Consider the following 576716-nt stretch of genomic DNA (forward strand, 5'->3'; position numbering starts at 1 on the left):
GCCGGTCCTGTGTCGGGTGTGTACGGTGTGGAGACCGGTCCTGTCTCGGATGTGTACAGTGTAGCAGACCGGTCCTGTCTCGGGTGTGTACGGTGTAGCAGACCGGTCCTGTCTCGGGTGTGTACGGTGTAGCAGACCGGTCCTGTCTCGGGTGTGTACGGTGTAGCAGACCGGTCCTGTCTCGGGTGTGTACGGTGTAGCAGACCGGTCCTGTCTCGGGTGTGTACGGTGTGGGGACCGGTCCTGTCTCGGGTGTGTACGGTGTAGGAGACCGGTCCTGTCTCGGGTGTGTACGGTGTAGCAGACCGGTCCTGTCTCGGGTGGGTACGGTGTAGCAGACCGGTCCTGTCTCGGGTGTGCACGGTGTAGCAGACCGGTCCTGTCTCGGGTGGGTACGGTGTAGCAGACCAGTCCTGTCTCGGGTGTGTACGGTGTAGCAGACCGGTCCTGTCTCGGGTGTGTACGTTGTAGCAGACCGGTCCTGTCTCGGGTGTGTAAGGTGTAGCAGACCGGTCCTGTCTCGGGTGTGTACGGTGTAGCAGACCGGTCCTGTCTCGGGTGTGTACGGTGTAGCAGACCGGTCCTGTCTCGGGTGTGTACGGTGTAGCAGACCGGTCCGGTCTGTGCGAAGATAGTGGCAGGAATTTACTTTTCACTTGTGGAATAATATCTTGTCAAAACCTCTTGATCCTGGTGAGAAACACGTTTCTCCTTGTTTTCCCGCCATTTGATCAGATCCTGTTACTTTTTCTCAACAATTTATTTTGTCTTGGTGGTTTTAATAAATCGAATCCAGTGCCTGGTTGACGTTTAACCATTACCAATGCCGGAGAAACTTGTGCTGTTGAGTGTGCGGTATTCCTGAACGTGAGCAGGAATTGACACCAAAATGTTCAGACAATGAATCTTGTTCTCTGATTACCTTTAACAAATGTTTCACCATCTGTACAAAACGTTCTGTCAGCCCATCTGTGGCAGGGTGATAAGGAGCGGACCGGATGTGTTGAATTCCGTTCTCCTTCAAGTGGTTTATGGTCTCTTGAGATATAAACCGCGGTCCATTATCGCTCACCAGTCGTTCAAGGTAACCAAATTTGCTGAAGGTTTCACCCGATCTCTCAATTGTTTTCTTTGTTGATGTTGACTTCACGATGGCAACTTCAGGCCGTTTCGACCAGAATGAGAAACACGCGGCCTTCAAACGGCCCGGCGTCATCAACATTTGCCCGTCGTCAGGCCTCTTCTGGTCATTCCCACAGGTGCAATGGGGCTAATTATGGCAGGTTCTGTATTTTTGCACCAAACACATTCCCGCCTTCTCCCTGATTTCAGCACATAGCCCAGGCCACCAAAAATACCTCCTGGCTCTCTCCTTCATCCTTAAAATACCACAGAGCCCTCTGAGTTTGATACAGGTTTTCCTAATCATGGTGGAATGATGACACTCATTGCCCAGAGGAGACAACCTGCCTGTACAGATAACTCATGCCTTTGGGTGGAATAGGGCTTTCACTCAGAGTTTGCTCTTTAAGTCTTGCCTCGAAGCACCATGTCCATTAACCTTTGACAGTACTGGGTCACATCTGGTTTGCTTCTTCATCTGTCATGTGGTTACAGGAATCTTATCTACCTGCTTCAAGTCGAAAATGTTTCCACATGAACTGCTAATCAATGAATTATTTGGTAATCGGTAACAATATCAATTATATCTTCGGGTGCCTACAAACACCGTTCAACAGTTCCTTCTGGGTTCGGACAAAAGCCGTTTGCCTACCTCGTCTCCCAGCTTTTATCTGGCGGATTGAAGATCGAGTCTGCAGGCCTTGGGCGGTTCAACCAAAATGTAGAGCTTTATTTGGAAGATGTTCACACTACAGGCTGTGATGTTAGACTGCCCGTGCAAATGGCAGGATACGATGACATCACGCCATCATTCTATTAAAGTGCCTCTGGTCAGTGAGGAGATACTATGAATACACACTTCAGTTACATGGAGAGACTGCAGAAGCTGGGATTGTTTTCCTTGGAGCACCACCTCAAACATTCACTCCCTCCACCACTGGCGCACAATGGCAGCCGTATGTACAACCTACAACAGGCAGTGTCAAACTTGGGGGTGCGACCCGCGGGTGGGTCGCGGGCGGGCGCCGGGAGGGTCGCGGAGCTCCTGATCGTGCAAATCCGCGCGCAAGCGGCCTTCAAAATGGCCATGAACATGTAAAACAAAATGCGGCCGCACTGCACATGCGTGCCAGATCATCGGTGCGCATGTGCAAAACTATGCGCATGCTCGCCGGTGATTTTGCACGCATGCGCAATGCGGTCACTTTTTTTTTTAAACAGTCGCAGCTATTTTTTTACAAGTTCGGGGTTTTTTATTAATTTATTTATTTTATTCATTTTATTTTTACTTTTTTTTACAAGTTCGGGGTTTTATTTGATAAACCTTTGCAGGAAAAAAAATACAGAACTTTGGACAGATGGAGACTCCATACTTTCCGACACCGGAAGGCTTCATCTTAATCCAACAGGTTCCATTGGAAGAGCGTGTACGAGGGCCAAAGGGACCCAAAACCATTTCCTCCATTTTTGTCAGCAGCAAACAGGTCAGCCGGCGTAGGCCATGAAGGTCGGCCGGTGTGGGTCGTAAAGGTCGGCCGGCGTGGGTCGCAAAGGTCGGCTGGCGTGGGTCGTGAAGGTCAGCCGGCGCAGGTCCCGAAGGTCAGGCGGGTTGGGTCCCGAAGGTTGGCCGGTTGGTAAAAATGGGTCCCCGGAAAAAAAGTTTGAAAAACACTGGTCTACAAGATGAAAAATGAAATGAAATGAAATGAATGAAAATGAAAAATGCACTGTAACAACTCGACAAGCACCCTTCAAAAGAACCTCCCAAACCCCCAACCTCTTATCATGAAGGAGGAGGACAGCAGATATATGGAACTGTATCCTGGTGTGATTCAGCCCTAAGGAGGGGAAATATTTTAAAGATATGATTTAGCTTATATTTCACAAATGAGCAGATTTTCCCTCAAATTGATGGAGGTGTGAAAGGTACTCCAAGTGCAGACATAAAATCTTATAGCAGTAAAGATTAACTAACTGTAATTGAGAAACGCTCAAATCCTTGTTGTGTGCAGCCAATATATTGCGAAGACCATTGGGACACATCCAAAGTATGCATGTTATTGGAATCAGGTTTATTACACCAGAAATCTATTCTGTTTATCTTGTATGTAGCTCCTTAAGACCATGTTTAGAGTAACTTCCCAAAACTGCATGATCCAATATCAATTTTTCACGTTAACAAACAGCCAATAATTAATGGAGCTGAGGTGAAAAATTAAATAGAAGAAGGACCTGGGGAGTGTAGGTGCACTAGTCATTGAAGGCGCAGGACAGGTTGAAGCATACAGTATCCTAGGCTTTCTTATAGGGTCACAGAGAAAGGAACTGAAGTTAAAATCCAGCCTCAACTGGAATATTGCGTCCAGTTCTGAGCACCACACTTTAGGAAAGATGTGATGGCATTAGAGGGGGAGCAGAAAAGATTTACAAGAATGGTTCCAGGGCTGAGGAACTTCAGTAACGTAGGCAAATTGGCGAAGTTGGGACGGTTTTCCTTGGAGCAGGCGGGGAGAAGAGATTTGATGGAGGCATTCAAAATCACGAGAGGTCTGGACAGGACAGGGCCAAACTATTCAGTGATGGAAGGATGGAGAACGAGAGGGCAAAGGTTTGAGGTCATCGGTAAAAGAAGCAATGGGGACAAGAGGAGAAACCTGATTGCACAGCGAGTGGTTAACTTGTGGAATGGGCTGCCTTTGTGGTGGAGGAAGGTTCAGTCGAGGTTCATGAAGGCATTAGATTATCCGGAAAGGAAGAATGTACAGGGTTACAGGGAGAAAACAGGGGGAATGGCGCGAGGTGAATTGTTCCTTTGGAGATCTGGCGCAGACATGATGTGCTGAATGTCCTTCTTCTGGTGATGGAACAATTCTGAGATATTATAAACAACAGGTTTTTTGGCTAAACCCACCTCTTAATTTTTTGAAGGTGCTGGAATGTATTCGAAACGGTTCCGCAGGTGTCGATCATTATCTCACTCCAGGAGGCCTACTTCGATTGCATGAAACGACAACGATTGATGTTCAATCACATGGGGCATCAATATCGTGGCTGAACCTACATGTTAAGCCTGCACTTTTCAGCAGGAATTAGTGGTTAGTGATCCGGGGGGAGGTCCTGTGAGGCAGGATCTTCCCCCTCACTTGTCCACCTATGATGAGGCCAATTGTGATGACTTATAGCTGACCTATTTCCGATTGAGACCGAAACCAGTGTCAGCCAATGAGTTGGGGAAGAGCGGGACTTGCAGCAGGACTGAGCAACCAGCATATCTACAGGAAAGTCTATCCATCAGCAAGCAAGGCCCTTTTAAGCATACACGTGAGCAAAGTCTAGAGTCTAGAGCCAGCGTGACCTACAGCAGAGTGCAGCAACCTCTCCTGATACAAGAATGATTTATCCAACAAAATGCAGAGAGTGTAATATGAGAATTCTGAATTCTCCCTCCATGTACCCGAACAGGTGCTGGAATGTGGCGACTAGGGGCTTTTCACAGTAACTTCATTGCAGTGTTAATGTAAGCCTACTTGTGACAATAAAGATTATTAATTTTTATTTATTTATATTTACATGATAAAAATTATTTCCCCAGGAAAATTGGAAGATTACATGCTGGTAGCACAGTTGCTTCACAGCTCCAGGGTCCCCGGTTCGATTCCCGGCTTGGGTCACTATCTGTGCGGAGTCTGCACGTTCTCCCCGTGTCTGCGTGGGTTTCCTCCCACAGTCCAAAGATGTGCAGGTTAGCTGGATTGGTTATGCTAAATTGCCCTTAGTGTCCAAAAGAAAAGGTTAGGTGGGGTTACTGGGTAACGGGGATAGGTTGGAAGTTTGGGCTTAAGTGGGTTTCTCTTTCCAAGGACCGGTGCAGACTCTGGGGCCGAACGGCCTCCTTCTGCACTGTAGATTCTTCAATTCTATAATCGTCATGTCCTGCATGCAGCGATGATCGTTGGGTGAATTGACCAATCGTTTCCATTCTGGCTGAGAATAATGATATCACCATACACCGCTAACTTCACACAGACTGGACATTGAAACAGATAACGTATCCAGTCCAGGTTAGGAGCTGAAAGAACAATCCTCTGCTGTGTCAGGGTTCAGCAACAAGCTGGGACATTGGGGGCTGGAAACAAGAACTCGAAGGGAAACCCCAGCCCTGACTGAAATCATGCACTCTTCCCGAATTGTTTATTCAAAAGTGGCAATACCTCGTCTCGTAATTCCTCAGAGACTCTTTCTCTCTCTTTCCCCCCCCCCCCCCCAAATCCGATTGTCATTTGGGCTTTTCAAATGTCTTTTAACGTGTTGCTGAAATTGGATAATGCAATAGTTGCTCGGTTGTAAATCCTTGCTGCCTGATCTTAGATTGAATTGGTAGTGACAATTTCAACCAATCTCAGCAGGAGACTTAACAGATTGGCACTAAACTGGGAGGAGGCTACTACATTTGGAGCACTTTTGCTGAAGCATGCTTAAGAAAGACCTGACACCGATACAGAACTCTGGTTACGTGGTCTAAGACAGTTTTAAAAAAAAAGCTCTGTACTCATCCAAAGGGCGAAGGATGTCCACGGCATTAATTTGTAAATTATAAATATGCAAAATGTTACAAGTCATGTTCTCCCAAATGAAACCAAGATTGAAACGTTTTCAATTACCACAAAGTTGAGAGAAAATCAGTCCACTTTCCTCACCCTTTGTTAAAATTAAATTTAGAGTACTCAATTAATTTTTTTCCCAATTAAGGGACAATTTAGCGTGGCCAACCCACCTACCCTGCACATCCTTGGGTTGTGGGGGCGAGACCCACGCAGACACGTGGAGAAGTGAAAACTCCAGACATACAGTGACCTGGCACTTTCCTCATCCTGATTGTTATTCAGTGACTCCTCCTGGAAGAGGGAAGGGTAAAGTCAGGACAACCCCCCCCCCCCCCCCCCCCAAGGTCAAAGAGCTTATTGTTTGTTAGTCACTATTAGGATTCACCGATGAAGAATAGCAGGAGGATGAATAGTTCAGTAGAGGGGTGGAAATTGGAAGAAAACATTTTCACATTCAAACCAAAATAATTTCAAGAGAGAAGTGCTGGTTTGGGAGAATGTCTGAACAAGGACTCCCCCCCCCCCCCCCCCCCCCCTTTCTCCATTCCTAGTACAGAGGTCACAGATCACAGCTCATCATTTTGGGGAAATCCCAAATATCTATTTTAGTAAGTCCCATTTTGTGAAATGTTACACCTGCATCTTTTGAAATGTTTCGACAGTGGGTGCATTTTACATCAGTACTAACCAGACCTCACTGTAACCTCAATTTGTTTTCACTACTTTTGCCAGCGTGAATACTTGCCGAATAGTGGGTGTCAGTTTTCACAAGAGGCGCTGATATCACTCGGTTTAACTCCTGAGCCATTGGAAATGGTGAGTCAAGATCACGATGTATTCTTCAGGTGAAGGATAATTGGATCAGGGTACATGGACATAATTCAGTCCTCATTTTAAAATCGTACTTTGTGTTCACATTTTAAATGATAAATTCCTATGTCCGTTGTTATAACGGAAACTATGTTAATTTATGTTGTATTGCGGGGCCTCCAGTTGCAGGAGTGTAAGTATATATATCAGTTCCCACATAATAATAATCTTTATTGTCACAAGTAGGCTTACATTAACACTGCAATGGAGTTACTGTGAAAATCCCCTAGTCGCCACACTCTGGCACCTGTTCGTGTACACTGAGGGAAACCGGAGCACCCGGAGGAAACCCACGCAGACACGGGGAGAACGTGCAGACTCCGCACACACAGTGACCTAGCGGGGAATCTAACCTGGGACCCTGGTGCTGTGAAGCAACAGTGCTAACCACTGTGCTGCCCACATTTCTAACACAAACGTGGATAACAAAATTTATAAAGTGTAAACGTAAGATTTTCATTCTCTGGACTGTCCACATTTCAAAGTTTGATGTGAAGGTGGTTGGAGCAGGGAGTCCATTTAATTTTCATTCTTGCTTCATAGATTTTGGTTCAACTGTGTGAGTGTTTGAAAAGAATCAATGTTTTTCAGGAGAAAAAATACATGAAGCCATCTTTCTGAGGATAAGATATGCCAGTCATCAATCTCAATATAACTTGTATTTATATAGCACGTTTAATGTGATAAAACACCCCAAGGCATTTCACAGGAGCATTATAAAACAAAATTTGACATTGAGAGATGAGATATTAGGGTGGGTGACCAAAAAGCTGGAGTAAAGAGATAGTTTTAAGGATCATCTTAAAGGAAGAAAGGCGGAGAAGTTTAGGGAGGGAATTCCAGAGCTTTAGAGCTTCGACCAGAGTGATTAAAATTGGGTATGTTCAAAGAGGCCAGAATTGGGTCAGTGGTTTCAGCATGTGGTAGGGCTGGAGAAGGTTGCAGGGCTAGGGAGGGGCAAAGCCATGAAGGGATTTGAAAACAAGAGAGAGAATTTTAGAATCGGAGCCCTGCTTAACTGGCAGCCAACGAGCATAGGAGCGATGGGTGAAAGGAATTTGGTGCGGGCTAGGACACAGGCAGAGTTTTAGATGAGTTCAGGTTTACGGAGGATAGAACATGGGAGATTAGTGTCAAGTCTTGAGGTAACAAAATATGGGCAAGGGTTTCAGTAGCAGGTGAGATGAGGCAGGGGTGAAGTCGGGCGATATTATGGAGGTAGAAACAGGAAAACTTAGTGATAGTGCCAGTTTGAGACACACAAATGAAGATATTGGGGGCGATTCTCCGAGCTCTGCGCCGGGCCGGAGAATCGCCGCAACTGCACCACGACGCCGGCGCGCAATTCTCCGAGGTGCGGAGAATTGTGCCATTTGCGCCGGTGCGTTTGACGCGGCGCCGGAATCGGAGGGGCCACGATTCTCCGGCCCGGATACGACAGAGTCCTGCCGGCACCGTTCACCACTGGTCGCTGCTGGCGGGAACTTTGCGCGAAGGGCCGGGGGTGGGGCCTGTGGGGACGGGGGCTCCGTCCCCGGGGGGCCCTCCGATGAGGTCTGGCCTACGATCGGGGCCCACCAATCGGCGGGCCGACCACTCCCCCCCCCCCCCCCCCCCCCGCGCGGCCGGCCCCTGAACACCGACGCCATGTTACGTCGGGGCCGACGGGCAGAGGTCCCCCGCGCATGCGCAGGTTGGCGCGGCGCCCATTTGGCACCGGGAAGAGAGGCTGGAGCGGCGGGAACCGCTCCAGCGCTGCGCTGGCCCCCTGTGGGGGACAGAATAGCTTGTACCCGGGCCCGGTTCGCGCCGCTGTGAAACGCAAAGGCGTTCACGACGGCGCAAACACTTGGGCTCCATTTGGGAGAATTGCCCCCATTAAAACTGGAATACTGAAAGGTCGGGGAGATGTATATTTGACAAATCTTTAACTTTATTTTTATTACAAAAAAATGACAAATAAAGGTCAACAAGGTCATAGAACAGTGTTTTTAAAAAAATTAACCCTCTACTCTCCATCACCCACACAGCCCCTATCAACCCCGCACAAAAGTTACAATATACTTCAGTAAAAACATTTTAGTTTTCCTTTGGAGTTACATTATCAGAAGATGCAACAATTGAACAAAAACAGTAAGATTCAAACACGCAAGTGGAAGGGAACAAGGCTCATTATGTCTGGAATATCCCAGTCTTATTTCCTTACAATAACATTGGAGTCTAGCAGCTCTGGTAGCCAACCATTGCAGTGCAGAGATCCTTGGGCATGGATGGCGATAGCCGGTTCCAATGGGTTACTGTTGTTTATAGGCATTTGCCCCAGAATACAAACAGAGATACATTTACAATTAGTATTTAATCAAACTGGAGGGTGGAGCAGGAGGGCACAAGGAAAATAACTCAATTCTAGGTTCAAATCCAACCAGAATGGAGAGGAAGGGGGCGGGGCGGGGAACCGACAATGAGGTATAATTTCATGTAAGCAGGTGCAGGTACGAAGTGAGGATAATATAACTAGAAAGCAAAACCCAAGGACTGTTCATTCCTTCCTCTGGATAAAAGCTAATTGAAACCAATTTGATTAGTTCAAAAGGTCAGATCTAAATGATTTTACACATCTAAGAAAGGGTTGCATGATCGCAATTTTCACAGGGCATGAAGAACTGGCCCTATCGTTGCTTCGAATAACACTTAATTTAACAGTCGGAGGGATTATTTGACAAAATCTCTCCCTGTCTGTCACACTCCTTAAAAGGTAAATAAATAAAAGTCCAGTACGTCTACCCTATCCTCACTTCTGCCTTATTCAACATTTGCTTAACTCCTTCGGGAGGATACATCCAGAGCCCCAGCAGCACAGGATGCGTTCCTCGCACAGTATGTGATGGTTATCTCTGTCTATACCTCTATTTTTAACTCGCAATCCTGTTAATAGCCAACTATCATTGTCACAACACAAATCGACACTGCATTGAATAAAAGTCGGCTCCATAGGCAACTCCGACTCGTCAGAAAAACTTTGAATTTTCTTTGATGCTCTGTACTTGCATTCTCTTGTTCAAATGAAGTGTCCTGCTTATTTTCCCGTTATAATAGCTCCCAGCAATTTAAAGACCCCAACAAGGATTCAGCCAAGAGACTGGCAGCGCACTTGGGGATATTGGGATGGCAAGTATAATAATCTTTATTGTCACAGGTAGGCTTACATCAACACTGCAATGAAGTTACTGTGAAAAGCCCCTAGTCGCCACATTCCGGCACCTCTTCGGGTACACAGAGGGAGAATTCAGAATGTCCAATTCACCTAACAAGCACGTCTTTCGGGACTTGTGGGAGGAAACCAGCGCACCCGGAAGAAACCCACGTAGACAAGGGCGAACGTGCAGACTCCGCACAGACAGTGACCCAGGCCGGGAATCGAACCTCGGACCCTGGCGCTGTGAAGCAGTTACAGCACAACAATGGTGTGCAGACATAACAAATGCCACAAGAACATCAGTTTGCAGAAGCACGTGGCACACTTCCTTGTGACAGTAGAGTTGGCTGTTCAAATCTCTCCACTTCCATCATGAGGCGATCCACTAGCCGCCGGGCAAACTGTAACCAAAATATAAATAACCGCCGTGTATGTCAGTGTAAATACCAGCAGCCATCCCAACTCCAACCTTTGCCACTAACTGTTGCAGTGCCCACTTTAACACTATTAAACTAGGCTAGCAACAAAAAGAAACTGGATACTCGCTAACCGTACTGCCCGAGAGCAATTTACCAACTCTAGTATCGGCAGGAGGCAGACTGTAACCTTTTCATAGCCATCAGTGAATTGACATTGCTGGGAAAGGGAACCAAGGATGTGCACCGCCACTGCAGTTTGGATACCTGTGAAAAGGTGGTTTTGTGGAATCACATTGAGTAAGCACAAGCTGGAAACTGATACTGCTTACATTAAAGCATGGTATTATTCATGAAGTAAGGGTCACTGGTTAGACTATATTGAGATGATTTCCTGAAGGCAGCCAGTCCAGCTTTGCAAAAGGGTCCTCAAATATAAGTCAGATGGGGCGGCCTAAAACATGTTTTAACCACATGCCCTGGACACCCTTTTGAGATACTGGATGGCTGACTAGTTTGTGCCCGAAAAGTAGTCGCCGTGTCATTAAACGTCAAGGCCATTGACATCTTGCGTGGCTCAGAGCTGGATATCAATATTGGGGATTATGGATATTGAAGAAAGCATCATTTCAAAACACTTATAGAGAAATGATAGGACAGTCAGCAAATTAGAAGGCCGCTGTCCCTGCTGTCAACATCTTAGAATTACCCAGCAGCTGACTAGTATTGTTACATCCAATGTGTGTCATAATACATGCACTAGCTTATTATTGCTGAGAAGAGTGATATATTGTTGAAGCTTCTGGTCTTGCACTCATCTTGAGCAAATGCAAGAATGCCAAACTTTAAACGATCACAAGGATTCACATCACAGGAGGAAAGGGTGCTGGATTGGTTGGCAAATCGACTCGGATTGGCCGAGGAATTTGAAATTTGACATTCTTGTATTTTTGCTGATGTGTGGAAGATGAGGATTGAAATGTCGCTCTGTTCAGCAATATTCTAGTTCTGGTCGACCAAGCAACCATTAGTTTATTGCTAATTTTGCATAAAACCAAATGATCCAGATATCTAACATCCACCATTTCTGGAAAGCAAGTCCATGGAGACACTGGGGGCAGGAATTTGCACCACCTCCAGAGCTGGGGGTGGCAGTACATGGGCGTTAAAAACTGTGCCCCCCCCCCCCCCGTTGGCATGGCAGGTCCACCCCCCCCATTCTGTTCCTTTACACAGAGGTGGGATGGGAGAATGCAGCATGGCTGCCCACCTGCATGCAATAGGTCGCCCATCCAAGGTAACAGCCACTCAAGGCCAAGTATTGGAGGTTGACAGGAGTTGACCAGCTGTCTTTCAGGTTTTACAGGGGCAGGGGACAGGTCAACTGCCTGCAACCAGCCTACTGACAGCAGACCAGGGGGATAAAGCCAGACGGGCCTAGAGTCCCTTCCCTGCTTGACTGGATGCGGGAGCAGCCACAGCTACCCTGTAATGGGGCTTTCCTCATGCAGAGTGAGTGAGAGAGCTGGAAAGACTCCAATTGTCTGGCACTGTTCTTAATTGGGCAGCGAACTTGCCCTCTGGCCATTAATTGGCTGTCCTGGGGAAAGTCAGAACGAATGACTATTTCCCACACAATGCGGATCTCTTGACACCAACACCCCCCCCCCCCCCCCCCCCCCCCCGCGCCCCCCCACCCCCGCGCACTTCAGCCCGATGGCAGGATTTAGAACCCAGCAGGGTAAAATCCAATCGTTAGGTGAAGAATGGATGAGACCAAGATGCCAGAGATTAGGGCAATTTAGTCAGGAAGAATGGCTACTTGGGTGAATTACTGCAGGACAGGAGGTTGCAGGCACTCGACGAACTGCAGCTCAATGCAGGTCACTGACATTCGGAGAAGTTGGTTAAAACAATAGAGGGGCTATTCTACCAGAAAATCGCTACTGCCTGACTGAATGTTTACAGAGATACAATGAAGACTGCGCTAAATGCTTACTTTTACAGCTGAATGCATTGCTCTATCTGGAAGCCACGGAGGGCAGTGGATTCTGCGTATGATCACAACTTCATGTAAGCCAGTTACTTTCCTCAGGTCTAAAACCTACAAAATTGCTATACTGAATACAAAGTTAAATGTACATCAGTCCCATTTCCCAGACACAATGATATAACACTGAGCTAATGTTGCTTTGAACTTGCTATCTGATGAGCCTCGAAGGACTCTGATTTTCTTCCATGTGGCTTTTGTTTGACACAAATTGTTGCGGTTGAGGCAAAGAACTCACAATAGATGTGAACCCGTGTCTATTATATCGGATAACAAACATAGGCTCCTTCACAGATGGAAGATTTGACAGTTGTTTTATTTGTGTGTGCAGGTACTCCCCTCTGCTTAAATAACTCCACCTGAAAAGGCAGGAATTCAAGGACACAAGAAATAGGAGGAGTTGACCACATGGCTTGTCCCATCTGCTCCTCCATTCAATATGATCATGGTTGTTCTTGAGCTTCAACTCCTACCTGCTCCCCATATCCCTTTATTCTGAAACTAAAAACCTGTGAATAACAGCCGTAAACGCATTCAATGATGGTGCATCCTCAACCCTCTGGGGGTAGGGATTCCAAATCATTCAGAACCCATTGAATGAAGTATTTGTTCCTCATCTCACTCCTGAGTGATCGGCCCCTTATCCGAAGACGGAGTCCCTGTGTTTTAGACTCCTCGACCAGCGGAAGGTAGCCCTGCCTCTGGCAATGATGTCTCCTGGGCAGTGAGTAAGACCTGCCCTTTGACACTCCCTTGCTAAGGGAGAGGTGGAATTATTCGGTTTTATCTCTCAGTGGGACTGCAGAAACCAAAGGCTCATCAAGCCGGCCAAAGGAAACACCCAATCCAACATCTATGGCACGGTCAAAATGTCCCTTGTTCTAATTTTATTTTTTCTATAATGGCGCCGCTTTGCACATTTTTTTCAACAGACTGATTGAAGTATTAACAACAAAGGAGCTATTCCAAAAAGCACCAAATCAAATGCAAATAATTCACGGTCATAAAGGAAAAAAAAGGGTTTTCAATATTGCCCGAGAGGAAAGAATCAGAGGATCTCCCATCTTAACCATAAAAAAAGAGCAATTGTTTAACAGTACAATTTGATTTTTGTGTCGGCCTAATTGCATGGATAACTGAAATTAGGCAAAAGGAGGGAGAGGTGGGAGCTGGGGTGGACATTTATCTACTGTGCTGACCAGTAGATGCACAGAATGTAATCAGCCATGTTACGAGTATTGAGTATACCACCTGCCAGTGCTGAATCAAGATACAGCAGTACCTCTTGCAAAGCAAACCCAAGATACTTCAAAGCTTCACACAGCTGACAAACAATTATTTTACTGGAGTGATTTACCTTATATTAATGTAAATACCTGGTTTGAGAGGAACAGGATTTGCATTTTGTATTACTTGTGGGGAGAAGGATGTTAACCATTTTGTAAAACAAGCTTAGACAGCCTTGCAGCAGGGAGCAGTGCTTCCTCAATTAGACTGCTTTTATTACTTAGCTCTTTGCCGAGTTTTATACGTCAGAAAAGAAATCGATACGTTTCCCTGAACTGCAACTCAAGTCAAGGACAGTAGTGTGTAAAGTACGGAATCTGACTTGGTTTAACCATCTTAGAAGCACTCAGCTTCATAAAATACCTGTGGGAACAGTGTAGACATTAAACCAGGCACCCCTGCTTCCACCAAAACACACATATACATGCAACATTTACTCCAATTGGCGCGAGTTCAGAATAAGGAGCTCTAAATCTAGGACAGTCAAAACGATGGACATTTGAACAGTTCTTTCTGGTGTCACATATAATGTAAAATATGAACAATAAAATCACACCAGCCTTTCACTCTGTGAATATAGAGTAGCTAGTATTCAGACCTGGCAGATTCAATAACGAAATGGATGCTGGCCTTCTCCCAGGGCTGACGCCACAACACTTAGGGGATGGGTTACTCAGCAACTGCATCCTCACCAGTAACCTAGCTGCACGGATCATTAAAACCACATCTCTCCCTGATGGTCTGCTTCCCCGCTACCCCTGCTGCTTAAACCGGTTTGTAAACTGCGCTGCCTTTGTCCACTGGCTTTTGCAGCTAATGTTTTCTTCTAGCAAATTGTTAGTCTGTGAAAAAGATCTGGGAAGAAGGTGGGGGGGGGGGGGGGGGGGGGGGTGTCGATGGCACAGTAAAAAAATACACACAAGCTATTTGAATACAATTTGGTCATTGTCTAAGATTTTGTTCAAAGATTTCTCTACAAGCAGCTTAGCTGCGAATACAACGAGAACTGGTAACTAGACGGGTTTTAGCAGGACCTACAACTTAAATTAATTTAGCATTTCAAATTGTGTGCTGTGCATGATGCTGTACCCAGTCTCTGTTACGTTTATTAATCTGCTGTAAGCGAGGTGAAATGTTAATCCATTCTCCACAGAGTCCACTGGCCTGAGCTGGAAAATATACTGCATCAGCTTCTACAGTGGGAGTGGATAAGTGTTGCTTCAGTGCAGAACATGTGGGGTGCAGACCCAGCTTTAACTGCATGGCACCCAAGCTGCATTTGTGCTGCAGGCCAGCAATAGTCTATATGTATTTTTTAAAAAAATCAAAGCAAACAAATGGAAATAAGACACAGAGGGACAGTGGATCCTTCCTGCCAATCAAGAAAAAGTATTTTTTTTTCTGGTGGGTGGAGACCGTTCTGATGAACACTGGTCGTCACAGACATATAGCTGCGATGTTACGGCACATGAGAAGTCAAACAACTCATGGGATCTTCACACGCATCGTCCATAAACTCGCTGCCTGCCCCCAAACCATCAATAACCATTCCCCTTCATTGCCGCCTGTCTTCTGTTTCTTGCCTGGAGAAAGCCATCACGACGTCTTCTGCACCTGCGGGGTTAAAAAAAAAAATGACAAAGTGTTAGCAAGTGACAGTGGAGATACTGGGCGAAACTGTTCAAATTATTGCAGACTCTATTCTGAATTCTCCCTCAGTGTACCCGAACAGACGTCGGAATGTGGCGACTAGGAGCTTTTCACAGTAACTTCATTGCAGTGTTAATGCAAGCCTACTTGTGACAATAAAGATTATTATTATCTGTGAAGTGGGATACGGGAATTTTCTATGTTACTTGGCAACATTACGGAGGCGGATGGGGAGAGGGAGCAGCCTGAAAACGGAGGAGGTGAGGGGGGGGGGGGGGGTCCCATCATACCAGCTCCATGACATATTTATTCCCACAGGACAATGAAGGGGGTTAAATGATGGTGGGAATGGTTAGGGGTTTGGCCATTCCCTCACATTCATTACTGCTAACAGAACAGCATAATAATAAGAATCTTTATTATTGTCACAAGTAGGCTTACATTCACACTGCAATGATGTGACTGCGAAAATCCCCTAGTCACCACATTCCGGCGCCTGTTCGGGTACACAGAGGGAGAACTCAGAATGTCCAATTCACTTAAGAGCACGTCTTTCGGGACTTGTGGGAGGAAACCGGAGCACCCGGAGGAAACCCACGCAGCCATGGGGAGAACATGCAGACTCTGCACAGACAGTGACCCAATCAGGAATCGAACCTGGGACCCTGGCGCTGTGAAGCAACAGTGCTACCCACTGTGCTACCGCGCCGCCCACTGTGCTGCACAAGCGAGCAGCTGGATAATGAAGGCACTTGGTTTACACTGCTGACAACCACGAGTTTGAATCAAAGGCACTTTAATCTGCCAGCCATACATGGACTGGATTGTGGAAGATCAGTTCACCTCAAAGGCCACATTTTTATGTAACAGAAGAAATGGCAAAATGTCTCATTCAAGTGGGCAACTAAAATCGAGCTGGGAGATTTTTTTTCTGCATTTCACAACAGCGGTTAATTGAAATCAGAACAATGATCAAGGCTCAAGACCCATTGGTACCCGATTTCTTCACTAATAAGGTACATTTCCACAGCCACCATTCCAAAGAAATCTACCTTTACTATACTGATTAGAGAGTAAATTCAATGCCAATTTTGAATTCGGAATATTGTCTCTCCAGCAGATCGAGCGGGAAGCTCATCGCCATTTATCAAAGGCAATTAGGGACAGGCAAAAATGTTGGCCTTCCCAGCAATGCTCACATTTCCTGAATGAATTGAAAACTCATGTTGGTGGAGGATTCCAGTTGATTTCCTTCAGCATTGCCGAGGGGCAGTTTTGGGTCAACAGACAGGCTGGGACAAAGATGCTACGATTGAGTTATGTTTAATTTGAAAGAGGTCTAAGCAAGCACACCTTGAGCGCAGATGGCAATTGCAGCTACTTGCAAATCCCTGGCTTCTGTACTTGAGACGACAGCCGGTTTATTAAGGCACAGAAATGCCTCACATTACGTTTCTTAGAAATTGGCACTTTGTAACCAAGCTGCTCTGGACTGGGAGACACTGAGCACGTGGGAAAGAAAGTGAAGATAAGATTCACACTGAACTCAAGTCGAATGATTCTCAGCAAAGTCACCTGTTCTATTTGAGAATAGATCAGAATTTCTGGTCAATTCAGATCATTTACGAACAAGAGATAACATGGTGGAGTGAAAGATTTTTTTCTTTGTTTCGATGCAGAGCACCATCTTACTGCCCCAACAGGTTAAATGTTTCAGTTGTTGTTTGGAGAGATCCCACATTCACTAAGCTCTGGAATCATCCACAAATTCACTGCCGAATTGTTTTATATATAAACAGCTATTTATTGTATTAAAATATTCCTCTATGCTTGTCGTAGCAGAGCCAGTACCTGCATGGCTTAGACACTCTCTGGTGTGGCTTACCGAGTCTGAAAGCTACATTCTCAATCAGCGCCACGTCGCTGCGACTTTCACCGTTCTTGCTGAGGATGTGACCCAAGGTTGGAAAATGGAAGATATCAGCTGTGGTTTAGTTACTAACACTCTTGCTGTTGAGTCAGAAGGTTTGGGTTCCATTCCAAAGACTGGAGTGCAGAAATTTAGGCTGGCACTCCAGCGCAGTACTGAGGAAGTCATGTTGGAGATGTCGCCTTTCGGATGAGAAATTAAATGGAGGCCCCTGTCTGCATAAAAGATAATGGTTAGCACCGTTGCTTCACAGCGCCAGGGTGCCAGGTTCGATTTTCGGCTTGGGTCACTGTCTACACATTCTCCCCATGTCTACGTGGGTTTCCTCTGGGGCGCCCTAGTTTGCCTAATAATAACTAGGAGCAGGAGTAGACCATCTGGCCCTTCGTGCTTGATCCACCATTCAATGAGATCATGGCTGATCTTTTGTGGACTCAGTTCCACTTTCCAGCTCCCGAACACCATAATCCTTTATTCTTTTATTCTTCAAAAAACTATCTATCTTTATCTTGAAAACATTTAACGAAGGAGCCTCAACTGCTTCACTGGGCAGGGAATTCCATAGATTCACAATAGTTGGTAGGATTTCGCAAGCCCAGGCCAGATGGTAGAAGGTGAATGTAATACAACATGAATCCAAGGTCCCGGTTGAGGACCGGGTTGCGAAATCCTACCAACTGTCCTGGTTTGAGACAATTCACATCTCTTTAGCCTGTGATTATCCCTCTCTCCAGTCTCACCGTCTGGACCTGTAAAGACTTAATTACCTGCAAAGACTCGCATTCAAAGCATTGTCTTGCATCTTTGACTTTGTCTATATATATGTTTCTGGAACCCACCTCTTCATTCATCTGAGGAAGGAGCAGTGTTCCAAAAGCTAGTGATTCGAAACAAACCTGTTGGACTTTAACCTGGTGTTGTAAGACTTCATACTATGCTCACCCCAGTCCAACGCCGGCATCTCCACATCATTTCTGCCTACAATTAACGAGGCTAGAATATTATTCCAGATTTATACATTAATTGAACCATGGTGGTATTTGAACACCTGTTTCCAGAACATTAATGCAGGCCTCTGGATTCCCAGTCCTAAAACATTGGCACTATACTGCCATCCGCCCCTTTAAATGCAATTCCCATGTTTTTACTTTCGACAGTTTTCTCTGATTCAGCATTTCTGACCACTTCTGTACGCAAGTACCTGATACCCAAGGACTAAAAGTACGCCTTTGCCTGCACAATATCGAAATAATTGGCAATGAGTTCTGAGATCAAACAAAAGTACCGTCACTGCTGTATTACGGTGACTGCAGATCGTTTCGATGCTTCCAAAGTCAAAGAAAATCAACACTTCACACATCTGCAGTTTGGGACAGAAAATGCTAATTTACTCAACAAGGGATAAGAGGATAAAAGCAATAATATGTTGTCTCCAAAATTATGAGGGGCAAAGACAGAGTGGATAGTCAGAGACTTTTTCCCAGGACAGAGGGGTCAATTACTAGGGGGCATAGGTTTAAGGTGCGAGGGGCAAGGTTTAGAGGAGATAGACGAGGCAAGTTTTTATTTACACAGAGGGTAGTGGGTGCCTGGAACTCGCTGCCGGAGGTGGTGGTGGAAGCAGGGACAATAGTGACGTTTAAGGGGCATCTTGACAAATACATGAATAGGATGGGAATAGAGGGATACGGACCCCGGAAGTGTAGAAGATTTTAGTTTAGACGGGCAGCATGGTCAGCGCAGGCTTGGAGGGCCGAAGGGCCTGTTCCTGTGCTGTACGTTTCTTTGTTCTTTGTTGCAGATTCTTCTTCCTCAAAATAAAGAAACGATGGGTGGTGCAGTGGTTAGCACTGCTGCCTCACAGCGCCGAGGACCTGGGTTCGATTCCGGCCCTGGGTCACTGTCCGTGTAGAGTTTGCACATTCTCCCCATGTTTGCGTGGGTTTCACCCCCACAACCCAAAGATGCGCAGGGTAGGTGGATTGGCCACGCTAAATTGCCCCTTAATTGGGAAAGAAATAATTGGGTACTCTAAATTTATTTTAAAAATTAAAAAATAAATAAATAAAGCCATGAACAGTTGTGCCCGTTGTGATAAGCTGGAAGGGAAACTGCATACCTTTTCTTGAATACTACACTGCACTACTCTCTCTTTCTGTATTGTCTCTCATTTGCTAATTCTTTCAGATACAGACAAACGGAGACACGCTTTTCAAAGAAAAATAAGATTTAATTGTATACCTCAACATCAAAAGGAACTGCCAACGTAACAAAAATACAGACAAAAGGTGCAAAAGAACTGTATAGCCTGGCCCCTCCCTTGTACCTGGCCCAACCATAACAACTACAGTATTCCAATGTTCCTATACATCAAACCAACCTGGGCCATTTTATGTGAAATAGTCTCACTCCCAGTCATGAGCACACAATCTCACAGGCCCATTTCAATGGGTTAATCCACCTTTTAATCCCAAATGTATTGCAACAGAAAGAAATAATACCACGACACACAAAATAGCTTAATTTGACACGAGCATAAACAGATTTTCTGACCGTACGCAGATCATCTGCTTAATAATTTTGGAGCCGCCAAGTTCAGCTATGTTAACATGGCTAAATCTGGACGCAGCAGCAAAGTATTCAAACCCAAGTGTGTGCAATAGTCTCGCTCCCACTCATGAGCACACAATCTCACAGGCCCACAGACCGCGGTGCATCAGGGCCTCGGCCAATACTGAGCGAAAATGAAGCATTGAAAACAACTGCACTCAACCAGCTCTGGGAGCCTGTCCCACCAATTCCCCCTCCCCTCCATCCCCCTCACTTTCCTGTCCCCGACTGATATATATATCGCCTTTAACATAGCAAAATGTCCCAAGACACTTAGTCAGTGCCAAAAGTTTTATCCTACCTTCTTGTGGCATGCTGCAGTTGGACTCCTTGAGTCATGCCGTTTGATGTTTTCTTAAGATTATTTTTCTCTTGGACTGCGGTGTAGCCAATACAAGATTCTAATACGGTCTCTGGTCTTTATCTTAAAATTCTAGCCCTTCCAGCTAATCAGAAGCCTCTTGTACGACTGACTCTTCGAGCCTCGTTTGAAAGTGCTACGAGAAGTTTGCTACGTGCAGTAAGAATGCACTTAGTGAGGCATCAATTAGAATGAGATGGGAAATGATAAACCAGCAATAAGCAGGAGATCATTAAGAGGCACTCCAGCAGATAAGAAACAATTTAAAATGCCCTGCAGAAGATAGTGAAACGTAATTAGCTCAGTACTTTCACTCCATGTCTGAAGTAATCCGTTTGTGCGCTAATGTATAGACATGTGGAAATGCATAATTATTTGAAATTATTCAAGTCTAGTTGGAAAATTACGATAAAAATAAAATAAACTTAAGTGATACACACTGCCTAATCGGTGTGCAGAGTAAAAGGTTAAAATGATTATATTACCCGAACAAGTTGCGTAGCAATTTCCTTGAGTATAAAAGATTAAGGGATGACCTGATTGAGATGTTTACAATAAATTGAGAGGGTAGATAGAAAAAAAAAACATTTTCTGTTCATGGGGAAATTAGAACAAGGGTGGGGGGTAAGGGCTAACATTAAGGGGCGATTTCAGAAAATCTGGAACTCTTCCCTCAAGAGTTCTGAGGTTGGGTCGATAGAAAACTTTAGAAGAGAGATTGATAAGGTTTTTTGATCGGCAAGAGTATTAAGGGGGATCTCGAGCATAAATCACAAAAAGCTAGCATGCAAGTTCAGCAGGCAATAGGGAAGACAAATGGAATGTTGACCTTTATTTCAAGGGAAATGGTGTATAATAATAGGGAAGCCTTTCAAAAAAAAAAAACAAGACACTTGTTAGACCACATCTGGAATACTGTGAACAGTTTCGGTCCCCTTATCGAAGGAAAGATTTACTAGCACGTCGAGGCAGGCAGTAAGGTTCACTAGGGTTGACCCCAGGTATGGAGGGACTTTCTTATGAGGAGAGATTGAGACATCTATTCTCAGGGGGCGTGACAGAGTAGATGTGGAGAGGTTGTTTCCCCTTGTGGGTAGTCTAGTAATTCCTTCATTTCTCATTATTTTTTACTTTGCGGTTATCATTTTGATCCATGGATATTTAATGGACTTATACCTTTAAGTCAAGCAGAGGAAGTAAGGAACTCAAAAGGTGCAAAATAGTACACTGTGCTGTGGAGATATAGATTTGGAACAGGAGAATTCATACGTTTTGGCACCTAGGAGAGATCGGAGGGATTTGATACGATTGGTTGGCTGGTGGCCACTGAATTGGCAAAGGGGTGTATTCTGCCGGGTGACAGGCGGTGATTGGTCCTACCAGTGTAGGATAATTTTCAGAGTACCAGGGAATGGACGTGCGGATCAATGATGCGGAGAGAAGCAGCTGTGAGTGTCTACCTCTCTCTCTGGAAATGCTGATGAATGCTGATTACTGAACCTGCAGAGACGTTTGTGAGACCTGGATGAATCTACAGTGAAAACCATTACAGACTGAAAGCATAAACCTCCAACTGAAAAATTAATTGTTAATTTCAATTGTGTTGTGGCTCTGGGTCAGGTTGGGAATTGACCGTGCACTAGCCCAGGGTGGTATAACAATAATGTCTTTCTTGGCACACTCAAAAGTTTCCATCAAACTATTCCCACTGACGACTGCCTATTTGCCGCAAGGTTCCAAGACCGAGCTGCCATCGACAAGGTGGTTTCTTCAATTTATTTATTTTAAAATAAAGCTTTCCAAAGGAAGCCTGTCACCGTTTCCACTGTAGTATTACAACATCATAATTATCATAATGCAAAGATTTTTATTTCAAACTAAATCCTGACAGCCCCACCCTGCCAACTAAACTCCCCATTACAGACTGAATCGCCTTTAATAACAGCAGCATTTTGTTCTTCCTGACCAAGTTTCAATTCCCAAAACACCAGACCATTCAACTTGAGGACATAATTAAAATTGATTAGCAGGGTGGTTAAAAATCGTCGAAATTTACAGCACAGTAGGTCTACCAACCAAGTGCCTAATCCCATTTTCCAGCCTTATAGTTTAAGGCAACTCCATTAAAAAAAATCCTTTCATGGGTTGTGGTGTCGCTAGCAAGGCCAATTTCTGTTGCCCATCCTAACTGCCCTTGACAAGTGGCTTGCTGGGTTATTTCAGAGGGCAATTAAGAGTCAACCGCATGGATTTTTTTTCTTTAATGGAAATTGGGGATACTTTCTGAGACTAGCTTTTAATTCCAGATTTATTATTTGTATTTAAATTCCACCAGCTGCCATGGTGGGATTCGAACCCATACCACCCAGGCCATTTACCTGGGCTTCCGTATTACTAGACCAGTAACATTACCTTTTATCACTGTCTCCCCACAAGTAGCGGTTAAAGGTTATGAGTGTTTCTGCCACGAGCAGGTTTTCAGGCAGATAAGATTCTGCCTTGAAAATGACCTCAACCTTCTACCACACGGTAGCACAGTGGATATACTGTAGCTTCATAGCACCGGGTCCCAGGTTCGATTCCTGGCTTGGGTCAGTGTCTGTGCGGAGTCTGCACGTCTCCCGTGTCTGCGTGGGTTTCCTCCGGGTGCTACGGTTTCCTCCCACAAGTCCCGAAAGACGCGCTGTTAGGTGAATTGGACATTCTGAATTCTCCCTCAGTGTACGCGAAGAGGCGCCGGAGTGTAGCGATTAGGGGCTTTTCACGGTAACTTCATTGCAGTGTTACTGTAAGCCCACTTGTGACAATGAAGATTATTATTATTAAATCTATGCTCCCTGGTCATTGATCCCTCAACAAAGGGGAATAAGACCTTTCTATCTACTTCATCTAGACCCCATAATTTTATACACTTGATTAGGTCTCCCCTCAGCCTCCTGTTTCATAGAAAACAACCCCAGCCTACCAAATTCAAATTTTTGTTTTGCTTATGTTTTTGGCTTAGAAGTGCAAAGACCTACTGGGGTAGGGTTCCTAGGTGATAAGCACCCATGGGGACATTCATTATCCGCGAGTATAGTCTGAATATGTTGATTGTGGAGGGTTTCAAAGTCACACCAGAACCTACACTCTTCCAATGCCTGTGTAAGTAGACCTTCGGGAGAAGCCACTGACTAGCAACCAGAAAAGTGAAACCAGGTTAATTTTAACTCCCCCCACATTGCAAAGGATCTGATGCCAAATTTTGGTGATCTGCTGTCACTGCAGCTGCGATCAGCTAACTCCACATAGAGCAGCCGCCAAAATCAACTTTGCATGATATGCCCAAGGGCACTCTGTGGTATTCCTGGCTTGGGTAATAACCACTGACCCCAGTCTTCATCCAAGCTCATTCTGGGTACCTCAAACAATGCCATAAAGCTTTACACAAATGTGCACAGTGAAAATGCAGCTCTGCCACAGTTTGTCCATTAAGCGCTCCAGATCGACATCAACAACGTCATTAAAATTCCAATTTTTACAAAACTTTCAAAACAGACAATCCTCGTGTGAACAAAGAACAAAGAAAAGTACAGCACAGGAACAGGCCCTCCAAGCCCGTGCCGACCATGCTGCCCGACTAAACTACAATCTTCTACACTTCCTGGGTCCGTATCCCTCTATTCCCATCCTATTCATGTATTTGTCAAGATGCCCCTTAAATGTCACTATCGTCCCTGCTTCCACCACCTCCTCCGGTAGCGAGTTCCAGGCACCCACTACCCTCTGCGTAAAACACTTGCCTCGTACATCTACTCTAAACCTTGCCCCTCTCACCTTAAACCTATGCCCCCCAGTAATTGGCCCCTCTACACTGGGGAAAAGCCTCTGACTATCCACTCTGTCTATGCCCCTCATAATTTTGTAGACCTCTATCAGGTCTCCCCTCAACCTCCTTCGTTCCAGTGAGAACAAACCGAGTTTATTCAACCGCTCCTCATAGCTAATGCCCTCCATACCAGGCAACATTCTGGTAAATCTTTTCTGCACCCTCTCTAAAGCCTCCACATCCTTCTGGTAGTGTGGCGACCAGAATTGAACACTATACTCCAAGTGTGGCCTAACTAAGGTTCTATATAGCTGCAACATGACTTGCCAATTCTTATACTCAATGCCCCGGCCAATGAAGGCAAGCATGCCGTATGCCTTCTTGACTACCTTCTCCACCTGTGTTGCCCCTTTCAATGACCTGTGGACCTGTACTCCTAGATCTCTTTGACTTTCAATACTCTTGAGGGTTCTGCCATTCACTGTATATTCCCTACCTGCATTAGAACTTCCAAAATGCATTACCTCACATTTGTCCGGATTAAACTCCATCTGCCATCTCTCCGCCCAAGTCTCCAAACAATCTAAATCCTGCTGTATCCTCTGACAGTCCTCATCGCTATCCGCAATTCCACCAACCTTTGTGTCGTCTGCAAACTTACTAATCAGACCAGTTACATTTTCCTCCAAATCATTTATATATACTACAAACAGCAAAGGTCCCAGCACTGATCCCTGTGGAATACCACTGGTCACAGCCCTCCAATTAGAAAAGCATCCTTCCATTGCTACTCTCTGCCTTCTATGACCCAGCCAGTTCTGTATCCACCTTGCCAGCTCACCCCTGATCCCGTGTGACTTCACCTTTTGTACTAGTCTACCATGAGGGACCTTGTCAAAGGCCTTACTGAAGTGCATATAGACAACATCCACTGCCCTACCTGCATCAATCATCTTAGTGACCTCCTCGAAAAACTCTATCAAGTTAGTGAGACACGACCTCCCCTTCACAAAACCATGCTGCCTCTCACTAATACGTCCATTTGCTTCCAAATGGGAGTAGATCCTGTCTCGAAGAATTCTCTCCAGTAATTTCCCTACCACTCAAGAAAGGCTCACCGGCCTGTAGTTCCCTGGATTATCCTTGCTACCCTTCTTAAACAGAGGAACAACATTGGCTATTCTCCAGGCCTCTGGGACATCCCCTGAAGACAGTGAGGATCCAAAGATTTCTGTCAAGGCCTCAGCAATTTCCTCTCCAGCCTCCTTCAGTATTCTGGGGTAGATCCCATCAGGCCCTGGGGACTTATCTATCTTAATATTTTTTAAGACACCCAACACCTCGTCTTTTTGGATCTCAATGTGACCCAGGCTATCTACACACCCTTCTCCAGACTCAACATCTACCAATTTCTTCTCTTTGGTGAATACTGATGCATGGTATTCATTTAGTACCTCGCCCATTTCCTCTGGCTCCACACATAGATTCCCTTGCCTATCCTTCAGTGGGCCAACCTTTCCCTGGCTACCCTCTTGCTTTTTATGTACGTGTAAAAAGCCTTGGGATTTTCCTTAACCCTATTTGCCAATGACTTTTCGTGACCCCTTCTAGCCCTCCTGACTCCTTGCTTAAGTTCCTTCCTACTTTCCTTATATTCCACGCAGGCTTCGTCTGTTCCCAGCCTTTTAGCCCTGACAAATGCCTCCTTTTTCTTTTTGACGAGGCCTACAATATCTCTCGTTATCCAAGGTTCCTGAAAATTGCCGTATTTATCCTTCTTCCTCACAGGAACATGCCGGTCCTGAATTCCTTTCAACTGACACTTGAAAGCCTCCCACATGTCAGTGTGCCTGAATGTTTTCTCTCGCCGTTGTCATGGAAGAACTATATTTATGAAAAATCTTTTGCAATCGGTCACAGGCTTGAGGCATTTGCAGGGTGCAAGACCTTTTCTTGGAAGAAGTATGTGTCATTCTGAACTGCGAACCAAATCAGCCCGAGGGCCAATGTTATCAGAGAACGCAATTAATTGTCTTAATTTTCTCATAACTTGGGTTTGAGATGCTCGTCCGAGGGTGCATTATGGTCAGGAGCTGATAGAAAGCAGCAGTATTTTAATAGACTAAAAGAATCCAATAATATACTCGAGGCACTGATTTTCCCTGGAGCCCTGATTCCAGACTTGCCATCACAAGTCCTCGCAGCTGATTCTTTCGGCTCATAAGCAGGTTTGATGTACAAAAATCTAATTAAGCTAACCGCTCCACCTGGTTACCCAATTCCAAACAGAATATATACAGCCCCGAGTAGGCGCAGTACCCATCGTGACATTCTGACAAGCTGCCAGCAATTTCCTATGGAGACTCCAGATAACCAGCTTGTGTTGCACTCTGCTTAATTCCAATTTGTAACATGGAGGATGATGCTCTGATTTTTGAGCACATACACCCGTGACACAAAGCCTGGAATCCATTAAATTGGGAGCCCTCACATTGCTTATTGCTGGTTACATCAATGGTGAATTCCCCATTCGGAAAACAATTTCAAAGTCACCAACAAACTCAATTTTCCCGGAATTGAATCTGCATTTTGAAGGTTAACCCATTCTTTCCTCCCTGTGCCATGGACCACTTCATATACACAAAAATGGTCCTCTTTTTTCTTAGCACTTCCCCAGACTGAAGGGATAGAGATCAAGAAAATTGTGGTATGGGAGCACTGTTTCTCAACAATCATGCTTTTCAACACATTTACCCCACTAAATACTAAAGATTTCCTTGGAGGAAAATATTCTTAGCCTTACAACGCTCTAGCAATGGCTCTTGTTGTATCATTCTGGGGCGCACAAGTAAGTGGCCAATAAATGGCAAATTAAACTGCCACATTCTGAGCGCATTTGAAGCTGAGTGGATCATGGCACTGTGCAATGAAATGAAAATGTAATGAAAATCGCTTATTGTCACAAGTAGGCTTCAAATGAAGTTACTGTGAAAAGCCCCAAGTCGCCACATTCCGGACCCTGTTCGGGGAGGCTGATACGGGAATTGAACCGTGCTGCTGGCCTGCCTTGGTCTGCTTTCAAAGCCAGCGATTTAGCCCTGAGCTAAGGGTGCTGAACCATAGATTTGAGCAGTGTCTCAGGTTTGATCCCCAGTCTGTGGTGAATTAGCTGATCTCAGCTGGGTTAAAATAATTGACATGAATGCTCCTGGATGAGGGAGGTGCATGTTAGTCAAGGTTAATGCTTCTAATTGCTATCCAGTGAGCCTGGCAGTGTGTGTATGTGTATGGATTTTGATGCGTGCATGAGAAGAGGAGGACGACGACACTGAACTCAGAACCCTTGTCCAACAACCGCCCAACATTCTTCGACCTGGTTTTCCTGAAAAATTTAATGGTAAATAAATCGAGTGTGGATCTCAGTTTTCACAAAGATCTTCGGGTTAATTGACAGGTCAAAAATGCAATGCCAAAAACAAATCTAAGTGCAGGAAAAAGACATTGGCAGCTATCTGTGCAGAAAATGTCAATTGCAGGAGCAACACCAAAGGGAGCAAATTAATGGAGAACAGCGAGGAAGACATTCTGTGGAAGAGGCCAGGAATCCAGCATAAAGTTCAGATCCATGAGGTGAAAAATAAATTGTGGGACAGAATAGGGGAGGGAGGTTAGTTAATAAAGGATACAGATCAGCTGGTGTACCTCCAAGAATTAAAATCTTTGAATGTAAAAGATCCAAAATTGTTCAACCTAGCCATAACTAGGGTGATAAGGACTGGAGGAATAAAAGTAAGTAAACCGAGACAATAATTGTCTGTTGTAACATAGGTTGAAGGAAAAGATGGTGGCCTTGAAGAGAGGTACCAAAATTGACATGGTAGATAAACCAGAGCAGATTACGAAGAGTGAGTGGAGGGTAGCACGGTGGTGGTGGGTTAGCCCTGATGCCTCACGGCGCTGAGGTCCCAGGTTCGATCCTGGCTCCGATCCCGGCTCTGGGTCACTGTCCGTGTGGAGTTTGCACATTCTCCCTGTGTTTGCGTGGGTTTCGTCCCCACAACCCAAAGATGTGCAGGGTAGGTGGATTGGCCACGCTAAATTGCCCCTTAACTGGGTCCTTGGCGTCATGAGGCAGCAGTGCTAACCACTGCGCCACCGTGCCACTCTTTGTTTCCTACATTATAACAGTGACTACACTTCATGGCTATAAAGTGTTTTGTGATGCCCTGAGGTTGCGAAAGGCATTATATAAACGCAAACCTTTTTCCTATCTTCACTAATATAACGCACCGTGGTGACCACAGACATTTGACAAGACAGTAAATTTTAAAATAAACTAAAAGACTTCAGAATGAAGTCAAATGCTGATAACTGCACACACAAAATGTCAATGAAGCAGACATGCAGAAGTTTTAAAAAAATATATTTTTTTATTCTACATTTTCCTTCAAAAATTGACACCCCACCCACAAACAGTAAACGGTAACAAATACACAATCAATCCCCTTAACAATACAAATGATCCCATCCTCCCACCACCCCAAGCAACGGCCCACCTGTCAATATGCATCCAATAAACCAAACCCTCTCACGGTGGAAACAAAAAACAAAAGAGAAAACGAAAAAGGAGTCCGGGACCACCCATGGTCACCATTGACCTATAGAGTCCACTCCCCCTCCCCCCGTACACTCAACGCCATCCAGCCTCTGAAAGAGTACCGTACATGATACCCAAGTGTCGTACACCCCCCCCCCCCCCAAAGTCTCCGGCTCCTCCCGTCCACTGCCTCTTCCCAACCCCGGTTCCTTCCCCCCCAACTTTCCACCCCGGCTAGACCACTCGGACCCTGTTCTGCCAGGTTCCGATGGCCGCAGCCCCTCCCCCCACCTTACTCCCGTTCACTGGCCGGCTTAAACCGGCCAGCGTGGAGGCCCCCGCCCGGGTCCCTTTCCCCCTTGCCCGGCCCTAGGAAAGCCCAGAGATCCCCTTTTAGCTCACACACCCCGCATATCCACCTACACCCCCAAAGAGCCCTAATTTCGAGTGAAAGTCCCATCCCTTCCCTTGTCCGAATATATACAACATTGGCTCCTTTAGCCCCTTCACCCGCACGCAGTGAAACAAAAAAGAAGAAAATACAGTCATGAGGTTACATCGGCACATGGCCATTTCTCAATTTGTCAGTTCTGCCACAGTCCTTCTGCCTTCGCAAACCCCTCCGCTGCTTCCGCCGTTCCAAAATAAAAGTCCCTGAGCTTATAAGTCACCCTCAGCTTCGCTGGATATACAATGCCGCACTGCACCTTGCTAATGTACAGTGCCCTCTTCACCCGGTTGAAGGCAGCCCGCCTCCTTGCCAGCTCCACCGTAAAGTCCTGGTATACACGTATACCAGCTCCAGCCCACTGCACCACCCGCTTCTGCTTGGCCCAGCTCAGGACCATCTCCTTCACACTGTACCTACGGAAGCACAGAGTCACTGCCCTTGGCGGCTCACTATCCTTTGGTACAGGCCTCCACGACCGATGAGCCCGATCCAGTTCATATCGGGAGGGATCCTTCCCCCTCCCCCAATAGTTTTGCCAGCATCGCGGTAAAATACTCAAGTCGGCTTCGGTCCTTCAACTCCTTCGGGCAGCCCCACAATCCTCAAATTCTGTCGCCTGGAACTGTTTTCCAGGTCTTCTATTTTTCCTCGCAGATTCTTGTTAATGTCCATCACGTTCCGCATCTCCTTCCCCATCGCGGCAAGTTGATCACCGTGCCGCAATAACGTCTCCTCCACTTCCTTCAGCGCCTCCCCTTGCTCTCGCACCGCCGCCACTGCGCTCACCACCGATGTCATCACCGGGGAAATCGCCTCCTCCCCCAGCGCACTCAAAACCTCCCTCATCTCCTTCCTCACCGTCTCCATGCATTTCGCAATCTGCGCAAACTGCTTTTCGAATTCCGCAGCCATCACCTTAGTTATTCCGTCAGCTGTAAGCACTGCGGCCTCCCCTGATGCTCCAGCCTCCATTTTCTTTACTGACCCCGCGGTGACCTTTCCACTCCCCAACGAACTTTCAGCCGCTTGTTTCACGGCCGTTTTTTTGCTGGTCTTCGACATTCTTCTCTCCTCTGTGCTGTCTCACGACTTTTACTGCCTTCGCTGGCCCTAGGACCGGGCGTTAACCCCCGACAATGCCGTTCCCGAACGGGAGCCCTCCAACGCGCGGCTGCCTCCCGCCCGCCGTCACCGGAAGTCACATGCAGAAGTTATGACGCCAGTTTAATTGGTTACAATATTCACACGAGACCCTGTGATCTTTGTGAAACTGTTGCCATGATATGCACTCACCCTTGCTGTTAAAAAAAATAAATTGGCTTTCAAAAATTAAAGTGGCTTAATACGTCTCGGGAAACAAATAGTACTAAAAAAATATTTTCAGACCGACAACGCCTGATTTCGAGCATTTCAAAATTCAATGTAAATTAGTTTCCTTCATAATCCTGCACTGCTTGTCCCCTTAATTCGGCTACCAAGTTTGTGATTATTTTTTGAGATACACAAAGCAATGCTATAAAGAGTATGCTGCCAATGTTCCGGGTTAGTTGTAAAGATTCAGATGGATTTACGTTTCTTTCTAAAGCTTTCTCTGTAGTCGCAAGACAAATGTTTCTATTTAAGCGCATGGTCACATATGCTGCTGCCATCGTACAAATTACCGATGTAAGACAGAGGTGGTTACGCAAACATATGGTAGGTCTGTATGCCAATCTTGAAAGCATTGCACAAGGAAAATTGGCAGCAGAATTGCGAAGATTACTGAACAAAAACAGGAGATGATGCTTCTAATCTATGTTTAAACAAGTTGTTCTAAATTGTGGGGTTTGGAATGCAATACCAAACCTGTTTGAACTAAAACTTTTAGCCAAATTAAAGGATGCACAAATTTAATATTTCGCTTTCATCTCACGAGTTGCTTCAATAGGCAGCTTCTGTTAAAAGTAAGTCTGACATTGATGGAACCATATCAAAACACCACAGTGAGATTAAAAACAAATCCCTAAAAGCAGTACCTATAATAGGCACCCAAGAGTGTGCTGATGCATTGATGCTTCTATCCCAACCCCTTAGGAATTGCTTGTCAACACTGATGTGAGGACTTAGCAGGCAGGCTTGTTTCTGCCAGCCAGGTATACATCAATACTGACCCAGGGTGGTACCACAATAGGTGACTGCTGTAGTAATGAACTCATTGCTGATCAGGGCAATGAAGAGTGCCATCCAGAGGTGGACGCATTCTGTTTCTTTGGCTGAAATCCGTTTTGGGATGAACGGCACAGTAGATCTGTGATCAAAATTGGAGCCGGCAGCATGACCCATAATAAATCCTGAACAATGTAGGACACAATGTTCCTCAACTCATGCATCCTGGGAGCACTCTCTGTTTGCTAACCTATTCTAGCACGGTGGCACAGTGGCTAGCACTGCTGCCTCGCAGCGTCAGAGACACAGGTTCGATTCTGACCTCTGGTGACTGTCTTTGTGAAGTTTGCACATTCTTCCTGTGTCTGTGTGGGTTTCCCCACGGGGGCTCCGGTTTCCTCCCACAATGCAAAGATGCATGGGTTAGGTGGATTAGTCATGCTAAATTGCCCCTAGGGGGGGTTATGGAGATAGGGTGGGGGATTAGACCTAGGTAGGGTGCTCTTTCAGAGGGTCGGTGCAGACTCGATGGGCTGAATGGCCTCCTTCTGTACTTTAGGGATTCTATTCTACGATATATGTCGGAGATGTTCTGTGCAGACCATAAAATTACAAAGCTGGGACTTAACACATCTTGCTGGTTGAATCATCGTCTTGAGCTTGGAACAGTTTGATGCTTTGGGAGATTATGTGGCAATGGAAGGTAATGTTCATAGAAATTCATGCTGATTTTCAGACTGGGACTGGGTCTGACCAAGCCAACAGGAAACATCAGCAATATCAAAACACCTCAGGAATATTATTTATCTCAGTGTCACAGTTAAACTTCAATTTCTGCCTTTGTCACCCACAAGTTTTACTTTTCCAACTCTCTCCTCACTGATTCACAAGTTTGGAATTCCAATCATTCAGACCTCCATTGGCTACATCCTGTTCCACAAAGTCCCAATTACCCATCACCTCAACTTAACTGACTTCCATGACCTGCAGTATATGTAAAGTCCTGCAACCCGTCTACAAAATGTTCCTGAGCCTCATCCCGTTCCTGTGTGGTCTCCTGTGTCTCACGTGCCTGGACGCATACTTTGCATCTCCCCTCTCTCTGTTTATTATCTCACCACCACAAAGCCTGTTCATTAACCACCGTGTTGATCCTCTCTCTTAGTTCTAGTCCTCTGACTGTGGAGTGCCTTGAGACATTTTACCATGATAAAAGCATTATATAAAGCAAAGTTCAGGGCGGCATGGTGGCACAGTGGTTAGCACTGCTGCCTCGCGGCGCCGAGGACCTGGGTTCGATCCCAGCCCATGATCTCTGTCTGTGTGGGTTTCACCCCCACAACTCAAAGATGGGCAGGGTAGGTGGATTGGCCATGCCAAATTGCCCCTCAATGGGGAAAAAAATTGGATACTTTAAATTTGAAATATACAAAGCGAGGTTTTTGATGATGATTTAGTAACTAAACTTCACAAAAGGTTAACAAAAGAAGCCAAATTTCCTACCCCTTTCTCTGAAGAATGTTCTTTTTCAGAGTATAATATTAGAACAAAGGGGGGAGGCGGGGTTTAGCTTTGCGAGGTCCACAGTCTGTTGTTGTGGGACTTCTGGGTCTTCCAAGAATGGGCTGACCGGCGGCACAGTATGGATGTCTGCTATAGGCCCAGGTCTGTTACTTAATACAAATAGGATGGATCTGTTCCTCTGCTACTTTCTCTGTGACTGTAGTGTATTTAGGTGCCTCACTAAGCTGTCACTGAGCTTGCATCAGAGGGTGTGTGGCAGCGCTGGCAAAAGGGCACCCCAGAGGATATGTTGTACGATTGTTTACTCAGACCTTTGGGTGTCCAGTTTTACTGGTGAATGGCTAATGTTTAGAAAAATTGCTGCTCCTGAGTCAGGACATGATCAACACACTGCACAACTCCTAACCATTATTGGGGCAAGGGGAGGGATTGGAAAGTTGACCTCTAGAACCTCAATATAAGACTGATTTTAGGGCAGCACAGTGGTTAGCACTGCTGCTTCACAGTGCCAGGGTCCCAGGTTCGATTCCAGGCTTGGGTCACTATCTGTGTGGAGTCTGCACACGATATCCCCTTGTCCGTGTGGGTTTCCTCCGTAGCCATTTGGGATGGCCACTTACAACAAGAAACATGTACGTTCGCAAAGCCTAAAGGGAAATATGGACAATGTAAGATTCAGGCAGGCACAGAGCCTGCATGTATATTCGTGAGCAGAGAATCCAGACTGGTTTACAAACCAGGGGCTGGTTTAGCACACTGGGCTAAATAGCTGGCTTTTAAAGCAGACCAAGGCAGGCAGCACGGTTCAATTCCAGTACCAGCCTCCCCGAACAGGTGCCGGAATGTGGCGACTAGGGGCTTTTCACAGTAACTTCATTGAAGCCTACTTGTGACAATAAGCAATTTTCATTTCATTTTTTCATTTTCAGACAGCATTGAAACCCCAGCCGATTAGCATTTTAATATCCCATCTCCGTCAGACAAAGGACTGATACTCAGGTAACCTAATTCCAGACACATCGGCGCCACTCCCTTTGCTCAGGAAGCATAATCAGCAAGGTCAATGACCGCTTAGGACACACCCAGCCATCAAGACACCCTCCCCATTATTGGCTCAGATCGAAGGCAATGATCGAGAACTGCCCAATTAACTGGGTCCAAACCTAAGGACCGCCGAAAAGAGCGTGAAACCCCCCCCAGGATAAAGAGAGACACTGCCATGTGTTTGAGCTCTTTTGGACCTGGCGGTCCGGCATCGTCCATCTCCAATCGCAGCACCACGACCAGAAGCAAGTCCAAGTTCAACGCTCGCTACCAGGCGGATGAGCCTAGCTGAACCACAGTTACTTCTCCAGACCCAGCAGATCCAGATTCAAACAAAGGCCACTGTTCCTCTGACCTAAGCCGGGTGCTTGAAGTTAAGTACAGATTGTCATAGTGTTAGGTGTAGTTTAGCTCGTAGTGTTTATGTTGCATGTATAAGTTAATCTTGTGTGTAAATAAAGTATTATTGAACTTGAACTAATTAACTGGTTGTTGGGTCTTTGATCGATATCGGGTTGAACCTTGTGGTGGTATCATTTGATACCTGGCGACTCTGAAAGCAATATAATATCAATATCTAGACAAAGGAAGGGCAACCTTATTGACTGCCATATTTACAGCGAGTAAATATAGCAACACCTCCGGGTGCTCCGGTTTCCTCCAGTCCCGAAAGACGTGCTATTAGGTGAATTGGACATTCTAAATTCTCCCTCTGTGTACCCGAACAGGTGCAGGAGTGTGGCGACTAGGGGCTGTTCACAGTAACTTCATTGCAGTGTTAATGTAAGCCTACTTGTGACAATAAAGATTATTCTAATTATTATAGACTGCAATAAAAAGACGGGATTGAATAAACATAAAACATTAACTAGTCCATAAAAAGTGTGTTTTCCAAAGTGGGCGACAATGATCTACTGCTTATTATGGGACAAAAAGGACTAAGGGGTACAATGGAATACACAGTTAGATCAGATTTATTATTGCCCCCGACAATAATGATGACCCAAGACTCAATTCTGCCCTATTTCATTTCATTGATATGGACCCAGTCTATCGAACTGACGTCAATGGTAAAACCTGCAACATTGTGCAAAATTTAGTATTTTGCCACAGGCAAAGTGGAGCAATGACTCAAATCTTCTACAAATGTTTCATTTTTTAAACTCTCATTTTCCAGGCCCTGTTCATCCATGTCTGCCAAATAAACATTTGAAAACCGCTTATTGTCACAAGTATGCTTCAAATGAAGTTACTGTTAAAGCCCCTAGTCGCCACATTCCGGCGCCTGTTCGGGGAGGCTGGTACGGGAATTGAACCGTACTGCTGGCCTGCCTTGGTCTGCTTTCAAAGCCAGCGATTTAGCCCAGTGTGCTAAACCAGCCCCTACCATTTAGAAAACATTACGTGCATATTTCGTAAAAAACCTACATTCCAGCGTGACAAACAAGACGTGGGAATTAGAAAGTTAACTTGAACATCAGCCAAACTCTTTCAAACAATGGCGGCCTCATCTTACTTACAAAAACACATCCTTGACCGTCACAATTGTACTTCCAGTTATTAAAATTTCAGACAATGCAGAGCTACAAAAGCTAAGGTGGTTAAAGAACCACAGTATAAATGTATGATGTTACAGAATTAATTAAACGTGGATGGACAAGCTTCCATCATAGGTAGGAACTGGGGTAGGCCATTCAGCCGGCCATTCAGCCGCTCAAGCCTATCCCACCAATTAAATCAGGACTAAAATGCAGCTCATCTCCACTGACCTGCCTTAGCTTCAGATCAACTGATGCTACTGCTCAATATAAATCGTACCAACCGCGGTTCTGAAAACTTAAATCGATCTGGCATTTTGAGGAAATTAATTTCAGATTTCCATAACGCATTGTGAAAATGTTCTTCCCGATTTCACTCCGGAATGGCCCGCTCACTTATCGTGTTCTAGATTTCCCAGAAGAAATAGTGATTCTTTATTTACCCAATCAAATCCCATTACCTTCTTAAACATTTCAATTAGACAATCCTTCTAACTCAAGGAAATGAAATTATGTGCAAAATCAATCCATATAAAACTCAAGTCTTTTACGATTTGGTATAATTTTGGTGAAAATGCACTGTACCCAGTCAAAGGCCGATATCTTTACAGCATCTGCAGTATTTTCAAAATTCTGTCAGATGTTTTGTGCCCAACACAATAGGGTTTGACCAGTTGGAAGGAGAAATTTGACAAGGAAGAATTCATTGAATGGCAGGACAAAGGAACATTGGCGTGTTTGCCCAGATCTCTGAAGACTGGAGGCAGGTTAATAGGGTGGTGAAAAAGGCATATGGGACACTTGCCTTTATCAATCGAAGCTAGGAATACAAAAGCAAGGAAGTCATGTTGGAGTTGTATAGAACTTTGGTGAGGCCACAGCTGGAGCACTGTGTGCAATTCTGGTCACATTATAGGAAGGATGTGATTGCACTGGAGGGGGTGCAGAGGGGATTCATCAGGATGTTGCCTGGGTTGGAACATTTAAGTTATGAAGAGAGGCTGGATAGAATTGAGTTGTTTTCGTTGGAGCAGAGAAGACTGAGGGGCGACCTGATCACCCTTGAGGGGCAACACAAGTGGACAAGGTAGTCAAAAAAGCATACAGAATGCTTGCCTTCATTGGACGGGGCATTGATATAAAAACTGACAAGTCATGCTACTAGATTATAAGGGGCATGAACAGGGTGGATAGAAGCATCTTTTTCCCTTACCTGAGGAGTGAGTCACAATGGAACACAAGTTCAAGGTGAGGGGCAGAGGTTTAGGGGGGAATTTGAGGAAAAACCTTTTTACCCTGAGGATGGGGACTGTCTGGAATGCACTGCCTGTGACGATGGTAGAGGCAGGTTACCTCGCATCCTTCAAGAAGTACCTAGATGAGTACTTGGCTTGTCTTAACATTCAAGGCTATGGGTCAAGTGTTGGTAAATGGGATTAGGTAGGCAGGTCAGGAGTTTTTCATGTGTCGGTGCAGACTCGATTGGCCTCCTCTGTGCTGTATTATCTGTGATCTCTATAACATTGGCTTTCACTTCTTCATTTTTGAGCCCTCTTGAGATAAAGGCCAACATTCTGCTTGTCTTTTTGATTACCTTTTATACCAGTTTTGGTGATTTGTGTACCTCAACACCAAATTCTTTTGCTGTCCCCCAGTTCCTCATCCTTTGCTGTTAGAATATTCCAATTTCTCTTCTTCTTCAGATTCAAAGTGGAAGACCTCACACCTCCTCATACGGAGGAGTCATGTCACAGTTTTACTCGCTCAGTTTGTCAGTCTGTTCCCCTTTGCAACATCATTCTTCCAGGCACATAACTGACTGTGTCCCTTAATGCAATTTGCAAACTTTGGTTGGTGGAGTGGCAGATCGTGTTGCGGATTGTCAAGAGGATCCAGCAGGACATAGATAACTTGGGCAGAGAAAGGCAAATGGAGTTTAATCCAGACAAATGTGAGGTAATGCATTTTGGTAGGTCTAACATAGAGGGGAAATATACAGTAAATGGCAAAACTCTTAGGAATATAGAAAGTCAGAGACATCTGGGCATGCAGGTCCACAGATCATTGAAAGTGGCAACACAAGTGGACAAGGTAGTCAAGAAAGCATACGGAATGTTTGCCTTCATTGGACGGGGCATCGAGTATAAAAACTGGTCAATCATGTTACAGTTGTATAGAACCTTGCTAAGGCCGCACTTGGAATATTGCGCACAATTCTGGTCGGTACACTACCAGAAGGATGTGGAGGCTTTGGAGAGGGTGCAGAGGAAGTTTACCAGGATGTTGCCTGGTTTGGACGGTGTTAGCTATGTGGAGAGGCTAAATAGACTGGGACTGTTTTCATTAGAACGACCGAGATTAAGGGGGGGGGGACCTGATAGAGATCTACAAGATTATGAGGGGCATGGATACTGTGGATGGGCAGGCACTCTTTCCCAGGGTGGAAGGGTCAGTCACTAGGGGGCATAGGTTAAAGGTCCGTGGGGCAAAGTTTAGAGGAGATGTGCGGGGCAGGTTTTTTTACACAGAGGGTGGCGAGTGCCTGGAACGCGTTGCCAGGGGAGGTTGTGGAAGCAGATACATTACCGACGTTCAAAAGGCATCTCGACAAACACATGGATAGGATGGGTATAGAGGGATATGACACTAGGAAGTGCTGAGGGTTTTGGCCAAGGATGGTATCATGACCGGTACAGACTTGGAGGGCCGAAGAGCCTGTTCCTGTGCTGTATTGTTCTTTGTTCATTACACAGCTCTCTCATCAAAGTCATTGATATATTTGATGAAAATCTGAGGCCCCAGTACAGATTCCTTGGGAGTGCCTCTTGTCCACCCATAAGAGAATGAACTCTATTCCCATCTTTCTGCCTCCCACCTACTGACCAGTTACTAGCCTACAACATAATATAACCTCAATGCTGTGGACTTGCCAATAATGTCTTTTGCAGAAACATATTAAAAGCCACTGGACGTTCATACAGACAGAATATGTAAATACTCCCTTATTGAATAAGCTACTGACCTCCTCAAAAGTCGGCTAAATCGCTGGCTTTTAAAGCAGACAAAGGCAGGCCAGTAGCACGGTTCGATTCCCGTACCAGCCTCCCCGAACAGGCGCCGGAATGTGGCGACTAGGGGCTTTTCACAGTAACTTCATTGAGGCCTACTTGTGACAATAAGCGATTTTCATTCATTCATTCATTCAGTGACAGTGTACATATACACACCGGAAGTCTCCTCCAACTTAACTCTTGGATGATGATTGCCTTACACTTTATGGGACCAACTGCAGTCCTGCCCCCAGTAAAACACTGCTATTGTTGGAATGTCAACCATCACCCTGCTGTTTCAGTCCTGCTGATTTTATCTTTTAGTTTTACAATCTGATTGATTCATTGGACCAATTGTTGTGCATTATCTGGATTCAAAGGCCCAGGAGGCAGTTATACTTGTTAGATTCAATTCCCGTACCAGCCTCCCCGAACAGGCGCCGGAATGTGGCGACTAGGGGCTTTTCACAGTAACTTCATTTGAAGCCTACTTGTGACAATAAGCAATTTTCATTTTTCATTTCATTACTTTCTCAACATTAAGCATTGTTACAGCTCCTCCATTGTTTCTATCGTCCTCACTTCAGCCCATAGTGCGTGACCACCAACTCTTCTGGAACCGAAGATTACTCACTCGACTGCTGCCAATTACCATTTGTTAAAAACTTACAGCTGTTATATGTCCCAGGATGGCTAAAGTAGCGCAGTGAATGCTGTCTCTTCACTAGAGACTCAAATATCAATTGAAGCTTAACTCATGAAAAGTGGTCAAGTTACCAAATTTACACAGTTTGTGCGTGAACCAACATTGTGGCTTATCCTCTTATACCAGGCAGTCAAACTCGGGGGGGGGGGGGGGGGGGTCGAGGGTGGCTGCCGGGAGGGTCAGGGAGCCGTCCGTCTTGGCACGCCCGATTGCGCAAATCCGCACGCAACAGCCGTGACCATATAAAAAAAATTTGGCCACACTGCACATGAGTGCCCGATAATCGGTGAGCATGCGCAAAACTATGCGCACAGATGATCGGGCACACATGCGCAGTGCGGCCGCATTTTAAAAAATACGGTCGCAGCCTTTTTTTTTTCTATAAGTTCGGGGGGCCAAAGGGACCATTGGGGCCAAAGGGACCCAAAACCATTTCCTCCATTTTTGTCAGCAACAAACAAGGTAAGAGAAAATGGTGGGCCGCGAAGATCAGCCAGCGTGGGCCGCGAAGGTCGGCCGGCGTGGGCCGCGAAGGTCGGCCGGCGTGGGCCGCGAAGGTCGGCCGGCGTGGGCCGCGAAAGTCGGCCGGAGAGGGCCGCGAAGGTCGGTCGGAGTGGGCCGCGAAGGTCGGTCGGCGTGGGCCGTGAAGGTCGGTCGGCGTGGGCCGCGAAGGTCGGTCGGCGTGGGCCGCGAAGGTCGGTCGGCGTGGACCGCGAAGGTATGCCGACGTGGGCCGCGAAGGTCGGTCGGCGTGGGCCGTGAAGGTCGGTCGGCGTGGGCCGCGAAGGTCGGTCGGCGTGGGCCGCGAAGGTATGCCGACGTGGGCCGCGAAGGTCGGTCGGCGTGGGCCGCGAAGGTCGGTCGGCGTGGACCGCGAAGGTATGCCGACGTGGGCCGCGAAGGTCGGTCGGCGTGGGCCGCGAAGGTCGGTCGGCGTGGGCTGCGAAGGTTGGCTGGGTTGTGTACGAAGGTTGGCCGGTTGGCAAAAATGGGTCCCCGGAAAAAAAGTTTGAGAAACACTGTTCTTATACTGCTGGAATACACAGACACAGCTTCAACTAATGCACTTGGGCAGAAATGGAAAAGATTGCACACTTCTTTGAATAACTCATTCCTATTTAGTGGTACACTGCTACAGGGCCCAAACGAATAAAACATTACAAACCCAAGAACACCCCGAAAACACTGCAGTATAATTTATGCTGCTTTTGGACCAGTTTCTAAACAGAAACATCTTTGCCAACAGTCTGCCAAACATGGGGTATATTGTCTGTGTGCATGGGCGGGTGCTTCCATTTGATAAAATGCCTCATTTTCCTTGGAATCACAGCACTGGGAGCCAGGATTGTACTGCACATGCATGAAAGTGAATATAGGAAAACCGGGAAACAAGAGGCTGTAAACTGTACTAAAGGGGAACAAATAGTTTCACACAGAAACACATTTATCTTCACTTATGTAAACCTAGCATGATGACTCAATGGAGAAAGTTTACGATTTCCTCAGCTGCAGACAGAGGTCATTCCTATTAACTTTCTAAGAAAGGGTGCCACACCTATTTTGACTACTTGATTGCATTATGATTGATCTCCATCTTCAGTTTAAGGTCGGTCATGCAATGCCTGAATTTGAACTTACGTCAGGCAGCAACAGATAATCTTGAAGATTTCCAATTGAGAAATAAACAAAAGACAGCTGTAGTTTCTAACTGGAAATAATTAGCAACTAGAGTTTGAATCAAAATGTAGAGAGAAAAAATAGGAATTGGAACTTTTTATTCTTTCACAGGTTGTGGGGTTAACTGGCTAGACGAGCTTTATTGCCCATCCCTAATTGCCCTTGTGAAGGTGGTGATGAGTTGCCTTCCTGAACCACTGCAGTCCATGTGGTGTTGGTACACCCACAGTGCTGTTAGGGAGGGAGTTTCATGATCTGACCCAGTGACGGTGAAGACTAGATTTCTAAGCCATGGTGGTGCGGGCTTGGAGGGGAACGTGCAGGTTGTGGTGTTCCCATGCATCTGCTGCCCTTGTCCTTCACACAGAATCACAGAATAATACAAAAGAGGCCCTTCGGCCCATTGAGTCTGCACATGAAAAATACCTGACCTACCTCCATAATCCCATTTGCTAACACTTGGCCCATAGCCTTGAATGTTACATACATAGAAGATAGGAGCAGGAGGAGGCCTTTTGGCCCTTCGAGCCTGCTCCGCCATTTATCACAATCATGGCTGATCATCCAACTCAATAGCCTAATCCTGCTTTCTCCCCATAACCTTTGATCCCATTTCCCCCAAGTGCTATATCTAGCCGCCTCTTGAAAATATTCAAAGTTTTAGCATCAACTACTTCCTCTGGTAATGAATTCCATTGGCTCACCACTCTTTGGGTGAAGAAATATCCCCCTATATCTGTCCGAAATGGTTTACCCGGAATCGTCAGACTGTGACGCCTGGTTCTGGGCACACCCATCAATGGTAACATCTTCCCTGCCTAGTCTCGTTAGAATTTTATAAGTCTCTATGTGAACCCCCATTATGTTATGCTGTGCCAAGTGCTCATCCAGGTACCTTTTAAGCGAATAGGAGGCAACCCGCCTCTACCACCCTCCCAGGAAGTGCGTTCCAGACCGTCACCACCCTCTGGGTAAAAAAGGTTTTCCTCAAATTCCCCTTAAACGAGCTGCCCCTCACCTTGAACTTGTGCCCCCTTGTAATTGACTCTTCAACTAAGGGGAACAGCTGCTCCCTATCCACGCCCCTCAATCTCGATCAGATTGTCCCTCAGTCTTCTCTGCTCCAATTAAAACAACCCAAGCCTATCCAACCTCTCTTTATAACTTAAATGATCCATCCCAGGCAACATCCTGGTGAATCTCCTCTGCACCCCCTCCAGTGCAATCACATCCTTTCTATGTGGCGACCAGAATTGCACACAGTGCTCCAGCCGTGGCCTCACCAAAGTTCTATATAACTCAACAGGACGTCCCTGCTTTTGTAATCTATGCTTTAATTGATAAAGGCACGTGTCCCATATGCCTTTTTCACCATCCTATTAACCTGCCCTTCTGCCTTCAGAGATCTATGGCCAAGGTTCCTTTGTTCCTCGAAACTTCCCAGTGTCAGGCCATTCATTGAATACTTCCTTGTCACATTACTCCTTCCAAAGTGTAACAACTCACACTTTTCAGGTTTAAATTCCATTTGCCACTTTTCTGCCCATTTGACCATCTCGTCTATACCTTCCTGTAACCCAAGACACTCCACCTCACTGTTAACCACCCGGCCAATCTTTGTGTCATTCGCAAACTTACTGATCCTGCCCCTCAAATAGTCATCTATGTCGTTTATATAAATGGTAAATAATAAAGGACCCCAGCACAGATCCCTGTGGGACGCCACTGGACACTGGCTTCCAGTCACTAAAGCAGCCGCCTGTCATCACCCTCTATCTAGGTGGTAAGGATGGCGGATTTTGAAGGTGTACTAGAAGAAGCCTTCGCAGGTTGCTGCGGTGCATCTTGTAGATGATACACGCCACTGTGCGCTAATGGTGGAGGGAATGGATGGGGTGCCAATCGAGTGGGGTGCTTTGCCCTGGATGGTGCCAAGCTTTGAATGTTATTGGAGCTGCACTCATCCAGGCAAGCAGAGAATATTCAATCACGCCCTTGACTTGTGCCTTGTTGACGGTGGGCAGGTTTTGGGGAGCCAGAAGGAGAGTTGCTCGAATGTGCTGAATATGGTGCATTTATCAACGAACACCCCCACTTCTAACCTTATGATTGAGGGAAGGTTATTGATGAAGCAGCTGAATGTAATTGGGCCTAGGACCAGCCAAGAGTGTTTCCCCAGATTCCCATTGACTCCAATTTTGCTAGGGTTCCTTGATGGCACTCGTTCAAATGCTGCCTTGATGTCAACGGCTGTCACTCTAAACTCTGAAATTCAGCTCTTTATGTTTAAGCTAAGGCTGTGATGAAGTCACGAGCTGAATGATCCTGGCAGAACCCAAGTTGAGCATCAATGAGCAGGTTATTGATAAGGAAGTGCTGCTTGATAGCACTATTGATGACTTTTTCCATCACTTTGCTGATGATTTGAGTGCAGACTGATAGGGCGGTAACGGCAGCACAATGGTAGCACTGCTGCCTCACAGTGCCAGGGATCCAGGTTCAATTCCAACCATGGGTGACTGTGTCGAGTTTGCACGTTCTCCCCTTGTCTGCGTGGGTTTCCTCCGGTTGCTCTGGTTTCATCCCACGGTCCAAAGATGTGCGGTTTAGGTGGATTGGCCAAGCTAAATTGTCCCTTAGAGTCCTAAGCTGTGCAGGTTGGGTGGGATTACGGGGATAGGGTGGGGGACTGGGCCTCGGTAGGGTGCTCTTTCAGAGGGCCGGTGCTGACTCGATGGGCCGAATGGCCTCCTTCTGCACAGTAGGAATTCTATGGTAATTGGTCTGCTTGTATTTGTCCTGTTTTTGTGTAAAGCTCTCCGTTGGCTGGAGTTATAGATAGCACAATGGAAGATGGTTGTGGTTGTTCGAGGCTAATCATTTCAGCTCCAGGCCATCACAGGGGGAGTTCCTCAGGCCTAAGGCCCAATCATCTTCAAATGCCTCATTAATGACCTTCCTTTCAGCATTGCGACATTCAAATGAATCTTAAGCAGAACATTTATTTGGAATTCTTAGGAGTAATCAGTGTACGGTGTACCTTAACCTCAAATGTTCTTCTTCCTTATGGGAGCATCATTTTTGAGCAGTGTGTGTTAATTTGACCAAATGTACAACCATACTGTTGCCACTAGCAGGTATAGTACTGTTCCTTCCTCTCCACCTTCCATTTTGAAACGATTCAATGTCCGCTGGTGCCAGGCTCATCTCCTGTTCATTTGTAATGGCTATAAAATTAAGCTATAAAATTAAGCTCCGCTACTTCCCCATGTTTATTACCCTAATCCCTTCTCAGCTTCCAGTAACAAAAGCAGGAGGGAGAAAAGTGCACCTGGTGCCAATGGCATGTCATCAAAATCAACACAGGCTCTTGTAATGATCACACATTCCTCGGAAGAAAGAAAACAGAACACTATAGAAACTTTGAAGGAAAGCAGGTACTTTGAATGTTAACTCTTGCATGAATCAGGAGGGCGTTGGGTACCCCTGAATGGACTCATTCCTTTATGGATTGTGCCCATCCTGTGTGACTGACTGACTATAAGCAGAAAAAACAATATCATTTGGTAGTTCAGTTGCCTGGGAGAGGTTATGGTGAGTCAAAGGATGCAATGGTCGAGTTAAAAACTTAAAGAGAGAAACTCCCAGTCTACGGCTGAGTTAGTTATGACATCCACCCTGTAATTACTCTGGCACCTTAGGGAGGGGAAATAATGACTGCAGAAAAGAATGACTGCAGAAAAGAAAAATGTTTAAAACCTTATATTTAAACTCCATCGTAATTAACTGACAAACATCATGGGCACAACCTACACCAGAAGTATTGCATAATTGTTTTCAGAGCTTAGTTTTAAATGATTCAGATAATAAAGGGTAACTAATCACCAAAATTATGGTTGATTAGAGAGGGTAAATAGTGAAACATTGTTTACTGACATACCGACCAGGGGAAACAATGGAGCATGGAGAGGATTACAACTAGAAGAGCAAGGTGAGAAGTTTAGAATCCCCCCCCACCCCAAGGATTATTTGACCAATTAGAACATGGAATGCTTTAACATGAATGGTTAGCCAACATTATTTAACAAGGAAATTCCTGCTGAAAAGGAATATAAAAAGGGTAAGAAAGAATCTTCAAATATTGTTGCGTTCATGCTTCAGGATGTCCCCAAGTTTTATCATGGCCAATTAAATATTTTGTGAGTGCAGAAACTACTGGAGCCTAAAAACGGTGCAGTCAATGTGCGCAATGCAAAATCCCACGAAGACCGCTGAAACAAATAATCAGACTTTCGCGGTTTGGATTAAAGGAGAACCCCTTACTCTTTTCTCTGAATAGTGGCATGGGATCTTTTAGAAGAGGTTTTAAAAGTTCGTCTTAAAAAGTGGCAGCACCCCCCCCGCAATATTGCACTGAAGTCGCAGTCTAGATTACATGTTCAATTTTCTGCATTCGGATTTAAACCAGTGAGCCACAAGAATTCTACAATTATTCCAAGGTTTGCCGCTGTGAATCACCCGATAGTGGAGTTCCTCACCAGCTCGGTAATCAGAATGGATATCAATGCCTCTGCTGTCACACAAGACCGATTTAGGGCGCGATCTAATGGAAACGTTTCCAAGTGTCATCTGTGGGTGGGAATTGCTGGGAGTTACCCACCAGCTCTGTCGGCAAGTTCCCCACCGCTTTCTAATCACACTTAGTCATTTTTTCGGGCTCTGGGAAGTTGCTCTCTGGTCAAGCCCACACTTAAAAAAATTTTTTTTTAAATTCTCCTTTTTCACATTTTCTCCCACATTTACATCCATCAACAATAAACAATAATCAGCAAGATATGTCAGTCCCCATAATAACAACGATCCCATCTACCCACCAACCCCCAACCCGCATGTTTACATAAACAAATGACAAAAAGGAATCAGGGATTACCCGTAGTCACCCTTAATCTTACACAGCTCCCCCTCCCCCACCCCACCGCAGGTCTCCAGGCTGTTCTGCCAGGCTCCGATGGCCGCAGCCCCTCCCCCCACCTCACTCCCGTTCACTGGCCGGCTTAAACCAGCCAGCGTGGAGGCCCCCGCCCGGGTCCCTTTCCCACTTGCCTGGCCCTAGGAAAGCCCAAAGATCCCCTTTTAGCACACATACCCTGCATATCCACCTACACCCCAAAGAACTCTCATTTCGAGTGAAAGTCCCGTCCCTTCCCTTGTCCAAGTATATACCACATTGGCTCCTTTAATCTCTACACCGGCACGCAGTGATACAAAAAAAGAAGAAAATACAGTCATGAGGTTACATCGGCACATGGCTATTCCTCAATTTGTCAGTTCTGCCACAGTCCTTCTGCCTTCGCAAACTCCTCCGCTGCTTCCGCCGTTCCAAAATAAAAGTCCCTGAGCTTGTAAGTCACCCTCAGCTTCGCTGGATATACAATGCCGCACCGCACCTTGCTAATGTACAGTGCCCTCTTCACCCGGTTGAAGGCAGCCCGCCTCCTTGCCAGCTCCACCGTAAAGTCCTGGTATACACGTATACCAGCTCCAGCCCACTGCACCACCAGCTTCTGCTTGGCCCAGCTCAGGACCTTCTCCTTCACCCTGTACCTACGGAAGCACAGAGTCACTGCCCTTGGCGGCTCACTCGCCTTTGGTATAGGCCTCCACGACCGATGAGCTCGATCCAGTTCATATCGGGAGGGATCCTCCCCCAATAATTTTGCCAGCATCGCGGCAAAGTACTCAGTCGGCTTCGGTCCTTCACCTCCTTCGGGCAGCCCCACAATCCTCAAATTCTGTCGCCTGGATCTGTTTTCCAGGTCTTCCATTATTCCTCGCAGATCCTTGTTAGTATCCATCACCTTCCGCATCTCTTTCCCCATCGAGGCAAGTTGATCACCGTGCTGCAATAACATCTCCTCCACTTCCTTCAGCGCCTCCCCTTGCTCTCGCACCTCCGCCACTGCGCTCGCCACCTCCGTCCTCACCGGGGAAACCGCCTCCTCCACTAGCACACTCAAAACCTCCCTCATCTCCTTCCTCACCGTCTCCATGCATTTCACAATCTGCGCCAACTGCTTTTCAAATTCCGCAGCCATCACCTTAGTTATTTCTTCAGCCGTAAGCAGTGCGGTCTTCCCTAGTGCTCCAGCCTCCATTTTTCCTGGTGACCCCGCGGTGACCTTTCCACTCCCCGACGGACCACCAGCTGTTTTTTTTCCGGCCGTTTTCTTGCTCACCCTCGACATTTTTCTTTGTTCCTTTTTTCCTCCTGTGTCTTCACTGTGCCTTCTCCCGCCTCCGCGGACCCTGGGACCGGGCTTAAAGCCCCGAAAATGCCGTTACCGAACGGGAGCCCTCCCTTGTGCGGCCGCCTCGCGCCCGCCGTCACCGGAAGTTCGGTCAAGTCCACACTTAGAAATACTTTCATCACTGGGAAGCTGATCGCTTGCTAAATTAGCTCCTCAGACATCGGGTCACCATTTTGAAAGGGTGCGCCGATCTTTCATGTGGGTCCCCCCCACCTCACTCATGGGAATGTCACCCCCGCACACATTGCCCAAGTGATGACACCCCGCTATGGGGTTGCTGAGGGTCCCCCTTTTCAAGACTTCCCATGCTCCCTTTCACTCCCCACCTTCCAGGTCCCCCGCCCTTCACCCCCTCCAAAGTTCCAGAGGCCCCTTCATACCAGCACTGCATCCCTCAACCTTCTCCACCCGCCTTTTATCAGCACAGCACCGCTCAGGCCCTGACTGTGGGCAATGCCACCCTGGGAGTGCTCCTGCCGGCTTTGCAGTGTCACCTGGTACCACAGCAGTGCCAGGATGGCCACATTCCGGGAGAGGGACTGGGGGTCACCCTGCCGTATCTCTGACCACTCGGGGGGGCCTCCGATGGGCCGGGAGACCCCCCCCCCCCCCCCCAGTGGCGTGACGCCCGGACCATTTGTGTGGGCTAGTATTAATTGGCGCCCGTTTCACTGCTCGCTGGGGAGCCAGTTAGATCACAACAAGCCGTTAGATGGGGGTCCTTCCGTTAATGGGATGGAGATTGGCCTTAAATCGGTAATTATTGATTTCTCACCACCACGCTGTGGCAGGATCCGGAACTCGGCAACAGGAATGGGACGGTTAGATTGGAAACCGATGGGCACCTGGCACGGTTCCCAATTTCGGACTCTCCCGCGATCTAACCGGCTCACTCGGATTTGCGCCCGGCGCAAAGCGGCCATTAGATCGCACCTCAGTCTCAGTGAAAGCCGTAATTACATTCATTGGGCTGTAAAACCTTGGATTGCATGGGGCTCAGCAGCAAGAGATGAGTTTTCTTTGCAGTATTTCCACAAGGTAGCTGACTATGACAAGCCAGGGTGAAATTTCCAGAGAACCTGTTTTTCTCGTTTTTTGTAACCAATTGTCTGCTCCAGCATCCATACAAAACTAGGGAACTGAATGATGATAGATGAAGAGTGCTTTACAACACTTAGGTAATGAACACTCTTCTCCATCTACATATTTAAAATTTTGCATAGTGCACGCACACCTGTAATTATCACACTCCACTCTTTGCCCAGCAGGTTCTGCTGCCAGTTTTAAACCAGCACATCCTCTGACTCACTGCAATCAATGCCACCAGAGATGTTATTGTAAAATTGGATATTCCATAGCTGAACTTTCTGCATTATTTGCGTAATGTAAAATGCAATCTACAAAGAGAAAATAGAATTCTGGTTCCATTATTACCATCTCAAAAATACTTTTTGCATATTGAATTATTACAGCTTGAGTGGTAACAGCCGTACATGAGCAGGTAAAAGCTTTCCTTCCAGTGAACGAATATGCAAAATGCAATAATTGTCAATGGGGTTAATGGTAGTAGTACAAACTGACAGAAAAATTAAGAAAGTGAAAAGTAGTTTCACTGAGTACATAAAGGTCATTAATGGAATAGTGTAACCCAGTTTTATATGTTATAAAGGTTAATATAAAACTGTTCAGTGTCTCATTATAGCTAGACTGAAATACACTGTTGGCATTATTAAGTGCATCAGTACTGAAATGCCATGGCTGACTTTAACCTCCGGAGGCTGGCTACAAAACAATGACTATTGTCCATGGTGAGACAAACTTACTTACTACACAAAGACATTAGACTTACTACCATCTGTATGACGGTGCTACTGTGGGAAGTTATAACAGAACATTTTTAATCTGTGAACACTTGATTTTTTTCCCCCCCCTTAGTTAAAGGTCATTTTCTGTCATTCCACTAGCTGTGATAGTTTCTCCGATTCACCAGAATGCTTGTCAAAACATGACAGGACACGGGCAATTTTCAAATGACTGTCTTGTTTTGGGATGGAGAGAGCAGAACAATGAATGCAACTGTTAAAAATCAAAAAGCAGAAGCCTTTTATGTACATAATTTTAATAATTTTCTTGATATTTGTGAAATGCTTAAGGTCCCAGGGTTTTGTCAAAAGCAAAACCTTCTGGACAGCACGGTGACGCAGTGGTTAGCACTGGCACTGCGGCGCTGAGGACCCGGGTTCGATCCCGGTCCCCTGTCCGTGTGGAGCTTGCACATTCTCCTTGTGTCTGCGTGGGTTTCACCCCCACAACCCAAAGATGTTTGCTGCTGCCAGCAGTGCTGGTGAGAGCTCCAAGGCCTCTGCTGAACAACCCATGGAGAAGATGCTGAAAACTTGAACAAAGCAGCATAAAGGAGATTACTTGGTGTGGGTTTATTGATTGTGCCGATGCAAATCAGGATGCAAAGCTCATGTGTGTTATACACAGGGCAGCACTGGCAAATTAAAGATTAAAACCCTTAAAACTTCAAAGGCATTTGAAGACTAAGCATGGCGAGTTCGAGGACAAGCCTCTTTATTTTCAATGGGTGCAGTGAGATCTTAAATCATCAGCTGAAGTCCTTATCAGAAATGGAACATTGAATAACAAAGCAACTGAGATGGTGAGGACCAAGCAGGCTCACCTGTCACATTAAAGGTAAGTGAAAATGGTGGCTCGCGAAGGTCGGCCAGGTTAAAAAGGTAAAAATAGGTCCTGGGGAAAAAGGTTTGGAAAACATTGTTGTAGATGGTACACACTGCTGCCACTGTGCGTCGGCGGTGGAGGAAGTGGACTTTGAAGGTGGTGGATGAGATGCTGATCAAGTGAAACCTGCCAATCTTCCCGAGTGTTGTTGAAGCTGCACTCATCCAGGAAAGTGGGGAGTATTCCATCACACTCCTAACTTGTGCCTCATCAGGCGGTGAGTTACTTCCCCTAGAATTCCCAGCATCTGACCTGCTTTTTAGCCACAGTATTTATATGGCTAGTTCAGTTTCTGATCAGTGGTAACTCCCAGGATGTTGATAGTGGGGGATTAAGTGATGGTAATGCCATTGAATGTCAAGGGGAGAAGGGTTACATTCTCTCATGTTGCAGATGGTCATTGTCTGGGAGTTGTGAGACACAGCCACTCATTAGCCAAAGCCTGGATATTACCCAGATCTTGCTACATATAGACATGGACAGCTTCTGTATTGCAGGAGTTGTGAATGGTGCTGAACACTGTCCAATCATCTGCGAACATTCCCACTTCTGACCTTATGATGGAGAGGAGGTCATTAATGAAGCAGCTGAGGATGGTTGGGCCAAGGGCATCAACCTGAGGCATGCCTTTGCTAGGGTTCCTTGATGCCATACTCAGTCAAATATTGAACCTGGGGGGGATCCCCTGGCTTGGTGGTAATGGAAGGGTGGGGAATATGCTGAATCAAGAGTTACAGATTGTGGGTTCATGGCCCACAGCACCTCATGGTAGCCCAATTTTGAGTTGCTGGATCGATTCAAAATCTATACCATTTTGCTCGGTGGTAATGCCACACAAGACGACGGAGGGTGTTCTCAATGTGAAGACAGGCCTTCACCTCCACAAGGACTGTGTGGTGGTCAATCCTACCAATACTGTCATGAACAGGTGCATCTGCAACATGCAGTTTGATGATGACAAAGTCAAGTAGGTTTTTCCCTCTTGTTGGTTTCCTCACCACCAGCTGTAGACCCAGTCTAGGAGCTACCTCCTTTAGGAATCGGCGAGCTTGGTCAATAATCTAAGAACCAAGAGTCATTTCAAAGCTACAGAAGCCCTCTCATTAAGATCCAAATCAAACTGCAGTGCAGGATAAGAAGCTACATTTGAGTGAAATGCAATAACATATCATTTTTAAGAATATACACCTCACTGAATTTCATATGTAGATGGTTACACGTCAGCATGGAACTTTACAGTTTTGTTGGCAGAAAATGAGTTCATATTTCTACTGTTATTACACCCACGGAAAATCTGTGGTGCATGGAGATTGAATGAGAGCAGAATAGGGTTTAACACTCCACTGGGGAATGGTCTGTGAAGATGGATTTTGTTTTTTTAGCTTGCAAAGGTTTCATAAGTAAACAAGGGAAGGTTATCAAATTTTATTTGATCCCATAAGTGGGGGCAACAGGAAAGGTTTTCAATTTTCAAAAGAAGAACGAGAATAATGGAAGCTGGGAAAAAGCATTTTAGAGTTAATGGGGAGAGCTTAGGGGTTGGCTGTGTGAAGACGATGGCCTGAAAACAGCTCCGGATTGGGAGAAGGTGAAGTTTGAATCAACCACCCAGTCAAGCCAGAAAAATCTTGGGTCGCAAAAAGCAGTCTTGTTCTGAAGTCTTGAATTTCCACAGCAGAGTTGAAGTGTGTTTGAGAGGTTGGGTGATGGGCCTTTTTTAAAGCTACAGCAATTTCCCTTGTGTAATATTACTGGGTTTTAATAGTTAAACATCTATAAGGGAGTACAGCCCGCAAGGTGGGTCTGACTGAGTAAGGGGGAATGTTTCGGAAAATTATTTTAAAATGTGTAACTATAAACTTGCGTGCTTACATTTTCTTTTCTTCTGGTTATTAAACTTTTCTTTAAAATAAATTTAGAGTACCCAACTCTTTTTTTCCAATTTAGGAGCAATTTAGCGCAGCCAATCCACCTACCCTGCACATCTTTTTGGTTTGTGGGGGTGAGACCCATGCAGATACAGGGAGAATGTGCAAACTCCACACGGACAATGACCCGGCTCCGGGGTCAAACCCGGGTCCGAACAGGCGCCAGAATGTGGCGACTAGGGGCTTTTCACAGTAATTTCATAGCAGTGTTAATGTAAGCCTACTTGTGACACTAATAATAAAGATTATTATAAGGGAAGAAAGAAAACTGTTAGTCTTACTTCAGTAGTAATAATTAATAATCTTTATTGTCACAAGTAAACTTACATTAACACTGCAATGAAGTTACTGTGAAAAGCCCCTAGTCGCCACACTCCGGCGCCTGTTTGGGTACATGGAGGGAGAATTCAGAATGTCCAATTCACCTAACAGCACGTCTTTTGGGACTTGTGGGAGGAAACCGGAGCACCCGGAGGAAACCCACGCAGACACGGGGAGTACGTGCATACTCCGCACAGACAGTGACCCAAGCCGGGAATCGAACCTGGAACCTTGGCGCTGTGAAGCCACAGTTCAAGCCACTATGCTCTCGTGCAGGGAAAGAGCTAGAATTTATACAAAAGGATGTGATAAATAGACCGTTGGATAATAATGAACTGATTGGACGTAGTCAGAGTTTATGAATGGGATATCATGTTTGATGAACCTGTTGGAGTGTTTTGAGAATGTTACTAACACAATTGATGAAGGTGTGTTGGTGAAAGGTAATTTATTGACATGGTTTAAGGATTGGTTAAAAGACGGAAAAGGGGAGAGTAGGAATAAATGTGTCATTCCCACGTGGGCAGACTGAGACTGCAAGGATAAGTACTTGGGTCCCAGCTGTTCACAATATATTTCAATGATTTGGATTTAGGAACCAAATGGAATATTTCCAAGTTCACAGATGAGACAAAAGCTAGGTGGTAACACGTGTTGTGAGGAAGATGCAAAGTGACTTCGCGGTGGGTTGGAGAGGTTTAAGTGAGTGGGCAGGAACATGGCAGATGGAATATAATGTGGAAAAATATAAGGTTATCCACTTCGGTAGAAGCAACAGATGTGCAGAGTATTTCTTAAATGGTAAGAGATTAGAAAGTGTCGCTGTACAAAGGGACCTGGGTGTCCTCATCAATAAGTCACTGAAAGCTAACATGCAGGTGCAGCAAGCAGTTAGAAAGACTAATGGCCTTTGTCGCAAGAGGATTTGAGTACAGGAGTGTTGCTTCAATTGAATAGAATCTTAGTTAGACCGTACCTGGAATAGTGTGCGCCGTTTTGGTCCCCTTATCTTAGGGAGGATATTACTGCCATAGAGGAGTGCAACAAAGGTGCACCAGACTTGTCCCTGAGTTAGAGGGACTGTCCTAAGAAAGAATGGGCAAACTGGGCCTGTATTCGCTCAAGTTTCAAAGAATGATAGGTAATCTTACTGAAACCTACAAAATACTTTAAAAGGGATAGACAAGGTAGATGCAGATTAGGTGTTCCCCCTGGTTGGGAAGTCTAGAGCCAGGGGACACAATTTCAATGAGGGGCGGTGGGGCACTTAGACTGAGATGAGAAGAAATCTTTTGATTTAGAGGGTTGTGAATCTAGGAATTCTCTATCCCAGAGGACTGTGGAAGCGAGGCGCAGTAATTGAATAAGTTTAATGCAGAGATTGGCAAATTTCTGAATACCAATGACAAAGAGACATGGGGATAGTGCGAGAAGAAGGCATTTAAAGTGGTTAATCAGCTATGATGATAATGACAGAGCAGGCTTGATGGGCTGAATGGTTCACTCCTGCTCCTATCAGGGAAGGCAGGCAGCCTGAACATCAGGGTGACGATTGCCAGCATATTGTTGAAGGTTTTGTGGTATCTGAAATCCCCCACACAACAATGGAATGGGGGCCTGGGCCAGGTGTCTCAGGTGAACAGAAGGAGGAACAAAATGAACCATGAACTTCTTCAACTGGTTTTCAAAGATGAGGATAGACAGGCGGGTCAGAAAAGTTGGGTCGTGGTAAAGAAGAGGGTTCAGTGGTAATGTCATTGGACGAGTAATCCTGAGGCCCAGGCTAACGTTCTGGAGGCAGGAGTTCAAATCCCCACAACGGTTGGTGGAATTTATATTTAGTTAATTCCATATGAAATTGAAAAATGCTCCCAGTAACCGTGAACATGAAGCTATAATTGGTTATCATATTTGCTTCAGCAATGTCCTTATGGGAAAGAATGGCAGATTTCCTTCCTTACTTGATCTGGCCTACATGTGACTCCAGATGCACAGCAATGTGATCGACCCTTAACAGCCTTCTGAAATGGCATACCAAGCCATGGAGTTCAACAGTAATTAGGGATGGGTCACAAATGCTTTACCAGCGACACCCACATACTGTGAAAGAATAAAAATACACCCTGTTGGCTGACCCTGCCAACTTGGTCTTCTGTACAGGTCATGGTTTACATTCAGTTTCACCTCCAGTCTCTAATTGAGCCTGGGAGAATATTCTACCAGGGTAAACCTGAATTGCATTGCTCTGCTTCCCAGTGCGCTGTGCCACAATGCCACCCACTGGATTACACATTATAATGAATGACGTGAAGGAGTGAAAGTGATTCACACCTGGATTCATTCCAAGTTGTGCAAAAAAAAAAGGTCAAACTCATTACAATAATGTGTAATGTGTTACGGTTTTCAAAATTCACTTGGTTACGTGCTCAAAGATTTAACTATTTAGATATTAATCACGTGGTAATCGACCTATCCTGACTCCAAATCCAAAAGATATAAACAAGTCATGTGGTTCAGCAACAGACAGCCTGGTCACTACCCTGGATGTCGCAGCATTTTAGGAGGACCCCATGCTATGACTGAGGGGCAGTAGCTGCCAGATGGGCCAATGAGCAAGTTGCCTGTGTCAATCCTTGCAAGAACTGCGTGGTGTCACATTTGGTGTTATATTCAAGGTTCAGTAAATAAATTTGTCCTGGGATTTCAGTTATGGCCTCTCCCTAAGTGAAAATTGATTTGAAACTTCAACAAAGTGCACAAGTGCTCGACAGCCCAAGTAGAAATGCTGGGATCCAACGCTGCAGTTATTGCTTGCTGCAACAACAAATTTGAGTTTGTAACACAAAGGAAACCTCAAGCCTTGTACAAATTGTGAATCAAATTCATGTAGCTGTTTTTATATTATTAACGCAAGCATTAACAGTGCAACAAGTTGGTAAACTAGATTTCACAACACTGCCAACTATGATAACCAATCAGTACTGACTGCCCTTAATTTCTTGATCAAGAATTGCAGAGGTATCAATGAGAAAATGAAAAGCAAGGATCATTCTAATCTTTTAACATGGTGACTCTGTTCTGCATTTACCAAATGATCGAGGTATGGGAATGGGGATATGGTAGCATAGTAGTTAAATTACTGGACTAATAATCCAGAGGACTGGATTAGTGATCCAGAGATACGAGTTCAAATCCAATCCCCTCCCACCCCTGGCAGCTTTGGAGCTTAAATTTAATTAACTAATAAATCAGGGGGCAGCACGGGACAGTGGTTAGCACTGTTGTCTATGGCGCTGAGGACCCGGGTTCGATCTCAGCTCCGGGTCATTGTCCTTGTCGGGTATGCACATTTTCCCTGTGTCTGCGTGGGTCCCACCTCCACAACCCAAAGACGTGCAGGGTTGGATTGGATTGGAATTGTTTATTGTCACGTGTACCGAGGTACAGTGAAAAGTATTTTTCTGCGAGCAGCTCGACAGATCATTAAGTACATGGGAAGAAAAGGGAAGAAAAGAAAATACATAATAGGGCAACACAACATATACAATGTAACTACATGCGAACATAAGAACTAGGAGCAGGAGTAGGCCATCTGGCCCCTCGAGCCTGCTCCACCATTCAATGAGATCATGGCTGATCTTTTGTGGACTCAGCTCCACTTTCCGGCCTGAACACCATAACCCTTAATTCCTTTATTCTTCAAAAAACCATCTATCTTTATCTTAAAAACATTTAATGAAGGAGCCTCTACTGCTTCACTGGGCAAGGAATTCCATAGATTCACAACCCTTTGGGTAAAGAAGTTTCTCCTAAACTCAGTCCTAAATCTTCCCCTTATTTTGAGGCTATGTCCCCTAGTTCTGCTTTCACCCGCCAGTGGAAACAATCTGCCCGCATCTATCCTATCTATTCCCTTCATAATTTTATATGTTTCTATAAGATCCCCCTCATCCTTCTAAATTCCAACGAGTACAGTCCCAGTCTACTCAACCTCTCCTTGTAATCCAACCCTTTCAGCTCTGGGATTAACCTAGTGAATCTCCTCTGCACACCCACCAGCGCCAGTACGTCCTTTTTCAAGTAAGGAGACCAAAACTGAACACAATACTCCAGGTGTGGCCTCACTAACACCTTATACAATTGCAGCATAACCTCCCTAGTCTTAAACTCCATCCCTATAGCAATGAAGGACAAAATTCCATTTGCCTTCTTAATCACCTGTTGCACCTGTAAACCAACTTTTTGTGACTCATGCACTAGCACACCCAGGTCTCTCTGCACAGCAGCATGTTTTAATATTTTATCATTTAAATAATAATCCCTTTTGCTGTTATTCCTACCAAAATGGATAACCTCACATTTGTCAAAATTGTATTCCATCTGCCAGACCCTAGCCCATTCACTTAGCCTATCCAAATCCCTCTGCAGACTTCCAGTATCCTCTGCACTTTTTGCTTTACCACTTATCTTAGTGTCGTCTGCAAACTTGGACACATTGCCCTTGGTCCCCAACTCCAAATCATCTATGTAAATTGTGAACAATTGTGGGCCCAACACTGATCCCTGAGGGACACCACTAGCTACAGATTGCCAACCAGAGAAACACCTATTAATCCCCACTCTTTGCTTTCTATTAATTAACCAATCCTCTATCCATGCTACTACTTTCCCCTTAATGCCATGCATCTTTATCTTATGCAGTAACCTTTTGTGTGGCACCTTGTCAAAGGCTTTCTGGAAATCCAGATATACCACATCCATTGGCTCCCCGTTATCTACCGCACCTGGTAATGTCCTCAATAAATTCCACTAAATTAGTTAGGCACGACCTGCCCTTTATGAACCCATGCTGCGTCTGCCCAATGGGACAATTTCCATCCAAATGCCTCGCTATTTCTTCTTTGATGATAGATTCCAGCATCTTCCCTACTACCGAAGTTAAGCTAACTGGCCTATAATTACCCGCTTTCTGCCTACCTCCTTTTTTAAACAGTGGTGTCACGTTTGCTAATTTCCAATCCGCCGGGACCACCCCAGACTCTAGTGAATTTTGGTAAATTATCGCTCGTGCATTTGCAATTTCCCTAGCCATCTCTTTTAGCACTCTGGGATGCATTCCATCAGGGCCAGGAGACTTGTCTACCTTTAGCCCCCATTAGCTTGCCCATCACTACCTCCTTAGTGATAACAATCTTCTCAAGGTCCTCACCTGTCATAGCCTCATTTCCGTCAGTCACTGGCATGTTATTTGTGTCTTCCACTGTGAAGACCGACCCAAAAAAACCTGTTCAGTTCCTCAGCCATTTCCTCATCTCCCATTATTAAATCTCCCTTCTCATCCGCTGAAGGACCAATATTTACCTTAGCCACTCTTTTTTTGTTTTATATATTTGTAGAAATAAGCACTGGCATCGGATGAAGCCTACAGGGTGTAGTGTTAATGAGGTCTGTCCATAAGAGGGTCATTTAGGAGTCTGGTGACAGTGGGGAAGAAACTGTTTTTGAGTCTGTTTGAGTGTTCTCAGACTTCTGCATCTCCTGCCCGATGGAAGAAGTTGTAAGAGTGAGTAAGCCGGGTGGGAGGAGTCTTTGATTATGCTGCCCGCTTTCCCCAGGCAGCGGGGGTGTAGATGGAGTCAATGGATGGGAGGCAGGTTTGTGTGATGGACTGGTCGGTGTTCACGACTCTCTGAAGTTTCTTGCGGTCCTGGGCCGGGCAGTTGCCATACCAGGCTGTGATGCAGCCTGATAGGATGCTTTCTATGGTGCATCTGCAAAAGTTGGTAAGGTTTATGTGGACATGCCGAATTTCCTTAGTTTCCTGAGGAAGTATAGGCGCTGTTGTGCTTTCTTGGTGGACCACGACAGATTTTTGGAGTTGTGCACCCCTAGGAATTTGAAACTGCTAACCATCTCCACCTCGGCCCCGTTGATGCTGACAGGGATGTGTACAGTACTTTGCTTCCTGAAGTCAATGACCAGCTCTTTAGTTTTGCTGGCATTGAGGGAGAGATTGTTGTCGCTACACCACTCCACTAGGTTCTCTATCTCCCGCCTGTATTCTGACTCATCGTTATTCGAGATCCAGCCCACTATGGTCGTATCGTCAGCAAATTTGTAGATGGAGTTGGAACCAAGTTTTGCCACGCAGTCGTGCGTGTACAGGGAGTAGAGTAGGGGGCTAGGTACGCAGCCTTGCGGGGCACCGGTGTTGAGGACTATTGTGGAGGAGGTGTTGTTCATTCATACTGATTGTGATCTGATCGTCAGAAAATTGAGGATCCAGTTGCAGAGTGGGGAGCCAAGTCCTAGGTTTTAGAGCTTTGATAGGAGCTTGGCTGGGATTATGGTGTTGAAGGTGGAGTTGTAGTCAATAAATAGGAGTCTGATGTAGGAGTCCTTGTTTTCGAGATGCTCTAGGGATGAGTGTCGGGCCAGGGAAATGGCGTCTGATGTGGACTGGTTGCAACGGTATGCAAATTGCAGTGATCAAGGCACTCTGGGAGTATGGAGGTGATGCGCTTCATGATCAACCTCTCAAAGCACTTCAGTACGACTGAAGTCAGGGCCACCAGACGGTAGTCATTGAGGCACATTGCCTGGTTCTTCTTTGGTACCGGTATGATGGTGGTCTTCTTGAACCACCATGGTGGGGACCTCAGAGTGGAGTAGGGTCAGACTAAAGATGTCCGCGAATATCTCTGCCAGCTGGTCCACGCAGGCTCCGAGTGCACGACCAGGGATCCCGTCCGGGCCCGTCGCCTTCCGAGGGTTCACTTTCAGTAAGGCCGATCTGACTTCGGAAGCTGTGATGGTGGGTATGGGTGAATTATGGGCTGCTGGGGCACTCTCCAGCGGATTGTTGGTTACCTGCTCGAACCGGGCATAGAATGCATTGAGTTCATCGGGGAGCTGCTGCCAGAGATACTGTTCGGCTTCGCTTTGTAGCCCGTTTTGTTGCTTAGTCCTTGCCACAACCGCCGAGAGTCTGTCTGTGACTCTAGCTTGGTTTGATATTCTCTCTTGGCATTATGGATGGCTTTGCGGAGGTCATACCTGGATTTCTTGTATAGGTCAGGGTCGTCTGCCTTGAACGCCTCAGAACTGCCCTTCAGTAGGGAGTCAATCTTGCGATTGAGCCATGGGGCGACATTCTCCGACCCCCCACCGGGTCGGAGAATCGCCGGGGGCTGGCGTGAATCCCGCCCCCCGCCGGTTGCCGAAGTCCGGCACTGGAGATTCGGCGGGGGCGGGAATTGCGCCGCGCCGGTTGGCGGGCCCCCCCGCTCGATTCTCCGACCCAGATGAGCCGAAGTCCTGCTGATAAATTGCCTGTCCCGCCGGCGTAAATTGAACCACCTACCTTACCGGCGGGACAAGGCGGTGCGGGCGGGAGGGCTCCGGGGTCCTGGGGGGGGGGGGGGGGGGGGGGGGGGGGCGGGGCGATCTGGCCCCGGGGGGTGCCCCCACGGTGGCCTGGCCCGCGACCGGGGCCCACCGATCCGCGGGCAGGCCTGTGCCGTGGGGGCACTCTTTCCCTTCCGCCTCCGCCACGGTCTCCACCATGGCGGAGGCGGAAGAGACGCCCTCCACTGCGCATGCGTGGGAAACTGTCAGCGGCCGCTGACGCTCCCGCGCATGCGCCGCCCCGAGATGTCATTTCCGCGCCAGCTGGCGGGGCACCAAAGGCCTTTTCCGCCAGCTGGCGGGGCGGAAATTCCTCCGGCGTCGGCCTAGCCCCTCAATGTTGGGGCTCGGCCACCAAAGATGCGGAGCATTCCGCACCTTTGGGGCGGCGCGATGCCCGTATGATTTGCGCCGTTTTGGGCGCCAGTCGGCGGACATCGCGCCGTTTCCGGAGAATTCCGCCCATGGTTTCCGGTTGGGGAACGCACGTACTGCTTTCTTTGGCACGCAGTCGTCCACACATTTGCTGATGAAGTCTGTGACGGTGGTGGCATACTTATTTAAGTTGGTCGCTGAGTTCTTTTTTAAAAAAAAAAATATCTTTATTCAAATTTTCAACAGGTTTTCAACAAACCTCCCCCTCCCACAGAAAAAACAGACAAGAACATAAGAACACAACCCGCAAGAATTATACACAGAATTTCCCCAAACTACCATAACCCCCCCATATAATAAAAACACAAATAGGGAAACACCCCACCCTAACCCAAACATCACCCCAAAAGAAAAACCTCCTCCCTCCCCCTCCCCCCAGGGTTGCTGCTGCTGCTGACCTCTTCCTAAAGCTCCGTGAGAAAGTCTAGGAACTGTTGCCACCGCCTTAAGAACCCTTGCACAGATCCTCGCAAGGCAAACTTTATCCTGTCCAGCTTAATGAACCCTGCCATGTCATTGATCCAGGCTTCCATGCTAGGGGGCTTCACATCTTTCCATAGTAGCAAAATCCTCTGCCGGGCTACTAGGGACGCAAAGGCCAGAATACCGGCCTCTTTCGCCTCATGCACTCCTGGCTCGTCCGATACCTCAAATAATGCCAATCCCCAGCTTGGCTTGACCCGGGCGTCCACTACCTTGGACATAGTCCTCGCAAAGCCCCTCCAAAATCCATCCAGCGCCGGGCACGTCCAGAACATATGGGTGTGATTTGCTGGGCTCCCCGAGCACCTCCCACATCTGTTCTCAACTCCAAAGAACCTACTCAACCTCACCCCTGTCATATGCACACTGTGAACAACTTTAAACTGTATCAGGCTGAGCCTGGCGCAAGAGGAGGAAGAATTAACCCTACTCAGGACATCAGCCCACAGACTCACATCTATTTCCTCCCCGAACTCCTCCTCCCATTTGCCCTTTAGCTCCTCCACCGAGGTCTCCTCCTCTTCTTGCAGCTCCTGGTAAATCGCCGAGACCATGCCTTCGCCAACCCATACCCCCGAGGTCACCCTGTCCTGAATCCCCTGTGCTGGAAGCAGCGGGAATTCCCTCACATGCCGCCTCACGAACGCCCTCACTTGCATGTACCAGAGGTAGCCCAAATTTCTCCTCCAGCACCCCTAGTCTCGCAAACGTCCCATCAATGAACAGGTCCCCTATTCTTTTAATCCCTGCCTGATGCCAGCTCAGAAACCCCCCATCCATCCTTCCCGGGACGAACCGATGGTTCTCTCGAATCGGGGACCAAACCGAGGCCCCCACCTCACCCCTATGGCACCTCCACTGCCCCCAAATCTTCAGAGTCACCGCCACCACCGGACTCATGGTGTACCTTGTCGGTGGGAGCGGTAACGGTGCCGTCACCAGCGCCCTCAGACTCATGCCCACACAGGACGCCATCTCTAGCCTCTTCCACGCCGCCCCCTCCCCTTCCATTACCCACTTACGGATCATCGCCACATTGGCTGCCCAGGAGTAGCCACATAGATTTGGCAACGCCAGCCCTCCTCTGTCCCTGCTACGCTCTAGGAAAACCCTTTTTACCCTCGGGGTCTTATTCGCCCAAACGAATCCCATGATGCTCCTGCTTACCCGTTTAAAAAAGGCCTTAGGGATCAGAATGGGAAGGCACTGAAATACAAAGAGAAACCTCGGAAGGACCATCATTTTAACCGACTGCTCCCTACCCACCAGTGAGAGTGGCAACAAATCCCATCTTTTAAAATCCTCCACCATCTGCTCCACCAACCGCGTCAAATTGAGCTTGTGCAGGGCCCCCCAACTCCTAGCTGCCTGGATCCCCAGTTACCGAAAGCTCCTTCCCGCCCTCTTCAGCGGAAGCTCTTCTATCTCCCTTCCCTAGTCTCCTGGGTGCACCACAAAAAGCTCACCCTTCCGCATGTTAAGTATATACCCCAAAAGGTCCCCAAACTCCCTAAGGATCCGCATGACCTCCGCCATCCCCTCCACTGGGTCCGCAACATACAATAACAGGTCATCGGCATACAGCGACACCTGGTGTTCCTCTCTCCCCCCCCCCCCCCCCCCCCCCCCCCATCCCACCCCCAGAACCAATCCCCTCCAGGTCCTGGACTCCCTCAATGCCATGGCCAGCGGCTCAATTGCCAGTGCAAACAACAAGGGGGACAGGGGACACCCCTGCCTCGTCCCCTGGTACAGCCGAAAGTACTCCGACCTCCGCCGGTTCGTAGCCACACTTGCCACCGGGGCTTCATATAGTAGCCTAACCCAACTGATGAACCCCTCCCCGAACCCAAACCTTCGCTGCACCTCCCAAAGATACTCCCACTCCACCCTATCAAAGGCCTTCTCCGCGTCCATAGCCGCCACTACCTCCGCTTCCCCCTCCATCGAAGGCATCATAATTACATTAAGGAGCCTCCGCACATTGGTGTTCAGCTGCCTACCCTTCACAAATCCCGCCTGGTCCTCATGAATCACCCCCGGGACACAGTCCTTAATTCTCGCGGTCAGAACCTTCGCGTCGACATTGAGGAGCGAGATCGGCATGTACGATCCACATTGTAATGGGTCCTTGCCCCTCTTCAAGATCAAAGAGATCAGCGCCCTGGACGTTGTCGGGGGCAAGGTCCCCCCCTCCCTCGAAAGTCCATTGAAAGTCCTCACTAGCAGCGGGCCCTGCAAGTCCTCGTACTTCCTATAAAATTCCTCCGGGAACCCATCCGGCCCCGGGGCCTTCCCCGCCTGCATGCTCCCTAGTCCCTTAGCCAGCTCCTCCAGCCCAATCGGTGCCCCCAGCCCAACCACCTGCTCCTCCTCCACCCTCGGGAACCTCAGCCGATCTAGAAATTGGCGCATCCACCCCCTCCCCTGTCGGGGGCTCCGACCTGTACAGCTCCTCATAGAAGTCCCTGAATGCCTTGTTTATTCCCACCGCACTCCGCACTGTGTTCCCCCCTTTATCCCTAACTCCACCAATCTCCCTCGCTGCCTCCCTCTTCCGAAGCTGATGTGCCAGCATCCGACTTGCCTTCTCCCCGTACTCATACTCCACCCCCTGCGCTTTCCTCCACTGCACCTCTGCTTTCCCAGTAGTCAGCAAGTCGAATTCCGTCTGGAGGTTCCGTCGCTCCCCAAGTAGTCCCTCCTCGGGGGCCTCTGCATAGCTCCTGTGGTTGCTGAGTTCTTAAATATGGATCAGTCCACTGTCTCTAAGCAGTCACGTAAGAGCTCTTCTGTCTCCTCGGACCAGCACTGCACACCTTCTTAGCTGGATTCTCCCGCTTGAGTTTCTTCTTGTATGCCGGGAGAAGGAGCACCGTCTTATGGTTTGATTTCCCAAAGTGCGGTCGGGGGATGGAACAGTAGTTGCCCTTGATTTTTGAGTAGCAGTGGTCAAGAGTGTTGTCGCCCCTGGTGGGACAGGAGATGTGCTGGTGGAATTTTGGCAGTGCATTCTTGAAGTTGGCCTTGTTGAAGTCTCCAGCCACAATGAACAAGGCCTCCGGGTGTTCTGTTTCGTAGTTGTTTATTACTGTGTATAGTTCGTCCAGCGCCTTCCTCACTACTGCCTGGGGTGGGATGTAGACCGCTGTGATAATGGCTGAAGTGAACTCACGTGGAAGATAATATGGGCGGCACTTCACGGTCAGGTATTCCAGGTCTGGGAAGCAGTAGGTCGCCAGAGTTGCCACATCCAAGCACCAGGAGGAGTTGATGAGGAGGCAAACCCCTCCACCCTTCGCTTTGCCTGATGATGCCATGCGGTCCGCCCGGTGAATTGAGAAGCCTTCAGGTTGTATGGCACAGTCCGGTGAGGCAGGGGTGAGCCATGTCTCTGTGAAACAGAGCACACAGCAGTCTCTTACTTCCTTCTGAGAGGTAAGTCTGTCGTTAAGTTCATCCAACTTGTTTTCGATTGCTTGGACGTTTGCCAGGAGTATGCTGGGGAGAGGGTAGGTGAATTGGCCACGCTAAGTTGCCCCTTAATTGGATAACTTTTTTTAAAAAACTAAATAAATCAGGAATTTTAAAAATCACATGTTGGCGCCATTCTGTTTTATAATGCCTCTGTGAAACCTTGGAACTTTATCTCATTAAAGGTGCTATAAAAATAGATGTTGCTGTAGTAATGGTGGCCACAGGAAACTACTGGATTGTCATCATGTGTATCATTCATGTCCTTTAGGGAAGGAAATCTGCTTTCCTTACCTGCTATGGCCTATATGTGACTCCAGACCCCCAGCAATGTGGTTGACGCTTAGCCGCCCTCTGAAATGGCCTAGCAAGCCACTCAGTGGTATTCAAGGTGGCAGCAAGGGCAATTAGGCATAGGTAATAATTGCTGGCCTTGCCTGCAATGGCCACATAGCAATGAATAAATAAAAAGATATGGTGCTCAAGTGTAAAAAATTATGTCCTCATGCTGCCTACCTGTATTGGGCTGGCACGGTAGCACAGTGGTTAGCACTGTTGCTTCACAGTGCCAGGGTCCAGGGTTCGATTCGGCTTGGGTCACTGTCTGTGCGGAGTCTGCACGTTCTCCCCGTGTCTGCGTGGGTTTCCTCCGGGTGCTCCGGTTTCCTCCCACAAGTCCCGAAAGATGTGCTGTTAGGTGAATCGGACATTCTGAATTCTCCCTCCGTGTACCCGAACAGGTGCTGGAGTGTGGCAACTGGGGATTTTCACAGTAACTTCATTGCAGTATTAATGTAAGCCTACTTGTGACACTAAGAAAGATTATTATTTAACATAAGGGGATGGTATTAGTCAATGCATTCCCAAACTCGTGAAATTGCAGTACTAATGTCCCTGTTGTACAGCACACTAAAAATCAAGAATGATCTGTTAACTAAAACCTAGAACTGCATGCATGACAAACCAGAAACAAGTTGCTTATTGTTGCTGTTTGCTCAGTTGGCTCAGAAATTGATTCCAGAATATCTACAAGCTGGCTTTAGTTTCAAATTGCTTTCCTAGGGCTGCTCTGTGGTACATCATAACCATCATATACGTCAGTGTGACACAGCCAGAAGCACACGGTGGTGGAGGTTGAGACATTGAATATATTCAAGGCTGAGATTTTTATAACCTATTGGAGTCGAGAGCAATGGCGAACAGGCGGGAAAGTGGAATTGATGCCAAGGTCAGATCCCCACCGTTAACTTTCACTGATGGCTTTTTTCAGCTCTCTCCTCATTGATTTGCAACTTCTAAATTCCAATTCACCCAGAACTCCACTGCCTAAATTCTATTCCACACAAAGTCCATCACCTCACTGTAACCCAGTGTTTTCCAAACTTTTCCCCCCCGGAACCCACTTTGCCAACTGGCCGACCTTTGGGACTCTACATGATCCGAGTCTAGATCATCTCTCTCGCACGTGTCCTCATTTCATCACAACAGAGCTACCACCACCACCTTTTCCATCCCTCCTGTCCTTCCAAAAGGTCAAGTATCCCTGAATATTAAGTTTCCAGTTTCGATCTCCTTGTAACCATATCTCCATAATGGCTATGAGATCATATCCATTCACCTCGATTTGCACCGTCAGTTCGTCTACCTTATTCCGAATGCTTTGTGTATAAGATACAAGCCTTTAGGCTCATCTTTTTGTCATTTTTAATCGACCTATCTTTCTTTGTGCCGTGGGCCTTTTTGCCTCTCGGCCTTGATCACCTGATCTACCTTTTTTTCCATTTTATTGCTCTTTCTTTTATTATTGTCCTTCTTTCTCTTCCGCTTGTTACCCTGCTTAGGTTCCCATCCCCCTGCCATACTAGTTTAAAGGATGGTGGAAATATTGAACTCTCTGCCACAAACAACTGTTAAAGCTGGGGTTTAGTCGGGCAGCATGGTGGCACAAGTGGTTAGCATGGTTGCCTCACGGCGCCGAGGTGCCAGGTTCGATCCCGGCTCTGGGTCACTTTTCGTGTGGAGTTTTCATATTCTCCCGTGTCTGCGTCGGTTTCATCCCACAATCCAAAAGATGTGCAGGGTAGGTGGATTGGCGACGATAAATTTCCCCTTAATTGGAAAAATATGAATTGGATACTCGAAATTTATATTTAAAAAAAGCTGGGGGTTAACAGGAAATTTCCAAACTGAAACGGATAGCTTAAGGATTATAAACAAAAGATAGGGTAGATAGGGTTAAAATACAGACCAGTCATGATCTCATTAAATGGCAGAACAGACATGAGGAAGAATAGTTTACTTCTGTTCCAACATTCCAGTCTTCCTAATCCTGGACTGAACAGGGTTTCAAATTATATTGTTTTATCATCTTTACTGTCACAAGTAGGCTTACATTAACACTGCAGTGAAGTTACTGTGAAAATCCCCTAGTCGCGCATTCCAGCGCCTGTTCGGGTACACGGAGGGAGAATTTGGAATGTCCAATTCACCTAACAAGCACGTCTTTCGGGACTTGCGGGAGGAAACCGGCGCACCCGGAGGAAACCCACACAGACACAGGGAGAACGTGCAGACTCCGCACAAGCCAGGAATCGATCCTGGGACCATGGTGCTGTGAAGCAACAGTGCTAACCACTGTGCTACTGTGCACCCAGTCTGTACGTTGCCTGCAAAGTTAATTCCTTCACCCCCTCTGCATAAAGAAAAACTAAATCTGGAGGAAATGGAAACGAGGTGTTCACCCTTTTGTTGAGACCATTATTCTCTCACTATTGACAATCTCTTGTCCTGAACTAGAATTCCACACACAACACAGCTCCCAGTAAATGCTGTAGAGAATTAAAGTATCCTATCCAAACTGCAATTCTCAGATAAATATCAGCCAGTGCTTGGGGTAATAAACGCACTGCTCCTGTCTTCAGCACATTGCCATGGGATCACTTACAACATAACAAGAGGGTGGACGGTTTTAACGTCCGCTTTTGAAGGACAACACCTCCAACAGTGCAGCACTCACTCAGTACTGTGCTGGAGTGTCAGCATTCCTTATTGCACACACTTTCGCAGTGGGATTTGAAGGCACACCTTGTGTTTCAAAGGCTAGAGCGACCAATCAGCCCCAGTGAAAGTGTTTAAGAAATCGTCCCATCCACAGCTACATGACTGGGGGATTAGGTGGTTATCGTTTAGCAGCTCACATGACAGCTGGAGCCACAGGGCGTCACTACCAGATTTATGTATGGATTCAAACCCCAAATGTTCCATATGGGGACAAATGGAAGCAAGTTCCTGCACTATTCTCTAGTCTTCGTACAATAGTTGCTACATTATTGCTTTTCTCTGCAGTGAGCTATTCCCAGAATTCAAGGTCGTCTCCATTGAGAATTTGGAAGCAGGATCAGGCAGCATTTCAAGATCTGTTCCCTGTCTTCGCTAGCCCCCATCTGCAAAACCCACCTTTTTTTGCCGGCGGGCTTGGGCTCGCCGTTTAAGTAATGGGATAGGAAGTGTTGGAGACCTTTTCATATAGGGGAGGTTTGCTAGTTTTAAGTTGGCGGAGAAAGTCCAATTGTTTGGTTCCAGTCATTTCCGGTATTTCCAGATTTACGATTTTTTGCGCAAGGTTTTCCCCTCCTTTCTCTTGGCACCACCCGCTTCTCCTTTGCAGAATTTTGTCTCTGGCCGGGTCTGATGGGGTGACTATTTTGGGCACATCTGGCGGAGTCAGCTCCGTTGAGTCAGGTGAGGATGAAATTGGAGGGAGAGTTGGGTCCCATTCTGCACGATGAGGTGTGGAGTGAGGCCCTTCGCATGGTCAACTCCACTTCATGTGCTCAGCTAAGTCTGATCCAATTCAAGGTGATGCACAGGGTGCTTCAGAGTAAAGTGAGGGTGAGTGGAGTCCTCTCTGGGGCCGAGGATGTGTGTGAGCACTGCTCTTGAGGGCCGGCTAACCAAACACATGTTCTGGGCTTGTCCCAAGTTGATGAGCTTCTCGGCCTCTTTCTTTAAACCAATGTCGGCGATACTCAATGTCGACTTGGATCCATGTCTGCTGGTGGCCATATTTGGGGTGTCAGAGTCGCTGGTGCTCCAGACACAGGCGAAGACGGATGTCCTTGCCTTCACCTCATGATTGTCTAGAGATGGGTTCTGCTTGGGTGGAGGTCTCCTATCTGCCGAATGCCTCGGCTTGGTACGGTGACCTCATATCTTTTCTATATTTGCAGAAGGTCAATCCAATCGAGAGTTGGCGGAAAGGTTCTCCCTAAGATGGCAGCCATTCATTTCCTTTTTTAAGACGCTAGTCATAGTCAGCTGTTAGGGGTTTGGTTTAGATTTCTGGGGGTTAAAAGTTAATACGTGTGTTTGTTTGTCTCTTTTTTCTATTGTGTATTTTTGGCTAATGATGTTTAATATGAATTTTTAAAATTTGTTTTGAAAAAAGTCTCAGTAATTATGACCATGAAGCTATCGTCGGCAGTTGTAAAAACACTTCTGGCTCACTTCCCTTTCGAGAACAAAATTGGTCATCCTTTGTTGATGCAGCCTACATGCGACTCCAGATGAAAACTCTTAACTGCCCATTGAATGAGCAAGCCATTCAGTTCAAGGGTAATTCGGGATGGGCAGGAAATGCTGGCCTTGCCAGTAACACCCACATCCCATTAAAGAATAAAAGAAAGACCCTTCAAAAGAAACTGAGTCAACCCATCGCTAGGAGAAAATCATTCTTACCTTGAGCATGGTAAATCAGGATACAAGTGGAAACTAATGTACTCCACAAGGGGGTTGGTTTCAAACAAATGCAGACAATTACTTGCACAGCCAAGTAGCAGATCCCACATACAATCATTCTGACTCCAGTCATCTCGATCTCCAGTTTTTATTGTTGTCATTCTCCTTCATAGGGGCAGCACGGTGGCGCAGTAGTTAACACTGCTGCCTCACGGAGCCGATGACCCGGGTTTAATCCCAGCCCTGGGTCACTGTCCATGTGGAGTTTGCACATTCTCCCCGTGTTTGCGTGGGTCCCACCCCCACAACCCAAACATGTGCAGGGTAGGTGGTTTGGCCACGCTACATTGCCCCTTAATTGGCAAAAAATAATTGGGTACTCTTAAAAAAAAAAAAAAATGTTTTTTTTTTTAAGTCATTCTCTTTCATTCTGCTCATCAGGCAATCAGCCTGCTTCAGTATTTGTTCTTTTTTATACAGATATCTGTATCAACCGCACACGTGAAAAGACATACCCAGCACTTGAGTAAATCTGCCCTGCTGATTACCTTAAATCCAACTGGAGTAGCTACACTAATCCACTAATTCCATACAGGGATTATAGCACTGGTTTTCAGCATTATTGTAGCATAGAATAATTGTACAGCAAACCCAGAATTTAAATACTCCTAGCCTTAAACAAGACTGTGGTGGAACTAATTGCACAGTAAAATATGCATATCTGAATAATCTTAATTCTGGATTTACTTTGTCAACCTTTCCAATTATAGAATGGAGTGTCAACATTGAACAGAACTGCCCATGCAAAGTCACACTGCAATTTCACCTTTGCCCAGAGGAAACACTGCAACACCACCACTGGTAGGTTTTCACAGGTCTGTCCAATTTTTCAAGAACATAGAACATAGAACAGTACATCACAGAACAGGCCCTTCGGCCCTCGATGTTGTGCCGAGCATTGTCCGAAACCAAGATCAAGCTATACCACTCCCTGTCATTCTGGTGTGCTCCATGTGCCTATCCAATAACCGAGCAGGGGAACACCTCCGAAGGAGATTTTTCAAAGATCCTACAACACCAGCAACAAATGGAAAGAAACACACCTTCTTCCCCCCACACAAGCTTGTCCAGCAGCTTTGTCATGTTAACTTGCACCAAGTTAAGGAGGGCCAAACTCCCCACTCCCACAAAGGTGTGATCATGATTTCTGATCCAGCTGGTGACATTTCACTAATTAACTTTATTTTACACCCCTTTAGCATAAACTGAGCATAATCTTAAAAAAAAAAACATTTAGAGTACCCAATTCATTTTTTCCAATTAAGGGGCAATTTAGCATGTTCAATCCACCTATGTTGCACATCTTTGGGTTGTGGGGGTGAAACCCACGCAGACACGGGGAGAATGTGCAAACTCCACACCGACAGTGACCCAGAGCTGGGATCGAACCTGGGACCTCGGCGCCGTGAGACTGCAGTGCTACCACTGCACCACCGTGCTTCCTTAACTGAGCATAATCCTAGTGCAGCCAAGAGATGCAAATTTGAAAGAAAGCAAGGTTTGTTAATGGCAAAATATGGCTTGGCACAATTAGTGAATTGTTCTCCGACAGTACATTAAGACAATGTTCAAACAGAATGTGTGAAACCTCAAGACAAAAAAAAACAGACAGCAAACAACAAGCTCTGCATTGTGCTCCAAACAGAATTGATGAATAATCTGGCACACGAAGATGCCATGTGTTGCTATAACTTCATTGGATATCAATCATTGTTTTATATTCACAAATGCTACTGATGGTACAGTATCTGTACAAGTGACAGTAAATCAAAATAGCTCACACAGTTGCTGGGAGCAGCAGATATCAAAACAAGATTTCTGTAATGCCCCGAAATATTGCTCCAATATTTAAACCAAATACCAGAGCAGCATGCTTCGAAAGGCAGATAACAACTGAGGTGCTCCATACCAATAATGAAATGTTTTCTTCCCCTAGTTTGCACTTACTTTAAAACTAATGTTGAAGAATTTCTTGCCTTTAATTTTTCCCAACAAACTTACTTCCAGAGTAAAGCGTTCCCTTTTAAACGCCACATCTGATCCTTTGTTTCTAGACTTCTTGCATGTATGTGAAGAAATGCTTTTCTGGGTTAATTTTTAAACTGCCATGAACTTTGAGATGATGTCCCATTGTCCCAGGTCCTCCTCTGCAGAAGGAAGCAGTATTTCATATTGAACCCTTTATTATTGCAACCATCTCAATTAAATTGAACTCCGTCATCTCCAGGGAGTGTTGACCCAAATGTAGCTCGTCTCAAATCATAGCCAAGTTTCTTTATTCCGAGTACCATCTTTATACATGCATAACTATATCTTATTATGTAGATGTGTCACATCCATTAATCGTCTTCTTATCACTCTACTATAAAGCCATACTGACATTAATTAGCTGACACTCTTCCAACTGCTCACATTATTAATTCCAGCATTTTTCCCACTATTCCACAATCTTGGATCTTGTTCTCACTTATTGCCGGCTCTTGCACACTATACAGTTAAGGTAGCAGGCTGGTTTAGCACAGTGGGCTAAATCGCTAGCTTGTAATCCAGAACAAGGCCAGCAGCGCAGGTTCAATTCCTGTACCAGCCTCCCCGAACAGGTGCCGGAATGTGCGACTAGGGGATTTTCACAGTAACTTCATTGAAGCTTACTCGTGACAATAAGCGATTATTATTATTAGCTAGATAGCAATCGGGAGCTGGGCTAATGGCTGAAGGTCTTGAATCTAATTGCAGAAACGCAACAGCTACACTGACAAGGATAACAAAAAATGGGACCCTCCTGGCTGCAGGGTTGAGGAGCACAAAGTTTGGAGGAGAACAAAGTTGGAGGAGCACAATGTTTGGTCCAGTTATCTGCCAGGTCACAGGATTGCGAGGGTGGGGGGTTGCGGAGGTGGAGGGGCGGTGATAGGAAAGAGAGGAAATGGTGACTGATCTTTGCTAAATAGGTTTTGATAAACAAACCTGTATTATTCTCTTCATTACGCTGGCATTCTTTACAGAGTAATAAGTACAGACCATTGAACCAAGGATCTAAATTATTTAGCGTTATCGAGAGAGAACAATCCATTCTAATCAAAATATTTTTGGACGCAATGTAAAAATGCACCTGCAGTTTTGTTTAAGAAAGTGCTTACACTGGGCACAAAATGTACTGCGCTGAAAACAGGACAGGAAGGCTTGGAATGTCATCATTCATCACTTGAACACACAAAAGCGGCATTGTCAATTCAATTTTCTGTTTTACTATCTGAACCTCATCTTTAGGAGAACCTGAAAGTAACAAACTTTGGTTGCTAGAGCAACTGAATTAATTTTCCTAACTTCAAGCACAGTTCATTTGAATATTGGATATGCCTGGTTCCCAGGTGCTTTCAATATTTTATTTGGAATGACTATATGTCATGATGGAATCATCACATGGGAGAGAGAGAGAGAGAGAACTGTTCAAACAATATAAAACCTATCAATGGCAAAAGAAAGTAAAGTATTATTTTTCTCAGCATTCTTCCCTCAGTCTTTCCCCTGCCGTCCATTTCCCCTTTTCCCCCTCAAGTTACTGATTCATGCTGAGGCACAGCTTTGCAGGTAGTGTTGTCTCAGCTTGGTTGACATTCTTCACATGTCAATCTTGACAGTAAAATGTCAGAAAGCGATTTCATTGTGGGGGTGGACATTGTAACTTAGCTTGACTCTGCCACAAGCAGAAATTCCAGCAAATTTACAGAATGGCAAACAGAACCAAGAACACAGGCAGATTTTTCTCCGACTGCCCCTGGGAATACGGAGGTCAACTTCAATATTCCAATGACCAACCCAGTTAACTGGCGTTGTCACTATCCTGGACCTGGTTGTGTGAATCAGTAACATAACCATGTTTTTTCAAAAATAAATTCAGAGTACCCAATTCTTTTATTTTAACTAATTAAGGGGCAATTTAACGTGGCCAATTGGTTCTACACATCTTTTTGGGTTGTGGTGGTAAGACCCAGTGTGATCCTGCACGCTTCGCGTTGAGGATCACAAGTCTTTGATCTGTATTCGGGTTTCAACCTTGTGGCGGTATCGAAAGATACCTGGGGCGTCATTCTCCGCCGGCGGGAGTCTCCGTTTTGCTGGCGCCCGGGGGTTTCCCGACGGCGTGGGGCTGCCCCACAATGGGACACCCCATTGACTGGCCGGTGTAACGGAGCATCCCGCCAGCGGGTCGGGGCAGAAATGTGGCGGGGCGGGATGGAGAATTTCGCTCCTGGTGACTCTAAAGCAAACGTAATTAGAATTAAGAAAGGCGACCATATTGACTGCCATATTTAGAAACAACCAAAGAGAGCAACACCATGCAGACACGGGACGAATGTACAAACTCCACATAGACAGTGACTGGAGCCGGGATCAAACCTGGGTCCTCGGTGCCCTGAGACAGCATTGCTAACCACTGCGCCACCGTGCTGCCCAGTAACATACCATGTTGTACATTAACTCAAGTCATTCGGGTGCACTAATTAACAGTAACTGCTGCAACCTCCAATAAAAGCACCCAAGCTCCGTTGTACAAATTACAGGTGGCATCAGAACCTTGCATTTTAATGCGTCTTCATTGAAAACATTCACGCAAATATATGCATCAATGTGCAGTGACTGAGTGATCCAGCAAGCTAAGCGTAGTACCTTTTCACTTCAACATGGAGCTATTAATAGTAATTGTCCCAGGTTACCACTTCATACTCTGATGTTTGACATTACCCTCCTGTAATTATCCTTTCAGTATCCTCCCAGCTGTTAAATGCAATGTCATTTGAAGAATTATCTCAAACCACCAGCAGTGCTTAAAAAAAACCACTTGTCCTTTGGTACCAGAAACAGCTGAATCCACTCAATTGTCAGCTATTCCAAATTACTTACAACCCCACTCACATGAACACATCAGCAATAAGTTCCAGTTTTTGAACATCTTGAAGATAGGAAAATATCCTAAGGTGAAAACAGATGATGAACCAAAGTCGACAGATTGGAGCAGTGACCTAAACAGAAACCACACATGCTTTTGGCAACAAAAATGAGATGTGGAGAATATATGCAAGTGTCATTATTGTATTAAAACACACTGTTGACACATTTAGCACGTATTTCTGCCATTGACCTGCCAGTTGAAGTTTCCAACATGTCACACTTTCTATTCTTTCCCATACACTGGCTAGTTATTTATCCCTAACTACAGGTACAGTTGGATTGGTAATAATTTGATATCCTTGAGTCTTGTTACTGTGATTAGATTTTGGGCACAGTAGCCACAAAAAAACTTGATCTTTACCACACAGAAAAAAAATGTATCCTAGGCAAAATGGACACCAACGGCATCAATGTACCGGTTGCTGTATGCCAGGAAATACTGAATTTACAGATAAAGCAAGCGAGTCTCTCCATTAGTAAAGGGTCAAAAGGATACAACATGCTTCCAAGGAACTACACAATGTTTATTCTGTAAGGCAGGCAATAGTCTGGGAACCTGTTAATTCCAACAATGACCCAGTTAAAGTTCACTCTGGGAGACAGTGGTAGGTCAGCGTTAACAGATTAGTAATCCAGGGGCTTAGACTGATAATCGAGAGATTGAGAGCTCAAATCATACCGTGAATCTGAATTCAGTTTAAAAATTGTGAAATTAAAGTTGGGACCAGTGAAAGTAACTGTGAAGCTGTCAGGTTGTTTTAAAGGCCCAACTGGTTTGCTAATATTATTTACAGAAGGAAACCTGTTCTTTTTTAAAAAAATGTTTTTATTGGCCTTTTTCAATTTTAGAGAATTATACTTTTTTTAAAAACAAACAATTTTAATGAGGTATTTTTTGGTATTACAAACAACAACAGTATAAGAACAATAAACATAGTGCAAACACTGACACCTGTCCCTCCAAGACCCGCCTATTTAACCCCCTATTCTACACTACCCTAGCCCCCCCCTCCTGACAATTAATTCTCCGCAAAGAATTTGATGAATGGTTGCCACCTCTGGGCGAACCCTAACACTGACCCTCTCAAGGCGAACTTAATCTTCTCCAGGCCAAGAAAGCTCGCCATGTCGGTTAACCAGGCATCCGACTTCGGGGGCTTTGAGTCCCTCCAAGCCAATAATATCCGTCTCCGGGCTACCAAGGAGGCAAAGGCCAGAACATCTGCCTCTTTCTCCTCCTGGACTCCCGGATCTTCCGACACCCCAAAAATCGCCACCTCTGGACTCATTGCCACCCTTGTTTTCAATACTCTGGACATAATGTCCGCAAACCCATGCCAATATCCCCTAAGTTTTGGACACGCCCAGAATATGTGGACATGGTTTGCTGGTCCTCCCGCACATTTTACACACCTGTCCTCCACCCCCAAAGAATCTACTCATCCGGGCCACTGTCATATGGGCCCGGTGTACCACCTTGAATTGGATCAAGCTGAGCCTTGCGCATGTAGCGGTCGTGTTGACTCTGCTCAACGCGTCCGCCCATAAGCCGTCCTCCATTTCTTCCCCAAGCTCCTCCTCCCACTTACGCTTCAGCTCCTCTGTCTGCATCTCCTCCACCCCCATTAGTTCTTTGTAGATGTCGGAGACCCTCCCCTCCCATCCCCTAGACACTACCCTCTCCTGGACCCCCCTTAGTGGCAGGAGTGGGAAGGATGATACCTGCCTGCGCAGAAAGTCCTGCACCTGTAAATATCTGAAGTCGTTCCCTCTTGCCAACCCAAACTTTTCCTCCAGCGCCCTCAAGCTAGGGAAGCTCCCTTCCAGGAACAGGTCCACCATCCTCTCAATTCCCGCCTTTCGCCATACTCAAAATCCCCCATCCAGGCTCCCTGGGGCAAACCGGTGGTTGTCACATATTGGGGACCAAACCGATGCTTCCTCTGCTTCAACGTACCTCCTCCACTGACCCCAGATCCTCAAGGCCGCCACCACCACGGGACTGGTGGAATATCTCACCGGCAGGAACGGCAGAGGTGCCGTTAACAACGCCCTCAAGCTGGTGCCCCTACATGAAGCTGCCTCCATCCGCTTCCAAACCGCCCCCGCCCCCACCACCCACTTCCTTATCATAGCAATATTGGCCGCCCAGTAGTAATGACTCAGTTTGGCAGGGCAACCCCCCGACTGCTGAGCTCTGTTCCTCTTTTCTGCGGCTTTTCTTGTTGACCTTGTGGGTTTGGGGGAATCCTGCTGTTCTTGACCTGCTTGGTTTAAATGTGGTTCCAATGTGATTGACTCGTAACTACCCTCCGAAGTGAAGGTGACCCAGCAATTTACTGAGTGGTACCAAACTGCTGCTCATGGCAACTTGGGAGGGGCAATGTAAAACATCCGAGCCGACATCACCCACATCCTGAGAACGAGCTTAAAACATTCAACTACCCAGGAGCCATTTCACAACGTTCCTCAGATGTGTTCCCTTCAATGCTCGTATATTAAGAGGTGCAATTTGATATTTTTTGAGAAAATAATGGAAGTAAATTTGAAATTAACAATTACTTCAAACGTTATTTTAAAAGTATAGGATATTTCACCCCACTCACCAATCAGTGCACATATTACCAATTCATCCCCACTCTTGGCAGGAAGGATAATAATCAGCATTCACTTCTTCACACTCTCAATATTCCAATTAAACCATTCTACGGAGATCCAATAAGTGATACCAATGCCCCAGGCTGCAATGTCCCATGGAATAATGAGCTAATTCCACAAACAAACACATCTACTGTTTCACCAAGTGCAAACAGCAGTTTATTCTTCTTCTTATAGCAGCGTTTCACTCACACATGCGGGCAGCACGGTAGCATAGTGGATAGCACAATTGCTTCACAGCTCCAGGGTCCTAGGTTCGATTCCGGCTTGGGTCACTGTGCGGAGTCTGCACATCCTCCCCGTGTCTGCGTGGGTTTCCTCCCACAGTCCAAAGATGTGCAGGTTAGGTGGATTGGCCATGCTAAATTGCCCTTAGTGTCCAAAATTGCCCATAGTGTTGGGTGGGGATACTGGGTTATGGGGATAGGGTGGCAATGTGGACCTTGGGTAGGGTGCTCTTTCCAAGAGCCGGTGCAGACCCGATGGGCCGAATGGCCTCTTACTGCACTGTAAATTCTATGAAATCACTAGTGTAGAATTCAGGACAACAGAGTTTCCTCTTCCGTCCATCAATGGCATATATTTGCATAGCACCTTTAACATAACACATCCCAATGTGCTTCATATGGACATCATGAAACCAAGTATGTAACTGAGCCATAGGAGATATTAGTCAGATGACCAAAAGCTTGGCCAAGGAGGCAGGTTTTAAGAAGGGTCTTAAAGGACAACGGTGAGGTAGAGAGAGAATTTCAGTGCTTGGGGCAGCTGAAGGCAGGGCTACCAAAGGCGGGCTGATTAAAATCAGGGGATGCTCAAAAGGCCAGAAGTAGATGAGCGCACATAGCTGAGGGTTTTGAGGATGGGATGTTACAGAGATAAATATGAGTGAGGCCACTGGGTTTTGAAAACAAGGATGAGAATTTTAAAATCAGTATGTTGCCTGACCAGAAGCCAATTGGTCAATGAGGCCTCTTTTAAAAAAGCATTCAGGAGTGGAACCTGTATACACACTTACCGCTCCGTATTCTAAATGAACATAATTTGATGCTTTAAAATGCTCTTTAAAAGGGCATTTTTAAAATTAATTTAGAGTACCCAATTATTTTTTTCTCCCAATTATGGGGCAATTTGGCATGGCCAATCTGCCTTCCCTGCACATCTTTGGGTTGTGGGGGTGAGACCCACGTAGACACGGGGAGAATGTGCAAACTCCACACGGACAGTGACCCGGGGCTGGGATCGAACTGAGGTCCTCGGTGCCATGAAGCAGCAGTGCTAACCATTGCGCCATCATGTCACCCTAAATGCTCTTTAAAATCTACCTCTTTGCCCGAGCTTCAGGCCAACTCTCCTCTCTATTGTGGCTGGATGTCAGGGTGATAGATCTCATGGTGTCCTGACTAAGGTAAGGAACGGGAAAGCAGGTTGTCCCCGCTGTTCCTGGCCCATAAAGTGTCACAATATTTAGGTTCTCTGCAAGGGTCGTGTAGATTGTATTATAATTCTGTAGTACCCAGCTCTGGCCATTAGAAGCCCTCAGTAGGCTAAGTATGTAGTAAAGCAGCCTCTTGCTAAAATTGTAGGACTCGTTTTGCCACATGCGTCGTGCAATATTAATACTACATCAAGACCTGGAGCTGACAAATAAATACTGAATTTTAATGTCAAAACCTCATCTCTACAATTACCCAGGCTTTGCACGGTGTTGAACAATCTTGTACTTACCCTGATCAATCGGGTGCTGTGGTAGCTGGCTGAGCTGGCTGTTCACTACGCCTGCATAGGTTCGTAGAAATGCTTCTTCACTTGGAGTGAGCTGTTAAAATAAAGATCCCCGTTTTATTTTCCAAAGCTGGTTAGCAGCACTGCGGCATGGAAGAGCCATTTAAATATTATTTTCTAAACCTATCCAGTCGGTAGAACAAAATGGAAGGGGACTTTAAGAGATGGGACATGCTCCCGCTATCACTGGCGGGGTGGGTACAGACCGTGAAAATGACGGTCCTCCCCAGATTTCTGTTTGTCTTTCAGTGCCTCCCCATCTTCATCCTCAAGGCCTTTTTCAAGCGGGTGAATAAGATTATTTTGGGCTTTGTGTGGGTGAGTAAAACCCCGCGAGTGAAGAAAGTGTTGCTGGAGCGCAGTCGGGGGGAGGGTGGGTTTGCGCTGCCGAACTTCTGCAATTACTACTGGGCGGCTAATACAGTCATGATCAGGAAGTGGGTAGTGGGGGAGGGGTTGGTGTGGGAGCGGATGGAAGCGGCGTCATGTAAAGACACCAGTCTGGAACCATTAGTAACGGCACCTCTGCCGTTCTCGTCGGCCCGATACTCCACAGGTCCGGTGGTAGTGGCGGCTCTGAGGGCAGTGGAGGAGATATAAGAGAGTGGAGGGAGCATCGATTTGGACCCCGATTTATAACAACCACAGGTTTGTACCGGGTAGGCTAGATGGCGGGTTCCGGAGTTGGCAGAGGGCAGGAATTAGAAGGATGGGGGATCTATTTATAGATGGGAGCTTTCCCAGCTTGAAAGCTTTGGAGGATAAATTTAAATTGCCAGCAGGGAATGGTTTTAGGTATTTGCAGGTGCGCGACTTCCTGAGAAAACAGGTGCCGGCCTTTCCGCTGCTGCCGCCACGGGGCATACAGGATAGAGTAGTTTCCAGTACCTGGGTGGGAGAGGGGAAGTTATCGGATATTTACCAGGAGCTTTAGGAGGCGGAGGAAACTCCGGTGGAGGAGCTTAAGGGCAAGTGGGAGGACGAGCTCGGAGGAGAGATAGAGACGGGTCTATGGGCGGATGCCCTAAGCAGGGTTGATACCTCCTCATCATGCGCCAGGCTTAGCCTGATACAATTTAAGGTAGTCCACCGGGCACACATGACAATGGCTAGGATGAGCAAGTTTTTCGGGATAGAGGATAGAGGATAAAGGAAGCCCAGCAAATCATGTCCACATGTTTTGGGCATGCCCGAAGCTTAGAGGGTTTTGGCAGGGTTTTACTAAGGCAATGTCCACGGTGCTAAAAACACGGGTGGTACCGAGTCCAGAGGTAGCGATCTTTGGAGTGTCGGAAGATCCGGGAGTTCAGGGGGCAAAAGAGGCTGACGTCCTGGCCCTTGCCTCCCTGGTAGCCTGGAGACGGATCTTATTAATGTGGAGGGACTCGAAGCCCCCGAGTGTAGAGACCTGGGTTAGTGACATGGCTGGGTTCCTCAAATACCTTAATAAAATATTAAATATTATTTTCTGAAACAGTTACGTTTAAGCTCTTTGATGAGGTTCTGCATCGACATAACAATGACAGAAGTGAGCCACAGGAATGGTTTAATTAATCTACACGAAACCAACAAATCACACCAGCGTAGTTTGCACCATTCTCTTTAGCTGAAAGGATAGCATGTCAAACTGAGGAGAGTTTGGAGTCAAAATACAGAGAGGATATTGAAGAGACAGTCTGTCTCACCCAGCAGTCAGTATAATTTATTTAGCCAGAATGCAGTCCAGGCTGCAGCAAGAAACACAAAATAAAAAATTTTATGAAAATAAATTCTCGATTCCCCACCTCTGGTCATGCGTCAGTTCTTTTTCTTGGGTAGCAGATCTCCAGCACTTTACGTAAGTGGCTTGACAAACTGAAGCCATCATTAGGGAGACCAAGATCTATTGTTCAAGTGCCAGCATTTTCCAATGGTCTGGGGCTACCTGCCCCATGTTGCTAGAAACTGGAGCTTCTGTTGCAAAATCAGCTCCTGAGGCTGTGAATGTGGTTCAGTGTAGGGACTTTTGGAGTTTGTTGCAGAGAATGGCACCATGCCAAATCACTTGCCCAAGCCATCATAACCAAACCCATCCCTGTCATTCAGACACAATTTGGGCATTGGCTACTGAACACGAGGAGGTAAGAGAACTTTCAATGGTTAACTCCGTATAGCTCCTCCCTGATCCCTGCCACTTTCCTAATTGAGAATGTGGAGGCCGATTTCAGTCTTGTTCCACTTATAAATTGGACTTGCTGACAAATTCTGGAGACTGCTCCAGGTACTTTCCTGCTCTCTGTGGCTCAGTTTCACATCTCGCAAGTGGTTTAATCAGTGAGCCATCACGGGAGGTGCTTTATTTCAAACATCAGCAGCTGGTAGATATACTAAATCTTTACTGCTGCACTGCCCCAGGCTAATACTTTGAGGTGCTCCACCCACTTTCTACCCTCAGATGTTCCACTCTATGCTTCCAGTTTGAACAGGAGCAGGGTAATTCTGGGTTTACTTCACACTCGAAAGGAAAGTGAAAAATTTGCAAATCCTGTTAATTGGTTTATCCCATTTGCGTAATAAACTAATTCTACATGTCTTTACAAAGGTCCACTAGAGAAGATTGCCAGATAATCGTATTCAAGGCACAAAAGAGTCTCGATAAACAAACATTAGCGGGACCAAAACCGCTCGACCCTTCTGATACTTCCGCAAGCATGCAACACACGGATCTGTAACTTGTCGGAAGACCCAGACACCGGGCCTTGCATAGGGTGCGATCTGCACCTTCCCCATAAAAGGGCAGTAACACCAAAGGGGCAGAAAGGAACTGGTGCCAAGGCTAGAATCTTATGGGCCAAGAATCACCTTGGTCCTGACCTTGTGAAAACTTGGCATGATTAGAGGCATTTACACAGTGATATAGAGCATGGCAGCCTTCAAATTGGAGCAATTTGGTCCCACTAGTGAGGGTCAGGGATCCAGCAGGGGAAATGGCCTGGATGGTAGTTGGATGCCAGTGTTTCCAGCAGCATAGGGGAGGTGGATCTCGACTGTGGTATGGGCACCCACGGGCCACATATAAATTAGGTGCCCTTCCACTAACACAAGTTCCGACAGGGTCAATGGTGGAGGGGAATGGCAAACTGTATCTGGACATAACAGCTGGCTGGGCTCAAGGCCAACATGATCACAGATTCTAAAATACAGCAAATAGAGGTTGGGCGGAAAAATACAGTTCGGTTTTAGTTGCTTTAAGCAGAGGTTGGTCAACATTATGTATGGACTGTCAAGTGAGTTGATTGAATCGGTAACTTTGAGAGACTTATACAGGTTCAGGTGAAAAACGTGGTAATGGGTGTGAGGGAGATATCATAGTATTTACAGTGCAGCAGGACATTCGGCCCGTCGAGTCTGCACCGGCCCTGGGAAAGAGCACCCTACCCAAGCCCACACCTCCACCCTATCCCCGTAACCCCACCTAACTTTTTTGGACACCAAGGGCAATTCTGCATGGCCAATCCACCTAACTTGCACGTCTTTGGATTGTGGGAGGAAGCAGAGCACCCGGAGGAAGCCCACGCAGACACGGGGAGAAAGTGCAGACTCCGCAGACAGTGACCCAGCGGGGAATCGAACCTGGGACCCTGGAGCTGTGAAGCAACTGTGCTAACCACTGGGCTACCCTGTCATGGGAATAATATTTCATAGATATTGCAAACAGCTAGATAGACTACAATGGTCTTATCCAGTCATCTAGATGCCTGCGAACCAATCTAAGAATTCAATTCCATTTTTACCCTAATTAATTGGAACCAGCTATGGACCCTCACATTTCAACAAATATAAATACCTGAAACTACTGATAGGTACCGATTAGACTGATCAACTGTTTGCCCAATGACTGAAGTAATTCCTGGGAAGTGTACGATTTTCCCATCAGAATCTGGAATCAACACAAGCCTGCCAATTTATGCTGAGTCAGGATGATTTGAACGTTATGTTTCTAACCCATGTACCAATGGGGTTAACGTTTTGAATAGTTTGCGTGCAATGGCAGGAAAACTAGCACAGGAAATTAAACTCTGCTCTGCCCTCCCCTGCAGGAAGACAACACAATTCAGAAGAGTCTAATGGCCATCACAGCTGTTGTAATGTGTTGAACAACAAGCTGCTGTTGCAAGCATGTGTGTGTCACACAGTACCGTAGCCGAGCTGTATTCAATTTCACGTTCCGACAGCAACGCTCGATTAAAAAGCAGCACTGCAGCATCCCAAGAGCAAAACCCAAATAAATTGAATACTGGTTGTTGTATACAGATTCGAGATCCAAGTCCTAGTCTGAGCTCAGCGAGCTGGTCTCAGTGGATCCAACAATTGGAAGTCTTTGTTGCTCCTGATTTAGAGTATGGTGTGGGGTGATGAGGAAATGGGGAAGGAAATTAGTCAAGGTCATTGGGCAGTAATGAGCTCCGCAGGAATGTTCACACACATGGATAGGATTGTAAAGTCAAAACAGGCAGTGCTGGAAAAAGTTAGCTGGTCGGGCAGAATATTTGGAAAGAGACATGGGGTTGATGTTTTGAGTCAAATAGGTCTCTTCTTTGGAACTCAAAGGACAGGACGTGATTGGGCTTCACTGTGATCCTACAGGGTTCGTCTCTCGTATGAAGAATGGCCACTTGGGAAAGATGCAAGAGTCACTTCAGTCATCTGGAGAACTGTAGCCAGGACACAATGCCTTTAGGTGAAGGATGGAAATGATATATTTCACAATTAATACAAACAATTTCAAAGAAATCTTGCTGTGGGAAGTAGAATTATGACAAACTGTTCAAAATTCACTATTATTTTTTATTCATTTACGGGATGTGGGCGTCGCTGGGTAGGCCATCATTTAGTGTCCATCCGTAGGTGCCCTTCAGAAGTTGGTGGTGAGCTGCCTTCTTGAACCGCTGCAGTCATTGAAGTGCAGGCACACCCACTGTGCTGTTAGGAAGGGAGATCCAGGATGTTGCCCCAGCGACAGTGAAGAGACGGCGATATTTTTCCAAGTCGGGTGGCGAGTTATCTGAAGCGGAATCTCCAGCTGGCGAGGTTCCCTGGTGTCTGCTGCTCTTGTCCTTCTAGATGGTAGTGGTCGTGGGTTTGGAGAGTTCTGCCTAAGGAACCTTGAGTTTGTAGTGGTTGAGGGTTTGACTGTTTGTGGAAGGGGGAGCAATCAAGCACGCTGCTTTGTGCTGGATGGCGTTGAACTTCTGGAGTGTTGTTGGAGCTGCACTCATCCAGGCAAGTGGAGAATATTCCATCACACTCCTGACTTGTGCCTTGTAGATGGTGGACAGGCTTTGGGGGCTCAGGTGAGTTACTCGCCATAGGATTCCTAGTCTTTGATATGCCCTGGCAGCCACAGTATTAATATGGCTAATCCAGTTCAGTTTCTGACCAATGACAACCCCCAGGATGATGATTGTGGGGGATTCAGCGAATGTAATGCCATTGAATGTCAAGGGGCGATGGTCGAGATGATCATTGCCTGGCATTTGTGTGGTGCGAATGGAACTTGCCATTTATCAGCCCAAGACTGGATATTATCAATGTCTTGCTGCATTTGGAAATGGACTGCTTCATTATTTGAGGAGTCACGAATGGCGCGGAATATTGTGCAATCATCTACAAATGACCTTATGATGGAAGGAAGATCCATTAATGAGCAGCTGAAGATGGTTGGGCCTGGGGCATTATCCGGAGGAACTCCTGCAGGAATGTTCTGGAGCTGAGATGATTGACCTCCAACCACCACAACTATCTTCCTTTGTGCCAGGTATGACTCCAACCAGCGGAGAGTTTTCCCGATTCCCATTGCCTCCAGTTTAGCTAGGGTTCCTTGATGCCATACTCGGCCAAATGCTGCCTTGATGTCAATGGCTGTCACTCTCACCTCACCTCTGGCATTCAGCTCTATTGTCCATGTTTGAACCAAGGCTGTAATGAGGTCAGGAGCTGAGTGGCCCTGGCAGAACCCAAACCGAGTGCCCGTGAGCAGGTTATTGCTGAGAAAGTGCCGCTTGGTAGCACTGTTGATGACTCCTTTCATCACTTTGCTGATGATGGAGAGTAGACTGCTTTAGGTATTATCTGAATCTTTTGTTGAGATTATTTCCTTCTAAGCACAGTTATGCACCAGTCCAGCTCTTCAAATTGGCTGCAAGAACGAAAGCAATCTCTCTACAGAGATCATGTTCTAACTCTGGTTGGACAAATTCCTGGAGGTTTGCACACAGGACCCCCTTCCCCAAGCTGACCTTCCCTCCCTTCCCCAAGCTGACCCTCCCTCCTTTCCCCAAGCTGACCCTCCCTCCCTTCCCCAAGCTGACCCTCCCTCCCTTCCCCAAGCTGACCCTCCCTCCCTTCATCCAAGCTGACCCTCCCTTCGCCAAGCTGACCCTTCCTCCCTTCCCCAAGCTGACCCACCCTCCTTTCCCCAAGCTGACCCTCCCTCCCTTCCCCAAGCTGACCCTCCCTCCTTTCCCCAAGCTGACCATCCCTCCCTTCCCCAAGCTGACCCTCCCTCCTTTCCCCAAGCTGACCCTCCCTCCTTTCCCCAAGCTGACCCTCCCTCCTTTCCCCAAGCTGACCCTCCCTCCCTTCCCCTAGCTGACCCTCCCTCCTTTCCCCAAGCTGACCCTCCCTCCTTTCCCCAAGCTGACCCTCCCTCCTTTCCCCAAGCTGACCCTCCCTCCTTTCCCAAGCTGACCCTCCCTCCTTTCCCCAAGCTGACCCTCCCTCCTTTTCCCAAGCTGACCCTCCCTCCTTTTCCCAAGCTGACCCTCCATCCTTTCCCTAAGCTGACCCTACCTCCTTTCCCCAAGCTGACCCTCCCTCGTTTCCCCAAGCTGACCCTCCCTCCCTTCCCCAAGCTGACCCTCCCTCCCTTCCCCAAGCTGACCCTCCCTCCTTTCCCCAAGCTGACCCTCCCTCCCTTCCCCAAGCTGACCCTCCCTCCCTTCCCCAAGCTGACCCTCCCTCCTTTCCCCAAGCTGACCCTCCCTCCTTTCCCCAAGCTGACCCTCCCTCCTTTCCCCAAGCTGACCCTCCCTCCTTTCCCCAAGCTGACCCTCCCTCCTTTCCCCAAGCTGACCCTCCCTCCCTTTCCCAAGCTGACCCTCCCTCCATTCCCCAAGCTGACCCTCCCTCCATTCCCCAAGCTGACCCTCCCTCCTTTCCCCAAGCTGACCCTCCCTCCCTTCCCCAAGCTGACCCTCCCTCCTTTCCCTAAACTGACCCTCCCTCCATTCCCCAAGCTGACCCTCCCTCCTTTCCCCAAGCTGACCCTCCCTCCTTTCCCCAAGCTGACCCTCCCTCCTTTCCCCAAGCTGACCCTCCCTCCTTTCCCCAAGCTGACCCTCCCTCCTTTCCCCAAGCTGACCCTCCCTCCTTTCCCCAAGCTGACCCTCCCTCCCTTTCCCAAGCTGACCCTCCCTCCTTTCCCCAAGCTGACCCTCCCTCCTTTCCCCGAGCTGACCCTCCCTCCTTTCCCCAAGCTGACCCTCCCTCCTTTCCCCAAGCTGACCCTCCCTCCTTTCCCCAAGCTGACCCTCCCTCCTTTCCCCAAGCTGACCCTCCCTCCCTTCCCTAAGCTGACCCTCCCTCCTTTCCCCAAGCTGACCCTCCCTCCCTACCCCAAGCTGACCCTCCCTCCCTTCCCCAAGCTGACCCTCCCTCCCTTCCCCAAGCTGACCGTCCCTCCTTTCCAATACTTTTATAACTAATAATGTCCAAAAAATTTGAAGAAACATTTAAAAACATTTCCCCTATGATTTTTCTCCCAGGTTGCTTACGGCAGCGTCCAGGAGATTAACCTGTAACTCCTGGGGAACGGCAGGATAATCGAGGAGTGATGACAGCCCTTCTGCATAGGTGGCTGCCTTCCACTCAGTGTATCCTCATAAGAGACTCTAAAAAGGGGACTCAGCAAACTGGGAATCAAAGCTGCAGTAACCAAGACTCACTCCAGGTTCCATTGCAGGAGAGCATGGTTGATGAAAGACACTGTTGACATATGTCTTTGCCTCAGGAACGACTCAAGTGTTGTCCCGTCAATTGCTGAAACGTTGAATTCTTTTGTGCGCAGATATTGTGTTTATGTCAAAATACCTGCAGTTGAGTTCTGTCAATGCATCGATTGATTTACATACCACGTCGGCAGCACGGTAGCACAGTGCTTAACACTGCTGCTTCACAGCGCCAGGGTCCCAGGTTCGATTCTTGGCTTGGGTCACTGTCTGTGCGGAGTCTGCAAGTTCTCCCTGGTTCTGCGTGGGTTTCCTCCAGGTGCTCCGGTTTCCTCCCACAAGATGGGCAGCACAGTGGTTAGCACTGTTGCTTCACAGTGTCAGGGTCCCAGGTTCGATTCCTGGCTTGCGTCACTGTGTGTCTGCACATACTCCCAGTGTTTCGTCCGGGTGCTCTGGTTTCCTCCCACAAGTCCCAAAAGACGTGCTGTTAAATAATTTGATCATTCTGAATTCTCCCTCTGTGTACTCGAACAGGCGCCGGAGTGTGGCGACTAGGGGATTTTCACAGTAACTCCCTTGCAGTGTTAATGTAGGCCTACTTGTGACAATAATACAGGTTATCTTGTCAGCCCAACTCATCTTTTCAGATGCTTAAACGGTCGACTGCCAGAAAGAGTACGCAATCCACTGCTTTCTGTTTTTAAGAACTGCAAGATATCAAAGTAGTAACTTCTCTGACTAATACGGACTTATTTTCTGACTTGATGCAGCGATTAAATGACTGATTTCAAAAATGGGGGTAAGAAAACATTGGCTGAAAAAAATGTTCATCTTCCCTCTGGAAGTTCTCTTGCTGTCACCCCAATAATCATCAAAATGGCAGTAAAATGTACTTGAGGCAAGTCCGTTCCACATACTCCACAGCCTTATGAGATGTTTGTAGAGAATTAGCCATCAAACGCGGCGTTTCTTTAAACACAAAGGGATGATCCGCGGCTAATGAATGCAAATATCGAGGATCATTTTCATTCCAGAGTACAACTGTGACAATTTTTTTTTTTTTTTTTTTTTTTTTTTTACACAAATGATTTAATCCCCGAGCCTATGCTGAAGGTTTAACAGCCAGTGTTGCAGAACTGAATTGGCAAACAGATATTAGTGCCATTTCCAAGTGCATTCAGAATCAAAAGCCTCAGTCAAATAATCCTCCGTCTAGGCTGTTGCATGAACAATACCCATTTTGATGAGCAACCTGAAAATGCATGTGGGATCATAGCCCAACCAGGATTCAAAGCCCTCATAGAATGAGGAGATAAGGAAAGAAGGAAGGGAAAGGAGCGATTAAGTTCATTTTAAGGTGGGGTTATTGTCTCAAAATTAATATTTAATTGAGTAAAGATTGACAGCCACCTGTTACTCACTGGGAGCTCAGTAATAATGCTCTCTGTCATTCTTACAGCGTTTGCTCTCAATGCACTTTGCTCCATTACTAGGTTGCACACACCTTCCTAATGTTAGAGAAGCTCCTAGCCAAACTAACAGAGTCACGGCTTTCACACCTTTTGTTCTCTCTGGGGACTGCCATTCACAGTCTTTCCCCGTGGTTTCTGTGCCTAATAGCACCCCATTTCCCTGGGTTTCTGTGGCTAATAGCACCCCATTTCCCTGGGTTTCTGTGGCCATTAGCACTCCATTTCCCTGGGTTTCTGTGGCTATGACACATCTTTCATTCTCACTCCACAGTATAAATATTTCCCACTTTGTCTTATAGCTTTGACAAAGGGTCATCTGGACTCGAAACGTTAGCTCTTTTCTCTCCTACAGATGCTGCCAGACCTGCTGAGATTTTCCAGCATTTTCTCTTTGGTAACAGAGTCATGCTCACTGAGCACACGTAAGAGTTGCAAACGTGCAGTTTCCCTCCAAGTTGGAAAGCCACCTGCAAGTTCTCCTCCAAGCCACACACCATCTTGACTTGGAACTATATCTCAGTTCCTTCACTGCTACTGGGTCATAAACCTCTAATTCCTTTCCAAACAGCACTATGGGTGTACCTACACCACGTGGATTGCAGCAGTTCAAATCAGTTTTCTAATTTAGTTGCACTCAGCACACAAAGCAGCATCTGTGTGGACCCTTCATTGAAATTCCTTATGACTGAGCTTTACAATTAACACTTTATTCTGCAAAATAAGAGCTCACTATGTAGGGGGTAACATATTAACATGGCATGGGGATTGTTTAGCAAACATGGGGGCGGACCTATGGCGTTTTTTATATCCAAGATATAAGGATTCCCCCCCCTCATATTTATCAGGTTTACTCTAGGATTGACATTTTTCTGGCGGGTAGGCCCTTTCTCCCCTGGGTGAGGAAAGCAGATTACTCGGCTAATGTAATTTTGGACCACGCGCCACACTTTGTGAGGGCAGCACGGTAGCATAGTGGTTAGCACTGTGGCTTCACAGCGCCAGGGTCCCAAGTTTGATTCCCTGCTGGGTCACTGTCTGTGTGGAGTCTGCACGTTCTCCCAGTGTGTGCGAGGGTTTCCTCCGGGTGCTCCGGTTTCCTCCCACAGTCCAAAGATGTGCAGGTTAGGTGGATTGGCCATGCTAAATTGCCCTTAGTGTCCAAAAAGGTTAGGAGGTGTTATTGGGTTAGGGGATAGGGTGTGAGGGCTTAAGTGGGTCGGTGCAGACTCAATGGGCCGAATGGCCTCCTTCTGCACTGTATGTTCTATGTTTGTGGGCTTGATTCTGGAGTCGGTCCCTCTCAGCGACCAACATGGAGATTGGATGCAGCGCTATTAACAGATAAATGATTTTTCCGGCTTGTAATTGATAATATGGAAAGATGTGTCATTTGAAACATGGAAGTCTGGCAATATCTGGTCTGAGAGAACTTGAGGATACAGGGAAAGATCCCACAAAGGGTTAACAGCAACTGTCAGGGAAGGATTGTAAAATGCAGATATCCTTGGTCAAGCAGACTTAGCAAACAAGACAAACAGGATTTTGAATGAAGCCAAAAACAATGGCTCACACCTTCATTGAAAGTAACTATCTTAGCAAGGATCTGGAAAAGAAAGGATGAGATTCTAGGTGTGAAAATTTGCTAATACCAGGTTTATCAGTCTACGAGAAACATAATTCAAAGCCAAAATCAAAGTCAAAATTGAGCTGAGGACACAATTGGAAAATAAAACTATAGAAATGACAGGAATTAAAAGTAACACCTCTTGAAACCAAAGCATTTTGAACATCACAAAGGAAACAATGTAATCAGATCCAAGAGATGAAGTCAAGGGCCTGTTCCTGATGAATACTTTGTTGGATTAGACTATTTAGATCAAAGTTCCTTTTTACAATCAAAGAAAATAAGAGTTACTTTACAATAACATCAAAAAACTTAATTGTTAGAAAGCAAATATAAACCTCGAGACCAGGGCAGGAACTATCCAGAACCAGAACTCAGGGAGAGAGAGCTCAGAGAGAGAGGGGAGAAGCAGAGACAGATTACACAGTCAGCTCGGTCATGGGAAAGATAGGACACAGCAACCGAGCTAACCAGCGAATACATCTTTAAAAGACCAGACTTTAAAGAAGATTGATTGTCAAGTTGGGCCTGAAGGTCCCTTCAACCAACCAGAAGGATCCAGAAGCAAGATCTTTTTACTTTTCTGTAAAGACAGTGATTGCATCTTTTAAAAAGAGAAAAAAATATATAATAATAAAATAACTTAAAAGTTTTAACCTGAAACAGTGGTTATTAGTCTACTTTACTTACTTAGCAATGCGGGACCCAGGATCGATGCTACTAAGTGGTAAGTAGATGAAATCTTTGGTGAAGGTATGGGTTATACCAGGGGATAACTTGAAAATATAGTTTGACCTGAATAGCACCCACTGAAGCTTGCATCGGAGTCCCTGATCACCATTTAGAATGTCGGCCCTTTTTGGTATAGGGGGACTTCTAAGAATAGTGGTGAGTTTTCAAAAACAGGCTTCCGACTTCTGCCATTGAGGAATATATCAGGTTTAATAAGAACAAGACTGTCCCACCCTCCACCTTCAGGGGAAGCTCTTCAGGTAGCTGTTAGAGGGGAGATAATCCCCTATAAAGCATATATGGACGGGACTGCGACAGTGGGGCAGCAGAGGCTGGTGGACTCTACCCCTGAGGTGGACCATCAGTACTTGCTTGACCATAGCCCGGAGATGCTGGCGAGCAGAGAGAAGCTGCAGGCGCAGTGTGAACTGCTGTCAACAGGTACGGTGGCAGGCCAGCTGCAGAGCTCGACGGGGCTATTTTATGAATACGGGGAGACGGTCAGTCGCCTTTTAACACATCAGCTTTGGCGGCAGGCGGCTTCCCGGGAGTTCATGCAAGTCAGGGATTCGAGTGGGAATATGACTTCCACCGTGGGCAAAGTCAACGCAGCTTTCGAGACATTTCACAATAATCTTTATAGGTCAGCGTCCCAGGAGAGCAGTTCAGACATGGCCGAAGTTTTAGATGGGTTGTCCTTTCCATTGGTGGAGAGAGGGAGGAAGGAGGAGCTGGAGGCCCTATTAAGTCTTGAGGCGATACTAAAGGGTATTGGATCAATGCAATGGGTAAAGACCCTGTCCCGATGGGTTCCCCATCGAGTTCTAGAAGTAGTTTTTGGGGCAGTTGACTGTATTAATATTGGACATGTTTTAAAAAATAAATTTAGAGTACCCAACTAATTTATTTTCCAATTAAGGGGCAATTTAGTGTGGCCAATCTACCTGCGCTGCATATCTTTGGGTTGTGGGGGCGAGATCCACGCAGACACAGGCAGAATGTGTAAACTCCACACGGACAATGACCCAGAGCCAGGATCGAACCTAGGACCTCGGCGCCGTGAGGCAGCAGTGCTAACCACTGCGCCACTGTGCTGCCCTAGTGGAGGTTAAATCTGACTTACAAAAGTGGGTTAGTCTTAAGTGGGTTAGTCTAGATATACCACATCCACAGGTTCCCCATTATCCACCTTGCTGGCTATGCCCTCAAAGAACTTAAGCAAGTTTGTTATGCATGACTAACCCTTCATAAATGGTGACAATGAAGGATTGAGCTTTGTCTTTCCAAATATTCAGTCATCTCCTCCTTAATGAATGATTTCATCAACTTCCCACCACAGAGGTCAAGCTATTCAGTCTATAGTTTCCTACTTTTTGCCTCTCTTCCTTTTTGAATAGGGGAGTTACACTAGTGTGTTTCCAATTCACTGGGACCTTTCCAGTGTCCAAAGAACACAACCACCGTCTCTGCTGCCACCATCTTTAATACCCTAGGGTGCAGGCCATCAGGTCCCGGAGACTTATCTGCCTTTAATCCCATTAGTTTATTCAATACCATCGCCATAGTGATGGTTATTGCACTAAGCTCCTCTGCATTAACTGCAGTGCTTGGAAAATTATCCTCTACCATGAAGACAGAGGCAAAATATTGGTTCAGTGCCTTCACCATCTCGGTGTTCCTCATTATTACCTCACCAGTATTGTCCTCTATCAACATTTACTTTAGCTATTCTCTCACTCTTCATATACTTATAGAAGCTCTTGGTATCAGTGTTTATGTTTTCTGCTAGTTTCCTTTCGTAGTCAATCTTAGCTTTTTTGGTTCTATTTTTCACAGCTTCTTTGCTAACCCCTAAAGTTCTCCCAATTCTCCAGTTTACCTCTAGCTTTTGCAGTATGGTATGCCCTAGTAGTTTTTTTCTTTTATGTCCTCTTTGTCTTCCTTATTTAGCTGTGGAACATTTTTCTCCCTTTTACAATTCCTCTTCCTCTCAGGAATAATTGGTGTTAAATAACTCCCCATACATCCGCCACTGTTCCTCAACTGTCCTACCCTCAATTATTTGAGACCAGGCTACTTGGGCCAACTCTTTCCTCAGGCCTGTATAATTAACTCTGCCCAACGCTAAAACTCTAGTATGGCACTCTGTCCTCTCTCGGTTGGAAACTTGTTGGAGAAATGGCAGATGGAGTTTAATCCGGACAAATGTGAGGTAATGAATTTTGGAAGATCTAATACAGGTGGGAATTATGCAGAAAATGGCAGAACCCTTAGGGGGTATTGACAGGCAGAGAGATCTAGCCACAGGTCCACATGTCACTGAAAGTGGCAACACAGGTGGATAAGTTAGTCAAGATGGAATATGGCATGCTTGCCTTCATCGTCGAGTATAAAAATTGGCAAGTCATGCTGCAGCTGTACAGAACCTTAGTTAGGCCACAGTTGGAATATTGCGTACAATTTTGGTCGCCACACTACTAGAAGGATGTAGATGCTTTGGAGAGTGTACAGAACAGGTTTATGGGCCTATAGGCGCTTGAGGGGAGTCAACCACTTTGTGGTGGGTCTGGAGTCACATGTATGCCAGGTAAGGACGGCAGATTTCCTTCCCTGAAGGACATTAGTGAACCAGATGGGTTTTTATGACAATTAACAATGGTTTTATGGTTCTCATGGTTTTAATTCCAGATATTTTATTGAATTCAAATTTCACCAACTGCAGTGGGCATTACTCTGGGTCTCTGGTTTACTAGTCCAGTGACAATACCACTATGCCATTGCCTCCCCCTGGAGGGTATTGGCTATGTGAGGTTGGATAAACCCGGATTGTTTTCACTGGAACTACGGAGGTAGAGGTCAAACGCTAGGAATCCTACGGCGAGTAACTCCCCTCCTGATCCCCAACCAAAGCTTGTGCACCATCTAAAAGGCAGAAGTCAGGAGTGTGATGGAATACTCTCCACTTGCCTGGACGAGCGCAGCTCCAACAACACTCAAGAAGCTCAACACCATCCAGGAGAAGCAGCCCGCTTGATTATTATTGGTGCCTCAAACATTCAATCACCGGTGAAAAGTGGCAGCCATGTGTATCATCTAAAAGATGCACTGCAAGAAATTGCTAAAGTTCCTTAAGCAGCACCTTCCAAACCCACGACCACTACCATCTAGAAAGACAAGAGCAACAGATACCTGGGAACCCCACCACCTGGAGGTTCCCCTCCAAGTCACTCACCACCCTGACTTGGAAATACATTGCTGTTCCTTCACTGTCGCTGGGCCAAAATCCTGGAACTCCCTCCCTAACAGCACTGTGGGTGCACCTACACCTCAGGGACTGCAGCGGTTCAAGAAAGCAGCTCACTACCACCTTCTGAAGGGCAATAAATGCTGGCCTAACCAGCAACGCCCACATCCCGTAAATAAATTTTTTAAAAAGATGGACGAGAGTTCTTGTATGGGCCCTAGTTTGGCCGCCTTGGTAACTGCCTCACTTCCTCTCTCCCCTGTGAAGTTTTCTTCTAACCCAGTTGTTCGGTCTATCCTGATGATATGGAAGCAATTTAAACAACATTAAGCTCCCCCCCCCCCCCGCCCCCCACCCACACCACCACTCCCAGTATTGTAAAACCAAGTTCATTTTTCAAATCAGGCTCCTCCCATACACCACTGGAGAAAGCTCAAATCTAACATCGACAGAGCCTTACTCTATTATCAGAGCCTTAATATTAAAACATGCCGCTGTGCAGAGACCTGGGTGTGCTAGTGCACAAGTCGCAAAAAGTTGGTTTACAGGTGCAACAGGTGATTAAGAAGGCAAACGGAGTTTTGTCCTTCATTGCTATAGGGACAGGAGTTTAAGACTAGGGAGATAATGCTGCAATTGTATAAGGTGTTAGTGAGGCCACACCTGTAGTATTGTGTTCAGTTTTGGTCTCCTTACCTGAGAAAGGACATACTGGCGCTGGAGGGTGTGCAGAGGAGATTCACTAGGTTAATCCCACAGCTGAAGGGGTTGGATTACGAGGAGAGGTTGAGTAGACTGGGACAGTACTCGTTGGAATTTAGAAGGATGCAGGGGGTCTTATAGAAACGTATAAAATTATGAAGGGAATAGATAGGATAGACGCGGGCAGGTTGTTTCCACTGGTGGGTGAAAGCAGAACCAGGGGGCATAGCCTCAAAATAAGGTGAAGATTTAGGATGAGTTTAGGAGGAACGTCTTCACCCAAAGGGTTGTGAATCTATGGAATTCCTTGCCCAGTGAAGCAGTTGAGGCTCCTTCGTTAAATGTTTTTAAGATAAATAGATAGTTTTTTGAAGAATAAAGGGATTAAGGGTTATGGTGTTCGGGCCGGAAAGTGGAGCTGAGTCCACAAAATTGAATGGCGGAGCAGGCTCGAGGGGCCAGATGGCCTACTCCTGCTCCTAGTTCTTATGTTCTTACTCCAGTGATGTGTGGAAGATACTGAAAATTAAGAATTTAGTTTAGATCAGTAGTAAATCAGGTCAAATATACAAGTATCTCACAGCAGTATGGACAGTTTGTCATTAACCGCCGAGCGCAAAATTCATTCCACAAGTAAGGGGTACAGAATAATTGAAGAGCAGTGCAGCTGTGAGCAAGGCTGTGAGCCTCTCAGAGTGGAATAAATTCCACAATTATTGGTTTACCATTGAAGATCAAATTCGCTACACAAAAATACTGTTTTGTTTCATTACTATAATTAATGTATTTCACTCTGGGGTATCAGAAACCTGGAAGGGCTTTAATATCTTCCCAGCTCCTCGGAGTGATTTTTATTTCCCTCCATCTCAAAAAGCACACAAAGGAGAGATTAAAGTAAGTTTCTTGGGCTCTCTCATAACTTTTGGATATATTTTAATCTCGCTTCACACCGCTGAATTAAATTTCTAGGTCCCTAGGTTTGTACTCAATTCTGAATCGGGATTACCAATTATTATTGGTGCTGGAAGGTAGTTCTGCTGCTAGCTACTGGTGATAGAGACCAATTTCTGACTTCAAAATCTTCCCCAATTACCAGTTCTTAAACATTTATACCTATAGAATCAATCATTCTGAGAGAGATGAAAATATATTTCTCAACTATAAACTGGGACAACACAGAATATAAAGTCAGGTAACCGACTCCTTGACCCATGCTGGCTCCCGGTCCCGCTATGCCTAGATTTAAAATTCTCATCCCTGCTTTCAAATTTCACCTGCGCCTTGTGCTTCCCTAGGATATTCTTCATAACCTACCTCTTTGACCAAGTTTTTGGTTACCCGCTTAAGTGTCATATTTTATTTTATATTGTGTCTATTTATATTTATTTCTAAGCCAGGGCTTAGAAACTCCAAAGTTTATTATGAAGTCCACCTGACCTACAATCTTTGTTGAATTTGGCTAGGATGAGCACAAGAGCCTTCCCGTCAGGCATGATTCATCAGTCTTCCCAGACACTTTCATCAAAACAAGTTTTATTCTAAGAACTTAGTTAACATATATATATATAATTATATATTATATGTAAACACACAGCAAGAATTTTTATCAATTACTAACATAAAGAAGCCACACAGCTACAGTAATCCATGTATAACACTTAATGAATTCCCACTTAGCTGTTCCAATTCAAAAACAAAATCCATTCAACCAAAAACCCCTTTTCAAGGGCGTGGCCCAGCACTCTGCATTCTCACTTGAATCAGACTGGCTTTCCCTGAGATTCTGACCCCGTCTCACCAGCAGGTTTAAACCCTTCTGGAAAGCAAACTATATATTTTAAGTGACCAAAGCAGGTAGCTATAATCAATGTTTTTTTTTTGCTGGAACAACTCCTTAAAATGAAAACATAGAAAGACAGGAAAAAAACACTTCTTTCTCCCTGTTGTCCAAAGCAGTAAAACTGAAAGTGAAACTTTGAAAACCTCTCAGCCACAGCTCAGCTCCACCCACAAAATAACATCACTGAAGCCATGTGATAAGACAAAAACCTTTCTTAAAGGGACACTCCCATGACAAAGGTTCCTGTGAAGTGCCTTCGGATGGTTTGCATGTTCTCTCCGTGGCTGCGCGGGTTTCCTCCGGGTGCCACAGTTTCCTCGCTCGGTCCAAAGATGTGCAGGTTAGATGGGGTTATGGGGTAACGGGGTAAGGGCGGGGGAGTGAGCCTCTTTCAGAGGGTGGGTGCAGACTCGATGGGACAAATGGCCCCCTTCTGCACGGTAGGGACTCTAAGGTTCAAAGAGCCGGCATGGTCCGGATGGTTGAACAACCTTTAATTTTATTAACAAAGATTTATTTGATACCTATACCCCTAGTGAAATTTAAAGCTAGATTTGCACGTTATGGTCATCACTCACGTTTGATCCCATCTTCCTCAGCATCAGCAGCACTCGCACCTTCTGCTGGATGTACATCTCCTCGGGAGTCTTCCCGTGGGCACCTTCACGGTTCATCTGTTCAGCTCCGGTCACTCTGTTATCACTTAATGAGAGGAAAAATAGGTTTCTCTTTAAATACCATATTTTCAGGCCAATTTCCATTCATCAATAATCAAAGCAACATTTACAATTGAAAACTGTTTTAGCTGCAGAAAACATGGAAAAAAACCTTTAAATGGGAAATCAAAGTATTTTGACAGCAAATCCCCTTGCGCGTTATGAGGCCGCAAAGTTGATCTCCCAAATTTCCTAGCTCTACGGTAATCATATTTTGGGCCTCCCATTTTGAGCTCGGTGGGTACTGCACGCCGTTTCAAGTTATAATGGCCCAAAGACTAGAGTAGGAAACCTAGGCTGACACTCCAGTGCAGTACTGAGGGAATGCTGCACTGTCAACGCTGCAGTCCTTCGGATGTGCTGCCGAACCAAAGCCCAGTCTGCCCTCTTGGGCGAAAAGATCCCACTGTACTTTTACAAGGAAGAGGCGTTCTCCAATATTTATCCCCCAATCGACATTATTGACTCAGATTACCTGGTTATCACATCACCATTTGCGGGACCGTGCACAAACCGGCTTCCGTGTTTCCTTCATCACAGCAGTGACTATACTTCACAAATTATCTCTTTGCCTATCAAGCACTTTTGGGACATTAACACATCATGAAAAGTGCTAGAAAAAGGCAAGTCTGCCTTTCATTTTTTAAACCCTGGATTTAACAGTCTGGGATGTTCAATAAAAATTAAAAACTGCACAAGTGTAATAGATCATCATGTTGAACTAGCTAAGAACTTAACAGTTACATCCTGCTACTGCGGAACAGCAATCAAAGAAAAAAGACGGCTGAACTACAATCATTGATGGGGTGTAAAAACAAAGGTGGCACAGAGGCAAGCGCTGCTGCCTCACAGCTCCAGGGTCTCGGGTTCAATTCCGGCCTCGGGTTACTGTGTGGAGTTTGCACTTTCTCCCGTGTCTGCATGGGTTTCCTCCCACAGTCCAAAGATGTGCAGGTCAGGTGGATTGGCTATGCTAAATTGCCCCTTAGTGTCCAAAAGGTTAGATGGGGACTTCCGGGTGCGGCGATGACCAGCTAAGTCGCACGTTTCGGCAGCTCCCGGTGGAACGGACTTTTGGGCTCTTGATAGGAGCCCCAACGGCAATTTTAACGGCTGAAAACACCGTGCGGTAAACCAGAAGGGTGTTCCCCCTGGACACGGATGGAAAAAGGAGAGGAAAGTGGCCGGATTGCAGCGGATCCTTTGGAACAACGGCAAGGAAGGCAAGCAGAAACCAAGATGGCGTCGGAAGGTGGCAGTTTCATATGGGGCCCTGAACAACAAGAGTTTTTGAAACGCTGCGTGGAGGAGATAAAAAAGGAAATGAAGAAAGAGTTGTTGGCCCCGATATTACAGGCGATTGAAGGGCTGAAAGAGGAACAAAAGACCCAGGAGCAGGAGCTTCGGGTCGTGAAGGCGAAAGCAGCAGAGAATGAAAACGATATACAGGGCCTGGTGGTGAAGTCGGAGATACAGGAGGCACACCAGAAACGATCTGTGGAGAGGTTGGAGGCACTGGAAAACAACGCAAGGAGGAACAACCTGAGGATTCTTGGCCTTCCTGAAGGTGTGGAGGGGGCGGACGTCGGGGCATATGTGAGCACGATGCTGCACTCGTTAATGGGAGTGGAGGCCCCGACGGGTCCGTTGGAGGTGGAGGGAGCATACCGAGTTATGGTGCGAGGATCGAGAGCAGGAGAAGCTCCCAGAGCCATAGTGGTGAGATTTCTCCATTTTAAGGATAGAGAAATGGTCCTTAGATGGGCGAAGAAAACTCGGTGTAGTAAATGGGAGAACGCGGTGATCCGCGTCTATCAAGACTGGAGTGCGGAGGTGGCGAGAAGGAGGGCGAGCTTTAATCGGGCCAAAGCGGTACTTCACAAAAAAAAGATAAAATTTGGAATGCTGCAACCGGCAAGACTGTGGGTCACATATCAAGGGAGGCACCACTACTTTGAGACGGCGGATGAAGCGTGGACTTTTATTGTAGAAGAAAAATTGGAATGATTGGACTACGAAAATGAACGTTTGGACAAAGTGGTGGGACGAGTGGGGGGGGGGGGCGAAGAGGGATTGTATGATTAATCCTGCGGTATGGTAACTTTTCTTTCTCCCACAGGTGGTGATGGGGGAGGTGGGGAGGGAGAGGAGATGGGGCGTTGGCCATGGGAGGCGGGGCCGAGGGAGAGGCGCGGGCTTGGTTCCCGCGCTATGATAATTATGGCGGGAATAGAGAAGCAGGAAGGAGGGGGCGCCGCACGGGGCGAGCCGTGATCACGGGGGGAAGCCGAGGTCAGCCAGAGTTTGCTGACTTCTGGGAGCAACATGGGGGGAGTAATTACGCTAGCGGGGGATCTAGCAGGGGGGGGGGGGGAATTACTGGGTTGCTGCTGCTGGGGAAAGGGGGGAGTGGGTACGGGAAAGGATGGGCGGGGGGGCACCGTCTGGGAGAAATACAGCTGCGTGGGAACTGGGCGAGAAGCTGGAAAAAGATGATGGCTAACCGGCAAGGGGGGGGGGGGTGGGAAGCCCCCCAACTCGGATGATCACGTGGAACGTGAGGGGGCTTAACGGGCCGATAAAGAGGGCACGAGTACTCGCACACCTTAAGAAACTTAAAGCAGATGTGGTCATGTTACAGGAAACGCACCTGAAACTGATAGATCAGGTTAGGTTGCGCAAAGGATGGGTAGGGCAGGTGTTCCATTCGGGGCTGGATGCGAAAAACAGGGGGGTGGCTATATTAGTGGGGAAGCGGGTAATGTTCGAGGCAAAGACTATAGTGTCGGATAACGGGGGCAGATACGTGATGGTGAGTGGCAAATTACAGGGAGAGATGGTGGTGTTGGTAAACGTGTATGCCCCGAATTGGGACGATGCCACCCTGGAGAATAGACATGGGACTAATGGCGGATGAGGGGGTGTGCTTAAGGGTGAGGGGATGCATTGAAAAGTACTTGGAACTCAATGACAATGGGGAGGTTCAGGTGGGAGTGGTCTGGGAGGCGTTGAAGGCGGTGGTTAGGGGGGAGCTGATATCAATAAGGACACATAAAGGGAAGCAGGAGAGTAAGGAACGGGAGCGGTTGCTGCAAGAACTTTTGAGGGTGGACAGACAGTATGCGGAAGCACCGGAGGAGGGACTGTATAGGGAAAGGCAAAGGCTGCATGTGGAATTTGACTTGCTGACCACAGGCACTGCAGAGGCACAATGGAGGAAGGCGCAGGGTGTACAGTATGAATATGGAGAGAAGGCGAGCAGATTGCTGGCACACCAATTGAGGAAAAGGGGAGCAGCGAGGGAAATAGGGGGGGTGAGAGACGAAGATGGAGAGACGGAGCGGGGAGCGGAGAGAGTGAATGAAGTGTTCAAGACATTTTATAAAAAATTGTATGAAGCTCAACCCCCGGATGGGAGGGAGAGAATGATGGAGTTTTTGGATCGGCTGGAAATTCCCAAGGTGGAAGAGCAGGAAAGGATGGGATTGGGAGCACAGATCACGGTAGAAGAAGTGGTGAAAGGAATTAGGAACATGCAGACGGGAAAGGCCCCGGGACCGGACGGATTCCCAGTTGAATTTTACAGAAAATATTTGGACTTGCTCGCCCCGCTACTGACGAGGACCTTTAACGAGGCAAAGGAAAGGGGACAACTGCCCCCGACTATGTCAGAAGCAACGATATCGCTTCTTTTAAAGAAGGAAAAGGATCCGCTACAATGCGGGTCCTACAGACCAATCTCCCTCCTCAATGTAGATGCCAAGGTCCTGGCCAAGGTAATGGCAATGAGAATAGAGGAATGTGTCCCGGGGGTGGTTCATGAGGACCAAACTGGGTTTGTGAAGGGGAGACAGCTGAACACGAACATACGGAGGTTGTTAGGGGTAATGATGATGGCCCCACCAGAGGGTGAAACGGAGATAGTAGTGGCGATGGATGCCGAGAAAGCATTTGATAGAGTGGAGTGGGATTATCTGTGGGAGGTGTTGAGGAGATTTGGGTTCGGAGAGGGGTATGTTAGATGGGTGCAGCTGTTGTATAGGGCCCCAGTGGCGAGTGTGGTCACGAATGGACGGGGATCGGCATATTTTCGGCTCCATAGAGGGACAAGGCAGGGATGTCCTCTGTCCCCATTACTGTTTGCACTGGCGATTGAGCCCCTGGCGATAGCGCTGAGAGGTTCCAAGAGATGGAGGGGAATACTTAGGGGAGGAGAAGAACACTGGGTATCTTTATATGCGGATGATCTGCTACTATATGTGGCGGATCCAGCGGAGGGGATGCCAGAAATAATGCGGATACTTGGGGAGTTTGGGGATTTTTCAGGGTATAAATTGAACATGGGGAAGAGTGAGCTGTTTGTGGTGCATCCAGGGGAGCAGAGTAGAGAAATAGAAGACCTACCGTTGAGGAAGGTAACAAGAGACTTTTGTTACCTGGGGATCCAGATAGCTAAGAATTGGGGCACATTGCACAGGCTAAATTTGACGCGGTTGGTGGAACAGATGGAGGATGATTTCAAGAGATGGGATATGGTAGCATTGTCAATGGCAGGGAGGGTGCAGGCGGTTAAGATGGTGGTCCTCCCGAGATTCCTCTTTGTGTTTCAGTGTCTCCCGGTGGTGATCACGAAGGCTTTTTTCAAAAGGATAGAAAAGAGTATCATGGGTTTTGTTTGGGCCGGGAAGACTCCGAGAGTGAGGAAGGGATTCTTACAGCGTAGTAGGGATAGGGGGGGGCTGGCACTACCGAGCCTAAGTGAGTATTATTGGGCCGCTAATATTTCAATGGTGAGTAAGTGGATGGGAGAGGAGGAAGGAGCGGCGTGGAAGAGATTAGAGAGGGCGTCCTGCAGGGGGACCAGCCTGCAGGCTATGGTGACAGCCCCACTGCCGTTCTCACCAAGGAACTATACCACGAGTCCGGTGGTGGTAGCTACACTGAAGATTTGGGGACAGTGGAGACGACATAGGGGAAAGACCGGAGCACTGGGGGGGTCCCCGATAAGAAACAACCATAGGTTTGCCCCGGGGGGAATGGATGGGGGATATGGAATGTGGCAAAGAGCAGGTATAACGCAATTGAAAGATCTATTTGTGGATGGGAAGTTTGCGAGTCTGGGAGCGCTGACCGAGAAATATGGGTTGCCCCAAGGGAATGCATTCAGGTACATGCAATTGAGGGCTTTTGCGAGGCAACAGGTGAGGGAATTCCCGCAGCTCCCGACACAAGAGGTGCAGGACAGAGTCATCGCAAAGAAATGGGTGGGGGACGGTAAGGTGTCGGATATATATAGGGAAATGAGAGACGAAGGGGAGACTATGATGGACGAACTAAAAGGGAAATGGGAAGAAGAGCTAGGGGAGGAGATTAAGGAGGGGATGTGGGCAGATGCCCTAAACAGGGTAAACTCGTCGTCCTCGTGTGCCAGGCTAAGCCTGATTCAGTTTAAGGTATTACACAGGGCACATATGACTGGAACACGGCTCAGTAAATTTTTTGGGGTGGAGGATAGGTGTGCGAGGTGCTCGAGAAGCCCAGCGAATCATACCCATATGTTTTGGTCATGTCCGGCACTACAGGGGTTTTGGATGGGGGTGACAAAGGTGCTTTCGAAAGTAGTAGGAGTCCGGGTCGAACCAAGCTGGGGGTTGGCTATATTTGGGGTTGCACAAGAGCCGGGAGTGCAGGAGGCGAAAGAGGCCGATGTTTTGGCCTTTGCGTCCCTAGTAGCCCGGCGCAGAATATTGCTAATGTGGAAAGAAGCCAAGCCCCCGGGGGTGGAGACCTGGATAAATGATATGGCGGGGTTCATAAAGTTAGAGCGGATTAAGTTCGTCCTAAGGGGGTCGGCTCAAGGGTTTACTAGGCGGTGGCAACCGTTCGTCGAATATCTTGCGGAAAGATAGATGGGGGAGAACAAAGAAGGCAGCAGCATGGGTGGATGGGTGGCCTGAGACAAGGCAGTTGCCAATTAGGGCTAGTTTTTTTTTTTTGTTATTTAATATTTATTTCTTTGTTGTTGTTTTTGCTTAAATTAAAAAAGGTAATTATTATCTGTATTGTTACAATGTTGTGTAAAGGATGCACAATGTACTGTGTTGGTTGACCAAAAATTTTCAATAAAATATTATTTAAAAAAAACAAAAGGTTAGATGGGGATACTGGGTTACGGGGATAGGGTGAAGGCATGCTGTTAAGTAGGGTGCAAATTCTAAGGGCCGGTGCAGCTTCGATGAGCCGAATGGCCTCCTTCTGCACTGTAGGGATTCAATGATTCTAAATGGGAGGGTGCCATGCTGGAACTGTACAATGTTCTATTTAGACAACACCCAGAATACTGCATTTAAATTTTGGTCACTGGGGCACGAGGAAGGTAGACAAACCCTGGAATTGATGCAAAGGAGAGCCATGAGGTCAGTCTCTCTTGTCAAAGATGCAGTAAACTTGAGGTCGGAGTTACAACGTCAACACCAGCCAGTGACAATGAGGAAAGGCTGGACAAACGCAGGCTCTTGCACCAACCCGTGCGCATCCATCCTCCCTAACATGTCATTGAACTGTTCCTTAAATCAATCCAAGTTTCTTGCTATCACTATCTCACCCAAGACCCATTCCAAGTGTTGAGCGCTTTTTGGCATGAAGATCATCCCAACATCATAGAATTCATAGAATTTACAGTGCAGATGGAGGCCATTCGGCCTATCAAGTCTGCACCGGCTCTTGGAAAGAGCACCCTACCCAAGGTAAACACCTCCACCCTATCCCCATAACCCAGTAACCCCACCCAACACTAAGGGCAATTTTGGACACTAAGGGGTACTTCCGAGGTAGTATGGGCTGAAGTTAGAAACAGGAAAGGAGAGGTCACCCTGTTGGGAGTTTTTTATAGGCCTCCTAATAGTTCTAGGGATGTAGAGGAAAGGATGGCGAAGATGATTCTGGATAAGAGCGAAAGTAACAGGGTAGTTATTATGGGAGACTTTAACTTTCCAAATATTGACTGGAAAAGATATAGTTCGAGTACAATCGATGGGTCGTTTTTTGTACAGTGTGTGCAGGAGGGTTTCCTGAAACAATATGTTGACAGGCCAACAAGAGGCGAGGCCACGTTGGATTTGGTTTTGGGTAATGAACCAGGCCAGGTGTTGGATTTGGAGATAGGAGAGCACTTTGGGGACAGTGACCATAATTCGGTGACGTTTACGTTAATGATGGAAAGGGGTAAGTATACACCGCAGGGCAAGAGTTATAGCTGGGGGAAGGGCAATTATGATGCCATTAGACGTGACTTGGGGGGGATAAGGGGGAGAAGTAGGCTGCAAGTGTTGGGCACACTGGACAAGTGGGGTTTGTTCAAGGATCAGCTACTGCGTGTTCTTGATAAGTATGTACCGGTCAGGCAGGGAGGAAGGCGTCGAGCGAGGGAACCGTGGTTTACCAAGGAAGTGGAATCTCTTGTTAAGAGGAAGAAGGAGGCCTATGTGAAGATGAGGTGCGAAGTTTCGGTTGGGACGATGGAGAGTTACAAGGTAGCGAGGAAGGATCTAAAGAGAGAGCTAAGACGAGCAAGGAGGGGACATGAGAAGTATTTGGCAGGAAGGATCAAGGAAAACCCCAAAGCTTTCTATAGGTATGTCAGGAATAAGCGAATGACTAGGGAAAGAGTAGGACCAGTCAAGGACAGGGATGGGAAATTGTGTGTGGAGTCTGAAGAGATAGGCGAGATACTAAATGAATATTTTTCGTCAGTATTCACTCAGGAAAAAGATAATGTTGTGGAGGAGAATGCTGAGCCCCAGGCTAATAGAATAGGTGGCATTGAGGTACGTAGGGAAGAGGTGTTGGCAATTCTGGACAGGCTGAAAATAGATAAGTCCCCGGGACCTGATGGGATTTATCCTAGGATTCTCTGGGAGGCCAGGGAAGAGATTGCTGGACCTTTGGCTTTGATTTTTATGTCATCATTGGCTACAGGAATAGTGCCAGAGGACTGGAGGACAGCAAATGTGGTCCCTTTGTTCAAAAAGGGGAGCAGAGACAACCCCGACAACTATAGACCGGTGAGCCTCACGTCTGTAGTGGGTAAAGTCTTGGAGGGGATTATAAGAGACAAGATTTATAATCATCTAGATAGGAATAATATGATCAGGGATAGTCAGCATGGCTTTGTGAAGGGTAGGTCATGCCTCCCAAACCTTATTGAGTTCTTTGAGAAGGTGACTGAACAGGTAGATGAGGGTAGAGCAGTTGATGTGGTGTATATGGATTTCAGCAAAGCGTTTGATAAGGTTCCCCACGGTAGGCTATTGCAGAAAATATGGAGGCTGGGGATTGAGGGTGATTTAGAGATGTGGATCAGAAATTGGCTAGCTGAAAGAAGACAGAGGGTGGTGGTTGATGGGAAATGTTCAGAATGGAGTACAGTCACAAGTGGAGTACCACAAGGATCTGTTCTGGGGCCGTTGCTGTTTGTCATTTTTATCAATGACCTAGAGGAAGGCGCAGAAGGGTGGGTGAGTAAATTTGCAGACGATACTAAAGTCGGTGGTGTTGTCGATAGTGTGGAAGGATGTAGCAGGTTACAGAGGGATATAGATAAGCTGCAGAGCTGGGCTGAGAGGTGGCAAATGGAGTTTCATGTAGAGAAGTGTGAGGTGATTCACTTTGGAAGGAATAACAGGAAGGCGGAATATTTGGCTAATGGTAAAGTTCTTGAAAGTGTGGATGAACAGAGGGATCTAGGTGTCCATGTACATAGATCCCTGAAAGTTGCCACCCAGGTTGATAGGGTTGTGAAGAAGGCCTATGGAGTGTTGGCCTTTATTGGTAGAGGGATTGAGTTCCGGAGTCGGGAGGTCATGTAGCAGCTGTACAGAACTCTGGTACGGCCGCATTTGGAGTATTGCGTACAGTTCTGGTCACCGCATTATAGGAAGGATGTGGAGGCTTTGGAGCGGGCGCAGAGGAGATTTACCAGGATGTTGCCTGGTATGGAGGGAAAATCTTATGAGGAAAGGCTGATGGACTTGAGGTTGTTTTCGTTGGAGAGAAGAAGGTTAAGAGGAGACTTAATAGAGGCATACAAAATGATCAGGGGGTTGGATAGGGTGGACAGTGAGAGCCTTCTCCCGCGGATGGAAATGGCTGGCACGAGGGGACATAACTTTAAACTGAGGGGTAATAGATATAGGACAGAGGTCAGAGGTAGGTTCTTTTCGCAAAGAGTAGTGAGGCCGTGGAATGCCCTACCTGCTACAGTAGTGAACTCGCCAACATTGAGGGCATTTAAAAGTTTATTGGATAAACATATGGATGATAATGGCATAGTGTAGGTTAGATGGCTTTTGTTTCGGTGCAACATCGTGGGCCGAAGGGCCTGTACTGCGCTGTATTGTTCTATGTTCTATGTTCTAAGGGCAATTTATCATGACCAATCCACCTAACCTGCACATCTTTGGACTGTGGGAGGAAACTGGAGCACCCGGAGGAAACCCACGCACACACGGGGAGAATGTGCAGACTCCGCACAGACAGTGACCCAAGCCGGAATCGAACCTGGGACCCTGGAGCTGTGAAGCAATTGTGCTATCCACTATGCTACCGTGCTGCCCCTACATTTCCTGTCAGTCCGACATTTACATGCTACCAGTTTGAATCTGCACTCTCCTTGTGTCAGTCTGCACAAATGATACCTGGTTTCTGAAGTTGTTCAAATAATAATAATCTTTATTAGTGTCACAAGTAGGCTTACATTAACCCTGCAACGAAGTGACTGTGAAAAGCCCCTAGTCATCACGTTCCGGCACTTGTTCAGGTACAGAGGGAGAATTCAGAATGTCCAGTTCACCTAACAAACCCGTCTTTTAGGGCTTGTGGGAGGAAACCGGAGCACCCGGAGGAAACCCACACAGACACGGGAGAACGTGCAGACTCCGTGCAGACAGTGACCCAAGCCGGGTATTGAACCCGGATCCCTGGCGCTGTGAAGCAACAGTGCTAACCACTGTGCTACCTTGCCGCCCATTATATAAATTATAAAAATTATAGCCAGTTTTCGGTTGTAGGCAAATTCACTTGCCAAGTGGGGATTTAGTGCGAAAAGATATCCACCTGGTCCACTGTTATATTGCAGATCAACAGTGCAGACTTTGAATCCCTATTTGTGCTGTTTGCTGGTGACTTGCTGGGATAGCACAACAATTATCCTGTGTATTCATGGGTGAGGGAGAGGAAATTAGTCAGTGCTCCTACTCCAAATCACTATGCAGTGACCATTGCTGGAAAGCAGGATGTATGGAGCATTGTGTGGGTAGAACCAGGTGCACGGACACGAGGTAAATAGGCCAATAATGTTTACTATCCATGGTCAACATTAACTAAGCATCAAGGTATCAAAGGGACACTGGCTGACACAGAATTTATGCAAGAGTTGGTGCCTTTTATGGCATGATGGGGGGAATAATCTAAAATGTGCACTGCCCATGTCTATACTATTCCAGTCACGAGGACCTGAACCTCCAACCCATTGTGCAGGACTGCTATCCGTCTATCATAGAATTTACAGTGCAGAAGGAGGCCATTCGGCCCATCGAGTCTGCACCGGCCCTTGGGAAGGGCACCCTACCTAAGCCCACTTCTCCACCCTATCCCCGTAACCCCATCTAACCTTTTTGGACACTAAAGGTAATTTAGCATGACCAATCCACCTAACCTGCACATCTTTGGACTGTGGGAGGAAACCGGAGCACCCGGAGGAAACCCACGCAGACACGGGGAGAATGTGCAGACTCCACACAGACAGTGACCCAAGCCGGGAATCGAACCTGGGACCCAGGAGCTGTGAAGCAATTGTGCTAACCACTATGCTACCGTGCCGCCATTTAAAGTCAATTTGCACAGGTGAAATGGCAAGCAATACAACACAACCCAACCCCCGGCTTTGTTTTGAAGCTTTTCAGAAGCCTGCAGGCAGTGGGAAAGGGACATGCAATGACATGTTACGGCCTCTGGCTGGGGCGTAATCCTCATTGCAAGATGCCTGCCAATTTGCAATCCTCAGCAAACTCACTTGCCAGAATTGACATCTATGCGTTCAAGCGTCATGCTTCAGTCGGTATCCTTCAGCCTCGAAACACCAGGCAGATTTGAATACCTCCTGTAATTACACTCTTGTCAATGGACAGCTGACCGTTAGCAGATGTGGGCAACATATTAAATTACTTTCTTGGGAAAGAGAGGCTTCATTATTTTTAGAGCTTGCTTCAAAACCTTTCAGCTGGACAATGGCTTCCCTTGACTACAGAAAGAGATGTGTACGGTTACAAGAAATAAAAATTTACACCACTTACATGTGCCATTGCAGGTGCATAAATTGACGGTTTTTAAAAAATGAATTAGACCTCAATCCATGACTGACCTTATTTCCCATACTTCCTTCACCCCTTCCCCCCCCCCACCCCCGCGCCTCCCTCAGAGTTGCCCCTGTCCTCACTTTCCACCCCACCAGCCTCCATATGTAAAGAATCTTCCTCTGCCATTTCTGTCAACTTCAGCACAATGCGAACACTAAACACATCTTCCCCTCACCTCCCCATTAGAATTCCAGAGAGGCCGTTCCCTCGGTGACACCCTGGTCCACTCCTCTATCCCCCTCAACGCGTGATCCTCATCCCACGGTGTCTACCCATGTAATCGTAGGAGGTGTGACATCGGCCCCATTACCTCCTCCCCCCTCACAAGGATCCAAACATTTCTTTCAGGTGAAGCAGCGATTTACTTGCACTTTTTCCAATTAGGTCTACAGCATTGGTTGCTCACAATGTGGTTTCCTCAACTTTGGGAGACTAAACCCAGACTGCATGGTCGCTTTGCGGAACACCTTCACTGGACTTTCAAGCATGGCCCCAATCTTTTGGTTGGTTGCCATTTCTTTTTAAAAAAATATATTTTATTAAAGTTTTGAAACACAATTTTCCCCCCTTACAAATCAACAAAAACGGGAACATGATAACTGATAGATAACATTGTTTAAATTAAATAGTGAACTAACAAAATAACACAAAATAGTGCTCCCCCCCCCCTTCACCCCATCTAGAACAAAAACAATTCTCTCCCCCCCCCTCCCCCGGGCTGCTGCTGGCTATCTATCTTCCCCCTAACGTTCCGCTAGATAGTTGAGGAACGGTTGCCACCGCCTGGTGAACCCTTGAGCCGATCCTCTCAGCGCAAACTTCATCCGCTCCAGTTTTATGAACCCTGCCATATAGTTTATCGAGGCCTCCACGCCGGGGGGGGTTTCGCGTCCTTCCACATGAGTAAAATCCTTCGCCGGGCTACTAGGGACGGAAAGGCCACAATATCGGCCTCTTTCACCTCCTGCACTCCCGGCTCATCCGCTACCCCAAATATAGATAACCCCCAGCTTGGCTTGACCCAGACCTTCACCACCTTAGAGATCACTCCCGCCACTCCCCTCCAATACCCCTCCAGTGCCGGACGCGACCAAAACATATGTGTGTGCTTCGCCGGGCTTCCCCCGCAACTCCCGCACCTGTCCTCCACTCCAAAGAACCTGTTCAACCTCGCTCCCGTTATATGTGCTCTATGTAGCACCTTAAATTGGATCAGGCTAAGCCTGGCACACGAGGAAGAGGAATTTACCTTACTTAGGGCATCAACCCACAAACCCTCCTCAATCTCCTCCCCGAGCTCTTCTTCCCATTTTCCTTTCAGTTCTTCTACCAGCTCCTCCCCCTCTTCTCTCATCTCCCGGTATATTTCGGACACTTTGCCCTCCCCGACCCACACCCCCGAAAGCACTCTATCCTGGATCCCGTGTCGGGAGCAGCGGAAATCCCCTCACCTGTTGTCTCGTGAATGCCCTCACCTGCATATACCTGAAGATATTCCCCGGAGGCAGCTCATACTTTTCCTCTAGCGCTCCCAAGTTCGCAAACGTCCCATCTATAAATAAGTCTCCCACTCTCCTAAATCCTGCCCGGTGCCAGCTCTGGAACCCTCCGTCCAACCTCCCTGGGGCAAACCTATGGTTGTTCCTGATCGGGGACCACACCGAGGCTCCCAACACACCCCTCTGTTGCCTCCATTGCCCCCAGATACTTAATGTTGCCGCCACCACTGGGTTTGTGGTAAACCTTTTCGGGGAGAGCGGTAGTGGTGCCGTCACCAGCGCTTTTAAGCTCGTTCCTTTACAGGACGCCATCTCCAGCCTTTTCCACGCCGCCCCTCTCCCTCGATCATCCACTTACGGATCATCGCCACATTGGCGGCGCAGTAATAGTCGCCCAAATTTGGCAACGCCAGTCCCCCTCTGTCCCTGCTACGTTGCAGGGACCCCCTCCTTACCCTCGGGGCCTTCCCTGCCCACACGAAGCTCATGATGCTCCTATCTATTTTCTTGTAAAAGGCCTTAGTGATCAATATGGGGAGACATTGAAACACAAATAGGAACCTCGGGAGGACCATCATCTTAATCGTCTGCACTCTGCCCGCCAGTGACAGCGGCTGCATATCCCACCTTTTGAAATCCTCTTCCATTTGCTACACTATCCGAGTCAGATTGAGTCTGTGTAAGGTTCCCCAGCTCCTGGCTATCTGAATCCCCAGGTATCGAAAGTTTCTTTCCACTCTCCTTAGCGGCAGGCCATCTATCCCTCTACTCTGGTCCCCAGGGTGTATTACGAAAAGCTCACTCTTTCCCATGTTAAGCCTATATCCCGAGAAATCTCCAAACTCCCTCAATATCTGCATAACCTCAGTCATCCCCCCCCACTGGATCCGCCACATACAGCAGTAGGTAATCTGCGTAGAGTGACACTCAATGTTCCTCTCCCCCTCTAACCACTCCTCTCCATTTCCTGGAGTCTCTCAGCGCTATGGCCAGTGGTTCAATTGCCAGCGCGAACAGTAATGGGGACAGAGGGCACCCCTGCCTTGTTCCCCTATGTAGTCGAAAATACTCCGATCTTTGCCGATTTGTGACTACACTTGCCATTGAGGCCCCATAAGAGGAGTTTAACCCAGCTGACAAACCCCTCCCCGAACCCAAACCTCCTCAGCACCTCCCATAAATACTCCCACTCTACCCTATCAAATGCTTTCTCTGCATCCATTGCCGCCACTATCGCTGCCTCCCCCTCTGCTGGGGGGCATCATTATCACCCCCAATAGCCGTCGCACTTTGACATTCAATTGTCTCCCCTTTACGAACCCTGTCTGATCTTCGTGCACCACCCCCGGGACACAATCCTCTATCCTCATTGTCAGCACTTTTGCCAACAACTTGGCGTCCACATTCAGGAGCGAGATAGGCCTATAAGACCGGCATTGCAGCGGGTCTTTATCTCGCTTCAGGATTAGTGATATCGTCGCCTCCGACATTGTTGGGGGTAGAGTCCCCCCTTCTCTGGCCTCGTTAAAGGTTCTTACCAGCAGCGGGGCCAACAAGTCCATGTATTTCCTGTAAAATTCCACCGGGAATCCATCAGGTCCGGGGGCCTTCCCTGCCTGCATGATCCCCAGCCCTTTAGTCACCTCGTCCACCCCGATTGGCGCCCCCAGACCTGCCACCTCCTGCTCCACCACCCTCGGGAACCTTAGTTGGTCCAGAAACTGCTGCATCCCCTCTTTTCCCTCTGGGGTTGGGACCTATATAACCTCTCATAAAAGGTCTTAAACACCTCATTTACCTTCCCTGCCCTCCGCACCGTAGTTCCCGTTTCATCCCTAACTCCCCCTATTTCCCTCGCCGATGTCCTCTTACGAAGCTGGTGGGCCAACAGGCGACTCGCCTTTTCCCCATATTCATATCTCATCCCCTGTGCCTTCTTCCACTGTGCCTCTGCCTTCCCTGTGGTCTGGAGTCTTCGCCTCTCCCTATATAGTCCTTCGTCCGGGGCCTCCGCATATCTTTTATCCACACTCAAAATCTCCCCCAGTAATCTTTCCCTCTCTTTGGCCTTTGTTTTCCCCTTGTGAGCCCTGATGGAGATCAACTGTCCCCTGACCACCGCCTTCAGCGCTTCCCATACTACCCCCACTTGGACCTCCCCATCATCATTGGCCTCCAGGTAAACATCCCCGCACCCTTCCGCAGACTCCCTCATCCGCCAATAATCCCACATCCAGTCGCCAGAGTGGGCGCTGTTCCCTCTCCTCTCTCCTCGTTCCAGATCCACCCAGTGCGGGGCATGGTCTGAAACAGCTATGGCCGAGTACTCCGTTCCTTCCACCCTCGAAATCAGTGACCTTCCCAAAACGAAGAAATCTATCCGGGAGTATACCTTATGGACATGGGAGAAAAAGGAGAACTCTTTGGCCAGCGGCCTAGCAAATCTCCACGGATCCACTCCCCCCATTTGGTCCATAAACCCCCTAAGCACCCCCCCCCCCCCACCCCCCCATTACCAGGTTTCCTACCTCCAGGCCTGGGATACGTCCCAGCATCCGCTTCATAAATCCCGCATCATCCCAGTTCGGGGCATATACGTTGACCAGCACGACCTCCATTCCCTGCAGTCTGCCACTCACCATCATATATCTGCCCTCGCTGTCCGCTACAATGTTCCTAGCCTCGAACGACACCCGTTTCCCCACCAATATGGCCACCCCTCTATTCTTTGCGTCCAGCCCTGAGTGGAACACCTGTCCCACCCATCCTTTCCTTAACCTAACCTGGTCCGCCACCTTCAGATGCGTCTCTTGAAGCATGGCCACGTCTGCCTTCAGTCCTTTTAAGTGCACGAACACTCGGGCCCTCTTAATCGGCCCATTTAGGCCTCTCACGTTCCATGTGATCAGCCGGACTGGGGGGCTGCCCGCCCCCCCTCCCCTGTCGACTAGCCATCACGCTCTCTGGGCCAGTCCCACGTCCCGGTCCCGCGCACCCACCTGTCCCCCAGGCGGCGCATTCCCGCCTCGACCACCTTTTCTCTTACCAGCTCCCTTTTGATCTCAGCAGCAGCAACCCAGTTGTTCCCCCCCCCCCCCCCCCGCTAGATCCCCATCTAGCATGGTTACTCCCCCTATATTGCTTCCGAAAGTCAGCTGACTTCAACTGACCCAGGCTTCTCCCGCTCTCTCCTTGACCCCCCCCCCCCCCCCGTGGAACTCCCATTCTCCTTGCGCCTATCTTCCCGCCATCATCTCTCTGGCGCAGGGAAATAGAACCATCCCGCCCCCTGTGGCGCAGCGCCCCCTACAGCCACGTTCCCATTCCCCATCCCCCGCCTGTGTCTCTTTTTCCCCCCACCGGCACCCACATTTCTCAGTGTCCCCCCCTCCCCAATTTACACCTCTATACATCAACATTGTCGTTTCCCCTCCAACATCAGTCCCTCAGTTCTGGTCCAGTTTCTCTTTTTGAATGAAGGTCCATGCTTCTTCCGACATCTCAAAATAGTAATATCTTTCCTGGTACGTGGCCCATAATCGCGCCGGCTGCAACATCCCGAACTTTACTTTCTTCTTATGCAGCACCTCCTTGGCTCGATTGAAACTCGCCCTCCTTCTCGCCACCTTCGCACTCCAGTCCTGATACACTCGTATCACCACACTCGTATCACCGCATTCTCCCATCTGCTACTTCATACCAATCCCCTCCAACATCAGTCCCTCAGTTCTGGTCCAGTTTCTCTTTTTGAATGAAGGTCCATGCTTCTTCCGACGTCTCAAAATAGTAATGTCTATCCTGGTACGTGACCCATAATCGCGCCGGCTGCAACATCCCGAACTTTACTTTCTTCTTATGCAGCACCTACTTGGCTCGATTGAAACTCGCCCTCCTTCTCGCCACCTTCGCACTCCAGTCCTGATACACTCGTATCACCGCATTCTCCCATCTGCTACTTCGTACCTTCTTGGCCCAGCTCAAAATAACCTCTCTGTCGTTGAAGCGGTGGAATCGCACGACCATCGCCCTAGGTGGTTCTCCAGCCTTTGGTCTCCTCGCAGGGACCCGGTGGGCCCCTTCCACTTCCAGGGGGCCCGAGGGGGCCTCAGCTCCCATTAGCGAACGTAGCATCGTGCTCACATAAGCCCCGCCGTCAGCTCCTTCTACTCCCTCGGGGAGACCCAGGATCCGGAGGTTCTTTCTCCTTGATCTATTTTCCAGGACTTCAATTCTTTCGATGCAGTTCTTATGAAGCGCTTCGTGCGTCTGCATTTTGACCGCTAGGCCCAGGATCTCGTCCTCATTGTCAGTTACCTTCTGCTCCACCACACGGAGCTCTATCTCCTGGGCCTTTTGTGTCTCTTTAAGCCCCTCGATTGCCTGTAACATCGGGGCCAGTACCTCCTTTTTTAGCACCTCCACACACCGTCTTAGAAATTAATCCTGGTCCGGTCTTCATGTCGCCTGGGCTCCCTCCGACGCCATCTTGTTTTTTTCTTTCCTCTGCTGCTGGCCTCGAGGATCCTCCATGATCTGGCCGCCGCCGATCTTTTTCTTTCACACTGGGGGGACGACTCCCTGTTGCTTCACCCCACACCGGGTTTTGTCGCAAAAATTTCCCGTTGGGGCTCTTAAAAAGAGTCCGAAAGTCCGTCAAAGCTGGAGCCGCTGAAACGTGCGGTTTAGCTGATCATCGCCGCAACCGGAAGTCCGTTGGTTGCCACTTCAATTCACCATCTTGATTCTCTCTCCACAGATGCTGCGAACCTGAGCTTTGCTCGCATTTTCTGTTTTGATTTCAGGTTTTGCTTGTGCATTGATTGTCCCATCACATGGTTGGTTGCAGGAGCTTACTGTATGCTAATTGGCTGCCACATTTCCTACCATCAATACACTTCAAAAATACTACACCGACTATAAAGTGCTGAAGCTCAACCAGAGATTGTGTAAGTCACCATATAAATGCATGCCCTTTTTTCCCCTGTGCCGATATATAATTTGCAATAAATTCCCTCTCACGCTGATGGTAGTCATTGTACTGGGGTACAAGCACTCTTCATTTGTGAGTTCAGCCAACAGTTATCAGCAGGTTAGTTAAGAGTGGGAAACATCTTAACTGAACCTGATCCTGTCCTTACACAAAAAATATCTTCCAGCGAGAGATCAGCAGAAGCCCCCCCAACCCCGGTTTGTTCTTCTGTAGCCAGTCTCACTGAAGCATTGTAGCGTTGTACAATTGCCCCAGATGAGATCAGTGGACTCAGCACACACTGAGGATTGGACCTACAACACATGCAAGTTCTCGATGACCTGTGAGCATTACAATAGATTTATAGCACCGGAACATGTCATTTAGTTCATGTCAGTGAGCATGTTCCACTTGAGCTCCATTTCACCCAAACAGCACAGCCTTTACCTTTTAATCTTGTACGTTAAATTGGCTTCCTCTTAAATGCATCTTAAGCTACAACTTCAAGAGTTCAGAAATGTCACTGTAATTTACTGACGCTAGTTACTGCTACTTCAGAGATACGACAAGTCAAAGGCTAAATGTATTGAAAGAAAGTTTCTTGTTCCGAAATTAGAATGTAATAAATAAGCACATCTTACTGCTCTTACATTGGAAAATGGCCACTTTGGGGCAAGGGTTAACTTTGCACCGTAGATGGCTTTAGAGAGCGTAGGCTGACAGTGTTACATTATACTGTGGCCAAATCGTCTGGACTCAAACTGGTTTCATTCCACTTGCCAAAATTCAATTTAACCAACCTTAGGGTTGGTTTCAAACCAGTTAAAGTCTACTGCTGCAAGTTCAAAGACAAAAAGCTTTGGCGACCTGTCTCGTTTTTCAGCAATATTTAAATTCAAATACTTGGAAAGTGTGAATAATCAATTATTAGAATGAAATAGTTTAAATAAAAGAGCAGGATGGCTTATGTGCCTAAAAATGTTCAATTAATAGATAATTTAAAATCACTTAATTCAAACTAAGAGATTTAAACTTCCCATTGTATGCATGGACACCGAATCGGTAATTCACTGACCTAATATCAGGTCTTGAAACAAAGCAATGTTAATATTCATGTCGAGAGGGCTAGAATACAAGACCAAGGATGTACTTCTGAGGCTATATAAGGCTCTGGTCAGACCCCATTTGGAGTGTTGTGAGCAGCTTTGGGCCCCGTATCTAAGGAAGGATGTGCTGGCCTTGGAAAGGATCCAGAGGAGGTTCACAAGAATGATCCCTGGAATGAAGAGCTTGTCGTATGAGGAACGGTTGAGGACTCTGGGTCTGCATTCGTTGGAGTTTAGAAGGATGAAGGGGGATCTTCTTGAAACTTACAGGGTACTGCGAGACCTGGATAGAGTGGACGTGGAGAGGGTGTTTCAACTTTTAGGAAAAACTAGAACCAGAGGACACAATCTCAGACTAAAGGGACGATCCTTTAAAACAGAGATGGGGAGGAATTTCTTCAGCCAGAGGGTGGTGAATCTGTGGAACTCTTTGCCGCAGAAGGCTGTGGAGGCCAAATCACTGAGTGTCTTTAAGACAGAGATAGATACGTTCTTGATTAATAAGGGGATCAAGGGTTATGGGGAGAAGGCAGGAGAATGGGGATGAGAAAAATATCAGCCATGATTGAATGGCAGATCAGACTCAATGGGCCGAGTGGCCTAATTCTGCTCCTATGTCTTATGAGTTTTTGTCAGTAAAATTTATAGTTTTCAAATTTGCATCAAGTGATAATCTTGGCATGGCATGCTGAATACTCCAATTACTGTGCCTTAAGCATTATGTTTTTCACATGCTCAAAGAGAGGAATCTTTTTGTTTTCAGTTTTCTTTCCTGGACTTATCAAACACCTCTTATCTGATGATCAAAACTTGTGGTTTTGAGTAGTGTCACAATGCTGCTGTTCTCTTGATGTTCTCCTTTCGAGGGCGGAGAGATTTGTACAATGTCTGCTCCAGCACAATTGCACATATAGAATAGGTACTTCATCTTGGGAGTTACAAAGATGTAATTCCATTAAGGAGTACAAATCTTTTACCTATTTGATTAAATTTGTCTTTATGTGACCTGTAAATATAACATTTTACATAAAAGGCAAATGTGCAGAGCAGATTTAAAAGGTTGAGGATGTGACACAAGGGACCAAGGTTATCGTAACTAACAGATACGATACCTAAAAGGGCAACTGCCCGTGACACACGCTGTAGAAAGACCCCTTCAGCAAAACAGCTGCTTACTAGTTTTAGTGCTATGCAGCACATGTTTGTCATGTAGCGATATGCAGAGGTCTCTGGACCTTAAAGAATGTGGAAACTTGTATGCATTTCATATGGTTACATGTTTGGATCCCTCCATGGGATACCAGGATTAATCCCCAAAATGGGGATATGCACTAAAGCAGTATATTAACATTTAAAAAAAAGATGGAAATGAAAAGAACACGTGATGTTGAGTTGAGCTATCGATTTTAAATTTCTAAAATCACAGCTCTTTTCCTACACTCCAATGTGGCAATGCCATGTTTAAATGTTCTAATTTCAGAGAAAATAATTCATTTCACTTTAAAAGACCAGTTAATGCTCCCGAGTAACCCAAATCGGAGGCCAGCAAGAACAAATTCACTCTGCACAAAAGAACAGCTGAGGGGCACGGCTGATCAATTTAAATTGTGCTCAAAAACGAATCGGCAGACGGGAACCGGGGCCAGGGGCAATCTATTTATTGCACAAACTCCTCTTTTCCCCAGTCTTCCTCTTGTCACACCATAAATCCTGCTTACCTGCACGGATCCATGATTTCATTTCGCTGGAGCTGCTGTGCGCTCAACTGACAGGAATCTGTCACCTCTCTCTCTCTCTCTCTCTCTCTTTCTCTCTCTTCCCCCCCCCCCCCCCACCCCCCCTGCCACCTACCCACCACCCCCAGCCCTAGAGAACAGCTTAGCTGAGAATGAAGAGAACTCACTGCACATTTCTGGCTCAGCACCTCAGCGACGTGAGCAAACAGGGCCCCTGCTCTAAGAAACACAACAGACCACACGTCGGTACAAAACTCCGATTTCTATTTCGATTTGATGTTTGTGTGTGCATCACTATGAAATGCAAGAATACAAACCAAACACAGTTACTCAGCGAATTAAGTGATAATTCTTTCAAGTAAATTATCAATTTTAATCTCATGGGGCAGCGTGTTTAAAAAAAAAAAATTTAGAGCACCCAATTCATTTTTCCCCCCCCAATTAAGGGGCAATTTAGCGTGGCTAATCCACCTACCCTGCACATCTTTGGGTTGTGGGGGCAAGACCCACGCAGGCACGGGGAGAATGTGCAAACTCCAGATGGACAGTGACCCGGGGCCGGGACTGAACCCGGATCCTCGGCGCCGTGAGGCAGCAGTGAAGCTGCTGAAAATTCTCAACGCTGTGACTGCACTTGATAACAACGCCTTGCATTAAGTGAAAAGCTGATATACATTGGACGGACAACTAAAATTTACTATTCCTTCATCAAATCCATACAGAATCACCTAGTTTGAAACAATTTTTTTAAAATTCTGTTTGCGATCTAAGCCAATATTTTTTTCATCTTGTGCAAAAACAATGGAACACAGCAAAACAGAATAATATATGTGCACATTGATTCATTATTCTGATTTTTCGCACAGTAGGAAAGATTTGGATGTTCCTATCCTGCATCTTAATATAAAATATGCCGGAAAGGGAAAGCAATTAACCCTCAAGAGGTTAGTTCTTCTACAAGTACTAGCCTGACACAAGCATCGCTAAAGTGTTGTTGTTTGGGGGTGCGGGGGCAGCAGAGTGGGAAGAAGCCATCATAATCATTTCACATGTTTGAAGCAGGGAATAAATGAGCGAGACATCAGCAGTAAAACGTGGGAAGGGAAACACGTCCCCTTCAAAAGTCCCCACCTCACAGCATCGGCCCCCCACTGGCTACAACACCCAAGACAAGTAACTATACAGAGTGACAGAGTTGGCACATTGAGTCACAATACAGGCGCCCATGGTCACTATCTGTTGAGGACAATGGAGCTCTGTACATTGAACTACATTTTAAAGAGAGACAGTCTGCTCCTGCTAACATGAAAATCGGGTTTAAATTTAGCCTTGCGCTTGGCTGCAGTTATCCCCACCTGCTGGAGGTGGTCTCAAGCTTCTTGGCAGAGTGCTACGGGCAATAAGAAACGTGCTGGTGCAAAGACATTCGGCTCTGCATCCACACAAACCGGGTAATACAACTGTCCTGTAACATACTTTTGAGGAAAGCAAGCTGAAACTACTTGAGTTTATATTAAAAAAGCACACTTCCTGGTTTTTGTTCTCAGCTCCTCACGTTAGTACAAAAAGGGTCTTGGCTCCAAATTGTGAAGATGTCTTACTTCATCATGACCTATTTATGGAAATGTGAAAGAAAAGGACGCTTTGTTTTCAATTACAAGGCATCTGTTCTCCAGCTAACACTCAATGCACAGTCAGAACAGACTGAATACGGGTAACTGTTGCAGCAGTGACAGCAGGAATGTTTAGTGTGAAAGTAAAGTCGATCTTTACTAAGCCACAGAATGAATTTAATTTTTAATTTATTTATATGCTGCCGACGGAGATAAATTTACTATAATGTGGAACTTTAAAGCTGTAACTCAACCAGAGCTCCCCCTCCCCCGCCATGTCAGGACATGGCCATTCTGACGAAAGATCATTGGCCTGCAATGTTAACTCCCTTCCTCAAGATCCAGGCGATGCTAGTAAAGCTGTTCATGTTAAATTTAAATCTCAGATTGATATACTTTGTTAACCAAAGTTTTTAAGGGATATGGGGTAAAGACATATAGGAATTAGGCCATTAGAGCAGCCATAATGTCATTGATTAGCAGTGGAACAGGCTTGATGGACTAAATGGTCCACCATATAAACAAATAAATAATAAAATAAATAACCTTTATTGTCACAAATAGGTTTACATTAACACTGCAATGAAGTTACTGTGAAAAGCCCCTAGTCGCCACATTCCGGCGCCTGTTCAGGTAAACGGGGCGAGAATTCAGAATTCTCCGCTGGTACGGGAATTGAACCCGCGCTGCTGGCCTTGTTCTGCATCACAAACCAGCTGTCTAGCCCATTGAGCTAAACCAGCTGTCTCGCCCACTGAGCTAACCCAGCTCTCCTATATACGTTCCCCGCCCCCAACATCTGCACTAAAAAAAGTCAACCTTCAATTATTTAACTTCAGACCTTTGATCGATAAATTAATCAAACTTATTTTGCACAACGGTAAGTTCAGGAACTTCATCCAAAACAGAAAGCAATTTATTGTCCTCACTGTCATTATAAAAGAACAGAACTGACTGGTATTTATGTAGAAAATGAAAGTTCATCCAAAGAGTGGGACATTTAAGATATTCAGATCTGCATTTTAAGGTTGACCTTAAAGGGGGTATGGTAAGTAAAGTCACCTTAGTCCCGGATGACCACAGGCTGCTCTCCCCTTTTGAGGGGGAGAGCTGACTGGTGGTGATTTAACCTGAGGACCACCAGACCTCAGGTGAGGGGCAAGGTTGAGAAGGTGGGGTCTTCATAAACAATCTCATCCAGTGCAGGGATTGAACCTGCGCTGCTGGCCTTGTTCTGCATCACAAACTAGCTGTCTAGCCGATTGAGATAAGAAGGCAGAAAGGCAGAGGGGGGAAATTCCAGAGCTGAAATCTGGACGACGGAAAGTACCATCACAGTCACTTGGCCAAAGCAAGTGAGGGACAGACAAAAGGAGAGATTCAGAATGAGAGTTTTCATTGGGGTGGGGTTTAAGACTGGCGGAGGTTCCAGAGATAATAATAATCTTTATTGTCACAAGTAGGCTTACATTAACACTGCAAGGAAGTTACTGTGAAAAGTCCCTAGTCACCACATTCTGGCGCCTGTTCGGGTACACGGAGGAAGAATTCAGAATGTCCAATTCACCAAACCAGCGCGTCTTTCGGGACTTGTGGGAGGAACCCGGAGCACCCGGAGGAAACCCACGCAGACACAGGGAGAACATGCAGACTCCGCACAGACAGTGACCCAAGCCAAGAATCGAATCTGGTACCCTGGCACTGTGAAACAACAGTGGTAACCACTGTGCTACCGTGCTGCCCTAACAGGAGTAGGTCATTCAGTCCTCAAGCCTGACCCCACTAACATTCAATGAGATCATGGCTGATCTGTGATCTAACTCCACATACTTTTAAAGGATTTTAAAAAAGGAAGACAATTTGCAATTTGAAGCATTGGGAAGCAGGAGCTAATGCAGATCAGTGAGGCTGTGTGCTAGTATTGATGTGAGATATGGGCAGCAAAGGTTTTGACAAGTTGAAGTTTAGGGAGCATGCAGGATGAGAGATCAGCCAATACAGCATTCAAACAATCGAATCAGAAGGTAACAAAGATACCGACAAAGGTTCAGTGGCAGGCGGGTTTGAGTAGAGAACCCAGCTGGAATTCTCTAGACGAAGGTGCAGAATGGAACCTGGATGATTGTAGGTGGTCTGCATTGAAGATACGGAATTGCAAACTCAGAAGCAGTATGACTATGCTCGGTTCAGCCTGAGACAGGTAGAGTGATGGTGTCTGTGGCAGTGACCTGCTTTGACCTTTCCAATGCTCAAGGCTTAATATCAACAGCAAGAGAAACCATTCAGTCCATGTGATTATTCTTTCATGGACTTTATTTTAAAATTAATCCATTAAACCTTACATTATGGAGCACAAAATCCTGTCTCCCTTTCTAAAAAACAAATATTCTCTATTGCCATGTCTTCCTTTTAAATAAATTGTCAAATACGGCCTTCAGTTTAACTTACGCCAACTACTTTCAGAGTCTCTTATCTTGTGGGAAAAGGCATTTTTTTCCCCAATCTCTATTCTTGCTGGAAGCTTTTCAATTTTAAACTCGTGTCCTCTAATTCTATGTTCACTGTCCAAGATAAACAATTTTGTGTAATTCCATCTTATCTGCACCCCTCGTTACTTTAAAGTTCTGCATGGAGTTCCTCCACAATCAATCTCCTTAAATTAAAATTAGTTTGATCACTCAAGTTTTTCTTCGTAATCCCTCAAAGTTTGGTTAGTCTTCTCCCCACACTTTCTAATCCTTCAGAACTGACACCATTCATCTGTACCAAATCCATCCCATTTATTCAGATTTGTAATCTAGTGCGCTCTGGAGATAGTCGCGTACCCAATCTGCTTTCCTGACAACTGCTTCATGCTACCAGATGTTTTCCTGCAGCATGGTGAGGGATGACACAAATTCTTTCCACTCTCTCTTATTACATATGTATATTATTACTTTCCCCCCCACATAAATTGCCTGCCAATTATCTCCATTAAAACCCATCTGCCCACCCACATAAAGTGGTCCAAGTCTTTTTAATGATCGTCAGTCTCCTTTCTACAGATGTACGCCATCAGTAAGTTTAACATTATTGTTTTTACAGATATGCTTCTTGTTAATTTACAAACAATGCAGATACAAGGACACATTCTTGAAGAACATCACTGGCTAATTTATCGCATGGAGCGCGTATTCCATTTATCACCGCCGTTTACCTGCTGTTGTTCAGCCATCAGGATAGTTTGGCACCTATTTCATGAGGCGCACCATTTTCCTACTAGTCTCATCTCACCAAATCGATTTTTGAAATCAGAGTAAGCTACCTTGCTGATCAGGTCTGATAGAGACGTTGACCTGAAATATTAACTCTGATACTCTTCTCCACAGATGTTGCAGACCCGAGGATTTTCACCAGATTCACAGCGCCGAGAAACACGACACACAAAAGCACTCACGGTAGATAGGAGGCCTCAGCGGGGAACGTGCGGTCGAGGCCTCACATTGCCCCGTTTTGTGCACCGAGGAGTATCGCTTACCGGAGCTCCTCAGTGTAGCGAGATCGAGACGCCATTTTAAAAATGGCATCCCGATCTCTGGAGTCCCCGAAGAGCACTTTGGAAAGCCCCCCCCCCCACCCCCACCCATTCCCCTCCCCAACACCCACGCACGGCGCTCCTGGCCTGATCGCCACTGCGCAAAAAGTGCCAGCTTGGCACCCTGGCAGTGCCCCTTCCAGCGCCACCTGGGCACCTTGGCACGTCATCTCTAAGACTTAAAGTACCCATATTTTCAGTCTTTTCTCATTACTCATACCTCTTGATACAAGGAATCATCCTCATGGTTCTTCCCAGTATTTGATTATCCACTTTTGTTTCTCAGTGAATAGAAGTGGGCACATTGAGCCTGACCAGAATACTTCAGTTGAACCATTGTTGATTCTACTCCACCATCTTGGTTATGTAGTTCAGCGTTCTATAGACTTTGTTGACTGCTGTTCTACAATAATTAGTCATTCTGAGTTTACTTGGGTCCTTTTGAGCTTCAGCATTCCCTTTTTCAACCATTCGTGGAGTCCATGTGTCATCAATCTTTCCTTTCTCTGTGCAATACATCACGGCTGCTTGCATTAAATTTCATCTGGCCTGTTTCCTGCCAACTTTATTACTTTGCTTAGCTCATTCTGTCGTTTCTGGGCTGCTTGCTTGGATACCAGTGCACCAACATGTTTGGGATCACCTGCAAAATTGACCACCTGTCATCCACAGTGCCCAAAAAGACGTGCATTTATATAGCATCTTACACGAGTTCAAGATGTCAGTGTAAAGGAGATCTCAGCTGGGGCAACCTGGTGCTAAAACAGTCTCACAATATCCGAGAATCTACTCTTCTCATCGTGAGCTCAGATTTCATGATGCAACTGTATTAAAATAGATCCTACTCTGTCCAAACAACTGCACTAATGATTGAAATAAGATTACACTTTTTCTGGTAACTTGGCTATTTGTGGGAGTTTGCGCTGTATAAATTGGCTGCAGGGCTTCCCACATTACAACAGCGACTGCTGCTTTCAAAAGATTTCATCAACGGTATAACAATATAAATGACCAAATAATTGGTTTTGCTGTGATAGCGATCGAGGGGTGAATGTGTTCAGGACACAGAGGAGAAGTACTCTGTTCTGCTTTGAAATTGTTCTGTGGGATCTTTTATGCCCATCCGAGACACCAGACACAACCTCAGTTTAGCATCTGATCCGAAAGCTGGCACATTCAACAGGGTAACATTCCCTCAGTACTGCACTGACTTGTCAGCCCAGGTTGTTGTGCTGAATTCTAAGAGTGGGACTCAAACTCAAACCTTCCAACTCAGACCAAAGGAGCGAGTACCCTTGCTAATCTTTGCCCATTCCTTGTCGAGGGACATGAAGTCCAATCGTAGTGAGCTGCAATAATTGATTTCGGTGTGCTAAACCCATAACAAAGGGCAAACAAACTTGGACCACTCTGACATATTGCTTAGTACCGCATAATATAATCACCCACTGAGCCATCCATTTTATTTTGGGAGGGGGACTGGGGAGGAGTCTGCCCAGTGAGGTGGTGAGAAGGGGCAAAGTGCGTGCTATATCTTACAACAACATTTGCATAGCGGCAAATACTTGGGGTGAATTACAAATCCAGTATCGCATTTAGCCTTGAATATTTTTACCCAAGATTATTTTACATGGCTTTACCATAGGATTACTGGCATAATTGTATAAACACTAGGCAATGGATTAGTACGTGAAATTGTAGACAAGTTAGATCTGGATTTAATTTCAGCATTTAGAAGCTAAATGTGATTACTGATTATACATGCTATGCAAAAAATCAGATGGGAAAACCAAATCCATTTGCATTCCGCCTTTTATTCAAGCCTCCAAGCATTACAAATTGCTATTAATTTTCTGTGGTGCAAAGTACCAAATACAGAGTTTGAAATAAATTCAAGATAGAAGCACAGGATAAGCAGACCTTCAAACATTAGACAGCTGAACCGGTGTATCAGTGACCGCTTTTGGTTTGACTCTACTTTAAGATTTCCTTGGTCAGCTGTCAGTATCAAGATCTCAGCCGGGGCAAGCCGGTACTAAAGGAGCCCCACAATGTCTGAAATGATCGAGACAATCTACTCTTCTCCTCCCCAGCTCACATTTCATGATGTAACTGTACTGAAATAGATCCTACTCTGTTCAAACAACTGCACTAATGACTGAAATAAGATTACACTATTACTTGATGGTGTAACACAAAGGTAAAAAAGAGAAGAGATTTCCAATTACTCTTCCATCAGTCAGGGTCACAATGCAAAGAACGGAACTAATGGTTTTAAAATTACATTCAATTCACAAGGCAATACATTTTGCTAAAATGCTCTGTCTTGAAAATACAATATAACCTTCTTAATGAGCATTATGTAGTAAAAAGGCCAATGGCATCAGTCATGTAAAGGGGTTTTAAATTGCCTGCGTTACTGTTAAATTCAGCTAACATTTTTATTAATTTTCCAACCCAGGCTGAATAATGGGCCATGGCAATAAAATTCAAAAATTGGTTCTGAATCGTAATATTTACAGTGCAGGAGGCCATTCAGCCCATTGAGTCTGCACCTGCCCTTGGAAGGAGCAGCCTACTTAAGCCCATATTTCCCCCCGATCCCCGCAACCCCACCTAACCTTTTGTTGTTCTAAGGGATCAGTTGATAAGTTCATTGTAATACAGAATAAGCCATTCCCAATCACGGATGCTCCAGTTTCAAACTCCCTAAATTAGCTCATCTCAGCTGGGGTAATGGTGGGTGTTCTACATTTGATATTGGTGCTGCTGGACTGGGACACACAGATCATCAAAATACAGATCAATCAGAACTCCCACAGTTCTTTACAGTGATTCCTGTTGGAGAGTGAATGCATATGGAGGCCCGACAGAGACAGAGCTGGTTTTACTGTGATGCACACCACGATAGAGCAGCAAAGCAACAACACACAACCGAGGCTTTACACGGCATTTTTACTTTTGCAACTCTCCCACTTCTGTTTCATTCCAAACTTGGACTCCTATTTTGCAATGTGCTCTTGCTCATCCAGTGACTTTGGAGTTTTTAATAACCAAGGCTGACAACACCACAGAATGTTTACAGCACAGAAAGAGGCCATTTGGTCCATTGTGTCTGCATCAGCTGAAACCCCCTCCCCAGCCTAATCCCACTTTCCCAGCATTTGGGTTGTAGCTCTGCAGGTTACAGCACTTCCGGTGAAAATCCAGTCACCTTTTCAATGAGTTCAGGGTTTCTGCTTCTACAACCGGTTCCACACATCCCACATCCCTCTGGGTGAAAAAACCTTTCCTTATCCCCCTCTAAACCTTCTACCAATCTCTGCTCTCTAGGCACTGACCTCCCATCTAAAGTTAATAGACTCTTCCCATTCACTCTATCCAGGCCCTCTCAATTTTGTATATCTCAATCAAATCTCCCATCAGCCTCCTCTGTTCCAAGAAGAACAACCCCAACCAAACCAATCTTTCCTCAAAGCTTCAATTTTCCAGTCCCGGCAACATCCTCGTCAATCTCCCCTGCGCTCTCTATTTACAATCCTGGACCAGACCCCAACAGTGGCTAGGTCCTAGACAGAAACCCCAATATTGTATTTATTTTGTAAGACTGCGAGGAAAGGATACTTCACTCCAGGAGTGATTCCACAAACAAATAGGGATATGGTATATGAAAACAAACTTTATTACTAATGCAGTATTACTAACTTTATCATAAAGAAAATAGCTTACAATTACCAGTTAAACAATGCTTACCAATGACAATGAAACACCAAATCCCCACTGCTATCTTTTATCTCCACTCAAGGAGAGCCCATCTCAGGTCAAAATCCACTCAGCCAACCCAGGGGTACTTGCTGTAAAGAGATGCCTTAGATATACCGCTTTGAATAAGAGCGATCCTTCAGGAACCAGCTTGCCTGTGTCAAACTGCTGTTTAACCTGCCAGCCTTTTCAGAAACTGCTGTTCTGTTCACAGGCAAAAGTCTTTTTAACTAAACCGCTTTGAGAGAAACTGCTAGTCTATTCAGACAGATCAAAACTGAACTCAAAAACTCAACACCTGACTGCTTCAGCCTCCGGCTCCTCACATTACAGCATCTTACTAAGGCTAAACAAAGTCTTGAATTATCTACTCCCCAGGGAACCTTCTTCATATAAATAAAATTCCATTAGCCCAACTTTTATGATGGTTTAATTATCCCTTGTAGCCAAAGTGTCCGTCTTTTAAATCAGGACTTTTAAAAAAGATTACATCTGAAATTCCTACATTCATCACACTTCCCCAATACAATTACATCCTATCTGTAATTAGCTAACCAGAGCTGCGCATATTACTTAACTTGTGGCCTAAATAATGTTTTATATAGTTCCAGTATAACCTCCCTGCCCTTATATTCTATACCTCAGCTAATAAATGAAAGGATTCCATATGACTTCTTATCTAACTTATCAACTTGCCCTGCTACCTTCAAGGGATCTGCGGACAATCACTCTCACTTCCTCTACAACTTTCAGGGTCCTTCCCATTTATTGTGCAATCCTTTGCCTTGCTTGACTTCCCTAAATACATCACTCACACTTCTGAGTTGAATTCCTCCTGTTCAGTCCATTGATATCTTCCTGCAGTCTGCAGCAATCCTCCTCGCTATCAACCACACAGACAATATTTGTGCCGTCTACAAACTTCTTGGATCATGCCTCCTACATTTAGGTCCATGTACCACAAAAGGCAAGGGACCCAGAGCCCTGTGGAACCCCACTGATAACAGTCACAAAAATGTATTTACTGCCACTGAGCTAGCTTTGTACTCAGCTTGCCACATTCCCCTGGTTCCCATGAGCTTTTACTTTGTTTAATCAGTCTGCCACATGCAGCCTTGTCGAAGGCCATTTAGATCACATCACTGCAGGAGTTCCTCAGGGTCTTTTCCAGGCCCAACCATCTTCAGTTGCTTTATCATGATCTCCCTTCCATCATAAAGTCAGAAGTGGGGATGTTTGCGGATGACTGCACGATGTTCTGCACCATTTACGATGCCTCAGATAATGAAGCAGTCCATGCTCAAATGCAGACCTGGACAATATCCAGGCTTGGGCTGACAAATGGAAACTTCCATTCGCGCCGCACAAGTGCCAGGCAATGACCATCTCCTACAAGAGAGGATCTAACCACCACCCCTTGACATTCAATGGCATTACCATCGCTGAATCCCCCACAATCAATATCCTGGGGGTTACCATTGATAAGAAACTGAACCGGACTAGCCACATTAATACTGTGGCTACCCGGCAAGGTGAAAGGCTGGGCATCCTAGGGCGAGTAACTCACCTCCTGACATCACCCCCCCCAGCCTGTTCACCATCAACAAGGCACAAGTCAGGTGTGTAATGGAATACTCTCCACTTGCCTGGATGTCTGCAGCTCCAGCAACACTCGAGAAGCTCCGCACCACCCAGGACAAAGCAGCCCGCTTGATTGCTCCAAACATTCAAATCCCCCACCATCGACGAGCAGTGGCAGCCGTGTGTACCATCTACAAGACGAACTGCAGTAACTCGCCAAGCTTCCTCAGACAGAACCTTCCAAACCTATGACCACTATCATCTAGAAGGACAAGAGCAGCAGATACCTGGGAACCCCACCACCTGGACGTTCCCCTCCAAACACTCACCACCCTGACTTGGAAATATATCTCTGTTCCTTCATTGTCGCTGGGTCAAAATTCTGGAACTCGCTCCCTAACTGCACGATGGGTGCACCTACACCTCAGGGGCTGCAGCAGTTCAAGAAGGGAACTCACCACCACCTTCTGAAGGGCAAGGAGGAATGGGCAATAAATGCTGACCTAACCAGCGACACCCACATCTCGTAAATGAATTTTTAAAAACATCTACTGCACTAATCTCATCCATCCACCTGTTGCTTCCTCAAAATATTCAATCAAATTAGCCAGACTGACCTTCCCTTAACAAATCCATGCCGACTGTCTTTGATTAATCCATGCCTTTCTAATTGATAGTTTATCTGGTCCCTCCGAATTGATTCCAATAATCTTCTGACTACCACGGTTAGACAGACTGGCCTGTAATTATTCAGTTTATCCCACACTCCCTTTTTAACCAGGTGAAAAACTTTAGCAGACCTCCAATCCTCCTCATCGGATCCGGGCCACAACCTTCCTCTCCAAACTTTACTGGCTCTGTCTTCTTTTCGGCTCAGGTTGTTGCCTGGCATGCCTCGTTCGTTGTGGTGGTGTCGGAGGAGGGTGGGGGGATTTATTCCCCCGGATTTAGCAGTCGATTTTTGGGACTAAAAGTGCCTAATTTCAAGTTTTCAGGAGGAGGGCCACCTTTTGTCATCTGCTCAGCACATCCCCGTCACCGGAGGTCCGCTATTTCCAAAGTTATCACATCTTCACTCTTACTCTGTTCAACCTTGATGGCTCCCACCACAAAGAAGAGTCTTCAAATGGAATCTTAATTAAAAAAACTCTTGGAATTATTAGCAGGAGCTACACTGCAAACGAACCTACAGGGAAATATCAGACAACTTGCTTAATATCAGAAAAATTCCACAGTAGTTTATGGAAGGGGTGGAGGAACAAGACAGTGAGTTGCAGAGTACTAAAGGAATGCGTGAAAAGTTAAGAATTTGAGGATACTTTAAATGTTGGGGAAGAGAAGGCAAAGGGATTTAGGAAAGAGTTCCAGATGTAAGGCTGCGAGTGCTTGCCCTGCTACAACCAAGAGTGTATACTTGAGGGGCTGGTTTAGCACAGGGCTAAAGAGATGGCTTTTAAAACAGACCTAGGCAGGCCAGCAGCACGGTTCAATTCCCGTACCAGCCTCCCCGAACAGGCGCCGGAATGTGGCGACTAGGGGCTTTTCACAGTAACTTCATTTGAAGCCTACTTGTGACAATAAGCGATTTTCATTTCATTTTTCATACTGACAGACAGAACAAACAAGCCTGCATTTACATAGAGCCATCCTTGCCCCAAGTGCTTCAACCTTGTCTTGGAGGCAAAAACAGAAGCCTATCTGCATGCAGCGGGGTCCCACAAACAGCAATGAGGTAAACTTGCAGGTAAGCTCTTTCAGTGATACAAAGAACAAAGGAAAGTACAGCACAGGAACAGGCCCTTCGGCCCTCCAAGCCCGTGCCGACCATGCTGCCCCACTAAACTACAATCTTCTACATTTCCTGGGTCCGTATCCCTCTATTCCCATCCTATTCATGTATTTGTCAAGATGCCCCTTAAATGTCACTATCGTCCCTGCTTCCACCACCTCCTCCGGCAGCGAGTTCCAGGCACCCACTACCTTCTGTGCAAAAAAACTTGCCTCGTACATCTACTCTAAACCTTGCCCCTCTCACCTTAAACCTATGCCCCCTAGTAATTGACCCCTCTACCCTGGGGAAAAGCCTCTGACTATCCACTCTGTCTATGCCCCTCATAATTTTGTAGACCTCTACCAGGTCGCCCCTCAACCTCCGTCGTTCCAGTGAGAACAAACCGAGTTTATTCAACCGCTCCTCATAGCTAATGCCCTCCATACCAGGCAACATACTGGTAAATCTCTTCTGCACCCTCTCTAAAGCCTCCACATCCTTCTGGTAGTGTGGCGACCAGAATTGAACACTATACTCCAAGTGTGGCCTAACTAAGGTTCTATACAGCTGCAACATGACTTGCCAATTCTTATACTCAATGCCCCGGCCAATGAAGGCAAGCATGCCATATGCCTTCTTGACTACCTTCTCCACCTGTGTTGCCCCTTTCAGTGATCTGTGGACCTGTACACCTAGATCTCTCTGACTTTCAATACTCTTGACGGTTCTACCATTCACTGTATATTCCCTACCTGCATTAGACCTTCCAAAATGCATTACCTCACATTTGTCCGGATTAAACTCCATCTGCCATCTCTCCGCCCAAGTCTCCAAACAATCTAAATCCTGCTGTATCCCGACAGTCCTCATCGCTATCCACAATTCCACTAACCTTTGTGTCATCCGCAAACTTACTAATCAGACCAGTTACATTTTCCTCCAAATCATTTATATATACTACAAACAGCAAAGGTCCCAGCACTGATCCCTGCGGAACACCACTAGTCACACCCCTCCAATTAGAAAAGCATCCTTCCATTGCTACTCTCTGCCTTCTATGACCTAGCCAGTTCTGTATCCACCTTGCCAGCTCACCCCTGATCCCGTGTGACTTCACCTTTTGTGCCAGTCTACCATGAGGGACCTTGTCAAAGACACTTTGATGTTGATCAAATGATTGTCTTAAATAGGACACTGGAAGAACTCACCTGTTCTCCTTTAAGTAGTACAATGGGATTTTTCTACATCTATCTGAACAGGCAGATGGAATCTTGAATGAATGTCTCAGTTGAATGGTTGAATTAGTGCATACCATGCACTAATAAAGCAAACCTACAACATTAACAAATTATCATAGCACCCAAATCATAATGGAATTACAGAATTTTGAAACAAGTTCTGCGCTAGTTTATTTTAATCCAATCAGTCACACTCCTCAGCTCTTTTCGCATCGGCACTTAACTCTTTCCCTTTCGATTTTGTGTCTCAGCACAGGTCTGCTGTGTGTCACCAAGGGGCTAACTACAAAAACAAAGCATCAGCTCCCATTCTGGTGGGTAAAGACAATGAACGCTCAGTGTAGTACTGAACCATACACACAGCAGTGCAGTCCACCTTTGATTCCCAGTTTGTGTTGAGCTGGCTGACTGGCAACTGAGTCCGTGACAATCAACTCAGAGCCAATGATGGGTGGGACAGGGAGCAGGGAATTAAATCACCCAGAGCTCCTGTTAGTGGTCATTACATACTGCATTCTTCATGGCGCCGAGGTCCCAGCTTCGATCCAGGGTCTGGGTCACTGTCTGTGTGGAGTTTGCACATTCTCCCCGTGTTTGCGTGGGTTTCGCCCCCACAACCCAAAGATGTGCAGGGTAGGTGGATTGGCCACGCTAAATTGCCCCTTAATTGGAAAAAATTAATTGGCTACTTTAAATTTATTTATTTTTAAAATTGTATACTGTATTCTGATGCAAAGTGCATGGGTATCAAAGGTTGAGTGGATGAGACATGGCTACGATACTCTCCATCTCCAAAAAGAATGCTGACAGTTACTATCGAGCCTTGTGCCGAGATTGTCATTTGAGTAAAGTGGCAGAGCTGCTGCAGATCCACACCGCAGAGGGTCAGGCGAGAAGGGGAGAAAATGTAGGTGCTGTTGGGGCAGGATCCAACAAATGTGTTAGTACATTCCCATTATAAGGATATTAATTCTAGCTGAAAATAGGTATAGAAAATTACACCCCAATTAAGCAAAACTCTGATGATGCATTACAACATTAGCAAAAATACAGCCCCAGAGTTAAAAATAAAGCACAAAGGCTAGCTTTCAGTATTATGTTGCATTTTGAAATGTCTGGTGACCTTGGAGAGAGACAAGCAGCTGCAAGCTCAATTGACACCACTCTAGGGGAGCAAAACAGAATCGTTACCTATTTCAAGGGCAGGAGATGCATCAACCTGTGGAGTTAGGAAACGTGCACGGAACATGCTGTTGGGTCGATGTGGGTTAGAGATCAGCCACTTTCCATGGTGTGCTGCTCTGAAGTGACGGTTAACAACTTGAGAAAATATGAAGTGCATGGCAAGAGGAAAAAACCTTTACCGAGGAAAGAAAATTGTAATGGAAATCTAATAAGATGAATCTCTGAAAATCAGTAAGGTTTATAAGGGTGTGACAAAATCTGTCAAATTAACCATGCTCACAAAGCTCCTCTCATAAAGGCATTAATAACAATGGTGTGTAAATCGTTCAGTGATAAACACAAGCAAATACAGTCAAGGCAAAATTAAGCATCTTTGCTCACTGCTTTTAACTGTGGATGTTAGACCAGTATTAACTTTTCATAAAGTACCAGGGAAGAGTGACACACAGCCCTGGTGTGCTTATATTTGCCATACTTCTCACTATAGACCTCAATCTGGTGCTGGGATAGGGGTAGCTGGCTTCAGTAATCAAAGGGCAACGCAGACAATCTCACTCCTCCAGTCTTAACAGAAATGTCAGGCAAAGAACAGAAGGACATATTTGTGCCAATAAATCCTTATCCAAGAAACAGCTGAGATCATGAATGGAATAGGGAAATAAAGCATTTTAAAAATAATGTTAATGTTGTCATGAGGGTGGAAGCTGGGGAGCGTTTTAAACTTCCTGAGCAGTGGAAAATCTGGTGGACGCCTCCTCGAACCATTTGCTCCTCTAACCATTTGCTCACCCAATTCAATGTTCAGAAGTTTCTGTAAATAGGCAGCAGACTGTTTAAGCATGTCAGTGGAGTCCTATGCTAGTTGTAGGAACCGGATTGCAATCTTAATAATGATATTGGCTGAACGAACAAGTGCATGCCAGTTCCATATTTTCCTGGCATTGGGAGACCTAACCACCAACCTTTGAAGGAACCACTGGAGGCTGCTAACAATAAATCTAACAATTTATCCATTTGCAAACTAAAGACTGGTGGTAACATTTAATTGAGGCTCATGCATGAAAATGGTTGAAGTGAGTAGCTCCTGTAGAAGTGATTATCAGATTTGTTTTGCACACACAAGAACCCTGGTTTTAAACAGTACAGCATAAAATGGTTCAAGCCGTCTGACCATCCCTGATACACTGCCCCATAGGGGCTGGAAGCGAAAGATTTCCCACTATATCTTTTCTTGTTTCACAGGTTTCCTCAGGTAATAGACCTTCTGCAGCTACAAGAGCAGAAAACATTCCTGCTTTTGACAGGCCATGTGGAGGAAATTCCAAATTCAATTTTCCTTCCTCTGCAGGCCAACACCCAAACTTGGCAGCTCCCCCATGCAGCAGGATGGTTATTGGGACGTCTGCAAACTGTTCCCTTCTACTCCAAGTCTCAGATCGGTTCGGTGGCAGCTTTCATCTTTGAGTCAGAAGAACATGGCTTTAAACTCCTCCTCACAACATGGCACACCTTCTGTGCAAATCAGGGAGTGCTGGCAGGGTTTTTCAGATGGGCTGTTACACCATTACCTGCATGCCTCATTGGAAGACATAAAATATCCCATGCCACTATTCCAAGAAGTCTTACAACACCAGGTTAAAGTCCAACAGGTTTGTTTCAAACACTAGCTTTCGGAGCGCTGCTCCTTCCTCAGGTGATTCACTCCGAAAGTTAGTGATTTGAAACAAACCTGTTGGACTTTAACCTGGTGTTGTAAGAATTCTTACTGCGCTCACCCCAGTCCAACGCCAGCATCTCCACATCATGACTATTCTAAGAGGAACCGGAGATTTCTTCCAAGGTGATGAACTCAAATCAGCCCAAGGAGAAGGGAGTTTCCCTGCCACCACCAAATCCTTTACTCACCAATTCTATCTCCTGGATATATCAATTTCTTGCTGGGATATCCTTCCATGGTTAGATCGCCCAAGAGGCCCCCAAGGACCTTCAAATTGAAAGTCAGAAAATGATCAAACATTGGGCGGTAACACCCAAGCACAATTCCATCTTCAGCTAACTTCCATAGGAGATATCATGAATCCTGCCCAGTGAGACATTAAGCCCAACTGCTCACCACCTTGGCTGCGACAAGTTAACTCAGCTCACCTCCGGAATCTCAGCTGGTTTCTTCCCCGCCTGCATGGTTTGAACAATCACTGAATAAACTCACGGACACATCGGGAGAATCAGGAGAGTGGAGTGTAATCCCCAAAATCCCCACCTTTATCGGGTAACATTAATTAGGCACTCTCGCATCATTGGCCTGCGTAACCCGCTACCCGTCAGCTTCTTAGCTGTCAGATGCTCCAAGGTGCAATCATATTTTGAAAATTAACAGTGCAGTTTAGCACTCAAAATGACAGGTATTTCCACATCTAGATTGTTCATGTTACTGGTGACTAGCAAACAGCCACAGGATAAGTTATTATAGTTTTAAATATATCCAAGAACTGAAAGGCTAAATGTCAGTGGATAAAGATTAGTCACATTGAAGGGGTGAATTTACATTTCCAGGATCATAGCATAAATTATGAGCTACACAAAATCCATTCATACAATAAAATAAATAATGTGTGTTTCCTAAGTTTCAATGGCGAAGTACCCTATTGCCATGTTTTAGGGCATTTGTCTCAATCTTTTGCCGCTCATTGAGGTAAAGATTACTGAGAATAGAACAATCCAACTTTGGACAGCAGTTGCCAGTATTGAGAACTCCCATCTTAGATCTGTCATAGGCCATCGGCAGTGTACAACAAATTCCGCCCTACTTTTTAAAAATTTGTTCTCGGAATGTAAGCGTTGCTGGCTGGGCCAGCATTTGTTCCTATCCCTAATTGCCCTTGAACTGAGTGTCATGCTGGGCCATTTCAGTGGGGGGGGGCAGTTAAGAGTCGACCGCTTTGCTGTGGGGGTCTGGAGTCACATGTAGGCCAGACCGGATAAGGACAGCAAATTTCCTTGCCAGAAGGACATTAGTGAACCAGCTGGGTGTTTCATGGTCATCGTTAGACTTAATTCCAGATTTTTATTGAATTCAAATTTCACCATCAGCCATGGTGGGATTCGAACCCGGGTCGCCAGAGCATTACCCTGGGTCTCTGGATTACTACTCCAGTGACAATGCCACTACACCACCCATTCCTGTAATGCCTCTTTTACAAGTTAAAAGAATAGGCTCTATCACACTATTATGATGGAATATTAGGCTAACGATGACAAATTCACAACCGTCGACGACCCTTCCTCTCGATAAATGTGTCTTTCGATCAGCAATCCAATCGCATCTCAAAGAGTCTACAAGCCAAGCCAGAAAAATGTGCCGGGTATTTTTCACAATCCAAATGGAAATAGTATAAAGGTTTCACTTCCACAGAATTTGGATGACAAAATTATTTTCCAATGTATGAAGTGTAAATATGACTTTCCCTCTTTCCGCTGTCCAAGGAATCATAGCTCCTCGTGTACATGACACATTTTTCAAATGGGCGAGCGGTGCCAACATTTACATGAGTCAGTTATTGATTTTCCTTGAGGCTTACAGTTGAAGCACAGCCTCCTTGCCCTTATGTTCATCAATACTTCATCCAACACGCTGATGGGAATAGAGGTCATATTTCATCTCCCTGCTAACAACAAATTCTATCCACTTTAGCGGATGACTCTTTTTTGCAGTGCACATGATGTTGCTGGTAGTGCTTTTCCCTCCATCTAGGGGTGTTCATTTTCACCTAACTGACTAATCGCTTAAACTTTACAGTTCTTTAAATGCTTTTGCCACTGTTTCTGATGGAAGTGCAAAAAGAGATGACTAATAAAATCTGCGCAGGAAACAGAGCCATATGGTATTTTGTACTGACAGCTGTATGCTAAGTAACTACATCGTAAATTTGTGGTGGCTTTAACATGCATTTAAATAGATACTTAACTGTAAAAGGAAACAATCAAGAGTTGTACCATTATAATCTAAATAGTCAGGAAAATTTCAGATAGGTGACGAGGAAGGCATCAACATATTTTTGTGGACTAACAACTATAGAAACTCTACCAGTCCGCTTTTGAGTCTCATTATTGAATGTTCTTTAGGTTCAGGGGGCTTGCGCTGTTTGCCCTGTATACTCCTGCACTCAAAGCTGTACCCACCATAACCGAGTTGCTACCTCATTCACAATTCCTCCTGAATAAAATAAAATGGTATGAATGGAATGGGACTGGTTTGATATTGTGCGTTGCCTGTGCTATTCAGCACAGACATCATAATGCTTCAAAATATTATATAGCGTGTTTAGGAACACACTGAAATACACACTGTGCTCTGACCAATATTTACACCAACCAACATCACTAGATCAAATTATCTGGTCATTATCTCATTGTTGGTTGTGGAATCTTGCCATGTGCAAATTTGCTGCCATGTTTCTTCCATTACAGGAGCGACTACACTTCAAAAGTATTTCAATGGCTCGAATGTAGACTGGATCGCCCTGTAGTTGCAGCAGTTTTAATATGTTAGCAAGGGCAAAAGAAGTGATGTTTTAATAACTGCAAGTTGTCATCTTCATTATTGCATTCTAATTGTGATATTAAAATTTTATTAGTGCGTTGAGACTGAAGATTTTTCTTTTGAGAAAAAGCTGGATGTGCAATAAATAGAGCATTGGCCGCCACATGAAATTTTGAACAAAATAATTGCTTCTCATCCCAACTTAGACACCTTGCATAATTCATTAAAACTATGCTTGTGGCACAAATCCGTAATAAACTCAAGATTTATGCTCTGAATATTTATGAGAAGCCATGTTAAAAACAGGCACTGCAGTGGGGGAGATTAGTGGTTTTCAAACTTTTGTGTGGGAGACGTTTTGTGAAGACTGATATGTTCCCAGATCTCTCTCATAAATATTGACACACTCCCACAGACCCCCTGCCTAACTTCTGAAAGACTGTCACATCTTCCCAAACGGAGCAGTCATATCTTTGAAGAAAATGTTTCAGTAGACAGTGAGAAAAGTATTGTTCAGCAAGTCAATGCACCGCATCACTCAGATCGGAGGACCTCAACATACCGGCATACCGGAGCTGGAATTTTCATGACATTTTACAGGTGCAAAAATCACCAATTTTAGGGGATTGGTTTGGATTTGTTTATTGTCACGTGTACCGAGATACAGTGAAAAGTATTGTTCTGCATAGACCAGACAGATCATTTCATACATGAAAAAAAATAGGACACACATAAATACACAATACAAATACATAGGCACAGGCATCGGGTGAAGCACACAGGAGTGCAGTGCTATTCACTAGAGAAGATATGTGATCAGATCAGATCAGTCCATAGGAGGGCCGTTTAGGAGTCTGGTAACAGCGGGGAAGAAGCTGTTTTTGAATCTGTTAGTGCATGTTCTCAGACTTTTGTATCTCCTGCCTGATGGAAGAAGTTGGAAGAGTGAATAAGGCGGGTGGGAGGGGTCTTTGATTATGCTGCCCGCTTTCCCAAGGCAGCGGGAGGTGTAGAAGAGCCAATGGATGTGAGGCGTGTTCGAGTGATGGACTGGGTGCAGTGCCCTGGGACCCAAGGCTTAATTACACCATTGGGTTGGGCCATTTTTCAGCAATCTGCAGCAGTCCCCAAAAACGGTATTAAGTCTCTTCTTAATGAGCAACATGACACATGATTCTTTCCAGAAATTGGATTTCTCTGCATAGAGGAAGCCTTGATTAGGTTTTCGGGATGCAGATTTTGCCCAGCCAGTGGTCTGCATCAAAAAGATGAATAATGTCCACACTTCCTTCCAAGTCCACAGTGCTTCCAGAACCCACATCCCCAGCAGCTGGCCTCAATTTCATATTCCATCAGGCAAGCTGCTTGTGGAAGTGGAGAGATCTCTGGCAGCTTGCCCTGGTAGTTTAGATCAAGTCCAAGGGCCAAATTTGTGCAATCCCTGGGCCTCCATCATCTTGCGTACGGATCATTCCCTGTGTTCATTTGCCGCTTTAAAATGACCTTAAAGAATTCCCAGGGAAACAACCTACCCTATTTCCTCCAAGACTTTAGGGGGATAAAAGGCTTTTCTGTGAGGGCCGACGGTTACAAGTATGGGCACGAGGTCAGCTGTAGCTTATAACTATTCAGGGAGACAGACCCGAGTTCAATCCCGGTCCTGGGTCACTGTCCATGTGGAGTTCGCACATTCTCCCTGTGTCTGCGTGGGTCCCACCTCCACGACCCAAAGATGTACAGGGTAGGTGGATTGGCCATGCTAAATTGCCCCTTAATTGGGAAAAAAAATAATTGGGTACTCTAACTTTATATTAGAAAATGGCAGCCAATTTGTGCATGGCAAGTTCCCAAAGTTTGTGAATGATCAACATTTGTCTTTAGTCATGTTGATTTTTAAAAAAATAATCTTTATTGTCTCATGTAGGCGTACATTAACACTGCAATGAAGTTACTGTAAAAAGCCCCTGGTCGCCACACTCCAGCGCCTGTTCGGGTACACGGAGGGAGAATTCAGAATGTCCAATTCACCTAACAGCACGTCTTCCGGGACTTGTGGGAGGAAACCGGAGCACCCGGAGGAAACCCACGCAGACACGGGGAGAACGTGCAGACTCCGGACAGACAGTGACCCAAGCCAGTAATCGATCCTGGGACCCTGGTGCTGTGAAGCAACAGTGCTAATCACCGTGCTACCCAGGGATAAACAAGGTGGGATAACTTCCCTGCTCTTATTTCTAAACCGTGCCTTGCATTTTTTCTAAACAGTAGGGTCCTTGACTCCCACCGTAGAGAGCAGACCTTGGTTTAACTCTCTAAAGTCAGCACTCAGTACCGTCAGCTCAAGTACCTGGAGTGGGACTTTAACTCACATCTTCACTTTTTTGGGGGGGGGGGGGGGGGGGGGGGGAGTGACAATACTATCCACTGAGCCATGCCTGTGGTCAATAAAGTTCAAAAGTCAAACAATATTGAATCACTAAATATTATTTTACTAATGTTAATTTATATTATTATTCAATCACTAGAGCATCTAAAAGAAAGATTTTTTAAATCCTTCTCGTGTCAAGTATGATACCAGTGGCAGAGCAGGTTTGCTCCGAGGAATTGCAGCATCAGGGTAGCTAATCTCAGCTGAAAAATAAATGGAAAGCTCAGTGTTGCCAAGGTGCAAGTCCCAACCCGCTGCGACAGGCTTCTGGAATGGGCACAAATGCAGAATCAGGAAGGAAGCAGCTCAAAGGAACAATTCGGAGAAGGACCCATTCACTTCCCGTTGAAAGGACAGGCAAGGTATGTCTCTACTGGGCTACCATGTGACCTATCTCATCAAGTCTGAAAAAACAGTCAAAATCAAGTCGCATACTGTCCCACTTGTTGTGGAACCAACGCCAGACCAGAAACAAGCTAAACTCTACAATATTGCTACGCAGGCCAGTTTTGTAGAACTTCTTCCTAAAGTGATTTGACAATAAAAATCTGTCATTATAAGATTAGAATGTTTTATTAATCTTTTGAGCATCTAACTATAGGATGCTACTATCAGTAAATAATGGGAAATGACAAATTAACGGGAGCGAAAAGTTCAAATTCAAATGGTGTGCTTTAAGCTCCGGGGTATTCACTTAATGCAGCCCAATTTTTACCTGACACTTTCAATCATTTGGGGTAGACACCAGGGGTGTTAAGTGTATATGCACACAACAGTTAATAGTTTCTACTTAAAAATGACTTTATAACAACATTAGGTGAGAGTAGGAACCTGTATCCTCGCAATCCCTGTTGAAAATGAAAACCGCTTATTGTCACAAGTAGGCTTCAATGAAGTTACTGTGAAAAGCCCCTAGTCGCCACATTCTGGCGCCCGTTCGGGGAGGCTGGTACGGGAATTGAACCGTGCTGCTGGCCTGACTTGGTCTGCTTTAAAAGCCAGCAATTTAGCCCAGTGTGCTAAACCAGCCCCTGTTAATATTCTTTGCAAGGTTTACATGCGGATAAAGAAAAAACTTGAGTTTATATGGCACCTTTCACAATCCAGAGAACCTCAGAGCCACTGAACCAATGTTAAAGTGCAGTCCCTGTTTATACAAACACAGCAATCAATTTGTATGCAGCAAAATCCCCCCCCCAAAAAGAGAAGATGACAAATCGCCAGTTAATTTGTTTTGGTCAGAACTGGTTAAGAGGTACAAGTTGACCAAGGATTATGGCCATTTGCGATTGGGAACTCAATGTTCCTGATGCCATATTCTCAATAAAACTGTGACATTTTTAAGAGGCAGGAAAAAGATGATTAGCAAGTTAGCAAAACTATTTACAGCCATATCCATTAAGAAAAATTAAAAGATTGAAATCATATAGCACAAAAGGAGACCATTTTGATCATCTTACCTGTGCCAACACAATGGATAAGATAATAGACAAGCCCTGACAGTCAGAGATCATCTGGGTTTCTAAACCACGTGGACCAGAAGGTCCCAGATTCAATTTTTGTTCCCTGTTGAATTCAGCAGGACTAACCGAAGGGACGTCTAAATTGAAAGGAGGGGAAAATTAGTCAGGGTTCCTGCTGCTCCAAAACCCAATGCACCACAATACAGGAGCCGAATGAGGCCATTCGGCCCATTGAGTCTGTTCCGCCATTCAATTATGGCTGATATATTTCTCATCCCCATTCTCCTGCCTCCTCCCCATAACCGCTGAACCCCTTATTAATCAAGAACCTATCTATCTCTGTCTTAAAGACACTCAGTGACTTGGCGTCATCAACCTTCTGCGGCAAAGAGTTCCACAGATTCGCCATTCACTGGATGAAGAAATTCCACCTCCTCTCTGTTTTAAAGGGTCGTCCCTTCAGTCTGAGGTTGTGCCCTCTAGTTTCTCCTACTAGTGGAAACATCCTCTCCATGTTCTCTCTGTCTGGGCCTTACTAGAAGTGCGCACAGGCCGACAACGGACATCAAGACCAGGCCTGGCTGGCGACATTCAACATACTATTATGTCTTGTGCATAAACAGTCACGGGTCCTGGTAATGACTGTTGCTCTTGGGTTTGTGCCCCAGTGAAAGAGATTAAGGCCTGAACGAGATTGGGGGGGGGGGGGGGGGGGGACCCTTTGGCATTATGCCATGCTACATATGAACTTGTTAGGTTAAGTTGTTTTAAAAAAAGCACTATGGTAGGAGCATTATTTTCTGATCAGGTCCAGCAGGTTAATTGCACAATCATTTAAAAATTCCACAAGTTTCTTTCCCTTTTTCACACCACACCAATTGTGTCCAGCACCTTTTTGATGTTTTCTTAATGACACACAGACATGAATCATCACCACTTATCTTGCTTTAGTCATCCAAGTGTGGAATTGTTGTCAGCTCTCCACTGCACCTTAAACCAGGAGCACAACTAGCTGGGAATCTACTCCACTGGGTGATTAGAATCCCTCTGCCAAGGTAGGACGAGAGGAATAGACATAAGCCGATCTCGGGCAAACGCTATTCACCTGTGCCAGCTGGGTTAGGGACAGCCACTCATGAATTGGCCTCTTCAGGTACAACCAACAATGTTTCAGAAGTGACAGACACCCTGGCTGCAGTTAATCATCTCCCGAGACAGACGTGGAGGCCGAACTAACAGTACAGAAACAAGCCATTCAACCCAGCCAGTCAAATGATTCACCCCTCGCCAGGTTTTGAATCAGGGACCTTCTGTGCCTAGGTCACAATAACCACAACAGTACGGGAATGTGAAATTAGTCTAGTCACCCAACTGGGAACTGACAACCATTACTCCCAACAGCAAGAGGGAGTCCTGGGATTCAAGTTCATTGCCATCTGGTTGGAGCTCATGAACCTCGCCCCCTGCCTTATTGCATTTCTCAGCCAGTTAGCAATACTTCTAAATCAGTTGATACATAGATACATAGAAGATAGGAGCAGGAGGAGGCCTTTTGGCCCTTTGAGCCTGTTCTGCCATTCATCACAATCATGGCTGATCATCTAACTCAATAGCTCAATCCTGCTTTCTTCCACTAACCTTTGATCCCATTCTCCCCGAGTGCTGTATCCAGCTGCCGCTTGAATATATCCAATTTTTAACATCAACTACTTCCTGTGGTAATGAATTCCACAGGCTGACACTCTTTGTGTCAAGAAATGTCTCCTCATCTCTGTCCGAAATGGTTTACCCTGAATCCTCAAACTGTGACCCCTGGTTCTGTACTCACCCAGTATTCATCTTGGGATGAAGGTTCTAGGTTCAACTTCCAAATAATATTTTCAATTTATAATGTGTGCCAACACCAGTGAAAGACTAAGGTGGTGGCTGCCTAAGTTACACCCTTCAGAATGGGATGTCCAAATTAAGAAGCTGTCCCAATGCGACAGATGAAGAATCTCACAGCACTACTCGAAAAAGAGGAGCTCTTCCTGTGTCTTATCCCTCTCTCAGCCAACCCCCTCCACACATACTAATTGCTGTTGGAGGCAAATATCACAGAAAAGTTGACATGTTTGCTTAGTTGAACACTTAATGGACTCTTAAATTCAACAACACTTAACTTCAATGCAAGCACAAACTTTATTATGTCGGCACATAATGCATGCCAGCAAAAAGGTATGTGGATTAATTATTAGAAGGACTGGCGGCGGCGTCATGTAAAGACACCAGTTTGGGAGCATTGGTAACGGCACCTCTGCCGTTCTCGCCGGTCCGATACTCCACAAGTCCGGTGGTAGTGGCGGCTCTGAAGATCTGGGAACAATGGAGGAGATGTAAACGAGTGGAGGGAGCATTGATTTGGACCCCGATTTATAATAGCCACAGGTTTGTATCGGGTAGGCTAGATGGCAGGTTCTGGAGTTGGTAGAGGGCAGCACGGTAGTATAGTGGTTAGCACAATTGCTTCACAGCTCTAGGGTCCCAGGTTTGATTCCCAACTTGGGTCACTGTCTGTGCGCAGTCTGCTCGTTCTCCCCGTGTGTGCGTGGGTTTCCTCCGGGTGCTGCGGTTTCCTCCCTCAGTCCAAAGATGTGCAGCTTAGGTGGATTGGCCATGCTAAATTGCCCTTAGTGCTGGGTGGGGTTATTGGGTTATGGGGATAGGGTGGGGGGGTGGTCTTGGGGAGGGTGCTCTTTCCGAGAGCCGGTGCAGACTCGATAGGCCGAATGGCCTCCTTCTGTACTGTAAATTCTATGTCTAATTGGAAGGATGGGGGATCTATTTACAGACGGGACCTTTCCCAGCTTGAAAGCTTTGGAGGCTAAAGTTAAATTGCCAGCAGGGTATGGTTTTAGGTATTTGCAGGTGCGCGACTTCCTGAGAAAACAGGTGCCGGCCTTTCCGCTGCTGCCGCCACAGGGGATACAGGATAGAGTAGTTTCCAGTACCTGGGTGGGATTGGGGAAGGTATCGGATATTTACCAGGAGCTTTCGGAGGAAACCCCGGTGGAGGAGCTTAAGGGCAAGTGGGAGGGCAAGTGGGAGGACAAGCTAGGAGGAGAGATAGAGGCGCGTCTATGGGCGGATGCCCTAAGCAGGGTTAATACCTCATTATGCGCCAGGCTTAGCCTGATACAATTTAAGGTAGTCCACCGGGCACACATGACAGCGACTAGGATGAGCAAGTTCTTCGGGGTTGAGGATAGGTGTGCGGGAAGCCCAGCAAATCATTTCCACATGTTTTGGGCATGCCCGAAGCTTAGAGGGTTTTGGCAGGATTTTACTGAGTCGATGTCCACGGTACTAAAAACACGGGTGGTGCCGAGTCCGGAGGTAGCGATCTTTGGAGTGTCGCAAGATCCGGGAGTTCAGGGGGCGAAAGAGGCCGACGTCCTGGCCTTTGCCTCCCTGGTAGCCCGGAGACGGATCTTGTTATTGTGGAGGGACTCGAAGCCCCCGAGTGTAGAGACCTGGGTTAGTGACATGGCTGGGTTTCTCAGTCTCGAGAAAATAAGAGGGCCAATGTTAGGGTTCTTCGGAGGTGACAGCCATTCGTCGACTTTCTAGAGGAAAATTAAAATGTCAGCAGATGCAGTATTCCAGCGGGGGCGGATTGTTGTATGGTTGAGATGTGTGACGATTGGGCTGGGGGGGGGGGGGGGGGGGGGGGGGAAGAGAAATGTTTATTTTACCATGTTGATGTCATTGTTTATGTTACTGTTATAAAAATTTTCAAATACCTTAATAAAATATATATTTTTTTAAATTATTAGAAGGACGTGGAAGCTTTGGAGAGAGTGCAAAGATGGCTCACCGGGATATTGCCTGGTCTCGAGGGTGTTGGTTGTGAGGAGAGGTTGAATAAACGAGATTGTTTTCACTGGAAAGACGGAGGCTGAGGGCAGACCCGATAGAGGCCAACAAAATTATGAGAGGCATAGACAGGGTAGATAGTCAGAGGCTTTTTCCAAGGCAGGAAGTGTCAATTACAAGGGGGCACAGGTTCAAGATGAGAGGGGGGAAAGTTTAAGGGAGATAGATGTGCGGGGCAAATTTTTCACACCGAGAGTGGTGGGAGCAGGCACATTAGAAACATTTAAGAGGCATCTGGGTGGGTACATGGATAGGGAGGAAATAGAGGAATATGGGCCGAGTACAGGCAGAATGTTTTTTGTTTAGTTATGGCATCATAATAGGCACAGGCTTGGAGTGTTATACGTTTTAGTTACCGTTGTATGAAGAGTCAATAGTCCTGTTCCTTTTCACCAAACACCATTTATTTCACTTCCACCGTCTCTGCACAAAACTCTTAACACACCACCTGACACAAGGGCCACCTGAAGCCCCTTTACATATCAGTGTCAATCATTGGATGCTTAAACTAAATGAGACAACTAATTGCAATGTCTCTTAATGCATTACTTAACTCTTAACCCATTACTTAACATGGAGTGCCAAAAAGCCTGTTCCTGTGCTGTACTTTTCTTTGTTTTGTTCTTTATTTTAGCTATTTCAATCATATTCCTAAATTAATCTGCCAGTTTCTTTTTAAATCAAATTTAAACCTCCGTACACCTGGGTAGAGGGTACGGTAAGGTGAGGGCAGGTGTGGTCAACGTTGCGCTGTGATTGAAAAAGCTGCCTAAACTATTTACAAGCACATTATTCATAGAATCCCTACAGTGTACGAGGCCATTCGACCCATAGAGTCTGCAACGACCCTCCGAAGGTTTACCCCACCATGTCCATTCCCCTGTCCCATCCCCGCGACATCGTAACCCTTTTGGAAGGACAAATATGAATGCGGTATACAGGGTTAACGGTAGGGTTCTTGGCAATGTGGAGGAGCAGAGAGATCTTGGGGTCTATGTTCATAGATAGAGCTGTGAAGAAGGCCTATGATGTGCTAGCGTTCATTAGCAGAGGGATTGAATTTAAGAGCCGTGAGGTGATGATGCAGCTGTACGGGACCTTGGTGGGGTCACATTTGGAGTGCTGTGTGCAGTTCTGGTCGCCTCATTTTAGGAAGGATGTGGAAGCTTTGGAAAAGGTGCAGAGGATGTTGCCTGGAATGGAGGGTGGGTCTTACGAGGAGAGGTTGAGGGTGCTGGGCCTTTTCTCGTTGGAACGAAGAAGGATGAGGGGCGACTTGATAGAGGTTTATAAGATGATCAGGGGAATAGATAGAGTAGATAGTCAGAGACTTTTTTCCCGGGTAGAACAAACCATTACAAGGGGACATAAATTTAAGGTGAATGGTGGAAGATATAGGGGAGGATGTCAGAAGTAGGTTCTTTACCCAGAGAGTAGTGGGGCATGGAATGGACTGCCTGTGGAAGTAGTTGAGTCGGAAACATTAGGGACCTTCAAGCGGCTACTGTATAGGTACATGGATGACGGTAGAATGATGGGGTGTAGATTAATTTGTTCTTAATCTTGGACAAACGTTTGGCACAACAACGTGGGCCGAAGGGTCTGTTCTGTGCTGTATTTTCTATGTTCTACATACACTCTTTGGACACTAAGGGGCAATTTAGCATGGCCATGCACCAACCTTGCACATCCTTGGACTGAGAGAGGAAACCCACGGAGCACCCGGAGGAAACTCACGCAGACGCGGGGAGAATGTGCCCACTCCACACAGAATCACCCATGGTCGGAATCGAGCCCGGATCCCTGGCGTCGCAAATGCTCCCCCCTCTTTCCTCACCAAACTGCATCAGGCCGAAGCTCTTAACCCTTACACAAAGCCGGTTAGGGCAACCCTCGCCCTGCAATCAGAGGAACAACGCAATCACTGTTTCAGTCCCGTGCCAGCACCAGGGTGGAGGCTGCCCCGCCAGAGGCGGCGTCTTTTGAATGAGACCAAGAAGCCAACGGCCGCCTTTTCAGGAGGACATGGAAGATCCCACGGCGCTATTCCCTGGGAGAGCAGCAGGAGATTCACCCGCCCCGGTGTCCCGGTCAATATTCACCATTAGATGGACATCCCGGAGACTGGTTACCCGGTCATTGGGACATGGCTGGTTGTGGGAGCTTGCTGTGCGCAAACTGGTTGACATGTTTCCCCAGTACAAGTGACTAATCGGCTGTAAAGGTACTTTGGGGATCTCCTGGGGATGTGAAAGACGCTATGGAAATGCAAGTCTGTCTTTCAGCCTATTCCCTGTGGAAATGATTTTAAATTCTGTGAAGGGGAGGCTGGCAGGATCCCGGGGCTGGTGGCCGGCAGGATCCCGGGGCTGCGGGCTGGCAGGATCCCGGGCTGGCAGGATCCCGGGGCTGGGGGCCGGCGGGATCCCAGGGCTGGGGGCCGGCAGGATCCCGGGGCTGGCAGGATCCCGGGGCTGGTGGCCGGCAGGATCCCAGGGCTGGTGGCCGGCAGGATCCCGGGGCTGGCAGGATCCCAGGCTGGCAGGGGGCTGGCAGGATCCCGGGGCTGGCAGGATCCCGGGGCTGGTGGCCGGCAGGATCCCAGGCTGGCAGGGGGCTGGCAGGATCCCGGGGCAGGGGGCTGGCAGCATCCCGGGTTGGCAGGATCCCGGGCTGGCAGGATCCCGGGGCAGGGGGCTGGCAGGATCCCGGGGCTGGCAGGATCCCGGGGCTGGGGGCTGGCAGGATCCCGGGGCTGGCAGGATCCCAGGCTGGCAGGATCCCGGGGCAGGGGGCTGGTAGGATCCCGGGGCAGGGGGCTGGCAGGATCCCGGGGCTGGCAGGGTCCCGGGGCTGGCAGGGTCCCGGGGCAGGGGGCTGGCAGGGTCCCGGGGCTGGCAGGATCCCAGGGCTGGGGGCTGGCAGGATCCCGGGGCTGCGGGCTGGCAGGATCCCGGGGCTGCGGGCCGGCAGGGTCCTGGGGCTGGCAGGATCCCGGGGCTGGCAGGGTCCCGGGGCTGCGGGCCGGCAGGGTCCCGGGGCCGGCAGGGTCCCGGGGCCGGCAGGGTCCCGGGGCCGGCAGGATCCCGGGGCCGGCAGGATCCCGGGGCCGGCAGGGTCCCGGGGTTGGCAGGGTCCCGGGGTTGGCAGGGTCCCGGGGTTGGCAGGGTCCCGGGGCTGGCAGGATCCCGGGGCTGGCAGGGTCCCGGGGCTGGCAGGGTCCCGGGGCTGGCAGGGTCCCGGGGCTGGCAGGGTCCCGGGGCTGCGGGCTGGCAGGGTCCCGGGGTTGGCAGGATCCCGGGGCTGGCAGGGTCCCGGGGCTGGCAGGATCCCGGGCTGGCAGTGTCCCGGGGCTGGGGGCTGGCAGGGTCCCAGGGCTGGCAGTGTCCCGGGGCTGGGGGTTGGCAGGATCCCGGGGCTGGCAGGGTCCCGGGGCTGGCAGGATCCCGGGCTGGCAGTGTCCCGGGGCTGGGGGCTGGCAGGGTCCCGGGGCCGGCAGGGTCCCGGGGCTGGCAGGATCCCGGGGCTGGCAGGGTCCCGGGGCTGGCAGGGTCCCGGGGCCGGCAGGATCCCGGGGCTGGCAGGGTCCCGGGGCTGGCAGGGTCCCGGGGCCGACAGGGTCCCGGGGCCGGCAGGATCCCGGGGCTGGCAGGGTCCCGGGGTTGGCAGGGTCCCGGGGTTGGCAGGGTCCCGGGGCTGCGGGCCGGCAGGGTCCCGGGGCCGGCAGGGTCCCGGGGCCGGCAGGATCCCGGGGCCGGCAGGATCCCGGGGCCGGCAGGATCCCGGGGTTGGCAGGGTCCCGGGGTTGGCAGGGTCCCGGGGTTGGCAGGATCCCGGGGCTGGCAGGATCCCGGGGCTGGCAGGGTCCCGGGGCTGGCAGGGTCCCGGGGCTGGCAGGGTCCCGGGGCTGCGGGCTGGCAGGGTCCCGGGGTTGGCAGGATCCCGGGGCTGGCAGGGTCCCGGGGCTGGCAGGATCCCGGGCTGGCAGTGTCCCGGGGCTGGGGGCTGGCAGGGTCCCGGGGCTGGCAGTGTCCCGGGGCTGGGGGTTGGCAGGATCCCGGGGCTGGCAGGGTCCCGGGGCTGGCAGGATCCCGGGCTGGCAGTGTCCCGGGGCTGGGGGCTGGCAGGGTCCCGGGGCCGGCAGGGTCCCGGGGCTGGCAGGATCCCGGGGCTGGCAGGGTCCCGGGGCTGGCAGGGTCCCGGGGCCGGCAGGATCCCGGGGCTGGCAGGGTCCCGGGGCTGGCAGGGTCCCGGGGCCGGCAGGATCCCGGGGCTGGCAGGGTCCCGGGGCTGGGGGCTGGCAGGATCCCGGGCCGGCAGGATCCCGGGCTGGCAGCGTCCCGGGGCTGGCAGGGTCCCGGGGCCGGCAGGATCCCGGGGCCGGCAGGGCGCCGCCGCCGGCGGGGCTCTGACTGGAATTTTAACGGCTCCCCGGCTGCCGCCCAGACAAAGCTGGACCGGCCCCGGGCCGCCGCCTCGCTCCCTCCCGCGCACAACCCCCGCCCAGAGCGGCTCCTTACCGCCTGCGGCTCCCTCCTACCGGCCCGCCGGCCCAGCGCTCTCCCTCCGCCGTCTGCTCCGCCTGAGATCCGGGCGCACTGAGGCCCCGCCGGCCGCCGGCAGGCCCAGCGCGCCTGCGCACTCCATTGCCGGCTGGCGGAGGGGCAATAGGGGGAGGGGTGAAGGAGGGAGGGGAGGGGTGAGAGAGGGGGGATGGAGGGGAGGGGGAGGGGCGATGGAGGGGAGGGGGGGACGATGGAGGGGAGGGGGAGGGGCGGGAGGGGGGATGGAGGGGAGGGGGAGGGGGGATGGAGGGGAGGGGGATGGAGGGGAGGGGGGAGGGGCGATGGAGGGGAGGGGGAGGGGCGATGGAGGGGAGGGGGAGGGGCGATGGAGGGGAGGGGGAGGGGCGATGGAGGGGAGGGGGGGGCGATGGAGGGGAGGGGGGGGCGATGGAGGGGAGGGGGGGGCGATGGAGGGGAGGGGGGGGCGATGGAGGGGAGGGGGGGAGGGGAGGGGGGGAGGGGGGACGATGGAGGGGAGGGGCGATGGAGGGGAGGGGTGAGGGAGGGGGGATGGAGGGGAGGGGGAGGGGCGATGGAGGGGAGGGGGGGACGATGGAGGGGAGGGGGAGGGGCGATGGAGGGGAGGGGGAGGGGCGATGGAGGGGAGGGGGAGGGGCGATGGAGGGGAGGGGGAGGGGCGATGGAGAAGGGTGGGGAGGGGTGAGGGAGGGGGAGGGGTGAGGGAGGGGGAGGGGCGATGGGGAGGAGGGGCGATGGAGGGGAGGGGAGGGGAGGGGAGGGGGGGCGATGGAAGGGAGGGGAGGGGGGGCGATGGAAGGGAGGGGAGGGGGGGCGATGGAAGGGAGGGGAGGGGGGCAATGGAGGGGAGGGGTGCAATGGAGGGGAGGGGGGGCGATGGAGGGGAGGGGAGGGGCGGGGGAGGGGAGGGGCGATGGAGGGGAGGGGAGGGGCGATGGAGGGGAGGGGGGGCGATGGAGGGGAGGGGGGGCGATGGAGGGGAGGGGAGGGGCGATGGAGAAGGATGGGGAGGGGCGATGGAGGGGAGGGGAGGGGCGATGGAGAAGGATGGGGAGGGGTGAGGGAGGGGGAGGGGCGATGGAGGGGAGGGGGGGCGATGGAGGGGAGGGGGGGTGATGGAGGGGGGGGGGGGCGGGGGAGGGGGAGGGGCGATGGAGGGGGAGGGGCGATGGAGGGGAGGGGCGATGGAGAAGGATGGGGAGGGGAGGGGAGGGGAGGGGGAGGGGGGATAGAGGGAGGAGGAGGGGAGGAGGATAGAGTGGAATTGGGTAATGGAGATGGGGGAACAAATTGGGATATGCGGAGGTGTTGGTGGGGGGCTGGAGGAGATGCGGATGGACGAAGGGGATGTTGGTTGTTGGATGGCGGGAAAGGGAGATGGAGGGATCTTGAGGGGGGTGGGTGACAGGGTGAGGGAGGGGGTGGGGTAGGTGGGTGGGGGTCTGTCATTGGGGTGTGCGAGGGGGAGGATCGGGAGGGAGGAGGATTGGAGAGAAGAGTGATGTAGGGAGGGAATGAGGAAGGAAATGGAGGAGAAAGCATGAGGTGAGGAAGGAGGGGAGAATGAGGTGAAGAAGGAGGGGAGAATGGGGTGGGGAGGGGGTAGTGGTGAGGAAAAGGGGTGGAGGGAGAGGTGGGATTACAGAGGGGGGAGTAGGAGAGGGTGGTGGGAGGGGGAAAGGGAAGTGAGGGGTTGGAGAGGAAGCGGGGAGGAATGGTTGTGGGGGAGGGGTTACAGGGAGGAGGGGAGAGGTGGAGAGGAAAGGCATGGAGGAGTGGAGTGGCCGGGTCTTACATTTGAACAAAGGAACTAATGGTATGAAGGCAGAGCGAGGAAACTAGGTTAACTAGCAGAGTTGCAGTGACAGACCTATATTTGATTTGATTAATTGTCATGTGTACCGAGTTACATTGAATAGTATTGTTCAGCGTACAGTCCAGACAGATCGTTCCTTACATGAAAAACATAGGACATACGATAAATACACAATGTAAACACATAGACACAGGCACCGGGTGAAGCATACGGAGTGTAGTACTTAGAGAAAATGTGTAAAGAGGTCAGTTCAGTCCATAAAAGGGTCATTCAGAAGGGGAACAGCAGGGAAGAAGCTGTTTTTGAACCTGTTAGTGCGCATTCTCAGACTTTTGTATCTCCTGCCCGATGAAAAAAGTTGGAAAAGAGAATAACCCGGGTGGGAGGGGTCTTTGATTATACTGCCCACTTTCCCCAGGCAGCGGGAGGTGTAGACAGAGTCAATGGATGGGAGGGGGATTTGCGAGGTGGACTGGGCTGTGTGCACGACTCTCTGTAGTTTCTTATGGTCTTGGGCTGAGCAGTTGCCATACCAGGTGTGATGCAGCCAGATGGGATGCTTTCGATGGTGCTCCTGGAAAAATTGGTAAGAGCTCATGCCAAATTTCCTTAGTTTCCTGGGAAAGTATAGGCGCTGTTGTGCTTTCTTCGGCGTAACATCAACATGGGTGGACCAGGACAGATTGTTGGTGATGTGCACACCTAGGAATTTGAAGTGTCAACCATCTCCACCTCGGCCCCGTTGATGCTGATGGGGGAGGGGCGATGGTACAATACTTTGCTTCCTGAAGTCAATGACCAGCTTCTTAGTTTTGCTGACATTGAGGGAGAGATTGTTGTTGTTATACCACTCCACTAGGCTCTCTATCTCCCTCCTGTACTCTGACGCATCGTTGTTCAAGTTGTGTCAACAGCAAACTTTGTAGATGGAGTTGGAGCCAGATTTTGCCCCACAGTCATGTGTGAAAGGGCGTATAGTAGGGGACTAAGTACGCAGCCTTGTGGGGTCCCGGTATTGAGGACTATCATGGAGGAGGTGAAATGAAAATCGCTTATTGTCACTTCATTGTAACTTCAATGAAGTTACTGTGAAAAGCCCCTAGTCGCCACATTCCGGCGCCTGTTTGGGGAGGCTGGTACGGGAATTGAACCGTGCTGCTGGCCTGTCTTGGTCTGCTTTCAAAGCCAGCTATTTAGCCCAGTGTGCTAAACCAGCCCCTGGTATGCACCTGAGGGCCTCAAATTCCTTGGGGGACCTCCACAAGTGGTGTTCCGTCTGGTTCCCGTTTGTGGAAGCCAGGTGTTGTTGTTTATCTTTACTGATTGTGGTCTGTGGGTCAGGAAGCTGAGTGGGCAGCACGGTAGCATGGTGGTTAGCACAATTGCTTCACAGCTCCAGGGTCCCAGGTTCGATTCCGGCTTGGGTCACCGTCTGTGCGGAGTCTGCACATCCTCCCCGTGTGTGTGTGGGTTTCCTCAGGGTGCTCCGGTTTCCTCCCACAGTCCAAAGATGTGCAGGTTAGGTGGATTGGCCATGCTAAATTGCCCTTAGTGTCCAAAATTGCCCTTCGTGTTGGGTAGGGTTGCTGGGTTATGGGGATAGGGTGGAGGTGTTGACCTTGGGTAGGGTGCTCTTTCCAAGAGCCGGTGCAGACTCGATGGGCCGAGTGGCCTCCTTCGGCACTGTAAATTCTATGATAAAATTCTATGATCCAGTTGCAGAGAGAGAAGCCAAGTCCTAGGTTTTAGAGTTTTGACATGAGCTTGGATGGGATTATGGTGTTGAAGGCAGAGCTGTAGGCAATGAATAGGAGTCTGACATAGGAGTTCTTGTTGCCGAGATGCTCCAGGGATGAAAGTAAGGCCAGAGAGATGGTGTCTGCTGTGGACCGCTTTTGGTGGTTACAGTGGACCTAGGCATTCTGGGAGTATGGAGTTGATGTGTCTCATGACCAACCTCTCATAGCACTTCATTATGATAGATGTCAAGGCCACCGGACGGTAGTCGTTGAGGCACATTGCCTGGATTTTTTGGCATCGGTATGATGGTGGTCTTCTTGAATGCAGGTGGGAACGTTGGATCAGAATAGGCAGAAGTTGTAGATGTCCACGAACACACCCACCAGTTGGTCCACACAGGATCTGAGTGCACAACCAGGGACTCCATCAGGGCCCATTGCTTTCCGAGGGTTCACTTTCAAGAAGGCCGATCTGACTTTGGAAGCAGTGATGGTGGGTATGGGTGTGTACGAGGCTGCTGGAGCAATTGACAACGGTTTGGTGGTTTCCTGCTCGAAACGAGCATAGAAAGCAACCTAAAGCCAAAGGAAGCTTAACGACCTTGGGCTGGTCATTCTGTGGAAAAGGTATTTTCAGGATAATGTTTTCCTCACGAGGATAGAATCGTATTTGGAGTGCTTTCAGAGAAGTTATCCCTGATGCATCCAACAGCGTCCCAATTTCTATGTATGTAAGTTTGAATGCTTACTTATTCGCCACTACATATGTAAAGTTTGGGCATCATCTATTCATTTAGGGCAGCAAGGTAGCATAGTGGTTAGCACAATTGCTTCACAGCTCCAGGGTCCCAGGTTCAATTCCCGCTTGGTTCACTGACTGTGCGGAGTCTGCACGTTCTCCCCGTGTGTGCGTGGGTTTCCTCCGGGTGCTCCGGTTTCCTCCCACAGTCTAAAGATGTGCAGCTTAGGTGGATTGGCCATGCTAAATTGCCCTTAGTGTCCAAAATTGCCCTTAGTGTTGGGTGGGGTTACTGGGTTATGGGGATCGGGTGGAGGTGTGGGCTTGGGTAGGGTGCTCTTTCCAAGAGACGGTGCAGACCCGATGGGCCGAATGGCCTCCTTCTGCACTGTAAATTCTATGATTCTATAGGATGCCAAAACTGGAATGTTAAATCAACATTGCAGACACTAGGGAACGAGACATTTCATGTTGATTTATTCTTATCTGGAGCTGGGAATTTATAAGTACCTGTCAATCTGTAACCCTCAGAAAGGCAATAATTAACCTCCGGAATCATAGAATGTACAGTGCAGAAGGAGGCCTTTCTGCCCATCGAGTCTGCACCAGCCCTTAGAAAGAGCACGCTATGCAAGCCCATACCTCCACCCTGTCCCCTTAACTCAGTAACCCCACCTAACATTTTTGGACACTAAGGGCAATTTAGCATGGCCAATCCACCTAATCCGCACATCTTTGGACTTGTGGGAGGAAACCGGAGCACCCGGAGGAAACCCACGCAGACACAGGGAGAAGGCGCAGACTCCGCACAGACAGTCACCCAAGCCGGGTATCAAACCTGGGACTCTGGAGCTGTGAAGCAACAGTGCTAACCACTGTGCTACCGCGCCGCCCTGTTGACAGCAATGAGATTTTGTTCAGTACAAAACGCATGGAGCCAATGGCATGCTGGTGATGCAACTGGACTAATAATTGAGTGCTCCAGGACATGGATTCAAACCCTACCACCACAGTTGGTAGAATTTAAATTCAACTAATAAATTTGTAATTAAAAGCTAATCTCAGTAATGGTGACCATGAAACTATCATTGTCATAACAACCCATTTAGCTCGCCAGTGTAGAGGAGGAAATCTGCCATCCTTACCTGGTGTGAGACTCCAGACCCACAGCAATGCTGTTGACTTTGAAATGGCTGAGGAGGCCACTGAGTTGTATCAGACCACTGCAGAAAAATCAGTAAGGAATGAAACCGGACGGACCACCTGGCATTGACCTCGGCATCAGAAACGACAACAGCACATGCAGCGCTGTTGGACCCTACAAAGCCCTCCCGACTAACATCTGGGAAGTTGTGCCGAAATTGGGGAGAGCTGTCCCACAGGAAACTAAAGCAACAATCTGACATAGTCATAGTCAAGAAATCATACCTCACAAGCAATGTCCCAGCCCTCACCAGCCCTAGATATTGGCCTCTGTCCAATTGGTAGGATAGACCCACCAGAGGTGGCGGGCAGCACAGTGGTATACAGGAGGTAGTTGCCCCGGGGTCCTCAACATTGACTGTGGGCCCCATGAAGCCTCATGGAATCAGGTCCAACATGAGCAAGGAAACCTCCTATTAATTAGTGGTTAGCACTGTGGCTTCACAGTGCCAGGGTCCAGGTTCGATTCCCTGCTGGGTCACTGTCATAGAAAAAAGAACATAGAACATTACAGCGCAGTACAGGCCCTTCAGCCCTCGATGTTGCGCCGACCTGTGAAACCACTCTAAAGCCCATTTACACTATTCCCTTATCGTCCATATGTCTATCCAATGACCATTTGAATGCCCTTAGTGTTGGCGAGTCCACTACTGTTGCAGGCAGGGCATTCCACGCCCTTACTACTCTCTGAGTAAAGAACCTACCTCTGACATCTGTCCTATATCTATCTCCCCTCAATTTAAAGCGATGTCCCCTCGTGCTAGACATCACCATCCGAGGAAAAAGGCTCTCACTGTCCACCCTATCCAATCCTCTGATCATCTTGTATGCCTCAATTAAGTCACCTCTTAACCTTCTTCTCTCTAACGAAAACAGCCTCAAGTCCCTCAGCCTTTCCTCATAAGATACTCCCTCCATACCAGGCAACATTCTGTGCGGAGTCTGCACGTTCTCCCCGTGTCTGCGTGGGTTTCCTCCGGGTGCTCCGGTTTCCTCCCACAGTCCAAAGACGTGCAGGTTAGGTGGATTGGCCATGCTAAATTGCGTTCGTGTCCAAAAAGGTTAGATGGGGTTACTGGGTTAGGGGATATGGTGTGTTATGGGCCAGGGTTTAGAGAACCCCAAAGTGTATCATGGAGTTCACCTGACCCACAACTTTTAATAGATTGTGTTATGGGGTGCACACGGCCCACTCTACAGGTGGTACAACAGAAATGGAAAAGTATTTTTTAAAGCAAAACAATGTTTATTCTATGAACTCAAGTTAACCTTTTTCAAACATACAGTGAACATTTTACCAACTATTAATTCAAATACTACAACACTAAATAATCCTTTAAGCTTTCCTTTTCACATCCATACCACTTAAAACACCTTTTACCAGAAGCACATTAGGTTTACATTCACTACTGAGAACATTTATAATTCTGAATTCACCAAATGATCAAGAGATAGTCTTTTCATGGCAGAGAGAACAGCAGTACACTTGCTTGGTCAGGCTTCAGCTCCAACACTCAAAACAAAACTAAAACACATCCTGCAGCAAACAGCCTAAAACAAAAGTAAAAAACTGACCGACAGACCAGCTCCACCCACTCTCTGACATCACTGCAGTAGTAAACACCCATTTCTTAAAGGTACTCTCACTACTCTCACAGATATTTATATACACACCCATTTATAAACATTCATTTCTTAAAGGTATTCTCACATGACAGGTGGAAGTGTGGGCTTAAGTAGGTCGGTGCAGACTCGATGGGCCGAATGGCCTCCTTCTGCACTGTATGTTCTATGTCTATGTCTACCGCTCCCCTCAGCTGTTGAATCAGTATTCCCCCATGTTGAAAATCTGTTTGAAGAAGCACTGAGGGTGACAAGGGCACAGACTGTACTCTGCTTCGGGGTCTTCAGTATCTATCACCAAGACCAGCTCAGTAGCATCAATACTCACTGAACTGGCCGTGTCCTAGAGAACATATCTGCTAGACTGGGTCTGCGGTAGATGGTGAGGGAACCAACAAGAGGGAAAAAACTACTTGACCTTTATCTCGCCGATCTACTGATCTAACTGTCCATGACAATATCGTTAGGAATGACCACCAAACAGTCCTTGTGGAGACAACGTCCTGTCTTCACACTGAGGATACCATCAACTTGTGTCGTGTTTTTCAAACTCGTGTTTCCTGGGACCCACTTATACCAACCAGCCGACCTTTGCAAAGCACCATTTTCACTTACCTATAATGTGACAGGTGAGCCTGCTTGGTCCTCACAATCTCACTCCAATCGGGTTCATAGGAGGAGGGGGCTATGCGGATATGAGGTGCATAGTTCAGCCGGTTCCTTTGTGCTGTCTTCATCTTAGTGTGGGCAGAAAATCCAGCCTTGCACATGTAGGTCGTTGTGAAGGACAATAGTAACAAAATGTTTGTTTTACTCAGCACTGGATACTCCTCAGAGACACTAATCCAGAATGCTGACACACTCATGGAGTTGTGGCGTGTTTTTAATGTGCTATCACAGGTGATTCGCAGTTCAGTTTCTTCATTTGGAGTCAGCTGCAAGTTAATAATTGACTGGAGTCTCAAACTCAAAAGGGATTTTTCACCCACCTCTTTTCTCTCAAAATCTGAACCTTCTCCTCTGGAAAGTAGTGACAAAAACTGTTGATCAGCGCAGCCAGACGCGACTGAATAAGGCTTGTCAGTCTATTGACAGTTCCCTTACTAACACTGTTTTCTTCGATGTGTCGTAGCAGTGTGGGGAAACAAGTAATAGTTTTGACTTTGTCCTCGCACTTGCTAAACTTTCAATCACTTTTGGAAAGCATCTATTTCTTCACAGTGCCGAAAGCAATGATCATCCTTCCCTTGCAATTTGAGATTCAGTTTGTTTAGAATTGAAAAGATGTCTGCAAGGTAAGACATAGTTAGCATCCAACTCACATTTGCCAGTACATCCCTGTATATAACACCGTGGGCTTTCCAACCAGATTTGCATTGATACAGTTAACAAAGCCATGTTGCCAATCGGCACCGGAGTCACCAATAATGTTGCCAAATTAACTAGATATGGCAGTTATTAATGATAATATTGCTTTTCAGCGTCGGCAGGTATCAAACGATACCACCACAAGGCTTTACCGGATATCGATCAAAGACCAAACAACCAGTTAGTCAGTTCAAGCTCAAAGATAGTTTATTTATACACAAGGATTACTTCAACATGCAACATGAAACACTACAAGTTAATCTACACCTAACAACGATAATAACTTATACTTAACTTCAGGGCAACCGGCTCTTTGTAGATGAGCAAGGCCTTTGTCCGGATCTTGCGAGGCTGGGTGGAAGAAGTGGCTTTGTTTCTGCTGGGCTCATCCGTCTGGTAGCGATCGTTGGTCTTGAACTTGTCTTCCGGTTGTAATGCTACACTTGGTTTTAGGCGTAGGCCAGGGCCAGGAGTGACTAAACACATGGCTGTGTCTCTTTTTATCCCTCTGGGATTTCGCGCTCTTTGGGACGGTCCTTAGCTTTGGACCCAATAATTCGCCAGGCTTCGAATTTGGCCAATAAGGAGGCGGGTGCCTTGATGGCTGGGCGTGTCCTTAGCGGTCATTGACCGTGGCTGTTTGTGCTCCCTGAGTAAAGGGAGTGGCGCCGGTTAGTTTGCACCTGTATCGGTTACCTGAGTACAGTCCTTTTGTTCTGGGGAAATGGGCCATTAGAATGCAAATGAGCGGGAGTTTTGATCGCGTCTAGCTATCTGGGTTGCAAATACACACAAGCTTTGAGTGTGTCTGAGTCCTGGGTTGGCCATAATTCCCATGGTCCCTTGCAAGTGGCCATCTGAGATGGCTACAGCCATACCTCAAGAAATCATCTTTATACTTAGGAGGCTGTTCAGCAGAGGCCCTGGAGCTCTGTATCCAGCTCACACTAGCACTGCTTTGTCCTGCTATGGACTCTCCTTTCTTTAAAATAAATTTAGAGTACCCAATTCAATTTTTTCCAACTGAGGGGCAATTTAATGTGGTCACTACACCTACCCTGTACATCTTTTTTGGGTTGTGGAGGCAAAATCCATGCAAACACGGGGAGAATGTGCAAACTCCACACGGACAGTGACCCAGAGCCGGGATTGAACCTGGGACCACGGTGCTGTGAGGCAGCAGTGCTACCCACTGCACCACCATGCTGTCCTGCTATGAACTTGTAACAAGCAAGTTGCATTTGCTGCTTGCTCCTGCTGGTGGCTGCAGATGCCTAGAGGCTTCTGTTGCTGTTTCCTGACTTTTCTGTAGCCGGAAAGTAGGACATTTTTTTCTAAGTTACCTGGGTCCTGTAACATCAGGCTCAGGGGGATGTATGAGTCCAGAAGGCAATCCGGATGAAGCAAGAAGACGCTGCGGGACCTGGTGCGCGACATTGTTCCAAATGGGCCACCTGATGATGCCGTTGAAGAAATGCTTCTGCAGATTGCTGATGCTTTTGTTGCTGATGTGGTGAGTGCTGCATTTAACTGGCACGTCACCATGGGTTAAATTAAACTGACGTTTCCTTGTTGTTTAATGGTTTGTGTGATATGTGTAATGTTACGTAGTTGATTTTCAAATCTTTGTTCCTGTTGACCGTTTAATAAACAAAACATTCTCAAGCCTCCCAAGGTCAAAATCAAAAGGTTAATGGTTTAAAACCACATACAGATCTGCAATAAACAATTGTTACACTGTCAATCAAACCTCAATTGTTCCTGTTCCCATGGCAATCTCCACACGAGGTCCCATTAGGTTTCCACTAATTGAGAGATAATTATCAGCTACAAAGAGAGAGATCTTCAATTTGCTGTTGTCTGATATTCATTCCTTTAATGAGCTTGTGGATTATTTTCAGTGCAATAGGAGAGAGCAAGTGCAAAATGCTGATTTCTGGTGAGGCAAGATAAATGGAAGCCTGTAGTGTACTGCCACAGGAAAATCTGGGGGTTGCTATGCGCTGTCTGGAAGGTAAAGAACATTTCGTAAATATTTTACACCTGGATCAGACAAATCCCAAGTTTCCTCATGTTTGAGGTACCTCTCAAACAACCAGAAAAATTGAAAAGCTGCAACATCTGTAATCTCGAACATTAGAAAATGCACAAATTAAACAGCACAACAGGGAATTCTCTGTCCTAAGGATTTCCGGTTATACTTGTGCACTAACCAAGGCAGCACGGTGGCGCAGTGGTTAGCACTGCTACCTCACGGTGCTGAGGACCCGGGTTCGATCCCAGCCCCGGATCACTGTCCATGTGGAGTTTGCACATTCTCCCCGTGTCTGTGTGGTCTCACCCCCACAACCCAAAGATGTGCAGGATAGGTGGATTGGCCACGCTAAATTGCCCCTTAATTGGAAAAAAAAAGAATTGGGTACTCTAAATTTCTTTAAAAAAATACTTGTGCACTAGCCAAAACAAATGGCCAAGAGAATTCCCCAAAACATGCAGTGCAAAATAAATTATTTGGAGAAATAATATACCCTGCAGCAGTGGACAGTTTGGGGCTGTCACTTAACCTTGCATGCAAATGCTACTTTACTGTTATATTATTTTATTCCTGAATTTTAATGCCCGGCATGCTACAGATATAATGCCATTTCTTCTTGGGAGCTACAGAAGTTATGTTCGGAGAGCTTTACCAGGGTTATGTCTTTGGACAAGAAAGATCATTGTAGAAATCAATCTTGGAATATCGAATCATATGGTAAATGAATGGCTGCGGGTACGATAGAATGATGAAAAAAGTGCACTATGTGTGTCTCTTGTTGCATTCACAATGTATCTATTCATATTTTATCCATTAAATGCTAAACCATGAAGACAAGTTGCCTTCAAACTTGTCAGAATTAAAAAAATATTAAATCTGTCCACTGTCTGCCCTTCATTAACTGGAATGGCCTTTTGTAGCCGTGTGTCCAGGTCCAGTCCTGGTCATGCATCGCTGCTCCACTTGCCCTGGAGTCTGGCTCATTATCTGCTCCCTAGGCTTCATCATTGATGGCCCAATGTTCAGTTACTACATTCCCCACCTTCTGGAACTCTTACTCAAAACCCTTTATGTGCCACTAAGGTCATCAATCACTCTGTTTCTAAAGTGTATTTATTTTATATTCCGAATGGGAATGTTGCGTGAATTCATGCATTTCTCTCGAACCAGTTTTGATCTTGTTTGAGTTGGTGCATTATTCATCTTCAGAACATGCCTATAACAACAACTACTTGTGTTTATTTAGCATCTTTCATGTAATAAAACATCTCAAGGTGCTTTACAAGGGGTGTTAAAAGAAGCATTTTAAGCCAAGCCACATAAGGACATATTAAATCAATTGATTGAAGGTTTGGGCAAAAAGTTAGGTTTTAGGTAGCGTCTGAGGGTGGCACGGTGACCCAGTGGTAATCACCACTGTTGTATATATTAGGAGATGTGTGGTGAGGCTGTACTACAGGTACGGGGGTAGTCCCTGCCTGCTGGCTCCGCCCAGTAGACGGAGTATAAATATGTGTGCTCCCTATACAGCAGCCATTTCGCCAGCTGCTGTAGGAGACCGCACATCTTAGAGTAATAAAGCCTCTGTTGTATTCAACTCTCGTCTCTGTGCAATTGATCGGGCATCAATTTATGACTCTAAGATTTTCAGAAGATGGACCTCTGCATCAAGCCGGATCGCCTGCAGCTGGATCCGCAATCAAGCAACGCCAAAAAGGACTTTCAACACTGGCTAGCCTGTTTCGAAGCTTACATCAGGTCTGCACCAGACCCAATTCCGGAATCTCAGAAGATCCAGATGCTCTACTCGCAGCTGAGCTCCAACGTTTTTCCTCTTATCCAGGACGCGCCGAACTACGCCGAAGCCATGGCGCTACTGAAAGAGAATTACGCCCAGCGGACGAACACGCTCTTCGCCAGACACGTACTCTCTACTCGCAGTCAACTCCCAGCTGAGTCCGTAGGAGATTTCTGCCGTGCTTTAATTCTTCTGGTCAGAGACTGTGACTGTCAGGCCGTCACAGCCACGGAACATTCGAACCTCCTCATGCCTTCGTTACGGGGATAGGGTCAGACCTCATACGCCAGTGACTTTTAGAGGGGGCCACGCTCGGACTCGCAGCAACAAAAAAACTGGCGCTATCGATGACGGTCGCCTCGCATAATATTCAGGCCTACACCCCCAGCCGCGCGGCCCACCCCTCCTACACATCGTGGACTCCGCAGACGGCCGCCCCACGGGGGGCCTCACCCAGTCAATACTCCTGTGCCACGCGCCAGCCAGCCAACCCTGGGGGCTACCGATGTTACTTCTGCGGGCAACAGAAACACCCCCGCCAATGCTGCCGTCCCGCACCGCCCTTTGCACGGTCTGCGGCAAGATGGGGCACTTCGCTGCTGTGTGCCAGGCCCGCTCAGTCACCGCTATTGCCCCGACCCCCCTCGCGTACGAACAATGGGTGCCGCCATCTTCACCTCCCCGGACCACGCGCGGCCAGTGGGCGCCGCCATCTTCTCCCCCTCAGACCACACGCGGCCAGTGGGCGCTGCCATCGTCCCCTTCTCGGACCACGGGCACCGCCATCTTTTTCAACCCCCGCCACGTGCGGCCCGTGGGCGCCGCCATCTTGTCCACCCCAAGATCATCAGGCGCCACCATCTTGTCTTCCCCACGGCACATGGGCACCACCATTGTTCCAGGACCCGTGCCCCCCCGGGCACCCCATCGTTCAACACCAGCGACAACCAGCCACGACTCGCCTCGGTCACGAGCGACGAGTCTCGCCCGCACAATTTAACCACCGCCTCGACATGCGTGAAGATCGATGGGTACGAGACCTCTTGCCCGCTGGACTCCGGTAGCACCGAAAGCTTCATCCATCCAGCTACGGTAGGGCGCTGCTCCCTTGCGGTACACCCCGCCAATCAAAGAATCTCCCTGGCCTCCGGATCCCACTCCGTGGTGATCCGGGGGTACTGTATATCACACTCACGGTTCTGGGCGTAGAATTCAGCGGCTTCCACCTCTACGTCCTCCCCAACCTCTGCGCTGCCCTGCGACTTGGCCTGGACTTCCAGTGTAACCTCCAGAGCCTAACCTTGAAATTCGGCGGATCCCTACCACCCCTTACTGTGTGCGGCCTCGCGACCCTAAAGGTCAACCCACCTTCCCTATTCGCAAACCTAACCCCGGATTGCAAACCCGTCGCCACCAGGAGCAGACGGTACAGCGCCCAGGACAGGACCTTCATCAGGTCCGAGGTCCAGCAGCTCCTTCGGGAAGGCATCATCGAGGCCAGCAACAGCCCCTGGAGAGCTCAAGTGGTAGTTGTAAAGCCTGGGGAGAAACACAGAATGGTCATTGACTACAGTTAGACCATCAATCGGTACAGACAGCTCGACGCGTACCCGCTCCCACGCATATCTGATATGGTCAATCAGATTGCACAGAACCGGGTCTTCTCAACTGTAGACCTCAAATCTGCCTACCACCAGCTCCCCATCCGTAGGGCAGACCGTCCATACACGGCCTTCGAGGCAGATGGCCGCCTCTACCACTTTCTTAGGGTTCCCTTCGGCGTCACCAACGGGGTCTCGGTCTTCCAACGGGAGATGGACCGAATGGTCGACTGGTACGGGTTGGGGGCCACCTTCCCGTACCTAGACAATGTCACCATCTGCGGCCACGATCAGCAGGACCATGATGCCAACGTTGCCAAATTTCTCCACACCGCCACTCTCCTAAACCTCACCGACAACAAGGAGAAGTGCGTATTCAGCACAACCCGCTTAGCCACCCTCGGCTATGTGGTCCAGAACGGAGTTCTGGGGCCCGATCCCGACCGCATGCGCCCCCTCATGGAGCTCCCCCTTCCCCACTGCCCCAAGGCCCTCAAACGCTGCCTGGGGTTCTTCTCATACTACGCCCAGTGGGTCCCAAACTACGTGGACAAGGCAGCCCACTCATCCAGCCCTCCCTTTTCCCCCTGACGGCCGAGGCTCAACATGGCTTCAACCGTATTAGAGCCGATATCGCCAAGGCCGTGATGCACGCAGTAGACAAGACACTGCCCTTTCAAGTGGAGAGCGACGCATCTAGACGTCACCCTAGTCGCCACCCTCAATCAGGCAGGCAGGCCCGTGGCATTCTTTTCCTGTACCCTTCATGCCTCCGAAATTCGGCACCCCTCCGTTGAAAAAGAGGCCCAAGCCATCATTGAAGCTGTGCAGCATTGGAGGCATTACCTGGCCGGCAGGAGATTCACTCTCCTCACTGACCAACAGTCGGTAGCCTTCATGTTCAATAACACGCAGCGGGGTAAGATCAAAAATGATAAAATCTTGAGGTGGAGGATCGAGCTCTCCATCTACAACTACGAGATTTTGTATCACCCCGGAGCTCAACGAGCCCCGCGATGCCCTATCCCGAGGTACATGTGCCAGCGCACAGGTGGCCCGACTCTGGACCCTGCACGATAACCTTTGTCACCCGGGAGTCACACGGTTGTACCATTTCATAAAGGCCCGCAATCTGCCCTACTCTGTCGAGGAAGTCAGGGCAATCACCAGTGACTGCCAGGCCTGTGCAGAGTGCAAACCGCACTTCTACCAGCCAGACCGCGTGCGCCTGGTGAAGGCCTCCCGCCTCTTTGAACACCTCAGCGTGGATTTCAAAGGGCCCCTCCCCTCCACCGACCGTAACACGTACTTCCTCAGTGTGGTCGATGAATACTCCAGTTTCCCCTTCGCCATCCCATGCCCCGACATGACGTCTGCCACCATCATCAAAGCCCTCAACACTATCTTCGCTCTGTTCGGCTTCCCCGCCTACATCCACAGTGACAGGGGATCCTCATTCATGAGTGATGAGCTGCGTCAGTTCCTGCTCAGCAGGGGTATCGCCTCCAGCAGTACGACCAGCTATAACCCCCGGGGAAACGGGCAGGTGGAGAGGGAGAACGGGACGGTCTGGAGGGCCTTCCAACTGGCCCTACGGTCCAGAATTCCCCCGGCCTCTCGCTGGCAGGAGGTCCTCCCCGATGCACTACACTCCATTCGATCGCTACTATGCACCGCCACTAACGACACATCCCATGAACGTCTCTTTGCCTTCCCCAGGAAGTCCACATCCGGGGTGTCGCTCCTGACTTGGCTCGCAGCTCCAGGACCCGTACTCCTCCGTAGGCACGTCCGATTCCACAAGGCGGACCCTTTGGTTGAAAGGGTGCAGTTACTCCACGCTAATCCCCAGTATGCCTACGTAGCGTACCCCGACGGCTGCCAGGACACTGTCTCCCTCGGGGACCTGGCACCAGCAGGTTCCACACACACAAAGAACAAAGAACAAAGAACAAAGAAATGTACAGCACAGGAATAGGCCCTTCGGCCCTCCAAGCCCGTGCCGACCATGCTGCCCGACTAAACTACAATCTTCTACACTTCCTGGGTCCGTATCCCTCTATTCCCATCCTATTCATGTATTTGTCAAGATGCCCCAGAAATGTCACTATCGTCCCTGCTTCCACCACCTCCTCCGGTAGCGAGTTCCAGGCACCCACTACCCTCTGCGTAAAAAACTTGCCTCGTACATCTCCTCTAAACCTTGCCCCTCTCACCTTAAACCTATGCCCCCTAGTAATTGACCCCTCTACCTCGGGGAAAAGCCTCTGACTATCCACTCTGTCTATGCCCCTCATAATTTTGTAGACCTCTATCAGGTCGCCCCTCAACCTCCTTCGTTCCAGTGAGAACAAACCGAGTTTATTCAACCGCTCCTCATAGCTAATGCCCTCCATACCAGGCAACATTCTGGTAAATCTCTTCTGCACCCTCTCTAAAGCCTCCACATCCTTCTGGTAGTGTGGCGACCAGAATTGAACACTATACTCCAAGTGTGGCCTAACTAAGGTTCTATACAGCTGCAACATGACTTGCCAATTCTTATACTCAATGCCCCGGCCAATGAAGGCAAGCATGCCGTATGCCACACACCCCTCCGGCCCGACTCCACCCCCCCTCCCCCGGCGCACCCAGCAGCAACCCCCCCAGGACCATCCGTCCTCCCCTGCCCACGCCCGAGGATGAACAGGATTTCAGCATGCTCCCGGAGTCACTGAGGACCAGACCAACACCGGAATCGCCGCCACCACTGTGTCGCCCACAAGACCACATCAAGGCCCTGGACCGGCTAAATCTATAATTGCTTCGGGACTATCAAACCACCTACTGGGCTTCAGAAATAAATTTTTTCTTTTCGCTTCTGTATATTAAACTTGCTCTATATATAGTTCTCCACCACCCCCGCCGGACTCAATTTTAACAGGGGGTGAATGTGGTAATCACCACTATTGTATATATTAGGAGATGTGTGGTAAGGCCCTGTACTACAGGTACGGGGGTAGTCCCTGCCTGCTGGCTCCGCCCAGTAGGCGGAGTATAAATATGTGTGCTCCCTATACAATAGCCATTTCGCCAGCTGCTGTAGGAAGCCACACATCTTATTTTTTTATTTTTTTAAAATTTTTCCTTTTCTGAGTTACCAAGCCAGGGCTCAGAGTGTGGGTCAGGGGCGAACCCCTAATCCAGCCCTCGCCTGCTCCAAAAAACTAATTCAAATTGAATCGAATTTATGGTCCCCACAAGAGACATACCAGATCTGAACCCAAAGGCTCAATCTACAGACACTTGATCTTAGCCAAAAGGCCGAGAAGCGATAAGCCACACATCTTAGAGTAGTAAAACCTCTGTTGTATTCATCTCTCGTCTCTGTGCAATTGATCGTGCATCAGATGCATTGGTTAACACTGCTGCCTCATGCCACGGAGGACTCGGGTTCAATCCCAGTTCCGGGTCACTGTCTGTGTGGAGTTTGCACATTGTCTCGTGTCTGCGTGGGTCTCAGTCCCCCAACCCAAAGATGTGAGGGTTAGGTGGATTGGCCTCACTAAATTGCCCCTTATTTGGAAAAAAAAATTGGGTACTCTAAATTTTAAAAAAGGTTTTAAGTAGCGTCTTAAAGGAGAAAGTAAACGTAGAGAGGTGGAGAGGTTTAGGGAGGTAATTCCAGAGTGTCGGACACAGGAAGCTAAAGGTACAGCCAACTGTGGTGGTGCAATTAAAAACTGGGCTGCTCAAGAGGCCAGAATTAGAGAATCACTGATAGCTTAGGGGTTGAGGTTACAGAGATAGGGAGGGGCGAGGCCATGGAGGGACTTGAGAAAACAAGGATGGGAAATTTAAAATTGAGGCACTGCTTACTCAACAGCCAGTGTGGTTAATGAGTACAGGGGTGGTGAGTGAATGGGTGGTGAGGTAGAGCTGGGTGTCATCAGTGTACATGTGGAAACCAACAATTTTTAGATGATGTCATTGGGAGTGTCATGTGAGAGTGCCTTTAAGAATTGGATGTTGAAGAAATGTACCTTTAACAAATGAAGCTGATCATATTACCAAAGTGATGTCACGGGGGGGGGGGGGGGCGTGGGGGGGAGAGCTGAGCTCACTTCTGCTTTTGGTTTCAGTTTGAGAGAGCAGCTAGGAGTGTCTGTGTGCTTAGCTGAGAGCTGCTGGACGAAAAGTAAGGCGCTGGAGCTGAAGTCAACCAAGCTGACATATCTCTGCCAGTGTAGCCACCTGGGTTGGCCACTTCCCGACTTAAAATGGAGCACCGCAAAGACTAAAGAGAAATTCAGCCAACACAGGCAAAGACTAGCAAGTGCAGAAATCATGTGTATTGAAACTTGCAAAAACCAGACAGCACTGAAACCAGCAGTCATCTGCATAGTAATGAGCGATTCCAAGGCACAATTGCAACACTTAAGGTGAATAAAGCCAAGCCAGACTCCTCGGCGCCAGCAGGAGCCAAGACAAAGGAAGGCCAACGGACATTTAGGGACCGCCCAGCGATCAGGGAACAACTCCAGTATTGGAGAAATCGATCCAAATGATCGGAACATAGTTCAATAACTTGGAACCAGGTACGGGGTCCGCCCAAAGTGGCGGGAAGCCCCTGGGGGCTATAAAATAGAGTCCCCAAGTTCAAATCGTTCTTCCTTGGCAGGGTCACTCAACAACGCGAATCAACCCCTGAGAGTGAACTGCCCAAGCGGCCACATCAACCAAGTAAGTCTCCAGTCAACGCTTGCTAAAAGGTAGGCGCTCCTAGCTACCAGTCCATACCAGCTTTTGAATCCTGCAGACTCAGGACCTGAACGAAAGGCCATTTGTTCCCCTGACCTGGTGGGCCAATTCCGAAGCTAAGTATAGGCCTTTTAGTGATAGGAATAGTCTAGAAAGTAGAGTTTATGCATGAGTAGTGATTTACTGTGTTTAATAAATGTGTTTTGATTTGAATCTTACTAATTGGTGTGTTGAGTTATTGATCATTACTTGAACTTGAACCTCGTGGCGGTATCATAAAGATACCTGTCGACTCTAGAGCAAAGGTTAACCAAACAGAGCAAATTACGAATTAAGAGCCAACCAAAAGTTAGCAACACATCCAACAGAAAATATATACTAACTGTGACTGGTGTGTTACTGTTTTTTTGAAGGTGAAGTCTTGTGGATGTTTAAAGGGACACTTTGAAGGATTGGGTAATGTTGTATTATTTTCGGGGTTATCTTTGAAGTAAGGGGTGTTAAGAGATCCAATGTTTATTTAAAAGGTTAATTTGATTTCATGGAATAAACATTGTTTTGTTTAAAAACCCACGTGTCCATAATTGTAATACCACACCTGGGGAACAAACCGTGTGCTTCAAAAGCAGCAATCCATTAAAGGGGGAGGTTGGTTGAACTCCATGATACATTTTGGGGTTCTGAAAACACCTCGCCCATAACAGGAGCAACATGTCAATGAGACGTTGATGAGAAATGAGTATGATTCTGATTCTGATTATGAGAAATTATGTTCAAGCTGACTTGAAACCAAGACTGTGGGGTTGGGTCATTTTTCTGGACAAATTGCACCTTAAAACTTAAAACCTACTCCATGACAAAAAGCTAATTTCTCTTTGTTAAAAACTTGTTTCAGGGTCATCGAATTATTCCAGCGCAGAAGAAAGCCATTCAGCCCATCGTTTCTATGTTGTGTCTCTGCAAGGACTAGTCCCACTTGTCCGTCTTTTCTCTGTCCTGCAGATTTTATCCATTCGTGTAATTATCCGAGTGCCTTTTCAAATCCACAATTTAATCTGCCTCCCCCATTCTGCATTCCAGATCCTAACCACCTGTCACATAAGCATTTTTTTTCTCATATTGCTCATTTTATTGTTTGCCTTAAGTGTGACCCTTGGGTCCTCAATCCATCCACCAATGAGATCCCTCATGATTTTGGATACCTCCAGCAAACCTCCTCTTAACTTTCTCGTCTCCAAGGAGAGATGCCCCAGTTTCTCCAATCTGCCTATATCACCGAAGCCCCTCGACCCTGGAACTATTTTTGTAAATGTTTTCTGCACCCTCTCTAATGCTTTCACATGCTACCTAAAGCCCCGCCTAGAGAATTGGACAGAGTAGTTGAGGCTGAATCAGTGTTTTATAAAGGTTTGCCAGAACGTCCTTGCTTTTGCACTCTTTGCCTCTTTTATAAAACCCAGGATTTTGTATGTCATACTCAGCACTTTCTCAACCTGCCCTGTCCCTTTCAATGAGTTGTACACATATACCCCAGGCCCCTATACTACATCCCCTTCAGAACTGTATCCTTTAAATCTTCTGCTTCTCACCATTCTTCCTACCAAAATGTATCACTTCACCCTTCGTCATCCTCCTCCTAGTTTGAGTAGCACGGTAGCACAAGTGGATAGCACTGTGGCTTCACAGCGCCAGGGTCGCAGGTTCAATTCCCGGCTGGGCCACTGTCTGTGCGGAGTCTGAACGTTCTCCCCGTGTCTGCGTGGGTTTCCTCCGGGTGCTCCGGTTTCCTCCCACAGTCCAAAGACGTGCAGGTTAGGTGGATTGGCCATGCTAAATAGCCCTTAGTGACCAAAAAGGTTAGGAGGGGTTATTGGGGTAAAGTGAGGGCTTAAGTGGGTCGGTGCAGACTTGATGGGCCGAATGGCCTCCTTCTGCACTGTATGTTTTATGTTCTAGTTCACAATACTTTGAGGTTTTGTGTCATCTGCGCATTTTTAAATTGTGCCTCGCACACCCAAGGCTAGGTCATTAATACAGGTGAAGAAAGGCGGGTGATCCCAGCACCGATCCCTAGCGAACTCCATTGTGTACCTTCCTCCAGTCTGAAAAACAACCATTCACCACAAGCCCCTGTTTCTTGTTACTTTGCCAACTTTGATTCCACACTGCCACTGTCCCTTTCATTTAAGGGGCTTTACCTTTTCTAGCAAGCCTGCTACGTGGCAATTTATTAAATGTCTTTTGGATGCCCATGCTAGGAGGTTTCTATCCGTAATAGATAATAAGTTGCCTTTTTATTCCTCTGACCAAAATGGTTAAATTCCATCTGCCAAATCTTGGCCCATTCACCTAACTGCTCCATATCCATTTGTAAATATCTTATTTCCCCATTGCAACTTGCTCTCCCACCTATTTTAGTGTCGTCTGCAAATTTGGCTATCAAACCTTCTATCCCTGCATTAATATAGATTGCAAATGGTTGGGGCCCCAAGAACTGAAGTCTGTACTACATCACTCGTTACAGCTTGCCAACCAGAAAAAGACCCATTTATATGCCTCTCTGCTTTTTGTTGATGTCTGTCAATCCACTATCCAAGCTAATATATTGCCCCAATCCTTTGTGATCTTACTTATGTATTAACCTTTGACTTTTCAAATGTCCCGTTATTATTTCTTTAATAATGGATTCCAACACTTTCCCAACGACAGACATTAAACTAAGTGGACTATAGTTTCCTACTTTCTGCTTTTTCCTCTTTTTAAACAGGGACGTTACATTAGCCTTTTTCTAATCCACTGGAACCCTTCCAGATTCTAGGGAATTTTGGAATATTATAAGTAATGCCTCCACTATCTCCACTGCCACTTCCTTTGAAATCCAAGGATGAAGGACATCAGGCACTGGGGAGTTGTCTGCCTTCTATCCCAATAGCTTTCTCAGCACTTTTCCCTTGGTGATGGCAATTGTTTCAGGTTCCACCTTTTCCACAACCTCTGCTGAACATCAAATGCTTAGCATTCGTGGACATGCCCACTTCTGACGCTACGATGGAGGGAAGGTTATTGAGGAAGCTGCTGAATATGGTTGGACCGAGAACAGTACCCTGAGGAACTCCTGGAACAGAGATGATTGACCTCCAATAACTACAACCATCTTTCTTTGTGCCAGGCATGACAAACCCAGTTTAGAGTCTGCCGCTACCACCGCCGCCTCCCCCCCCCCCCCCCCCCCCCCGCCCCCCCCGACTCCCAGTTTTTCTCAGGCTCCTTGAGGCCGTACTTAGTCAACTGCTGTCTTAATGTCAAGTGCAGACGCTCTCACCTCACCTCTTGAGTTCAACTCTTTTGTCCATGGTTGAACCAAGGCTGTAATGAGGTCAGGAGCTGAGTGATCCTGGAAGAACCCAAGCTGAGTGTCCGTGAGCAGGTTATTGCTGAGTAAGTGCTGCTTGATAGCACTGTTGACAACCTCTTCCATCACTTTACTGATGATCAAGAGTAGACTGATGGGATGGCAATTGCTTTTTAAATTTATTTTTTATTAAGGGGCAATTTAGCGTGGCCAGTCAACCCACCCTGCACATCTTTGGCTTGTGAGGGTGAGACCCACGCAGACAGTGACCCAGAGCCGGGATCGACCCCGGGTCCGCAACGTCGTGAGGCAGCAGTGCTAACAACTGCGCTACCATGTTGCCTGCTGATGGGCTGGTAATTGGCCAGGTTGGATTTGTCCTGCTTTTTGTGTACTGGACATACCTGGGCAATCTGTCCACATTACTTAGTAGATGTCAGTGTTAGGCTGTACGGGATAGCTTGGCTAAGGGTGCAGCTAGTTCTGGAGCACGAGACTTCAGTGCTATTGCTGGCATATTGTCAGGGCCTTTGCAGTATCCAGTGTCTTCTGTCATGTGAATGTTCCTTTAAGAAAGGTTTTTGTCTTATCACATGGCTTCAGTGACGTCATTGTGTGGGTGGAGCTGGGTTGTGGCTCTGAGAGCTGTTTTTGGTTTTGCTTTCACATTTGACTGCGGTGGACTCAGACAGGAGAAAGAGGTGTTTAGGCCCGTCTCTCTCTAGGTTCATTTTAAATATCTGTTCCAATAAAAAAAGAACATTGTTTGTAGCTACCTGCTGTTTTGGTAACTTAAAAGATGTGGTTTGCTTTCCGGACGGGTTTAAACCTGCTGGTGAGACGGGGTCAGAATCTCAGGGAAAGCCAGTCATATTTAAGTGAGAATGCAGAGTGCTGGGCCACGCCCTCGAAAAGGGGTTTTTGGTTTAATGGATTTTGTTTTTGAATTGGAACAGTTAAGGGGGAATTCATGAAGTGTTATACATAGATTACTGTAGCTGTGTGGCTTCTTTCTGTTTGTAATTGATAAAAATTCTTGTTGTGTGTTAATATAAATGTTAACTAAGTTCTTAGAATAAAGCTTATTTTGATTAAAGTGGCTAGGAAGACTGTTGAATAACACCTCAATTGAAGGCTCTTGTGCTCATCCTAGTCAAATTCAACAAAGCGTTAAGGTCAGGTGAACTCCATAATATACTTTGGAGTTTCTAAACCTTGGCCCATAACACTTCAGTCATTTATTGATATCACGTGGAGTGAATCGAATTGGCTGAAGACTGACATCTGTGATGCTGAGGACATCAGAACGAGGCCGAGATGGATTGTCCACTCGCCATTTCTGGCATTCTGCAAATGCTTCAACCTAATCTTTCACACTGATGTGCTGTGCTCCTCCACCATTGGGGATGGGGTAAATGTAGAGCCTTCTCCTCAAATGAGTTATTTAATTGTCCACCACCATTGACGACTGGATGTGACTCACAGAAAAGACTTACAGTTCTATCGCACCTTTCCTAACTTCAGGGTGTGCCAATACCCTTTACAGTTAATTAAGCATCTTTGAAGAGTAGTCACTGTTGGTATGTAGGAAACATGGCAGCCAATTTGCACACAGGAAGCTCCCACAAACAGCAGTGTGATAATGTCCAGATAAATAATTTGTTTGATCTCTACTCAAGAATAAATATTTGCCAGGAGACCAGTGATAACCTGTCATGTGAGGGTACCTTTAAGAAATGGATGTTTAAACAATGTACCTTTAAGAAATGGAGCTGATCATATCACTGAAGTGATGTCAGAGGGTGTGGGGGAGCTGAGCTCCCTTCTGCTTTTTTGAGTTTCAGTTTGAGAAGGCAGCTGGGAGTGTCTGTGTGTTTTGCTGAGAGCTGCAGGAAGAAACAGAGCTGGTCTGTTGATGTCTGCAATCCAAAGACTATAAATATATTGAATGTAACCTCATGTCTGTTTTTGAAGGTTTGAAGTCTGTTTGGATGTTTAAAGGAACAGTTTGAAGGATTATTTAGTGTTGTAGTCTTTTGGGGTTATCTTTGAAGTAATGGGTGTTAAGATATTCAATGTTTGTTTTTAAAAGGATGCCTTGAGTTCATAGAATAAACATTATTTTGTTTTAAAAACCACTTGTCCATTTCTGCTGTACCACACCTGTCGAGTGGGCCATGTGCTCCCCAAACCACAATCTATTACAAGTTGTGGGTCGGTTGAACTCCATGAAACACTTTGGGGTTCTGTAAACCCTGACCCATAACAAACCCCTCCGCTCTTCGAAATAGAGCCATGGGATATTTAGTGGACATGTGAGAAATGGGATTCCTCGTGTTTAACATTTCATACAAAAGACGATACCTTCAACAGTACAGTACTCCATCAGCACAGCGCTGTAATGCTAATCTAGACATTTGTGCTCCGATCTCTGGAGTGAACCTTCTAATTCAAAACAACAGTGCTGCCCACAGAACCGTGATGTACACTGCGGGAAACATGCAAGATCTACCACAACAGTTACTTCGGTACAGCAGAGTATCAGCATACAGAGGCAGAGTATTAATATACAGAGTATCAATATACAGAGAATCTCAGGCTCACCAGCGAATGCGAAGAGGTGCTGATAATGTGGACTAAAAGAGGTTTAACTGTGAAGATAGATTAAAAATCAACAGCTTTAGTTTATTTTTTCCTCACAATAATACCTCTGAAAATGCAACATCCTTTAACTTCTTAAAAAGTTGCAAGATCATGCTCTTTTTATTGAGACGCATTACTGGGTTTGCTACTAACCCCAGTGGACCACAGGTTGAACTATTTCACATTGGAGGGAACCACAGCAAATCTCATCCTCCAGCACTCACAGGTTAAATTTCCAGCATGGATCACTTACAAAATAATTGCAAAACAGGCCATTCAGCCCTAGAGATCCATGCTGGTGTCCATGTTCCGCTTCACCCTCCTCCCACCCCTCTTCCTCGAACAATATATCCTTCTATCCCTTTCTCTCTCATGCACTAATTTAGCTTCCCCTTGAATGCATCAATGGTGTTCACTATTCCTTGTAACTGTCATGATATTCAGGTAAATAGATCAACGGACCAATCAACACACACACACCACAACCAATCACAGGCAAGCGCATACACAGTACAAAACAGGGAACTCGACACTTCCTGGGCATTCCAGCAGGAGACAGCTCAGGGCACAGAGCTCATAGCAAGCCACTCAGACATCCACCATGTGCTGAGTGCCACCACAAGATAGTATTAGGAATAGGTCCACAGATTCTAGGGTTATGATCGAACCTCAGTAACCAGTTTACCACTGTAAATAAATGTTAGCAATAAAACTGAGTTGTACCATTCACAACCGTGTTGGTTCGTCTGTGTAGCAGAGTACCCAACACATCAGTAACCCCTACTTCATTTACCAATTTCTAGCTCTATAATACCAAAGCCAAGTGTAACATCCACACTGTTGCCTAGCAGTTAACACAGCACATCCCGGTGACTGATCCTGTAGGCTGTACAGATTAGCAGCAAAATGACTGGTCAATTTACCCAATAGGCCATCATAGAATTTACAGTGCAGAATGAGGCCATTCGGTCCGTCGAGGCTGCACCAGCCCTTCGAAAGAGCACCCTACTTAAGCCCATCCCTCCACCCTATACCCATAACCCAGTAACCCCACACCTTTTTGGACTCTAAGGGCCATTTAGCATGGCCAATCCACCTATCCACCTAATCTGCACATCTTTGGACTGTGAGAGGAAACCGGAGCACCCGGAGGAAACCCACGCAGACACGGGGGGAGAACGTGCAGACTCCGCACAGTCAGTGAACCAAGCCGGGAATGGAACCTTGGATCCTGGAGCTGCGAAGCGACAGTGCTAACCACTGTGCTACCGTGCCGCCCAGGGAAACCACTGAGCGATACAACATTGACGCTTATTAACTACCATGAAATGGACCTATTGACTTGATTGCAAGGACTATTTTCCAAAAGGACAGCAGGAACCTCACCTGCAGCTGGAGCAAATTACGCACGCTTTTAACATGGTGCTAATACCTTCTTCTCCCTTTTCTAATTAATTATCTTTGTTTGTTGGGAAGCCGCATTTCCTAGGAGAGCAGATATTGCATTTTGTTAAGAGGCGTTCAGGCTGGCATTTGTTTTAAGTGTTGCTGTTGATATCTGCTGCATGCCTGCAATTCTGCATCTTGTTTACCAGCAACAGCAGGAAAGGAGAAACAGCACTGCAGCTATATAAACAGTCACCCATAGGGTCAAGCACAAAGGCCAGAAACAAGATTACATCGTGACAGCTCCCAGTGTGGGGCCTGTCTGTGAAGATGGTTGGGATTCTGCGGGAAATTCTCCATCATTCCGTTAGCATCCAAACCCCTCCAATGAATTAATGATGCCCCATGACGCGGAATCATCCAGACTGACTGAGTAAATCATGAATTTGCTGTCTTTTCACCTTGGGAATAGATTTTATTTTTGAAAAGACAGGTTTTGCACCTTTTACACAAATTACACACACACAAATTACTGAGACGGTTTTATTATTTGTTGAACAATGGGAATAAAGGATATTCTGCCCCTCTGTACATTTTTCTGTGCCTACTTAGTATTCAGCGTTAGAAACCTGCACAGCCTCTCACACCATCAGACACGATCCACTCGAGAACAGCAAAAGGAATTCAGCTTTGAAGATTCAAATTTGTCAAATCTTGTATAAAAAGGCAGAGGTAATGGAAAAGATTCAAAGAGCAAGAAGGACAGTTTCAAGCTTCTGATCATTTCACTGAGGGAGATTGATCCATTCTTAATGCAGTAAAAAATGATGTTGAAGGGGAAACGTGACCAAGGTTATTAAAACCATGTCAGAAATCAATAAAGTGGATGTATGGAGTAACTTTGAATAGAATCATGAAAGGGGCATCTGAGGACATGACTAGAGATTTAAAAAGCCATGAGCGATAGTATTTGAGCAACAATTTCTTCACATTTTGGAGTGCAATGTGGCCACTGTTGAACCTATTTTTCAGACATCTAACAAGGGCAAACATTTTACAAAAAATAAATTTAGAGTACCCAATTTATTTTTTCCAATTAAGGGGCAATTTAGCGTGGCCAATCCACCTACCCTGCACATCTTTGGGTTGTGGGGGCGAAACCCACGCAGACACGGGGAGAGTGTGCAAACTCCACACGGACTGTGACCCTGAGCCGGTATCGAACCTGGGACCTCGGCGCCGTGAGGCAGCCGGGCCAACCCACTGCGCTACCGTGCTGCCCAAACAAGGGCAAACATGACCAAAACGGTAGTGCTGTACCCTATGATCCGAAGACGCCTGAAAATCATCCAACACCATGTCTGCCTCAACAACCTATCCCATGTCTGTCCCAACCACTAGCCTTCTTTGTAACCAGGCCTCATTGACAGGTACAATGCTTCAATGCTTTCCCGATGGAAAGGCAACAACACCACGTGGCAGGGCTATCAAGAGTTCAGGCCACAATGAATGTGTCAGAGCAGGAGGAGCTACAGGAGCTGGTGAATCGTTCTGATCAAATTAACTGGAAATGAGGGCAGGGGTTAGCACTGGGACTGCGACGCTGAGGACCCGGGTTTGAATGCCGGCCCTGGGTCACTGTCCGTGTGGAGTTTGCACACTCTCCCCGTGTCTGCGTGGGATTAACCCCCACAACCCAAAATTGTGCTGGCTAGGTGGATTGGCCACACTAAATTGCCCCTTAATTGAAAAGAAAAATAATTGGCTACTCTAAATTTTTTTTAAAATTAACTGGAAATACAGGCTCCTGACCAATGTCAACAAGTAAGAAGTCTTACAACACCCGACGAAGGAGCTGCCCTCCAAAAGCTGGTGATTCCAAACAAACCTGTTGGACTTTAAAATGGTGTTGCAAGACTGTGCCCATCCTAGTCCAACGGCGGCATCGCCACACAATGTCAACAAGAGCAGACGTGTCGAAGATGGGTGGAATGACCTGCAAGATTCTGATTAACGGGACTCAGCTTGAACTGGTTGAGATTTCCGCTATCTCGCGTCACTCATCACTGACTGCCGACCAACGAAATCCAGGCTAGGCCACATCATGGTCATGGCGTTGTGAACTGAAGGGAGTGGTGAGATGCCTTCTTGAACCGAGTATGGAGTTGCCACAGCATCTCGACTACAGTGGATATTCATCTTCTGAACAAAGTTGTTGTGTGTCCGGTGACGATGTACAGCTGTGAAAACTGGACCATCAAGAACGAGCCTCAAATAAGAGCGTCAGGAATGAAAGGACTGAGACGGACATTACCTGTGTCCTGGACGGGCAAGCGGACAAAGGAGTGGGTGCTCGAGAAAGCTGGTGTTAAGAGGTACATTTTTGAGGCAGTGATATCGAGGAAGCTCACGTATTATGGAAATGTGATGCGAACGGGGGAGCGTTTGGAAAAAGAGGTAATGCAAGGCCTGGAACCCCTGGAAAAGATGCACAACAGCCAAGGTGACGTGGATGGATAATATCAGAATGTGGACTGGCCTCTCTATGGACCAAGCAGTGAGCGCAGAGAATTGAAATTGGAGAAATATTATCCATGGTGTGGCCAACCCTCGGAATGAGGACGGACGAAAGTCAAGAGCAGGTGTGGTGACATCTATGAATAGGAAAGCAGCTTTTTTCAGGCAAACTGACAGCGACAAGCTGGTGGTTGCTGAAGCTCAAGGTATCCAAAGCCCCGAGCAATTACTGGTGAACATATAGGCTTGGCCTGCCTGTACAGTCACTACACCCTTTATGCTGCTCTGCAGGATATGAGAATCTTTCGCATGTTACTGTTGCACTGCATTTTCCAGCCACTCTTCAGTGCAGTCTGGCCAAGAGACCACAAACGTCTGTGCTTCACTGCTCACCCTTCTGCTAAAGACAGGCTCAGCTCAGCAGGATTCCGATCCCTTGGCGTGCAACAGAAGAACGCTCGCGACTCGGGATGTTGTTTGTTCATTGGCTGGAACTTCCACTTGACTCTTCCTGACTCATGATGGCTGTCTCACCACTGCTCTCACCAAGGCTCCTTCAACAGCACCGTCCAAACCCGCGACCTCTACCACCTAGAACGACAAGGGCAGCAGACGTAGGGCAACACCACCACCTGGAGGTTTTCTGATTTGGAAATATATCGCCGTTCCTTCACTGTCGCTGGATCAAAATCCTGGAACTCCCTCCCTGACAGCACAGTGGGTGTATCTGGACTGCAGCGGTTCAAGAAAGCAGCTCGCCACCACCTTCTCAAGGGGCAATTAAGAACGGGCAATAAATGCTGGCCGAACCAGCGACACCTACATCCTGTGAACAAATAAATAGATCTCACCAATTAAAATGCCCCAGGGTGCTGGAATCTTTGTTCACCAAATAGAGTGATAGGTCACCATATGCTACCCCCTCATTTTTCGAAGAGAGAAATGAGGGGCTGGGGGGGGGGGGGGGGGGTGCAGCACGGTGGCGTAGTGGTTATCACTGCTGCCTCACGGCGCCGAGGATCCGGGTTCGATCCCGGCTCCAGGTCACTGTCCGTGTGGAGTTTGTACATTCTCCCCGTGTCTGCGTGGGTTTCACCCCCACAACCCAAAGATGTGCAGGGTAGGTGGATTGACCACGCTAAATTGCCCCTTTAAAAAAAAAGAAGAGAATGGGAACAGACAGGATGTTACAAAGAGGTCTATTTCAATCCCACATACTCAGTGTAAACGAGGCAGGCAAAATCGGCCAGATAGTTTATCATACTTGCGGTATTTTTTACACAGGTTCCTCTAATGTCCTCCCAGTAACTAACTTAAATTTACAGTCTCCGGTTCCAAATAAAGAGTGACTCCATGGGGAAGGCTGCGTGCCTTCCTGCCTCAGGAACTACACCCCCACCAGTCGGCAGTACTGTCGCGAGAGAAAGAACTGGAACAAAATACATTGGTGGAAACAATGATGTTTAGAAAAAGGCACAATAATATGAACACCTTGGGAGTGGAATATTGCATCATTGTGGAAGCCCTGTCGCTGATTTATGTCTGTGATATTTCACATCCTGACCTCCAAATCTCCAGTTGCATTGCCATGGAAAGATGCTGAGCTCTGGGTAAAGAGGTGCGTTGAAACAAGTCAGATTGTAGAGACACCCTGGGGCAGTTTCACACGCCATCTAGTGGCTGATTTATGACCAGCACCAGACAATATGTTGAACAATGAAAAAAGGAAAATAGGCTCCCTTCAAATAGAATTGTTTCCAAAATAATTAACAATAATTCATTTATTTAACTATTGGCGAACCATTTTCTTCTTCGCATCCCAGACAAAAACAGATCTAATCTTAAATAGAGCACAACCTGCTGGAAAATTCTAGGTCTTAATGTTTTGAGTCCAATAGGACTCTTCGATCGAACCATCCTTTTAAATATGGACAAATCAACAGCCCATGGTCATCGTGTTATCCAAATAAAATATATATGTTTAATTCTTTCACAGAATGTGGGCCTCGCATGCTGGGCCAGCATTTGTTTCCCATCCCTAATTGCCCTTGAGAAGGTGGTGGCGAGGAGCTGCCTTCTCGAACCCCGGCAGTCCCGTGTGGTGTAGGTGCACCCAGTGCTGTTAGGGAGGGAGTTCCAGGTCATTGCCCCAGCGACAGTGAAGGAACGACCAATATATTTCCAAGTCAGGATAGTGAGTGACCTGGAGGGGACCCTCCAGGTGGTGGGGTTCCCAGGTATCTGCTGCTCTTATCCTTCTAAACGGTGGCAGTCGTGGATTTGGAAGGTGCTGCCTAAGGAACCTTGGTGAGTTTCTCCTTTTAATAATGATAATTTAATAATAATCTTTATTGTCACAAGTAGGCTTACATTAACACTGCAATGAAGTTACTGTCTACCATGATCTATCGGTAGGCAAAATCTGTGCAAGAATTTTAAAAATAAATTTAAAGTACCCAATTCTTTTTATCCAATTGAGGGACAATTTAGCGTGGCCAATCCACCTAACCTGCACATCTTTGGGTTGTGGGGGTGAGACCCACACAGACATGGGGAGAATGTACAAACTCCACACGGAGAGTGACCCCGTGGCCGGGATCGAACCCGAGTATCGGTGCGGGGTGGCAGCTGTGCTAACCGCAGCGCCGCCGTGCTGCCCCGTAACATCTGTGCAAGACTTGAGCAGCAAAAGATTTGGGCGTCGCAACACAAGTTCAGTTTCTCCTGGTTAGGAAAGAACCAATGATGAATGGGGATACACAGAAAGATGGATTTTATTTTATAAAGAAAGATGATTCAAAGTGCGAGTGTTTGAAGCTGAATACATACAGAAAGATTTGGAAAGGTTGTGCATACAAAGAACATATTTACAAGTTCTATTCTGATTTTACATTTTGTTCAGTTTAAACCGAAAACAAACAAGACATTAAAATGTAAACAACAAATCTGGGATGGTCTACGGAAAATGGGATCGTAAATCACTCCTCACTTCTTGGTGATTTCCACTCCAGAATAGGCAAGAGCGAGGACTTTATCTCCAGTTCCTGAAAGGTTAGAAAAATACACTTTCTTATTGCAGTGATTGAGTTAGTTCAAAAGGTTTCCTAACATTAAAGAAAAAGTAACTCTTTTCATGACCACTGTATGTTTCAAAGAACTTTACAACCAATTCAATTCTTTCGTAGCCTAGTCACTACGACAATGTAGGAAACACAGCAGCTGATTTACATGTGATAGTGACCAGATAACCTGCTTTGTGCTGTCGATTGAGGAGTAAATATTGAGCAGGACACCTGGGATAGCTCCCCAGCCCTTCTTCAAAATAGTACCTTGGGTTCTTTTACAACCAGCCTACCAGCCAAATGAGGCTTCATTTTAACACCTCATCCAAAAGATTGCACTTGCAACAGTGCAGCACTCCCTCAGCTCTGCACGAGTGTCAGCCTTGACTGTTGTGCTCAGGCCCTAGAGTGGGTCTTGAACCCACAACCTTATTTCTCAGAAGCGACTGTGCCACCAACTGTGCCACGACTGACATGTACTCCATGTCATATAGAACCGTACAACTCCTACAGTGCAGAAGGAGCCCTTTTGGCCCATCGGAGTCTGCACCGACCCTCTTAAAGAGTACCCTACCTGGGCCTACTTTCCCGTCCTATCCCCGTAACCCCACCTAACCTGCACATCTTTGGACTGCGGGAGGAAACCAGAGCACCCGAAGGAAACCCACGCAAACTCCACACAGACAGTCACCCAAGGCCAGAATTGAACCCGGGTCCCTGGCGTTGTGAGACAGCAGTGCTAACCACTGTTCATATGCTGCTTATGATTCAGGCATTTGCCCCATTTATTTGGTGATCCGAGCTCCTTTATATCTTTTCCCACTCTCACGAGGTGCACCTGGATCATTCCCATGGGACGAGGCCAGAGGGATGACGGGGGTAACTTGTGCCCAGATCTCTGCTTCTTCGGCTCTGAGCTGGCTGCTAGCCACCGTGGGTGCCTCTACCTCCCTTTGCAGGCTGACATCCCATCTCAACGCCAGCAGCTCAGTGGAGATGGGAATAAATACCAAATGCAAAAATTTAAACATTGATCTCGCTGTCAGGAGCTGCTTTTTCCGAGAATATACATACACAAGGTTTCACTATCATTTTTTGATTATAATACCAACAGATGCAAAACTACAAGATTCACTGGTAACGTTGCATAATTGTTTAATTTTTAGTTGACAACCTGTTATGGATTTAACTTGGTGCCATTTTAATTTTTTGACCAATTAATTCTATCTTCATAAACTAGTTTAAAGTATCGGGAAAGATCTATTTCTACCTAAGTTATGTGCCGTTTTTGTTCATAGTTGCACCATCAGAATCTGGATTTCAGTCCCTGGCAGGATCACCGTCACCTACCGTACGTCAGCTTGAGACCTGATGTGCCTGAGGCAATTAGGGGCACCAACAGTTGGATATTTTCCTTCCATTGAACTGCCTCAGTGCTCCCACACCGGAAAGGAAACAAAAGTGAGCCAGAGTTCCCCGCTCCTGGTCAGTGTAACTCTTTTTGTGGGTCTTGAACCCGCAAACTTATTTCTCTGAAGCGAGTGTGCCACCAACTGTGCCACGACTGACACGTACTCCATGTCATATAGAACCGTACAATTGCTGCAGTGCAGAAGGAGGCCTTTTGGCCCATCGGAGTCTGCACAGCCCGGCACTTTAACAGCCCAACAATACTGAGTGTCCAGGCCAGCTTTAATTCCCCAATGAGTCTGCAGTTCTCGGCTGAGGTGGCAATTAGAATGTTTTGGGAGGGGAGGGGACGCTGCTCTGCACTGCCATCCAACAACCCACGCCGGGAGCGCAAATGTCGCACTAAAGTCCAAACCAGACTTGGATTGGACTGGATACTTTGGTGGCAGGATAATCTGTTCAAAGACTGAATATTGACCACTCGATTCAGGCATGAGGGGTTCCTGCCACCAGTGGGGACACACTTCCATCAACAACTGGAAAGAGAAAAAGCAGGAAGCAAAAAAAAAAAAATCAGCAAGCAAAAAAAGGTTCAGCAAAATAACCGCTTAACGCAAACAATGTTTTTTAAATAATTTTTTTTCTTTATTCATTTACGGGATGTGGACGTTGCTGGCTGGGCCGGCATTTATTGCCCATTCTTAATTGCCCTTCAGAAGGTGGGGGTGAGCCGCCTTCTTCAACCGCTGCAGTCCCTGAGGTGTAGGTACACCCACAGTGCTGTTAGGGAGGGAGCGCCAGGATTTTGACCCGGCGACAGTGACGGAACGGCCGATATGTCTCCAAGGCAGAAAGGTGAGCGACTCGGAGGGGAATCTCCAGGTGGGGGTGTACGACACTGCTCGCTTCCTCTACACTTCGGAATTTCCCCACAATTCATTCTGCTAAGCTGCACAATTTAACAATACGGTTATGAGACGCAGGGCGATTCAGACTTACCAAGGCCTCGGGAAACTTTCTCAAACTGGCTGAGGGCGGCACTCACATTTGTCAAGAGAAAAGCTTCTTCCTCTGGTGTAAGCTGAGTGACGAACCAGAAAGTTAATTATTTTCTGCATTCTCAAAAGGAGCCTAGAATCACATTCTGCATGGCAATGATAGCTTATGCATTCCACCACGAGGAGTTTTAAAAACACTACAGCAGCAGCATACACACACCTTCGCAGGCATTTAACCCTTACTGCACCAAAAACAAGTAATATATGTACGCACCAACTTATTGGGCGTAACATTGGTTTTTAGTGTTACCTTTTCTTCCAGCTTCTTCAGGGCTGTCAGCACCTCAATCTTCTGCTGCGTGTAGACGTCCCTGGACAGTTTTCCCACTATTACATCCCTCTCCATCTGAAGGAACATAGTAATGCAAAGCTGGACGTTTAAGAAATATTTACAACAATTACATTGCACTGACATCACGAGCACGGCATCTTCCAAAATGTGCTCATATTCCCCGAGAACGGCTGTCAAAAGCAGATTCTCTGACGTTTCCCCTCCAGGACTGTTGGTAAAGAGATGTGTTCACTGAACTACACAGTGTGGAAGCGGCAATGTTTGCTTCCTGGTCTCTGTCACAGCTGTGATGCTGCTATTGACCTGAGCATTGCTCCACAATGGAAGGCAGATTGTTAAATCTGCATCCAGTGATCCAAATAAAAATTGTGCATGTATAAACACAAAGGCAGGCCGACGTCTGGCTTGACACTGACATTCATTCTTGGAAGGTGAGCAGTGCTGGCAAGCCTAGCATTCATTGCCCACCCTTATTTGTCCTGGAGCAGGCAGTGGTGCATCGGAGTGGCTCCCTGATATTTCAGAGGGCAGTCAAGTCAACCACATCGCGGTGGGTCTGGAGTTACATGCAGGCCAGGCAGGGAAAGGATGGCAGACTTCCTTCCCCAAGAGGACATTAGTGAACCAGAGGGGACAATCCTGCGGTTTCATTATTAATGAAATTAGCTTTTAATTCCAGATTTTAAATAAAACAAAGAACAAAGAAACGTACAGCACAGGAACAGGCCCTTCGGCCCTCCAAGCCCGTGCCGACCATGCTGCCCGACTAAACTACAATCTTCTACACTTCCTGGGTCCGTATCCCTCTATTCCCATCCTATTTCTAAGTCTGCACATCCTCCCCGTGTCTGCGTGGGTTTCCTCCGGGTGCTTGGGTTTCATCCCACAGTCCAAAGATGTGCAGGTTAGGTGGATTGGCCATGCTAAATTGCCCTTAGTGTCCAAAATTGCCCTTAGTGTTGGGTAGGGTTACTGGGTTATGGGGATAGGGTGGAGGTGTTGACCTTGGGTAGGGTGCTCTTTCAAAAGAGCCGGTGCAGACTCGATGGGCCGAATGGCCTCCTTCTGCACTGTAAATTCTATCTATCTATTCATGTATTTGTCAAGATGCCCCTTAAATGTCACTATCGTCCCTGCTTCCACCACCTCCTCCGGCAGCGAGTTCCAGGCACCCACTACCTTCTGTGTAAAAAAACTTGCCTCGTACATCTACTCTAAACCGTGCCCCTCGCACCTTAAACCTATGCCCCCTAGTAAGTAACCCCTCTACCCTGGGGAAAAGCCTCTGACTATCCACTCTGCCTATGCCCCTCATAATGTTGTAGACCTCTATCAGGTCGCCCCTCAACCTCCGTCGTTCCAGTGGGAAATGGATTAATTGAATTTAAATTGCATCAGCTGCCATGCTCGGATTTGAACTCGTATGTCCGGACCATCAGTCGTGGCCTCTGGATTACTAGCCCAGTGACAAGACGTGGCTACTGGGTACTTGTGTGAAGTGTAGCTACTTTATTAATTATTTAAAACTGGTTTAAAAGCCGAGCAAGCGTCAGTCCCTTCAACAGACAGGAAATGAAAGTTAGGGGAAAATAAATCGGACACCAAATCAGTAACAAATCTAACACAATTCAATGCAGCTATCATATATGCTCCTCAGTGAACTGGGGGAGCAGGGTGGTTATGGACGAGCAATTCAGAGACCTGGGCTATGGATTTAGCGATCAGAGTTGGAATCCCACCTCGGTAGCTGGGAGAAATTTCAATTCAATCAATTGAATGAATCCGGAATGAAAAGCTGGCGTCAGTAATGGCGACCAGGAAGCGCTCGGAATGTTGTGTAAAAAAACGTCTAGTCCACTGGCCTTTAGGGAAGGAAATCTGCCACCCTTACCCCGTCCGACCTACATCAGACTCTGGACCCACAGCATCGTGCTTGAATTGGCCGAGCAAGCCACTCCGCTGTGTTCAAGGTGGCTGGTCACTGCCAGCTTCTCGGGAATGGACACAAACACTTGCCGTACCTGCTTGGGAATGAATTGTGAAGAAAGCCACAATTTGGGCTTCTCCAGGAGCTGCTCAGCCACCTGAACTGAAAGGAAAATAGTGAACACAGAAAAAGCGAACTAGATGTTTTATAATGACTGCACCCCTACCTTTCAGTTAACATTATCCACCGGAACTTAAGAATGAAATCTTGTGAGATTACGAAACTAGTACAGGGCTGAAAGGGTTAAGGCAATAACATGGTGGGCAAATATTGAATAACCATCGGCTGTGACACCATCTGTCTTGACTTTAACCTTCATATTTACGTATTCACGAATGTCAATGGCACTGCGGAACCTTTCTGCAGATTAATCTAAGCACTGTGGGGTGCTTACCTCTGCCAGTCTAGTCCGCAACTGTCCCGGCTGTTTCTTTGCAAACATTTGGATAACCTCCGGAGTTTGAAAGGCCTGACTAATAGCTGCTTGGATTGCCTGCCAAAGAGAAAGGGCGGGGGGGGAAGAAAAAAAAAAAATCAAACACTTCCGCAAAAGCAGTCACAAAAACAAACCTGATCGAGGGGCGCCAATAATCGGTCCAAATACAATTCCCTCAGAGCTGCAGGAATTAGGTTCCACCCACATGTTTGTGCTGGATAACACACAAGAAAATAGGCTGGAGATAATCCGCGTTTAATTGCAAGATTGGGGATGCGGCAGCCACAAGGAGACCATTCTTGAGCAGGGATGTTACCGTATGGGCAGGGGGACTGCACTCTGGACCAGTTTACTTACTACCCCACAAGCCCATCAGCCAAGCTCAGGCTCCAGTCCGGCAAGAGTGCAATCTGAACCCGAACATCTCCTGGTTAGCTCTACAGGACTGGCACTAAGGCGACCCACCTGGTTTGCTGCCTGACTGCATTTCAGGGCTATATCCTGTGGTTAGCATGCACCCCATTCAATTTTCCATTTTACTCCAGCCTCTGTTCAACATTACCCTCTGACACTCGAAGCTGGTCTGTAGAAAGGTGTGAACACACAGTTTCAAGATTCAGTAACAGACTACTTGACAGCCTCTTTCAACTCAAGCCTAACCACAGCTACAGGCCCTATTAACCTTTCGTAAAATTGCTTGTGCTTCGGTGTGATGCATCGGCAGAAAGTACATGTAACTCGTGCTCGAAAATCACAGTTAAGCGACTTCCCCAGTTCATATCCGATGCTGTTGTGCTGTATAAAGTCAATACTGCAGAAGGCAAATCCTGTACGCAATCAAAGCACTGCACCCAGGAAAAGTTTTGATCAGCCTGCTTTCTATTTCCGTCACAAGATATCCAGGAAAACAGAAAGGAAATACAAAATATTAAATCAGCCCAGTGCCTGCAGCACTGAACTGCCAACCGGGAGGTAGAACCTCAAACCCAACTCAGTTGAATCTCCGATTCAAACAGCATCTCTGACAAGGCCGGTAACTATTCCGTCTGGCTAACGGTGACGCCGGGCTGGGAGGGAGCAACGAACGAATGGGAATTACAACTTGCATTGACATAGTCTTTAATGTGGGAAAATGTCAGAAGATGCTTCCCAGGGATGTATCAAGACTAAAATTGATACCAGATCACAGAAGGAGATTCAGCAGACGCAAAATACTGCAGATTCTGGAAATCCAGAATAAAAGCTAAATATTGGACGCTTTTTGTTGCCTGTCTGCGAGTTTGCCTATGAACTTTAAATCTCTAATTTCTTCCAACTCTGAAGAAAGGTTAAATGTTTTCTGCTCCACAGGTGCTGCCAGACCTGCTGAGTGTTTCCAGTACAGCAGGGTGGCACAGTGGTTAGCACGGCTGCCTCACAGCGCCAGGGACCCGGGTTCAATTCCGGACTCGGGGTGACTTATCTGTGCGGAGTTTGCACGTTTTACCCGTGTCTGCGTTGGTTTCCTCCCGCAGTCCAAAGATGTGCAGTTTAGGTTGCTTGGCCATGCTATGTTGCCCCTTAGTGTCCAAAGGTTAAGTGGGGTTATGGGGTTACAGGGATAGGGCGGGGGTGTGGGATGCTGTTTCAGAGGGTCGATGTTGACTCAATGGGGCAACTGGTCTACTTCTGCACTGTAGGGATTCTCTGATGCATTCTGTTTTTCTCAAGGAGGTAACTGAAGTTTAAGGCTGCTGATGGGAGGAGCTGCTGCTCCCAGGGAGGAGAGGGCGTTGACACGAGCTGAATGCGACAGTTCCTGCTTGAAACAAATACAAACTCGTCAGCTCTATATCTTACAAGCTGCATCCCGCTGAGTTCATCAACTAACGTCATATTGCCAGTCATGATTTTCTTCAGTGACTCGTTGAATTCACTCAGCTGTTCCAATGTTTCTTGTTTTGTTTCTTCATATTCTTCTGGCTCGAGATCCTCTCTGCAACGGGGATGGGGCAGAAAGTATATCAATAAGCAGACATCAAACTTCAGATATACATAGCAGGCATTCACATCGACCCCTCCACCTTTGGATACAGAGCTTTAAGTGTTCCATGGATTATTTCATAGGACTGATTTCCTCCTCCGGTCTCCTCCTCTACAGACGGTGTAGAATTTTTCATTGGGGTTAGGTACTGAGGATCCTCATTTATCTTGATTGTTGGTGAGCTTTAACAACTACTGGCATTCAAGGTAATGAACTATAGGCGGATCACAACCGCTGTTGGGAAAATTGTTGCGAGGCAGCTGGAGGAAGTTTTGGGGATAACCCGTGATCATTCTTTCCTTTCTGAACTCAGTAACCCAGCAGCCAATTGTGATGCGCTTTACAGCCGACCCAATGAGATCAAGCAACTCAGCCCAGAGCTGGGATTAAACTTGGGACTCGATTGGAGGGCATTACATAGCATTTTGTTTTAAATTTAGAGTACCCAATCATTTTTTTCCCCAATTAAGGGGCAATTTGTGGCCAATCCACCTATCCTGCACATCTTTGGGTTGTGGGGGCGAAACCCACACAGATACGGGAAGAATGTGCAAACTCCACACGGACAGTGACCCGGGTCCGGGATCGAACCCGGGTCCTCGACATCGTGAGGCAGCAGTGCTAATCACTGCACCACCGTGCAGCCGAGCATTACGTAGCTACAGAACAATTTGCTCTCCCAAATAAGGAAATGGTTCTCTTTGCAACCGATTCTCATGTAAATACCAACAAACATGCAACAAGCACAGTACAAATACCCCATCAACCTACATGCTGATCCCAGAATTTTTAAACAAAGTTGCTTCTATTCGAACATCTAATTCTGGTTGTAATTTGTATGAGGATTGTGTGTGAGTATAACATCTGATTGTCAGATTCTAATCTTTTTTGTTTTCGAAATAAACTTTCTCCCTCTTTTTAAGGTTTGCTCATCCTTCTATTCACCACACATCCTTTGTTCTATCTTTCCTGCACCATGTTAAGCTTCTCTATGGAATGATCAAACAATTCACTCCAATGGTCGCAAGAGAAATCTTTTTGGTTCCAACTTTGGTTTTACACGGAGCTCATTTGCAGCTGTTGTTTGAATCAAGCGGAGCTCTGCTGTGCACCAACCCATGGTGAAGAGGGGCTGTAAACAGAGCTCTGCCCCGCTACACAGACTGGTCACAAGGACGCCTGGGGAGACATTCTGGGACTGACCGGATGTTGCACTTCCTCTCCCCTTCTGCCTTACAACTACTTCAGCGAGGATCAAGAACTCATTCGGTGCTGAGCATTCTTGTCCTAAAACATGGTAGAAGAATGAGAGGGGATCTCGTGGAAACATGTAAAATCTTGATGAAACTGGACAGGCTAGATGCGGGAAAAAATGTTCCCGATGTTGGATGTCCAGAACTAGGGGTCACAGCCTAAGAATAAGGGGTCAACCAATCAGGACTGAGATGAGGAAGAACTTCTTCTTTCAGAGAGTTGTGAATTTGTGGAATTCTCTCCCACAGAAAGCTGTTGGGGCTGGTTCGTTGGATATATTCAAGAGGGAGCTGGACGTGGCCCGTGGGGCTAAAGGGATCAATGGGGCATGGAGAGAAAGTTGGAGTGGGATATTGAATTTGCATAATATATATAATATTATATTGTCACAAGTATGAAGTTACTGTGAAAAGCCCCTAGTCGCCACATTCCGGCGCCTGTTCGGGTAAGCTGGTACGGGAATTGAACCCGCGCTGCTGGCCTTGTTCTGCATCAAAACCAACTGTCCAGCCCACTGAGCTAAACCAGCCCATAATCATATTGAATGGTGGTGCAGGCTCGAAGGGCCAAGTGGCCTACTCCTGCACCGATTTTCTATGAGCTGGTGCACCCACTCCACCACACACGGACTGCAAAAATTCTTCTTTTCATAATCATCCATACCGAAACCAATTTTATTAAAGCACAAATTTATGGAATTATCAATGACCGACCATCACTTGATGTTATATCTAGTGTGAAATATTTGAGAAAGAGTGTTTGGATTTTTGAGCATTGCCTCTGTATTTACAGTGGTACCTTTCCATTTAGTTTGTCAATGTCCTTTAAGATCAGGTACCAGTGGTAACTATCATTCATCTCAGCACATGAGGTTTCATGGGGATTAGTTTGAGCAGTTGCCCCCACTGCCAAGTGATGCACACAACAGTTTTATTCTGCACCTTCAATGCGTAGGTCCAACGCTCTGCAATCCTCTCCCCAAATCACTCTACCTCTCGGGTTTAAAATCTGCCTCTTTGGTCACTTGTCTTTAATGTCTCCTGCTTCAGATAGGTGTCAATTCTGGTCAGATTACGCTCCTGTGGAACATCTGAGGGATGTTTTATTATGTGAAAGGCACTATAGAAATGCTACACATCTATAGCTATCCGATGTTAAAAACTCCATGGCACGGTGGCGCAGTGGTTAGCACTGCTGTCTCCGGGCAGCGTGGTGGCCCAGTGGTTAGCACTGCGGCCTCACGGCGCCGAGGTCCCAGGTTCGATCCCGGCCCTGGGTCACTGTCTGTGTGGAGTTTGCACACTCTTTTTCTTTTAAATTTAGAGTACCCAATGATTTCTTTTTCCCAATTAAGGGGCAATTTAGCGTGGCCAATCCACCTACCCTGCACATCTTTGGGTTGTGGGGGTGAAACCGACGCAGACACGGGGAGAATGCGCAAACTCCGCACGGACAGTGACCCAGGGCCAGGATTCGAACCTGGGTCCTTAGTGCCCAAGGCAGCAATGCTAACCACTGTGTCATGTGCCACCCCTCGAATTTGCGTGGGTTTCGCCCCCACAACCCAAAGATGTGCAGGTTAGATGGATTGGCCACACTAAATTCCCCCTTAATTGGAAAAAATGAATTGGGTAGTCTAAATTCTTTTTTTAAAAAAAGCACTGCTGCCTCACGGCGCCAAGGACCTGGGTTCGATCCTGGCCCCGGGTCACTGTCCGTGTGGAGTTTGCACATTCTCCCCGTGTCTGCGTGGGTCTCACCCTCACAACCTAAGAAGATGTGCAGGGTAGGTGAATTGGCCATGCTAAATTGCCCCTTAATTGAAAAAAAGAATTGGGTACTTTGCCATCCATGGCAGCATTCATGAACAGTACATTTTCACACGAAGGATCAGAGAGGAGGAAAAAAAGTTAAAACTGAAAGATAAGATTTTGACTGTTCCTGTACTGTACCTGCAGACATCAAGATCCTTTAACTGTTGCATCAATCTGTCCATCTGCTCCTCTAAATTCTGCTTCAGTTTGCTTGTCTCGCTCTTCCCTCGTGATGCCATCTTTATATTGAATTCAAGACAAACAGGGATTATCCCTAATAAATCCAAATGCTCCAGCAATTGTTAAATAATATGGGAAATATTTAATAAATGTGTCTGCAAATTACTGTGTTGAGCAGTAAAGTATTTTTCAGATTTTATGTTGCTTCTAGTGAGAGCAGTAAAGTACATCTCTTTTGGAAAAGGCATTTAATCTGGCAGGAAGTAGCAACTCAGCTCTTTACAGGTACAGTTCTGTCCTGCACTGCAGTTGGAAGATCTCATGCAGAGCTCATCTGGAACATGGGCCCTGGCATTGTGGGCTCAACTGCCTATTCTGTGTTGTAAATTTATCAGTCAGATAGTCCCAGGTTGAAATCGAATGATACAATTAACAGGTCCAGCGTCTAGAAATGCATTTTTTGGGGGAAATAGTTCATCTTTTAAGTTAAATTCTTAATAGGGCAGCACGGTGGTGCAGTGGGTTAGCACTGCAGCCTCACGGCGCAGAGGTCCCAGGTTCCATCCCGGCCCCGGGTCACTGTCCGTGTGGAGTTTGCACATTCTCCCAGTGTTTGCGTGGGTTCCACCCCCACAACCCAAAGATGTGCAGGGTAGGTGGATTGGCCATGCTAAATTGCCCCTTAATTGGAAAAAAAGAATTGGGTACTCTAAATTTTTTTTTAAATTATATAATTGAAGTTTATTTAAGATTGTTCAGTCTGATCGTTAGTGATCCTAGCCAGTAAAAAAAAAGCATAGGAGTGTAAGCCCTGGGGATGGGTACAGAATTTTTTTTTTTTTTTTAGAAGGTACTTTTTTGAAGCATTTGTAAATTTTCACAGTTTTAACACTTTAACATTTCTTACACAACCGAGGGGGTCGGCACACGCAAAAAACATAAAAATAACATCCCCTACTACCCCCGCCCTATTTCCTAATTACCGGTATACGAAGTTCCCTGTCCTTGTCTTACACTACCATGCCTCCCATTTTCCACCCTTCCCCCCCCCTTTGCTGCTGACATTCAATTTTCATTGAAGAAGTTGATGAACGGTTGACACATCCGGGAAAACCCCTGAATTCAGCCTCTCAAGGCGAACTTAATCTTTTCCAGCCTGAGAAACGCTGCCATGTCGCTGACCCACACTCCTGACTTTGGAGGCTCTGACGGGTACAGAATTATTGGCAGTCAACCTGGACTTGCACAGCATCTTTGGGGTTTTCGATCCAAGAACTGTGAATTCACTGTCATTGGGTGCACCAAAGAGAGTTATTCTTCTTAGGCCGTCCCTCGGAGTCAAGGATGACTTACTTCCACACTAAAAATGAGTTCTCAGGTGGCTGAGGAGTCCAATGAGCGACCTACAGTCTCTGTCACGGGTGAGGCAGATGGTGGTTGGAGGAGCTGGTGGGTGGGGTGCCCCGGTTTGCCACACATTCCTTTTGCTGTCGACACTTGGCTTCAGGTTGCTTCCGGCGATGAAACCCAAAGTGTTCAGCTCCTTCACTTTGGGTGGTCCTGGGCCAGGGATTCCCAGGTGTCGGTGAGGCTGTTGCACTTTTTCTAAGGAGGTTTTCAGGGTGTTCTTGAAGTGTTTCCTCTGCCCTCCTGAGGCTCGCTTGGACGTATCAAAGCTCCAGGTAAAGTGCTTGCTGTGGATGTCTTGTGTCAGCCAAGGCAAAGGTACCAAGGGCTTCGGGGATAGTGCAGAAATGTGAATTGAGGTAGGTCAGCCATGTTGAATGGTGGAGCAAGCTCCAAGGGCCGAATGTCCCACACTAGCGCCTATTTATTTTATGATCTCATACCAAACTGTTCAAGGAAGTCGGACAAAATATCTCACCTCAAGGGCAGCACCCCCTCAGGACATAAGTTACTTGAGATGTTCAAATCAAGGGTGGACAGACAGAAACTACTCCCATTGGTGGAAGGGTTTCGACCCAGAGGGCACCGATTTGAGGCGAACGGCAAAAGGAGCGATGACAACGTGAAGAAAACCCTTTTTGCACAGTGGGCGGTCGGGATGTGGAGTGCACGGCCTGAGCACGGTGGAGGCACAATCGATAGCGGCTGTCAAAAGGCTGGATAATCTTCTGAAGCTAAAAGGATTGCAACGCCACAACGCTTCTGGAGAGCCAGCACGGAGGTGACGGGCAGAATGGCCTCCTTTCTTGAAAAATATTAAGGTGGATAAGTCCCCAGGGCCTGATGGGATCTACCCCAGAATACTGAAGGAGGCTGGAGAGGAAATTGCTGAGGCCTTGACAGAAATCTTTGGATCCTCACTGTCTTCAGGTGATGTCCCGGAGGACTGGAGAATAGCCAATGTTGTGCCTCTGTTTAAGAAGGGTAGCAAGGATAATCCAGGGAACTACAGGCCGGTGAGCCTTACTTCAGTGGTAGGGAAATTACTGGAGAGAATTCTTCGAGACAGGATCTACTCCCATTTGGAAGCAAGTGGACGTATTAGTGAGAGGCAGCATGGTTCCCGTAACAGCCTCCCCGAACAGGCGCTGGAATGTGGCGACTAGGGGCTTTTCACAGTAACTTCATTTGAAGCCTACTTGTGACAATAAGCAATTTTCATTTTCATTTTGTGAAGGGGAGTTCGTATCTCACTAACTTGATAGAGTTTTTCGAGGAGGTCACAAAGATGATTGATGCAGGTAGGGCAGTAGATGTTGTCTATATAGACTTCAGTAAGGCCTTTGACAAGGTCCCTCATGGTAGATTGGTACAAAAGGTGAAGTCACACGGGATCAGGGGTGAGCTGACAAGGTGGATACAGAACTGGTTAGGTCATAGAAGGCAGAGAGTAGCAATGGAAGGATGCTTTTCTAATTGGAGGGCTGTGACTAGTGGTGTTCCGCAGGGATCAGTGCGGGGACCTTTGCTGTTTGTAGTATATATAAATGATTTGGAGGAAAATGTAACTGGTCTGATTAGTAAGTTTGCAGACGACACAAAGGTTGATGGAATTGTGGATAGTGATGGGGACTGTCAGAGGATACAGCAGGATTTAGATTGTTTGGAGACTTGGGCGAAGAGATGGCAGATGGAGTTTAATCCAGACAAATGAGAGGTATTGCATTTTGGAAGGTCTAATGCAGGTAGGGAATATACAGTGAATGGTAGAACCCTCAAGAGTATTGACAGTCAGAGAGATCTAGGAGTACAGGTCCACAGGTCACTGAAAGTGGCAACACAGGTGGAGAAGGTAGTCAAGAAGGCATACGGCATGCTTGCCTTCATTGGCCGGGGCATTGAGTATAAGAATTGGCAAGTCATGTTGCAGCTGTATAGAACCTTAGTGAGGCCACACCTGGGAGTATAGTGTCCAATTCTGGTCGCCACACTACCAGAAGGATGTGGAGGCTTTAGAGGGTGCAGAAGAGATTTACCAGAATGTTGCCTGGTATGGAGGGCATTAGCTATGAGGAGTGGTTGATTAAACTCGGTTTGTTCTCACTGGAACGACGGAGGTTGAGGGGCAACCTGATAGAGGTCTACAAAATTATGAGGGGCATAGACAGAGTGGATAGTCAGAGACTTTTCCCCAGCGTAGAGGGGTCAATTACTAGGGGGCATAGGTTTAAGGTGCGAGGGGCAAGGTTTAGAGTAGATGTACGAGGCAAGTTTATTTTACACAGAGGGTAGTGGGTGCCTGGAACTCGCTGCCGGAGGTGGTGGCGGAAGCAGGGACAATAGTGACATTTAAGGGGCATCTTGACAAATACATGAATAGGATGGGACTAGAGGGATACGGACCCAGGAAGTGTAGAAGATTGTAGTTTAGTCTGGCAGCATGGTCGGCACGGGCTTGGAGGGCCGAAGGGCCTGTTCCTGTGCTGTACATTTCTTTGTTCTGCGCAGTCACCGTTCCATGGTTGTTCTGAACTGCGCCGTATCAGGCCAATCTGCCCAACTGGGTCTCCGCTCGGCTGACCAATTGCACTTTATTTCACAGTGTTGACTCCATCCACTGCAGGGCATCGGGGACCCTGTTTTTCAGGAAATTTGGGCATTTAGAGATTATTATAAAGCAATTATTTAAATCTCGCTCACGCAGACCACTCCCCTCCCCTCCCCTCCCCTCCTCTCCTCTCCCTCCTCCTCATTTCACCCCCTCTCCCCAGGGGGTCCCTTGTTTCTCCTCCCCCCAGTCACCCAGCTCCAGGCTGATCTCCCAGCCCCACCATCACCCTTTCAGCCTGGGGGTGGGGGTGGGGGCGGCTCCGGCAGCCGGAGCTGCTGAGGGGAGGCGGGAGCTCACCCTGAGCACCCCCACCCCGGAGGCCCGACGCGCCCCGCCCGTACTCACCTCTCCGACTGGGGGACCCGCCTGGCGACGGACCCACTTCCGGTCCCTTCGCCCAATCAGCTGCAGAGCACCAGCCTCTTCCTGTGTCCCACTCGACCCCGGTCCGTCGGAACATCGCAACCTCATCTTCTGCCCCCCAGGTTTGAGTGAGCCCCATTCCACCACCACTCTACGAATGCTTCCTCATCCAGCATTCACTCTTAGGATCATGGAATGGTTAAAGCACAGACAGAGGCCATTCAGCCCATCGAGTCCATGCTCATTCTCTAAGAGCTACTCTCCCGCCCTCTCCCCACAAATTGTTTCTTTTGAGATAAATATTGAATTGGACTTCTGAAAGCCACGACTGAATCTGCCTGCACCCCACTCTCAGGCAGTGCATTCCAGACACCTAATCGCTCGCTGCATAAAGACATCTTTCCTCTTGGCATCTCTGCTTCTTTTGCCGAATTTGATGTCTGGTTTGAAATCCTCCTGTCAATGGGAACAGCTTCTACCTGTCCTACTCTGTCCAGACCCCTAATCACCGGGGCTTGAGCAATCGGGGGAGGGAGGGTTGAGGATGGGGGGAGCACATTAGCACAGTGCTCAGCACTGGTGCTGTTCACAGCACCAGGGAGCCGGGTTGAATTCCTGGCTTGGGTCACTGTCTGTGCGGAGTCTGCACGTTCTCCCCGTGTCTGCGTGGGTTTCCTCCGGGTGCTCCGGTTTCCTCCCACAATTCCTGAATGACGTGCTTGTTAGGTGAATTGGACATTCTGAATTGTCCCTCAGTGTACTAGAACAGGCGCCGGAATGTGGCGACTAGGGATTGTTCACAGTAACTTCAGTGCAGTGTTAATGTAAGCCTACTTGTGACAACAATAAAGATTATTATATTGAGGGTGGGGGTAGTGTATTGAGGATTGGAAAAGGGAGTGTATTGGGTCTCAGGTTATTTCTTACAGAGCCAAAAGCAGCAATGTTATGGTGAGCGTGAGTGGCGCCAAAGGGTGAGGATACCTGGGGACATTACTGTGGATAATGAAATATTGTTTCAGCCGCAGGCAAATGGGGAAACAAGGAGAGGAAGACAGAGACTGAAGATTCTCACTGAAAGAACTAAAGCAGCGGGGTGAAGGACGCTTTTAAACTAAGGGCTATGAGTTTCCAAAAATTCTCGAAAATATACTTTATTCATAAAATCTCTGAAGGAAATATTACTGTTATAACAATTTGAAATGTTTTTATAAAGTACAATGTATTGGATAGGCACATGGAGCACACCAGTATGACAGGGAGTGGGATAGCTTGATCTTGGTTTCGGACAATGCTCGGCACAACATCGAGGGCCGAAGGGCCTGTTCTGTGCTGTACTGTTCTATGATATTCACATTTTCTCCAGAGGTCAAGATGAAGGGATAAATGTTTGAATGGGTGAATATAAAAGGATCATTGTGGGTGGGGGGTTTACAGGAAAGAGCAGAAACATTAGAATGGGATGAATGTGCTTTCATTTGCAGCACTCTATGAAAATACTCCTTTATTTGAGGAATGTTTTAAAAATGTTACCACTGGGTTGAGTTTAGGTCACCGTACCCTGTGAAAAGTGCCCCCAACACTTGGTTCGCTGCCTTTTGTGTGACCACTTGGAACAATAGAAGCACAGAAGAGGAGGAGGCCATTTTGGCCCATTGGAGTCTGCCCAATGCTTCCCCGATCTCTGCAATTTATTTTCTCCTTGGATTGTTCCGGTCAGTCAGTGCTTGTCATTTCCATATGTAAAGTCCATGTCCAGATCAGCTCTTATGGAGATTCCTGTTTAGAGTTGGCACCTTCATGTAGAGAACATTAAGCCCAAGGAGATGATCTGTGTGTTCACGGGTGAGGTGGGCGTGCCGTAGAACAGCAACAAGTTAACCAAATAGCCACGTCCCCATCTAGTGGTGACCAAAGGGATTTCAATCTGAAGTGACACTGCAAGGCAATTCAAAAGAAGGGCAGGCATTCATTTTTTAAAAGTCTCAAAGCTATGTTAATAACTTACATTGGATAACAACAAATTACGTTTCTCCAAATTCTGTTATTCTCATTTTGAATGTTTTCAAAATTACTTTTGGCAACTTCTGCTTTGTTTCAAATTTGCCACCGAATGTCACTTTTACACCTGACCAATTATTGGATTCTGTTCTCTTTACAGCATTCCATCTTACCCAGCTTCAGCAGAACATCTTTTACCCGTACCACTGTGAATGTTCCCATTGCCCACAGAACCATGCTGACAGATGAGTGGGAACCATCCTTTTTTAATTATAAATTTAGAGTACCCAATTCATTTTTTCCAATTAAGGGGCAATTTAGCGCGGCCAATCCACCTAACCTGCACATCTTTTGGGTTGTGGGGGCGAAACCCACGCAAACACGGGGAGAATGTGCAAACTCCACAAACAATATCTAATCTTCAACGATGGAAAATACCCTTGCGTGCGGGACCCAGCGAGTTCCTGGGCCTGGGATGCTCGACTGTTTATTTTCCATCACCCACCACTTCCTCGCCTCTGACATCTCTCAGTCTGATGCTGGGAAACCCAGTGCCTGCGATGTAAATACAGTCACGCTGGTACAGTCAGAATTTTCTTGTGCATGGATCGGTTTGTGGTTAATTTGCATACAGGATCTGCTGGCATTGTTTTGCAAAGTGTATAATGTCCTTCGATAACATTTAAGCATTAGTCCCTCTCTCTACCGCTCCATTAACCAGGTCGCTCGTGTGAGGTGGCACGGATGCCCGGATTTTCACATCCCACGGGTACAGATCTGTGACTGTATCAGGATCTGTCCACTTTTACAATGGAGGCTGTACCTCTGCTTTCTCACTTTTAACCCTCAGTCTCATTCTGCCGGTCTTGCTGCTGATTGATATGTTGTTGCAGAAAACATGAAATTAAACCGTGTAAAATAACTCGCTTCTTTAATGCCTGCTAACGGCGTTCTCAAGATATCAACACAGCTTGGCGGTTTCCCGGGTGCCGCTTTGGCCCCTCCTCCTGGCCTAGCCTGTGCAGTAACGAGGTCAATTTAACCGAGACGATGCAAGTGGACCCCCCCCCCCCCCCCCCCCCAACACACACATGCAAACCTCCACACACAATCGCTGGGTCGTGGCTGTTTGCTCCTCAGTATCTGGAGGAAACAAGAGATTTAACTGTACTCTCTCTCTCTCTCTCTGAACCTGGCATGGCCAATGTCAGCTAAGACAGCAGCAGAAAGCAGCCAGGGACCAGTTCTGGTGAACGGCTCCCTTGGCTGCACAGCCAGAGGAGCTGCTCAGCAATGCAACTTTTAAGAAGTTCATTTATGGGATGTGGGCGTCGCTGGTTAGGCCAGCATTTATTGCCCATCCCTAGTTGCCCTTCAGAAGGTGGTGGTGAGCTGTCTTCTTGAACCGCTGCAGTCTCCGAGGTGTAGGTACATCCACTGTGCTGTTAGGGAGGGAGATTAACCTTTCAGATGAGGCGTCAAAACGAGGGCTCATTTATCCTCACTGGCGACTTCTGCTGAGTGCCTCGCCCAATGTCCATCCCTCAGTCACATACTGTCTGGTCCTCGTCACATTTCTGTTTGTGGGAGCTTGCGGTGTACAAAATTGGCCACCTTGTTTCCTACATCGCAGCAGTGACTACAGCAGCCATAAAGTGTTTTGGAACATTTGAAGGTCGTGAACCGTGCTGTATAAATGCAAGTCAGTTTTTTTTTTAAGTGTGGCATTTAAATAACTACTGAACAGGTTAATCTCACTTTTTTTTTATTTCCAACATTTCTTCTGCAAACACACTGGGGTATTTCAAACGTCCACTTCTCAATAATACAGGGCTGCATTTTACGATGCCACTGGTCGCACAGTTGTAGTTTCCAGGCAGGGTTTGAAAGATTTCCGATAGATTAATCATCGAGGTGGAACACTTGCATCATAAACAAGGCAATAAGCTCCGTGCCACAAGCTGGCATCTCCTGCAGCTTCTCTGCTTTTTGATCACATATTTTACATTAAATACAACAAAGTTGTTCTCATTATGCAACTCGACCATTTTAATGATAGAAGCATTAAGTTATTTGAAGCAAAGTTCAACTCAACAAGTATCCGGTTTTCTTTTTAAAAAGAACACACTGTAAATTCTGTATAAACAACAAGGATTTATAGACACGCCACCGCACCGACAGGCATCTACTGCAGTCTCCAATTAGTGCTTATTGTGTACGATTTAAACCAGGGGAGTAAATGGCTAACACAACATTTTTAACATTCTGCATCCACGCGGGATAGTCACCATTTTTTAGGTCTTTATTTTTTTTTCCTTCCTCTTCTCTCTCACCACCCCACCTCCGCAAAAGAAAAGAGACCCTGGGGAAGATCCGTTCAATGCTGTACCATGTTAGCAAACCAGCAGGTCAGGTGTGATTTTAACCTTGAGCGCTTGGTGGAAACCAGACAGACAAGTGTTAAAATCACGAGACAGTTTTAACCCACTGGCACGATTTTTAACCTGTTCATCCAAGCTGGGGGCAAAGATGCCCATCTGAAGGAGGCAGGGCTGTTCTTTAAACAGACAGGTTCTTAGGGAGCTATTCTCCGAGCCCCGCGCCGGGCCGGAGAATCGCCGCAACCGTGCCACGACGGCGGCGCGCGATTCTCCGAGGTGCAGAGAATCGCCGCCATTTGCCAAACGCGCCGCCAGCCGATAGAACCGTCGAGGCCGCCGATTCCCTGGCCCGGATGGGCCGAACGGCCGTGCTGATACGACATAACGGTCGGGGGGCGGCCTGTGAGGGGGGGGGGGGGGGGGGGGAGGGGGGCACGCACGTTCACGGGGGGTGTGTGGCCCCGATGGGGTCTGGCCCGCGATTGGGGCCCACCGATCGGCGGGCCGGCCTCTCCCCCCCCCCCCACCCCCGGGCCTAATGTTGGGTTGGGGCCGGCGCGCTAAAGAAGTCCCCCGCGCATGCGCAGGTTGGCGCGGCGCCGTAAGGAGGCTGGAGCGGCGTGAACGGCTCCAGCGCCGTGCTGGCCCCCTGTGGGGCCGGTTTATCACTCGAGGATCTTCTGCCTCTCAGTTAGAGAAGAGAAGTCAGGTTTAGGGATTGCACGCCTGTGAAACGGGAAGCTGGTGGAAACGTGCTCACTGCTTATTGTCTAAATGGTGGGATTGAATGGAAGGTCAAATAAATATGATTATTTGCAGGTCACCATGGCAACAGGATAGTGGAAACCCTCAGACTCGATCCCCCTCTTTCAGTAGGGGGACAGTAGTTACATTGAATATTCAGCATCAAACCTGGCCACTCGGCCCAACCAGCCCATGCTAGCGTTAATGGTCCTCTCGACTTCCTCCCATCCTTCCTCAACACTCCATTCCCTCTCCCTCTGCGCGACCCCCCGTCCAACTATTGACCTCAACCATTCCCTGCAGAATGACCAACTCACAAGTGGTAAGATATGGCAATTGGAGTGGGGGGGGGGGGGGGGGGGGGTGGCTGCTGAGAAGTTTGACTGAAAGGGGGGGGGGTTGATGGAGGTGTTTGGTGAGGCAGCGGGGGGAGCGAACTACCAAGAGAGCACTGTACGCATGGGCAAGTGCATACTGTGAACTCCCGAGATCTGATTGTCAGGGATACGGGGACCAACAGCATCCTGAATGGGATGGCTTCTCAAAAACATGGAATCGGGATGGTTGGTCAGCTTGACTCCACGTAGTATAGGTTCCAGCTCTTGCCACTCTCTGAGTAAATAAATTTGTCCTGTTGGATTTTTAGGCGACTGTCTCATTTTGTTGGCCTCCAGTTATCGGTTTTGTCTACGAGATGAAACATTCCCTCTGCAACAACTCGATCAAAACCTTTCGCAACTTTAAAAAATAAAGACATTTATTAGGTCAACAGGGCTGGTTCAGTGGGTCTCGGGTTTTCTTAGGGAGCACCCATCGTAAAAAATAGTTGTCTCTCAGAGGTGGCACCATCTGGTGGCGAAGATGGGAACACTTGAATGCCAAGGGCAGGGGAGGATAACATTTAAACTTATGACCTTTCTAGTTAAGTTCTCACCCTATCTGCCTTCTCAAAGTTTGGCCGCCAGCCAACAGCAACAGCGACAGGAAGATGCCAAACTTCAAGAAGCAATTAACCCGGATCCCGCTGGTGAAGCTAAATAATTTAAATAAGTTACAGCAGCCAGCAACTGCTTGTAAAGCCTTCAGTGCTTTGAAGCTTGTACAAGCTTCACATTTTAATAGGAGGTCACGTTTATTTTAAGAGTTGGGAAGTATAACCAGGATCTGCAATCAGACACAGTATTGAAGTTGCGGCCCCAGCCTCTCATATTATAAAGCATTCACGGTACAGACAAGGCCATTTGGCAATGCCGGTGTTTCTGCTCCGTATACATCGAGCCTCCTCCCAGCCGTCCTCATCTAGATATCAGCATAACCCTCCATTGCCTACTGCCTCATGTCCTTATCCAGTTTCCTCTTGAATGCGTCTATCATAATCACTTCAACCACCCCCTGTGGTAGAGAGTTCCACAGTCGCACCTCTCTCGGGGTAAAGATACTTTTCCAATATACACATTTTGATTTCTTTGTGACTATCTTACACCGGTGGCCTCTTGTGGCAGGATTGGGGTGCGGAGGGAGGGGAGGTGGCGTTTGGAGGGGGAGAGATTTGTGTGGTACACAGTCCATCACCCCTTTTTGATTCACTTTATAATTTAAACCATTTAGCCTTTGTACGCAGACATCAGCAAAACTGTCACCTGCTAGTGTATTGATTAAAATACTTCACAATTCTGCAGGCACAGCTTTGAATGGGTGAAGGTAATGAAACATACCCTCAATCTGGAAGCTGGAATCTAGATTCACTTGGAAAGTGGGCCGAGGGTTCCGGAGGAAGAGTAGCAATCCTCCCGACTCTGCGGCACTCGTACGTGACAGGGTGGATCTTCCCAATGTATGACAGTGGAAGACAGGTGAAGCTGAGTTGACTGTCCATTTTACTCAGCTCCTCAGTTCCCTCCAAGCTAAAGCTACTGCATTCCTACTGCCTGTTTCTCAAAGGCACACACATTCCAGAAGAGCCCCCAAGAGCGGGAGTGGAATTGCAAAGAGACTGCAGCTTAAGCCGTGGTGTACTGTGGCGGGCAACGATGACGAACGCGCACATGCACACACGCAGTCACAAAGGGAGTAATACAAGATGAAGAGAGCCAGCTTTTGCTGAGTAATGGATGACACTGAGGAAATGCAGCTCATACACTTGGGAAATTAATATTTAATGTTGAGCAAGACGTATTCAACTCGTGCCCAAGAAAAGTGGTTGCACATCGAGGGGCAAGGGGGAATGTCTACCCACCAGTCCCTCCAATGTCACCCATGGACTTGGCTGAAGCCGTATTCCTGGCTAACCTGCACGTCTTTGGACTGTGGGAGGAAACCGGAGCGCCCGGAGGAAACCCATGCAGACACGGGGAGAACGTGCAGACTCCGCACAGACAGCGACCCAGCAGGGAATCGAACCTGGGACCCTGGTGCTGTGAAGCCACAGTGCTAATCACTTGTGCTACTGTGCTGCCCGTCAGGTGTGGAATTCAGGTGTGAATAGATGTTGCTTCCACTGCAGGAGGTCCACCTCATTCTGCCAGGTTGTGAACAATCTAATCCGCTGGTCATTGAAAGAGCTGCTCGGGGTGGGGGTGGGGGTCTCCAAAAGAGAGTTGCAACTTTTTGATGCTCCACACCCAAGGACTGCTCTCCGGTGCTGGAATGGTTGGGTTCACCCCCCTCGGATGCCCCAATCCCCTGAGGTCTGACAGACTTGGTTTGGTGTGAAAGTTCAGCTGCAATCTGTGAGGCCTCTAACGGCAAGCTCTGCCACCCATTTGGTGGCCCATGGCTTTCACTGAAGTGCGACGCCAACGCTGAAACCTGGCCTGGGCCTCAGGCTGGCACACGGGCCAATTGCAATGACAACTTACTGCCCACTTTAGGGTCCAATTATTCCCACCACTGAGTGGGGTTGTGCAGACGCAACAGTTAACGCCTATTAACAATCTAATGTCTTGGCCACGTATCTCGGGATAGATATAGGATGTACACGGAACGTTGATGCAGTTTGACAGTATGTGCCAAATTTTAAAGTTTCTAAAATCAGGAAAAAATACAACAAAGTTAGTCTATACAAAGCATTTCAGAAGTCCTGGCGTATTAATTTTGTAAACATATTCCTTTAGGAGCAATTGCTCAAGATTCTGCAGAGCACAAAATGTGCCTCAAATAAAAACAAAAACATTCAACCTTATTTTTAAATATGCAAATATTAAATAAGCTCGATTTACACAAATAAGTTTGCATAAGAAGCAAAACAAAGGCACATTTAACTTCATCAAGGTGCATTTCCTACTACCCTTGCAGCTAATCAAATAAGTGCGATGGACACAAGTCTATCTTGGTGGTAAGTAGGGCCGAGGCAAAATCTCTGGTCTCAAAATGTTCCATGTCCACAGTGGTTTGTGAAGCTCTTCGGAAAGGTATCCCAAATGTGCTTCGGATCACGGACTCTGAAACAAGTCATCTTGCTTTGGTCCCTCACCAACACTCGTTGGGCTCACGGTGACCCCCCCCCCCAATGCTCTCTCCAAAGGAGCTGAAACTTTGAACACGGGGAATGTAGTCTTCCCCTCTTCCCCTAATTCTCTTCCTCTTCCCTCCTCGAGCCCTTGGACGTACTCTGTACCAACAGGACCTGTCACTAGCTCCCACTACAGTGAAGCTATTGAAGGGGCACTGCTGTTAAATATGGCTCTGCAGAATTGAAACTAAAATTGCCCCGTGACAGTTCTGCAATGCAGTGCTTCCCGCTGACAAACACCCAGGAAGGGGAAGGCCGGTAATCTACAAAACATCTGTTGATGATATGGCATCCATCAACAACAAAGCTCATTAAATTAGTACCTTGCAGACATATTTTCAATTGACCACTTATAAATATAACCATATTTTCCTCTTTTGTGATAAAAATGATTCAGGAAGCAGGTACCGCCCATGTTGGAGAAAACCCCCCAATGTTCTTGGTAAGCTGCCCTCTCACTCAATCCATCTCGGTTGTAGATACACACAGGGGTCACAACAATCAGCTCTTCATTAATGATCAGAACAGTGAAATGTTACAGATGCTTTATTCCTACCGTTGCTGATCAATCTATTGACCCAACAGAGTGAGGATTGACCAGTCAACCAGCTCTCATAAACTATTACGATGCTCCTTTGATTGAGTCCACACATGACGTAGTTTTTTCGGGATGCTTCACGGAAGCAGAGCGCCCCACTTCAGGGATGGGCGAGTGGAGGGGCAAAGACATCTGACCTCAGCCCAAAGCGAGCAAGGGCCGAGCACAGGAAGACACTGGTGCTTGAAGTTCTGGAAATTCCGATCTGCTTGCCTGCGCTTCTGTTGGGCAGGGGGGGGGGGGATCTGGCTCAGAGCTATCTTGCTGCCGTCACAGGAAATGATGGTATCTACATTATTTTCAGACTGAACAGTTAGCTTCTTCACCTTTCCTTGCACCTTTCCCTGTTCAAGTTACTGGCTCCAAACCTGTTGCCAGTCTTACTGAGTCTACTGAACAGCTAAACTGAAAGGCAAAATCCAAGAGAATAAGTGGACGTGTTTAAGAGTGCAACAGGCCTGTAGGGAGAGGGCAGGAGGCCCCTGAACCTGGGTAATTAAAATGCATATTCAGTGCCAGTTCTGTACCTCAGACTCTGGAATCGAAGGGAAGTGGTTGCAGACAGTGCAAGTAACTACATTGCACATGTAAACATCTTTCAACGGTCATAAACTGTTGAGAAAGCTTTGTATTCTTCATAATCATATTGGCTTGGCAATCACTTATTGACTTCATTGTAGCTGTGGTATGTCAACAGGTTGTTATCAGTCACTCGGCCGCCTTCTTCTTTTAATTAAAGGCTTTAGAGAAAGAGTTCAGCTATGACCGATTGTCTTTGGCTACATTGTGCGCCATCCAATTCACTTTGGTCTTCCAGCTTTCTCGCAATGCTTCATCAAATTTCATTTTGAAGTGTTTAAGCGCCTCATCTTCTGTTTTTCCTAAAGCTAGTGAATCCTGGCAAACAAAATCCGTAATTATAAAGTGAAAATCTGTAACTCCTCAATAACGAGAGCATCAATTGCGCAAGCAGTGACCGATCCAACTGGCACTGAACATCACACACGTCAGGTACCTTATTCTTACCCAGTACTTATAGATTGAGGAAAAACTACTTCTCCCAAAGGGTTGTGAATCTGTGGAATTCGCTACCCCGGAGTGCGGTGGATGCTGGGACAGTGAGTAAATTCAAGGAGGAGTTAGGCAGATTTTTAATTGGTAATGGGCTGAAGGGTTGTGGAGAACGGGCAGGACGGTGGAGTTGAGGCCAGGATGGGATCAGCCATCATCACATTGAGGGTGTTTAGGCCCGGGAGGCTGAATTGCCAACTCCTGCTCCTAGGTCACGTGTACTAGGGAGGAGATGCTCTGGCTGATTTTGCAATCCAGCTCTTGGTTTGTAGCAATGTAGGTAGCAGATGAGGAACATATCAACCACGATAGAATGGCGGAGCAGACTTGATGGGCCGAATGGCCTAATTCTGCTCCTATATCTTATGAACCTATGAACCTATGAACTTATACCTTATGAACTTATGATAAGGATTACCTGTGTAATATTAAACGCCCAAAGGAGAAACTGATCTTTTACTATTAACGACTCTGCCTCCTCTCCCCCTCCTTAAATTAATATCAAAAACAATGTGGCAATCCTTCCAAAAGATACCTGCCCTTTCTAATCTCAGTTCCCAGGTTGGGACAGCCCGCTAGTCATGAGGATTCAGTCTGTCAGCCAGTGGCTTAAGTGGGGAAACTTTGCACTTCACCACCGGACCAGGTCTGAACAGATCTCACATCATCGGGGTCTGGCAGAGCAGACATTGAACTCCAGATCACAAGGGGAGCTGCTCGCTGATGGGACCCCATCTCCACCCATCTGCAGAGAAACTGTTGATGCTGAAGCTGGAATACTGTGTGTACTGCGTATGGTTCCGGTCTCCTTTCCCAAGAAAGGAAGCAGCTCCCTTGGTCAATGAATTCCATACGGGATTCGCAAAGGTTAAGATAAGCTGGACAAAAAAAACTGCTGTTTCCATCAGCTGATAATGATGAGTGGAGACAGATTTCATGTTCTGGGCAAGCAACACGGGGGTGGGGGGGATGTACGGAGGACTATGTTAGGCAGCGAGTGGTAATGAGCCACAGCACTCTGCCTATGAGGACGGTGAAAGTGGAGATGATGAATGACTTCAAAACGAAATTGGATGCGCTGATAGGGAATGAATGGATTGCTCTACAGACAGCGCCAAATGGCCTACTTCTATGTCACAATGACTCCTGCTGCCAAGGCGATGCATCAGAGGGCTGCCAGAGGTCGTGAAGATGTACCCAGTTACAGTCAGCACTTGGAGGGGCTGAAGGGCGGCACGGTAGCACAGTGGTTAGCACTGTTAGTTCACAGCGATAGGGTCCGAGGTTCGATTCCCGGCTTGGGTCACTGTCTGTGCGGAGTCTGCACGTTCTCCCCGGGTCTGGGTGGGTTTCCTCCGGGTGCTCCGGTTTCCTCCCACAAATCCTGAAAGACGGTTTGTTAGGTGAATTGGACATTCTGAATTCTCCCTCCGTGTACCCGAACAGGCGCCGGAATGTGGCGACTCGGGGCTTTTCACAGTAACTTTGTTACAGTGTTAATGTAAGCCTACTTGTGACAATCAAGATTATTGTTTATTTAAATGGATAAAATGAGGGCAACATGAGACTGTGGGGGATTTCGAAAATTCAAGATTGTTTGAGAGTATGTTGTTTTTTTTTTGCAGGAATTGAAACTCAGTAATGTTGCTGTACAAATTCACAAAGCAATCATGTAGGATTTGAACTCACGTATCGCAGACAAACCAGGTTCTGCAGAGGTTGCTAATCCAGTAACCTAGCCACTTCACTACTATGTCCCTTACTGACAGAATGTGACCCTCTCTTGGTAAGGCAAGGGAACCCAAACAGTTCTACATGACAATGTCCAAACTGATCATATTATTTATTCCTGTGATCCTCCCAGTCTATTTAAGATGGGTTGCAATCTGGAGTGTTGTTGATGTGCCAGGAGATGACCAGAGGGCGATTTGCCTTGTCTGCATTGCAGGTTTCCGCATGCACCATTCCGCCGGGAGATTCTGCTTGTATTTCAGGGGTTTTAATTAAGCCCCCCCCCCCCCCCCCCCCCCCCCCCCCCCCCCCCCCCCCCACCAGCCGGCATTGTGTCAGAGCCGAGGCAGACAGTACTGATTCGCTCACCTTGAGATACTGGATATCTTTGGAGCAGCTGAGCTCGGGGAGCCCTGCAGCTTGCATCAGTGCAAAGAGGTTAATGAAGAGAGGGCAGTGCTTGCGCAGGATCATGTAGGCTTGTTCACAGCATTTCCGGAACCTTCCCCAGGACGGCAACAGGATAGGAATGTAAACAAAAGGATAAAACCCTTGTGAATTCCTAGAATTTTAACAACGCAAATTCGACACAACCACTTACTGTAAAAAAAAATTCTAAAAAGAATTTTTAAATTGATAGCACTTCATTTGGAGAGTGTTACATCTTATTATCAGTTTCAAATGATTAACATTGGATTTGTGTAGCATGGAATTTATCAATATTGAAATGCTGACACTGGAGCACAGCGAAGGCGTGCTGGGCCCATAACCTATCCTCTGCTATCTAATAACGCTCGTGTAGAAATTCTGACACCAGGAATAAAAATGTATTTTTAAAAAATTCACTACAGAGTAAGCTAAAGTTATTGGTGTAATATAAACATAAGAATTAGGAGCTGGGGTAAGCCACTCGGCCCCTCGGGCTTGCTCCCCCATTCAATAAGATCGCTGCTGATCTGATTGTAACCACAACCCCACCTTCCCGCCCCATTCCCGATAACCTTTCAGCCCCTGGTCAAGAATCTATCTGGCTCTGCCTTAAATATATTTAAAGATTCTGCTCCCCTGCCTTTTGAGGAAGAGAGTTCCAGAGACTCATAACCCCCTCAAAGAAACAATTCTCCTCGTGTTGGTCTTAAATGAGCAACTCCTTATTTTTAAACAGTGATCCCGATCACGCGATTCTCCCACACGAGGCAACATCAGGCGGGGTTCTCTCAGCCCGGAATCTCCGCGACCGGAGTCCCGACTCCCGCCGGCGCCGTTCACACCTGCTCTCTGCCGGCGGGAATCCGGTGTGGAAGGGTCGGGGTTGGGGTGGGGGGGAGGAGGGATCCGACCCTGGGGGGCGGCCTCCGATGTGGCCCGGCCCGCGATTGGGGCCCACTGATCGGCGGGCCGGCCTCTCTGGCTGGGGGCCTCCTTTCTTCCACGCCGGCCCCTGTAGTTGCGCCATGTTGCGTTGGGGCCGGCGCGGAGAAGGGAGACACCGCGCATGCGCGGGATGGCGCCGGTGCCACTGTGCATGCGCGGGTTGGTGTTGGCCCCACTGGGCATGCGCGGACCCCGCGGCGCCCAGTTCACGCCAGGATCCAGCAGCTGGAGTGGCGTGAACGGCGTTTCCGACGGCCTCAACACTTAGCCTCAGGATCAGAGAATCCCATCCATCCTCTCCACAGATTTTACGTATTATCACCGCAAGGAGACAAGTGTAGCGGTGGTGAAATAATGATAATCAAAGCTTTGACAAAATGCAAGCAGAACACAGCTAAGGTAATTCCACAGTTTAGTTACAAGAGGGGAGATGGTGGGATAGTGGCAATGTCCATTGGCCTGGTAACCCAGAGGCTCAGGCTAACGCTCTGCGGACAGGGGTTCAAATCCCACCATGGCAGCTGGTGGATTCAGTTGATATAATCTGGAATTGAAAGCTAGTCTGACTAATGACGACCTCAAAACGATCATTGATTGCTGTAAAAACCCATCTGGTTCACTGATGTCCCTTAGGGAAGGAAATCTGCCATCCCTACCCGGTCTGGCCTACATGTGACCCCCAAGCCATGCAAGGGGTCGACCCTTAACTGCCCTCTGAAATGGCCCAGCAAGCCACTCGGTTTTGAGAGCTATTCGGGATGGGCAACAAATGCTGGCCTTACCAGTCACACCCACATCCCATCAATTAATAAATTATCCACATAAAACTTCATCCAGTACGACACAAGACCTCTTAGTATTAAGAAACGTTCAGTCAGCCCATCATTCCAATCTGACCCAAAATGTGTCCCTCATCAAAGAAAACCACAGTTAAAATCTCTTACGAGGGACCTTGTCCTCCTCAACGCTGCTACTTTTGTTAATAATTTGATGGTCGATCTCACTGGGAAAACTCCAGGAGATTTTCTCAAACACAATTATACTGCCATAAACGTGTTTGTTTGTTGCCTGTTGTCACCAGGTGTGGCATCTCACACTGGAATGGGGGTGAGGTTTAACTTTGCAGTGGCTACGATCAGGGGATTACTGAGCTCACTTGCATTCCACATAGGGAGAGGAATATTGGAGGAAGAAGAGGGAGAGAGAGGGAGACAGAAAGCAAAGCAGTGCCTGTTGTAAGCGGATGGGAGCATCGCAAATCTATCCGACGTACCTCAGTGACGTTGTTGCTAAGGACGGCACGTGATAATTAATTACCAAATGCCCACTTCCTCCACTGTGAAATTTGAGCTTCCTTCTTAAATTCTGTTGGGTTTTAAAGGGGGTAATTTGATACACAGAATGGCAGCTTGCAGTTTAGGAACTGGTCGCGTGATCTCATTAGGCCTATGTTTGTGATGGCCTATGCCAGTGTTTGTGATCCACGCAAACCTCCTCCTCCCTGCTTGATCCAACCCTATCTGCACATCTTGCCATCTCTTTTTCTCCCGCATGTTCCTTTAACTTTCCTTTAACATCCATCTCTGATACTCACCTCAACCACTCCATTTGTCAGCAGATTCCACATTCTAAACACCCTCTGGGTCGAGACATTTCTCTCGAGTTGCCTTTATTAGTGTATACCTTATATTTATGAACCCTGATTTTAGGCCCCCTCACAAGTGATAACATCTTCTCTACGTCGACCCTATTGAACCACTTCATAACTTTAACTGGCTCACACCTCGGACGCCTCATCGAGGCCCAGCTCCATGGGTTTACACTCCTGGTGTGGGCCTCACTGCCTGGGTTCTCGTGTCAGTAACTTGTGGCTCTTCTGGTTTCCAGCCAGCCCCAGAGGCTATTGTAACAGAGGCGGGACGCTCGCCTTGTTTACCTTTCAAACTTCTCACTGTTGCTGGTCTTTCCTTGCTGGATCACGTGAACAAAGTCATGAGTTAAAATAAACGGCACCCGCTCTCTGTTGATCCCAAACTTGCTCTTAAAGTTGCCAAGGAAGTGTCCGAAATCGATGTGGAAGAGCTGCGGGCGACAAAGGGTCAAAAATGCATTATTTTTACATCGGAAAGATCTCCTGGAATAAAATTAATGGGCAGTGAAGGGCTACAGCTGATCCTAGGAAATCGTCTGGTGAGAATGTGGGGATTATAAGAGAATTATCTAGCATTTCAGATTGGGACTCCAGCTCAGACGATGGGATAGGGCGAGGCCAGTTCAGGTAGCTGATTCAGTTTGAGCGCTGAACATGAAGAAACCTTTCCTCAATTTGTTAACAGTAGCAAAATTGTCAATGCTCTGGGCAGAAGATCCACCCAGTCGACCCTTTCAAACCGTACATTTCTTATCGACCTGGAACCACTATCACTGTATCCCCTGTCCTAATGGAAATTTAGCAGGTCCCTTCAAACCCAACATGTTTTACTATTCCACCACCCCACTGGTAATGAGGATTACATGTGCATTTGTATAGTAACCAAACAGTAGTCAACACTTTCTTGTGGGTAAACAAAGCCGTCCATTTGTGCAAAGAAAAGTCCCCAAAACAACAAATATGGTGAAAGTTCAGTTCATCTGTTTTAATGATGGTGGACAAACAACAAGAGAAGAACTCCTTACTCTCTATACATAGGACCTTTATATCATCCCCCCCCCAATCTGTTTTAGATCCCACCTGACCGATCGCCCCTCTGACAATGCAACACTTTCACAGTGTTACACAGCGGCATCAGCCTAGACTCTGTGCTCAGGTCATGTGGACAGACTTTGTCCATAGCCTGCTCATTTCACAGACTGACCCTCAATCAGGCTGAAAGTTAGATCAGCAGCTTGTTTTTTAGGGGGGTGGGGGGAGGGTTACACAGTTTACACCTATCCTAGAAAATGGAACTTTTGCAATAGAGGTGAGTGCCTGAAAACGTGTGACATACATCACTGCGCTGTGCTCTGGTCACTAGACTGTGCGGAGCTGAGTGATTTCTGATAGGGTAGATGCAGGGGATGTTTGCCACTGGATCCGCGATTCCTGGGATGAGACAAGAAGGAAAGTTGGTCGTGCTTCCCAATCCCAAACCCCGTTGGGAATTCCCCGCCACGCGTTATTTTGTAATCCAAGTAATCCGCTTTCTCTCAAACCCCCGCGTACCTGTCCATTTTCCTTGATCATAATGTTGTCGCTGTGTCGATCTCCGATTCCCAGCACATAGGTGGCTACACAGTAGCCGGCACACGAGAGGGTGAACTCCTCAATAGCTCGATCCAGTGCTTCCCTGCCAGGGTGAAGAGAAAATCAACTTTATCCATCAGTGCAAATATCATTTCACAATTCCCTGTGGCTACGGATTCCAAATGAATATTGGCTCCTGGTTGTCACCCGCTCTGTGTAACAATCACCTTGCGACAAGTCTCTTCTATTTCATTAAAAGGGAAGCAAAACTGTGGCTGAAAATACAGATTTCTGCTGCGAGGCACCCGACGATTAAAAGATACCGAAACAAGGTCATTGACTGTAACCACATGGAAGGAAAGAGTTGCAGATGTATATTTACTGCTGGTGACTAAGTTGCCCTGTTTCCACATTACGTAGCCTCACTAGTTTAATATTTCATAGATACATAGAAGATAGGAGCAGGAGGAGGCCTTTTTTGAGCGAAAATCTGGAAGATGGCATGCCTGACACTGAGGCACTCCCTCAGCGTCCCGCACATGCTGACGTCTCCGCACCTCAGGCCCGTGAATGTAGCGAACACGAGAAACACGAACAGGGAAAGCAAACACCTGGCACCAGAGGGCAATTGGGGATGGGCAATGGTTGCTGACCCAGCCAGCGAGGCCCACATCCCATCAATGAATCAATAAAAAGGTAAAATATCTCGGAAACTGATTAAAATCGGTAGCGTCATGATCGGGTCTGACACAGATTTCAAACTATCGCTCACCTCATTGAAACTCAATGTCAAGTCAAGGTCAAGTCTGATGGAGAAAGTGCAAAGTATGATCTGTGGGGAAAAATCGTGGCTTGATTGCTTCCCCCGCCCCCACCACAAATAGAACATAGAACATAGAAAAATACAGCACAGAACAGGCCCTTTGGCCCACGATGTTGTGCCGAACCTTTGTCCTAGATTAATCATAGATTATAATTGAATTTATTGTGCAGAAGGAGGCCATTCGGCCCACTGAGTCTGCACCGGCTCTTGGAAAGAGCACCTTACCCAAGGTCAACACCTCCACCCAACACTAAGGGCAATTTTGGACACGAAGGGCAATTTATCATGGCCAATCCACCTAACCTGCACATCTTTGGACTGTGGGAGGAAACCGGAGCACCCGGAGGAAACCCACGCACACACGGGGAGGATGTGCAGACTCCGCACAGACAGTAACCCAAGCCGGAATCGAACCTGGGACCCTGGAGCTGTGAAGCAATTGTGCTATCCACAATGCTACCGTGCTGCACTTAAGAACAAATAAATCTACACTATATCATTTTACCGTAATCCATGTACCTATCCAATAGCTGCTTGAAGGTCCCTAATGTTTCCGACTCAACTACTTCCACAGGCAGTGCATTCCATGCCCCCACTACTCTCTGGGTAAAGAACCTACCTCTGACATCCCCCCTATATCTTCCACCATTCACCTTAAATTTATGTCCCCTTGTAATGGTTTGTTCCACCCGGGGAAAAAGTCTCTGACTGTCTACTCTATCTATTCCCCTGATCATCTTATAAACCTCTATCAAGTCGCCCCTCATCCTTCTCCGTTCTAATGAGAAAAGGCCTAGCACCCTCAACCTTTCCTCGTAAGACCTACTCTCTATTCCAGGCAACATCCTGGTAAATCTCCTTTGCACCTTTTCCAAAGCTTCCACATCCTTCCTAAAATGAGGCGACCAGAACTGTACACAGTACTCCAAATGTCGCCTTACCAAAGTTTTGTACAGCTGCATCATCACCTCACAGCTCTTAAATTCAATCCCTCTGTTAATGAACGCTAGCACACCATAGGCCTTCTTCACAGCTCTATCCACTTGAGTGGCAACTTTCAAAGATGTATGAACATAGACCCCAAGATCTCTCTGCTCCTCCACATTGCCAAGAACTCTACCGTTACCCTGTATTCCGCATTCATATTTGTCCTTCCAAAATGGACAACCTCACACTTTTCAGGGTTAAACTCCATCTGCCACTTCTCAGCCCAGCTCTGCATCCTATCTATGTCTCTTTGCAGCCGACAACAGCCCTCCTCACTATCCACAACTCCACCAATCTTCGTATCGTCTGCAAATTTACTGACCCACCCTTCAACTCCCTCATCCAAGTCATTAATGAAAATCACAAACAGCAGAGGATCCAGAACTGATCCCTGCGGTACGCCACTGGTAACTGGGATCCAGGCTGAATATTTGCCATCCACCACCACTCTCTGACTTCTATCGGTTAGCCAGTTTGTTATCCAACTGGCCAAATTTCCCACTATCCCATGCCTCCTTACTTTCTGCAGAAGCCTACCATGGGGAACCTTATCAAATGCCTTACTAAAATCCATGTACACTACATCCACTGCTTTACCTTCATCCACATGCTTGGTCACCTCCTCAAAGAATTCAATAAGACTTGTAAGGCAAGACCTACCCCTCACAAAACCGCGCTGACTATCCCTAATCAAGCAGTGTCTTTCCAGATGCTCAGAAATCCTGTCCCTCAGTACCCTTTCCATTACTTTGCCTACCACCGAAGTAAGACTAACTGGCCTGTAATTCCCAGGGTTATCCCTAGTCCCTGTTTCTGTGCAACTTATAAATATTGAATTTATTACCCGCTGACAGTTCACCACAGTGGGGAGGGTGGTATGGGGGTGATGTTACTGCTAATCCAGGTTAATGACCCGCAGGCATGGGTTCATGACAGCTGGGGAACTTCAAATGAATTCAGTAAATAAATCTGGAATAAAAAGCTGGTCTCAAAACGGTGGCCGTGAAAGTTACAGATTGTAGTTAAAAACCCATCTGGTTCACTAATGCCCTTTAGGGAATGAAATCTGCTGAGCCACAGCCTGTCAATGTGGGAAGCCACCATGTCTCTCTGACATTTTCAAACACACCACTCAGTTGCGAGCGATTAGAGATGGGCAGTATGTGCTGGGCTTATCAGCAATGCCCACATCCCATAATATCCATAGAATCCCTACAGTGCAGAAGGAGGCCATTCAGCCCATCGAGTCTGCACCGACCCTCTGAAAGAGCATCTCAACCTAGGCCCACTCCCCCGCCCTTTCCCCGTAACCCCGCACAGTGATCGTGGCCAATCCACCTAACCTGCACGTCTTTGGACTGTGGGAGGAAACCGGAGCACCCGGAGGAAACCCACGCAGACACGGGGAGGACGTGCAGACTTCGCACAGTCACCAGAGGTCTGAATCGAACCCGGGTCCCTGGCGCTGAGAGGCAGCAGTGCAAACCACTGTCCTGCCATGAATCCCATGAATGAATTTAAAATAAGTAAAAGAGGGAATAACATTTGTGGTGACATTTGAGTTAAATTGTCAGAGCTGTGCTCTCCACTCTCACTGATTTTAGTTTAGAGATATATATCCCATTATTAAAATTTAGCAGAGTTCTCCCAGTTTATGGACTGGTCTGCGAAGGAAGGTTTTCACAGAAAGGAGAAGGAGAGGCCTTGACAGCCAGGGAGCGGGCAAGGAGCCGGATATGAATACAGGCCTGGGAGTGAAGTAGCCTGGGAGCTGGAATGAGGGCGCTCAGAAGGGGGAAGGGTAGCACAGAAACATCACAGCGTGAACACATCATGGCAGGAAAACAATATGGTTGTGTTGAGAACGGATTCGCTGGTTGTGAATTGCCTGGGCTGGCCCCATCGTGTGGTTAAGATAGATCAATCACCAACATGGGGAAACAGGAAAGAATAAAAAGAAAGGCTTGCATTTCTATAGCACCTTTCACGATCACCCAACGTCTCAAAGTGCTTCCCACCCAACGAAGTACTTTTTGAAATGTAGTCACTGTTGTAAAAGAAGGAAATTCAGCAGCCAATCTGCATCCAGCAAGTTCCCACAAGCAGCAACGTAACAATGGCAAGTAAATCAGCTTTTTCTGATGTCAATCGAGGGATAAATATTGTGCCTGGACAGCAAGGGGTAACTCCCCTGCTCTTTATCGAAAGTGTGCAATGGAATCCTTAACTTACACCTGAGCAGGCCTCGGTTTAACACCTCGAGTGAAAGCCAGGGCCTCCAACAGTGCAGCACTCCCTCGGTACCGCCCTGAAGCGCCAGCCTGTTTTTATTGCGTTCAAACCCTGGAGTGGGGCCTCAACCTGGAACGTTGTGGGTGTCAGACGCAAATACCTTTACCATTTTAGATTTACACAAAAGAACCACATTAGAGTACGCAGTTTAAAAAGGCTCCAGGGCAGTTCGGTTGCGCAGTGGGTTAGCACTGCTGCCTCACAGCGCCGAGGTCCCAAGTTCGATCCTGGCTCTGGGTCACTGTCCGTGTGGAGTTTGCACATTCTCCCCGTGTTTGCGTGGGTTTCTCCCCCACAACCCAAAGATGTGCAGGGTAGGTGGATTGGCCACGCTAAATTGCCCCTTAATTGGAAAAAATGAATTGGGTACGCTAAATTTAAAAATAAAAAAAAAAAGGCTTCAAATATTTTATATTTTAACGTTGCTGCAGCCTTGCTATTCTTCAGTGACGTGCAATTTGAAACAGGAAACATTTAGATTTTGGGGTGGGGGGCTTTTCAGTACAAAGTCCCATTTTGTTGCATCAGGAATTTTTAAAACATAATTTGAATTAGCTTTAACGTATTTTATTTACAATCTATCTAATTTTATCTTTGATGGGGCAAAATTTGAAAAAAAAACAGAGGTAATTTTAAATGTATTTTTAAATAAATTCTACACATTGAAAATTTTTCAAAATTTTATTGCTGCTAAAATGTATCGAATTAGGCAGCGGAATAGGAGCAGATTTGATCTTCAGAGTTTAAATATCTGCCTGTGGACTGGAATCACCAATCATGCTCCGTTAACTAGGGTTCAAATCTCCACTGGTTCCATTTCGCTACTATTGATTGGTGTGGACACACAACTGTTGTGTTTGGTGTTCTACACCTTGCAGAGAAATCCACCAAACACTGCCACTTGTCCAAACCAGGATCTTCATTGAGTCTCGTGGGGTAAGATAGCAATCTGTTATAGAGCATCTTATCATGGAGTTTCTTTATACTCCTCTGGAACTACACCTAGCACCGACTTTTCACCTGTCTGTCTTCTACCATCTCCTACAACCATCTGCTGATGGCCGGATGTGTCTCTACTTGTATGGGAGTCCCTGGTCACATGACCACGGCCTTGAGACCGCATGGTGAGTCTGCACCGCCACCTGCTGGTTGGAGGTCGCACGCCATCCAACTATGAAATTGCTTACAGGCATATCACCACAACAGCTACAAATGTCATACTCTATATGGCTTGGGGTGGTGGGAAGTGTAGTTACTTGCTTATATTTGCTTATCTCTTGGCAATTGAGACCCACATCAGCTATGGAGGGCTAAATCATCCCGGATGCCACTCTCACTAATCAGAACGCAGGCCTCTTTTCAAAATTCTTTGACGGGAAGTGAGCACCTTTCAAAGGATGTGGCAAGGCCAGCATGTTTATTGCCCGCACCTTAGAATCATAGAATTTACAGTGCAGAAGGAGGCCATTTGGCCCATCGAGTCTGCACCGGCTCTTGGAAAGAGCACCCTACCCAACCCCACACCCCTACCCTATCCCCATAACCCAGTAACCCCACCCAACACTAAGGGCAATTTGGACACTAAGGGCAATTTAGAATGGCCAATCCACCTAACCTGCCCATCTTTGGACTGTGCCCTAATTGCCCATGTGAAGTTTGTAGCGAGTGGCCTTCTTTGAACTGGATTGGTCCACGTAGAGCCTATGTACCTAGGCTCAGGGTGAGCCTCGAAAATAATTAGCAGATAATAAATAACTGGATAAACTACCATCGTGCTTGAAGCCTCTGCAAAATCTCAAACCTGGTTGAGGAAGATAAAGTATTCAAAAGAAGCGGGATCCTGAAAGGGGGCAGGCTTCTGCCCTGCATTTCCCCGGAGGTTATACCCCAGTTTGATAACTCAAAGTGAGGAGTCAGTGCCTCTCCTCACTCTCTGTGTATCACTCTCACCGGCTACGTAAATTTTTAAAGATCGACACCTCTGCTCATTAAACCCAGTGAACTGCTGGCAAGATTGACTCGAACGATTCCAGAGATGCAGTACAGTTACGTGGTTAAACTGGGCAAGCACAGAGAGCCAGGAGGAGGTGTGTTCAATCACAAAGGGTTTTGATTGAGTAAGTAAAGGTTTGAAGAGCAGAGGACACCAATTTATGGCGATTGGCAGGAATATCAGAGGCAATGTGAGGAAACACATTTTTATACAGGGAGTGGTTAGGATTTAGAACATAGAACATAGAACATTGCAGCGCAGTACAGGCCCTTCGGCCCTCGATGTTGCGCCGACCTGTGAAACCACACTGCCTGTCAGGGAGGCAGAAATAGGTCATCTGGTAAGAATATAAGAACTAGGAGCAGGAGTAGACCATCTGGCCCCTCGAGCCTGTTCCGCTGATCTTTTTGTGGACTCAGCTCCACTTACCCACCCGCTCACCATAACCCTTAATTAAACTTTTTTTTATTATAAATTTAGAGTAGCCAACTATTTTTCTTTTCCAATTAAGGGGCAATTTAGCGTAACCAATCAACCTAACCAGCACGTCTTTGGGTTGTGGGGGCAAAACCCATGCAGACACGGGGAGAATGTGCAAACTCCACACGGACAGTGACCCAGGGCCGGGATTCGAACCCGGGTCCTCAGCGCCGCAGTCTCAGTGCTAACCACTGCGCCGCATGCCGCCTTTAATTAAACTTTGACTGTTTGAAAATCCATCTATCTTTGTCTTAAAAACATTCAACGAGGCACCCTCAACTGCTTCACTGGGCAGGGAATTCCACAGATTCACAACCCTTTGGGTGAAGACGTTCCTCCTCAATTCAGTCCTAAATCTGCTCACCCTCATTTTGAGGCTATGCCCTCTCGTTCTAGTTTCACCCGCCCAATGGAAACAACCTCCCTGCTTCTACCCTATCTATTCCCATCATAATTATATATGTTTCCATCAGATCCCCCCTCATTCTTCAAAATTCCAATCAGTACAGTCCCAGTCTACTCAGTCTCTCCTCATAAGCCAATCCTCTCAACTCCGGAATCAACCCAGTGAATCTTCTGAGCACCCCCTCCAGTGCCAGTACATCCTGCACGCCCTCCAGTGCCAGTACATCATGCACGCCCTCCAGTGCCAGTATATCCTGCACTCCCTCCAGTGCCAGTACATCCTGCACTCCCTCCAGTGCCAGTACATCCTGCACGCCCTCCAGTGCCAGTATATCCTGCACTCCCTCCAGTGCCAGTACATCCTGCACTCCCTCCAGTGCCAGTACATCCTGAACTCCCTCCAGTGCCAGTACATCCTGCACACCCTCCAGTGCCAGTACATCCTGCACTCCCTCCAGTGCAAGTACATCCTGCACTCCCTTCAGTGCCAGTACATCCTGCACGCCCTCCAGTGCCAGTACATCCTGCACGCCCTCCAGTGCCAGTACATCCTGCACTCCCTCCAGTGCAAGTACATCCTGCACTCCCTTCAGTGCCAGTACATCCTGCACGCCCTCCAGTTCCAGTACATCCTGCACTCTCTCCAGTGCCAGTACATCCTGCACTCCCTCCAGTGCCAGTACATCCTGCACTCCCTCCAGTGCCAGTACATCCTGCACTCCCTCCAGTGGCAGTACATCCTGCACTCCCTCCAGTGCCAGTACATCCTGCACACCCTCCAGTGCCAGTACATCCTGCACTCCCTCCAGTGCCAGTACATCCTGCACTCCCTCCAGTGCCAGTACATCCTGCACACCCTCCAGTGCCAGTACATCCTGCACTCCCTCCAGTGCCAGTACATCCTGCACTCCCTCCAGTGCCAGTACATCCTGCACGCCCTCCAGTGCCAGTACATCCTGCACTCCCTCCCTCCAGTGCCAGTACATCCTGCACGCCCTCCAGTGCCAGTACATCCTGCACACCCTCCAGTGCCAGTTCATCCTGCACGCCCTCCAGTGCCAGTACATCCTGCACTCCCTCCAGTGCCAGTACATCCTGCACGCCCTCCAGTGCCAGTACATCCTGCACACCCTCCAGTGCCAGTACATCCTGCACACCCTCCAGTGCCAGTACATCCTGCACACCCTCCAGTGCCAGTACATCCTGCACTCCCTCCAGTGCTAGTACATCCTGCACTCCCTCCACTCCCTCCAGTGTCAGTACATCCTGCACTTCTTCCAGTGCCAGCACATCCTGCACTCCCTCCAGTGCCAGTATATCCTGCACTCCCTCCAGTGCCAGTACATCCTGCACCCCCTCCAGTGCCAGTATATCCTGCACTCCCTCCAGTGCCAGTACATCCTGCACTCCCTCCAGTGCCAGTACATCCTGCACTCCCTCCAGTGCCAGTACATCCTGCACTCCCTCCAGTGCCAGTACATCCTGCACGCCCTCCAGTGCCAGTACATCCTGCACTCCCTCCAGTGCCAGTACATCCTGCACTCCCTCCAGTGCCAGTACATCCTGCACGCCTTCCAGTGCCAGTACATCCTGCACACCCTCCAGTGCCAATACATCCTGCACGCCCTCCAGTGCCAGTACATCCTGCACTCCCTCCAGTGCCAGTACATCCTGCACTCCCTTCAGTGCCAGTACATCCTGCACTCCCTCCAGTGCCAGTACATCCTGCACGCCCTCCAGTGCCAGTACATCCTGCACACCCTCCAGTGCCAGTACATCCTGCACACCCTCCAGTGCCAGTACATCCTGCACACCCTCCAGTGCCAATACATCCTGCACGCCCTCCAGTGCCAGTACATCCTGCACGCCCTCCAGTGCCAGTACATCCTGCACGCCCTTCAGTGCCAGTACATCCTGCACGCCCTCCAGTGCCAGTACATCCTGCACCCCCTCCAGTGCCAGTACATCCTGCACGCCCTCCAGTTCCAGTACATCCTGCACGCCCTCCAGTGCCAGTACATCCTGCACTCCCTCCAGTGCCAGTACATCCTGCACGCCCTCCAGTTCCAGTACATCCTGCACTCCCTCCAGTGCCAGTACATCCTGCACCCCCTCCAGTGCCAGTACATCCTGCACTCCCTCCAGTGCCAGTACATCCTGCACGCCCTCCAGTGCCAGTACATCCTGCACGCCCTCCAGTGCCAGTACATCCTGCACTCCCTCCAGTGCCAGTACATCCTGCACACCCTCCAGTGCCAGTACATCCTGCACCCCCTCCAGTGCCAGTACATCCTTTCTCAAGTAAGGCGATCAAAAGCTTCAAAAGGGAACTGGATAAATTGAAGGAGAGAATTGCAGGGATTGTGGGGGGAAAAAGTGAGGGAGTGGGACTAAACGATGGCTCTTCAAAAGACATGACGCAGGCTGTTCGTGTATTTGATGATTCCATGAAAAACTGTGTTAGACATGAAGTTAACGGTCCTCCCAAATATCAGGAGACGAGGGCAAAGCAAGTCCGCCCTTTGGCTGAAGCAGAATGTTCGGCTTCAAACTGTCCACTTTCCAACTCCACACTCTATCATTCGCCGCCATAAACGTAAAAAAAAACCGCTACAATTTCATAGAGCTCGAAAGATGATTCAGTCTGTCTCAGAAAAAACACATGGGGGTGGGGGAGGAGGCGAGAGTGGTGCTGGATGAAGAGTAAACTGTTTCGAATCATTTCTCTCGAATGTTACTGGAGAAAATGCGAACTTTAGCTCAATATCATTTACTCACAACAGTTAAACCACACAGCAAAAAAAACCCGAAATGGCAACACTTGGAAATTCACTGCCAACTGTGTCAGTGGAAAACAGCAGCACAACATCATGAGCCCACACTGTGCGCATTTGAAATCTGTGCCGTCTGATATCAAACTCGTTCGGGTACGTCACCGTGACTCGTGGTTTGCATCACGCCTGGGAAACCGTCAATGTGAGAGAAATGTCAGCCAAGTGTCACGGGATGGCAACCACTGAAATGCCTCCCCAGTACATCAGCCAGATTACATTTGGTGCTTTGAAAAAAAGACAACTGCTAAAACCTTCCCGCAAATGATCAGGACTAAACTTTCAAGAATTCTAAATATTCCAGAAAGCTGGAGGAACAATCAAAGTTTTGTTGCGACTGGGTGCTTAGATTTGAGGCAGAATTGGCTGAAAGGCCTCTGACAGTCAGTATGAAGGCTGTGCTCACTGTATTGTCAATCTGGCAAATATTTCCTTAACATAAACTGCGTTTTTACTTGCACAGGGTTTAGCGAATTAAAGCATCATCGATGGGTACTCAGAGTTGACACAGTGCAAAATCTGCTGCAGTCTCTTTAGCAAGGTCTGTGGCATACCAACAATTTATATTTAAATTAATATCAAAAAATGATCCAAGGTGACGCACAGGGATGTTATCAAACACGAGCCACAAAACGAGATATTAGGTCACTGCAATAAGCAATGAGATGTGAAATCAGATAGCCAAAAGCTTGGCCAAAGAGGTAGGTTTTAAGGAGTTTCTTAAAGGAGAAGAGTGGGGTCGAGAGGTGGAGAGGTTTAAGGAGGGTGTTCAAGGCCAAAGCCGGGGTGATTAAAATCAGAGATGCCCAAGGGGCCAGAATTAGAGGAGTGCAGGTGACCTGGAGGACTGTGCGGGTGGTGGAGGTGATGGGGGATAGGGAGTGGAGAGACCGTGGAGAGCATTGGAAAAACAAGCTTGAGAATTGTAATATCGAGATGTTGCCTGACTGGGTACCAATGCTGGCCAGCAAGCACAGTAGGGGGGCCAGGCCAATGGGATTTGGTGCGAGTTAAGATACAGGCAGCAAAGTTTTAGATGACTTCAAGTTTACAGGTTTACCAAGAAAGACTAAAAGAGTAAAAACTGCTGGAAATATAGAGGTCATTTACTCACAAGGGGAGAGAGGAAAAGAAGGTTTTACATCTCAGATCACCTGAAGCCTGAAGGAAGGGTCTCCCTGAGTAAGTTCAGTGGGGGCGATTCTCCCCAAAGGAAACAAAGTTCTCATTTGTGTGGACTAGTGCTGAACAGCACTTGCTGAACGGGTTGAATCCCAAAGCCTCAGGCACCTCAGGAATCTGCACATTGGAGTCAGGCTGCCTCGCTCTGATATGCAGATTTGCCAAAAAGCGATCCCGCCCACAATGGGCGGAATTTACATCGCAACGTCTCGCGTTAGATCTCGCGAGGCCTTGGGACCCGGGTGGACCCCGGGATCGGACTCTCTTGGCTATCGATGGCCACGCTGCGCCGTGGTGAGCTGCCTTTCTAGCGCAGCGTGGCCATTGGATCGTGCCCAGTGTCTTTTCTCTTTCAGCTACTGATTGGCCCTGGCGTGTATTTCTGGCCTTTTCAGTTCAACCTGAAGATCCCCAAGACTCCTTAATTATGCCGGGTGTTTCCCTTCATTTCTTACCCAGGGTTCTTTGATTTTAACCAATTGAGCAGGGCGTCCTTGTTAAAAGCTGCTGTAGCTGCCATATTACTTTTATTGAGCTGGATATTTGCAATTGTTTCTGCGTGTGAGACCACCTCGATCACTCCAGTCTTGTCTCCGGTGGAAAGACAGGCATAAGGAATCATCCTAAAAGAAAAATAAATGGTACAGGTTAAGAAACATCTTCCGCAAGTCACATTTTCAATAACTGCACAACATTCCACTTGCAAGGTTTCGTTGACATTGAAAGATACATTTCAAAATTAACTCTCTTGGGAGAGGTACTAGGAATGTCACCCGTAATCCAGAGGCCCAGGCTATTGTTCTGGGACAGGGGTTCAAATCCCACCCCGGCAGCTGGTGCAATTGGAACTTAATTAATAAAATCAGGAATATAAAGCTTATCTCAGTAACAGAGACCATGATCATCATCAACTGTCGTCAATAAATAAGTTAGCACTGTTGCTTCACCGCACCAGGGACCTGGCTTGGGTCACTGCCTGTGCGGAGTCTGCACGTTCTCCCTGTGTCTGCGTGGGTTTCCTCCGGGTGCTCCGGTTTCCTCCCACAAGTCCCGAAAGACGTGCTGTTAGGTGAATTGGACATTCTGAATTCTCCGTCTGTGCACCCGAACAGGCGCCAGAATGTGGCGACGAAGGACTTTTCACAGTAACTTCATTGCAGTGTTAATGTAAGCCTACTTGTGACAATAAAGATTAAGATAATTAATGAATGTCTTTTAGGGAAGGAAATCTGCCGTCCTTACCTGGTCTGGCCTACATGTGACTCCAGACCCACAGCAATGTGGGTGACTCTTAACTGCCCGTCTGAAATGGCCGCGCGAGACACTCAGCTGAAGGGCAATTAGGGATGAGATAAGAAATGCTGGCCTTACCGGCGGTCCCACATCCAATGAAAGAATAAAATAAAAACAATTTCTCCTAATATAGCAGCTTTAAAGCCAGTAAAACATCCCCAGGCACTTCACCGGATTGATATCAAACTAAAATTGATAAGGCAACATCTGGACAAATGGCCAAACACCTGGATCAAAGAGCAAGGTTTAATGAGTTGCTTAAAGTTAGGTTGGAGAGACGGAGAGAGGCAGAGTGATTAAGATTGGTGATGGACAAGGCGCCAGAATTGGAAGAGCTGAAAGATCTCAGATTGTTGAAGGGCTGGAGGAGATTACAGAGATAGGTAGCCAGAGAACAGCGGACTGAACGGGACTGAGTGTAAGTTACAGTACCGGGAGCCCAGTTTTGGTAGAGCTTAAATGTATGGAATTGGAAGATCAGAAAAGTCCAGACAGGAGTGTGTTGGAATAGTCAAGTCTGGAGCTAACATTGGCATGAACGAATGTTTCAACAGGTGAGCTGAGGCAGGGATAGAGCCAGATGTTCCAGAGGTGGAGGTAGGTGGTCTTAGTGATGATTGGACATGTGAACAGAAATTAGGTTCAAGTACCATACCAAATACTCCAATAATCTTTGCATGTGAGACTATCAGTTTTGTATGTCGATCATATTGGTTTGAGAATGTAAAGGTTAGTTTGAGAATTTTACGGTTAGTAACTGACATGCTTCAGATTTTCCAATAACAGTGTGTTTTGATGGGTTTTAAATGTACTGCAAACAACACCTCTGAGGCTGTTCAAGGGCACTCTTTGAACAAGCACTGTTTCACAATGATGTATATTCTCAGCTACCTTTACTACTCCCACACATTACTTCATGTATGGAGAAAGTTCTGTCTCAGCAGCCAGTAGGCTTGTATTGATGGCACTTGTAAAATGAAAATTTGTGCAATAGTTTTATGCAACCTCCCACCTCAGACTCCAAATTCTCACTGGATCGAGATGCTGCTAAACACGATTTGTAGTTAACGCTATTGAGTAAACATTCCGATAAGAGCTATGTTTTAAAATAAGTGGGCTTGTTTTCAAGTAATGAACACTGGAATGTTTTACTGTATGCTAAAAGGTTCAATGTGCAAACTTCTACAACTAAACTCAATAGCCTGACCCTGCCTTCTCCCGATATTTGATCCACTTGCCCCCAAGTGTTATATCTAATTGTTTCTTGAAAACATACGTTTCAACCTCAACTACTTTCTCTGGTAGCGAATTCCACAGGCTCACCACTCTCTGGGTGAAGAAATGTCTCCTGATTTCTGCCCTAAATGGTCTATCCCGTATCCTCAGACTGTGACCCCTGGGGCATCATTCGCCGACCCCCCGCCGGGTCGGAGAATCGCCGGGGACTGGCGTGAATCCCGCCCCTGCCGGTTGCCGAAGTCTCCAGCACTGGAGATTCGGCGGGGGCGGGAATGGTGCCGCGCCGGTTGGCGGGCCCCACCGCTCGATTCTCCGGCCCGGATGGGCCGAAGTCCCGCCGAGAAATTGCCTGTCCCGCCGGTGTAAATTAAAGTACCTACCTTACCGGCGGGACAAGGCGGCGTGGGCGGGCTCCGGGGTCCTGGGGGGGGGGGGGGGCGTGGGGCGATCTGACCCCGGGGGGTGCCCCCACGGTGGCCTGGCCCGCGATCGGGGCCCACCGGTCCGCGGGCGGGCCTGTGCCGTGGGGGCACTCTTTCCGTTCCGCCTCCGCCACGGTCTCCACCATGGCGGAGGCGGAAGAGACTCCCTCCACTGCGCATGCCCGGGAAACTGTCAGCGGCCGCTGACGCTCCCGCGCATGCGCCGCCCGGAGATGTCATTTCCGTGCCAGCTGGCGGGGCACCAAAGGCCGTTTCCGCCAGCTGGCGGTGCGGAAATTCATCCGGCGCCGACAAAGCCCCTCAAGGTTGGGGCTCGGCCCCCAAAGATGCGGAGCATTCCGCACCTTTGGGGCGGCGCGATGCCCGTCTGATTGGCGCCGTTTTGGGCGCCAGTCGGCGGACATCGCGCCGTTTGGGGAGAATTTCGCCCCTGGTTCTGGACACCCCCACCATCGAGAACATTCTTCCTGCATCCGCCCTGTCCAGTCCTGTTAGAATTTTATAGGTTTCTATGAGATCCCCCCTCATTCTTCTGAACTCCAGTGAATGCAATCCTTACTGATTCAATCTCTCCTCATACGTCAGGCCTGCCAGGAATCAGTCTGGTAAACGTTCCCCCTACAGCAAGACCATCCTTCCTCAGATAAAGAGACCAAAACTGCACACAATATTCCAGGTGTGGCCTCAACAAGGCCCTGTACAATTGCAGCAACACATCCCTGCTTCTCTACTCCAATCCTCTCACGATGAAGGCCAACAAACCATATTCCTTATTTACCGCCTACTGCACCTGCACCGACCCCCCCCTGAAAGAGCACCCCACCCCGGCCCACTCCCAGAACACACACACACCCCCGCCCCTCCTTCCCCCCTCCTCTCCACTTAACCTGCACATCTTTGGAGAAAACACTTAGTAAAAATCCACCCATTTACAGATGGCTTCATGCATGATTATTGTTGTGGTGTTACCCTAATGGATACTGAGAATTAATTATGCAGAAAAAGTCTTAAATCACGGTATTCCACATCCCAGTTTTCCTTTTCACTTTGATAGTTCTGAAGCAAAGAAAGAAGTTTCTTGTGATTAAGTTATTGCCAGACTGGTTCCTTGTGCCTCTATCTTTAAAGGTGCTATATAAATGCAAGCTTTTGTTGATAGTTTGCTAAAATATTGGTTTGTCTTGCGATTCATGGAAACATCCCTGGCCTGACATTCAATGATTCAGCAGAGGACGCTCTGTACTCACTGTCCTCGATGGGGACATTGCATCATTTAGACGCAGCCTTTAGTCTTCAGTGTTGAAATAATGACCTTTCCAATAGCAAGGTGTGCAGCTAGTATTGTTGTGTGCGGATGTGTGAGTTAGAGGGAGTCAAACGAATGACATCTCAACCGTGTGAATAAAAACACCACAAAGGTCCAATAGGATTAAAACTATAAAATCCAAGTTTCTGAAACGGGAAGTTACAGTTAGACAGGTGTCAGAGTCATATTGAATCTTTCAGGTTTCAGCCCTGACAAGCAAGTTTCTCTGTGAAAGGGTGTTGATCATACTATATATTTTTCAAATGTATTCCTTGGATGTGGACATCACTCGTACTCAAATATCCTTAACTGAGTGGCCTGTTTAAGGGGTGATGTTAAGAGTCAGCCACAATCCAGGGTCCCGGGTTCGATTCCCGGCTTGGGTCACTGTCTGTGCAGAGTCTGCACGTTCTCCCCGTGTGCGCGTGGGTTTCCTCCGGGCGCTCCCGTTTCCTCCCACAAGTCCCGAAAGACGTGCTGTTAGGTAATTTGGACACTCAAAATTCTCCCTCCGTGTACCCGAACAGGCGCCGGAATGTGGCGACGAGGGGATTTTCACAGTAACTTCATTGCAGTGTTAATGTAAGCCTACTTGTGGCTATAAAGATTATTGTTATTATCATTATTATGCTGTGGGTCTGGAGTCACAGGTAGGCCAGACCGGGTAAAGCTGGCGGATTTCCTTGCCTCGAGGACATTAGTGAAACAGATGGGTTTTTATGGCAATCTGGTAGTTTCATGGTCGCCTTTACTGAGACTATGGGCGGGGATGTCCCTCCCTTCCATCTGGTGGAATCTCCTGGTTCCACCAAAGGTGCCCCCTCGTGGTAGGTTCCTCGGTGGCGGGGCTGGAAAGCAACGAGAGTGGCCATCAGTTTCGACGGGGCCGGAAGACCCTGCCGGCAGCCACCGGCGATCCGTACCTGCCGCTGGAAAACCTGCCTTGGGGGAAGGGGGCAGAAAATCCGGCCTAGCTTTCCAACTCCGATTTATTCAAATTAACTGGGTTTAAACCCCCCTTACCTGTAGTCCAGGCCCTGCTTTTTCCACAGAACATCCATGAGCTGAATCATCTGAATTGTCAACATGTCCTGCCGTAGATCTATGGCAAGAAAAAGAATTAGAATGAGGTATTCAAAACAAAACAAAAAATGATACACGTCAGGGGATCATCAATGTTGTTTAGCAGGGTTGCCAACTCTCCAGGTTTGGCCTGGAGTTTCCAGGGATTGAAGACTGATCTGCACGACACAGCTGTGTGTGACCCTGGAGAAATATCAGTGGCGCATTAAGAAAATAGACAGTTAAAAAAAATTATGTCAACATTTCTCTTTACCAGATATAGAACATTGAAGAGGGCTGTTTGACTGACAATCAAGCATCATCCAATTGGGAGGGGGGGGGGGGGTCATGTGACGAAGCCTCCAGGATTAAATTTAACCACAGTTGGCAACCCTGCTGTTTAGTTACAGATGGTCGCTGGGAAGGGTGAAATTGTCATGTTTCTCCGCTAACCTGTCCTATCCCCTTAAGCTGAAGCAATGCACGTGGGTGTCCAGGTAAGTGCAGCTGTTAGCACTGCTGCCTCACCCCGGCTGATCCTGATATTAATTCTTCCACTGTCGACGCTCCATATATGATCGGAGGCGGACAAGGCCAGAGATTACCATGGTTACAGCAGCCCATCAATGATTGGGTGAAGAAACAAGTAGTTTGATTTTGAATTGCTTGTCTCTTAAAACATTTGCTCTTGGGATGTGGGGGTCCCTCACTGCCTTTGAGAAGATGGTGAGCTTTCTTCTGGAACTTCTATAGTCCGTGTGGTGTAGGTACACCCACAGTGCTCTTTGCAGGGATAGTTATGCTTTTAATCTTCATCATTTTGCACCGATTGTCCATTCGCACATGCTACTTTTGGTCCTATAACTTGTAAAAATGATTTGATTTCACCTTATTGTACACACACATTGCTTGTTCAGCACTCCAAGCAAGAGGAGCTGTGTAGGAGGTGGGGCAGCAGTGTTGTCGCTCTATCTCCGAGCCACACTGGCCAGAATTCTCTTAGAGACTAAGTGCTGATGCTGGGATTGAATCGTGTGAGTTCCGTGACCCTGAGAGCGGCGCCGGTCCTGGAGTGACTCAGGACATCCGAATGGGTTAGCACCGGTGCCACACGGAACGAGTGCAATTCCAATGAGCGTTGGCGTGTGATTTGCTGGGGTCAGGATTGGCACTCGAGAGCCTGACAAGCAGGAGCTGCGTATCATAGATTATCATAGAATTTACAGTGCAGAAGGAGGCCATTCAGCCCATCGAGTCTGCACCGACTCTTGGAAAGAGCACCCCACCCAAGGTCAACACCTCCACCCTATCCCCATAACCCAGTAACCCCACCCAACACTAAGGCCAATTTTGGACACTAAGGGCAATTTATCATGGCCAATCCACCTAACCTGCACATCTTTGGACTGTGGGAGGAAACCGGAGCACCCGGAGGAAACCCACGCACACACGGGGAGGACGTGCAGACTCCGCACAGACAGTGACCCAAGCCGGGATCGAACCTGGGACCCTGGAGCTGTGAAGCAATTGTGCTATCCACAATGTTACCGTGCTGCCCACTCCCCACAGGGAGTGGAGTGGGAGGGTGGGGGGGGGCAGTCAGCGGCATGCGCAGCCGCATGGTGGCATTGCAGGCTGTGGCAATGGTGGTCTATGCTCCCGCACCCCCTCCCCACTCGGCCAGCAGCACAACTATCAGCACACTTTAGCGATATTGGACACTTTCCAATCGTGTCGCTCCCTCAGCAGCCTGTTTCCCGATATTAAATACAACAAGTGAGCCGCCCCGTTGCCGATTCCTTCCTGGCGGAGGTGGAACTTCGCGGAGAGGGATGGAGATTGCCGGGTCGGACTTGCTAATGATAAGCCAACGGCGTTTACTGTACAATTTGCATGTCCACACTAGCATGCGGTGTGGAACACATTCACACTGCTCTCGAGGCACCGGAGCACGGCATTCCATTGGGTGCCGGGCGCCGGCATCGATTGCCGGCTGACGCGCGATTCGTCGCCCAATTGCAATTCAGGGGTCACTGGATGGAGAATCCCACCTACTGTCTTTGAGCTCCGTATGAGATTGTGGGATTAGCTCACCATTTATAAACTAAAACGTTTCTGATTATATCCACTATAACGTAGTCCATAACACTGAAGCACAAAAATGAAAATAAGATGATTTTCCTACCATCTCCATTCTTGAAAATGATGCCCATGGGATTCCCATCATATCTCTGATTTTTGTGAACAATCCACAGTGGTTTCATTTTGGAATCCATAAACTTGCATTTCTCCACCCTGAAACAACCAATAAGAGAAAGAGTTGGTCAATATGAGTTACTGAGGTGATTTGTTTAATGTGGGTTCATGACATGAGAAATCTGTCCAGTAAACCTCACAGCATTGGAAGTAAAAATAAACCACCAGATTTATTTATGGCCCCCAGATACGTTTTTACATGAAAAATCCTTTCTGGTTACTGACCCATGACAATCTCAGGTTGCTTTATCTTTGTCTGCCAAGATCCACACTTCTTCAATTTCCCTTCGTGAAGACACAAAGGCCCTGGTAGGGAAATGGTATCAAAGGCCCCCAGCGATGCTCAGTATCTTTCCCCGGGACCCAACCTTGATGCTCGGTGCAGGTGAGCTGATTGATTGTGTGGTTGTCACATGTCCTCACCTGAGCAGCCCCTTACTTACATTTCATGTGAGCTTTGACAGGTAAGTTGTGGGAACCTTGACTAATTTTGCCATCTCTCCCTCAATAGCCTGGTGGTGTTTTGTGAGCTCTTACTATTCCTCCAGCTGTCATCAATTATGTGCGGCACCGTAGCACAGTGGTTAGCACCATTGCTTCACCGCACCAGGGTCCCAGGTTCGATTCCCGACTTGGGTTACTGTCTGTGCGGAGTCTGCACATTCTCCCTGTGTCTGCGTGGGTTTCCTCCGGGTGCTCCGGTCTCCTCCCACAAGTCCCGAAAGACGTGCTTGTTAGGAGAATTGGACATTCTGAATTCTCCCTCAGTGTACCCGAACAGGCGCCGGAATGTGGCGGCTAGGGGATTTTCACAGTAACTTCATTGTTCATTGCAGTGTTAATGACTTGTGACACTAATAAAGATTATTAACGAATACAAAAACAGATCAATAATCAGTCAAGGGGTGTTTGAAATCTCGATGGCGGATTGATAAAATTTCTCATTGCAACAAAACCATCTCCTCGAGAAAATCACAATGTCCGTTCCAAACTTTATTACAGCTACACACCTTGTTGATATTTGACCTGAGTTTAGGAGAATCTCCTGCCTAACTATTCAATTGTGTCTACGTACCAGAGTTCTGTGAGGAGGGTACATGGGTTCAGGGGTGAGTAGAAGTTGGAAAGAGCTTCCATGTAAGTATCTTGTCTCATAAACAGATGCATGGCTTCTTTTGTCTTTGGCTTGGTTGTCTTCTGCGAGCTGGACTTCACAAAGTCATTCAGGCCCTTCATTTTCTTCAGTGCTTCACACTGCAGGAGAATACAGCGATAGACTGACTCAGCAAACAGCTTTACTACCGTACATCTATTTTTATTAAACTGTGACTGATGTCGGGGCTTGACGCATAATTATGGATGCTCAGTAATGAGTCGCACCAAACAACACTCAATTCTCAAGTGGCCGGCAGCTTGAATTGTTGGCTTTGCTTTGCCATGCTCACCTGCTTCAGCAAAGATTTCATGTGGTAGTTAGTCCCTCGACAATATGCCTCCAGGATTAATCCAAATCGCAGGGACACAGCTGGAAAATGCATTTCGGACCTGAAGCGTACACAAAACAGGATTCATGATCAGAAGGATCAGTAGTCTAATGGTGGACTCCTCATACTTGTATCCATTAACGTGATGGGATCAAATACCCATTGCCATTTTTTAAGGACACCGGGTGCGATTTTATGTGCGAGAAAGAGAGTCCAGTTTTGGCTGTGTGTCTGCGCCGGAGCACCGAGATCAAACCTGCTATCTAACTGGACTCTGCCGGTCTTTTCGCCTCAGTCGAGAACGCCCAGCCGAGGCCGCACTTATCTCAAGATGCCTTGCAAATCGGGGTGGCATTTGAAAATGGCACCCACATCTTTCGGGGCCTTCTCGGTTCCTCCACCACAACTTCTGGGACCCCCACTGCCCCACCTTACCTCTTAGGAAGTCCTCGGGCCCCCCCCCCCCACCCTCCAAAGGGCACAGAACCCCCATGCCTGATCCCTGGCACGGACAACCGGGCCCCTTGGCACTGCCAGCCTGGCAGGAGCACTCCAGGGTGCCAGTGCCACCCAGGCACCTGAGCAGTGTCAGGGTGTCAGTGCCAAGGTGCTAGGTTGGCAGTGCAATGGCGCCAAAATGCTAGGCGGGTAGTACCAAGGTGCCCGGGTGACACCAGGAGAGCCAGGGGACCACTCTGCCCAGAGGCCGACCACCCGGTGACCTCCAACGGCCTGGGAGAGAGACCCCCCCCAGGTGTCATTACACCTGGCAACGTTTGTATGGACCAGTGCAAACTGGCGACATGGCAACATGGCGAGATCGCCCAGCGTAGACTTATTTAAATGAGCCTCATGTCTCACTTAAACATGTTCATCTGGATCTCGCCCTCACTGGGCCCTCATTAGATCTCGCGAGGCATGTAGAGCATCGCAGATCCCGCGAGAAAAACGGCCTTATTGCGTCACCGAGTCGGGCGCGATGAAGTCACTGTGGATCTTTGGGTCTTTTACCTGAGGTGCCAGAACAGGAAGTGTCCTATTTGTTTGTTGCTCAATGCTCTGTCCAACAAAAACTTGGTTAGTTCAGCATCCAAATAAGGCTCATATTTCAGCACTTGCACGAGCTGGAGTAGGTACTGGGAGAGCTCTTCCTCACTGTGGGGCAAGGGGGAAACAGCAACACAGGAAAGGATCGTTCAACCAAATGCATCAAATCAAACCTAAAACTACCAGAGATGATCAGAAACTCAAATACAGTCAAATTCATGTAACATTAATGAGATAATCCGACTCTCTGAAACAAATCCAACTGGAAAAATATCTTTGGAAATAAGGGGTGAGATTCTCCGACCCCCCGCCAGGTCGGAGAATCGGCAGGGGCTGGCGTGAATCCCGCCCCCGCCGGTTGCCGCATTCAGCGGGGGCGGGAATCGCGCCGTGCCGGTTGGCGGGCTCCCCTCCCCGGCAATTCTCCGGCCCGGATGGGCCGAAGTGCCTCTGTTGGAATGCCTGTCCCGCTGGCGTGGATTAAACCACCTCTCTTACCGGTGGGACAAGGTGGCGCGGGCGGGCTCCGGGGTCCTGGGGGGATCGCGGGGCGATCTGGCCCGTGATTGGGGCCCACCGATCCATGGACGGGCCTGTGCCATGGGGGCACTCTTTTCCTTCCGCCTTCGCCACGGTCTCCACCATGGCGGAGGCGTAAGAGACCCCCTCCACTGCGCATGCGCGGGGATGCCGTGAGCGGCCGCTAACGCTCCCGCGCATGCGCCGCCCGGCAATGTAATTTCCCCGCCAGCTGGCGGGGCACCAAAGGCCTTTCCCGCCAGCTGGCGGGGCGGAAATCAGTCCGGCGCGGACCTAGCCCCTCAAGGTTAGGGCTCGGCCCCCCAAGCTGCGGAGGATTCTGCACCTTTGGGGCGGCCCGATGCCGGACTGGTTTGCGCCGTTTTTGGCGCCGGTCGGCAGACATCGCGCCGATTACGGAGAATTTCGCCCAAGGAGTTGACTTGCTGTTTATCAGGGGTTCAGCTCAAGGTGGTTGCTTCCCCAAGTGTTACGTACCTTAGCTTTTTCAAGCATTTTATTGCCAATGAACGGACATAGCGACTGGGGAAGCTGTAGTCCAGAAGCTCCAGTGCGTTTAGCGCAGGTAGTTCTTTCCATGATTGCAGGAGGTATATTATCTGCGGAAGAAAATCAACCTTGGCTGAAATTACACAGAGAATTCCTTTGAACTTCGTGGACATTTTTGCACTGCGTCAAATCACTGCTCATTCGCTCCCACTAAACTGGATTGAGTCCAAAAACAATGATGAACACAGTCCACCAGCTGTTCCAAAGAGGTTATGCCACCTGGCACATTGAACAGCGCCTGTGTCAATCGCCTTCTACATTTCTTTTTAAATTTAGAGTACCCAATTCATTTTTTTCCCCAATTAAGTGGCAATTTAGCGTGGCCAATCCACCTGCCCTGCACATCTTTGGATTGTGGGGGCGAAACCCAGGCAAACATGGGGAGAATGTGCAAACTCCACACGGACAGTGACCCAGAGCCGGGATCGAACCTGGGACCTCGGCGCCGTGAGGCAGCAGTGCTGACCCACTGCACCACCCTGCTGCCCTAACTTCTACATTTCTAACGAGGGCCATGCATGGGAAATTTATAAAATTTATTTTGTACAATATCCATTGGAACTATTTCCTGTTAAATACTCAAGTGTTAACCTGCACAGTCTGAATAAATTTCAGTCCTCCTTTGGGTTGGGAGTGTCACTGCAGCAGGAGGCTTTATCAAATAGCAGGCCGCTGACAAGGAGTTAATTGCTCCTGACTCGAGTTGGTTGTGAATCAGAGAGCAGGAAGCGCCCCTTTGGGCAGATACCCAGCAGAGAAAGAGCTTCTACTGCCCAGATCAAAGATACAGGTGAGGCTAATTGCCACTGATGCTATGCTGGGCACAGTTCCAGTGTCAGGACTCCATCAATAGACTCTTGAGATCCTGGGTTCAAACATTCCTCTCCACAGCTGAGCTTACGTTACGTCCATCAATTCTTTTTGACTTGCACAAAGAGAGAGAGAGTGATAGAGAACGGGAAGGGAGCTCGAGGCAGACAAGCACACACAATGACAAAGACCTATGTACGATGAGTGAGATTAATACACACTGACGACAAGTATTAAGAACGGGCATTTAAAGTGTTTTGTTGTACAGTTACCTCATGCCCGACTTCAATCTGCCGCCCCACTGAGTCAGCCTTCACCACATAGGTTTACCCTGTGCTTTTTAATAAGCGAGCAGGCGCTTTTTCAAGTGACGTTCAGCATCCAAACAAGGAGTGGAATATAGGTTAAGTGCAAAGGAGCCTTTTCTTTCCCTTTGTAAAGGACCAGGAAGGTAGGTAGGTGTAGGTTTAATGTCCAAGAGTATAACCGCACTTTTCCCTAAACAGACTGAAAGGCCTCGGGTATCCGGATTTCTCGTCCAGTTGTCGACAATACCCCTAAACCACCACCTCCTCCCTTGTAGAAGGCACCGGGGGGGGGGGGTTGCTGGCCAATGTTTATCTCTCAACACACCAACAGATTATTTGGTCATCGTCACATTGGTGGTTTCTGGGATCTTGCTGTGCGCAATCTGGCTGCCAGCGTCACACCAGCAGCTGAACTTCAGGAATACCTCGTGGGCCATAAAACACGACTGAGATGGGCAGCACGGTGGTGCAGTGGGTTAGCATTGCTGCCTCACGGCACCGAGGTCCCAGGTTCGATCCCGGCTCTGGGTCACTGTCCGTGTGGAGTTTGCACATTCTCCCCGTGTCTGCGTGGGTCTCATCCCCACAACCCAAAGATGTGCAGGTAGGTGGACAGGCCACGCTAAATTGCCCCTTAATTGGAAAAAATTGATTGGGTACTTTAAATTTAAAAACATGTCTGAGACATCTAGAGGTCACGAAAGACGCCCTGTGAACGCAAATTTGCTTCTTTCCTTTGTGCTTGATAAATATTAATAATTTCGCCTTTAGACAGAAGAGAATTCCCTCAAGAGTTTTTTTAATTGGCACTGTGTCCAGCTCATCAGCCCTGCTTTCCTACAATTCCAGCTCCGCTCTTTAAAAGGAATCCCGCTGGTTCATTAGGGTTCCTCACACCAGCTTGCAAATGTAATTAAATGTGCGTCCAGATTGGCCGCCTCACTATCGCTCATATTACAGATATGTTTTTCTGGCCCTCCTACAGAATTATAGCAAATTCCCCCCCCTCCCCATTCCTCTGTGCATATATAGACCATGGGGGCGATTCTCCGAGCCCCGCACTGGGCCGGACAATCGGCACAACCGAGGTGCGGAGAATCGGCGCCATTTGCGCCGGTGCGTTTGGTGCGGCGCCAGCCACAGGCCACTGGAATCGGCGGGGTCGCCGATTCTCTGGCCCAGATGGGCCGAGCCGATACGACAGAGCCCCCCCGGCGCCGTTCACCCCGATCGCTGCCGGCTGGAACTCTGCGGGAACGGTCGGGGGGCATCCTGTTTGGGGGGGGGGCTCCTTCACCGGGGGGGGGGGGGCCTCCGATGGGGTCTGGCCCGCAATCGGGGCCCACCGATCAGCGGGCTGGCCTCCCCCCCCGCCCCCCCCTGGGCCTACTTTCTGGCGCGGCCAGCCCCTGAACACCGACTCCATCCTGAGTCGGGGCCGGCGCGCTAAAGAAGTCCCCCGCGCATGCGCGGGTTGGGCGCCGCAAAAGGAGGCTGGAGCGGCGTGAACCGCTCCAGCGCCGTGCTGGCCCCCTGTGGGGGCCAGAATCGGACGTAACCGGGCCCGGTTCGCGCCGTCGTGAGGGCACAGGTCCAATCACTGGCCAGTGCTACATCGGATGTCATGTTCAAATGCAATGAATGCTGGCCACGCCCACAATCCCAGGAATGAAATTTCCCAGGAAAAAAAATATCTCAGCCTCTCCAAACCAGGCCAGAGAAGAACAAAAGAAAAGTCAGTTTTCCTGGTGCCCACTGACTGCTGCAGGGGGTTGAAGGTAGAGATTTAATCGAGATGCCAGTTACTTAAACAAAAAAAACAAAAAATCTCTTGCCACAAATTTCCATTTGCACAAGTTGCCTAAAGTCACGCACAAGTCTCAAACGGGGAAAGGCGACTAGACTCGGTGGCTATCAATCCAGGTGGTTTCCATTATCGGACAGTCCGACTGGAGTGGAGCGGCGACTGAGTGAGGGGCCAGACAGCAGCTCGTCACCAAAGAAACCATTCCCGAGTAAACGAGGGAGCAAGCTGCGGCAGGAAATTAAATAAACACATAGGGCAGCACGGTGGGGCAGTGGGTTAGCCCTGCTGCCTCACCGCGCCGAGGTCCCAGGTTCGATCCCGGCTCTGGGTCACTGTCCGTGTGGAGTTTGCACATTCTCCCCGTGTTTGTGTGGGTTTCACCCCCACAACCCAAAGATGTGCAGGGTAGGTGGATTGAACACGCTAAATTGCCCCTTAATTGGAAAAAAATGAATTGGGTACTCTTAAATATAAATTTAAAAAAAATATTTTCTTCTTTCCCCAAAAAAGCACAAATTACAGACTCGATGCTTTATTAAATATGGATTGTTAATGTTTCTGTATCTTCAAAGACCTTGCTCCCCCCTCACTGAGAACAGTGTGAAGGATTCCCAGACTGAGCTCTGGTCAAGGAGCACCTCAATGGGAATTCTCCTACCGTTACCATTCAAATGCCAGCTGGTAGGCAGGAGGTTCTTTTTAATGAGCTCTCACAATCCATATGTCGAGGGAGATACTCGCCTACCTTGCTGGACATCAGCCCAGGATTCCAAGTGGGAATTCTCTCTCTCTCCGTTCACCAGGGCACGTTGGTCCCCGTCTTTGAATCGGCGAAGAATCGCAGCTTTTTACAGGGCAGTAGGGTGGCACAGTGGTTAGCACTGCTGCCTCACAGCTCCAGGGACCCGGGTTCAATTCCAGCCTTGGGTGACTCTCTTGTGAGGAGATGGCACTTTCTCCCCGCGTCTGCATGGGTTTCCTCCGGGTGCTCCGGTTTCCTCCCACATTCCAAAGATGTGCAGGTTAATTTAGCCATGTAAAATTGTCCCTTGGTGTCCAAAAGATTAGGTGGGGTTACATGGATGGGGTGGAGGCATGGGTTTAAGTAGGGTGATCTTTCCAAGGGCCTGTGCAGACTTTTTTTTTTAAATAATATTTTATTGAAAATTTTTGGTCAACCAACACAGTACATTGTGCATCCTTTACACAACATTGTAACAATACAGATAATAATGACCTTTTTAAATTTAAACAAAAACAACAACAAATAAATAAATATTAAATAACAAAAAATAAAAACTAGCCCTAATTGGCAACTGCCTTGTCTCAGGCCACCCCCCCCCCCCCCCATCCCCCCCCCCCCCCCCCCCCCCCAAGTCCTGGGCCGCTGCTGCTGCCTTCTTTGTTCTCCCCCATCTATCTTTCCGCAAGATATTCGACGAACGGTTGCCACCGCCTAGTAAACCCTTGAGCCGACCCCCTTAGGACGAACTTAATCCGCTCTAACTTTATGAACCCCGCCATATCATTTATCCAGGTCTCCACCCCCGGGGGCTTGGCTTCTTTCCACATTAGCAGTATTCTGCGCCGGGCTACTAGGGACGCAAAGGCCAAAACATCGGCCTCTTTCGCCTCCTGCACTCCCGGCTCTTGTGCAACCCCAAATATAGCCAACCCCCAGCTTGGTTCGACCCGGACTCCTACTACTTTCGAAAGCACCTTTGTCACCCCCATCCAAAACCCCTGTAGTGCCGGGCATGACCAAAACATATGGGTATGATTCGCTGGGCTTCTCGAGCACCTCGCACACCTATCCTCCACCCCAAAAAATTTACTGAGCCGTGTTCCAGTCATATGTGCCCTGTGTAATACCTTAAACTGAATCAGGCTTAGCCTGGCGCACGAGGACGACGAGTTTACCCTGTTTAGGGCATCTGCCCACATCCCCTCCTCAATCTCCTCCCCTAGCTCTTCTTCCCATTTCCCTTTTAGTTCGTCCATCATAGTCTCCCCTTCGTCTCTCATTTCCCTATATATATCCGACACCTTACCGTCCCCCACCCATTTCTTTGAGATGACTCTGTCCTGCACCTCTTGTGTCGGGAGCTGCGGGAATTCCCTCACCTGTTGCCTCTCAAAAGCCCTCAATTGCATGTACCTGAATGCATTCCCTTGGGGCAACCCATATTTCTCGGTCAGCGCTCCCAGACTCGCAAACTTCCCATCCACAAATAGATCTTTCAATTGCGTTATACCTGCTCTTTGCCACATTCCATATCCCCCATCCATTCCCCCCGGGGCAAACCTATGGTTGTTTCTTATCGGGGACCCCCCCAGTGCTCCGGTCTTTCCCCTATGTCGTCTCCACTGTCCCCAAATCTTCAGTGTAGCTACCACCACCGGACTCGTGGTATAGTTCCTTGGTGAGAACGGCAATGGGGCTGTCACCATAGCCTGCAGGCTGGTCCCCCTACAGGACGCCCTCTCTAATCTCTTCCACGCCGCTCCTTCCTCCTCTCCCATCCACTTACTCACCATTGAAATATTAGCGGCCCAATAATACTCACTTAGGCTCGGTAGTGCCAGCCCCCCCCTATCCCTACTACGCTTTAAGAATCCCTTCCTCACTCTCGGAGTCTTCCCGGCCCAAACAAAACCCATGATACTCTTTTCTATCCTTTTGAAAAAAGCCTTCGTGATCACCACCGGGAGACACTGAAACACAAAAAGGAATCTCGGGAGGACCACCATCTTAACCGCCTGCACCCTCCCTGCCATTGACAATGCTACCATATCCCATCTCTTGAAATCTTCCTCCATCTGTTCCACCAACCGCGTCAAATTTAGCCTGTGCAATGTGCCCCAATTCTTAGCTATCTGGATCCCCAGGTAACGAAAGTCTCTTGTTACCTTCCTCAACGGTAGGTCTTCTATTTCTCTACTCTGCTCCCCTGGATGCACCACAAACAGCTCACTCTTCCCCATGTTCAATTTATACCCTGAAAAATCCCCAAACTCCCCAAGTATCCGCATTATTTCTGGCATCCCCTCCGCTGGATCCGCCACATATAGTAGCAGATCATCCGCATATAAAGATACCCGGTGTTCTTCTCCTCCCCTAAGTATTCCCCTCCATCCCTTGGAACCTCTCAGCGCTATCGCCAGGGGCTCAATCGCCAGTGCAAACAGTAATGGGGACAGAGGACATCCCTGCCTTGTCCCTCTATGGAGCCGAAAATATGCCGATCCCCGTCCATTCGTGACCACACTCGCCACTGGGGCCCTATACAACAGCTGCACCCATCTAACATACCCCTCTCCGAACCTAAATCTCCTCAACACCTCCCACAGATAATCCCACTCCACTCTATCAAATGCTTTCTCGGCATCCATCGCCACTACTATCTCCGTTTCACCCTCTGGTGGGGCCATCATCATTACCCCTAACAACCTCCGTATGTTCGTGTTCAGCTGTCTCCCCTTCACAAACCCAGTTTGGTCCTCATGAACCACCCCCGGGACACATTCCTCTATTCTCATTGCCATTACCTTGGCCAAGACCTTGGCATCTACATTGAGGAGGGAGATTGGTCTGTAGGACCCGCATTGTAGCGGATCCTTTTCCTTCTTTAAAAGAAGCGATATCGTTGCTTCTGACATAGTCGGGGGCAGTTGTCCCCTTTCCTTTGCCTCGTTGAAGGTCCTCGTCAGTAGCGGGGCGAGCAAGTCCAAATATTTTCTGTAAAATTCAACTGGGAATCCGTCCGGTCCCGGGGCCTTTCCCGTCTGCATGTTCCTAATTCCTTTCACCACTTCCTCTACCGTGATCTGTGCTCCCAATCCCATCCTATCCTGCTCTTCCACCTTGGGAATTTCCAGCCGATCCAAAAACTCCATCATTCTCTCCCTCCCATCCGGGGGTTGAGCTTCATACAATTTTTTATAAAATGTCTTAAACACTTCATTCACTCTCTCCGCTCCCCGCTCCGTCTCTCCATCTTCGTCTCTCACCCCCCCTATTTCCCTCGCTGCTCCCCTTTTCCTCAATTGGTGTGCCAGCAATCTGCTCGCCTTCTCTCCATATTCATACTGTACACCCTGCGCCTTCCTCCATTGTGCCTCTGCAGTGCCTGTGGTCAGCAAGTCAAATTCCACATGCAGCCTTTGCCTTTCCCTATACAGTCCCTCCTCCGGTGCTTCCGCATACTGTCTGTCCACCCTCAAAAGTTCTTGCAACAACCGCTCCCGTTCCTTACTCTCCTGCTTCCCTTTATGTGTCCTTATTGATATCAGCTCCCCCCTAACCACCGCCTTCAACGCCTCCCAGACCACTCCCACCTGAACCTCCCCATTGTCATTGAGTTCCAAGTACTTTTCAATGCATCCCCTCACCCTTAAGCACACCCCCTCATCCGCCATTAGTCCCATGTCCATTCTCCAGGGTGGACGCCCTCTTGTTTCCTCCCCTATCTCCAAGTCTACCCAGTGTGGGGCATGATCCGAAATGGCTATAGCCGTATATTCCGTTCCCCTCACCCTCGGGATCAATGCCCTACCCAACACAAAAAAGTCTATGCGTGAATAGACTTTATGGACATAGGAGAAAAACGAGAACTCCTTACTCCTAGGTCTACTGAATCTCCACGGGTCCACCCCTCCCATCTGCTCCATAAAATCCTTGAGCACCTTGGCTGCTGCCAGCCTCCTACCAGTCCTGGACTTCGACCTATCCAGCCTTGGTTCCAACACCGTGTTAAAGTCTCCCCCCATTATCAGCTTTCCGGTCTCTAGGTCTGGGATGCGTCCTAGCATTCGCCTCATAAAATTGGCATCGTCCCAATTCGGGGCATACACGTTTACCAACACCACCATCTCTCCCTGTAATTTGCCACTCACCATCACGTATCTGCCCCCGTTATCCGCCACTATAGTCTTTGCCTCGAACATTACCCGCTTCCCCACTAATATAGCCACCCCCCTGTTTTTCGCATCCAGCCCCGAATGGAACACCTGCCCTACCCATCCTTTGCGCAACCTAACCTGATCTATCAGTTTCAGGTGCGTTTCCTGTAACATGACCACATCTGCTTTAAGTTTCTTAAGGTGTGCGAGTACTCGTGCCCTCTTTATCGGCCCGTTAAGCCCCCTCACGTTCCACGTGATCAGCCGAGTTGGGGGGTTTCCCACCCCCCCCCCTTGCCGGTTAGCCATCATCTTTTTCCAGCTTCTCGCCCAGTTCCCACGCGGCTGTATTTCTCCCAGACGGTGCCCCCCCGCCCATCCTTTCCCGTACCCACTCCCCCCTTTCCCCAGCAGCAGCAACCCAGTAATCCCCCCCCCCCCCGCTAGACCCCCCGCTAGCGTAATTACTCCCCCCATGTTGCTCCCAGAAGTCAGCAAACTCTGGCTGACCTCGGCTTCCCCCCGTGCTCACGGCTCGCCCCGTGCGGTGCCCCCTCCTTCCTGCTTCTCTATTCCCGCCATAATTATCATAGCGCGGGAACCAAGCCCGCGCCTCTCCCTCGGCCCCGCCTCCCATGGCCAACGCCCCATCTCCTCTCCCTCCCCACCTCCCCCCATCACCACCTGTGGGAGAAAGAAAAGTTACCATACCGCAGGATTAATCATACAATCCCTCTTCGCCCCCCCCCCCCACTCGTCCCACCACTTTGTCCAAACGTTCATTTTCGTAGTCCAATCATTCCAATTTTTCTTCTACAATAAAAGTCCACGCTTCATCCGCCGTCTCAAAGTAGTGGTGCCTCCCTTGATATGTGACCCACAGTCTTGCCGGTTGCAGCATTCCAAACTTTATCTTTTTTTTGTGAAGTACCGCTTTGGCCCGATTAAAGCTCGCCCTCCTTCTCGCCACCTCCGCACTCCAATCTTGATAGACGCGTATCACCGCGTTCTCCCATTTACTACACCGAGTTTTCTTTGCCCATCTAAGGACCATTTCTCTATCCTTAAAACGGAGAAATCTCACCACTATGGCTCTGGGAGCTTCTCCTGTTCTCGATCCTCGCACCATAACTCGGTATGCTCCCTCCACCTCCAACGGACCCGTCGGGGCCTCCACTCCCATTAACGAGTGCAGCATCGTGCTCACATATGCCCCGACGTCCGCCCCCTCCACACCTTCAGGAAGGCCAAGAATCCTCAAGTTGTTCCTCCTTGCGTTATTTTCCAGTGCCTCCAACCTCTCCACAGATCGTTTCTGGTGTGCCTCCTGTATCTCCGACTTCACCACCAGGCCCTGTATGTCGTTTTCATTCTCTGCTGCTTTCGCCTTCACGACCCGAAGCTCCTGCTCCTGGGTCTTTTGTTCCTCTTTCAGCCCTTCAATCGCCTGTAATATCGGGGCCAACAACTCTTTCTTCATTTCCTTTTTTATCTCCTCCACGCAGCGTTTCAAAAACTCTTGTTGTTCAGGGCCCCATATGAAACTGCCACCTTCCGACGCCATCTTGGTTTCTGCTTGCCTTCCTTGCCGTTGTTCCAAAGGATCCGCTGCAATCCGGCCACTTTCCTCTCCTTTTTCCATCCGTGTCCAGGGGGAACACCCTTCTGGTTTACCGCACGGTGTTTTCAGCCGTTAAAATTGCCGTTGGGGCTCCTATCAAGAGCCCAAAAGTCCGTTTCACAGGGAGCTGCCGAAACGTGCGACTCAGCTGGTCATCGCCGCACCCGGAAGTCTAGGGGCCTGTGCAGACTTGATGGGCAGAATGGCCTCCTTCTGCACTGTAAAGTCTAGGATTCTATATGAAATTATGGCCATTCGGCCCATTCCAGCTGTTCCAGCTGACAAGGCGTCATCCAGTCCAATCCCAGCTCTTGGCCTGCAGTCCTTTAGCTTGAGGAACTTCAAGTGCATATCCAAGTACTCTTTAAATGTTCCGAGGATTTCTGACTCTACCACCGTTTCAGGCAGTGAGTCCCAGATTCCCTGCCATATGCTACATGAAAAATATTCCCCTCAAAACCCTCCAAACCTCCCAATCCTTACCCTAAATTCATGTCCCCTGGTTATAGACCCTTCATCCAAGAGGAATTGTGCCTCCATATCCACTCTATTGAGATATCAAAGAATTTTATCCCCCATTTAGCTCTCCTCTCAACCTCCTCTGTTCCACAGAAAGCAACCCCAGCCTATCCAATCTTTCCTCATAACTAAAATTCTCCAGACCCGGCAACTCCCTCATAAATCTCCTCTGTATCCCCCTAGTGCGATCACATCTTTCCTCTAGTGCGGTGACCATAACCGCTTGCGTTGGTCCAGGTGAGCTCTAACCAGTGTGTTGTATAGTTCTGTACAGCCTCTGTGCTCTCACACTCTCTGCCAGTACCTCTGATCCACAGGTGAGAATGCTATCACTGACACCCCCCCCCCCACCCTCTGATATTGGTCATCTCCCCCTCATCAATTTACTCAGCAAATGAGCGAGCTAATTATCATTATCTTCCGGCCTTTGAGGGGAACTTCTAAATCACAAAGCAATCACTCCTGTCCTCCTGTGATTGCGGAAAGCACATTCTGGGAACACAGCCTATTACATAATGCACCTCACGAGAAGGCCGCAAATAACAACTGCCAATAGCTTGTGACTCAGAGGAAAATATGTCTGGGAAGGTTCAAAGTGAGACTGCTGGAGACAATTTGGAAACTGAGCCGTACCTCAGTCAGAGTTGCACAATTTTCCTGTTTTATTCTGGATCACACTCAACTCAACATTTACAGCCTGGATTTGCTCTGAAAACACCAGCAAAAAATTGTGTTTACAATGAATAGCTTCACATCCCTCTCAAGTCCACTCATCACTGATGGTTTCGAGGGGGGGGGGGGGGGGTGCCTAGATCCATCTGGAGACAAACTGCCTGAAGAGGTCACTTGACCAGGTGATTAAAAGGTTCAGTCTGCACAGAATTGATGCCCGAGAGCTCCACGGGTCTTGTCACTGTCCCACAGCCACGTTGCTGAGGATGGCTGGCGGCGTTACAGCTGATCTTTTCAGCTCGCACAGTCGCCAGACCCATCCTTGACCGCTGCTGAATGAACTGACCTTCCCTGAGGCAGAATTCGGGATCCGTGGGCCATTCAGGGGAGAGGAGGTGGGTGAGGGGAAATCTGCCAATGCCTTGTCTCCTTACCTAATGAGCCCTGCTACACTCAGAGATATTGGAGTCACTGTTGCTGTTATCTCCCTTTCTGGTAAGGTAACCGGACAATTATTATCCAGATCCTCGTGCCAAAACTGGTGTAGGAGAGCTGCTAATCCTGAGCCAGCATGATTCAGTGCTGAGATAATTGTGTTTCAAAAGAAAACCTCATGTCATAGGAAGTAACAGAGTACATGATGATACATAGCATGGATTTAGTAAGGGGAGGTCGTGCCTGACAAACCTGTTAGAGTTCTTTGAAGAGATAACAAATAGGTTAGACCAAGGAGAGCCAATGGATGTTATCTATCTTGACTTCCAAAAGGCCATTGATAAGGTGCATCACGGGAGACTGCTGAGTAAAATAAGGGCCCATGGTATTCGAGGCAAGGTACTAACATGGATTGACGATTGGCTGTCAGGCAGAAGGCAGAGAGTTGGGACAAAAAGTTCTTTTTCGGAATGGCAACCGGTGACGAGTGGTGTCCCGCAGAGTTCAGTGTTGGGGCCACAGCTGTTCTCTTTATATATTAACGATCTAGATGACGGGACTGGGGGCATTCTGGCTAAGTTTGCCGATGATACAAAGATAGGTGGAAGGGCAGGTAGTATGGAGGAGGTGGGGAGGCTGCAGAAAGTTTTAGACAGTTTAGGAGAGCGGCCCAAGAAATGGCTGATGAAATTCAACGTGGGAAAGTGCGAGGTCTTGCACTTTGGAAAAAAGAATAGAGGCATGGACTATTTTCTAAACGGTGACAAAATTCATAATGCTGAAGTGCAAAGGGACTTGGGAGTCCTAGTCCAGGATTCTCTAAAGGTAAACTTGCAGGTTGAGTCCGTAATTACTGTGAGCAATTTTGGGCCCCACACCTCAGGAAGGACATACTGGCACTGGAGCGGGTCCAGCGGAGATTCACACGGGTGATCCCAGGAATGGTAGGCCTAACATTCGATGAACGTCTGAGGATCCTGGGATTATATTCATTGGAGTTTAGGAGGTTGAGGGGAGATCTAATAGAAACTTACAAAATAATGAATTGCTTAGATAGGGTGGACGTAGGGAAGTTGTTTCCATTAGCAGGAGAGACTAGGACCCGGGGGCACAGCCTTAGAATAAAAGGGAGTCACTTTAGAACAGAGATGAGGAGAAATTTCTTCAGCCAGAGAGTGGTGGGTCTGTGGAATTCATTGCCACAGAGGGCGGTGGAGGCTGGGACGTTGAGTGTCTTTAAGACAGAAGTTGATAAATTCTTGATTTCTCGAGGAATTAAGGGCTATGGAGAGAGAGCGGGTAAATGGAGTTGAAATCAGCCATGATTGAATGGTGGAGTGGACTCGATGGGCCGAATGGCCTTACTTCCGCTCCTATGTCTTATGGTCTTATAAATCAATGATGATATGTGGATTAGTTAATGTCCTGCCCCTAACTGAACACAGTGCTGAAGTACGTTATGCTGGCCGTCTGCCCAAGCAGCTCTCTCTCTCCCGAACAGATTCTGGGCCAGAAAGCCAGTGGGGGAAATCTGACCCAGCTCCACATTCCCAGCACCACATGGTCTGGACTGAGGATTGGCTGATCTAGGCCGCATTGCACCCGCACTTTCCAGGAACTAGGATGAGGAATTAAAGCTGCTAATTATGCCACCTCATCGAGGGCTGTCTCTCCATTCGCAAAACATCCTCCAGCGACTAGTCGGCAGTACGCTCTACATTAAACAGGCTGCCTTCGAATGCAGAAGGTGAAAGTGTCACAATCCTGTTCCTGCAATTCCTCCTTCATTTCCATCTTCTTCCTTTCTTGGATAAGCTGGACTCCCCTTCCCAGGAAATACCCAGACGGGTCCACCTGGTTACTTGGGGCCGTTTGCTACATCTTCCGGCTGGTCGCACTGGATAAAGCCCCCCCCCTCCCCCCACCCCCGCCCCTTCCCCAGGGTGTTTGTCTGTCACCCCCACAACTGCTAGATGTGGAGCCCCCCCCCCCCACACCCCCACCACCACCACTGAGGTCCCTTTATCTGCCCATGTCTCACGCTTCAGATGTAAACACATTTCCTGAAAGTGATCTGTGCATGTTTCTCTTTCAATTGAGAATTAATGCAAATGGCACGGTAGCATTGTGGATAGCACAATTGCTTCACAGCTCCAGGGTCCCAGGTTCGATTCCGGCTTGGGTCACTGTCTGTGCTGAGTCTGCACATCCTCCCCGTGTCTACGTGGGTTTCCTACGGGTGCTCCGGTTTCCTCCCACAGTCCAAATAATATGCAGGTTAGGTGGATTGGCCATGCTCAATTGCCCTGAGTGTGCAAAATTGCCCTCAGTGTTGGGTGGGGTTACTGGGTTATGGGGATAGGGTGGAGGTGTTGACCTTGGGTAGGGTGCTCTTTCCAAGAGCCGGTGCAGACTCGATGGGCCGAACGGCCTCCTTCCGCGCTGTAAATTCTATGAAACTGCATCGTATCTGCAGGGATTTCGTTAAACAAGCCCTTTAGTCAAAGATAAGACATTTGAGCGTACAACGTCCAATCATCAACATTTCCATTCTTCTCTGTGTACTCTCTCCGCAGGAATGGACTAATTTCAAATGGCTGGTGAAGGTTAGAACCACCCAGGATTGTAACCACACTTTCATGTTAAACACTAGAACCTATTTCCTCATTCCTTTTTATTGTTGCTCATCCCGGTTAAAGCCTCAATGACATGTTTTGGAACTGGTATCACTGGACAAGTGGTGGTAGGGTCCCTTCCCACGGGGAGTTGAGCTTTTAGGGCAGAATATTCTGGGACCAGCTCGCAACTGCCCTTATCTAAGGAAGGATGTTCTTGCTCGAGAGGGAGTGCAGCGAAGGTTTACCAGACTGATTCCTGGGATGGCGGGACTGACGTACGAGGAGAGATTGAATCGGTTAGGATTGTATTCGCTGGAGTTCAGAAGGATATGGGGGGGATCTCATAGAAACCTATAAAATTCTAACAGGACTGGACAGGGTAGATGCAGGAATGATGTTGCCGATGGTGGGTGTGTCCAGAACCAGGGGTCACAGTCTGAGGATACGGGATAGACCATTTAGGACAGAGATGAGGAGAAATCTCCTCACCCAGAGAGTGGTCGGCCTGTGGAATTCGTTACCACAGGAAGTAGTTGAGGCCAAAACATTGTGGGGGCGATTCTCCGATATTGAGGCCAAGTGTTCGCGCTGTCGTGAACGCCGTTCAGTTTCACGACGGCGCAAACAAGGCCCGGATACGACCTATTCTGGCCCCCACAGGGGGCCAGCACGGCGCTGGAGCGGTTCACGCTGCTCCAGTGTCCTTATGCGTCGCCAAATGGGTGCCGCGCCAACCTGCGCATGCGTGGGGAACGTCTTACACACGCCGGCCCCTCACCAACATGGAGCCGGTATTCTGGGGCCGCGAACGGAAGGAGGTAGGCCCGGGGGGGGGGGGGGGGGGCGGCGGCCCGCCGATCGGTGGACCCCGATCGCGGGCCAGACCCCATCGGAGGCCACCCCGGTGAAGGAACCCCCCCCCCCCAGCGTTCCTGCAGAGTTCCCGCCGGCAGCGACCAGGGGTGGACGGCGCCGGCGGGAACCTTTTGTGTCGTAGCGGCCGCTCGGCCCATCCGGCCGGTGAATCGCCGGTTCTCCGAGCGGCCCGGTGCGAATCGCGTGCCGCTTGTTTCCGGGGGGTGGGAGAATCACGTGCGGGGGTCGGGGCGGTGTGGTGCGATTCGGCCGGGGGGTGGGGGGGGAGAATAACGCCCTGTATGTTTTCAAGAAGCAGTTAGATATAACACTTAGGGTGAAGGGGATCAAGGGATATGGGGGGAAGGAGGGATTAGGCTATTGAGTTGGATGATCAGCCATGATCGTGATGAATAGCGGAGAGGGCTCGAAGGGCCGAATGGCCCCTTCCTGCTCCTATTTTCTATGTTTCTAACTGTCCAGATTTCTTTAATTCGTACCATAACCACTCGAGCACATTGCCCAAATCCCACAGATCCATTCCGATTGGAATCACCATCAAAAACGGATGGCTGGCTTTGCAGTGATGCACAGAGCCCGAACTCCGAGAAGATGTGAACACAACGACACACACACCCGCCCCCGGGGGCTTGTTTTAATCGCTGATGGAAGGACGATCTAAGTGGGCCGTTGATGCTGGTGTGGGGCCATCTCCGGAGGTGGATTCAACAAATCAACTAATCCCGAACACAACACACATTCAGCTGTCCTTTATCAAGCCCAGCAGATTTCGACAGGAAAAACATGTGCAAAAGTACAGAGCAGCCATGGTGAAATGTGATTTAAAATGTCCTTATACTGGAATATGAAGGAGCTCCTGTCTATATGTCCCATTGGCTAATCAAATTGGGCGATAGTAACGATGCGCAGTGAATACATTCTCATCAAACCCCCTTCTGCAGTATTTTAATACAGGCACCACACTATCTGAAGTAAAAACGAGCAGTTTTATAGAAAAGTAGCAAAGTCATTTTGCAGACACATGTCACAATACAACACAGTTTCAACCCTAAACGACCGGCATGTGGACCTGCGCGACCTGGAAACCTTGCGCCCCTTCAGTAAGAGGCTTCCTCATCGCCACTTCTCACCTGAGCAACATCCTCATGCTTGTTCCATTTTGTTACAGACAGCAGCTTAGCGAGGGCATCGGGGAAATGGTCACGAACTTCATATCTTAGTTGCCAAACGAGATCCTTCTCATCCTCAAAGAATTCCGTGCATGCCTTGCGTTCCATAATTTCCTTCAACTGCTGATGCTGTTTCAGAGAAAACGATTACATACATTTCTCAACAAGACCATTCCCGTTTACTCCTTTCAAAAGATTATCAATTTGAGTGTCCTAATGTACTCATAGTGTAACAGGCGGCAGGGTGGTGCAGTGGTAAGCACTGGAACTACGGCGCTGAGGACCCGGGTTCGATCCCGGCTCTGGGTCACTGTCCGTGTGGGATTTGCACATTCTCCCCGTGTTTGTGTGGGTTTCGCCCCCACAACCCAAAGATGTGCAGGGTAGGTGGATTGACCACGTTAAATTGCCCCTTAATTGGAAAATAAAAATTAAAAATATATTTATATTTGTAGTGTTGTTGGATTCAACTAAAACCTTCAGGAAAGGCCTTGTGAAAAGCCTTTTAATTTCCAAGAATCCGTTGTTCAAGTGCTGAGGTTGCCATGAACAATGACAAGGAGGCTACAACAAAGCAGTTACAGTTTAGCTCAGTGGGCTAGACTGCTGGTTCGTGAAGCAGAGAAAACTCAATTCCCGCACCGGCTGAGGTTATTCGTGAAGGCCCCGCCTTCCTAACCTTGCCCCTCGCCTGAGGTGTGGTGACCCTCAGGTTAAATTACCACCAGTCAGCTCACCCCCCTCAAAGGGGAGAGCAGCCTGTGGTCATCTGGGACCCTGGTGACTTTACTTACTTCACATTCAATAACATGGCATTTAATTAATTTCAGCTCCTGTGGAGCTCTAGTCTGGGAATAGAGGACAAGGAGGGGGAAAGACTGGTTAGTGACGTCTGAGTCAAGCTGCAACTTAATGGGACTGGTACTGGATATATAGCTACAGAAACATTCTGCTGCTTCCAGTTCATGTCACCAGTAACTAGCTCAATCGCAGGAGAGTTCTGGTGTCCTTATTGTGGTAACGCCACTGGAGAGAAACCCATAATATATGTGCTACCGGGAGTAACAAGCACAGGTAATGAATTGGGGAAACAGCTCACTGGAATAACACATGGGGCGGGATTCTCCCCTACCCGGTGGGGCGGGGGGTAATGGAAAGGCGGGAACCACTCCAGCGTCGGGCCGCCCCAAAGGTGTGGATTTTTCCGCACCTTTAGGGGCCAAGCCCTCACCTTGAGGGGCTGGGCCCGCGCCAGAGCGGTTTCCGCTGCACCGGCTGGTGGGAAAGGCCTTTGGCGCCACGCCAGCCGGGGCCGAAAGGTCTACGCCGGGCGATGCGGGTCGGTGCATGCGCGGGAGCGTCAGCGGCTGCTGACGTCATTCCCGCGCATGCGCAGGGGAGGGGGTCTCTTCCGCCTCTGCCATAGTGAAGACCATGGCGAAGACGTAAGAAAGAGTGCCCCCACGGCACAGGCCCGCCCGCGGATTGGTGGGCCCCGATCGCGGGCCAGGCCACCGTGGGGGCACCCCCCGCGGCCAGATCACCCCGCGCCACCCCCCCCCCCCCCATGGAGCCTGCCCGCGCCGCCTTGTCCCGCCGTTCAAAAGGTGGTTTAATCCACGCTGGCGGGACAGGCATTCCAGCAGCGGGACTTCGGGCCATCGCGGCCCGGAGAATCGGCGGGGGTGGGCCCGCCGACCGGCGTGGCGCGATTCCCGCCCCCGCCGAATCTCTGGTGGCGCAGAGACTTTGGGACACGGCGGGGGCGGGATTCACGCCAGCCCCCGGCGATTCTCCAACCCGGCGAGGGGTCGGAGAATCACGCCCATGTTCCTGGACATTAGCACATTCTCCATACATTCCTGGAGATTTACCTCAGCTTGTGACGCTCTCACACAATCTCCATTCTTCCCCAACTCAAGAATCTAAGGGAGAGGACAATAGATGAGAAAATTTATGTCTTATAAAATAAAACTTTACAGTCAAATGACAAGACAATGTAATATGTTTTTGCTAATCCATAAATATTGCTAATTCGGTTTAGACATTATGGGCTACTTGATAAGTCAATAGGTCAGACATAGAGAGCACTGCCTGATCTATAAGTCAGGTGATCTCAGCCAGAAGTAGCGATGTAAAATCTACTGACAGATTGTCCGGATTGGGTTGGGGAAGTGATATCCACCAACGTTCCTGCATCGCCGGGTTATTCAGTGACTGGGATTTGGGAGCCTCTTATGGATCGGGCTGGATTGTGATGCACTCCGCTGTTGAACTGTTGAGTCTCGGTGCCTAGACTCACATGTGGCAGATGGTCACTTGGGTGAAAGAGGCCCATAAGAAATAGGAGCATTTGTGGACCACTCGGCCCTTTGAGCCATTCAGGATGCATCACGGCTGATCCTGAGCTTTGACACTATTTCTCCGAGGGACCAAACGTCTGCCAATTCCTGCCTTAAATCGGCTCAACCATGGAGCGTCCACAACCCTCAGGGGAGGGGGAGGCATCCACAATCCTCGGGGGGGAAGGTGGTGGATAGTGGAGGTGAATCTAGTGAACACTGAGGGTTCTTGGTGGGACTGACCGCTGTACAAATCAGAACGTTGAGATTCTGGGCGGGAGTGTTGGCGGCGCGAACGAGGACAGTGGGTGAGGGGGTTGAACTGAACCTTTTGGTGGTGATGTTTGGCATATCGGAGAGGCCGGGACTGATGGAAGGGAGGAAGGCCGACGTTACGGCCTTCGCCTCTCTTGATTGCCTGCGAAGGATTCTGTTGGAGTGAAGTAGCAGGAATAGCCAGAATGGAGTTTGCTTAAACATTGCCTCGTATCAGTGAAACAATCAAACGATTAAAAACACCAGAAGTAGAATCAATTCTGCATTCTTCCACTGCCCAGATTTTAAATCCACTCTTTCCTATTTCTCTTCAGGCAAACTCTTCAATCCCCAGACAGGATCATCAGCTGGCAAACTTTTACCTGATCCCCACCCCACAGTAAATAGTCCAAGTGTTGTGTGCAAATCGTCTCGATCAATGGACTACGATTATAGGGAGAACTTTAAAAAAATATTTTTTTTTTTTTTACAGGATGTGGGCTTTGCTGGTTAGGTCAGCATTTATTTCCCATCTCTAATTGCGCTTGAGAAGGGGGTGCGTGAGCCGCCTTCTTGGACCACCACAGTCCCTGAGGTGTAGGTACATCCACAGTGCTGTTAGGGAGAGAGTTCCAGGATTTTGACCCAGCGACAGTGAAGGAACGGCTGATATATTTCCAAGTCAGGGTGGTGAGTGTTTGGAGGGGAACCTCCAGGTGGTGGGGTTCCCAAGTATCTGCTGCTCTTGTCCTTCTAGATGGTAATGGCCATAGGTTTGTAAGGTGCTGCCTAAGGAGTTCCAGCATTGGTGAGTTCCTGCCTTGCACCTTGTAGATGGTTCATACGGCTGCTTCTGCGTATAGGTGGTGGAGGGATTGAATGTTTGTGGAAGGACTGCCAGTGAAGAGGGCTGCTTTGTCCTGGATAGTGTTGAGCTTTGTGAGTATTGATAGAGCTGCACTTATCCAGGCAAGTGGAGAGTATTCCATTACACTCCTGAATTGAGCCTTGTAGGTGGTGGACAGACTTTGGAGAGTCAGGAGGTGAGTTGCTTGTCACAGGACTCCCAGCCTCTGACCTGCTCTTGTAGCCACAGTATTTATATGGCTTGTCCAGTTCAGTTTCTGATCAATGGTAACCCCCAGGATGTTGATAGTGGGGGATTTAGTGATGGTGATTTAGTGATGGTAATGCCATTGAATGTCAAGGGGCGGTGGTTAGATCCTCTCTTATTGAGATAGTCATTGCCTGGCACTTGTGTGACGTGAATTTTTCTTGCCACGTGTCGTCAACCCAAGCCTGGTTATTGTCCAGATCTTGCTGCATTTGCACGTAGACTGCTTCAGAGTATGAAGAATTGTGAATGGTGCTGAACATTGTGTAATCATCAGTGAACATCTTCACGTCTGACCTTAGCTTGGAAGGACGATCATTGATGAAGCAGCTGAAGATGATTGGGACAAGGACACTAACCTGAGGAACGCCTGCAGTGATGCCCTGGGAGATGCCTGACCTCCAACAACCACAACCAACTTCCTTCCTGATAGTTATGACTCTAACCAGTGGAGAGTTTTCTCCCTGAGTGCTTTGCTTTTAATTATATCTTCCACTGCCAGTCTTGCGGAGTGAAACACCTTCATATATAATCAACCACTCCCAGGTCTAACCCTGCACCTACCTTTTCAAAGGATGGGTAGTAGATGGGGTGGGATACGACGCTGTGGAAATGGATATGTAAGGCTGCAGAGCTGTCAGTATTTGGGTTGCTCTGCACAGTCCCCATTGGGTTTAGCAGTTCTCCCTTTTCATCTGTGAAGCAGACAGAATGAGCACCGTTAGAAAGTCTGAAACCCAATTTAATCATTTATTGAAATAATAGTGTTTTCGTTCCCTCCTATCCTTCCTTCCATATTTTAATGATTAAAGAACTGTAATAGTTGGAGGCGTGTCACTTCTCTGACGCAAGTGCTGGTTCATCAGTGAATGGCAATGAGATTTCTAAGCAATGATCAACGTCTTTCCTTATCCAGGACGGCAAGTTCCATATTCCAAGAATATTTGAAATTTATCTGCTCAGATTCCCCCAACATTCCATGAATACACATCTTGGCCCCTCTTAAAGGCACAAGGAATTAAATATGTTGGCCCGGACCGCAAGTCATTGCGAAAGAACAACTGTCAACATTAGCAGTCACTGCTCCTTTGGAACGAGGAGCAGCTTTTGAAGTCTGCCTGTGTACAATGGAGGTGGGGAGGCTGCAGAAAGATTTAGACAGTTTAGGAGAGTGGTCCAAGAATTGGCTGATGAAATTCAACGTGGGCAAGTGCGAGGTCTTGCACTTTGGAAAAAAGAATACAGGCATGGACTATTTTCTAAACGGTGACAAAATTCATATTGCTGAAGTGCAAAGGGACTTGGAAGTCCTAGTCCAGGATTCTCTAAAGGTAAACTTGCAGGTTGAGTCCGTAATTAAGAAAGCAAATGCAATGTTGTCATTTATCTCAAGAGGCTTGGAATATAAAAGCAGGGATGTACTTCTGAAGCTTTATAAAGCATTAGTTAGGCCCCATTTAGAATACTGTGAGCAATTTTGGGTCCCACACCTCAGGAAGGACATACTGGCACTGGAGCGGGTCCAGCGGAGATTCACATGGATGATCCCAGGAATGATAGGCCTAACATACGATGAACGTCTGAGGATCCTGGGATTATATTCATTGGAGTTTAGGAGGTTGAGGGGAGATCTAATAGAAACTTACAAGATAATGAATGGCTTAGATAGGGTGGACGTAGGGAAGTTGTTTCCATTAGCAGGGGAGACTAGGACCCGGGGGCACAGCCTTAGAATAAAAGAGAGTCACTTTAGGACAGAGATGAGGAGAAATTTCTTCAGCCAGAGAGTGGTGGGTCTGTGGAATTCATTGCCACAGGGGGCGGTGGAGGCCGGGATGTTGAGTGTCTTTAAGACAGAAGTTGATAAATTCTTGATTTCTCGAGGAATTAAGGGCTATGGAGAGAGAGCGGGTAAATGGAGTTGAAATCAGCCATGATTGAATGGTGGAGTGGACTCGATGGGCCGAATGGCCTTACATCCGCTCCTATGTCTTATGGTCTTAAGTTGCTATTAGTAATTCTATGCTTCTCCACAAGGTGTGCTGTTGAAGCCCATCTAGCCTCTAATCAATTAGAAATCACTGAACTGACAAGAATGTGTCCTTTGATGTTAATAGTCTCACTGTAAAATCCCGTGAAAAGGTTACACTTTGTTGAGTGAGGTCTAATTGGGTTTTTGGGAGCATTTTACATTCATAATTATTGATGAACAACCTCACTGTCCCTGAAAATCCAGCTTTATATTTAGGGAATGCCAATGATAATGAAAAAATCCAAATATTTTAATTTTAAGATTTTTTAAAATAAAATTTCTTCTTCCTTAGTCTAATGTTCATGTCCAAATCATTTATTTCACCCTCAGAAAAATTATATTAAAAAGTGAAGGACATCAGGATATTTAACTTCCTGCTTTGCTGTCTGTGAGAATGCCTCAATATGATTGGGAGCTTACCCTGCTTGGCAACATCATTGCTGATGGAAGTCATGAGATTACCCTGACTTGCTGTCAGATTCAAACTAACATTGGGAAAGGGGAAATACACGCCACCGAGATCATTGGATCTTGTGGGAAACTTTCTTCAAAGTCAGTGGCGAGTGCCATCAGTTTACTGCTGACTACGACAATTGGACTAATGGGCAGTGAAGCAAACCTGGCAACGGCGAATCAGCAACCTGGTTTATACATTCGTGGAAATGAGATTGAAACAGGCTACTGCGTGAATTAGTTTATACCCTGGGATGATAAAAGAGTAGTTGGGATTAGTTTTGCGATGGTTTGGACTACTCAATTACAGGGTCAAAAGACCATAGGCTGGATTTAATGCTTTTGGGAGGCCTCAGTGGGGGAGGGGGGGGAATGTAAATATAAAATACAGCAAGTGGTCTTCACACCCATCCAGCTCCCTGCCTGGTCCAACCCAGTTGGAATCCTTTGGAGAACGGGAGAGGCATTGAACATGCCGCCAACTCTTGGGCTTATTCAGGCTCTTAAGTGGCCAATTAATGGTCACTTAAGGGCCTCATTGGCTCCCCTGACAATATTTTACCCATGGTGGGGGATTGGTCCATGCCTTGTGGTACGCCCCAATAGCTTTAGCTGCATGATCTGGTGTTTGGCAAGGTGGGGGTGGGAACCTTCCTCTGGATGCCATGGTCCAGCTAGAGGCACCCATCCAAAGCTTATCCTCCCTTTAACATTCCGTCCTCCCCTCTTGAACCCAACAACCCACCTCCCTCAACAAGACCCCCTGCCCCCCCGACTCTGGGCTTAGCTAGGCTCCTCAGTGCAGTGGGGTAGCCTGTAGTCCCAGCAATGCCCCCCCCCCCTCCCCCTCCCAACTGGCGCTGCTGGGACTACAGAGCTGATGACCACCTGATTGACTGACACCTCTCTGAGGCAGGCTTTCCCGCGAGAAATTCCCTTGGCATAATTAACATTGTCAGCCGTCAAGATCGTGGGCGGGGTACACCCACCCCCACCCCTCGGTTGTTTAGCTGGGGGAGGTGCAGGGGCAACAATACTCTGTCATAATCAGCCCCTACTTTCGCTAAACCAAAATCATTACTTTAAGAAGCTTGAGAATCTAAAGAACTTTGATTTCCATGAATCCAAGTTCACCCAGTTTGTGCACGGCATAAATTTATAGTAAAAGGTTTGAAATGCATTTCCCCACCCACACTGCACATAATGAGTAATATATTATGAGTAATATTAAAATTTAAAAAAATCTTTGAATGAATACTCTCCAGACTGTTTGATTTTCATCCTTCCGGATTGCCAACTCTAACATCTCCCTGTTATTGTACCTAATTGTTTCTTAAAGACTCTGGTTTCCTGGCCTCAATCACCCCTGCTAGCAACCTTTCCCAGCTGTTAAGCACATCCCATGTGGAAAAATGCTTCCTGATGTCTGTCCTAAATTTGCCTTTTAAAACTCTGGCTCCATGCCCTGTTGGCCTGTTGCCATTGTGCCTCCGAAAGAATTGTTTTGAGGTTTATGGTCTCATATTAAGTGCATTAACTCTCTCGGAGATCTCCTCCAAGCTGTCTCTCGCAGGTCAGAGAGCCCCAAGCTATCAAGCTGATCCGCGAAGGCCCTTCCCTCCCTCGAGCACAGACCGGCCTTGTTGCCCCGCTCTCTCGCACCGAGAGAGCCTGCTTGGCCCCATTTTCCCATGCTGGTGTGTGTGTGCAGTAAGGGAGGTCCGACTTGTGGTTTAGGATCAAGACTGAGTTTAAAGTATTTTCACTTTCTTTGCTGCTGCTTTGAATTTAGAACAAATTAAGTCTTGTTTTATTGCACTGAATATATGTGAGACTTTGCTATTGGCAGTCTGGCTCTCTTTCTAAACCAATGGCCTAGGATTTCTGTAGAGTTATCCATTTAACTTACACTGGTCTCATCTGACAGTATCCAAAAGCCAGTTTGTCTTCTTGTGTTTCACATGTGTACAGTTAAGGATGTTGATTTAATTCTTGCTGTGAATATTGCTTAAGGCAGAGGATAGAAGGGAGGGGCACTCAATCACCAATTGGCCTTTATGATATTTGGCTGAGGGAACTCTTGATTAAAGCAGCACGATAATGGCCTCCTCTTGGGAGCTGAAGGAGGCAGCGTTGGCTATTCCTTGACTGAAAACCAGAGCAGATTTATGTCTTACCAGGTACTGATGGCCAGGTGTACAACCATGTGTTACCAGTCTTCAGCTGGTCCTTGTAATCGAATACCATGGTGTTTACCCAAGCGATTGGGCAGTCCTGGAAAGGAATCAGAAACAATGAAACGGGACTGACTGAAAGTGGTCAGATATATTTCTTAAATTAATTAATACTAGTCAGACGGAGATGCAGTTTATTCAGTCAGGCTTCATCTCAAGTGTCCTGGCCAATATTTATCCCTCAATCGACATCACAAACTAAGCTAGCCGTTCATTATCACATTGTAGTTTGTGGGAGTTTGCTGTGCACAAATTGGCTGCCTAGTTCCCTTCAGGACAACAGACACTACGGGTGGGACGTACTATCCACCCCGCCGCATGTTGTTCGGCGGGGAGGCGGACCTCCAGCGGGATTTCCCGTTGACCGCATCCCTCGCCGTCGGGAAACCCTTGCGCCGGTGTGGGACCTCAATTTCCCATCGACGCAAACTGCCGGAAAATCCCGGCCCTACATTTCAGAAGTAATTTATTGGCTATAAAGTGTTTTAAGACATTGAGTAATTCTTTCCTTTTTATTTATTACCGACCCTTGATTGCCCCGAGAAGGTGGTCACTCCACTATGAATATTGGCCGTGAATGGAACAGTGAGTTCATTTGCTCCTTTTAGTTTGTCCCTTTTCGTTTTAACACCTCTTGTTTTAAAGGCAAAAGGTGCCACAAAGCCAGACCGTGCTCATCAACCGCCTGGCTTGTCAATGTGTCTTTGTTGTAATCACTGGAAGCCATGTTAGAATGTTATTGGGTGATTTGCTCTCCCACTGCTGATGGGGAAACATCTCTGTTCAGTTCTGGACTTACTCTTCCCCTCTACCCTGGCACTATGCTCATGCCTGGAACTCGGCAACTGAAGACTAACCCCAGCACGGCTGACTGAACTACAAAGCGTCAAATGTCAATGGGCGGTATAGCCTTAATGTAGGCCCCATTTTAGAAGTGGTCATCTCCTGGCTGAGGCACGGCCTTGTTACTTGGATAGCACCTTCCAAACCCTCTACTGACTGGAAGGGAAAGGAGTGCTGCCGCACAGGAACACGAACACCAGCCCGTTCTCCTCCAGGAGTTATACGTGGGAAAGCCACAACATTGACCCCCATCGCTAAAAAGGTCAGTTGATAGCGGCAGGGGCACCAGTGAGGCAGTACGGTTGCACCAGAGGCCTCAGATTGGTGACACGCCCACACACACTTTCTCCAGAACTTTTACTTCCCCATTCTTGCTGCTCGTCCAGAATGGAGTTCTCAGAAGTTCATGACTTGGCAACCCGGCAACGTTATTCAAGAGATTTTCATTTGGAAAACAGTTTCAAACAGATGGAAGTTGATGTTAAGCGGGTGGTAATAAAAAAATTGTTTTTCATTCAATCATATCTGCATGACAAAATGGGTGTGATCAGTTTGTGCTGACCAGATGACTGATGATCCCAGGCAGCCGCAGTCTTTGTGAATATGTTTCTATCTATGTATATGTGTCTATGTTTGCATGTCGGTATTTACATATACACGCAAGAATGTCAGGTGCCCAGCAATGCCATAATGACCAGGTTTTTTGCGATGTTGACTGAGAGATAAATAGTGGCCAGGAAATCAGGGATATCTTGCCTGTTTCTTAGAATCATAGAATCAGAGATTTTACAGTGCAGAAGGAGGCCATTCGGACCGTCGAGTCGGCACTGGCCCTTGTAAAGAGCACCCTGCCCATGCCCACAGCTCCAGTCTATTCCTACACCTCCACCCTATCCCCGTAACCCCACCTAACCTTTGTTGGACACTAAGGGGCAATTTATCATGGTCAATCCACCTAACCCGCACATCTTTGGACTGTGGGAGGAAACCGGAGCACCCGGAGGAAACCCGCGCACACACGGGGAGAACGTGCAGACTCCACAAAGACAGTGACCCAAGCTGGAATCAAACCTGGGACACTGGAGCTGTGAAGCCACTGTGCTAACCACTGTGCTACCATGCTTTTAAATAGTGTCATAGGACCTTCTGTGTGCACCTGAGAGAGCAGATAGAAGCATTGGTTTAAAGACTCATCGAAAGATGACACCTCCGACGGTGCAGCACTCCCTCAGCACGACACTGGAACGCCAGCCTGGTCTCCGTGCTCAGTTCCTGGAATAGGAATTGAACCCATAATATTCTGACCCTGAGGTACTCCGGGATCCTGGGCAGAGCACAACTACTGTACATCGCTGTTGAGCTTCGGAATAAACTACCTTTGATGGTCGTCCTCGATGTCGGTGATTTGAGGAACTCACAACAGAACTCAATGACCAAGCTTCCCGCCATCTTTCCTCATGCAGCCGAAAGTTCCATTCTGTTTGATGACACTGCTGTGAAGTGCTGCAGTATGTTTATCACACCACAAAAATATAAGTTTGTTATGGGGTGCGCAAACTCCAATCCTGTCTCAGTTTTTTCCCCATAAATTTAGAGTACCCAATTATTTTCTTTTCCAATTAAGGGGCAATTTAGCGTGACCCATCCAACTAACCTGCACATCTTTGGGTTGTTGGGGTGAAGACACGGGGAGAATGTGCAAACTCCACACGGACAGTGTCCCAGGGCCGGGAGTCGAACCCAGGTCCTCAGCGCCGTAGGCAGCAATGCTAACCACTGTGCCACCGTGCTGCCCCATCCTGTCTCAGTTTTGACTACAGAACCAAACCGATTGGTAATGAAATGTTCACTAATACTCATGAGTAAAAATACACTACCTACAGTACTTCTTCTTTGGCGATCACTGGCTAATGAGTATGATTGTCCACATTATGTGGAATGTGGAATGTGGAAACTCCACATTACCGGTCATGGGTTCTGTAGGTCCTTGCGTGGCTGATGAACCCGATCCTAGAGTCGTATCTTTGACGGCACACTTGGCAGGTATTTCTGGGAGCCAGGATCGGTCCTTGGACTCTGGATCGCTGGTATTCCTTTCTCCGGCTCCTTTTCCAGGTCTCCTCTTGCAGCTGGGTGTCCTTGAAGAACTGTGTCCCTTCCATCAGGAGGTTTGGGCAGCACGGTAGCACAAGTGGCTAGCACTGTTGGTTCACTGCGCCAGGGACCCAGGTTCGATTCCTCGCTGGGTCATTGTCTATGCGGAGTCTGCACGTTCTCCCCATGTCTGCGTGGGTTTCCTCCGGGTGCTCCGGTTTCCTCCCACAGTCTAAAGGCGTGCAGGTTACGGGGATTGGCAGTACTAAATTGCCCTTAGTGTCCAAAAAGGTTAGGAAGGGTTATTGGGTTACCGGTTACGGGGATAGGATGGAAGTGTGGGCTTAAGTGGGTCGGTGCAGACTCGATGGGCCGAATGGCCTCCTTCTGCACTATATGGTCTATGTCTATGTTCCTCCAAGTAGGTCTCTTCTGAGCAAGGGTCTCACAGGCATTGACATCGATGTCGCCTTTCTTGTGGTTAAGCCTTCAGGGTGTCTTTGAAGCCTTTCATTGTCCTCCTCTTGTTCGGAATTATTGTTAACTTATTTTCATGAGCTTCTGTTCACAAACAGAGTTGGATTTGAATACAAGGTCGTGCATTTCCCAAGGTGAAATGCGGAACCACACATTGCGCCTGCCTTTGCCTTTTTAGCACTGGGCTCATTTATCCCAACACGACTTGAAAGGGCAGCACGGTAGCATTGTGGATATCACAATTGCTTCTCAGCTCCAGGGTCCCAGGTTCGATTCCGGCTTGGGTCACTGTCTGTGCGGAGTCTGCATGTTCTCCCCGTGTCTGCGTGGGTTTCCTCCGGGTGCTCCGGTTTCCTCCCACAGTCCAAAGATGTGCAGGTTAGGTGGATTGGCCATGCTAAAATTGCCCTTAGTGTCCAAAATTGCCCTTAGTGCTGGGTGGGGTTACTGGGTTATGGGGATAGGGTGGAGGTGTGGACCTTGGGTGGGGTGCTCTTTCCAAGAGCCGGTGCAGACTCGATGGGCCGAATGGCCTCCTTCTGCACTGTAAATTCTAATTCTATGATAACGCTGTGCTTGCCAATACTCTGGCACCCTATCATTGCACCAAAAAAGTATAATAAAATTATATTTCTGACTTGGGACTTTTCTCAGAATTGAGTTCTGCCATCTGTCCATGTGACCATATCTGACCTGTGATCAGTCACGGCCTTCCTGTCCGACAGTGCTACAGCCTTCAAACCTCCGTGAGGTTATTTTCTGATTGCAGTGATAATATTTGTGGTCGGAGCAGTTCATCGAGGAGAGACTAGGACTGCTGGGGAAATTTGAACAGGTTCGGAAAGCAGATCAGCTTGGCTGATTGACTCCAATGGGGAAAAACAAATCAGGTGAGACACAAAACAGCCCCCCCACCGTACTGCAGTCCTTCAGATATGCCCAGAACAAAGTAACAGACAGCATCATCAGAGACCCCGCCCATCCAGACCCTTCCATCAGGCAGAAGATACAGAAGTCTGAAGACCCGCACATCCAGACATAGGAACAGCTTTTCCCCACAGCTACTAGACTCCTCAACGACTCCCCCTCGGACTGATCTGTTCCCTGTACTATTCACGAACCCCTATGCTGCTCTTGCTCATGTCTTTGCTTTGTTTGGCCCTTGTTCCGCACTGTAACCAATCACTGTTTGTCAATGTGGAGCTATTGGGCCAATTGGTTGCATTCTCAACCCAATTTCAGTTCCGGTCTCACCTTCAGTTGCCTTGGCCTAAAGCTGTGGATTCTCCACCTAATCCTCTTCACCTCTCTGTTCCTCCTGAAGGCATCCTTAAACTTTAACTCTTTGGCAATGCTTCTGGTCAGCTGTGCTGATGCCTTTTTTTGGCCCGGTGCCTGTTTTATTCTGTTGCCACTCCTGATAAGCATGCTGGGATGTTTTACCACATTAAAAGGTGCTAAATAAATGGCCACTGTTGTTGAAATTTATTGGATTTTGCATCGGAAACCGGATTGAGAAAGAAGAAATTATTTCACTCAAAGGGACACAGAGGGCATTGGAAGAGGAGGAAGACATGTAGCTTGTTGTGTCCGTTTCTGAGATTATGGCTAATCTGTGATCTTCATTTCATTTCATTTCATTTTTTTTCATTTCTAACTCCTCAGACCTGACTTTGCCCCATATCTCTCAATTCTCTCAAAAGGGAACAATTCCCACAGCGAGCGCGTTTAGCCGCATGTTTCCCGGCGCTCGCATTGCCCAGAAACACATGGCTATTCAACGTGACTCGCACTCCCATTGTATAAGGGGCCTGAGCAGGGAACGTGCGACCGAGGCTGCACATTGCTTGTTTTGTACAGTGGGGAGCTCTGCTCGCCGCAACTCCACAGTGTAGCGAGAGACGGCGTCCCGATCTCGGAGGCCCCCGAAACAATTCCCGACTTCCCCCAAGCCCAAACGCACTATGGGAGGGTCCCCAGCACCCCCCCCCCCCCCCACCAACTTCCATGCCGGGCACCCCCGGCCCAATCATGCACATGCACATAATGCCAGCTGGCAGTGCCACCTGGGCACCTTGGAAGTGCCAGACTGGCATCCAGGTAGCATTGCTAAGGTGCCTGGGTGGCACTGCCAAGGTGTCCAGGTGACACTGCCAGATTTCCCAGGTGGCACTGCCAGGGCACCACTCTTCCCAAATGGAATGCAGCTGGGGGCCTCCAATCCCTGGGAGGACCCCACGAGTGCCATTCCGTCTGGTCCCCGTTTGTGGGGATCAGTGCTGAACGGCGCTCGCCCGAGGCCTCCGAGGAGAAGGGGATAAATCCCAAAGCCTCGGGAATCTGCACATTCGAGTGAGACTTACTGCCGCGCTCAAATATGTAGATTTACCAAAAAGTGATCCCGCCCACAATGGGCAGGATTTACATCAGAACGTCGCGCGAGATCGCGTTGGATCTCGCGAGGCGTGGTCTCCCCGCTTTCATTTGCCACGCTGCGCCGTGGCGAGCTGCTTTTCTGATGCAGCGTGGCCGTTGGATCGCGGCGCCCACCTTCTGGTAAATAGGGACAGCCTTTAAGCAGGTGGAGTTCCCGTTCAAATCAAAGTGGTCCAATATGCTCTGGGAATGCTGCACAAATTCACCTTGTCCATTGACTGTGGCAATAATAACATCCACCAGTAATAGGAACGCAGTCTGCACAGGTAGTTTTCTTCCCCCATCTTACTGGCGATTCCCTTGCCAAGTATTTTTTATTAACTTGTTTTAAAATTTAGAGTCCCCAATTCATTTTTTCTAATTAAGGGGCAATTTAGCGTGGCCAATCCACCTAACCTGCACATCTTTGAGTTGTAGGGGTGAAACCCACGCAAACACGGGGAGAATGTGCAAACCCCACACCGACACCGACAGCCAGGATCGAACCTGGGACCTCGGCGCCGTGAGGCTGCAGTGCTAACCCACTGCGCCACCGGGCTGCCCCCCCCTTGCCAAGTATAAATTATTTTACAACACCAGGTTAAAGTCCAACAGGTTGATTTGGAATCACTAGCTTTCGGAGCGCGGCTCCTTTATCAGGTGAGCTAGTGACTCCAAACAAACCTGTTGGACTTTAACCTGGTGTTGTAAGACTTCTTACTCTGCCCACCCCAGTCCAACGCCGGCATCTCCACATCAAGTATAAATTGCCATTTACTTAACACCTTTAACATCCCAGGTCAGAAACTTCAACTTACCCGAGTGTTACCTGGTAATGGATCGCCCAATCAGAGTCATTCCTATCAGACCTACTAACTCTAAAATTACCATTGTGCTGACTCCCGCAGAGGTCGGAGCGAATCAGGGCAAATTCAGGACCTACCGCTTTCTTCGATTTCTTCTTGGTGGATCGTGCCTTCTTGGCCTTTTCAATCACGGCGTACAACGCAAAACAGAGCCGGGTCATACGTGGGAGGTCGCAGTAGTTGATGTCAAACTCCAAGTTCTGGTTCCACAGAGGCTCAGAGCACACGTTGACTTCGTGACTGGAGACTGTCTTGCACAGCATCTCATTCCCATGGAACAGACCAGCTTGAACGACGAGCTGGGATGGAGGGAGGAACAGAGAGTGAAAATCACGCAATCACACAGTGGTCGTGTCCGCTGGCGTTTATAATAATAATAATAATAATAATCGCTTATTGTCACAAGTCGGCTTCAATGAAGTTACTGTGAAAAGCCCCTAGTGGCCACATCCCGGCGCCTGTTCGGGGAGGCCGGTACGGGAATTGAACCCGCGCTGCTGGCATTGTTCTGCATTACAAGCCAGCTGTTTAGCCCACTGCGCTAAACCAGCCCCTAAACGAGTTTAGAAGAGTAAGAGGCGCCTCGATTGAAACAAAAGAAGATCCTGAGGGGACTTGAAGGGTGGAGGAGGTGGAGAGGATGTTTCCTCTTGTGGGAGAATCTAGAACCTGGGCGTCACTGTTTAAAAAAAGGGATCATCCATTTAAGATGGAGATGAGGAGAATTTATTTCTCTCGGAAGGCTCTGGAACTTTCTTCCCCAAAAGGAGATGGAAGCAGAATTTTTGACTATTTTTAAGGAGGAGGTGGATAGATTCTTGATTAATACGAGGGTGAAAGGTCAGCAGGGGTGTGGGGTGAGGTTACAATCAGATCAGCCAGGATCTTATTGAATAGCAGAGCAGGCTCGAGGGGCCGAGTGGCCTACTCCTGCTCCTAATTCGTATCTTCGTCTGTTTGTATACAATTGACTAATTGTCACCAGCTTTGTTGAAGTGTAGTCATTGTTGTAATGTAGGAAACAGCAGTCAATTTGCCCACAAACCAGAATGCAATGGTGAGGGGGCAGCACGGTAGCATGGTGGTTAGCACAATAGCTTCACAGCTCCAGGGTCCCAGGTTCGATTCCCGGCTTGGGCCACTGTCTGTGCGGAGTCTGCGCCTTCTCCCCGTGTGTGCGTGGGTTTCTTCCGGGTGCTCCGGTTTCCTCCCACAGTCCAAAGATGTGCAGGTTAGGTGGATTGGCCATGATAAATTGCCCTTAGTGTCCAAAATTGCCCTTAGTGTTGGGTGGGGTTATGGGGATAGGGTGGATGTGTGGGCTTGGGTAGGTGCTCTTTCCAAGAGCCGGTGCAGACTCGATGGGCTGAATGGCCTCCTTCTGCATTGTAAATTCTATGATTCTATGAGTGACGCTGACTGTGGGGTAAAATAGTGGCCAAGAGATCTGCTCTGCTTTAAAAGAGTACCATGGGATCTTGCCTGTGCACCTGAGAAGATAAATAGGACCTTACGTTTAATGCCTGATCTGAAAGCATCTCTGACAGTGCAGCACTCCCTCAATACTGACCCACCGACAGTGCAGCACTCCCTCAGTACTGACCCTCTGACAGTGCGGCACTCCCTCAGTTCTGACCCTCTGACAGTGCAGCACTCCCTCAGTACTGACCCTCTGACAGTCCGGCACTCCCTCAGTACTGACTCTCTGACAGTGCAGCACTCCCTCAGTACTGACCCTCTGACAGTGCAGCACTCCCTCAGTAATGACCCTCTGACAGTGCAGCACTCCCTCAGTACTAACCCTCTGACAATGCAGCACTCCCTCAGTACTGACCCTCTGACAGTGCAGCACTCCCTCAGTACTGACCCTCCGACAGTGCCCCGCTCCCTCAGTACTGACCCTCTGACAGTGCAGCACTCCCACAGTACTGACCCCCTGACTGTGCAGCACTCCCACAATACTACCCTCTGACAGTGCAGCACTCCCACAGTACTGACCCTCTGACTGTGCAGCACTCCCACAATACTACCCTCTGACAGTGCAGCACTCCCACAGTACTGACCCTCTGACAGTGCAGCACTCCCACAGTACTGACCCTCTGACTGTGCAGCACTCCCACAATACTACCCTCTGACAGTGCAGCACTCCCACAGTACTGACCCTCTGACAGTGCAGCACTCTCTCAGTACTGACCCTCTGACAATAGAGCACTCCCTCAGTACTGACCCCCCGACTGTACAGCACTCCCGCAGTACTGCCCCTCTGAAAATGCAGCACTCCCTCAGTACTGACCCTCTGACAATGCAACACTCCCTCAGTACTGACCCTCTGACAATGCAGCACTCCCACAGTACTGACCCTCTGACAGTGCAGCACTCCCTCAGCACTGCCCCTCTGACAATGCAGCACTCCCTCAGTACTGACCCTCTGACAGTGCAGCACTCCCTCAGCACTGACCCTCTGACAATACAGCACTCCCTCAGTACTGACCCTCTGACAATGCAGACCTCCCTCAGTACTGACCCTCTGACAATGCAGCACTCCCACAGTACTGACCCTCTGACAGTGCAGCTCTCCCTCAGTACTGACCCTCTGACAGTGCAGCACTCCCTCAGTACTGACCCTCTGACAGTGCAGCACTCCCACAGTACTGACCCTCTGACAGTGCAGCTCTCCCTCAGTACTGACCCTCTGACAGTGCGGCACTCTCTCAGTACTGACCCTCTGACAGTGCAGCACTCCCACAGTACTGACCCTCTGACAGTGCGGCACTCTCTCAGTACTGACCCTCTGACAGTGCAGCACTCCCATAGTACTGACCCTCTGACAATGCAGCACTCCCTCAATACTGACCCTCTGACAGTGCAGCACTCCTTCAGTACTGACCCTCTGACAGTGCAGCACTCCCACAGTACTGACCCTCTGACAATGCAGCACTCCCTCAATACTGACCCTCTGACAGTGCGGCACTCCCTCAGTACTGACCCTCTGACAGTGCAGCACTCCCTCAGTACTGTCCGTCTGACAGTGAGGCACTCCCTCAGTACTGACCCTCTGACAGTGCAGCACTCCCTCAGTACTGACCCTCTGACAGTGCAGCACTCCCACAGTACTGCACTGAAGTGTCAACTTAGATTTTTCTGCTCAAGTCTCTGGAGTGGAACTTGAACACACAGACGTCTGACTCGGGCAAATACACTCCCAAAACTAAAGCTTCAATTACCACCTCTTGCTGTTACAAACATCTCCATCCCTTGCGAGTTTGTTTTTCTAAAGTTAAGTGCATTAATAATAATAATCTTTATTGTCACAAGTAGGCTTACATTAACACTGCAATTAAGTTACTGTGAAAAGCTCCTAGTCGCCACATTCCGACGCCTGTTCGGGTACACAGAGGGAGAATTCAGAATGTCCAATTCACCTAACAAGCACGTCTTTCGGGACTTGTGGGAGGAAACCGGAGCACCCGGAGGAAACGCACGTTGACACGGGGAGAACGCGCAGACTCTGCACAGTGACCCAGCGGGGAATCGAACCTGGGTCCGAGGCGCTGTGAACCAACAGTGCTACCCACTGTGCTACCGCGCTGCCTATAACAGTACAGTTATTCAGCTGCCATCTTGCAGCCATCACAGCTTTGCCGATAACAGCCCCCACCCAGCAACCAACCAGGCACAGAAGTGACCAAAAAGCACCCAGGGCCAGGAGCCCTGGCGGGCTGTCACTCTCGACTAATATCAATTGCTTTCCCACCCTGACTGAGTTCAGACAACTCGAAGCGGACGTGCGACTGAACACTGGGATGGTCTTCTCGCTCATCAAGCAGTGTGTGCCCAGATCCATCACAAGATGTCTTTAGTTAGTTAGACAAATAGAAATGGCCTCACCACAAAGCCACTAAACTCATACAAAATTAACCTCCGGGGTTGAACTTTGCATTTATTACTTTCAAACCCATCAACTTTCCTGCACCATTGGACGCTGACAGACACTGCGACAACGTGCAGACTCCGCACAGACAGTGACCCAAGCCGGGAATCGAACCTGGGACCCTGGCGCTGTGAAGCAACAGTGCCATCCACTTGTGCTACTCTGCTGCCCTAATCTGAATAGGTTGAGAACCGAGTTAATTTTCTAATTTATAACCCAAAAAATAACGCAACTATCTAAGAATGCTTAAAAGCAAAAGGCTCGGAGCTTGTTGCTATGGTGATGTTGATACTCGATGTCAAAGCCTTCGAGAGGGCCCACTGTAATAATTTAATTGACAACAGGAGGTGATGGAAGTGAAGTGCTAATTGTACAGAAGATTACGTCGTCAAACCACATGCAGATCAGCGCATTAAATAAGAACTGTTGCCATAATCTCATAAACTCATTTTTGAGCCATCTGGAAAAAAAAACTTGTGGCAGTATTTCAAAGCTGTACTTCAAAGCACCAGCTTTGTCGACACCAGCTCACGATAAATCAACATTTCAGCATTAAGGGCACAATATCATCCCATGGGTAGTTTCAAGAGTGGAAAACAGCTGACAACAACAACTTGCATTTATATAGTGATGTAAGTGAAAAATGTAAGTGATGTAAATCTAAGTGAAAAATCCCAAGGCACTTCATAGAGCATGAAAAGGCACAATTTGGCCCGAGGCACTTGAGGAGATATTGTGAAAGAAAGACTTGCGTTTCGATAGCATCTTTCACAACCACTGGTTGCCTCTAGCCCTTTGCAATCAATGAGGTGCAGTTACTGTTGTGATGTAGGTAATGTGGCAGCCAATTTATGCAAAGCAAGCTCCCAAAACCAGCAATGTGCTGGTCACCAAATAATCTGCTTTTGTGTTTGAGGGCCCGTATTGGCCTGGGCATCAGGGAGGACTCCCCCTGCCCTTCTCCGAAATAGTCCCTCGGGACTCTTTTAACTTCCACTTGACGGGTTTATGTATCTCATCCGAAAGGTGGCACCTCTAATGATGCAGCACTCGCTCAGTAATGCACTGGAGTGCCAGCCCTAGGTTCGTGTGCTCAACTCTAGAGCAGGACCTGAACCCACGACCTTCTGACTCAAAGGTGGGAGTGCTACCCACAGAGCCACAGCTGGCATATGATGGCAAGATGCTTGGTCAAAGAGGTAGGTTTCAAGGAGAGAGCGTTGGACAGGTTTAGGGAAAGAATTCCACAGCTTAGCCCTTGGCAGCTGAAGTCATGGGGCGGGATTCACCGACCACCCCACCGTCAACGGAAATCCGGTTGACTGCACCTTCCGTTGCCGGGAACACCGTGCGTTGGTGTGGACAGCCAGAAAATCCCGTCCCTGGTCACCAGTGGTGGAGCGTTTACAATGGAGGATCCTCAGAAGGAGATCAGTGCCGAGATCTCAGAATGTGGTGGAGCTGGAGGAGATTACGGAGATAGATTAGTGCCATGTACCATCCCTTTAGCAATGGCACTGGGGTAGAGATGGAAGGGGAAACTGCTCAAATGCATTTTGTAATTGGGGAGGAAGGATGTAGGTTTTTGCCCGCCATCCCACATGGGATGTGGCGGTGTGACAATAGGTTAAGCAAAGGTCAGGTCAATTGTCCCAAAATTGGGGCGTGTCGAAGCAGGGAGATAAAATCAATGATCCAGCCCGTTCTGATAGACTCCGAGCAGTCAGTGGACGACTAACCCCAGCAGGAATCTGGGTGGAGGTCGCTTGATTGCTCTCTCAGCGGTGACGGATGTAGCACAGAACGATCCAACGGGAAGGCGAAAAGGATCTGCAAAACTGTTAAGGGTGGCTGCGCCAACGAAGTCACAAACCTAGCTTGGGGCAAACTCTTTGGTGACTGAAATTGGACACACCGTTTCGAAACGAGAGCTTCTGACTAGGAATGCCGAATTCACGGTTGATGACGCACGCTCTGTGAAAAGGTCAGCTCAGTGATAACGTTTTAAATCACTGGTAGAAGGCAGCTTAAAGTTCAAAAACAAAGAGTCTTCGGAAAACCAGCCTGGGCGCTCAATGAATGTGTTTATTGTTTCAAAGAAATGATCCTTTTTAAAAAAAATAATAAAAAGAGCCTCAGAACTTGGGGTCTCATCTACCGAGGTTGTTTTTATCTGTCTGAGATATGTGAAGCAAAATTGGCTCAAAATGTTTGCACCCCTTCTGAGCTCATGTGATGAGGCGCAGTTGACGACAATTTCTTTTTTATAAAACTGATCTTTCTTTTTGTTGCTAAGAGAATGGAACACCGTTATTATGATGCCGGCGAGGGAGGGGGAGGCGGAGATAGTGGCGGCCATGGACGCTGAGTTGGCCTTCGATAGGGTAGAGTGGGGGTACTTGTGCGAGGCGCTGAAGAGGTTCGGGTTTGGGGAGGGGTTCGTCAGGTGGATTAGGCTGTTGGACACGATGGCGAGTGTGGCCACGAACAAGAGGAGGTCTGAGTACTTTCGGTTGCATCGAGGGATGAGGCAGGGGTGTCCCTTGTCCCCCCTGCTCTTCGCACTGGCGATTGAACCCCTGGCTATGGCACTGAGGGAGTCGAGGAACTGGAGGGGGTTGGTGCGGGGTGGGGAGGAGCATAGGGTGTCGCTCTATGCGGATGACTTGCTGCTGTATGTGGCGGATCCGGTGGGGGGAATGCCGGAGGTAATGAGGATCCTCAGGGAGTTCGGGGATTTCTCAGGGTACAAGCTCAACATGGGGAAGAGCGAGTTGTTCGTGGTTCACCCAGGGGACCAGGAGAGGGGGATTGGCGAGCTCCCACTAAAAAGGGCGGAGAGGAGCTTCAGGTATTTGGGGGTCCTGGTGGCCAGGAGCTGGGGGGCCCTGCATAAACTCAATTTCATGAGGCTGGTGGAGCAAATGGAGGAGGAGTTTAAGAGGTGTGACGCGTTGCCGCTGTCCCTGGCGGGTAGGGTGCAGTCAGTCAAGATGACGGTGCTCCCAAGGCTTTTGTTCCTGTTCCAATGCCTCCCCATTCTTATCCCGAAGGCCTTCTTTAGGCGGGTCAACAGGAGCATAATGGGGTTTGTGTGGGCACGAGGGACTCCGAAGGTGAGAAGGGTGTTCCTGGAGCGGAGTAGGGATGGGGGAGGGCTGGCGCTGCCCAACCTCTGTGGGTACTACTGGGCCGCCAATGCGACGATGGTGCGTAAGTGGGTGATGGAGGGGGAGGGGGCGGCATGAAAGAGGCTGGAGACGGCGTCCTGTGTGGATACGAGTCTGGAGGCGTTGGCAACGGCGCCGCTGCCGCTCCCTCCAAGGAGGTATACCACGAGCCCGGTGGTGGCGGCTGCCCTCAAAATTTGGGGGCAATGGAGGCGGCACAGGGGGGAAGTGGGGGCCTCGGTGTGGACCCCGATACGGGGGAACCACCGGTTTGTCCCAGGGAGAATAGATGGAGGGTTTTCGGGGTGGCACAGGGCAGGGATAAGAAGGTTGGGGGACCTGTTTGTGGACGGGAAGTTCGCGAGCCTGGGTAAGCTGGAGGAGAAGTACGGGCTCCCCTGGGAAACGCCTTTAGGTATCTACAGATAAGGGCGTTTGCCAGGCGGCAAGTGGTGGAATTCCCGTTGCTGCTGCCACGCACGGTACAGGACAGGGTGCTCTCGGGGGCGTGTTGGAGAGGGGAGGATCTCGGCAAACATACCAGGTGATGCAGGAGGAGGAGGAGGCCTCGGTGGAGGTCCTGAAAGGTAAGTGGGAGGAGGAGTTGGGAGAGGAGATCGAAGAGGGGACGTGGGCAGATGCCCTAGGGAGGGTGAACTCTTCCTCTTCGTGCGCGAGGCTCAGCCTCATACAGTTTAAGGTGCTGCACAGGGCACACCTGACCGGGACAAGGATGAGCCGGTTTTTTTGGGGTGAGGACAGGTGTATTAGGTGCTCAGGTGCAAACCACACCCATATGTTCTGGGCATGCCCAGCGCTGGAGGAATTTTGGAAGGGCGTAACGAGGACGGTGTCGAGGGTGGTAGGATCCAGGGTTAAACCGGGCTGGGGGCTCGCAATATTTGGGGTTGCAGAGGAGCCGGGAGTGCAGGAGGCGAAAGAGGCCGGTATTCTGGCCTTTGCGTCCCTGGTAGCCCGGCGAAGGATTCTTCTTCAGTGGAAGGATGCGAGGCCCCCAAGCGTGGAATCCTGGATCAACGATATGGCAGGATTCATTAAATTGGAGAGGGTGAAATTTGCCTTAAGGGGATCGGTGCAAGGATTCTTCAGGCGGTGGCAACCGTTCCTGGACTTCCTGGCAGAACGGTAGACAATGGTCAGCAGCAGCAGCAGCAACCCGGGGGCGGGGGGGGGGGGGGGGGGAGAGATTTGCTCCTGCTGTCTATATCCCACCCCGGCAGATGATGGGTGAGATTCTCCGTTCCGCGACGCCGATTTCGTATTCGGCAATCGGGCGGTGAATCCCTTTTGACGACGAAATCGGGGACGGCGGATGTTTAATGCAGGTTTTGCATGCTCCGCCCCCTCCGGAACAGCGTCATCGTGGCGCGCGCAACCTGAAGGCCCTCCCCCGATGGGCCGAGTTCCCGACGGCGCGGTCCACTTGTGGTCTCAGCCGTGCGGGGACCCGGCGTGGCAGCTGCGGACTGTATCCAGCGCCGCCACAGTCGGCCGGGAGCCGTGCTGCTGGCCGGGGGGGGGCTTCCGCGAGGGCTGGGGGGGGGGGGCTGGTGGGCGATGGTGAGGGTGTGCCCAGGGGGGCACTATCTGGCAGATCAGATCCGCGCACGGCCGGCGCCATGTCTTACGGCGCGACCGCTGCAGGTCGTCACCATGCGTATGCGTGGCCACAGAGCTGGCCGTTCTCCAGCTGTTTACTTTGTGGAGGCCGGGAGGGTTTTACGTGCGGCGGCTGCTAGCGCCTCACCGGTCGCAGCATCGGTGAGGGGGCGCCGCCGATTTTTTTCCATGGAAAACGCCACTCATCATCCACCCACCCACCCCCTCACCATATTCCACCGCCCTAAACACCATCCACCGAGGGACTCACCAGTTCCAAATTCACCTGAGAATGCAAGCTCCCCCTCCAAACCACTCACCATCCTGATCTGGAAATCTATCGCCGTTCCTTCACTGCCGCTGGGTCAAAATCCTGGAACTCTCTCCCTAACAGCACTGTGGGTGTACCTACACCTCAGGGACTGCAGCGGTTCAAGAAGGCAGCTCCCCGCCACCTTCTCGAGGGCAATTAGGGATGGGCTACAAATGCTGGTCTAGCCAGCGACGCCCACATCCCGCGAATGGATAATATATAATTTTTAAACTAGGCCAGCATTCTCAGACATGTCATTGGCCAGCAGGAGTCTATGTGAACAAAACACATCCTGTTTCAAGTTACCCAGTTAATCGTTTTTGCATTCTGGGATATTTTTGTATCTCCCTTCACAAAATGCTGATAAAGACAATGCCCACATCGATGAAGAGATCAGCGAGGGCCAGACTGGGTCAATTTTTAAGTAAGAACTCTGTGAGGTTTCTCGGAAGCAACAACAACATGCTCAGACAGGACATGAGTAAACAGATGAGAGCCAGACCACCACACTGATTTCCCTGCCACACAAACTTAGACCAATATGATTGATGACTTGCTCATAACATTAAGCAGTGTGACGTGGTTATCCATTCCATCTGATCCGATTGACAGAAGGGATAAGGTCAAATAGCCAATGCTATAGTGACAATGGCAGGGCACAATCTGCCACGTTTTTGGGTAAAAAAGGGGAATGAGAGATTGGCAGAAATTCAGAGGTGAGATGAACTCAAAGCCACAGGCGAAGGGAGGCAGCCAAAGCCGCCAACCTATTCCCAAACAAGACTCGATTATTCCTGGGACTGTGATACACCCTGAGCACAAGAAAAGAATAACGTTATCCGGAAATCACACGTCAGGCCAATTACATTCCTCCCTGGGGAAAGAAACAAGCAAAGACAAACGCCGACTGCAATAAAGTAACCGCAGTGCGAGATGTGTGAACTGCAGTGAGTGTGTTTTACGGGATCGTCAAGGCCATTTTATTTCTTCAAACTAAGGGGGGGCGAAGGGGTTGTCGGAGCTGAACACTTCACGCACACTATCCATTCCATATTAAAAACAACTGCATATCCGCTGTGTCCCACTTTACAAATATGTGGCACTTCAAACTGCCTCGTTGCAAGTTGTCGATACTCACCGCAACACACTGTGACATCACCAAATGTCTGAGTGACGGAAAAACGTTAGCCAGCAAATATCAGCATGCAGCAAAAAAAAAAAACAGCAATCAAGTAACTCCATCTGAAAACCGCCAACCAGCAAGTAACAATTTCTAATGTAGAACAAAATGCCAGAAGCAACCAATCAAACGGCTCCAAAAGCTTACTTGAGCTACCCTCTTAAATTCCATCCCCCACTCTCCCGGTTTGTAACGTAAGAAACCCAGAAATAGTAAACGTCTTTTGTGACATTGCAAATCCCTGCCAAACTTCTGCAGAAATCAATTCCTGTGTCAAGAACTAACGCCTCGATTGGCGTTTTAGCGCGAACGTCAGGGTTTGGCATCAATGACGATTAGGTTCTTCCTGATTGGCTGCTGTCTAAGTCAATTGCAGGAAGCCCACAAGGTATGAATTTAGAGGGCTACGGAGATAGGGCTGGGGAATGGAACAAGCTGGGTTGCTGTATTGGGAGCCGGTGCAGACACGCTGGGCCGATTGGCCTCCTTCTGTGCTGTAAATAGCAAACAAACAATAGTCCACCATTTTGGACCCAGATCAGGGGCGAAATTCTCCGGTATCGGCGCGAAGTCCGCGGACCGGCACCAAAAACGGCGCGAATCAGTCGGGCATCGCGCCGCCCCAAAGGTGCGGAATCCTCCGCATCTTTGGGGGCCGAGCCCCAACCTTAAGGGGCTAGGCCCGCGCCGGACTAATTTCCGCCCCGCCAGCTGGCGGAAAAGGCCTTTGGTGCCCCGCTAGCTGGCGCGGAAATGACATCTCCGGGCGGCTCATGCGCGGGAGCGTCAGCGGCCGCTCACGGCATCCCCGCGCATGCGCTGTGGAGGGAGTCCCTTCCGCCTCCGCCATGGTGGAGACCGTGGCGAAGGTGGAAGGAAAAGAGTGGGGGGTCGGAGCATCTCGCCCCAAGTGCCTGCTCCTTCGAACTCACCGACACACTGGAGAGTGGAAAAGGGGTGCCCGGCATTATACACCTTTTTACAACTGGGAGCGAGAATGAGCCATTAACAAATGATGGGTGTGGTTTAACAGGAGTGATTTGACGGGGGGAGAAAAAAGTCCAGTTTTGGGCGCGGGAGCAGGCCGTTCCTTAACGCCTGCAGTGCCGAGAGTGACCCCCCCTAGCAAACGGGTCGCTGTTTCTTTTCCCTGGGCCCGATCCCCGGCACGGGCAATCTGCTAGCCTGGCAGTGTCACCTGGTAGCTCCACTGTGACTGGTTGGCAGGGCCAAGGTGGCAGCAGGAGTGCCAGGAAAACTCCCTGCTCCGAGCCTGGGGGACCCCGCCAGCTACCATTGCGCCTGGTCCATGTTTGTGCGTACCAGTGCTAAATGGTGCCACAGTGAGGTCTCCCAGGCACGGGTGTTCAATCTAGGGACCTTCGGAGATCCGGGTGCAGACATATTTGAGTGAGGCTAACTACTCACTGAAATATGCAAATCTGGATGGCGTCCAGTGAGGGCGAAGTCCAGATCACGAGATTCAAAGACAGGCCTCTGCCATGATCACTGCCCTCATCTTCTCCTACAAACCGAGTGGGGGAAAAACCCCAAAACAAAGGCAGACAGGCCGAGAGTTCCTATTCCATCCATTTTCCAAATTTTGCATCAAAGAAACATCTGAGCAATGTTTTCCCAGCAAATTTAACTTTCATTCCAGTCATTCTCACCCGCCCCCATACATTCCTCAACTCTCCCGTCCACTTCCTCTTTTGATAATCCCACCGCGCTTGGGAGTCCAACTTGCTCCGCATTCTTCCCAGTGTAACGCTGGGACACAGCACTGTAGGCACAGGGATTCACAATCTCAGGGAGTGAGCTCTGTTGCAGGAGGCAGATTGTGTGAGACCCGATCGTCTAATGTGATCAGGAACGCTCAGCTGCTACATGGGGAATCCCGCAGAAAACAGCTTTGGCAATCGTTAACCATGTATTTATAATTGCAAGAAACTTTTCTATGTTTTGGGAGACCGAGAACACATTACTTCAGCCATTTAGTCACCTTTTGTTGCTTTTCGATAAAAACTGTGCCTTAAATCTTGCACGGACTTATTTGGCTTATTCGGAGTTTGAGAACATATCAACCTGATGATTCAAGAGAATTGACAACTCTGTACGTTAGAAACATTTTATCAATTTGAAAATGACGGGAATCATTTGCCTCTCTCACCAATGAAGTTCAGGACGAGGGGCTCAATTTCCATTCCCGCCTCCCTGTTCTCCACCCCACCACCCGATTACTTGGAACAGCGAAACAGGAAGAGGGAGAGGGAGCCGTGGACAAGTGGGTATTGATGGGCACGCAGCGAATCCACACCTCTGTGACTCCGACCCGAAAAGCAGAACTTTACTGGAAGGTCAGACTGTAGCCTGGCCCTGGTGAGGTTGGCTACTGTTTTGAGTACGTTAGACCACAACTCTCTCTCTGAGATTTGCGTGAGGTTGCCAGAGGACAGATTTTCCTCGGCTGCGTAGTTGTACAAAGCATAGAATGTGCGGAGGAAATTTGGCGGAGATGAGTGCACGTCTGTGACACATCCTGCCTGATTTCCCCTCGTGTGCTCCACTCAGGCAAGTCCAAATATTCAAATGGAAAATCTGCTCCTGTACATTTTTAGAAAACTTAAGTTCAGACAGGTATTTTCCAAAAGAATCAATGCTAAATTTCACGGAACCATCGCCATCGTAAAAGTAGGTGAATATATTTCACGAAATAGGCAAGATGCAGACTATGGGTTCATTAAAATAACAACCTGGGAGGGATTTACCGACTCTTCACACCAACTGCAGATTCTGGGAGTCCCACGCCGGCGCACGGGTTTCCTGGCGATGAGGAGTGCTGTCACCGGAAATCCCGTTGACAATGGCGGGGTCGATAGGTCACGCTGGCGGGCCGCCTCCAGCAACGTAAAACGCAGCGGGGTGATCGGTAAATACTGTCCCCCTTCTTCCATAGTTTCCGAAAATAATTGACTCAGAAGGGTGCAATGCCTGGACATATTCCTTTTGCTGTCAGAGGACATCTGAATATGTGCAGAATCTAGCAAGCGTAACTGAGCCACATTTCGAGCCCAACTGATCATCTTAAATTGGTTGTCATGTTTAGCACACTCAGGATTGTTCAGCAAGAACTGTTGAATCGCCAAAACACATCTAACTTTAGAATTTTGCAAGCAGGGCTTGGTTGAATAAGACCAGCACAGCACAGCTGGAGGGACATGTTTTTTGATACGATTCACCAGCTGTTGGGACGTATAGCCTACGTAACCAGTGTCACACTGGCACTGAAATTCCTATCAAACTAACAACATGTTTTGCAAGTTGCATACAGTTTTGTGTTTCGTTCTATGCTTCCATTACGATTTACATTCTAAAGCAGTCCAGGGTTGCAAATGGGGTCATTTAACCCTCTCATTTAAATTCCAGTCTCAAGGATTGTCCTGGTGCTGTCAAGGACGGAATGTCTGGGACATTGCTGTGATCAAACCCAGGAATAAAGTCATTGTGGCATTAAAACATCATTAATGTTTGTCCTCTTTGACCATTTGTTGAGACTGAGCATTAAGAATCATCCAATCAGGAGGGCAGCACGGTGGTGCAGTGGGTTAGCCCTGCTGCCTCATGGCGCTGAGGTCCCAGGTTCGATCCCGGCTCTGGGTCACTGTCCGTGTGGAGTTTGGACATTCTCCCCGTGTTTGCGTGGGTTTCGCCCCCACAACCCAAAGATGTACAGGGTAGGTGGATTGGCCGCGCTAAATTGCCCCTTAATTGGAAAAAATGAATTGGGTACTCTAAATATATACAAAAAAAGAATCATCCAATCAGGGAACAATGGATTGAACCTTTGGAATCCATTAGAGGTGGGCTTGGAAAGGGGATCAGGAGCAAAGTTTGGAAACAAGTTCCTCGAGTCGGTTCCCACCTTCAAATGTTCTTGCCAGTGGTGGAGTATACAATCCCCCAGCAACAGCGGCAACTAACCAATTAGACCCATTATTGGATCAATTGGGGAAAGACAATGGTGCCCCTGCCATCTTCCCAATGGCAACGGGCTGGCACCTAGCTCATGACTGGAGACTATCATGGCCCCCCCTCAATCAATGGAGCGATGACCTGATAGATGTCGCCACGCATGATTTTGAATTTTTCGCAATGCTGCAGACACTGTGTCCATGTTGAGGCACCCTCCAAGGCCCTGCCTGCCTCTGGCGCATCCACCTCTCCCAGCGGGGCCACCGGCCAGGCTTCCCTTTAAGCCCTCCGATTTGGCCTCCCGCTTACCGTCTCCACCTGCCACCCTCACCTGGATGTACCACCCGGAGGCTGCTTCCTAATTGGCCCCACCTTAGGAAGAAAACGGTGACCCAATCCCGCCAAGTACGCTTCCGAGTTCCTCCGACCCGGAATTGAGGTCGGAGTCAAAACCGTGACACCGCCAGGAAAATTCAGCCCCAAGCGTCTGTTCCTTTCCCAGTTGGCGAGGGAAGGCAGTGCCACCGGGAAGGAGGACATGTCGGGGGACCAATAACAAGAGGGGGGAGGGGGGAGTTTGGAGGAAGGAGGAGGTCATGTGACGACATCTCCAGAAATACGGCCGAGTGGAGTTGGCAACCCGAGTTACGTCCACACTGATGAGCTGCAGTTTTTCATTGAAAAGTAAACTGCTTCGCTCTCGCGCACTTCACCTTACCGTGAGGTCGAATTGCAAGGCTTTTTTTGAAAACAAAAACTCCCAAAGTGCTTTGATTTGTCAAAACAACAAGCTGACAGTTAGCTATCTCTTTCTGATCTTTGAAAAACAACATGCAATGGCAAGCTGGCTTCTTGCAACTTGGGACATGCTTAGTTGAATCGCAGCCCCCCCCCCCCCCCCAACCCCACCCCTCGCTACCGCCGCCACCCTCCCTCCCCCAACTTTTCACTCATGCAAGACTAAACTTCCCCTTGCGTTTGTAACCACAAAACACAAAAAGTTTACTACCGAGAAATCATGATTCTAAGAAGACATAGCTTGCTTCAGGAGGGCTGAACACAGAACCTCTCCACTTCCTGTGCTTTTATCTGAATTTTGCAAACGAGCTTGCAACACAAATGTGGATTTGCGGTTGAGATCATATGACTATAATCTATATGACTATAATCTATATGACTATAATCCATATGACTATAATTTGTATATTTTAATTATTTAGCACAGTAAATTACTTTGGACGCTTACAAGGGGGAAAAACGCAGCACCAACCTTCATTCCTTCATCTGCGTTTACTTTGCTCCCCGAGATTAATCCGATTGTAAACGGCTTTTCCAAGTTCCAGAGACTAGTTCCAGATTGCTGAAATAAGAAAAGAAATCTGACATCAACATTTAACGCGCACTTGCCAAAGGGCCAATCAGTAGATTTTGATGAGCATTATCGGCAAGGTTGTCCGCCGAGACATTGAGATGTGAAGAACTGGTTATTTATTGTTATCCGGAACACTTTCACCCGCCACACTCAAAATCATATGCAAATACACAACCATACACAAACAATGCACGCGCACACAGACAAACAATGCACGCACACTCATACAAACACATGTGCACACAAACACACATAAACACATGCACACACACATAAAACACATGCACACACACAAACAATGCACGCGCACACACACAACGCACGCAGACACACACAAAACATACGCACACACAAACAATGCACGCACACACACCGTACACAAACAATGCATGCACACATGTACACAAACAATACAAGTATGCATGCACACACACAAAACATGCACGCATACACAAACACAGCACACACACACACACAAAGAAACATAACACAAAGAAAGAAATACAAGCCACACACATACACAACACTTGATAACTCTAAATATTGTCTTTCGGCTGAGTCGAACCATTCTACTTGTTAATATCAGTTGGGCATTGCATTGTATGTAGCTGGTGGCCATTAATTGGGTCTCATGTATTCTCCTCTCTTTGGAAACAGTGGCTGTTTAGTGGGAAGTGCAGGAGAGGCAATTTGTACCTTTGTTTATCAAAGATTTGAAGTGAAAAAAGACTCTACTCCTGTGTGCTAGCCTTTACCACAAAACCAAATACTGCAGACGCTGGAAATGAGAAAATAAATTCGAAACAAAAACAAAAAATTCTGCAAATACTCAGCAGGTCTGTGGAGAGAGCAACAGAACTTTCATCAGCTCTGAAACATTTGCCTGGAGAGCTGGCGAATGGGCTGAGAGGTCGGTGGGAGGCAGGGGGGTGGGGTTTCACAGGGAACCGATGGGATTGGCTCCCCAGCACGATCCTGCCTTCGGGGCATTTTAGCAATGTCGTGAACAGATGCAGAGGTTTGTCATCTAAACAGAGGCAAACTGGAGGGGGAGCAAGGGTAGTGGAGTGGGCAGGCGAGGAGTGTAGGGCGAGCAGAGGGAATGGACGGTGGGCAGCGGAGGGTTTAGAGTGGGTTGCGTGGGATGATGGGTGGGCAGCGCAGGGTGAGCAGTGCGGGGTGTAAGGTGAGCAGTGCGGGGTGTCAGGTGGGCAGCGCAGGGTGTGGGGCGGGCAGCGCAGGGGTTGTGGGCAGGGAAGGCAGCACCTGTGGTCTCAGAGTCTGCCTTACCCCCCGGTCTCCCCCATCCAGACCGGTTTGTTCTCTGACCCACGGCTCCACAAATTTAAATTTTTATAAAAAGTCACCTTCTGGAGGCTCCGGGTCATCAACATTACTCGACATTGACCACAAAATGTTGGAATCGTATAAATTGTTGAAGAATAAATAATTAAAAACACCTTCTCAAATGAATTATTCAAAATAATTCCCTCCTATAGGGCGAAATTCTCCGTTATCGGCGGAAAGTCCGCCGATCGGCGCAAAAAACGGCACAAATCCGACTTGCGTCACGTCGGAAAAATGGGTCGAAAGTCTCCGGCCCGAAATGGGCTAGCAGCGACGTAACGGGATCCGCGCTTGCGCAGTGGTTCACGCCGTGCAGCGTCATACGCGCTGCACGGCATGACGGCTCATAAGGCCGCGCTGCTCCCCCCCACCCGACCGGAACGCCCTGTATCCCGGGCACGGCCGCAGAGTTGCTCCACGCCACAGCCGGCGTCTGTGGAGGGAAGTGGCAGAGGCCGTCACCGCTGCGGCCCTGACACCACGGACAGGCACCCAGTGCCACAAGAAGGTGAACGACCTCGTCAGAGCAGGCAGGGTGAGCCTCCCCATATCCCCCCTCCCCCATATCCCCCGTCCCCCATATCCCCCATACCCCCCTCCCCCATATCCCCCCCTCCCCATAGGTTCCATGGGGAACGGTTTGCGAGGCCTGGGGCCTTCCGTGCAGGCGGCGTCTGTGGCCCAGGAAATGGCTGCCCTCTCACAGGAGGCCATGAGCCAGCGCCAGATGGCAGAGGCGCTCAACGCCATAACCCAGTCTCTGCAGGCCATGGCCCAGTCTCAGCAGGCCATGGCCCAGTCTCTGCAGGCCATCGCTGAGGGCATCGGCGCCAGTGGCCATGTGCGAGCCGGCGTCACACTGTCACAGACAGGGTTTGCCAACCCCCTGGGCTCCATGGCTGCAAACCTGCAGACCCCTGTCGATACCAGCATGGGCCTCCAGGACTGGCAGCGCCAGATGTCGGGGGAGCGTCGGATGGCCAGTCCGTTCGCATCCCCCACCCATGTAGAGGCCTGGGGGCCATCGGGCACCCCGAGGGAGGAGGAGGTGGTGTGGTCTGTCCCGGCTCCCTCTGTAGGGGAGGTCCCGGTACACCGCGACACCTCGGACTCCCCCCCTTCCGTCCCAGGTGCATCGGGTGGGTAACGGGCAGGACAGGCTGGCAGCTCGCCATCCCAGTCGCCCGGGCCGCAGCCTGGCCCATCTAGGCCAGGACGCCCCAGGAAACGTCCGCCAAAGGGATCCAGTGTCAGAGGGCAGGAATCACAGGAGTCCACCTCCAGTTCTGCTGTACCGTCTGGGGAACCACGTAGACATAGTCAAAGGGCCCGTAAGGCCGAACAATTAGACACTGAGTAAGTTGGCACGGGTGCAGGGCACAGATGAGTTTTAGGGGCTAGGGCACGTGCATGAACTCCTTTGGTTATTAAAGTCAATGTTACACCTACCGAAGCTGCCTTTGTGCTCTGTCCAAAGTGTGCGGGGGTGTCATGTACGTTGAGCGCAAGTGTGTGTGTGAGGGGTGGTCTTACCTCAGCCCCAGGTGAGTCTGCCCCCTTCCCCCTGGGCCACCATCAACATCCCCCGGGCAGAGGACGGGACCGTGCGCTGCAGTGTCACAGCCGCATGCAGGGATGGTCCGGGTGGATGGTGGTACTGTGGCCATGGGTCAGACATAGTCCAACGATGTAGAGCCAGGAGCTCATCACAGGGCGGGTTGTCATCATCCTCCATGGCCTGCGATAGACACGCGTCCACCCGCAACTGTGTGAGCCCGGCCCGTTGTGCCGCAGGTGGATCGGCAATGGGGGGGGGGGGGGGTGCATGCGGGTGGGGTGGGTGGGGTTGGGGAGGGGGGTGAGGGTGCTGGGTGGGTGGATGGGTGGGGGGTGTGGGTGGTCGGCTGTTGCCATGGTGTGCGGTCTGTGGCCATACTACCCGATTCCCACGCCCATCTAGTCAGTGAAGCGGGCGTCTATCAGTCTGTCCCGTGCCCGCTGGGCCAGCCGGTAATGGTGGACAGCCACCCGCCTGTGTCTACCCCGTCTGCCCTGACCATTGCCCCCATCCCCCTCATCTGGGAGGACTGGGCCTCTTCCTGCTGCTCCTCGACTCCGCCCTCCTCTGCCTGCGGCACATCGCCCCTCTGCTGGGCTATGTTGTGCAGGACGCAGCACACCACAATGATGCGGCCGACCCTATCTGACCGATACTGGAGGGCGCCCCCAGAGAGGTCCAGGCATCTGAAACGCATCTTCAGCACGCCAAAGCACCTCTCGATCACTCCCCTTGTCGCTACATGGGCATCATTGTAGCGGTTCTCCGCCTCATTGCGTGGCCTCCGTATAGGCGTCATCAGCCACGATCGCAATGGGTAGCCCCTGTCGCCCAGCAACCAGCCCCTCAGCCGGGGATGGCGTCGCTCGTACATGCCGGGGATGGATGACCGCGACAACACGAATGAGTCGTGTACACTGCCTGGGTGACGGGCGCAGACGTGCAGGATCATCATGCGGTGGTCGCAGACCACCTGTACGTTCATCGAATAGGTCCCCTTCCTATTCGTGAACACGGCCCTGTTATCTGCAGGTGGCCGCACGGCGATGTGCATCCCATCGATCGTGCCCTGGACCATGGGGAACCCGGCAACGGCAGAGAAGCCCACGGCCCGGGCATCTTGGCTGGCCCGGTCCACGGGGAAGCGGATGTAGCGGTGCGCCATGGCATATAGGGCATCTGTCACTGCCCGGATGCACCGGTGCACCGATGTCTGCGATATGCCGGACAGGTCCCCACTCGGTGCCTGGAATGACCCCGTTGCATAAAAGTTCAGGGCCACCGTAACCTTGACGGACACGGGGAGAGGGTGTCCCCCGCCAGTGCCACGCGGTGACAGGTGTGCCAGCAGGTGGCAGATGTGTGCCACGGTTTCCCGGCTCATCCGGAGTCTCCTCCTGCATTCCATGTCCGTGAGGTCCTGGTATGACTGCCGGGGCCGGTACACACGGGGCGCCCTCGGGTGCCTCCGTTGCCGTGGGGCCGCGACGTCCTCCTCCCCCTCCTCGTTCTGTCGGTCAGGTGTCCCTCCAGCCTGGGCGGCTGCCGCCTGCCCCTCTGCAGCAGCCTGCGCCGCCTCTCTGGCACGCTCCTCCTCCTCCTCCTCCTCCTCATCCAGGGCAACATAGACATGAGCGGCTGCCACCACGGCGGCCAACATCGCTGGATGATCTGAAAACATGACGGCCTGGTGGGGGGGAGGAGAACGACGACATGTCATCATTGCCCATATCCCCTCCTCCCCCCAGCCAGGTGGCATGGACCACATGGGTCCAACTGTTGGAGGCTGGCACCTGGCCAGGTGGACCAACTCACTTGCCCTCCCATCCCCCTCCTCGGCACGGACCCCCCCTCCCCAACCTCCACCCCAGCACGGACCCCCCCCCCCAACCTCCACCCCGGCACGGACCCTCCCCCAACCTCCACCCCAGCACGGACCCCCCCCCAACCTCCACCCCGGCACGGACCCCCCCCCACCTCACCCCGGCACGGCACGGACCCCCCCAACCTCCACCCCGGCACGGACCCCCCCCCCCAACCTCCACCCCAGCACGGACCCCCCCCAACCTCCACCCCGGCACGGACCCCCCCCCCAACCTCCACCCCGGCACGGACCCCCCCCCCAACCTCCACCCCGGCACGGACCCCCCCCCAACCTCCACCCCGGCACGGACCCCCCCCCAACCTCCACCCCGGCACGGACCCCCCCCCAACCTCCACCCCGGCACGGACCCCTCCCCCCAACCTCCACCCCGGCACGGACCCCCCCCCCGACCTCCACCCCAGCACGGACCCCCCCCCAACCTCCACCCCAGCACGGACCCCCCCCCAACCTCCACCCCGGCACGGACCCCCCCCCAACCTCCACCCCAGCACGGACCCCCCCCCAACCTCCACCCCGGCACGGACCCCCCCCCCCCAACCTCCACCCCGACACGGACCCCCTCCCGGCACTCCCCCGGAGCCCAGCCTACTCTAACCACCCCCCCCCCCCCGCCGCGCACACACACACACACAACCCGAGACACACCTCTCCTCACGCATTCAGACTGCGGCCACGCCATCGCCTGCCCAGAGCCAACCCCCCAGGCTGTCACTCGCCTCCACGCTGGTCGGCGTGAGCCTGGAGCACCGGGTCACGCCGATGAAAAGGAGGTTTAATTTACGTCGACGTGAACGGTCATCAAGTCGACGGGACTTCGGCCCATCCGGAAGGGAGAATATCGCAGACCCGTGACATTCTCCGCGGCAGCGGCGACATTAACGCCCCGCCGACTTTTCTCCCTTCGGAGACTTCGGCAACCGGCGGGGGCGGGATTCACGGCGGCCAACGGCCATTCTCCGACCCGCTGGGGGGTCGGAGAATGACGCCCATAGTGTCCAAATCACATTTAATTTTTTAAAATAATTTTTATTTAAAGCAGAAGGCGCAGAATTGCTTTTAATCTGTTCAAATTAAATCAAACCTTTTCTACCAACATTTCCTGTGTTGAAGTAAATGCTGGTCACTGGAAGAACAAAAGCTTTTTGTTGTTGTCACTGAATTAATTCTTTGCTATTTGACAGTCGATCTGACAAACTCGGTTAATGTGAGTTGGTAACTGGAATCGCTTTTGCAACACTTGTAATAAACTCTAAAACAGAAATTTTTTACTGCATCAGATGCTTGTTAATCAGGGTCTGAAGTTACATTTATGACAAATAAGCAAATCGCTCAATTGTCAAATGTTCAAACTTTGGTCTCTTCCCACCCCCCCCTCTCGCGTGCCGACATTCAGCAGAGATGCAAAACAGGTTGTCTATCTATTTCCCCCTTTTCGGAAAGGACCCAAGAAGCCTGTAATAATAGGAACAGCTGTGGTTGGAAATGCGGATTGACAGATTTGGGATCTGCTGTCACTCTAGCTACTCAGCTGTCAAATGGAAATTCAGAAATAGAAAGGCCAATTGAGAGGAGGATTTTTGCCAATCGGCCGGGTTATTGCAGAGTTGAATTGACTCTGGAGGCCTTCACAAATGGTGAGATGCAGGCAGAAGCCATTTTAGCCTCCATATGGGGCGGGGTGGGGGGGGGGGGGGTCCTGATTTTGAGCTGCCCACCTTGGGAGCAGAAATCCGTCCCAAATTCTTTCCATCCAACATTGGGCAGCACGGTACCACACTGGTTAGCACTGTGGCTTCACAGCGCCGGGGTCCCAGGTTCGCTTCCCCGTTGGGTGACTGTCTGTGCGGAGTCTGCACGTTCTCCCCCTGCCTGCATGGGTTTCCTCCGGGTGCTCCAGTTTCCTCCCACAGTCCAAAGACGTGCAGGTTAGGTGGGTTAAACAGGCTAAAATTGCCCTTAGTGTCCAAAAAAGGCTAGGAGGGGTTATTGGGTTTTGGGGATAGGGTGGAAGTGAGGGCTTAAGTGGGTCGGTGCAGACTCGATGGGCCGAATGGCCTCCTTCTGCACTGTATGTTCTATGTACTATAGCGAGAGGGACTCAACCCGCCTTAATTTTGTCGTTCAACACAAATTGATAAAATGTCACAAATCTACGCTGCCAATGTAGCACGCACGCCAATTTTCTTGCCTCTTATTCTCTCTGGCAGTACCTTGAAGCGGGCTCCAGGCGCCTATCACGGAGCCTGTGGTAAGAGCTTGGAACTGGAGTCTTAACGTGAGGAGGTTTTTGTGGTGCATTACCGCACGTTTCTGGTTGACCAGGAAACTCTCCCGCTCTTGCCACCTGCCATAGACATATTGGAAGGATTTCCATAGACATATTGGAAGGATTTCCATAGACATATTGGAAGGATTTCTAGGTTGATAGTCAACCTGTTAGACCACCGCCCGTGACCATCAAGTCCTGGAGTGGGGCTCGAACCCCAGGTTTCTGGCCCACTTTGCCACAAGACCTGTTGCTCCTTATTCAGCGATTCTCGTGGGTTGGATTCCTGCACTCGTCCCCTTTCTCTTTGGCTCCCATTGCCCAAATCCTTCCGACATTGAAACGATTGAAAATAGTAAATTCCGTGACATTTCACATGTGTTGGGCCTGCATGTTATTTACAACTTGCAGGCGGTTGGGGTTCCCCTGTGCTTCCAGAGTGATGTGGCACAGTGGGTACAAATGGGGCATGAGTAAAACCGTTCAGTTTTTACCAAAACTGATCAAGCAGAAAATTAAACTCGTTCCCACAGATTGGGGGGGGGGGGGAGGTAGGTATCACATGCTCAGCACCACCTTCTCAAGGACAATTAGGGATGAGCTATAAATGCTGGCCTTGCCTGTGATGCTCACATCTCATGAATGAATAAAAAAACAAATTGCTTTTTGCAATCTGGAAGGTCACTGAGTACACAGCATGTGATTTCTTCACTCTTGAGTTTTGTCAAACTACAAACAGCTCCAACAGCAAAGCCTTGTTTTTCTTTCCAGCTGATTTTAAGGCCGGTATATAATAGTAATATTGTAGAGCTGGGCCTTTTTTTTTTAAGTAAAGAAAGCACAAAGAAAGTGGCATGAAAGCAAAAATCTCTGAAAGGGCAAAAGAAAAATCTGAATTGTTTTCATCCTTGCTTTTTGGAGCTTGTCTGTGCCTGTAAAAAAAAAAACACACACACAGACAGACACACAGACACAGGCACACACACACACACACACAGACACAGGCACACACACGTACACACACACGTACACACACAGATACACACAGACACACACACACAGGCACACACGCACACAGACAGACACACACACAGACACACACACATACACACACAGATACACACAGACACACACACACAGGCGCACGCACACACACACAGACACACACACAGATACACACACAGACGCACACAGATGCACACACGGACACAGACACACACAGACAGGCACACACAGGCACATCACTTTCTCTCACACACACACACACAGACACCCACACACACAGACACACACACAGACACACACACACAGACACACACAGTCACACACCCACACACAGACACACACAAAGACACCCACACAGACAGACACACACACAGATACACACATCACTCTCTCTCACACACACAGCCACACACACAGACAGACAGACTCACACACACACATCACTCTCACACACGCAGGCACACACACACACACAGACAGACACATCACTCTCACACACGCAGACACACACACACAGACAGACACACAGGCACTCATACATAGTAGAGGGCAAGGAGGGGAGGTCAATCTTTCAGTAAAGATTCTGTATTAAACCACTGACAAAAAGATTGCAGATTTTTCACCTTTTTTGCAGGTGTTAAGTATATTCACCGACTACATGGCGCTGTTCCTTGCTTCTCGTCACCCCCATTCCCCTCTCCTGAAGGGACTGGCTATCTGCTGGGAAGCAGCACCCCCCCCCCCCACCCCCCACCCCCCCGGCCTTCCCCTCCACCCCTCCCCCGCCTTCCCCCTCCTCAGAGCCTCCTCCCACAGCCCAGCCTCCTGCTCCCTCCTCAGCTCTTCCGCCCACTTCCGCTGAACTACTCCTATCAGGCTGCCCTCCCAGTCTATTCATTCCTCGCAGATCTCCAACACCCTGCCCTCGGCAACCCCTGTTTTCAACACCACCTTGGCCTGCAACCCCGGGGGGGGGACAGGTCGGGAAAGGATGGCACCGGCTTCCTCACCTAGTCCCCAACCTTTAAGTACCGCAACCCATTCGCGCTGGGCAGCTGATATTCCTCTACCAGCCCCCCTAAGCCCGAATAGCTGCCCCCCCCCCCCCCCCCCACGAATAGGTCACCAAACCTCTCAATCCCTGCCCGCCGCCATGCCTGGAACCGCGCGTCCAGCACCCCCCCCCCCCGCCCCCGCCCCCCCCCCCCCCCCCCCCGGGCCGGGTACAAAGACGTGATTCCCACAAAACAGTGCTCAAACCGAGGCCCCCTCCAGTCTCAGGTGCTGCCACCACTGACCCCACACTCCCTCAGGGCTGTCACAACTATCGGACTTGTGGAGTACCTGACTGCCGTGAACGGCAGAGGCGCATACATCAGTGCCCCTAAGCTAGTGCCCTTGCAAGAGCCTGACTCCATCCGCTCCCAGACTGACCCCCGCCCCCACTACACACTTACAGACCATGACTATATTTGCTGCCCAGTACTAGTTCATCAAATATGGAAGCCCCACCCTGACCCCCCCCCCCCCCGCGTCCCCACCCGTGGAGCTTTCCCCATCCACACAAACCCCAAGTTCAATGCATTCATCTTCCTAAAGAAGGCCTTGGAATAAAAATTGGAAGGTTCTGGGATACGAGAAGAATCATCTTGATGGACTGCACCCGCCCCGCCAATGACAGCGGGAGCATGTCCCACCTGCTCCACCAACCGGGCCAAATTCAATTTCCGTAGCTGCTCCCGTCCCCGCGCCACCTGGATGCCCAGATACCTGAAACTCGCCCCCACCACCTTAAACGGCAGCTCGCCCAACCTCCTGCCCCCTTGCCAGGATCGGAAAGACCTCACTCTTCCCCAGGTTTAATTTATACCCAGAGAACCGGTCGAATTCCTCCAAAATATCCATGATCCCCCCAATACTTTCCAGTGGGTCGCATACAGCAAGACTCTGTGCTCCACCGCCCCCCCCTGCACTAACCCCTGCCAACCCCTTGACGCCCTAAGCGCCATTGCCAGTAGCTCTAGCATCAGGCAAAGAGCAATGGGGAGTGTGGGCATCCCTGCCTCATCCCACGATGAAGCCTAAAATACCCCAAACTCACCCGCTTCATCCTTACACGCGCTGCCAGCGCCCCATACAGCAACCAGATCCAATCTAACCCCTGCCCGAACCCAAACCGCCCCAGTACCTCCCACAAATATTCCCATTCTACCCGACCAAAGGCCTTCTCCGCGTCCATAGCGACCACCTTAAACAGAAAGTCTTGACAGCATTCGGTAAAGCTGGTTAGCCAGGAGCCCGCCTGGAAAGGAGGACACGGTAGCAGGTTTAATGGGGGTAGATTTGTCGATGGGAATTGAAGAATGTGCTCAGTTATTGATGCCAGAACCAATGCTCTTTTAAATCTCTTTCAAGACAGAACTAAAGAAAAGAACAATCAATACTACCTGCAAATTTAAGCTATATTCATTGACTCGCTGGTTATGTTTATCATAGAAACCCTAGTGCAGAAGGGTTTTGTTCAGCATATCGAGCCTGCACCGACCCTTTGAAAGAGCACTCTACCCACGTCCCCTCCACCATTCCTGTAACACCATAATCTAACCTGCACATTCCCGGACACTAGGGGGCAATTTATCGTGGCCGATCTACCTAACCTGCACATATTTGGACTGTGGGAGGAAACGGGAGCACCCGGAGGAAACCCACGCACACACGGGGAGAACGTGCAGACCGGTCCACACAGACGGTGACCCAAGCCGGGAATCGAACCCGGGACCCTGGCGCTGTGAGGCAGATTTACTACATTCAAGTACTTTTGTGTGTGAGGGTTGGTTCTATCACTGTATTTCTGATTAGCATCTTGAACACTATTAACCACACAGTACATTGAAAGCATTTACCACGGTCTATTTTTAAACTATGAATGTTAGAATACGACAGGACCTGTGTGTCATGTACTGATGCTGAACAGCTTCAAACTGTAAAGTCCCTAAAACACGGAGCTCTACCTTGAACTCCAAGTGACTGTGGTCACTACAACAAGACATTTCCTGCAATTTTGGCTTGCATACCACAGTGCAACTTTTCTCATATTTTATGAGATTATTCAAAACTTTACAATGCTTAGTGTCACAGGTCAACTTACATTAACACTGCAATGTGTCATGTGAGAGTACCTTTAAGAAATGGGTGTTTAAGAAATGTACCTTTAAGAAATGGGTGTTTATCAGTGATGTCAGAGTGTGGGTGGAGCTGGGCTGTCTGTCAGCTTTTTACTTTTGTGTTAGGCTGTTTTCTGCAGGGTGTGTTTTAGTTTCGTTTTCAGTGTTGGAGCTGAAGCCAGTCAGAGCAGGTGTACTGCTGTTCTCTCTGCCATGAAAAGACTATCTCTTGATCATTTGGTGAATTCAGAATTATAAATGTTTTCAGTAGTGAATGTAAACCTGGGGCGAGATTCTCCGACCCCCCGCCGGGTCGAAGAATCGCCGGGGGCTGGCGTGAATCCCGCCCCCGCCGGTTGCCGAAGTCTCTGACGCTCCCGCGCATGCGCCGCCCGGAGATGTCATTTCCGCACCAGCTGGCGGGGCACCAAAGTCCTTAAATTCATCCGGCGCCGACCTAGCCCCTCAAGGTTGGGGCTCGGCCCCCAAAGATGCGGAGCATTCCGCACCTTTGGGGCGGTGCGATGCCCGTCTGATTTGCTCCGTTTTGGGCGCCAGTCGGCGGACATCGCGCCGTTTCCGGAGAATTTCACCCCTGATGTGCTTCTGTTAAAAGGTGTTTGTTTCATCTTCTGGATGGTGTTTGGGAAGTTATTCAGGATTACTTAGTGTTGTATTCTTTGGGGGTTGTATTTGAATTGGTGGTTGCTAAGATGTTCACTATGTTTTAAAAAGGTTAACTTGAGTTCATAGAATAAACATTGTTTTGCTTTAAAAAATACTTTTCCATTTCTGCTGTACCACACCTGTCGAGTGGGCCGTGTGCTCCCCATACCACAATCTATTAAAAGTTGTGGGTCAGGTGAACTCCATGATACACTTTGGGATTCTCTAAACCCTGGCCCATAACAAATGATAACCCCTCGGCGCCACACTCCGGCGCCTGTTCGGGTACACTGCGGGAGAATTCAGAATGTCCAATTCACCTAACAGCATACCTTTCGGGAGTTGTGGGAGGAAACCAGAGCACCCGGAGGAAACCCATGCGGACACGGGGAGAACATGCAGACTCCGCACAGACAGTGACCCAAGCCGGGAATCGAACCTGGGACCCTGGTGCTGTGAAGCAACAGTGCTAACCACTGTGCTACCGTGCCGCCCAAAACTCTGGGCCGGGATTCACCGGAATCTTTTACAACGACACTAACGGGCCACTTGGCCCAATGATTCAGTAGCCCACAGGGGGCAGGCATGGCAGCGGAGTGCTCCACGCAGCTCTGGCACCGATACGCAGCCCAGCACTGCCGTTTCCGCGCCGGCGCATGTGCGTGGTGATCGTTTCGCGCCGGCGCCGTGCAACATGGCGTAGCGACACAGCAGGCCCGCGCAGAAGAAGGTAGGCCCCCCAGATCACGGGCGCCTGCCGATCGGTAGCTCCCGATCGTGGGCCTGTCCGTCGTGGAGGCCCCCCACCCCTGAGTCTGATCCCCCCGCCACCCCCACCAGGACGGCCACCGCAGCCGCGGGTCCGAGCTCCCGCCGGGTGGTACCATATGTGAACCACGCTGGCAGACCTCAACAGGAACCCGGCTGGTCGACCGCGGAGAATCGCCGCGGGGGCCTCTTTCAACGGCACCCGACCGGCGCCGCGTCGACCGCGCGTGCGCGACTGCCGCCGATTCTCCAGTTTCCTGAGAATCGCAACCCGGCGTCGGAGCGGTGTGGCTGGAATTTTCAGCGTCAAGACGGATTCTCCAACCCGGCGTGGGCTCAGAGATTCCCGGCCAGTACCTTTCATTCTCCTTTTGCAACTGGGGTGGGATACTCCCCTACCCGGCGAGGCGGGCCGTACCGGTGCCAAGGAGTGGCGTGAACCACTCTGGCATCGGGCCGCCCGGAAGGTGCGGAAACCTCCGCACCTTCAAGGGATAGGCCGGCGCCGGCGGTGTTGGCGCCGCGCCAACCGGCGCCGAAGGGCCTCTGCCGGCCAGCACAAGTTGGCGCATGCGCGGGAGCGCCAGCGTGTGCTGGCGCCATCCCAGCGCATGCGCATGGGGGTTCTTCTCCGCGCCAGCTATGGCGGACTGTTACACCGGCCGACGCGGAGGGAAAGAGTGCCCCCACGGCACAGGCCCGCCCGCAGATCGGTGGGCCCCAATCGCGGGCCAGGCCACCGTGGGGGCCCCTCCCGGGGCCAGATCCCCCCGCGCTCCTCCGAGGATACTGCAGGCCGCCCGTAGAGCCAGCTCCCTCCGGAACAGACCTGGTTTGATTTACGCCGGTGGGGCCGGCTGCAAACGGGCGGCCGCTCGGCCCATCGCGGGCCGGAGTATCGCCGGGGGGGGGGGGCCGCTGCCAGCGCCTGCCGACCAGCGCGATTCCCGCCCCCGCCAAAACCCCGGAGCCGGAGAATTCGGCAGCCGGCGTCGTGGCGAGATTCACGCCGCCCCCCCGGCGATTCCCTGACCCGGCGGGGGGTCGGAGAATCCCGCCCCTGATCTCACATCTCCTAAGTACTTCCAGAAAAGGTTCCGATGCAACTTCGAAGCAAACTCAACAATATAGAACCAAGTGCCACTTGATACGACTAGATGTATATTTGTTGTTTTAGTGCAGAGATCTTTGCTCAATTTGAATGAACCAAATTCATACCATTGAAACAATAAGAGAAAACTGAACAGGTGTCTTACATGGTGCTGAAATTCTCGGGCAAATAACATTCAGCAAAATTTGGATCGCTATAGAGGGACAAGACCAGCATGGACTGAAGGGGCTGAATGGCCTTGTTCAAAGCTGTAGCGTCCATGTCTTTCTGTGTAATCCCACAATGATATGGATTTCCTGTGTCAATCAATCAAGTTTACTGGGACGGCTCAACTTCAGCCAAAGTAAATTTGGTTTTATTTTACCAGAAGAGGTTTGTTATTTTCAAACAGACGAAAGGTTGATGCAGGAAAAGTCCAAACATTCATGGAAAAAAGCCGCAGGCACAATTCTGGGATGGAGTCCAACATTAACACCCTGCATTTAAGGGGCATCTTGACAAATACATGAATAGGATGGGAATAGAGGGATACGGACCCCGGAAGTGTAGAAGATTTTAGTTTAGACGGGCAGCATGGTCGCCACGGGCTTGGAGGGCTGAAGGGCCTGTTCCTGTGCTGTACTTTTCTTTGTTCTTTGCTGAGTGGAGTAGGTACCTTGTTTGCAGCCCTAGATAAGATCCATTTGCAAGGTCTTATATATTAACCCACTGCTTAATGTCATGCTGCCAATCACTCACTAGTTTTGCTGCATCATTGTTCGCAACCAGAGCCAGTGTTTGCGCTATGCCAGATGTTTCGAGACAATGGAAATGTTAACGTGTCTCCACTTGGGATACCTGTGTAATTAGGTTGGATGATCCAAAGCTTGCAGCAAGAGAAGGAACTTACATGACATCTTTCATGTGCTTGGGACATCCTAAACTGCTTTGTAACCAATGGGTTACTTGGAAAGGGCAAATTCAGTAGTCCACGAAGAGCAGGTGAATACAGTAGATGATTGAGCTCCACCTCTCGTGAGCTACTTTAAAGTCTCCCTGGCTACAAGTGCTCTGCTATCAACAAAATTAATCTGGGATAACAATTAAAATCTGATCCGGTTATGAACTGCACAGAACAATAGGTAATTGGGTTATTGATTAGACACTGCACCAAGTATAATTCCTCTTGGCCATCATCATGGGGTGATATGTTTAGAATCTAATTATGCTGGGGCATCATATTCACCCTGTAGCCACGTAAAATGGCAGCGTCCCGATTAATTAAACCCGATTTAAAATGGCTAACCGGAAAGGCTGCTGGGAAAAGCAGGTAACAAGACAGAAATGGACAGCTGCAGACAGAATAGCATATTCGGCTCTGGAGAAGTTGGCCCAGATCGATACTCAGGGCTATTAACAGCCCATCCACCCAGACATCTGCAGTTTAATCGGCTATCCCCGGGAACAATTGCAACATATTAGCAATTGAATACCGGGCCAGACCTGTCGGCGCCTGCAGTGGCCGAAACAAAGACAGGTGAACGACCACCCCCCGATCGGGGAATCGCCTTGCAATTGGATGTATCAAACCCAGTGATTGGGAACAGAATCCAATCACTTGGGACTCAGGGTCAAGGGCCGCCCCGGGAGGCGGGAAGCCCCTGGACCCTATAAAGTGAGGGGCCAAGTTCAGATCGCTCTCTCTCTCCCTTCTTCGCCTGCTCGAGACCTTCGCAAGAACAGCAACTGGCAACTGTAAGTTTTGAATCCAGCGATCGCTATCCGGTAAAGACTCCTAGCCATCAACCTGTAGCAGCCTTTTGAATCCCGCGGGCCAGATCCGATTGGATAAGCCATTTGTTTCCCTGACCTGGTGGGCTCTTCCTAAAGTTAAGTATTGGCCAGTAGTGATAGGTTTATTATATAGATAGTAGGATTATTGTGTAAACATTACTTGTTGTATATAATAAATGACCGTTGATTTCAATCTTACTAAGCGGTGTGCTGACTTATTAATCATAACTTGAACTTGAACCACATGGCGGTATCAGAAAGATACCTGGCGACTCGTGAACAAAGGTGACGTAATCAGAGCTAATAAACTAAGGCTAAAAAGAGCAACAACCCCCATCCATTTGACAGTCAGTCGGAGTTCCTTACCCTTTTCACTGGGAGTGGCGGAGGTTTGGAGTGAGAACGGCTCTTTGTGATTTGTCCCATGCTATTGGACTGTTCCTCTTGGCAAGACCTGATCGTGGAATTATGGACCATCGTCAGATGTGGAGTTAGGTTGCCGGATATACAATTAGAGATATACTGGAGAGGGAAAATACAGGGCACATTGGTGCTGGTAACTTGTTAACGCACGTCGCAGTTAAAGGTTTTGACGCAGTTTGTCCTTACAATCACTTTATGGCTAAAACAGTGAACAAATAATTATCTTAAGAGATGACGCTGTAGGTCTTTATAGCAAAGATCGCGTCAGACGGTGTGAATTCTGCAGCGAGTAACTCACCTCCTGACTCCCCAAAGCTTGTCCGCCAGCTACATGGCACCAGTCAGGAGTGCAATGCAATACTCTCCACTTGCCTGGATGAGTGCAGCTCCAATAACACACACAACACTCACAACAGATGGTCTCCCCTTTCTGCTCCATTCTGATGTCTGGTACCATTTTGCATAATTTTGGCTACCTAGCCATTTTTGAAAAATTAAAAACCTCACCAGTAAATCGGGGTGAGAGACTCTGTCGGCAGGTCAAGCAGCTGGAGGATGTAATATATTCATCTTATTTTATTATTTGTTAAAATAATGAGTAATATCCTCAAATTACAGCACCCCGTTCCTTCCACTGCCCTTCTGTTGCAAGGAGTTTGAAACGTTAATCTGCTGACTGCCTCCAGGTATGCGATTTTGCATCATTGAGGTTCTCACAATTGTCACTGGCTCTGCTTCATGACCACTCAGGAATGTCCCAAAACCCGAGCTCCCGGGTTCGATCCCAGCCCCGGGTCACTGTCTGTGTGGAGTTTGCACATTCTCCCTGTGTCTGCGTGGGTCTCACCTTCGCAACCCAAAGATGTGCAGAGTAGGTGGATTGGCCAGGCTCAATTGTCCCTCAATTGGAAAAAAAGAATTGAGTACTCTAAATTTATTTTTAAAATAGGAAGGTCCCAAGCCACTATCCCGAGATGGAATGGCACAATGGGACACTGCAAATTGAGGGCTCACACTGGAATGGATGAAACTTGCCCGAGGCAGATTGGTTTCCAAAAATCCAACGCATGATCTTCGGGGTTGGAGTCAACTGGTTAAGCTCCTTGGCTTAGAAGTCATAAACACAGCACATGCTAACTATCGACACGCTTCATGTTATTCCAATCTTGCTGTTAAGTTTTAAGACCTGAAATATCGTTTCTTTTTAGCATCTGTACAAAAGCAGCGATAACTGTTAAGAACATACGATAGGAGCAGTAGACGATTCAGCCTATCAAGCCTGCTCTGTTTTGCAATTTTCTGTTTGTTGCCTTAATTCCACTTTCCTGCCTGTCCCCCCGCAATCCTTGACTCTCTTGTCAATCCAAAATCTCTCTAACTCAGCCTTGAATATATTCAATGACCCTGACCCCCGCTGCTCTTTGGGGAAGGGAATCCCAAAGACTCGCGACCCTCTGAGGGAAGAAATTCTACCTCACCTCCATCTGAAATGGGAGAGCCCCTTGTTCTGAAATAATGCCCCCTCCCTCTCCCAATCCTGGACTTCCTCAATGAGCGGAAACATTTTCACAGCATCTACCTTGTCAAGCCCCCTCAGCATTTTATGTGTATCAATGCGAAGGCCTTACTGTGAAATGTTAAGCAGTCGACTGACCGGATCCACTCTTCAAGAACTGTCAAGGCTGGAGCTCCATAAAGCCAAGTGCTTCCTCCGATAGGGATAGCTTCAGCATCACTGAGGGCTGAACAAACGCCCAGGAGCCATTGAAGGAAACACTGGCACTGGGAACAGCGCATCAGAACAAAGATAAACGGGATGGTGCACGAGATCTAAATGAAGACAAGAAGGTGAAGCAGTTTACCTTAAATCGACTGAGTGGGTAGTTTCCATAGATATATTCTTCTGTCCCATTCACTTGGAGGGCGTAATCCTCTGGGTCTTCAATTACTTTATGTCGGAAAACTGTCGCCTTTTTCTTCACAGCCAATTTCATGAGAAGTTCCGGAGGGGCTTGGGAAGAGATTTGGAAGCTGAAACTTTCCTGATTAAAAAAAAAAAAAAATAAGCACCAGTTACCCGAGCAGACTAAACATTTCAAAAGCTCTTTATTCAGAGAACGGTGAGAATGTGCAACCGAAAAGAAGACGCTGGAAAATCTCAGCAGTCCTGGCAGCATCTGTCGGGAGAGAAAAGAGCGAACGTTTCGGTGAGAATGTGCAAACAGATTGAGCTGAATGTTATAAATGCATTTAAGGGTAAACTCCAAAATCACAAGCTGGAGGAGTGAGGAGAGTTACTGGAGGGTTATGCTGCCATAATTAGAGAAGGAAAGATGGGATGAGGCTCAAGCAGAGTATTAATGCTGGGCAAAATGACCTATTCTGATCAGTGCGTTTATTTTTATTCGTTCATGAGATATGGGCCTTGCCGGCAGGGCCAGCATTTAACACACATCCTTAGTGACAAGAGGCCCTGCTGCCTCACGGCGCCGAGGTCGCAGGTTCGATCCCGGCTCCTGGTCATTGTTTGTGTGGAGTTTGCACATTCTCCCCGTGTCTGCGTGGGTCTCACCCCCACAACCCAAAGATGTGCAGGCTAGGTGGATTGGTCACGCTAAATTGCTCCTTAATAGAAAAACAAAAAGAATTGGGGACTCTAAATTTATATTTTTTTAAAAAGACCTTAGGAACTGTTGTAGTCCAACTGGTGTAGGTATACCCACAGTGCTGTTAGGAAGGGACTTTGAGGATGCTTACTCAGGGACAGTGAAGGAAGTCACGATGGTGTGTGGCTTGTTTCATCAAGATCACCGACCTGAAACATTAACTCTCTTTCTCGCCACACATGCTGCCTGACTTATGGAGTATTTCCAGCATTTTTGGTTTCTATTTCAATCCTTTTGCCATCTAGCTTTGTGCAATGTCAAGTAGAGGAATTGCAAGTTGAAGTAAGTGGACACGGTATTGGGAGCTCAGGATCAGCTGGTCTGATGGTACAATCAGAACAACTTTGCCTCCCTCTCCCGCCTGTTTAAGATGATCTGATGCTGGTGGATGGTACACGAGTGGGATTAGACCAACCTAGTGAAAGTATTCATGATGATGCTCTGAACTCTGGAACATGAAGGATGCTATAGTCAGGTCTGAATGGAGTTGGGGGCACAGAGATTAGGACAGAGTCTCCCTACTGGGTGTATCTGTAACTCATGTCTGTGGTTTTCTCGATGGTACATTCTTGGAGGAACAGTGATAAGGGAACTAAACACACTTCATGTCTCATAAACTGCACTGGACCCCAGGCAAAATTCAACTCTGGGTTTGTCGATTACAGGGGCTGGGGCCTTAAATTAGATCTTTCAAAAATGTCATTGTATAAAGAAGGAAGATTATATAACGTTCCTCTCTTCATCTGTGACAAATCTGATTCACCCCCACCCCTTTCTGCTCCCCTCTCCCCACCCCTCTGCTCCCCCCCGCCCCACCCACCCGTCTGCTCCCCCCCCCCCCCCCCCCCCCCCCGCCCCCTGCCACCCAGGCCTCTTTTCACAGCTGGTGCTCACTGAAGTGAAGATTTAGTCAAAGAGAAACATTTATTTTTTTGATAGGCGAGAGTATTAATTTTGATTGTGTTGTGGAACTGCGGCAATTAAAGGTTTAAGGCCTCAGCGCTTTCTTCCTCTGTAAACTGCTGTTACCCTGAATGCAGTATTCCCAGAGTTGGACAGGAGCGTGTGTTTTTTTACATGAGCCGATTTCCTCCCTATCTTCAGCTTCCTGAAACTGTTGACTCTGCCTGGAATGGTTCCCGAGGTTTCCGAGCACCTTCCGGAATCTCTCCCCAGTGACCATTCTACAACGGGGTCATGTCAAGAGGTTTTCGGGATGAGAGCTGAATTCAACGGGAGGCCCAGAGGCAGGGCTGCAAAGCGATAGCCTCGATTCTGCCATTTCGCAGCCGACCACCTTTCAAATTCTGCTCCCTGGAATGAGGACCCGCCAGGTGATCGCGCAGAATGAGTACCGAGTGTTTACTCAACCATACAGCGCAGGTAGCCAGGTGCAGACTTTAATGCAGAGCTGGCAGGGTAACAATCAGGATTGAAATTGGATGTACTGACGGATGATATTCAACCCATCATGTTTGTAATTAGCCTCTTGCCATATTAAGGAACTTACATTTACATAGTGCCTTTCATACCAGCAGCACAGTAGCATTGTGGATAGCACAATTGCTTCACAGCTCCAGGGTCCCAGGTTCGATTCCGGCTTGGGTCACTGTCTGTGCGGAGTCTGCACATCCTCCCCATGTGTGCGTGGGTTTCCTCCGGGTGCTCCGGTTTCCTCCCACAGTCCAAAGATGTGCAGGTTCGGTGGATTGGCCATGCTAAATTGCCCTTAGTGTCCAAAATTGCCCTTAGTGTTGGGTGGGGTTACTGGGTTATGGAGATAGGGGGGAGATGTTGACCTTGGGTAGGGTGCTCTTTCCAAGAGCCGGTGCAGACTCGATGGGCCGAATGGTCTCCTTCTGCACTGTAAATTCTATGACACCCTTTAGATATTCCAAAGTATTTTACAGCTGGTAAAGTATTTTTGAAGTGCAGTTATTGTAGGAATGCAGGAAATGCGGCAATCATTTGTGCAGAGGTAAGGTATCACACGCGGCAACGTTATAATGGCCAGATGGTCTGTTTTAGTGTTGTTGCTGGAGGGATTAGTATTGGGCCTGCACACTGGGATAATCACATTGCTCCTCTGGCAGCTCTTTCTCTGGAATCTTTCACCTCCGCCTAAGAAAGTCTCTGGTTAATGCCTCATCTTACAAAATGGCATCTCCAACAGTGCAGCACTCCCTCAGTACTACACTGGAGGGAGTATCAGCCTCGAGTTTGGGCTCACCTTTCTGGAATGGGACTTTGAAGGCACAACTTTCTGCACGACCAAGATTAATCCCATTACCTTAGTCTTTCCCCCCAATCTTCTCGCTGGACACCAAAGGGCAATGTAGCACGGCCAATCCACTAGTGCTCTTTCTCCCTCAAAGTGCCCAAAGGTCCTTGCCTTGACCATTCTTCGATGACATATTCCTACAACCCTCTGTGTAAATTCTCCTTTTATCATAGTCTTAACTGACTCTCTAGTTGGAGGAAGTAGTCTTTCCCTAGTCATCCCAGAGTTCAGGGTAATTTTCCATCTCCCTAGCCTGGGATTCTTGGTCATGTGGAAATCCCCTCCTGTTTCCCATGGCAGAAATCAGCTAAAACTCAGCCGGAAAACAAACCTCAGATTCCATCACTTTTGTTCAGCTATGTTCTGTTTTTGCCCATCTTATGATTACGAAATTCTGGAAAGTAAGTTTTGGTGCAACTTTGAATGGTGGGTCATTATTCAACACTGAACAATGATTAATGGCTTTTATATACACTGACTATTGTACTATTGCACTCTTCCACACCCACATAGATACAGCATCTTGCAGTTTCCAGGCCAGTACATCTCTTTGATAAGGTGTGAATTTTAAGCTAGTGACTGTGATGAGGAAGATTACTTCTCAAACCTCACCCAAGATGAGATACTCGGCAGGTCTGGCAACAGCTGGAGGGCCAGAGACAACAGAGTCATCGTTTCCGGTTGTGACCTTTCTGATGACCTTTTCCTCTTAAACTCTGCCTCTCTCACCGCACATGTGGCCAGACCTGTCATTATTTCCAGCATTTCTGCTTTTATTTCAGAATTCCAGCATTTGCTTCGAGTCAGAGAATCATACAGGATGCAAAAGGCCCTTCGCCTCATCGCATCCACGCCGGTCAAAAACAACCTAATAATTCTAATCCCATTTTCCAATACTTGGTCCGTAGCCTTGTCTGCCCTGGGATCGCAAGTGCTCTTGGATGTATTTTTTAGTTGGGACAAAATGGCTTCCTTGACGTGAATCATTTAGATACCCCGCAGATGCCCTCAGTGTTGCCTTCTTCCGAATGTTTTATAATAGTACAGTGTCTACAAGTCTACAAGATTATGAGGGGCAGGGATAGAGTGGATGGGCAGGTGTTCTTTCCCTGAGTGGAGGGCTCAGTCACCAGGGGGCAGAGGTTTAAGGTCCGTGGGGCAAAGCTTAAAGAAGATGTGCGAGGCAGGTTTTTTACACAGAGGGTGGTGAGTGCCTGGAACGCGTTGCCAGGGGAGGTTGTGGAAGCAGATACATTACCAACGTTCAAAAGGCATCTCGACAAGTACATGGATAGGATGGGTATAGAGGGATACCGCCCTTGGAAGTGCTGAGGGTTTTGGCCCTCAGGCTGGTATCATAACCGGTACAGGCTTAGAGGGCCGAAGGGCCTGTCCATGTGCTATATTGTTCTTTGTGCACTTCAAACAGGCAATAATCACTCCTTTGGGACTGAGATGGCTTGAGGCATGGGGGCTTCTTGCTATTCTTAAAGATTGGGATTTGATCTTTTTGCAGTTGTTTCAATTGAGACTATTAGAACAAGTAAGAAAGCATTGTGTACTCACTTCAGTGTACTGAAATTTCACATTTATCACAACGTTTCGGCTACTCTGCTTCCTGGTAATGCAGTTATCTGATACTTCTGGGATTGGCTCCAGATCCCTGGGAAAGCTGTATTCCATCCATTGCCACCATGAGAGTCGTTGCCTCTCGTCCGCCTTCTCCTCACAAAACTGGCGCATATTCCCTCGAAACTCATTTACCTCAGAATCACGCACGCTGTCAAACTCATGAAGACCTAAAATGAAGAGTACATCATTCCTCTCAAATCATTTTCTTCAAATGCTGCATAAACCAAAAGACATTGTTGGTCCATTGTCTGACGGTGTGATGTCATGTCTTTTACTGGTATGTACATGTGTGTGTGTGTATATGTTATCTATAAATTGTGCACACAAGTACCTCTCTTTAAGTCCTCTTTTCTTTGAACTATATTCTCACCTTGAAAATAAGTTAATTCATAAAAGGCTAAATAAACAAAATGCAAGGAGATGTCTCGCACCCTCGGTCCCAGTTAACATGGGATTTACTTACCTACGAAAGAACAAGAACAGGGGAACGCCATCAAGCAGTGAATGGTGAAACCGTGTATGATGGGGCTGGTTTAGCACTGGGCTAAATCGCTGGCTTTGAAAGCAGACCAAGGCAGGCCAGCAGCACGGTTCAATTCCCGTACCAGCCTCCCTGAACAGGCGCCGGAATGTGGCGACTAGGGGCTTTTCACAGTAACTTCATTTGAAGGCTACTTGTGACAATAAGCGATTTTCATTTTCATTTCATATGCAGCCATCTTAACCCTGTCACCTGGGTGAGACCAAATTCTGCGACCACTTTTCAATTTCCTTTCGCTATCGCAGGGATACCTCAGCAGGTATTTGACGAAAGATGCAAAGGCGAGGTGTGTCGATTGTGGCTTCTCTCACAGAGCTGAACTGCCCCCTTTTTCGGAGCCACTGAAACTCCTTCGAGTTCTCAGCACTTGCCATGTTTAAGACCCACTTAATCGCAGAATTGCTACGGTGCAGGAGGAGGCCATTCGGCCCATTGTGTCTGCACCGGCTCTCCAAACGAGCAACATGACTCAGCGCCATGCTGCTGCCTTTTCCCCGAGTCCCTGCACACTGTTTCTATTTGAATGACCAGCTTAATGCCATCTTGGAAGCCTGGATTGGACCTGCCTCCACCACACACTTATTTGTGTGTATGTGTGTATATATTATATATAAATGATACACAAATTATACACTCACACACCAATGTTCTCTTTCCTTTGAACTGTATTCACATCTTGAAAAAAACATAATAAAAGACTTTAAAAAAACAAAGTACAAAGTGCAAGAGATCGCTCCAACCAGTTGCCCTTCTCTTGGTCCCAATTAATAAGGTTGTTGCAATGAGGCGGAACAACAGGGGAGTTCAAACCAACTCACATTGGACTCTTCTCAACCTTAAGTTCATGTCAGCAAATTGTAACCGCCGACAGTGATTAATAACTATCTTTATTAGTGTCACAAGTAGGCTTACATTAACACTGCAGTGAAGTTACTGTGAAAAGCCCCTAGTCGCCACACTTCGGCGCCTGTTCGGGTACACTGAGGGAGAATTCAGAATGTCCAATTCACCTATAGAAGCACATCTTTCAGGACTTGTGGGAGGAAACCGGAGCATCCGGAGGAATCCCACGCAGACACAAGGAGAACGTGCAGACTCCACACAGACAGTGACCCAAGCTGGGAATCGAACGTGGGACCCTGGTGCTGTGAAGCAAAAGTGCTAACCACTGTGCTACCGTGTCGACATTGTTGAGTGGGTCTTATTGGTAAATCATAGTCTTGGGTAGTTGAACAGTAAGTATCTAGCTGCTAGAAATGATATGCATAGGTACAGTAAAGGTCCAAGTTAGGGGCTGTCTCCATGCTTGCTTCTACACACAGCTCTGTCCAATGCTACACTGACCCCCCCCTAGGTGTGGGTCATGTCTTCTCCCACATCACTGTGCGGGCAGGGTTGCACCCAGTCCCACGTTAACCCTTTATGTGGCAGACCCTTTGGCTACAAAACCTTTCAAGATGCAGCTATCGGTCTCCTTCTGCTGAGGTTCATTTTTGGAAGTTTGCAAATGAACACAACCAGCAAAAGCTCCCATGATGGATGAATTGACCCTGGGTGTGTCATCAGTTTTGTGGGCGGGGTCTGATTTTGGCAGGGATAATTTTAAAAGCAGGGCAAAAGGTCCTGAAACCAATTTGCGCTCAAAAATACAGGGAGCTCTTGCACTAGTTGAAAGGGAAAAGAAATTGCACTTATATCATGCTTTTCACTACGACCCGATATCTCCGTCAACAGAGTACTTTCTGAAGTGTAAAAATTGTTGTAACAGAGGAAATGGGGCCCGCAATTCAGACACAGCAAGTTCCCACAAACAGCAATGTGATAATGGCTATGTAATCCTCTTTCGGAGAGTCTGGTTCAGGGATAGGTATTGGCCAGACCATTGTAGACCATGTCACAGCTCTCTTATAGAAGAATAGTAAGAATTCTTGCAACACCAGGTTAAAGTCCAACAGGTGTGTTTCAAACACTAGCTTTCGGAGCACGGCTCCTTCCTCAGGTGAATGAAGAGGTAGATTCCACAAACATATATATAGACAAAGTCAAAGTTGCAAGACAATGCTTAGATAGGTAACCCCCTATCTCTGGATCTGTAAACACTTAATTAACTGCAAATGCTCGCATTCTAAGCATTGTCTGGCATCTTTGAATTTGTCTATATATATGTTTCTGGAATCTACCTCTTCATTCACCTGAGGAAGGAGCAGCGCTCCGAAAGCTAGTATTTGAAACAAACCTGTTGGGACTTTAACCTGGTGTTGTAAGACTTCTTACTGTGCTCACCCAAGTCCAACGCCGGCATCTCCACATTATAAAAGAATGCCATGGGATCAATGGGGCCTCAATCCCCTCGAAAAGCAGGAATCTAAACAATACAGCATTCCCTCAAGCCCTGGAGTGGGACTCGAACTTACAATCATCTGACTCTACCCAATGAGACAGAGCTGACACCATCGGTTATACCGGTGTTGGGGGAACTGAATCCAAAACAGCATCAAACCCAAAATTGGACAATCAGTCAGCGAATGTAATAGGAAGAACCATGTATTACCAGCATTTTATGATTTTATTTAAGATTTCCAGTTTTTAAAAAGTAAGGGGCTGGTTTAGCACAGGGCTAAATAGCTGGCCTTTAAGACAGGCCAGCAACGCAGGTTCAATTCCCGTACCAGCCTCCCCAAACAGGCGCCGGAATGTGGCGACTAGGGGCTTTTCACAGTAACTTCATTTGAAGCCTTGTTGTGACAATAAGCGATTTTCATTTCATTTTTCAAACAGGCAAATAAAGCTAATCTAATGTGTTATTATTTCTAATGGTTCAAATATATACTCCTCAGTTCAAGAGATAATGTTTTAAATGGAACATTATTTCTTTATGATCACAATTGAAAAGTATTTGGAATTCTATATTACTCATTGAGCATCAGGAACTCCTCCTCCGCACTCCTCTGCAATCCCCCAGGATTCTTCAGCCTCTATAGCCAAGTGAAGATAATGATGCCCAACTCGTCCAGAGCCCCAATGTATCACCGGACTTTTCTTGATATGTTAGGAACGTCACTGGAAAGTTTTCTTTTTGGGCTTTTCCCATCTCTCAATGTCAACAGGTCCCATAAAGGCTGCTCCTTGCCTGGAACACCTCCCTTTCCCGCAAAAGTCAAATCACAAACCATGCTGCCCTCCGCCCTGTGGTGAATTCTTCGAGTTTTTATTGGCTGCACGTTCCAGTTGGCAGGTTGCCGATGAACATTCCTGTCGGCTTTGGGTTGCAAGAGACACCAGGGAGCTGAACTAACAACTCCCTTTCCCAGAAAAGCAAACTCACAATCGCTCCCGCACAACAGATTACACTTCCCCAATCGCCCAAGGCCATCTGGTTAAAGATTCACACCCACGGCAAGATTCATAAATCTATCTGCAATTGTTGACAAACGTGCAACTGCTTAATGTTTCCCAGATCCTAATACTCCCCTATTATTAAAAACGAGGGGTGCGATTCTCCGGGAAACGACCGAGCGGGAATTGTCGGAAGCTCTCCGACGCTTGGCCCAACAAAACCAGAAACACAATTCAACGTTAATTGGTTGGCTTCACAAGGCCTCACGGGGTTTTCGCCACAAATAACGCCTCACCAGCTGATTCGCCGGGACCGCGCTCGCCGGCCCCCGGCTAAGAAGGTCAAGCAGCACTTAAGCTACACTTGCTCAGCCAACCCCAGCCAGCTCGCAACAATGGCGCTGAGGAGACCGGGACCGAGGAGACCGGCCTCAAGATTCTGGGACGCTGACCTGGGGAGGCTCCTGGACGCGGTGGGGGTCAGGAGGGATGTCCTGTCCCCCTGAGAGTCCAGAGGGTGAGCCACAGGGCAGCCAGTGCTGCCTGGGATGAGGTGGTGGCAGCCGTTAGTTCGAACAGTGTGACCAGGATGTCTGGCCGGCAGTGCAGGAAGGTCAACAACCTACACCGGGCAGCATGAGTGAGTAGACACCAATGCCCCCCCCCCCCAAAGGAGCATCCATCCCCCAATTCTCCAAGTGACTCCCAGCCCACCCCCAAACCTGCCTTCACACCCCCTCGCCCACTACTGAACCACGCGTGTGGCTAACGATGCCCCCTCTGTGTCTCCGCATGGGAAGCTCTCCCACAATCGGCCCAGACTGGCGATGGGATGCCAGACACAAGAATCCTCACCACCTTCGAGGAGCGGGCCCTGGAGGTAACCGGTGTGGCTGAGAATAGATCGGTCAGCCACGCGGAGGCTGGCGGACACCGCAGAGGTGAGGAAGCACCGGGCTCCACCTGGGGGACCTGTCAAAAGCGAGTTGTTATTGTCTTACTGACTGACCCATCCCCCCCACTGACCACATCTCCATTCTCCAGCAGATCCTCCAGCCGGCGGCACAGGCCATCCCAGGCGGCCCCATCTCCTGACTCCGAGGAGAACCCTTTGGAGGGGAGCTCCGAGGATGTAACCGTGGTCACTGCACAGCTGTCACCCCCACCCTCCACCAGCGCAGATACACACACCTCGGTGGGACAGACATGTTAGTGGACAGGCATCGGAGGCACAATCTGGTGAGCACCACACTGTTGCTGATGTGCATCAGGTGGAGGCAGGAACCCCCCCCAGGCCAGACAGCAGTCGGAGGGCTGCCGGATCCCAGGGCCCAGCTGGGTCCCAGTCAGATGCTGAGCCTCTGGAACAGGGATACCTGGGGCTGATGGAGACGATAGGGAGCGGCCGGGACATTCAGAGGGAGATGTCAGCATCACATCAGCAGATCTATAGCAGTTTGGAGGAGCCCCAGAGGCTATGGGCATAGGAGATGGCACTGGCAATGAGTGGCACCGGGGCCAACACTGCTAGGGTGGCACCGCAGTGGAGCGCCAGGTGCATGCGTCGGCACCATGAATGAAGGTGTCCAAGGTGTCAAGCAGTCGGTGACGGCCGTGGCTGAGGGTCTCGGCAGAATGACTGCCTCACTGGGGGATGTCACCCAGTACCAGGCTAACCTTGATGAGGATCTACGGGACGTGTCCCTCTCCCTCAGGAGGGCATGGCTGTGGCGCTGCGGAGCTGGTCCCAGTCGCAGGTGGGCATGGCCGAAGGCACTGCAGAGCATTTCCCAGTCACTGAGGAGCACCGCCGAGGGCGTCGACACTATGGTGCGGACCATGGGGAGCCACCAGGGCTGGCAGAGCCAGATGACGCAGGGGCAGACACGTTTCTGCCAGCCAAACTCAGCCACAGTCTTCGTACTCTGAAAGAAGAGTTTAAGTGAACAACCTGCAAGACAATTTACCTGAACAATTCTTGAAAATGGTTCGCAAGGCAGTGAGAAATTCTGTCTCACACCAACCTAGTGAGTTCTAATAGCGTCAGCTGGATAGCAACCACTGGGGCAGAGTCAATCCTTTAGAAGGAACTTCCTAGATTACCTACTGAGTAAAGACAACCTGGTACTGAGCCATATAAACCAGGAGATCGGAGATATTTCCGGAGCTAATTTCAGTCGAAACGCTGGAGTTACCATCAGCATGTCTTGGTTGGAGATGGGGAACCTCATTTACAATTCCTGTCCTCGATTGATATTCCCTCCTGGGAAAGTGATTGGACTTTGGGCGAAAAATCAGATCGGGGGCGAAATTCTCCGGAAACGGCGCGATGTCCGCCGACTGGCGCCCAAAACGGCGCCAATCAGACGGGCATCGCGCCGCCCCAAAGGTGCGGAATGCTCCGCATCTTTGGGGGCCGAGCCCCAACATTGAGGGGCTAGGCCGACGCCGGAGGAATTTCCGCCCCGCCAGCTGGCGGAAACGGCCTTTGGTGCCCCGCCAGCTGGCGCGGAAATGACATCCCCGGGCGGCGCATGCGCGGGAGTGTCAGCGGCCGCTGACAGTTTCCCACGCATGCGCAGTGGAGGGAGTCTCTTCCACCTCCGCCATGGTGGAGACCGTGGCGGAGGCGGAAGGGAAAGAGTGCCCCCACGGCACAGGCCCGCCCGCGGATCGGTGGGCCCCGATCGTGGGCCAGGCCTCCGTGGGGGCACCCCCCGGGGTCAGATCGCCCCGCGCCCCCCCAGGACCCCGGAGCCCGCCCGCACCGCCTTGTCCCGCTGGTAAGGTAGGTGATTTAATTTACGCCGGCGGGACAGGCAATTTATCGGCGGGACTTCAGCCCATCCGGGCCGGAGAGTCGAGCGGGGGGGCCCGCCAACCGGCGCGATTCCCGCCCCCGCCGAATCTCTGGTGCCAGAGACTTCGGCAACCGGCGGGGGCGGGATTCACGCCAGACCCCGGCGATTCTCCGACCCGGCGGGGGGTCGGAGAATGTCGCCCCAGGTTCCTTGCAATACACACCACACTAACCTGAACAGTTGGGCGGATGGGTGTGAGGAGTATTTGCTTTGGTGATATACATCCAGCGGTCACGCAGATGTTAAGCTCTAACTTTGGAAGTGAAACCCATCAAAAACTGACACCATCAGGCGGAAAGAATGAAAGCTTCAAATGGTCAATTTGTTTCTAGAATAGAATTAGTGAGAAACATTTGCATTTGTTGACGTTTTTAAGTCACGTGACTGCAGATTGCCTGAGGTTTTATAGTAAGAAGTCTTACACCAGGTTAAAGTCCAACAGGTTTGTTTCGAATCACTAGCTTTCGGAGCACTGCTCCTTCCTCAGGTGAATGAAGAGGTGGGTTCCAGAAACATATATATAGACAGATTCAAAGATGCAATCAAAGAGGCTTCATAGCTTGCCACAAATACTGAATGAATGAAAAGCATTTTCACCTTTGCAGGTCTTACCTTTTCCAATCAGCAAGCTTATCTGTGAATTAATGAGCTTTTCTGCTCGGTCGCCTTCTCTTGCTACAAGTTTCAAGATCGGAAGGAACGGCCGCACATCACAGAGGCGCCGGTGTTCATCTTCCAGCTCCTCCTGCTCGGCTGTGTGGTTGATGCAGGTGAAGACATAGGCGTCGGGTTCGTTTAAAGTGTGGAAAAGTGGTTGATGTTGGGCCTGCTGCCAAAGTAACTACAAAAGGAAGAGAAGACACTCATTACTTCAGTGAAGATCTTGGAAGGGAAAGCAAGGTTGTGTTCGGAAATGTCATTGCCGAGCACAATCTTCCTGAAACTCCCATCTTTTCAGATGACTCCTCTGTACCACTAAAGGTAACCCATTTGGGGAGTGTTATATTACACTTTGTGGTAATATGTCATTATTCTTTGCCTTTTGATCCAGAATGGTCTGATGAGTTGATGATAAAGATCCCACCAATCTTTAGATTGAAGCAAAACTAATTTATTGAATAATGATGAATTAAATAGAGTTTGCACACTCTACAGAGCTATAACTACTAATTAAGTAAGTTTGAATCTGTCTAGCAGTAAACTATAATCTAGTAGTCATTAATGATATCCGTCGTGTTAATTCTCTCTAATCTAAACTACTCCTTGTGCTGTTCTCAGTCTCTCTCCTTTACTAACTACCCAGCATTCCATGAGGTATGATATTTATACTGAGAACTGGTGGTGCTCTCTAGTGTTTGAATTACACTGAGATAATTAACCCTTCACTGGTGTGCCTACAAACATATTATTACAGGGAGGAAGCATTAAACTTCCATTCTTTCCCAACAAAATTATAATCAAAACTTCACTCATTGTTGTTACTTGACCAACTCTTTAAAGGACATAGAAAGGCCGTTTCTACAGCTTGTTTCAACTGTTTGCTCATTGCTTTTTACCCCTTAATCTCCATTAATTTATAACAATAGTAAAAATAATCTTTGCTTGTGTCACAGGTAGGCTTACTGCAATGAAGTTACTATGAAAATAATTGTGAAAATAATTTGTTCAGTGCATGTTTATGGATCAACTTATTAACAAGATAAAAGTTGTCTCTGGGCGGATGCGTTGAGTAGAGTCAACGCGTCCACATCATGCGCCAGGCTCACCCTGATACAGTTTAAGGCCGTTCACCGGGCACACATGACAGTGGCCCGGATGAGCGGGTTCTTTGGGATAGAAGGCAGGTGTGCAAGGTGTGCGGGAGGATCAGCGAACCATGTCCACATGTTCTGGGCATGCCCAAAGCTTAGGGGACTCTGGCAGGGATTTGCGGACGTCATGTCCAAGGTGTTGAAAACAAGAGTGGCGCCGAGTCCAGAGGTGGCGATCTTCCAGAGGAAGATCCGGGAATCCAGGAGGAGAAAGAGGCAGACGTTCTGGCATTTGCCTCCCTGGTAGCCCAGAGACGGATACTATTAGCTTGGAGGGACTCAAAGCCCCCGAAGTCGGAGACCTGGCTATCGGACATGGCTAGCTTTCTCTGTTTGGAGAAAATCAAGTTTGCCCTGAGAGGGTCAATGTCAGGATTCGTTCGGAGGTGGCAACCATTCGCCGACTTCTTTAGAGAAAATTAACTGTCAGCAGAGGGGGGGGGGGGGGGGGTTAGTTCAGATTAGTGTGGAAGAAAGGTTGGATCTGTGAGGGAGGAAGACGGCCTTTGCACTATGTCTATATTTGTATGAACACTGTTTCTTATGCTATTGTTACAAAACCATAAATACCTCAATAAAATGTTTTATTTAAAAAAAACAAGATAAAAGTCAGATAGTCAGAGGGATGATTGATAAGCAGTGGAATATAGATTTAAGATGATTGCCAAAAATGACCAGGGGTGATGAGGAGAATTTTAAAAAATCTAAACCCAGCGAGTTGTTTTGATCTGGAGTGCGCTGTTGGCAAGAAGTGATGGAAGCAGACTGAACCGTAATTTTCAAAAGGGAATTGGAAATATACTTGAAAGGAAAGCAACGTGGGGCTGTGGGCGAAAGAGCAGGGTGAGATGAATAGGGTAGTTCTTTCAAAGAACAGGCATCGGTACCCCAGCCAAACAACCACCTTCTGTGCCGTGAGATTCTACCCATTTCTATGACCAGGCTCCTTTACAATCTAGTATGAATGGAGTGCGAGGCCAGTAATGGGCAACCTGGGCTAGCGAGTAGGCCGCATGAGTGACCCTGCTTCAGCCCACTGGGCGGCAAGATTGAAATCGGGGTTGCTCCCTAACCATGACCCCATGAATAGGTTTGAATACATTAAATACACGCCAAATATTTCATAACGAGTTACAGAAAATTCTTAATAATTTATACATTAATAGTGCTATCGTCAACTTCAAGTGGTAGAAACAAAAGAAGCATTTACACTTTGGACGCAGAGGGAGTGCACGGCTCTCACAGTCAATGTTGTGAGCAATCAGCACGCACCTCTCCTCACTCGCCCTCGCTCTACGTGCGAATCACTTTCGTCACACCGGAGGGAAAAAAAACTGTATCAACGGAGATCAGTGGAATGTGGCGACCCTGCGCGTGGGCACCGGGCAACACAATGTCCCGTGAGCCCCACTCAGGACCCAGATGCACTGCATGTGGCCCCCCATGCCATAGGTTACCCACCACTGTGCTAGAGAATAGATTGTCTCCTAGGAAGGTCACCCACAGGATCCATTAAATCACAGTTCATTCCTCTCAGCCCCCATTCCTCTTACAATACCTAGTGAGATCAATGGCGGTAGCAAAGGCCCATAAAGTTCACATTATCTCTAACTTCAGTTGACTACACTGGAGAGTACGGCTTCAAATTAATTGAGCATTTTGTGCATTATCTCCTTGTTTGTATGACTTTATTTTGTGAAGTTATGTTGGCCTGCCCTTTTAAGTGGTGGTGGGTGGGGGGGGGGGGGGGGGGGGGGGGTGGGGGGTGGGGGGGAGAGTTCTTGGAGGGTCATAGGGCCATTGACCCATAGGGCCAATCGGGTTGGAGTGTGTGAATCCTGAGCTGAGCACGGATTTTACAGTTAGCTAGGAGTTTGAAGTCATGAAGTACTTTGTCTCACTCTCTGTAAATAGTTAATTGAACCATCAAATCAGGGCGGCACAGTGGAGTGTTCAATCCTGGCCCCGGGGCACTGTCCGTGTGGAGTTTGAACATTCTCCGCGTGTTTGTGTGGGCCTCAACCATTACCCCCACAGCTTCAGCTAGGGTCCAACACTGGACTCGATTGTTGGCAGCCTTATGAGTATAGGTATCAACATAGGCCAGGCGCATACATTTCAAACACGGACACTTTAGGCCGCCTTTTGCAACACAAAAGTATATCACCTCCGGCAGAACCACAGAAAATTGTTCTGGCTTTGAACCTTCTCGAAGCGTTGCCAATGTTGGCGCAACAGGTCACGTTTTGAAGCTAAGAAGACCCGATATTATCTCGCGTCAAACACACGGCCCTCCATGGATAGCATCACGATAACAGGTCTGAGAAGTTATGACCCTTCCAGATAAGAAAGGACATGTTAAGTTGTGAAGACGATGTATTATTATGGGGAGCAAAGGCGGTCCTCCCCACTCCTGCTGGACAGCTATTGTTGCAAGAGCCACACTGTGACCATCCTGGGATGGTAAAGGTGAAAGTGCTCACCCGCAGTTAGTTGTGGTGGCCCAGGACAGAGAATCTGGCCAATCAATGTGGCCAGTGTCAAATACAGCCCTTGGGAGTGCACAGGCCGTCCATCTTGCAGCCTCATTTAGGGGTTCTTGCCCATCAAGCTCCTCACTCAAACACAAAATGACGACCGTGACCTCATCAGCAAAGGTATAAAAATTTTGACAGATATATTCGATCCACGGGTTGCCCGAGGTGGTGGTCTCAGATTATGGGACTGCTTTTACTCGCGAAGCGTTCCAACATTTCACGAGAACCAACGGTGTCCAACATATTCAAACCGCTCCCTACCGCTCTGCTTCAAATGGATTGGCTGAGAGGGCCGTCCAAACATTCAAAGCCACCATGAAGAAACAGTCATCATCCTCTCTACAAACCAGACTGACCTGGTTCCTGCTCACCTATAGAACAACACCTCCTGTCACCACAGGTGATACACTCGCCGAGTTGCTAATGAGCAGACACATTAGAACGCGGTTAGATCTGATATTTCCGAATTTGGCCGGGAGGGTGGAGGTGAAACAGAACGCACAGAAGAAACATCACAACTCGAGAAAACCTGAGAGAACATTTAAAGTGGACGACGTGACACATGTAAACAATTCTGGGGCTGATCCAAATTGGGTGCCAGGAATCGCCGTGGCCAGTGTTGTATGAGGTAGATGTCCAAGAAGAAAGAGGGAAGTAACACCTGGACAATTTGAGAAGGAGAGAATCGTACACTGACCTAGTGGATCAGCCCACCCCCAGTATGCCTGTCAGCGATATTGCGATGGATAAAAGTAATGCTGCAGCAAGCTACCCAGAGTAAAAACCCAGTAATTCTCCTGGGGAACTGGGGACGTTATTTGCACAGACGCCCGTCGAGAGTCGACCCATTGAGGGTCAAACCAAAGTTACCACTACTGCAGGAGCAGCCACTAGTGAAATGCACCCCTCACAAAGGATTGGGAAGTCCCCAGGCTGATTTACTATATAAGGGACTGTGCTGGGACCCATTTATTGTATAATATTGTAAATTGTTCCATTGTTATTGTAATATGTTAATCAGGGAATTAATTGGGAAGGGATGTGGTAACATGCTCCTTTAAGGGGGAAATTCTTGGAGGGTCACGTGACCCAGAGGGCCAGTTGCACCAGAGTGCACGAAACCTGCGGCTCAGCTTTTGGAGTCGTGAATACGGTAGCCTATATGTCACTCTTGCAAATAGTTAATTGCCTTAATAAACATGTTTATTCGTTAATCTACTTGGTGGTCGCTGTAATGATATGTATAATCTAAAGAGAGTCTAAGAAGATTTTCATATATATCAACACTAGATGGCATCACTGAGTAGTCTTAGAAAAGGCTGGGTCTCTAAGCATTCTGGGAGAAGCTGATGAGAAGGATAGTGTAATAATAATAATCACTTATTGTCATAAGTAGGCTTCAATGAAGTTACTGTGAAAAGCCCCTGTGAGGTTGAGTTAGAGTGTTGCTAGTATTAGAGAGAGATAATTAATTACTGTAACATAGATTCAATACTATTATTTTGTTAGCTGTTACTCAGTAGAGTGTGCGAACCATTTCAAGTGGTGGAAAATAAACTAGCTTTGGTTTAAATAATGTTCTTTGTCAACACTACGCCTTTGGCTATCTTGGCGAACAATACAAGGAACATTACATTCGCCAGCCTTTAAGATACTACAAATGTAAAATATAAAAATCTGTTCTATTCCTGAAGGAAAACCACAACTGCTGTCAGTAATGAGAGCACACTGCTGGCAGCTAACTATCCCCAACAAGAATAAATATATTTAGATTAAGGAACAAGAATTAACACCCAAAGAAAGTACATAAATGTGGAAGTCTGAAACTTCAATGAAAGCTTGCAAGGAGAGCAATTTCTTCCCACGATCTCCAAGACTCCTTTTAACCCTTTTAAGGACCATTAACTTTCATAAATTAATGCATCCTCTTTCTGAAAGTTCGACACAATGGTCTGTTGAGTTTACAGACGCAGTGTGTGAAATTCTTGCTCAAAACGTTGGACAGGAACTTCTATACAAGTCATTTACTGTCAGTAATGAAGCAACATCTGCGGCGTTTGTGAAATATTGAAATAACCGGCAAGAAGTTATTAAGCAGAAATGAGTCGCTCTACGAACCTGCAGCTAATCAACTTCCCATTGTAGAATCTCACAGCACAGATGGAGGCCATTCGGCCTAGCGTGCACATGCTAGCTCTTTGGAAGAGTTATCCAATTCGTCACAATGGCCTTGCTCTTCTCTGTATCCCTTTAAATACAGAGGCAAGCTCTGCGACAGGAAAATACTGGCCACGATGACTTTGGTGGGAGGTATTCCTCGCATGGATGGGCAATTTCCTCTAGCCCGACAATTGTTTTCCTTTCCAATTATTTATCCAATTCTTACACCATTCAATTCGCTTCCACTGCCCAACATAAGAAGTAGCTTCAGGGGGAAAATAAATCCTCGCTTTGTGGAAGGAATCAGCTCAGCTGAATCAGTCAGTACAGTCTGGGCTCACTTGTATTGGAAGAGGAACGTCTTAAATGCTTGATAATTTGATATTATCTACTGAGTCATATGAACTTTACTGACAGCACGTTCCGTACGAGGACTTTTAACATCACACGCTGATCACTCATGGCGTCGCTCACAGCGAATCAAGCAAACGCTTGGCTAAGACGGCAGAAGTCTATCTTGTGCACTGGACAGTATGAGGTTAAGGTGTTTATTCTGTTCATCTATTTAAGGCCACTACCCCAGGTTAGCATCACAACGCAGGTCAATTACAGATTAGGCAAAAGTTGAGGTTTCAGAGAGCCGACTGATCGAGAATAATCGGTCTATCTCTCGTTTACTTCTTTAGACTTTCTGTCCCAGTTGATTATACCAAAACGGAATTCCTGAATCACCGAGGTTCAATGTAGAATAATGTGAAGGGGCAAAGTTTGGGGAAGTGTGGAAGGATCCAAAAAGATAAGGGCGGGATTCTGTGATCCTGAGGCTAAGTGTTGACGCCGTAGGAAACGCCGTCGCGTTTCTCGACGGCGTCGACACGGCCTCAGGATCAGCAATCCTGGCCCCTACAGGGGGCCAGCCTGGCACTGGAGCGGCCCTTGCTGCTCCAGGTGCTGATCCCGGCGTGAACTGGGCGCCGCGGGGTCCGCACGCATGCGCAGTGGCACCGGCGACAACGCGCGTATGCGCAGTGGCGCCCTTCAACGTGCCGGCCCTGACGCAACATGGCGCAGGGCTACAAGGGCCGGCGCGGAAGAAAGGAGGTCCCCAGCCAGAGAGGCCGTCCCGCCAATCGGTGAGCCCCGATTGCGGGCTAGGCCACATCGGAGGCCACCCCCGGGGTCGGACCCCCCCCCCCTCACAGGCCGCCCTCCCGACCCTTCCACGCCGAGTTCCCGCCGGCTGAGAGCAGGTGTGGTCGGCTCCGGCGGGACTCAGCTTTTTACGACGGCCGCTCGGCCCATCCCGGGCTGAGAATCGGCGGGGGGGGGGGCCGCTCTACTGGCGCCGTGCCAACCACGCCGGCGCCAATGACGCCGATTCTCCACTCGAGAATCACGTGCCGGCGTTGGGGCGGCGTGGCGCGATTCACACCGGTCGCGGGAATTCTCCGGCTCGGCGTCCGGCTGAGAAAATCCCGCCCAGGATTCTCAACAAGCACAGAGCAACAGAAAGATCCCGAGAGAGCAGATGTATCGATATACAAAGGTGGCAATGCAGATTCCAAACGAGATGGAAACAATCATGGGATTTTTAAAGGTTTCTTTTTAAGAGACACTGAATACAAAAGCAAGGAGAGGATGTGGAATTTGTACAAGATACTGGACAGCTCTTGGTAGGGACTGTTATGTGCAGTTTTGGACTCCTAGAGAATAGACGCTGGATAAAACAGGAAAATTATGAAAAAAATACTCAAAACATTGGTGGTTAATAATGTGGTGAATGGTTAAGGGGGATTTAACAGAGGCTGCTTAAAATCCACAATTTATTTTTAAAATAAATTTAGAGTACCCAATTCATTTTGTCCAATTAAGGGGCAATTAGAACATAAAACAGACAGTGCAGAAGAAGGCTATTCGCCGCTTCGAGTCTGCACCGACCCACTTAAGCCCTCACTTTCACCCTCTCCCCGTAACCCAATAACCCCTCCTAACCTTTTTGGACACTAAGGGCAATTTAGCATCGGCAATCCACCTAACCAGCACGTCTTTGGACTGTGGGAGGAAACCGGAGCACCCGGAGGAAACCCACGCAGACACGGGGAGAACGTGCAGACTCCGCACAAACAGTGACCCAGTGGGGAATCGAACCTGGGACCCTGGCGCTGTGAAGCCACAGTGCTAGCCACTTGTGCGACCGTGCTGCCCTGGCCCTAGCTCAGTGAGCATGGCCAATCCGCCTAGCCTGCACATCTTTGGGTTGTGGGGGTGAAACCCACGCAAACACGGGGAGAATGTGCAAACTCCACACGGACAGTGACCCAGAGCCGGGATCGAATCCGGGACCTCGGCACCGTGAGACAGCAGTGCTAACCACTGCGACACCGTGCTGCCCTAAAATCCAGAAGATTGACAGTGAAAGATGATTTTGAATTGGTAACAAAGGGGACAGAAACACTGGAATGACGGAGGCAAAAAAATGAAAGGTGTTGGATTATTACACTATAGACTGCCGTCCCAAATATAGCAGGAATAATATACTTTAAAAGGGAATTTGAAAACGGCAAGAGAAGAGTTGTGTGAGTGAGAAAGCGATTGAGTTGTATTTTTGATACACAAATGCCTCGCTCTTGGATATTTAAAGGAACCAAGCTCCGATGACAAGCAATGTTTTATTCATTTACCTTTTTGATGTATTTGATTGTGGAACTGCGTGGTACAAAGAAGTTTAAGTAAATCCCTGTTGGCAACAGGAATTCGACCTCCACATCTGGATTCTCATCCTCAGTCCAGAGGTCCTGGTGATAATGGATTCCTGGAGGCATCGTGGCCAATTTTCAGCTGCAATTTCCCCTGTAACACAAAAAGGATAAGATGGGTTTTGAAACATAGGGAGAACATTGCTCCGCCCTAGCGAGATCTGAGCATCAGTTCAAAAAACAATTCAAATTGATTCAAACCGTAGCACCGAAGGCTGCGGCTATTACGTTTATGGATTTCGGATCCGGATTTGGGATTTTACCTTTACGAGAAGGAGCGGAGAAACAACGCTAAATTTCCCACGGACATTCCTGGAAAAGCACCCTTTCAGTCTTGGATGAGTTGCCACAGGGATGTGAAAATCTGGAGTGTGTACTTCCCTGGTGATGGGGAGGAAGTAGGGGGGAGCGAGCGAGTGAAAGTCTAAAGAAAAGCCCTCAGGGTGCTGAGGACCCAGGATCGATCCCGACCCCGGGTCACTGTCCGTGTGGAGTTTACACATTCTCCCCGTGCATGCGTAGGTCTCACCCCTACAACCCAAAGATGTGCAGGGTAGGTGAATTGGCCACAGTAAATTGGAAAAAAATTGGGGACTCTAAATTTTAAAAAGCTGCTTGTGACTTCTAATAGACACTGTTCAACAAAAAGTCGTGCAGATGTACAAACAGCACTTTGATCACTGATTGAGTGCATTAAAAGTGTGTTCATGTTTCACCAATTAGAATTTCTGATCCTTATATGTCCCTTTTAATACATACATCATGCCTCTATCTCCTTTAAATCCCAATGAAGGAGATTTTCAGCTGATCAAGAGCATTAGGCAGATGGTATATGCTATATCTAAATATATAACATATATTTATTTCCCCTCCGTCAAGGCACAGTAAGCACATTCTTTAATTAAAAGTAAGGTGCAAGACAGTTTTTGGCATGATTGTGTTTGCAGAAGGGTGACTAATTGCGATTTGACAGAGTGGAAAACGAGGCATTTTTTGCAGAGGTAGTTTTCCCCAGAAACCTCACGTCGCCCCCTCCGCCAACAACTCTCCCACAATCCGGGTTCGGAATTGAGAAATCTGAGGTGGTATCAGAAGGGAATAGAAATCTGACAGACGTCGAGATGTGGCCACATTTGGCAAAGTTGCATTTTCGTTTTGTGCCCTGTAAACCCAACCATTTTCCCTCTAGATTCAGATTCCAACGTTTGAACAAACGAATTGAATCCTAGAATAAGAAGCCAGAGAAGGAGGCCACTTCCCTGTGCCAGCTCTCTGAAAGAGCTGTCCAGCTTCCACACCTCAGCCCTTTATTTTCCATTTCCAATCGTCATCCAATTCCCTTTTTGAGTTACTATTGATTCCACTTCCACCACCAGCTAAGGCAGTGCTTTCCAGACCGTAACTTGCTGAATCAAAGAAATTCTCCTAATCTCGCCCAATACCTGAAATCTTTATTCGCTGTGTGTCAGGTCCTCATTACTGGCGATGCACTAATCTCATCCAACAGAAGCCATTATCAAAGCCACAATAAATAACAATAGCTTTGCATGGTGCCAAAGTTTACGTTGCACAACTTGAACACAACAACCACAAACAACTCACTTGCAGAAATAGAAGTTTTCTTAAACTCGCAAAAACAACACTTGAACCATGGGAGCACATGGCCAGGTGCACGTATACACTGCTAGATTTCCCAGCATGGACACCCAGGCCATGGATGCCGTAGAGGCAGGTTGTTAAGGGTTGGTGCCAGGGAGCTTTTCTGCAGGCAAAGGGTAGTGGAAATCTGGAACCTTCTCCCCCCCCCCCCCCATCCCTATAACCTGGTGAAAATGTAAAAATGGCGATTGGCAGATATTTAGTTTCGTTTAAAGGTGAGGAAGCATATGGAACCAAGGTGGGTAGTTGGAGTTAAGGTACAGAACAGCCAGGGCCCAATGAGTGGCAGAACAGAATCGAGGGGCTAAATTGTCTTCTCCTGTTCCTGTGGTGCATTTACTTTGGAAAGGCCGGGGGGGGCCACTGGGGAAACTTGGGTCTACGATGGGAAAGGATGGAATCGTTTAATCTTACAGGACAGAAGAAGGAGGCCATTTGGCCCATGAAGCTTTTGCTAGCCCCTTGATTGAGCTGTCCAATTTGGATCTACATCCTATCCCCATAGGCTGCCAATTAGTCTGCTTCGAGTACCTGTCCAGTTGCCTTTTCAAATTCCTAGGGTATCCGTTCAATCGCACCCTGTAAGTTAGTGGATTCTGGGTAATTCTAAACCCTTCGTGTGAATCCTCCACACATTGCCCTTCAACTTCCTATCTCAATTATTCACCAAACTTCTCGCTCTGTCAGAACCTCTTGGAATTCTAGATCAGCGTAACCACTTAACTGGGATGGATCGTTTGAACAGGAATTGGGGTAGGAGCTGTGAGAGGGAGGAGTGGAGGAGAGAATGGAGGTGGAGTGCACCTGGAGATCAGGCAGTGAGACGGAGGACTGGGGGAGAGAATGGAGGGGGACTGCGCCTGGAGATCGGGCAGCGAGAGCGAGGAGTGGAGGAGAAAATGGAAGTGGAGTGCACCTTGACCTGAGGGAGGTATAGAGCAGGACACAGGTTGTTGAGCAGGCAGAGGAGTACCCAGGAGAGAAAGGAAGTTGCAGGTTTGTGTATCGGCTTTCATACATCTGTCCTCAGACCACAAAATGATCTGTTCAGTGGTGAATGGCCTGCGAGTTGTCCGGGTCTGAAACACATCAATGGGCGCTGAAGCAGATTCAACAGTAACTTTCAGAGGGGAAGCTCAAGTCCATGGGCGACTGAACTCCAGAGATTGTTTTGTCGAAATGCAATCGGACAGAAATAGTTTTTGGAGGAAAGATTAACTGCAACATAATTGGTGAACGCCAAAATCAGAAAATAGCCAATTTTGTGAAACACACAAAAAAACGGGGAAGAAGAAAAGGTGGCTCAATAAACAGGTGTTCTTGACATGTCTCCAAACTGTACGGTCACCAATAGCGAACTCAAATACAGTGCAGCTTTCACCGCGAGGCCAGGAATACATTGGGTGGCAGCTATTTCTTCCTTGAAGCACAAATCAAGTTATTTAAAATCTGTGACCACCAGCTAATGAGGAAATGAACTGCACACAACCGATGTTCGCATGTTTTTGAATGATTCTCAGTTCCCGTGGCTTATTATATAGGGCGCGATCTAACGACCATGCTGCGCCGCTGCGGACGCGACCTGGCCGGTAAACCTCGCGAGCAGAGCTCCTCAGTGCAGGAAATGAAGGTAAGTGTGGCCTCTGAAGGGCCTTCCTCACCAAGGCCCGAAATAATAACGGGGTCGTTCGTGACGCTGCAGGGCCGGGAAACGCCCCGCTAAACGCACCCGTAGCCTGGTGATACTACATCAGTGAGGTTTGGGAGGCAGGAATGACGTGTGTATGCCGCAGTGAGGGAGCGATTTGGAAAGTATCAGCTGGAGGTCCCAGGTGAGCCGGGCTGTGGGGGAAAAGCAGACAGATTCCCAGGACTCCTATGAAGCTGCTGCTGATGGCGGCAGGCGGCCAACGTGAGGGGCTCGAACAGGAAAGCAAATGGAATGTTCGCAGCCACAGGCCGTGCAGCAGAATGAACAGCTTCACTGGATTTGATTGTTCCAGGATGGCCACATGACTAATGCCATGTGATTAGCCACCATGTGATGAGCAGGGGCCTATCAGAAAACCTGCTGGACCACTGAAATTATACAACTGAGGAAACACAAAACTTTGGACACACATCGGAAAACGCCAAGTCCCATTCACCCACCATCCCTATGCTCGCTGACCTACACTGGCTCTCATTCAAGTAACATCTTGACTTTAATGTTCTCAGTCTTGCCCTCCCGCCCTCAGTAACCTCCTCCAGCCCCACAACCTTCCCAGATATCTGCACTCCTCTAATTCTGGCCTCTTTAGTATCCCCAATTTTAGTTCCTGCATCTTTGGTGGCCGTACCTTCAGTTGCCAAGACCCCAGGCTCTGAAATTCCCTCCTTAAAACTCGCTGGCTCCATTTCCCCCTTTAAAAACCTTCTCAACACCTACCTCACTGACCAAACATTTGGTCATCTGACCAAATATCTCCTTCTGTGACCTGGTGTCACATTTTGTTTTATAATTCTCCTGTGAAGTGTGCTGGGGCATTTTAATCATCTTAAAAGATTTAAAAGTTACATAAATATAATGGCCGGGATTGTCGAGTATCCGGCGGGTGGGCTGTACCGACGCCAAAGAGCGGCGTGAATCGCTCCGGCGTGGGGCCGCCCGGAAGGTGTGGAATCCTCCGCACCTTCGGGGGCTAGTCCGGCGCTGGAGCGATTAGTGCCGTGCCAACCAGCGCCGGAGATCCGGGGCCAGATCTCCCCGCGCCCCCCCGGGGACTCCACAGGCCGCCCGCAGAGCCAGGCCCCGCCGGTACAAACCTTGTGAAACTCACGCCGGTGGGACTGGCCAAAAATAGGCGGCCGCTCGGCCCATCACCGAGCGGAGAATCGCCAGGGGGGGCCGCTGCCAACGGCTCCCGACCGGCGCGGCACGATTCCCGCCCCCGCCAAAAAACCGGCAGCCGGCGTCGGGGGGGGGGGGGGGGGGGGGGGGGGGGGGGGGGGGGGCGGGATTCACGGCCCGGCGGTGGGTCAGAGAATCCCGCCCAAGTTGTTATTATTCCAGGAATGAGATTTGCAAATTCATTAAACATTTTGAAGCATTTTACTCAATCACTTTTGTTAACCTAGAATTCTGAATGAAATCTCTTGGCTGGGCAAGACCGCGGAGGTTCAACCTGTTTAATCTGAAGAGCACACGGCTGGCAAACACCCTGGGTGGGATTGTCCATTTTCAGAGACGTGTTGACCCCGGGACAGAATCGGTGGATTTCCAAGACAGCAAAACAGGCGCCGGTCCCGGAGCAATTCAGTAACCGTCAATGGGCTTGCACCGACACCACGTGGAACACGATTGGTTCCAATGAAAAACCGTGTCGGATTCGCCAGGGCCGGGATTGACACTCGGGTGGCTGACAAGCTGCAGCCGTTTATTAGCACTCCACTTCCTAACACGCTCATCCCAGCCAACACGATGGCTCTGGTTGCGCTGGATGGGTCCCATTGATGGGTCGGCTGGGGCCAGTGGGCACCTCGGGAGGTGGCCTGTGGAACTAAGCTCCCAGTGGGCTGTTACCCGTGTGCGCAGCTGCATGGCTGCCTTGCCGGCTGCGGCAATGGTGTTCCGTACCCATCCACCCCAACGCCACAGCCCACCTCCTGGCCACCCCCCGTTACTCCCCACGGCCCTGGCAGGAGCCCCCCATCCAGCGGCACTACTGTCAGCAAACTAGGGCGATGTTGGACTCTTTCCGCACCCTCTCTCTCTCCGCACCCTCTCTCTCTCCGCACCCTCTCTCTCTCCGCACCCTCTCTCTCTCCGCGCCCTCTCTCTCTCCGCACCCTCTCTCTCTCCGCACCCTCTCTCTCTCCGCACCCTCTCTCTCCGCACCCTCCCTCTCTCCGCGCCCTCTCTCTCTCCATGCCCTCTCTCTCCGCGCCCTCTCTCTCTCTCCGCGCCCTCTCTCTCTCCGCGCCCTCTCTCTCTCTCCGCGCCCTCTCTCTCTCTCCGCGCCCTCTCTCTCTCCGCACCCTCTCTCTCTCCGCACCCTCTCTCTCTCCGCACCCTCTCTCTCTCCGCGCCCTCTCTCTCTCCGCACCCTCTCTCTCTCCGCACCCTCTCTCTCTCCGCACCCTCTCTCTCCGCACCCTCCCTCTCTCCGCGCCCTCTCTCTCTCCATGCCCTCTCTCTCCGCGCCCTCTCTCTCTCTCCGCGCCCTCTCTCTCTCCGCGCCCTCTCTCTCTCTCCGCGCCCTCTCTCTCTCTCCGCGCCCTCTCTCTCCGCACCCTCTCTCTCTCCGCACCCTCTCTCTCTCCGCACCCTCTCTCTCTCCGCGCCCTCTCTCTCTCCGCACCCTCTCTCTCTCCGCACCCTCGATCTTTCCGCACCCTCTCTCTCTCCGCGCCCTCTCTCTCCCCGTTACTCTCCACGGCCCTGGCAGGAGCCCCCCATCCAGCGGCACTACTGTCAGCAAACTAGGGCGATGTTGGACTCTTTCCGCACCCTCTCTCTCTCCGCACCCTCTCTCTCCGCGCCCTCTCTCTCTCCGCGCCCTCTCTCTCTCCGCGCCCTCTCTCTCTCCGCACCCTCTCTCTCTCCGCACCCTCTCTCTCTCCGCACCCTCTCTCTCTCCGCACCCTCTCTCTCTCCGCGCCCTCTCTCTCTCCACGCCCTCTCTCTCCGCGCCCTCTCTCTCTCCGCGCCCTCTCTCTCTCTCCGCGCCCTCTCTCTCTCTCCGCGCCCTCTCTCTCTCTGCACCCTCTCTCTCTCTCTCCGCACCCTCTCTCTCTCCGCACCATCTCTCTCTCCGCACCCTCTCTCTCTCCGCACCCTCTCTCTCCCCGCACCCTCTCTCTCCCCGCACGCTCTCTCTTTCCGCACCCTCTCTCTCTCCGTACCCTCTCTCTCTCCGTACCCTCTCTCTCTCCGTACCCTCTCTCTCTCCGCACACTCTCTCTCCGCACCCTCTCTCTCTCCGCACCCTCTCTCTCTCCGCACCCTCTCTCTCTCCGCACCCTCTCTCTCTCCGCACCCTCTCTCTCTCCGCACCCTCTCTCTCTCCGCACCCTCGATCTTTCCACGCCCTCTCTCTCTCCGCGCCCTCTCTCTCTCCGCACCCTCTCTCTCTCCGCACCCTCTCTCTCTCCGCACCCTCTCTCTCTCCGCGCCCTCTCTCTCTCCGCGCCCTCTCTCTCTCCGCGCCCTCTCTCTCTCCGCGCCCTCTCTCTCTCCGCGCCCTCTCTCTCTCTCCGCGCCCTCTCTCTCTCTCCGCGCACTCTCTCTCTCTGCACCCTCTCTCTCTCCGCACCCTCTCTCTCTCCGCACCATCTCTCTCTCCGCACACTCTCTCTCTCCGCACCCTCTCTCTCTCCGCACCCTCTCTCTCCCCGCACCCTCTCTCTCTCCGCACGCTCTCTCTTTCCGCACCCTCTCTCTCTCCGTACCCTCTCTCTCTCCGTACCCTCTCTCTCTCCGCACCCTCTCTCTCCGCACCCTCTCTCTCTCCGCACCCTCTCTCTCTCCACACCCTCTCTCTCTCCACACCCTCTCTCTCTGCACCCTCTCTTTCCGCACCCTCTCTCTCTCCGCACCCTCTCTCTCTCCGCACCCTCTCTCTCCGCACCCTCGATCTTTCCGCACCCTCTCTCTCTCCGCGACCTCTCTCTCTCCGCGCCCTCTCTCTCTCCGCACCCTCTCTCTCTCCGCACCCTCTCTCTCTCCGCACCCTCTCTCTCTCCGCACCCTCTCTCTCTTTCCGCACCCTCTCTCTCTCCGCACCTTCTCTCTCTCCGCACCCTCTCTCTCTCCGCACCCTCTCTCTCTCCGCACCCTCTCTCTCTCCGCACCCTCTCTCTCTCCGCACCCTCTCTCTCTTTCCACACCCTCTCTCTCTCCGCACCCTCTCTCTCTCCGCGCCCTCTCTCTCTCTCCGCGCCCTCTCTCTCTCCGCACCCTCTCTCTCTCCGCACCCTCTCTCTCCCCGCACCCTCTCTCTCTCCGCACGCTCTCTCTCTCCGTACCCTCTCTCTCTCCGCACCCTCTCTCTCCGCACCCTCTCTCTCTCCGCACCCTCTCTCTCTCCGCACCCTCTCTCTCTCCACACACTCTCTCTCTCCGCACCCTCTCTCTTTCCGCACCCTCTCTCTCTCCGCACCCTCTCTCTCTCCGCACCCTCTCTCTCCGCACCCTCGATCTTTCCGCACCCTCTCTCTCTCCGCGCCCTCTCTCTCTCCGCACCCTCTCTCTCCGCACCCTCTCTCTCTCCGCACCCTCTCTTTCTCCGCACCCTCTCTCTCTCCGCATCCTCTCTCTCTCCGCACCCTCTCTCTCTCCGCACCCTCTCTCTCTTTCCACACCCTCTCTCTCTCCGCACCCTCTCTCTCTCCGCGCCCTCTCTCTCTCCGCGCCCTCTCTCTCTCTCCGCGCCCTCTCTCTCTCTCCGCGCCCTCTCTCTCTCTGCACCCTCTCTCTCTCTCTCTCCGCACCCTCTCTCTCTCCGCACCATCTCTCTCTCCGCACACTCTCTCTCTCTCCGCACCCTCTCTCTCTCCGCACCCTCTCTCTCCCCGCACCCTCTCTCTCTCCGCACGCTCTCTCTTTTCGCACCCTCTCTCTCTCCGTACCCTCTCTCTCTCCGTACCCTCTCTCTCTCCGTACCCTCTCTCTCTCCGCACCCTCTCTCTCCGCACCCTCTCTCTCTCCGCACCCTCTCTCTCTCCACACCCTCTCTCTCTCCACACCCTCTCTCTCCGCACCCTCTCGCTCTCCGCACCCTCTCGCTCTCCGCACCCTCTCTCTCTCCGCACCCTCTCTCTCCGCACCCTCGATCTTTCCGCACCCTCTCTCTCTCCGCGACCTCTCTCTCTCCGCGCCCTCATTCTCTCCGCACCCTCTCTCTCTCCGCACCCTCTCTCTCTCCGCACCCTCTCTCTCTCCGCACCCTCTCTCTCTTTCCACACCCTCTCTCTCTCCGCGCCCTCTCTCTCTCCGTACCCTCTCTCTCTCCGCACCCTCTCTCTCCGCACCCTCTCTCTCTCCGCACCCTCTCTCTCTCCACACCCTCTCTCTCTCCACACCCTCTCTCTCTGCACCCTCTCTTTCCGCACCCTCTCTCTCTCCGCACCCTCTCTCTCTCCGCACCCTCTCTCTCCGCACCCTCGATCTTTCCGCACCCTCTCTCTCTCCGCGACCTCTCTCTCTCCGCGCCCTCTCTCTCTCCGCACCCTCTCTCTCTCCGCACCCTCTCTCTCTTTCCACACCCTCTCTCTCTCCGCGCCCTCTCTCTCTCCGCACCCTCTCTCTCTCCGCACCCTCTCTCTCTCCGCACCCTCTCTCTCTCCGCACCCTCTCTCTCTCCGCACCCTCTCTCTCTTTCCACACCCTCTCTCTCTCCGCACACTCTCTCTCTCCGCACACTCTCTCTCTCCGCACCCTCTCTCTCTCCGCACCCTCTCTCTCCCCGCACCCTCTCTCTCTCCGCACGCTCTCTCTTTCCGCACCCTCTCTCTCTCCGTACCCTCTCTCTCTCCGCACCCTCTCTCTCTCCGCACCCTCTCTCTCTCCGCACCCTCGATCTTTCCGCACCCTCTCTCTCTCCGCGACCTCTCTCTCTCCGCGCCCTCTCTCTCTCCGCACCCTCTCTCTCCGCACCCTCTCTCTCTCCGCACCCTCTCTCTCTCCGCACCCTCTCTCTCTCCACACCCTCTCTCTCTCCACACCCTCTCTCTCTGCACCCTCTCTCTCTCCGCACCCTCTCTCTCTCCGCACCCTCGATCTTTCCGCACCCTCTCTCTCTCCGCGACCTCTCTCTCTCCGCACCCTCTCTCTCTCCGCACCCTCTCTCTCTCCGCACCCTCTCTCTCTCCGCACCCTCTCTCTCTCCGCACCCTCTCTCTCTTTCCACACCCTCTCTCTCTCCGCGCCCTCTCTCTCTCCGCGCCCTCTCTCTCTCCGCGCCCTCTCTCTCTCCGCGCCCTCTCTCTCTCCGCGCCCTCTCTCTCTCCGCACCCTCTCTCTCTCCGCTCCCTCTCTCTCTCCGCACGCTCTCTCTCTCCGCACCCTCTCTCTCTTTCCACACCCTCTCTCTCTCCGCACCCTCTCTCTCTCCGCACCCTCTCTCTCTTTCCACACCCTCTCTCTCTTTCCACACCCTCTCTCTCTCCGCGCCCTCTCTCTCTCCGCGCCCTCTCTCTCTCCGCGCCCTCTCTCTCTCCGCACCCTCTCTCTCTCCGCACCCTCTCTCTCTCCGCACCCTCTCTCTCTCCGCGCCCTCTCTCTCTCCGCACCCTCTCTCTCTCCGCACCCTCTCTCTCTCCGCGCCCTCTCTCTCTCTCCGCACCCTCTCTCTCTCCGCACCCTCTCTCTCTCCCCCAGCTGCTACGGTGCCTGTTTCCCGCTTTTTGAAAACGTAAGTGAAACTCGCCGTCAGTAATTCGTCCTGGTGGAGACGGAGCCTCGCGGGAGGCCCCGGAGAATACCGGGTCAGGCCCGCTAATGATAGGCAAACGGCGTTTCCTGTACGTGCGGAGTGGAACACATTGACGCTGCTGTCGAGGCAGCACAGCATGGCATTCAGGTGGGCGTCTGGCGCCGGCCACGATCTCAGCCTCACGACCGATTCTCCGTCCAATCGCTTTTCTCGATTTCACGTCTGTGAATGCCAGCCCCTATTGTGCCTCCAGGAGGCGCATACTGTGGGATCCCAGATGTCATTAACCTGTGTGAGGGCTGAATGAACAGCTTACACCCCTTGACAGTAAATGACCATAGACCGGACTCTTAGTGAGATGGTCACTTTCCTGTTTCCAGTGACTCGACCATCTCTTCGAGCAGAAATTAATATTTCAGCGGCTGCCTCGCAATATTCAGAGAAGCAGATAAATGGTGTGACTGAGAGACTTTCTGCAATGGAGGAAAGTGGAAACTGGAAGCAAGTGGGTTCGAGGAAGCTGATGAAAATCCTATTTGGCTGCCACATGGCAAAGTCGTCATTTACGGTCCATGGTATTCACACTATTGAAGACAATATCCGTATAACAGTGGTGTTGGAGACGGAGTAAAGGGCCTGACTCGCAATGATGGGAAGGAACGCTGAAATTTGATCCCCTCAGATACACACCGCGTGGAGAGGCACAGCCTGGGATTAGGCAGCACCAATAATGACGAGAACTCATTGTGAAACTAGCTTTAAGTTTCCACTTCCTTCTGACATTCTGGATTGAATTTCCCCTCAGCTGGTTTACCCAAAAACCTGCCAAACGGAAATTTCTTCGCCGCCTCAATGCACCGGCACTGACGAGGGCCAACAGGGGTGCGCCGAAAAGATCAGGCTGTCATTCCTTTTGGAAAGGAGATCCATGGCAACGAACAGCATCCTGTTTTGGCCAAACTGAATGGCATTGCCTGGCCACTCATCATTAACAAAGCCCACGGTTCGTAACCCTTTGCCCATCCACCCCTCAGGCACTTTACTGTGCAAGGTGAAACACGGGTTATGTGGCGCACAGGCAGGAACAGTGGAGTCGAGGCCTAACCAGATCCTACTCCTCCTCCTATTTCTAATATCATAGCGTCCTCTCCAACCTGGCTGCTTTTGGAAGTGAGGAAGAGTGGTGTCCAAATATCGTGTACATGTCTCAAAAGCATCACAGAATGAGAATCAAGGCAACGACAAATAAAAGATACAAGTCACTCACCGCCCTGACTTGGAAATATATTGGCCATTCACTGTCGCTGGGTCAAATTCCTGAAACTCGCTCCCTAACAGCAGTGGGTGCACCTACACCTCAGACACTGCAGCGGTTCAAGAAGGCAGCTCACTACCACCTTGTGAAGGGCAACTAGGGATGGGCAATAAATGCTGGCCTGACCAGCGACGCCCACATCCAACAAACACATTTTTTAAAAAAAATTAAATTTGATCTTTCTTGCTCTACCAGTTGATTTCACTTGGGCAGGAGGGAAATTTGGTTATCCAAAATGTTACTACCCCGCACCCTAACACACACAAAGTCCCATCACGCCTGTGCTCACTCATCTATATTGGTCACACGTTAAGACCCTAAGATGGGCGGCCCGGTAGCACAGTGGTTAGCACTGTTGCTTCAAACATCAGGGTCTCGGGTTTGATTCCCGGCTCGGGTCACTGTCTGTGTGGAGTCTGCACGTTCTCCCTGTGTCTCCTCCGAGTGCTCCGATTTCCTCCCACAAGTCCCGAAAGATGTGTTTGTTAGGTGAATTCGACATTCTGAATTCTCCCTCAGTGTGCCCGATAATTCTCCCCATAATCCTGCTCCCGTTATTAATCAAGAACCTATCTCTGTCTTGAAGACACTGTGGCTTGGCCTCCACAGCCTTCTGCCGCAATGAGTTCCACAGATTCACCACACTCTGTCTGAAGATATTTCTCCTCATTAATGGTAGCACCATGGTTAGCACAGTTGCTTCACAGTTCCAGGGTGCCAGGTTCGATTCCCGATTGGGTCACTGTCTGTGCGGAGTCTGCACGTTCTCCCCTGTGTCTGCGTGGGTTTCCTCCGGGTGCTCCGGTTTCCTCCCACAGTCCAAAGGTGTGCAGGTTAGGTGGATTGGCCGTGCTAAATTGCCCCTTTGTGTCCAAAAAGGTTAAGTGGGGTTACTGGGTTACGGGGCTAGTGTGGGCTTGGGTACGATGCTCTTTCCAAGGGCCGGTGCAGACTCGATGGGCCGAATGGCCTCCTTCTGATGAAGCAGCATCTCAATTTTAAAATTCCAATGCTTATTTTCAAATACCTCCATGGCCTCCCCCTTCCCCATCTCTGCGTCTTTCTCCCAGCCCACACCCTCCAGAATCACAATGTTACTTCCAATACATCCTCCGGCCCTGCCTGGATTTTAATCGCTCTACCATTGGTAGCTGCGTCCTTAGCTGTCAATGTTCCAATGTCCTGGAATTCCCATCCCTAAACTTTTCTGCCTCTATTGCTCTCTCTTCCCTTAAGACAAGCCTTCTCAGATACCTTTTGAATAAACTTTTAGTTATCCACCATAATATCCCCTCGTGCCTCTCAATGTGAAATGTTGTTCAATAACATTACTGTGAAGTATATCGGGAAATTGCACCACAAAATGTTGCTACACAAATATAAGTTGCTCTTGTTTCATAGAATCCCTACAGTGCAGAAGGAGGCCATTCAGCCCATCAATCTGCCTCTGTAAGAGCATCCTACCCAGGCCCCCACCCCAACAAATTGTTCTTGTCGAATTTGGCATGAGCACACTGCTCTCCCAAGGAACATCTCACAGGAGAATTGGTTCCAAAATAAATTCTGACAAATAATTGGAGAAACCAATATAATAAATAAAAACAGAAAACGCATCTGTGGAGGGGAAACAAGAATGTGTCTAACTCTTCTACAGAACTATAGAAAGGTAATTCGGACTTGAAACGTTAGCCCTGTTTCTCGCTACAGACAGTGCCGGACCTGCTGAGTTTACCCAGCGTCTTCTGTTTTTATTTCAAATTCCCAGCATCCGCAGTATTTTGCTTCTAATAGAGAGAGACCAATAATTGGATCAATGTTGGGATAGTCCATTCTAATGTTACTTACTTGAGTAAAGTAACAAATTGGATGGTATTATTTACTGGTTGGGTTGGGGCGGTGAGGAAAGAACACAAACAAGTCAATAATCTCCCAATGGAACGCCTGCACCGAGCAACAAGGAATGAACATAAGAACATAAGAACTAGGAGTAAGCCATCTGGCCCCTCGAGCCTGCTCCGCCATTCAATGAGATCATGGCTGATCTTTGTGGACTCAGCTCCACTCTCCGGCCCGTACACCATATCCCCGAATCCCTTTATTCTTTAGAAAGGTATCTATCTTTTTCTTAAAAACATTTAAAGAAGGAGCCTCAACTGCTTCACTGGGCAAGGAATTCCAGAGATTCACAACCGTTTGGGTGAAGAAGTTCCTCCTACACTCTGTCCTAAATCTACCTCCCCTTATTTTGAGGCTATGCCCCCTAGTTCTGCTTTCCCCAACCAGTGGAAACAACCTGCCCGCATCTATCCTATCTATTCCCTTCATAATCTTATATGTCTCAATAAGATCCCCCCTCATCCTTCTAAATTCCAACGAGTACAGTCCCAGTCTACTCAACCTCTCGTCATAATCTAATCCCCTCAACTGTGGGATCAACCTAGTGAATCTCCTCTGCACTCCCTCCAGTGCCAATATGTCCTTTCTCAGGTAAGGAGGCCAAAACTGAACACAATACTCCAGATGCGGCCTCACCAACACCCTATACAATTGCAGCATAACCTCACTAGTCTTGAACTCCATCCCTCTAGCAATGAAAGACAAAACTCGATTAGCCTTCTTAATCACCTGTTGCACCTGCACACCAACTTTTTGCGACTCGTGCACCAGCACACCCAGGTCCCTCTGCACAGCAGCATGTTTTAACCACTTACCGTTTAAATAATAATCCATTCTGCTGTTATTCCTCCCAAAATGGATAGCCTCACACTTGGCAACATTGAATTCCATCTGCCAGACCCTAGCCCATTCACCTAACCTATCCAAATCCTTCTGCAGACTTGCGGTATCCTCTGCACTTTTTGCTTTACCACTCATCTTAGTGTCGTCTGCAAACTTTGACACATTGCACTTGGTCCCCCAACTCCAAATCGTCTATGTAAATTGTGAACAACTGCGGGCCCAACACTGATCCTTGAGGGACCCCACTAGTTACAGGTTGCCAACCAGAGAAACACCCATTTATCCCCACTCTCTGCTTTCTGTTAGTTAACCAATCCTCTACCCATGCTACCACTTTACCCTCAATGCCATGCATCTTTAGTTTATGCAGCAACCTTTTGTGTGGCACCTTGTCAAAAGCTTTCTGGAAATCCAGATATACCACATCCATTGGCTCCCCGTTATCTACTGCACTGGTAACGTCCTCAAAAAATTCTACCAAATTAGTCAGACACGACCTACCCTTTGTGAACCCATGCTGCGTCTGCCCAATGGGACAATTTCCCCCCAGGTGCCCCGCTATTTCCTCCTTAATGATAGATTCCAGCATTTTACCTACAACCGAAGTTAAGCTTACCGGCCTATAATTACCCGCTTTCTGCCGACCTCCTTTTTTAAACAGTGGTGTCACATTTGCTACTTTCCAATCCTCTGGGACCACCCCAGAGTCTAGTGAATTTTGATAAATTATCACTAGTGCGTTTACAATTTCCCTAGCCATCTCTTTAACACTCTGGGATGCATCCCATCAGGACCAGGAGACTTGTCTACCTTTAGCCCCATTAGCTTGCCCAATACTGCCTCCTTAGTGATTACAATCATCTCAAGGTCCTCACCTATCATATCCTTATTTCCATCAGTCACTGGCATGTTATTTGTGTCCTCCACTGTGAAGACTGACCCAAAAAACCTGTTCAGCTCCTCAGCCATTTCCCCGTCTCCTATTATTAAATCTCCCTTCTCATCTTCCAAAGGACCAATATTTACCTTAGCCACTCTTTTTTGTCTTATATATTTGTAGAAGCTTTTACTATCTGCTTTTATGTTCTGAGCCAGTTTACTTTCATAGTCTACCTTACTCTTCTTTATGGCTTTTTTAGTAGCTTTCTGTTGTCCCCTAAAGACTTCCCAGTCCTCTAGTCTCCCACTAATTTTTGCCACTTTGTATGTTTTTTCCTTCGATTTGATGCTCTCCCTCACCTCCTTAGATATCCACGGTCGATTTTTCTCCTTTCTACCGCCTTTCTTTTTTGTCGGTATGAACCTTTTCTGAACACTGTGAAAGATCGCTCGGAAGGTTCTCCATTGTTCCTCAATTGCTTCACCATGAAGTCTTTGCTCCCAGTCTACCTTAGCTAGTTCTTCTCTCATCCCATTGTAATCGCCTTTGTTTAAGCACAAAACACTAGTGTTTGATTTTACCTTGTCATCCTCCAACTGTATTTTAAATTCCACCATATTGTGGTCGCTCCTTCCAAGAGGATCCCGAACTATGAGATCATTAATCAATCCTGCCTCATTACACAGGACCAGATCTAGGACCGCTTGTTCCCTTGTAGGTTCCATTACATACTGTTCCAGGAAATTATCCCGGGCACATTCTATAAACTCCTCCTCAAGGCTGCCTTTACCAACCTGGTTAAACCAATCGATATGCAGATTAAAATTTCCCATGATAACCGCTGTACCATTTCTACATGCATCCGTTATTTCTTTGCTTATTGCCTGCCCTACCATCCTGTTACTATTTGGTGGCCTATAGACTACTCCTATCAGTGACCTTTTCGCCTTACTATTCCTGATTTCCACCCAAATTGATTCAATCTTGTCCTCCATAGCACCAATATCATCCCTTACTATTGCCCAGATGCCATCCTTAAACAACAAAGCTACACCACCGCCCTTACCGTCCATTCTATCCTTTCGTATAGTCTGATACCCTTGGATATTTAACTCCCAGTCGTGACCATCTTTTAACCATGTTTCAGTAATGACCACTAAATCATAGTCATTCACGATGATTTGCGCCATCAACTCATTTACCTTATTTCGTATACTACGAGCACTCAGGTAAAGTACACTTATGCTGTTTTTTATGTCTTTGTTATGAATCCTAACACCTTGATCAGTAACTTTTCGCAATTTATTTTTCCTCTTACCCTTTCTCCTAATTTTCCTTGTCTTTGAACCCATATCTCTACATAATAACCTGTCACGTAACCTGCTGCCTTGATCTCCATTAACCATTATACTGTCCATAGCTTTACATTTCCGTTCCCCCAATGATGCCAAATACACCAATAATATTAACAGTCTTTTTTAGTGTGGCCATCAGGGATTTCGATTTCCGGATGTCGGATAGCTAGAGTTCAGTTTCCTTCTAAAATTGAGCAAATGTACACAAAATTCCTGTTTCTGTATACCTATGTGGATGTGATATATTTACAGAGACGTGCCTTATTTTTCGTTCCCTGACCCACACTGCTCTCTGCGGTCCAAAGAGCTCAGCTTCAAGTTATGCTCACAATCTTTTCTTGTTCAGTTTATTAATAATAATCATCTTTATTATTGTCACAAGTAGGCTCACATTAACACTGCCATGAAGTTACTGTGAAAATCCCCGAGTCGCCATACTCCGGCGCCTGTCCGGGTACACGGAGGGAGAATTCAGAATGTCCAATTCATCTAACAACACGGGCGTCATTCTCCGACCCCCCGCCGGGTCGGAGAATGGCCGTAGGCCGCCGTGAATCCCGCCCCCGCCGAAGTCTCCGGTACCGGAGATTGGGCAGGGGTGGGAATCGGGTCGCGCCGGTTGGCGGGACCCCCCGCTGGATTCTCCGGCCCGGATGGGCCGAAGTCCCGCCCAGAAATTGCCTGTCCCGCCAGCGTAAATCAAACCTGGTATTTACCGGCGGGACCAGGCGGCGTGGGCGGGCTCCGGGGTCCTGGCGGGGGGTGCGGGGCGATCTGACCCCGGGGGGGTGCCCCCACGGTGGCCTGGTCCGCGATCGGGGCCCACCGATCCGCGGGCGGGCCTGTGCCGTGGGGGCACTCTTTCCCTTCCGCGTCCGCCACGGCCTCCACCATGGCGGAGGCGGAAGAGACTCTCCCCACTGCGCATGCGCGGGAAACTGTCAGCGGCCGCTGACGCTCCCGCGCATGCGCCGCATTTCCGTGCCAGCTGGCGGGGCAACAAACGCCATTTCCGCCAGCTGGCGGGGCGGAAATCCCTCCGGCGTCGGCCTAGCCCCTCAATGTTGGGGCTAGGCCGCCAAAGATGCGGAGCATTCCGCACCTTTGGGCCGGCGCGATTCCCGTCTGATTGGCGCCATGTTTGGCGCAGTCGGCGGACATCGTGCCGTTGGGGGAGAATTTCGCCCCACGTCTTTCAGGACTTGTGGGAGGAAACCGGAGCACCCGGAGGAAACCCACGCAGACACGGGGAGAACGTGCAGACTCCGCGCAGACAGTGACCCAAGCCGGGAATCGAACCCGGGACCCTGGCGCTGTGAAACAACAGTGCTAACCACTGTGCTATCGTACCGCCTGGGGAAGGTTATGCAGATACATCAAAGTCAAATGACCATCAGACAGTCTCAGAGAAGGAACATGAATGGCAAATATTAGCAAATCACAGAGACGCCCATATGGACACTGAACAACTGTTCTGCTGCCACCAAATTAGCAAGCTCCTCTCGTGCGGTGTAAATTATTGTTCCCCCATTACTGTTGGAAAATTCTTGCAAGCTAGATCGCATGTCTCTTATTTTCCTCAGCAATCCTGAAGTTCTGCACGACAAAACGATTATTTAAAACAAAAAGGTTAGACTGAGTTATGGAGCAAGGTGAAGACAAATTAGTTCCGTTTTTAAAAATTCACTCCCGTCAGAGTTTGGCCAAAACAATGTGTGTGTGTGTTAGAGGGCAGCAGTGCATAGGTTCATATATTTGTGTTGTTTCATTCAAATTCACTGGGTCATAAAATGCACCATTATAAGCCTACACATCATAGCTTCGTTAAAAAAAATCATCTTCTGCGACAATCAAAAATAACACAATTTATCAGATTGAAAGGTCACAGTCCATTTCCTTTTTGTTAAATGAGAAACCAATCTATCCATCTTGGAGCTTCCACTCCACTGGCGCCCTAGTGCAGCACTGCGGGCATGCTACACTGTGCGGGGAGCCGCCGTCCACGCAATAGGTTAAACTGAGGCTCTCTCTCCCCCCCGGTAGGTGTAAAAGCTCTATGCCATCGGCCAGTGCAGTCTGCCCAGTGTCCTGTCCAATAATTAGTCTGTAAATTAAATCTCTAAAGAAGCATTATCATACAATCATGGAATCCCTACAGTGCTGACGGAGCCATTCAGCCCATCGAGTCTGCACCGACCCTCCGAAAGAGCCCACTACCTCACCCAATCTGCATAACCCCGCCTAACCCGCACATCTTTGGACTGTGGGAGGAAACCGAAGCACTCGGAGGAAACCCACGCAGACACGGGGAGAAGGTGCAAACTCCACACAGTCACCCGAGGCCGGAGTTGAACCCGGATCCCTGGCGCTGTGAGGCGGCAGTGCTAACCACTGTGGCGCCGTCCCCCCGTATCCGTGTCATTACCACATTGTTGTTTGTGAGAGCTTGTTGTGCAGAAATTGGCTGTCGCGTTTCCTTCAGTACAACGGAGATCATACTGACTGTAAAATGCTTTGAGGCCTCCTAAGGTCATGGAAGGTGCTGGAAAAATGCAACATTTGTTTTTCAACCGCTCTGTATTGAGCCTATTTTCTAAACATTGCTTATGAAGATGTTCCTGCTTATAGCCTAGTTAAGCTAGTGATCTCCCAAGTTTATAAACTTATCTGATTTTTGCACACAGAACTTCTCTATTCAATCTCAAATAGGCAGAGCTTGGGGGGGGGGGGGGGTCTTTGAAGAGGATTCTCGAAATGGAAACATTTCAAAAGCTCTGCTGTTCATGACACCCCTTCCTCGTTTGAATACGTTGGAGCTGACGTAACAGCAGCAGGTAGACCAGAGCGGCAGCTAGACTATTAAGGGTTAAATTTAGGAGGGATCACACAATTAGAGTTGTAGCCCCAGGGATTTAGATGGTTAAAGGGTGATTTTATTGAAGGTTTCGAGATGTGAAGGGGCACAGGTAGGATAGGTGGAAACAATTTTCCCAATTCAGGAATCCAGGACTTGGGGATGACCTAAATATTGGAGCCGGACCTCTCAGGGATTGGATTACGAAACACTTTTACGCAGAAAGGTTGGGAGACGTTTGGAATTCCTGACCGCAAATAGCGATTGACGTTAGCTCAATTGTTCATTTAAACCGGAGATTGACAAATTTTTGTTAACTAAAGATATCGGCCGGGATTCTCCGATCCTGCGCCTGCCGTGTCGCCGCCTTGCCGGTCGTGGGCCGTTGAAAGCGCTCCCCCCCCCCCGCCCCCGGCGATTCTCCGTGCTCGACGGGCCGAGTTCCGACGTGGGTTACGTATGCCCGGGGGCCGTGGTGCGACGGCTTTCGAGCGCACAGCACCCCGGCGCAGGCCTGGCCCCCGAGGAACGGGTGAAAGACTGGGCCTGGAGGCCCGTTGACGCCGGCGTCGTTCGCGCCGGTTTTGACGCCGCCGTCAACACTTGGCCGGGATTTCAGAGAATCCCGGCCATCAAGTGATATAGGTCAAGGTGGGTATGTGGAGTCAGATCACAGACCAACCATCATCTCATTCAATAGGCAAAACAGACTCTCGATGGTCACATCTTCCTCTTCCAATGTGTTTCTGCTCAATGGACTACAAAGGTAATCTCTGCTTGGAGCTATTCTAGTGAGATAATAAAGTGCTGTGAATTTGCAAAATGTTTATCTCGCTCGGCAACTGTTTAACTTTAGATAAATAAGCTCCAGAATAGAGAAGACAAAAAATAATCAGGTAGAAGTGATGTAAGGTTGTTCTGAAGCTATACTTGGCTGCGGGCCAAAATAGGAACAGACGGCGGGTTGGAAGCCACTTACTGGGTTTCCTCCGGGTGGTCTGGTTTCCTCCCACAAGTCCCGAAAGACGTGGGGCGCGATTCTCCGCTCCCGCTACTAAGTGCCCACGCCGTCATGAACGCTGTCGAGGTTCACGACGGCGCGAAACGGCCCCGATCTCGACCGATTCAGGGCCTGGAAATGGGGTAGGATCGGGGGCCGCGAGAAACTCAGGGGGCGTGTCGCGAAAGCGGCGTCGTCAGCGCGCGACAGGCATTGGCGCCGCATAAAAGCGGCGGCACGTTATCCGCCGCGTAACTGCCGTCACCCGCGCATGCGTGGTTGCCGTCCTCCCCGCAGCCGCCCCGCAAGAAGATGTTGGATGGATCTTGCGGGGCGCGGAGGAAAGGAGGTCCTCCTTCAGAGAGGCCGGCCCGCCGATCGGTGGGCACCGATCGCGGGCCAGACCCCTTTTGAGTCCTACCCCGGTGAAAGAACCCCCCTCGCCCCCCCACAGGCCGCCCCCCCCCCCAGCGTTCCCGCGCTGTTCCCGCCGGCAGCGACCAGGTGTGGATGGCGCCAGCGGGAAGCCGTCGTTTTGGGCAGGCCGATCGGCCCATCCGGGCCGGAGAATAGCGGTTGTAGCGGAGAATCGCCATTTTGGGTGTCCCGGGCGATTCTCCGGCCTGCGCCGCGCAGAACTCGGCGGGGCCGTTCTCGCCGCTTGGGTGAATCGCGGGAGGGCGTCGGACCGGCGTCGCGGGGAAAAATGGTGCGCCAGGCGATTCCCCCAACCGGCGCAGGAGCGGAGAATCGCGCCCGTGCTGTTAGGTGAATTGGACATTCTGAATTCTCCCTCCGTGTACCCAAACAGGTGCCGGAATGTGGCGACTAGGGGCTTTTCACAGTAACTTCATTGCAGTGTTAATGTAAGCCTACTTGTGACAAAAACTATTATTATTCTTACTCCTTGCTCCAATAGGGGCACAGGAGGCAGTCAGTCCTTTAATTCCTTCGCAAAGAAATCATTTTAAAAAGAAATGCAGACCTGCATTCTAAAAGCCCTCTTCACAACCTCAACACAAACCCGAGCACTGGCTAGTAAATGAAGTACTTCTTTGAAGTGTAGTCACTGCTGTAGTGTGGGGACCGCAGTAATCAATTTGAGCACAGCGCGATTCCATAGACAGCGGTGAGCAAACAAGCAGAGCATTGGTTCTACTGCTGTTGATTGCTGAACTAATATTGTCCAGGGGTTCTGGAGATGTTTCCCCTGCTCTTGGAAACAGTAGCGTGGGATTGTGTACACAGAATCATAGAATTTACAGTGCAGAAAGGGGTCATTCGGCCCATCGAGTCTGCACCGGCCCTTGGAAAGAGCACCCAACCTAAGCCCAGACCGCCACCCTATCCCCAAACCCAGTAAAATCCTACCTAACCTTCTTTGGACACTAAGGGGCAATTTTTATCACGGCCAATCCACCTAACCTGCACATCTTTTGACTGTGGGAGGAAGCCGTAGCACCCGGAGGAAACCCACGCACACACGGGGAGAACGTGCAGACTCCGCACAGACAGTGACCCGAGCCGGGAATCGAACCTGGGACCCAGGCGCTGTGAAGCGACAGTGCTAACCACTACCATGCCGCCACCTGAGAAATCAGACGGGGCTTTGGTTTAACTGCACTTTCACCTCAACACTGAGCATCAGTAAAAAAGGTTTTGCCATCATAAAGCAGCAAACCCGCTCACCTGTACAATCCTGGCCTAGACACCGGCCAGCTCATTGCCTGCAATTGCATCCCTTGCATCCAGGAGGTTCCAGGCTGAACTCGGGAAACCAGAGAGCCAATGCATGATGAACAAATCGAACCTTTTCCTTATTTCACCATCACAGCATCAAAATTACAACAGTAGGGGCTGGTTTAGCACAGTGGGCTAAACAGCTGGCTTGTAATGCAGAACAATGCCAACAGCGCGGGCTCAATTCCGGTACCAGCCTCCCCGAACAGGCGCCGGAATGTGGCGACGGGGGGCTTTTCATAGTAACTTAATTGAAGCCCACTTGTGACAATAAGCGATTATTATTATTAAAATCTTTTTGCACTTTAAACAGCGACTGGCAAATCAGTAAGACGTCTATCGTGGCTAGAGCTCAGCAATACTTTAAAAGAGAAGAAAATGAACTAGCCTCACTTGCCTACCTGCACTATAACCCTCCACAGCTCTTACTAAACTCTTACTAAACTCAGGACCAACTATAAATATTTAATCTATTAAAAAGTATTCTGAACACTCACAATGCCATAAATCTGTTGTGCAAGCCTTGTCCCCGTCATCCACCTTCTCACTCAATGCTAATCAATTTGGTTAAAATTTTCTCAAGCCATTCGAAGGTGCAAGTACAGAGGGATCTGGGTAGAAGCAGGCCAACGGTAAAAGGACAACGAACAAGATGTGCACACAACTATTTCTCCAAGCTTGGAAATCTGTTGTCAGGTTCAAAAAGTCTACCGGATGATACAGAGGTTAGTCATGCTCACACTACAAATGTTGGTCTCCTTGGGGACGTGCCTGCTATTTCCAAACTGGTAGCAATCCCTGCCTATAACAAAACCCTCACAAATGTTCCCATCTTCGTAAATGAGTAAAGAGTTCCACAGAGTTGTCAGTTAAAACTAAGTTATTTTAAAGTTTATTTTATGACATTTCTCAAATATTTTGCCAGTTTGAGTGAAGGGGGGCACTCAGATTTATCTTTCTATTAATGCTAGAAACAAATTTTGATGTTAGACAACATCCAATTCTGAATTACATCAATAACCTGTGTAATCAGATAGTATTGTTCCCAAAACAATTTGCACCCCACACGGAGGTTTCACTGAATGTAGTTTACACTCTGATACATGTACAGAAATTAAATATTAATACATGCTACATAAATTAAATATTAATACAAAGAACACCAACTTGCCTCAGTTCCTGAGTTGAACGTATGGAGAAGATTACTAAACCCATACATTAAAATAATCGATCCTTTACTGTAGTGATAAGTACACGTAACTAGGAACAGTCTTCATTGAATGAATGTAGGTTTGATTGTAAATCAACTGTGCAGTTTAGAAATATAATAGTGGTTACATTACACTGGAATCCTGTGCGTAATTGTAAAATCTTGGCTGAAATCCTCCAGCAAGTAGCAGTAAACTCCAGCGACAGTTCAAGTGGGGAGTCAAGCATTCACAGCAGCGCAATAATGAAAGGATGCCAGCAAACATGAGTCAGAGCTTCAAGCAAACATCACAGCCAAAAGCAGTGCTAGAAAACACTTCAGTTTTTTAAACCGCTCCATTGCGTTGCAATGCACCTCCCTTTCCTTGCTCTCGCAACCTTACTGCTTCCCCCATGAGATGTGCTTCTCATAGCGCTGCTGGTCAGGCGTCGAGTGTTAGTTCTCCACAAAGCGCGACTTGAAAACAAAGAGAGGAGCTAAAGAGAAACCCACACAAAAACTGTAATGTAAATCCTTCCCAGCCCGGCCACTAACTGGGGGTTGGGCTTAGATTATGTTAATCAAAGACCAGCAGCTCCACCACAGGATTAGTCACAATAGGTTTTACTGAACAACAGCGTCATTAACGATGAATCGGTTTCCCAGGAATAGTTGCTTACCCATTTCAGCCACTCAACAAGAATCATTAAAGCCGTATATGCGAATGGCTCAGATAGGCTTTGATTGGAGGCATGTTAAACACACTAACATCTCTTCAGTCTTATGAAGGTAGGTTGCGCAATGCAATGAACCAACAGAGGTTGGCATTCGCCGCGGAAGTGAGGGTCCACCGGCCCCCACCCAGATGGTCTGTCACACGCGGGTTGTTAATGCCACACCGAATGGCCCATCCCTCCCACTGACCACATGACCATTCTCCTGCAGGAGTTCCATCTGACTGGGCTGGCCCGTCCGGGGTAGACCTCCCATGGGAACACCTCGGAGCAGAATTCCGAGGGGACCAACTTCGAAGCATCACAGCTGTCATCCCCACCCTCCACCAGCACAGAGACACACACCTCGGTGGGTAACGGTAGTGGTATGGCTTCTGGGGCACACTCTGGTGAGCACCGCACAGTGGCTGATGCACTTTGGGTGGAGGCAGGAACACCGCCCCCCCCCCAGGCCACACAGCAGTCGGTGGTCTGCTGGATTCCAGGACCCAGCTGGGTCCCAGTCAGACGCTGAGCCTCGGGACCAGGTTTCCCCGGAGCTGGTGCAGACGCTGGGGTGTGACGGTGAGATTCAGAGGGGCTTGATCCAGCTGCCCTCTGTCCTGAGGTGGGCACCTATGGGCACCGACCGGGAGCAGGTGGCACTGGGTGCCAACCCGGAGCCATCTGACGGAGTGGCAATGGCAGCCACCAGCTCCCCCGGGACTCACCCCACTGATAGCGGTGCATCTCGCAGTCAGCACCCGAAACAGGGCGGCACGGCGGGGCAAATGCTCCCGGGAAGTGCGCAGAGTACACCCAGCAGCGGCAGCGAAGGCCACAGGATGTAGTAGGCAGCGGGCTGCCTCCACCCCTGTGTTGCATCCTGGGGACACACCGAGATACAGCGGTAGAGCACGGAAGGCTAAACAAGACAAGGATCATTGAGTGGGTGCTGAGGGGGTGGATTTGGGGAGGGGGTAAGGGGGGAGTTGGGTGTGTTGTGTGGGGGAGGGTCCGGGAGGAGTGGGGGAGGGGCACGGCACCATTTGGGGAGTTAGGGACACATTTGTTAAATAATAAAAATTGATTTCCTCGGTCAATGTGACGCCTCTGGCACTCTCCTCCTCATTGTGGGCAGGGTCCCAATCCCAGGCCCTATCTCCCCGGACACGGAGATCCTGGATGCCTCCCCCCCACCATTTGGCATGCACTGCTCACTCACCCATGGCCGCAGGGGGTACCCCTGCTCACTGGACCCCACACCCTATACCCCGGACACCCACACATAACCTGGACTGGGCGATGGCCCCCTCCCCGATGCACACACCCACCCTCTGGTCACGGACGTGTCCCCAGTCCAGGGGCTCAGCCCCTGGGTGTTCGGATGTTGGCCGCGGTGTCCACAGTGTCGCCTCCCACAGAGTTCAGTCATCCCAGTCTGATTGAGATGCTCGGCCTTGACTTCCACAGGCTACATGGCCCACCCACCCGCGGGAATCCACTTGGGATGTGTGAAGTGCTCACAATTCCTTATTAGCAACAGCCTTCAATTGTGTGGCCAGAGGCCTCTGTGGTCAGTGGGAGTTATGGGGGGTGGGTGGGGCAGGCGGTCAGGGGCTAGGGTTACCCCTGGAACAGGACCACACAATCGGGGGGTTGGCATGGTTGACCGGCGGGCACTGAGGCACCCATCCCCCCGCCCCACCTCCAGCCCAGCCCAGTCCAACCGATGGCCCCCCCCCCCCCAATGACGGCCCACCCTGAGCGAGTCTGGCCCCTCAGGTGCTCCCCCCGAGCACCGGGGCAGCAAGCCCAGTGCCCCCGCGTTCATTGCCCAGGAGTGAAGATGGCTGCTCACTTCCTCGCAGCAGCCCTTCCTTCAGCTTCACGTTTTTAAAAAAGGCGCAGTAATCGTTGCCCACGTGACCACTTGCTGGGGAGGTGCTTAGATCGCGGGAACCCTAATTTGGGCAGCACGGTAGCACAGTGGTTAGCACAACTGCTTCACAGCTCCAGGGTCTCGGGTTCGATTCCCGGCTTGGGTCACTGTCTGTGCGGAGTTTGCGCTTTCTCCCCGTGTGTGCGTGGGTTTCCTCCGGGTGCTCCGGTTTCCTCCCACAGTCCATAGATGTGCAGGTTAGGTGGATTGGCCCTGTTAAATTGCCCTTAATGTCCAAAATTGCCCTTAGTGTTGGGTGGGGTTACTGGGTTATGGGGATCGGGTGGAAGGGTGGGGTTGGGTAGGGTGCTCTTTCCAAGAGCCGGTGTAGACCTGATGGGCCGAATGGCCTCCTTCTGCACTGTAAATTCTATGAAATTCTATGAACCGTCAGATAGTGGGTCGCTCCCGTTAACTGTATGGAGATTGGGGTGAGAAACCCTGGAATTCATAAGAACATAAGAACTAGGAACAGGAGTAGGCCATCTGGCCCCTCGAGCCTGCTCCACCATTCAATGAGATCATGGCTGATCTTTTGTGGACTCAGCTCCACTTTCCGGCCCGAACACCATAACCCTTAATCCCTTTATTCTTCAAAAAACTATCTATCTTTATCTTAAAAACATTTAATGAAGGAGCCTCTACTGCTTCACTGGGCAAGGAATTCCAGAGATTCACAACCCTTTGGGTGAAGAAGTTCCTCCTAAACTCAGTCCTAAATCTACTTCCCCTCATTTTGAGGCTATGCCCCCTAGTTCTGCTTTCACCCCCCAGTGGAAACAACCTGCCCGCATCTATCCGATCTATTCCCTTCATAATCTGATATGTTTCTATAAGATCCCCCCTCATCCTTCTAAATTCCAACGAGTACAGTCCCAGTCTACTCAACCTCTCCTCGTAATCCAACCCCTTTAGCTCTGGGATTAACCTAGTGAATCTCCTCTGCACACCCTCCAGTGCCAGTACATCCTTTCTCAAGTAAGGAGACCAAAACTGAACACAATACTCCAGGTGTGGCCTCACTAACACCTTATACAATTGCAGCAGAACCTCCCTAGTCTTAAACTCCATCCCTCTAGCAATGAAGGACAAAATTCCATTTGCCTTCTTAATCACTTGTTGCACCTGTAAACCAACATTTTGCGACTCATGCACCAGCACATCCAGGTCTCTCTGCGCAGCAGCATGTTTTAATATTTTATCATTTAAATAATAATCCCTTTTGCTGTTATACCTACCAAAATGGATAACCTCACATTTGTCAACATTGTATTCCATCTGCCAGACCCTAACCCATTCACTTAGCCTATCCAAATCCCTCTGCAGACTTCCAGTATCCTCTGCACTTTGTGCTTTACCACTTATCTTAGTGTCGTCTGCAAACTTGGACACATTGCCCTTGGTCCCCAACTCCAAATCATCTATGTAAATTGTGAACAGTTGTGGGCCCAACACTGATCCCTGAGGGACACCACTAGCTACTGATTGCCAACCAGAGAAACACCCATTAATCCCCACTCTTTGCTTTCTATTAATTAACCAATCCTCTATCCATGCTACTACTTTCCCCTTAATGCCATGCATCTTTATCTTATGCAGCAACCTTTTGTGTGGCACCTTGTCAATAACCCAATAACCTCAAAGTAGTTGGTCACGAACAGATCTTAAGGAATACAACTGGGAAGATTCCAGTAAGTCGCCACCCGACACTGGTTGCGACGGACCATTAGCATTGGACGAAGGCCGTGGGGGAAAGGACCGAGAGCACGCTCGTCCATTCAAAACACCAAATGGGATTGTGAAACTTTGAGAAAAGAAAAATCCGTGTAACATTTCTCTATCAATCTGCGAGCCGAAACGCACAAATGTTAAAGTATCTAGCGGAATTGGACCATTTCAAGGTAAATGTACGAGACTCATTGGGGCAGCCATTGAGGTAAAGAACAATGGGCAACGCAATTTAACCTCATCACGTCAGACCGGGTGATGGAGATCACCACACAATGGCGCATTTTTAAAAATGTTGGTAATAAAAATAGTAAGAAATGCTTGCAGTTTCATTGGAACTTTGTCTAGTGTAAGCTACCGTGGAGATGGAGCATTGCCCATGCTACAACGTTACATTTCTCAGTCTCTTTATAGGCACGTGCCAGGGGCTAGTTACCCAGCATATTACATAATGCAGAATATTTACTCCTGCGAAAAACATCAGTCGTACATTTTTTACAAAACCAGATTGTGTAATGTATTTACACCAAAGCCATAATGGACCCAATAAAGGAATGGCATCAAGTGGTTTGAGTGACTGTAACCACGGGGTGTTTTCATTGTCCCAAGTTAGTTGCACAACAGGAAAATTAATCCAGAGGGAGAGATCTAGACACTTCTACCATTCAGGTCTCAGAAAATGATAAAACCCGGCTCTCTTATTCCAGTACAGCTGGATCCTCAAACGAGTGGGACTGTGAATATAGTTCTGACTGTCAAGATAATGGTTGGTATTTATGTTGTGCCTTGGAGAGTTTCACTGTAGCAAGAGGAGAGATGTAGTGCATCCTGGGCAAGTTGAAGTGCTGCAGGGGTGAGGCAGGGAGGGGTGAGGCAGGTAGGCTTGCTTGGAGGATATTCAAGAAGTCAAGCTTTGACTGTAACAAATAGGAACAGGGCTTGGGGGGGGGGGGGGGGGGGGGGGGCACGGTGGTACAATGGTTCGACATGTTCCGGGGCAGCACGGTGGTACAATGGTTAGCACTGCTGCCTCACAGTGCCAGGGTTCAATTCTGGCCTTGGGTGACTGTCTGCGGAGTCTGCATGTTCTCCCCGTGTCTGCGTGGGTTTCCTCCCATAGTCCAAAGATGTGCAGGTTAGGTGGGTTGGCCATGATCAACGACTGGCGTTACTGGGATAGGGAGGGGGAGTGGACCTAGATAGAGTGCTCTTTCGAAGGGTCGGTTCAGACTAGATGGGCTGAAAGGCCTCTTTTTGCACAGCAGGGATTCCATGGATTCTATGGGCTCGGCCATTCAGCCCTTCGATCCTGCTCCGCCATTTAATATCACCGCTGATCTAAAACTCACCTAGTCCACTCTCCTGTCTTACCTCCGCAACCCTCAATCCCTCCACTGATTAAAAACCCCTCAATCCCAGTCTTGAAAATGTTCAAGGAGTCAGCGTCCGCGGGTAAAACATTGAGGTGACAAAGAAGTTCTGGCAGAAAGAGAGGGGAGAGCGAGGAATCCAACATGGGAGATGCTGCAGAGGGAGAGTAGTTGGTTTTGGGGACAGAGAGAAGGAGGAGTGGAATTGGGCTCGGGGATCGAGAAGGAAGCCAAGGCGCAGAACCTTCCGGTTCAATTTGTGATGGTCAGCCAGGGAGGTTGATGGGAGTGGTGGTTGGATACGTGAAGCTACACACAGGAGCTGAACAGGAATGGCTTTAGCTCTGTGCTTGTTCACCGCAGGAGGTTTTCAACTCAACACTCTTGGTGCAAATTAGTTCCAAGGAAGAGTCATATTGGATTCTAAATGATAAGTCCGTTTCTCTCTCTACAGAGGCTGCCTGACTTGCCGAGTTTTACCAGCACTGTTTTTATTGGCTTTCAACTCATCCAGGTGTTGATAACGGAAACAGCCCACTTGACAGCACGTTCAAAATTCTTTGGGTCACAGGAGGAAACAGGCGGGTCGAGCTGGGTGCTGCCAAACTACATCTGGGAACTAATCCTGTGCCTCCGGGTAATAATACATGCAGTTAATGAAGAGGAGGCGACAGAATGCACACACCTACTGACCACCCAGGCAGAGGAGAGGCTGTATTTCCCAGCGAGAGAAAGCCTCGAAGAAGGCAATCCCCCAGAGATGGACTTTAGAGGAGAGAGAGAGTCGGGAGGGACAGAGGAGAAGTTACCTATGTCAAGGGTCAAGTGGAAGGAAGAGATATAGGAAGCTATAGTCACAATCATACAAACTGCTAGTCATGACTTAGACCGGAGATCTTAGGACTGAGAGTGGGACAGAAAACCCAGACTTGAGGGTGCAATGGTATACAGGTGCTGATCTCCCGCAATCAGAACTAAAAGACCAGCAGTTTACAGCATTACCAATGCACAATGCAGAATTCCGCATGGTTACACAGGTACAGCGACAGGCTGGGTAATCACAATCTTGAGCTACCAGTGCAAACTGGAGGGTTGTGCACTCACCTGCTTCAAAGCAAATTTTCATACAGTACACACAGGCTCAAGTGGCCAAAGTTCAAATGTTTACATGCAAATGTGAGTACACACAAGCCCTGAGTCAAGTTGTTTGCACACCAGTTTTATCTGCTGCAATGGTGTGGCCTACCAGTATAGAATTACCCATTTGTCCCACTGCCTGCTCTTTGTGAAAGTGCCATGAAATTAGCTCCATTCTCCACAAACCTGAAAAATCTTCCCCTTCAATTATCTATCCAATGACGTAATTGGGGAATTAAGTGGGTCATTCACATGGGCCGTGATAGTGGAACAGTATTATCTAATGACGCCTAGGTCATTTCAAATAAAAAAAACACTCCAATTCTTTTGCACTGAACGTTTTCACCCACATTGGCTCAAAGTGTTTGAAATGCGTTAACATTTCCCCAGCTGTTGTTGCATTGATGATGTTTTGAGTATTAAAAAATCATCTTGGTACATTCTACTCTGACCAACGTAATCTCGAGGCAGTGGAGCTGAGACCTGAGGCATTTAAGATGCCATTACTGTCCAATAGAAGGTTAACATGTGATTATCTAGGAGTCTATTTGTTTATCACCCACAGAGGACGCAGTGGAACTAAATGGTTGTGGCTTCATTCTACATTTTAAATTAAGTTGTATGCTACTCTTAACTATTTCTCATGTGATTCGGAGCTGTTGTGCCAAATGTTTTATAACTGACAGAGGAAGGGGGTTTGAGGGGGATGAAAAGGACTATTTATTGGGTAATCGAGTTAAGGAGGCTGACTTCATGCATTCCAAAGCAATTTCCATGCTAGACCTTCTCAGATCTAAACAGAAGCCCAGGGGTATAAAGGGGAGGTGGGTTGGCATGGTGCTGATAATGTCACTGGACAACTAAATCTAGAGGCCGAGGCTAATGCTGGGGAGCATGGGTTAAACCCCACCGTGACAGCTCGGGGCATTTAGATTGGACTGGGAAGTCTGGAATTAAAAGCAGTTTTTGAAACCGTTGTCGATTGTCATTAAAAACCCAGCTGGTTCATTAATGCCCTTTAGGGAAGGAAATCTGCCGCCCTTACCTGGTCTGGTCTACATGTGATTCCAGATCCACAGCCAATGCAGATCCTTCCACTGCACTGGGTAATCATAGCATAACTATTCAGCTAATTTGCAAATAACACACACACACACACACACACACACACACACCAAGGTTTGAAGAAACTGAGTTCAAATCTAAAATAAAATAATCTCAAAGAACATTTACTTCTATTCAGGGTTTCAGAGGCGTGTACCTTTCTGTGTTTAAATATTCAAGTTGTCTGACACGCAGGCACGATGGCGCCAAGTGTATCCTCATGTTTACTCTGTGGTAATACCAGGTGTTGCGGTACCTAAGAGGCTGATGACCATTGGTTAGACCCAGGAGTCTACCATTGGCTGATGTACGTAGCTCCGCCCTGAGAGGCGGAGTATAAGAACCGGTGCCGTCCCAGCAGCCTTCACTTTCTGTATCGAAGCTGCTGGGGAAGAGTTCTAGCAGATTAAAGCCTTCAGTTATGAATCACTTTGTCTTGAGTGTAATTGATTGCACATCAAATTCCTAAATTTAATATTGTGCAGTCATCCAAACGGTTTACAAGTGTGGAGGTTTGGAAGCATGGGAATGATGCCATACACCGTTAAAAAAAAGGGAACATGTCAAAGTTTAAAAAAAATAAATTTAGAGTACCCAATTCATTTTTTCCAATTAAGGGACAATTTAGCGCGGCCAATCCACCTACCCTGCGCATCTTTGGGTTGTGGGGGCGAAACCCACGCAGCCACGGGGAGAATGTGCAAACTCCACACGGATAGTGACCCAGGGCCAGGATTCGAACCCGGGACCTCGGCGCCGTGAGGCAGCAGTGCTAACCACTGCGCCACGTTGCTGCCCCGGAACATGTCAAAGTTGCTTTGTCGCTCTGTTTCAGGATCAAAATCCCTTCATTTTGTAATCCTTAATTATTTGGTTATTTTGTTTATTACCTGGGAAGTATTGTCACTCCCAATAAAAAGTACGAGCATTAATCTCTCCCAAAGATACACTTTTCCACATGAAAGGTGCTGTGTAAATACAGTTATCATTTTGTATTCTTACCCTTGTGGAAAATTATTCCATGCTGGAAGATTAGATTGTGTTGTCAATGTTACTTTTCAGAATAAATATTTTGTGCGTTGGCTACTGAGTACAAAGGTCAGTGGACAAGACATTGTTTCCTGTAGCTTTGCAAGCTATGGACACTCCAGGAATCTTACCAACGTACTTTAGAGAGATTGCACTAGATCCAGAAAGATAATATACCATCAAGTAACCCATCGGAGAAAGGTTATTGGAAGCATGGATGTTCATTAGGGTGATACCAGGGAAAAATGGCTACCGTTCTGTGGAGCCGTTTGTAAAACTAGGATTTGTATCACCAGGGGAGGGGAGGCAAGGACCTGCTCTTAATGGTGAAAAGGTAAATGGTGAAAGATTGATTCCCCAGTCAATTTGTCACAAGGGGAAGATTGATACTAGAAATGTCGGGGGAGTTTCTATGATTTCTTGTTGACTTTTGGTTCCAAGATATTGGTAATAATCACAATTAATGCTTGGAAATATCAGAACTCTTTAACTAGCCATGCTGTCTTGTACAAAGAGGACAGGTTTGAACTGGTTCTATTACACTTCACGTGGGTTTCTCATGCAGCTGTGAGATGCGGCCCCCTGAAACACTTACACATAACCATTGGTTCCGCGATAATCCGCCCGTTACAAATATTAACAGGTAATCAAAGAACAGGAGCAACTCGAAGAAATTCTTTCAAGCCAAAGAGTTATTCGACTATGGATTGCAGCACTGCAAGTGGCTGTTGAAGCAAGGTGATCACTATTTAAAAGGGAATTACATAAACTGTTGAAGGAAACATGAAGGAGTACGAGGGTGGAGAGATGCGATTTGTCTAGTTGACTCAAAGTGGAGCGAGGGCACAAACAGGTGGAACAGGCTGAATGGCTATCTTCTATACTGAAAATTCGACAGCTCCAAAAACTCAGAAGGCCGCAGCATAGCAAGAGGCCATGGGCCCATCATGTCTGAGCCATTTCTCTGAAAGGGCTATCCAGTCACTCATGCTGTCCTGCAAATAATTCCTTTTGAAAGTTACTATTGAGTCTGGTTCTGCTGCCCTTTCAGACAGTGCACACCACACCAGAACTCACTGACTAAACAGCAATTCTCACTCCCCTCTAGTTGTGGTTTGCACCAAGCCTTTGTTAAAAGAGTAAGTTTAAAATTAATCAGGCGTCCTTGCTGATCGATCCGGTAATAATCAATGTGGGAGATGGTTTACAGCAAAAAGATACGTGCTTTACTTAAAGTAAACTGGGGAGGGGTGCTGGAAAGTTACAATCTCCTTACTCTCTAAATCCTTGCACCTGATGGGCTCTGATATTTCTATCAGAGTTCTGCGCTAAAAACGTATTAAATGTGGAAGGGGAGGACAGAATTGGGGATATATATAAGTAGCTGGGGGAGCAGGGAGGCGAGCGGGTGGTAAAGATCAAGGAGAAATGGGAAGCGGAGTTGGGAATGGAGATCAATAGGGGAGTATGGAGTGAGGCACTGCGAAGTGTAAACGGGACCTCCTCTTGTGCAAGGATGAGCCTGATACAGTTTACAGTGGTGCACGGTGTGCAGGTGACTCGGGCGAGAATGAGTGGGTTCTTCCAGGGGGTGGCGAACGAGTGTGAGAGGTGTGGGCAGGGGCCAGCGAATCATACGCCACATGTTCTGGGGTTGCGAAAAATTGGGAAGATTCTGGGCGGGAGTGTTCGCGGTCTTAGCCGGAATAGTGGAGGAGGAGGTGGACCCGGACCCTTGGGTGGCGATATTTGGGGTTTCGGAGAAGCCGGAGCTCATGGGGAGGAGGAAGGCTGATGTCTTGGCCTTCGCCTCTCTGATTGCACGGTGATGAATTTTGCTGGAGTGGCGGTCGGCATCGCCACCGGGGGTAGCAGCATGGTTGGGTGACCTGTACGACTTCCTGCGGTTAGAGAAGATAAAGTATGAGTTAAGGGGCTCTTCAGGAGGGTTTGAGGAAAGGTGTTTCATAGATAGAATTTAGTGCAGGTGGGGGATGTTTGTGACCGTGTTTGAGGAGCTGTTCGTCGTGGGGGGTGGGGGGGAGGGGAAGTTGTACAAACAGTGTCATTGATTGTTGGGAAGTTTGCTTCCCGGGGTGTTTATTTGCTGTAACCTGTTTTGATATATGTTTGTAATAAAGTACATTCGAAAAGAAATAAAAATGTATTAAAATGGGTGTGTAACAGCACTTACCGTCGCTGCTGGTGGTCGTTGTAGCGGATAAATGTTGTGTCGAGTAGTCCTGTGATTTGAATCAGAGATATGCAGTGGGGCTCCTGACCATGGGGGTAACCTTGCTGTTCAGGTGGAAGATTGCCGGTAGCTGTCATGGAGGCAGATGGAGAGATTGAGCAGATTAATTTCCAAGTTCTTACTCTCAAATATATTGAAACAACGACTTGGACATTTTTCATAAACTAAAGAAAACCCGGAAGTTTCAATTTGCTGGTTTGGGGGGGACCCGTTATTGTAGAGGGGGAGCAGTCGTGCAAAGTGAGGGGAGTCGCAGACCATTGTAGGGGAGTTGCAGCCTCTATTGTTGAAAATCAAGCCAGCAAAGAAAGTAAGAATTTGTGACAACCTCACAAATACGGAACTGCTCAGTCAAAACAAATTCACCGAGTTGGTCATTATTAATACTTACAGCTGGGGGTTAAGCTGCATTAACCCAGCACCTTCCCTCAAAAAAACATATACACGAAGTGTGCAGGTCTCCTTACTAAGAACTACTCAAAGTCGCTCCCACAATGGATCATTCATGTTATAAAGAGAAAGACAAACTCTTTGCCTCATTTTTCTGCTTTATCGCAATCCTGACAAGATTCATACATGTTCCAGGAGAGAAACAGCCCATTCAGCCTTTGAGCGAGGGTTTTGTTCCATGGGTTACACAGTTTAACCCTATTCATCTGTGCACCCTAATAGGCTTTAATACTCTTCCTTTGCAGGCAGCTGTCTAATTTTTAAAAAATGGTTCACGACAGAAATATCTTTCCCCAATCTCCCTATAGAATTTACAGTGCAGAAGGAGGCCATTCGGCCCATCGAGTCTGCACCCCCCCTTGGAAAGAGCACCCTACTTAAGCCCATGCCTGCACCCTGTCCTCATAACCCAGTAACCCCACCTATCCTTTTTGGACACCAAGGGGCAATTGAGCATGGCCAATCCACCTAACCTGCACATCTTTGGACTGTGGGAGGAAACTGAAGCACCCGGAGGAAACCCACGCACACACGGGGAGGATGTGCAGACTCCACACAGTCACCCGAGGCCGGAATTGAACCCGGGTCCCTGGAGCTGTGAGGCAGGAGTGCTAACCACTGTGCCGCCGTGCCACCCATAAATGTCTTGAAGTGCTCAACAATACGCCATTTACTAAATGGGCCGGTGACAGAAAGTGGCAAAAGTATGTTCTGCAGTGACGTTCTCATATTATTCTCGGGAAAAGCCGGTGTTCTCTGTAGCTGTTCAGCAAAATACCAGCGACAGTGCAACCAGCCCCTTGCCTTAGCTTCACAAAGTGGCTGCATCCACTTCCATTGAATAGGTGCCCGCCCTGGTTCATAGCCCACACCTGGGCAAGTCCGGTGGTGGAGGGTATGCATCAGGGAGCAGTGTCGAATCGACTCCACCCCCCCCCCCCCCCCCACCCCCCACCCCCACCCCCACCCCTTCCCCCCAACACACATCCCACCGACCCCAACCCAGTCTCCACAGGATCAGGAAAGTCCAGCCCAAACTCTGCTCCCTCTCAGCACCTTCTCGAAAAGTCTGGAGCAACCAATAGCTTATCTTGTGGGGCACTGCAAAAATTACTTTCATCTTAGCGCTGAGTGCCACCGTTCCTCGGGAGAACAATGGCACACATTCTCTCACAGAACAAAAAGCTCCCATGTAAATAATGGACCTTGGAGCATTTCACGATAAATCAGCAAGTGTTTTCAGAATTCTTTAAATTCCATTAATTTAGGCCCTAGGATCAGAGATATAAACTGAAACTGATGAAAGCTTGCAACAGCCCAAGAAATATTTAAGCTGAAAGATATCTGCGTAAATATAAAAACAGAGGGGCAGCACGGTGGCGCAGTGGTTAGCACTGCAGGCTCATGCCGCTGAGGTCCCAGGTTCGATCCCGGCTCTGGGTCACTGTCCGTGTGGAGTTTGCACATTCTCCCCGTGTCTGCGTGGGTCTCACCCCCACAACACAAAGATGTGCTGCTTAGGTGGATTGGCCGCGCTAAATTACCCCCTAATTGGGAATAAAACTGAAATGCGATACTGTGCGGTAAACGACATGCAAACGGAATGACCAACAAATAATCTTTGATTTATCCGATTCCGGAAATTGCAAATCCGGAAGTGAGCCTCGGTGATCACTACGAACTGCTCCATCCTCATGCCAAATCAAATGAGGCCAATTCACCAGCTTAAACATTCACTCCCTCCACAATCAGCGCACAGTGGTTGCGCTGTGCACCATCCCGCACTGCCGCTACTCGGCAGGGCTCCCACAGAATGAAGAATAATTTGGAAAAGTTGGAAATCAGAACTATTGTCACGTTGATACGCCCGCGATTGTAACCGGGACAGTTGACACTGTACCTTCAGCTGATTTTTGCTCAGTCACCTAAGGCTTTGGCATGGGGTAGAATGTCTCAGTTGCTTCAACACCAGTTACCCCATCTGATACCAGACCTGCCACAATAAACATCTCCATTTCCTGAGGCTCTGAGGTGTATTTCTGGCAACGGGCACTTAATCCTGAACGCGATCAAATCTTTTAAGCTGAAATGTAGCAGGATCTTACTTCCAAAACACCCATTTTATTCATTACTGCTCTCCGATATTTACCTTGTCATCAAACATCCTGGATCAGACAGTTCTGTTTGTGCTCCAAGTGGCTGAGTAATGATATTAGCTTTCAAGGAAGTCTAATTCACAGAAAAGCGTATGTAAATACATCCCCTACTCTTATCAGTTCCGACTCTCATTTTATTAAGTCAACAAGGAAGTTTTTAAAAAAAATAGCGATAAAGTATTTGTCAAGAAATTGGGAGCAATTATCTGCTGCCAGAAGGTTTCTTTTAATTCATTGACAGTCCTAAAAAATGCCGTGTACTTGCTTACATATCCGGAAGAAATGTTTCTGGAATGTAATTATCTCCCAAGAACATCACCTCAAGGGGTGCAGTGGAGTGGGATTCGGAGCAGTAATACACAGTGCCACTGTATGTCGAGTCTGAATCCTGCAACCCCCCAACTCCAGATGATTTAAAGTGAGCCCCCAACAGACTCTGCTAGGTTTTGGCTGAACAGAGTTCAATGTCTCCAGAACCCAGACGGGACGAAAGGGAGGGAGCAAAATGAAAGACAGAATTATGCATGTTGGAGCACCTCGAGGACCACAAGTTGCTCATCGTCTGAAATGAGGTAACTTGCCCGCCTGTGTGTGTATAATAGGACTGGGCAAAAAGGGTTTCAAACTCCAAACCTGGATCAAATCCCTCCTGTATTGCTAATCGCCTCCCAAAAAGCTGAAAAACAGGTCGCCCAAGTGGAGACTGATGAGCATCCTGTTGAGTCCGGCTACTCTGCATTTCACCCTTTGTTGGGCATCACAGTGCCAAATGTTAACAGAATGGAATCTGCTGTAATGCCCCAGGTGCCCCCTTCCCAGTTGAGTGCAGTTGGTTACCTGCAGAGCCACAGGAAGCCAGAGGAATGCAGGAATGCTCCTTCAAATTCTCCCATGGGATTTGAGCATTCCTGGCAAGGTCAGCATTCGTTACCCATAATTGCGCTGGAGAAGGTGGTGGTCAACTGCCTTCTTGAACCGCTGGAGTCCAGGTGGTGCAGGTACATCCACAGTGCTGTTAGGGAGTTTCAGGAATTTGACCCAGTGACAGCGAAGGCGACAGAATTCCAAGTCAGGATGCTGTCTGACTTAGAGAGGCATTTCCGGTGATGATCTTCTAGGTAGTAGAGGTCACGGGATTGGAAGGCACTGTCGAAGGTGGCTTGAGGAGTTGCTACAGTGCATCTTGTCGATGGTGCTCAGGGCTGTCACTCTGTGTCAGTGGTGGAGGGAGTGAGTGTTTAAGGTGACGGATGGGGTGCCAATCAAGCTGGGCTGCTTTGTCCTGGATGGTGTGGAGCTTCTTGAGTGTTGTTGGAGCTGCACTCATCCAGGCAAGTGGAGAGTTTACCATCACACTCCTGATTTCTGCCTTGTAGATGGTGGATCCCGCCCCCGCCATCCTCCAAATTCTCCCGCCCCCCCCAACAATCGGCCTGGCATGAGTCACGCCGCCCGCCTCGGAGAATGGCGGGGTCCGGCGCGACTCTATGGGCCCCGGGGCTGCCCGAATTGTCAGGCCCGCGATGGGCTGAAGTCCCGCCCGTTCTTTGCCAGTCCCGCCGGCGTAAATTAGAGTAGGTCCCTTACCGGCGGGACCTGGTGGCGCGGGCGGTCTCCGGGGTTCTTGGGGGGGGGCGTGGGGGGATCTGGCCCCGGGCGGCGCCCCCACGGTGGCCTGGCCCGTGATCGGGGCCCACCGATCCGCGGACGGGCCTGTGCCGTGGGGGCACTCTATCCTTCCGCACCGGAGGCCGTGGGGGGGAGGTTCTGCGATGGTATTGCTGTTGAATATCCAAGGAAAGATGGTTAGATTCTCTCCTGCTAGAGATGGTTATTCCCTGGCACCAATGTTACCCCTCCAAATATAATAATAATCTTTATTTGCGCCACAATTACATTAACACTGCAATGAAGTTACTGTGAAAATCCCCTAGTCGCCACACTCCGGCGCCTGTTCGGGTACACAGAGTCCGCACAGACAGTAACCCAAGGCGGGAATCGAACCCGGGTCCCTGGTGCTGTGAGGCAACAGTGCTAACCACCGTGCTACCGTGCTGTGTGCTCAACAGGCTGTGGGACTGGATGCGCCAATGATTCCTGTGGAACACAGCATTACTGAGCTCTAGAATACGTGAATCTGGTTCTTTAGCTGATGTTCAAACCCAGCCACTCACTTTGGAGACGGGGGAAAAAATTAAGTTGCTGAAAATGCCCATTATTCTGATGGTGTAAAGTGAAAATCGGCGGTGCACAGGAGCTAGAGTTGGGAGTTGAGGTGAGGAAAGTTAAAGGCTGGATCTTAACTGAGAGATCCGGTCACATCCTGCTCCTCCCGATTGTCACACTAATGCTGTGTAAACAACTTTGCAGCCCTGTCCTCCTGTACAAGGGGGAACCAAAATGTTGTCCTGAACCCTGGTCGAACTTCCTCATTTTTGGAAACTGAAACTCAAAGCCACTTTTAAAATAAGCTCTCTTGACTCTCATTCACAAATACTGCAGCACAATACATGCCAGCAAAGCTGAATGAATGTCAGATGGGAGTTTACTCCATCGTTGCAACAATGATGTTCAAGCTGAAAATATGCCCAATGTTGCATCAATTTGCTGTCAAAGCCAAGTTCCTCCCAACTTGATTCGAATATACTCAAACTTCAAATGGACGAGAATCAATGTAAACAATTGGAACCCAAAGAAATCACCGATACCACATCGTTTATTTCTTCTCCAAGTACAACAATTTAACTCCGGCTTAATGCCATTAAAATGCATTCTAAGATATAGAAAACACACATCAAGTCTCCGTGGGGAGTAATTACATTTCAAAAAGGAGCACTTCTGAATGAACACAACTGGAGGATTCTTCCGCTGGGGAGACAAGTGTGCGGCCCAATTTGTGACTGGACATTCTTTCAGATGGAGCGTTTGAGCTGTTGGAGATTGAGGAGACTCGCACACTCAGACAGACTGAGACACTCGCACACTCAGACAGACTGAGACACTCGCACACTCAGACAGACTGAGACACTCGCACACTCAGACAGACAGAGACACACACACTCAGTCAAAGACACTCGCACACTCAGACAGACACTCGCACACTCAGACAGACAGAGACACACACACTCAGGCAGACTGAGACACTCGCACACTCAGACAGACACTCGAACACTCAGACAGACAGAGACACACACACTCAGACAGACACTCGCACACTTAGACAGACTGAGACACTCGCACACTCAGACAGACACTCGCACACTCAGACAGACAGAGACACACACTCAGACAAAGACACTCGCACACTCAGACAGACACTCGCACACTCAGACAGACAGAGACACTCACACAGTCAAAGACACTCGCACACTTAGACAGACAGAGGCACTCGCACACTCAAAGACACTCACATACTCAGACAGAGACACTGACACACTCACTCAGAGAGACACTCGCACACTTAGACAGACAGAGACACTGACACACTCAGACAGACAGAAACTTGCACATTCAGACAGAGACATTGTACACTCAGACAGACAGACACTCGCACACACAGACAAAGACACTCGCACACTCAGACAGACAGACAGAGACACTCGCACACTCAGACAGACACTCGCACACTCAGACAGACAGAGACACACACACTCAGACAAAGACACTCGCACACTCAGACACTCGCACACTCAGGCAGACAGAGACACTCACACAGTCAGACAAAGACACTCGCACACTTAGACAGACAGAGGCACTCGCACACTCAAAGACACTCACATACTCAGACAGAGACACTCGCACACTCACTCAGAGAGACACTCACACACTTAGACAGACAGAGACACTGACACACTCAGACAGACAGAAACTTGCACATTCAGACAGAGACATTGCACACTCAGACAGACAGAGACACTCGCACACACAGACAAAGACACTCGCACACTCAGACAGACAGACAGAGGCACTCGCACACTCAGACAGAGACACTCGCACACTCAGATAGACACTCACACACTCAGACAGAGATACTTGCACACTCAGACAGACAGAGGCACTTGCACACTCAGACAGACAGAGACACTCGAACACTCAGACAAAGACACTCGCACACTCAGACAGAGACACTCGCACACTCAGACAGAGACACTCGCACACTTAAACAGACAGAGACACTGACACACTCAGACAGACAGAGACACTCACACACTTAGACAGACAGAGCCACTTGCACACTTAGACAGACAGAGACACTCACACACTTCGACAGACAGAGACACTCACACACTCAGACAGGCAGAGACACTCGCACACTCAGACAGAGACACTGACACACTCAGACAGACAGAGACACTGACACACTCAGACAGACAGAGACACTTGCACACTTCGACAGACAGAGCCACTTGCACACTTAGACAGACAGAGACAATCACACACTTCGACAGACAGAGACACTCACACACTCAGACAGACAGAGACACTCACAAACTCAGACAGAGACACTCACACACTCAGACAGACAGAGACACTCACACACTCAGACAGACAGAGACACTCACACACTCAGACAGAGACACTCAGACACTCAGACAGACAGAGACACTCCCACACTCAGATAGAGAGAGACACTCACACACACAGACAGAGACACTCACACACTCAGACAGAGACACTCACACACTCAGACAGACAGAGACACTCCCACACTCAGATAGAGAGAGACACTCACACACTCAGACAGACAGAGACACAGAGGCTGACGTTCTGGCCTTTGCTTCCCTGGTAGCCCGAGGGACTCAAAGCCCCCGAGGGCTGAGGTATGGCTAACGGACATGGTGAGCTTTCTTGGCCTGGAGAAAGTCAAGTTCGCCTTGAGAGGTTCGTTATGAGGGTTCGCCCGCAGGGGCAGCCATTTAGTGACTTCTTCACAGAGGAGTAAGCGTCAGCGGGGGGGGGCCTAGGGTAGAGTAGTGGGATATTGAGGCAGGTCCGTGCGTGAACAGAGCCGTGGTTTGCACTATGTTTAATTTGTAATTTGTGTCTTAAAATTTTTTTTTGTACTGTACAATGTCACTTTTTCTATATGCCTAAATACCTCAATAAAATCGTTTGTTAAAAAAAAGGCAGACAGATACACTTGCACACTCAGACAGAGACACTTGCACACTTAGACAGATGGAGGCATTCGCTCACTTAGACAGACGGAGACACACACACACAGACAGACAGAGACACTCGCACACTCAGAGAGACAGAGACACTCGCACACTTAGACAGTGAGAGACACTGGCACACTTAGACAGAGACACTGGCACACTTAGACAGAGACACTGGCACACTTAGACAGACAGAGACACTTGCACTCTCAGACAGAGACACTCACACACTCAGACAGACAGAGACACTCGCACACTTAGACAGAGAGAGAGATTGTACACTCAGACAGACAGAGACACTCGCACACACAGACAAAGACACTCGCACACTCAGACAGACAGACAGAGACACTCACACACTCACTCAGACACTCGCACACACAGACAAAGACACTCGCACACTCAGACAGACAGACACTCATGCACTCAGACAAAGACACTCGCACACCCACACAGAGACACTCGCACACTCACTCAGAGAGACACTCGCACACTTAGACAGACAGACACTCACACACTCAGACAGACAGAGACACTCACACACTCAGACAGAGACACTCACACACTCAGACAGACAGAGACACTCACACACAGACAAAGACACTCGCACACTCAGACAGAGACACTCGCACACTCACTCACAGACAGAGACACTCGCACACTCAGACAGACACTCGCACACTCAGACAGACAGAGACACACACACTCAGACACTCGCACACTCAAACATACAGAGACACTCACGCACTCAGACAAAGACACTCGCACACCCAGACAGACTGAGATACTTGCACACTCAGACAGACAGAGGCACTTGCACACTCAGATAGACAGAGACATTCGCACACTCAGACAAAGACACTCGCACATTCAGACAGAGACACTCGCACACTCAGACAGAGACACTCGCATACTCAGACAGAGAGACACTCGCACACTTAAACAGACAGAGACACTGACACACTCAGACAGACAGAGACACTTGCACACTTAGACAGACAGAGACACTCACACACTTAGACAGACAGAGACACTCACACACTCAGACAGACAGAGACACTCGCACACTCAGACAGAGACACACACACACTTAGACAGACAGAGACACTCGCACACTCAGACAGGGACACACACACACTTAGACAGACAGAGACACTCGCGCACTCAGACACTCGCACACTCAGACAGACAGAGACACTCACACACTCAGACAGACAGAGACACTCGCACACTCAGACAGAGACACACACACACTTAGACAGACAGAGACACTCGCACACTCAGACAGACAGACACTCACTCACACACTCACACAGACAGAGACACTCACACACTCAGACAGACAGAGACACTCACAAACTCAGACAGAGACATTCACACACTCACACAGGCAGAGACACTCACACACTCACACAGACAGAGACACTCACACACTCACACAGACAGAGACACTCACACACTTAGACAGACAGAGACACACACACTCAGACAGAGACACTCACACACTCAAGACAGACAGAGACACTCACACTTAGACAGACAGAGGCACTCGCACACTCAGACAGAGACACTCACACACTCAGACAGATAGAGACACTCGCACACTTAGACAGAGAGAGCCACTTGCACACTTAGACAGACAGAGACACTCACACACTTAGACAGAGAGAGACACTCGCACACGTAGACAGACAGAGACACACATTTAGACAGACAGAGACACACACACTCAGACAGACAGAGACACTCGCACACTCACACACTCACACACTCAGACAGACAGAGACACTCGCACACTTAGACAGACAGAGACACTCACACACTTTGACAGACAGAGACACTCACACTCAGACAGACAGACACTCACACACTTAGACAGACTGAGACACTCACACAGTGTGACAGAGACACTCGCACACTCAGACAGACAGAGACACTTGCACACTCAGAGACACTCGCATACTCTGACAGAGACACTCGCACACTCAGAGACACACACTGTCTGACTGAGACACTCGCACACTCAGAAACACTCACACACTCAGACAGACAGAGACCCTTGCACACTCAGAGACACTCGCGCACTCTGACAGAGACACTCGCACACTCAGAGACACTCACACACTCTGACAGAGACACTCGCACACTCAGAGACACTCACACACTCTGACAGAGACACTCGCACACTCAGAGACACTCGCACACTGAGACAGACATTCACACACTCAGCGACACTCGCACACTGAGACAGACACTCGCACTCAGACAGACACCCGCACACTCTGACAGACACTCGCACACTCAGACAGACACTCACATTCTCAGACAGACACTCACACACTCAGACAGACACTCGCTCACTCCGACAGACAGAGACACTCGCACACTCAGACAGACACTCGCACACTTAGACAGACACTCGCTCACTCAGACAGACAGAGACACTCGCACACTCAGACAGACACTTGCACACTCAGACAGACACTCGCACACTCAGACAGAGACACTCGCACACTCAGACAGAGACACTCGCACACTCAGACAGACACTCGCATACTCAGACACTCGCTCACTCAGACAGACAGAGTACACTCGCACACTCAGACAGACACTCGCACATTCAGACAGACACTCGCACACTCAGACAAACACTTGCTCACTCAGACAGACAGAGACACTCGCACACTCAGACAGACACTCGCACACTCAGACAGACACTCGCTCACTCAGACAGACAGAGACACTCGCACACTCAGACAGACACTCGCACACTCAGACAGACACTCGCTCACTCAGACAGACAGAGACACTCGCACACTCAGACAGACACTCGCACACTCAGACAGACACTCGCTCACTCAGACAGACAGAGACACTTGCACACTCAGACAGACACTCGCACACTCAGACAGACACTCGCTCACTCAGACAGACAGAGACACTCACAAAAACACTCACAGACACGTACGCACACACAGATGCACAGACTCTTTCAGATGCGCAGAGACACACACAGAGTGAGAAAGAGACACTCAGAGGGAGAGAAATAAACAATCAGGCACTGTGAGACAGAGAGAGAAACAGAGACAGAGATAAAGAGACAGAGAGAGGCACACACACAGACATACAAGGACAGTCAACACACTCACTTGCAAACATGCACACACACAAACTCGCAAAGGGTAATGTAAAATAAACAGGTTGTAGCTTCATTCAGTGTTGGAGTTACCCTCAAAGCTCCAGCTAAGTGAGAGGTTAAACAGCCCAATAAGGATTGCAGCAGTTTCAAATACATAATCAGGAATGCTTTTCCCGTCATGCTGTCCCTCAGGCAGTTCCAGCAGTAAAATGCTTCACAATACGAACACAGAGAGGAGGAAAGATGTGTGTGCGTCTGTGTGTGTGACGTGTTGCGTCTGTGTGTGTGTGTGGATGTGCGTCTGGCATGTGCGTAGCATGTGGCCGTGTGCGTGGCGTGTGCAAAGTAAAGCAGCAGCCGTTTGATTGATTGTGACTTTGAACTGACCTGCACCCATTGATTTGTGTTGCCTCGATACCAGAGTTTACTTCTGTGCACCATTAAAGGGAAATGACTCACGTCCCAATGCACCTTGTGATGTTTTATTACATTAAAGGTGCTATAAGTTGTTCTTGTTGCCCAACAAACTAAAACAAATCTCAGGCTGATGGCTGAAACTTGACACTACCAGGTGCACAAGACCCTCCCAGCTCACTGTCCTGAACACCAGCTGTAGTTACTGTCCTCCCAGTCTGCCTCCACTCCACCTCCACTCCTCCCTCAGTCACTTATTGCTTTAGCTGATATCAAATGGAAAGTGTTCCGGCACTCCAAACTGCTGGGGATGTCATAATAATAATCTTTATTCGTGTCACAAGTAGGCTCACATTAACACTGCAATGAAGTCACTGTGAAAATCCCCTCGTCGCCACATTCCGGCGCCTGTTCGGGTACACAGAGGGAGAATTCAGACTGTCTAAATTACCCAACAGCACGTCTTTCGGGACTTGTGGGAGGAAACCGGAGCGCCCGCAGGAAACCCACGCAGACACGGGGAGAACGTGCAGACTCTGCACAGACAGTGACCCAAGGCGGGAATTGAACCTGGGTCCCTGGCGCTGTGAAGCAACAGTGCTAACCACTGTGCTACCGTGCCGCCCTGGCTGCCTAGTGACTCCCCGAACGCTGATTGCAACTTGAATTTTCAGCAGCTTGCAGGATGCTCATCCTCGTGATGCCCTTGTCCAAACTGTTGCCAAGTCCCGTTCACCTCTCACCCCCTCTGCCCGTTAACATATATTGATACCTGGTCTGGCAATGGCTCTACTTTAAATGTTCTTTGTTTTCAAATGCCACCATGACCTCGCCCTCTGTAATCTCCTCCTCCCCAACAAACACCCAAGATGTCTCCGCTCCTCCCAATTCTGGCCTTGTCCACATTCCCAAACCAATCCAAGCCGGGATCAAACCCAGGGTCCTCGCCGCCGTGAGGCAGCAGTGCTAACCACTGCGCCACCGTGCCGCCCCGAATCTTATTGTTATTAATGAGAATGTCACTTTGAATAATCTTGTTAAAACGATTCAACGCACGGATGAATTAGCAGTAAAGACCAGCCTCGAGTTAGGAACTCTCTGGCTGAGTTGCTGGGATGATCCAACATGGCAGCCATCACATGGCGCCTCCACTTACTGACATTGGTGACACTGGAAGAGCTAAGTACTAAACAGAGGGGCAATTCAATTATCCGCATTTGGTCCACTTTCCGCTTCCAACTACTCCAGACACGAAGCATCTCAAAATGAAAACTGTGGCATCTGGAGCTCCAACCGCAGAGGGAACGACCCAAATCTGATGTGGTGCAGAACGCACTAATCTCCAGCAATACGATTAGACCAGTCCCTAGTGCCTGGCCCATTAAAGTGAATCCGTTTAGCCAGATTGCAGCCCTCCACTATAATTGTGAATGACTAGGTTCACGGGCGTGGGTTTTAACAGAGCACATTAAACGGCAGCAAGTAAACCTGATCACCCATTGTCCGCTGGCTTGCCCAACAGTTGTTAAGATGTGCGAGCGCTGACAGGCCGGTGGGCCTACTCAGCCCCTGCTGGCAGTTACTCTCCACTCGGGCCTCCCCTCACGATACTCTTTGCCTTTCAGGCGAGTGGTGGGGGGAAAGAGGTTGGACAGGTGAGGCGGTGACTCTTCCCGAGGGGCTGACAAAAGAAAATATGTGTTCACTTACCCGGAGGGCACCTTTATCTCTCCAGTTAAAATGCCACCTGTGACCTACTGATGCCCAGGCCTCCATTGGACTTTAGGCCTTGGTTTGGTCGACGACCACCACCAAAACCAGTGACGTTAAAAATCAGCGGCAACCAAGTGAGAAATGGAGCTCTTCCTTTTTTAACTGTTCACTTGCCCCGTCACTGCCCAGTGGGAAGGGTTGAAATCCACCCCACCCCAGTTCATCGTTCCATTCTCTCCTGTTGTTACCACACAACTAAGAATACCAGGTACGGGCGAGTGAGTGGTCCTGCTATCTCGTACAAGACACAGCAAACTTCCAACTTCCATCCACTCCACATTTTTTATTTTATAAGATACAGGCAGGCGGTTGTGGTAAGAAATCTTTCACTTCGGAACCACAGGAGGCCTTACAGCAACTTAAACCAGCTCCTCTATCCAATTAGATCATGTCGGATCGTACTTCAATCTCAACCCACCTGAGCCCCCAAATGCCTCAACACCCTCACCAACAACAATGCAGCATCGCTCAATCTCCTAGTGCCCTAGTATCCGCAGCCTTTTGGGAAAATCAAGTTCCTGGGACTTTTTAGCAGTCCCTGAGGGTAGGGCCTGAGGCAGGCTGACGCTAGAAATTGTGCCCCTGGCTTGTTGCATCGGCCACTTTCACAGAGCTGGTAGGAGGGGAAAACAGCCAGGATCCTCGCTCACACACACAGCAGGTAACCTACCCAGCTCATTAAGGGCCACTCGAGGACAATTCCTGGAGGCAGCAAGGGTCAGTTAAGATGGCTGGGTGCGGCCTCCTGCTGGCAAGTTAGGAGGCCCAGCACTTCCTATAGGCCGGGACACCCTCCTGCCTGCCCAGGAGCAGCTAAAACTGCAGAACCCCGCCCCCCAGCCCCCCGTGGAGGGGTTTCCTGCCCCCCCCTCCCCTCTCCCCTGTGGCCACCTGACTGCAAAGACCATGGGCTGGGTTCTCCCGCCCCTCCCGTCGCAAGAACGCCACGGGCGAGCCGTGTACAGTGGAGAACTCCACTGACCTCGGGCGGGATTCGCCGATCACCGGGCAGACGCGGTCGGAGAATCCCGCCTTCCTTCATTTTAAATTCAGAAAAGTTGGGGAGAGGGTGCCTCCTTTGTGCAGAAGCTACGTTCCATCACAGCCTAAAGATTCTATCAAGCGAGGGGTCACTGGACGGTCCTCTAGCTTGGAGAACCTGCCCTCAATTCACAACTGGACCACCATCCCGCCCTTTGGCTATTAATTGGCCATTTCGGGAAAAATCGCATTGGAGTGAGTGTTTTCCTGAATCATAGAATGGTTACAGCACTCGAGGAGGCCATTCAGCCCATCGAGCATCCATGCCAGCTCTCTGCAAGAACTCATCTTCCCCCCCCCCCCACACACACACAGTCCTGCATTTCCCCATCCTAAATGGCCTCACTTTTGATTTCCGCTAATTCCAGGCCCCCATTCAAGCCTTGCCCAGATTTTACCTCAAAGTCCCCCCTTTTCTGGAAAGGTCCTTCATCAAACCGGTTCGGGCAGCCTCTGCCCCACTATGCCAACATTCAGAGGTTTATAATTTGTCACAAAATCGACCTTTAGACACGGGGATAGCCGCGAAGGGAGTTCATGCTGGTGCAGGAGGAAGTCTTTGGCGACACCAGCAGGGTTAAAACTCTTGACTATATTTGGATGGTGTAGAGGGTGTGTCCCTCCAGTGAATCTGGGGTTGGTTGATAGGGATTACCAAGTACCGGTTCGAAGCCTTGCCCCATTTCCCAGCACGAGCAAGAAGCTCGCTGTGCATACACACACAAAAAAACAATTTTATTACACGGTGAAACACTTTTCAACGCTCGATAGAACCCAAAATGGTCACTAATCATAACATGAGGTTATTGTGATCGTAATATCCCCAAAATAATTCTGTTAACACATTTTAGATAGGATTTCCTGTCTCTAAAATCTTACTTCCTATTTCAATTGGTGCTAATCGAATGAGAGGAAAGAATAGAATGGTCATCTGTAGCTCTCTGTCATTCTGCTGGCTATTACCATCAATTTGAAAGCACCGAGTGATTGATGAACGTAACAAGCTGAACCGGAGAAGAGCCGCACTCCCTACTCGAAACAACACCATTGATTTCAAACCACCATGCCCCCCAGCAAACGTTGTTTTTCCTTGTTCGATCATGATGATTCGGAAATGGTTTAGTTGATAAACTTCAAACCCCATGTTGACTTTGCACCAGCAGATGCCACATGCACACTTGTGCGTGCGCGCGCACACGCATTCCCTCTCTCGCTCTCTGGGGAAAGTTGATCATTCTGCTGCTTGCGGCAGAGGGCGTGGAATGTCCCACGCTTGTCCACAAACTTTATTATTGCTGAAAGGAGGGACCTGCTACCCAAGCTTTTAGCCTGCCGCACATCCGGAAAAATGCAGGAATACCAAATTTCAAACAATCGCATCCAAAATCTTCAGGAACGTGTCTGTCTTTTCAGCAATGTTCACGGACAAACAAACCTTACTGCTTTGAAAGCTCCCAAGATTGAAAAGCACTAATCTAGTTGGCCCCACATTGTTAATTTAACTGTTTCTGTTGAAAGGCTGCCATACGTGACCTGGGAGGAGACAGATGTTTTCACCGATTAGAAGCTGGGCCGAGATGACCAGGCAGAGGGACCCGTGTACAGGACCCGTGTACAGGATGTCCAGCAACTGTGCTGCAGCCCAGGCCATTCCTGGTTCTCATCCCGTCTTCTTAATAAATCCCCCATCAAACCTCTGTGTGAACACTGGCGGGCACCACAATAGAGGCGCAGCCGCTTGTTATCAGATTGGAAATAGGCCAACTGTGCAGCAATCAATGGCAGCAGCAAGGTACATGAAATGAAATGAATGAAAATCGCTTATTGTCACGAGTAGGCTTCAATGAAGTTACTGTGAAAAGCCCCTAGTCGCCACATTCCGGCGCCTGTTCGGGGAGGCTGGTACGGGAATTGAACCGTACTGCTGGCCTGCCTTGGTCTGCTTTCAAAGCCAGCGATTTAGCCCAGTGAGCTAAACATACCAAACAGGCTCCGGTGGCACAAGGTCACAATGTGAAAGGCTGCTCCTCTCTGTAAGGAGCCATTCAACAGAAGGAAACTGACCTGTGGTCATTCAACGTGGTGCATATTCTATAATGGGGTATCTTAATAATAATCTTTATTGTCACAAGTAGACTTACATTAACACTGCAATGAAGTTACTGTGAAAATTCCCTAGTTGAGTAGCCCGGCGAAGGATCTTGCTAATGTGGAAGGAGGCGAAGCCCCCCAGCGTGGAGGTCTGGATAAATGATATGGCTGGGTTCATAAAGTTGGAGAGGATTAAGTTCGCCTTGAGAGAGTCTGCGCAGGGATTCTACAGGCGGTGGCAACCGTTCCTAGACTATCTCGCGGAGCAGCAACAGCAACCCGGGGGGGGGGGGGGGGGGGGGGGGGGGGGGGGGGGGGGACACACGTCCTGGGGGGGGGGGCTGCCTGGGAGGGTGGATGAGCAAGAGATGACATGAAGGGTTGGGGAAACTGGCACCTACGGGTGAGGGCCAGTGTACAAAGCTATGTAAATATATCATTTTGCCACGTATATATCTTGCTCTGTGCAATTTCTTTTTTTTTTTTTGTTACGGGGGCGGGGGGGGGGGGGGGGGAGGGGTTATTGTTTGTAAGGGAGAAAAATTGTGTTAAAAAACTTTAATAAATATATTTTTAAAAAGAGAAAATCCCCTAGTTGCCACATTCCGGCGCCTGTTCGGGTACACAGAGGGAGAATTCAGAATGTCCAATTCACCTAACAAGTGGTCGCACAGTAAACCATGGCCGTGCGCGGTCCCGACCTGCCAGATAGTGCCTACCTGGCCACCCCCTGGCCACCCCCCGCCAGTCTTCCCACCCCTCGCGGAAGCCCCCCCTGGTCAGTGCATGGCTCCCGCCCGACTGCGACTGCGCTGGACACAGTCCGCAGCCGCCACGACGAGTCACCGACCGCCGAGACACACGTCACCCGCGAGCCTTCAGGTGATGGACTGAGGCCGTCCCAACGGCATGTGGCGCGCGCCGCGGTGATGCCATTTCGGAGGGGGCGGAGCATACGAAGCCTGCGTCAAACAGGCGCTGTCCCCGATTTCAGCATCAAAAGGGATTCTCCGCCCGATCACCAATTATGAAATCGGGGTCAGGCAACGGGGAATCCAGCCTTAAATCTCTGGTAAATTGAACCATGTGCGAGGAATAATAGCTGTCCCTGGATTAGTGGTCACGGCCGATAACAAAAAATAATTTTTAAAATTGTTTTTTAAAATAAATTTAGTGTACCCAATTCATTTTTTCCAATTAAGGGGCAATTTAGCGTGGCCAATCCACCTAGCCTGCACATCTTTGGGTTGTGGGGGTGAAACCCACACAAACACGGGGTGAATGTGCAAACTCCACACGGACAGTGACCCAGAGCCAGGATCGAACCTGGGACCTCGGCGCCGTGAGGCAGCAGGGCCCGTCGGTCTTGTGAAGGTTATACCACCGGGGCAGCAGAGATCGTGCCGTTATTCATCCTTGTTTTCGATTCTTTGCAGCCTTGCCATTCAATCAAAGAGTGTGAATTAATAACAGCAGCTGAAACAGCAACAATTAAAAGAGCAACACTTCAAATATTTGTCCACAGGGGTTAAAATCCCATTTCCAGCATGATGCAGAAGTGCCCTTGGAATTCAGGTCTGCACAACACAACCTTTTCACGAGGGTGGTGGTGCCTCTTTACCTGCAGAGAATCCAGCTCGCCAGACCTGAGCTGAAGTTGAGAAACCAGAGTAGCAATTTATAGACCTGGGTCTTTCTGTTAATGTTAAGGCAGTAACTGTCTCCCTCTAGAACATCCTCCCCGATCAGTAACTGTCTCCCTCTAGAACATCCTCCCTGATCAGTAACTGTCTCCCTCTAGAACATCCTCCCTGATCAGTAACTGTCGCTCTCTAGAACATCCTCCATTATCAGTAACTGTCTCCCTCGAGAACATCCTCTCTGATCAGTAACTGTCTCCCTCCAGAACATCCTCCCTGATCAGTAACTGTTGCTCTCTAGAACATCCTCCATTATCAGTAACTGTCTCCCTCGAGAACATCCTCCCTGATCAGTAACTGTCTCCCTCCAGAACATCCTCCCCGATCAGTAGCTGTCTCCCTCTAGAACATCCTCCCTGATCAGTAACTGTCTCTCTCTAGAACATTCTTCCTGATCAGTAACTGTCTCCCTCGAGAACATCCTCCCTGATCAGTAACTGTCTCCCTCTGGAACATCCTCCCTGATCAGTAACTGTCTCCCTCCAGAACATCCTCCCTGATCAGTAACTGTCTCCATCCAGAACATCCTCCCTGATCAGTAACTGTCTCCCTCTAGAACATCCTCCCTGATCAGTAACTGTCTCCATCCAGAACATCCACCCTGATCAGTAACTGTCTCCATCCAGAACATCCACCCTGATCAGTAACTGTCTCCCTCTAGAACATCCTGCCTGATCAGTAACTGTCTCACTCTAGAACATCCTCCCTGATCAGTAACTGTCTCTCTCTAGAACATCCTCCCTGATCAGTAACTGTCTCCCTCTAGAACATCCTCCCTGATCGGTAACTGTCTCCCTCTAGAACATCCTCCCTGATCAGTAACTGTCTCTCTCTAGAACATCCACCCTGATCAGTAACTGTCTCCCTCTAGAACATCCTCCCTGATCAGTAACTGTCTCTCTCTAGAACATCCTCCCTGATCAGTAACTGTCTCCCTCTCGAACATCCTCCCTGATCAGTAACTGTGTCCCTCTAGAACATCCTCCCTGATCAGTAACTGTCTCCCTCTAGAACATCCTCCCTGATGGGAACCACTCAAGATGATGAATATGTCCATTTCCCGAACTTGTTAACATGTGTTCATTAACATTCCAGACCTGCCCTCACTATCGAACAATCTTTGACACAATCAATTTCTAAATACAGAGAACGGTGCCAAAGAAGGCTCCTCAATTCTCACTGATCAGCTGGTTAGGTCTGATCAATCCAATATAACTCCCCCAACCCCAGAAATCAATGACGCCAAAGATAGCTCGGTGGCCAGAGCAAGTGTCTGACAGGATATGAGGACATAAGAAATAGGTGCTGGAGTCGGCCATTTGGCCCTCGATAGCTGCTCCATTATTCAATAAGATCATTTCTGATCTTTCACCTCAACTCTACCTATCCACACAATTCCCATATTGATTATCGCTGAAAAAAGGCATGTTGTGGAAGCTTCTCATCTTTGACTCATCAGGACAAGTTGCATGAATATCAAATGTAAAGGGAACAAAATTCCTACTGCGTGAGAAGAGAGTGCCGATTGGTTAGCAGTGGATTCTGATTTGGTAGAGATGTTACCATGGAGAATACATCAAGAAAACTGACGACTGACAGTTAACTGTAAAGCTTCATTTGAATTCAAACGAGGCAGGTTGACAAGCTTCAACAATACTTCAAGCAACCCTCAAACTCTGTACTACCCACCGAATATTTGAATTTCCACATTCCTTAGTCCCGAAAGATCTGTGTCTTGGATATATTCAAAGATTAAGCACCCACAGCTTTCTGGAATAGAAAATTCCAAAGATTCACAACTCTTTGAGTGACGAAAGTCCTCTTAACATCAGCCGTATATGGGCGACCACTTATTCTGAGACCCTTAGTTCTCAATACCTCAGCCAGCAGGAAGCTTTCCTCCGCATCCCACCCTGTCAGGCCCCTTAAGAATTGAATATGTTACAATTGGACCTCCTCTCTCATTCTTCTAAACTCCAGGGAGTATCGGCCTAATCAACACAATCTCTCTTCAAAGCACAATCCCATCATCCCAGGAACCAGTCTAGTAACAATTTGCTGCACAGATTATAGGAAGAGACAAGCTGGGATGGTTGCCCGATTAAGAGGATGCTTCCTTTCCCCAAGCAGCAGGACGAAACTAATTTCCAGTTGATTCATCCTCTTTATCGAAAGTTAGATGGAATACAACGCTGAAATTGTCCCTGCTTTCAAACACGTTCGACCGCCCATTCTCGGCCACTGCCGGGGAACGGAGAGTCCGACCGCTGTCCTGTACTCCCGCAGCCAGGAGTGCAGCCGTTTCTCGTCCGCCCAACTCAAAAAGACTGTTCGGCTGTGCCGCAGGAAAGTTGGTGTATTGAACATGCTCCTCACATCCATTCTTCAACAAGAGCTGCTACCGTCAGTTATAAAGAAAACAACCATGCTTAGTCATCCAGGTCACTGTGTGGGAGGTTGTGGCGTCGCTGAATGTGATACCCATTAAAAACATAACCTTCTGGATAGGCCAGTGTTGTGGTTTAGCCTGCCGCAAGTTCGCTGATCAAAATACTTTATAGTAACACCATCAGCCAACCAATGCAAGTCACCTGGTGGGATCATCTGATTGGATGAAGGTGTTCTCCCCGTGTGCACGTGAGTTTCCTCCGGGTGCTCCGGTTCCCTCCCACAGGCCAAAGATGTGCAGATTAGGTGGATTGGCCATGATAAATTGCCCCTTAGTGTCCAAAGATGTGCAGGTTATGCAGGGTTACTTGATTCTAGCATTGCACAGCACTGTGGATATATGTCTATTATCCTTCAGAATCCTACATTATGTCGCTTTGGCGTCTTGTCAATCAGTGAAATATGGTTCCTGGCTCTTTCTCATCTTTCCATCAACTAGTTCCGACATTCAGAATGGAATACGGGGTCAGGACAACCATTTTTCCCATTAACTCAAGCAGATGGTGTACGATTTGTTCTAACACAGACTCTGGGAAGAGTTCATTTGAACTCCTGAGGGAGACCAGGGATAAAACATCTAAAGGGTTCCATTTCTCTGCATTGGTAATGAAACCAGGGGCGTCATTCTCCGACCCCCCCGCCGGGTCGGAGAATGGCCGTTGGCCGCCGTGAATCCCACCCCCGCCCCCGCCGAAGTCTCCGGTACCGGAGATTGGGCGGGGGCGGGAATCGGGCCGCGCCGGTTGGCGGGACCCCCCATTCAATTCTCCGGCCCGGATGGGCCGAAGTCCCGCCCAGAAATTGCCTGTCCCGCCGGTGTAAATCAAAGCTGGTATTTACCGGCGGGACCAGGCGGCGTGGGCGTTCTCCGGGGTCCTGGGGGGGGGGGGGGGCGCGGGGTGATCTGACCCCGGGGGGTGCCCCCACGGTGGCCTGGCCCACGATCGGGGCCCACCGATCTGCGGGCGGGCCTGTGCCGTGGGGGCACTCTTTCCCTTCCGCCTCTGCCACGGCCTCCACCATGGCGGAGGCGGAAGAGACTCTCCCCACTGCGCATGCGTGGGAAACTGTCAGCGGCCGCTGACGCTCCCGCGCCGCATTTCCGCGCCAGCTGGCGGGGCAACAAACGCCATTTCCGCCAGCTGGCGGGGCGGAAATCCCTCCGCCGTCGGCCTAGCCCCTCAATGTTGGGGCTAGACCACCAAAGATGCGGAGCATTCCGCACCTTTGGGCCGGCGCGATGCCCGTCTGATTGGCGCCGTTTTTTGGCGCCAGTCGGCGGACATCGCGCCGTTGGTGGAGAATTTCACCCCTGGGGCAGGATTCTCCGACCCCCCGCCGGTTCGGATAATCGCCGGGGGCTGGCGTGAATCCCGCTCCCGCCGGTTGCCGAATTCTCTGGCACCGGAGATTCGGCGGGGGGCGCGAATACTATACTTCCAGTGCACAAAAAACCTTTTATACCGAAGGTTTCTTGAAATCTTAAATTTCTTGTGACGCCTGTTGTGTCCCCCTCAGAATCCAAATTGGTCTGCTCCTCACTGAAAATAAGTTCAGTTCTGCGGATTAAGGGGGCAATTTTCCGAGCCCCGCGCCGGGCCGGAGAATCGGAGCAACCGCGCCCCAACGCCGGCGCGCGATTCTCTGAGGTGCGGAGAGATGCCGCCATTTGCGCCGGCGCGTTCGGCACGGAGCCGGCCACGGGCCGCTGGAATCGGCCCGATTCTCCGGCCCGTACGGGCCGAGCGGCCGCTCTGACCCGACAGAGTCCCGCCGGCGGCATTCACCCCTGGGCGCTGCTGGCGGGAACTCTGCGGGAATGCTCGGGCGGCTTCCTCACTGGGCGGGGGGGGGGCCTCCGATGGCGTCTGGCCCACGGTCGGTGCCCACCGATCGGCGGGCCTGCCTCTCTGTCGGCGGGCCCCCTTTCCTCCGCCGGCAATGTTATAGCCCTGCGCCATTGTTGTGCGGGGCGGCCTGGGGAGGACGGCCACTGCGCATGCGCGGGTCCCCGACGGCGCGCCAAGGCCCCTGCCAGCCCCACGGAGGCCCCAGAATGGCGGTCTGGGAACGGGCGCCGACGCCGGAGTAAAACACTCCGGCTTTTACTCCGCCGTCGGCACTTAGACTCCCGTTGGGAGAATCCCGCCCTGATCTTACACAGAAACATACATGAAATGAAATGAAAATGAAAATCGCTTATTGGCACAAGTAGGCTTCAGATGAAGCGACTGTGAAAAGCCCCTACATAGAAAATAGAAGCAGGAGGAGGCCATTCGGCCCTTCGAGCCTGCTCCCCCATTCATCATGATCATGGCTGATCGTCAAGTTCAATACTCTGATCCCCTCCCCTCCATATCCCTTGATCCCTTTAGCCCCAAGAGCTGTATCTAACTCCTTCTTGAAATTACACAAAGTTTTGGCCTCAACTACTTTCTGTGGGAGTGAATTCCACAGATTCACCACTCTCTCTGGGTGAAGAAATTTCTCCTCACCTCAGTCCTAAAATGTTTACCCCCTTACCCTCAAACTATGACCCCTAGCTCCGGACTCCCCCCAACATCGGGAACATTCTTCCAGCTTCAAGTCATTGAATCGTTCTGACGGAATTTCTCCCCAACTCGCCATGTCAAAAAAACTCAGTCTTTTTACCCATATCCGTTTGGCTAATAACTTTCTCCTTGCGACGCAGCGCAAGGTACTCATTTCCCACCCGACCTGACAGTTTGTGAGACTTGCATCCGTTTTGGACAATCAACTAGAAATCTACCGAAACACAACGGGCTTGAGAACACCTCCCAAGTTAATTTTATTTCACTTAAACGGCCAAATATTTATTTATGGGTTCATTTCCATTGGTCTCGGGTGAAGGGATTAAATGGGTTCGGAAAGTCATAAAACAGCCGAGGGAATCCAGATTGGTTCCTAGGATGAGGGGATTTCGGTTACGTGGACGGGTTGGAGATTTGGAAGTTGCTGATTGTTTCTCCGTAGGGAAGAGGCAGTCGACAGGAAATTTGGTAGAAGTGTCCAAACCACAAGGGGCTGGATTCTCCGTTTGGGAAACTAAGTGCTGACGGCGGCGTGGGAACGTTGGCTTTTTATGCCCGACACAACGGCACAAAACTTCTACCGGTCCTCCGTCTGGTGGGGAGGGGGGGGGCTAGCAGACATGCAGCGTAGGGCCCCCTGGCTCTAGCTGCGGCTATGGCCGGTGAATTGCCGGCTCCGTGACCGCGTATATGCGCGGCTGCGACCTACAGCGGTCACGCCATGCAGACCCGGCCTGCCAAATAGTGCCCCCCTTTGGCCAGGCTGGCCGCTCCCCGGACCACCACCCACCCGTGCCCCCAGCCCCCGCCAAAACCCCCCCAGCCCGCGGATCAGCTCCACCCCGCCCCCCCCCCCCCCCCCCCTGACTGCGGCGCCGCTGGATTCAATCCGCAGCCGTCACGCCGGGTTCATGAAAATATAGCACACCGCCCCACGCCACCGGGAGCCCGGCTCATTGGGGTGGAGTATCGGGGGAGAGCCTCAGGTAACGCCCTGAGGCCGTCCCGAAGGTGTGCGGCCTACTCTGCAGGTATGCCATTTTGGAGGGGGTGGAGCCAATTTCGGTGCCAATAGGGATTCTCCAGCCGATCGGCGAACGCGATTGCAGCATCGGAGACCGGAGAATCCCACCCAAGTCTGGACAGAGTAAACAGGGACGAATTACAGAAGAGCTGAGAACCAGAGGATTCAGATTTTAAATGATCGACAAAAGAATAAGAGTCGACATAAAGAAAGATTTTGTTTTTTTTGAAAACAGACCGAGTGGTTCGGATCTGGAATGCGCTGGCTGAGAGTGTGGTGGAGCCAGATTCAGTTATGGCTTCCCAAAGGGAATTGGATCAGAGCAGAGTGAAAAATGAAATTTGCAGGGTTACAGAGAAAGGACAGGGGACAGGGACCAAGTAAATTGCTTCTGCAGAGAGCCGGCACTGGTTTGATGGGCTGAATGGTCTCCTTCTGAGCGGTAACCATTTTAGGATTCTTTGATCAGCTGCGCCTACCTCATAAAGAACCTATTAGACATAAAGAGTTAAGTTGCCAGTGTTCAAACTGGGTCTGTCACAGTCATAACTATACCCAACCTCTGCTGCTTTACAGTCAGGGATTGTTGAAGTCAGGTGAGGTGAATCCCCTGCCAACCTCCTGCCTTCCTTTCGGTCACCTAGCCTGCTCACTGAATGTCTATTTATCTATCTGCAAAATATCTTGTAACTACACACTTCCTGCCTCCAAACCATAAGTATCTGTCAAATTTTGTATGTCAACAGTTAGAATGGAAAGTCCCCAGATAAATACTGCAAACATTGTGGCATGACCCGAAAATCAACAAGTCAACATTACACCGTCAACTCGAACCAAATTAAATCGCTTGGAATGCTTTCTGGGACTACCTTGACTTTTTCCTCCCCTCGGTCACTGAGATGTACTATCTTCCTAAAATAAGCATCTAACCAAAGCTTTATTTCGGATAGTCTGCTACTTATCATAATGTAACGACAACTCTCCATCTTTTATTGCCACCTCTTGAAAGCAACACTTCTGGCCAAGACTTACTGCTCAGGATGAGAGAGCAAAATAAAAATATCACTCTTTAGTGCTCTTTAGCTAGGGCAGCACGGTGGTCCAGTGGGTTAGCACTGCGGCCTCGCGGCACCGAGCTCCCAGGTTCGATCCTGGCTCTGGGTCACTGTCCGTGTGGAGTTTGCACATTCTCCCCGTGTTTGCGTGGGTTTCGCCCCCACAACCCACAGATGTGCAGGGTAGGTGGATTGGCTACACTAAATTGCCCTGGGAAAAAAAATGAATTGGGTACTCTAAATTTAAAATAAATAAATAAATTTAGCTCAAACATCTGCCTACCTTTGAGGCTTGAGGAGTATTTTTTTAGAAGGTTATGTACGCCTGACATGAACCTTTCAGCCCCTCTGATGAGGCGCTTTTGCTTTACTTTGTTTTTTTTAAATTGAGCAGGATCCAGGGTCTCAATGACCTCCTCCTGCCCCTTGTCCGTAACGCGGGCGTCCCCGGCAGGGTCGGCAGTTTCGTCCACCCCGAGTTGACCAGGTAAAGTGATGGTGCAACTGAATGGTTTGCTGTGGCAGTTCAGACTCAGTCATGTCGTTGTAGGACAGACATTCAGATTTCAGTCCCCCCAATCAAAAGAAGTGCTTCGGTTTTGCGACTTTCGCAACTTCAGGACCGGCCGAAATGCTTGACGGCCAAAGAAGTAGTCTTTGCAATGCAGGAAACTTGGCATCTGATTTCCGCACAGCAAGCTCCCACAAACTGCATAAATTCTAAGAACAAAGAAAAGTACAGCACAGGAACAGGCCCTTCGGCCCTCCCAAGTCTGTGCCGACCATGTTGCCCGTCTAAACTAAAATCTTCTACGCTTCCGGGGTCCGTATCCCTCTATTCCCATCCTATTCATGTATTTGTCAAGATGCCCCTTAAATGTCACTATCGTCCCTGCTTCCACCGCCTCCTCCTACAGCGAGTTCCAGGCACTCACTATCCTCTGTGTAAAAACACTTGCCGCGTACATCTACTCTAAACCTTGCCCCTTGCACCTTAAATCTATGCCCCCTAGTAATTGACCCCTCTACCCTGGGAAAAAGTCTCTGACTATCCACTCTTTCTATGCCCCTCATAATTTTGTAGACCTCTATCAGGTCGCCCCTCAACCTCCGTCGTTCCAGTGAGAATAAACCAAGTTTATTCAACCTCTCATCATAGCTAATGCCCTCCATACCAGGCAACATCCTGGTAAATCTCTTCTGCACCCTCTCTAGAGCTTCCACATCCTTCTGGTAGTGTGGCGACCAGAATTGAACACTAGACTCCAAGTGTGGCCTAACTAAGATTCTATACAGCTGCAACATGACTTGCCAATTTTTATACTCAATGCCCCAGCCAATGAAGGCAAGCATGCCGTATGCCTTCTTGACTACCTTCTCCACCTGTGTTGCCACTTTCAGTGACCTGTGGACCTGTACGCCTAGATCTCTCTGACTGTCAATACTCTTGAGGGTTCTACCATTCACTCTATATTCCCTACCTGTATTAGACCTTCCAAAATGCATTACCTCACATATGACCGGATTAAACTCCATCAAAGTGATAAGCGTCTCGTCACTGGATAATTTGCTTTTGTGATGTTGATTAAAGGGCATGAATGAACCAGTGGGGGTTTGTTTTATGACAACCTTCATCGGCATGTGTTTCTGCTATTGTTGTTGATGATTCCACATCCAGGCTGTCCAATTGTTTTAAGCTGAACACATATTTTCAAACAGCCACTGAATCAGAGAATGGTTACAGCTCAGAAGGAAACCATTCGGGCCATCGTGTTTTTGTTGGTTTACTGCAGGAGTGACTCACTTAACCCCACTCCCCCTGCCTTATCACTGTAGCTATGGCGGGGAGGGGGACGGATGTGAACTATGACTTTATTAGATTATCCGTCCAGTAATACAATTACCACAGTACTGTACCAGATATTGTGTTCTTTCTCAAATATCTATATTTACAATAAAGTTTGCAAAAGGCAGTAAACTCTCTAATAATAGTACTCTAGTCATAATTTATTTGCTTCTGAAGCACAGATGTTTCAGAATGGAGAGTTGCTTTTAACCAAAACACACCTCGGCTCTGAAATCACATCCTCTTATTGCCAGACACTGGCTTCACCACTTTCTAACCCCGTCCACCACACCGGGTGATTATCATAGAATCCCTACAGTACAGGAGGCCATTCGGCCCAACCAATCGACACCAACCCTCTGAAAGAGCACCCCCACCTAGGCCCACTCCCCCCCCACCGCCCGCCCCCCCCCCCCCCACCCCCCCCCCCCCCCCCCACACCCCCCCCACACCCCCCCCACACCCCCCCCCCCCCACACCCCCGCACTCCCGACAGGTTTAAACAGTCACATTCACTTTTTGTCGTGTGATTGGCTGAAGCTTTCTGTCACTCACCAGACCAGCAGCCAATTGAATCATGGCTGTTAGCTGTTTGCTGTTGGGCTAGACGAGCTTCACAGAGGATGCTTACTTGGTTCCATGTGATGAAGAAGGACACTGACCGTGCCCGTTTTGTCCAGAGCCCTCGAGTGACCAACATATGGTTTATTATTCCAATATTCAAACAGAAACAGCACAGAACTCTCTCACAACATTTCCTGATTGCAACATATCATATTTCATAGAATCATAGAATTTACAGTGCAGAAGGAGACCATTCGGCCCATCGAGTCTGCACCAGCCCTTGGAAAGAGCACCCCACTTAAGCCCATGCCTCCACCCTATCCCCGTAACCCAGTAACCCCACCTAACCTTTGGACACCAAGGGCAATTTAGCATGGCCAATCCATCTAACCCGCACATCTTTGGAGTGTGGGAGGAAACCGGAGCACCCGGAGGAAACCCACGCAGACACGGGGAGAACGTGCAAACAGCTCACGGTCATTGACTCCAAGGCCGGAATCGAGCCCGGGGCCCTGGCGCGGTGAGGCAGCAGTGCTAACCACTGTGCCGCCCACACAGTTTAAAGGCCCTCACAGTTTACAAAGCCTCCAGGTTTTGTATCTTCTGCCAATTTTGAAGTTGTGCTCTCTACACCAAGCCATTAGCAGATAATCAATAAAAGCAAAGGTCCCAACACTGACCCCTGGGGAACTCCACTACCAACCTTCCTCTAGCCCGAAAACATCCATGAACCACTGCTCTCTGTTTCCTCTCGTTCAGACTAGGGTGCTACTGTCCCTTTTATTCCCCAGGCTATAACGTTGCTCACAAACTCAGAGAGTTAAAGCAATTAGAAAATATCCGAGTGACTGTCAGATTTCACAACTTACATCTAACCCGATACCGGCTTACTCACTCTTCCAACTTCTTCCATCGGGCAGGAGATACAGAAGTCTGAGAACACGCACGAACAGACTCAAAAAACAGCTTCTTCCCCACTGTCACCAGACTCCTAAATGACCCTCTTATGGACTGACCTCATTAACACTACACCCTGTATGCTTCATCCGATGCCAGTGCTTATGTAGTTACATTGTATATGTTGTGATGCCCTATTATGTATTTTCTTTTATTCCCTTTTCTTCCCATGTACTTAATGATCTGTTGAGCTGCTCGCAGAAAAATACTTTTCACTGTACCTCGGTACACGTGACAATAAACAAATCCAATCCAATCCAAATATGAAAATCAAACCGTGCTCACAGAAAGAATGAGGTTTTGTTTAAATACTTGAAACGTTGAGCAGAAACTATTGAGCAGACTGTGTGACAATTGACAGGTTATTTATTCACTGCAATTACTAATTTAACCGAATGCAATTCCTATTATTCAACATATAAATGACGGTTTCTTAAAAATAAAAATGTACGACCATCCTTAGATTTCGCCTGAAATGTCCAGAATTATGCTGCGAGCTGCAGTAAGAATTGTTTGCATCAATTAAAGGAACCAAATGTTTTTGGTCAAAGATGTAGGTTTTAAGAGCCGCCCTAACCAAAGAGAGAAGTTGAGAGAGGGAATTTGCGGCCTTAAGAGTCTACCCCAGTGGTAGAGAGATGGAAACAAGCGACCAAAAGGGGAAGTTTCACTACATCTTGAGAAATGACATATAATCCTACAACAGCTATCAGACAGTAATCCACAGTGCAGCATTCCAGGCGTTTGTCATATATCCAATATTGAACATCCTACCGTTTTGATATCGGACCAAACTCACAGGGCAGAACATTCTGGTCTCGCTGATTGCACCCACCGGGGGCAGGTTCCCTGTTGGCGTGACGGACGAGCCACTCAAAACATGGCAGACATCAGTGGAACCGGCAGATCACGGTGGTACAGTGGTTCGCACTGCTCCCTCACCGCACCAGGGACCCAGGTTCGATTCCAGCCTCGGATGACTCTGTGGAGTTGGCACTTTCTTCCCCCGTGTGTGCGTGGGTTTCCTCCGCTCCGGTTTCCTCCCGCAGTCCAAAGATGTGCAGGTTAGGTGGATTGGCCGTGATCAATGCGTAGGGTTACGGGGAGAGGGAGGGGGAGTGGGCCTAGCCAGAGTGCTTTTTGAGAGATGGGCTGAATGGGAAGCATGGTTGGGGGGGGGGGGCTTATATGAACTGCTCTACTAACAGAAACAGGCACAAACCTTATTGCATCAGAAGTAAACACGACGTATAGAATTCCCCGGTTCCATCGCTGTCCACTCGACTGTCTACTCAACAGCTTCACACTTGTTCTGCCATTTTCTCAGTCTCTATTTAAGATTTGAAACAAAACAAAACCTGGTCAACATCGTGATATCTAAAACATGAAATATTATCACAAAGCGCTAAACCCCATTCCGAGATAAATCGGACGTCTTTGTTGGGCTAATTCACAACAATTCACTTGGACCTGCTCCAGTTAGATTGGAAATGTAAATATTGTAATTTGACCAACTTGCTTCTTGTTCATAAGAGAACTTTAGAATTTGTTAGCCTTACAACTAAAATTCCAATTAACATTAAATAAAAGGAGGGGAAAAAGCTGAATATCAAATCCAAAACGGAAAAGTATAAATCCAGACAGTCAGTGTGTAGTGAGAAAAACTATTTCAAATTTCACATGCAAACAGAATATTCTTTCCAGAAATATTAACCGATCTTTTCTCTTGAAAGAGGCTGAAAGACTTGATGTGTACTTTTTATAAAAATATATTTACGGGATGTGGACGCCGCTGGCTACACTAGCATTTGTTTCGCATCCCTAATTGCCCCTTGAGGAGGTGGTGGTGAGCTGCCTTCTTGAACCGCTGCAGTACATGTGGTGTAGGCGCAACCACTGTGCTGTTAGGGAGGGCATTCCAGGATGTTGCCCCAGCGACAGTGAAGGAACGGCGATATATTTCCATGTGAATGACTTGGAGGGAAAATTCCGGGAGATGGGGTTCCCCATGTCTCTGCTGCCCTTGTCCTTCTAGATGGTAGCAGTCATGGGTTTGGAAGGTGCCGATCCCTGGAATGAACAGCTTGTCGTATGAGGAACGGTTGAGGACTCTGGATCTGTCCTCATTGGAGTTTAAAAGGGTGAGGGGGATCTTATTGAAACGTACAGGACACTGCAAGGCCTGGATAGAGTGGACGTGGAGAGGATGTTTCCACGTGCATGATAAACTAGAACCAGAGGACACCATCTCAGATTAAAGGGACGATCCTTTAAAACAGAGATGAGGGGGAATTTCTTCAGCCAGAAGCTGGTGAATCTGTGGAACTCTTCATTGCAGAAGGCTGTGGAGGCCAAATCACTGAGTGTCTTTAAGACAGAGATAGATAAGTTCTTGATTAATAAGGGGGTCAGGGGTTATGGGGAGAAGGCAGGAGAATGGGGATGAGAAAAATATCAGCCATGATTGAATGACGGAGCAGACGCGATGGGCCAAGTGGCCTAATTCTGCTTCTATGTCTTATGGTCTTAAGGGGCCTTGGCGAGTTGCTGCAGTGCAAATGGTACACCCGGCTGCCGCAGTTGGAGGGATTGTGGAAGGGGGAGAACTCGAGGAGGCCGCTTTGTCCTGGGTGGTGTCGCACTTCTTCAGAATTCCTCCATAATTTCCTGTTGCTGTTTATGAAGAGGACGCCTGCCGGACGAGTCAGGAGAGGGTAGGATTGGGGATAGGTTGGGGGTCTCGCAAGTGGTGAGGTTTATGAGCAAGTGGGAGGAGGAGTTGGGGGGGGAAATAGACTGGAGTCTGTGGTGTGAGGTGATGCGCAGGGTAAATTCAACTTCCTCCTACGCGAGAGTGAGCTTGGTTAAGTTCAAGGTGGTTCACAGGGTACATAAGACTCAGGCAAGGATGAGTGGGTTCTTCCAGAGGGTGGCCTATGAGTGCGAGAAATGCGGGCGAGGGCGAACCGTGTGCACATGTTCTGGGGTTGCAAGAAGCTGGAGAGGTACTGGAAAGCGGTGTTTGGGACGTTGTCAAAAATTGTAGGGGTGGAGGTCAGGCCGGACCCAATGGTGGCGACCTTTGGGGTTTCAGAGGAGCTGGAGTTGCTGGAGGGGAAGGGGGCTGATGTTGTGGCCTTGGCCTCTCTGACTGCCCGGCGAAGGATCCTGTTAAATTGGAGGTCGGACACACCACCGGGGATGGCGGCCTGGTTGGGGGGCCTGTACAACTTTGTCCGGTTGGGAAAGATCAAATTTGAGTTGGGGGGGTCGGAGGAGGGCTTCGAGACACGGTGAGGGTTCTCCGTGACAATGTTTGAGGAACTGTCCATCGTGGGGGGATGGGGAGGTGGGGGAGGGGAGGGGGTAAAAAGGGGTGAAATTGTACAAACTGCGGAGTGTGAGGTTGTGGAGTGGGTTGTTGTGTACGTTGCTGTCTTTTACACATGTTTGTAATAAAATACATGTTTAAAAAAAGAGACAGACCCGAATGCTGTCAGAACAATGCAGGATCTCTCGTGGAAATCTTCAGAAACTGTCTGCATGGTCTGACTTCCAGGAAAACTGAACAATCTCTGCTCTCTGCTACAATGTCTGGCACTCTAGCTCCACCCATTAGTTACATCATCTTACTAACCAAACACAATGGGTTGGATTCATCCGCCGTGCCCACCGCAAGATGGTCACGGGCGAGACGCGGACAATGGAAAAGCCCATTGACCTCGAGCGGGATTCTTCGGTCACTGGGCGGGCGTGGCCGGAGGATCCCGGCCAATGTTTCTAAGTAACTGCTCCACAGTGAACCCTCTTAATATAAACAAAAAATCTATTAGCCCAAGCTTTTACAATGCGTTAATTGCACCTCAGGCTCCATAAAGCCCACCTATCTTGCATATTTTGAAAATTTTGGATTTTGAAAAATACTGCTGCAGTCAGACACACACTATCCCCGGCGTTTAACCCCTACCGCACCAAGTACATTTATTACAACGGGCAATATCCAATGGCCACGCTGCGCCCGAAAGCCAGCTCACCGCAGTGCAGCGTGGCTGATAGAAGCCGGGATACCCTGCTCCCCAGATCTACCCAGCTCACAACACCTCGCATGATCTAACCCAATCTCTCAAGGCATTGCTTTGGCGCCCATTGTGGGCGGGGTCTCTTTTAAGCAAATCTGCATATTAGAGTGAATCTCACTTTAATGTGGAGATTCCTGAGTTACCCGAGGCGTGGGATCAGTCCCTTTTGCTTCAGAGACCTCGGGCGAGTCCTGTTCAGTACTGGTCTCCACAAAACGGGGACCAGGCAGATCGCCACTTGTTGGGCTCTCCGAGGGGATTGGAGGCCCCAAGGTGCATGCAATGTGGGTAGGGTGGTACCTTGTCACTGCTGGTGCCACCCGGGCACCCAGGCAATGCCACCTTGGTGCCAGCCTGTCACTGCCAAGGTGCCCACGTAGCACTGGCAGGGGCACTACCAGTATGCTCTCTAATTCAACAATATGCACGACAGCCGCTATAATCAGTTTGCTGCCATTGGATCAACTCAGACACAGCAGGCAGCAAGTTAACAGGCAGCAAGTTAACATGCAACAAGTTGACATGCTCTGCAAAGTGCTAAACCCAACAAAACGAGGAAAACAATTTGCAGAATATTTTAGTCCAGAGCAGCTGAGAACACGCCAAAGCTGCCTCAATGTGCATCATGTTTCACTGCAGTTTCAAAAACTGTATTTTAGCTCCAACTGGACCCCATTAGGAGCTTAGTGCAGAGATGGTAATAGTTCATCCACACCCTAAATTCATCCCACCTGACTTTGCACCAACACTGAGCTGGTGTAATGGGAATCGCAAATCATTATCAAGCTGACTCTGAAATTAGTAGAGAGAGAGGGAGAAAGATGTAGAGATTGAGCAACTGGGGAGTGGGGGGGTTAGAGCGAGAGAGCAGGGGCCGGGGGAGAGAAGGAGAGAGAGAGCGGGGCAGGGGGAGAGAGTGAGAGTGGAGTTGGGCGGGGGGAGAGAGCGGGGGTGGGGAGAGAGAAAGCGGAGGTGGGGAGAGGGGGCAGGGAGAGCGTGGAGAGAGGGTGGGGGCGGGAAGAGAGAGAGTGGGGGCGGAGAGAGAGAGAGAGAGAGTGGGGCAGGGGGCAAGAGAGAGTGGGATGGGAGTAAGAGAGAGAGCGGGGGCGGGGAAAGAGAGCGGGGGTGGGGGGAGAGAGAGAGAATGGAGCGGGGGGAGAGAGCAAGGGGGAAGGGGGTTGAGGGAGAGCGAGGGCGGGGTGGGGGAAGAGAGAAAGGGGGGCAGGGGGGAGAGAGTGGGGGCAGGGGATAGAGGGGGTGGGATGGAGAGAGAGAGGGAGCGCAGCGGGAGGGGGAGAGTGGGAGGGGGGGTGCGAATCTCTGTAATTCTCCCCAATAACCCTTTGTGCCTCTCCTTTCTTTAAGATTCTCCTCAAAACCTACCTTTCCGACCATGCTTTTGATCACATGTTCTGTATCTCCGACTGTGCTGACGGTTTGATAATTAAATTGTTAAAATACACAAGCGAAGGGGGTTGTTTGATTAAGTACTTAGAGCACATATAAAGAGAGTCTGCTGGGATACTTCGAGCGGTAGGCGGGAGGCAGGCATTTGAAAGGCTGGATTTGCATCACGTCTTACACTTCACCATCTGGCTTAGGATCCAATTGACATGAAGGTGATGACATTGTTATTGATCACGCCCCCGTGACATTTTGCTACGTGAAAGGCGCTACGTAAATGCAAGTTGTCCGTGCACTGTGAACACAACTGAGACTTGTTGGCCATATGGTCAGGGCGGAACAGCGAGGGAGGATGATTAGAAACCAATAGCATCAACTGTTTAATTAGTCCCTGCACACACAAACACAATAACAGGAAATCCAACTGCAGAACAGAAACTACACACTCGGCACTTGAGAGATAAAAACAACAGCGACACCCTCCCCTCCTCCCCTCACCTCCGCCCCCCCTGTCCTCCCCCCCTATCCCCACACCCCACACCCCAACCAACCCTTCCTCACAGCTTCATTTTCGATTCGAGTATTGTGGAGGAAGCAGCCTGTGTTAATAACACCTTCACTACAAGGTATCCATTCTTTGGCGACATTTCTGGGAAACGATGGAGCATGGTACGAAAATCTACATCTGCTGGACAAAGCGACCTGCCGCCTTCTGGCCTCGCTCCACATTTATTAGCACAGTTAAATCCACCTCAGCACAACCAGTTTTATACTGAAACCAGCACTGCCATTCGCGTAAAGTGCCCTGAAAGTGCCAGGGTCCAAAAACGTAGCAGGATACGCAACATCCTCTTTCTCGCCGTTTAAATGGGGATGTCAAAGTTGCTTCATGGCAAGAACAGAATTTGTCTCCACGCAGCTTTTATCCACTTATTATCAAGCGAAATTGAAAGAAAAAGACACTGTGCACTCTGTGATAACTCCCTTTGAAATTCTCCGTGGGTAGAAATAAGTGAAGTTCCCACCAAAGCACGTTATCCATACCTCAATACCCATTCTTGTTTCCCGCGATCTGGATGAGAGACCTCCGGCCCTTCAGACACAGCTGAAAGGACATTTGTTACTTCGTTAAAATTGTGAAGTTGGATCCTCCACAGAACAGGCAAGGATCAGGTTCTGATAATAGGCAGCGATCCCCAAAACATTCATCCATCCACTGATCCACAGTGCATTTCCACTGAGTTCTGCTTTAGTTAATGTGTTCGAGCTTTCCTGGTTTCATGATTCATGAGACCATAAGATATAGGAGCCGAATTAGGCCATTCGGCCCATCAAGTCTTCTCCACCATTCAATCATGGTTGACATGTTTCTTATCTCCATTCTCCTGCCTTCCCCCCATAACCCCTGATAACCTTATCAATCATGAAATCCTCTTATTAATCAAGACACACCAGATTTGTGCTGGAGGTGCTGTTACCTACAGGGTGACAGGCCAAAGCTGGAAGGTGGAATTAGACAGAATAGTTCGTTCTTAGAACATAAGAACTAGGAGCAGGAGTCGGCAATTTAGCCTCCCGAGTCTGCTCCACAATTCAATACGATCAGGTCTGATCAGGGCAGCATGGTGGCGCAGTGGTAGCACTGCAGTCTCACGGCGCCGAGGTCCCAGGTTCGATCCCGGCTCTGGGTCACTGTCCGTGTGGAGTTTGCACATTCTCCCCGTGTTTGTGTGGGTTTCGCTCCCACAACCCAAAGATGTGCAAAGTAGGTGGATTGGCCGCACTAAACTGCGCCTTAATTGGAAAAAATTAATTGGATACTCTAAATTTATTTTTAAAAAGGTCTGATCTTATCCTGGCCTCAACTCCACCGTCCTGCCCGTTTTCTGTAACACTTCAACCCATTACCAACTTAAAATCTGTCTATTTCCTTCTTAAACTTACTCACTGTCCCAGCAACCATCACACTCTGGGGTAGCGAATTCCACAGATCCATTCCTTCTATCCCTTTATCCAAGTCATTACTATTGATTGTAAACAGTTGGGGCCCAAGGACTGAACCCTGTGGCATCCCCAGTTCCATCTTGCCATCCAGAAAAAGACCCATCTATCTGAACTCTCTGTCTTCTGTCCGTCAGCCAGTCTTCTATCCAAGCTAATAAATTATCCTTAACTCCATGTGATCTAACCTTGCATATTAACCTTCTGTGTGGCACCTTATCAAACGCCTTCTGGAAGTCCAGATATACTATATCTACAGCATCCCCATTATCCACTTTCTTGTTGCATCTTCGAAAAACCTCGAGCAAATTAGTCAAACATGGTTTACCCTTCATAAAACCATGTTGACTCTGCTGGATTAAGTATTCACTAATGTCCTTATAGTACTTCCTTAATAATAAACCTAGAACATAGAACATACAGTGCAGAAGGAGGCCATTTGGCCCATCGAGTCTGCACCAGCCCACTTAAGCCCTCACTTCCACCCCATCCCCGTAACCCAATAACCCCTCCTCATCTTTTTTGGTCACTAAGGGCAATTTATCATGGCCAATTCACCTAACCTGCATGTCTTTGGACTGTGGGAGGAAACCGGAGCACCCGAAGGAAACCCACGCAGGCACGGGGAGAACGTGCAGACTCCGCACAGACAGTGACCCAGCAGGGAATCGAACCTGGGACCCTGGCGCGGTGAAGCCACAGTGCTAATCACTTGTGCTACCGTGCTGCCCCTAATGGATTCTAATAATTTCCCAACAACAAATGTTAAACTAACTGGTCCATAATTTCCTACATTCTGTTCCCTCCCTTTTTGAATAAGGGCGTCACGTTAGCATTTTTCCAATCCATTGGAACCTCTCCCATGTCCAGGGAATTTTGGAACATTATAACCACTATCTCTGCTGTCACTTCCTTTAACACCCTGGTTTAGCACAGGGCTAAATCACTGGCTTTGAAGGCAGGCCAGCAGCACGGTTCAATTCCCATACCAGCCTCCCTGAACAGGCGCCGGAATGTGGCGACTAGGGGCTTTTCACAGTAACTTCATTGGAAGCCTACTTGTGACAATAAGCGATTTTCATTTCATTCATTTCATTTGAAGCCTACTTGTGACAATAAGTGATTTTCAGTTTTTTTAATTTTCAACACTCTAGGATGTAGGCCATCAGGCCCTGGGGACTTGTCTGCCCTCAATCCCAAGAGTTTGTTGGGTACTGTTTCCCTATTGATGCTGATTGTTCTAAGCTCCACCCTTTCTATTACCTCCGAATTACCCGTTCCTATTGGGATGGTACCTGTGTTCACCACTGTGAAAACTGAGGCAAAATATTGATTTAGCATCTCCACCATTTCTGTGTTCCCCACTATTAACTCTCTAGTTTAATCTTCCAAGGGACCAACGTTCACTTTAGCAACTCTCTTCCCTTTTATATACTTATAGAAGCTTTGCTATCCTTTTTGATATTTTGCACTAGTTTTCTTTCGTAATTTATTTTAGCTCTTTTTATTACTTTTTTAGTAACCCTTTTTTTATGTTTGAAAGTTTCCCAATCTTCCTTCTTACCACTGGCCTTTGCAACATGGCATACCTTAGTTTTTGTCCTTATAGTGTCCTTAACCTCCTTGCTTAGCCATGGATGTTTTTTAACCCCTCTCACTTAAATCTCTTCCTCACTGGGATATATTTTAGTTGTGAGGAATTGAGAATCTCCTTAATCAACAGCTACTACTCATCAGCTGCCCGACCTTTAGGCCTTCCTGCCCAGTCTATATGGGTCAAATCTGTCCTCATTCCTATGTAATTACCTTTGTTTAATTACAAAAGAACAAAGAAAAGTACAGCACAGGAACAAGCCTTTTGGCCCTCCAAGCCCGTGCCGACCACGCTGCTCGTCTAGGCTAAAATCTTCTACACTTCCTGGGTCCGTATCCCTCTATTCCCATCCTATTCATGTATTTGTCAAGATGCCCCTTAAATGTCACTATCGTCCCTGCTTCCACCACCTCCTCCTACAGCGAGTTCCAGGCACCCACTACCCTCTGTGTAAAAATACTTGCCTCGTACATCTACTCTAAACCTTGCCCCTCGCACCTTAAACCTATGCCCCCTAGTAATTGACCCCTCTACCCACGTTAGTGTGGGACACCACTTTCTCGCCCCAAACTAAATTTTGAATTTGATCTTACTATGGTCACTATTCCCTCGGGGACCCTTAACCGTGAGGTCATCAATTAATCCCTCCTCATTACACAATACCAAATGCAGGGCACCCTGCTCCCGTGTTGGTTCCACAACATATTGTTGCAAGAAACAATCTTTAATACATTCAATGAACTTTCACTCTAAACGACCCTTGTCAATTTGACTAATCCAGTCTATGCGCATATTAGAATCATCCATGTAACTTTCTTACAAGCCCCAGCATTTCCTGGTTTATATTGTGCCCCACTGCAGGACCACTATTTGAGGACCTATAGATTACTCCTACCAGGTAATTCTTCCCTCTGCGCCAGAAAATAGGCCCGGGGGGGGGGGGGGGGGGGGGGGGGGGGGGAGGCTGGCCCGCCGATTGGTGGGCCCCGATCGCGGGCCGGACCCCATCGGAGGCCCTCCCCCCACCCCAGGGCTGGAGCCCCCCCCCCCCCACCCTCCACCCCACAGGCCGCCCCCCCCCGACCGTTCCCGCAGAGACCAGAGGTGAACGGCGCCCGCAGGACTCTGTCGTGTCCGTGCGGCCACTCGGCCCATCCAGGCCGGAGAATCGGCAGCCCTTCCGATTCCAGCGGCCAGCGCCACGCCAACCACGCGTCGTGGCGCGGTTGCGGCGATTCTCCGGCCCGCCGCGGGGCTCGGAGAATCGCCCCCTGTATGTTTTCAAGAAGGAGTTAGATATAGCACTTGGGGCGAAGGGGGTCAAAGGATATGGGGGGGGGGGGGGGGGGAGGCGGGATCAGGCTATTGAGTTGGATGACCAGCCATGATCAGAATGAATGGCGGAACAGGCTCGAAGGGCCGAATGGCCTCCTCCTGCTCCTATTTTGTATGTTTCTAAATCAGAGAGAAAGGAAGGCGGGTGAGCCCAGATTCCTCCTCCACAATAAAGATCCATTGGTGGTGAAGTCTTGCGAGTAAAGCAGCTCACAATCATGCTCTTGGCGGTGCTAGACCATTGAGAGGAAAGTAACGGGATGGAAGGTTCCATATTGCTGGAGAGTGTTGCAGAGTTGTGGTCAAGAGGAAGGCTTCCAAGAAGCTAAACCCCCGGGCGTGGAGGCCTGGATAAACGACATGGCAGGGTTCATAAAATTGGAGCGGATAAAGTACGCACTAAGAGGTTCGGCTCAAGGGTTCACCAGGCGGTGGCAACCGTTCCTCGACTATCTCGCAGAGCGATAAGGGAAAATAGGAAAGGTAGCAGCAGCAACCCAGGGGGGAGGGGGGGGAGGGCTCATTTGGGTCCTCAGGGGTTTTATGTGTGTGTTTATATATTAGTTATTTATATTAGATGTTAAGAAGTTACTATTTTAGTTACTATTTCTGTTGTTTCTTATTTTGTTGTTGGCAGTTGCCGTTAGTTAGCATATTATTTATTTAAAAAACGATCAATGTATATATTATTACAAAGTTGTAAAATGGGAAATTTTTGTTTGATCGAAAAACTTTAATAAAATATATTTTTTTTTAAAAAGAGGAAGGCTTCCGCATTCTTAACTTCAATGTTTATGGCCGGGATTCGATCTTCATTGGACATATCGGATCTTGTTTGGAAGGGCGGAGGGAGCAAATTCATTAAAAAACTTTCAGAACTTGAAGGAGAAGAATTTGCAAGGAAATGGGGAAAAAAGACAGGGGAACGGAACCCATTGGCTAGCTCTTCCACAAGGTGCAATGGGCTGAAAGGCCACCTTCTGTGTTGTGTCAATCTATGATTGTGTTCATAGTGCAGCTGTGAAAAAACTCCCTTTTAATTCAAGCATGAGTGTTCAGAACTGAGCCAAGCGGATGCCTGGTTAAGAAAAATAGATGCAGTGACAATAACAAGAGAATGTTGATGGGGGAGGGGGCAGTAGGTCACGGTTTAAGAGTCTGACAGTTGTTGTGTTATGTACTCTGGGATAACACAGGCTGCAACTTGACCAAAAGATACTCCAGACTTTGAAGTAAGTTCAATGTGATTTATTGAACCATGAGCACAGTTCTCTGTGAGTTCGACTCTCCTGCTAATCTTGCTACAGTAACTCAGTCTAACTAACCAGTCTGCTCTAAGCCACGTGGTGGGTGTGATGCTTCTGATCTGCCCCTGTCCTACTCTCTAAGTGTTGCCTGTGGAAAGAGACAGAGCATGTATGCCCTGTCCTTTTATATAGATGTGACTAGATTGAGGCGTTTTGGAGGAAGCAAGGTCCGTGATTGTTGAATGGTTGCCACCGATTTGAGAATCTTACAGCACAGGGAGAGCCCATCGTGCCTGCATTGGCGCTTTTGAAAGAGCAGTCCAGGTTAGTGCTACTGCCCCACTCAATTCCCCAGAGCATGGAAATGATAGCAATCCTGCCATAGGTGTCACGATGGGTCGGTGCCCCAATCTCCAATGCAGCTCTCAATCATCTTTAGCAAGCGTAAACTCAATCAGGGTGTTTATGAAAGAGGAACTGTTTGGCGATGGCTGCCAGCCAAGAAAGTTAAGGACAGAGTTTGGCGTTTGAGTTCTGCAATGTGACATTAATGTTCAACAGGTGGCACAGACTACAACCTGGAAATGTGCTTCCCGACAGCAGTGGCCAATTTCCCTTTCACCCACCAATAAAAAAAATAAGTTACACGTGGGTGGTTCGAGGACTTATTTAGCACGAAAAGACGTGGGATTTTGAGATTGCGATTTAAAGGTGGCAACAATAGACTCTAAAGACCTATAGGATATTGTGTGTGGCGGGGGGGGGGGGGGGGGTATTAAAACCTGGACCATTGAGTATCAGCAGCATGTTTTACAGCCAAGTGGGGAGCGAGCGTAAAACAGGGCTATCATTTACTGCTTACTTCTGTGCCCTTTTTCACTGCCAGAGTTGTTTGTTGCATTTTGCAACACAAATTAAAAGCGTGTGGTACTCATTGCCAAGCCAACATCAAAAACTAAAGCAGCCTGCACGAAACCACTAAAAATGTGCAACTTTTAAAATGGACAATTAAAGACCATCACAGGTTCGTGCTCAGTGATGTTCTAACTCACAGACTGAAATTCATTCTTAATAAATTGCAAAATTCTCCCAACGCAGAAGCTGTGGGGCTGAAGGAACATCACCAAAATCAATATTATGCAAATTGTATAATATCTCTAGCTTTTTTTCAAACTTCATTCTTTGAATGTGGGTGTCTGTGGGAAGGTTTAGCATTTACTGGCCGTGTCTCACTTCCCCTGAGAAAGTGGTGCAAAGCCGCCTTCTTGATCCATGTGGTGATGGTACTCCCGCTGTGCTGTTAGGGAGGGAGTTCCTTGAATTTAACCCAGCGACTCGGATGCAGACAGTGGTGTGTGTTCAAACCAGATGGGACAAGCTGACACAATGTCCTCAAAGAATAGTACAACGCAGAATGAGGCCATTCAGCTCGTCGTGTACGTATTGGCCCCTTGACAGAGCTTTCCAATTAGTCTCACTCCCTCTCCCCTTTTCACACCGTCCTGCAATTCTCCCCCTAAGTATTTATCCCCCTTGAACGTTATCATTGATTCTGCTGGGATACAGAAGTCTGAAGACCCGCACATCCACTCGTAGGAACAGCTTCTTCCCCACAGCTACTAGACTCCTCTACGACTCCCCCTCGGACTGATCTGTTCCCTGTAAGAACACGACGCCCTATGCTGCTCTTGCTCGTGTATTTGCTTTGTTTGGCCCTTGTTCCGCACTGTAACCAAACACTATTTGTCGATGTACTTTGTCGATTATTCTTTTTGTCTACTATGTACGTATTGTGTACGTTCCCTCGGCCGCAGAAAAATACTTTTCACCGTACTTCGGTACATGTGACAATAAATCAATCAATCAATCAATCATCACCTTTTCAGCAGTGAGCCCAGGTCACAATTTACTGTTATTCAGTCTGAGGTCCGTCTCATGGTTTAACGGCCAAGCTTTAATATTGGGGCTGTAAGATCTACATCATAATGTTGCCCCATTATCAAAGCTCGGTCTCTAACCCTTTACAGCTGGTAGCCCACAATACAGGCGTGAAACAATGATGGGAACAGTGCAAGGTGACTTTGGGAAGGCTCCAGAATGGTAACTACTCTTTATTCGGAGATACAGGAGCCACCTTTCAATCAATCTATTTGTAATAATAATAATCTTTATTAGTGTCACAAGTAGGCTTACATTAACACTGCAATGAAGTTACTGTGAAAAGCCCCTAGTCGCCACATTCCGGCGCCTGTTCGGGTACACTGAGGGAGAATTCAGAATGTCCAATTCACCTAACAAGCACGTCTTTCGGGACTTGTGGTAGAACCCCATTCCAAGAGGAAACACTTCCAAAAAAACACTTCACAGAACTCACAATATGGCCTTAATAAAGAGCAATGAAGATATTGGCCGTTTGCTGCAAATGCAAATCTCTTTTAAAAAAATATTTTGTTGCGATGATCTAAACTTCTTGCTAAGAGCTGGCATACTTCAAACCAAATGGTTTAAGGAGATGGGGATTATTTTAACTTGATGGTAAACCACACATCTTGATTTAAAGAAACAATTTGCATTTACATAGCACCTTTAACTAGTGAAATGGCACGGCGACACAGAGGTCAGCACTGCTACCTCACGGCGCCAAGGATCCAGGTCACTGTCCGTGTGGAGTTTGCATATTCTCCTGTGTCTGTGTGGGTTTCACCCCCACAACCCAAAGGTAGGTGGATTGGCCACGCTAAATTGCCCCTTAATTGGAAAAAAAAAGAATTGGGTACTCTAAATCTTTTTTAAAAACTAGTGAAATGGCCCAAATCAGACACGTAGTTAAACACAGGAGTGATATTGAAACAAAGATGGACATACTCGGGGCATTCACAGACCTCAATTTTAAAGACCCTCCATAAACGTAACCCTCACAATTGCTGTTATCCCCTCCAGCGTTCGTCTAATTCAGGTCCTTTGTGCATTTCCAATTTTAATCGCTTCAACATTGGGGCCATGCCTTCAGTTGCCTGGACCATAAGCTCGCGAGTTCCTTCCCTAAACCTCTCCCGCCTCTCCGTCCGGCTTTCCTCATTTTAGACACTTCGCAAAAACCTTCCAAACCTTACGTCATTTGACCCAATATTGCCTTATGTAGCTCGGTGTGATATCCTGTTTTATAACGCTTGGTAATGTTTCATTACATTAAGTGCATGATGAGAATATAAGCTGTTGTTTAATCAGCGGGGGTATAATATTTCTAGAACTTCATTCTTGGGATGTGGCACGGCCTAGCATTTGTTTCCTTGTTCCTAATTGCCTTCGGCCAGGATCTTATGGCCCCGGCGGATGTGGTGGACCAGTTAAATCGCCATTTACGTTGGCAGGACCGCAATGTCCCACCGGCCAGGAAGAGCTGTAAATTCCTGGCCCTTCTTGAACCGCTACAGTCCATCTGGAGTAGATACATCTCCAGTGCTGTTAGGAAAAGAGCTCTACTTAGCTTTCAGCTGTAAGGTTACGTCACAGGTGGGCACATGTCTCTTGCAAGTTTGGGCAGTGGCAATAATAGCATTTATTAGTTTCACAGACTCAAAACCACACAGAGAAAATGAAGTGAAACTCCAGAGTATCTATCCAACCTCACACGCTCTATTATTCATTTTCAGCTGCCTCCTTTCAATGAACATATGATCACTCTCAATAATTAATCCTGTTACAAGGTTCTTCCGCCTAGGCTCTCTATAAAGATCTGGGCTCCTCCAATCTCTGTTGCCCCCACACTAACTTTCACCAAATGCCCTTCACCCATTACCCTGAGCTGGCTGATCTAAACTGGCTCCAATCCCAGCAACACTCTGGTTTTAAAAGTTCTCATTCTTGCCTTCAAACCCTTTCATGGCTTTGCTTTCCCTATCTGCCCCCCCCTCTCCCCCTTCCCCACCCCTCGCCACATTCATCTCCTCCAGCCCTACAACCTCCCCTGGGTACGTGCACTCCTCTGATTCTTGCCTCTATTGAGCATTCCCAACTTTTGCTTTTCCACCAGAGTGCTAGCCGTGCCTTTGCCAGCCAAAGCCCCAAGCTCTGCAATTCTCTCCTGAACCTCTGTACCTCTCCTCTTCTCTGGTGCCCTGGTCGACGTCCATTCCTCAATCAACGTCGTCGGAAACAGGTGATCCAGGTCATTCGTGTTTGGATGTGGGGTCTTGCAAATTGGCGGCTGCATTTCCTACGACACAACGGTGGCCACACTTCACTGGCTGAGAAATACTGGGCATTCTCTGGTCATGAATGGCGCTATATAAATGCAAATCTTTCCTCTTGTTTTTCAAGATGCTTCTTCACATCCACCTCTTTGACCGAATTTAAAAAAAATGTTTTTTTAAATTCAGAGTACCCAATCTTTTTTCCAATTAAGGGGCAATTTAGTGTGGCCAATGCACCTACCCTGCACATCCCTTTGACCAAACTTTTAACTCGGCTCGGTTTCAAATTTGGGTTGATAATAATTTGTTTGAAGCATCTTGGGATGTTTCACTGTGTTGCTGTTAATCCCATTTGTAAATCAGATATTGAGCCATCCATTTTACAGGTTCTTCAAAGTGGCCGTAATGTCTTCATCCAAAAAGAGAAAAGGTACATGAGGAGAGCTGTACTTTTGTAAAGAAACGGAGAATTGTCCATTTCCTTGTTGGTTTGAACGGAAAGCCCACATACTTGATTTGTACGCAACAGGCAGCCGACAAAAGCACAATGTTGAAAGACTCGGTGAAGCAAAAGGCGGTGAGAAATAATAGTGAGAGCACAGGAAAGCCATGGGGAGATCGGAGTTCTGAGTTGCCACAGCGGTTGAGAAAGCAGCAATGTTTACGGGAGCTCAACAAGAAGGCGTGTTGCCGTCAGGGCGAGCGATGGGACTTCTGCATGAAATAGCGGCGTCCACAAAACTATTCTGCGAAGGAGAATAGTAAGATGTCTTACAACACCAGGTTAAAGTCCAGCAGGTATGTTTCAAATCACTAGCTTTCGGAGCGCTGCTCCTTCCTCAGGTGAACCACGTTGCTGTGGGTCTGGAGTCACATGTGGGCCAGACCAGGCAAGGACGGCAGATTTCCTCCCCCAAAGGGACACAAGTGAACCAGATGGGCTTTTACAACAATCGATGATACTAGTTACATTCCCGATTTACTAACTGAATTTAAATTCCACTAGCTGCCGTGTTGGGGTGTGAACCCATGTCCCCAGAGCATTTGGCTGGGCCTACTGGACTACTAGCCCAGTGACATTACCACATCCTCACAATCACTATTGTAACGTTCAAAATGGTTTCTGAAATGTTTACTTCCAGTTCTGGGTCAATGTGCCCTGGAACATGAGCAGAAAGAGTTTCATTTTCTCAGTTGAATACAGTGCACGCCCAGTGCCAGCATTCCAGGTGTGCAGATTACAGCTATATTTCAGAGTACCAGAGTTTACCTCAGTCCTCACAAGTTACATCCAAATGCCTATTTCCCTTTTGGTCCTCCGAGCGAGATTTCTATTTTGGTCCCAAGATTTTGCTGCCAAGGTTTGATGCTACCACATCTACACCAGTTGAGTCCAGACTTAATCCCCCCAGGAACTTTATAGCCAGACAGAGGCAGCTAGTCCTTTTCAATCTTGATTTAATTCACACCCAAGTCTCCGAGATAAAAAAAACAAAAAGTGCTATTCCACCGTGGGCCAACATTTAAAACCTATTTATACCCTCCAGGGCTGTGACCAGCACCAAACCTGGATTGACACAGTGCATGGTAAAACATCCCCATTAATTTCACAGGGGAAAGAAACAGACCCTTGATCATAAATAAGGGGAAGTCAGGGGAAATTACCATCAGGTAGGTGGGCAAAATAGCAATGCGGAAAGTTGACCCTGAGAGATGTTTTGAAATGCTATTTGTTGTGGCAGGATGTGGGCTTGTGCACAAGATTCCCCACCAACACAGCGATTCTCGATCAGGGTTCTTGGACTGAGAGTGGCTGTCAAACGCCTTTCTCTTTCAGGAAAGGGTGCGAGGGATAAATCAATGAACCCCCCAAAAATAGCTTGGAATATTGCAGGTGCCCTCAGCCAAAGACGCTTCATCGGACTTTGTATTGCCGAGGTAACGAGGTGCCAAAACAGAGTGGAGACGGGAAAGCAAGAGGGGGCTGGGTCAGACGTGGGGCAACTTTGCAAAGGGGGAGGGTGAGGCAAAGAGAGTGTGCGGGAAATTCCAGAGTACGGGAATGTAGAGGTAATACATCCAACACCGATGGGAGAACAAGGTACTAAGGGGAGTCAGAGCGCTTTGGTGGTCTTAGCCTAAGGAGAAGAAAAAGTCTGAAAAGGGTTTGAAAAGAAAGGTCAGAATCTCGACTTCGATTCACCATTGCTCTAGAAAACCACTGGGGCAGAAAAAGGCAAGAGCAATGCCACAATGTGAGTCTGCGTGGGTGGGTTCAGGATTGCGAATGAATTATTTTGAGTTCATTATAATTAATAACTTGCTGGGACATGGAAGTGGCTACAAAAGTATAAAGAAATTCAAGAATCATTGCACTGTCTAAATAGAAACAAATGTCAAGATTAGTGGTTTATGATAAATAAGCCACTTCAGTTGCAGCTGCCTTAATTTCCCAGCACCGGCACGCAGTTGGCATCACTTCAGTTACTTACAAAGCACCACCTGTGGCTCCATTCTCTGTTTAATCATTTCTGACCTGCTATTTTCACCCCGGCTGAACCCGATTCAGAAGTGTTCTAATTTGAATTTGCACAAAAATGTTGTTGCAGTTTATTGGTGGGTGTTAATCCCACTTGGCAGAATTTCTTTCTCCCTCTTAAAGCCAACCACCTAAAGACATCTGTAAATTCAAGAAATAGTGGCACTAGACGCAGAGAATACTCTCGCACCTTGTCAGGCGCAATGGTGGAACAAGCAAAAAACACGTCAACATCATCAACAGCTCCGCAGGTAAATCCACCCATCTGAGAAATTCTCAAGTCCTTTTTCTATTTTCCTCTCCTCAGTAATCTGTCGTTGAGTTCTTCGGACCTCGAGTCACTGTCTGTGCGGAGTCTGCACATTCTCCCCGGGTGCTCCAGTTTCCTCCCACAGTCCAAAGATGCGCTGGTTAGGTGGATTGGCCATGCTAAATTGCCATTTAGTGTCCAGGGATGTGCAGGCTAGGTGGGGTTACGGGGATAGGGCCGGGGTATGGGCCTGGGGCGGGTGCTCTTTCGATGGGTCAAATGGCCTCTTTCTGCAGTGTCAGGATTCTATGAAGAGAACAAGCAGGTTGGCCCACAATCGCTCCCCAGTGCCCACCTCTGCTGCTCAGAGCTCCGTCATTAGGCTTTAACGGCGACCGACGCAAGTTGGTCTGTCTGCTCACCCTCCCTCCCTTGCTGCGAATGGTGTTGTGGCTGTTTTTAAAAAATGAGAATTCTGCTTTTTGGTATTTTTAACTCATCAAATGTTTCATTATATTTTTGAACTGTAGAAAGGATTTCCATGGACACAATACCTTTTACATACTCAGGCCAACTACAAGCACTTTAATGAATCGCCTTTGAAGTGTATTGACTATTGTAACGTAGGGAGTGTGGCAGCCAACGTGTGCACAGCAAGCTCCAACAAACAGCTATGTGGTAATTTTCTTTAGCGATGTTGGTTGAGAGATAACAGTTGGCCAGAATAGTTTGATGTTGGTACACAATCCGTGCAATGCACATTCTTCGTAACCAGCATCCTTGCACTGAAACCACCCTTTCAAAACAACATCACACGGCTTGTTCCATAGGCTTTCGTTACAAAATTATATCAAGGAGAGATTACATTTATTTTCCTGGATCTGTTGCCTTGGGATAGAGCATGAATTCCGAGAAAGAACTCTCAATTCCTAAGTGGACATACAGCAAAACTGAAACTGTCCCGATCAGCATTTAAAAAGCAAAGATTATTACTTCAGCTGCAAGGATTTGGCCCACTGAAATTGAATCAACAGGCTAACCTTTCAAACATCGCAAATCTTGTACAAGTCAGGAGTGAACTTTGTGACGGATCAAATCAAGTGTTTTGTTAATGGTCGTGATGTAAAGGGCAGTAATGGTTAGGGAACCAAGGTGGGTAAATGGGGTTGAGATACAGATCAGCCATAATCCAATTGCACAGCAGCACAGGCTTAATGACCCGCTCCTGTCCCCCTGTTCCAAGTTTTTTAAAAATAAATTTCGAGTACCCAATTGTTTTTTTTCCCAATTAAGGGGCAATTTAGCGTGGCCAATCCACCTACCCTGCACATCTTTGGGTTGTGGGGGTGAAACCCACGCAGACACGTAGAGAATGTGCAAACTCCACATGGACAGTGACCCAGGGCCGAGATTCGACCTATATTCCAAGTTGAGTAATCCCCAACAAGTTTACTCACAAAGATATAATGGAACACTCTGATGAGTTATGTCTACAAATACTGAAGAACAGGATTCTCATTTTTCTTTTTACAACCAGGCACAACACAGTTCTCGACAAGGGGCCGATTTGCATAGAACCCCTACGGCGCAGATGGAGGCCATTCGGCCCATCGGGTCTGCACCGACTGTCCGAAAGAACACCCTACTTAGGCCCACTCCTCCAACCTATCCCCACAATCCTGAAACCTAACTTTCATCCATTCACATGTAAACCCCCTAACAATAAGGTTCCAGGCAGCAGAGGTAGAGACTTGGGAGCAATCATGTGTCACCCTCTTGCTCGCTTAGTCTGAAAAACTCAACACGAGTTTCCTGAGGAGAAGAAACTAGAAGAATACAAAGATCAAAGACTCACACTCACAAACACTCAATCTCCGGTCTGAAATAGCGTACTCTTTACAACCTGGTTTGAGGAGTTTGGGTCACATTGCTAACAAGGCATTGTGTAAGATATTTCTGATGCGACCATCAATTCACTCGAGACGGGAGTAGAAGTAAACCGTGGCTTTAATCAACTTAGAACAGTGCCTGCCTGCGACTGATCCAATACTGAGAACCGCCTACAGGTCGACTGCTCTTTATACCTCCCTTCAAGGGGAGGAGCCATGGGCGGAGCCCATACATGCCCCAACATGTTTCCCTATGGATAATGCCATACAATGGCCCATAGGAGGAGCCCACAAGGGCAACAGCATAGCACAGATACAGATACAAGGGCAACAGCACAGGTACAAATACATTGGTGGATTATTGGCATAATACATTCACCACAATTTCAAGAGTAACGCAGAAGTGTTTACAACTCTTGAGATCTGATAAGTGCTTTTGGATATTTCTGGCTCAGGAAAAGACAGCATCAAAAACACTTGGAGAGGAAAAAAAGTCAGAAAGGTTATCTCTTCTAGTTCCTGTGTTAATTAGTCACAGGGAATGTTTGGAATTAACTAAATATTTAAACCTCGGGGCTACTCCCGAGACGGGGCAGCCACATCTTCACAAGATGGTTTGGGATACCAAGTGTTAGAAACAGTTAGATGCATTTCCCTCAAATGATAAAAAAGATTCTAAATTACTTTGAAACTAGAATTAAAAAGGAACACCATTTCTAGAATATCATTTCTTCATGCAGTCAATGCCTTAAGATTAAAATAATGACTGGAGGCGTTACGTATTTATTTAGAAGAAAATCCAAATATTTTGGACAGACAATTTGGTTTTTTAAAAAATATATTTTATTGAAATTTTTTTCCCTGAGCAACATTTTTCCCGCTTACAAAACAAGCGAAACGATAACAGTAACAAAACAGAAATTTTTTAACAATAATAATAATAATATACAAGTAACAAAACCTCGCACTCTATTGACCTATACTCAACTGAGCCTCCTCCCCCCCTCCCCCCCCCTCCCCCCTGGGTTGCTGCTGCTGGTCATCCGTCTTCCCTCTAGCGTTCCCCTAGGTAGTCGAGAAATGGCTGCCACCGCCTGGTGAACCCTTGAGCCGATCCTCTCAGGGCAAACTTTATCTGCTCCAGTTTAATAAACCCCGCCATATCGTTTACCCAGGCCTCCAGTCCAGGGGGTTTTGCCTCCTTCCACATGAGTAGGATCCTGCGCCGGGCTACGAGGGACGCAAAGGCCACGACATTGGCCTCTTTCGCCTCCTGCACTCCCGGCTCTTCCGCAACTCCAAATAGAGCTAACCCCCAGCCTGGTTTGACCCGGGCCTTCACCACCTGTGAAATCACTCCCGTCACTCCCTTCCAATACCCTTCCAGTGCCGGGCACGCCCAAAACATATGTGCGTGGTTTGCCGGGCTCCCGCCACACCTCCCACATTTGTCCTCCACTCCAAAGAACCTGCTCAATCTTGCCCCCGTTATGTGTGCTCTATGTAGCACCTTAAATTGAATCAGGCTAAGCCTGGCGCATGAGGAAGAGGAATTTACCCTGCTTAGGGCATCAGCCCACATACCCTCCTCTATCTCCTCCCCTAATTCTTCTTCCCACTTTCCTTTTAGTTCGCCCACCGACTCCTCCCCCTCTTCCCTCATCTCACTATAAATCTCTGACACCTTGCCCTCTCCGACCCACACCCCTGAAAGCACCCTGTCCTGTATCCCCTGTGTCGGGAGCCGTGGAAATTCCCTCACCTGTTGTCTAGTAAACGCCCTCACCTGCATATATCTCAAGAAATTCACCCGGGGTAACTTATACTTTTCCTCCAGTGCTCCCAAGCTCGCAAAAGTCCCATCTATGAATAAATCTCCCACCTTCCTAATTCCCAACTGGTACCAGCTTTGAAATCCTCCATCCATTCTTCCTGGGGCGAACCTATGGATGTTCCTGATAGGGGACCTCACCAGGGCTCCCCGCACCCCTCTCTGTCGCCTCCACTGTCCCCATATGTTCAGTGTTGCCGCCACCACCGGGTTCGTGGTGTACTTTTTCGGTGAGAACGGTAGCGGCGCCGTCACCAGCGCCTCTAGACTCGTCCCTTTACAGGACCTTCTCTCCAGCCTTTTCCACGCCGCTCCCTCACCCTCCATCATCCATCTACGTATCATTGCCACATTGGCGGCCCAATAATAATCTCCCAAGTTCGGTAGTGCCAGTCCTCCTCTGTCCCTACTGCGCTGAAGGAACCCCCTCCTTACTCTCGGGACTTTCCCTGCCCACACGAAGCTCGTGATGCTCCTGTCTATTTTATTAAGAAAGGTCCTGGTGATTAAAATAGGGAGACATTGAAATACAAATAAGAACCTCGGGAGGACCATCATCTTAATTGCTTGCACCCTGCCCGCCAGCGATAAAGGCTGCATGTCCCACCTCTTAAAGTCCTCCTCCATTTGTTCTACCAGCCGTGTCAGATTAAGTCTGTGCAAGGTTCCCCAGCTCCTAGCGATCTGAATCCCCAAGTATCGGAAGTTTCTTTCCACTTTCCTTAGCGGTAAGCCTTCTATCTCTCTACTCTGGTCCCCTGGATGTATCACATATAATTCACTCTTCCCCATGTTTAACCTATACCCCGAAAATTCCCCGTACCTCCTCAAGATTCGCATAACCTCAATCATCCCCCCCCGCTGGGTCCGACACGTATAGCAATAGGTCATCCGCGTATAACGAGACTCGGTGTTCTTCTCCCCCTCTAGTCACCCCTCTCCATTTCCTGGAGTCTCTCAGCGCCATGGCCAGAGGTTCAATTGCCAGCGCAAACAACAATGGCGACAGCGGGCATCCCTGTCTTGTTCCCCTATATAATCGGAAATACTCCGATCTATGTCGACCTGTAACTACGCTTGCCCCATAAAGTAGTCTAACCCAACGAATAAATCCGTTCCCAAACCCAAACCTCCTTAACACTTCCCATAAATACTCCCACTCCACCCTATCAAATGCCTTCTCTGCGTCCATTGCCGCCACTGTCTCTGCCTCCCCCTCCACTGGGGGCATCATTATCACCCCTAATAGCCGTCGCACGTTAACATTCAATTGTCTCCCTTTTATGAACCCTGTCTGGTCTTCGTGCACCACCCCTGGGACACAGTCCTCTATCCTCGATGCCAGCACCTTTGCTAGCAGTTTGGCGTCCACGTTCAATAGTGAAATAGGTCTATAGGACCCACACTGCATCGGATCTTTGTCCCTCTTCAAAATTAGCGATATCGTCGCCTCCAACATTGTCGGGGGTAGTGTCCCCCCTTCCCTGGCCTCATTGAACGTCCTCGCCAACAACGGGGCCAACAAGTCCACATATTTTCTGTAGAATTCCACCGGGAACCCGTCCGGCCCCGGGGCCTTCCCTGCTTGCATGCTTCCCAGTCCCTTAATAACCTCATCCACCTCAATCGGCGCCCCCAGGCCTGCCACCGCCTGCTCCTCCACTTTCGGGAACCTCAACTGGTCCAGGAACTGCCGCATCCCCTCCTCTCCCTCTGGGGGCTGAGACCTATACAGTTCTTCATAAAAGGTCTTAAACACCTCATTTATCTTTCCTGCCCTTCGCACAGTGTCTCCCCTTTCATCCCTAATTCCTCCTATCTCCCTCGCTGCTGCCCTCTTTCGCAGTTGGTGCGCCAACAGGCGACTAGCCTTTTCCCCATATTCATACCTCCTCCCCTGTGCCTTCCTCCACAGTACCTCCGCCTTTCTGGTGGTCAGAAGGTCAAACTCGGTCTGGAGTCGTCTCCTCTCCCTGTACAGCTCCTCCTCCGGGGTCTCTGCAAATTCCCTGTCCATCCTTAATATCTCCCCCAGTAATCTATCCCTTTCCTTGGCCTCTGTTTTCCTTTTGTGGGCCCCAATAGAAATCAGCTCTCCTCTGACCACCGCTTTTAGTGCTTCCCAGACCACTCCCACAGGGACCTCGCCGTCGTCATTGACCTCCAGGTATCTCTCGATACACCCCCTCACTCTTGCACACACTCCCTCATCCGCCATCAGTCCCACATCTAATCGCCAGAGTGTTCTCTGCTCCCTGTCCTCTCCTACTTCCAGGTCCACCCAATGTGGGGCATGATCCGAAACCGCTATGGCTGAGTATTCAGCTTCTTCCACCCTAGAGATCAACGACCTTCCTAAAACAAAAAATCTATCCGGGAGTACACTTTATGGACGTGGGAGAAGAAGGAATACTCCCTAGCCCTGGGTCTAAGAAATCGCCATGGATCCACTCCCCCCATTTGGTCCATAAACCACTTAAGTACCTTGGCCGCTGCCGGCCTTCTTCCAGTCCTTGAGCTGGATCTATCTAGCCCCGGGTCCAGCACCGTATTGAAGTCCCCTCCTAAAATCAAATTTCCTGCCTCCAGGTCCGGAATACGCCCCAGCATCCGTCTCATGAACCCCGCATCGTCCCAATTTGGGGCATACACATTAACCAACACGACCTCCATTCCCTCCAGCCTACCACTCACCATTACATATCTACCTCCACTATCTGCTACGATGTTCTTTGCTTCAAATGCTACCCGTTTCCCCACCAAAATGGCCACCCCTCTGTTCTTTGCGTCCAGTCCTGAGTGGAACACCTGTCCCACCCATCCTTACCTTAGCCTAACTTGGTCCGCCACCTTTAGGTGCGTCTCTTGGAGCATAACCACGTCTGCCCTTAGTCCTTTCAAATGCGCGAGCGCTCGGGCCCTTTTTATCGGTCCATTCAGGCCTCTCACGTTCCACGTGATCAGCCTCACTGGGGGGCTACCTGCCCCCCTCCCGTGTCGACTAGCCATTACCTTCTCTAGGCCAGTCCCATATCCCGCCTCCGCGCTCCCGCTCGCTCCCCCAGCGTCGCATTCCGCCCCGACCACCCTCTCTTTAGCCATTTCCTTTTGGGTTTCCGCAGCAGCAACCCAGTTGTCCCCCCCCCCCCCCCCGCCCCCCCCCCCCCCCCCGCTAGATCCCTATCTAGCTTGATTGCTCCCCCCATATCACTTCCGTAAGTCAGCTGACTTCAACTGACCCCGGCTACTCCTGCTCGCTCCTCGGCCCCCCCGGTGTGAGGGAACTCCCATCCGCCTTGCGCCTGTTTTCCCGCCTTATTCTTTCTGGCGCGGGAACATCTCTTTACCTGATCTGCCTCTTATGGCGCAGCTCCCTTTCCCCTCCCCCTCTCCTTCCCCATTCTCTGACTATGTCCCGCCTCTCCCCCCTCACCGGCGCCCACATTTCCCCAGTGTCCCCCCCCTTCCCTGTTTACTTCTCGATTAACTTTCACCATCCCATTAACAAAAACAATAATAACAACAATAACAGTTCCCTGCAGCATCAGTCCCTCAGTTCCGGTCCAGTTTCTCTTCATTGATGAAGGACCATGCTTCCTCCGCCGTCTCGAAATAGTAGTGTCTCTTCTGATGCGTGACCCATAGTCTTGCCGGCTGCAGCATCCCAAACTTCACCTTCCTTTTGTGCAAAACCTCTTTGGCTCGGTTGAAGCTCGCCCTCCTTCTCGCCACCTCCGCACTCCAATCCTGGTAGATCCTTACCACCGCATTCTCCCATCTGCTACTCCGCACCTTTTTAGCCCATCTCAGGACCTCTTCTCTGTCCTTAAGGCGGTAGAATCGCACGATTATCGCCCTCGGTGGTTCTCCCGCTTTTGGTCTTCTCGCCGGGATCCGATTTGCCCACTCCACCTCCATGGGGCCCGCAGGGGCCTCAGCACCCATCAGTGAGCTCAGCATCTTACTTGCGTACGCTCCACAGTCCACTCCTTCCACACCCTCCGGGAGACCTAGTATCCTAAGGTTCTTCCTTCGCGCTCCATTTTCAAGGGCCTCAATCCTATCAGCACACTTTTTATGAAGTGCCTCGTGCGTCTGAGTCTTGACCGCCAGGCCCAGGACCTCGTCCTCAATACCTGATACCTTCTGCTCCACCACGCGAAGTTCAGTCTCCTGGGTCTTTAAAGTCTCCTTAAGCCCCTCAATTGCCTGTAACAACGGGGTCATTACCTCCTTCTTCAGCAGGTCCACGCACCGTCTCACCACCTCGTCCTGCTCAGGCCCCCATGTCACCTGTGGTTTCTCCGCCGCCATTTTGTTCCACTCCCTCTGACCTGCTAGCTGCAGATTCTTCGGGCTGCAGCCGCCGCCGCCGGTTTTTCTCTCCGTCGTTCGGGGGGGACTCCCTTCCCTCGCGCCTCGCACCGGGTTTTACGGCCGTCCAAGTCCCCGTTGGGGCTCTTAAAAGAGCCCGAAGTTCCGTCGGAGCTGGAGCTGCCGAAACGTGCAGCTAGCTCATCCCTGCCGCAACCGGAAGTCGACAGACAATTTGTTAAGAATTGTTTTGCCTTTAATGAGGTTTAGCCACCTTGACCCCTCTCCATGGAAAATTGCTAAATTAGTTTACATTTTCTTTGGTAGAATGTAGCGGACATGAAACTGGGTGAATCTCCAGAACAAGATCCATCCTGGGATACACCACGTGGCCAATCTCTGATCCTAGGTGCAGTGCTACAGGAAGGAACTGAGTAAAGGGTCAGTTACTGCCCAAAGTGTGGGAGATGTGGGGGTGTGGGTTGCAGAGGGGGAAGAAGAAATTATCAGCGCTCTCTCTCTCACGCTTATAGAGAACTATTGGCAGAAGCTGTGAGCAAGTCTGCAGCTGGGACGTTGAGTGCGAGGGGTCAGGAGGAAGAGAGACAGGAATTAAAACTTTCTGAAAAAGGCTAATAATCCCTTAACGGGCTGCGCCCTAGAACACTTGCGCTGTAGCTTTCCACTTGCCCTTTTCGAACCGTTGTTTTTTCCAGCTCTTTAAACTATGTTCCAATGAAGGGCAGCGCAGGTAACTAGTACCCCAGACTCTGCAAAGTTTACTTTTGGATGTGTTGCTAGTTGCTCTCAGAATAACGTTCATCAGCAACACACAAAAAAAACTCTTAAAAAGATTAACCAAACCAGCTGTTGTTCAGTGTTTGTAATGTTTGCGCAACTGAGATGTTTACAAACTTTGCAACTGGCATCCGTTCGATTCTTTACTCAAAAGTACTTAGAATTCTGTCTCTTCATCCAAATGCTGGATGGCACACCACTGGTTTTTTTTCCGTATTCATTCTCAAGATGTGGTCATTCATTGCCCACCCCTTATTTATCCTCAAGAAGGTGCTAGTGAACCAACTTCTTGAACAAAAATGAGAATGAATCAGAGAGTTAACCCCATTGCTGTGGGTCTGGAGTGACACAGAGGCCAGGCTACGTTTCCTTCCCCTAAAGGATACGAGTGGACCAGATGGATCTTTACAACAGTTCAATGGTCACCATTGTTGAGACTAGCTTTAGATTCCAGATTTATTTAATTGACTGAGTACAAATTCCACCACGCCCCCCCCCCCCTCCCCCCCCGCAACTACCCTGATAGGTTTTGAACATGTTTCCTGATCATTAGTGCAAAGCCCTGGATTATTAGTCCAGTAAGATAACCCTTATGATACTGTATGTACCCTTAGACAGAAACCCATCTGGCGTAAAGGCACATTACCAGACCTAATGTTCTTCAGTCTGAGAGAGTTTCAATACCTCTCTCGCCTCCCCACAGTACAAAATTATATTTAGCCTCACTTTATGGGCATTGGGGACCTTCAAAAGGTTGGCACAATTGTTCATGCAAATTGCCAACACTGAAGCAATAATGTCAATGTGCTATTTTACATCATCTGTGTTCCGCGCCACGGCACGTTTTTCACTGTCGCACAAGAGGCGGTTGACTCATTGCTGCAATGGCCACAAGGGTGATTTGGATTGGCTGCAGAAGAAATGACTAGTCTTTGCCCAGATTTTTCACAACTTTAACTCAGATTTGGAACTTGAATGCCTGACCCTTCAACACAACAGCCCAAAACGCTGGCACATTCCTCTTGTGCTGTTACCCAAGCTCTCTCTCCTCTTCACTCTGCCCAACCGTACAGCCAATGCTACGTCGACTACGTAGCTGTGGCTTCTACCTCAGCGCTGCCAACAGCAAAACCATTATCCAAGCAGACCCCATCGTCAGATTAAGACGCAACATAAACTCTGCGGGAAATCAGGAAGGATGTGCTCAAATTTGTCTTTCTCAACCCATCAGCAACTTTTCTTTCATTTTACAAATGAGGACTGTTTAGGTTTTAACTTTTGAGGAGAAGTTACAAAAAGCCAACTCAGTTATACTTTCTGATAATTCAGCTGAATGTATCTTAACCCATTCATTATGAGGTTGATGCTGTAGCAGCAAGCGCGGTGAGGCCCTTAATATTTCTAATGGCTTCACAGCGCCAGGGTCCCAGGTTCGATTCCCGGCTTGGGTCACTGTCTGTGCGGAGTCTGGGCGTTCTCCCCGTGTCTGCGTGGGTTTCCTCCGGGTGCTTCGGTTTCCTCCCACAAGTCCCGAAAGATGTGCTTGTTAGGTGAATTGGACATTCTGAATTCTCCCTCAGTGTACCCGAACAGGCGCCGGAGTGTGGCGACTAGGGGATTTTCGCAGTAACTTCATTGCAGTAAGCCTACTTGTGACAATAATAAAGATTATTATTATTCCTCCAATTTCCCATTCTGTTTCTGAAATAGTAGGTGGTCTAGCTACTCCCAGACCCCCTGCTAAAGCCTCCTGGAGCCAGCTTCCACCAGGAAGTGTAAAGGACCTCATGAAGACTCAGGGTACTAATGTTCCCAGGGGTGAATGTTAAAATTTTCACCAATGTTCTGGAATTCCTTCACGGCCTCACCCCATTGCAGCGGGAGATCGGGTTGCCATTTTTAATTGGCATTCTGATCTCTGAGGCCTATGAAGCAACCCCGACCCCCCCCCCCAAGCCCCAACGCACAATGGGAGGGTCCCAGTCCTCCTGCCACACACCCTTGGCAGTGCCAACCTGGCACCCTGGCAGTGCCCCCGCCATTTGGTAGTGCCACCTGGACACCTTGGCAGTGCCAGGCTGGCACCTAGATGGCAGTGCCAGGATGCCACCCTGCCCAAAGGGCATGCACCTGGAGGCCTCCAATCCCCTAGGGCACCCGCATGAGTGCCGTTCGGTCTGGTCCCCAGTGGAGACCGCTGCTGAAAGGCGTTCGCAAAAGAACTCTGTCTAGCTTTAATATGCAGATTTGCTAAAAAGTCATTCTCTCCGTGTCTGCGTGGGTTTCACCCCCACAACCCAAAAGATGTGCAGGTTAGGTGGATTGGCCACGCTAAATTGCCCCTGAATTGGAAAAAAATAAATAATTGGGTGCTCTAAATTTATTTTCAAAATAAGATTTGCTAATAAGTGCTCCTGAACACAATGGGCGGGATTTACATCGCAATGTCTCACGCGATCGCATTAGTTCTCGTGAGGCGTTGCGAGTTGGAGAGATCCCGGGGGTGGGGTCTCCCGGTTTCTATTGGCCAAGCCATGGCACGGTGAGCTTTTTCTCAGGCGTAGCATGGCCATTAAACCGCGCCCTATATCTTTGACCAAGGTTTTGGTCACCTGTTTGTTATCACCTGATGTCGCTCGGTCTCAGCTTTTATTGGATTATGTCTCTGTGAAGTCTTTTTTTTGAACACTATGTTAAAGGTGCTATCTAAATGCAGGTTGTTGCTGTGAGGCTTAGCCTCAACTTTGCAATTTCCCCGTGGAAATTCATCTCAGATTGGGGACTCTGCCACCAGGTGTGTAGGTGAAAAGCACTCACAATCATGGACAATAAAACCCAACTCACTGCACATCCACAAATCTCTTCTCATAAATATGTGCTCTTCTGTGCGTCACCAACTTCTTGCCCATTATCGTTACATTTCTAATGAGTTGGGAAGTCTCTTCTCCGATAGCTGTAAGTGAGGACATGGAACAGCTTCAACCCATTCCCTGGTGACTGTCAATTCACAGCCTGAACCAGTAGAGTTCAGTAACTCTGATTCACAAAGAGGTCATAAGGACAGGCAGTGTAGGAAGTGGAATGTTACTGTACAGAAAGTGGATGTTTTTCTACTTCAGTAAGTGCTCAGGCGCACGGCTGGACACTGAGAATCTGAATGTCATCAGATGTTGTGCCTCCCTCCCATTGCACAACGCTCCCAGACTGAATCCACCAGATTCTGTCATTCCAACACCCCAGCACCTCTCTAGCCCAACATCTGTACCATCCCAATACTGTCGGATCTGCTGCCTCTCATGCATCCTGGGGGCCCCCTCACACCCAGAGATCCTGCAGCCACCTAAAGCTGCCAATAGATGACATACAAACTGAAGACTACAACCCCATTTCCAATCCAATCGGACTCCATCGATCCTCCACCCCTGTGGTGGTACGTATTAGGGGTAATACGGTACACCACGTGTCGACAGGCTATTGGTGGAGGGATGCCAGATCCTGATAGGATCTGCCACCTACTGGACTCCACCCAGAAATGCCGGTATAAGAACCCAGTTTTTCCCTCCATTTCCCTCAGCAGCTGCATTCTGTAACCACGCTGCTGGGGATAAAGTTCTGCTTAATAAAGCCTTCAATTGACATTACCTCAACCTGCCTCGCGTCATATTAACGGTACTACAACCCCCAAAGATTAGTATCCGCAATAATGCTATTTGGCATGGGTGGCACAGTGCTGCCCCACAGCGCCAGGGACCCAGGTTTGATTCCAGCCTTGGGTGTCTGCATGGAGTCTGCACATCCTCCCCGTATCTGCGTACGTTTCCACCGGGTGCTCCGGTTCCCTCCCACAGTCCACGTGTGGGCCTAGGTAGGGTGCTCCATTCGGAGGGTCGGTGCAGGCGCGATGGGCCGAATGGCCTCCTTCTGCACTATCGGAATTCTACGGATTCTATGGCACAACGTCCTTGTTTTTAATTTGTTAAAAAGCTCACCATGAGCAAAGCCAAGAGAGATTTCAAAGACCCCTCCCACCCGGCTTACTCACTCTTCCAACATCTCCCATCGGGCAGGAGATACAGAAGTCTGAGAACATGCACGAACAGACTCAAAAACAGCTTCTTCCCCGCTGTTACCAGACTCCTAAATGACCCTCTTATGGACTGACCTCATTAACACTACACCCTGTATGCTTCATCCGATGCCAGTGCTTATGTAGTTACATTGTATATGTTGTGTTGCCCTATTATGTATTTTCTTTTTATTGTATTTTATTTTCATGTTTGATCTGTTTGAGCTGCTCACAGAAAAATACTTTTCACTGTACCTCGGTACACGTGACAATAAACAAATCCAATCCAATTTGATATTTAAAATCTCCATCATGTGCGCACACATATCTGGGGCGGGATTCTCCGACACCCCGCAGGGTCGGAGAATTGGCGGGGGCTGGCCTGAATCCCGCCCCCGCCGGATGCTGAATTCTCCGGCACCAGATATTCGGCGGGGGTGGGAATCGCGCCGCGCCGGTCGGCGGGCCCCACCCCCCGGCGATTCTCCGGCCCGCGATGGGCCGAAGCCCCGCTGCTGGAATGCCTGTCCCGCCGGCGAGAATGAAACCACCTCTCTTACCGGCGGGACAAGGCGGCGCGGGCGGGCTCCGGGGTCCTGGGGGGGGGGGGCGCGGGGCGATCTGGCCCGAGGGGGGGGAAGGTGCCCCCACGGTGGCCTGGCCCGCGATCGGGGCCCACTGATCGCGGGTGGGCCTGTGCCGGGGGGGCACTCTTTTCCCTCCGCCTCGGCCACAGCCTTCACCATGGCCGATGCGTAAGAGACACCCCCCTGCGCATGCCCGGACTTCCGCCGGCCGGCGGAGTCCTTTCGGCCCCGGCTGGCGTGGCGCCAAAGACCTTTCCCGCCGGCTGGCGGCGCGCCAACCACTCCGGCGCGGGCCTAGCCCCTCAAGGTGAGGGCTTGGCCCCTAAAGGTGTGGAGAAATCCGCACCTTTGGGGCGGCCCGACGCCGGAGTGGTTCCCGCCACTCCATCCCGCCGGGACCCCCCGCCCCGCCGGGTAGGGGAGAATCCCGGCCATGCTGTGCAACATAACCTTAATTGTGCTCACAGGGATCCCGTGGGCGACAGACCCAAAATGAAAGATAAGACTTGTTAAGATGAAGATCTGCGGATGTAGTTGACAAATGCATTTTTTAAATGGTTCACAGATCTGGCAGGGCTCCTGGTAACAGAGAGTGATATAAGGGGCTAAACAGATTTCAGAAGTAGCATGCTGTCTATAATGTTATAACATATCGACACAAGTATGCTTCTCTCTAAACCTACCTGTATTGTCAAAAATACACTCTGTAGCTTTCAATGCATCATGGACATGACACAAGGTTAAGATGGTTTAAGTTGATAGGGACAAGAACTGCATATGCTGGGCACAGGCGATAGATAGATAGCTTCCCTTGATAAAAATCACCATGCAACATCTCGCATTCGGGTCAGCCACATACAGCTGCCAGGATTCTGCCCTGCCAGCTGCAGCAAAAGCCTTGGGGGAAATTTAATCCAGCCTTGATCAAGTCATATCCACGAAGAACCCGACTGTCATTGCCAAACAGTACAGCTGACTCTCTGTGGCCCGTCCCCCACACAGGGCCAGATGGTTGTTTGCAAGGAGTTAGAGGAGTCATCGTCCATTCTGCGTGACCACAAAACACAGAACCACCCGTCAGCTTCTGCTCTGTCCTGTTGTTGGCTAAAGAGAATGTGCATCTTTCCCAGAAACAGGAGTTGCTGAGTTTCAACAGGGGGATTGGGAAAACGTTACACTGGATTACATTCGGCCAATAGCACAGAGACAGGCCATTCAACCCAACTACCCAACTAGCCCATGCTGCTGTTTGTGCCCGCCTCGGAGCCCCTCCCCTATCGTTCCTCATCTCAATCTACCTTCCCACGCTTGTCTCGTTTCCCCTTACAGCATCCATACTATCTGCTTCAACCACAGCGAGTTCCACATTCCCACCACTCTTCTGGTAAAGGTTTCTTCTGAATTGCTGATTGGATTTCTCGGTGACTGTCTCGTATTGATGTCCTCTAGTTACGCTCTTCCCCACAGGAGAAAACATTCTCTCTCCAGCCACCCTATCAAAACCTTTCCGAATTTTACTCTAAATCACTCCTCAGCCTTGATTTGTCAAGAGAAAAGTCATCAGCCTGCCAGTCCTTTCCTGATGTGCGCCCCAAATACTTCCAGTGTCATCCTCGTAAATCCCTCCGCCCTCTCCGGCGCCTCCACATACTTTTCCTAACATGCCAACCAGAACTGCATGTGGTGATATGCATGTGCACAGTTTTGTATACAGTTAGCGATGCGACCTCCAACCAGCAGGTGGCGATAGAGATCCACCATGTGACTCGAGCGAATGGGCAGTTAGTAGTAAGTCATACTAGAGGACAATCGCACTAGAAGTACCTCCAGGAGAATTCACGGAATCGTTACTGTTTGTATTATAGTTCGCTAGTTACCTTTCCATATGTTCATTTTGTTAATAAACTATCTTACTAGTCAAAGTACCGTATCAGCCTCCCCGAACAGGCGCCGGAATGTGGCGACTAGGGGCTTTTCACAGTAACTTCAGTTGAAGCCCACTTGTGCCAATAAGCGATTTTCATTTCATTTATTTTCAAAGAACTAGATGTTCTGTGTGCATCTTTACCATGGCCACAACACAGAACATAACACTACATACAGTACTTTATCCAACCATGTTTCAGTGAGAGAAGTGCACGTTGGCCGCACTACTTCTTAATCCGTTAACCAGATGGATTTTTGCTCCTTTCCTAACCCTCGCCCATTGAAAGAAGTTATCACCTTTACGTAACTGGCAACAACAAAAAAGCCTTGGTCCAAAGCTTGCTGCTCAGTGAAACTGCCATGTTGTTGAAGATTCACTGCTCTATCCTTTCCTAAGCAATTCGTGAAATGAAACTAAAATCAACTGAACGTGCCCAGCCAGAAGTTATAGCTTACCAACTTGAAACATACGGCTCCAACGCCTTTGGAATAAACCGTCAAAGGGGTTTTTGCATTCCTGATTTTAATCATTCACTATTGGCGGCCGTGCCTTCAGACACACAGTAACTTCATTGCAGTGTAATGTCAGCCCACTTGTGACACTAATATAGATCATTAGATACTAAGACCCTAAGCTCTGGAATCCCCTCCCCAAACCTCTCCACTTCTTTTTCCGTTCTATTAAACTTAAACTGTTTGACCAAACTTCTTGGTCTCCTGTACTAACATCTCCTTCAGTAGCTTGGTGTCAAATAGCATTCAATAATTTCACATGCGGAATGCCTTGGGATGTTCAAGTCACAACTATAACTACAGGGTATTACTGCTGTTCAGAATGGATTTACTGGCCACCTTGGGTGCCGGTACGAATTCACATTTCAGTTACAATCAACCCAGGACTAACATAACAACTTTTGAAGCTTAGCACTGCTCCACAAGCAGAGTTCCAGCTCTGTGAAATTGGGGCTTGCATTGTTTCAGGTGTGGTTTTAGTGTCCTTCAGTGAGAAGATCATTCTGAGTCAGATTCCAGCTTCTGTGCAACTAACACCCAAAGGAGGAAATGTTCGGAAATTCGCAAGTTGATTCCACGTCCTTTCAAAAATCAACCCCGGCAGTCAAACACAAATAAAAGAAAGATTTGCATTTATATAGTGTCTTTCATGACCACTGGATGGCTCAAAGTACTTTACTTGTCATTGCCAAACAGTACAGCTGACTCTCTGTGGCCCGTCCCCCACACAGGGCCAGATGGTTGTTTGCAAGGAGTTAGAGGAGTCATCGTCCATTCTGCGTGACCACAAAACACAGAACCACCCGTCAGCTTCTGCTCTGTCCTGTTGTTGGCTAAACAGAATGTGCATCTTTCCCAGAAACAGGAGTTGCTGAGTTTCAACATGGGGATTGAGAAAACGTTACACTGGATTACATTCAGCCAATGGCACAAAGGCAGGCCATTCAACCCAACTAGCCCAAGATACTGTTTCTGCTCGACTCGGACCTCATTTTTGAAGTGGACTCACTTTTGTAACGTAGGAAATGAAGCTGCCAATTCATTTTTTTTTTATAAATGTTTTATTGAAAATTTTTTCCCAAACAACAATTTTTCCCCTCTTACAAAGCAAACGCAACAATAACAATACAGAAATTTTAAACAATACACAAGTAACAAAACCCCTTTATCTTTGACCTAAACTAAACCCCCCCCCCCTCCCCCTGGGTTGCTGCTGCTGGTCATCTGTCTTCCCTCTAACGTTCCCCTAGGTAGTCGAGAAATGGCTGCCACCGCCTGGTGAACCCTTGAGCCGATCCCCTCAGGGCAAACTTTATCTGCTCCAGTTTAATGAACCCCGCCATATCATTTACCCAGGCCTCCAGTCCGGGGGGTTTCGCCTCCTTCCACATGAGTAGGATCCTGCGCCGGGCTACTAGGGACGCAAAGGCCACAACGTCGGCCTCTTTCGCCTCCTGCACTCCCGGCTCTTCCGCAACTCCAAATAGAGCTAACCCCCAGCCTGGTTTGACCCGGGCCTTCACCACCCGCGAAATCACTCCCGTCACTCCCTTCCAATACCCTTCCAGTGCCGGGCATGCCCAAAACATATGTGCGTGGTTTGCCGGGCTCCCGCCACACCTGAAGCTGCCAATTCATGCACAGCAATCTCCCACAAACAGAAACGTGATAATGGCCCAGATTATCTATTTGTTTTGTGGTTCTGATTGAAGGATGAATATTGGCCAGTAGGCCGGGGAGAACTCCCCTGGTCTTCCTGGAAATAGTGGCATCTGAGGTCTTTTCCATCTACCCGAGCAGGCAGATGGGGCCTCGGTTTCTCGCCTCACCCCAAAATTGGCACCTCCGACAGTGCAGAGCCCCCCCCCCCCCCCCCCATCAGTGGAGCGTCAGCCTTGAGTTTCATATTCTGTGCACCGACTTAAAGGGTTAGTGGACGAAATTATCGACTTCAAAGAGGGCTGGTGTGCACCCATCCATGACTTCTAGCTTGGGCATAGGACAAGGAACAAACCTTTCATCCACCACCGGTGGTTTAGTGAAACAAACCAGCAAATTATCCGTAAAATCTTCCCTGAGCAGCCACTTAAGTTTTGGTCAGCAAGTTGGTCTGAACTAGTTAGAGGCCATGTCCTTCCTGTGATTATTCTCAGTTCCAATATCCTGAACACGTGCTTTTTGCAATAATGAGCACCAAAATGTTCAAAACTTTTTGTTCCTATCTGCGCGAATAAGACTTCACTGTATTAAAATGTGATGACTCTCAGACCAGATACGGATGGCCAAAACCCATGTCCTGAAAGAGGCCATGTCCCATTCGTTATTAGATTGATCCTCATCTATACAGAGTATATACAGCACATGGATCGTTACCATCAGTGGGCAATGCTTTTTATCACTCTAAACTAAAATACTCTGAACAAGTCCTGCTACAAGGTAAAAATATCAATGCTGCAAAGCAGACAACACCTTGCTATGTAAATAGAAGTGTCACTGCAATCTATAATCAAATGCCGCACTCTTGTATGCAGCCTGTTTTCACCTTAGTGTTCGGGGCTGTAGATGTGGTATTGACACATTTAACCAATATTGTTAGTCATTGTATCATTTATGAGAAAGGTGACTAATAGCTGTAGTGGCCTCATACCAATAGACCGTGCTGGCGAACCAATCAAAATGCAATGAAAGGCTAATTGGCCTCAAAGGAACTGTGGTTGGTACATTTCCCAGCTTGGAGTGATTGGTGCAGGGTGGCACAGCTTACCCCTGCCACTGGCTGCCCACTGAAGATTCAGCGCCTCACGATGCCAGCAGGAGATCCCAAAGTGTTGCACTTTACAAAGACTCCTCCGTGCACACCTTGGGATGTTCTTCTGTATTCAAGGAACCGGTTCAATACAAGTTGTCTCTGAATGAATGACCTTTTTGTTCATAGTTATCATCCAGGCAGCCATCTTTAACACAGCAAAGTTCCACGGGTGGCAAATGAGATGATTGGCTAGTTTTCGGTGATGTTGGTTGGGGGTGGAATGGTGGCCAGGACACTCTTTGCTCTTGTACCTGGAGAACTATCGCAGCAGACAGATGGGGTTTCTGTTCGATATCTTACCTGAAAGGTCCTCCTTCAGTACTGAATTGATTAGTGTGAGCACAGGTTAGGTCCTGGAATGGTGCTTTCCCGCTCAATGCTGAGGGCACTATCAACTGGTCCACAGGGAACCTCATTACAATCATGTCACACGAACTGCCTTGTCCTTGCAACTCTTATACTCTAAGACTTGAGTTATAAACTCAATCCCTGGACCTATGGCATGAAATGTCCCCCTTTTTCCAGTCAGTTTACCTACCAAAGACTGCATGTGTGCAATTAACAGATCACCACATTCAATTCAAATCACTGCCATTACTGTTTACCACAAAGTCATGACTTCATTCGAGACTAAACTTCTTCCTTCAAAAAATATATTGAGGGCGGCACGGTGGCACAGTGGTTAGCACTGCTGCCTCACGGCGCCGAGGTCCCAGGTTCGATCCCGGCTCTGGATCACTGCCCGTGTGGAGTTTGCACATTCTCCCCGTGTCTGCGTGGGTTTCGCCCCCACAGCCCAAAAGATGTACGGAGTAGGTGGATTGGCCACGCTAAATTGCCCCTTAATTGGAAAAAATTAATTGGGTGCTCTCAATTTAAAAAAAGTATATATATATGATATGTTCTTCCCCTTAGTAAACAAAAAAATGTCCTCCTGCTCCACATTCGATTGGAAAAGCTGTCAATTCAGTTCCTGGGAAATTGTGAATGTTGTGGGTTAGGATATTCTTGCCTTGAAACTTTCCCTCCCTCCGTGGTGTAGTTCCTGTACAACTTTGGTCTCTGATGGTAAGTATTGCTTGTTACCATCCTGATGGGGTACCCAAGGTGTACCACCGGGCACGCCTAGCCCTAACCCAGACTGCACTGAGCTCAGTGACACTGAAGCACCTCTTGTGTCTGTATCGAGTGTCTTTGGATATACCCACGGCTGAGATCCAGGGAGTTTTGGACACTTAAGGATTCAAAGGATCAGAAAGGAAACTAAAGTTCAGGTCACAGGTCCGGTTCTACGCTCCCGGCAGCTAGCTCCTAAGTTATTATGTAGAAAAGCATGAAAGTGCCGGAAACACGTGAATTGCCAGCCTCTTTGGGCATGGTTACGCTTCAGATGCAGATGCTTCTTTAGAAACTAAGAGAGGTTTGCTGCTCAGATGGAAACTCATCATCTGTTCCCTCCAAAATGTGACGTGTGTTTCCAGCATTTTCTGTTTCCAGTTTCTGCGTTATTTTACTTTCCAACTTGGCAAACCTTCCATTTTAGACACGGGTGGGAGTGCTCACTTCTTGTTAACTTCGAAAGGATTGAAACAAAATAACTTCTAAAGGTTTAGAGTAGGCACTGAAATTAATATGTATCCGTCGTGAATCCTATACACAGTACAAGGCATGGCCCATGGAATAATCTCAAAAGTCTCACACTTAGGCACCAGGTCTGACCACCAGAAAGGGCAGGCAGTCAGTGCAGGAATCCCCTATGGTTGTCCCCCTCTCGAACAGGTATATCCCTTTGGATACTGTTGGGGGGATTAGCCTGTCAGGGGAAAACAGCAGCAGCCAGAGCAGTGGCACCACGGCTGGCTCTGATGTTCAGAAGGGAGGGTCAAAGCGCAGAAGAGCAATTGTCATAGGGGACTCTATAGTTAGGGGCACAGATAGGCGCTTCTGTGGACGTGAAAGAAACTCCAGGATGGTATGTTGCCTCCCTGGTGCCAGGGTCCAGGATGTCTCCTAACGGGTAGAGGGCATCCTGAAGGGGAAGGGCAAACAGGCAGAGGTAGTTGTACATATTGGTACTAACGACATAGGCAGGAAGGGGCATGAGGTCCTGCAGCAGGAGTTCAGGGAGCTAGGCAGAAAGTTAAAAGACAGGACCTCTAGGGTTGTAATCTCGGGATTACTCCCTGTGCCACGTGCCAGTGAGGCTAGAAATAGGAAGATAGAGCAGCTAAACACGTGGCTAAACAGCTGGTGTAGGAGGGGGGGTTTCCATTATCTGGACCCATGGGAGCTCTTCCGGGGCAGGTGTGACCTATATAAGAAGGACGGGTTGCATCTAAACTGGAGAGGCATAAATATCCTGGCCGCGAGGTTTGCTAGTGTCACACGGGAGGGTTTAAACTAGTATGGCAGGGGGTGGGCACGGGAGCAATAGGTCAGAAGGTGAGAGCATTGAGGGAGAATTAGGGAATAGGGACAGTGGGGCTCTGAGGCAGAGCAGACAGGGAGAAGTTGTGGACACAGCGGGGCTGGTGGCCTGAAGTGCATATGTTTTAATGCAAGAAGTATTACGGGTAAGGCAGATGAACTCAGAGCTTGGATTAGTACTTGGAACTATAATGTTGTTGCCATTACAGAGAACTGGTTGAGGGAAGGGTAGGATTGGCAGCTAAACGTTCCAGGATTTAGATGTTTCGGGCGGAATAGAGGGGGATGTAAAATGGGTGGCGGAGTTGCGCTACTGGTTAGGGAGGATATCACAGCTGTACTATGGGAGGACACCTCAGAGGGCAGTGAGGCTATATGGGTAGAGATCAGGAATAAGAAGGGTGCAGTCACAATGTTGGGGGTTTACTACAGGCCTCCCAACAGCCAGCGGGAGATAGAGCAGCAGATAGGTAGACAGATTTTGGAAAAGAGTAAAAACAACAGGGTTGTGGTGATGGGAGACTTCAACTTCCCCAATGTTGACTGGGAGTCACTTAGTGCCAGGGGCTTAGACGGGGCAGAGTTTGTAAGGAGCATCCAGGAGGGCTTCTTAAAACAATATGTAGACAGTCCAACTAGGGAAGGGGCGGTACTGGACCTGGTATTGGGGAATGAGCCCGGCCAGGTGGTAGAAGTTTCATAGAATTATCATAGAATTTACAATGCAGAAGGAGGCCATTCGGCCCATCGAGTCTGCACCGGCTCTTGGAAAGAGCATCCTACCCAAGGTCAACACCTCCACCCTATCCCCATAACCCAGTAACCCCACCCAACACTAAGGGCAGTTTTGGACACTAAGGGCAATTTATCACAGCCAATCCACCTAACCTGCACATCTTTGGACTGTGGGAGGAAACCGGAGCACCCGGAGGAAACCCACGCACACACGGGGAGGATGTGCAGACTCCGCACAGACAGTGACCCAAGCTGGAATTGAACCTGGGACCCTGGAGCTGTGAAGCAATTGTGCTATCCACAATGCTACCGTGCTGCCCGCAATAATAATCACTTATTGTCACAAGTAGTTACTGTGGAAAGCCCGTTGTCGCCGGCACCTGTTCGGGGAGGCCGGTACGGGAATTGAACCCCCACTGCTGGCATTGTACTGCATTGCAAGCCAGCTATTTAGCTCACTGTGCTATACCAGCCCCTTCAGTAGGGGAGCATTTCGGGAACAGTGACCACAGTTCAGTAAGTTTTAAAGTGCTGGTGGACAAGGATAAGAGTGGTCCTAGGGTGAATGTGCTAAATTGGGGGAAGGCTAATTATAACAATATTAGGCGGAAACTGAAGAACCTAGATTGGGGCCGGATGTTTGAGGGTAAATCAACATGTGGGAGGCTTTCAAGTGTCAGTTGAAAGGAATTTAGGACTGGCATGTTCCTGTGAGGAAGAAGGATAAATACGGCAATTTTCGGGAACCTTGGATAACGAGAGATATTGTAGGCCTCGTCAAAAAGAAAAAGGAGGCATTTGTCAGGGCTAAAAGGCTGGGAACAGACGAAGACTGTGTGGAAAATAAGGAAAATAGGAAGGAACTTAAGCAAGGAGGCAGGAGGGCTAGAAGGGGTCCCGAAAAGTCATTGGCAAATAGGGTTAAGGAAAATCCCAAGGCTTTTTACACGTACATAAAAAGCAAGAGGGTAGCCAGGGAAAGGGTTGGCCCACTGAAGGATAGGCAAGGGAATCTATGTGTGGAGCCAGAGGAAATGGGCGAGGTACTAAATTAATACTTTGCATCAGTATTCACCAAAGAGAAGGAATTGGTAGATGTTGAGTCTGGAGAAGGGTGTGTAGATAGCCTGGGTCACATTGAGATCCAAAAAGACGAGGTGTTGGGCGTCTTGAAAAATATTAAGGTAGATAAGTCCCCAGGGCCTGATGGGATCTACCCCAGAATACTGAAGGAGGCTAGAGAGGAAATTGCTGAGGCGTTGACAGAAATCTTTGGATCCTCACTGTCTTCAGGTGATGTCCCGAAGGACTGGAGAATAGCCAATGTTGTTCCTCTGTTTAAGAAGGGGAGCAAGGATAATCCAGGGAACTACAGGCCGGTGAGCCTTACATCAGTGGTAGGGAAATTACAGGAGAGAATTCTTTGAGACAGGATCTACTCCCATTTGGAAGCAAATGGACGTATTAGTGAGAGGCAGCATGGTTTTGTGAAGGGGAGGTCGTGCCTCACTAACTTGATAGAGTTTTTCGAGGAGGTCACAAAGATGATTGATGCAGCTAGGGCAGTGGATGTTGTCTGAATGGACTTCAGTAAGGCCTTTGACAAGGTCCCTCATGGTAGACTAGTACAAAAGGTGAAGTCACACGGGATCAGGGGTGAGCTGGCAAGGTGGATACAGAACTGGCTAGGTCATAGAAGGCAGAGATTAGCAATGGAAGGATGCTTTTCTAATTGGAGGGCTGTGACTAGTGGTGTTCCGCAGGGATCAGTGCTGGGACCTTTGCTGTTTGTAGTATATATAAATGATTTGGAGGAAAATGTAACTGGTCTGATTAGTAAGTTTGCAGACGACACAAAGGTTGGTGGAATTGCTGATAGCGATGAGGACTGTCAGAGGATACAGCAGGATTTAGATTGTTTGGAGACTTGGGCGGAGAGATGGCAGATGGAATTTAATCCGGACAAATGTGAGGTAATGCATTTTGGAAGGTCTAATGCAGGTAGGGAATATACAGTGAATGGTAGAACCCTCAAGAGTATTGAAAGTCAGAGAGATTTAGGAGTACAGGTCCACAGGTCACTGAAAGGGGCAACACAGGTGGAGAAGGTAGTCAAGAAGGCATACAGCATGCTTGCCTTCATTGGCTGGGGCATTGAGTATAAGAATTGGCAAGTCATGTAGCTGTATAGAACCTTAGTTAGGCCACACTTGGAGTATAGTGTTCAATTCTGGTCGCCACACTACCAGAAGGATGTGGAGGCTTTAGAGAGGGTGCAGAAGAGATTTACCAGAATGTTGCCTGGTATGGAGGGCATTAGCTATGAGAAGTGGTTGAATAAACTCGATTTGTTCTCACTGGAACGACGGAGGTTGAGGGGCGACCTGATAGAGGTCGACAAAATTATGAGGGGCATAGACAGAGTGGATAGTCAGAGGCTTTTCCCCAGGGTAGAGGGGTCAATTACTAGGGGGTATAGGTTTAAGGTGCGAGGGGCAAGGTTTAGAGTAGATGTACGAGGCAAGTTTTTTACACAGAGGGTAGTGGGTGCCTGGAACTCGCTACCGGAGGAGGTGGTGGAAGCAGGGATGATAGTGACATTTAAGGGGCATCTTGACAAATACATGAATAGGATGGGAATAGAGGGATACAGACCCAGGAAGTGTAGAAGATTGTAGTTTAGTTGGGCAGCATGGTCGGCACGGGCTTGGAGGGCCGAAGGGCCTGTTCCTGTGCTGTACATTTCTTTGTTCTTTGTTCTTTGTCACGAACCCGATTATTAAATTCGGCTGCATTCAGTACCAATGTGTTTCAATGATACAAAAGTTGCAGTACAAGTACAGCTGTAGAAACGGAGACCCGTTCAATGGTAAATCTCCAGTTAACTGTGTCCAATAACACTTATTTACAAAACACATTCCTGATAATCCAACAGTGCAGACTTGTACGGAGTCTTTTTTTTTTTAAAAGCCTGATTGAGGATTATAAGCAAGATTTCATTCACAAAGCAATGCCAAATAAACTTCAATACACTCTACAAAGGAATCTAGAGAACTTTGCCACTTCTTTGCAAGTGTTACACAAATGCATCAGGACAGTTACCAGAGAGCACTGCGTGATTACAATCAGATCTAAATGATAATCGGAGGGAAAACAAAGCCACGTAGTCCTGTAACACCAAAGTATGGCCGCACGCTTCATCATTAAATTACACCCACACAAGTCAAGCATTATGCAAGTCAAGCGTGTTCCGAGACATTAAAAATCAACGGATGTAATCACATGAAGTGTTGCTTGCATTACTTTGGCACATAGTACTGGAATTACCTTCCAGTCTTCCATTGTTTTTCAATTTACACTCGCACGGGACTGGTTGTTTGTGTGAGTCACCACTTAACTGCAGTGTGTTTTTAAATGCTTGAACTCGTCCTCAAAGAATGCACAACTTTGTGTTTTTCAAAAGCTAAAGCATTTAAACTATTTGTGGAAAATTGCAGATGGTTTTAGTCTGATGCATGGTGTAAACACTATTGCTGCAATTCCTCCAATAGCTAGACAATGTACTGTAGACAGTATATTTATTAATTGTGAATCTTTAGAGGATAGTGAATATCCTTTTTGCATAGTTGTGTAACCCCTTCTGTTGAGCTCTGATGCATTATCAATTACGACGAGACGAGAGTAGAGCATAATCGAGGCTTTATTACGCAGAGATGTGTTGCCTCCTACAGCTGCTGCTGAAATGGCTGCAGCTCAGTGAGCACACACATTTATACTCCGCCAGACAGGGATCCATCCCCGTACCTGTAGTACAGGAGCCTTACCGTACTACTTCTCATATACGTTATATATACAAACAGTGATGACTACCACAATCACCCTCTGTTAAAAAAGAGTCCAGCGGGGGTGGTGGAAAACTATTTGAAATGAAAAATGAAATGAAAATCGCTTATTGTCACAAGTAGGCTTCAAATGAAGTTACTGTAAAAAGCCCCTAGTCGCCACATTCCGGCGCCTGTTCGGGGAGGCTGTTACGGGAATTGAACCGTGCTGCTGGCCTGCCTTGGTCTGCTTTCAAAGCCAGCGATTTAGCACTGTGCTAAACAGTCCCTTTTTACATGCATGTGAGCATTTTTAAAGTGTACAGTTTGGGGAAAAGTTCACAAATTTAGCCGGTCGGGTGCCTTGATCCTCCGCTGTGGGCGCCGCAGTCACGGTGGCGATGCAGGCGGCGCCGGTGACTCCGGGAGCGTGTAGTCCTCATCTTCATCCCTGGGTGGAACCAATGGGAGGACGGATCGTCCTGGAGCGGGTGCTGTGGTGAGGTGCGCTGGGGGGAGGGTGGGTGGCGCCGGGGCAGTTGGGGGGGGGGGGGGTGAGGACCCAGCTGGTGCCAGGTCCTTGAGGGAGACTGTGTCTTGGCGGCCGTCGGGGTACGCTGTACTGCGGGTTTGCGTGGAGTAGCTGTACCCTCTCGACCAACGGGTCTGCCTTGTGGAGCCGCACGTGCTTGCGGAGGAGGACGGGTCCTGGAGCTGCCAGCCACGTTGGGAGCGAAACCCCGGAGGTGGAATTCCTAGGGAAGGCAAGGAGGCGTTCATGGGGGGTTTCAATAGTCGCAGTGCAAAGTAGCGATCAGATGGAGTGGAGCGCGCCGGGGTGGACCTCCTGCCAGCGGGAGACCGGGAGATTTTTAGACCGTGTAGGGCCAGCAGGACGTCCTTCCAGACCGTCCCGTTCTCTCTCTCCACCTGCCCGTTTCCCCGGGGGTTGTAGCTGGCCGTCCTGCTCGAGGCAATGCCCTTGCTGAGCAGGAACTGACGCAGCTCATCACTCATAAAGGAGGATCCCCGGTCGCTGTGGACGTAAGCGAGGAAACCGAACAGAGTGAAGATTCTATTGAGGGCTTTGATGACTGTGGCAGACGTCATATCGGGGCATGGAATGGCGAAGGGGAATGTGGAGTATTCTACGACCACGTTAAGGAAGTACGTGTTTCGGTCGGAGGAGGGGAGGGGCCCTTTGAAATCCATGCTTCAAAGGGAGGCGTTCAAAGGGACGGGAGGCCTTCGCCAGGTGCGCTCGGTCTGGCCGGTAGAAATGCGGTTTGCACTCCGCGCAGACCTGGCAGTCTCTGGTGACCACCCTGACTTCCGCAATGGAGTAGGATAGGTTGAGGGGCCTTTATGAAGTGAAAGAACCAAGTGACCCTGGGTGACAGAGACCATCGTGTAGGGCCCAGAGTCAGTCCACTTGTGTGCTGGCACATGTACCTCGGGATAGGGCATCGGGGGGCTCGTTGAGCTTACCGGGGCGATACAAAATCTCATAATTGTAGGTGGAGAGCTCGATCCTCCACCTCAAGGTTTTATCATTTTTGACCTTGCCCCGCTGTGTGTTATTGAACATGAAGGCAACCGACTGTTGGTCAGTGAGGAGAGTTAATCTCCTGCCAGCCAGGCAATGCCTCCAATGCCGCATAGCTTCAACAATGGCTTGGGCCTCCTTTTCGACGGAGGAGTGGCGAATTTCAGAGGCATGGAGGGTGCGGGAAAAGAATGCCACGGGTCTGCCTGCCTGGTTGAGGGTGGCGGCCAGAGCGACGTCTGATGCATCGCTCTCGACTTGAAAGGGGAGGGTCTCGTCGACCGCGTGCATCGCAGCCTTGGCGATGTCAGTCTTGATACGGTTGAAGGCCTGGTGAGCCTCGGCCGTCAGGGGGAAAACTGTGGAGTGAATGAGTGGGCGGGCCTTGTCTGCATAGTTAGGAACCAACTGGGCGTAGTATGAGAAGAACCCCAGGCATCGTTTGAGGGCCTTGGGGCAGTGGGGGAGGGGGAGTTCCATGAGAGGGCGCATGCGGTCGGGGTCAGGCCCTAGAACTCCATTCTGCACCACATAGCCAAGGATGGCTAAGCGGTTGGTGCTGAACACGCACTTCTCCTTGTTATACGTTAGGTTCAGGAGTTTGGCGGTGTGGAGAAATTTGAAAAGGTTAGCATCGCGGTCCTGCTGGTTGTGGCCGCAGACCGTGACATTGTCTAGGTACGGGAAGGTGGCCCGCAGTCCGTACCGGTCAATCATTCGGTCCATCTCCCGTTGGAAGACCGAGACCCCGTTAGTGACGCCGAAGGGAACCCTAAGAAAGTGGTAAAGGCAGCTGTCTGCTTTGAACGCGGTGTATGGGCGGTCCGCCTTGCGAGTGGGGAGCTGGTGGTAGGCAGATTTCAGGTCCACTGCAGAGAAGACCCGGTACTGTGCAATCGGATTGACCATATCAGATATGCGTGGGAGGGGGTACGCATCGAGCTGCGTGTACCGATTGATGGTCTAACTGTAGTCAATGACCATCCTGTGTTTCTCCCCAGGCTTTACAACTACCACTTGGGCTCTCCAGGGGCTGTTGCTGGCCTCGATGATGCCTTCCCGATCTGATGAAGGCCCTCTCCTGGGCACTGTACCGTCTGCTCCTGGTGGCGACGGGTTTGCAATCCGGGGTGAGATTTGCAAACAGGGAAGGTGGGTCGACCTTAAGGGTCGTGAGGCCGCAGACAGTAAGGGGTGGTAGGGGCCCACCAAATTTCAGGATTAGACTTTGGAAGTTGCACTGGAAGTCCAGGCCGAGTAGCAAGGCAGCGCAGAGGTTGGGGAGGACGTAGAGTCGGACGTTGCTGAACTCTACGCCCTGGACGGTGAGGGTGGTGATGCAGTACCCCCAGATCTCCATGGAGTGGGATCCGGAGGCCAGGGAGATGCATTGGGTAATGGGGTGTACCACAAGGGAGCAGTGACTTACCGTATCGGGGTGGATGAAGCTCTCCGTGCTCCCGGAGTCGAGAAGGCAAGGTGTCTTGTGGCCATCGACTGGTCGAGCGTGATGGAGGCGAGCTGCGACTGGTGTTGGTGGGCCCAGGGCTGGTCTGCGGCGGTTGCAGGCGATGAGCAGCCTGATGAGGTGCCCGACGAGCAGGGGTCCCGAGGCGCCGTCCAAAATGGCGCCGAAGATGGCGGCGCACACGTGGCAGGCGGCGTTAAAGATGGCGGCGCCCACGGGCCGCACGAGGTCTGATGGGGGGAAGATGGTGGCGCCCACGGGCTGCACGTGTTCTGATGCGAGGAAGATGGCGGCGCCCACGGGTTGAACGTGGGGGGTGCAGGAACAATGGGGCTGGTTACAGCGGCGATCGACCGGGCGTGACACACCGCAGCGAAATATCCTTTCTTCCCGCAGGCCTTGCAGATTGCGCTCTGCGCCGGGCAGCGCTGCCGGGGGTGCTTTGTCTGCCCGCAGAAATAGCACCTGGGCCCCCCAGGATTGGTTGGCTGCTGCGCGGTGCAGGCTTGGGTTTGGCTGGGGGCGGTCGATGGTGGGGTCCACAATGTCCAGGATGGGATCGCCGTGGGGTCGGGGGCGTACGCTTGTACATTACGGGAGGCTTCAGTTAGTGAGGCCGCGGGTTTCTTGATCGCCACGAGGTCGAGCGTACCCCCTTCTAAGAGGCGCTGGAGGATGTACGCCAACCCTATGCCCGTAACGAAAGCGTCCCTGATTAGGAGTTCGGAATGTTCAACGGTCGAAACTGCCTGGCAATCGCAGTTCCTCGCCAGGGCGTGCAGGGCACGCCAGAAATCTGCCAATGACTCACCGGGGAGTTGTTGCCGCGTGAACAGGAGTTGCCTGGCGTGGAGTTTGTTGATCGTCCGGGTGAAGTTCTCTTTCAGAAGCGCCATGGCCTCAGTGTAGTTGGGCGCGTCCCGGATAAGGTGAAAAATATCGGAGCTCAACCGTATGTACAGGATCTGGAGTTTCTGTGCAACTGAGGGTTGTTCTGTCACTGATCCAATGTAGGCTTCAAAGCCAGCTAACCAGTGGTCGAAGGCCGACGTGGCATTGTCTGCTTGAGGGTGCAGCTGCAGGCGATCCGGCTTGATGCGTAGGTCCATCGCTGTTAACTCTCTGCTTAATAAATTGATGCACTATCAATTACGACGAGACGAGAGTAGAGCGTATTCGAGGCTTTATTAAGCAGAGATGTGTTGCCTCCTACAGCTGCTGCCAAAATGGCTGCAGCTCGGTGAGCACACACATTTATACTCCGCCTATTGGGCGGAGCCAGCAGGCAGGGATCTACCTCCATACCTGTAGTACAGGAGCCTTACCGTATTACATCTCATACACGTCATATATACAAACAGTGATGACTACCACAAGCCTCTTAGTGTACATGGCGGTTCCCGTTAGTGTACATGGCAACATATGAGTGGCCCTTTGAACTCTTTTGGGGCCAATCAACTAATTAGACTGAAAGAAACAAACTCAGGGACAAATTAAAAGGGGACGCTCTTGATGGGGCAGTGCCCAAACAAAACATGCCAATCTTCTCTGCAACATTCCAAATTTAGTATCTGTGATGCGTCCCAAACAAAACAAAGATCAACAGAATCTTGACAAACATCAAATCAAAATGTGATTAAAAGGGTCAATAAAGCACTCCAGCCCCTGTGGTACTCACCGGGCATGGAAGGCCTCGATGGTGCCCGTGGACACTGCATGCTCCTTCTCCAGGGACACCCGGTCACAGACATAGCCACAGAAGAGGGGCAGACAGTCCGGCCAGATGACCCCCTCGGTCGCCCGTTGCCTGGCCCTGTTAATGCCGTGAGGAGATCCTCCGTCTTCCCCACCCCTTTCCACATCGGGTGCCCGTCGATCAGGAGTGTGGGGCTGAAGTGCAAACAAAACTTCAACAAAAAGGTTGGTTTAGAAACTAAAAAGGGAGTGCAGCCACAAACATTCAACGTGGACGTGGCACACAGACGCCACAGGACCACAAAAATGGCAGAGTTCCTCGGAGTCCATGAACCGCTGAGTTGACCGTTGAAGACTCGGAGAATCCCTCCAAAACGGGAGTCGGCTGATGCGCTGAGTACATAAGTGTCCCGGCCGTGTGGGTGTCACTATCTTTGTCGTTTGCTACGTGGGTCTGCTCTGTGTGAGCGCGTCTTAAACTCCTGTGCATCTTTGCAACACGGCCTGCATTGCCTGCTTGAACCTTCGAGCCCAGTTACAAGACACAGTAAGTAAAACATCAAATTATGGGGTGAAAAACTAAGGGTGACTACCAATGAGAGTGCAGCATGTTAAGCCTGAAAACGGGGGTTGACGTATATGCAAAAACATGAATTGTGGGGGTCAAAGAAAATGGGGTCTTCTTATACGCTGCAACATGCAGGAGCTTAGTGTGGCATTTCTGAGAGTGCTTGTTTTTACGGAGTGTCTAGACCGTGCACCCACCAATCCAGCCAGATTGACCTAACCTTGCAGAGTCTCATGTTAAGCTACAGCAATAAAAATAGTATTAAGTCTACCACAACTGTCCTGTGCAATGCATTAACTGGGAAACTGGGTCAGTCTAAAGTTGAGACGGAACTTGTGTAGGATTCCGCAGCCTTTCCATGGATTAAACACCAGCTGCCCTACACCAGCAAAAGAAAATAGTTGAGTGACTCGACAGTCACATAAACCAGGCTACAAAATTCCTCTGCAAACCTTCAATGAAGACACCAACTGGGACGTGAACAAAAACCATCAATTTATCAGTAAAATAACATTACCTACATTACAAAACTGTTACATTTGCCTTGTCTGTCATACATCTGACTGGTGTTTCATTGATAAATGTTGAAGATACACATGCACTCAAACCAGACCTGGAGCAGTGCGTCCAGTTCTGGGCACTATGTTTGAAGGATGTGAAGACATTGGCGGAAGTACAGAGGAGATTCACAAGAATGATTCCAGGGATGGACAACTGGGAGTATCGATAGATGGACAGTAGGGGAAACAGTGAGAAACGGTTCCCACTCAAGATTACATCGAGGCCTAGAGGACGCAGATTCAAAATAACGGCCAAAAGCAGTAGAAGTGATGTGAGGAAAAATGATTTCCCCCAGGAGGAGGTTGGAGCCTGGAATGAACTTCCTGAGAGGCAGGTTCGATTGAGGTATTCAAAAGGGAATTGGATTGTCATCTGAATGAATTCACCCCAGGAATCAAATGTATCGGGTCCAGCAGCCTCCTCTGGAATGCTACCCACCTGACTGGAGGCCAACGTCTGTCCATCAGGCCGGTTTCCTGGTGGAAGAGTTGTCAGGGCCAAAAGTCTAACATTCCGGAGTTAAAATTCCATAAAGTGCAAGGGAACCCAATCGTCCAAGTTTCTCCGCAAACTACGAGACAGCTTCTGTTCCCAAGTCTACAAGTAAACCTCCCTTCCTCGAGTGCCCCACCATCACCTACTGATAGGAACCCAGATAGATCAATGCCCATGAACATGTCTCCTCTGACTACAAAACCCCATCATTCTCACTGAGCTTTAACTGCAAAGTCCTCCCTCAATGCTGTCAAACCTTTGGGCTACCTGTTCCGTGTTACCTTCCCCAGACATCCCCAGGTGCTAAACCACCTCAGATAGCTACCAACCCAGAATGCCTCCCCCTCCCCCCAAGCTACCTTTGACCCCCTCGGATCCCCATGTTCAGTGCTGCCAAGGTCCAGGATCTCCAACTCCAGGATAAACCTAAGCTTACGGGTACCTCCTCAAGGGAATGCTGCTGATCTCCAGAATTTTGCTTCCAAAGCTGTGAGGCCTTCTAAGATCCAAGAGTTGTTCCAAACTCCAGAACTCCCATTCAATTTCGTCAAAATCCAAGGGTCACCTGACCGCACCTTGTGCTCACGCCAATCACTGCTGCCAACTTCCATAACCTCCATCTCATGTCTATAAAATGAGCCCACTTTGACTACTAGCTTGCTGCATAACCTGGGCTTTCAAAAAAATAACCAATACAAACATATACATCAGCATGCAGACAAAATAAAAGATATAAATATCAAAATCTCTGACTTAAATTTCACAGAAAAATAGGCAGAATCAAAGAACAAAGAACAACGAGCAAAGAAAAGAACAGCACAGGAACAGGCCCTTCGGCCCTCCAAGCCCGTGCCGACCATGCTGCCCATCTAAACTAAAATCGTCTACACTTCCTGGGTCCGTATCCCTCTATTCCCATCCTCTTCATGTAAAAATCCTAGTCTGAATTGCACAAAACACAGTTTATATAATTCCATATTGTAATAAACATGATTTAACTTATTTAGGCACCAGACGTCAGTGGTTTGACAATTCGCTGTCTGCCGTGACGTACCTTTTGTTATTTGACAGTCCAACTCATTGCAAGCAACTCCCCAAAAGATCTAGTGCACGCAGAAGTCAAACTCCAGACATTGCTGTCCTCGGATATTGCAATTAGGCTGAATTTTTAGGTTTCTAGAACTAATTCCCTGCCATGGGAATATTGGAGGTAAAGTTAAATCAGCAGCCTCGGACGTAACGGTGCTAGAAATCGTTCAGGTACCACTTCTGTCTAGGTTCTGCTGATCGTAACTAACAGAAGACAGCTCCTGACAAAGAGCAGGTTTGGCAGTGTTTGAAAGTAATTGATGGTGCCTGAAATCCTTTTTCTGCAAACCTTGCGAAATATAACCAGTGGCTTTTCCCATCCTAATTCCAACATTTCAACGGTTATGAGAATCAAAGAAATATGTTCCAAAGCAGAAAAGGCCTCCGTAGGGGAATAAAAGGTTTTATGATGCCGGCTTTGAAAGGAAATCCAGATTTGAGGGAAATGCAGTGAACGAATTCAGTAGAATTTCGCACTTCAAGTATCATCATTCACCTGGACAAACAAACACTTCTTGGCCTCGCCTTGCAGTTTGACTAATGTAGCGGTTACATAACAACAACTTATTTTTCTATAGCACCTTGACTGTGTTGTAACAACCTGAGGCGTTTCACAGAAACCTTATAAAACAAAGTGTGACACAAAGATACAAAAGGAGACATTGGGCGCGATTTAACACACAAAAAAAGATCAGTTTTGGGCGCGTACAGCGGGGTATATCGCGGCACCTGCAGCGCCAAGAACGACCCCATTATCAAACGGGGCTCTGTCGTTTTTTACTGGCCTCGGTCGGGGACGTCCCAAAGCCCCAATGACCTCACTTCCTGCACTGACGAGGAAGAGATCGGGGTGCCATTTTTAAACGCCGCCCCGATCTCTTGACCTCCCCCTCAGACGCCTCACTGCAGCCTTCGGACCCCCCCCCCCATCGCCCCAACTTACCTCTTAGGAGGTCCTTGAGCCCCTCCCCCTCACCCCAGTTCTTAAGAGCAGGGCACCCCCGGGCCCAACCCCTGGCATGGGCAACCTGGCACCTGGGAACTTTGGCACTGCCAGTGTCCCCGGGTGACAGTGCCAAGGTGCCCGGGTGGCAGCGCCAACATGCCTGTGTGACAGCGGCAAGGTGCCAGGTGGCAGTGCCAAGGTGCCCCAGGTGGCAATGCCAAGGTGCCCAGGTGCTAATGGCTCACTTAAATATATAAATCTGGATCTCACCCAGTGAAGGCGAGATCCAGATAGCGACATCTCGTGAGATTTAGTTAGACCTCGCGAGGCGTTCCGAGCATCGCAAATTTCGCAAGAGGCCTCTCGTGCGACTTGACAGCCTAGTTGTATCACCGGGTCAGGCGTGTCAGGACTGTTCAATCGCACCCATTAGGTCAGATGAGTAAAGGAGGAAGGTGAGGTATCAGGGTGGAGAGGTGTAGGGAGGGAAGTCATGGTCGCCAATGGCAGGGCAATTATAATTGGGAATGCGCAAGAGGTTGTAATTAGAGGAGCGCAAACATCTTGGGAGTGCTTTGTGGGTTTGGAGAAGATTGCAGAGATATTGAGGAAAAAGGCCATGGAGGGATTTGAAAACAGGGATGAAAATTTTAAAATCAGGACCTTTCTTGACCAGTGAGAATGTAGAGCAGCATAGGGCTAATAGGAGAACAGGACTTGCTGTGAGACTTTAGGTTTACGGAGGGTAGAATGTGCAAGGCCAGCCTGGAGTGTGGAAGGCTCGATGAGGGCTTCAGCAGCAGATAAGCTGAGACAGGAGCGGCGTTACGGACATGGAAATAGGCAGTCTCAAGTGAGTTTGGAAGCTCATCTCCAGATCAAATATGGCAGCAAGGTTGCGAAACCACCATGTTCCAAAGCAATTTGTTGGATGTGAAACATGATCAGGTGCTATACAAATGAAAGTCTTTGTTAAATTGGGAAATATAAAACGTGCAGCATTATGGCATCTGTGGCAACAGCACTGTTATTTTGTATCTCTTCACACTACTGTATTGCTTACTTTGACATTCACAACACTGTCCTGAAGGATCGCTCTTGCTACTAGTCTTAATGAAACATCATTAGTCAACATAAATGATGACAAATTTGACTTGCAATTTAATTGCAGCTGCTTACTAAGGAAACAAACTAAAACGAGAAAAGCAGGTTGACAGCAAGAAAACCCTCTGTGAAAGATGCTGATGAAGATGTGTTACTTCACTCCAGACAGTCAAAAGTTCATGCGAAGGAAGTAAACGCAGGCTGGAACATTACTATGGTTATCTGCACATTGAATCAGCCAAAGTTTTTTTTTCAAAAATGCAAATAATTCTGCGCTGGACTCGATGTTTCATCCCGAATATTAGTGATAGGTTTGAGAATTTCCGCTAACAGCTTAAATAAACACAAATGTCGATGCAAAGCGAAACAGTCTTAAGAAGCACATTCTCAAGGGGAAATGACTTTAGGTACTTACAGGTGCGGGACTTTGTACGCAGACAGGTCCCATCCTTCCCACGCCTCCCGCCAATAGGGACAGAATAGTCTCGAGGAGAAGGAGGAGAGGGTAGAGTCTCGGATATTTACAAGGTGCTCATGAAGGGGGAAGAGTCCCAGACGGAGGAACTGAAACTCAAATGGGAGGAGGAGCTCGGTGGGGAGATGGAGGACGGGATATGGGCGGAAGCCCTGAGTAGGGTAAACTCAAAATGTGCCAGGCTCAGCCTGATTCAGTTTAAGGTCGTTCACCGGGCCCACATGACGGTGGCTCGGATGAGCAAATTCTTTGGGGTAGAGGACAAGTGCGCTAGATGCGCGGGAGGACCAGCGAACCACGTTCACATATTTTGGGCATGCCCTCAGCTTAGGGGGGTACTGGGAGGGATTTGCGGGGGTCATGTCCCGGGTGCTGAAAACAAGGGTGGTGATGAGTCCAGGGGTGGCAATTTTCGGAGTTTTGGAAGACCCGGGAGTCCAGGGAGAGAAAGAGGCAGATGTTCTGGCCTTTGTTTCCCTAATAGCCCAGTGGCGAATACTGCTGGCATGGAGGGACTCAAAACCCCCGAAGACCAAACTATGGCTTTCGGACATGTCAACTTTTCTGGGTATGGAAAAAATTAAGTTCGCCTTGAGGGCATCTGTACTGGGGTTCGCCCGAAGGTGGCCACCATTCATAGACTTCTTCGCGGGAGAGTGAACGTCAGCAGGGGAGGGGGGGGGGAGATTAGAGTAGAGTAGGAGGGATAAATAGGCGGGTAGTGTCTATGGGAGAGGAGCAGGTGTGTGCATTATGGTTTGGTTGAAGATTTAGTTTTCCGTTGATGTTTGCATATTTCTGTAATCTGTAACTGTTTACAATGCCAAAAAATACCTCAATAAAATTGTTTGTTAAAAAAAAGAAGCACATTCTCAAATGGACCAAAGTCTGTCGAGAAAAAAGGCTGAGATCCACTTAAAAGTTTGCAAAACATGTTTTATTATTTTAGCCGAACACACGATTGAGAGCAACTGTTTGCGAAGCAAGGGAAGGTTCAGAAAGAGGACACATTGCTTCTTTCAAGCAAAGTTAATCAAGTACCCCCCACCGATGATGTTTTATTTTGATTTGAGCGTGACGACTGTATTCAGGGCATGCAGTGCACAGGCACCGTTTTGCCAGAATTAAGGGGTCTTTGCCAGGCATTCGAATATATTAAAATATAAAAGCTCTCCCGCACCATGCCCGTGACCCCACCTAACTTGCATATCTTTGGACTGTGGGAGGAAACCGGAGCACCCGGAGGAAACCCACGCAGACAGACAGGCAGTCACCCAAGGCCAGAGTGGAAGCCAGGTGCTGCAAGGTAGCAGTGCTAACCGCTACACCATCGTGCCACCTACTCCCATTACTACTGCTTTAAAGCACATCAGTGGCTAAAGCCAGGGTGAAAGGTATTTTAATAAAACGTTTGTCGTACTACCAAACCGGGTCGCCTAACACCCTCTCGGCAGCAACTAAATGTGAAGCAATGGAAGGCCCAATCTTAAAAATTCAGAGAATGATTTTTTTAAAAGCTGGGGACAGCTATAATTGCAAAGGACACTAAAAATCTCCTCACCGAGGCAACGGGAAGTATGAAAAGCATCCTGCATTTTATAATAAAATAAAGCCGAAAATGTTTAAATGTCCAATTCTTCGGCAATAAGCAGAACATAATCGGAAGCAGAGAACCCAGTTTATTGCCTTTGGAAGAAAATTGCTGTAACTCATTCATAACCTGATTACCTGGGAAATAAGTTGAGTCACTGTTTCCCGTATGTTTTCCTCCATATGTCAGAATACTTGGCAGCAGCTACTGATATTAGGACTGCATATTTATGGATTAAATCTTTTAGAGCACTGTCCATTATTCATTAGCTCCCTAGACTTTGACTGTCCCGTAAGGAATAAGTACAGTGCAGGCATTTTAAAGTGTCTAATTTCAGGGCCTGAATAGATATTAAAATGCTTTGTTATCAGAGAACAGCACTCGACCCAAACCAGCCAAAAATGCAGCTAGTTTTTAAACGTTTAAATAAGTTAGAGGAAATACTTTTCTTCGACTGTTTAAATGCTTTCCAGGAAACAGAGAAAACTACCCCAACCTACCCCATTTACTCTGAAGCTATTCCTTTGACAGAAGTATATTGAAACTTGGTAAGTTTTTAATAATCAGATCAATAATCAATTCTACTAACAGATCCCGACATACATATGAAATGTAACAATGATTTGACGACAGAAACATATTTCACAACTGGTTAGTTTTTGTTCTGCCAGGGAGTGTTAAATATATTCCTGGAACGGTTAAGAAAAAGGATACAATTTATAAAGATGTGGAAACGTTCAAAATATCTCGATTTCATTACAAGTATTTACCCGTCGGATGTTTACAGACAGATGATCAGATGAGGCAGTAATTCCTTTCGCCTTCCTAAAGCTTGATCAGTTTCCTTTATCTTTTCAAGGTGTTCCATCCTTTGACTCCTTAGTACCTTAAAGTTTCAAGAGCACCGGTACGCTTTGTAACTCAGTGCGGTGAGCATGATCCAGATACTTGAGAGCAAGGAGGTTGCTAATCAAGCCCAACCACCACCCAAGCTGAGATAACTTTCCCACTCTCTAATGAAGCAGAGGGAATCATCTTTAAATTGTAATTTGTGGCACAGCTATCCCAGTTATCATCATAGTCACATGGGGGGGGGGGGGGGGGGGGGGGGGGGGAGAGAGAGAGAGTTCCTCAGCATCAGGCGCTGTTGAGGGACCTGACATTGGGCAGGGGGCGGCTGCTAAAGGTCACCCCCCCACCCACTGACCTTGGTTCAAACCCCCTGCCCAGCTCCCCCCCCCCCCTCCCCCCGCCCTCCCCCTCTCCACACCCTCCCCCACCCCGACCTTTCAGTGACTCCTACCCCTCAATACCCTTCCCACCTACACTCACCTTTGGTCTCGGATTCCGTGATGATCCTGGGTCTCGGGTGGGTGCAGTGCTGCCAGCTGCCATTGCTCCTGCTGCTGTGGCAGCACTGCGGGCAGGACTCTGCCACCTGGAACCTCAATTGCAGGGAAGGCCTGATTGTAGCCATTTAAGTGCCTGAAAGGCACTTGATTCTGTCAGGTCTCCCCACAGGACAAACAGGGTTCTCTGACCACTGGGCGAGGCCTCTATCAGCTTGACAGAATCCTGGTCATTGTTAGGAGTTGTTGGCCCAGCTATGATCCTCTTAAACACAAGCACTTGGCAATATAGATATATAAACCCATTTTCTGTACGTTTCAAATCATTTCTACCAGAACCAAAGTTTCATGTGTAGCTTGAAAAATGGAAGAAGTTTTGAGACTCTCATCTTCAGAAATATGATATTTAGAATATTGTTGCCGTATATTTGCAACTTGATCCTCACCATGTTTACTTCTGAAAAAAGCAATTTACTACAAGTTCTCTTAGAATCTCTGAGATTGCACTGAGATTTAATGAAAAATCCCAAACTGATCAGTAAACACTCTGAACATAAACACGACCAACAGATTAACAGTGCAGTCAAAATTCTTATCTAAGGAACCACAGAGTGATGATATTAACTGTGGCAATCAATTATCTGTAAATTTCACCAATTAAATTATAAATTAATTAATTTCTAGGTCCGATTTTAATGGGTTTAACCTCCACCCCACCCCTCCTGCAAATGGTCCAATGAATTGGATCCTGTTTCACTAATCTATTTAAATCAAATAACCTGAGCTGTACAATATTGGCTTGAATAGCACCAGATTTATACCAGACAATGCTTAGTTTGAAGTAGCTAAATATAATCTTTCCCATATTCAGACAAAAGCTGGATGGAGACAAAATTTCATTACAAACATTGGAAGTTTAAAAGGATGATTTTGCCATCAACATAATTCCATGTGTTAATGAAAGGAACATATGACGTAAAATGGATTCCAAAAGAATAACAGAGAATAACATGGCTCTCCTGGAAGGGGTAGTGGGGTAAGTAAACCACAGGTAAAGACCTCAGAAAAATCCTATTACTAAAAAATGGAAGTTATACTTATTCAGCCACCTTAAACCCATGGAAATAATACAGCGTTACAAATCCCAGAATATCGTGGCATAAAAATGAAATGTGGATTGTTTTGCTGCCTTAATAAACTATCCTGTGATCAACTGCCAGGGAACAAACATATTCTTTCCTTAAAGAGAGCAAATGATCACATCTCTGGGTGCATCTCTGAAAAGCAGCTTCAGGAATGAGATCCTAACACTATTAAAATGAAACCAGGACATTTTGTAACTATTTATAGTCCTTATTTCAGATGGGAACACTACATGCTGCAAAATAGACTGATGCAATCCCATGGGACTGTCATAATGAAATGCTCCCAGTTACTTCTTTAATAATCTCTTAACACAAAAGCAGAGACAATTCCGCACTTTCACTTAATGTCATTTCTACAAGGAAAAATGGAGGAAGGAGCAGAAATGCGTAAATGCTAACTTAGCAAGTCAACTGTTCCTTGTTTGAAAATTGTGCCTGGCTGTATGTAACCCTTTCCCAGTTGGCCACTTCACTTGTGATATCCTTCAGGAAACAACATAATAGATACCAGATTATAAATAATATCTGTCTGGCAATTGTTCCCTGAAGTATGGTGGGAACACAAAGGGGCGGGGATATGCTATGTATTTTTGTGCCATTTAATTATTTGCCCTCATGGCTAGCAGCAGGGCCTGAAGCTCCAATAAGTTAGGGAAATGCTAAATAAGAGCGCCCTCGCCCCATTCATTCCTTCCTATACAAAATGATTTTTTTAATGACATTAAAATAGTGTGTGGTTTTAGTAAAAGTGTGCGAAGTTGTAGAAATGGAGTCAGAAAGAATTTCTCAAAAGAACCTAACACAAGTGATTTCCCAACATGTCAAGTGCACACATCACAAAGCACATTGTAAACATTCAAATTCTCGCGTGAAGTGATGACTTGAAAGGCAGCTCGTCTTAAAATTGAGGTTTTTTAAAGGATAACTTGAAGGCAGAATCTCAACGCCCCTTTATTGAGACACTAGACACACTAACACACACTCCAGGGAGTAAAGTCTGCCACCACAACTATCATTACTGGCTCAATAATACTCACTAAGTGATCCAGTCACTGCCGGGGTCCAGTTAAATCCATGTCGTTGATCCGAGTTCCTGATTTAGTCACAGCCCTGCAAAGAGACAGTGTGAATCATTGAAAGGAACAGAGATAGAACAATAACCTTTACACCAGCCAGCAGGGTGGGGAGAGACAGATTGTTCTGTTTTAGATTGAGGTCTAAAATATTGACACTCGATCTAGAAGAGAAATGTAGCTGTTTCTCCCCAGGAGCTGACAAATTGCTCCATCTCCAATGGCTCTGGACCGGCTTGTTGGAGGATTGAGACAGCAGAGGACAGATACATTTAGAGGCTCCGCCCCCCCCCCCCCCCCCCCCTCCACTCACCACAAACGGCAGCAAACAGGATTAATAAACGTTGCTGCTTGTTTTTTTTTAAACAAAACAAATAAACTAAAGTGCAAAAAGATGGAGGTCCGTGGCTTGAGAAGCGGAAGTGCTGGAGTGTGCGGTCCGTATTGATCATCACAACAGCAGCAATACAGGCTCGACAGCGCCCACAGCGCATTGCACAGTGAGTGAGTCAGCAATGGGCAGAATGTATCAGACTGGTACACTCTGCCAGGGACTGGTACACTCTGCCAGGGACTGGTACACTGCCAGGGACTGGTACACTCTGCCAGGGACTGATACACTGCCAGGGACTGGTACACTCTGCCAGGGACTGGTACACTGGCAGGGACTGGTACACTCTGCCAGGGACTGATACACTGCCAGGGACTGGTACACTCTGCCAGGGACTGATACACTGCCAGGGACTGGTACACTCTGCCAGGGACTGGTACACTGGCAGGGACTGGTACACTCTGCCAGGGACTGGTACACTCTGCCAGGGACTGATACACTGCCAGGGACTGGTACACTCTACCAGGGACTGGTACACTCTGCCAGGGACTGGTACACTCTGCCAGGGACAGGCACATTCAGAATCACTGTCCCAGTGACTGGTACACTCAGAATCACTGTCCCAGTGACTGGTACACTCAGAATCACTCTGCCAGTGATTGGTACACTCAGAATCACTGTCCCAGTGACTGGTACACTCAGAATCACACTGCCAGGGACTGGTACACTCAGAAACACACTGCCAGTGACTGGTACACTCAGAATCACACTGCCAGGGACTGGTACACTCAGAATCACTGTCCCAGTGACTGGTACACTCAGAATCACTGTCCCAGTGACTGGTATACTCAACATCACTCACCCAGTGACTGGTACACTCAACATCACTCACCCAGAGACCGGTATACTCAAAATCACTCTCCCAGTGATTGTATACTCAACATCACTCACCCAGTGACTGGTACACTCAGAGTCACCCTGCCAGTGACTGGTACACTCAGAATTACTCACCCAGTGACCGGTATACTCAAAATCACTCTCCCAGTGAATGGTATACTCAAACCTACTCACCCCAGTGACCTGTACACTCAACATCACTCATTCAGTGACAGGTACACTCACAATCACAGTCCCAGTGACTGGTATACTCAAGACTACTCACCCCAGTGACCTGTATACTCAACATCACTCACCCAGTGAATGGTACACTCAACATCACTCACCCAGTGATTGGTATACTCACGATCACTAACCCAGTGACTGGTACACACAAAATCATTTCACCAGTGACCGTTATACTCAAAATAAGTCAGCCAGTGACTGGTATACTCAGCATCACACACCCAGTGACCGATATACTCAAAATTGTTCATCCAGTGACTGGTGTATTGAATATCTCTCACTCAGTGACCAATATACTCAACATCACTCACCCAGTAACTGGTATACTCAACATCACTGACCCAGTGACCGGTATACTCAACATCACTCACCCAGTGACCGGTATACTCAATATCACTCACCCAGTGACTGGTATACTCAATATCAACTGATATACTCAATATCACTCACCCAGTAACTGATATATTCAATATCACTCACCCAGTAACTGATATATTCAATATCACTCACCCAGTGACTGTTGCACCATCAGACAATGTCAACATAAACTCAACAAAGCTGTATTATTCCCAGTAAACCCAGCAGAATTCTGTGAATGCACAGTAAACCCGCCACTCATCATTAATTCATGGTGACCTTGGTTTGTCAAACTTTGAGATCAGGGAGATCTTGAGGAGGTAGTTTGAGACCTTTGCCTCATTCAAATGTTTATCAAACTTTACATTCCATTCATGGAGTAATTCATGAGCAGTAAACACACAATATGCAGGAACCACTCGGAGGATCGGATGCATGCAGGAAACAAAGGTCAAGGTAACTATCGTGACTGTGCCATGCAACCTGGCCATGACAACCCTGCTGAGTGGCTGCACGCCTCAACAGGGGGCCCATGTTTGTGTGAGGCTCACCCCACTTACATCTACCCTTCACTTCTTAAAGCCAGACCGCACTTCTTAAAGGTGTGCACTCTGTTGGTAGTGAGGGGCTGAAATGTCTTGAAGAAGAGGAAAGAGCCAGGAGGAAGGGGGCACAACAGGCCAGGAATGGTACCCCAATTTTCTCAGTCGCCACACTGGAGACCTTGCTGCAGGGCTGCGCAGAAGGAGCGAGGTGCTCTTCCCTCAGGGGCCCAGGAGACCCTCGGGTCACATACTGAGAAGGCAGTGGGGGCAGATAGTCAAAGTGTCAATGCAGCAGTCTAACCCTGAGGATCGGAGTGTGGTGCAGGAAGAAGTTTAATGACCTCACATTGGTGGTCAAGGTCAGTGAATGAAATTCTCAGACACCATTAGCTCACCTCTTCGGTTTACAATCCCTATCAAGCACAACTTCCTTACACTCACATGCTTCAGCTTACCCTCCGACACTTAACAATGCTGCACGCTACGCACTCACATCTCATACATACTGTCAACTATTCTGCTGCTGTAGGCGCTGATGCGCGATCAATTACACTCAAGATGAAGTGATTTCATAACTGAAGGCTTTAATCTACTAGAACTTGTTCCCCAGCAGCTTCGGTACAGAAAGTGAAGGCTGCTGGGACGGCACCATCTCTTATACTCCGCCTTCAGGGCGGAGCTACGTAATACAGCCAATGGCAGACTCCTGGGTCTAACCAATGGTCATCAGCCTCTCAGGTGCCGCAATACCTGGTACTACCACATTCACCCCCTGTTAAAAAAGAGTCCGGCGGGGGTGGTGGCCAGTGATAACAGTCGCCTTTAACATGGTATGATCAGGTATGGAGGTACCGTGCTGTCGAGGATATTCACAAAGTTCACAGTTAGAGTCACAGCGAAGCAATCAGTCGATCGGGTGGCCTGGTCGTCCTTCTGGAGCGCCTGGGCTTCGGTGGTGATTCTGGTGGGGGTCCCGGTGGTTGCGACTCTGGAAGCGTGGTTTCGTCCTCCCTGGCAGCTTTGTCGCCCCTAGGCGGCGCTGTTGGGGCAAAAGGTTGACACGGGGCGGGGGGGGGGGCGCCTGTAGGGGGCGTCGGTTGGTGAGCAGGCCTAGGCAGGAGCGGTGGGAGTACTGACCCTCCAGTGAGGTGCTGTGGTGGGGGGGGAGGGGGGGGGTAGGGGGGGGGGGGGCAATGGTTCGTGTGCGTGTGGGGTTCCGGCGGGCGCCAGGTCCCGAAAGAAGACTGTATCTTGCCGGCCGTCAGGGAACGCCACGTAGGCGTACTGGGGGTTAGCGTGCAGCAGATGAACCCTCTCGATCAACGGGTCCGACTTGTGCGCCCGCACGTGCTTCCGAAGCAGGACGGGTCCGGGTGTCGCTAGCCAGGTTGGGAGCGAGGTCCCGGAGGAGGACTTCCTGGAGAAAACAAGGAGACGTTCATGAGGTGTCTGATTGGTGGTTGTACAGAGCAGCGACCGGATGGCGGGGAGGGCCATCGGGAGGACTTCTTGCCAGTGGGAGACTGGGAGATCCCTGGACCGTAGGGCCAATAGAACAGTCTTCCAGACCGTTCCGTTCTCCCTCTCTACCTGTCCGTTACCCCGGGGGTTGTAACTGGTCATCCTGCTCGAGGCGATGTCCTTGCTGAGCAGGAATTGACGCAGCTCGTCACTCATAAAGGAGGACCCCCTATCACTGTGTATGTAGGCGGGGAAACTGAACAGTGTAAAGATACCCTGGAGGGCCTTGATGACAGTGGTTGCGGTCATGTCTGGGCAGGGCATGGCGAATGGTAACCGGGAGTACTTGTCAATCATGTTCAGGAAATACGTGTTGCGGTCGGTGGAGGGGAGGGGGCCTTTGAAATCCATGCTGAGGCGTTCAAAGGGACGGGAAGCCTTTATCTGGCCGGTAGAAGTGCGGTTTGCACTCCGCGCAGATTTGGCAGTCCCTGGTGACGGACCTGACCTCCTCGATGGAGTAGGGCAGGTTGCGGGTCTTGACAAAATGGAAAAAGCGAGTGAACCCCGGGTGGCAGAGGTCCTCGTGGAGGGCTCGGAGGCGGTCCGCTTGTGCGTTGGCACAAGTGCCGCGGGACAGGGCACCAGGAGGCTCGTTTAGCTTCCCCGGACGGTACAAGATCTCGTAGTTGAAGGTGGAGAGTTCTATCCTCCACCGCAAGATCTTGTCGTTTTTAATCTTGCCCCGCTGTGCATTATCGAACATGAAGACAACCGACCGTTGGTCCGTGAGGAGAGTGAATCTCCTGCCGGCCAGGTAATGCCGCCAGTGTTGCACAGCTTCTACTATGGCTTGTATCTCTTTTTCGACCACGGAATGGCGAATTCCGGAAGCATGGAGGGTACGGGAGAAGAAAGCCACGAGCCTTGGTTGAGGGTGGCCGCCAGAGCTACGTCGGATGCATCGCTCTCGACCTGGAAGGGGAGGGACTCATCAATGGCGCGCATCGTGGCCTTTGCAATGTCTGCTTTGATGTGGCTGAAGGCCTGGCGAGCCTCCGTCGACAGGGGGGAGGTTGTGGACTGGATTAGGGGTCGGGCTTTGTCAGCGTAGTTGGGGACCCACTGCGCGTAATAGCTGAAAAACCCGAGGCAGCGCTTCAGGGCCTTGGGGCAGTGGGGAGGGGGAACTCCATAAGGGGGCGCATGCGTTCGGGGTCGGGGCCTATAACTCCATTTCGCACTACGTAGCCTAGAATGGCTAGACGGTCGATGCTGAACACGCATTTATCCTTATTGTATGTCAGGTTAAGGATTTTCGCGGTCTGGAGGAATTTGCGGAGGTTGGTGTCGTGGTCCTGCTGGTCATGGCCGCAGATGGTGACGTTATCCAGATACGTGAACGTTGCGCATAAGCCGTACCGGTCAACCATTCGGTCCATCTCTCGCTGGAAGACCGAGACCCCATTAGTGACACCAAAGGGAACCCTTAAAAATTGGTAGAGTCGCCCATCTGCTTCGAAGGCAGTGTACTTGAGGTCACTATTACGGAGAGGTAGCTGGTGGTAGACAGACTTGAGATCCACCGTGGAGAAGACCTTGTATTGTGCGATCCTGTTTACCAGGTCGGCTATACGGGGGAGAGGGTACGCGTCCAGCTGCCTAAACCTGTTGATGGTCTGGCTGTAGTCAATGACCATCCTATGCTTCTCCCCGATCTTTACCACCACTACTTGAGCTCTCCAGGGGCTGTTGCTCGCTTCGATGACCCCTTCCCCCAGCAGCCTTGGGACCTCTGACCTGATGAAGGTCCGGTCCTGGGCACTGTACCGCCTGCTCCTGGTGGCGATGGGTTTGCAATCTGGGGTGAGGTTCGCAAACAGGGAAGGCGGGTCGACCTTAAGGGTCGCGAGGCTGCAGACAGTAAGGGGAGGTATCGAGCCGCCAAATTTAAAGGTCAGGCATTGCAAATGGCACTGGAAGTCCAGCCCCAGGAGGGTAGTCGCGCAGAGGTCGGCAGGACATACAGGCGGAAATTGTTGAATTTCCTGCCTTGGACAGTGAGGTTCGCTAGCAGAACCCCTTTATCTCCACCGAGTGTGACCCAGAGGCCAGGGAGATCCTTCGGTTTACAGGGTGGGTAACAAGTGAACAGCGCCTTACCGTGTCGGGGTGAACAAAGCTTTCCGTGCTCCCAGAATCAATCAGGCAAGACGTCTCGTGGCCGTTGATGAGGACCATCGTTGTAGCCGTTGCGAGTGTCCGGGGTCGGCTTTGGTCCAGTGTCACCGAGGCCAGATGAAGCAGTTGCGAGTTCTGATCGGGCAGCGTGTAATCGGCCGAGCTGGGGGCCTGGGGCCCCATCCAAGATGGCGCCACCCAGGGGTTGCACATGGTGTCCGGGGATGAACAAGATGGCGGCGGGGATGGACAAAATGACGGCGCCCACCCGTCCAGCGTGGTGTCCGGGGGGCAAGATGGCCACGCACGTGGCCCTCGGAAAAGGGGGTGGCGGTGAGTGCTGGCCGGTCGGGGCCTGAAGGGGGGGTGGCCGCGGCACTCCGGAGTCGTTGGAGACCGCGGCCACGGCGCGGGCCAGGCAGACCCCCACAAAGTGGCCCTTCTTGCCGCACCCTTTGCAGTTGCCGGTGCGGGCCGGGCAGCGCGGGCGGGGATGATTCGCCTGTCCGCAGAAGAAACAGCGGGGCCCGGCGGTGTTAGCGTGCCGTCTCGTAGCGAAAGCCTGCGGGGTGCAACGCAGCCCAGGGGGCTGCCGCGCGGTCATGCGCATAGGACCATGCGTTTTTGTAGGCAATGTCCATGGATTCTCCCAGGGCCCGTGCCTCTCTAAGTCCCAGGGTGTCCCTTTCTAGGAGTCTTCGGCGGATATCTGAGGAGCTCATACCTGCTACGAAAGCATCCCTGATTAAAAGTTCCGTGTGCTCGCTCCCCAAAACTTGCGGGCAGCCACAGTTTCGGCCCAGCACCAGCAGCGCCTGGTGGAAATCTTCCAACGATTCCCCGGGGCTTTGCCGTCTAGTTGCAAGCAGGTGACATGCGTAGACCTGATTTACAGGGCGGATATAATGTCCTTCTAGCAGTTCGATCGCGGCATCATAGTTCTCTGCCTCCTCGATAAGGGGGTAGATCCCAGGGCTGACCCTTGAGCGCAGGAGATGCATTTTCTGTCCTTCTGAGGGGGGTGCCTCCGGCCGTCTCCAGGTAGCCTTTAAAGCACGCCAGCCAGTGTTTAAATATTGCAGCCGGGTTCTCCGCGTGGGGGCTGAGTTGAAGGCACTCCGGTTTGATTCGGAGATCCATCCTTCCAGCTTAAGTCTAGTAGATTAAATTGATGTGCGATCAATTACACTCAAGACGAAGTGATTTCATAACTGAAGGCTTTAATCGACTAGAATTTGTTCCCCAGCAACTTCGGTACAGAAAGTGAAGGCTGCTGGGACGACACCATCTCTTATACTCCGCCTTCAGGGCGGAGCTACATAATACAGCCAATGGTAGACTCCTGGGTCTAACCAATGGTCATCAGCCTCTCAGGTACCGCAATACCTGGTACTACCACAGGCGCATAAGCCATAAACATTGCACCACACTTGCAGGCGGAAAGAAATAAACATCAGTCCTGTTCGTCATATAATCAAACTATAGCTAGTAGATTTTCCCAAGTGGTAAAACTGCCTTGTGCCAAAATGCATAAAAACACAAGCTAACACAGCCCTCCTTATCTCATTCCTCTCTAGGTGATGTTTTGAGTATATGCGAGGAAGCAGTTAACAATCTCACGCTGCATTAATAGTAGCTGAGTACCTGGTTACGTGGATGCACATCTTTTTATTAAAACAGTAAAAAATATATTCAAGGCCAAACGGTACAAACAGTAATTTTGTGTTGGAGAAACAGGGTACCCCCCCCTCGGTACCAACGTACCAGGGAGCGGGGGATACTCTGATTATTAAAACAGTTCATAACACATTTCTACAAAAACACAAAAGGTACCAGCACCAAAGTTTGCGCAGGAGAGACCAGGGGCGGGGTTCTCCGATAACGGGGCTAAGTGTTGACGCCGTCGTGAATGCCGGATCGTTTTACGACGGTGTCATCTGGCCCCTAGGAGCAGCGGCCCTGCACCGCACAGGGGGCCAGCACGGCACGGGAGCGCCTCACGCAGCTCCAGCTCCGCACAGGGGGCCAGCACGGCACGGGAGCGCCTCACGCAGCTCCAGCTCCGCACAGGGGGCCAGCACGGCACGGGAGCGCCTCACGCAGCTCCAGCTCCGCACAGGGGGCCAGCACGGCACGGGAGCGCCTCACGCAGCTCCAGCTCCGCACAGGGGGCCAGCACGGCACGGGAGCGCCTCACGCAGCTCCAACTCCGCACAGGGGGCCAGCACGGCACGGGAGCGCCTCACGCAGCTCCAGCTCCGCACAGGGGGCCAGCACGGCACGGGAGCGCCTCACGCAGCTCCAACTCCGCACAGGGGGCCAGCACGGCACGGGAGCGCCTCACACAGCTCCAGCTCCGCACAGGGGGCCAGCACGGCACGGGAGCGCTTCACGCAGCTCCAGCTGCCGATACGGGCGGCAACACGGCCGGCGCGAGTTCGCGCATGCGCGTGGGTTGCCTTCTCCGCGCCGGCCCCCGGGCAACATGACGGAGCCCTACAGGGGTCCGGCGCGGAGGAACATAGCCCCCCCCCCCCGGGATAGGCCCGCCCGCCGATCGGTAGGCCCAGATCGCAGGCCTGGCCACCGTGGGGGCCCCCTCTGGAGTCGGATCCCCCCTACCCCACACCAGGAAGGCCCCGGCCGCATGAACGGCGAGGTCCCGCCGGGTAGGACAACACGCGAACGACGCCGGCGGGACTCAGCCAAACTCAGCAGGCACTCGGCCCGTCGAGCGCGGAAAATCGCCGGGGTGGGGGGCTGCATTGAGCGGCCCCCGACCAGCGCCGCGGCAGCCACGCCGGCACCATTGGCGCCGATTCTCCGCCGACCGGTGTCAGAGCGGCGTCGCGGGATTCGCACCCCCCCCCCCCCCGCCCCCCGGCGTTTCTCCGACCTGGCATGGCGTTGAAGAATCCCGCCCAAGATACCCTCACCGCTGTACCAACAGTAGAGAAAGGAAGGGGGGGGGGAGATGGGAAAGGGGGGTGGGAGTCGAGGTGTTGGTGGAGGGGGGCCCAATAGGACATTGCCTGAAACATCTACTGAGGCAGAAAAACAAAAGAACCTTCAATTATGATGTGCCAGATTCCGGGAGATGCAAAAACACAATTGTCTGACCTGCTAATAAGGGGTATGAGTGCAATGCAATAATTAGATGGAGTCGAAATGGGCAAGTTATGTAATTAATTCTAATCATGCGCTCCCTTTTAATCCAATGTAGGCTTGACTCAACATCACACACCTCCTCATCTATACCACTGCACTAGTGTCTGCTGTTGTTCTGGGTAACATTGTGCACTGAGTCAGAAACCTGGGGGTTACGACCCACCAGAGACTTGAGCACAGAAACCTAGCTCTGAGAGAGTGCGGTCCTTTGGATAAAATGTTAAACCAAGTCCCCGTCCGCCATAACAGACAGACATAAATGTTCCTACGGCACCATTGACGAGGGAGAGCTTTAACTTTTTATAAAAATAAATTCAAATTCCGAGTTTTTACTTGAAATAACTATACCTTAAGGTTTCACGTTTTAAGCTTGTTCTGAGCAAGAATTAAACAATGCAACTTAACACCATATTTCATAAATCCTTATTCCTCATACCCCCAAATCTTTACTTCCTATTCTGTTTTATTTCCATTCACGAGTTCCCCTGTACTTTCCAGGATCTGAGGCTTCTTTCTCACCCCCCAGGGACCAAACCAAATTGTGCCACAGCTCTCAAGAATTTCTTTGACTCTACTCAGTTTCCCAGGCTGCCACTTAAACTTCCAGAATTCTGTGAGGAGTTCACTGCCAATCTCTTCCACTGACTTTAGCAGGCAGATCTAAAAGTTTTGATCCCTCATGAATTTGGGCTTTTCATCCCACTTGCAATTTCTACTCAGTGGCTCCAACTTCGGATCACCCCTGGTTCCCAAAGCCCTCTTTGCCCCTTGTTCTGGCTACCGGCCAATGTACACTTGCCTTCTCATCGCTCGCCAAGCCTGCTCATGGCGGATGTCACTCTCTCTGCCTGTGTCTGTGACAAAGCACAGAGATAAACCCAACACAGAAGATTGCCTACCTGCAAACTGTTCCCATGGCGGTGTGGCACACCTGGAATGTCTCAGGTAGAGATTTCAACAGGTAGTGGGTTCCGTAGAATAATAATAATAATCTTTATTAGTGTCACAAGTAGGCTTACATTAACACTGCATGGCGGCACAGTGGCTAGCACTGGCGCCTCACAACTCCAGGGTCCCAGGTTCAATTACGGCCTCGGGTGACTGTCTGCGTGGAGTTGGCACTTTCTCCCCGTGTCTGCGTGGGTTCCCACCGGGTGCTCCGGTTTCCTCCCACAGTCCAAACAGTAGCACAGTGAGTAGCACTGTTGCTTCACAGCTCCAGGGTCCCAGGTTCGACTCCCGGCTTGGGTCACTGTCTGTGCGGAGTCTGCACGTTCTCTCTGTGTCTGCGTGGGTTTCCTCCGGGTGCTCCAGTTTCCTCCCACAAGTCCCAAAAGACGTGCTTGTTAGGTGAATTGGACATTCTGAATTCTCCCTCCGTGTACCCGAACAGGCACCGGAGTGTGGCGACTAGGGGCTTTTCACAGTAACTTCATTGCAGTGTTAATGTAAGACTACTTGTGACAATGATAAAGGTTATTAAAAAAAGGTGAGTTGGATTGACCATGCTAAATGTCCCTTTAGTTTCCAAAAGGTTAGGTGGGGTTATGGGTTATGGGGATAAGGTGCAGGTGTAGGGTGCTCTGTCCAAGGGCCAGTGCAGACCCGATATGCTGAATGTCATCCTTCTGCACTCTAACGTCTATGAAGAAGAAGAAGAAATCACTTATTGTCACAAGTAGGCTTCAAATGAAGTTACTGTGAAAAGCCCCTAGTTGCCACATTCCGGCGCTTGTTCGGGGCGGCTGGTATGGGAATTAAACCGTGCTGCTGGCCTGCCTTGGTCTGCTTTAAAAGCCAGCGATTTAGCCCTGTGCTAAACCAACCCCTAAGATTCTAAGTTACTGTGAAAGTTCATGCAGACGCGAAACATTAATGGAGTTTCTCTCTCCACAGATGCTGTAAGGTTTACCCAGCATTTTCTGTTTCAGATTTCCAGCATCTGCAGTATTTTGCTTAGATTTCAACTAATTATTTTTAATTTTAAACCGGTCCTTTGATCGTAAAAGTATGTGAATACTTTAAGATCTCCCCTTATTTGCCCTTATCTTTCAAACTTTTTGATCTGGGACCCACATGTATAATTTAAATCTCTTATGAATACAACAAAAGACATTGGGCTACATTCCTCCTCCTGCCCGCTGCATGATCGTCACGGGCGAGTTGCGGATAATGGAAAAGTCCATTGACCTCGTGCGGGATTCTCCAGTCACGGGCGGACGCGGACGGGGAATCCCACCCACCTTTCTACCAGGACTCAGAAAGGGGTTACCCAGTATTGATTGTTTTCACACTTTATTAAGTTAACATGAAGCATTCTTCAAATTGCAAATCCTCGAGGCTATGTTTACCAGTTTCTCAAATCCCCCATCTACCTTGCATTTAAAAATTCAGTTCACAAAACTAAAAGTCATATTTCCAAACCTTATGAATCATGAGGTACATATTCGTAACAGCACGATCTGAAAGAAGAGTCGGTCAGTTATCCCCAGTGTCCTGGTCAATATTTACCGCTCGGTCAACAGAATCAATACAGATTATCTGATCTTTATCACATTGTTGTCTGTGGGAGCTTGCTGTGCACAACTTGGCTGCCACGTGTCCCACGTTGCAATAGTGAGTACACTTCAAAAACACCTCATTGGCTGTGAAGTGCGATGGAACAGATTGAGAATGTGAAAGACGCAATATAAGCATTTCTTTTTTTAAAATATGGAATGCAGGCCATTCACACAGTCCCATTGTACAATAACTAGTCACGTATTGCAGTGACATTCCCCTGTGACTGACGGTAAAATCAATTCCAATGCCTATTGCGCCCAAGAAAGTTGGCCTATTTGCTGCTGCCTTCTGTCTGTGGTGGGTTCCATAACATTCTTGCCACCAAACAATGGAAAATGGTCGACAATAAGTAAACTTATTCCGCCATAATATAAGCACGTTTAACACGGTCTGGAATGTCCTCAAAGCAATACCAGCTGTCATGCTAGAATTCAGATGGTTTTCACCATCATCTCTGATAGACACAATATTTATTAACAAGCATTCTTCAAATTTGATTTTTTTAAAGGACCATTTGACATCATTTGGTCAGCATTACGTCAATATTTTCCTTGTTACTTTAACTAGGTGCTCCATCCGCAAGAATGGAGAATATTTTACCAATTCCAATGAATTATTTGTCAAGAGCTGTCCACTATTTTTCATATAGTAACAATGAAATGATCGGTTTCAGGGTATTGGTGAAGTGTTGAGACCTGGGCAACATGTGCTTGACAGGAGAAAGGCTGAACAATGTCCACATTCGCTGTCTCTGGAACATCCTCAGCATCTCTTGGGCGGCCAAGGTCACAAACTCAGAGGTCCTGGAGAGCACTGACTCCATCAGCAGACTCTCATTGCTAAGCCAATGACATCTGGGCTGGCTCAGCCCAGTTCATTGGATGGATGACGGGCACATACCCAAAACCTTCTGTCCACTGGGACAAGACCACGCGGGCAACTGTACCTCCGCCATATGTACACCAGCACGTGAAATATAAAGATGGCGGATATTGACAGTGACAGCTAGGCAACAGTCACCGATGGCCATGGCCTCTGGAGACTGACTGTTTTGGAAGGGTATTGGAAGAAGCAAGCAGAAACAAAAAACTCAGTCCACAGAGAAGAGAGCACAGAGTAATTAGACACAGAGAATGGTGCACCTTCTCAGCTCACTGTCTTTCCTGCAGTAAATGCAGCAGAGACTACCATGCTGGAGTAGGCCTCCAAAGCCACAGCAGGCAATGCTTAATACAGGGTGGCCACCATTGTCTTCTCAGATGGAAGGCTGCTGCTATTACTATTGATCAAGCTCACAGCTTCCAAATGCACTCAGTAGATACTGCTCAGAGTTCCTGGGAATCCATGGAATCCCTATTGTGCAGTAGGAGGCCATTTGGCCCATCGAGACTGCACTGACCCTCTGAAAGAGCACTCTACCTAGGCCCACTCCCCCGCCCTATCCCCGCATTGACCGTGGCCCATCCATTTCTCCTGCACATCTTCGGATTGTGGGAGGAAACCGGAGCACCCGGAGGAAGCCCACGCACACACGGGGAGGACGTGCAGACTCCACATAGACAGTCACCCGAGGTCGGAATTGAACTCGGGTCCCTGACGCTGTGAGGCAGCAGGGCTAACCACTGTGCCAATAGGCATTGCAAGACAGAAATCAAGAAATGAGATACAATACCACAGGAGATTCCTCAGGCTAGTAATAAAAATCACAAAAATAGAAAATATGCTTAGCAAAAAGAACACTGTAGAAAAATGGTATTGTAAACTTTGGAGGAAAAACATTCACAGCTTTAAGATCACCAAGTGTATCCCAGTAGGAAATGGTCTCCAAATTCTGAGATCACATGTCTGCGGAACACCTTCCCTTCAGATACACTGTGACGCAGAATTCTGTGACGGATTCTTCCTCTTGTGACCATTGACCTTTGTTGAATTATAGTTCGACCTGCAATTCGCCAAAGTTGACATCATTTGGAGGTGGAATTTGCAGGCCCTCGCAAGGTAGACACGATGTGGAGTCCATATTGAAACCATAGACCCAGCAGAGATGACCATCAACAACACAGGCAGCTAATTGTATCGCACTGCTAACTGCCTTAAGGCATCGGCCTTCACCGACTGAGCACAAATAGCCATTCATGCCTTTAGCCACTCAACCTGTGGTACAACAAAGGATTCCCTGCATGGCAACAGCGACGGCACTGCCAAAGTAACTCTTTGTCTGTGAAGCTCTCTGGAATGTCCTGGAGTCAGAAAAGGCCCCGCGCAAATGTAAGTTCTTGGTCCATTAATGTGCAAGTGATTTGCACCCCTTGTCAGAAAATAATGCACATCAATGCGTGCATCTCAAAAAAGTACAGGCTCTGCTTTCAATCTGAGGCAATCAAATGTGACAGAGTTCATTGAAGGAGAAGGCCATATGGAGGTCTGGCTGCTGGGAGATATAGGCCAAACAATGGAATTGTGATTAATGACACCTCGACACAACCTCTGCACCCCAGCAAGCAGAAAACAGTGCGTGTGCGAGCCATGACTCTCACTGAGCAAATATTTGGGCTCTTAATACAAATGTGTAGTTGTCCCAGTGAAGGTGGGTATTAGGCTAATGCTGTCTAGTGTAATCGTAGGCAGAGGCCACACAGAGGGGGCTTAATACACCATCAATAACACACGACGAGTGATGAACATAACTGAGGCTTTAAAACACTAAACAGCAAGCCTCCTGCCTCTGGACCCGAACTGGGTCCGGAGGCGGAGACTTGCCACTTTTATACAGAAGCCCGAGGGGCGGAGCCAGCCTGGACAAGCCCAGGCATACACAATACAATACAGTACATGTAATGCAATAACGTGGTATACCACAGGGCTGTATGAGGGAGAGCAGCAAAGAATGGATAAGCAAAAGGAATGTAGCACACAGGAGCCATCAGCGGGATTTCAGTGCACACGACAATCGGCCACGTTATCTATTGGTCATAGTTTGTGTAATGGGAGACCGCGCATTTTTAATGTGGTAGAGGGTTGTTCGCACTTGGTTTGGTCTCCTTTAAAGAAAACATTTCCTCCTTTTCTGCTTCAGAAAGAAACGATCTTAGAAATAACAACAGAAAATGTTGGAAAGCACTCGGCTGCCTTGGCAACGACTGTGGGGGTGGGGGGGGCGAAAGAGAGTTAACGTTTCTGAGTTGCTGACATTTTGTAGACGTGAATCATGGGTGGGATTCTGCGTTGTGAGTACGCCTCGCTACCTCTGCCGGCGAGGACGGAGAATTTGGCCTTTAGCCAAATCTCCATTCACCGCAGCGGGAATGGAGAACCAATGTCATTCGGTTAGTTTATCCGTTACTGGGACTATGTCCCCACGCCGGTGTCAGGGAAACTGGCATGAAAGGGCCACATATTCCCAGCCCTGCAGGGGGCTAGCTGTGGTGATCCACTGTAGTAGGAGATGTAAGGTAGGACCTGCACTACAGGTTCGCCGGTAGCTCCTGCTGGCTGGCTCCGCCCACGGAGAACTGTATAAATATGCATGACCTCCAGTGCCCTGCCATTTCACCAGCTGCAGCAGGAGGCCACGCATTTGACTGTAATAAGGCCACAGTTGTCCCCAACTGTGCATCAATTTATTACAGTCAGATTTTCCACAGAATGGATATCCGAATTAAGCCCGATCGCCTGCAGCTGGATCTTCACTCGCCTGACGCCAGGAAAGACTTTACTCACTGGCTAGCATGTTTTGAGGCCTACATCAACGCTGCGGACCCCGCGCCAACGGAGGCTCAGAAGATAAACGTCCTGTACTCCAGACGGAGCTCCAGCGTGTTCCCGTTGATCCAAGACGCCACGAATTACACAAAAGCAATGGAATTCCTTAAGGAACACTACACACAGAAGGCGAACATGCTCTTCGCCAGGCATGTAATCGCCACCCGCTCGCAACTACCTGGTGAGTCCATCGAAGACTTCTGGTGGGCCCTAATTCCACTCGTCCGGGACTGTGACTGTCAGGCCGTTACGGCCGCCGAGCACGTGAATCTCCTCATGCGCGATGCCTTCGTGACGGGGATTGCGTCGGACCGCATCCGAGAATGATTACTGGAAGGGGCCACGCTGGAACTGGTGGAGACGAAAACCTTGGCGCTCTCCATGACGGTCGTATCCCGTAACGTACAATCGTACCCCACCCGCCGCGCTGCCCACTCTTCTACTCCTTCCTACCCCTCCTGGACCCTGCTGACGACCTCCTCAGCCGGGGCCCTGCCTTCCCAATACGCCTGCGCCGCACGCTGATCCGCGCACCCCGGGGGTCCCCGCTGCTACATATGCGGTCAGCAGAAGCACCCCCGCCAACACTGCCCAGCCCGCACTGCCGTTTGTAAAGCCTGCAGTAAAAAGGGCCACTTCGCGGCTGTGTGCCAGGCCCGCGCAGTCGCTGCGATCGCGCCCGCTATTGCCCCCTTCCCCACACACTATGGGAGCCACCATCTTCTCCTCAAGGGTCCACGTGCGCCATGGGCGCCGCCATCTTGTCCCGACCCCGCAATGTGCGCACCATGGGCGCCGCCATCTTGTCCCCCACAGGGTCTCCGGACATCCTGACATCGGAATGCACACGTTCGCCACCCGAAGCATCCGATGGCGACCCGCAGCTCGCTTCGATGACGCTGGACCAATCTCACCCGCACAACCTGGCCACCGCGTCGACGACGGTTAAAACCAACGGCCACGCGACCTCGTGCCTGCTGGACTCCGGGAGCACCGAAAGCTTCGTTCACCCAGATACGGTAAGGCGCTGCTCCCTCGCGGTCCACCCTGCCAATCAAAGGATCTCCCTAGCCTCCGGATCCCATTCCGTCCCGATCCGAGGCTTTTGTACAGTCACCCTCACGGTCCAGGGTGTAGAATTTAGTAACTTCCGCCTCTATGTCCTTCCTAATCTCTGCAGCACTCCTGTTGGGCCTGGACTTCCAGTGCAACCTCCAGAGCCTCACCCTCAAATTCGGAAGGCCCGTACACCCACCTTACCGTTTGTGGCCTCGCAACCCTCAAGGTCAATCCCCCCTCCCTTTTTGCCAATCTAACTGCGGATTGCAAGCCCATTGCCACTAGGAGCAGACGGTACAGCACCCAGGACAAGACCTTCATCAGGTCCGAAGTCCAGCGGCTGCTTAAGGAGGGTATTATCGAGGCCAGCAACAGCCCCTGGAGAGCCCCAGTGTTAGTGGTTAAAACTGGGGAGAGACACTGGATGGTCAAGGACTACAGCCAGACCATCAATCGGTACACGCAGCTCGACGCGTACCCCTCCCACGCATCTCTGATTTGGTCAATCAGATTGCGCAGTACCGGGTCTTCTCAACAATGACCTGAAATCCGCCTACCACCAGCTCCCCATCCGGAAGTCGGACCGGCCATACACGGCCTTCGAGGCGGACGGTCGCCTCTACCACTTCCTTAGGGTCCCTTTCGGTGTCACAAATGGGGGGCGAAATTCTCCGTTATCGGCGGAAAGTCCGCCGATCTGCGCAAAAAACGACGCAAATCCGACTTGCGTCACGTCGGAAAAATGGGTCGAAAGTCTCCAGCCCGAAATGGGCCAGCAGCGACGTAACGGGATCCGCGCTTGCGCAGTGGTTGACGCCGTGCAGCGTCATACGCGCCGCACGGCGTGATGGCTCATAAGGCCGCGCTGCTCCCCCCCACCCGACCGGAACACCCGACTGGATGGCTGGCCGCCGCTCAGCCCCGAGGTTCGAGTCACGCGATGTGGAGGCGCTCCTGGACGCGGTGTATCCCGGGCACGGCCGCAGAGTTGCCCCACGCCACAGCCGGCGTCTGTGGAGGGGATTGGCAGAGGCCGTCACCGCTGTGGCCCTGACACCACGGACAGGCACCCAGTGCCACAAGAAGATGAACGACCTCGTCAGAGCAGGCAGCGTGAGCCTCCCCATATCCCCCATATCCCCCCCTCCCCATATCCCCCCTCCCCCATATCCCCCCTCCCCCATATCCCCCCTCCCCCATATCCCCCCCTCCCCCATATCCCCTCTCCCCCATATCCCCCCTCCCCCATATCCCCCTCCCCCACAGCCACCCCTCCCCCATATCCCCCTCCCCCATATCCCCCCTCCCCCATATCCCCCCTCCCCCATATCCCCCCTCCCCCATATCCCCCTCCCCCATATCCCCCCTCCCCATATCCCCCCTCCCCATATCCCCCCTCCCCATATCCCCCCTCCCCCATATCACCTCTCCCCCATATCCCCCCTCCCCATATCCCCCCTCCTCCATATCCCCCCTCCCCATATCCCCCCTCCCCATATCCCCCCTCCCCCATATCCCCCCTCCCCATATCCCCCTCCCCCATATCCCCCCTCCCCCATATCCCCCTCCCCCATATCCCCCATATCCCCAAGTGAATCCAGCCCTAACCTTAACCTCTGCAATGCACGCGCAACCGATGGCGTGCATTCATATACCTGCCTAACAGTGTTGCCTTTTACCCCTGCCACCCCCCCCCCCCCCCCACAGGAGAAGCGCGCACACAACAATAGGGAGCATGTGAGGACTGGAGGAGGCCCCGCTGATGAGAGGCCACTGACCGTACACGAGGAAAGGGCCCTGGAACTGGCTGGCGGACCTGACGACCGGGAGGTTGCTGATGCAGAGGTCGGGGGCGTACTAGCAAGTGAGCCACCGACAGCCCGTCCCCATATCCCCCCTCCCCTATATCCCCCTCCCCCATATCACCTGATCACTGCCTGATGTCTAACCATGCATGCTTCATTGTGTATCGCAGGACCAAACGTCCAGGCACCCATCCCCGCAGATGCAGACCGCCCGCAGGATGCCCCTCGGAGACCACAGGAGACAGAGAGACACGAACCCTCCAGCATGCGACGCCCGCAGGATGCCCCTCGCACACCACGGGAGACGGAGAGACCCGGACCCTCCAGCATGCGACGCCCGCAGGATGCCCCTCACACACCACGGGAGACGGAGAGACCTGGAGCAACAGGGAGACGACACCCCCGTCACGTGCGGGAGCGACCACCCAGCGATGAGGGGGGCAGCCACAGGCCCCCGTCACATCCGAGCCAGGACACCACTACCCAGGACACCACTACCCAGGACACCACTACCCAGGACACCACTACCCAGGACACCACTACCCGGGACAGCACTGCCCAGGACACCCCTACCCGGGACAGCACTACCCAGAAAGACGAAATACCGGACAGTGACTCAGAGTGGATGGGTGGAGACGAACCCCCACCCCAAAGTGCCATGGACTCAGAGTGGGACGAAGAGCACGACACAACGCCACTGCTGTCACCAACACCCTCCACCATCGCAGAAACACTCACCTCGGTTGGGCACTTTAGTGATGAGGCGTCTGCTACACTCACTGGTGCGCACAACACAGCCGTCCCGGTACAGCAGGTGGAGGTAGGAGCAGCAGAGGGGCCGGGCGGTCGGAGGGCAGCCCAGCCCAAGCGAACATCTGCCGCCCAGATGGATCCCGGGTTCCTGGAGTTACCACACCCACACATAGATCCGATGCAACCACCGACCCGGAGAGGAGCGAAGAGGGTGACGGGTGGCTTGCGGCGGCTGCAGTCGCAGGTGGAGGAGTCCACCCACGTCCAGGAGCTGGGAGTGGTGCCGGTCATGCGTGCCACCCAGGCTGACACCGCACGGGTGGCGTCCGCGGTGGAGGCAATGGATGCGACGGTGTCAGACATGGGGAACGGTTTGCGAGGCCTGGGGCTTTCGGTGCAGGCGGCGTCTGTGGCCCAGGACATGGCTGCCCTCTCACAGGAGGCCATGAGCCAGTGCCAGCGCCAGATGGCAGAGGCGCTCAACGCCATAGCCCAGTCTCTGCAGGCCATGGCCCAGTCTCAGCAGGCCATGGCCCAGTCTCTGCAGGCCATCGCTGAGGGCATCGGCGCCAGTGACCACGTGCGAGCCGGCGGCGCACTGTCACAGACAGGGTTTGCCAACCCCCTGGGCTCCATGGCTGCAAACCTGCAGACCCCTGTCGAGACCAGCACGGGCCTCCAGGACTGGCAGCGCCAGATGTCGGGGGGGCGTCGGATGGCCAGTCCGTTCGCATCCCCCACCCATGTAGAGGCCTGGGGGCCATCGGGCACCCCGAGGGAGGAGGAGGTGGTGTGGTCCGTCCCGACTCCCCCTGTAGGGGAGGTCCCGGAACACCGTAACACCACGGACTCCCCCCCTTCCGTCCCAGGTGCATCGGGTGGGCAACGGGCAGGACAGGCTGGCAGCTCGCCATCCCAGTCGCCCGGGCCGCAGCCTGGCCCATCTAGGCCAGGACGCCTCAGGAAACGGCCGCCAAAGGGATCCAGTGTCAGAGGGCAGGAATCACAGGAGTCCACCTCCAGTTCTGCTGTACCGTCTGGGGAACCACGTAGAGGTAGTCAAAGGCCCGTAAGGCCCAACAATTAGACACTGAGTAAGTTGGCAAGGGTGCAGGGCACAGATGAGTTTTAGGGGCTAGGGCACGTGCATGAACTCCTTTGGTTATTAAAGTCAATGTTACACCTACAGAAGCCGCCTTTGTGCTCTGTCCAAAGCGTGCGGGGGTGTCATGTACGTTGAGCGCAAGTGTGTGTGTGAGGGGTGGTCTTACCTCAGCCCCAGGTGAGTCTGCCCCGTTCCCCCTGGGCCGCCATCAACATCCTCCGGGCAGAGGACGGGACCGTGCGCTGCAGTGTCACAGCCGCATGCAGGGATGGTCCGGGTGGATGGTGGTACTGTGGCCATGGGTCAGACATAGTCCAACGATGTGGAGCCAGGAGCTCACCGCAGGGCGGGTTGTCATCATCCTCCATGGCCTGCAATAGACACGCGTCCACCCGCAACTTTGTGAGCCCGGCCCGTTGTGCCGCAGGTGGATCGGCAATGGCGGGGGGGCTGGTGTGCATGCGGGTAGGGTTGGGGAGGGGGGTGAGGGTGCTGGGTGGGTGGATGGGTGGGGGGTGTGGGTGGTCGGCTGTTGCCATGGTGTGCTGTCTGTGGCCATACTACCCGATTCCCGCGCCCATCTAGTCAGTGAAGCGGGCGTCTATCAGTCTGTCCCGTGCCCACTGGGCCAGCCAGTAACGGTGGACAGCCACCCGCCTGTGTCTACCCCATCTGCCCTGACCATTACCCCCATCCCCCTCATCTGGGAGGACTGCGCCTCTTCCTGCTGCTCCTCCACTCCGCCCTCCTCTGCCTGCGGCACATCGCCCCTCTGCTGGGCTATGTTGTGCAGGACGCAGCACACCACAATAATGCGGCCGACCCTATCTGACCGATACTGGAGGGCGCCCCCAGAGAGGTCCAGGCACCTGAAACGCATCTTCAGCATGCCAAAGCACCTCTCTATCACTCCCCTTGTCGCTACATGGGTATCATTGTAGCGGTTCTCTGCCTCATTGCGTGGCCTCCGTATAGGCGTCATCAGCCACGATCGCAATGGGTAGCCCCTGTCGCCCAGCAACCAGCCCCTCAGCCGGGGATGGCGTCCCTCATACATGCCGGGGATGGATGACCGCGACAACACGTATGAGTCGTGTACACTGCCTGGGTAACGGGCGCAGACGTGCAGGATCATCATGCGGTGGTCGCAAACCACCTGTATGTTCATCGAATAGGTCCCCTTCCTATTGGTGAACACGGCTCTGTTATCTGCAGGTGGCCGCACGGCGACGTGCATCCCATCGATCACGCCCTGGACCATGGGGAACCCGGCCACGGCAGAGAGGCCCACAGCCCGGGCATCTTGGCTGGCCCTGTCCACAGGGAAGCGGATGTAGCGGTGCGCCATGGCATATAGGGCATCTGTCACTGCCCGGATGCACCGATGCACTGATGTCTGAGATATGCCGGACAGGTCCCCACTCGGTGCCTGGCATGACCCCGTTGCATAAAAGTTCAGGGCCACCGTAACCTTGACGGACACGGGGAGAAGGTGTCCCCCGCCAGTGCCACGCGGTGACAGGTGTGCCAGCAGGTGGCAAATGTGTGCCACGGTTTCCCGTCTCATCCGGAGTCTCCTCCTGCATTCCCGGTCCGTGAGGTCCTGGTATGACTGCCGGGGCCGGTACACACGGGGCGCCCTCGGGTGCCTCCGTTGCCGTGGGGCCGCGACGTCCTCCTCCCCCTCCTCATCCTGTCGGTCAGGTGTCCCTCCAGCCTGGGCGGCTGCCGCCTGTCCCTCTACGGCAGCCTGCGCCGCCTCTCTGGCACGCTCCTCCTCCTCCTTCTCCTCCTCCTCCTCATCCAGGGCAACATAGACATTAGCGGCTGCCGCCACGGCGGCCAACATCGCTGGATGATCGGGAAACATGACGGCCTGGTGGGGGGGAGGGGAACGACGACATGTCATCATTGCCCATATCCCCTCCTCCCCCCAGCCAGGTGGCATGGACCGCATGGGTCCAACTGTTGGAGGCTGGCACCTGGCCAGGTGGACCATCTCACTTGCCCTCGCATCCCCCTCCCCGGCACGGACCCCCCAACCTCCTCCCCAGCACGGACCCCCCATCCCCCTCCCCGGCACGGACCCCCCCCAACCTCCTCCCCGGCACGGACCCCCCATCCCCCTCCCCGGCATGGACCCCCCCAACCTTCTCCCCGGCACGGACCCCTCACCCCCCTCCCCGGTACGGACCCCCCAACCTCCTCCCCGGCACGGACCCCCCATCCCCCTCCCCGGCACGGACCCCCCCCCAACCTCCTCCCCGGCACAGACCCCCCATCCCCCTCCCCGGCACGGACCCCCCCACCTCCTCCCCGGCACAGACCCCCCATCCCCCTCCCCGGCACGGACCCCCCAACCTCCTCCCCGGCACGGACCCCCCATCCCCCTCCCTGGCACGGACCCCCCCCCCAACCTCCTCCCCAGCACGGACCCCCCATCCCCCTCCCCGGCACGGACCCCCCCAACCTTCTCCCCGGCACGGACCCCTCATCCCCCTCCCCGGCACGGACCCCCCAACCTCCTCCCCGGCACGGACCCCCCATCCCCCTCCCCGGCACGGACCCCCCCCATCTCCTCCCCGGCACGGACCCCCCATCCCCCTCCCCGGCACGGACCCCCCAACCTCCTCCCCGGCACGGACCCCCCATCCCCCTCCCCGACACGGACCCCCCTCCCGGCACTCCCCCGGAGCCCAGCCCACTCTAACCACCCCCCCCCCCCCGCCGCACACACACACACACAACCCGAGACACACCTCTCCTCACACATTCAGACTGCGGCCACGCCATCGCCTGCCCAGAGCCAACCCCCCAGGCCGTCACTCACCTCCACGCTGGTCGGCGTGACCCTGGAGCACAGGGTCACGCCGATGAATAGAAGGTTTAATTTACGTCAACGTGAACGGTCATCACGTCGACGGGACTTCGGCCCATCTGGAAGGGAGAATATCGGCAGGCCGAAAATCGGCTGCCTTGCGCAGACCCGTGCCATTCTCCGACGGCAGCGGCGACATTAACGCCCCGCCGACTTTTCTCCCTTCGGAGACTTCGGCAACCGGCGGGGGCGGGATTCACGGCGGCCAACGGCCATTCTCCGACCCGCTGGGGGGTCGGAGAATGACGCCCGGGGTCTCGGTCTTCCAAAGACAGATGGACCGAATGGTCGACCAGTACGGTTTGCGGGCCACCTTTCCGTACTTAGATTATGTCACCATCTGCGGCCATGACCAGCAGGACCACAAAGCCAACCTCGATAAATTCCTTTGCACTGCCACTCTTCTCAACCTGACCTACAACAAAGAGAAGTGTGTGTCCAGCATGACCAGGTTAGTCATTGTCGGCTATATAGTCCAAAATGGACTTCTCGGGCCCGACCCCGAGCGCATGCGCCCCCTCATGGAACTTCCCCTCCCCCACTGCCCCAAGGCCCTCAAACACTGCCTGGGGTTCTTTTCCTACTATGCTCAGTGGGTCCCAAACTATGCGGACAAGGCCCGCCCACTCATTCAGTCCACCCAATTCTCCCTCGCGGCCGAGGCAGAACACGCTTTTGCCCGCATCAGAGCAGACATCGCCAAGGCCGGGATGCGCGCAGTGGACGAGTCACTGCCTTTCCAAGTAGAAAGCGACGGTTCAAACATCGCCCTTGCCGCCACTCTAAACCAGGCAGGCAGACCCGTGGCATTTTTTTCCCGCACCCTTCATACCTCTGAAATTCGGCACTCATCCGTCGAAAAGGAGGCCCAAGTTATCGTTGAAGCTGTGCGGCATTGGAGGCATTACCTGGCCGGTAAGAAATTCACTCCCCTTAAGGACCAACGGTCGGTAGCCTTCATGTTCAATAATACACAGCGGGGCAAGATCAAAAATGATAAAATCTTGCAGTGGAGAATCGAGCTCTCCACCTATAATTACGAGATCTCGTATCGCCCCGGTAAACTCAACGAGCCCCCAGACGCCCTCTCCCGAGGTACATGTGCCAGCGTGCAAGTGGACCAACTCCGGGCCCTAGACGACAGCCTTTGTCACCCGGGGGTCACTCGATTGTACCATCTGGTCAAAGCTCGCAATCTGCCCTACTCCGTCGAGGAAGTAAGGACAGTCACCAGTGACTGCCAGGTCTGTGCGGAGTGCAAGCCGCACTTCTACCGGCCAGACCGTGCGCGCCTGGTGAAGGCTTCCAGCCCCTTTGAATGCCTCAGCGTGGATTTCAAAGGGCCCCTCCCCTCCACCGACCATAACACGTACATTCTCAGTGTGGTCGATGAGTACTCCAGATTCCCCTTCGCCATCCCATGCCTGTCATGATATCCACATCAGCATATCATGGTGCAATCACACACACACTGATGGACAGGCAGTTGGACCAACCAGAACACACACAACATCGCAGCCAATCACCAGTGAGAGCACACGCACTATAAAACAGGGAACACCACAGTTCCCGCTCATTCTACCAGGAGATAGCTCAGAGCACAGAGCTCACAGCGTGCCACTCAGACATAGACCATGTGCTGAGTGCCTCACTAAGATAGTGATAGGGCTGGGTGCACAGGTTAGCTGGTGAAGCACGAACCTAAACCAGCAGTTAGTCGTTGTCATTGTTTAAGACAATAAAACAGAGTTGTACCATCTACAGCCGTGTTGGATCGTTTGTGCATCGGAACACCCAACACGACATGATACCAGGAGTGGACGCTAACCAGCGACTGTGAGACCTACCTGCACCCTTTCAGAAATCCACCATCCTGCTCCATGTAAACCATCAGCCCGCCGCAGCCGCTCCGAATCGCTGGAAATCTTGGCGTCAACTGGAAGCTGTTTAAACAGCACTTCCAGCTCTTCCTCGAAGCCACAGACAGGAGAATGCATCGGACACCAGGAAGATCGCCCTCCTCCTCTCCACGGCGGGGCAACACGCCATCCACATCTATAACTCCCTGGCATTCGCGGAAGGCGAGGACAAAACAAAATATTAGACGGTGCTTCTGAAGTTCGAGGAACACTTCAGCGTGGAAGTCAATGAGAGCTTCGAGAGATACCTATTCCAGCAGCGCCTACAGGGTAAGGATGAGTCTTTCCAATCTTACTTGACACACCTCCGTACTCTCGCGCAGTCCTGCGGCTATGAGGCCACTTCCGACTCCATGATACGGGATCAGATAGTTTTTGGGGTCACCTCGGACACCCTACGCCAGCAGCTCCTCAAAATTAAGCACCTCACCCTAGCGACTGCCATCGAGACTGGTAATGCATTTTGGAAGGTCTAATGCAGGGAGGGAATATACAGTGAATGGTAGAACCCTCAAGAGTATTGAAAGTCAGAGAGATTTAGGAGTACAGGTCCACAGGTCACTAAAAGGAGCAACACAGGTGGAGAAGGTAGTCAAGAAGGCATACGGCATGCTTGCCTTCATTGGCCGGGGCATTGAGTATAAGAATTGGCAAGTCATGTTGCAGCTGTATAGAACCTTAGTTAGGCCACGCTTGGAGTATAGTGTTCAATTCTGGTCGCCACACTACCAGAAGGATGTGGAGGCTTTAGAGAGGGTGCAGAAGAGATTTACCAGAATGTTGCCTAGTATGGAGGGCATTAGCTATGAGGAGCTGTTGAATAAACTCGGTTTGTTCTCACTGGAACGACGGAGGTTGAGGGGCGACCTGATAGAGGTTTACAAAATTATGAGGGGCATAGACAGAGTGGATAGTCAGAGGCTTTTCCCCAGGGTAGAGGGGTCAATTACTAGGGGGCATAGGTTTAAGGTGCGAGGGGCAAGGTTTAGAGTAGATGTACGAGGCAAGTATTTTACACAGAGGGTAGTGGGTGCCTGGAACTCGCTACCAGAGGAGGTGGTGGAAGCAGGGACGATAGTGACATTTAAGGGGCATCTTGACAAATACATGAATAGGATGGGAATAGAGGGATACGGTCCCAGGAAGTGTAGAAGATTGTAGTTTAGTCGGGCAGCATGGTCGGCACGGGCTTGGAGGGCCGAAGGGCCTGTTCCTGTGCTGTACTTTTCTTTGTTCTTTGTTCTTTGAGACCTGTGTCCTCCATGAGAACGCGACCAGCCGGTACTCCCAAATCCTGGCGGCCGAAACGGCTCGAGTCCTACGAGGCGGAGCGGGTCCAGTCGATCGAGTTCCTCCCGGCCCGCGGCCTGGTTGAGGGCGGCCATTTCGCACGTTTTCCGAGTTGACGCAGAGGGACGTGATGCGCAGGCACGCTCTACGCAGGACCGCACCGCAACGAACGCAACGAACGCCATGACGTCACGACATGCGGCAACTGTGGCTCCGCCCACTCAAAGCGGCAATGTCTGGCCTAAAGCGCGACAATGCCGCCACTGTGGCAGGATGGGCCACTATGCTGCCTGCTGTCGAGCAGCTCAACCTGCCAACTCCCAACAATTCCGCCAGCCTCGCAGGGACGTGCGGGCGATTCAGCCCCCCTACACTGAGTCATACCCTGACAGTATGCAGACCAGCGATACCGAAGACAGGGAGCTCTTCCGCATTGCGGTAATCCACAAGAACCGGATGTCCCCAAGTCGGAACTACCAGCCGCTGCCAGTGCACAGCATTGATCCGGGCGATGAGTGGTGTGCCACCCTAACGGTCAACCGATCGCTGATCACATTTCGCCTGGACACTGGTGCCTCAGCCAATCTCCTCGCATGATCAGCCTTCCAGAACCTGAAGGTTAAACCACCGATTCTGCCATCCCACCGTCAGCTGGTTGACTACAATGGAAACGTCATCCCGGCCACGGGGTCCTGCCAGCTCGAGGTTACACACAACTCACACAAAGCCACATTATCATTTGAAATAGTTGGATCCTCGAAGGACTCTCTGTTAGGCGCACAGGCGTGCAAGATCCTCCACCTCGTTCAGCGGGTACACACTCTGTCTCCAGAAGGCACGTCCAATTTCCCGGATGCAGACTTTAGGGCGCAGCTCCACTCATTCCTCGCACACAACCAGGAGGTTTTCAAGGGCATGGGCACACTGCCCTACACGTACAGAATACGGTTCAAACCGGACGCCACCCCGGTCATTCACGCACCTCGTATGGACCCAGCACCACTCAAGGACCGCCTCAAGCAGCAGCTGCAGGATCTGCAGGACCAAGGAGTGCTTTCCCGGGTCACGGAGCCAACGCCATGGGTCAGCTCCATGGTGTGTGTCAAGAAGCCCTCCAGCGAGCTCTGGATCTGTATCGACCCAAAAGATTTGAATCACAACATAATGAGGGAACACTACCCCTTACCCAAATGAGAAGAAATCACCAGCGAAATGGCTCGGGCAAAAATATTCACCAAGCTTGATGCCTCAAAGGGCTTTTGATTACGTTGAGTTCCCCGACGGCCGCCAAGATACTGTCTCACTCAGGGACCTGGCACCGTCAGGTTCCACCCCAACACACTCCGCCACCAATGCGCCGCCCCCCCACCTCCCAACGCGCCGCCAATATTGACCTCACCAGACCCCCCCCCCCCCCCCTTTTCCACACAAGAGGACGAAGAGGACTTCGGCACGCTCCCGGAGTTCCCCAATGACTGGCCAGCATCAGCACCGCCACCACCGCAATCGGTGCCACCTCCACTACCGCCAGCACCGACTTCGTTACGCCGCTCCCAACGAAGCACCAAAGCACCGGACCGGCTGAACCTTTGACGGACTCCGGACCGTCAACATGGACTTTTCTTTCCCTACCACTGTACATAATTGCACTAATTGCAGATAGTTTCACGTCACCCCCGCCGGACTCATTTTTAACAGGGGGTGAATGTGGTGAACCACTGTAATAGGAGATGTAAGGTAGGACCTGCACTACAGGTTCGCCGGTAGCTCCTGCCGGCTGGCTCCGCCCACGGAGAACTGTATAAATATGCATGACCTCCAGTGCCCCGCCATTTCGCCAGCTGCAGCAGGAGGCCACGCATCTGACTGTAATAAAGCCACAGTTGTACCCAACTTTAGTCTTTGTGCAATTGATCGTGCATCACTAGCAGGGACCCGGCGTAGATCGAGCAGCTTTTGCTGCAGATACGGGCCCCCGCACTTCCGCGTCAGAGGCCGTGCATGCGCACCGTGGCAGCCTCCAGCAGCTGCGCCGTGCTCCATGGCGGACACGGGCGGCGGAGCTGGACCCCCCCCCTGATCGGCCGCGTGCCCGACCCTGGCCGCTTGCACAAACATTGCCTGGCACCCCCTGCTCTCTGATTGGCCCACCCCTGACCAGGGTGGCCGCGGACTGAGTCCGCAGCCGCCATGCGAGTATCCCGACCGACTGGACCAGATTAGATCCGCGCCGTCGGGACTTCGGCCCCCTGGGGGCGGAGCAGGCCTCCATTAATGGCCCCAGGCAGGTGCTGGGCGGCGGAGAGTGCGCCGCTTTCCTGAGCCCGCAGAATCGGGGAACCGGCGGCGGTCCCGGGTCTGTGCGGGGAAATGGATTCTCCACCCCCGCGCCGGCTGCGATTTCGGCGTCGGGGTGCGGAGAATACAGCCCATTATTTTATTTTGTAAATTGGTGCATGTGACATCAGGGGCGACATTCTCCGACCCCACGCCGGGTCGGAGAATGGCCGTTGGCTGCCGTGAATCCCGCCCCCGCCCCCGCCGAAGTCTCCAGTACCGGAGATTGGGCGGGGGCGGGAATCAGGCCGCGCCGGTTGGCGGGACCCCCCATTCAATTCTCCGGCCCAGAAGGGCCGAAGTCCCGCCCAGAAATTGCCTGTCCCGCCGGCGTAAATCAAACCTGGTATTTACCGGCGGGACCAGGTGGCGTGGGCGGGCTCCAGGGTCCTGGGGGGGGCGCGGGGCGATCTGACCCCGGGGGGTGCCCCCACGGTGGCCTGGCCCGCGATCGGGGCCCACCGATCCGCGGGCGGGCCTGTGCCGTGGGGGCACTCTTTCCCTTCCGCCTCCGCCACGGCCTCCACCATGGCGGTGGCGGAAGAGACTCTCCCCATTGCGCATGCGCGGGAAACTGACAGCGCCCGCTGACGCTCCCGCGCATGCGCCGGGAAACTGACAGCGGCCGCTGACGCTCCCGCGCATGCGCCGCATTTCTGCACCAGCTGGCGGGGCAACAAACGCCATTTCCGCCAGCTGGCGGGGCGGAAATCCCTCCGGCGTCGGCCTAGCCCCTCAATGTTGGGGCTAGGCCGCCAAAGATGCGGAGCATTCCGCACCTTTGGGCCGGCGCGATGCCCGTCTGATTGGCGCCGTCTTTGGCGCCAGTCGGCGGACATCCCGCCGTTGGGGAGAATTTCGCCCGAGGTATTTGTGTACAAGTTTTCAACGCGTTCCCTGTGGTTTAACCGAGGGAGCAGGAATATGGCAGCTGGAATATAACACAGAGATGTGTAGTTATCCTCTTTGATGATGCAGATTATTGATGGGCCTCTACAAAGAAAATGAACACTTGCCTTTCCATCAACTCTTTTTTTTGCAACAGTTGGACCTCAGAGATCAGTCCCTTAGACCTTGATTTAATAATAATAATTTTTATTATTGTCACACGTGGGCTTACATTAACACTGCAAAGAAGTTACTAGTCGCCACACTCCGGCGCCTGTTCGGGTACACTGAGGGAGAATTCAGAATGTCCAATCCACCTAACAAGGACGACTTTTGGACTGTGGGAGGAAACCGGAGCACCCGCAGGAAACGCACGCAGAACACGGGGTGAACGCCCAGACTCCGCACAGACAGTGACCCAAGCCGGGAATCGAACCTGGGACCCTGGCGCTGTGAAGCCATTAGAAATATTAAGGGCCTCACCGCGCTTGCTGCTACAGCATCAACCTCATAATGAATGGGTTAAGATACATTCAGCTGAATTATCAGAAAGTATAACTGAGTTGGCTTTTTGTAACTTCCCCTCAAAAGTTAAAACCTAAACAGTCCTCATTTGTAAAAAGAACGAAAAGTTGCTGATGGGTTTATAAAGACAAATTTGAGCACATCCACCTAACAAGCACGTCTTTTGGACTTGTGGGAGGAAACCGGAGCACCCGGAGGAAAACCCACGCAGACATGGGGAGAACGTGCAGTGACCCGAGCGGGAATCAAACCCGGGTCCCTGGTGCTGTGAAGCAACAGTGCTAACCACTGTGACTTCCAACAAAAGAAAAAAAACGCGAGGGTTTAAAGGGACTTTGTACCTGTCAGTAATTAGTCCGAGCTCCACGACAGCCATTGCTGTTTGTGACCCCAAAAGCGCACCTCGTGACCCCACTGGGGGTCATGACCCAAAGACTGGGAAACCTTCATATAGATTGCAAATTGTTGACGCCCAAGTACTGATACACTTTTGCTAACACGGTTGGGGCTCCCACATGTGGCCCAGACCCATTTTCCTGGGTTAAGGATCATTATCTGGTTGGAGGACAGTCCCTCAACATTTTCTCAGTTACTCGGAGGAAGTCTGCACCTGTCAGAAGTCAGCTAACATTTTTATTCCTGACTGGTTACTGTTCTATGTCTCTTGTGGTTTCACATATTGTAAAAGAAGCAGCCACCATTTCTGCTATTTTACTGTAATTTAGCCAAGTACCAGATGTAGCAATTTGTCACAGAAGTAAAACTTATGAGAGCTTTAGTTGTACCAAGCTATTTCCCCATTTCCTGCAGGCAGGTTTTTAGGGAACCAATTGAACCTTAAAACAGATTGTATCTGAAGATCCCCTTTGGGATTTACATCCTCATTTTAAACTTCTCCTTTAAGGACATTGGGTAAGAAATCTCTTCCTTAAAATTTGTTTTTCTTGACTGTGGAAAATTACCAATAATTTTACCTTTTATGACAGGTATCTGTCCAAGTACAGCCCTCTCGCCCAAAATTGAATTATTAGTGTCTTACTCTCTTACCTTTCTTCGGAAACTTTTGCCAATTCTCAGTGGCACAGTGATTAGCACGACTGCCTCACAGCTCCAGGGTCCCAGGTTTGATTCCCGGCCTCGGGTGACTGGCTGTGCAGAGTCTGCACGTTCTCCCCGTGCCTGCGTGGTGTTCCTCCGGGTGCTCTGGTTTCCTCCCACAGCCCAAAGATGGTTAGGTGGGGTTACGGGAATAGGGTGGGGGAGTGGGCCTAGGGTGGGTGCTCTTTCAGAGGTTCAGTGTCGACCCGATGGGCCAAATGGCCTCCTTCTGCACTGCATGGATTCTAGGGATGATGTGAACAGTAAAGACGTGTAGTGGAGCCAAAGGGGGGTTATAACCTGCCTAAACATTTTGCGATTGGTCACTGTAGGATAGCATCCATTTTGTTCCTTAGTGCCTCCATCTTGGGGCTCCAGATTCACCCTGCCGAACAGCACAGTTCTCCTGCTCCTAATTTGTATGTTCATATGTTCGTATGTCAACATTCCCCAGTTCCCAGATCGGACGCCTTTCTGCCAAGTTGGCCAAACCTTAGATTTAATCCTTAGACTGGTCAAACCTCAGTGAAACCTCGGATTGGTCAAACCTCAGTTAAACTTTGGGCTTGGTCATACCTCAGACTGATCAAAGCTCGGACTGGTCAAATATCAGACTGGTCACTGCTGCCTCGGGACGCCGAGGTCCTGGGTTCGATCTCGGTCCCGGGTCACTGTCCGTGTGGTGTTTGCACATTCTCCCCGTGTCTGCGTAGGTCTCACCCCCACAACCCAAAGATGTGCGGGCTAGGTGGATTGGGCTCGCTAAATTGCCCCTTAATTGGGGAAAAAAATAATTGGATACTCTAAATTTATTTTTAAAATTATATCGGTGGTCAATCCTCAGTCAAACTTTGGATTGGACAAACCTCAGACTGGTCAATTTCCGACTGGTCAAACTTTGGTTAACACCATCCTTATACCACACCACCTACTATCAAACAGCATGTGAATGAGTGATGGCCGGGCGACGAATGATGCTTACTGGCAAGGACTCCCTGTGCCTTACTAAAACCATATCCCGGGACTGATGGTGGGTACGAGCTAAATTCAACCTTGTTCAAGAGAGAGAAGTTTACTATTTAATCTCAAAGGGAGAATGCTAAAGTACTAGTTGTAGATTATGTTGTTTCATAATATAGGTGGGGTGTCCATGATTACAAATTCATTTGAAAAAAGCACCTTCAACAAAAATGTTCTGACATTATTGCAGCTTTGTTCCACTATGAACTAGCAGTGGGTAACATCCTTACCACAGCACGCTCTAGGTACATTTCAGCTGTAATTTTCAAAGGCAATCTGTTTATGTACAGATTTCAAAATTATGTCATTTTGTTTAGCTCCCAGCTTTAGACAACGCTGAGATGATAGGGACGGTGTGTAACTGGGACAAGAGAACGTTTCTTTGTGTGTTTAACTGTTAAAACCTCCGCAGCCAAGCGGGAAGGTTTGGGGTCTGTAACGCACCAGGAATCATTTACCACATACTGCAGAGCACAGATCTAATCAGCTAGCTCTAATTAACTAACACTGGGAAGTTAAACAGGGAGCGAATCGAAATCTGGAGAAGGAGAAACAGCTGATATGCAATACCTCATCTTATCTGGCAATGCAAATTAACTTTCCAGCCAAAATCATGGGCGGGATTCTCTGTTTCTGAGTCTAAGTGTTGACGCCAATGCAGAATTTGTGGATTTCACGACAAATAAACAGCGCCGCACCTGAACCAATTCCGCTACTATTGAGGGGCTCGCACCGGCCCCGCGAGGAACACAGTCGATTCCAATGGAAAACGGTGCGAGATTCGCCAGGTTCATGATTGACACTCGGGAGGCTGACAAGCTGCAGCCGCACACACACATTACACTCCCCCACACACACTCAGCCCAGCCGCACACACACACTACACTCTCCACACACACTCATCCCAGCCGCACACATACATTACACTCCCCCACACACACTCAGCCCAGCCGCACACACACACTACACTCTCCACACACACTCATCCCAGCCGCACACATACATTACACTCCCCCACACACACTCAGCCCAGCCGCACACACACACTACACTCTCCACACACACTCATCCCAGCCGCACACACACACTACACTCTCCACACACACTCATCCCAGCCGCACACACACATTACACTCTCCACACACACTCATCCCAGCCGCACACATACATTACACTCCCCCACACACACTCATCCCAGCCGCACACACACACTACACTCTCCACACACACTCATCCCAGCCGCACACATACATTACACTCCCCCACACACACTCAGCCCAGCCGCACACATACATTACACTCCCCCACACACACTCATCCCAGCCGCACACACACACACTACACTCTCCACACACACTCATCCCAGCCGCACACATACATTACACTCCCCCACACACACTCAGCCCAGCCGCACACATACATTACACTCCCCACACACACTCATCCCAGCCGCACACACACACTACACTCTCCACACACACTCATCCCAGCCGCACACACACACTACACTCTCCACACACACTCATCCCAGCCGCACACATACATTACACTCCCCCACACACACTCATCCCAGCCGCACACACACATTACACTCCCCCACACACACTCATCCCAGCCAACAAGATGGCACTGGTTGTGCTGGAGTGCACCCATACAGCTGATGGGTTGGCTGGGGGAAGTGGGCACCTGGGGGGGGGGGTTCTCTGGGGGACACCTATACGACCCGAGGCACTGCGTTCACATTGCGCAGTCAGCGGCATGCGCAGCTGCATGGCTGCCTTGCCGGCTGCGGCAATGGCCTTCTGTGCCCTTCCACCCTGACCCCATAGCCCACTTCCTGGCCCCCCCCCCCCCCCCCCCCGCTACTTCCCCCCCTCCCCCCGGCGGAAGTCCCCTGGCCAGCGGCACAACTGTCAACAAACTATGGCAATGTTGGAGACTTTCTGTACCCCCTTCTCTCGCCCTCAGCCGTCATGGCGCCGGTTTCACTATTTCTATAAACACAGGCGAACCGCCGGTGGTCATCGGGAACGACCCACCGGAGGCGGAGAATCGCGGAAGTTCCGGAGAATACTGGGATCGGGCCCACTAATGATGTGCACACGATGTTTCTCTATGTGTGTTGCGGAACGCAATGGCGACACTGTCGAGTTGATGGAGAATTGCAATTTGGCGTCAGATCGGCGCCAGTCGCAATTTTGGCATCGGAACCTATTCTCTGCCCAATTGCCTTTCCCGATTTCAGCATCGGCAAACAGAGAATCCAACCCCATACATTTGATTGGTCGATTATCCATCTCAATCCCCTCTCCAGATGCCTCACATCAGATCAGCCCACTGGAAATGGGATCTTGGCTGTTATTTCATTATTACAATGCGTTTAATTTTGTAAAATCCATGTTTTCACAAACCAAAACTCTTTGACATTTGCCAATTTTGAAAGCTGCGACTTGATTTAATAGATTTTAAAGATTCATCTCCTCTGCAATATTTTTAATGGGACAAAAGTCAAAGTTAGTGGTGAAACCACAAGCCTCAGATGACTTTGGGTAAGAGTGCTGATCAAGGTTTACTTTTGTTTCCGGGAGTTTGGTCAATAAGCAATAATCAGCCAACAGCATCAGTCATAGCTCTGTGGGTAATGTGCACACCTTTGATTCACAAGATGTGGAGATGCCGGCGTTGGACTGGGGTGAGCACAGTAAATTCACAAGGTTGCAGGTTCAAGACCCAGTCCAGGGACTGAAGCACAAAATCAAGTCGAATGGGCTTGTGCAGTTCAGAGGGAGTGCTGGACTGGGCGATGCTGTCAGCTGCTTCGCCAGATGGGATGTCGTGCCAGTGTCACTGGACTAGTCATCCAAGTCCCAGTGTAACGATCTGGGGACTAGGGTTCGAATCCCACCTTGGCAGATGGTGGAATTAGAATTCAATAAAATGAAACCATTGCTGAATGTCATTAAAAACTGATTCATCAATGCCCTTTGTGGAAAGGAATCTGCCGTCCTTACCCGGTCTGGCCTACATGTGACTCCAGCAAAGTGGTTGACTCTTTGCTGCCCTCCGAAATGGCCGAGCAAGCAGTTCAGGGGCGATAAGGGGTGAACAACGATGCCAGTAATGGCCACATCCCGGGAAAGAAAAAAGACAAAACAATAGAGAATTTAAAAAATCCTTTGGCAAGGGGCTGTTTAGCACAGGGCTAAATCGCTGGCTTTGAAAGCAGACCAACGCAGGCCAGCAGCGTGAGTTCAATTCCCGTACCAGCCTCCCCGAACAGGTGCCGGAATGTGGCGACTAGGGGCTTTTCACAGGAACTTCATTTGAAGCCGACTTATGACAATAAACGATTTTCATTTCAATGTTTTGAAGTGAAAAGGAGATTAATATTGATTAATCCTCAACCAAACAACAGTGAACGAGATTATGTGTCTGTGGTAATACCAGGTATTGCAGTATCTGAGAGGTGGATGCCCATTGGCTAGACCTAGGAGTCTACCATTGGCTAACGCACATAGCTCCGCCCTGAGAGGCGGGGTATAAGAACCGATGCCGTCCCAGCAGCCTTCACGTTCTGTATCGAAGCTGCTGGGTACAGTTCTAGCTGATTAAAGCCGATTAGTAGGACTCTCCTTGTCTCACGAGTAATTGATTGTGCATCATGGTCATTATCACAGTGCCGTGTAGGGGAGATGCAAACAGAAGCTATTTAACGCAGGACTTTGGGATGTGCCTTGTAGAGTGTTTACTGCAGCCGCCATTTTTATTGGTTTACTAGCTGGTCTCCTGTGCTTAAATTAAGCCAGAGAGTTTGGCATCTGGTAATGACTGAAGTATTGTGCTGTCCAACTTCAAATTTAATTAGCAGTATGCTTCAGATTATAAGTGAACTTCCTCTCTCAAGCTGCCTCAGACTGGAGGAACTTTCAAGCTAGTTACTACAAAACCTATTTATGCAGTCAGCACATGTTCAATTCAAGTCAACTTAATCCAAATTCTGACTGTAGACAATGCACGTGAGCTATGTTATGGTAACTTGCTTTGCTTTTAAGTATTTCTAATTTAATCTGTGCTGCCCACTCCGGTGTGTTGCTGATCCCAGTGATTTCTGTCACAATAATAGGGGCAATGTTCAAAGGAGACCATCTGACTCTGCGTGTTCTTCACTATTTATGAACAGCTCAGATTGTCCCAGAACTGAAAGAAAGGATCAGCAAAACTTAATTTAGATAGTTATGACTAACATTAGAGCAGTCACTGCAATTCAGAAGTGCTTGGTTGCCGTAAATCTCCTTGGTATAAAAACAGACCAACATTCAGACCATTCAGCACATCAGTCCTGTGCAATGGCCAAATATCTCTACTTTGATAAAAGTTCCATATGTTCTTGTTCAGAATATCAGCTGTGACTCAGCCTGGAAAATCTCTGAGACAGCAGGATATGGGTTTAAGTCCGATTCCAGGAACGTGAGCACAAATGTCAGTGCTGAGATGTTAATGTTATGGGCAGCACGGTAGCAGAGTGGTTAGCACTGTTGCTTCACAGCTCCAGGGTTCCAGGTTCGATTCCGGCTTGGGTCACTGTCTGTGCGGAGTCTGCACATCCTCCCCGTGTGTGCGTGGGTTTCCTCCGGGTGCTCCGGTTTCCTCCCACAGTCCAAAGATGTGCAGGTTAGGTGGATTGGCCGAGCTAAATTGCCCTTAGTGTCCAATAAAGGCTAGGTGGGTTTACTGGGTTACGGGGATAGGGTGGAGCTGTGACCTTAAGTAGGGTGCTCTTTCCAAGGGCCCGTGCGGACTCGATGGGCTGAATGGCCTCCTTCTGCACTGTAAATTTTATGATTCTATTGAATTAGATCATGATTGATCAGAGTATGCTCCCTGGTTCTAGATGTCCAAGATGGTAACATCCTCTGAGCATCTACCCTGTCGAGCCTCCTCAGAACCTTGTACGTATCAATAAGATCAGCTCTCATTCCTCGAAACTCCAATAAGTATAGGTCCAACCTGATAATATTTCCTCAAAAGGCAAACCCCACTTCACCCCAAAAATCAGTCTGGTGGACCTTATTTGAACTGCTTCCAATGCAAGTAAGGTAAAGTCGCCATAGTCCCAGATGACCATAGGCTGTTTTCCCCTTTGAGGGGGAGAGCTGACCGGTGGTGATTTAACCTGAGGGTCACCACACCTCAGGCGAGGGGCAAGGTTGAGAAGGCGGAGGAGCCTTCATGAATAACCTCAACTGGTACGGGAATTGAACCACTGCCGCAGGCCTCGCTCAGCATCACGAACCATCTGGGGCTGGTTTAGCACAGGGCTAAAGAGCTGTCTTTTAAAGCAGACCAAGGCAGGCCAGCAGCAAGGTTCAATTCCCGTACCAGCCTCCCCGAACAGGCGCCGGAATGTGGCAACTAGGGGCTTTTCACAGTAACTTCATTTGAAGCCTACTTGTGACAATAAGCGATTTTCGTTTCAGCGGCCCAGCCAACTGAGCTGAACCAGTGGGCAGCACGGCGGTACAGTGGTTAGCACTGCTGCCTCACGGCGCTGAGGACCCAGGTTCGATCCCAGTGGGCAGCACGGCGGCACAGTGGTTAGCACTGCTGCCTCACGGCGCTGAGGACCCAGGTTCGATCCCAGTGCCGGGTCACTGTCCGTGTGGAGCAGATTCTCCCCGTGTCTGTGTGGGTCTCACCCCCACAACCCAAAAAGGTGTGCGGGGTAGGTGGATTGGCCATGCTAAATTGGCCCTTAATTGGAAAAAGAATAATTAGGTCATCTAAATTCATTTATTTTTTTAAATTTTGACTCTCCAATCGCATATCCGTGACAACACTAACAATGTCTATTTAACCTCCTTAACATTGTAGAACTCCATCCACGTCTTAATTCATTCACTACTGACACCCTCAGCCATGCCTTTGTTGTCTCTAGACTTCGCTATTCCGATCAGCCCATCGGGTTTTCACTGACACTCTTAAAGAGTACCCTACCTAGGCCCACTCCCCCACCCTATCTGCGTAACCCCACCTAACCTGCACATCTTTGGACACTAAGGGACAATTTAGCGTGGCTAATCCACCTAACCTGCACATCTTTGGACACTAAGGGGCAATTTAGCATGGCCAATCCACCTAACCTGCACATCTTTGGACACTAAGGGACAATTTAGCGTGGCCAATCCACCTAACCTGCACATCTTTGGACACTAAGGGGCAATTTAGCGTGGCCAATCCACCTACCCTGCACATCTTTTGGGTTGTGGGGGCGACACCCACACAGACACGGGGAGAATGTGCAAACTCCACACAGACAGTGACCCGGGGCTAGGATCGAACCATGGACCCCGGGGCTACGAGGCAGCAGTGCTAACCACTGTGCAACCGTGCCGGTATACATTTGTACTGCGTAGCTCTGTAAATACAAGACTATAAAAGTGTGTAAAGATTGGGTCCAGTTGTATCCTTCACCACTCTGGATCTTCCTGAGATGATTCAAGATTCTGCAATCCATGTCCCAATTCGCACCCAGGTCGTGATCCCCTTATCACCCCTGCGCTCACCAGCCCACATTGACTTCCATTTTCATCCTACCTTGATTTTAAAATTCTTATCCTTGTTTTCAAATCCCTCTATGGCCTCACCCCCTTCCTATCTCTGTAACTTCCTCCTGCTACCCAACACTCCAAGTTACCTCTGCTGTGGCCTCCTGTGCGTTCCCAATTTTAATCGCTCCAGCACAGGAGGTCACGGCTTCAGCTGGAATTTGGAATTCCCTGCCTAAAACTACAACTAGAGCAAAGAAGAACAAAATTACAGCACAGGAACAGGCCCTTCGGCCCTCCAAGCCTGCGCCGATCCAGATCCTCTGTCTAAAACTGTTGCCTATTTTCTGAGGCTCTGTATCCCTCTGTTCCCTGCCCATTCATGTATCTGTCTAGGTACATCCTAAATGACGCTATCGTGCCCGCCTCTACCACCTCTGTCGGCAATGCGTTCCAGGCACCCACCACCCTCTGCGTGAAGAACTTTCCACGCATATCTCCCTTAAACTTTTCCCCTCTCACCTTGAACTTGTGACCCCTAGTAATTGAGTCTCCCACTCTGGGAAAAAGCTTCTTGCTATCCACCCTGTCTATACCTCTCATGATTTTGTAGACCTCAATGAGGTCCCCCCTCAACTTCCGTCTTTCTAATGAAAATAATCCTAATCTACTCAACCTCTCTTCATAGCTAGCACCCTCCATACCAGGCAACATCCTGGTGAACCTCCTCTGCACCTTCTCCAAAGCATCCACATCCTTTTGGTAATGTGGCGACCAGAACTGTACGCAGTATTCCAAATGTGGCCGAACCAAAGTCCTATACAACTGTAACATGACCTGCCGACTCTTGTACTCAATACCCCTTCCGATGAAGGCAAGCATGTTGTAAGCTTTCTTGACCACTCTATCGACCTGCGCAGCCACCTTCAGGGTACAATGGACCTGAACTCCCAGATCTCTCTGTACATCAATTTTCCCCAGGGCTTTTTCATTTACCGTAAAGTTCGCTCTTGAATTGGATCTTCCAAAATGCATCACCTCGCATTTGCCCGGATTGAACTCCATCTGCCATTTCTCTGCCCAACTCTCCAATCTGTGGCCAGGTTTTTGGTGATTTAGCCTAAAACTTCCTTAGGAGGCTTTGGGTTATATTTTGTTTTATAATGTTTCCGGTGACATGCCTTGGGATGTTTTATAATCTTCAAGGTGTTATTATAAATGTAAATTCTTGTTATTATTACTGCAGATCGGAGGGCTAAAGAGGAAATGATGCTGAATGGAATACCAGCATCTCCAAGTTCCTTGGACACCGCTGAACATCAACGTGGCTGCTGTAAGCAGCGGGAACTGTCGTCCATCAGCTCCTGTCAATCCAAAAGTGCCTGCTGTGATTCACCACCAGAGGCAGTGTTGTCCAACAGATGTAACTCTTCCCAATACGGTACAAAATCTGCCTTTTCTGGCCCTTTAGTGCCCTCTGGTGTCTTTGAGCAGCACAGCATGCCAATGCCGCGTCTGAAAGGTAATTCCAACCCCTGCGATATGGCCCATTTATATTCTGCCTGGAAACCATTTCTAGAAAATGCCGGCTCCTTCTAATTTTAAATTCTGTCACAGGCTAAGGGCGAGGTCACCATTTTATCCTTGGTCTCCAGAACAGCAGAATTATTCCAATCTTCCGGTACATTCTACTCCTGATAAAGAAGGTCATCTTTTAAAACAAAGAGACGAGCTTTTATCTACAGACTTTCACAACGCCTGAATATCTCAAAGCGCTTTACAGAGAATGAAGTACTTTTTGAAGTGTAGTCAATGTTGTAATGTAGGAATGTCCTGAAAGAATGTAAATAATCCAATCATGGATATTAAGCAATGAAACTAACAGCAATGTGGGAATTTGGTGCATTAAGTTAAATTTTCGGACATCCTGAACGGTATTATTTATTATTCTTTCCTAACTGCCCTCGCGAAGCCGATGGACTGATATTCGTTTTGGAGATATGAGTGGGATAACTGTAACACATTTTCCTGGAAAAAGAAATCCTTTCTGTAATTTCACCCCTCTAAAATTAATAATTTGTTTTTTTGCCAAGACACTATGGACAAGGGTGGTATGGCGACCAAGCACACCGACACTTACACACGATAGCCTAGATTTTGCAGCTATTGCCTTTTTCCAATAGCAGCTTAAAGCTGGCACCAAGTCAAGGGGATCTCCAGCTCTTCCGCAAGCTGGTAGACAACCAATCACATTGAAGTATTCCCACACACAACCAATCAGGAAGTTAAAGGCATTTAATGGTCCGGATTCTCCGATCTCCCGGACAGGTCGGAGAATCCCCGGGGGGGCGGTGCGAATCCCACCTCGCCGATCCGTGGTATTCTCCATCGCCGGTTTTTGGGGGGGGGGCGGGGTTTACGCCACGCTGGTCAGGAGCCGTTGGCAGCGGCCCCCCCCCCCCCCCCCCCGGCAATTCTCCGGGCCCCGATGGGCCGAGCGGCTGTCGTTTCCTGGCCAGTCACGCCGCCGTGTAATGGACACGGCCCATCACGGCGGGATCTGGCTTGTGGGCCGGCTAGGTGAGTCCTCGGGGGGGGGGGGGCCACGGTGGCCTGGCCCGCGATCGGGGCCCACCGATTTGCGGGCGGGCCTGTGCCGTGGGGGCACTCTTTCCTTTTGGCATGAAAAACGCCCCAGCCACATTTCAACGGTTAACTAACAAAGCCGTTTCAGGACTACCCAATTGTGCGGATCTGGTAATTTTCAGCCAGACATGGAAAGAACATTTAAAACATCTGAGGGAGTTATTCGATCGACTTCAGGAGACGGGTTTGGTGATAAACCTAGCCAAAAGTGAATTTGGAAAAGCCCAAGTCACTTTCCTTGGCCATACCCTCGAACATGGGAACTAGCACCGTTTCGACAAGGAGAATTTGTGTGCTACTCGGACACATCAAACAAAGCTGGAACTCTGCTTTTCGATGTGTTGGTTTTGATAAAGCTGATTGAGAGGGGCGGACGTGACGTGACAAGGGCAGCATGGCAGCTGTCGGTGAAGGAAGAGGGTGTCAGAGTGAGGGGTGCAACTTCTGCTAGAATAAAAATTGGAAGAGATGGCTTCATACAAGCCAGCTGTGATTTCCGGCTACCCAAAACATGGTTACAAAGGTCACTAGGGACACGGTATTTTGGAAAAATGATAAGGCTCCAGTTCAAATAAAAGAGTTTGGTGCTGTGACAAATATAGATTTTTCTCTGATTGTTCCCAACAACTATGCGGTAACTGCTGCTACAAGGATCCACATTATGGTCGATATTTAATTCATTTATGGGATGTGGGCATGACTGACTAGGCCAGCACTTATCGGCCATCCCTAGATGCACCATCTACAAGATGCACTGCTGGATCTTAGCAAGGTTTCTTAGGCAGCACCTTCTAAATCCATGACCACTACCATCTAGGAGGACAAGGGCATCAGATACCTGTTCCTGTATTGCATCTTGTAGATGGTGCATACGGCTGCCACTGTTTGTCAGTGGTAAAGGGAGTGAATGTATTATGTATTTGGAAGGAGGAACAATCAAGCGGGCTGCTTTGTCCTGGATGGTGTCGAGCTTCTTGAGTGCTGTTGGAGCTGCACCCATCCAGGCAAGTGGAGAGTATTCCATCACACTCTTGACTTGTGCCTTGTAGATGGTGGACAGACTTTGGGGAGTCAGGGGGTGAATTACACACCGCAGAATTCCTAGCCTTTGCCCTCATCTTGTAGCCAAATATTTATATGTCTAGTCCAGTTCAGTTTCTGTCAATGGTAATGCCCAGGATGTTGATAGTGGGGAATTCAGCGATGGTAATCCCAATGAATGTCAAGGGACAAAGGGTAGATTGGCCAGGACACCGGAGATACCTCTCCTGCTGTTGTTTCAATGGTACCAGGTCTACCCAAGAGAGAAGATGGGGGCCTTGGATTAACATCTCAGCATTGACCTTTGTGCACAAGTTCCTGGATTCAGACTTGAACTCATATCCTGCTGTCTCAGAGGCTGTCTCAGACGTTCCCCAGGCTGAGTGAGAGTTGGCATTCTGAACAAGAACATATGGAACTTTTATCAAAGTCGATTCCACAAATATAGAATTAACATTTTGGGGCTTGTGATGGTGTTCAGCGGTAATTATGAAGTTAATGAACTGATAAAACTCCCAGAGAACGAGGTGTAGTTTTCTTTTAAGGTTTTACAGAAAGACCAACAGCACTAGAATGGAAAACCTCCGCAATTCAATTGATTTCCATTGATTACAATCTGGGAGAACCTCAACTCCACATTCAGTCAAGACGATAAAATCACCGATAGCAACGTCTGGATTTCCACCGTTCACTGCGCATGTGAAGACTCCAGAGATTGCTGTCAATCGGAAACGCAATGCAGCAAACACTGACTGCCTCATGCTCATCGCACAACGAATTGCAGCGCGGTCGTTCTTCGGGTGATGGGTTGCAGGTTTTGCCCACACGGGGAGACAGAGGGACAGTCATGGAGTAGACTCCACCTTGCTGAGGTTAGGTAGCTAGTACAGCCAGTCGAAAAAGTTGCCCTCTCATCGCCACTCTGTCCCCCCCACTAACCTTGCAGTTTGGGCTCATCCTTTAAGCGAGGACCTTGTCCATGAGCAAGATTGTGACGTAGAGGATTCTCAGGGTATTGACAGTGTAGATGCTGAGAGGTTATTTCCCCTTGTGGGAGAGTCTAGGACCAGAGGGCATAATCTCAGAATAAGGGGGTCATGCATTTAAGACAGAGATGAGGAGGAATTTCTTCTCTCAGAAGGGAGTGAATCTGCGGCTTTACCGCAGAGAGCTGTAGAGGCTGGGTCGTTAAGTATGTTCAAGGCTGAGATAGACAGATTTTTAATGAGTAAGGGGAATCAAGGGTTATGGGGATAAGATGGGAAAGTGGAGTTGAGGATTATATCAGATCAGCCATGATCTCATTGAATGGCAGAGCAGACTCGATGGGCCGAGTGGCCCACTTGTGCTCCTACGTCTTATGGTCTTTTAATTGGGAAAAGGGTGCAACTGAACTTTGGCCCTGGCACAAGAGGAGGGGTCACCAACCATTGTACACCTCATCTAACTACCCTCACTATTGAAGATAAACAGTGGCTGGTTTAGCACACTGGGCTAAATCGCTGGCTTTTAAAGCAGACCAAGGCAGGTCAGCAGCACGGTTCAATTCCCGTACCAGCCTCCCCGAACAGGCGCCGGAATGTGGCGACTAGGGGCTTTTCACAGTAACTTCATTTGAAGCCTACTTGTGACAATAAGCGATTTTCATTCATTTCTCATAAATAAATATGGCTGTAGTACACCATGTATCCACTAGTCAGCGCTAAGTGAACACTCAATGGTGATGGATCACCTTCATTGAAGGAAAAGAGTGTCAAATTGTTCGAAGGGATTTTCTGTCCCCTTTAAAAAAATAAATCAAGCTATCAACATTTTTAAAACATTATTACAATCAGGATTCAGCTGTTATAATCATAAAATGCAAAATTTCTAAATTTTCACAGCTAGGTCATCGGCGTGAAATGCGAAAATAATTTAAGAATCAGAACCTGTTTTCAGGGAGAGAATGTATCATTCCTAGGTCTCCGAAACTGACACTCTCAGGGTCTGTGTGACGTTGCTTGGACTTCAGATGTGAATAACGCCAAACATAATTTAAAGACCATCATAAGGACGTTAACTAAATGTAGCCCTGAAGCGTACCTGTATTGTAGCACCAGGTAGATGAGGTAACATGGTAACTTTTTCTGAAACTCCCCCACTGTAAAACTGGTCTGCACGGTTCCCGCCACTTAAAATCAAAGTGGTTTAACTTATGACAATCCCATAATTCAATTTTTAGAATAAAACCCTTACTTTACTACACTACTTGCACTGTTTACTTCGAAATAGTGAATAACTCAAATCTTTTCCACAATTAAAAATAATATGGGCTGCACGGTGGCGCAGTGGGTTAGCACTGCTGCCTCACGGCGCCGAGGTCCCAAGTTCGATCCCGGCTGTGGGTCACTGTCCGCGTGGAGTTTGCACATTCTCCCTGTGTCAGTGTGGGTTTCACCCCCCACAACCCAAAGGGTAGGTGGATTGGCCACGCTAAATTGCCCCTTAATGGGAAAAAAAATAATTGGGTGCTCTAAATTTAGTTTTTAAAAACAAGGGCGGGATTCACCGTTGCCCGAAGGCAATATCGTAATCAGCGATCGGGCGGAGAATCCCTTCCGATGCCCAAATCGGGGGTGGCACCGGTTTGACGCCGGCTTCTGAGTCTCCGCCCCCTCTGAAATGGCAACATCGCGTCGCGCGCTGCACGCTGTTGGCTCTTCATCGGAAGGCCCCCCCCCCCCCCCCACAAAACACCGCCCCCCGATGGGCCGAGTTCCCGACCGTGCGTTTGACGTGCGTTCTGAGCGGTGGGGAACCCGGTGTGGCAGACTGTGTCCAGCGTTGCCACAGTCAGCCGGGAGCCTTACCGCGAGGGCTGGGGGGACTGGTGGGTGGTGGCCAGGGGGTGTTTAGTGGGGCCGCATTTGGCATGTCGGGTCTGCGCATGGCCGCCGCCATGTTGTACGGCATGACCGTTGTAGGACGTCACCGTGCGCAGCCACGCGCCCGGCCATTCTCCAGACGTTTTTGGCGCGGGAGCTGAGAGTTTTACCCTCTCGACGCTGTTAGCCCCTCACCGGTCCTCGAATCGGTGCGGGACCTGCGCCGATTTCAGCATTGTAAAATGCCACAGTTCCCACACCGGTGTTGGCACTGAGCCGCAGAATTGGAGAATCCAACCCCAAATTGTTGTGCGTGAATTGTAAATCTTTAAAAAATCATTTTGCAGATCAATGGAGATTGTACGTTCCCCCAACGTTTTGCTGTTATTCGCGCCGTAACTCATAAAGCAGGATGGCACAGAAGGAGGCCAGTCGAGCCATCACATTGGCACCCTGCCAGGCACAAAGGACATCTGGTGATCCCTGGAATCCAGTGTTGCCGTGACAGCGGAGATGGGCCTCTCTCAGTACTGACAAATCCACCAAGCAGGTTCCAAATTGTAACGAGAAATTTGCCCCATTTTCTTGGCAGTTTGAAGGTTGCTGGTACCTGTCTCGGGCCACAGCGGAGCCTCAAAGGCAAATCCACCCCCCCACACAATCCTGACTGACCCCTTAATGGAGGCCTAATGGTACTCAAGGGTCACACATTACATCGTTCAATGAAAATAAAAATTGCAAGGGGGTGTAAACGGGCTGCTAATTCGCTACCACTTGTTTCACAGTATCGAATCGAGTCAAGGTGCACCTCGCAAACATCTCTCCCCCCTCGCCCCCACCACGTTAGATTATGGTGTTGGGGTGAATTCATATAACTATATTAATTTACAGTCTGATTGGTGAAGATGAGCTGAAGAATTGCCCCAACGTTGTGTAAATGATGCACTCGTGTTTGCTTTTTGGTCACTCTTTTATGGGAGGTGATAATAAGGGTCTGAAGCATTCATGCACCCAGCCAGACTAATCACAGTTTACCTGGTACATCAGAGATCAAATTCTGTCTGTGAGAAATGTTTCCTAATCCACCTCTCATGCCTCTGATGTCTTTGAGCTCTGCTGTTTGCATTGTTTTATACCTTGTGAGTAAATAATGTTTTGAAACAAAAGCATTAACAAAATTGGTGTGAACAAGGTGTAAAACCTGAGCCCAACTATCATAATAGTGTAGCTTTTCTACAGAAAGTTGTCATTTGCCAAACGGGGACAACACTCAGAGAATTCAAGTAACCAAAACATTTAGGTTTCTATGTCTGTTTTTCTTAAGTTTTTAAAAGGGGCATTCACTCCGCTCGCCACACCCCTTAAAGGGGCATTCACTACCCTGGCTAGACCCCTTAGTGGGCCTTCTCTCCCCTAGTCAGACCCATTAAAGGGGCATTTGTTCCCCTGGTCACACCCCTTGAAGGTGCATTTGCTACCCTGACCAGATCCCTTAAAGGGGCATTCACCCCCTGGCCGTACCACTTAAAGGGGCATTCGGTACCCGGCCCAGACCCCTTAAAGGGATATTCACTTCACTGGCCACGTCCCTTAAAGGGCATTCACTTTGCTGGCCAGATATAGTTCCAGGTCAGGATGGTCTGTGGCAGATAGGATCTCCAGTTGACACCCCATGCAGAAGGTTGCACCTCAACAGGGCAGCACTCACACAATAACTGCACTGAAGTGTCATCAGTGAATTTGTAATCACACCTCTACAATGGGGTTTGAATCGCAAACATTCTGACTCAGATGGGTAGAGTGCAAGCCAATGGATCACAACCGACACTGGAATACAAAGTGGCACAGAACTGGTCTGGCAAGTTTAGCTTAGCATTAATAGTTTGGCACAATAGTTAGCACTGCTGCCTCAAAGCTCCAGGGACCCGGGTTAAATTCCAACCTCGGGTGACTGTCTGCGCGGAGTTTGCACTTTCTCCCTGTGTCTGCGTGGGTTTCCTCCGGGTGCTCCGGTTTCCTCCCCCAGTCCAAAGATGTGCAGGTTAGGTGGATTGGCCATGATAAATTGCCCCTTAGTGTCTAAAAAAAAGGTTAGGTGGGGTTACTGAGTTACAGGGACAGGGTGGAGTCGTGGGCTTGGCTTGGATGGGGTGCTCTTCTAAGGGCCAGTGCAGACTCGATGGGCTGAATGGCTTCTCTGATTACCACCAACTACACAACTCTCACACTTATAAGACTCTTGTACCTTAGATCACTTTTCCAGACTTACTTTGAATGCTTTAGTTCGGTAAAGGCACAGTAACGCAACTGAAATATCCCTATGCCCTTGCAAAATCTGTTCCCAGTCTTCGATAAGTGGTAAGGCTTCACCATGGCCCTTGTTCTAATTTTAAACCGTTAAGTAAATTTATTAAACAATAAACAGGCCAATGTGTAACAACCATCTCGTTACTAGAAAGATCATATTCCTTTAAAGGGGGAAAGAATAAAAGGTCACAAAATATCCTTTATAAACAACTTTCATGTAAGCAGCTCCTCTCCTTCATATTGGAGTCAATGTGAGAATTCACACCCAGTCCAGCATCCATTACATAGAATATACAGCTCGAAAACAGGCCATTCTGCCCAGCTGTCCATCCTGGTGTCCATGCTCCACCTCTCACCCTTCTCCATCCAACTCTATCATTCTAAACTTCTATCCAAGCCCCTGGTGTGTTTATATAGATTTGTCCATCGCGCAGGAGATACAAAAGTCTGAGAACACCCACTAACAGATTCAAAAACAGCTTCTTCCCCGCTGTTACCAGACTCCTGAATGACCCTCTTATGATGTAATCTGATCTCTTCACATATCTTCTTTACTGAGTAGCACTACACTCCTGTATGCTTCACCCGATGCCTGTGTCTATGTATTTACATTGTATATTTATGTTGGCCCTCTGTATTTTCTTTTCATGTGCGGAATGATCTGCCTGGACTGTATGCAGAACAATACCTCGGTACACATGACAATAAACAAATCCAATCCAATCCCTTAATTGCATCAATGTTGTTGTCAAGGGAAACGTGCTAGTCGGGCACTAAACTTCTAATATCATAGATTATCATAGAATTTACAGTGCAGAAGGAGGCCATTCGGCCCATCAAGCCTGCACCGGCTCTTGGCAAGAGCACCTTACCCAAGGTCAACACCGCCACCCTATCCCCATAACCCAGTAACCCCACCCAACACTAAGGGCAATTTATCACGGCCAATCCACCTAACCTGCACATCTTTGGACTGTGGGAGGAAACCGGAGCACCCGGAGGAAACCCACGCACACACGGGGAGAATGTGCAGACTCCGCACAGACAGTGACCCAAGCCGGAATCGAACCTGGGACCCTGGAGCTGTGAAGCAATTGTGCTATCCACAAGGCTACCGTGCTGCCCCACCAATAATTAGGGCAGCTTTTAAGGCTAGAATTTAACCGTGTGATCGCGATACCTAAACTAGAGTTTGCTGTGTATAGGAATATGTCCATATTTTGGCATTCCACATACTGAATATCATTAGGTGTTCCTCAGTCTGGCTGAGTTTTATCGATTGACTTTAACCCTTCACTATCATACCCTGCAGGGATCCCATCTAATATAGATGCATTCTTACAAAATAACAAATTTGTGAGTGCTTTCCAGTTTGTCTTGGAATTTAAAATCAAAGCAAAATACAGCTGATGCTGGAGACCTGAAATTGAAACAAAAAGTTCTGGAAAAACTCAGCAGGTCTGGCAGCATGTGTGGAGAGGGAACCCGAGTTAACGTTTCAAACACAATCTGTTCTGAGTACCAATGAGTCAAAACTGGGCCAAATGCTTCAGTTGAGCACTGTATGATTGGGAGATCGGTTCTGCAAAATATGTTTTCTATTGCCAACTCTGAGGCACATCATTTCCAGGGAAATTCTATTTCCTTAAAACAGCAGCTTCTCCCATCAAATTCCTTAACCGAATATGATCAGTAATTATATGCAACTCAGGTTGATGAGGGCAATGAGGTGAACATAGGCTTTTGAAAGGCATCTGGGCACAACAGAGCACGGGTGATAGCAACGTGGGTGTGGAATAGGCTGAGGGACAGGAAACAGAGAGCAGTGGTTAATGGGTGTTTTTCGGGCGGGAGTGAGGTTTGCAGTGGAGTCCACCAGGGGTCAGTGTTGCTTTTTCTGCTATACATCAATGACCTGAACCTTGGGGGACAGGACACTGACTCAAAACTTATGGATGGTGATAAACTTGGAGGCGTTGTGAACTGTGAGGAAGATAGCGTAGAACTTAATAATGAACATTGAAAAGCTGGTGGGATGGGTGGCAGATGACATTCAAAGGAGAGAAACGTGGGGTGATTGATTTTGGTAAGAGAACATCGAGAGACAATATAAAACAAAGGACACAAATCTAAAGGAGGCGTAGGAGCATACCTGGCTGTATATGGGCGTCGGTCATCGAAACAGCGCAGTAACGGGTGAGAGAGGGGCTAATAATGCAGACAGTACCATAGACTTTATTAATACGGACACAGAATGTATAAAGAAGGAGGTTATGGTCAACTTGTATCAGTCACTAGCTGGCCCTCAGCTGCAATATTGTGTTGAGTTCTGGGCGTTGCACTTTGGGTAGGGGCAGAAACAGTTAACGAGAATGTTTCCTAGGATGAGGAATTTGAGTTATGGAAGGTAGAATGAAGACTGTTCTCCTTGGAGGCTGGAATGCTGAGACGAGATAGAGATGTTCAAAACCTTGAGAGATTTGGACAGCAGATGGGGAGAGTGTTTCCACTCCTGAGAGGATCAAGAAGAAGAGGGCACAGATGTAAAGGAATTGGTCAAATAGGGATAAGCGACGGAGGAGAATGAAACCTGATGGCAAAGTGGGTGGTTGGGGTCTGGAACCCACTGCCTGAGAGCGTGGTGGAGGCAGCTTCTAGTCGCAAAGGACCGCAGGAAAGGGAGAATGCCTATATATTTTAAATTGTTATTAATGTTTTTCCTCCCGTGCTGAAACCCAGCGGCTCTGACACATACTTGGAGCGTCAAATCGTTGCAGTTAATGACAAGAATACTTGAAATCAGTTCCAAGGGAAACTCAATGGTTGCAAGTGTAAACAGCATCAAAGCAGGATTGTTACAGTGCAGACCCCACGCTGGCTCTCCCCATGTGCAATTCACCTGGAACGATTGCCCCCACCACCTGGAACCCTGCTGCACCTTCTCCCTTTTTACACACATTCCCAATGCGTCAATTGAACCACACTCCAGAGTGCGTTCACTTTTAATCTATTCGTGTTCAGGGTGACAGTATTTTCACAACATGTCAAGGTTGCTCCCTGAACAGCATTGAGTTGTTAAATAATAACCGCATGTTTCTTTTTAAAAAATTATTTGTGGCTTGTACCGTAAACATGCGTGTCTTTGTTGTGGTGTAACATTGTTCACAACTGCAGAACAGTCCGGGGAACTTTCCCAAGAGCTCGAGTTTGGTTAAACGTCGGATTAAACCAAATGGCTCCACTCCCTCTATTTTACTATTTCGAAATTAGGTGTGAATATTTCAAGCAGCAATTAACAAATTGTTCGAGGGCGGAAATGATTTTTTTTTCCAGTAAAACTATCACAATGTTATTGATATCCATCTTCAGTTCTTTGGAGCTGGTACCGCTGACCGCTTTTTTCACCAGAATTTTCATCTAACCGACTGATATTTGAAAAATAAATTCAGGAGCAAATTTAAAGGACAGAGAGTTTAACTTTACTTTGATGAAAATAAATAAACCATTCGATTAAAATGCAACAAATAATTGGACTCTGACAAACTGTGTACTTGTTTACTTTAGTGATGGAAAGGGATAGGTATATACCGCAGGGCAAGAGTTATATCTGGGGGAAAGGCAATTGTGATGCGATGAGGCAAGACTTAGGATGCATCAGATGGAGAGGAAAACTGCAGGGGATGGGCACAATGGAAATGTGGAGCTTGTTCAAGGAACAGCTACTGCGTGTCCTTGATAAGTATGTACCTGTCAGGCAGGGAGGAAGTGGTCGAGCGAGGGAACCGTGGTTTACTAAGGCAGTCGAAACACTTGTCAAGAGGAAGAAGGAGGCTTATGTAAAGATGATGTGGAGATGCCGGGTGTTGGACTGGGGTGAGCACAGTAAGATGTTTTACAACATCAGGTTAAAGTCCAACAGGTTCGTTTCGATATCACTAGCTTTCGGAGCGCTGCTCCTTCCTCAGGTGAATGAAGAGGTATGCTCCAGAAACATATATATAGACAAATTCAAAGACGCCAGACAATGCTTGGAATGCGAGCATTAGCAGGTGATTAAATCTTTACAGATCCAGAGATGGGGTAACCCCAGGTTAAAGAGGTGTGAATTGTGTCAAGCCAGGACAGTTGGTAGGATTTCGCAGGCCAGATGGTGGGGGATGAATGTAATGCGACATGAATCCCAGGTCCCGGTTGAAGCCGCACTCATGTGTGCGGAACTTGGCTATAAGCTTCTGCTCGGCGATTCTGCGTTGTCGCGCGTCCTGAAGGCCGCCTTGGAGAACGCTTACCTGGAGATCAGAGGCTGAATGCCCTTGACTGCTGAAGTGTTCCCCGACTGGAAGGGAACATTCCTGCCTGGTGATTGTCGCACGATGTCCGTTCATTCATTGTCGCAGCGTCTGCATGTAAAGATGAGACATGAAGGTTCTGTAAGGGTGCTCGAGAGTTACAAGTTAGCTAGGAAGGACCTAAAGAGAGCTAAGAAGAGCCAGGAGGGGACATGAGAAGTCTTTGGCAGGTAGGATCAAGGATAACCCTAAAGCTTTCCATAGATATGTCAGGAATAAAAGGATGACTAGGGTAAGAGTAGGGCCAGTCAAGGACAGTAGTGGGAAGTTGTGCTTGGAGTCCGAGGAGATAGGAGAGGTGCTAAATGAATATTTTTCGTCAGTATTAACACAGGAAAAAGACAATGTTGTCGAGGAGAATACTGAGATTCAGGCTACTAAACTAGAAGGGCTTGAGGTTCATAAGAAGGAGGTGTTAACAATTCTGGAAAGGGTGAAAATAGATAAGTCCCCTGGGCCGGATGGGATTTATCCTAGGATTCTCTGGGAAGCTAGGGAGGAGGTTGCTGAGCCTTTGATCTTTAAGTCATCTTTGTCAACAGGAATAGTGCCAGAAGACTGGAGGATAGCAAATGGTGTCCCCTTGTTCAAGAAGGGGAGTAGAGACAACCCCGGTAACTATAGACCAGTGGGCCTTACTTCTGTTGTGGGAAAAATCTTGGAAAGGTTTATAAGAGATAGGGTGTATAATCATCTGGAAAGGAATAATTTGATTAGACATAATCAACGTGGTTTCGTGAAGGGTAGGTCGTGCCTCACAAACCTTATTGAGTTATTTGGGAAGGTGACCAAACAGGTGGATGAGGGTAAAGCAGTTGATGTGGTGTATATGGATTTCAGTAAAGTGTTTGATAAGGTTCCCCACGGTAGGCTACTGCAGAAAATACGGAAGCATGGGATTCAGGGAGATTTAGCAGTTTGGATCAGAAATTGGCTAGCTGGAAGAAGACAAAGGGTGGTGGTTGATGGGAAGTGTTCAGACTGGAGTCCAGTTACTAGTGGTGTACCACAAGGATCTGTTTTGGGGCCACTGCTGTTTGTCATTTATATAAATGACCTGGAGGAGGGCGTAGAAGGATGGGTGAGTAAATTTGCAGATGACACTAAAGTCGGTGGAGTTGTGGACAGTGCGGAAGGATGTTACAAGTTACAGAGGGACATAGATAAGCTGCAGCGCTGGGCTGAGAGGTGGCAAATGGAGTTTAATGCAAAAAAGTGTGAGGTGATTCATTTTGGAAGGAATAACAGGAAGACAGAGTACTGGGCTAATGGTAAGATTCTTGGCAGTGTGGATGAGCAGAGAGATCTCGGTGTCCATGTACATAGATCCCTGAAAGTTGCCACTCAGGTTGAGAGGGTTGTTAAGAAGGCATACGGTGTGTTAGATTTTATTGGTAGAGGGATTGAGTTTCAGAGCCATGAGGTCATGTTGCAGCTGTACAAAACTCTAGTGCGGCCGCATTTGGAGTATTGTGTGCAATTCTGGTCGCCGCATTATAGGAAGGATGTGGAAGCATTGGAAAGGGTGCAGAGGAGATTTACCAGAATGTTGCCTGGTATGGAGGGAAGATCTTATGAGGAAAGGCTGAGGGACTTGAGGCTGTTTTCGTTAGAGAGAAGAAGGTTAAGAGGTGACTTAATTGAGGCATACAAGATGATCAGAGGATTGGATAGGGTGGACAGTGAGAGCCTTTTTCCTCGGATGGTGATGTCTAGCATGAGGGGACATAGCTTTAAATTGAGGGGTGATAGATATAAGACAGATGTCAGAGGTAGGTTCTTTACTCAGAGAGTAGTAAGGGTGTGGAATGCCCTGCCTGCAACAGTAGTGGACTCGCCAACACTAAGGGTATTCAAACGGTCATTGGATAAACATATGGACGATAAGGGAATAGTGTAGATGGGCTTTAGAGTGGTTTCACAGGTCGGCGCAACATCGAGGGCCGAAGGGCCTGTACTGCGCTGTAATGTTCTATGTTCTATGTGTACATTCGCCCTTTTAATTTTTGTCAATTATTCACGCCGGATAGGCCCTGGTTCCTTGCTCAGGCAGCGGCCAGTTTCTGGTGTTGCTCCTTCATCCTCCTCGTCTCATAGCAGTAAAACTCAATTGGGGGGGGGGAACATTCTCTGAAATTGATACAAAGTTCCGAGGAGGACAATCCCCCCCCCCCCCATCCCAGCAGCACCCCCAACAACACCATCCGAAGACAGGGACATCAATCGCTATTATTACTGCCATTACATTTTAAGACCAGTTTGAAGGGATCAGAGTCATTCTGAAGGGTTATGGGGGGGGGGGGATTGGAGGAATAGGTGTGGGACTGGGGGAGGGGGGGGGACGAGGTCAGTAAGAGGCCCATTGCTTACTCATAAGGGTCTCCAAAATTCTCAAACCAGTCTTGCTAACGCTATTTTACTGACGATCTCATCAGAAACTATTCCACTTTCTTGGGTAAAGGTGGACTGCGTTTAAGAATGGATTGAGAGCCTCACCTGTTTAGCTTTGCCAGGGAAAAACAACTGGTCCCATTTTATTTTAAGGGTACAATTTTACATTTTGTCTGATTTTTGTAGGCTAACGTTACAATTGGAATCCATCCAATTTCATTGAAGAAAATCATTTATTGTCACATTTTTTACTTTTGTAGGAAAAGTCGCCTCTCTCTCCACAGATGCTGCTGGGCCTGCTGTTTATCCAGCATTTTCTGCATTTGTTGCTAAAAGGAGACACTGCCAGACCCATAAATAATCCCGAGTGGAGCAGACGGTAACCACACACCAGACTTTGTTTTGCCACGATAATATTGACTTTGCTCCAGGTCACATAGCAGTCAGCACAGAACGGCCAACACTTGCCATTAGTATGGAGAAGATGGGTTGCAGCATAAGTTCTCCCGGTCGCTAATTTCCTCTGTTCCTAAAACGCATCGAAAAGGAAATACCTGAGAAACTCTTCAACAAAGCGGCCGAGAACAATTTTCCCAAATGCAGTTCGTTCACCGTGGGATTCGGGTCGTAACACAAAACGGCACTGCCCCGAGAATGTAGGGAGTTTATTTTAATAGGATTGTTTAATTTTTAAACTCATCTGTTTTGTAAAATGACTCTGAGAAATTCAATGAAACTAATAAATATAGAAATAGAACAGGTGCTTCTCTGGGTTGTAACAAATTTCCTTAAGCTGAACACAAAAATGCCACCTGGGTGAGAAAATGAATTCAAAAATAAGAATATATGAACACAACATAAACACCACATATTGAATCATTTTAACCAGTGTTAAGTGAATTTTTAAGAGACCCGTGGTTAGATATGACTGTAATGCAGTAATAACAAGCAACTCAAAGTATTTCACAATGTATCTCCCCACATACACCACATTGATTCTGTCTACACCTCCCACTGCCTCAGGAAGGCTGACACCATTATCAGAGACCCCTCCCAACCAGACATTGCCTTCTTCCAGACCCTTCCATCAGGCAGTAGGTACAGAGGTCTGAAGACCCGCACATCCAGACAGGAACAGCTTCTTCCCCACAGCTACAAGACTCCTCAACGACTCCCCCTTGGACTGATCCCTGTAAGAACACTATTCACGACGCCCTATGCTGCTCTTGCTCATGTTTACTTTGTTTGGCCCCCTGTTCCGTACTGTAACCAATCACTGTTTGTCGATGTACCATTTGTCAATGTTCTCTGTTGATTGTTCTTTTTGTCTACTATGTACGTACTGTGTGCGTTCCCTCGGCCGCAGAAAAATACTTTTCACTGTACTTCGGTACATGTGACAATAAATCAAATCAAAATCAAAATCTTGTTAAAGGGCTGCTGAGATCCAATGGTACCAGTACCAAAATCCAAGTATACGACATCTACTAAATTCCCTTCATCTACCTTGATTCTTGAAAGATTTTAATCAATTCGTCAAACACGATTTCTCTTTGGTAAAACCACATTGACTTTGTCTGGTCATACTATAATTTTCTAAGAATATTGTTCGGACTTCCTTAGTGACAGATTCCACTATTTTCCCAATGACTGCCCTGTAGTATCCAGTTTGCTCTCTCCCTCCTTTCTGGAATAGCATTTGCCAACTTCTGACATTCAGGGACTGTTCTAGAATTTAGGGAATGTTTGAAACTCATAGCAAGTGCACCCCACTATCTCTGAGGCAACCTCTTTTCCAACCCTAGGGAGTTTGGACATTATGTCCTGGGGAGTTAGTGGCTTTTGGTCCTTTAAGCTTCTCCAATACTTTTCTTTTCTGATGTAAAGTCATGAGAGTGAAAGTTCACAGTAGTGAGTACAAACTACATTGCAGAAATTATGTGTTGTTAACATACAGTATTATTAATATTTAGCTCATAAATGACAAGTTTATATTCCTAATTTGTGGTTATCGTTGTTACTGGAAAGGCTCTTGATATAGGCATTGTCAGGGATTATATTTAACCAACTTTGAATTTACACAGGCAATTACGTGTGTTTGCTGTTCTTCCTCGCTTGTGGGGTTACCTGAGAAAGATTGGTCCATTCAGTATGGGCTGCTGCATAAAGCAGATGCTCATTGGGGGGGAAAGATTCCAGGAACTCGTGAACTTCTTTAATTTGTGTTCATGATTGTAACACATCGTCCAACCCCATAGCTTTTAAATACCGTATGTAGCCAGAGGCTAATAAAGAAAGTTGTGGTTGTCTGTGCAAGTAACTTCAAAAAAATAATCCGGGGGATTTGGGTGTCATCGATATGGTCCGCATTCATTGCCCATCCTTCATTGTTCATGAGGAGCTGGTGGTGAGTTGCATTACTGAACACAATTGAGTGTCCCACTTGGCCATTTCAATTGCTGCTGGGTCTGGAGTCAGGTGTTGGCCAGACCAGGTAAGGACGGCAGATGTCCCCCCCTAAAGGGCATTGATGAAACAATTGTGGTTTTTTTTTTACAACCAACCATTAGTTGCCGGTCAGGATTACAGATACTGTTTTTTTTATTCCAGATTTATTAAATGAATCAAATTTAGATTACCCAATTTTCTCCTTGATCCACTAAAATATCCACTCACGGCATCTCAGAATGTTGGTACGGTGTAGGTATGCTGTGGTGTAATATGCAAGTATATTTTGCTAAATCCATGCATGGGATGTGTGGGCAAAGTTGGCTGGGTCAGCATTTATTACACGCCCCTAACCACTGCAGACTACATGGCCTAGTAGGGACATCCACGGTGTCTATATGTGTGTGTACTGGGGCTAGTGTTTTGCTCATAACTTTCACAAGTTTTCCGAGTGCTGGAAATCTGAAGCAAGCTCAGAAAGGTTTGAAAATGTAGAGCGAGCAGGGGGAAAACACACACACACAAGTTTAACGCCAACATTGGTGACTCTGGGCGGGAATGGTGTGTTAAGAATCTGTAGGTAAACAGGGGGAAACGAGTTTCCCAGGCCAGTGAGCTGTCAATACTAGTAAGGACCATGGCCAGAGGAAGGAAATGAGAGTGGGAGGCGTTTCTCCACGTAAAAGAATGTTAATATACGGAATGACTTACCAGAATTAATTGCGGAATCTGACTGCGCATGGGTTTATTTTTTTTTAATGAATAGTTAAGATTAAACAAAGGGCATAGGATGTGTGACTAAATAGATAGTTCATTCCCAGAGCGGCCACGGGCGAGGATGGGCCGAATGGTCTCCTTCTGTATTGCAAAATCCTACGATTTTGTAGGAGGTGGGGATGGAAGAATTCCTTCCAGCTCTGAAAACTCATTGCAACGTGGAATAGCGGTGCATCATGAATCGTTTCTATCTGCTGTTATAGCTGCTACAAATGAGCCGTGAGATTTCCCGTCTGTTTCTGTCCTGTGTTTCAATCAGTTTGTGTGTGGAAATTATATTCTGGTCACAAATTTACTGTCCAGCTGGGATGTACATGGACATGTATAAATCCAACCATGGGCTGCATGGATCCTGAACAGAGGGAGGACATCAATTAGTGCACGGGAAACTGAGTTACCACAAATAGAACATTCATTTGGCGCCTGTTTCTAATGTGCCATATTTTGAACTTGACTCCTGTCGGTGCATATTTACGATGCTGCATTTCCACAGTTAAGAAAGACATCAGAAATGTTTTGTTTTAGCGAGAGATTCAACAGCCCGCGATGGAAATGGCTAAACGGCATGAATTTGATCAATTTGCATCTCGCTCATTAATGTTGGGGACACTTTGTGAACGATAAACTTGCAGAGAGGGAGAAACATATCGTTTTAACAATACGGTTTGCCTGCGATATTTATGGTGTTTCGATGTAACGAGTAGCTAAGCCATCGAGATAACGACCGAGAAACCCGCCCAAGCTGTCAGAATTCTGCTCCAATTGTAAAACACTTTGAAGTGAAACAGCGGGAAACTCAACTAAACGTGGGCCATCCTTCCTGAGAGGTCCACAGCGTGCTTAGTGCCTGTGTCCTTAATAGAATACGCTGTCAACGGTATTTTAAGTGCATTGTGTATAATTCATTGTGTATAATTCCGTTTATTAAATAGAACTGCTTAACAAGAAGATCCTTAGAAACAAATGTCCCTCCCTAACAGCACCGTGGGTGTACCTACACCGCACAGACTGGAGCAGCTCATCTCCACCACCTTCTCAAGGGCAAAACATGCTGGTCAGGGACAGCCTCGTCCTGTTAAAAGAACTTTTTTTTAAAAACTTGGACAATGCAAAATCCGCAAGAGTGAAAAAGTGGTTGTTTGGTAGGAACGCCATTTACTATTTTGCCTGAAATGTTCATTATTGAAACGAAATTTGAAAACCTACACTGACTGGGGAACGAGCAAACAGTCCGGTGGATAGCTAGATATGCGAAATCTTGTTGTGAACGTTAACATTATAAATTGTAGGAATTGATCGTTTAGCTATTGTCCCTGTCCTTGTGTGCTAAATACTTGGAGAGAGCGAATTTTGTTATTTTTAACTGAATTACTTAAAAAAAATAAATCAACAGCTAACTTTGAATTCAAGCAAAGACGTCAAGATGTCAGGTGAAAAGGATGATGCTCTTCCAACTTCAAAACTCGCCTCATACCTGATGTGGGAGATATTAATTTTGTCCCAACAGGAAGCAAATTTTCCCAACAACAACCTTCCACAAACCTCAATCTTCATGTCCTGTGAGGAGTCATTTAAGGAAAATCTAATAAACTTTTTTTTAAAAATTAATGCGACCAAAGACTGCACTCATTATTCAGCTCCTGTAAAATTCCCAGGTGGATGTCTATCAGGAATGCTACCTGACCAAATACCAAGATATTGCCACGTCCAAGTGGGCCAGCAAAAATTATGTTTAATTTAATCTATGTATTTGCATTATGTATCCTCGTGTATTTATCGTATGTCCTGTGTTTTTTCATAGAATCATAGAATGTACAGAACAGAAGGAGGCCATTCAGCCTATCGAGTCTGCAGCGGCCCTTGGAAAGAGCGCCCTACGCCTCCACCCTTTAACCCCACATGATCGCTCACGTATGGAGCGATCTGTCTGGACTGTACGCTGAACAACACTTTTCACTATACCTATGTACCCCTGGCAATAAATCTAAATCTAATCTAAAATGAACTGCCACCTAGGTATTTTGAGCAATGGTTCGCCGGATATACCTTCTACCGTCCACGATAATGGAGTCGTTGACTGATCATAGCAAACAATATCCAACAATTAGTCTACCACACACAAAGTGGCTGGTCGGTTTAATAACATGCTTATAATCGGGGCACTCGCCCCAATCACCTTTTCCCCAGCGCACGGTGGGACAGCTTGGTCAGTTGTGGCTGGTTGGGAATCCAGATGGGAGTAATTGCAATAGCGGCCAGTGGAGAGGTGTGAATGATAAATCACTGGCATTGGCCCCAAGCGACTCTCATAACCGCACATGTACTCGAAACTTTTGTGAGAGTTTGTTGCCCAAACTTCAAGGACGAAACCAAACGGGGCAAGGAACAACATTAGTGTTTTACCGCCCGATGTTTAAATAAAAATGAATTATTTGTACTTTCTGAGTTCATTTAAGCCATCTTGTGCCAAAGTGCGGCTAAAGTACAATCGCTGTAGCCACAATGGGCATGGTCAGCGATTTCTAAACACTGATGTGCAGCATGCACTCAAATTTGCAAATGAAACTTATTTTGAAACATAAGCAGGACTGGGCTGGTAGGTGTGAAACGACACCTTAGTTTTGATTGATCAGTTTGTAAATCGAATTGCCACAGTTAACCCAACATATATACAATATTTGCAAACCATCGAATAACTTTTACTGTCTGCAGCTAATCTATGTACCATTGGTCACCAGGCGGCCAATAGCCGCGTTCTGTGGACCGGGTTCGCTACAATGTTCAGCCACCTGGTCTGGTGGCGTCTGTTTTGTCTGGAAGTGACTCACTGGCCAGGTGGGAACGGGTCAAACAGCCAAAACAAGACATCGGCACAGAGTGGAGTTGGGGGTCTGAAGAGCGCCTGTTTTCACCCATGATCGAGTGGTTGGGAAGGGAAGAGAGGGAATCAGGGGAAAATAACTTACAATATTTGGCACAATTGTAACGCCGCCTGGGAGGAAGGTGCTGAGTAATTGAAGGCGTACCGAGTCCAGTTCTTTGTCCAATCTGCTTAAAACGTGTTGTGTGTGTGTGGGAGGGGGGGGGGGGGGGGTTAAACTGGCAGATTCACGAGAGTTACTGTCCACCGAGCACTTAGATTCTGAATTGTGGTGCCTGACGTCGGTTCTTTTTCTCAGGTTTTCTGCCTTGTCACTCATCCCGGTGAGTTTATACATTTGTGACATCCTGAACATGACAACTTGTGTGAAATACGTGAAACTGGAGCGCTGGGATTTGTGAGGGGATAAACTCATTCAAGGCGGCGCTTGCTTGAAAGCTCACCCACACACACACACACACACCCAGATATGAGGTTTTATCACCCAGGGTGAATGAGGCTGGCGGAATGTGACCTTTCTGAAAAACGCTTCGATGGTAACCGGGGGGAATCCGCCTGTCCAATTTTCACTGGTCACAAAAAGGAAACTTACTTTCCAACTAGAACAGGTTTGAATGCACTGGGAGTTTGAATATTAAGCTCAACGTGCTGACTGCACAGATGAACGGATTCCAGGTATGAGTGTCACCTTGCAAATCGGTCTTACCGACCTCATCAAACACATTCACCGGGAAATGCCCGCAGTTTGTGGGTAACGGCATTTCCCCCACTGTGATTCCTCCAATGAGGGGATTCTTCGGTCAAACATGTTCCCTCCGCATCAAACTGCGGATAAGAATTGATGCCTAGAATTCTAAATGACATGTCCCTCTTTTATCCGTTGGTATTAACACTGTGTCCCCCCCCCCCCCCCCCCTCCCCCAGTGCATCTTGGATATTTCATATTTCTCCTTGTTACGTTACCCACAAATAGGTTGGCAAGGGTTTTGACATTGGATTTGAACTCCTTTAAGGCAGGTTTAAGACAAGCAGTCGATGACAATGCAGTCAAAACCGAATCTTCCTGCCCAAAGGGAATGTTTAATCCTGATTCCCCACGTGTCGCTGCTGTGAACACTTCCAGCATTTTCCATTCTTTTTAAAGTTTCACATTTCCGACGTCCAGGGTGCGGCTGACGATTACCGTAAGTTAGACACAATGAACGAGATTCCAGTACACCCAGTTATTGGGAAAACAAATAAAACATCCACTGACAACAGACCGAAACTTTTCTTGCACCTTTCAAACACAGAACTTGTCTCGCCACTGAACCTGTCCTTCTGACAGCCGTTTAATTTCACCCGCAGAACATGAAAGTTGCCTCTCTTTTCTTTCCCATTCAGTCAGATCTCCTGAAAACTGCCTTTGCTATGTAAAAAAAAACAATCCCCCCTTAGATGCTCAAAGTTGAAAGTTTATGGTGTCTCGTGTTTGGCGCATTAAAGCTTAATATGCAGTTAACTTTCCTGGTACGTGGTTTTATTACTCAGGAATAGAGATACGATTTACGTTAACGAGTCTTTTCCCTTTCCAACTTGACATACCTGAAAACAAACTTGCTTAGTTTTTAAAAATAATTTCGTGTGATCTGCTGACGGGTTGTCACTGGGCGCTTTTCTCCAAATTTCTTGACAGCTTGATCAAGTTCATCTGGAACACTTAATACTAAGCGACTAATAAAACTAAGTGTTATTTCAGGCTGCTGTAACAACTAATAAAACACGTAAGATCACAAATATATACAGAGGCGTTAGATGTTTAACTTATCGAAACTCCCCCTCATAATTTAAGTCTAAAGAAGTGACCATTCTTTTCGAAAACACAATATTGCCGGGCCCTTTAGGTAAGAACCTTGAAAATAAAATTGCATTTTGCTGTCCTTTTGCAATTTGAACCTCTTGCATATTGTTACATCGGTTGAGTTTTAATGTCGATTCACAATTTCTCACAGGGGTTCCCTTTTCTCAACATTAAGAATCAATAATGATTCCATTTGCATCAATCTTTTTGCGAGCACACCGACTGCTTCGACAAGTTAACACTGCAATTTGAGTTCTACTCCCATCTTTAATTAATCGAAATACAAGGACGGGCAAAGATGAGGGGGACAGAGACAGAAATCCCGCTGCTGAACAAGAAAATCAACCCCAGATTATCTGAGGGTAAAATCGGACGTCAGAAATCTAGGGATTCACATTTACTTTCACTTGAAGTTTGTCTTTGGCATAAGTTCAAATGTTGTTGCAGCAAAACTCCAAATGATCGCTCGTTTTTAGATAGATCCACTGTTTTAACACAAGTAAATGAGCTGTACTCGGATTGTAAGATGCCTGTTGACACATTACCTTGGCTGGAAGAATATAGTTATGGTTCTTCAATAGCGGGTAGCATCAAAGTTAATTACACTAAGACTCTAGGAAAAAAAAACATTTATTTCGACATAAAAATACACAAAAGTGCTATGCATTGATTGACACACTGGTCATTGGGCCAAAACCTTCATCTGGTAGAACGTCGATAAAGTTTTTAACACGGGAACTTTTAACAAAAAAACATTTTGTCGAACATTTCCATTTACCAAATACGAACAGATCAAAACTCACAAAGTACAACAGACGGTCAAACAATTTAAGAACGATTTAAGTAAATAAACCCTGTTAACAATCTCAAACAACAAACTCTCGTTTTTTTAATAGTTTAAAAACAAACAAACACACGTCTTCGAACCCCGTTTGGTACCAAAATTGTTTACAACCCAGGCTCAAAGTCAGCTTTTAACTAAACCCTTGTCTTGTTTGGCATCATGGTGTCCATTTGGTTTTCCAGCTAAGTCTTCAAACCAGCAAAAAACAAAACAATTCAAGCTATTTTTGTTTTGGCACTTTCAAAGAAGATGTCTTACCACCGTCAGTGATGATATGCACTTTAAAATGTCTTGGAAAGTTACATATCCATTCTGGTGGCCATAGGTCCATATTCCCAGTACGAACAGTGCACCACCGGCACATCAGGCTGCCTGGCGCATGAGAGCTGGTATCCGACGCTGGCTGAATGTGCCCCCGGGCTCACCTGCTGCCCCATGCCGGCATAGGGGCTAGCGGGTCCCGGCACCAAAGGCAAACTTTGCATTCGGCTGTAAGGGCCGTAGGGGGACGCGAGTCCATTCATGGGCACCGGGCTGACGTTGCCATTGGCAGCCTGGCAGGACTGGTGGTAGGTCATGGAGGCAGGGGGCTGCCCTTGCCCCACGGGCCAAGAGCTGCTGGCGAAGGGGGGCTGCAGGTACTTGGGGCTCTGGTAGTAAAAGGGGTCCGAGTAATTGACACACGGCTTGCCGGGCAGAAACGGGGACGATGATGGTCGGTACGGCCTCTTAACCCTCCTCCTCCTCCTGTAATTCCCTTTATCAAACATGTCTTCGAAAGCTGGGTCCAGAGTCCAGTAGTTGCCCTTTCTCTCTCCGCCACCTTCTCGGGGTACCTTGACAAAACACTCGTTGAGACTCAGGTTGTGCCTGATGCTATTTTGCCATCCCTTCTTGTTCCTCTCGTAGTAAGGAAACTTAGCGACGATGTACTGGTAGATGCCATTGAGAGTGAGCCTCTTGTCCTGGCTCTCCTTTATCGCCATCGCTATTAAGGCCACATAGGAATAGGGTGGCTTCTGAGCACTGTCAGCTTTCTCCCTGGGCTCCCTGTCCCCAGCAATGGACTCGTCTCTCACAGAGGAATCGTCGCTGATTCCCTCTGGGTCATAGCTCTCCTTGTCCTGGAACATTTCCATCGCTCTCGCCCCAGATCAGAGATACTGGCTGGGACTGCAAGCATCCAAGAGAGATTGCAACGCCTTCCTGTGCGCGCTACACAGAAGCCTGCCCTCTTCCGCAAACCCTAAACTCTCAGCCCCAGGATCCTCGCCCCTCCCACCAAAACCTCGCTTATTTAAATATAACCAATGGTAAATTTTCTCTTGAGGGTGACTCCGAGGTCAAGTTAAGATTGCCTCACCTCCTTCTCCCGTAAATACAAGAGTTTAAACTGGATAAAGTTTAATAGCTCTTAAGTCATTTATTGTCTCTCTCTCTTGTCTGTCAGCAACCTTGCTGGGGTGTACAGGAAACTTGCAGCGGTGCCTATTTTAACATGTTGGAAGAGAACATTACTGTGTAATCCTCAAACCAGCTTTTGATACGATTTACACACCCCTATGCAAATAAATTGTTAAAAGAGAAACCAAATTGTCCTGTTAGACATGCCGTGGTTACAGCAGATTCGCATGAGGGTTTAAAGCAGTAAAAACAAAACAGATGAGTTTTATTCTTCGAGGCACAAACTGGCTTCACTGTTCGATGTACAATTTACTAATTGGTGACAGGGGGGGAGGGGGCGCTGAAACACAAGGAGCGAGTCACATATCTGTCACTTGGAGGGTGTCCTGTGCCAGGCAGAGAGCAACCCAATTCTCCTGGAGAATGCAGCTTTGGGGGCGAATAGTGTGTGTGAGACAGCCCGGGATAGTTGCTGCACATTTTAGAAGTGATCTCAGGCAGAATGGGGCCGATGAGTCACCGGCTGAGGCGCTCACAACCTTCCCTGATCCTTTAATTGGCGAGGGAAGGGGGGGGGGGGGGGGGGGAAAGAGTTGGGGAGTTGGCAGAGATTTCTCCCTGCAACCAACCAGACATCCGCGTCAACACACGTCCCCGCCTCCCCTGAATTGACTTGGCAATTGAGGATTAGAACTGGCAAGGCGATGCGCCCATCACGTCGAAAACTTTTGAAATTCAGTAAAGCTTTATTAAAATATTTATTGACTAAATAGTCTAACGTCTCCAGGAGGCGAGACTGCACCTGCCGCTAATGATAGTGCACTGAAATCTAATGAATGGTCTTGTCGTCGTCCCCCCACCCACCCCACTCTGCAGTTTCTTGGCTCAGTGCTGGGAATCCACTTCCTGGATTCCCCACTGATTAAACACAGTATACTGACAGAATAACAAACTTATTGAATTCCAAGCTGTTAACTGTTGAAGCAAATGTATATATTTTTAAATCATGTTCATGTCTTTGCCACAGCGGAAACTACAAAATTAATCAGGGTGTGCTAAATCCTAATCAGACCAGAAGACAACCCACCAATTCTAACACTGCACCCATACTGCGCTGGGTCACATCACAGTGTATACAAATCTTGCACGATTTCAGACTCTGGGGTGGGGGGGGGGGGGGGGGTGGGGGAGTCTGTTTTGTGCGTTGGGGGTAAGGTTGTTTCAAGGGAGCAGGGTCCCACCCACTCATCAGTGAGAACATGGCCCTATCTCAATCTTGGATCTGACACCATGAATATCTCTGGCCAACAGAAATCTACCAATCGCAATTTTCAATTGGTTGCAATCAGCATAAGACGAGAGATGGGCGGCACGGTAGCACAGTGGTTAGCACTGTTGCTTCACAGCTCCAGAGTCCCAGGCTCGATTCCCGGCTAGGGTCACTGTCTGTGCGGAGTCTGCACGCTCTCCCCGTGTCTGCGTGGGTTTCCTCCGGGTGCTCCAGTTTCCTCCCACAAGTCCCGAAAGACGTGCTGTTAGGTGAATTGGACATTCTGAATTCTCCCTCTGTGTACCCGAATAGGCGCCGGAATGTGGCGCCTACGGGCTGTTCACAGTAGCTTCATTGCAGTGTTAATGTAAGCCTACTTGTGTCAATAAAGATTATTATTATGAAAGTTAAGGAAAGACAAGATCTGTGTGTATTGACATGTGTACCGAGGTACAGTAAAAAGTTTTGTTCTGCGTACAGTCCAGACAGATCGTTCATTCATGAACAACATACGATAGATACACAAAGTATACATAGACCTCAGGCGAAGTATACAGGAGTGTAGTGCTACTCGGTAGAGACGATGTGTGGAGAGATCAGTTCAGTCCTTTAGAGGGTCATTCAGGAGTCTGGTTACACGGGGAAGGAGCTGTTTTTGAACCTGTTAGTGCGTATCCTCAGACTTTTGTATCTCCTGCCTGATGGAAGGAGTTAGAAGAGCGGATAACTCAGGTGGGAGAGGTCTTTGATTACACTGCCCGCTTTCCCAAGGCAGCGGGAGTGTAGACAGAGTCAATGGATGGGAGGTGAGTTTGTGTGGTGGACTGGGCTGTGTTCACGACTCTCTGTAGTTTCTTACGATCTTGGGCCGAGCAGTTGCCATACCAGGCTGTGATGCAGCCAGATACCACTAATAAAAAATGGTGAAGTTTCATCTAAACCTCTGTCAATATCTAGAGCGATAGCCTTTTTTATGGTAGAGAAACACAGAACAAAAAATATATAGATTCATTACCCAAAAAGGTGATTGTCATTGATGAGCAAGTAAAGATGGAGTTGGACTGAGGGAAAACTGAAATGTAATTCAATAAATACTGGAAAAAAATCCCATTATTTGTGCCTGGGCTGTAAAAATAGATTTTTGGCACAAATAAGCAGAACATTTCCCTTTTTCAGTTTGATGTATTGTCTGAACATTTCCTTTACTGGGGAAGTGGCAGCAGGCATGAATATCAGTTTCCTTTTGCCAGTGTGAATGTTGAATGGGTCAAACCTCTCCTTGTCCTTAGATATTATGCAAGGGGTTTGGAGGATATTTAGTTCCCCTCATACAAGTATACATTTTGGGAACAGAAAAGTTTCAATCCAAGGATTTTATAAATGGTGAAAAGTTAGGAACAGCAATGACTTAGCACTCCCTGTACACAGATTGTTAAAATGTAATGGTCAGATTTTTTTTTTTTAACTCAAAAAGGTTATTTGGATTTTAGATTTAGATGTCGGGGGCTAGAATATAAATGGTGTACCAAAGTTTGAGTAACACATACTCGGCAGCACGGTAGCATTGTGGATAGCACAATTGCTTCACAGCTCCAGGGTCCCAGGTTCAATTCCAGCTTGGGTCACTGTCTGTGCGGAGTCTGCACATCCTCCCCGTGTATGCGTGGGTTTCCTCCGGGTGCTCCGGTTTCCTCCCACAGTCCAAAGATGTGCAGGTTAGGTGGATTGGCCATGATAAAATTGCCCTTAGTGTCCAAAATTGCCCTTCGTGTTGGGTGGGGTTACTGGGTTATGGGGATAGGGTGGAGGTGTTGACCTTGGGTAGGGTGCCCTTTCCAAGAGCCGGTGCAGACTCAATGGGCCGAATGGCCTCCTTCTGCACTGTAAATTCTATGATATTACACTCCGTAGTATATCAAGATAATACAGGAGCGTAATAAAAGAAATGGAATGGTGTTTTGCTACAGCTGTACAAAGCCCTTTGCTTGAAACAAATCTGAGGTATTGTGTGCAGTCTAGGTCACCACACTGAAAAAAAATCTTGAACTTGGAAGAAATAAAGCGCAAATTAAAGAGAATGTTAAAAGGGTTCCAAAGTTTACATTATGAGGAGAGATTCTAAATCAATATAAATGTAGACGATTACAGAGTGATTTGATTGAGGGTTTTAGGACTTTGAAATAAATTGATTGTGTAGATGTACTTGGAGAAAAACTTTTTCTAGTAGCAGAGGTGACTGGGACAAGGGGATATACCCTTAAATTTAAAAGCAGATCCTTCAGGAGCGAAGTGGCACGGTGGCACAGTGGGTAGCACTGCTGCCTCTCAGCTCCAGGGCCCCAGGTTCAATTCCGGCCTCGAGTAACTGTCTGTGCGGAGTCTGCGCTTCCTCCCCGTGTCTGCGTGGGTTTCCTCCTGGTGCTCCGGTTTCCTCCCACAGTCCAAAGATGTGCAGGCGAGGTGGATTGGCCATGCTAAATTGTCCCTTAGTGTCCAAAAGGTTAGGTGGGGTTACTGGGTGACGGGGATAGAGTGGTGGTGTGGGCTTATGGTGTGTGCTCTTTCCAAGTGCTGGTGCAGATTCGATGGGCTGAATGGCCTCCTTCTGTACTATAAATTCTATGAAATCCCGGCGCACACAGGTTGGAAAAAATGTGGAACTTCCTCCCACAAAGAGAAGTTTTTAGCTCAATCAATATGTTTAAATCAGAAATAGATTTTTACTTGCCAAGGGTATTAATGTGATTAGCTCTATGATATATGTGTGCGGCACTGCCAATTGAAACATATATTTTAAACATTGTTGGACGTCAAAGCCAACCTACACAGTTGGAAAGTTACTTATACCAATTCTGATAAAAGTTCTGAATGGTAAAAACAGTACCTCCAAATTAAAGCTGCTCTAACTTGCAAACAAATCAAACTCACACCGTCAAAACAATGGAAAATGTGTTTTGTTTTTGTTTCTTTCTTACACGCGTATAGTTTGTGAATGGCTTGTTCAGTTCTTTATTCTAAATAAATCTCTGAGAGACTCTTAACACTTTCATTCTGGCAATGACAGCAGGATAAAGGTGTCTTGTCATTTTTCAAGCTCTCTGCTCCTCTAATTGTTTGTTCATGTTTCCTGGGGCCAAGAGGGTGAAAGTAGGAAAAGTGACAGCAAAGCTTGTGAATAGGAGTAATTTCCATGCCATGGTGAGAGTTTCATTACCATTTTTTGTACTCTGATATTCATATTGGTCAATATGACCGTATTGAAAAAAAAAATTATTATTAAATTATTATATAGCACCAATGTTCGCTCTCTCGTCTACTGCAAGAAAAAGTAATGTATGTCTGAACACCAACTGTAGCATCACTGTGAAGCATCTCTGACTTTGTAGAAATGTTAAATATTGCAGAAACAATATGACTCATGATCTGGTCGCAAAGAGGTACAAGGTAAAAGGGTAGCCAAATGCCTTTCCCATTGGTTTTCTGTCTCTATACTTCTGTACAGAACAAAGCCAGACAGGAAGCTCAATACTACCCAAAGCATCCCACTTACTCCACACCCCATCCACTACCTTAAACATTCACTCCTTTCAACAGCAATGCACAAAGGCAGTCATGTGTACCATCTACAGGGCTACAGGGTGCAGTACAGCAACACACCAAGGCTCCTTTGACAGTGCCTCGCAAACCTACAACCTCTACCACCTAGAAGGACAAGGGCAGCACATGCAAGGGAACGCCACCACCTGCAACAAAACAGAAAATACTAGAAAGGTTCAGCAAGTCTGGCAGCACCTGTGGAGAGAAGCTTACACTGCGAGTTCATCTCACTCTTCTTCATAGTTAAAGAGAGCTAATAAATCCTGACTCGGAACAATGTCACTTTTCTTTCACTGTCGCTGGGTCAAAATCCTGGAACTCCCTCCCTAACAGCACCGTGGGTATACCTGCACCACATGGACTGCAGCGGTTCATGAAGGCGGCTCACCACCACCTTCGCAAGGGGCAATTAGCATTGGGCAATAAATGCAAGTCTTGTTAATGGCATTCCTATTCCATGAAATAACAAAACAAATCACATGCATTCAAAACTGCCCTTATAATAGTCTACCTGTTTGTCTAAAGGGAATAGTGACTGAAAATGTGAAAATATTATGAGCTAAATACTTTGTAAAATAAAACATTAGTACTGCAATGAGAAAACCATGAGTGCATCATTATTAGTAAGAGGAAAATTCTCTGTTGCTAACTAAACAGTACCATTTGTGCTTTCTGTCTGAAACCACTGTCTTCTATCGAGGAGAGGTTTTCACGTGATGCCTAAACATTTATATTAAATGCAGGTAGGTTTAGCATCCTGAGGTTATGTTAAATGCAGTCTGAGTCTGGAGTTACGTTTCATTGCAGTGTTAAACCGAAATAGTGCGAGACTGCTTCATCCACAGACTGACCTCTGGACTCAGGTTGAGATTCCACTATTTTCCTTCCAATTTAGCACTCTGCGAAGTCTGTGATGCTGAAGTTTCAGTACAAATGAACTGTGACTTTTTTTCCCCCCCACGAGAGTGAAGAGGGGCTGGTTTAGCACAAGGCTAAATCGCTGGCTTTGAAAGCAGACCAAGGCAGGCCAGCAGCACGCTTCAATTCCCGTACCAGCCTCCCCGAACAGGCGCCGGAATGTGGCGACTAGGGGCTTTTCACAGTAACTTCATTTGAAGCCTACTTGTGACAATAAGCGATTTTCATTTTTATCCATCCTTGTTACACGACCTGTTCTACACCAGTGTAAATGCCAGAGTCCACAACAGTGGTGATGGTATGAAGGTAGCCTGGCAATTTATCTGAAATCCAAGGTTTCAATCGCTAACCTTTAAAATGTCATCAGAGAAAGATTCTGGAATTCTATCCTAATGATCAGCACAGTATTTGTCAAAAGGAACAGGTTTGCAGCTTGGGGTAAGCAATAAGCATCATTCCTCAGTATCTATTTGAAACTTCCAATGCAAAATTTTAAAACACAGCATTTGCTCTACAGTCTTTTACATATTTGCTATTTTGCCATGGAACCATAGACTTTACAGTGCAGAAGGAGGCCATTCGGCCCATCGAGTCTGCACTAGCCTTGGAAAGAGCACCCTACCAAGCCCACACCTCCACCCTATCCTCGTAACCCAGTAACCCCACCCAACCTTTTTGGACACTAAGGGGCAATTTATCATGGCCACTCCACCTAACCTGCACATCTTTGGACTGTGAGAGGAAACCCGAGCACCCGGAGGAAACCCACGCACACACGGGGAGAACGTGCAGACTCCGCACAGACAGTGACCCAGCGGGAAATCGAACCTGGGGCCCTGGAGCTGTGAAGCAACTGTGCTAACCAATGTGCTATCGTATCGTGTCAATGGGATGCTCTCATCAGTAATGTAAAGTGGGTAAAAATAACTCCTTTTCACATTATAATTTCAGAGAGAGCACAGTTGGATAAGTATCTCAATGTTTATGTGATGATTGGGGACAAATACATCACTCACGAGTGACAAAACTGAATGATTTACAAATTTCTCTTGCAAGGTTTGTATTTTAGGTGCTCCAGCTTCCTGTTATTTTATTAAATCTTCTGAATTAACTTGACTTTGGCTCGATTATGTTAGTCAAATGTTTCCTGTTGTGCAGGACACAGTGCTGTGAATTAGGGGAGTTATTCACCGGCAGTTTTTTTTTTAATGACAGAAACACTCAATGTTGCTGAACACAAGGAACAGCTGTTTGGTTTGAGCTGTTGGTGTCTCAGAAGAAAGTTGTTCCAGCTGGTTCTGTTCCCTTGCGTGAAGGAGATAAGATTCCATCCCACTAATGTGAGAACGCAGCCATTTACTGCATAGCGCCACAGGTCACAATTATTAAGTCCTAATTAAAAAGTAAATACGTAAATAAATACAGTAATTAATTAGGTTAGAGAATAAAACTAAAATTATGCAGACGATACTAACAATAAATGCATTCAAGTTGTTCTAAATAAGAATCTGATACATAAGTACGAGTAAGGAATAGTGAACTAAATCCATAGTTTAAATGATATACATTGGGCGGGATCCTCTAGTCCGCCTGTCGCGTGTTTCTTGATGGTGCACCATTCGCTGGCGGAGGGATTTTATACTTGTCAATGGGATTTCCCACTGAAGCCTATCCATGCTGCCGAGGAACTTGCAGGTGGGAATGCACTGCCGACGGGAAAAGTGAATCGCAACAGCCAGAGAATTCCGACCATCATCTCAAATACACACGGACAGACTTTTAAGCAAAATTATGGGACAGTTGAGACCAGTTCTTTTTTTTAATCCTTTCATAGGACGTGGCTGTCTCTGGCAAGGCCAACATTTGTTGCCCACCACTAATTGCTCTTGAAAAGGTGGTGAGCTGCCTTCTTCAACCACAATAATCCCTGTGCCATGTGGCAACTCCAAGGTGTTGCAGATAACCATGACTGCAGTCCCTCCAGCTGCTCAAACGTAAGTTCAAGTTTCCTGAATCGGAGGAGTGACTGGAGTGGCTGCAGGGCACACAGGCGGCTGAGAGTTTCCTGGCGGGCACATTCCAGGAGGTGGACACAGGCAAACGGAACATGTTTCAGTCGGAGAGCATTTGGGGAACAGTGATCACAATATCATTAGGCGAAGAGGAATTATGAATAAAGTAAAGGGTGAATAGGTAAAAATATTTAATTGGATGGAGATCATTTCAATGAGCTTGAAAATGGATCTGGTGAATTGGAATCAAAGGTTGGTAGGTAAAAAGGTAAATGAGCAATGGGTAGCCTGTTTGTTCTGGGACATACTAAACTCATTCCTACAAGGGGGAAAGGAATGACACCCAATGATAAATCTACCTGGATGACTAAACATACAGAAATTACACTGAAATAGAAGGTTCATGATAAACGACAGATTTAGCATTTAGTAGAGAACGAAATAAGAAATGCAGAGAAAATAAATAATTGAGGCAAAGAGAATAGATTAGTGGGTGACATGAAAGGAAATCCAAATGTCTTTTGCAAACAAATAAAATACAAGATTATCGCCAATGGTGGAGCTAATTAGGGACTAAATAAGAGATTATCTTGTGAAGGCTCTGGACATGACTGAAACACTAAATGCGTGCCTTAGTGCTAAGAACCCGCTGATGTTACCGGGGAGAGTGCCTCAAAACCTTCGTATTGGTGGAATTTTGTTTGGAACAATGTACAACCCAGTAAGGAATCAGTCCAGTCGTTAAGTAAACAGTTAATAAAGAATATTTATTAAATAAAAGAAAAGAAAAAATGCACAACAAAAGACTAATATACAACTGACACTTGAGTATATGAAAACTTAACATACCGTTTTATTTGAAGTTACTTCTTGTTCTCAAAATATACCCATGTTCCCTAAACTCAGAGTCACTCCTTTTCCCCAGCAACATCCAATTTTAGTAACTCTATAGGGCAAATGCAGTTAATAGTTAGCACACAATTCCCAGGTGACCAAGCCTGGGAAACATCCTAGTTTAGTGAAGGCACAAAACCCCATCTTTTAGAGGAGCATATCTGCAATCTGCTGTGGCTCTAAGTATTAGATGGAACTGGCCTCCATTTTGGACTGTAGATGGAATTGGCCTGTCTGACTGTTGGATGGAGAATTAGCCTCCATCCCCAATGAGAGTGCTAGCAGTTATACTATTTTGTCCCTTTGATATTTCCTTCTGTGGATTCTGCAGTTTACCTCTTTCAAATCCCTTGCTTTTAGAAGTTTGCATCTGTATAGCCCCATTGATCTCCGGTAAACAATGTTTCTGATTGGCCATTTGCACCCCAATGTCTCTGAACGCCTGCTAATCTTGTTACTGTGCAAATCACATCTCATTATTCCTCTGGATGTCTGTTAGTCTCCTTACTTGTCTTTTATTTTATTTTCATCTCAAATTCACTGGTAATCTCATTCACTTCCCACATTCATAGAATTTCATAGAATTTACAGTGCAGAAGGAGGCCATTCGGCCCATCGAGTCTGCACCAGCTCTTGGAAAGAGCACCCTACCCAAGGTCAACACCTCCACACCCTATCCCCATAACCCAGTAACTCCACCCAACACTAAGGGCAATTTTGGACACTAAGGGCAATTTATCATGGCCAATCCACCTAACCTGCACATCTTTGGGCTGTGGGAGGAAACCGGAGCACCCGGAGGAAACCCACGCACACACGGGGAGGATGTGCAGACTCCGCACAGACAGTGACCCAAGCCGGAATCGAACCTGGGACCCTGGAGCTGTGAAGCAATTGTGCTATCCACAATGCGACCGTGCTGCCCAACAATTCCTAGCATTTAGGAATTAACGAAGAGGATGGTACCAATGTCACATCAAAGGAGGAGGGAAGAGAGAAATTGGATAGGATAAGAAAAGATAGCAAGGAAATACTAAAAAGGTTGTCAGGTCTCAAAGTAGAAAAATCATCCCTCCTTGAATAGGATACATCGTAGGTTGTGGAATGAAGTTAGGGTGGACAATGTGGATGATCTAACTGATTTTGCATACATTTAGGTATGGGGCTGGTGAAGGGCAGCACGGTGGCCCAGTGGTTAGCACTGCTGCCTACAACACTGAGGACCCAGGTTCAATCCCAGCCCCGGGTCACTGTCTGTGTGGAGTTTGTACTTTATCCCCGTGTCTGCGTGGGTTTCACCCCCACAACCAAAGATGTGCAGAGTAGGTGGATTGGCCACACTAAATTGCCCCTTAATTGGAAAAAAAATAATTGTGTACTCTAATTTTATTTTAAAAAAGGTATGGGGCTGGGGCCAGAGTATTGGAAAATTTCAAACGTTAAACATCTATTCAAAGAATGGGAGAGGGATCAACTCAACAAATACAGGTCAATCAACTGATCATTGGCAATTTGAAACCTTGTAAAGACAATAATCCAGGACAAACTTAATTGTCACTTAGAAAGATATGGGGCTGCATTCTCTGTACCCTCGCGCCGAAATCGTGGCCAGCGTGGGGGCAGAGAATCGATGTTCCCGCAGGAAATCGGGACCGTAGCCCGGAGACGGATAGCTTGGAGGGACTTAAAGCTCCCAAAGTCGGAGGCCTGGTTAACCGACAAGGCAAGCTTTCTCGGCCTGGAGAAGATTAAGTTCGCTTTGAGAGGGTCAGTGTTAGGGTTCGCCCGGAGGTGGCATCCATTCATCGACTTCTTTGCGGAGAATGAATCGTCAGCGGGGCGGCTAGGGTACTGGAGAATAGGGGGTTAAATAGGCGAGTCTTGGAGGGATGGATGTCGGTGTTTGCACTATGTTTATTGTTCTTTGTTTTTATACTATTGTTGCTTGTAATGCCAAAAATATGTCTTTGAATTGTTTGTAAAAAAAAGAAAGAAATCGGGACCGACGCCGGGTCGCCGATTCTGCGGGCCCCGAAAAGCGGCATCATTGGGGAGTACTCTGGGACCATTGCCAGAGGCCTGCTCAACAACTCTCTGCCCGCCGAAGTCCCAATGGCGTGGAACAAATGTGCTCCAGCCGGTCGGGATACTTGTGTGATGGCTGCGGACTCAGTCCACGGCCGCCCTGGTCGGGGGCAGATGGATTGGAGGCCGGGGGGCGGGGGGGGCGGGGGGGGGGGGGGAGTCTTATAGGCTGCCGGGGAGTGATTGTGTGGGGTTTGAGGGTCGGCACGCGGCTGACCGGGGGTTTGTTGGGTCTGGCTCCGCGGTCCGAGGCCGCCTTGGAGCACGGCGCAGCCGCTGGAGGCCACCGCGCGCATGTGCGGCTTCCGACCCAGAAGTGCGGGGGCCCGTACCTGCAGCAAAAGCTGCGAGATTTACTCCAGGTCCCCGTGAGCCCCCTGCAGGGCTGGGAATCCGTGTCCCTTTGATCCAGGATTTTCAGGAGTAAAACTCTACTGTTTTGACGCCGGCATGGGGGACATAGTCCCAATAATGGAGAATCCAGCCCAGGAAGTTTATAAATGAAAACAAGCACTGATTTATTAAAGGCAAATCATCTTTAATGAACATAATTGAAATCCTTGAAGATGTAACCGAGTAAGGGTGATGGTGGAGAAGGGTCATGTGGTTAATCGTGTGCAGATAGACTTTCAGAAGGCCTTTAATAAAGTTCCATATAATAGGCTTGTTAGTGCATGGAATTAAACAGGCAGTGCCTGAATGGATAGAAAATGGTTGAGCGAAAGAAATCAGAGGAAGGTTGAACAACACACCAGTAACCACACTACCCTTCTCCACCATCGCCATTACTCTGCTACATCTTCAGTGATGCCAATTATGTTCGTCAAAGATGATTTGCTTTTAACAAATCATTGCTTGTTTTCATTTATAAGCTCACGGGGCAAGAAATCCAAGTTTGTAGGTGACACAAAACTCCGAAACACAGTAAATAATGAGAAGGATTTTAACATACTGCAGAAAGACAGACAAACTGATGAAATGGGAAAACACATGTGGATGGAGCGGGGGAGAAACCCTCCAATCTCAGTAGGAAGAATGAGGAGAGGCAATATAAATATAAAATGCTGCAATTCTAAGCGGGCGCAGGACGAGAGATACCCAGGAAATGGATGGACACAGATCTTTTGACGGTAACAGCAAAAGTTGAGAAGCTTTTCAACAATGTACGTGGGATTCTGGACTTTATGAAGAGAGTTACAGAGTGCAAATGCAAAGCGGGTGTGCTAAACTTTCATAAATCACTGTTTGCACCCAGCTGAAGTATTCTGTTCAATTCTGTGCACCACAGTTTAGGAAGTCTGTCAAGGCATTAGAGAGGATGCAGAGGGGGTTTGCGAGGTTGACACTAGGGATGCAGGACTTCGGTCATGTGGAGAGACTCGAGAGCTCGGGGCTGTTCTCCTTAGAGCAGGGAAGGAGAAGAAGGGGAGACGCAAAACAGGCAGTCAAAGTTATGAATGGTTTTGACGGACTTAAGAACGAGAAACTGTTTCCAGTCACAGAAGGTTCAGTAAACAAAGGATACAGGCAGAGGGTAAGAGGCCAAAAACCAGGGGTGCGATGTGGAGCACATTTTTATTTTTAATGCCACATGTTTTTCTCGGCAGGAATACACTGCCTGGATGGCTATGGAAAAAGACTGAATCCTAACTACCAAAAGGCAATTGGATAAATACTTGACAAGGAGAAGATGTTCAGCCCTAAGGGGAAAAGGCCACGGGAATGGGACTAAGTGAATAGTTTTTTCCAACGCTGCATCATTCTATAATTCTATGATTATCATTTTAGTGTCATCTTTCCAGCAAATTATATCAAATACATTGCACGCTATTTAAAAGTTACTCCAGGAACTGCAAATCGCTTAATGGGAAATGTCTCTCAATTAAAACATCCTTTGGCTTTGGTATAATAATTTGAGAAGTAAATTTATCTACTAATTGTATACATATTGAAAGCACAATTACAATATTGTGACACACAATAGGGATTAGTGCAACTTAATTACAACTAAACTCCAGTTATGTTGACGTGTTATTTTTAAAAGATTATACGCACATTAAAAATGCATCAATAAGCTGTAACTTTGTGTTCCAAGTGCATCTCTTAGCTGATACCTGCCACCTGCTGTGAAGTTGAGTGCAAGTTTTACAAGGTGTTTTGAATTGGTCTCCGTAAACAAACTAATTTATCCATGCTGCTCAGTATTCGCTGCTAACTCTGTTCACTCCATGACTGAGAATCATCACGTCCACAAATTATGAAATAACGAGAGCCCAAGCATTTTGCCGATAATTGGAATGAATTGTGTGTTCCCTATTCCCCATTGTACAACCTCTAAAGTCTCTTCAAAACTAAAGGACACAAAATAAATTTACAATTACTGAGTTCTTTTTACATCACTTTGAGATAGAGACTTGTTAAACTGACGGCATTGATTTCTCCATACTGACCCAAGAAAAGATGAAAAGAAATTCCGTATACAACTGAACAATATCTGGGAAAATAAATAGGACATAATAGAACCTTACAAAATGGAACTGTACATCACAGGCCATAGGTCTAAAAATACAAATACAAGATCTGTCTTGTTTTAATACATATTTTCATCTGTTTAAGAATGATTTGCTCAAACATTATGCAATTAAAGAGTATTTGCGGCAATAATAAATTATACAGAGATTTATTTTGACAGAGAAAAATCTAGAACCAATTACTTCTATCTAGGGAAGCAGGTGTGACCAGACTCTCTAAGAATGTACTGCACCGTAGCATAGATTGTCTATAAATGTGTTGACATTGTTAGTAAAATGTCAATGTAACAAAACCCTGCCTGGCCCAACTATATTTTTCTGAATGGTTGCTGATGTGATTATCAAAATGTTCTGTCTTGAAAATTGGACATTCTTATGAGTGAGGGACCTTCATCATAATGCCCAAATGAGCAGCTGATCTGTGGATTTTTGTGATGCTGATGGAGGTATATTAGCCGGGCATTCGGAGAATTTTCTTCCTCTTCTTCTGTGATGCTGTTATGATAATTCACAAATATTGAAGGCTGAGAATACGCTTGGGAGGGTTCAGTTCAGTCTAAGGCTAATTTGTTGAACTATTTAAGATTCCTCTTGCAGTTTGTAGACGATTTTGCATTATATCAGTCTAGCCGACAGAGCGGTCTGTTCTCCGAATCGTAAAGTGCTAAAAACCATGGGCGGGGTTCTCCGTTCCTGAGACTAAATGTTGACGCCGGGGCAGAATTTGTGGACTTTCCCGACAGCAAAACTGGTGCCGGCCCTGGATCGATTCAGCGACTGTGGAGGGGCTAGCACCAGAGCCACGTGGAACACAATTGATTCCAATGAAAAACGGTGCGGGATTCGCCGGGTCCGTGATTGACATTCGGGAGGCTGACGAGCTGCAGCCGCACACACTCATTACCCTCCCCACACACACTAATCCCAGCCAACAAGATGGCACTGGTTGTGCAGGAGCACGCCCATACAGCTGATGTGTCAGCTGGGACCAGCTGGCACCTAGGGGGGGTGGCCTGGGAGGACACTTATATGACCAGTGGCACTAAGTTCAAAGCGGGCTGTTAGCGGTGTGCGCAGCTGCATGGCTGCCTTGCCGGCTGCGGCAATGGTGTTCCGTGTCCGTCCATCCTGACACCATAGCCCACCTCCTGGCCACCCCCCGCTACTCCCCCCGGCCCTGGCAGAAGCTCCCTGACCAGCGGCACAACTGTCAGCAAACTATGGCGATGTTGGACACTCTCCGTGTCCCCTCTCTTGCCCTCAGCAGCCACGATGCCGGTTTCACCATTTTTAAAAGAACAAGTGAACCGGGCGGTCGGGAGCTCGGCCCTTCGGAGGCGGAGAATCACGGAGGCCCCGGAAAGTGCCGGGTTGGGCTCACGAATGACATGCAAACGGTGTTTACTGTACGTGTGTTCTGGTCCGCATGGATGCCGCTGTCGAGGTGACGGAGAATTGCGATTTGGCGTCAAATTGGCGCCCGCCGCGATTTTGGCATTGTGTTCGCCCAATCGTGTTTCGCGATTCCGGCGTCAGGCAACGGAGAATCCCGCCCTGTAGCTTCATCATCACAACAACATGGCAGAGGAGGAAGGGAATTCTGCCACATTCTCGGGACAATATACATTCCTCAGTATAAATGACTTGGATGAGGAAGTGGAAGGGTGGGTTAGTAAGTTTGCCGATGACACAAAGGTTGTTGGAGATGTAGATAGTGTCGAGGGCTGTTTCAGGTTACAACAGGACATTGACAGGATGCAGAGCTGGGCTGAGAAGTGGCAGATGGAGTTCAACCTCGATAAATGTGGTGATTCATTTTGGAAGGTTGAATTTGAATGCGGAATACAGGGTTAAAGGCAGGATTCTTGGAAGTGTGGAGGAACAGGGGGATCTTGGGGTCCACATACATAGATCCCTCAAAGTTGCCATCCAGGTTGATAGGGTTGTTAAGAAGGCGTTTGGTGTGTTGGCTTTCATTAACAGGGGGATTGAGTTTAAGAGCCGCAAGGTTTTGCTGCAGCTTTATAAAACCCTGGTTAGACCACACTTGGAATATTGTGTCCAGTTCTGGTCACCTCATTATAGGAAGAATGTAGATGCTTTGGAGAGGTTACAGAGGAGATTTACCAGGCGGCTGCCTGGACTGGAGGGCATGTCTTATGAAGAAAGGTTGAGGGAGCTAGGGCTTTTCTCACTGGAGCGAAGAAGGAAGAGAGGTGACATGATAGAGGTGTACAAGGTGATGAGAGGCATGGATAGAGTGGATAGCCAGATATCTTTCCCCAGGGCGGAAATGGCTATCACAAGGGGACATAATTTTACGGTGATTGGAGGAAGGTATAATGGAGATGTCAGAGGTAGGTTCTTTACACAGAGAGTGGTGGGTGTGTGGAATGCACTGCCAGCAGAGGTGGTGGAGTCAGAGTCATTCGGGACATTTAAGCGACTCTTGGACAGGCACATGGACAGCAGTAAATTGAAGGGGTGTAGGTTAGGTTGATCTTAGATTAGGATAAATGGTCGGCACAACATCGTGGGCCGAAGGGCCTGTACTGTTCTATGTTTTATATAGATGCTGCCAGGCCTGCTGAGATTTTCCAGCATTTTCTCTTTGGTTTCCGATTCCAGCATCCGCAGTAATTTGCTTTTATCTGCTATTAGTATCCATTTTCTGTGTTTGAGCCCAATTCCTGTAGATACTGCCACATTACCTTGAATACTGTACACCTTAATTGTAAAAAGTCTTCTATCTGACATCTTATCAAACTGGCCTTGAAAACAGATACAAAACATCCACTGCATTTTCTTGAATAATTCACTCCATTAATCCCCCCAAATCTTACATTTGTCAAAGATCAGTAAAGATCAATAGTAAACCAGTGCCTTTTGTAAATCTCTGTAGGTTGTTCTCGACTAACCCACCATCCATTAACCCTTTTTAAGTGAGTATTAATTTATTCTATATTTGCTCACCTGCCAATTAGCTTTGGATAGTTTAAAAAAAATAAATTTAGAGTATTGGCCAGGTATGGCCTGTCCATAAAAAACAGGAGAAATCCAACTTGACTCTCAATCCAATCTACTCTCAATCATCAATAATGTGATGAATGGTGTCATCTATGGTGCTATCAAATGGCAATAATAACCTGCCCACTGATGTTCAGTTTGGATTTCGCCAGGGCTACTTAGCTCATGACTTCTTAACAGTTTTGGCCCAAGCATGGACAGAAGAGTTGGACTCGAGGTGAGGTAAGAGTGACTTCCCTTGACATCAAGCTAGCTCTAGCAAAACTGCTTTTAGTGGAAATCGAGAGAAAATTCACCATGGTTGGAGTCAGACTGATCACAAAGAGGAACGTGGTTATAGTTGTTGGAGATGAATCATCTCAATCCAAGGATATTGCTGCAGTGTAGTGTCCAAGACTTCTTCATTAATAATCTTCTCTACATCATAAGCTCAGAATTGTGGATGTTCGCTGATGATCGCACAGTGTTCAGCACCATTTGTGATTTTTCAGATACTGAAGCAGTCCATGTCCAAATGCAGCAAGGTCTGGACAACATTCATGCTTGGACTGATAAATGGGTCAGTGACATCCATGCCAGGCAATGACTGTCTCCATCAAATGAAAATCTAACCATTTCCCCATGACAATTCAGCAAGTTTTTTACACAGAGGGTCGTTGGTGCCTGGAACTCGCTGCCGGAGGAGGTGGTGGAAGCAGGGACGATAGTGACGTTTAAGGGGCATCTTGACAAATACATGAATAGGATGGGAATGGAGGGATACGGACCCCGGAAGTGCATAAGAATTTAGTTTAGACGAGCAGCATGGTCGGCACGGGCTTGGAGGGCCGAAGGGCCTGTTCCTGTGCTGTACTTTTCTTTGTACCCAATTTTTTTTTCCAATTATGGGGATATTTAGCGTGGCCAATCCACCTACCCAGCACATCTTTGGGTTGTGGGGGTGAGACCCACGCAGACACGGGGAGAATGTGCAAACTCCACACGGACAGTGACCCGGGGCCGGGATCGAACCCGGGTTGTCAGCGGCGTAGGCTAACCACTGCGCCACCGTGCCGGCCCGGTTTTGAATATGAAACCAGTGCTGGCCAGAGCAACTGTTCATTGCAAAACACAGTGCTCAAAGCATTGAAATCAGAGTTTGAAATTCCCAAGCAATCCAGGCTTTGCAACCCTGGACTTCAGTGCATTTGGGAGGCAGATCACAAGACTGACTCCCAAGTTATACTGCATTTCCTTATTCACTTGCACCAAAAATACTTTTATGTCAACGTGACAATAGAACTTTGGCAATGTGTTAGCAGTTTGGTATTTTACACATCACCATCCACATTTTTAAAACTGAAAGTGGCATTTCACTGTATGGCATCAACACGGGGCCAATTAATTGTAAACACTTAATGCCAAAAACCCGTGTCAGAGAATCATCATCCTTTCTGTACATCATGTGACAGAATTCTTTGAAATGTGGAAGACCGGTTCAGTCGCTTTTTTCCCTTGTTTTAGTCTGATTTTTTTTTTTTAAAAGCACAACCCCACAATTATGCAGGCTGATCAAAGAAATTAAAAGGCCAACCTGTCTCAGTATGTGTGTTCTTCAGCAGCCCACATCTGAAATCAAAATGAAATCATTTGGGTGCAACTACCGACAGCCATAATCACAAATTAAAAGCGGTTAGGTCCCTAATGCATGCATTCCAGTTGGTAAATTTTGCATTCACAGCACCTTGCTTTGAACAGGCTGTGAGCTGCGTTGTTAAATTAAAGGGCACAGATTAAATATAATCCCACAAAAGACAGCCAGCTTCTTTCGTAGCAGACAGTGGCATTCTTCATAGGTTGCAGAGGCCAAGGTTTGAAACACATCTCGCATTGCAACACTCAACGTTACATTTTATTTTGTAGGTTAATGGGAGGTAAGGTGCCACAGGGAGGTTGGCAGGTCAGGACAGTGGAAGTGGGAAATATAAATAGAAACACTGGGAAACAGCTGGGAACATCCGTGGACAATGAAACAATGCTGATGCTTCCAGGCTTGAAACTTTTCTCTCTGCTAAGTTGCTGATGAGTGTTTCAAACATTTTCTGTTCCTAGTTCAGATTTTCAGCATCTGCAATGTTTTATTTTTATGATTTAACGGAAGAATGAGTCACGATAGGGTTTATAGGTGAATCTGGGCTGCACAATTTCAATACAAATGATTAGTTAATACAACAAAACACAAAGTCAGGGCACGTCACTGCTAGAAGCCTGATGATTTAGTCAAATATACTTCAGCAGTAAAATAGCAAAAGGATTTATATTGGGGCCCATTAGAGAACGAAGGGGGAGTACAAAATCATACAAAAGCAAAGGGAATAACACAACTGAATGATACCATAAGACCGTAAGACATAGGAGCAGAATTAGACCACTCGGCCCATCGAGTCTGCTCCGCCATTCAATCATGGCTGATATTTTCTCATCCTCATAACCCCTGATCCCCTTATTAATCAAGAACCTATCTATCTCTGTCTTAAAGATACTCATGACTTGGCCTCCACAACCTTCTGCGGCAAAGAGTTCCACAGATTCATCACCTTCTGGCTGAAGAAATTCCTCCTCATCTCTGTTCTAAAGGATCGTCACTTTAGTCTGTGATTGTGCCCTCTGGTTCTAGTTTTTCCTACAAGTGGAAACATCCTCTCCACGTCCACTCTATCCAGGATTCGCAGTATCCTATAAGTTTCAATAAGATCCCCCCTCATCCTTCTAAAATCCAACGAGTACAGACCCAGAGTCCTCAAACGTTCCTCATACGACAAGTTCTTTATTCCAGGGATCATTCTTGTGAACATCCTCTGGACCCTTTCCAAGGCCAGAACATCCTTCCTTAGATACGGGGCCCAAAACTGCTCACAATACTCCAAATGGGGTCTGACCAGAGCCTTATACGGCCTCAGAAGTGCATCCCTGGTCTTGTATTCTAGCCCTCTTGACATGAATGCTATACGGTGGAGTGTTGGAACGTATTTGGGAATGCTAACGAGGAGAAAAATTGGTGGTGGCGTCATGGGAGTCAGAAGGCAAATGTCTAAATTTATTCTGAAGGATTGAGAGTGCTGTTTGCTCTCATAGCACTGTTGGGTGTCCGTGTGGAGTTTGCACATTCTCCCCGTGTCTGCGTAGGTCCCACCCCCACGACCCAAAGATGTGCAGGGTCGGTGGATTGGCCACGCTAAATTGCCCCTTAATTGGAAAAAAAGGAATTGGGTCCTGTAAATTTTTCTTTTAAAAGTAATTACTGTAATGCAGGGGGGACAGGGGACACCCCTGCCTCGTCCCCCAGTGTAACCGAAAATACTCTGACCTCCTTCTGTTCGTGGCCACACTCGCCACCGTGGCCTCATACAGCAACTTAACCCACTCCCCTTAACCCCTCCCCAAACCCGAACCTTTTCAGCACCTCCCACAGGTACCCCCACTCCACCCTATCAAAGGCCTTCTCCGCATCCATCGCCGTCACTATCTCCGCCTCCCCTTCCACCGCTGGCATCGTTATAACATTCAAGAGCCTCCGTACATTCGTATTCAGCTGCCTCCCTTTCACGAACCCCGTCTGATCCTCATGAATGACCTGCGACACACAGTCCTCTATCCTCGTGGTTAAAGTCTTCGCCAACAACTTTGCATCTATATTTAGGAGTGAGATCGGCCTGTATGACCCACATTGTAGGGGATCCTTGTCCCGCCTCAGGATCAAGGAGATCAGCGCCCGAGACATTGTCGGGGGCAAAGCCCCTCCTTCCCTTGCCTCGTTAAAGGTCCTTACCAACAGAGGGCCCAGCAGGTTTGCATACTTCTTATAAAATTCGACCGGGAACCCATCTGGCCCCGGTGCCTTCCCCGCCTGCATGCTTCCTATCCCTTTGACCAACTCCTCCAACCCAACCAACGCCCCCAGCCCCATCACCTGTCCCTCCTCCACCCTCGGGAATCTCAACCGGTCCAGAAAGCGACCCATCCCTCCCTCCTCCAGTGGGGGCTCGGACTGATACAGTTCCTCGTAGAAGTCCCTGAAGACCCCATTGATACCCACCCCACTTCGCACCATGCTCCCTCCCCCATCCTTAACTCCCCCGATCTCCCTAGCTGCCTTTCGCTTCTGAAGCTGATGCGCCAGCATCCGGCTCGCCTTTTCTCCATATTCATACACCGCCCCCTGCGCCTTCCTCCACTGCGCCTGCACCTCCCTGGTGGTCAACAGATCAAATTTGGCCTGGAGGCTACGCCTCTCCCTCAACAGTCCCTCCTCCGGCACCTCCGCATACCTCCTGTCCACCCTTACCATCTCCCCCACCAGCCTCTCCCTCTCTCTCTTCTCCCTCCTCTCCCTATGGGCCCTAATGGAGATCAGCTCTCCCCTGACCACCGCCTTCAGCGCCTCCCAGACCACAGCCACTTGGACCTCCCCATTGTCATTAGCCTCCAGGTACCTCTCTATGCACCCTCGGGCCCACCCGCTCACCTCCTCGTCCGCCAGCAACCCCATCTCTAAGCGCCACAGCGGGCGCTGGTCCCTATCCTCCCCCAGCTCGAGGTCTACCCAATGCGGAGCGTGATCGGAAGTGGCTATCGCCGAGTACTCAGTATATTCCACTCTCGGAATCAGCGCCCTACTCATAACAAAGAAGTCAATCCGGGAATAGGCCTTGTGGACATGGGACAAGAATGAGAATTCCCTGGCGCCTGGCCTCGCAAACCTCCATGGGTCCACCCCTCCCATCTGGTCCATGAACCCCCTCAGCACCTTGGCCGCCGCCGGCCTACTGCCCGTCCCAGACCGAGAGCGATCCAATGCCGGGTCCAGCACAGTGCTCTCATGGTGATTACCAGGCCAGGGAACAGTACAGGCAGGTACAGCGACTTCTACATTTGGAGCAGAAGGCTGCTGGAACCAGGGAGAGGGAGCAATTAATCTGGCTCTGCTGTGTGAATGTTGTTGTACAAAAAAAAGATGCGAGGGCTTCCGGTTGCGGCTATGCAGAGCTAAGTCGCACGTTCGTCAGCTCCCGCTAGAAACGGACTTTTGGGCTCTTTTTCGAGCCCGTAACGGCGCTTGCTCGACGTTTCCCGGTGTGGGAAGGGGACAGCAACATTCCCCCGATAGTGTCTGGCTTGGACCAGGAGTGGGGCGATCAAAAAAGTGGCAGTGAAGCAAAAGAAGGTGCAAACCGGTGGAACCGCACCAGCACCACCCGCGGCGGCTCGTTGGGCCTGGGCCTCCTCGCCAGCACTCGGTGGGCCCCCGCCAGCTCCAGGGGCACCTGGAAGGACCCCGCGCCCATCAGCGAATTCAGCATGGTGACCACGTAGGCCCCCACGTCCGACCCCTCCAATCCCTCCGGGAGGCCCAGGATCCGCAGATTCTTCCGCCTCGACCGGTTCTCCATCTCCTCGAACCTCTCCTGACAATTTTTATGGAACGTCTCATTGGCCTCCACCTTCACCGCTAGGCCTAGAATCTCATCTTCGTTCTCGGAGACCTTTTGTCGGACCTCGCAGATCGCCGCCCCTTGGGCCGTCTGGGTCTCCAGCAGCTTATCGATTGACGCCTTCATCGGCTCTAGCAGATCCGCTTTCAGCTCCCGAAAGCAGCGCTGAAGAAACTCCTGCTGCTCCTGCGCCCACTGCAGCCACGCTGCCTGGTCCCCACCCGCCGCCATCTTGGTCTTCCTCCGTTGCACTGCCAGGGTGTTGAGGTGCCCGGTTGGCACTGCCAGGGACTGGGCTGGATGGGGCCTTGCCACTTGGAGGAGGGGGGGAGGGTCCCGGGAGCCACCACAAGGTTAGCTGTGTGAGGAAGTGTCGAAATAGCAGGGGGGGTGGGGGCCTGAAGGATTTTACTGATTCAGTTGAGTTTTACGAGAATCAGGCCTCTTTCCTGGTCAATATTCTGGTGCTACTGCACAAATTGTGAGATTAATTGAATTCAATTTCACAACTTGTCATGATCTCTCAATCCCTGCATGGTTGGGTATCCCACACCTGCCCCCACTACTAGTTATGGCTGCTATGTTCAATCTTCTCTAGCGCAGGTTATTATAATCACCTCATGTTTATGGATATAACATAAAAAATGACCTGACCGAGAGACAGATTTACGCTTTTGGGGACCCCGCACTCTCTCTCTTTGCGGGGGTCCCTACGTCACAGCCCTAGGGGTCAAGTCGCCCCTGCAGCTACTCCCCTCGATTAGTTAAACTCGCTAGTGGTGGCTCACTGGCTGCTAGCTTTCTGGCCTGGTCTCTGTTCTTTGTTCGGTTGCCTACTTCCCGCTATAAAGGGCAGTCCACCAATCAGAGCCCAATGCTGCTCTGTATTGTGCGCTGATAGGCTCAAATTCAGCGTATCAGAAAATTCAGAGCTGCCAGGCTCGGATTGGTGCTGCCGCACCTCTCAGTGTGGGGCCTCCTGTTGGCCGGGGCTGTGTACTGCAGCGCCGTGTGTTTCATTGCAAGTCCGTCTCTGACCTGACCTAATCACGTTTACTACTCTATAATAAAAAATGCCACGTGGCCATACGGTTAAGGCACCATCCAGGATTTATTAAAAGGTTTAAGAATATATTTCAGCAAACAATCAGCAGATGAATACACTAATTTGAAGAGAGGCTGTGCAAGGTTGGATATACTTTGGACTCAATTAATTTTTGGCTATGTATTTACATAGAATTTCACCCCGTGAGATTCAATGGATTAAGGAGGTGGTGGCGTAGTGGTATTGTCACTGGACTGGTAATCCCGAGACTCGGCAATGCTCTGTTCAAATCCCACCAGTGCAGATGTTGAAATTTGAATTCAATAAAAGTCGGGAATTAGAAGTCCAATGATGACTATGAAACCATTGTCGATTGTCGTAAAAACACCATCTGGTTCACTAATGTCCTTTAGGGAAGGAAATCGGCCGTCCTTACCCGGTCTGGCCTACTCCAGAACCACAGCAATGTGGTTGACTCTGAAATGATTGAGCAACGTCAGTCAGTTCAAGGGCAATTAGGGACGGGCAATAAATGCTGGCCGAGCCGGCAACGTCCACACTCCCCTGAAAGAATTTTTAAAAATGCATGATAAGGCCGTTTTGGAAAAAAGTAACACTCAGTCCTTGTGCGGCAGGGTGGCACAGTGGTTCGCACTGCTGCATCACAGCTCCAGGGCCCTGGGTTCAATTCCAGCCTCGGGTGACTGTTTGTGTGGAGTCTGCACGTTCTCCCCGTGTGTGCGTGGGTTTCCTCCGGGTGCTCCAGTTTCCTCCCACAGTCCAAAGATGTGCAGGTTAGGTGGATTGACCATGTTAAATTGCCCCTTAGTGTCCAAAAGGTTGGGTGGGTTACTAGGTTAGGGTGGAGGCATGGGCTTAAGTAGGGTGCTCTTTCCAAGGGGTGGTACAGACTCAAAGGGCTGAATAGCCTCCTTCTGCACTGTAAATTCTATGATTATACCACTGGAGAGGGATTAGAGATCATGGAAACACGATCTGTACGCTACACAACGGTCATTTCATTAATCTCTAGAGTAGTATCAATTCACTCGCAGCAAGTGGATTTTCTTGCAAATTTCTGGTGGTGGCACTAATTCTTCACACCCTCTGGAACTAACCATATTCTCTCCCCAAACATGAATGGAGAGCGTGTAGGTGCAATGACCTCCCATATCAAATTAATCCCTTTTACAGAGAACCATTTCCTGTCTGGAGTCTCCAGCTTCGATTCTATTGTTTTCTGGGCCAGGATAGTGCAAAGCATTTGACACATTAGCAGGCCGTTTCTTTATTTGTTGTTTCCATCACCCATTACTAAATCTAAACCCATGACTTGGCTGTAAATATCCAAGGATATTCATCCTATGGAAAGGACAGAGAGCTGGGCACAGGGGGCGGGGCTGCATTGTTCGTAAGAAATGAAATTAAATCGATTAGCAAGAAGCCATATAGGGTCGAGGGCGCAGAATCTGTGGGTAGAGTTGAGGAATCGCAAAGGAAAAAGACTCTGATGGGAGTTATGTACAGGCCCCCTCGCAGTAGTCAGGATGTGGGGAAGAAAATAAATCAGGAGGTAGAAACGGCATATAAAAACAGCAATATTACAATAATCATGGGGGACTTCAATATGCAGGTGGAATGGAGAAATCTGAAAGAGTATATGCAAATAAGAGGCACAGTACATACATGCACCATACAGAAGTGGGTTTGTTTACAATGGACAATGTGTAGCATTTAGGATATTTAGAGTACCAAAAAATATCAATAGGCAAAGAGGGAGGTCATGTGATTCAAGAGGGGGAGCGGATGCATTTGCGTGAGCTCTTATTCTTTAAAAAAAAAATTTTTTTATTAAAGGTTTTCATAAAATATCAATAACAAAATGAGAAAGAAAAAAGAACCCAACAGGGTTAAGTACAAAACACAATCTAAAAAAGCAACCCCCCAAACCCCTCCCCCTGTACATAAATAATAAATTAACATTAACACCCCGACTTAACACAACAGGTGTATACACCCCCTCAGACCCTCCAGTGTAAATAACATAAACAAAAATAAAGTAAACCCCCCCCCACCCCCCGAGATGCTGCTGCCATTGACCAATGTCTATTGTTCTGCTAGAAAGTCTAAGATCGGTTGCCACCGCCTAAAGAACCCTTGTACCAACCCTCTCAAGGCGAATATCACCCTCTCCAATTTAATGAACCCTGCCATATCGCTGATCCAGGATTCCACGCTTGGGAGCCTCGCATCTTTCCACTGAAGGAGAATCCTTCGCCGGGCTACCAGGGACGCAAAGGCCAGAATTCCGGCCTCTTTCCCCTCCTGCACTCCCTGCGAGCTCTTATTCTGATCATATTTTAATCCTTTATTTTATCCTGGTGCACAGTTCACATCTGCTTCCTCTTGGGTAACGTGGCTTGTGCTATGTCCCTGGAGGATCCCGATTGGCGTTTGGTGAAGAACCGAGATAAACAATAAAAATCCGTGTTTGCTCGTGGCGGTGGGAGTGGGCCGGCGTGGGACCCAACTTGCACTGGTACCGTGGCTGCCGGGTGGGCTTCCGTTTTGGTGCTGCTCCCAGCATCCGACTGATGCCGCCTTTGAAAATATTTTCTTGGTTCAAGATCTCCGCTCAATGCCATTGGAAACCCAAGGGAAACTGCATTGGAATCTTCGCCGCTCATTCCACAGGATGGGAGGTCATGGCAACAATCGCTGAATTTGAAATCCAATGAAATAGAAGATGCTGCAGATCCACCTCCAGAAACTCTCTGCCAGGATTCCAAATGACATCGAGAGTGTGATTAATGCAGACATTGCTGCAGATTATATTTCAAGTTTGTTGCAATATGATTAAAGAGCCCTGGTTTAAAATACATGTCTGCAAAAGCTGCAATTAAGGAATCATAAAAGGTGAGGTCATGATTCATTCCAACTACTTACTTGATTACAGATAAAGGTCTAATGGGATATTGTTATGATTGTTGGAGATTCCCTGGTGTGTACGTAATATGAGGGTTTGCACAAGTCCTAGCCAAGCAGGTCATGCGGTAGCTTAGTGGGATAGTGATGATGTAATTAACGGGAGAAGCCAGGTCAGTCTGTAGTTTCGCAGTTTGCCATAGGATTCGAGTCTGACAAGGTGGAAGGATTTTAAGTTTTTCTTTTTTTAACAAACAATTTTAGTGAGGTATTTTAGGCATGTAGAAAAAGTGACATAGTACAGTACAAAAAATAGTCAAGACACAAATTAAACATAGTGTAAACCACGGCTCTGTTCACACAAGGACCTGCCTCAATATCCCCCTACTCTACTCTACCCTAGTCCCCCTCCCCACCTGCTGACGCTTACTCCTCTGCGAAGAAGTCAATAAATGGCTGCCACCTTCGGGCGAACCCTAGTAGCGAACCTCTCAAGGCGAACTTGACTTTCTCTAGACCAAGAAAGCTCACCATGCCCGATAGCCATACCTCAGCCCTCGGGGGCTTTGAGTCCCTCCATGCTAACAGTATTCGTCGCCGGGCTACCAGGGAAGCAAAGGCCAGAACGTCGGCCTCTCTCTCTTCCTGGACTCCCGGGTCCTCCGAAACCCCAAAGATTGCCACCTCCGGGCTCATTACCGCCCCAGTTTTCAACACCCGGAACATGACATCTACAAATCCCTGCCAATACCCTCTGAGTTTAGGGCACGACCAGAACATGTGTACATGGTTAGCCGGCTCTCCGGCGCATCCAGCACACTTGTCCTCCAGCCCGAAGAATTTGCTCATCCGGGCCACCGTCATGCGGGCCCGTGCACGATCTTAAACTGGATCAGGCTGAGCCTGGCGCATGTTGCGGTCGTGTTTACTCTGCTCAGGGCTTCTGCCCAGATATCGTCCTCCATCTCCCCCCCCGAACACCTCTTCCCACTTAAGCTTCAGGTCCTCGGTCTGCGTATCCTCAGCTCCCATTAGTTCCTTGTAGACGTCTGAGACTCTACCCTCTCCCACCTCTCCCCTAGAAACTACCCTGTCCTGCCTCCCATTCAGCGGGAGACGTGGGAAGGACGACACCAGTCTGCGTATAAAATCCCGCACCTGTAAGTATCTAAAGTCGTTCCCTCTCGCCAGCCCAAACTTCTCCTCCAGCGCCCTCATGCTCGGAAAGCTCCCTTCCAGGAACAGATCCCCCATCCTCACAATCCCCGCCCTCCACCACAGTCGATACCCCCCGTCCATGTTCCCCGGGGCAAATTGGTGGTTGCCGCAGATTGGTCCACACCAATGCTCTTACCACCCCTACATGCCTCCTCCACTGGCCACAGATCTGAAGAGCCGGCACCACTATCGGGCTGGTGGAGTACCGTGCCGGCGGAAGTGGCAGAGGCGGCGTGACCACGGCTGCGAAACTAGTGCCCCTGCACGAAGCAGCCTCCATCCGCTCCCAAACCGACCCCGCACCCACCATCCATTTCCTTATCATCGCTATATTGCCGCCCAATAATAGTTGCTGAAGTTTGGCAACGCCAGCCCCCCTTCTCCTCTGCTCCTTTCAAGCATCACCCTCTTCACCCACGGGGACGTCCCTGCCCATACAAATCCCAGAATAATTTTATTCAGCCTCTTAAAGTAGTACCGTGGGATAAAGATGGGGAGACACTGAAAAACAAACAAGAACCGCGGGAGAATCGTCATCTGCACCCTACCCGCCAATGACAGCGGGAGCGCATCCCACCTCCGGACCTCCTCCCTCACTTGTTCCACCAGTCGGGACAGGCTGAGCTTATGCAACTTGCCCCAGTCCCGTGCCACCTGAATCCCCAAATATCGGAAACTCTCCCCCACTAGCCTGAACGGATTTTAAGTTGAACAGCAGTTTTGCCAAATGCTGATAGGTTGAGCAGAAGTGCACTGGTTGTGCTCTCTCCAAAGGTTAATTAATCATTTTTATTATTGTCACAAGTAGGCTTACATTAACACTGCAATGAAGTTACTGTGAAAATCCCCTAGTTAACGTTATTTATAAGTGGTGTTTGAACTGACGATACGAAGATTGGTGGAGTTGTGGATAGTAAGGAGGGCTGTTGTCGGCTGCAAAGAGACATAGATAGGATGCAGAGCTGGGCTGAGAAGTGGCAGATGGAGTTTAACCCTGAAAAGTGTGAGGTTGTCCATTTTGGAAGGACAAATATGAATGCGGAATACAGGGTTAACGGTAGAGTTCTTGGCAATGTGGAGGAGCAGAGAGATCTTGGGGTCTATGTTCATACATCTTTGAAAGTTGCCACTCAAGTGGATAGAGCTGTGAAGAAGGCCTATGGTGTGCTCGCGTTCATTAACAGAGGGATTGAATTTAAGAGCCGTGAGGTGATGATGCAGCTGTACAAAACCTTGGTAAGGCCACATTTGGAATACTGTGTACAGTTTTGGTCGCCTAATTTTAGGAAGGATGTGGAAGCTTTGGAAAAGGTGCAAAGAAGATTTACCAGGATGTTGCCTGGAATGGAGAGTAGGTCTTACGAGGAAAGGTTGAGGGTGCTCGGCCTTTTCTCATTAGAACGGAGAAGGATGAGGGGCGACTTGATAGAGGTTTATAAGATGATCAGGGGAATAGATAGAGTAGACAGTCAGAGACTTTTTCCCCGGGTGGAACAAACCATTACAAGGGGACATAAATTTAAGGTGAAAGGTGGAAGATATAGGAGGGATATCAGAGGTAGGTTCTTTACCCAGAGAGTAGTGGGGCATGGAATGCACTGCCTGTGGAAGTAGTTGAGTCGGAAACATTAGGGACCTTCAAGCAGCTATTGGATAGGTACATGGATTACGGTAAAATGCTATAGTGTAGATTTATTTGTTCTCAAGGGCAGCACGGTAGCATTGTGGATAGCACAATTGCTTCACAGCTCCAGGGTCCCAGGTTCGATTCCGGCTTGGGTCACTGTCTGTGCGGAGTCTGCACGTCCTCCCCGTGTCTGCATGGGTTTCCTCCGGGTGCTCCGGTTTCCTCCCACAGTCCAAAGATGTGCGGGTTAGGTGAATTGGCCAATGATAAATTGCCCTTAATGTCCAAATTGCCCTTGGTGTTGGGTGGAGGTGTTGAGTTTGGGTGGGGTGCTCTTTCCAAGAGCCGGTGCAGACTCAAAGGGCCGAATGGCCTCCTTCTGCACTGTAAATTCAAAGATAATCTATGATTAATCTAGGACAAAGGTTCGGCACAACATCGTGGGCAAAAGGGCCTGTTCTGTGCTGTATTTTCTATGTTCTATGTATTGGGTTGCTTAATTGGAGGTAGTAGCAGGTATAGATAGTAAGTTTAAGTTTTGCCTTGTGTTGAAGAACTGTTTAATTGATAATTAGAAAACTGTGGCTGGATTTTCTGTTTCAGTGGCGCAGTGCCGGCTGAAATGGAGAATTTGCGGTAGTTTAACGACGCCAGAATTGGGGTCAAGCCCTCACCGATTTCGGGACCGGTGAGATAATAGCAGAGGAGCCGTGTGAAACTCCCTGCTCCTGCGGTGAAGATGGGCGGAGAATGACCGGGTCCCTGGCCACGCATGCGCACGGCAACGACCTGCAGCGGCCGGCCGGTACAACCTGACACCGGCCATGCGCGGACCTGGCCCGCCAAATGCGACCCCACAGGCCACCCCGCACCAGTACCCCCAGACCCCGTGGAAGCCTCCCCGGCCAGCTGCACAAATAATGCTGACTGTGGAGGCGCTGGACACAATCCGCAGCCGCTGCGCCCGGTTCCCAACCGCTCAGACCACTCGTCAACCACGCGGTTGGGAACTTTACCCATCGGGGCGGAGCATTGTGGGGGGGCCTGCCGATGATGTGCCAACGCTGTTGCAACAGTGTGTGGCACGAGACACGATGACACCATTTCAGAGGGGGCAGAGACTCAAAAACTGGCGTTGAACTGGCGCCGCCCCCGATTTGGGCGTGGAAGTGATTCCCCGCCAATCGACGATTACGATATCAGCGTTGAGCAATGGAGAATCCCGCCCTATTTTCTTTGATATTAAGGTGGTTACTTCTGTGTTTAAATTAAAGTTTGTTTTAACATAAAAGGTACCTTTTGGTCAGAGTCATCACTCCTGAGAGGAACAATTATTTCCTCAGTTTTACAAATTAATAAAAATTGTTTGGGGTCTGGTCTGGGATCCTAACGAATGTTGGGATCTGGTCCGGGATCCTAACAAATGTTGGGATCTCGTCCGGGATCCTACAAATGTTGGGATCTTGTCTGGGATCCTAACAAATGTTGGGGTCTGGTCCGGGATCCTAACAAATGTTGGGGTCTGGTCCGGGATCCTAACAAATGTTGGGATCTCGTCCGGGATCCTACAAATGTTGGGATCTTGTCTGGGATCCTAACAAATGTTGGGATCTGGTCTGGGATCCTAACAAATGTTGGGATCTGGTCTGGGATCCTAACAAATGTTGGGATCTCATCCGGGATCCTAACAAATGTTGGGATCTGGTCTGGGATCCTAACAAATGTTGGGATCTGGTCTGGGATCCTAACAAATGTTGGGATCTGGTCTGGGATCCTAACAAATGTTGGGATCTGGTCCGGTATCCTAACAAGAAATTACGCAAACTGGATGTGTATTTCACTGGGATTTAGAAGGTTGAAGCGGTGATTTAAATTTTCAAACACGAAAGGAGAACAGATTGAGTGGATGGGGATTAAACCATTTCTGCTGCTGTTTAGGGAGTGGAGGACTCAGGGATAAAGTCTGAAAACTAGAATTAGACATTTAGGAGTGAAGTTCGGCTACATTTCACACAAACCAGGTAGAAGTTTGGAAATCTCTCCCTAAACTGAGATGGATGAGAGATCATTTGTATATTTTAAAACTGACATTTTTGTTAGCTGAAGGTATTAAGGGATGCTGGGAGGAGGGGGCGGGGGGGGGGGGGGGGTAGAGGATGTAGGTTAATTGAAGGACAGAATAGTCTCAAGGGGTTAAATGGTCTACTCCCAATCCTATGCTCGCTCGTATCTGAAAAGATGGGTTAATGTTTTTAATCTTCAGATACCGACCAGCCTGCTGCTTACTGACCCCCTTTACAGTAGCTTTCATATGAAGTGTACCATGAACCGAATGTCTGTAATTCCTCTACGTACTACCAGAAACTTGATCCACAATTCCCTAATCATCCTAACTCTGGGGTTATGGATTTAAAGTGAAACGAACATCGCCAAAAACTATATCTGCGAAGTTGAAAGGCATGGTTGGCATTTACTGCATTGGGTAAACACTCTCCCAGAGCGGAACACAAACTCTGACGTATCAATCAATCCATTTTGGAAAGTGACTCACAACCGCATTATTTAAAAAAATATTAATTTTGCATGATGTTCTTGCCATGGAGATACTGCAGCAAAGGCTCCTTCTAACAAACACACAATGGGATTTAGGTGTCTGGGCCTACATTTACTTCCCATCCCTAATTGTTCTTGTTCAGACAGAGAGTGTTTAAGAGTCAACCACATTGCTGTGGGTCTGGAGTCACGTGTAGGCCAGACCAGATAAGGATGGCCGATTTATTTCCCGAACGGACATTAGTGAACCAGATGGGGTTTTACAACAATCGATAATGGTTTCATGGTTAGGCTTCTAATTCCAGAATATCATTAAATTCTAATTTCAACATCTGCTGGAGTGGAACTACCAAGGGATACGGCTTGAGGGGGGCCATGCCCATGAAAGGGGGATGAGGCGGTATGAAGGGTGGGTATGAAGGAGGGGGGGGGCGGTGAAGAGTGGGGGTCCTGAAAGGGTTGGGACCCGAAGGGAGGCCCCAGCGATCCCTAGCAGGCTGTTCTCACTAGGGGGAGGGGCAATGCCCATGTGTACCGGGGATGGCATTGTCCATGGGGGTGAGTGCTGACCCTTAAGCACACTTGGAGGCCAGGGCACCTTTCGAAATGGCGGCCGATCTGTGAGGAGTGGTTCCTGCCGGCGAGTTCAGCTCCCCACTGATGAAAAAAGTTCTAAGTATGGCCAAGGCCGGGGAGAAGTTCCCCAAAGTCCGCAAAAATGGTTAAATGTGGGTGAATACCGGTGTAGATCTCACTCAAACTACTGGTGCAAACACCCCGCCAAACCCACCTAAAATTACACATCGAAATATTTTAGTTGAATTCCTCCCCTAATCTTCAGGTAAAACTGGGAAAGAGGGTGGAGGCACATCTGGCAGGGGCACAGATTAAATTTAGTCCCAATTTTAAAGTCATGCCAGGCCATATTTTTAGATTATGATTTTTTATATTAAAAATCTAATATATTTACAGACTTCTAATCAATTTCCCCATGATAAATTCCTTTGTCCATAACGAAAACAATGCCAGTTTGAGACATGACAATGTTTTTCAGAATCAGGAAGAAAAGTTGCTCTTTTTTCACCTTTGGGTCTTCAATGTCTCTGGTAGATTCTCTCAGGCTGTGATGCAGGAGTGGTGGGACGGGGGAGGTTCTGAAGTGGGTGTGGGATGCTGGGGGAGGGGTGAGAGAGCAGAGGGAAGAGAGGCAGCCTGCACAGATGGCCCCAGCTCATGGAGAAAGAAATCCATGCTCCCTGTATTGGATAGGTCTGTGTGTGTATATCCGTGCTCCCTGTATTGGATAGGTCTGTGTGAGTATATCCATGCTCCCTGTATTGGATAGGTGTGTGTGTATATCCATGCTCCCTGTATTGGATAGGTCTGTGTGTGTATATCCGTGCTCCCTGTATTGGATAGGTCTCTGTGTGTATATCCATGCTCCCTGTATTGGATAGGTCTGTGTGTGTATATCCATGCTCCCTGTATTGGATAGGTGTGTATGTGTATATCCATGCTCCCTGTATTGGATAGGTCTGTGTGTGTATATCCATGCTCCCTGTATTGGATAGGTCTGTGTGTGTATATCCATGCTCCCTGTATTGGATAGGTCTGTGTGTGTATATCCGTGCTCCCTGTATTGGATAGGTCTGTGTGTATATCCATGCTCCCTGTATTGGATAGGTGTGTGTCTGTATATCCATGCTCCCTGTATTGGGTAGGTCTCTGTGTGTATATCCATGCTCCCTGTATTGGGTAGGTCTTTGTGTGTATATCCGTGCTCCCTGTATTGGATAGGTCTGTGTGTGTATATCCATGCTCCCTGTATTGGATAGGTCTGTGTGTGTATATCCGTGCTCCCTGTATTGGATAGGTCTGTGTGTGTATATCCATGCTCCCTGTATTGGATAGGTGTGTATGTGTATATCCATGCTCCCTGTATTGGATAGGTCTGTGTGTGTATATCCATGCTCCCTGTATTGGATAGGTCTGTGTGTGTATATCCATGCTCCCTGTATTGGATAGGTCTGTGTGTGTATATCCGTGCTCCCTGTATTGGATAGGTCTGTGTGTATATCCATGCTCCCTGTATTGGATAGGTGTGTGTCTGTATATCCGTGCTCCCTGTATTGGGTAGGTCTCTGTGTGTATATCCATGCTCCCTGTATTGGGTAGGTCTTTGTGTGTATATCCGTGCTCCCTGTATTGGATAGGTATGTGAGTGTATATCCATGCTCCCTGTATTGGGTAGGTCTTTGTGTGTATATCCATGCTCCCTGTATTGGATAGGTGTGTGTGTGTATATCCATGCTCCCTGTATTGGATAGGTCTGTGTGTGTATATCCGTGCTCCCTGTATTGGATAGGTCTGTGTGTGTATATCCGTGCTCCCTGTATTGGATAGGTGTCTGTGTGTATATCCATGCTCCCTGTATTGGATAGGTGTGTGTGTGTATATCCGTGCTCCCTGTATTGGATAGTTCTGTGTGTGTATATCCGTGCTCCCTGTATTGGATAGGTCTGTGTGTGTATATCCATGCTCCCTGTATTGGGTAGGTCTTTGTGTGTATATCCGTGCTCCCTATATTGGATAGGTGTGTGTGTGTATATCCATGCTCCCTGTATTGGGTAGGTCTTTGTGTGTATATCCATGCTCCCTGTATTGGATAGGTGTGTGTGTGTATATCCATGCTCCCTGTATTGGATAGGTGTGTGTGTGTATATCCATGCTCCCTGTATTGGATAGGTGTGTGTGTGTATATCCGTGCTCCCTGTATTGGATAGGTCTGTGTGTGTATATCCGTGCTCCCTGTATTGGATAGGTCTGTGTGTGTATATCCATGCTCCCTGTATTGGGTAGGTCTTTGTGTGTATATCCGTGCTCCCTGTATTGGATAGGTGTGTGTGTGTATATCCATGCTCCCTGTATTGGGTAGGTCTTTGTGTGTATATCCATGCTCCCTGTATTGGATAGGTGTGTGTGTGTATATCCATGCTCCCTGTATTGGATAGGTGTGTGTGTGTATATCCATGCTCCCTGTATTGGGTAGGTCTTTGTGTGTATATCCATGCTCCCTATATTGGATAGGTGTGTGTGTGTATATCCATGCTTCCTGTATTGGATAGGTGTGTGTGTGTATATCCGTGCTCCCTGTATTGGATAGGTGTGTGTGTGTATATCCATGCTCCCTGTATTGGGTAGGTCTTTGTGAGTATATCCATGCTCCCTGTATTGGATAGGTGTGTGTGTGTATATCCATGCTCCCTGTATTGGATAGGTGTGTGTGTGTATATCCATGCTCCCTGTATTGGATAGGTGTGTGTGTGTATATCCATGCTCCCTGTAGTGGATAGGTGTGTGTGTGTATATCCATGCTCCCTGTATTGGATAGGTGTGTGTGTGTATATCCATGCTCCCTGTAGTGGATAGGTGTGTGTGTGTATATCCATGCTCCCTGTATTGGATAGGTGTGTGTGTGTATAGCCATGCTCCCTGTATTGGATAGGTGTGTGTGTGTATATCCATGCTCCCTGTATTGGGTAGGTCTTTGTGTGTATATCCATGCTCCCTGTATTGGATAGGTGTGTGTGTGTATATCCATGCTCCCTGTATTGGATAGGTGCGTGTGTGTATATCCATGCTCCCTGTATTGGATAGGTGTGTGTGTGTATATCCGTGCTCCCTGTATTGGATAGGTGTGTGTGTGTATATCCATGCTCCCTGTATTGGATAGGTGTGTATGTGTCTATCCATGCTCCCTGTATTCGATAGGTGTGTGTGTGTATATCCATGCTCCCTGTATTGGATAGGTGTGTGTGTGTATATCCATGCTTCCTGTATTGGATAGGTGTCTGTGTGTATATCCATGCTCCCTGTATTGGATAGGTGTGTGTGTATATCCATGCTCCCTGTATTGGATAGGTGTGTGTGTGTATATCCATGCTCCCTGTATCGGATAGGTCTGTGTGTGTATATCCGTGCTCCCTGTATTGGATAGATGTGTGTGTGTATATCCATGCTCCCTGTATTGGATAGGTGTGTGTGTGTATATCCATGCTCCCTGTATTGGATAGGTGTGTGTGTGTATATCCATGCTCCCTGTATTGGATAGGTGTGTGTGTATATCCATGCTCCCTGTATTGGATAGGTGTGTGTGTGTATATCCGTGCTCCCTGTATTGGATAGGTCTGTGTGTGTATATCCATGCTCCCTGTATTGGATAGGTCTGTGTGTGTATATCCATGCTCCCTGTAGTAGATAGGTGTGTGTGTGTATATCCATGCTCCCTGTATTGGATAGGTGTGTGTGTGTATATCCGTGCTCCCTGTATTGGATAGGTCTGTGTGTATATCCATGCTCCCTGTATTGGATAGGTGTGTGTGTGTATATCCATGCTCCCTGTATTGGATAGGTGTGTGTGTGTATATCCGTGCACCCTGTTTTGGATAGGTCTGTGTGTATATCCATGCTCCCTGTATTGGATAGGTGTGTGTGTATATCCATGCTCCCTGTATTGGGTAGGTCTTTGTGTGTATATCCGTGCTCCCTGTATTGGATAGGTGTGTGTGTGTATATCCATGCTCCCTGTATTGGATAGGTGTGTGTGTGTATATCCATGCTCCCTGTATTGGATAGGTCTGTGTGTGTATATCAATGCTCCCTGTATTGGATAGGTGTGTGTGTGTCTATCCGTGCTCCCTGTATTGGATAGGTGTGTGTGTGTATATCCATGCTCCCTGTATTGGATAGGTGTGTGTGTATATCCATGCTCCCTGTATTGGATAGGTGTGTGTGTGTATATCCGTGCTCCCTGTATTGGATAGGTCTGTGTGTGTATATCCATGCTCCCTGTATTGGATAGGTCTGTGTGTGTATATCCATGCTCCCTGTAGTAGATAGGTGTGTGTGTGTATATCCATGCTCCCTGTATTGGATAGGTGTGTGTGTGTATATCCGTGCTCCCTGTATTGGATAGGTCTGTGTGTATATCCATGCTCCCTGTATTGGATAGGTGTGTGTGTGTATATCCATGCTCCCTGTATTGGATAGGTGTGTGTGTGTATATCCGTGCTCCCTGTATTGGATAGGTCTGTGTGTATATCCATGCTCCCTGTATTGGATAGGTGTGTGTGTATATCCATGCTCCCTGTATTGGGTAGGTCTTTGTGTGTATATCCGTGCTCCCTGTATTGGATAGGTGTGTGTGTGTATATCCATGCTCCCTGTATTGGATAGGTGTGTGTGTGTATATCCATGCTCCCTGTATTGGATAGGTCTGTGTGTGTATATCCATGCTCCCTGTATTGGATAGGTCTGTGTGTGTATATCCATGCTCCCTGTATTGGATAGGTCTGTGTGTGTATATCCATGCTCCCTGTATTGGATAGGTCTGTGTGTGTATATCCATGCTCCCTGTATTGGATAGGTCTGTGTGTGTATATCCGTGCTCCCTGTATTGGATAGGTCTGTGTGTATATCCATGCTCCCTGTATTGGATAGGTGTGTGTCTGTATATCCGTGCTCCCTGTATTGGGTAGGTCTCTGTGTGTATATCCATGCTCCCTGTATTGGGTAGGTCTTTGTGTGTATATCCGTGCTCCCTGTATTGGATAGGTATGTGAGTGTATATCCATGCTCCCTGTATTGGGTAGGTCTTTGTGTGTATATCCATGCTCCCTGTATTGGATAGGTGTGTGTGTGTATATCCATGCTCCCTGTATTGGATAGGTCTGTGTGTGTATATCCGTGCTCCCTGTATTGGATAGGTCTGTGTGTGTATATCCGTGCTCCCTGTATTGGATAGGTGTCTGTGTGTATATCCATGCTCCCTGTATTGGATAGGTGTGTGTGTGTATATCCGTGCTCCCTGTATTGGATAGGTCTGTGTGTGTATATCCGTGCTCCCTGTATTGGATAGGTCTGTGTGTGTATATCCATGCTCCCTGTATTGGGTAGGTCTTTGTGTGTATATCCGTGCTCCCTATATTGGATAGGTGTGTGTGTGTATATCCATGCTCCCTGTATTGGGTAGGTCTTTGTGTGTATATCCATGCTCCCTGTATTGGATAGGTGTGTGTGTGTATATCCATGCTCCCTGTATTGGATAGGTGTGTGTGTGTATATCCATGCTCCCTGTATTGGATAGGTGTGTGTGTGTATATCCGTGCTCCCTGTATTGGATAGGTCTGTGTGTGTATATCCGTGCTCCCTGTATTGGATAGGTCTGTGTGTGTATATCCATGCTCCCTGTATTGGGTAGGTCTTTGTGTGTATATCCGTGCTCCCTGTATTGGATAGGTGTGTGTGTGTATATCCATGCTCCCTGTATTGGGTAGGTCTTTGTGTGTATATCCATGCTCCCTGTATTGGATAGGTGTGTGTGTGTATATCCATGCTCCCTGTATTGGATAGGTGTGTGTGTGTATATCCATGCTCCCTGTATTGGGTAGGTCTTTGTGTGTATATCCATGCTCCCTATATTGGATAGGTGTGTGTGTGTATATCCATGCTTCCTGTATTGGATAGGTGTGTGTGTGTATATCCGTGCTCCCTGTATTGGATAGGTGTGTGTGTGTATATCCATGCTCCCTGTATTGGGTAGGTCTTTGTGAGTATATCCATGCTCCCTGTATTGGATAGGTGTGTGTGTGTATATCCATGCTCCCTGTATTGGATAGGTGTGTGTGTGTATATCCATGCTCCCTGTATTGGATAGGTGTGTGTGTGTATATCCATGCTCCCTGTATTGGATAGGTGTGTGTGTGTATATCCATGCTCCCTGTAGTGGATAGGTGTGTGTGTGTATATCCATGCTCCCTGTATTGGATAGGTGTGTGTGTGTATAGCCATGCTCCCTGTATTGGATAGGTGTGTGTGTGTATATCCATGCTCCCTGTATTGGGTAGGTCTTTGTGTGTATATCCATGCTCCCTGTATTGGATAGGTGTGTGTGTGTATATCCATGCTCCCTGTATTGGATAGGTGCGTGTGTGTATATCCATGCTCCCTGTATTGGATAGGTGTGTGTGTGTATATCCGTGCTCCCTGTATTGGATAGGTGTGTGTGTGTATATCCATGCTCCCTGTATTGGATAGGTGTGTGTGTGTCTATCCATGCTCCCTGTATTCGATAGGTGTGTGTGTGTATATCCATGCTCCCTGTATTGGATAGGTGTGTGTGTGTATATCCATGCTTCCTGTATTGGATAGGTGTCTGTGTGTATATCCATGCTCCCTGTATTGGATAGGTGTGTGTGTATATCCATGCTCCCTGTATTGGATAGGTGTGTGTGTGTATATCCATGCTCCCTGTATCGGATAGGTCTGTGTGTGTATATCCGTGCTCCCTGTATTGGATAGATGTGTGTGTGTATATCCATGCTCCCTGTATTGGATAGGTGTGTGTGTGTATATCCATGCTCCCTGTATTGGATAGGTGTGTGTGTGTATATCCATGCTCCCTGTATTGGATAGGTGTGTGTGTATATCCATGCTCCCTGTATTGGATAGGTGTGTGTGTGTATATCCGTGCTCCCTGTATTGGATAGGTCTGTGTGTGTATATCCATGCTCCCTGTATTGGATAGGTCTGTGTGTGTATATCCATGCTCCCTGTAGTAGATAGGTGTGTGTGTGTATATCCATGCTCCCTGTATTGGATAGGTGTGTGTGTGTATATCCGTGCTCCCTGTATTGGATAGGTCTGTGTGTATATCCATGCTCCCTGTATTGGATAGGTGTGTGTGTGTATATCCATGCTCCCTGTATTGGATAGGTGTGTGTGTGTATATCCGTGCACCCTGTTTTGGATAGGTCTGTGTGTATATCCATGCTCCCTGTATTGGATAGGTGTGTGTGTATATCCATGCTCCCTGTATTGGGTAGGTCTTTGTGTGTATATCCGTGCTCCCTGTATTGGATAGGTGTGTGTGTGTATATCCATGCTCCCTGTATTGGATAGGTGTGTGTGTGTATATCCATGCTCCCTGTATTGGATAGGTCTGTGTGTGTATATCAATGCTCCCTGTATTGGATAGGTGTGTGTGTGTCTATCCGTGCTCCCTGTATTGGATAGGTGTGTGTGTGTATATCCATGCTCCCTGTATTGGATAGGTGTGTGTGTATATCCATGCTCCCTGTATTGGATAGGTGTGTGTGTGTATATCCGTGCTCCCTGTATTGGATAGGTCTGTGTGTGTATATCCATGCTCCCTGTATTGGATAGGTCTGTGTGTGTATATCCATGCTCCCTGTAGTAGATAGGTGTGTGTGTGTATATCCATGCTCCCTGTATTGGATAGGTGTGTGTGTGTATATCCGTGCTCCCTGTATTGGATAGGTCTGTGTGTATATCCATGCTCCCTGTATTGGATAGGTGTGTGTGTGTATATCCATGCTCCCTGTATTGGATAGGTGTGTGTGTGTATATCCGTGCTCCCTGTATTGGATAGGTCTGTGTGTATATCCATGCTCCCTGTATTGGATAGGTGTGTGTGTATATCCATGCTCCCTGTATTGGGTAGGTCTTTGTGTGTATATCCGTGCTCCCTGTATTGGATAGGTGTGTGTGTGTATATCCATGCTCCCTGTATTGGGTAGGTCTTTGTGTGTATATCCATGCTCCCTGTATTGGGTAGGTCTTTGTGTGTATATCCGTGCTCCCTGTATTGGATAGGTGTGTGTGTGTATATCCATGCTCCCTGTATTGGATAGGTCTGTGTGTGTATATCCGTGCTCCCTGTATTGGATAGGTCTGTGTGTGTATATCCGTGCTCCCTGTATTGGAGAGGTCTGTGTGTGTATATCCGTGCTCCCTGTATTGGGTAGGTCTTTGTGTGTATATCCGTGTTCCCTGTATTGGATAGGTGTGTGTGTGTATATCAATGCTCCCTGTATTGGATAGGTGTGTGTGTGTATATCCATGCTCCCTGTATTGGGTAGGTCTTTGTGTGTATATCCATGCTCCCTATATTGGATAGGTGTGTGTGTGTATATCAATGCTCCCTGTATTGGATAGGTGTGTGTGTGTATATCCATGCTCCCTGTATTGGGTAGGTCTTTGTGTGTATATCCATGCTCCCTATATTGGATAGGTGTGTGTGTGTATATCCATGCCTCCTGTATTGGATAGGTGTGTGTGTGTATATCCATGCTCCCTGTATTGGATAGGTGTGTGTGTGTATATCCATGCTCCCTGTAGTGCATAGGTGTGTGTGTGTATATCCATGCTCCCTGTATTGGATAGGTGTGTGTGTGTATAGCCATGCTCCCTGTATTGGATAGGTGTGTGTGTGTATATCCATGCTCCCTGTATTGGGTAGGTCTTTGTGTGTATATCCATGCTCCCTGTATTGGATAGGTGTGTGTGTGCATATCCATGCTCCCTGTATTGGATAGGTCTGTGTGTGTATATCCATGCTCCCTGTATTGGATAGGTGTGTGTGTGTATATCCGTGCTCCCTGTATTGGATAGGTGTGTGTGTGTATATCCATGCTCCCTGTATTGGATAGGTCTGTGTGTGTATATCCATGCTCCCTGTATTGGATAGGTGTGTGTGTGTATATCCATGCTCCCAGTATTGGATAGGTGTGTGTGTGTCTATCCATGCTCACTGTATTGGATAGGTCTGTGTGTGTATATCCGCGCTCCCTGTATTGGATAGGTGTGTGTGTGTATATCCATGCTCCCTGTATTGGATAGGTGTGTGTGTATATCCATGCTCCCTGTAGTGGATAGGTGTGTGTGTGTATATCCATGCTCCCTGTATTGGATAGGTGTGTGTGTGTATATCCATGCTCCCTGTATTGGATAGGTGTCTGTGTGTATATCCATGCTCCCTGTATTGGATAGGTGTCTGTGTGTATATCCATGCTCCCTGTATTGGATAGGTGTGTGTGTGTCTATCCATGCTCCCTGTATCGGATAGGTCTGTGTGTGTATATCCGTGTTTCCTGTATTGGATAGATGTGTGTGTGTATATCCATGCTCCCTGTATTGGATAGGTGTGTGTGTGTATATCCATGCTCCCTGTATTGGATAGGTCTGTGTGTGTATATCAATGCTCCCTGTATTGGATAGGTGTGTGTGTGTATATCCGTGCTCCCTGTATTGGATAGGTGTGTGTGTGTATATCCATGCTCCTTGTATTGGATAGGTGTGTGTGTGTATATCCATGCTCCCTGTATTGGATAGGTGTGTGTGTGTATATCCATGCTCCCTGTATTGGATAGGTCTGTGTGTGTATATCCATGCTCCCTGTATTGGATAGGTCTGTGTGTGTATATCCATGCTCCCTGTAGTAGATAGGTGTGTGTGTGTATATCCGTGCCCCCTGTATTGGATAGGTCTGTGTGTATATCCATGCTTCCTGTATTGGATAGGTGTGTGTGTGTATATCCGTGCTCCCTGTATTGGATAAGTCTGTGTGTATATCCATGCCTCCTGTATTGGATAGGTGTGTGTGTGTACATCCATGCTCCCTGTATTGGATAGGTGTGTGTGTGGATATCCGTGCCCCCTGTATTGGATAGGTCTGTGTGTATATCCATGCTCCCTGTATTGGATAGGTGTGTGTGTGTATATCCATGCTCCCTGTATTGGGTAGGTCTTTGTGTGTATATCCGTGCTCCCTGTATTGGATAGGTGTGTGTGTGTATATCCATGCTCCCTGTATTGGGTAGGTCTTTGTGTGTATATCCATGCTCCCTGTATAGGGTAGGTCTTTGTGTGTATATCCGTGCTCCCTGTATTGGATAGGTGTGTGTGTGTATATCCATGCTCCCTGTATTGGGTAGGTGTGTGTGTGTATATCCATGCTCCCTGTATTGGATAGGTGTGTGTGTGTCTATCCATGCTCCCTGTATTGGATAGATGTGTGTGTGTATATCCGTGCTCCCTGTATTGGATAGGTGTGTGTGTGTGTATCCATGCTCCCTGTATTGGATAGGTGTGTGTGTGTATAGCCGTGCTCCCTGTATTGGATAGGTCTGTGTGTGTATATCCAGGCTCCCTGTATTGGATAGGTGTCTGTGTGTATATCCATGCTCCCTGTATTGGATAGGTCTGTGTGTGTATATCCATGCTCCCTGTATTGGATAGGTCTGTGTGTGTATATCCATGCTCCCTGTGTTGGATAGGTCTGTGTGTGTATATCCGTGCTCCCTGTATTGGATAGGTGTGTGTGTGTATATCCATGCTCCCTGTATTGGATAGGTCTGTGTGTGTATATCCATGCTCCCTGTAGTGGATAGGTCTGTGTGTGTATATCCATGCTCCCTGTATTGGATAGGTCTGTGTGTGTATATCCATGCTCCCTGTATTGGATAGGTCTGTGTGTGTATATCCGTGCTCCCTGTATTGGATAGGTGTGTGTGTGTCTATCCATGCTCCCTGTATTGGATAGGTGTGTGTGTGTATATCCATGCTCCCTGTATTGGATAGGTCTGTGTGTGTATATCCATGCTCCCTGTATTGGATAGGTGTGTGTGTGTATATCCATGCTCCCTGTATTGGATAGGTGTGTGTGTGTATATCCGTGCTCCATGTATTGGATAGGTGTGTGTGTATATCCCTGCTCCCTGTATTGGATAGGTGTGTGTGTGTATATCCATGCTCCCTGTATTGGATAGGTGTATGTGTGTCTATCCATGCTCCATGTATTGGATAGGTCTCTGTGTGTATATCCATGCTCCCTGTATTGGATAGGTCTGTGTGTGTATATCCATGCTCCCTGTATTGGATAGGTGTGTGTGTATATCCATGCTCCCTGTAGTGGATAGGTGTGTGTGTGTATATCCATGCTCCCTGTATTGGATAGGTGTGTGTGTGTATATCCATGCTCCCTGTATTGGATAGGTCTGTGTGTATATCCATGCTCCCTGTATTGGATAGGTCTGTGTGTGTATATCCATGCTCCCTGTATTGGATAGGTGTGTGTGTGTATATCCATGCTCCCTGTATTGGATAGGTGTGTGTGTATATCCATGCTCCCTGTAGTGGATAGGTGTGTGTGTGTATATCCGTGCTCCCTGTATTGGGTAGGTGTGTGTGTATATCCATGCTCCCTGTATTGGATAGGTGTGTGTGTATATCCATGCTCCCTGTAGTGGATAGGTGTGTGTGTATATCCATGCTCCCTGTATTGGATAGGTGTGTGTGTATATCCATGCTCCCTGTATTGGATAGGTGTGTGTGTGTATATCCGTGCTCCCTGTATTGGATAGGTGTGTGTGTGTCTATCCATGCTCCCTGTATTGGATAGGTGTGTATGTGTATATCCATGCTCCCTGTATTGGATAGGTCTGTGTGTGTATATCCATGCTCCCTGTATTGGATAGGTCTGTGTGTGTATATCCATGCTCCCTGTATTGGATAGGTCTTTGTGTGTATATCCATGCTCCCAGTATTGGATAGGTGTGTGTGTGTATATCCATGCTCCCTGTATTGGATAGGTCTGTGTGTGTATCTCCATGCTCCCTGTATTGGATAGGTGTGTGTGTGTCTATCCATGCTCCCTGTATTGGATAGGTCTGTGTGTGTATATCCGTGCTCCCTGTATTGGATAGGTGTGTGTGTGTATATCCATGCTCCCTGTATTGGATAGGTGTGTGTGTGTCTATCCATGCTCCCTGTATTCGATAGGTGTGTGTGTGTATATCCATGCTCCCTGTATTGGATAGGTGTGTGTGTGTATATCCATGCTCCCTGTATTGGATAGGTGTGTGTGTGTATATCCATGCTCCCTGTATTGGATAGGTGTGTGTGTGTATATCCATGATCCCTGTATTGGATAGGTGTCTGTGTGTATATCCATGCTCCCTGTATTGGATAGGTGTCTGTGTGTATATCCATGCTCCCTGTATTGGATAGGTGTGTGTGTGTCTATCCATGCTCCCTGTATCGGATAGGTCTGTGTGTGTATATCCGTGCTCCCTGTATTGGATAGATGTGTGTGTGTATATCCATGCTCCCTGTATTGGATTGGTGTGTGTGTGTATATCCATGCTCCCTGTATTGGATAGGTGTGTGTGTGTATATCCGTGCTCCCTGTATTGGATAGGTCTGTGTGTGTATATCCATGCTCCCTGTATTGGATAGGTCTGTGTGTGTATATCCATGCTCCCTGTAGTAGATAGGTGTGTGTGTGTATATCCATGCTCCCTGTATTGGATAGGTGTGTGTGTGTATCTCCGTGCTCCCTGTATTGGATAGGTCTGTGTGTATATCCATGCTCCCTGTATTGGATAGGTGTGTGTGTGTATATCCATGCTCCCTGTATTGGATAGGTGTGTGTGTGTATATCCGTGCACCCTGTTTTGGATAGGTCTGTGTGTATATCCATGCTCCCTGTATTGGATAGGTGTGTGTGTATATCCATGCTCCCTGTATTGGGTAGGTCTTTGTGTGTATATCCGTGCTCCCTGTATTGGATAGGTGTGTGTGTGTATATCCATGCTCCCTGTATTGGATAGGTGTGTGTGTGTATATCCATGCTCCCTGTATTGGATAGGTCTGTGTGTGTATATCAATGCTCCCTGTATTGGATAGGTGTGTGTGTGTCTATCCGTGCTCCCTGTATTGGATAGGTGTGTGTGTGTATATCCATGCTCCCTGTATTGGATAGGTGTGTGTGTATATCCATGCTCCCTGTATAGGATAGGTGTGTGTGTGTATATCCGTGCTCCCTGTATTGGATAGGTCTGTGTGTGTATATCCATGCTCCCTGTATTGGATAGGTCTGTGTGTGTATATCCATGCTCCCTGTAGTAGATAGGTGTGTGTGTGTATATCCATGCTCCCTGTATTGGATAGGTGTGTGTGTGTATATCCGTGCTCCCTGTATTGGATAGGTCTGTGTGTATATCCATGCTCCCTGTATTGGATAGGTGTGTGTGTGTATATCCATGCTCCCTGTATTGGATAGGTGTGTGTGTGTATATCCGTGCTCCCTGTATTGGATAGGTCTGTGTGTATATCCATGCTCCCTGTATTGGATAGGTGTGTGTGTATATCCATGCTCCCTGTATTGGGTAGGTCTTTGTGTGTATATCCGTGCTCCCTGTATTGGATAGGTGTGTGTGTGTATATCCATGCTCCCTGTATTGGGTAGGTCTTTGTGTGTATATCCATGCTCCCTGTATTGGGTAGGTCTTTGTGTGTATATCCGTGCTCCCTGTATTGGATAGGTGTGTGTGTGTATATCCATGCTCCCTGTATTGGATAGCTCTGTGTGTGTATATCCGTGCTCCCTGTATTGGATAGGTCTGTGTGTGTATATCCGTGCTCCCTGTATTGGAGAGGTGTGTGTGTGTATATCCGTGCTCCCTGTATTGGGTAGGTCTTTGTGTGTATATCCGTGCTCCCTGTATTGGATAGGTGTGTGAGTGTATATCCATGCTCCCTGTATTGGGTAGGTCTTTGTGTGTATATCCATGCTCCCTATATTGGATAGGTGTGTGTGTGTATATCCATGCTCCCTGTATTGGATAGGTCTGTGTGTATATCCATGCTCCCTGTATTGGATAGGTGTGTGTGTGTATATCCATGCTCCCTGTATTGGATAGGTGTGTGTGTGTATATCCATGCTCCCTGTAGTGCATAGGTGTGTGTGTGTATATCCATGCTCCCTGTATTGGATAGGTGTGTGTGTGTATAGCCATGCTCCCTGTATTGGATAGGTCTGTGTGTGTATATCCATGCTCCCTGTATTGGATAGGTCTGTGTGTGTATATCCATGCTCCCTGTATTGGATAGGTCTGTGTGTGTATATCCGTGCTCCCTGTATTGGATAGGTCTGTGTGTATATCCATGCTCCCTGTATTGGATAGGTGTGTGTCTGTATATCCGTGCTCCCTGTATTGGGTAGGTCTCTGTGTGTATATCCATGCTCCCTGTATTGGGTAGGTCTTTGTGTGTATATCCGTGCTCCCTGTATTGGATAGGTATGTGAGTGTATATCCATGCTCCCTGTATTGGGTAGGTCTTTGTGTGTATATCCATGCTCCCTGTATTGGATAGGTGTGTGTGTGTGTATATCCATGCACCCTGTATTGGATAGGTGTGTGTGTGTATATCCATGCTCCCTGTATTGGATAGGTCTGTGTGTGTATATCCGTGCTCCCTGTATTGGATAGGTCTGTGTGTGTATATCCGTGCTCCCTGTATTGGATAGGTGTCTGTGTGTATATCCATGCTCCCTGTATTGGATAGGTGTGTGTGTGTATATCCATGCTCCCTGTATTGGATAGGTCTGTGTGTGTATATCCGTGCTCCCTGTATTGGATAGGTCTGTGTGTGTATATCCATGCTCCCTGTATTGGGTAGGTCTTTGTGTGTATATCCGTGCTCCCTATATTGGATAGGTGTGTGTGTGTATATCCATGCTCCCTGTATTGGGTAGGTCTTTGTGTGTATATCCATGCTCCCTGTATTGGATAGGTGTGTGTGTGTATATCCATGCTCCCTGTATTGGATAGGTGTGTGTGTGTATATCCATGCTCCCTGTATTGGATAGGTGTGTGTGTGTATATCCGTGCTCCCTGTATTGGATAGGTCTGTGTGTGTATATCCGTGCTCCCTGTATTGGATAGGTCTGTGTGTGTATATCCATGCTCCCTGTATTGGGTAGGTCTTTGTGTGTATATCCGTGCTCCCTGTATTGGATAGGTGTGTGTGTGTATATCCATGCTCCCTGTATTGGGTAGGTCTTTGTGTGTATATCCATGCTCCCTGTATTGGATAGGTGTGTGTGTGTATATCCATGCTCCCTGTATTGGATAGGTGTGTGTGTGTATATCCATGCTCCCTGTATTGGGTAGGTCTTTGTGTGTATATCCATGCTCCCTATATTGGATAGGTGTGTGTGTGTATATCCATGCTTCCTGTATTGGATAGGTGTGTGTGTGTATATCCGTGCTCCCTGTATTGGATAGGTGTGTGTGTGTATATCCATGCTCCCTGTATTGGGTAGGTCTTTGTGAGTATATCCATGCTCCCTGTATTGGATAGGTGTGTGTGTGTATATCCATGCTCCCTGTATTGGATAGGTGTGTGTGTGTATATCCATGCTCCCTGTATTGGATAGGTGTGTGTGTGTATATCCATGCTCCCTGTATTGGATAGGTGTGTGTGTGTATATCCATGCTCCCTGTAGTGGATAGGTGTGTGTGTGTATATCCATGCTCCCTGTATTGGATAGGTGTGTGTGTGTATAGCCATGCTCCCTGTATTGGATAGGTGTGTGTGTGTATATCCATGCTCCCTGTATTGGGTAGGTCTTTGTGTGTATATCCATGCTCCCTGTATTGGATAGGTGTGTGTGTGTATATCCATGCTCCCTGTATTGGATAGGTGCGTGTGTGTATATCCATGCTCCCTGTATTGGATAGGTGTGTGTGTGTATATCCGTGCTCCCTGTATTGGATAGGTGTGTGTGTGTATATCCATGCTCCCTGTATTGGATAGGTGTGTGTGTGTCTATCCATGCTCCCTGTATTCGATAGGTGTGTGTGTGTATATCCATGCTCCCTGTAATGGATAGGTGTGTGTGTGTATATCCATGCTTCCTGTATTGGATAGGTGTCTGTGTGTATATCCATGCTCCCTGTATTGGATAGGTGTGTGTGTATATCCATGCTCCCTGTATTGGATAGGTGTGTGTGTGTATATCCATGCTCCCTGTATCGGATAGGTCTGTGTGTGTATATCCGTGCTCCCTGTATTGGATAGATGTGTGTGTGTATATCCATGCTCCCTGTATTGGATAGGTGTGTGTGTGTATATCCATGCTCCCTGTATTGGATAGGTGTGTGTGTGTATATCCATGCTCCCTGTATTGGATAGGTGTGTGTGTATATCCATGCTCCCTGTATTGGATAGGTGTGTGTGTGTATATCCGTGCTCCCTGTATTGGATAGGTCTGTGTGTGTATATCCATGCTCCCTGTATTGGATAGGTCTGTGTGTGTATATCCATGCTCCCTGTAGTAGATAGGTGTGTGTGTGTATATCCATGCTCCCTGTATTGGATAGGTGTGTGTGTGTATATCCGTGCTCCCTGTATTGGATAGGTCTGTGTGTATATCCATGCTCCCTGTATTGGATAGGTGTGTGTGTGTATATCCATGCTCCCTGTATTGGATAGGTGTGTGTGTGTATATCCGTGCACCCTGTTTTGGATAGGTCTGTGTGTATATCCATGCTCCCTGTATTGGATAGGTGTGTGTGTATATCCATGCTCCCTGTATTGGGTGGGTCTTTGTGTGTATATCCGTGCTCCCTGTATTGGATAGGTGTGTGTGTGTATATCCATGCTCCCTGTATTGGATAGGTGTGTGTGTGTATATCCATGCTCCCTGTATTGGATAGGTCTGTGTGTGTATATCAATGCTCCCTGTATTGGATAGGTGTGTGTGTGTCTATCCGTGCTCCCTGTATTGGATAGGTGTGTGTGTGTATATCCATGCTCCCTGTATTGGATAGGTGTGTGTGTATATCCATGCTCCCTGTATTGGATAGGTGTGTGTGTGTATATCCGTGCTCCCTGTATTGGATAGGTCTGTGTGTGTATATCCATGCTCCCTGTATTGGATAGGTCTGTGTGTGTATATCCATGCTCCCTGTAGTAGATAGGTGTGTGTGTGTATATCCATGCTCCCTGTATTGGATAGGTGTGTGTGTGTATATCCGTGCTCCCTGTATTGGATAGGTCTGTGTGTATATCCATGCTCCCTGTATTGGATAGGTGTGTGTGTGTATATCCATGCTCCCTGTATTGGATAGGTGTGTGTGTGTATATCCGTGCTCCCTGTATTGGATAGGTCTGTGTGTATATCCATGCTCCCTGTATTGGATAGGTGTGTGTGTATATCCATGCTCCCTGTATTGGGTAGGTCTTTGTGTGTATATCCGTGCTCCCTGTATTGGATAGGTGTGTGTGTGTATATCCATGCTCCCTGTATTGGGTAGGTCTTTGTGTGTATATCCATGCTCCCTGTATTGGGTAGGTCTTTGTGTGTATATCCGTGCTCCCTGTATTGGATAGGTGTGTGTGTGTATATCCATGCTCCCTGTATTGGATAGGTCTGTGTGTGTATATCCGTGCTCCCTGTATTGGATAGGTCTGTGTGTGTATATCCGTGCTCCCTGTATTGGAGAGGTCTGTGTGTGTATATCCGTGCTCCCTGTATTGGGTAGGTCTTTGTGTGTATATCCGTGTTCCCTGTATTGGATAGGTGTGTGTGTGTATATCAATGCTCCCTGTATTGGATAGGTGTGTGTGTGTATATCCATGCTCCCTGTATTGGGTAGGTCTTTGTGTGTATATCCATGCTCCCTATATTGGATAGGTGTGTGTGTGTATATCAATGCTCCCTGTATTGGATAGGTGTGTGTGTGTATATCCATGCTCCCTGTATTGGGTAGGTCTTTGTGTGTATATCCATGCTCCCTATATTGGATAGGTGTGTGTGTGTATATCCATGCCTCCTGTATTGGATAGGTGTGTGTGTGTATATCCATGCTCCCTGTATTGGATAGGTGTGTGTGTGTATATCCATGCTCCCTGTAGTGCATAGGTGTGTGTGTGTATATCCATGCTCCCTGTATTGGATAGGTGTGTGTGTGTATAGCCATGCTCCCTGTATTGGATAGGTGTGTGTGTGTATATCCATGCTCCCTGTATTGGGTAGGTCTTTGTGTGTATATCCATGCTCCCTGTATTGGATAGGTGTGTGTGTGCATATCCATGCTCCCTGTATTGGATAGGTGTGTGTGTGTATATCCATGCTCCCTGTATTGGATAGGTGTGTGTGTGTATATCCGTGCTCCCTGTATTGGATAGGTGTGTGTGCGTATATCCATGCTCCCTGTATTGGATAGGTCTGTGTGTGTATATCCATGCTCCCTGTATTGGATAGGTGTGTGTGTGTATATCCATGCTCCCAGTATTGGATAGGTGTGTGTGTGTCTATCCATGCTCACTGTATTGGATAGGTCTGTGTGTGTATATCCGCGCTCCCTGTATTGGATAGGTGTGTGTGTGTATATCCATGCTCCCTGTATTGGATAGGTGTGTGTGTATATCCATGCTCCCTGTAGTGGATAGGTGTGTGTGTGTATATCCATGCTCCCTGTATTGGATAGGTGTGTGTGTGTATATCCATGCTCCCTGTATTGGATAGGTGTCTGTGTGTATATCCATGCTCCCTGTATTGGATAGGTGTCTGTGTGTATATCCATGCTCCCTGTATTGGATAGGTGTGTGTGTGTCTATCCATGCTCCCTGTATCGGATAGGTCTGTGTGTGTATATCCGTGTTTCCTGTATTGGATAGATGTGTGTGTGTATATCCATGCTCCCTGTATTGGATAGGTGTGTGTGTGTATATCCATGCTCCCTGTATTGGATAGGTCTGTGTGTGTATATCAATGCTCCCTGTATTGGATAGGTGTGTGTGTGTATATCCGTGCTCCCTGTATTGGATAGGTGTGTGTGTGTATATCCATGCTCCTTGTATTGGATAGGTGTGTGTGTGTATATCCATGCTCCCTGTATTGGATAGGTGTGTGTGTGTATATCCATGCTCCCTGTATTGGATAGGTCTGTGTGTGTATATCCATGCTCCCTGTAGTAGATAGGTGTGTGTGTGTATATCCATGCTTCCTGTATTGGATAGGTGTGTGTGTGTATATCCGTGCTCCCTGTATTGGATAGGTCTGTGTGTATATCCATGCTCCCTGTATTGGATAGGTGTGTGTGTGTATATCCATGCTCCCTGTATTGGATAGGTGTGTGTGTGTATATCCATGCTCCCTGTATTGGGTAGGTCTTTGTGTGTATATCCATGCTCCCTATATTGGATAGGTGTGTGTGTGTATATCCATGCTTCCTGTATTGGATAGGTGTGTGTGTGTATATCCGTGCTCCCTGTATTGGATAGGTGTGTGTGTGTATATCCATGCTCCCTGTATTGGGTAGGTCTTTGTGAGTATATCCATGCTCCCTGTATTGGATAGGTGTGTGTGTGTATATCCATGCTCCCTGTATTGGATAGGTGTGTGTGTGTATATCCATGCTCCCTGTATTGGATAGGTGTGTGTGTGTATATCCATGCTCCCTGTATTGGATAGGTGTGTGTGTGTATATCCATGCTCCCTGTAGTGGATAGGTGTGTGTGTGTATATCCATGCTCCCTGTATTGGATAGGTGTGTGTGTGTATAGCCATGCTCCCTGTATTGGATAGGTGTGTGTGTGTATATCCATGCTCCCTGTATTGGGTAGGTCTTTGTGTGTATATCCATGCTCCCTGTATTGGATAGGTGTGTGTGTGTATATCCATGCTCCCTGTATTGGATAGGTGCGTGTGTGTATATCCATGCTCCCTGTATTGGATAGGTGTGTGTGTGTATATCCGTGCTCCCTGTATTGGATAGGTGTGTGTGTGTATATCCATGCTCCCTGTATTGGATAGGTGTGTGTGTGTCTATCCATGCTCCCTGTATTCGATAGGTGTGTGTGTGTATATCCATGCTCCCTGTATTGGATAGGTGTGTGTGTGTGTATCCATGCTCCCTGTATTGGATAGGTGTGTGTGTGTATATCCATGCTCCCTGTATTGGATAGGTGTGTGTGTGTATATCCGTGCTCCCTGTATTGGATAGGTGTGTGTGTGTATATCCATGCTCCCTGTATTGGATAGGTGTGTGTGTGTATATCCATGCTCCCTGTATTGGATAGGTGTGTGTGTGTATATCCATGCTCCCTGTATTGGATAGGTGTGTGTGTGTATATCCATGCTCCCTGTAGTGGATAGGTGTGTGTGTGTATATCCATGCTCCCTGTATTGGATAGGTGTGTGTGTGTATAGCCATGCTCCCTGTATTGGATAGGTGTGTGTGTGTATATCCATGCTCCCTGTATTGGGTAGGTCTTTGTGTGTATATCCATGCTCCCTGTATTGGATAGGTGTGTGTGTGTATATCCATGCTCCCTGTATTGGATAGGTGCGTGTGTGTATATCCATGCTCCCTGTATTGGATAGGTGTGTGTGTGTATATCCGTGCTCCCTGTATTGGATAGGTGTGTGTGTGTATATCCATGCTCCCTGTATTGGATAGGTGTGTGTGTGTCTATCCATGCTCCCTGTATTCGATAGGTGTGTGTGTGTATATCCATGCTCCCTGTAATGGATAGGTGTGTGTGTGTATATCCATGCTTCCTGTATTGGATAGGTGTCTGTGTGTATATCCATGCTCCCTGTATTGGATAGGTGTGTGTGTATATCCATGCTCCCTGTATTGGATAGGTGTGTGTGTGTATATCCATGCTCCCTGTATCGGATAGGTCTGTGTGTGTATATCCGTGCTCCCTGTATTGGATAGATGTGTGTGTGTATATCCATGCTCCCTGTATTGGATAGGTGTGTGTGTGTATATCCATGCTCCCTGTATTGGATAGGTGTGTGTGTGTATATCCATGCTCCCTGTATTGGATAGGTGTGTGTGTATATCCATGCTCCCTGTATTGGATAGGTGTGTGTGTGTATATCCGTGCTCCCTGTATTGGATAGGTCTGTGTGTGTATATCCATGCTCCCTGTATTGGATAGGTCTGTGTGTGTATATCCATGCTCCCTGTAGTAGATAGGTGTGTGTGTGTATATCCATGCTCCCTGTATTGGATAGGTGTGTGTGTGTATATCCGTGCTCCCTGTATTGGATAGGTCTGTGTGTATATCCATGCTCCCTGTATTGGATAGGTGTGTGTGTGTATATCCATGCTCCCTGTATTGGATAGGTGTGTGTGTGTATATCCGTGCACCCTGTTTTGGATAGGTCTGTGTGTATATCCATGCTCCCTGTATTGGATAGGTGTGTGTGTATATCCATGCTCCCTGTATTGGGTGGGTCTTTGTGTGTATATCCGTGCTCCCTGTATTGGATAGGTGTGTGTGTGTATATCCATGCTCCCTGTATTGGATAGGTGTGTGTGTGTATATCCATGCTCCCTGTATTGGATAGGTCTGTGTGTGTATATCAATGCTCCCTGTATTGGATAGGTGTGTGTGTGTCTATCCGTGCTCCCTGTATTGGATAGGTGTGTGTGTGTATATCCATGCTCCCTGTATTGGATAGGTGTGTGTGTATATCCATGCTCCCTGTATTGGATAGGTGTGTGTGTGTATATCCGTGCTCCCTGTATTGGATAGGTCTGTGTGTGTATATCCATGCTCCCTGTATTGGATAGGTCTGTGTGTGTATATCCATGCTCCCTGTAGTAGATAGGTGTGTGTGTGTATATCCATGCTCCCTGTATTGGATAGGTGTGTGTGTGTATATCCGTGCTCCCTGTATTGGATAGGTCTGTGTGTATATCCATGCTCCCTGTATTGGATAGGTGTGTGTGTGTATATCCATGCTCCCTGTATTGGATAGGTGTGTGTGTGTATATCCGTGCTCCCTGTATTGGATAGGTCTGTGTGTATATCCATGCTCCCTGTATTGGATAGGTGTGTGTGTATATCCATGCTCCCTGTATTGGGTAGGTCTTTGTGTGTATATCCGTGCTCCCTGTATTGGATAGGTGTGTGTGTGTATATCCATGCTCCCTGTATTGGGTAGGTCTTTGTGTGTATATCCATGCTCCCTGTATTGGGTAGGTCTTTGTGTGTATATCCGTGCTCCCTGTATTGGATAGGTGTGTGTGTGTATATCCATGCTCCCTGTATTGGATAGGTCTGTGTGTGTATATCCGTGCTCCCTGTATTGGATAGGTCTGTGTGTGTATATCCGTGCTCCCTGTATTGGAGAGGTCTGTGTGTGTATATCCGTGCTCCCTGTATTGGGTAGGTCTTTGTGTGTATATCCGTGTTCCCTGTATTGGATAGGTGTGTGTGTGTATATCAATGCTCCCTGTATTGGATAGGTGTGTGTGTGTATATCCATGCTCCCTGTATTGGGTAGGTCTTTGTGTGTATATCCATGCTCCCTATATTGGATAGGTGTGTGTGTGTATATCAATGCTCCCTGTATTGGATAGGTGTGTGTGTGTATATCCATGCTCCCTGTATTGGGTAGGTCTTTGTGTGTATATCCATGCTCCCTATATTGGATAGGTGTGTGTGTGTATATCCATGCCTCCTGTATTGGATAGGTGTGTGTGTGTATATCCATGCTCCCTGTATTGGATAGGTGTGTGTGTGTATATCCATGCTCCCTGTAGTGCATAGGTGTGTGTGTGTATATCCATGCTCCCTGTATTGGATAGGTGTGTGTGTGTATAGCCATGCTCCCTGTATTGGATAGGTGTGTGTGTGTATATCCATGCTCCCTGTATTGGGTAGGTCTTTGTGTGTATATCCATGCTCCCTGTATTGGATAGGTGTGTGTGTGCATATCCATGCTCCCTGTATTGGATAGGTGTGTGTGTGTATATCCATGCTCCCTGTATTGGATAGGTGTGTGTGTGTATATCCGTGCTCCCTGTATTGGATAGGTGTGTGTGCGTATATCCATGCTCCCTGTATTGGATAGGTCTGTGTGTGTATATCCATGCTCCCTGTATTGGATAGGTGTGTGTGTGTATATCCATGCTCCCAGTATTGGATAGGTGTGTGTGTGTCTATCCATGCTCACTGTATTGGATAGGTCTGTGTGTGTATATCCGCGCTCCCTGTATTGGATAGGTGTGTGTGTGTATATCCATGCTCCCTGTATTGGATAGGTGTGTGTGTATATCCATGCTCCCTGTAGTGGATAGGTGTGTGTGTGTATATCCATGCTCCCTGTATTGGATAGGTGTGTGTGTGTATATCCATGCTCCCTGTATTGGATAGGTGTCTGTGTGTATATCCATGCTCCCTGTATTGGATAGGTGTCTGTGTGTATATCCATGCTCCCTGTATTGGATAGGTGTGTGTGTGTCTATCCATGCTCCCTGTATCGGATAGGTCTGTGTGTGTATATCCGTGTTTCCTGTATTGGATAGATGTGTGTGTGTATATCCATGCTCCCTGTATTGGATAGGTGTGTGTGTGTATATCCATGCTCCCTGTATTGGATAGGTCTGTGTGTGTATATCAATGCTCCCTGTATTGGATAGGTGTGTGTGTGTATATCCGTGCTCCCTGTATTGGATAGGTGTGTGTGTGTATATCCATGCTCCTTGTATTGGATAGGTGTGTGTGTGTATATCCATGCTCCCTGTATTGGATAGGTGTGTGTGTGTATATCCATGCTCCCTGTATTGGATAGGTCTGTGTGTGTATATCCATGCTCCCTGTAGTAGATAGGTGTGTGTGTGTATATCCATGCTTCCTGTATTGGATAGGTGTGTGTGTGTATATCCGTGCTCCCTGTATTGGATAGGTCTGTGTGTATATCCATGCTCCCTGTATTGGATAGGTGTGTGTGTGTATATCCATGCTCCCTGTATTGGATAGGTGTGTGTGTGTATATCCATGCTCCCTGTATTGGGTAGGTCTTTGTGTGTATATCCATGCTCCCTATATTGGATAGGTGTGTGTGTGTATATCCATGCTTCCTGTATTGGATAGGTGTGTGTGTGTATATCCGTGCTCCCTGTATTGGATAGGTGTGTGTGTGTATATCCATGCTCCCTGTATTGGGTAGGTCTTTGTGAGTATATCCATGCTCCCTGTATTGGATAGGTGTGTGTGTGTATATCCATGCTCCCTGTATTGGATAGGTGTGTGTGTGTATATCCATGCTCCCTGTATTGGATAGGTGTGTGTGTGTATATCCATGCTCCCTGTATTGGATAGGTGTGTGTGTGTATATCCATGCTCCCTGTAGTGGATAGGTGTGTGTGTGTATATCCATGCTCCCTGTATTGGATAGGTGTGTGTGTGTATAGCCATGCTCCCTGTATTGGATAGGTGTGTGTGTGTATATCCATGCTCCCTGTATTGGGTAGGTCTTTGTGTGTATATCCATGCTCCCTGTATTGGATAGGTGTGTGTGTGTATATCCATGCTCCCTGTATTGGATAGGTGCGTGTGTGTATATCCATGCTCCCTGTATTGGATAGGTGTGTGTGTGTATATCCGTGCTCCCTGTATTGGATAGGTGTGTGTGTGTATATCCATGCTCCCTGTATTGGATAGGTGTGTGTGTGTCTATCCATGCTCCCTGTATTCGATAGGTGTGTGTGTGTATATCCATGCTCCCTGTAATGGATAGGTGTGTGTGTGTATATCCATGCTTCCTGTATTGGATAGGTGTCTGTGTGTATATCCATGCTCCCTGTATTGGATAGGTGTGTGTGTATATCCATGCTCCCTGTATTGGATAGGTGTGTGTGTGTATATCCATGCTCCCTGTATCGGATAGGTCTGTGTGTGTATATCCGTGCTCCCTGTATTGGATAGATGTGTGTGTGTATATCCATGCTCCCTGTATTGGATAGGTGTGTGTGTGTATATCCATGCTCCCTGTATTGGATAGGTGTGTGTGTGTATATCCATGCTCCCTGTATTGGATAGGTGTGTGTGTATATCCATGCTCCCTGTATTGGATAGGTGTGTGTGTGTATATCCGTGCTCCCTGTATTGGATAGGTCTGTGTGTGTATATCCATGCTCCCTGTATTGGATAGGTCTGTGTGTGTATATCCATGCTCCCTGTAGTAGATAGGTGTGTGTGTGTATATCCATGCTCCCTGTATTGGATAGGTGTGTGTGTGTATATCCGTGCTCCCTGTATTGGATAGGTCTGTGTGTATATCCATGCTCCCTGTATTGGATAGGTGTGTGTGTGTATATCCATGCTCCCTGTATTGGATAGGTGTGTGTGTGTATATCCGTGCACCCTGTTTTGGATAGGTCTGTGTGTATATCCATGCTCCCTGTATTGGATAGGTGTGTGTGTATATCCATGCTCCCTGTATTGGGTAGGTCTTTGTGTGTATATCCGTGCTCCCTGTATTGGATAGGTGTGTGTGTGTATATCCATGCTCCCTGTATTGGATAGGTGTGTGTGTGTATATCCATGCTCCCTGTATTGGATAGGTCTGTGTGTGTATATCAATGCTCCCTGTATTGGATAGGTGTGTGTGTGTCTATCCGTGCTCCCTGTATTGGATAGGTGTGTGTGTGTATATCCATGCTCCCTGTATTGGATAGGTGTGTGTGTATATCCATGCTCCCTGTATTGGATAGGTGTGTGTGTGTATATCCGTGCTCCCTGTATTGGATAGGTCTGTGTGTGTATATCCATGCTCCCTGTATTGGATAGGTCTGTGTGTGTATATCCATGCTCCCTGTAGTAGATAGGTGTGTGTGTGTATATCCATGCTCCCTGTATTGGATAGGTGTGTGTGTGTATATCCGTGCTCCCTGTATTGGATAGGTCTGTGTGTATATCCATGCTCCCTGTATTGGATAGGTGTGTGTGTGTATATCCATGCTCCCTGTATTGGATAGGTGTGTGTGTGTATATCCGTGCTCCCTGTATTGGATAGGTCTGTGTGTATATCCATGCTCCCTGTATTGGATAGGTGTGTGTGTATATCCATGCTCCCTGTATTGGGTAGGTCTTTGTGTGTATATCCGTGCTCCCTGTATTGGATAGGTGTGTGTGTGTATATCCATGCTCCCTGTATTGGGTAGGTCTTTGTGTGTATATCCATGCTCCCTGTATTGGGTAGGTCTTTGTGTGTATATCCGTGCTCCCTGTATTGGATAGGTGTGTGTGTGTATATCCATGCTCCCTGTATTGGATAGGTCTGTGTGTGTATATCCGTGCTCCCTGTATTGGATAGGTCTGTGTGTGTATATCCGTGCTCCCTGTATTGGAGAGGTCTGTGTGTGTATATCCGTGCTCCCTGTATTGGGTAGGTCTTTGTGTGTATATCCGTGTTCCCTGTATTGGATAGGTGTGTGTGTGTATATCAATGCTCCCTGTATTGGATAGGTGTGTGTGTGTATATCCATGCTCCCTGTATTGGGTAGGTCTTTGTGTGTATATCCATGCTCCCTATATTGGATAGGTGTGTGTGTGTATATCAATGCTCCCTGTATTGGATAGGTGTGTGTGTGTATATCCATGCTCCCTGTATTGGGTAGGTCTTTGTGTGTATATCCATGCTCCCTATATTGGATAGGTGTGTGTGTGTATATCCATGCCTCCTGTATTGGATAGGTGTGTGTGTGTATATCCATGCTCCCTGTATTGGATAGGTGTGTGTGTGTATATCCATGCTCCCTGTAGTGCATAGGTGTGTGTGTGTATATCCATGCTCCCTGTATTGGATAGGTGTGTGTGTGTATAGCCATGCTCCCTGTATTGGATAGGTGTGTGTGTGTATATCCATGCTCCCTGTATTGGGTAGGTCTTTGTGTGTATATCCATGCTCCCTGTATTGGATAGGTGTGTGTGTGCATATCCATGCTCCCTGTATTGGATAGGTGTGTGTGTGTATATCCATGCTCCCTGTATTGGATAGGTGTGTGTGTGTATATCCGTGCTCCCTGTATTGGATAGGTGTGTGTGCGTATATCCATGCTCCCTGTATTGGATAGGTCTGTGTGTGTATATCCATGCTCCCTGTATTGGATAGGTGTGTGTGTGTATATCCATGCTCCCAGTATTGGATAGGTGTGTGTGTGTCTATCCATGCTCACTGTATTGGATAGGTCTGTGTGTGTATATCCGCGCTCCCTGTATTGGATAGGTGTGTGTGTGTATATCCATGCTCCCTGTATTGGATAGGTGTGTGTGTATATCCATGCTCCCTGTAGTGGATAGGTGTGTGTGTGTATATCCATGCTCCCTGTATTGGATAGGTGTGTGTGTGTATATCCATGCTCCCTGTATTGGATAGGTGTCTGTGTGTATATCCATGCTCCCTGTATTGGATAGGTGTCTGTGTGTATATCCATGCTCCCTGTATTGGATAGGTGTGTGTGTGTCTATCCATGCTCCCTGTATCGGATAGGTCTGTGTGTGTATATCCGTGTTTCCTGTATTGGATAGATGTGTGTGTGTATATCCATGCTCCCTGTATTGGATAGGTGTGTGTGTGTATATCCATGCTCCCTGTATTGGATAGGTCTGTGTGTGTATATCAATGCTCCCTGTATTGGATAGGTGTGTGTGTGTATATCCGTGCTCCCTGTATTGGATAGGTGTGTGTGTGTATATCCATGCTCCTTGTATTGGATAGGTGTGTGTGTGTATATCCATGCTCCCTGTATTGGATAGGTGTGTGTGTGTATATCCATGCTCCCTGTATTGGATAGGTCTGTGTGTGTATATCCATGCTCCCTGTAGTAGATAGGTGTGTGTGTGTATATCCATGCTTCCTGTATTGGATAGGTGTGTGTGTGTATATCCGTGCTCCCTGTATTGGATAGGTCTGTGTGTATATCCATGCCTCCTGTATTGGATAGGTGTGTGTGTGTATATCCATGCTCCCTGTATTGGATAGGTGTGTGTGTGGATATCCGTGCCCCCTGTATTGGATAGGTCTGTGTGTATATCCATGCTCCCTGTATTGGATAGGTGTGTGTGTGTATATCCATGCTCCCTGTATTGGGTAGGTCTTTGTGTGTATATCCGTGCTCCCTGTATTGGATAGGTGTGTGTGTGTATATCCATGCTCCCTGTATTGGGTAGGTCTTTGTGTGTATATCCATGCTCCCTGTATAGGGTAGGTCTTTGTGTGTATATCCGTGCTCCCTGTATTGGATAGGTGTGTGTGTGTATATCCATGCTCCCTGTATTGGGTAGGTGTGTGTGTGTATATCCATGCTCCCTGTATTGGATAGGTGTGTGTGTGTCTATCCATGCTCCCTGTATTGGATAGATGTGTGTGTGTATATCCGTGCTCCCTGTATTGGATAGGTGTGTGTGTGTATATCCATGCTCCCTGTATTGGATAGGTGTGTGTGTGTATAGCCGTGCTCCCTGTATTGGATAGGTCTGTGTGTGTATATCCAGGCTCCCTGTATTGGATAGGTGTCTGTGTGTATATCCATGCTCCCTGTATTGGATAGGTCTGTGTGTGTATATCCATGCTCCCTGTATTGGATAGGTCTGTGTGTGTATATCCATGCTCCCTGTGTTGGATAGGTCTGTGTGTGTATATCCGTGCTCCCTGTATTGGATAGGTGTGTGTGTGTATATCCATGCTCCCTGTATTGGATAGGTCTGTGTGTGTATATCCATGCTCCCTGTAGTGGATAGGTCTGTGTGTGTATATCCATGCTCCCTGTATTGGATAGGTCTGTGTGTGTATATCCATGCTCCCTGTATTGGATAGGTCTGTGTGTGTATATCCGTGCTCCCTGTATTGGATAGGTGTGTGTGTGTCTATCCATGCTCCCTGTATTGGATAGGTGTGTGTGTGTATATCCATGCTCCCTGTATTGGATAGGTCTGTGTGTGTATATCCATGCTCCCTGTATTGGATAGGTGTGTGTGTGTATATCCATGCTCCCTGTATTGGATAGGTGTGTGTGTGTATATCCGTGCTCCATGTATTGGATAGGTGTGTGTGTGTATATCCCTGCTCCCTGTATTGGATAGGTGTGTGTGTGTATATCCATGCTCCCTGTATTGGATAGGTGTGTGTGTGTCTATCCATGCTCCATGTATTGGATAGGTCTCTGTGTGTATATCCATGCTCCCTGTATTGGATAGGTCTGTGTGTGTATATCCATGCTCCCTGTATTGGATAGGTGTGTGTGTATATCCATGCTCCCTGTAGTGGATAGGTGTGTGTGTGTATATCCATGCTCCCTGTATTGGATAGGTGTGTGTGTGTATATCCATGCTCCCTGTATTGGATAGGTCTGTGTGTATATCCATGCTCCCTGTATTGGATAGGTCTGTGTGTGTATATCCATGCTCCCTGTATTGGATAGGTGTGTGTGTGTATATCCATGCTCCCTGTATTGGATAGGTGTGTGTGTATATCCATGCTCCCTGTAGTGGATAGGTGTGTGTGTGTATATCCGTGCTCCCTGTATTGGGTAGGTGTGTGTGTATATCCATGCTCCCTGTATTGGATAGGTGTGTGTGTATATCCATGCTCCCTGTAGTGGATAGGTGTGTGTGTGTATATCCATGCTCCCTGTATTGGATAGGTGTGTGTGTATATCCATGCTCCCTGTATTGGATAGGTGTGTGTGTGTATATCCGTGCTCCCTGTATTGGATAGGTGTGTGTGTGTCTATCCATGCTCCCTGTATTGGATAGGTGTGTATGTGTATATCCATGCTCCCTGTATTGGATAGGTCTGTGTGTGTATATCCATGCTCCCTGTATTGGATAGGTCTGTGTGTGTATATCCATGCTCCCTGTATTGGATAGGTCTTTGTGTGTATATCCATGCTCCCTGTATTGGATAGGTGTGTGTGTGTATATCCATGCTCCCTGTATTGGATAGGTCTGTGTGTGTATCTCCATGCTCCCTGTATTGGATAGGTGTGTGTGTGTCTATCCATGCTCCCTGTATTGGATAGGTCTGTGTGTGTATATCCGTGCTCCCTGTATTGGATAGGTGTGTGTGTGTATATCCATGCTCCCTGTATTGGATAGGTGTGTGTGTGTCTATCCATGCTCCCTGTATTCGATAGGTGTGTGTGTGTATATCCATGCTCCCTGTATTGGATAGGTGTGTGTGTGTATATCCATGCTCCCTGTATTGGATAGGTGTGTGTGTGTATATCCATGCTCCCTGTATTGGATAGGTGTGTGTGTGTATATCCATGATCCCTGTATTGGATAGGTGTCTGTGTGTATATCCATGCTCCCTGTATTGGATAGGTGTCTGTGTGTATATCCATGCTCCCTGTATTGGATAGGTGTGTGTGTGTCTATCCATGCTCCCTGTATCGGATAGGTCTGTGTGTGTATATCCGTGCTCCCTGTATTGGATAGATGTGTGTGTGTATATCCATGCTCCCTGTATTGGATAGGTGTGTGTGTGTATATCCATGCTCCCTGTATTGGATAGGTCTGTGTGTGTATATCAATGCTCCCTGTATTGGATAGGTGTGTGTGTGTATATCCATGCTCCCTGTATTGGATAGGTGTGTGTGTATATCCATGCTCCCTGTATTGGATAGGTGTGTGTGTGTATATCCGTGCTCCCTGTATTGGATAGGTCTGTGTGTGTATATCCATGCTCCCTGTATTGGATAGGTCTGTGTGTGTATATCCATGCTCCCTGTAGTAGATAGGTGTGTGTGTGTATATCCATGCTCCCTGTATTGGATAGGTGTGTGTGTGTATATCCATGCTCCCTGTATTGGATAGGTCTGTGTGTATATCCATGCTCCCTGTATTGGATAGGTGTGTGTGTGTATATCCATGCTCCCTGTATTGGATAGGTGTGTGTGTGTATATCCGTGCACCCTGTTTTGGATAGGTCTGTGTGTATATCCATGCTCCCTGTATTGGATAGGTGTGTGTGTATATCCATGCTCCCTGAATTGGGTTCGGTCTTTGTGTGTATATCCGTGCTCCCTGTATTGGATAGGTGTGTGTGTGTATATCCATGCTCCCTGTATTGGATAGGTGTGTGTGTGTATATCCATGCTCCCTGTATTGGATAGGTGTGTGTGTGTATATCCGTGCTCCCTGTATTGGATAGGTGTGTGTGTGTATATCCATGCTCCCTGTATTGGATAGGTGTGTGTGTATATCCATGCTCCCTGTATTGGATAGGTGTGTGTGTGTATATCCATGCTCCCTGTATTGGATAGGTCTGTGTGTGTATATCAATGCTCCCTGTATTGGATAGGTGTGTGTGTGTCTATCCGTGCTCCCTGTATTGGATAGGTGTGTGTGTGTATATCCATGCTCCCTGTATTGGATAGGTGTGTGTGTATATCCATGCTCCCCGTATTGGATAGGTGTGTGTGTGTATATCCGTGCTCCCTGTATTGGATAGGTCTGTGTGTGTATATCCATGCTCCCTGTATTGGATAGGTCTGTGTGTGTATATCCATGCTCCCTGTAGTAGATAGGTGTGTGTGTGTATATCCATGCTCCCTGTATTGGATAGGTGTGTGTGTGTATATCCGTGCTCCCTGTATTGGATAGGTCTGTGTGTATATCCATGCTCCCTGTATTGGATAGGTGTGTGTGTGTATATCCATGCTCCCTGTATTGGATAGGTGTGTGTGTGTATATCCGTGCTCCCTGTATTGGATAGGTCTGTGTGTATATCCATGCTCCCTGTATTGGATAGGTGTGTGTGTATATCCATGCTCCCTGTATTGGGTAGGTCTTTGTGTGTATATCCGTGCTCCCTGTATTGGATAGGTGTGTGTGTGTATATCCATGCTCCCTGTATTGGGTAGGTCTTTGTGTGTATATCCATGCTCCCTGTATTGGGTAGGTCTTTGTGTGTATATCCGTGCTCCCTGTATTGGATAGGTGTGTGTGTGTATATCCATGCTCCCTGTATTGGATAGGTCTGTGTGTGTATATCCGTGCTCCCTGTATTGGATAGGTCTGTGTGTGTATATCCGTGCTCCCTGTATTGGAGAGGTGTGTGTGTGTATATCCGTGCTCCCTGTATTGGGTAGGTCTTTGTGTGTATATCCGTGCTCCCTGTATTGGATAGGTGTGTGAGTGTATATCCATGCTCCCTGTATTGGGTAGGTCTTTGTGTGTATATCCATGCTCCCTATATTGGATAGGTGTGTGTGTGTATATCCATGCTCCCTGTATTGGATAGGTCTGTGTGTATATCCATGCTCCCTGTATTGGATAGGTGTGTGTGTGTATATCCATGCTCCCTGTATTGGATAGGTGTGTGTGTGTATATCCATGCTCCCTGTAGTGCATAGGTGTGTGTGTGTATATCCATGCTCCCTGTATTGGATAGGTGTGTGTGTGTATAGCCATGCTCCCTGTATTGGATAGGTGTGTGTGTGTATATCCATGCTCCCTGTATTGGGTAGGTCTTTGTGTGTATATCCATGCTCCCTGTATTGGATAGGTGTGTGTGTGTATATCCATGCCTCCTGTATTGGATAGGTGTGTGTGTGTATATCCATGCTCCCTGTATTGGATAGGTGTGTGTGTGTATATCCATGCTCCCTGTAGTGCATAGGTGTGTGTGTGTATATCCATGCTCCCTGTATTGGATAGGTGTGTGTGTGTATAGCCATGCTCCCTGTATTGGATAGGTGTGTGTGTGTATATCCATGCTCCCTGTATTGGGTAGGTCTTTGTGTGTATATCCATGCTCCCTGTATTGGATAGGTCTGTGTGTGTATATCTATGCTCCCTGTATTGGATAGGTGTGTGTGTGTATATCCATGCTCCATGTATTGGATAGGTGTGTGTGTGTATATCCATGCTCCCTGTATTGGATAGGTGTGTGTGTGTATATCCATGCTCCCTGTATTGGATAGGTGTGTGTGTGTATATCCATGCTCCCTGTATTGTATAGGTGTGTGTGTGTATATCCATGCTCCCTGTATTGGATAGGTGTGTGTCTGTATATCCATGCTCCCTGTATTGGATAGGTCTGTGTGTGTATATCCATGCTCCCTGTATTGGATAGGTGTGTGTGTGTATATCCATGCTCCCAGTATTGGATAGGTGTGTGTGTGTCTATCCATGCTCACTGTATTGGATAGGTCTGTGTGTGTATATCCGTGCTCCCTGTATTGGATAGGTGTGTGTGTGTATATCCATGCTCCCTGTATTGGATAGGTGTGTGTGTATATCCATGCTCCCTGTAGTGGATAGGTGTGTGTGTGTATATCCATGCTCCCTGTATTGGATAGGTGTGTGTGTGTATATCCATGCTCCCTGTATTGGATGGGTGTCTGTGTGTATATCCATGCTCCCTGTATTGGATAGGTGTCTGTGTGTATATCCATGCTCCCTGTATTGGATAGGTGTGTGTGTGTCTATCCATGCTCCCTGTATCGGATAGGTCTGTGTGTGTATATCCGTGTTTCCTGTATTGGATAGATGTGTGTGTGTATATCCATGCTCCCTGTATTGGATAGGTGTGTGTGTGTATATCCATGCTCCCTGTATTGGATAGGTCTGTGTGTGTATATCAATGCTCCCTGTATTGGATAGGTGTGTGTGTGTATATCCGTGCTCCCTGTATTGGATAGGTGTGTGTGTGTATATCCATGCTCCTTGTATTGGATAGGTGTGTGTGTGTATATCCATGCTCCCTGTATTGGATAGGTGTGTGTGTGTATATCCATGCTCCCTGTATTGGATAGGTCTGTGTGTGTATATCCATGCTCCCTGTATTGGATAGGTCTGTGTGTGTATATCCATGCTCCCTGTAGTAGATAGGTGTGTGTGTGTATATCCATGCTTCCTGTATTGGATAGGTGTGTGTGTGTATATCCGTGCTCCCTGTATTGGATAGGTCTGTGTGTATATCCATGCCTCCTGTATTGGATAGGTGTGTGTGTGTATATCCATGCTCCCTGTATTGGATAGGTGTGTGTGTGGATATCCGTGCCCCCTGTATTGGATAGGTCTGTGTGTATATCCATGCTCCCTGTATTGGATAGGTGTGTGTGTGTATATCCATGCTCCCTGTATTGGGTAGGTCTTTGTGTGTATATCCGTGCTCCCTGTATTGGATAGGTGTGTGTGTGTATATCCATGCTCCCTGTATTGGGTAGGTCTTTGTGTGTATATCCATGCTCCCTGTATAGGGTAGGTCTTTGTGTGTATATCCGTGCTCCCTGTATTGGATAGGTGTGTGTGTGTATATCCATGCTCCCTGTATTGGGTAGGTGTGTGTGTGTATATCCATGCTCCCTGTATTGGATAGGTGTGTGTGTGTCTATCCATGCTCCCTGTATTGGATAGATGTGTGTGTGTATATCCGTGCTCCCTGTATTGGATAGGTGTGTGTGTGTATATCTATGCTCCCTGTATTGGATAGGTGTGTGTGTGTATAGCCGTGCTCCCTGTATTGGATAGGTCTGTGTGTGTATATCCAGGCTCCCTGTATTGGATAGGTGTCTGTGTGTATATCCATGCTCCCTGTATTGGATAGGTCTGTGTGTGTATATCCATGCTCCCTGTATTGGATAGGTCTGTGTGTGTATATCCATGCTCCCTGTGTTGGATAGGTCTGTGTGTGTATATCCATGCTCCCTGTATTGGATAGGTCTGTGTGTGTATATCCATGCTCCCTGTATTGGATAGGTCTGTGTGTGTATATCCGTGCTCCCTGTATTGGATAGGTCTGTGTGTGTATATCCATGCTCCCTGTATTGGATAGGTCTGTGTGTGTATATCCGTGCTCCCTGTATTGGATAGGTGTGTGTGTGTCTGTCCATGCTCCCTGTATTGGATAGGTGTGTGTGTGTATATCCATGCTCCCTGTATTGGATAGGTGTGTGTGTGTATATCCATGCTCCCTGTATTCGATAGGTGTGTGTGTGTATATCCGTGCTCCATGTATTGGATAGGTGTGTGTGTGTATATCCCTGCTCCCTGTATTGGATAGGTGTGTGTGTGTATATCCATGCTCCCTGTATTGGATAGGTGTGTGTGTGTCTATCCATGCTCCATGTATTGGATAGGTCTCTGTGTGTATATCCATGCTCCCTGTATTGGATAGGTCTGTGTGTGTATATCCATGCTCCCTGTATTGGATAGGTGTGTGTGTATATCCATGCTCCCTGTAGTGGATAGGTGTGTGTGTGTATATCCATGCTCCCTGTATTGGATAGGTGTGTGTGTGTATATCCATGCTCCCTGTATTGGATAGGTCTGTGTGTATATCCATGCTCCCTGTATTGGATAGGTCTGTGTGTGTATATCCATGCTCCCTGTATTGGATAGGTGTGTGTGTGTATATCCATGCTCCCTGTATTGGATAGGTGTGTGTGTATATCCATGCTCCCTGTAGTGGATAGGTGTGTGTGTGTATATCCGTGCTCCCTGTATTGGGTAGGTGTGTGTGTATATCCATGCTCCCTGTAGTGGATAGGTGTGTGTGTGTATATCCATGCTCCCTGTATTGGATAGGTGTGTGTGTATATCCATGCTCCCTGTATTGGATAGGTGTGTGTGTGTATATCCGTGCTCCCTGTATTGGATAGGTGTGTGTGTGTCTATCCATGCTCCCTGTATTGGATAGGTGTGTATGTGTATATCCATGCTCCCTGTATTGGATAGGTCTGTGTGTGTATATCCATGCTCCCTGTATTGGATAGGTCTGTGTGTGTATATCCATGCTCCCTGTATTGGATAGGTCTTTGTGTGTATATCCATGCTCCCTGTATTGGATAGGTGTGTGTGTGTATATCCATGCTCCCTGTATTGGATAGGTCTGTGTGTGTATCTCCATGCTCCCTGTATTGGATAGGTGTGTGTGTGTATATCCATGCTCCCTGTATTGGATAGGTGTGTGTGTGTCTATCCATGCTCCCTGTATCGGATAGGTCTGTGTGTGTATATCCGTGCTCCCTGTATTGGATAGATGTGTGTGTGTATATCCATGCTCCCTGTATTGGATAGGTGTGTGTGTGTATATCCATGCTCCCTGTATTGGATAGGTCTGTGTGTGTATATCAATGCTCCCTGTATTGGATAGGTGTGTGTGTGTATATCCATGCTCCCTGTATTGGATAGGTGTGTGTGTATATCCATGCTCCCTGTATTGGATAGGTGTGTGTGTGTATATCCGTGCTCCCTGTATTGGATAGGTCTGTGTGTGTATATCCATGCTCCCTGTATTGGATAGGTCTGTGTGTGTATATCCATGCTCCCTGTAGTAGATAGGTGTGTGTGTGTATATCCATGCTCCCTGTATTGGATAGGTGTGTGTGTGTATATCCGTGCTCCCTGTATTGGATAGGTCTGTGTGTATATCCATGCTCCCTGTATTGGATAGGTGTGTGTGTGTATATCCATGCTCCCTGTATTGGATAGGTGTGTGTGTGTATATCCGTGCACCCTGTTTTGGATAGGTCTGTGTGTATATCCATGCTCCCTGTATTGGATAGGTGTGTGTGTATATCCATGCTCCCTGTATTGGGTAGGTCTTTGTGTGTATATCCGTGCTCCCTGTATTGGATAGGTGTGTGTGTGTATATCCATGCTCCCTGTATTGGATAGGTGTGTGTGTGTATATCCATGCTCCCTGTATTGGATAGGTCTGTGTGTGTATATCAATGCTCCCTGTATTGGATAGGTGTGTGTGTGTCTATCCGTGCTCCCTGTATTGGATAGGTGTGTGTGTGTATATCCATGCTCCCTGTATTGGATAGGTGTGTGTGTATATCCATGCTCCCTGTATTGGATAGGTGTGTGTGTGTATATCCGTGCTCCCTGTATTGGAAAGGTCTGTGTGTGTATATCCATGCTCCCTGTATTGGATAGGTCTGTGTGTGTATATCCATGCTCCCTGTAGTAGATAGGTGTGTGTGTGTATATCCATGCTCCCTGTATTGGATAGGTGTGTGTGTGTATATCCGTGCTCCCTGTATTGGATAGGTCTGTGTGTATATCCATGCTCCCTGTATTGGATAGGTGTGTGTGTGTATATCCATGCTCCCTGTATTGGATAGGTGTGTGTGTGTATATCCGTGCTCCCTGTATTGGATAGGTCTGTGTGTATATCCATGCTCCCTGTATTGGATAGGTGTGTGTGTATATCCATGCTCCCTGTATTGGGTAGGTCTTTGTGTGTATATCCGTGCTCCCTGTATTGGATAGGTGTGTGTGTGTATATCCATGCTCCCTGTATTGGGTAGGTCTTTGTGTGTATATCCATGCTCCCTGTATTGGGTAGGTCTTTGTGTGTATATCCGTGCTCCCTGTATTGGATAGGTGTGTGTGTGTATATCCATGCTCCCTGTATTGGATAGGTCTGTGTGTGTATATCCGTGCTCCCTGTATTGGATAGGTCTGTGTGTGTATATCCGTGCTCCCTGTATTGGAGAGGTCTGTGTGTGTATATCCGTGCTCCCTGTATTGGGTAGGTCTTTGTGTGTATATCCGTGCTCCCTGTATTGGATAGGTGTGTGAGTGTATATCCATGCTCCCTGTATTGGGTAGGTCTTTGTGTGTATATCCATGCTCCCTATATTGGATAGGTGTGTGTGTGTATATCCATGCTCCCTGTATTGGATAGGTCTGTGTGTATATCCATGCTCCCTGTATTGGATAGGTGTGTGTGTGTATATCCATGCTCCCTGTATTGGATAGGTGTGTGTGTGTATATCCATGCTCCCTGTAGTGCATAGGTGTGTGTGTGTATATCCATGCTCCCTGTATTGGATAGGTGTGTGTGTGTATAGCCATGCTCCCTGTATTGGATAGGTGTGTGTGTGTATATCCATGCTCCCAGTATTGGATAGGTGTGTGTGTGTCTATCCATGCTCACTGTATTGGATAGGTCTGTGTGTGTATATCCGTGCTCCCTGTATTGGATAGGTGTGTGTGTGTATATCCATGCTCCCTGTATTGGATAGGTGTGTGTGTATATCCATGCTCCCTGTAGTGGATAGGTGTGTGTGTGTATATCCATGCTCCCTGTATTGGATAGGTGTGTGTGTGTATATCCATGCTCCCTGTATTGGATAGGTGTCTGTGTGTATATCCATGCTCCCTGTATTGGATAGGTGTCTGTGTGTATATCCATGCTCCCTGTATTGGATATGTGTGTGTGTGTCTATCCATGCTCCCTGTATCGGATAGGTCTGTGTGTGTATATCCGTGTTTCCTGTATTGGATAGATGTGTGTGTGTATATCCATGCTCCCTGTATTGGATAGGTGTGTGTGTGTATATCCATGCTCCCTGTATTGGATAGGTCTGTGTGTGTATATCAATGCTCCCTGTATTGGATAGGTGTGTGTGTGTATATCCGTGCTCCCTGTATTGGATAGGTGTGTGTGTGTATATCCATGCTCCTTGTATTGGATAGGTGTGTGTGTGTATATCCATGCTCCCTGTATTGGATAGGTGTGTGTGTGTATATCCATGCTCCCTGTATTGGATAGGTCTGTGTGTGTATATCCATGCTCCCTGTATTGGATAGGTCTGTGTGTGTATATCCATGCTCCCTGTAGTAGATAGGTGTGTGTGTGTATATCCATGCTTCCTGTATTGGATAGGTGTGTGTGTGTATATCCGTGCTCCCTGTATTGGATAGGTCTGTGTGTATATCCATGCCTCCTGTATTGGATAGGTGTGTGTGTGTATATCCATGCTCCCTGTATTGGATAGGTGTGTGTGTGGATATCCGTGCCCCCTGTATTGGATAGGTCTGTGTGTATATCCATGCTCCCTGTATTGGATAGGTGTGTGTGTGTATATCCATGCTCCCTGTATTGGGTAGGTCTTTGTGTGTATATCCGTGCTCCCTGTATTGGATAGGTGTGTGTGTGTATATCCATGCTCCCTGTATTGGGTAGGTCTTTGTGTGTATATCCATGCTCCCTGTATAGGGTAGGTCTTTGTGTGTATATCCGTGCTCCCTGTATTGGATAGGTGTGTGTGTGTATATCCATGCTCCCTGTATTGGGTAGGTGTGTGTGTGTATATCCATGCTCCCTGTATTGGATAGGTGTGTGTGTGTCTATCCATGCTCCCTGTATTGGATAGATGTGTGTGTGTATATCCGTGCTCCCTGTATTGGATAGGTGTGTGTGTGTATATCCATGCTCCCTGTATTGGATAGGTGTGTGTGTGTATAGCCGTGCTCCCTGTATTGGATAGGTCTGTGTGTGTATATCCAGGCTCCCTGTATTGGATAGGTGTCTGTGTGTATATCCATGCTCCCTGTATTGGATAGGTCTGTGTGTGTATATCCATGCTCCCTGTATTGGATAGGTCTGTGTGTGTATATCCATGCTCCCTGTGTTGGATAGGTCTGTGTGTGTATATCCATGCTCCCTGTATTGGATAGGTCTGTGTGTGTATATCCATGCTCCCTGTATTGGATAGGTCT

At 48.5% G+C, this 576716-nt stretch overlaps 4 protein-coding genes and 1 non-coding gene across 13 annotated transcripts; all 5 read right to left on the bottom strand.

The window, feature by feature from the left end:
* Positions 1-8511: 8511 nt before the first annotated feature.
* ctnnbip1 (catenin, beta interacting protein 1) lies at positions 8512-148710 on the bottom strand. Of its 4 annotated transcripts, none has more exons than XM_072477905.1 (5): positions 148569-148710; positions 140131-140270; positions 96117-96240; positions 77877-77967; positions 8512-15159 (listed from the first exon to the last, which is right to left on the bottom strand). In XM_072477905.1, the coding sequence occupies exons 3-5, from the start codon at positions 96210-96212 to the stop codon at positions 15101-15103; spliced, it is 246 nt and encodes an 81-aa protein (XP_072334006.1). In that variant the 5' UTR covers positions 96213-96240; positions 140131-140270; positions 148569-148710; the 3' UTR covers positions 8512-15100. The 4 variants fall into 4 exon arrangements, with proteins under 4 accessions (XP_072334006.1, XP_072334003.1, XP_072334004.1 ...); XM_072477902.1 differs by lacking the exon at positions 140131-140270 and adding an exon at positions 130488-130611 and having other exon boundaries at positions 148569-148650; XM_072477903.1 differs by lacking the exon at positions 140131-140270 and having other exon boundaries at positions 148569-148702.
* Positions 148711-165637: 16927 nt separating this feature from the next.
* LOC140393406 (U2 spliceosomal RNA) lies at positions 165638-165829 on the bottom strand. The gene has a single exon (XR_011935595.1). It is a non-coding gene; the product is annotated as a U2 spliceosomal RNA (small nuclear RNA).
* A 14079-nt stretch (positions 165830-179908) lies between these two features.
* lzic (leucine zipper and CTNNBIP1 domain containing) lies at positions 179909-195153 on the bottom strand. 4 transcript variants are annotated; one of them, XM_072477907.1, is made up of 7 exons: positions 195032-195153; positions 190627-190727; positions 187237-187372; positions 185356-185454; positions 182933-183028; positions 182624-182705; positions 179909-180196 (listed from the first exon to the last, which is right to left on the bottom strand). In XM_072477907.1, the coding sequence occupies exons 2-7, from the start codon at positions 190725-190727 to the stop codon at positions 180138-180140; spliced, it is 573 nt and encodes a 190-aa protein (XP_072334008.1). In that variant the 5' UTR covers positions 195032-195153; the 3' UTR covers positions 179909-180137. The 4 variants fall into 4 exon arrangements, with proteins under 4 accessions (XP_072334008.1, XP_072334011.1, XP_072334012.1 ...); XM_072477910.1 differs by lacking the exon at positions 195032-195153 and adding an exon at positions 194479-194738; XM_072477911.1 differs by lacking the exon at positions 195032-195153 and adding an exon at positions 192554-194432.
* Positions 195154-203164: 8011 nt separating this feature from the next.
* On the bottom strand, positions 203165-441587 carry pik3cd (phosphatidylinositol-4,5-bisphosphate 3-kinase, catalytic subunit delta). Of its 3 annotated transcripts, XM_072477912.1 has the most exons (26): positions 441430-441587; positions 441081-441153; positions 382876-382983; positions 353225-353354; positions 318788-318956; positions 310211-310439; positions 302795-303027; positions 298144-298323; positions 296225-296380; positions 280214-280303; positions 264835-265056; positions 258006-258102; positions 253908-254038; positions 251507-251557; positions 249594-249761; positions 233824-233945; positions 232771-232914; positions 231721-231820; positions 231351-231529; positions 230205-230314; positions 227981-228059; positions 223132-223299; positions 211663-211786; positions 210397-210542; positions 207456-207588; positions 203165-205181 (listed from the first exon to the last, which is right to left on the bottom strand). In XM_072477912.1, the coding sequence occupies exons 5-26, from the start codon at positions 318926-318928 to the stop codon at positions 205044-205046; spliced, it is 3141 nt and encodes a 1046-aa protein (XP_072334013.1). In that variant the 5' UTR covers positions 318929-318956; positions 353225-353354; positions 382876-382983; positions 441081-441153; positions 441430-441587; the 3' UTR covers positions 203165-205043. The 3 variants fall into 3 exon arrangements, with proteins under 3 accessions (XP_072334013.1, XP_072334014.1, XP_072334015.1); XM_072477913.1 differs by lacking the exon at positions 441430-441587 and having other exon boundaries at positions 441081-441279; XM_072477914.1 differs by lacking the exons at positions 353225-353354; positions 382876-382983; positions 441081-441153; positions 441430-441587 and adding an exon at positions 341990-342517.
* Positions 441588-503983: 62396 nt separating this feature from the next.
* Positions 503984-505440, bottom strand: foxl2l (forkhead box L2-like). The gene has a single exon (XM_072477915.1). It carries the CDS (start codon positions 505352-505354, stop codon positions 504515-504517), a length of 840 nt encoding a protein of 279 aa, XP_072334016.1. The 5' UTR covers positions 505355-505440; the 3' UTR covers positions 503984-504514.
* Between the last annotated feature and the right edge of the window lie 71276 nt (positions 505441-576716).

This window comes from Scyliorhinus torazame, chromosome 16, assembly GCF_047496885.1.
Source record: "Scyliorhinus torazame isolate Kashiwa2021f chromosome 16, sScyTor2.1, whole genome shotgun sequence".
In the NCBI taxonomy this organism is placed as follows: Eukaryota; Metazoa; Chordata; class Chondrichthyes; order Carcharhiniformes; family Scyliorhinidae; genus Scyliorhinus; species Scyliorhinus torazame.

Bases quoted from the DNA above. Each gene is read 5' to 3' on its own strand.
- ctnnbip1 (XM_072477902.1), bottom strand. From the start codon at position 130,594: ATGGTATGCACTAATTCAACCATTCAACTGAGACATTCATTCAAGATT. The intron at 96,241-130,487 runs GTGAGTTCTTCC...CCTCTCATTAAG, and splicing joins TACTACTTAAAGGAGAACAG to TGATAACAGAGTGACCGGAG. The intron at 15,160-77,876 runs GTAAGTACAAGA...TTAACCCCGCAG, and splicing joins ACAGCACCCGATTGATCAGG to GTGCAGAAGACGTCGTGATG.
- lzic (XM_072477907.1), bottom strand. From the start codon at position 190,727: ATGGCATCACGAGGGAAGAGCGAGACAAGCAAACTGAAGCAGAATTTA. The intron at 187,373-190,626 runs GTACAGTACAGG...TCCCCGTTGCAG, and splicing joins AAGGATCTTGATGTCTGCAG to AGAGGATCTCGAGCCAGAAG. The intron at 180,197-182,623 runs GTAAGTCTGAAT...CTAACCTTTCAG, and splicing joins GAAAGTTTCCCGAGGCCTTG to GAACTGGAGATAAAGTCCTC.
- pik3cd (XM_072477912.1), bottom strand. From the start codon at position 318,928: ATGCCTCCAGGAATCCATTATCACCAGGACCTCTGGACTGAGGATGAG. The intron at 265,057-280,213 runs GTTGGTGCTGCG...CCTCCATCCCAG, and splicing joins ACGCAGATGAAGGAATGAAG to CTCGTCGTTCAAGCTGGTCT. The intron at 205,182-207,455 runs GTGAGCGAATCA...TTTGTTTGCCAG, and splicing joins AAGATATCCAGTATCTCAAG to GATTCACTAGCTTTAGGAAA.
- foxl2l (XM_072477915.1), bottom strand. From the start codon at position 505,354: ATGGAAATGTTCCAGGACAAGGAGAGCTATGACCCAGAGGGAATCAGC.